The sequence below is a fragment of the Heterodontus francisci genome, chromosome 48, assembly GCF_036365525.1.
Source record: "Heterodontus francisci isolate sHetFra1 chromosome 48, sHetFra1.hap1, whole genome shotgun sequence".
Taxonomy (NCBI): Eukaryota; Metazoa; Chordata; class Chondrichthyes; order Heterodontiformes; family Heterodontidae; genus Heterodontus; species Heterodontus francisci.
In genome coordinates this window covers 15,168,528-15,745,243 of record NC_090418.1, presented here as the reverse complement: position 1 = coordinate 15,745,243, position 576,716 = coordinate 15,168,528, and the positions used below count along the sequence as shown (strand labels likewise).

General features: G+C 46.5%; 7 protein-coding genes across 16 annotated transcripts; 5 read left to right on the top strand and 2 right to left on the bottom strand.

Annotated features, from left to right (window-relative positions):
- Positions 1-8,576: 8,576 nt before the first annotated feature.
- LOC137357486 (probable G-protein coupled receptor 139) lies at positions 8,577-11,036 on the top strand. Its single transcript, XM_068023834.1, has 2 exons — positions 8,577-8,673; positions 10,150-11,036. The coding sequence occupies exons 1-2, from the start codon at positions 8,577-8,579 to the stop codon at positions 11,034-11,036; spliced, it is 984 nt and encodes a 327-aa protein (XP_067879935.1).
- Positions 11,037-28,481: 17,445 nt separating this feature from the next.
- LOC137357542 (lysophosphatidic acid receptor 6-like) lies at positions 28,482-35,565 on the top strand. Its single transcript, XM_068023943.1, has 2 exons — positions 28,482-28,690; positions 33,721-35,565. The coding sequence occupies exon 2, from the start codon at positions 33,730-33,732 to the stop codon at positions 34,867-34,869; it is 1,140 nt and encodes a 379-aa protein (XP_067880044.1). The 5' UTR covers positions 28,482-28,690; positions 33,721-33,729; the 3' UTR covers positions 34,870-35,565.
- Positions 35,566-54,324: 18,759 nt separating this feature from the next.
- Positions 54,325-84,318, top strand: LOC137357573 (lysophosphatidic acid receptor 6-like). Of its 5 annotated transcripts, XM_068024005.1 has the most exons (5): positions 54,331-54,583; positions 61,219-61,337; positions 75,611-75,700; positions 80,803-81,969; positions 83,973-84,318. In XM_068024005.1, exon 4 carries the CDS (start codon positions 80,908-80,910, stop codon positions 81,859-81,861), a length of 954 nt encoding a protein of 317 aa, XP_067880106.1. In that variant the 5' UTR covers positions 54,331-54,583; positions 61,219-61,337; positions 75,611-75,700; positions 80,803-80,907; the 3' UTR covers positions 81,862-81,969; positions 83,973-84,318. The 5 variants fall into 5 exon arrangements, 4 of the variants coding, with proteins under 4 accessions (XP_067880108.1, XP_067880106.1, XP_067880105.1 ...); XM_068024004.1 differs by lacking the exon at positions 75,611-75,700 and having other exon boundaries at positions 54,343-54,583; XR_010971188.1 differs by lacking the exon at positions 75,611-75,700 and having other exon boundaries at positions 54,356-54,583; positions 80,803-80,967.
- A 142,312-nt stretch (positions 84,319-226,630) lies between these two features.
- On the top strand, positions 226,631-427,670 carry LOC137357584 (G-protein coupled receptor 35-like). Of its 4 annotated transcripts, none has more exons than XM_068024025.1 (3): positions 226,631-226,864; positions 323,526-323,674; positions 411,446-413,600. In XM_068024025.1, coding segments are annotated over exons 2-3 (1,017 nt in total). In that variant the 5' UTR covers positions 226,631-226,864; positions 323,526-323,672; the 3' UTR covers positions 412,461-413,600. The 4 variants fall into 4 exon arrangements, 3 of the variants coding, with proteins under 3 accessions (XP_067880126.1, XP_067880127.1, XP_067880125.1); XM_068024026.1 differs by lacking the exon at positions 226,631-226,864 and adding an exon at positions 229,430-229,451; XR_010971191.1 differs by lacking the exons at positions 226,631-226,864; positions 411,446-413,600 and adding exons at positions 237,587-237,687; positions 427,065-427,670.
- Positions 427,671-447,965: 20,295 nt separating this feature from the next.
- si:dkey-3k24.8 (lysophosphatidic acid receptor 6) lies at positions 447,966-465,077 on the top strand. The gene is made up of 3 exons (XM_068024027.1): positions 447,966-448,017; positions 462,314-462,398; positions 463,702-465,077. Exon 3 carries the CDS (start codon positions 463,752-463,754, stop codon positions 464,754-464,756), a length of 1,005 nt encoding a protein of 334 aa, XP_067880128.1. The 5' UTR covers positions 447,966-448,017; positions 462,314-462,398; positions 463,702-463,751; the 3' UTR covers positions 464,757-465,077.
- Positions 465,078-543,382: 78,305 nt separating this feature from the next.
- snapc2 (small nuclear RNA activating complex, polypeptide 2) lies at positions 543,383-563,639 on the bottom strand. 3 transcript variants are annotated; one of them, XM_068023905.1, is made up of 6 exons: positions 563,597-563,639; positions 560,297-560,518; positions 559,725-559,844; positions 551,836-551,904; positions 550,646-550,940; positions 543,383-544,248 (listed from the first exon to the last, which is right to left on the bottom strand). In XM_068023905.1, exons 2-6 carry the CDS (start codon positions 560,501-560,503, stop codon positions 543,653-543,655), a joined length of 1,287 nt encoding a protein of 428 aa, XP_067880006.1. In that variant the 5' UTR covers positions 560,504-560,518; positions 563,597-563,639; the 3' UTR covers positions 543,383-543,652. The 3 variants fall into 3 exon arrangements, with proteins under 3 accessions (XP_067880006.1, XP_067880005.1, XP_067880007.1); XM_068023904.1 differs by lacking the exon at positions 563,597-563,639 and adding an exon at positions 560,754-560,882; XM_068023906.1 differs by lacking the exon at positions 563,597-563,639 and adding an exon at positions 560,754-560,882 and having other exon boundaries at positions 550,826-550,940.
- A 1,633-nt stretch (positions 563,640-565,272) lies between these two features.
- Positions 565,273-567,303, bottom strand: LOC137357581 (serum amyloid P-component-like). The gene is made up of 3 exons (XM_068024017.1): positions 567,161-567,303; positions 566,220-566,294; positions 565,273-566,013 (listed from the first exon to the last, which is right to left on the bottom strand). Exons 2-3 carry the CDS (start codon positions 566,287-566,289, stop codon positions 565,415-565,417), a joined length of 669 nt encoding a protein of 222 aa, XP_067880118.1. The 5' UTR covers positions 566,290-566,294; positions 567,161-567,303; the 3' UTR covers positions 565,273-565,414.
- Between the last annotated feature and the right edge of the window lie 9,413 nt (positions 567,304-576,716).

Sequence of the window (576,716 nt, the reverse complement as noted above, 5' to 3'; positions counted from 1 at the left end):
TTTTCTGTCCATTAACACCCTCTCTGTACTAATGCTTTGGCTTTCAGCATTAACATATTTGCCAGTTCTGAAGAAGGGTCACTGGCCTGAAATGTTAACTCTGCTTCTCTCTCCACAGATGCTGCTAGACCTGCTGAGTTATGATAGAAAGTCAGGTTTCTCACAAAGCAGCTTTACAATCGAAACCAGTAAGTTCGGGGGTATGGGTAAATGCAAATAAAAATAACTTGTATAACTAGCATTTAGAATGATGCTGTCCTGCGGGGCTTTACGTGTTAGTGACTAATGAGCGAGTTCCCGACTGAAATTGGGCCATAACCTTAAAATAACTAATAAAATTCCAGACACAACCAACTGGGGTAATTAACAGTAAAATAGAGCAGGTGATAATAGAAGATTGTGCATTCCCATGAAGAATCAGTTACTTGTGCTATACGGGCATGGAATTTCATTTTGAAACAATGACTGGAAATTGGAACACTGATGTATAACTGATTAAACATTTTCTTGAATGAAAACTCTAGTTGTAACCGTTTCTGAATCGACCAGAAACCCATGACAGTAACAGAAGCGGCAGAAAGTGAGAAAACTGTCATCAATGTGTTCTGACAAAGATGTTAAAGTGTATCTTTGATCTGAACTCAATAATTCGAAGTGAAGGCGAACCATTTATTGAACTGAAACTGTAAGAGGGAGCTCGTGTACAGTTACAGCAAGTGCAGCAGGATGAATTACCAGAAACGCAACACACAATATTAAGAGCAATTAAAGAACGTTTAAAAACAGTTTAAAAAGTTACACAAACGCTATACAATTATAATGACCAAAACAATTAGAACGGTGATTCTGCTCTGCATAATTTACAAACTTCATAACCTATCAATCCAAATTAGTAATGCTAATATGAAATGGTGGAGAAGGGAGAGTGAGGCACCTGACTGGAGCTCAATTCAAAGTGTTTATCTGTTTATCTGGACTCGTTCTGTAACTCCCTGTAACACAATATCTCAGCAGATAAGATGGGGGTCCTGCAAGGCACCAATCTAATTTCAAATCTTGTTCAATGCAAATACAGAATACAGTCTATTCAACACAAAGAATCATCCAACATTATTGATAGTGTAGAAGTGTCACGAACGCCCATTTCTTAATAAGACTGCACCACATCAAATAAATGTTGCAAAGTGAAGATACTGAGTTTAGACCAGTTACTAAGCGACTGGAAACAGTCGTGTCTGGAGGAAGGCAACATTCTTGTTCGTATAACAGATTGAATATACTTAATTCCAGTAACTGCTAATACCGTGACAGAAACGATCCGGAGATAAATAAAATATATGCAAATTTGATACTAATAGCTGTATGCGGTGACTTACCTGGTCTAGTAAGAGCAGCAAAAGTAGGAAAACAAAAGAATAAGACCAGTATTTCAACTGAACATGATATACATAAATTATAACTTGATACAGTAAGTTATCTGGTTTACCAACAGCAGCGAGGCTGGGATAATAAATGCCAGTGACCAAAATACGTTAAAGTATGAGTTACAGAAATAATATCTCGAAAGAGTGACTTACAGGGAACACCAAAAGCAGCAAGGATCGGATAGTAAACACTCTGTATATTCAGAAAAACAAAATATATCTTGAACAGTTTTTGCTTCGATCCATTTTCCACATGAAACGCAGAATCCACTGACACTGCAAGGTGTACCTTCTCCGTTAGAATACTGACAACCACCTAGTGAGCACATTTTAACCCATGGGAATTTAAATTAATTACAGTCATTGAACAAACAGATTAAAGTATGTTCTTGCACTTGGACATGTTATGTTAAAGAATGTACAGTAGCCACATTTTAAGTTAACCTTAGCGAAAACAAGCAGAGCCCAGAATAATATTGGGAATGTGAACATTTGTGTCTTACAATGCGAAAATCAAGTATACAGGTATCTGTGTACTTGTCTGCGATTATTTCTGTTGTGCAATACAATCCTGTAATATTTCTGAAATCCAGACCATTTTGCAGTGGCACCGTTAATGTTCACAACTGGTCTGAATTTTTTATTTATTTCTGCTGTTTGGAAGATCCCATGGATATTCCCGGGGACACATTCAGTTCCTTGGCTCTGTTGCAAATATCTTACGACACTATGACACTTCTTTAGGCATTCCTCCAAACAATGCAAAGAAAAACTAACAACCTCAGAAAGCATTTGCCCATTCTTTGATTCCTCCAGAAGTAATCGCCTTGTATCACACCCCGTAAAAAAGTCAAATACCATCGGTTCCTCTTGAGGTAGCATCATAATCAACCCCGCGAGGTGCAAATATTGACTCAGTCCATCAGACAACCTGCAAAGAGTGACCGGTCAACCAGATTCAGCCTTCAAGCATTGACCAAGTCCCAGCGATATGGGGATGTTACATGGAATTCACCTGAATACTGACAATCTGCTTGGGAACCTTATAAATTAAATGACACGTCTCTAATTTCCCCATGTAAATACTGGCACCTTTCAGGGAATGCAGTTCCTGCCGTAACCGCATGTAAAGACTGTCAAAGGAAGTTGGGGGAAAATAAAAACCCGTGGCACCTGTGACATACCCGGTAAATATTGACTCACTTCTATTGATCCTCCGTTCATAATCACGTGATCTGGTTCACCACCCCCTCCCCTCAAAATATAGGCACACCCACCGGGATTGCAAATACGGCCAACACACTAGGACCTCCATAAACAGCGACACGTTTTTGGAGAGCCCCTCTCCATATTAATACCCTCTCCAGCTACTTGCTGTAAAATATGGCACAGCCTCAGATAACTTTTTGTACTTTCCTGGACCCTCCTGTGCAGGTTTCCTCACTACAGCTAATCTCCTCTATTTAATGAACAACTCCCTCGATTATCTATTAAAAATACCCGTCGTGTAGAATCCCCTCTATTTAGTGATGTCCTCGCCTGTCACCCAGTAAATATCACAAAGAGATAGCTTGCAAGCTGCAAGACAGATTCCCAAGGGCGATAACTGAATTGAGAGATTGAGCAGACTAGGCTCTTTTCTCTATAAAAGGGACGACTCGGGGTTATCTTGTCGCGATATTTAAGATTATGGAAGTGTTTGATATGGTGGGCGCAGGGAAGAGGTTTCCACTTGTGGGAGAGACCAGAACTGGAGAATATAAATATCGGATAATCATTAATAAATCCAATAGGGAATGTCTTTACTTAATGTGGTTGGAACTTACTACTACATGGAGTAGTTAAGGTGAATAGCACAAATGCATGTAAGAGAAAGTCAGATAAGTATATTGGTGCATAATTGTATAGAAGGATCTGATAATCGCATTGGAAGAGGAGTGTGCGAGGAAGCTAACGTGGAACATCAAAACTGGTACGGACCTGTGGGGTCGAATAGCTTGTTTCTGTGTTATTCTATGGAATCTAATTGTCACTTCTGTAGCAGGGTGATGTGTCCTTGGCTTTCAGTCAGCAAAAACCCTATTTGGCCTGTCAGGAACTGATGGCATTTGACATTGGGTTTTGTCCTGGATCCAATTCCCTGTTCATTTCTTTACCTGATGGTTTCATGGTGCTCATTGGCCCTAGGCATTTTGTTTTCCCCTTGACATCATTAATGCATTTCACGTTTTAATATGTATCCAACACAACCTGCCCTTTAGCTTTCTGCAAAGGGGTCCATTTTCAATGAAAAACATATCCAACGGTGAGAAAGAGAGGTTCTGGTGTACAATTGCACGTTATGTGTTAACGCCCAATATGAATTTCATTGCCACGTGTTCTGGAGAGGACTTACCTGATCTGCAGTCATGTTGAGGTGCCATGCCATAAGATTCAGCCTGACAACGGATCTAAAAGTGCAATCTCCATTTGCTGAGAAAAAGTTACTCACTCTTCCTGCAAACTCAGTTTATAAAATATGTTTGCAGTTATTTCTACTTATTTACTACTTTTTCATGAGATGTGAGCGTCGCTGGCAAGGCCAGAATTTGTTGCCATTACTAATTGCCCTTGAGAGCTGCCTTCTTTAACCATTGTTTTCTGTCTGGTGCAAGTATCTGACAGTGCTGTTAGGAAATGATTTCCAGGTTTTTGACTCAACAATAGTGAAGGAATGGCAATATAGTTCCAAATCAGGATGTTATGTGACTTGGGAAGGAACGTGCAGGTTGTGGTGTCCCCATGCATCTGCTGCCCTTGTCCTTCTAGGTGGTAGAGGTCACGGGTTTGGAAGGTGCTGTCGAAGCAGACTTGTAGAGTTGCTGCAGTGCATCTTTTATCTGCTAAATACTACTGCCACTGTGCATCAGTGGTGGAGGAACTGAATATTTACGGTGGTGAATGGTGTGCCAATCATGTTCTGTGCATTGTTCGGGATGGTGCTGAGCTTCTTGAGTGTTGTTGGAGCTGCACCCACCCAAGCAAGTGAAGAGTATTCCTTCATACTCTTGACTTGTGCCTTGCAGATGGTGGACAGGCTTTAGGGAGTCAGGAGGTGAGCTACACGATGTACAATTCCCATCCACTGACTCAGTCTTGCTGACCACAGTTGATGGTGTGCCGATCAAATTCTTTGCATTGTTCGGGATGGTGTTGAGCTTCTTGAGTGTTGTTGGAGCTGCACCCATCCAGGCAAGTGGAGAGCATTCCATCACATTCATGACTTGTGCCTTGTAGATGGTGGACAGGCTTTGGGGAGTCAGGAGATGAGATTCTCACCGCAGAATTGCCTGCCTCTGAGCTGCTCTTGCAGCCACAGCATTTATGTGGCTGGTCCAGTTCAGTTTCTGGTCAGTGATGATGTTGACAGTGGGAGATTCAGCAAAGGTAATGCCATTGAATGTCAAGGGGAGATGTTTAAATTGTCTCTTGTTTGAGTTGGCCATTGTCTGGCACTTGCGTGGCAAGAATGTAACGTTCCACTTATAACCCCAAGCCTGGATGTTGTCCAGGTCTTGTTGCATATGGACATGTGCTGCCTCAGTATCTGAGGCGTCGGGAATGGCGCTGAACATTATGAACCATCAGTTAACATCCTCACTTCTGACCTTATATTAGAGGGAAGGTCATTGATGAAGCAGCCGAAGATGGTTGTGCCTTGGACACTACCCTGCAGAACCCCTGTAGTGATGTCCTGGGACTGAGATGATTGATCTCCAACAACCACAACCATCTTCCTTTATGCTAGGTGTGACTCCGACCAGTGGAGGGTTTTCCCCCTGATTCCCATTCACTCCAGTTTTGCTAGGACGCCTGATGCCATACTCGGTCAAATGCTGCCTGGATGTCAAGGGCAGTCACTCTCACCTCACCTCTGAACTTCAGCTCTTTTGTCCATGTTTGGACCAAGGTTGTCATGAGGTCAGGAGCTGAGTGGTCCTGACGGAACCCAAACAGAGCATCAGTGAGCAGGTTAATGCTAAGCAAGTGCCGCTTGATAGCACTGTCAAAATCACTTTACATCACTCTGCTGATGATCGTGAGTAGACTGATAGGGTGGTAATTGGCCGGGTTGGATTTGTCCTACTTTTTGTGCACAGGACAAACCTGGGACATTTTACACATTGCCGGGTAGATGCCAGTGGTATAGCTGTACTGGAATAGCTTGGCTAGGAGTGCAGCTAGTTCTGCAGCACAAGTCTTCAGTACTATTGCCAGAATGTTGTCAGGGCCCATAAACTTTGCAGTATCCCATGCCTGCCGCTGTTTCTTGAAATCATGTGGAGTGAATCGGATTGTTTGAAGACTGGCACCTGTGATGCTGGAGACTTCAGGTGGAGGCCGAGATGAATCATTCACTCAGCACTTCTGGCTGACGATTGAAGCAAATGCCTCAGCATTGTCTTTTACACTGGGCTTCCCCCATCATTGAAGATGGGAATATTTGTGGAGCCTCCTCCTCCTCCTGTCAGTTGTTTAATTGTCCACCACCGTTCATGACTGGATGTGGCAGGACTGTAGAGCTTAGATCTAATCTGTTGATGTGTGATCGCTTAGCTCTGTCTATTGCATGCCTCTTCCGCCATTCGGCATGCAAGTAGTCCTGGACTGCAGCTTCACCAGGCTGACTTCTCATTTTTAGCTATGTTTGAAACTGCTCCTGGCATGCCCTCCTGCACATTTTATTGAACCAGGGTTAGTCCTCCGGCTTGATGGTAACGGTAGTGGATATGCCGGGTAATGAGGTTACAGATTATGTTTGAATACAGTTCTGCTGCTGCTGATGGCCCACAGCGCCTCACGCATGCCCAGTTCTGAATTGTTAGATCTGTTCACAATCTATCCCATTTAGCATGGTGGTAGTGCCACACAACACGATGGAGGGTACCCTCAATGTGAAGACGGGACTTTGTCACCACAAGGACTGCGCGGTGGTCACCAATACTGTCAGTGACAGCTGCATCTGCAACAGGCAGAGTGGTGAGGACGAGGTCAAGTACGTTTTTCTCTTCTGTTGATTCCCTCAACACCTGCCACAGACCCAATCTAGCAGCTATGTCCTTTTGGACTCGGCCAGTAGTGGTGCTACTGAACCATTCTTCGTGATGGACGTTGAAGTCCCCCATGCAGTGTACACTTTGTGCCCTTGCTACCCTCAGTGCTTCTTCCAATTGATGTTCAACATGGAGAAGCACTAATTCATCAGTCGAGGGGCGGTAGGTGGAAATCAGCAGGAGACTTTCCTGCCAGATCAGATGCCATGAAATCAATGTTGAGGACTCCCAGGGCAACTCCTTCCTGACTGTGTAACACTATGCTACCTCCTCAGTACATACCCAGAGATGGTGATGGTGTTGGTGTTGTCTGGGACATTCTCTGCAAGTTACGATATGACTACATCAGGCTGTTGCTTAACTAGTCTGTGGAGCAGCTGTCCCACTTTTGGCACAAGCCCCCAGATGTTAGTAAGGAGAACATTGCAAGGCCGGGTTTGCCGTTGCCATTTCCAGTATGTAGATCAATGCCGGATTGCCTGTCTGGTTTGATACAACTGAATGGCTTGCTGGGCCATTTCAGAGAGCATGTAAGTGTCAGCTAGAGTTACATGTAGGGCAGGCCAAGTACAGACAGCAGATTTTTGATCCCTAAAGGGCATTAGTGAATTTGATGGGGTTTTTACAGCAATCAACAATGCTTTCATGTTCCACTGTAGACTATTTTTTAATTACAGATTTATTACAGTGGCACAGTGGCGCAGTGGTTAGCACTGCAGCCTCACAGCTCCAGGGACCCGGGTTCGATTCTGGGTACTGCCTGTGTGGAGTTTGCAAGTTCTCCCTGTGTCTGCGTGGGTTTTCTCCGGGTGCTCCGGTTTCCTCCCACAAGCCAAAAGACTTGCAGGTTGGTAGGTAAATTGACCATTATAAATTGTCACTAGTATAGGTAGGTGGTAGGACAGGTGGGGATGTTTGGTAGGAATATGGGATTAGTGTAGGATTAGTATAAATGGGTGGTTGATGGTCGGCACAGACTCGGTGGGCCGAAGGGCCTGTTTCAGTGCTGTATCTCTAATCTAATCTAATCTAGTTGAGTTCAAATCCCACCATTTGCTCTGGTGGGATTCGAACCCATGCCCCCAAAACATTGGCTTGGTGTTCTAGATTATTAGTTTAGTGACATTATCACTGCACCGCTGCCACCGCCATCACCTCCCCACCATTCTGCATCTCCTACATTCTCTGTTCCATAAACTTGAGGTCATCCAAAACTCTGTTGCTGTCTTAACTCACACCAAGTCCTGCTCACCTATCACACTTGTGCTCACTGACCTACATTGGCTCCTAGTCAAACCACGTCTTGATGTTAAAATTCACATTCTGGTTACAAATCCCTACATGGCTTTGCCTCCTTATCACTGTAATCGTCTCCAGCCCCAAACCCCCTGAGATATCTACGCTTCTCTAATTCTGGCCTCTTGAGCATCCCTGATTTTAATCACTCCATCATCGGCCTAAAATATCCTTATGTGGCTCTGTGTCACATTTTGTTTCATAATTCTACAGTGAATTGTCTTGCAATATTTTATTACATTAAAGGTGCTTTATAAATATAATTTGATGTTGTTGCATCAGCAACTGGAATAAATACATGTTTAAAGGTAAAAGTATTTTATTAATGAGGGAGCCCAGAATAAATGGTCAGGCTGTGGTTAATAAATCCTTAAAGAATAACACAATACTATGGATGATATGGATGCTGGAAAACTGAAATGAAAGTCAATGTTAGTGTCATTTAGGCCAGACAGCAATGGGTGAATTTATTGTTAGGGTTGTGAGACTTGACATTGTCCATGTAATGTAAATAAACTCAGTTGCAGAATTTAACCTGGTCTTTGTGTCATTATCTGAATGGAAATTCCGCTGTTTTTGTTCAAACTCTTGGAGTTAAAATTGTTGACGTCATCTGTTTGTTAAGTGATTGTAATTAAGCTCAGTCAACATGGGACCAGATTTTGTGACCTGAGGGATTCTCTCTCCTATAAATAAGGTGAAACCTCTCAATGTATCTACTGGATAATTGCTCGCATTTTCGATTCTTTTAGAAAAGAAAATAATGTCTCTTGGTTTTCTCATCAAGCTCCAGATTTTATGGGCACTTTATGATATACAAAAGATTTACTACCCTGTCTTGGCTGCGGTTGGTGTTCCGGGTAAGATAACAATCTACAGCTGATATATCAGGAACCAGAGATTAACAGTGTGTGGCATCTTAGCCTACATTTCCAGTTCATTGCTAATTATGTTCCCTACATTACAACAGTGATACACTTCGAAGATAGTTTTTGGCTGTAAAGAGCTTTGGAATGTCCTCACATTGGAAGTTAATTTTTTCCCTTCCTTTCTTCCTCTCTCTTCCTTTCTTTCATTTGCTTTCTCACTCTATGCAACCCCCCTCTCTTTCTCTCTTTGATATAATTAAATTGAAATCTCAGTGTTTATTCAGACTGCAAAACAAGGCATGCTAACAGGGCTGCACACTGCTTTAAATAATAAGGCTGAGTGTCAGGTGATATTTGTTCTATGACCTCACATGATTACTTCGACTTTTGATGGATATATTTACTTAATTAGTTGTACAAATTAATCCTAACAGGCAAGTGACAAATGAATTGATGATCTAACTGTTTCAGCTGCCTCACTTTCCAGCCTTTCTTGTTCTTGGTTAATCTCCCTGTTTTGAATGTTAAGTTACAAATATAAGACTGGGCTACTGTTTATTATTATTCAGTTCGTCGAATCATTTTATCTCTAATAACTAATCTGCATGAACAATTTGTTCCCTGCCTGTCTGGGACACTTCTTTTTTTCTGTAATTGGCACACAAAATTATTGTAAGGGGAGTAAACTGAGAGTGAGATCAGTTGATTGTTTTGTAACCTCTATGAACTTGAAATATTGAATTTACACTACCAGAGTAAAGGAGTAAGATTAATACTGTTTGCCTGTAATTCAGATTGGTCCAAGGGCGTATGCTTGGGGAGATGGTGATGTAGTGGTAATGTCACTGGACTAGTAATCCAGAGGCCCAGGCTAATGCTTGGGTTCAAATCTCACCATGGCAGCTTGTGAAATTTAAATTCAAAAAATAAAAATCTGGAATTGAAAGACAGCCTCAGTAATACTGCCATGAAAACTATTAGGCATTGACATAAAATCCATTTGGCTCACTAGTGACCTTTGAGGAAGGAAGTCTGCTGTCCTTACCTGGTCTGACCAAAATGTGACTCCAGACCCACTGCAATGTGGACGATTCTTAATAACCCTCTGACGTAGCCTAGCAACGCACTCAGTTCAAGGGCAATTAGGGATGTGCAACAAATGCTGACCTTGCCAGCAATGTCCACATCCCATGAGAGAATTATATCCCTAGTCATATTATTACACTGTTTAAAGTTATGTCCATTGTCACAAATATTATCTGTAATACAGTTCAAAAATTGGCCTCACATCAGTTACTGTTTTTCTTTTACCCTGATGCATTTAATCCAATTGAAGCACTTATGTGGTGATGCATTATTAATTACCCTGAATACCAGCCCTCTCTCCAGGATGCCCTGTCACAGGTAAAATAATAAGATGCCATCACTAGATGTGAATCATATCAATATTTTCCTCTTTTCTTACAGTTAACGTGGTGACTATTGTGATCCTGTCTCGGGGAAAGTGCGGTCTTTCTAAATGTATCACTCACTACCTGGTGGCCATGGCAACAGCAGATCTACTGGTCGTTATCATAGATCTGATACTGAGGCAGATTCCTATTGTTTATTGGGAACAATTTAGTATTGTGCGGATAATTCCCTTGTGTAATATTCATGCTGTCCTGCTTTATGCTGCTACAGATTGTTCTGTCTGGTTTACTGTCACCTTCACCTTTGATCGATTTGTGGCCATTTGTTGCCAGAAACTGAAAGGTAAATATTGCACCGAGAAAGCGGCCACTGTGGTTCTTGGGACAGTGATTGTGCTGAGCTTCTTGAAGAACGTTTTCTGGTATTTTCTGTATACAAGTGAATATTGGCTTTCTAACAGTTCCTGGTTTTGTCGCGTAACAGTCGGTGTATCTCATTCACTGGCCTGGGCCATCGTTGAATTAATCCATTACATCTTAACACCATTTGTCCCATTTCTTTTGATACTATTGTTCAATGCGTTGACTGTCAGGCACATTATAGTGGCTAGCAGAGTGCGCAGGAGACTCCAGTGCCGGAGCAATGGCGAGACCCCCAGTGACCCAGAGATGGGAAACAGAAGGAAATCCATGATTTTACTGTTTGTTATATCGGGAAATTTCATCCTGCTGTGGGTGGTGTTTATGGTGTGTTCTATTTTGAGACGATTGGATTACTTGGAATATTCGGTTCCTTTGCCCACATTTGTTCGGGAAATCGGTTTAATGCTCCAGCTCCTGAGTTGTTGCACGAACACTTTTATCTATGCAGTTACTCAAAACAAATTCAGGCAGGAGTTGAAGAATGGGGTGCGATATCCCCTCACAATAATGGGCAAATGAATTAGATAAGAAGACCTCACACTTTCGAACATTATCATGTACTTCTCTGTCATGCTCTTTTAATATTTATATTTTATGAAACGCTTTGCAATCGGATCCAGTCTGAAACCCGTGACCACTAGCACCAAGAAGGACAAGGGCAGCAGACGCATGGGAACACCACCACCTGCAAGTTCCCCTCCAAGTCACACACCATCCTGACTTGGAACTATATCACCATTCCTTCACTGTCGTTGGGTCAAAATCCTAGAACCCCCTTCCTAACGGCACTGTGGATGTACCTAACCCACATGGACTGCAGCGGTTCAAGAAGGCAGCTCACCACCACCTTCTCAAGGGTAATTAAGGATAGGCAATAAATGCTGGCCTGGCCAGTGACGCCCACATCCCATGAATGAGTACAAAAAATGTAAGTTAATGTCATATCTTTTGGCAAGGAAGGAACTTAGACACGCGTTATCTGATTTAAGTAGATGCTTGCCCAGCAGCAGTGAACTACTTTACACAGTCTAGTGCAGAGCTCACAGTGCAGGGGTGTTTGGGGGAATGAGACCTTGACGTGATCATTGCCCAACAAAAGATCATTTGTTCGCAATGCCCTGTTGTTTGTTGGGCGTTTTGAATCTCCCTGTTGACAAACTTCTCCGAACTCTGACAGTATTTAAATGAAGATTTTTTTTGTAAATCAGGACAAACAACAGAAAAAAAAAATCAAGGCCAAAGCAAGTCTGCAAAGCAGATGTTGTTCTGCATCATCACCTCCAGTGCTTTAATCTGATACATTTTCTTTAATTGTGTAAGTTCCCGGGCAAGTATGGAATTGACCACTGAAAACTCAGTGTCCTTGTATGTTTTACCTGTTGTTAACATTGCAGCAGATTGAGAAGTGAACAGAAAGTCACTTTTCCCAGTTCACCGTTGGATAGATTGTAACAGGATATTGACGTCTAACCCAGATCAGAAGGCAATGCCATTGATAAACTCTCAGGTTCCAGTACAGCACACTGCCGGGTCAAGGTAAATTACACACCTGGGTCCCGGTACATCAGACTCCCGGGTACTGGAACAGTTTGCTCCTTGGACTTGCTACAGCATTTCCCAGATCCTGCACGGTACTGCAAACTTCCCAGTTCCCAATACAGCGCAACTGCCGGCTCCTTGTTCAGCAGACAGCCGACTCCTCTTCCAGTACATTCGAGATTACTGATAGAAAATGGAAATGACAGGTGACCTGATGGCTTGTGGGAATGACTGCTTTAACTGAAACGGAGTGGACACAAACAGCAGACCTGAATTCTTCACAGTTTTATCTTGATAAGGGTTAACCATTTTGTAAATCCATTGCCGTGTATGGATTAAACTAATGTTAAGCTATACTAATTAAATCCTGTTAAATTCTCTTCAGTGTAAAGAATCCCTGGAGACATCTATGTTGTTATTTGTGCCAAAACTCAAATCTTAGTGTTGGCATCAATGGACCAGCAATGTTTGATATTCTGTTTGCTAATTTATTCCGGTTGTGTTTTTAAAGTGTGTGTTGAAAGGGTTAATGTACAGTACGTTTAATTGGTTAATGTAAAATGTAATGAATTGGTTAATATCCATTGTTGGTTATTTCTGCTGTTCTTGAATTGTGAATACATAGGAACATAGAAGCAGGAGTAGGCCATTCAGCCCATCGAGTCCATTCCACCATTCAATTAGATCACCTACCTCAACACCACTTTCACGCGCTATCCTCATATCCCTTGATGTCATTAGTATGCAGCAATCTATCGATTTCTGTCTTGAACATGCTCAATGATTGAGCTTCCAAAGCCCTCTGGGGTAGAGATTTCCACAGATTCACCACCCTCTGTGTGAAGAAATTCCTCTCCATCTCAGTCTTAAATGGCCTGCCCTTTATTCTGAGACTCTGATGTTCCCCTGGTTCCAGACCCCCAGCCAGGTGAAACATCCTATCTACATCCATCCTGTCATGCCCTGGAGGAATTTTGTAAGTTTCCATGAGATCACCTCTCACTCTTCAAAACTCTAAAGAATACAGGCCCTGTCTCCTCAATCTCTCCTCAGAAGACAATCCTGCCATCAGGGATCGATTCTGGTGAACCTCTGTTGCACTCCCTCTATGACAAGATTATCCTTCCTTAGGGAAGGAGACAACAACTGTATACAACAGTCCAGGTGCTGTCTCACCATGGCTGTACACATTTGCAGCAAGACTTCTTTATTCCTGTACTCCAATCCTCTTAAAATAAAGGCTAACGTACCATTTGCCTTCCCAATTGCTTGTTTTCTTTTTATTCCTTCATGGGATATCTGTGTCGCTGGCAGACCAGCATTTGCTGCCCATCCCTAATTACCCTTGAACTGAGTGGCTTGCTCAGCCATTTCAGAGGGCAGTTAACCACATTGCTGTGGGTCTGGAGTCACATGAAGATGGCAGATTTCCTTCCCTCAAGGGCATTAGTGAACCAGATTGCTTTTTATGATAATTGATGATAGTTTCATGGCACCATTACTGACACAAGCTTTCAATTCCAGATTTTTATGAAATAATTGAATTCAATTCCACCAGCTGCATTGGTGGGATTTGAATGCACATTCCCAGGGCATTGGCCTGGTCCTGTGGATTATTGGCCCAGTGATATTATCACTATGCCATTATCTCCCCAGTGCAGCTGTACATTGGCTTTCAGTGACTTATGAACTTGGACACCCATGTTCCTTTGGACATCAACACTTCCCAATCTGTCACCATTTAGGAAATACTCTGCATTTCTCCTTTTCCGACCAAAACAAATTCTACAAATTCATCTTCTAGACCAGTGTTGGATAACTTCACATTTTTCCACAATATATTTCATCTGCCATGCTCTTGCCCACTCGCTTAGCCTGTCTAAATCCCCTTGAAGCCTCTTTGCATCCTCCTCACAACTTACATTCCCACCTAGTTTTGGGCCATCAGCAAACTTGCAAATATTACATTTGGGTCCCACATCCAAATCATTGATATAGATTGTGAATAGCTGGGGCCCAAGCCCCAAAAGTGACAGGAAGGGACAGAGAGTTTTACAAAAATTGTATATTGGCAAATAAGGTCATTGCAGGGAACAGATCTAGATCTAATTGCCATTACTGAGACATAGTTTCAAGGAGATCAAGGTTGGGAAATGAATATTCTAGGGTACACAACATTTCAGGGAGAAGGCAAAATGAGAAAGGAGGAGGGGTAGCCCTGATAGTAAAGGGTGATATAAGGACATTAATAAGAAGGGAACTGGCCTCAGAAGATCATGAAATAGAATTAGTTCGGGTGGAAATTATGAATAGCAGGAGTCAGACAACAGGAGTAGTTTACAGGCCCCCTAACAGTAGTTATATTATTGGACAGAACAGTAAAAGGGAAATCATTGGATCTTGTAACAAAGGAAATGCATTAATTGTAGGGGACTTTAATCTGCATATAGACTGGAACAATAAAATTGGCAACACTGGTCTAGAAGATGAATTTGTAGAATTTGTATTGTGACAGATTCTTGGAGCAATACATTGTAGAACTGATTAGGGATAAAGCTGTCTTAGAGCTTGTATTGTGTCATGAAACAGGGTTAGTTAGCAATGTCGTAGTAAAAGTTCCACTGGGAAATAGTGATCATGATATCATTAAATTTCACATTAAGTTTGAAAGTGACACATTTCAAACGCAAACCAGAATCTTAAACTGAAACAAAGCCAATTATGAAGGTATGAGGGAGAACTGGCTCAGGTGAATTGGGTAACTAGACTGGAAGGTATGGCAGTAAATGAACAGTGGGAAACATTTAAAGAAACAATTCAAAGAGTTCAACAAAAGTACATTCCATTCAAAAACAAAAACTCATCAAAAAAGACCCATCCATGGCTCATTCAGGAAGTTAAGGAAAGTGTTAAACTAAAAGAAGAGCCTTAACATTTTGCAAAATAAAGTAGCAAGCCTGAGGCTTGGGAGAGTTTTAGAAACAAGCAAAGGGTCACCAAAAAGTTGATAAAAAGGGACAAAATGGAAAATGAGAGTAAACTTGCCAGCAATATAAAAACAGAATGTAAGAGCTTTTATAAGTACATAAAAGGAAGACAGTAGCTAAAGTAGATGTTGCTCCCTTAGAAGCAGAGACAGGAGAAATAATTGTGGGGAATGAGGAAATGGCAGAGGCATTGAACAAATATTTAGAGCCTGTAGAAGACACAAGTTCCATACCAGAAATAGGCAGTAATCTAGGGGATAAAAAGAGTGAGGAAATTAAGGAAATTGATATCAGCTGAGAAAACATATTGCAGAAACTTGAGAAATCTGACAAGTCCCCTAGATCAGATGGCTTACACCTAGGGTTCTCAAAGAGATAGTTGCAGAGATAGTAGATGCGTTGGCTATGATTTTCCAGAATTCCTTAGATTCAGGAATGGTCCCGTCAGATTGGAAGTTGGCAATTGTTACACCACTTTTCAAGAAATGAGGGAGAGAGAAAGCAAGGAACTACAGGGCAGTTAGCCTAACATCAGTCATTGGGAAGTTGCTGGAAACTATTATTAAAGAAGTCTTAACAATGCAGTTGGAAAAACATAGTATGATTAGAGCAAGTCAGCATGGGTTTACTAAAGGGAGATCCTGTTTGACAAATTTATTAGAATTTTTTGAGATGTAACTTGTAGAGTAGATAAATGGGAACCAGTAGATGTAGTATAACTAGATTTCCAAAAGGCATTTGATAAGGTGCCACATAAAAGATTAATAAGCAAGATAAGGGCTGATGGTGATGGGTATAATCTATTAGCATGGATAGATGATTGGTTGACAGATAGGATGCAGAGTGGCATAAATGGGGCATTTTCAAGTTGGCAGGCAGTAAATGGGGGGGGGGGGGGGGGTGGGCGCTGCAAGGATCAGTGCTGGGGTCTCAGCTATTTACACGCAATATTAATGACTTGGATGAAGAGCCAAAGAGTAATGTATCAAAGTTTGCTGATGATACAAGGTTTGGTGGAAAGGTAATCTGTGGGGAGGACATAGAGAGGCTGCAGAGAGATATAGACAGGTTAAGTGTGTGGGCAACAAGATGGCAAATGGAATAGAATGTCAGGAAGTATGAAGTTGTTTACCTTGGCCATAAAAGTAGAAAAGCAGAACTTTTTGTAAAGGTGTAAAACTGTTAAGTGTTGATGTTCAGAGAGACTTGGAGGTACTGGTATAAGGGACGCAAAAAATTAACATGCAGGTGCAGCAGCTATCAGGAAGGTAAAAGACATGTTGGCATTTATTGCAAGGGGTTTGGAGTACAGGAATAAGGAAGTCTTACTCAAATTATACAGGGCTTTGGTGAGACCACACCAGGAATACTGGGCTGAATTTTTCCAACTGAGCTTCAAAAATGGCAAAGTGCACATGCCAGAATTATTCCACGGAGCCGCCGTGATATTTAGCGGCAGCTCATTTACATGGCTGGGGCGGACCGCCCGCCCCTCATGACGTTGGGTGGGGGGGCACTCCCTCCCCCGCAATGTCATCCAGCGCCACCGCACAGGTGCTGTGGCCGTTTTAAATGGCTTGAACCCCTTCCAAGTCATTTCAATTTTTAAATAAAACTAAATTGAATAATGTAACAAAAGTTTCAATCCCCTCTCCACTCCCAATGACCAAGCAATTTATTAATTGCCCTCTCCCCCCAAAGAAACTTGCCTCGCGATCCCGACGTTATTCCCCAAACATAGAAACATGGAAAATAGGAGCAGGAGTAGACCATTTGGCCCTTCGAGCCTGCTCCGCCATTCATTATGATCATGGATGATCATCCAACTCAGTAACCTGTTCCGGCTTTCGCCCCATACCCTTTGATCCCTTTAGACCCAAGAGCTATATCTAACTCCTTTTTGAAAAGGAGTTGGCCTCAACTGCTTTCTGTGGTAGCGAATTCCAGAGGCTCACCATTCTCTGGGTGAAGAAATTTCTCCTCATCTCAGTCCTGAACGGTTTACCCCGTAGCCTTAGACTATGACCCCTGGTTCTGGACTCCCCCACCATCGGGAACATCCTTCCTGCATCTACCCTGTCAAGTACTGTTAGAATTTTATAGGTTTCTATGAGATCCCCCCTCACTCTTCTGAACTCCAGCCAATATAATCCTAACCGACTCCATCTCTCCTCATACGTCAGTCCCGCCTTCCCAGGAATCAGTCTGGTAAACCTTTGCTGCACTCCCTCTATAGCAAGAACATCCTTCCTCAGCTAAGGAGAACAAAACTGCACACAATATTCCAGGTGTGGCCTCACCAAGGCCTTGTATAATTGCAGCAACACATCCTTGCTTCTGGACTCGAAGCCTCTCACTATGAAGGTCAACATACTATTTGCCTTTTTTACCGCCTGTTACACCTGCATGCTTACCTTCAGTGACTGGTGTATGAGAACACCCAGGTCTCGCTGCATATTCCCCTCTCTCAGTTTATAGCCGTGCAGATAATAATCTGCCTTCCTGTTTTTGCTACCGAAATGGATAACCTCACATTTATAAACATGATACTGCATCTGCCATGCATTAGCCCACTCACTCAACTTGTCCAAATCACCCTGAAGCCTCTCTGCATCCTCCTCACAACTCCCCCTCCCACCCAGTTTTGTGTCATCTGCTAATTTGGAGATATTACATTTAGTTCCCTCATCTAAATCAATGTTTACAACCTTTTACCTTCAACCCCTTCCCATCATCCCCTCCACCAATCATAATGGTTTTCCCCATGCTTCCCCCCACCCCGCCCTGAAAACTTACTTTCTCCCCCCTCCCAGCCAGTGTTTCACCTCAGATCTCCAAATGGAGATCCCAAGGTGCGGGAGTTCTGCAACCGGTCGGAAAATCGCAGCGGGATGCCCAGCACAATGAGGTAAGTATTTATTCAGTAATTTAAATAAATTAACATATTTTAATGATGTTTCCATCATCAAGTGACAGGGGTGACACCACGAGGCCTCCCCACTGCTGGTAATATGGGGCGGGGTCTTCCCAGCTTCGAGGTCTGTGGCGGGCCTCTCTCCGGAGGTATTTTCCAGGCCCTACCACCAAACCCCCTGACTGCAGGGATCCAGTAAACTTCAGCCCACTTTGTGCAGTTTTGGTCTCCACATTTAAGAAATGATATACTTGCATTGAAGGCGGTACAGTGAAGGTTTACTAAACTAGTCCCTGGGATGAGGGGTTTGTCCTATGATGAGAGGCTGAGTAAATTGGGCCTATATTCTCTGGAGTTTAGAAGAATGAGAAGTGATCTAATGGAGACATATAAGATCCTGAAAGGACCTGATTGGGTAGAAGCTGAGAGATTGTTTCTGCTGGTTAGGGAATCTGGAATGCAGGGGTACAGTCTCAGCATAAAGGGCCAATGATTCAGGACTGAGATGAGGAGAAATTACTACACTCAAAGGGTTGTGAATCTTTGGAATTCTCTACCCCAGGGGGTTGTGGATGCCCCATCATTGAATACATTTAAGGCTGGGATAGATAGACTTTTGGTCTTGCAGGGAATCAAGGGATATGGGGAGCAGGCAGGAAAGTGGAATTGAAGCCAAGGATCAGCCATGATCATGTTGAATGGCAGAGCAGGCTCGATGGGCCATATGATCCAATTCTGCTCTTATTTCTTGTGCTCTTGTGATCCTTGTGATAGTCACAGCCTACCAACCTAAGAATGAACCATTTATTCCTCCTGTTTTCTGTAACCAAGTATCAATCCATGCCAGCAGATTACCCCCAGTTCCATATACACTAATTTTACTTACTAACCTCCTGTATGGGATCTTGTCGAAAGTCTTCTGAAAATCTAAATACACCGCATCCACTGGCTCCCCCTTCCCTACTCTGCCAGTTACATCCTCAAACAATTCAAAAAGTTTTCCAAACATGATTTCCCTTTCTTAAATCCATGTTGTCTCTGCCCAATCCGACCATTATTCTCGATGTGTCCAATCATCACATCCTTTCAAATAGATTCTAGCATTTTCTCGACTGCTGATGTCAAGCTAACAGGTCTGGAGTTCTCCATTTTCTCTCTGTCTCTTGTCTTAAATAGTGGGGTGACATTTGCCAACTTCCAATTTTCAGGAACCATTCCAGAGTCTATAGAATTTTGGAAGATGATCACCAATGCATCCACTATCTCTACAGCTATCTCTTTCAACACTCTAGGATGTACATCCTCAGTGCTAGGGGATTTATCAACTTTCAGTCCCATTAATTTCTCCAGTACTACTTTTTTACTGATACTAATTTCTTTTAGTTCCTCATTCTCACTAGTCCCTTTGTTTGCTACTATTCCTGGGAAATTTGTTTTTTTGCATCTTCCTCTGTGAAGACAGACGCAAGGTTTCTCTGCCATTTCCTTTTCCCCCATTGTAAATTATCTGTCTGTCTGCAGTGGGCCCACATTTGTCTTTGTCTTAATGTTGAATAAAAAGCTAGTCTCATTAAGGGTGACCATGTAACTAGCGGATTGTTGTAAAAACTCATCTGGTTCACTCAAAGCCTTTTCCTGAAAGGAATCTGCTGTGCTTACCCAGTCTGTCTCCATTGTGACCTTTCCTGGGACAGTAAACGATCCTGGGAAATTAACAACTCTCAATATATTAATTCCTTCCCCCTCCAAGTACATTAACCCTACCTGGAATATGAAAGCATACTGGGTCACTTGGACATTCACCCCTTTACAGGACACGCTTTAATACCTATTCAGGCATTGAACTCTCTAACACACACCTCTCCTTGGGAGATTAACACCTCCTATGACACTAACTCAAATTGCTCGGGAAACTCCAGAGCCACAATTAACCTCTGGTGGCATAGCCCAGTGTAACCACCAACCCCAAACCTCAGTAAGTCACTTTTGAAATTGCAATTAATAATTGAGGAGAAACCTTCCGAGCCTCTAAATGATAATCCAAGCAAGCAATTACTCTGGGACAGTGGAAATCTGAATCACAGACCACCCATGACCGCACTGTACAATTTCATGCTGAGGTGACAGTGTTCCTCTGCATCATCACTGATTTGACATTTCCTTGGTGTCCTGACCAATATACATCATTCAACCAACACCTAAAATCAGTTTATTTCATTGTAGTTTGTGGCATCTTACTATGTGCATATTAACTGCTACATGTCCCTACACGAAAGCACTTCAGTGATACTTTCACAGAATCACAGAATAATACAGTGCAGAAGAGGCCCTTCAGCCTATCGAGTCTGCACCGATGCATTAAAACACCTGACCTGTCTACCTAATCCCATTTGCCAGCACTTGGACCATAGTCTTGAATGTTATGACGTGCCAAGTGCTCATCCAGGTACTTTGTAAAGGATGTGAGGCAACCTGCCTCTACCACCCTCCCAGGCAGGGCATTCCAGACCATCACCACCCTCTGGGTAAAAAGGTTCTTCCTCAAATCCCCCTTAAACCTCCCGCCCCTCACCTTAAACTTGTGACCCCTCGTAAGGTCCCATATGCCTTTGTCACCACCCTATTAACCTGCCCTTCTGCCTTCAGAGATCTATGGACAAACACGCCAAGGTGCCTTTGTTCCTCGGAACTTCCAGTGTCAGGCCATTCATTGAATACTTCCGTGTCACATTACTCCTTCCAAAATGTATCACCTCACACTTTTCAGCATTAAATTCCATCTGCCACTTTCTGCCCATTTGGCCATCCCGTCTATATCTTCCTGTAACCTAAGACACTCCATCTCACTGTTAACCACTCGGCCAATCTTTGTGTCATCCACGAACTTACTGATCCTGCCCCCCACATAGTCATCTATGTCGTTTATATAAATGACGAACAATAGGGGACCCAGCACAGATCCCTCTGGTACGCCACTGGACCTTGGCTTCCAGTCACTAAAACAGCTGTCTGTCATCACTCTTTGTCTCCTACAGCTAAGCCAATTTTGAATCCACCTTATCAAGTTACCTTGTATCCCATGTGCATTTGCTTTCTTGATAACTCTCCCACGTGGGACCTTGTCAAAGGCTTTGCTGAAACCAATGTAAACTACATAGCACAGTGGTGCAGTGGTTAGCACTGCAACCTCACAGCTCCAGCGACCCGGGTTCAATTCTGGGTACTGCCTGTGTGGAGTTTGCAAGTTCTTCCTGTGAGCATGTGGGTTTTCACCAGGTGCTCTGGTTTCCTCCCAAAGTGGAAGACTTGTAGGTGATAGGTAAATTGGCCATTATAAATTGCTCCTGGTGGAGGTAGATGGTAGGGAATATGGGATTACTGTAGGATTAGTATAAATGGGTGGTTGTTGGTCGGCACAGACTCGGTGGGTCAAAGGGCCTGTTTCAGTGCTGTATCTCTAAATAAATTTTTTAAAACTGCACTACCCTCATCTACACACCTGGTCACATGCTCAAAAAATTCAATCAAATTTGTTCGGCATGACCTCCCTCTGACAAAGACATGCTGACTATTTCTAATCAAATTTTGCCTCTCCAAGTGGTGATAGATTCTCTCCTTCAGAACTTTCTCCAATAGTTTCCTACTACTGACGTGAGACTCACTGGTCTGTAGTTCCCTGGCTTATCTCTACAACCTTTCTTAAATAGTGGGACTGCATTAGCTGTTCTCCAGTCCTCTGGCACCTCCCCCATGGCCAGAAAGGGATTAAAAATTAGGGTCAGAGCCCCTGCAATCTCCACCCTCGCCTCCCACAGCATCCTGGGCACACAAATCATCCGGACCTGGAGATTTGTCCACTTTTAAGCCTTCCAAAACCTCCAATACATTGTCACTCCCGATGACAATTTGCTCAAGAACCTCACAGTCTCTCTCTTTAAGTTCCATATCTACATCCTCATTCTCTTGGGTGAAGACAGATGTGAAGTATTCGTTCAACACCCTACCAATGTCCTCTGGCTCCACCCACAAATTTCCCCCTTGGTCCCTAATAGGTCCTTCTCTTTCCCTGGTTATCCTCTTCCCATTGATATACTTATAGAATATCTTGGGATTTTCCCTACTTTTACCAGCCAGAGCTTTCTAATATCCCCCCTTTGCTCCCCTAATTGCTTTCTTAAGCTCCATCCTACACTTTCTGTACTCCACTAATGCTTCCATTGATTTGCTCTCCTTGTATTTGCTAAAAGCCTCTCTTTTCCTTATCATCGTACCCTGAATATTTCTGGTCATCCATGGTTCTGTGGGCTTGTTGCTCCTACCTATTACCCGAGAGGGAACATGTTGGGCCTGTACCCTCCCATTTCTTTTTTGAATGCCCCCCACTGCTCTTCTGTAGATTTCCCGACAAGTTACTCTTTCCAGTCTACCTTGGCCAGATCCTGCCTTATTTTACTAAAATTTGCTCTCCCCCCATCCAAAACCTTTTTTTGCAATTTGTCTATTTCTTTCTCCATAACAAGCTTAAATGGTACCATGTTGTGGTCGCTATCACCAAAATGCTCCCCCACCAACACATCAACCACCTGTCCGGCTTCATTCCCCAGAATTAGGTCCAGCACTGCACCCTCCCTTGTTGGATCCTCTACATATTGAGCTAGCAAGTTCTCCTGTATACATTTTAAGAAGTCCACTCCATCTAAGCCCTTAACATGATGACTATCCCAATTAATGTTGGGAAAGTTGAAATCACCTAATATAATTACCCTATTATTTCTACACACCTCTGCAAATTGCGCACATATTTGCTCCTCAATTTCCTGCTGACTATCTGGGGGTCTATAATAAACACCTAGCAATGTGGCTGTCCCTTTTTTATTCCTAAATTCTACCCATAAAGCTTTATTTGATGCCCCCCCCCAAGATATCATCTCTCCTTACTGCAGTAACTGACTCGTTAACTAATATTTCAATGCCCCCTCCTCTTGTACCCCCTCCTCTGTCTTGCCTGAAGATTCTATATCCCGGGATATTGAGCTGCCAATCCTGCCCACCCTCAACCATGTCTCCGTGATGGCTACTATATCACAATTCCACGTGTCAATCATTGCCCTTAACTCATCCGTTTTACCTGTAATACTCCTGGCATTAAAGTAGAGGGATTCCATCCTGGTCTTGCTCCCTTACTTCTGCTGTATTCCCTCTGACTTGTTCGCTTTCCTGTGTTTAGCTGTGTCCCTATTCTGCTCGGAGTCTGCATCCCCTCCCCCTGCCAAATTAGTTCAAACTCTTCCCAACAGCACTAGCAAACCTGCCAGCAAGGATGTTCATCCCCCTCTGGTTCAGATGTAGACCGTCACGCTTGTACAGGTCCCACCTTCCCCAGAAACGGTCCCAGTGGTCCAGGAATCGAAAACCCTCCCTCTTGCGCCAACTCTTAAGCCACGCATTCATCTGTGCTATTCTCCTATTTCTATACTCGCTAGCACGTGGCACTGGGAGTAATCCAGAGATTACAACCCGAGTGGTCCTGCTTTTTAGTCTACTGCCTAACTCCCTGAATTCTTGATGCAAGACCTCATCCCTCTTTCTACCTATGTCATTGGTACCAGCACGTACCATGACCTCAGCCTTATCACCCTCCCCCTTCAGGATGCCCTGCAGCCATTCAGTGACATCCCGGATCCTGGCACCAGGGAGGCAACACACCATCCTGGAGTCACGTTGACAGCCACAGTTGCGCCTATCTGTTCCCCTGACTATAGAATCCCCTATTACTATCACTCTTCCTCTCTTTCCCCCTCCCTGTGCAGACAGGCTGCTTGCGGTGCCAGAAGCTTGGCTTTGTCCACACTCCCTGGAGGAACGAGCCTCATCAGCCTCCAAAATGGAATACCGATTTGCAAGCGGGACCCCAGGGGACTCCTGAACTACCTGCCTGATTCTCTTGGACTGCCTGGTGGTCACCCATTCCCTTCCTTCCTCAAGTCCCTTCAGCTGCAGTGTGACCACCTCTCTATACGTGCTATCCACAATGCTCTCAGACTCGCGGATGCTCCACAGTGTTTCCAGCCGCCGTTCCAGCTCTGAAACCCGAGCTTCCAGGAGCTGCAGCTGGACACACTTCCTGCACACATGCTGGTCCCGGGGACTGGAAATGTTCCCGGATTCCCACATGCAGCAAGAGGAGCAAACCACGGCTTCAAGCTCTCCTGCCATGACTAAACCCTTGAAATTTAAAACTTTAGAAGATTATAATTAAAAAATACAACTAAGTCTTGCTAAAGCAATGAATTACAATTCAATCCACTTTGAAAAATACCCACCAGGGCTGACTCACCAGTCAGCTGTGCTCACTTTACTGGATGTGAAACACTTTGGAATGTTGTGCAAGACTCCAAATATATGTAAGTTTATTGCTTCATGTCCAATTATGCTAATTGCAATCTAAAACTCAATATTGATGTATCCTAACTGACAACAAATGTCATTCAGCTATCACCCCTTTCTTCTACATTTGCAACACCTCGACTTCAAAGTGCTCATCCTTGCTTTCAAATCTCTCGATGACCTTAGCCCTCCCTATATCTGCAACCTCCTCCAGTGTTACAGCCCCTGAGATCTCTCTGTTCATCTAATTCTGACCTCTTGTTCATCCCTGATCTCCTTTCCCCCATCATTAGTGGCTATGGCTGCCTGAGGTCTTAAGATCTTCAATTCCGTTCCTCAATGTCTCTGTGTCCATCTCTGGGGATAGGCTGTCCAATAATATTCGTTAGAAGCCCACCGATCGCACAGCCACCTTGACTACACTTCCTCACGCACTGCCACTAGTAAGAACTCCATTCCATTCTGCTGGTTTCTCCGTCTCCAACTCATCTGTTCTGATGATGCTACCGTCGACAACACCGCTTCTGATATGTTTTCATTTCTGCTCAACACAAGATTCCCTTCTACTGTGGTTGACAGGGCCTGCAAACGTATCTGACCCATTTCTCACTTCTTCCCTCACCTCTTCCCCTCCCTCCCAGAACCAAGACGGGGTTCTCTTTGTCCTCGATTTCCACCCCAGACATGCCGAGTATTTCCAGCACTTTCTGTTTTTATTTCAGAATTCCAGCATCTGCATTACTTTGCTATTATTTGAGCACCACAGTGTTATTCAACAAGGCAGCTCACTACCACCTTCTCAAGGCAATTAGAGGTGGCCTTGCCAGCAACTTCCAAACATTGTGGATATATTTTAAAAAATCAGCTGCCTGTCCTAATGTCTCCTTATGCGGCTCCATGTCGCCTTTTGTGTGACAAAGCTCCTGTGAAGCATCTCGGGATGTTTTAAGGTGTTAAAGTTCTGCTAGAAATGTAAGTTGCTGGGAGCATACGAGGAGCATTGGTCTCACATGCAGGACCTGACCAGGCAGGGGTGGCAGATTTCCTTATATAAATGGCATTAGTGAACCAGTTGACGTTGTACGACACTTTAACATCGTCCATGCTCATTTGTTCCCTCGTCTCACAAATAATTGGATTTGCTGATTTCACAGGTTTGGGCATTTTGCCCATGCCTCTTTTACCCGCGTTTGAGCTCAGGACTTCCTCGACACCCGTACTGCCCATTGTCTCCCTCCCCACTCTGTTTTGGTCTGGTAAACTGGCCACTTTCAAGTCAGTGCTATCAAGCAGCATTAAGGAGGGTCTACAGATCCCTGGACTGCTGCACTCAGTCCGTTTTACTCGGCAGGTCTGGCAGCATCTGTGGAGAGAGAAGCAGAGTTAACGTTTCAGGTCTGTGACCCTTCATCAGAACTGGCAAAAATTAGAGATGTAATGAAGAGTGCAGGAGTGCACGCCAGCAGTAGCACGAGGCATACCCCACCCCTTAGCCCCAGTTTCAGGGAAGTGTCCTCGACTGCATTGGTGTGACGATTATTCATTCACCACACCTCGGGTGGAATCTTATCCACTTTAAAAATGTCCATGTGTCAGGACTATTTCCAGGTCCAATCCCATTCGTGCAAAAATAAAAAATGAGGCATTCCTCAAAATGAGGTGTCAACCTGGTGAAGCTACAACCCAGGACTACTTGCATGCCAAACTGCATAAGCAGCATGCAATAGGCAGAGCTAAGCGATCCCATAACCAACGGATCAGATCTAAGCTCTGCAGTCCTGCCACATCCAGCCGTGAATGGTGGTGGACAATTAAACAACTAACTGGAGGAGGTGGCTCCGCAAATATCCCCATCCTCAATGACGGGGGAGCCCAGCACATCAGTGCAAAAGAAGGGGCTGAAGCATTTGCAACAATCTTCAGCCAGAAGTGCCGAGTTGATGATCCATCTCGGCCCACTCCTGAAGTCCCCAGCATTACAGATGCCAGACTTCAGCCAATTTGATTCACTCCGCGTGATATCAAAAAACGACTGAAGGCACTGGATACTACAAAAGCTATGGGTCCTGACAATATTCCGGCAATAGTACTGAAGACCTGTGCTCCAGAACTGGCCGCACCCCTAGCCAAACTGTTCCAGTATAGCCAGAACACTGGCATCTACCCAACATCTACCTGGGGAGGCACAGTGGTGCAATGGTTAGCACCGCAACCTCACAGCTCCAGCGACCCGGGTTCAATTCTGGGTACTGCCTGTGTGGGATTTGCAAGTTCTCCCTGTGACCGCATGGGTTTTCGCCGGGTGCTCTGGTTTCCTCTCATAGCCAAAGACTTGCAGGTTGAAAGGTAAATTGGCCATTATAAATTGCCCCTAGTATTGGTAGGGGAATTGAGGGAAGGTGGGGATGTGAGAGGGTAATGGGATTAATGTAGGATTAGTATAAATGGGTGGTTGATAGGTGGCAAAGACTTGGTGGGCCAAAGGGCCTGTTTCAGTGCTGTATCTCTAAATAAATAAATGTTGAAAATTGCCCAGGTATGTCATGTGCACAAAAAGCAGGACAACCTGGCCAATTACTGCCCCATCAGTCTACTCTCGATCATCAGCAAAGTGATGGAAGGTGTCATTAGCAGTGCCATCAAGCAGCACTTGCTTCGCAATAACCTGTTCAGTGATACCCAGTTTGGGTTCTGACAGGGCCACCCAGCACCTGATCTCATTACAGCCTTGGACAAGTGAGGTGAGAGTGACTGCCCTTGACATCAAGGCAGCAGTTGACCGAACATGGCATCAAGGAGCCTGAGCCAAACTGAGGTCAGGGGGATAACTCTCTGCTGGTTAGAGTCATACCCAGTGCAAAGGATGATGGCTGTGGTTGTTGGAGGTCAATCATCTAAGCTGCAGGAGTTCCTCAGGGTAGTGTCCTATGCCAATCATTTTCAGCTGCTTCATCAATGACCTTCCTTCAATCAGAAGTGGAAATGTTCACTGATGATTACACAATGTTCAACACCATTCGTGACTCCTCAAATACTGAAGCAGTCCGTGTAGAAATGCAGCAAGACTTGGACAATATCCAAGCTTGGGCTGATAACTGACAAGTAACATTTGCGCCACACAAGTGCCAGGAAATGACCATCTCCAACAAGAGAGAATCCAACCATCTCCTCTTGACATTCAATGGCATTACCATCGCTGAATCCCCCACTATCAACATACTAGGGGCTACCATTGACCAGAAACTGAACTGGAGTAGCCAAAGAATACCATGGCTACAAGAGCAGGTCAGAGGCTAGGAATCCTGAGGCGAGCAACTCACTTCCTGACTCCCCAAAGCCTGTCCACCATCTACAAGCCACAATTCAGGAGTGTGATGGAATACTCTCCACTTGCCTGGATGGGTGCAGCTCCAACAACACTCAAGAAGCTCGACACCATTCAGGACAAAGCAGCCCACTTGATTGGCACACCATCCACAAACATTCACTCCCTCCAGCACCAACGTACAGTGGCAGCAGTGTGTACCATCTGCAAGATGCACTGCAGCAATGCACCAAGGCTCCTTAGACAGCACCTTCCAAACCCACGATCTCTATCACCTCGAAGGACAAGAGCAGCAGATGCATGGGAACACCACCACCTGCAAGTTCCCCTCCAAGTCACACACCATCCTGACTTGGAACTATATCGCCGTTCCTTTGCTGTCGCTGGGTCAAAATCCTGGAACTCCCTTGCTAACAGCACTGTGGGTGTACCTACCCCAAATGGACTGCAGCGGTTCAAGAAGGCAGCTCACCACCACCTTCTCAAGGGCAATTAGGGATGGGCAATAAATGCTGGCCTAGCCAGCGATGCCTACATCCCGTGAATGAATAAAAAAAAAAATATCTCCCTATACACAATGCAATGTTGCAGAAAGACTGTTACCTGAAACTCAATTCAAATTAACAGCGATCGAGCAGATCCATTACATTTAAACAAAGTCCAAAGTCCACGGCAGTATAAATAAGATTAAAAGCAAAGGGGAGTGGAAGGGATTACAGAGAGATGACAGGAACTTTCTCAATTGGCATTATTATTCAACAGGAAGTTTAAACATAGAAACTCCTATAAAGGGAATCACAGAGACATGCACAGAGACAGAGAGTGGTGGATACAGAGAGAAAGCGTGAAAGAGACCAAGAGAGAGACAGGGGCAGAGACAGAGAACGGAAAGTCAGAGAGAGGGTGAGACAGAGAGACAGACACAGAAGGAGACTAAGAGAAAACAGACTTCAGAGATTCCACAGACAATCTCAGCAATCCAGTAGCATCAATCAGTGGGATTGACACTTCAGTGTTCTAGGTGAGTAAATCTATTCCTGTATCGCAAATGTCAAATATCACTTAAAAAAACCTCATCGTCATCTCATTGCTGTTCGTGGGAACTTGCTGTCGGCAAATTAGCCGCTATGGTTCCTACGTTGCAAAAGTAACACAACGACAAGTGTATTTAATTTGCTGTAAAGAGTTTCAGAAGAGCCTGAGAATGATGTGATTTGGTTAAGAGAAGCTGTTTGATACAGTGCCACACAACAGACTTGTGAGTAAAGTTATAGCTCATGGAATAAAAGGGATGGTAACAACATGGATATGAAATTGGCTGAGTGACTGGAAACAAAGAGTAGAGATTAATGGATATTTGTTCAGGCTGGAGGAAGGTTTGTGGAGTTTTCCAGGCGTCAGTGGTTTTGCTGATATATATTAATGCCTTAAACCTTGGTGTACAGGGCACAATTTCAAAGTTTGCAGATGATACAAAATTTGGAAGCATTGTGAGCTGTGAGGAGGATACTGTCGAAGTTCGGAAGGACATAGACAAGTTGGTGGAATGGGCAGTCAGGTGGCAGATGAAGTTCAATGCAGAGAAATGTGAAGTGATTCATTTTGGTAGGAAGAACATGGAGAGACAATATAAAATAAAGGGTGTAATTCTAAAGGGGGTGCAGGAGCAGAGGGACCTGTGTGTATATGTGCATAAGTCACTGAAGGTGGCAGGGTAGGTTGAGAGAGCAGTTATTAAAGCATACAATATCCTGAGCTTTATTAATAGGGGCATAGAGTACAAGAGCAATGAAGTTATGTTGAACTTATATAAGACACTAGTTTGGTCTCAGCTGGTGTATTGTGTCCATTTTTGGACGTCGCACTTTAGGAAAGAGGTAAGGGCATCAGAGAGAGTATAGAAAAGGTACACAAGAATGGTTCCAGGGATGAGGAATTTCAGTTATGAAGACAGATTGGAGAAGTTAGGACTGTTTTCCTTGGAGAAGAGAAGGCTGAGAGGTGATTTGATAGAGGTATTCAAAATCATGAGGGGTCTAGACAGAGTAGATAGGGACAAAGTGTTCCCACTCATAAAAGGATGGAGAACGAGAGGGCACAGATTTAAAGTAACTGGGTAAGAGAAGCAAAAGTGACATGAGGAAAATCTTTTTCATGCAGTGAGTAGTTAAGGTCTGGTATGCGCTGCCAGAGAGTGTGGTGGAGGCAGATTCAATTGAAGCATTCAAAAGGGAATTAGACTGTTATATGAGAAGGAAGAATGTGCAGGGTTACGGGCAGAAGGGCGGGGAATGGAACTGAGTGAATTGCTCTTTCAGAGAGCCGGTACAGTCACGATGGGCCGAATGGCCTCCTTCTGCACTGTAACAATTCTGTGTTTCTGTGACTGTTTCTCCGATTGATCATGAAGGTCCCAGATTGCCCTTGTTGCCCTTGTCCCACCTTTATCAGCCCTCACTTGCAGCAAGTTTGTGAGGAACAGGTTTTAAACCCTACATTGTCACAAATAGGTCTAAGCAATGGGGCCCCAGCCCAGCAAAACCTTCATGTACTGATTAAGTCGACTTTATCCCCTGGTTTCAGAATGTTGCAATAATGTTCTAACAGTCTCACTGTGATGGATGACTTTCCCTCTCATCATTTATTTGTTGCGAAAATAGCAAACACCCGCAATTTGGAAATGGGAAATGCTGAATGAGTGGTTGGCACTGATCAGAATTATGATTACTGACCATCATCCCCCATCAAGAAATAGGCCGAGAAACGCCCAATAGGAGTGACTATTGCATCCCCACTGATGAAACCAAATAAATTAGCAACAGTCCCCAACATGAGTTAGCATCAGCAAAAGAAGCCACAGCTGAAAGTTACACAACTTTTCAGGTCAAGACTCTCGTCCCAGATTTTAACCTCTGCTTTCCTTCGACCAGTTGCCAGCTGCTGCCCGCTTTTTGCTGCTTCTCTCTGTTCATTTCTGATCTGCAGTTGTTTCAGTTTTTAACAAAGGGTCTTTCAAGAAGACTTTGCATGTCATTGCGAGGGAGGTATCAGTTTCTGGCGGTTTGACAGTCAAACAGATCTAGAAGCTCATTTCAGAGAGTTGAAAATGAATCTGGCCTGATGGATTGGAATTAAGGATTGGTGGGGAAAATGGTAAATGAGCAGTGGGAGCCCGTTAAAGAGGAATGACGACAGGGACAGATTCGACACATTGCCATGAGGGACGAGGAAGGGCATCCAAAAGTAGAAGTCCCTTGATAACTAAAGATATAGAGATTAAACTATATCATAACTCTAACAGTAAATGAGGCCTATAATAAAAGTATATCATAGTAATATATAATAATATTTATATGCAATAATATAATAATACAGCAGAGCATCAAGTTGAATACAAAAAGAGTAGAGGAGAATGGGAAAGGAAATAAGAGGGACAAAAAAGAGCTTTTGGGCCTAAGTTGGCTGGTAACATAAACGGCACCATAAGTCTTTTTATTAAGACATGAATAGTAAAACGACAGTCAAAGAACAGGTGGGGCTGAACTGGGACCAAAAAGGAAATCTTCTTATGGAAGCAGAGAGCACGGCTGAGGTACGAAATAAATCCTGTCTTCATTAAAGAAACTGATGCGGTCAATGTTATCGTAACGGAAAAGGCAGTATAGAGAAATTGGATAGGATAATAATAGATAAAAGGGAAGTATGTTAATGGTTACAGTCATAGAGTTATAGAGCGCAGAAACAGGCCCTTCGGCCCACCGTGTCTGTGCCGGCCATCAAGCCTATCTATTCTAATCCCATTTTCCAGCACTTGGCCCATAGCCTTGTTTGCTATGGCGTTTCAAGTGCTCAACTAAATACTTCTTAAATGTTGTGAGGGTTCCTGCCTCTACCACCTCTTCAGGCAGTGCATTCCAGATTCCAACCACAATCTGGGTGAAAACATCTTTCCTCAAATCCCCTCTAAACCTCCTGCCCCTTAGTTTAAATCTATGCCCCCTGGTTATTGACCCCTCCATTAAGGGAAAAAGTTTCTTCCTATCCATCCTATCAGTGCCCCTCATAATTTTGTATACCTCAGTCAGGTCCCCCCTCAGCTCTCTCTGCTCTAAGGAAAATAACCCCAGCCTATCCAGTTTCTCTTCCTAGCTGAAATGCTCCAGACCAGGCAACATCCTGGTGAATCTCCTCTGCACCCTCTCCAGTGCAATCACATCCTTCCTATAGTGTGGTGACCAGAACTGTACACAGTACTCCAGCTGTGGCCTAACTAACGTTTTATACAGCTCCATCATAACCTCCCTGCTCTTATATTCTATGTCCCGGCTAATAAAGACAAGTATCCCATACTTGATTGACAGCGCTTAGGGTAGAAAAGCAATCCAGTCTGGGTGGGATGCATTCTAGTTTTCTGACTGTGGAGCTGGCAGAGGTTCTGGCCACATTCTTGCAATCCTCCTTAGATATCTGAGTGCTGATATCTGCCTGAGAATTGGAGGATTACACCAGATACACTCCTGTTCAAAATAAAGTGAAAGGGATTAACCAGTCTACCATAGGCCAGTCAGCCTAACGTCGCCCATGGGGGAACTTTTAAAGACAGAAACATGATGCAAAATTAATTGCTACTTGGAAAAATATGTCACTAAATGAAAGTAGAACAGTTACAGCACAGAAGGAGGACATGCAGCCCGTTGTGTCTATACTGGCTCTCTGCAAGAGTAATTCAGCTAGTCCAACACCCCTGCCTTTTCCCCATAACCCTATATTTTTTTCTCTTCGGGTAATTATAGGGACAGTTTTACTGTATTCACTCTGACTAGACCCCTCATGCTTTTGAGCACCTCTACCAAACCTCCTCTCCACCTCCTCTAAGGAGAACAACCCCAGCTTCTCCAGTTTACCAACATAATTGAAGTCCCTCATCCCTGGAGCCATTCTTGTAAATCCTCTCTAAAACCTCGACATCCTGCTTAAGATTTGATGCCCAGAACTGAACGCAGTACTCCAGCTGAGGCAGAACCAGTGTTTTATAAAGGCTCATCATAGACTCTTTGCTTTTGTACTTAATGCCTCTATTTATAACACCCAGGGTCCACTCTGCCTTCTTAACCACTTCCTCAACCTACCCTGCCACCTTCAATGATTTGTGCACAAATACCAAGTTTTTCAGTTCTTGCAACCCCCCCCCTCCCCACTTACAATTGTACCCTTTATTTTATATTGCCTCTCCTTCTTCCTACCGAAATGTATCCCTTCATACTTCTCTGCATTAAATTTCATCTGCCATGTGTCTGCCCAGTTCACCAGGCTGTATATGTCCTCTTGAAATCTATCATTATCCTCCTCACAGTTTACAATAGTTGCAAGTTTTGTGCCATCTGCAAATTTTAAAATGGTGCCTTGCAAAACCCAAGTCCAGGTCATTAATATATATCAAGAGAGAAATGGTCCGAGTACCGATCTGGGGTACCACACTCACTAACAAAGTGAAATACAGCAGCTGCTGGAAATCTGAAATAAAAACACGAAAATGCTGGAAATACTCGGCAGGTCAGGCAGCATCCAAGGAGAACAACCCCAGCTTCTCCAATCTAACCTCGTAGCTAAAATCCCTCATCCCTGGAACCATTCTCGACTCTTCCACCAATCTCCTCTGCACCCTCTCAAGGACCCTCACATCCTTCCCAAGTGTGGTGACCAGAACTGGACACAATATTCTAGCTGTGGCTGTAGGCTATATACGTCTGTTGGCACAGGCTCCATATCTCTAAATCATTTGTTCTTTGACAAATCTGCTGGGCACTTCCAGCATTTCCAACTTTTGATGCTGCGTCCTTAAGACTCTTATTTAAAAAGGGCAGTGTTTAAAGAGGACAGCTTTCAACTCCAAATGGCAGACACTTCTCGTAATATAAAGATAACAAAATACAGTGTGTGATACAAGAAACTGTGTCTGATATAGTCAGGTGGCATGAGAAAGAAGTGTTGGTAGAGTAAATCCCCCAAAATCAGTCTAACCCACAGTGCTATGTATTGTTACAATTTCAGATACTTTGAATGATGATCGACCCAACAGCATTGACACCTGAAGCTGACTTCACCCTTACACAAAGGGACTGGTCCTTAGGAGGGAATTCATACCCACCGATTCAAATGAGTATCGATTCCACAGAGAGCGCCAACCACACAGACACCAACAACACACAATGCGAGGTTGGTGCCAACTTCCAGTATATCATGTTTCCTGTGGTTTACACTGTTGTGTTCGTCTTCGGCACAGTGTCCAACAGCTGTGTCCTCTGGTACATCTTCAGGAAGAAGGGTGATTTCTCTCCCTCTGACGTGTTCATGGCCAACTTGGCCGCAATAGACCTCATCTTTGCCGTAACCCTTCCGTTCAAGGTTGCCTACCATGCCTTGGGGAACGACTGGATCTTCGGGGAGCTGGCATGTAAAATCACCGGCTCCCTCTTCTTTGCCAACATGTATGGCAGCACTTTGTTCCTCACCTGCATCTGCCTGGATCGCTACATCGCCGTGGTCTATCCCTTCAAATCCCTGCAGTTCCGCAGGCCCCGCTATGGCGTGGTCGCCTGCTGCCTCATCTGGATGGTCCTGGTCGCCTGCCTTCTCTACTTGACCATCAGAGGACCTCTGACCAGCAAGTTTCCCAATGGGAAGACAGCGTGTCTGGAGAATTTCTCCTCGAGCTCCTGGAGTGGACGCATCTCCGGAATCAGCATTGTGGCTGCGATCATTGGGTTCTTCATCCCGTTAGCGATTATCATAGTCTGCTACCCACTCATTGCCAGGAAGCTGCTGGAGCCCACTGTTGGCAAAGACAAGGTTCATACGATAAAGAGGAAAGCCCTCCGCATGGTGCTCCTGGTGCTGCTGGTTTTCCTCCTTTGCTTCGTCCCTTATCACCTCATCCAACTCATCCACACCCTCAGACGTATCCAGGTACTGGCCAGCTGCCGGCTCATCCAGTTCACCTACTCGGCCCGACGTGTCACCATGGCATTGACCAGCCTCAACAGCTGCCTCGACCCCGTTGTCTATTCATTTGCGAGCGAGACCTTCAAGTGGAGAAAGTTGTGCTGTCGAGAGAAGCGTCTGTTAAACATAACCTTTCGAACAAAAAGCACATCATTGAGCAGAACTGGACAGCAAGCAGTTGGAGCGAATGGTCACTGAGATCTCAGCACTGGTCTGTTTCTGGTCACTGATATCCCTGGGCGGGGATGTTTCTAGTCAGTGTCTTGAGCTTGCCCGACTTAAAGGACACTTAATGATAGGGGCCAGGGGTGGGGGTGGTAGCAGTATCACTGAGTGATAACTGGGTGCTGGAGTGCTTTCAGTGGTGGGAGGTCATTATTACATCGTTATCAGAATACACATTCACACACACACAGAGTTTTTCTAAAACACACATTGACCAGGATTTTCTGTTGGCGACAAGGGTGAGGCCCTTAGTTTGGACATCAATTGCCCAGTTAAGGACCTCAATTGGCAACGGGGAGAGAAGGCCGTTCACAGGCCTTCCCGTTCCGGAGTTCATTTTGGCGGAGGCGGGAAGGTGGCAGGGTCTTCCCCCTCCCCCTCTCCCCACCCCACCACCATTCAACACAATTTTGTGTTCTCCCTGCCCCTAAACCCGCCACAGGGGAGAGCATAAAACTCCCCACATTCACACACACACATATACACACACACACACACACACACACACACATATACACACACACATATACACATACACACACACACACACACACACACACATATACACACACACATATACACATACTTTCTTTCTTTCTTTTGGGCCTCCTTATCTCGAGAGACAATGGATACGCGCCTGGAGGTGGTCAGTGGTTTGTGAAGCAGCGCCTGGAGTGGCTATAAAGGCCAATTCTGGAGTGACAGGCTCTTCCACAGGTGCTGCAGAGAAATTTGTTTGTTGGGGCTGTTGCACAGTTGGCTCTCCCCTTGCGCCTCTGTCTTTTTTCCTGCCAACTACTAAGTCTCTTCGACTCGCCACAATTTAGCCCTGTCTTTATGGCTGCCCGCCAGCTCTGGCGAATGCTGGCAACTGACTCCCACGACTTGTGATCAATGTCACACGATTTCATGTCGCGTTTGCAGACGTCTTTATAACGGAGACATGGACGGCCGGTGGGTCTGATACCAGTGGCGAGCTCGCTGTACAATGTGTCTTTGGGGATCCTGCCATCTTCCATGCGGCTCACATGGCCAAGCCATCTCAAGCGCCGCTGACTCAGTAGTGTGTATAAGCTGGGGATGTTGGCCGCTTCAAGGACTTCTGTGTTGGAGATATAGTCCTGCCACCTGATGCCAAGTATTCTCCGAAGGCAGCGAAGATGGAATGAATTGAGACGTCGCTCTTGGCTGGCATACGTTGTCCAGGCCTCGCTGCCGTAGAGCAAGGTACTGAGGACACAGGCCTGATACACTCGGACTTTTGTGTTCCGTGTCAGTGCGCCATTTTCCCACACTCTCTTGGCCAGTCTGAACATAGCAGTGGAAGCCTTACCCATGCGCTTGTTGATTTCTGCATCTAGAGACAGGTTACTGGTGATAGTTGAGCCTAGGTAGGTGAACTCTTGAACCACTTCCAGAGCGTGGTCGCCAATATTGATGGATGGAGCATTTCTGACATCCTGCCCCATGATGTTCGTTTTCTTGAGGCTGATGGTTAGGCCAAATTCATTGCAGGCAGACGCAAACCTGTCGATGAGACTCTGCAGGCATTCTTCAGTGTGAGATGTTAAAGCAGCATCGTCAGCAAAGAGGAGTTCTCTGATGAGGACTTTCCGTACTTTGGACTTCGCTCTTAGACGGGCAAGGTTGAACAACCTGCCCCCTGATCTTGTGTGGAGGAAAATTCCTTCTTCAGAGGATTTGAACGCATGTGAAAGCAGCAGGGAGAAGAAAATCCCAAAAAGTGTGGGTGCGAGAACACAGCCCTGTTTCACACCACTCAGGATAGGAAAGGGCTCCTCATACACATACACACACACACATATACACACACACATATACACATACACACACACACACACACAAACACAAACACACACAAACACATACACAAACACACACACACATATACACACGCACACACACACAAACACATACACAAACACACACACACACATATACACACACACACACACACATATACACACACACACAAACACACACACACACATATACACACACACACATATACACACACATATACACACAAACACAAACACACACACACACATATACACACACACACACAAACACAAACACACACACACATATATACGCGCACACATATACACACACACAAACATATACATACACATACACACACTCACACACATACAAATTTTCTCTGATACACACAGAGTCACACTTTCAAACATGGTTTCTCTCACACAAACTTACTCCTGCTCATGTACATCCACACACACACAATGCTTTCTCTTTCACTCACACACACACAATTTCTCGCACCTGCACATAGACAAACAGTCTCTCTCACACACGCGCGCATATGCAACCACACACACAAACCAACTTTCTCACACACATGCACATACCCATACACACACTCGCAGATACACTCTCATACACAGAGAAATCCTCTCTCATACACACTCTCCAGCAGGGCTTAGACTGTGATCAGGTACGGGACACTTGGCTGATCTCTACACCTTTCCCCACCCCGATAGCACTGAGCCCCATTGCCGTGCTCACACCATTGCCGCATCACTGGGCTGGAGCAGGTTATCGATGCCCTCATTGTACAGACTGGTTTATGTTGTGTCAGGGAACCATTGGGAATTGTTACTTTCTCATTCAGGATTGAATGGCCTGTGAACAAAATGCTTTTATTATAAACGATTGCAATAAAATAACCGAAAACATTGCGTCTGGTGTCCAGTTAATGTGTTTTTAAATAGTTCCTGTCTTTGCCCTCCTCACTTACTCATTTACTTACCTCACGAATAAGCACTGGAAGGAAATATAAGAGGGAACTTAGAAAGACGAGGCGCGAATGGGTTAAATAGTTAAAACTTCAGCTAGAAGCACTATTTCGAAAAATTAACTCCTTTATGACAAATTCTTGCAGGTGCAGGATAGCTGGTGGCGGAACGTGATATAAAAATGCGGTGATACCTTGAGCTCAGGTGTCCGAGATCAAAACCACAGTAATCCTGCACAGACAGATAAGTCTGAATGAATCTTGACACACTCAAGAATTGGAGAACATTCTTTCAGGATTAATGTGTAGCCTGTTATAGCAAGTGCTGCAGGCCAGAAAAAAACAACATGTTGGGACATGGAATTGGCAATAACTATGTGCCCTTTGTTTGCCTGAGTCATGTGTATTAGCAGCCAGCTGTGGAGCTTTTCATCATGAACTGTTCCTCATTCTTATTCACTCAAGGAAATTGGGGATGGAAATATGGAAATATCTGATAGGCTGTGTTAGGGTAATGAGTGGGCAGAAACGTTCAGGAAATAAGAGGGCAACAGAAAATTAATTCAGGGAAGGGGATTGAACAGAGGGCAGTAGACAGGTGAGTGAGGACAAAATCGCAGAGGGTTCACCGTGGAGCGAAGTCACAGCTTTGACCCACAGAGCAATGTAACATAATTCTCAATTGCACCTTGAATACTGTAATGCATTAATCCTTGATTTTTTTTAAAATTGTTTGTGGGGTTTAGCTGTCACTGGCTCAGCGAGCATTTAATGCCCATCCCTAATTGCCTTGTTAGGCTATTTCAGAGGGTAGTTTAAAGTCAACCACATTGCTGTGGGTCTGGAGTTACACATAGGCCAGACATTCTTCCCCACAGGATATTGGTGAATCAGATGGGTTTTTATGACAGTCAATGATAGTTTCAAAGCACCACTACTAAGACTAGCTTTCAATTCCAGATTTTTATTAATTAAATGTCAATCGTACCAGCTAGTGGTGGGTTTTGAACCCAGTCCACAATATAGTAATTACAGTGCTAGCTTAGTGATGTTATCATTACACCACTATCTCCTCCATTACCACATGCAGGTGAATCTTGTGTCACTCATGGGAATTTGTAGAGTTTAAGAGAACCTTTTAAGATGCTGGTGAACTGCGTAAGCTTCAGGTTGGCCGAGTTAAGAGCACTCTTTGCCAGTGTCCGAGTTGTCTGAATCCATTCAGGAGCTTCCTTAGCCTGTGTAGAAGCAGACTGGAGCTGGCTGCGTCGGCGTGGGAGAGTCTGGGTCTGTGAATTAATGCATGGGTCTGTGCTGCAGTTCCTCCTGGCTCTGTTTAAGAGCTGAGTCTGAGCGGGAACTGTGTGGTTCTGTCCAGCAGCTCCCTGTGCCTGGCAAGTCGCTGTCTGGTTCTGTGCAAGATATTACTGGAGCTGTGCTTGAGCTTTCTGGGTTTTGTAGTAGCTGGCTGGGACTGTGTAGGATCAGTCTGGATCTATGTACGAGCTTTTTGTGTCGATGGAGGAATGGTCTGGGTCTGAGTAGGAGCTATATGGGTCTGTCTAGGAACTGTCTTGAGTCCGAGTAGGAGCTATGTATTGAGCTGGAAGGACCTGTGCAGAAGCCTGTCCATTCACTAGCTGGGCGTATGTGGGTGCTGAGTGGACCTGTGTAGGGGATACTGGCTCTATGCAGGAGCTCCATGTATCTGTGCAGTGGAGTCCAGGTCCATATAGAAGCTGCTTGGGTCTGTGCATATCTGTTCAGGTATGTGTAAGAGCTTTCTGCGCCTTGCTCTGTGTAGGAGGTTCCTGGGTGGGAGCTGCCTGGCTCTGTATATGATGTCCCTGGGTTTGTTCAGGAATGGTCTGCGTCTGCGCAGGAGGGTTGGGATATGTGCAGTATGTGTATGGTCCAGTCTCTGTCTCTCTGGAAGTGTATTGTTCTGTGCATTACACCTATTGTGCCATGACTCTACAACTAGTCTCAGTTCCCTTCTCTTTCCCAATTTCATTGCACGTTTTTCCTTTTTATAGTATTTATGCAATTTCCTTCTGAACGTCACTATTGAATAACCAGCCTTTAGTGCAATGCATTCCACATCACAACAACTCACTGTGCAAAAGTATGTTTCCTCATTTCACCTCTGATTTTTTTTTTTGCCAATGACTTTACATTTGTATCTTCTAGTTCCCAACCCTTCCGTCATTGAAAACAGCTTCTCCCTATGTACTGTATCGCAAGTGTTCATGATTTTGAACTCAGCTATCAAATCTCTTAACTTTTTCTGTTCTAAGGAGGACAGCCCCAGTTCTCCCGATGTAACTGAACCCCCTCATCCCTGTCACCATTCTCATAACACCCTTCTGCACCCTCTCTGAGGCCTTGATATTCTCATTGAAGAGTGGTGCCCAGAACTGCATACAAATCTCCAACTGAGTCCCATCAACGTTTTATGAAGGTAACTTCCTTAATTATGTATTCTCTGCTTCTAATAACAAAGTCAAGGACTGTGTGTTTTCATTGTCGTCTTCTGAATTTATTTTGCCACATTCAAAGCTCTCCCTTTAAAATTAAACTATTCAGTTTACATTCACTCTCATTCTTGCTACCAATAAGTATCACCTCACACTTCTCTGTGTTAAATTTCATCTACCATGTTTCTCCCATATCACATCTGTCCACATCCTCCTCAAGTCTGTTCCCATCCGCCTCATTGTTTACTATATTTCCAAGTTCCATGTCATCTGCAAATTTTGCAATGATGTGTTGTAAACCAAAGTCCAGGCCATGAATTTATATCAAAAACAACAGAAGTCAAATACTGAGACCTGGGGTATACCACTATACCCTTCAGTCTGAAAAACAGCTGTTCACCATTATTCTCTGCTCTCTATCCCTTGATCAATTTTGTATCCACACAGCCCTTTAATCCCATTGGTTTCAGCTTTGCAGTGGTGCAGTGGTTAGCACTGCAGCCTCACAGTTCTAGCGACCCGGGTTCAATTCTGGGTACTGCCTGTGCGGAGTTTGCAAGTTCTCCCTCTGACCGTGTGGGTTTTCGCCCGGTGCTCTGGTTTCCTCCCACAGCCAAAGACTTGCAGGTTGGTAGGTAAATTGGCCAGTGTAAATTGCCCCTAGTATAGGTAGGTGATGTGGTAGGAATATGGGATTAGCGTAGGATTAGTATAAATGGGCGGTCGATGGTTAGCACAGACTCGGTGGGCCGAAGGGCCTGTTTCAGTGCTGTATTTCTAAATAAATAAATATGAGACATTAACAAACGTTGTTTAAAAGTCTGCACACACAATATCAACCATATCGCCCTCATCTACCATTTCTATTACTTCATCTGGATCTGTATAGGCATTGCCTGGGTGGTATATGGAGTACAGGAACCGGAAAAGGCCATTTAGCCTCTCCAGCCTGTTCCACCAGTCAATGAGATCATAGAATGGTTACAGCACAGATAGAGGCCATTCAGCCCATCATGTCCATGACAGCCCTCTGCAAAAGCAACTAGGCTAGTCCCAGTCCCTTGCCCTTTCCCTGTAGCCCTGCTTACTTTTTCTCGTCAGATAATTATTTAATTCCCTTTTGAAAACCACAATTGAATCTGCCTCCACCACACTCTCGAGCACTGCATTCCAGATCCTAACCATTCACATGGCTTATCACCTTTGCCCCATATCCCTTAATGCCTTTGGTGAGCAGAAATCTATCCACCTCAGATTTAAAATTAAGAATTCACCTAGCGTCAATTGCCATTTGTGGAAGAGAGATTCAAACTTCGACCCCTATCGTCATTCCTGAAAGGCCTTGCTCAAATTCTTTGGTCCTAACATGCAGCTGCCTCAATCTGTTTAGGCGTTTTCCTGTTCTGTGAAGTATCTGCCTAATCCATGTAGAGCGGTATGGGTCTGCGTAGATCCTGACTCAATTTGCATTAGATCTGCATCTGAGTTGTCTGAGTCGCTCAGTGTAGGAACTGCATAGGCCTATGTAGCTGCTCTCTGGGTCTATATAGGAAACCTTTGAGCCCCGTCTGAATGAGAGTAGGGTCTTGTCCAAGAGGAATCTTGTTCTGCTAATAGCTGTCGGTGTCTGTGTTGGGATTGCCTGAGTCTGAATATGGAGCTGCTGAAGTCTGTAATAATTGCCTGAATCTGGCTAGGAATGTCTCGACCTGTGCAAGAACTGCATAAGTTTGCCTCGGAGTGGTCCGAGTCTGTCCAGGAGCTGTCTTGGTCTGCAGGAGCTGTCTGTTTCTGTTTTGGTGCTGCCCAAGCCTTGTAGGAGCTCAAACCATTTGTATAGGAGCTCCCTGTTCTGTACAGGAGCCATCTGCATCGATCAAGGAGGTGTCTAGATCTGTATAAGGGATATCTGGCTGTCTGCATGAAGCTGTCTGCTTCTGTGTAGGAGTTGTCTGGATTGGTTTATGATCTGACCAGCTCTGTATAGGACTGAAGTTCCTCATCCCTGGAACCAGTCTTGTTAACCTTTTCTGCACTCTCTCCAATGTCTTCACATCTTTCCTAAAGTGTGGCATGCAAAACTGGACACAATACTCGAGTTGAAGCTGAACCAGTACAAGTCTACAATATAAGTTTAAGATAACCTCATTGCTTTTGTACTCTATGCCCCTATTAATAAAGCCCAGGATACTGTATGCCTTATTAACTGCTCTCAACCTGTTCTGCTGCCTTCAATGATTTATGCAAATATACACCCATGTCCCTCTGCTCCTGAACCCCCTTTCGAATTGCACCCTTTATTTTATATTGTCTCTCCGTGTTCTTCCTACCAAAATGATCACTTTACATTTCTCTGCATTAAATTTCATCTGCCACTTGTCTGCCCATTCCACCAACCTGTCTATTTCCTTTTGAAGTTCTACGCTATCCTCTTCACAGTTCACAATGTTTCCAAGATTTATATCATCTGCAAACTTTGAAATTGTACTCTATATTCCTTTATTTGCTCTTGCATCAGACAGATTTAATTCCCAGTATTATAATTAATCCCATTAATTATAATTCTATTTCATTTTTCTGAGTCCTGGAAAAAGATTTACTGTCCAAGATTCTCATAGTATCTTGAAAACAGAAATCAAACATTTTCATTCGGTTTCAGGCATTACCATGTTTGTTCTTTATTTTAGATGACATTTTTTTTTAAGCAACTTGTTAAATTACATTGGCCATTTTTTGCATCTTCAAAATGATCCCAAATTCAAATAGCAGTGTTGTTGGGGTGACTGGTTTTGTTCTTGATCAATTTGTTTCTTCCCAGAAGAACCTTACTCGATGCATTTTGGCTTGGAAGATAACAAAGAACAAAAGTCTGAAAAGATAAAGCCTTTAGTTCAAATTTGTTGTCAGCAGATAAATTCCTAAATTCTTAAAAAGACGCCGCTAGATCTCTTGCTGTGGCATCAGTACTCATGTGGCCCTGGAAACTACCAACTCTTGTTTAAAAATAAAACACAAATAATCCATTGTGGCTCTGCCCCAAAGACCAATGGGTTAATTTGTCCACACACATCTGCCAATTTAGAAACTTAAAATTTCATAACGTTCAATATATAAATTTACACTCAGCAATTAAAAAGCTGTGTGGTGAATTAAATGAAAAAGGGAGCTGACAGTACAAAGAATTAACTTCTTGTCTTGTCTTCAAGGGGAGAAGCAAAAAATTGTCGGGCACGTCACTTTGCATAACCTTTTTTTAAAAAAAACAACTTTCCTGATTAAAAAAAGGAATCAAAATAGAGTTTGGTTTGGAGTTTAGTTCTCTTTCAGTTTCCTTATGAATTGAAAACAACAAAAAGCATTAGTATCATTATTAACTTCAAACGAAAACATTTCCATCGGGGAAGACAGCATTTTTTGATTAACCTCTGATTGCTTTCAAACCTTTTAACATCTTTTTATAAGAGGTTTCTCACCCAAGGACTTTTTTTGATACAGCCAGGATGATTCCAAACTCCAATTCACAGCAATAAATATTTAAAATTCAAAACTGCCAATGATGTGAGCAAGCCTTATATCTGGAATTAAAGACTCACACATACACCCTGATTTTAGCTAGAATGTCACCATGGCCACTAATTAAATTCTAGTGTTCACACTTTAACAGGTTACTTACTCTTAATACTCCCAATTTAATTCAAGTAGAAAAGATAAATTACGTCATTCTCCTGTTGTCCTTCAGGCGCCTTTTCAAATTATCGTGATCAGTTATTGACAAGAAACAAAACTAAAGAAAAAGTTAGCTTTCACAGTTAAACAAAACCTTCAATGTTTTACAGCAGAAAAAGGGGACAGAATTTTCCCACGTCTCCATTATTTAGCCTTCCTTCTAGCTTAAACTAAATTTCAATTTCTGATGTTTGCTATTTATCCTCATTTGAACAAAACAGTTAGTAATATGCGTGTTTAATTTGATTTTTCTAGCAGTGCTTTGAAAAGTTCAAAATGGATTTCTGCCAGGCTTCTGCTTCAAGGCTGAAGTTTTATCTCCTGCAAGGCAAACCAGTGCTTTTGCAAAAAGTAACTCCTTAAAAGGACAACACTCACATTTTAAATTTAAAATGCTGGTGTAGCTCTGTTTTCATATTTTGACCAACTCAACAGTCGAATTCATATTATTTACCGCAAAGATATCCAGGTGCATAGATATGTAGATAGGAACAGGGACAAACTTATGCTTTCAACATGAAAAACCAGACAACAAAGGGTTAAAGACTTTAAGTTCTGCAAACCAGAACACAGGCATAGACAAATATAAAAAAGACTTTCTCACAGCAGCTCGAAAATCTTACTGAGAGCTCTTTAACTTATTTCTTTTCCCCTTAACCATTCTCACTAATCCAAGGTGGTACATCTGGAGAGTCCATTCTTTCAATCAGTGGGGGTATACTCCCTTAGGAACAGCATACAATGGCGCCATGGAGAGGGAGGGGGGTGTCCCTTATTTCAACCAATGGGGAAGTAAATTATTTCTACTGCCAGCCTGACACACATGCCTCTGGGTCACTCTGCCATACATCAGGTATCTCTCACCTCCCCGAGTAACGGTGGTGAGCACAGTCTGCTGTCTGCCTAACTTTCCTTCCAGTTCAAAAAGTTGTTGCTGGTTGATATACTCCCTAGGGGTTCCCCTTGCATTTTCCGGTACATGACCAACCACTTGAGTTCTAATCAGGACACTAACTGGGTTTTCTGTATTTGGGAAATCAAGCGGTGCTTTCTCTTCGTAGGGGATTTTCGGGACTTCCTCTTTGTCATTGCGAAAGTAGGATGGGAGGGCCTGACATAGAAGGAGAGGATATAAATTTTCACTAAATTCCTCAAATTCCAGGCCATATTCTGGGTAAGGGCCACCCATGGTTACTGCCCCTATGACTGCTTTTATTTTCCCAGCTGTTTTTCTTGCTGGTGATTGGTAGCACGACAGTGTTGGTGAGCTGCCTCACTCTGGGGGTACTGGAGATCTTCTCTTAAGGTTCAATGTGAATCTTCCAGTTATCTAGTGAGGCAGTCATTATCTTTGGTAAGGGGGGGGGGGTCTAACTGACATTTGGCTTTCTCAAGATTCTGCAGTGTTAAGCCTTAGACTTTTCGCTGATGAATTTGACTGTATACTCAAGTGATACTCTCAGGTCTGTAGACAGGCACTCCATTAATAGTATCTGTACCTGTGTCCCATCACATTTTTACTAACCTTGCTTTATACTTTGTCCAAAGTTCCCTTTAAGTCATCTTGGTAAACATAGAGAGACATGACCGGCTGGTTGAAAAAACAAGGATGAAAACGTTCGTGTCTGCTGGCTTATACTCAACAATACCTGGTTTCACTTGTTAGTCAGAGTCCCATCTCTCGGGTGCCAATTGTAGCTTTCTTTCTACTTTCAGGATTCAATTTGATCCAACAAGGGTGACTCGTCCGTGACTGCGACAAACCACTATGGTTATAAGTACAGCAGATTTAATAAGTAGCTTACAACCAGTACAAAGAAGTACAATTTAACAAAGACAATAGTCACATAGGTAGCCCTCCGAGTGACTGTGCTGTGGCCTCTTTTTCTCTTGCTGTGTTCTGTTGATTGAAGATTCTCCTCTTTCTTCCTCTGGGTTTTTGTGCTGCTTCTCATGTTCAACAGCGGTTCTTTTACACCCTTTCTCTTCTTTGAGCCTACGTGGCAACTGGTAAGCGCCTGGGCTATCTCACTCATTGGGCTGGATTTTACTGAGCCCCCGATGTCAGGCTGTGTTGGTGGGGGTGGGGGGGACGCAGAAGATGTTTCTGGTAGAAGCCCGCCACGGAGGCCAATGCCGGGTGGACCTTGCCTGATTATCCCAGCAGCCATCAGACGCTGTGGAGGCCCCCACGCCTCTGGGCGACGGGAACCGAATTTAAGTATTTAAATCAAGAAAATGAATACATTTGATCAGACTTACCTTGGATCTTCCGGGATCACCGTAATATTTGGAGCGGTGGCTGGCACTCCCACACCTTCAATTTCCCATCTGGGGAAAGCAGGAATGACACTGGTGGGGAGTGGGGGGAGTTAGGAATTTTACTACAGGGGAGGGGGTGGGACAGGGTCAATTAAACATTATTGGTATAGGGGTTGGTGGGAAGGGGTAAACTTCCAACTTTGTGCAGTCTGGGAGTGGGGGAAGGTCAGATTTCAAAGGTAAGTGGGGGGGGAGGGCAAATACCGTAATTTTTATTGGGGGGCAGGAAAGGGGCATTACAATTTTATTCATTAAATTTTGGCGGGATACCGCTTTAAAAATTTAAATATGGCGGCAGGACTGGCTGCCCTTTCAAAATGGCTAATGCCATTGCTGGCTTCGGATAGCCCGCCCCCTCCACGTGATTGGGGTAGGTGGACCACCCTGGCTATTTAAATGAGCCGCCGTGATCACCAAGCAGTGAACTTTATCTTTCAACGGAAGCTCAGATGTGGAGCTACTTTATTGAGAGAAACTCATTCGCTAAAGATCAAACTTGGGCAGCAATGTATGCAACCAATGCAGATTCCCATGTTGAATCTGGATAGCAGAGTGCACTTCCTCTTCTTGCAGTCTTCTGCTCCTATTATTTGTCTTCTAGTCTTGTTTTTTCTCTTGCTGTGGTAAGACCACACAGAGGGTGCCCTCTTATCCTGGCATTCTTCCAGTTGCCTCACCTAGACCACCAATGAAACTAGTGCCCGCACATGACCATAGCATTCTTATCCAGTCACATGAGTGTTCATGTGAAGGACATTTGTGTGTTCAAAAATGCACATACACTCTATGGTGACAATCTCACAACTTCTGCTTTTTCCGCAGTTTCACAACCTTCTGCGTTCTATTCTGATGAACTCATCACATTGCGGTCAGTTGATTTTCAAGCTTTGAGCTGAGTTTGTACAATCATGAACTTGACATAATTTCCCATCATTCCCTCGACTTGACATTAGTTTGCGGCACATTACATTTTGCTTTCGTGGGCTGGGCAAGCTACACACATCTTTACATATATTTCAAAGGAGTCGTAGGTGACTCCAGACCAACAGCAATATGGTTGACTCTGAAGTGTAGGAACCTTAAACCCTCCTGTGAAGACGTTCCTCCTCATCTCACTCCGAAATTGCTTGCAGCTTATTCCAAGCCTGTATCCCTTGGTTCTGGACTCCCCAGCCTGCATCAACCCTGTTGAGCCCTGTGAGAATTTTGTATGTTTGAATGATATCACCTCTCATTCTTCTAAACTCCAGAAAATAAAGGCCGAGTCTATCTAATCTTTCCTCCTAGGACAATCCCTCCATCCCAGGAATTAGTTTGGTAAACCTTCATTAGATCCCCTCTATGACAAGTATATCTTTCCTTAGGTAAGGAGACCAAAACTGCACACAATACTCCAGGTGCAGTCTCACCAAGGCTCTATATAATTGCACTAAGACATCTTTACTGTTATACTCAAATCTTCTTGTAATGAAGTCTAACATACCATTTGTCTTCTTCATTGTCTGCTGTACCTGCATGTTACCTTTCAGTAACTCATGCACCTGGGACATTAACTTCTCCTCAGTCATGAGTCCCTCGGTGGACACAAATTCATCTTAGGATACTAATATCTCCTCAAAATTAACCCCTCCTGGACATTCACCTCTCCAATAATGCTGACCGTCATTGCAACATAATCCATCCTGGGCAATTAGCCACGTCGCAGACATTAACCCTTCCTATGACATTCCCGCCCCTCCCCAGAACTTTAATCCATCCTCGAAAACTAACCTCACATTGGACATTGACCCCCTCCTGTGTATTAACCACACCTGGTGTATTGGACCCTCCTGTCACTTGAGCCTCTTCTGGGAAATTGCCCCTTCCCAGGACCTTAACCCCTCCTGCAACACTAACACATATTTGCAGGACAAATTCTGTGTGAAACCCCAGCACCACTTTTACTCCCGGTCCATGGAACCCAGTGTCATCTCCAACCCAAACCTCGGTAAGTGAGATTTGAAATGGCAGTTGTTGACAGCAGAGAGACACATGTCGGTCAGGATTTTGTCTTGGCGACAATCGTCTCAACTATCAGCAAAAGTGTTGGTGGGAGCCCCGAGTTACATCCTCTAGGGAAGGCCCGCCAAATCAAGTGCCAATTAGGCACTTAAGTGGACAGCTGCAGGCCTTCCAAGGGATCAAGGACCCCGGCAATGGTTGTCCTGCCTGCTGAGAATGCTGGCCAATCAGAGACTGGCAGCCCCTTAACTGAGCAGCGCCATTGGGGAGGCGGTGGCTGTTGCCGGTACTGGACTCACCCAAGGCCCTGGAACGAGGCCACCAGTAAGTTACAGTGGGACACAGCGGGTATCGCAGGGTGGGGGGTCACAGGGGGAAGGGGACGTAGAGGGGTCGACAGCGAGGGCAGGGGGATGGCTCTCAGTGGGCCCCCCCCCCTCTTCCTGACGTTGGGTCCCTCATTCAGGCACTAAGTGCCTTTTAACGAGGGAACACCCCTCCCCACTCCGGAGCCGGCATGCCACCCACACGGCTTTGCTTGGTGTGCTCCCCCACCAACCGACCCGATTATAAGCTCTCCCACACCTCCAAACCTGACATGGGGGAGAGCATAAAAATTCCCCCCAGTGTCTCTGAATGAGATTGCAAATGAACAATTACTCTGGGACAGCAGGTGTCTGAAATATAGACCACCCATGATCACACTGTACCATTCCATCTTAAAGTGCTAGAATTATACGGCATTATCATTGATCGCAGGTTTCTGCAGTGTTCTGACCAATATCTATCTTTCAACCAACACCTAAAAGCCATTTTATCACATTGCAGTTTGTGGGATCTTCCTGTGTGGAAGTTGACTGCTATGTTTTCCTGCAATGCAGCTTTGGGACATTGAGAGGCCCCAATTAAATTCAAGATCATTCTTTCATGTCTATTTAATCTAATTAGCATCGAGATCTCTACACACCCTATCCTAACTGGCACCAAATGTCTTTCAACCATTACCCCTGTGCTCTCCATTGGCTGCCAGTCCAGTTCTCTTCCTTGTTTTCAAATTCCTCCATGGCCTTGCCATCATTATCTGTGTATCCTCCTCAAACCCGACAACACTCCAAAATCTCTGCCCTCCTCCAGTTCTTGCCTCTTGAGCCATAGAACCATAGAATGGTTACGGCACACAAGGAGGACATTCAGCCCATCGTGTCTGCGCTGGCTGAAATAAACTAGCCCTCCAATCTAATCCCACCTTCCAGCACCTGGTCTGTAGCCTGGCAGGTTACAGCACTTCAGGTGCAGGTCCAGGTCCTTTTTAAATGAGTTGAGGGTTTTTGCCTCCACCAGCATTCCTGGCAGTGAATTCCAGACACCCACCATCCTGTGCGTGAAAGAGTTTCCTCTCATTCCTCTAACCTTCTACCAATCACCTTAAATCTGTGCCCCCTGGTAATTGACCTCTCCGCTAGGGGAAACAGGTCCTTCCTGTCTACTCTATCTAGGCCCCTCATAATTTTGTACACCTCAATTAAGTCATCCCTCAGCCTCCTCCGTTGTAGGGAAAACAACCCTAGCCTATCCAATCTTTCATCATCGCTGCAACTTTCAAGCCCTGGCAACATTCTTGTAAATCTGTTCTCTCCAGAGCAATTCTGTCCTTTCTGTAATGTGGTGAGCAGAACTGTACTCTTGAGCATCCCTGATTTTAATTACTCCACCATGATTCCGTCAGGGCCTTTCAGTTCCTGACCTTATTACAGCCTTGGTCCAAAATTGGACAAAAGAGCTGAACTCAAGAGGTGAGATGAGAGTGACTGCCCTTGACATCAAGGCAGCATTTGACCCAGTGTGACATCAAGGAGGCCTAGCCAACCTGCAGTCAATGGGAATCCAGGGAAAAACTCTCCACTGTTTGGAGTCATATCTCGCACAAAGGAAGATGATTGTGGTTGTTGGAGGTCAATCATCTTAATCCCAGGACATCACTGCAGGAGTTCCTCAGGGTAGTGTCCGAGGCCCAATCATCTTAAGCTGCTTCATCAATGACCTTCCCTCCATCATAAGGTCAGAATTGGGGATGTTCACTGATCATTGCACAATGTTCAGCAACTCTCACGACTCCTCAGACACTGAAGCAGTCCGTGTCCACATGCAGCAAGACCTGGACAATATCCAGGCTTGGGCTGATAAGTGGCAAGTAACATTCGCGCCTCACAAGTGCCAGGCAATGACCATCTCCAACAAAAGAGAATCTAACCATCCCCCCTTGACATTCAATGCCATTACCATCTCTGAATCCCCCACTATCAACATCCTGGGGGTTACCGTTGACCAGGAACTGAACTGGACCAGCCCCTATAAATACTGTGATGACAAAAGCAGGTCAGAGGCTAGGAATTCTGTGGTGAGTGACTCACCTCCTGAATCCCCAAAGCTTGTCCACCATCTACATGGCACAAGTCAGGAGTGTGATGGAATACTCTCCACTTGCCTGGATGGGTGCAGCTCCAACAACACTCAAGAAGCTGGACACCATCCAGGACTAAGCAGCCCGCCTGATTGGCACCCCATCTGCAAACATTCACTCCCTCCAGCACCAACGCACAGTGGCAGCAGTGTGTACCATCTACAAGATGCACTGCAGCAACTCACCAAGGGTCCTTCGACAGCACCTTCCGAACCTGCAACCTCCATCACCTAGAAGGACAAGGGCAGCAGACGCATGGGAACACCACCACCTGCAAGTTCCCCTCCAAGCCACACACCATCCTGACTTGGAACTACATCGCCGTTCCTTCACTGTCGCTGGGTCAAAATCCTGGAACTCCCTCCCTAACAGCACAGTGGGTGGTACCTACCCCAAATGGACTGAGGCAGTTCAAGAAGGCAGCTCACCACCACCATCCCAGGGGCAATTAGCGATGGGCAATATATGCTGGCCTGGCCAACGATGCCCACATCCCGTGAAAAAATATGAAGAAAAACATTAATGGCCGTGCCGTCAGCTGCCTGGGCTCTAAACTGTGGAATTCTATCCATAAACCTCCTCTGTCTCGACCTCGCTCCTTTAATACACTCCTAAAAAATGCCTCCTTGTCTAAGTTTAGCAGGTTTGGAAGGATGTTGGTTATGTTACTGGAGTATTAATCTAGAGGCCGAGACCAATGATCTGGAATCATCAGTTTAGATCACAACAGGACATCTGGGGAATTTAGACTTCGTTAATTGTACGAATCTGAAATAGAAAAAAACTCGTAGCAGTAATGTGACGATGTAACAACTGGGTTGTTGTAAAAACCCACCTAACTCATGAATGGCATCTGGCAAAGAAATACTGCCATCTTTACCCTGTCTGGCCTATATGAGTCTCGAGACACAGCAACGTGGTCGATATCTAACTGCTCTCTGAAATGGCCTAGCAAGCTGCGTTCAAGAAAGTGGCTCACCACCAAGTTCTTAAGGATAATTAAGGGATGGGCAATAAATGCTCTCTTACTGTGACCATATGCCTCCAATCCTAATATGTCTCAATGTGGCTCTGAAACACTTTAAATATGATAAAAGCTCCTATGAAGCATCTCGGGATGCTTTTCAGTTAAAGGCACCCTGGAAATGCAAATTGCATAAAGTCATTACGTGGTGCACTGCTCTGGCGTGTAGATCCTGACCAGATAGGGGTGTTAGCCTTGCTTCCCTGATGGTCATTCGTAAATCAGTTGTTTTTATGACCCTCCAACATCTTCCATGACAAATGACTGGATTTATTGACTTCCGTATGATCTGGGAATCTGGCCGGTTATGAGTCAGTACTAGAACGTAACATTAACATGGGAGTCCAGATCCCAGACTGCTGAATTTAGCCCAACCACATCCATATACACAATATAATATTGCAGATAGACTGGGCCTGAATTCGGATGAAGTCAACATGAGATTCATTAAATTCATGATGATGGAATCAAGATTTTTTTTAAAATAGGTTAAACAAGTTTAAAAGAAGAGCAGAGGCATTACAGAGAGATTACAGGAACTTGTTCAATTGTTCACCAGGAATTCCAAACACAAAAAACACCTATTAAAAGACAGAAATAAATAGAGAGAGGGAGAGAGACAGACAGACAAAGAGAAATGTAGAGAGAGTGAGATGCAAAGAGACAAACACACATGGACAGAGGCGGAGAGAGACATGCAGAGTGTGGCAGAAGGGAGAAAGACAGAGACAGAGAAAAGAGTCAGAGATGGAGAAAGACAGAGAAAGAGAGAGAGCGAGACACTGAAGAAAGACGGACAGATAAACAGAGAACAAATTGAGATATTCCTCAGACAACCTCAGGAACTCAGCAGCATTAAGATATTAAAGCACCAGGATTCCCTGCGCTTAAAACTACTTCCTCGGGTTGGATTTTGTGCTGGAGGCTCCTGGCGTCGGACCAAAAAGGCAGGGGGATCCCCACCTCTGCCTTTTCATGCCCCTCTGGAGTGATCCTCCGGTCTTTTTGAATCAAAGTTTCAGGAGTCAGGATCCCCGTCCCATTAAAAATGGGAATCCTGCCTCCAGGAGCTGCCGATCAATCAGAGGGCTGACGGCTCAGCAGTGCCAACGGGACCAGTGGCCACCGCCGGTACTGCAGAGGCCTCGGACCCAGGCCCAGTGCTGGAACCCCAGACCAGAGGTAGGTGAGGTGGGGTCACCGGGCCAGTCCGTAAAGCTGCTCAGATTCCAGCGGCGTTGGGAAGAGGCCCTTAATTGGTCATTAGTAGGCCACTTAAGGGCCTCAATTGGTCTCTGGGCAGGAAGCCGCCATCGGCCTATCCTGTCCCCAGGAAGATCGCTTGGCCACAGGGCCCCTGGCTTCCCCTCCACTCGTCGCAATACTCCATACCCCACTAACCCCCTCCCCCCCCCGCCTCAAGGGGCCACAAAAAATCCTGACCTATGTCTCAGATATCCAACATCACTAAAAATAATGATTTAATCATTGTCCAGTCGTTGTGTTGTGGGCAAATTAGCTGCTGTGATTTTCAAATTGCAAAACCAACCAAATGTCAAAATACGTCATTGCCTTTAAAATGCTTTGAGCCATCCTGAGGACGTGAAGGGAGCTAGAGAAATGTTTTCCTCTTTGGGGAGCTGATCATCAAAGAGAACACCGAAACTAAATGTTTTTTCTGAGCAAAACTTTCAACCTGCAAAACAGCATTTCGCAATTCATAGCTTAGTGGAACAGTTTGACAAGGAGAATCAGTAATTATGTAATAACTCATTGTTTGTCTGTGTGCGTTCGTGCATTCCAAGGTGTTGAGTGCAATTCCCCAATTATTTCTTCCTCGTTCACAGTTGGCCTGATAATGTATTGGCATTCCTTCTCGGCTTTGTAGCAATTTGGCAGCCAGGTCACAGAGTATTTAACAGTCAAGAGCAAAGTACTGCCGATGCCGGAAATCTGAATTAAAAATAGAAAATGCTGGAAATACTCAGCAGATCTGGCAACTTCTGTGGAGAGTGAAACAGAGTTAATACTTCAGGTCAGTGACCCTTCGTCAGAACTGCGAGTACTTAGAGATGTAAACAGCTAATAGTCAATTTAGTGCTACATGTAAGCCCTGACTAAATAAAAGTATCAGGTCCCCTTCCCTGAAGGACATCAGTAAACCACTTGTGTTCTTCCCACACACCAACACCTTCCATGGTCATGCATATCCAGACCACAAATGGCCGGATATATTATCCTCAGAACTTGTCCCAATGAGATTTGAATAATGGATCGATGAATGCTCTGTCCATGTTTGAGCTCAGCACTTCTGCAACACCATACTTTCCCTTGTCTCCCCCCCACCTCCCCCTTACTCCGTGTTGGATATGGTCTGGGAATCTGGCTGTTTTCAAGACAATGACATAAAGCAACAAGACGTGGAATCAAGATCCCTGGATTGCTGCAGTCAGTCCTTCCCGATGCACAACGTGATGTTCCAGATAGACCTATTGCCTGAACACAGATCGACTGAACAGCGATCAGGCAGCTTCATTAAATTTGAACCAAGTCGAAAGTCTACAGTCGTAAAAATAAGATTACAAGCAAAGGGGAGGGGAAGTGATTCCAGAGAGATCATAGGAACTTACTCAGTTAGAAAGATTGCACAAGAGGAAATTCAACCTGAGAAATTCCTATATAAGACAACGTCAGAGACAAATAAAAACAGAGAGGCAGAGAGAGCCAGGGAGACAAGGAGAGAGAAATAGTGGAAGAGAAGGACAGAAAGAGAGAGAGAATGTGATAGTGGTGGAAGAGAGACAGATCGACAAACAGAAAACAACTTCAGAGGATCTACAGACAATCTTATCAATTCAACAGCACCAAAAGGCAGGACTGAAACCTCAGGGCTCCAGGTGAGTCGATCTATTTCTCTATCTCAGATGTCGAGCATCACTAAAAATAAACCACCTCGTCACTCTCTCATTGTTCTTTGTGGGACCTTGGTGTATGCAAGTTAGCTGCTCCTGATCCGGCATTGCAACAGTAACAGAACTTCAAAAGCATTTCTTTGGCACTAAAGTGTTTTCGAAGATCCACAGGATTGATGTTATCGGTTAAGGAGGGACATTGTTTGTCCCATTGTTCACAAAGGTTACAGACGCCCTGATGCCCTCATCCCACCGTTACCAGCTCGTGCTTCCAGCAACCTTGCGGGCAAAAAAAAATTTTAAACCTTGAAACTGCACAAAGAAGTCGAAGCAATGGGGCCCCACCCAGTAAAACCTGAGCCCTGCATAAAATAAAAACAGAAAATTCCGGGAGTACTCAGCAGATTTGGCAGCAACGGTGGAGCGAAAAACACAGTTAATGTTTCAGGTTAATGACCTTTCATCTGAACTCCACATACGGTTTATCTAGACTTTACCCCTTAGTTTCAGAATAGTCAGAATAAGTGAGTTCCCTCAGTTTCACTTTGTTGGTGGCTCTCGCCTCATTCATTCATAGTGAAAATAGTGAACATCCGAAATTTGCAACGGAGAAGTGCTGAATGATTGTTTGGCACATGATGGGAATTTCCAGCACTGGCTGTTCTACCTTCTAGAAGTAGGCTGAAAACCACATCAAATGACAGACTGTGGCATCGCCACTAGTAACTAAACAATTACAAATGAAATAGCAACAGTCACCAACAAATGAGACAGCTGAATGTTGCTTGACAACCTTCCAGCTCAAGCCTCCTGCCCCAGATTTTAATCTCTTTTCCTACCAGGTACCGACTACTGCTATCTTTTAGCTGTTTCTCGTTATTTATAGAATTATAGAAAGTTTAAAGCAAAGAAAGAGGCCACTCAGTCCATCCTCTTTGTGCCGGCCACGAAACGTTCCACCCATTCTAATCCCACCTCCCAGCATTTGGTCAGGGACCCTGCAGCCTACGGCACTTGAGATGCATATCCAGACTCCTTTTGAATGAGTTGAGGGTCTCTGCCTCAACTACCCTTTCAGGCAGTGAGTTCCAGACCCCCACCACCCTCTGGGAGAAAAAGTCTTTCCTCATCTCCCCTCTAATTTTTCAACCAATCACTTTAAATCTATGCTCCCTCGTCACTGACCTCTCTGCTAAGGTAAATAGACCCTTCACCTCCACTCTATCCAGGCCCCTCAATACTTTGTACATCTCAATCAGATCTCCCCTCAGCCTTCTCTGTTCCCAGGAGAACAACCCCAGCCTATCCAATCTTTCTTCATAGCTGCATTTTTCCAGTCCCGGGAACATCCTCGTAAATCTCCTCTGTACCCTCTCTAGTGCAATTACATCCTTTCTGTAATGAGGTGACCAGACCTGCACACAGTACTCAAGTTGTGGCCTAACCAATGAGTTATACAGTTCCAGCATAACCTCCCTGCTCTTATATTCTATACCTCGGCTAATAAAGGAAAGGATTCTATATGCCTTTTTAACCACCTTATCGACCTGTCCTGCTACCTTCAGGGATCTGTGGACATTCACTCCAAGGTCCCTCACTTCCTCTACACTTCTCAGTATTTTCCCATTAGTTGTGTGTTCCTTTGCCTTGTTTAACCTCCCCAAATGCATCACCTCAAACTTTTCTGAGATGAATTCCATTTGCCACTTTTCTGCCCATCTGACCAGACCATCAATATCTTCCTGCAGCCTACAGCTATCCTCCTTGCTATCTACCACACGGCCAATCTTTGTGCCCTCTGCAAACTTCTTGATCATGCCCCTTACATTTACGTCCAAATCGGTAATACATACATCAAAAAGCAGGGGATCCAGTGCTGAGCCCTGAAGAACGCCACTGGAAACAGCCCTCTGGTCACAAAAACACCCGTCAACAATTACCCTTTGTTTCCTGCCACTGAACCAATTTTGTATCCACCTTGCTGCATTTCCCTGGATCCCATGGGATTTTATTTTTTTAACAATTGTTTTGGAACAGCAGCACTATAGATTTTGTTACAACCGAACGCTCCTGTCAAAGCCCCCAATCAAAATATACGATTCTGATTGTGGTGGGACCAACGCACTGTTAATTCAATCCCGTCGCTCCACAGATCGGCTAACATATCATTTAAAACTTTCCAAATTAAAGAAAGATCCAACCAAATTGTACCATCTATTAACCCCCAAATGAGGCTAACCAAACCAGGTATCTTTAAATCAATAAATTAACTCTTTAATTAGAAGAGCTAAAGTCTTAAACACGATGAAGATATAAACAACATTTAAAACAGAAAAAAAATTAGAGTCCTAGCTAATTTACAGCTGCTTGAAGTCCCCACAGAATGTTGCTTTCCTTCTCCAGCGAATTTAAACAATTAACAACTTGCAAACACTTTCAATGGAATCAATCTGACTTTAGAGTTTTTTGAAGGATAAAATATTGTCACAGTCTAACTTCCCTTTCTTCAATTTAAATTACCAGAGATCTCTGTTTTGGCTTGACTTTTTCTTAGAATTTTAAGAGATAATAATAAAGTCCAAAATCCTATTCCTTCAGTTTAAATGATTGAGAGCTCTTGTTCAGGTGTCTGAACACCACAGCTGTCTGTGTCTGTGTCTTCTGTCTGTGTCCTGTTAAGACAAACTGTCTTCAACTCATAAGCCAGTTCAAAACTGAATTGTAACAAATGTATCGCATCAGGCTCACTCCCAGTGGCTATATCTATGGTAACGAGAATGCACCCTTTGAATCACAGTCTCCAAATGGCTGTTTCTAAGGCAACAAAAATGTACCTTCCTATAACTCCTGAGGCTTGCTGGTTCTTAAAGCAATACTGATCCTTTGCAAGCCTTAAAGGCAAACCGCATATTCCCGGAAACAAAACTACAGGACCATGACACTTTTAAAAGGTGACTTTAAAGAAGATTTTTGAGGCATTTGTGTGAGATGGTTCGGGCTGTTAGGACGTCAGGTACAAGCCCATTAAGGCGTGAAAACTCTCATCCGGAGGAGACCTAATTTCAGGGAGTAGTAAAGGAACCTGGCCCAGGTGGATTGGAATCAAAGATTGCTGGGGCGAAACAGTGTATGAGCAGAGGGAGGCATTCAAAGAGGATCAGGTGTGGGTATGGATTATACACATTGCCATAAGGAGGAAAGGGAAGGCATTTAAAATTGGATGACTAAAGATATAGAGATTCAACCGGAACAGAAAAATGGGGGTTATAATAAATGTCTGATTCACAATAAAATTGACCACCACGCTGAATACAAAAAGAGCAGAGATCTGAGAAAGGAAGCAAGAAGGCAGAAAGAGTATGTAAGAGTAGCTAAGCTGGTAACGTAAAATGGAACCTAAAATTGTCATATAAAAAAATATAAATATTAAAAGAATCGAGACCAAAATCTAGATCTTTATGAGAAGGCAGAGAGCATGGCTGAGGTCCTAAATGACTCATTTCCACCTGCCTGTGTACCTTAATGAAGTAATAGAGAGAATTGATGAAGGTACTGTGGTGTTTATGTGTGCAGACGTTGGCAGTAGGTGCGAAGTTGGCTATGATATAGAGAATTCAGAATGTTATTTTAAATGGAGAGACATTGCAGAATGCTGCGGTACAGAGGGTTCTTGGTGTCCAAGTACCATGAATCACAAAAAGTTAGCATGCAGGAACAGCAAATAATTAGGAAGACAAATTGAATTTTTTTTGTAAGGGGGATGGAGTATGAAAGTAGGAAAATCTTGCTCCAACCTGCAGGACATTGGTGAGACTACACCTAGAGCACTGCATAAAGTTTCAGTCTCCTTATTTATGGAAGGAAACACTTGCATTGAAGGGAGTTCAAAGAAGGTACTGTGTACCCCTATTAATAAAGCCTAGGATACTGTATGCTTTGATAGGTTAACCACTCCCTCAATCTGCCTGCCACCTTCAATGACTTTTTATTCATTTGTGGGATGTGGGCATCGCTCTCTAGGCCATCATTTTTTGCCCATCCCTAATTGCCCATGAACTGAGTGACTTGCTAGGCCATTTCGGAGGGCATTTAAGAGTCCACATTGCTTTGGCCCTGGAGTGACATGTAGGTCAGACCAGGTAAGGACGGCAGATTTGCTTCCCTAAAGGACATTCGTGAACCAGATGTTTTTTTTTTACAACAATCAAGAATGGTTTCATGATCACCATTAGACTAGTTTTTAATCCAATATCTATTAATTGAATTCAAATTTCGCCATCTGTGGTGGTGGAATTCGAACATGTGCCCCCCACAGCATTAGCCTGGGCTCTGGATTACTAGTCTAGTGACATTACCACTACGCCACTGCTATGCACATATACACCCAGGTCCCTCTGTTCCTGTACCCCCTTTAGAATTGTACCCTTTATTTTATAGTGTCTTTCCATGTTCTTCCTACCAAAATGAATCACTTCCTATTTCTCCACATTGAACTTCATCTACCACTTGACCGTCCATTCCACCAGCTTATGCCCTTTTGAAGTTCTCTACTATCCTCCTCACAGTTCACACTGTTTCCAATTTTTGTATCATCCACAAATTTTGGAATTGTGCCCTGTACACCAAGGCCTAATCATTAACATATATCAGAAAGAGCAAGGGTCCTAACATTGACTCCTGTAGGGTTAGTATAAATGGATGGTTCTTGGTTGGCACAGACTCGATGGGCCGAAGGGCCTGTTTCAGTGCTGTATCTCTAAATATAAATAATATAATATAAATATATGGAATGGTGATATTGGGGGACTTTAATTCCCCAAATATTGATTGGGATAATGTTATCGTAAAAGGGAAGGAGGGAGAGGATTTTCTGAAATGTGTTCAAGAGAACGGCTATAACCACGGTCCAACTAGGAAGAAGGCATTGCTGGATCTGGTGTTGGGAATGAGGTGGGCCAAGTGGACCAAGTGACTATGGGGGAGCAGTCGGGTAAGAGTGATCATTGTATCATAAGGTTTAGATTAGTAAGGGAGAAGAGCAAGGAACAATCTAAAGTAGAACTTTTAAATTTGAAGAGGGCTAACTTCAATGGGATGAAAGTGGGTGTAGCCGGGGTAAAATTGAACCAAATACAAAAGCAAGATGCTGCAGGTTCTGGAAATCTGAAATAAAAATGGAAAATGCTGGAAATATTCATCAGGTCCTGCAGAATCTGTGGAGAGAGAAACAGAGTTAACATTTCAGGTCTGTGACCTTTCATCAAAACTGGAACGGAACAATGGGTGATCTTTAAGGAAGAGGTGTTTCAGGTACAGGCTAGTTACATTCCAACAAGATGGAATGGGACTGACTGGATTGCTCTACAGAGAGCAGGCATGGACTTGATAGGCTGAATGTCCTACTTCTGTGTTGTAATGGCTCTATGACTCATGACTCTATGAATCTGCTTCCATAACCTTTCAGGCTGTGCATTCCACACCACAACAACTTGTTCTGTAGGAAAACATTTCCTCATGTCGCCTCTGATTCCTTTCCCAATCAGCTTAAATCTTTGTCCTCTTTTTTTCCCACCCTTCTACCACTAGAAACAGTCTCTCCTTATTTATTCTATCAAAATCCTTCACGATCCTCCTCAATCAAACCTCCTGTCTATCGTCTCTGCTCGAAGATCAGCAAGCCCAGCTTCTCCATTCTATCCACATAATCCTTGTAGTGAATCTCCTTTGCACCCTCTCTAAGATCTTGACAACTTCCTAAAGTGTAGTGCTCAGAATTGCTCAGCTGGGGCCTAACCAGTGTTTTATAAAGGTTTAACATAGCTTCCTTACTTTTGTTCTCTATGCCTCTCTTAATAAAGCCAAGGAATCCCTTATACTTCACAGCCCTCTCAACTTGTCCTGCCACCTTCAAAGGTGCATTTAAACACAGCCAGATCTCCTTACTCCTGCACCCCCTTTAAATGTGTCCCATTTAGATTATATCACATCTCCTCATTCTTCTGACCATTTACTTATCTGTGTTAAATGTAATCCGGTGTGATTCTGACCATTTTATGTTTGTCTTTGTCCTCCTGAAGACTGTTACTAACCTCCTCATTGTTTACTACATTTTCACGCTTTGCACCATCTGCAAACTTGAAATTATGCCCTGTCTATCCAAGTTCACATCATTAACTTATATCACTGGTGATATTGTCCCCAAAGGGACACCAATGTGTATTTCCCTCCAGTCTGAAAACCAACTGTTCACCCACTACCCTCTGCTGTCTGTCCCTTAGTTAATGTATCCACACTCGCTGTCCCTTTAACTACACTGGCTTTAATTTTGCTGGCAAGTCTATTGTGCGGTACCTTGTCACATGCCTTTTGCACGTCCTCATACACATCAACCACACTTCCTTCATCAATCCTTCTCAATACTTCATCAAATAACTGAATCAAGGAAGTCAAACAGGATTTTCCTTTAACAATTATAGGCTGACTTTCTATTAGCCCATATTTTTCCAGATGCCAATCAATTTTGTACTGGATGTTTGCCTCGGCAGGTTTTTTTCACCACTAGTATTAGGCTGACTGGTCTGGAGTTGCCAATTTTATCCCTCTCCTCTTTTTGTAAACAGGGGAATAGTATTTGTCATCGTCTGGTCCTCTGGAACGATCCCTGAATCTAAGAAGGATTAGAAGACTGTAGCCAGATCTCCACAATTTCCATCCTTACTTCCCTCAGGGTAACTGGTTGGTGAGTATTTATTTTATTTTCTTTTTACTCTTTGTTTCTTTCTCTCTAGAGCCTTGGTTTAAACTAAGACTCGGTAAATTAAAAAGTTCAATCAGACTAAGTAAAACAGTAAGTGAATTAATAGAGTGTTAGTACAGGGCAGCTTCATCTGAGTACTGATTTCACCAGAGTTCAAGGGACTTGTCGAGTTTGGGAGTTCAAAGAGGTGAGGGTAAGAGGTGCTGCTTGATATATTTTTACAAAACCTAAAAGGGTTAAATTAGGACTCTGGGCTGCTACAGTAAAGACCTAAAGCATATTATTAAATTGAATAAATTAAACAAGGCCATTACCTAGGTTAAAAACTATAAATAGATAATTTAAAGAACAAAGAAAATTACAGCACAGGAACAGGCCCTTCGGCCCGCCAAGCCTGCGCCGATCCAGATCCTCTATCTAAACATGTCGCCTATTTTCTAAGGGTCTGTATCTCTTTGCTTCCTGCCCATTCATGTATCTGTCTAGATACATCTTAAAAGACGCTATCGTGCCCGCGTCTACCACCTCCGCTGGCAACGCGTTCCAGGCACCCACCACCCTCTGCGTAAAGAACTTTCCACGCATATCCCCCCTAAACTTTTCCCCTCTCACTTTGAACTCGTGACCCCTAGTAATTGAATCCCCCACTCTGGGAAAAAGCTTCTTGCTATCCACCCTGTCTATACCTCTCATGATTTTGTACACCTCAATCAGGTCCCCCCTCAACCTCAGTCTTTCTAATGAAAATAATCCTAATCTACTCAACCTCTCTTCATAGCTAGCGCCCTCCATACCAGGCAACATCCTGGTGAACCTCCTCTGCACCCTCTCCAAAGCATCTACATCCTTTTGGTAATGTGGCGACCAGAACTGCACGCAGTATTCCAAATGTGGCCGAACCAAAGTTTGTTACAACTGATGTGATGTTTTAAAACTGAAAAACCTAACTAGTTAAATAAAATACGATAGAGATGGCAGGGCAGGGGATGCATTCCAGCAGAGCATGTGATAGCTGGTTGACACCAATGTGATCCACAACAACCACATCTGCAGTAATGTGGCTGCAGCTCGAGGAGCTTCGGCTCAGAGTTGATGAGCTAGATTCCAAGCTCCGGACACTGTGATGCGTCAGGGAGGGGGATAGTTACCCGGACTCTTTGCTCCGGGGGCAGTCACACCCCTGAGGTTAAGTACTTCGGATTTTCAGCTTGTGCAGATGAGAGAAGGGACTGCAGGGAGGATGAGCAAATTGAGCACAGCACCATGGTACAGGGGAGCAAGCAAGTTTGGGGAGTAAAAAGGAATGCAATAGTGGTAGGGGACAGTAGAGTTAGGGGGATAGATACTGTTCTCTGCAGCCGAGTACGTGAGACCTGAAGGCTATGTTGCCTGCCCGGTGCCAGGGTTAAGGACATCTCTTCGGGGGCTGGAGAGGAACTTGGAGGGGGAGGGGAAAGATCCAGATATCATGGTCCACGTCGGGACCAACGCCATAGATAGGACCATCTAAGGTTCTGCTGAGAGAGTACGAGCAGCTGGGGTCTAAATTAAAAAGCAAAACCACAAAGTTAATAACCTCTGGATTATTACCTGAGCCACGAGCAAATTGGCATAGGGTCAATAAGATCAGAGAGTTGAATGCATGGCTCAAAGATTGATGTGAGAAAAGTAGATGAAATTCAATGCAGAAAAGTGTGAAGTGATTCATTTTAGTAGGAAGGACAAGGAGAGGCAATAGAAATTAAAGGGTACAATTTTTTTTTCTTTTTGCCTAGTAGAGAGAAGACTGAGGGGTGACCTGATAGAGGTCTTTAAGATTGAGGGTTTGATGGGTTAGGTATGGATGGGTGGCACAGTGGTTAGCACCACAGCCTCACAGCTCCAGTGACCCAGGTTCAGTTCTGGGTACTGCCTGCATGGAGCTTGCAAGTTCTCCCTGTGACTGCGTGGGCTTCTTCTGGGTGCTCTGGTTTCCTCCCACATGCCAAAGACTTGTGGGTTGATGGGTAAAATGGCGATTGCAAAAATTGCCCCTAGTGTAGCTAGGTGGTAGGAGAATTGAGGGGATGAGAGAGGGGGAAAAAATGGGATTAATGTAGGATTAGTATAATTGGGTGGTTGATGGTCCACGCAGACTCGTTGGGCCAAAGGGCTTGTTCCAGTGCTGTATCTATGACGAATTCTAAAGGGGGCTGCAGGAGCAGAGGGAGCTGGGGGTATATTTGCACAAATCATGAAAGGTGGAGAAAGCAGGAAATAAAGCATGTGGGATCCTGGGCCTTATAAATAGGGGCATCAAGTACAAAAGCAAGAAAGTTATAAAGCTGTAAGATTAAGCTGTATGAAACAATGATTTGGCCTCAGCTAAAGTATTGTGTCCAGTTCTGCGCATCACACTATTGGGAGGATGTTATGGTATTGGAGAGGGTGCACAAAGGATTCTGGAGAATGGTTCCAGGGATAAGGACATTTAGTTTTGTGAATAGGTTGGAGAAGCTGGGTCTACGCTCCGTGGAGAAGAGAGGATTAAGAGCAGATTTGATCGAGGTCTTCAAAATCATGAAGGGTCTGGACAGAGTAGTTAGGGAGGAACCATTCCCTTTGGCCGAAGGGTCCAAAACCTAGAGGACACCGATTTGAGGTGATTGGCAAAAGAAGCAATGGCGACATCAGGAAAAACATCGAATGGTTAGGATCTGGAATGCAGTGCCCAAGAGGGTGGCGGAGGCAGATTCAATTGCGGCCTTCAAAAGATAATTATCTGACGAGTAAAAATTTGCAGGGCTACACGGAAAAGGCAGGGGAGTGGGACTCGCTGAGTTGCTGTCGCAGAGACACGATGGGTTATATGACCTCCTTCTGTAACCATTCTATGAGTCTAAATGAGTTTTGACTCATGAGGCACTGGCACAGTACTGGCACCAGAGAAAGGGCAAGGCAATAGTGCAGGGTAGTGATATGGGTAATGATAGCTACAGTGTGACAGGAAGGGATGGCGTCAACAAACATAAGAGGGTCAGAGTATGGAAAATGGTAAAAAGGCAAAATTAAAGGCTCATTATCTGAATGCATGCAGCATGTGTAACAAGATAGATGAAATGATGGCACAAATAAAAATAATAAAGTGACTCCTGGCAACGCAGCCCAGTGCCGATGTCAGAAGAGCTCTCCCAGCTTCGCATATGCACAGAACAGACTCTTGCTGTCAGTATGGTGCTGCACGTGCACAGCCTACATCAGCATCCGGCTTGCCAGGACTGATTTACGCATGTGCGCAAAAACGTCACCCTGTACTGCTCTGTCTGCTCGCCGCTCGCTCCTGGCCGCGCCACTTCTCTCCCCTCGGCCACCCCACACCTACCTGTGGGCCACTCACTCCCTGCCTCACCGCTTCCTCTCCTCTGCTCTGTCTCTCCTTCTTCGCTCCCTCCCACTTCTGCTCCCTGGTCCCTCCTGAGACCGCCGCCTTTCTTCCCCGCACGGGGGTAGCGGGGGGAGAGACACAGTGACAAGATAGGCAGGGAAGGGGAGGGACAGAGCACGAAGCAGAAGTGGGTTGGAGAGGGGAGCAGAGGCAGAGGGAATGAAGCAGTGAGGCTGAGAGTGAGTGATCCATAGGTTGGTGGGCGGTGGGGGGGGGGGGGGGGGTGGTGATTGGTGAAGCCAATGGCTTTGTCAGGGGGAGATCATGTCCAACAAACTCGGTTGAATTTTTCGAGGAGGTGACTAGATGTAGATGAGGGTAAAGCCGTTGATATAGTCGACATGGACTTCAGTAAGGCTTTTGATAAGGGTGTTTGGTTAAGAAGGTCCCATGGGATCCAGGGAAATTTGGCAAATTGATTCCAAAATTGGCTTAGTGGCAGGAGGCAGAGGGTGATGGTCAAGTGTTGTTTTTGCGAGTGGAAGCCTGTGACCAGTGGTGTCCCAGAAACATAGACATAGAAACATAGAAAATAAGAGCAGGAGTAGGCCATTCGGCCCTTCGAGCCTGCTCCACCATTCATTATGATCATGGGCTGATCACCCAACTCAGTAACCTGTTCCAGCTTTCATCCCATACACTTTGATCCCTTTAGACCCAAGAGCTATATCTAACTCCTTCTTGAAAACATGCACTGTTTTGGCCTCCACTGCTTTTTGCGGTAGCGAATTCCACAGGCTCACCACTCTCTGGGTGAAGACATTTCTCCTCATCTCAGTCCTGAAAGGTTTACCCCGTGTCCTCAGACTGTGACCCCTGGTTCTGGCCTCCCCCACCATCGGGAACATCCTTCCTGCATCTATGCTGTCAATTCCTGTTAGAATCTTATAGGTTTCAATGAGATTCCTCCCTCACTCTTCTGAACTCCAGCGAATATAATCCTAACTGACTCAAACTCTCCTTATACGTCAGTCCCACCATCCCAGGAATCAGTCTGGTAAACCTTCGCTGCACTCCCTCTATAGCAAGAACATCCTTCCTCAGATAAGGAGACCAAAACTGCACACAATAATCCAGGAATGGCTTCACCAAGGTCTTGTATAATTGCAGCAAGACATCCCTGCTCCTGTACTCGAACCCTCTCGCTATGAAGGCCAACATACCATTTGCCTTTTTTACCACCTGTTGCACCTGCATGCTTACCTTCAGTGACTGGTGTATGAGAACACCCAGGTCTCGCTGCATATTCCCCTCTCTCAGTTTATAGCCATTCAAGTAATAATGTTTTTGCTACCAAAGTGGATAACCTCACATTTATCCACATTATACTGCATCTGCCATGCATTTGCCCACTCACTCAACTTGTCTAAATCACCCTGAGGCCTCTCTGCATCCTCCTCACAACTCACCCTCCCGCCTAGTTTTGTGTCATCTGCAAATTTGGAGATATTACATTTAGTTCCTTCATTTAAATCATTAATATATATTGTGAATAGCTGGGGTCCCAGCACCGATCCCTGCGGTACCCCACTAGTCACTGCCTGCCATTCAGAAAAAGACCCTACTCTTTGTTTCCTATCTGCCAACCAATTTTCTATCCATCGCAATACACTACCACCAATCCCATACGCTTTAATTTTACACGCTAATCTCTTATGTGGGATTCTGTCGAAAGCCCTCTGAAAGTCCAAATAAACCACATCCACTGGCTCCCCCTCTACTAGTTACATCCTCAAAGAATTCTAGTAATTTGCCAAGCATGATTTCCCTTTCGTAAATCCATGCTGACTCTGTCCGATTCTACCACTGTTCTCTCAGTGCTCTGCTATAAAATCTTTGATAATGGACTCGAGAATTTTCCCCACTACCGACGTCAGGCTGACTGGTCTATAATTCCCTGCTTTCTCTCTACCTCCCTTTTTAAATAGTGGGGTTACATTAGCTACCCTCCAATCTGTAGGAACTGTTCCAGAGTCTATAGAATCTTGGAAGATGACCAGCAATGCATCCACTATTTCTCGGGCCACTTCCTTACAGACTCTGGGATGCAGACCATCAGGCCCTGGGGATTTATCGGCCTTCAATCCCATCAATTTCCCCAACACCATTTCTCCACTAATACTGATTTCCTTCAGTTCTTCTCTCTCCCTGTGTACCCCAACATTTCTGGTATGATATTTGTGTCTTCCTTTGAGAAGACAGAACCTAAGTATGCATTTAGTTGGTCAGCCATTTCTTTGTTTCCTATAATAAACTCCCCTGTTTCTGACTGTAAGGGACCTAATTTTGTCTTCATCAATCTTTTTCTCTTCACATACCGATCCTGCAATATCGGTGCTGGGACCCTTGCTGTTTGTAGTGTACATTAATGATTTAGATGTGAATATAAGAGGCATGATCAGTAAGTTCGGAGATGACATGAAAATTGATGGTATCGTAACAGCGAGGAGGAAAGTCTTAGATTACAGGAAGATATTTTTTTCTGAAATACTGTGATCCAAATTAATTAATTAAATCAAATAGAGATGGCTGGGCAGGCAATGTGTTGCAGCTGTAGTATGTGGGAGCTGGTGGACACTGGTGCAATCCATGGTGACATAAAAGATTATTGCACAAAATAGGAGTTCAGGATATTGGGGGTAATGTGTTGGCATGGATTGAGGATTGGCTAACACACAGAAGGCAGAGAGTCGGGATCAATGGGTCTTTTTCAGGTTGGAAAGGCGTAACTAGTGGGGTGCCACAAGGATCAGTGCTGGGGCCTCAACTATTTACTATCTATATCAATGTCTTAGAGGAAGGGACAGAGTGTAGTGTATCTAAATTTGCTGACGATACAAAAATAGGTGGGAAGGCATGTTGTGATGAGGACACAAGGAATCTGCAAAGGGATATAGATAGGTTAAGTGAGTAGGCAAAAACTTGGCAGATGGTGTTCAATGTGGGAAAGTGTGAGGTCATCCACTTTGGTAGGAAGAATAAAAAGGCAGATTATTATTTAGATGGAGAAAGACTACAAAATACTGCAGTTCAGAGGGATCTGGGCGTTCTTGTACATGAAACACAAAATATTAGCATGCAGGTGCAGCAAGTAATTAGGAAGGCGAATGGAATTTGGGCCGTTATTGCTCGGGGGTTAGAGTTTAATAATAGGGAAGTCCTGTTACAACTGTACAGGGTGTTGGTGAGACCACATCTGGAGTACTGCGTACAGTTTTGGTCCCCGTATTTAAAGAAGGATATACTAGCATTGAAGGCAGTTCAGAAAAGATTCACTAGGCTGATTGCTAGGATGAAGGGGCTGTCTTATCACGAATGACTAAACAGGTTAGGCCTTTATTCATTGGAGTTTAGAAGAATGAGAGATGATCTTATCAAAACATATAAGATTTTAAGGGGGCTCGACAGGGTAGGTGTTGAGAAAATGTTTCCACTAGTGGGGGAATCTCGAACTAGGGGACATAGTTACAGAATAAGGGGGCACACATTTAAAACTGAGATGCAAAGGAATTTCTTCTCTCAGAGGGTGGTGAATCTCTGGAATTCTCTACCTCAGGGAGTTGTGGAGGCTAGGTCACTAAATGTATTTAAGGAGGCGGTAGATAGATTTTTGAAATTTCGGGGAGTCGAGGGTTAGGCAGAGCAGGCCCGAAAGAGAGGTTGAGGACTGGGACAAATCAGCCATGATCTTATTGAATGGCGGGGCAGGCTTGAGGGGCTGAATGGCCTACTCCTGCTCCTATTTATTATGTTCTGATGTTCTTATATAGGTGGGCTGGTAAGATGGGCAGAGGAGTGGCAAATGGAATTTAATCCTGAGAAGTGTCAGGTGATGCATTTTGGGAGGACTAACAAGGCAAGGGAATATACAATGGATGGTTGGACCCTAGGAAGTACAGAGGGTCAGAGGGACCTTGGTGTACTTGTCCATAGATCACTGAAGGCAGCAGCACAGGTAGATAAGGTGGTTAGGAAGGCACATGGGATACCTGCCTTTATTAATAGAGACATAGAAATATAAGAGCAGGGAGGTTATGATGGAGCTGTATAAAATGTTAGTTAGGCCACAGCTGGAGTACTGTGTACAGTTCTGGTCACCACACTATAGGAATGATGTGATTGCACTGGAGAGGGTGCAGTGGAGATTCACCAGGATGTTGCCTGGGCTGGAGCATTTCAGCTATGAAGAGAGATTGGATAGGCTAGGGTCATTTTCCTTAGAGCAGAGAAGGCTGGGGGTGGGGGGGCATGATTGAGGTATACAAAATTATGAGGGGCATTGATAGGATAGATAGGGAGAAACTTTTTCCATTAGCGGAGGGGTCAATAACCAGGGGGCATAGATTTAAGGTAAGGGCAGGAGGTTTAGAGGGGATTTGAGGAAATGTTTTTTCATCCAAAGGGTGGTTGGATTCTGGAACACACTGCCTGAAGAGGTGGTAGAGGCAGGAACCCTCACAACATTTAAGTATTTAGATGTGCACTTGAAATACCATAGCATACAAGGCTACAGGCCAAGTGCTGGAAAATGGGATTAGAACAGATAGGTGCTTGATGGCCGGCACGGACACAATGGGCCGAAGGGCCTGTTTCTGTGCTGTATGACTCTATGACTCTATGAGTGGCCGAGGGGGCTGAAGCAGTGAGGCGTGGAGCAAGCAGCAAGCAGACAGGCGCAGGAGGCAGCAGCGAAGAGAAGCGCGATGGCAGGAGGGAGCGGAGTACTGTTGGCGGTGGGATGGAGATGGCGATCGCAGCCACTGTGGGCATTTGGGTTTCATTTGTTTTTGTTTTTGTGATGAATTGAGCAGTGCCATCTTTACTACTGGCAGCAGCGAAAAACGTCAGAGACAGTGACGTTTCAGAGCATGAGGTTGTGTTTGTGCATCTGCAAGTACTGCGCCACCTGCTGGTTGCATTGTCAACAAATGTAGCCCAAAAATAAATGGGTATGATTTGATAGCCATTAAAGAGACATGGCAAGTTGACCAAGGCAGGGAACTGAATTGTCAGAGGTACTTGAGATTTTGGATGGATAGACAGAAAGGAAAAGGAGGTGAGGTAGCTCTGTTAATAAAGAATGAGATCAGTACAGTATGACAATTGATCTTGGCTCGGAATATCAAAATTTGGAATCCATTTGGTTGGAGATAAGAAGCAGCAAGGGAAAGCAGTCACTGCTGGGAACAGTTTACAGGCCGCCTAACAGTTGCTACAATGTAGGACAAAGTAAAGATCAAGAAACATTGCGGGCTTGAAAGAAAGGCACAGCAATAATCATGGGTAACTTTAATCTTCATACAGATTGGAAAAATCAAATTGACAAAGGTAGCCTTGAGGACAATTTCATAGAGTGTATTCAGGACCGTTTCTTAGAACAATATGTTGTGGAACCAACCAGGAAACAGTCAATTTTAGTAAAATTTTAGTAAAACTGAAGGAGGGTCACTGACCTGAAACTTTAACTCTGCTTCTCTCTCCATCGATGCTGCCAGACCTGCTGAGTATTTCCAGCATTTCTTGTTTTTATAAGTCAATTTTAGATCTGGTTATGTGCAATAAGACGGGATTAATTAATTATCTCATAGTAAAGGATCTTCTAGGCAAGAGTGATCATAAAAACATAAAAAATTAGGAGCAGGAGTAGGCCATTCAGCCCTTCAAGCCTGCTCCGCCATTCAACACGATCATGGCTGATCTTCCAAACTCAGTACCCTGTTCCCGCTTTCTCCCCATATCCCTTGATCCCTGTAGCCCTAAGAACTATATCTAACTCTTTCCTGAATATATTTAATGATATGGCCTCAATTGCTTTCCGTGGTAGAGAATTCCACAGGTTCACCACTCTCTGGGTGAAGAAATCCCTCCTCATCTCAGTCCTAAATGGCTTACCCCTTATCCTTAGACTATGACCCCTGATTCTGGACTCTCCTGCCATCGGGAACATCCTTCCTGTATCTAGTCTGTCCAGTCCTGTCAGGATTTCGTAGGTTTCGATGAGATCCCCTCTCATTCTTCTAAACTCTAGCGAATACAAGCCTAATCGACCCAATCTCTCCTCATACGTTAGTCCCACCATCCCAGGAATCAGTCTGGTGAACCTTCGCTGCATTCCCTCCATATCAAGAACATCCTTCCCCAGATAAGGAGACCAAAACTGCACACAATAGTCCAGATGTGGTCTCACCAAGGCCTTGTATAATTGCAGCAAGACATCCTTGCTCCTGTACGTGAATCCTCTCACTATGAAGGCCAACATACCATTTGCCTTCTTAACTCCCTGTTGCACCTGCACGCTTACATTCAGCGACTGGAGCACAAGGACACCCAGGTCTCCCTGCACCTCCCCCTTTCCCAATTTATCGCCATTCAGATAATAATCTGCCTTTCTGTTTTTGCCCCCAAAGGGGATAACCTCACACTTATCCAGATTATACTGCATCTTCCATGTATTTGCCCAAGCACTCAACCTGTCCAAATCACACTGGAGCCTCTCTGCATCATCCTCACAGCTCACACTCCCACCCAGCTTTGTGTCATCTTCAAACTTGGATATATTACATTTAATTCCCTCATCTGTATCATGAATATATATTGTGAATAGCTGGGGTCCTAGCACTGATCCCTGTAGTACCCCACTAGTCACTGCCTGCCATTCGGAAAAAGACCCATTTATTCCTACTCTCTGTTTCCTGTCTGCCAACCAGTTCTCTATCCATGTTAGTACCTTACCCCCAATCCCATGTGCTTTAATTTTGCACGCTAATCTCTTATGTGGGACCTTATCGAAAGCCTTCTGAAAGTCCAAATACACCACATCCATGGGTTCTCCCTTATCTATTCTACGAGTTACATCCTCAAAAACGTCCAGTAGATTTGTCAAGCATGATTTCCCTTTCGTAAATCCATGTTGACTTTGTCCGATCCTGTCATTGTTTTATAATGGCCTCTAGCATCTTCCCCACTACTGATGTCAGGCTAACCAGTCTATAATTTCCTGTTTTCTCTCTACCTCCTTTTTTAAATCGTGGGGTTACATTAGCTACCCTCCAATCCATTGGAACTGTTCCAGAGTCTATAGAATTTTGAAAAATGACCAGCAGTGTAGCTACTATTTCTAGGGCCACTTCCTTAAGTACTCTGGGATGTAGATTATCAGGCCCTTGGGATTTATTGGCCTTCAATCCCATAAATTTCCCTAACACCATTTCCCTACTAATACTGATTTCATACAGTTCCTCCTTCTCACTAGATCCCATGTCCCCCAACATTTCTGGGAGGTAATTTTTGTCCTCCTTTGTGAAGACAGAACCAAAGTATGTATTTAATTGGTCTGCCATTTCTTGTTCCCCGTTATAAATTCCTCTGTTTCTGACTGTAAGGGACCCACATTTGTCTTTACTAAACTTTTTCTCTTCATTTTTCTATAGAAGCTTTTACAGTCAGTTTTTATGTTCCCCGCAAGCTTACTCTCATACTCCATTTTCCCCTTCTTAATCAATCCTTTTGTCCTCCTTTGCTGAATTCTAAACTGCTCCCAATCCTCAGGTTTGCTGCTTGTTCTGGCCATTTTATATTCCTTCTTCTTGGATCTAATACTATCCCTAATTTCTTTGGTGAGCCATGGTTGAGCCACCCTTCCTGTTTTATTTTTGCGCCAGACAGGAACAAACAATTGTTGTAATTCAGCCATGTGCTCTTTAAATGTTAGCCATTGCCTAACAACCCTTTAAGTAACATTCCCCAATCTATCATAGCCAACTCATGTCTCACACCTTCATAGTTTCCTTTATTTAGATTCAGGACCCTAGTCTGGGAATCAACTCTCTCCCTCTCCATCTTAATGAAGAATTCTAACATGTTATGGTCGCTCTTCCCCAAGGGACCCCGCACAACAAGATTGTTAACTAATCCATTCTCATTACGCAATACCCAGTCTAGGAAGGTCTACTCTCTAGTTGGTTCTCAATGTATTGGTCCAAAAAACCATCACGTACGCAGTCCAGGAATTCCTCCTCTACACTATTATTGCTAGTTTGGTTTGCCCAATCTATATGTAGATTAAACTCACCCTTAATTTAACGTGTAAAATTAAATCCCTCTGGATTGGAAAGTTGCACATGTCACACCACTTTTTAAGAAGGGTGAAAGGGGGAACCAAGGAAATTACAGACCAGTTAGCCTGACATCTGTGGTGGGCAAGTTGCTGGAGTCTATAATCAAGGATAGGGTGACTGAACATCTAGAAAAATTTCAGTTAATCAGGGACAGCCAGCATGGATTCATGACGGTGGCTCAGTGGTTCGCACCACAACCTCACAGCTCCAGCGACCCGGGTTCAATTCTGGGTACTGCCTGTTTGGAGTTTGCAAGTTCTCCCTGTGACCGCGTGGGTTTCCGCCGGGTGCTCCGGTTTCCTTCCACAGCCAAAGACTCGCAGGTTGATAGGTAAATTGGCCATTATATATTGCCCCTAGTATAGGTAGGTGGTAGGGGAATTGTGGGGATGTGGTAGGAATATGGGATTAATGTAGGATTTGTATAAATGGGTGGTTGATGGTCGGCACAGACTCGGTGGGCCGAAAGGCCTGTTTCAGTGCTGTATCTCTAAAATAATTTAAAAATAAAAAATAATGACAGGAAGGTCATGCCTGACAAATCTCATTGAATTTTTTGAAGAGATGACTAAGGTAGTGGACAGGGGAGTGTCTATGGATGTTATTTATATGGACTTTCAGAAAGCATTTGATTTAGTCCCACATAAGAGACTGTTAACTAAGGGAGAAGCCCATGGAGTTGAGGGCAAATTATTGACATGGTTAGGAAGTTGGTTGAGTGGTAGGCGATAGAGAGTGGGGATAATGGGTAAGTACTCCGATTGGCAGGACTGGTGTCCCGCAGGGATCTGTGTTGGAGCCTCAATTATTCACATTATTCATTAACGACTTGGATGATGGCATAGTAAGTCATATATCCAAATTTGCTGATACAAAGTTAGGTGGCATTGTAGACAGTCTAGCTGATAGTATAAAATTGCAAGGAGATATTGACAGACTAGGTGAGTGGGCAAAACTGTGGCAGATGGATTTCAATACGGGCAAGTGTGAGGTTATCCATTTTGGACCATAAAAGGATAGAGCAGGGTATTTTCTAAATGGGAAGAGGTTAAGTACAGTGGATGTCCAAAGAGACTTGGGGGTTCAGGTGCATAGATCTTTAAAATGCCACGAGAAACTGCAGAAAATAATCAAAAAGGCTAATGAATGCTAGCCTTTCCATCTAGAGGATTGGAATATAAAGACAGAGGTTATGCTGCAGCTGTACAAAACCCTGGTTAGACCCCACTTGGAGTACTGAGAGCAGTTCTGGGCACCACACCTGAGGAAGGATATATTGGCCTTGGAGGGAGTGCGACGTAGGTTTACAAGAATGATACCTGGACTACAGGGGTTAAGTTACGAGAAGAGGTTACACAAATTAGGCCTGTTTTCGCTCGAATTTAGAAGGTTAAGGGGTGATCTGATCGAAGTCTTCAAGATATTAACAGGAAAAGACAGGCTAGATAAAGATCAACTATTTCAACTAGTTGGAGATTCTAAAACTAGGGGGCATAGTCTAAAAATTAGGACTAGACCGTTCCGGAGAGATGTTAGGAAGCACTTCTTCACGCAAAGGGTTGTAGAGGTTTGGATCTCTCTCCCACAAACAGCAGCTGAAGCTAGAAAAGTTGATAATTTTAAATCTGAGATAGATTTTTGTTAAGCAAAGATATTAAGGGATATGGGCCAAAGGCAGGTATATGGAGTTAGGCCGCAGATCAGCCATGATCTCATTGAATGGCGGGACAGGCTCGATGGGCTGAATGGCCTACTCTTTTCCTATCTTCCTATGTTCCTATGACGCAAGAAGTCTGCAAAGCTTTATAGATAGGTTAAGTGAGTGGGAAAGAGTTTTCCAGATGGCGTATAATGTGGGGAAATACGAGGTTATCCACTTTGGTAGGCAGACTAGAAAAGCAAAATATTATTTAAATGGAGAGTGACTATAAAATGCTGGGATACAGAGGGATCTGGGTGTCCTTGTACATGAATCCCAAAAAGTTAGCATGCAGGTACAGCAAATAATTAGGAAGGCAAATGGAATGTTGGCCTTTATTGCAAGGAGGTTGGAGCATAAAAGTAGGGAAGTCTTGCCACAACTGTACAGGATGTTGGTGAGACCACATCTAGACTACCGTGTACTGTTTTGATCTCCTTATTTAAGGAGGGATATACTTGCTTTGGAGGTAGTTAGGATGGTCCCTGGGGTGAAGGGATTGTCTTCTGAGGAAATGTTGAGCAGATTGGGCCTATACTCATTGTGGTTTAGAAGAATGAGAGGTGATCTTACTGAAACTAAGATTTTAGTGGGCTTGACAGGGTAGATGCTAAAAGAATGTTTTCCCTCGTGGGGGGATATAGAACTAGGGAGCACTGTTTCAAAATAAGGGGCTCTCCATTTAAGACAGAGATGAGAAGGCAGTTCTTCTCTGAGGGTCATAATTTGTTGGAATTCTCTACTCGGGAGAGCTGTTGAGACTGATCATAGACAGATTTTTGAACTCTTGGAGTCAAAGGTTTTGCAGAATAGGCAGGAAAGTGCAGCTGAGGCAAAGGTCAGATCAGTGATCGTATTGAATGGCGGAGCAGGCTTGAGGGGCCCTATGGCCTATTTCTGATCCTATTTCTAGTGTTCTGTGCCGCATCCTAGGATGCATCCCACATGGAGCAGGTGACTTTGCTACTTTGAGGACTCCCAAACTTTTAAGTACCTGCTTTTTGGTCTACTTTAGTCCTAGAGTTGTCCGACGAGAAGAGATCACAAGCAAGTGGAAGGGCAAGGCAATGGAGAATTTGAACACAAGAATGAGAATTTTCAAGTGGTGAGCTGAGAGTCAAATATAGGTCAGTGTGCATAGGGGTGATGGGCGAATGGGACTTGGGGCCAGTTTGCATATGGGCAGCAGGCTTTTGGATGAGTTCATTTTACGGAAGGTAGATGATGGGAGGTCGGTCAGGAGAGCATTGGAATAGTGACGTCTAGGGGTAAAGAAAGCATAGTTGAGGCTTTCAGCAGCTGATGAGCTGCAAATGCTGGAGATCATTAGGAAAAGCAGGAGGGTATTTATCCCTGCCACATCATTCCATTAGGTCATGGCTGATATGTACCTCAACCCACTGAAAGATTTGGATTTTTCAATGTGGAATTTTCAGAACTGTTTGTAAGCAACACTAAAACAATAAACTTAATCCTGGATTCAGAATGTTATTGAACTAAACAACAAGCATATCTTGAAAATGTTCATGGGATCATTTGTTTAATACATTGTTACGACCAGGTGAGACAGGGGTCTAGGGGTTCCCTCTCCGCCTTTGCCTAGTCTAACTGTAACAGGGTTTAATTTTAAAAACACTGTTTTTAGCCCCATGCCCCCCTCAGTGAATTCTTGTTCACTGCTTTCCAATTGTACGGCAAAGAAATCAGACAGATTTTCTTAGATTTTAAACAAGAAAGGTGGAAATTTATTAATGTTAAAATTTAATTCCTTTGACGACTACGAGTACGTGATGTGACCACGCCAGCATCCATACACAATAAACACATGCAGATAGAGACAGAAAAAGTAGAAGGAATAAAGGGGAAATGTTTGAGGCAATATCTGGCAGTTATTTACAGTCCTTCAAGTTCAATGTGGAGTCTTTGGGGCCCAGTGCACGCTTCAATTTGTCCCAATGTAGGAGTCTTTCCTCTTGAGGTTTAAGTGACTTCAGTGGTTCCGGAGGCTTGTGAGAAAGCGAGAGCGCGCCAGCCAGGAGAGAGGCTGTCTATTCCAGGTTCAGTTACAATTTGCAGTCTGACCCCAAACTGTCCTGTGTCTAGTTCAAAAAGCCTGGACCAGCCGGTTGGTCATATGACCAGCAGGCTTAACCACTTCTGCCTTTGTGGATTCCAAAGCTCTCGGGTGGGGGAGAGGAGGGAGGGGCTGTAGTGCTGTCTCTTACTCGGACAAGATGTGGATCACCATTGCCCAGCCCAGTCTCTCTTAATTGAATCAGTGAGCAATTCCTTTGCCTCTCCAAGCACTATCTCTTAGTATGCAAATGTCCTGCAGCCAAGTGTCTGGTGACCTCTTTTTAAAAGTCATTTCTTCACTCCAACAACAGTTTAAAATTAATGTTCATATGACAAAATTAATATGCCTTATTCTTGGCAGTTGGAGGTATTCATGACACCTCCACACCCAGCGGAATCAAATGTTATTTTTTTTAAAAGAACATTTTATTAAAAGGGACAAGAGAGAAGATAAGTACAGGAAAATACGCATGCATCTTCCTCATTCATTCAGAAATCCTAGCAGTTGTTACAGCCTGTCATTTCTTGGTAGCAGTGCTGCTGTAAACTGCCTTTTTTGGCATCCCAATAAATATGTGGTTTTTGGGGAAGTTTTTCAGTTTGCACATTTCCATGACTGCCTGGGGTGTCTTTGGGGTCTGCGGGAAGTGGAGGGGGGGGTGCGGGGAGGTAGATTTAATTAGCCCTAGGTTGGAATTCTACTCAGGGCCGGTGGCAGTGGGTGGTTCCACTCTGAACTCTTTTTCAGTGCTTTGATGAGTCATGCAAGGGCTTTTCATCTTAGAGGATGGCTGGTTCCCTTTTCCTGACTGTGGGGGAGGATTCTTTGCTAATCTTCCCGTTGTCCCCTGGGACACTCCTGCTTGCAAGTATTTGCCCAGATTCTACTGCATTCCCCTGTGGCACTTCGACTTGGTGAGGCATCACCCTCATGGTGTCTCAGCCCTCTTGAGAACTTTCTTTGTCTCTGCAGGTTCCTGCAAATGCTGTTAGCAACTCTGGTGGGGTGCTCCTAGTGTCTGCATTTTTTTCTTCTTCTTTGGCCTCCTTGTCTCGAGAGACAATGGGTAAGTGCCTGCAGGTGATTAGTGGTTTGTGGAGCAGTGCCTGGAGTGGCTATAAAGGCCAATTCTAGAGTGACAGGCTCTTCCACAGGTGCTGCAGATAAAATTGGTTGTCAGGGCTGTTACACAGTTGGCTCTCTCCTTGCGCCTCTGTCTTTTTTCCTGCCAACTGCTAAGTCTCTTCGACTCGCCACACTTTAGCCCCGCCTTTATGGTTGCCCGCCAGCTCTGGCGTTCGCTGGCAACTGACTCCCACGACTTGTGATCAATGTCACAGGACTTCATGTTGCGTTTGCAGACATCTTTAAAACGGAGTTATGGACGGCCGGTGGGTCTGGTACCAGTGACGAGCTCGCTGTACAATGTGTCCTTGGGGATCCTGCCATCTTCCATGCGGCTCACATGGCCAAGCCATCTCAGGCGTCGCTGGCTCAGTAGGGTGTATATGTTGGGGATGTTGGCCACCTCGAGGACTTCTGTGTTGGAGATACAGTCCTGCCACCTGATGCCGGGGATTCTCCGGAGGCAGCGAAAATGTAATGAATTGAGACTTCGCTCTTGGCTGACATACGTTGTCCAGGTCTGCCGTAGAGCAAGGTACTGAGGACACAGGCTTGATACACTCGGACTTTTGTGTTCCGTGTCAGTGCGCCATTTTCCCACATTCTCTTGGCCAGTCTGGACATAGCAGAGGAAGCCTTTCCCATGCGCATTTACATTTGAGGATATGGGGTCTAATTTTTTAAACATTTCGGAGTTGGCTGACTGAACAGTAGGGGTTTTCATCCGGGATTCCTCCCGGACTTCCTTTAATCTGCCCTTTTGGTCCCTTTTCCCCTTTCCTTTCTAACCTTTTGCCAGCCTTGTGCCTGTCTCATCCCTTTTGTTCTCGGCAGGGGTCCTTTACAGTTCACCAGCCCTCTGCTGGAGGGTCCTCCAAACACCAGTACAGGACTTAGGGGTGCAGGTTTCACTGTAGGTTGGGGGTTCCCCTCAACCTGGCACATGTGGCAACTCCTACAGTACTCCACCCCATCTTTGTAGAGTTTTGGCCAGTCAAACTGCTGTCTTATGCTGGCTTTGGTTTATCATATACCAACATGGACAGCCACTGTAGTCTCGTGGGCCATTCTTAATATTTCTCTCCAGTACCTCTGTGGCACCACTAACTGGCGAACCACTGTCTACTCCTTGCTCTCAGGTCTGTGAGGAGAACTCCATTTCCTCACCAGTACCTGAATCTTTAAATAGTAGCAATCAGGGACTCCCTCTGCTTCACTTTCAGACTGGGCAGCCTGTGCTAACTCTCTCAATACTGGGTCAGCTCGCTGAGCCTCAGCTAGGGAAGATCCATTTTACTCATTCCCTGGGTCTTCTAACTTTCCAAAGAGAGTCTCAGACAAGCAGCCTCATGGTCATCTGCCTGCAGTGCCAATACAGTCTCCTCTGGGGGAGCTGGTTTGATCATGGCCTGATCCACTACACATTCAGGGAAACTGCAGGGAACCATCTCCTGCCACAGCCCTGTCTCTCTGACCTCCTGCGATCTCTCTTTCTCTACTGGGGAAGCTACCACCTTCGTCCCCGCCAGAAAAAGTAGACGGAATAAAGGGGAAATGTTTGAGGCAATATCTGGTAGTTATTTATGGTCCTTTAAGTTCAATGTGGTTGCCAGTAAGTCTTGCTGTTCGTTGGGGCCCAGTGCATGTTTCAACTTGGTCCGATGTAGGAGTCTTTTCTCTCTTGAGGTTTAAGCAACTTCAGTGGCTCCGGAGGTTTGTCAGAAAGCGAGAGAGAGCCAGCCAGGAGAGAGCTGTCTTGTTTCAGGTTCAGTTACAATCTGCAGTCTGAATTCAAACTGTCCTGTGTCTAGTTCAAAATGCCTGGAGCAGCCGGTTAGTCATGTGACCAGCTGGCATAACCACTCCTGTGTTTGTGGATTCCAAACCCCTCAGTGGGGCGGGGGGAGAGGGGAGGGGTGCGGTTGCGTAGTGCTGTCTCCCACCTTGACGAGACGTGGATCACAATTGCCCAGCCCAATCTCTGTTAATTGAATCAGTGAGCAATTCCTTTGTCTCTCCAAGCACTGTCTCTTAGTATGCAAACGTCCTCCGGCCAAGTGTCTGGTGATCCCTTTTCAAACCAGTCATTTCTGCATTCCAGCAACCATTTAAAATTAATGTTGATATGACGAAATATGCCTCATTCTTGGCAGGTGGGGGTCTTCATGACAACATTTTTTTTCTAAACAGTAGGTGTGTCAGCGAGACTTGCTTTGTTAAGCTACAAGATCAGAGGAGCTGACTAGGGATAATATTGGGAGCTGCAGAACTAGAATATAAGGCTTGAGAAGCTGTTAATAAACAATGTCACATTCGATCTCAAGGCAAGATGGTGTGGGAGACAAACTTCCTTTTTCTCCCAGGACAGGAAGATTTGATCCTTCCTTCGATCTTGCGTTGTGCTCGATGGAAAATTCTGAGAAGCTTCGGATTTCCTTCTGTAACTAAAATTGCTGCATCTGTCTGTCTAAATGAAATTATTTAACGTTAGAAAATAACTAGAGTCTTGCTTGTTCCTTGACCTTAGTATTTTGAACACGAGAGGAGACAGCGGAGAACATTTTTCCCTCAATACCCAATCAAGCTCCCTCAAGCTCAGACCTGAAAGCTCCAACTGACCTCAGAATCTACAGCCTTTTTTTGGGGAAGGGGGAGGTGTGGAATGGGAGCACAGAATTCCAGATTTCCGCTAGGCTTTGGATGAAGTGTTCTGTACAAATCTGTTGGCATGGGCTTCACATCTGTAAATGGTCTGCTGGAGAATTCCAGGAGTTTTCTTGTTGCATCCTTGGGGCTCTTATTTTCCAAGGGCAGCGTTTGTAGAGGACCGTTTTAAACTTCAAATGAGGGACTGTTCCCGTAATGTAAAGATCCCAAAATGCAGTTTGCAATTTAAGGAGATAGAGACAAACATAATCAGGTGGCATGAGAAAGAAGTGTTGTTGGAGTAAACCCACAAACACAAACCGTCTAACCCCCGGTTCTATGTATTGTTACAATTTCAGATACTTTGAACTATTGCTGGCCTGGCAGCATTGACACCTGAAGCTGACTTCCCCCTTGCGCAGAGGGACTGGTCCTTAGGAGGGAATTCATACCCATCGATTCAAATGAGTATCGATTCTGCAGACAGTACCAACCACACAGACACCAACAACACACAATGCGAGGTTGGTGCCGACTTCCAGTATATCCTGTTTCCTGTGGTTTACAGTGTTGTGTTCGTCTTTGGCACAGTGTCCAACAGCTGTGTCCTCTGGTACCTCTTCAGGAAGAAGGGTGATTTCTCTCCCTCTGAGGTGTTCATGGTCAACTTGGCCGCAATAGACCTCATCTTTGCCGTAACCCTTCCGTTCAAGGTTGCCTACCATGCCTTGGGGAACGACTGGATCTTCGGTGAGCTGGCATGTAAAATCACCGGCTCCCTCTTCTTTGCCAACATGTATGGCAGCACTTTGTTCCTCACCTGCATCTGCCTGGATCGCTACATCGCCGTGGTCCATCCCATCAGATCCCTGCATCTCCGCAGGCCCCGCTATGGCGTGGTCGCCTGCTGCCTCATCTGGCTGCTTTTGGTTGGCAGCCTTCTCTACTTGACCATCAAAGGACCTCTGACCAGCAAGTTTCCCAATGGGAAGACAGCGTGTCTGGAGAATTTCTCCTCGAGCTCCTGGAAGGGGCACATCTCCGGAATCAGCATCGCGGCCGCAGTCGTTGGGTTCTTCATCCCGTTAGCGATTATCATAGTCTGCTACCCGCTCATTGCCAGGAAGCTGCTGGAGCCCGCCGCCGGCAAAGACACATTGTACATGGTGAAGAGGAAAGCCCTCCGTATTGTGCTGCTGATGCTGCTGGTTTTCCTCCTTTGCTTCGTCCCTTATCACCTCATCCAACTCATCCACACCCTCAGACGTATCCAGGTACTGGCCAGCTGCCGGCTCATCCAGTTCACCTACTCAGCCCGACGTGTCACCATGGCGTTGACCAGCCTCAACAGCTGCCTGGACCCCGTTGTCTATTCATTTATGCGGGACACCTTCCAGTGGCGGAAGTTGTGCTGTTGAGAGAAGCCTCTGTTTCACATAACCTTTCGAATGACCGATCAGAGTCGAACTGGACTGCCAGCAGTTGGAGTGATTGGTCACCGAGATCCCTGCACCTGGTTGTTTCCGGTCAGTGCGTAGACCTTGCCCAACGTGAAGAATACGGGCTAGGGTGGAGGTGGGAGTGAGGGAAGGGGGGACTGGGGACAATTGCACTGAGTGACAACCAGTACTGCAGTGCCTCTGGTGCCTCCAGGGGTTGGAGAATGTAACTGTATCTCTATCAAAACATATACAGACAAGCAACCCCCCCACACTGACATGCACACAAACATGCATATACTCATGCACACACATACACACAATCTCATACATGTACACACACATACACACAATCTCATACATGTACACACACATACACACAATCTCATACATGTATACACACATTCACACTTTCTCTCATTGTTTCATACTCACTCACACAACAATTTCTATCCCACACCCACACTCGTATACAAACACACTTATAATCAACTACTCACGCATATATTCATACGCACACACTCTTCCAGACTCTCTCTCTCTCACACGCACACAGTCCAGCAGGGCTTAGACTGTGATCAGGTACGGGACACTTGGGTGATCTCTACATCTTTCCCCACCCCGATAGCACTGAGCCCCATTGCCGTGCTCACACCACTGCCCCATCACTGAGCTGGAGCAGGTTATCGATGCCCTCGTTGTACTGACTGGTTTATGTCGTGTCAGGGGACTGTTGGGAATGGCTAGCTTCTCCAACAGGGTTTGAATGGCCTGTGGACAAAACGCTCCCCTTTATAAAACAATGTCAATAAAATAACGCAGAACTGCCAGCTGGTGTCCAGTTAATGTCGTTTTAATCACTGTGCCCTCCTCTTGTACGTATCAACTTACCTCATGAGCAAGTGCTCTCAGGAAGTAATAGTTTCAGAGGGCATCGAGAGGGGCGAAGCTTGAAAGGGTTAAATGGCTAAAGGTTCGGCTGGAACTACCGTCTCGCAAAGTAGATCGCGTTTTGTTGCAGCTACTGAATAAATCATGGCTAAACGTGGTATAAAAAAAGCTGACACAACAGCTTAAAGTTCTATATCGCCTTATAAAGTGGCTCAAGGCACTTCACAAGAGCATCACAAAACAAAATATGACACTGAGCCATATAAGGCGCTATTAGATCAGATGACCAAAAGATTGGTTAAAGTGGTAGGTTTTAAGGAGTATCTTAAAGGGTAAAAGAGAGGTGTAGGAAAGGTATTTCAGAGCTTGGGGCCTAGGCAACTGCAGGCATGATCACCAATGGTGCAGTGATTAAAATCAGGGATGTACAAGAGGCCAGAATTAGAGGGCTGCAGATATCTTGGAAGGTTGTGGGGCTGGAGGAAATTAGAGATGGGGACGGGAGGGGAGGGGCCATGGAGGGATTTGAAAACAAGGATGAGAATTTTTAAAATAAAGGCGTTGCTTCTCGGGGAGCCAATGTCGGTCAGCGAGCACAGGGTGTTAGGGGACGGTACATGGGCAGCGGAGTTTTGGACTGTCATCAGGGAGAGGGATGGAGTCGGTAGCTAGGGAACGGAGTTCGGAGTGGGGACCGAAAACAATGGCTTCAATCTTCTTGGAGAAACTTGCTGCTTGTCCAGTACTGGGTGTCGGATAAGCGGTCTGCTCGTCCAGCAACGGTGAGGAGTCATGAGAGGCGATGGTGAATTAGAACTGTGGGTCATCAGCGTATATGTGAAAACTAACACTGTGCTTTCAGATGACGTCACTGAGGTGCAGTACGTAGATGAAAAATAGGAGGGGGCCAAGGATAGATCCTTAGGGGGTCACCAGAATTAACGGTGTGGGAGCAGGAAGAGAAACCATTGCAGGTGATTCTCTGGCTGAAATGCTGAGCATGAGTGTCTGAAATCCAAGCCACGTGAAACTGCCCAAACAGACAACTCTGCGCACATCTCTGCACGCTGAAGGATTGGCAACGAACATTCTTTCAGGATTAATGTGTAGCCTGTTATAGCAAGTGCTGCAGGCCAGAAAGAACAATGCGTTGGGATGCGGAATTGTCAATAACTATGTTTCCATTATATCCGCCTTAGCTATTGTCACGTACACCAAGATGTCGCAACCAGCTGTGCAGCATTTCAGCGTGAGCTGTTCGTCATTCTTAAAGCTCAAGGAAATGGAGAAGGAGAAATCTGATAGGCTGTCATATTGGGTGTGTTAGGGCAACGAGTGGGCAGAAATGTGGAGGGCCCAAGAGGGCACCTGAGAATTAACTCTGGGAAGAACAGAGGGCCATAGGACAAAATTGTGGAGGGTCACAGCTTCCACCCAAAGGACAATGGGTTAATTTAATTCTCAATTGTACTTTGTAAACTGCTGCTTAAATACTGTAAAGTATTAATTCTTGCTTGTACCAAATAAAGTCGTAATTATTACCAATCTGGTGTCAGCGTCAAGCAATTGAACAGAGTCCAAGTGCACTACAATGTCCAGGGAAGACAGCAAGTGCTGGAGTCCATCACTGAGCATGGCCAAACTCAGCTAATGTGTCTTTGCAGTCGTACAGACACACGCCCCACCCCGCCACTCACATTCATACGCACATATCTAAACTCATCTAATGCATGTGCAAATTCAGACGGACAGGCACAAATGCCTTCAAAGCACAGATCCAAATATAGAATGATAGAAATTTACAGCATCAAAGGAGGCCATTCGACCCATTGTGTCTGCGCTAGCCAACAAGGAGCCGTCCAGCCTAATCCCACTTCCTCTTGGTCTGTAGCCTTGTAGGTTTCAGCACTTCAAGTGCCCATCCAAGTACTTTCTAATGTTATCAGGGTTCTGCCTCTACTACCCTTTCAGGCAGTGAATTCCAGATCCCCACTACCCTGTGGGTGAAAATTCCTTGAATCCCCTCTAATCCTCCTAACTCGAACCTTCAATCTATGCCCTCTGGTTATGGATCCCTGAACCAAGGGGAATAGGCCCTTCTTAACCATTCTATCTAGAACCCTCATAATTTTACACACTTCAGTTAGGTCTCCTCTCAGCCTCCTCTCTTCCAAAGAAAACAACCCCCAGCCTATCCAACCTTTCCTCATAGCTAAAATTCTCCAGTCCAGACATCATCCTTGTAAATCTCCTCTGTACCCTCTCTAGTGCAGTTGCATTTTCCTATAGTGAGGTGACCAGAACTGCTCGCAGTACACCAGCTGTGGCCTAACTAGTGTTTTATATAGTTCCAGCATAACCTCCCAGCTCTGCTGTTCTATGTCTCGGCTAATAAAGGCAAGTAGCCCGTATACCTTCCTGACCATCTTAGCCACCTTCAGCGGTCTGTTGTTCCTCTGTTTCTCTACACTTCTCAGTATTCGACCATTTATTGTGTATTCCCTGGCCTTGTTAGCCTTCCCCAAATGCATTACCTCACACTTCTCCAGATTGATTGTCATATATATCAAGAAGCTCGACACCATCCGGGACAAAGCAGCCCACTTGATTGGCACCCCATCCACAAACATTCAGTCCCTCCACCACCGACACACGGTGGCAGCAGTGTGTTAATCGTCTACAAGATGCACTGCAGCAACTCACCAAGGCTCCTTAGACAGCACCTTCCAAACCCGCAACCTCTACCACCTAGAAGGACAAGGGTACAATGAACAACAGAACAAAGAACAGTACAGCACAGGAACAGGCCATTCGGCCCTCCAAGCCTGCGCCGATCTTGATGCCTGTCTAAACTAAAAGCTTCTGCACTTCCGGGGTCCGTATCCCTCTATTCCCATCTTATTCATGTATTTGTCAAGATGCCTCTTAAACGTCGCTATCGTACCTGCTTCCACCACCTCCCCCGGCAGCAAGTTCCAGGCACTCACCGCCCTCTGTGTCAATTGTAGCAGATGTATGGGAACACCACCACCTGCAAGTTCCCCTCCTAGTCACGCACCATCCTGACTTGGAACTATATCGCCGTTCCTTCACTGTCGCAGGCTCAAAATCCTGGAACTCCCTTCCTAACAGCACTGTGGGTGTACCAACCCCACATGGACTGCAGCGGTTCAAGAAGGCAGCTCACCACCACCTTCTCGAGGCCAATTAGGGCTGGGCAATAAATGCTGGCATAGCCAGTGACGCCCACATCCCATGAAAAATATTTTAAAAAGTCATACTCACACATTAACTCTGCTTTTCTTTTCAGATTGCCTGACCTGCTGAGTATTTCCAGCATTTTCCGTTTTTGTTTCAGATCACCAGCAGTACTTGCTTACGTTCCAGCATACAGAGCTGTTTTGCCTCTATGATCCTTAACTACAAGGCCCCATTGCCAGGCCATGAGCAGGCAGGTTGAGGGTTCCTCCGCTGATGTTGTCCAACATCATAAGGAATGGGCACAAAACATTCCCAGGGCCACACACTCCCCCCCACCCACCCGACATTGCTACGTCCCCCTTCTGAGTTGAGGCGTCAACAACATACCTGTCAGAGTGATGACTTAAATAAGTGATACTGTGATGCAAATGAAATAACAGATAGATGTTGACAATAACACCCAGGTGACCCATTAAGTGAATTCCTGGTGTGGTGCCTGTTCCTCCCTAACAGGGCTTCAGACCTGGCAGCCTGGATAGGCATAGCCTTCTACGGCACTGGGGGCTCTGTCATTTACAGGTAGCTGACTCTTGTACAGCAGTTGCAATGTCTTGGGGAGCACCTTCTTCCCCTTGCAGCACCCTCCCCACCTCTCCCCTCCCCCCTCACTGTGCTTCTCTGGACTCGTGCTTTCCAGGAGGTTGCATCTGCTGAAGCTCATCCTGGCTGCTCTGTCCAATGTCAGAGTAGCCTGTTCCCATCTGAACTCCCACACCCAGGCTTTATGTGTTCACCAGGCCTTTGCCTGCCAGCCCCAAGTACGCCAGTGATGCCAGCAGGCTCACGCCCATCTCCAGATGCCGACCACTCACCACTGAGAAAAGCAAGTCTTGCAGCCAGCAATGCCTGCTCTGTGGCACTTTTGGAGCAGCTGAGCTTTATTTTGGGCCTCATGGGGATGTTGGCATCCTCCCTTCGATGAAAGATGATGAACACACAGGAAACAATCCATTTAGGTGGGGTGTCTTCTCTTGGTGCACCTTTGCTGATGGCTGTGAAGGCCAATCCTTGAGAGGCAGGTTCTGCCACAAGTGCCGCACGTGAAGCTGCCAAGTGACGCTGTGAGTTGTTGTTTTTCGACATTGGCGCCTGTTGCCAAGCTGCTGTAACAACTGGTCATCGTGGTAGGGCACACCAGTCCACAGGATGTGTCGCCATTTGCTGTTTGTCATTTTTATAAATTACCTGGAAGAGGGTGTAGAAGGGTGGGTTAGTAAATTTGCGGATGACACGAAGGTCAGTGGAGTTGTGGATAGTGCCGAAGGATGTTGTAGGGTACAGAGGGACATAGATAGGCTGCAGAGCTGGGCTGAGAGATGGCAAATGGAGTTTAATGCGGAAAAGTGTGAGGTGATTCACTTTGGAAGGAGTAACAGGAATGCAGGGTACTGGGCTAATGGGAAGATTCTTGGTAATGTAGATGAACAGAGAGATCTTGGTGTCCAGGTACATAAATCCCTGAAGGTTGCTACCCAGGTTAATAGGGCTGTTAAGAAGGCATATGGTGTGTTAGCTTTTATTAGTAGGGGGATCGAGTTTCGGAGCCACGAGGTCATGCTGCAGCTGTACAAAACTCTGGTGAGACCGCACCTGGAGTATTGCGTGCAGTTCTGGTCACCGCATTATAGGAAGGATGTGGAAGCTTTGGAAAGGGTGCAGAGGAGATTTACTAGGATGTTGCCTGCTATGGAGGGACGGTCTTACGAGGAAAGGCTGAGGGACTTGAGGTTGTTTTCGTTGGAGAGAAGGAGGAGGAGAGGTGACTTAATAGAGACATATAAGATAATCAGAGGGTTAGATAGGATGGATAGTGAGAGTCTTTTTCCTCGGATGGTGATGGCAAACACGAGGGGACATAGCTTTAAGTTGAGGGGTGATAGATATAGGACAGATGTTAGAGGTAGTTTCTTTACTCAGAGAGTAGTAGGGGCGTGGAACGCCCTGCCTGCAACAGTAGTAGACTCGCCAACTTTAAGGGCATTTAAGTGGTCATTGGATAGACATATGGATGAAAATGGAATAGTGTTGGTCAGATGGTTTCACAGGTCGGCTCAACATCGAGGGCCGAAGGGCCTGTACTGCGCTGTAATGTTCTAATTCTAATTTCCCTCTTTCACCAGCTAGTGACTCGCAGGGCCTTCATGTCGCGCTTGCAAGCATCCTTGAAGGGGAGCTTTGGTCACCCCACTGGTCACCATACAGAAGGTCCTTGGGTATGCAACCGTCTTCCATCCTGCGGACGTGTCCGATGCACCGAAGTTGCCTCTGTTTGATTAGTGCCAACACACTTAGGAGCTCTGCCTTCGAGAGGACTGACACATTAGTGATTTTGTCCTGCCAGGATATAGCTATAATGTGCCACAGACAGCAAAGATGGAAATTATTGAGCTTCTTTTCCTGGTAGCTGTAAGTCGCTCATGTTTCACAGCCATACAGCAAAGTGCTGAGAACACAGGCCTTATAAACCATCAGCTTGGTCCTAAGGGTCAGCTTGGTGTTATCCCATGTGCATTTTTCAGGTCGGCCAAAGGTGATAACTGCTTTCCCCTTACGCGTATCGAGCTCTGCATCAAGGGACAGATTGTCTGTCACCGTGGACCCAAAGTAGCAGAATTTGCAAACCACTTCCAGTGATCGGGGCGGCCACCTTGTCCTATGACCACGGTTTTCTTGACGCTTATAGAGAACAAGTTAAAGGCACGGAAGAGACAGTCCATGAGTCTTTGTAGCTGAGTTTCCGTGTGAGTGACTAGCACAGCATCACCAGCGTAGAGGAGTTCTCTGTTCAGGATGTGATTGTTTTTGTCTTTGCTTTTAGCCTTGATGAGTTGCAGATCTTGCTGTCTGACCTAGTGTGCAAGTAGACTCCTTCCATATCTACAAGGAAGGCAAAGGTCAGGAGCATGGAGAATAAGATGCGAAATAGAGTGGGGACTAGGACACAATCCCGTTTCGCTCCATTTTTCACTCCGTAACTGTACAGTGCAGTGCATGTTGTCATGGAAGGAGCGGATGAGACTGAGGAGCCTGGGTGGATGGCCAATTTTTCTCGAACTCTTGTATAACCCTGCTCTGTTGACGGTGTTGAATGCCTTAGCGAGATCTATGAAAGTAAGGTAAAGGGGTATATGCTATCCCCTACACTTCTGTTGTAGATGGCATATGACGGTGATCATATCCACAGTAGATCTGCCGGCACAGAAACCGTACTGTGCTTCCAGGTACACTCGGTCTGCAAATAAGTGGAGTCTTTTAAGTATGACCCTAGCAAAGACCTTCCCCGTGACGTTAAGGAGCGAGATGCCCCTTTAGTTTTTGCAGTCTCCTCTGTCGCCTTTGTTTTTGTATAGTGCGATGATTTTGGCATCGTGCATCATCTGTGGAGCAGAGCCTACTTTCCAGCAGAGAAAGAGAAGGTCGTAAAGGTATGGCAATAGATGGGACTTTCCCTGCTTGAGCAGTTCGGCTGGGATTCTGTCTTTGCCCGGTGCCCTTCTGTTCACTGTTCACTGGTTATAACGTAAGACCCAACTTTGTCTCTGAATTGCTGCTCTGTTGTGATACTTAAATTAACTTTGATCAGTTTACTGCCCTTCCCCCACCACTGCTGTGACTGAGAGACTTCAATCTCCTGCTGAGCCTGTGACTGGTGTCATGCCAGGCCCCCATCTTACAAGAATGAGGAACATTAATTTTGTCATGAACATTGATTTTAAACTGTTATTGGAGTGAAGATCGGACTTGTTAAACAGATCAACTGTGGCTAGAAAAGATACTTGCATATCAACAGACAGTGCTTGGAAGGACCATTCCCTGACACATTCAACCCACAATGGACCTTGATCACCAAGTTGTGTGTAAGAGGAGCATTCCAGAGGCTGCTAAGGTGATACCATCCAAGGCGTGGTCAGATCAGTTAGTCACATGACTAACCAGCTTGGCAACCTGGGTTTTTCTGAATTGTACAAACAGTTTGAACTCAGAAAAAGTCTGTTTGCTCCTGAACTGAGAAGATCTCTCCTGTCGGCTCCCATCTCTTTCTCACAAGCCTCTGAATCCACTGAAGAGACATAAACCCCAAGAGAGAAAAGTCTCCTACAGCGAACAAGGTTTAAGAAGAATACTGGCCCCAACAAAAAGCAAGAACTACCTACAATCAGGGACTCTACAGTGAACCGTAAGAAAAGCTCTTCCGATATTGCGTCAAACTTTTCACTTTATTTTTTTCTTCTGCTCGTTTCTGTCTCTATTTGCATGTGTGTATCGCGTGTGAATGCTAGTGTGGGCAAGTTTTGTATCCATAGGTGTCAACCGAATTAGGGTTTAATAAATGTTACTTTCTTCTTTAAACCTAAGAAAGCCTGTTTGTGCTGGTTTCTTTGCCTTATAATTGGAAAGCGGTGAACAAGGATTCAGCAAGGGGGGGCTAAAAACACAATGTGTTTAAAATTAAACCCTCTTACAATAAGACCAGGTGAAGGCCGAAAGGGAACCCTAGACCTCTTCCTCACCTGGTCCTAACACTTGCCACCGGTTACACTGGTTTTTCCACTTCAGCCTGTTCCTGGCCAGAAAATCACTTGCCTGTGCTGAGTTCACTCCAAAGTGATCTACAGTCATCTCAGACTGTAGTAGTAGTAGCTGGAGGGTTCAAGGGATGGAGGTGGCAACCTGTAAGTGGGAAGCTTCCTTCAATCATTAGGTCAGAAGTGGGGATGTTCGCTGATGATTGCACAATGTTCAGCACCATTCGTGAACCCTCAGATACCGAAGCAGTCCGTGTAGAAATGCAGCAAGACCTGGACAATATCCAGGCTTGGGCTGACTGATAAGTGGCAAGTTACATTCACGCCACACAAGTGCCAGGCAATGACCATCTCCAACAAAAGAGAATCGAACCATCTCCCCTTGACATTCACCGGCATTACCATCGCTGAATCCTCCACTATCAACATCCCAGGGGCTATCATTGACCAGAAACTGAACTGGAGTAGCCATATAAATACTGTGGCTACAAGAGCAGGTCAGAGGCTAGGAATCCTGCGGCGAGTGACTCATCTCCTGACTCCTCAAAGCCTGTCCACCATCTACAAGGCACAATTCAGGAGTGTGATGGAATTCTCTCCACTTGCCTGGATGGGTGCAGCTCCAACAACACTCAAGAAGCTCAACACCATCCAGGACAAAGCAGCCCACTTGATTGGCACCCCATCCACAAACATTCACTCCCTCCACCACCAACGCACAGCAGCAGCAGTGTGTACAATCTACAAGATGCACTGCAGCAACGCATCAAGGCTCCTTAGACAGCACCTTCCAAACCTGCAACCTCTACCAACTAGAAGGACAAGGGCAGCAAATGCATGGGAACACCACCACCTGCAGGTTCCCCTCCAAGTCACACACCATCCTGACTTGGGAAAAATTCTAGAGGCCATTATAAAAGATTTTATAGCTGAGCACTTGGAGAACAGTGGTAGAATCGGGCAGAGTCAGCATGGATTTACGAAAGGGAAATCATGCTTGACAAATTCACTAGAATTCTTCGAGGATGTAACTAGTAGAGTTGCTGAGGGGGAAGCCAGTGGATATGGTTTATTTGGACTTTCAGAAGGCTTTCGACAAAGTCCCACATAAGAGATTAGCGTGTAAAATTAAAGTGCATGGGATTCGGGGTAGTGTATTGCGATGGATAGAAAATTGGTTGGCAGACAGGAAACAAAGAGTAGGGATAAATAGGTCTTTTTCCGAATGGCAGGCAGTGATTACTGGGGTACCGCAGGGATCGGTGCTAGGACCCCAGCTATTCACAATATATATTCATGATTTAGATGAGGGAACTAAATGTAATATCTCCAAATTTGCAGATGACACAAAACCTGGGTGGGAGGGTGAGTTGTGAGGAGGATGCAGAGAGGCTTCAGGGTGATTGGGACAAGTTGAGTGAGTGGGCTAATGCATGGCAGATGCAGTATAATGTGGATAAATGTGAGGTTATCCACTTTGGCAGCAAAAACACGAAGGCAGATTATTATCTGAGTGGCTATAAACGGAGAGAGGGGAATATGCAGCGAGACCTGGGTGTTCTCGTACACCAGTCGCTGAAGGTAAGCATGCAGGTGCAACAGGCGGTAAAAAAGGCAAATGGTATGTTGGCCTTCATAGCGAGAGGATTCGAGTACAGGAGCAGGGATGTCTTGCTGCAATTATACAGGGCCTTGGTGAGGCCACACCTGGAATATTGTGTGCAGTTCTGGTCTCCTTATCTGAGGTTCTTGCTATAGAGGGAGTGCAGTGAAAATTTACCAGACTGATTCCTGGGATTGCGGGACTGACGTATGAGGAGAGATTGAGTCGGTTATGATTATATTCGCTGGAGTTCAGAAGAGTGAGGGGGGATGTCATAGAAGCCTATAAAATTCTAACAGGACTTGACAGGGTAGATGCAGGAAGGATGTTCCCGATGGTGGGGAGTCCAGAACCAGGGGTCATAGTCTAAGGATACGGGGTAAACCTTTCAGGACTGAGATGAGGAGAAATCTCTTCACCCAGAGAGTGGTGAGCCTGTGGAATTCGCTACCACAGAAAGCAGTTGAGGCCAAAACATTGTATGTTTTCAAGAAGGAGTTAGATATAGCTCTTGGGCCTAAAGGGATCAAAGGGTATGGGGCGAAAGCGGGAACAGGTTACTGAGTTGGATGATCAGCCATGATCATAATGAATAGCGGAGCAGGCTCGAAGGGCCGAATGGCCTACTCCTGCTCCTATTTTCTATGTTTCTATGACTTGGAACTATATCGCCTTTCCTTCAGTGTCGCTGGGTCAAAATTGTGGAACTCCCTTCCTAACAGCACTGTGGGTGTACCTACCCCACATGGACTGCAGCGGTTCAAGAAGGCAGCTCACCACCACCTTCTCAAGGGCAATTAGGGATGGGCAATAAATGCTGGCCTAGCCAGTGATGCCCACTCGCATGAATGAATTTTTAAAAAGCAACGACCTGTGGCTGCTCCCTCCGCACAACTGGCGGAGATCACACCTATATTTGTGCCAATCCTGGGCCCTGCTGGCTGGTGCCTTCAACATTAACAATAATATCAGGAGCTAATGGCTAAGGGAGTAAATCCGACAAAAACTGGAGTGGAGTCCCATTCGGCAGTTGTGTTTCCCTCAAGTTAGCACCTTCCAGCAACTCCTGTCACTGAGCCGACCCCAGGCTTTTGACTTTCCTCTGGACACCAGCCGACGAGGTTGAGAGGTAGGAGTTGCAGATGCTGGGCAAGTCTGCACCTCCTGAAACCATGCCTGGGTAACCGTTCGACTTGGAAGCTAGAATGTGAGGACTGTGTGTCCTGGAATGAACAGTGACCCACACTCCACATCTAGTGTACACAAGACAGCCGTGATTATCCGTGAGCTACACAAGCTCAGTATTGACATTGCTGCTCTACAAGAAACCAGATTAGCCAACACAGCCTCTATTCGAGAGCCTAATTACACCTTCTATGGGCATGGAAAGAGTGCTGAAGATTGCAGTGAGCATGGTGTAGGCTGCACAGTCAGCAACTGACTGACACAGTTAATTGAGTCACCAGTAGCAACCTTAGAGCACCTCATCTCCCTGTGGTTTTCGTCCAATGGAGGCACAGTCAACATCTACGCACCAACTCTGAACGCCAGCATCTCAAATAAAGAGCATTTCTGTGACTCCCTAGGTGACGTTCTGAGGAACATCCCAAATGGCAAGAGGCTGTTCATCCTGGGTGACTTCAGTGCACGTGTTGGTGCAGACAGTGATTCATGGCCAACGTGCCTCAGTCGTCATGGGGAGGGCCTGATCAACGATAATGGACACCTTCTTGAGTTTTGTGCCCTGAATGAACTCTGCATCACCAACACCTTCTTCCCAGACAGACATCGCCACAAGGTATCATGACGTTACTCAAGGACTGGTCATTGGCACCAACTAGACCTAGTCATCACGAGGAGGCACGATCTGCCCAGTGTTCTTCACACCCGCACCTACCATAGCACAGATTGCGACACCGACCACTCTCTTCTCAGTTGTTGAACAGTTCAACAACTCCAAACATGACGGCTCACCGCTGAGTCAAAACTCAAACAGTGTCCCGCTGGGCTGAACAGTGCTGTGAGCTGTACTCCTGTGAGTCAGACATCTCTCAGTCTGCACTCGATGCTCTCCCGCAACTTCCTGTCATGGATGAGTTAGATGAAGAACCCTCATCACTGGAGCTGGAGAAGGCCATAGACCTGAGCCTCTGCACTAAGTAAATCAGCCCTTCCCATAGCTCTCATAACCTTTTGCATTGTTCACGTCTTCCACACCCTGCCTTGGTCCAGACATGGAGTTTTCCCCGTGCCCTTCCATTGAAAATTCCAAAGTGCTCCACAACGAGCTTAACAGGCAATTAATTGGAGGCATGTGAGGTTGCCGATCCCTCCCTCCCAGTGTCCCTTTAAAAGTGGCTTCGCATTCCAGAGGCGGTGAGACCTGGTGCCAACCTCCAAGAACACAATCTTCAACCTGCTTCCACTCCCAATGGGTTTTGAAAATCAGAGAACGAGTGAACTGGATCTGTGTAGATATTGCGAGGGTCTGTAGAGAAGGTGTCCGGTTCTTTGTAGGAGCTATCAGGGTCTGTAAAGGAGTTGTAACTAGTAGGGTAGATAAAGGGAAACCAGTAGATGTAATATACCTGGATTTTCAAAAGGCATTCGATAAGGTGCCACAAAAAAGATTAATAGGCAAGGTAAGGGCTCATGGTGTTGGGGGTAATGTATTAGCATGGATAGAGCATTGGTTAACAGACAGGAAGCAGAGAGTGGGCATAAATGGGGCATTTTCAAGTTGGCAGGCAGTGAATAGTGGGGTGCCGCAAGGATCAGTGCTGGGGCCTCAGCTATTTACATTCAATATTAATGACTTGGATGAAGAGACAGAGAGTAATGTATCTAAGTTTGCTGATGATACAAAGCTCGGTGGAAAGGTAAGCTGCAGAGAGGATGTAGAGAGGCTGCAAAGAGATATAAACAGGTTATGTGAGTGGGCAACAAGATGGCAAATGGAATTAAATGTGGGGAAGTGTGAAGTTGTTCACTTTGGTCGTAAAAATAAAAAAGCTGAATATTTTTTAAAAGGTGTGAAACTGATAAGTGTTGATGTTCAGAGAGTCTTGGGGGTTCTCGTACAAGGATTGCACAAAGTTAACATGCAGGTACAGCAGGCTATTAGGAAGGTAAATAGCATGGGTGGTCTTTATCGCAAGGGGATTAAAGTACAGGAATAATGAAGTCTGACTAAAATTGTGCAGGACTTTGGTGAGACTGCACCTGGAATACTGTGTGCAGTTTTGGTCTCCACATTTAAGAACGGATATACTTGCACTGGAGGCAGTGCAGGGAAGATTTACTAAATTGGTCCCTGGCATGAGGGCAGAAGTCGACCATATAGCCCACTGAGCCTGCTCCGCCATTCAATAGCATCATTGTTGATCTTGGGCTTTAACTCTACCCGTCATATCCCTTGATTCCCTGAGGGACTAAAAAAATCTGACCGTTTCAACCTTAAATATATTCAATAATGGAGCATCCACAACCCTCTGGGGGAAGAGAATTCCAAAGATCCACCCCCTTTGAGTGAAGAAATTTCTCCTTGTTTCGGTCCTAAATGATCGGCCCCTTTTCCTGAGACTGTGCCCCCGTGTTTTAGATTCCCTGACCAGTAGAAACAATCTCTTAGCGTCTACCCTATCCAGTCCCTTCAGAATCCTGAATTTTTCCAAAAAGAAAATCACCTTCATTCTTCTAACTCCAGAGAATATAGGCACAATTTACTCAGCCTCTCATCACAGGACAACCCCCGCATCCCAGCGACCAATTTAGTGAACCTTCACTGTACCACCTCCAGTGCAAGTATATCCTTCCTTAACTGGGAGACCAAAACTGCACACAGTATTCCAGATGTGGTCTCACCAAAGCCCTGTACAATTGTAGCAAGATTTCTTTATTGCTGTACTCCAATTGCCTTTCAATAAAGGCCAATATGCCATTTGCCTTCCTAATTGCTTGCTGTACCTGCATGCTAACTTTCTACGTTCCTTGTACGAGCTCGCCCAAGTCTTTCTGAGCATCAACATCTATCTAGATGTCTGTGTAGAGGCTGTCTTGGAACTGCCTGGCTCAGTGTAGGAGTTATCTGTGTCTGTTTAGGAAGTATCAGGAACTGTTCGCTTCTGAGTAGGAGTTGTCTGGACGACGACAATATCAATTTATATTTATTTTATTTAGAGATACAGCACTGAAACAGGCCCTTCGGCCCACCAAGTCTGTGCCAACCATCAACCACCCATTTATACTAACACTACATTAATCCCATATTCCTACCACATCTGCACCTTCCCTCAATTCCCCTACCACCTACCTATACTAGGGGCAATTTACAATGGCCAATTTACTTATTAACCTGCAAGTCTTTGGCTGTGGGAGGAAACCGGAGCACCTGGAGGAAACCCACACGGTCACAGGGAGAACTTGTAAACTCCACACAGGCAGTACCCAGAATCGAACCCGGGTCGCTGGAGCTGTGAGGTTGTGTTGCTAACCACTGCGCCACTGTGCCACCTTTAACATAGCAAAACATCCCAAAGCTCTTCACAGGAGCATTATGAAAAAAATATGACACCAAGTCACATAAGGACATGTTTAAGAGCGAATGTTATGTTGGCCTTTATTGCAGGAGGATTGGAGTACAAGAATAAGGAAGACTTGTTACAACTGTACAGGATTTTGTGAGACCACACCTGGAGCACTGTGCGCAGTTTTGGTCAATTGACAACTATATTTGGTGCTGCCCTTTGGCTTTCTACTCTCCAACCATTTCCCTTCCCATTTCAATGACACACAGCATTTTTATTTCATCAGCAATCAGACACAGTGTTTGGGGTGACGGGGGTCTCGACCTCCAGCAAAAGTACCGGCGAGAACTCTGTGTCGCCCCTTCAGTGGGAGGCCCGCCGAATCAAGTTCCAATTAGGCACTTAACTGGACAGCAGCGGGCCTTCCACGGGGTCAAGGACCCCAGCAACAGATGTCCCACTGTCTGAAAGCTGCTGGCCAATCAGAGGCTGGCAGCCTTTTTTCCCCCCAAAAATATACTTTGTTCATAAAAATCTGTAAAAAAAAAAGTGCATTACAAAACAGTTCAAAACAGCACCCAGTTGTCATTCCAAAAAGTGCAAAGGAAATCAGTTTTCTTCAATACTCAGAAGTGAGTTGCCTCACAACCCTTCCATTCCATTTTACAAGCCATGTACATTTTACAGCAAACCCATATTTGGTGTATACAGCCCAGGGGTTTCCCATGGGTTCAGCCCCTCAGTTCACTTTGGTGGGAGGACTGTACACAGTGGTCTTTCCCCATTGAGCCTTTGCAGTGGCTGCCCCAAGCTTTAGTGCATCCTTCAGCACGTAGTCCTGGACCATGGAATGTGCCAGTCTGCAACATTCGGTCGTGGACAACTCTTTGCGCTGGAAGACCAGCAAGTTTCGGGCAGACCAAAGGGTGTCTTTCACTGAATTGATAGTCCTCCAGCAGCAGTTGATGTTTATCTCGGTGTGCGTCCCTGGGAACAGTCCGGAGAGCACAGACTCCTGTGTTACAGAGCTGCTTGGGATGAACCTCGACAAAAACCACTGCATCTCTTTCCATACCTGCTTTGCAAAGACACATTCCAGAAGGAGGTGGGCAACCGTCTCTTCCCCACCACAGCCACCTCGAGGGCAGTGTGCTGAAGGGGCGAGACTCCAGGCGTGCAGGAAGGATCTGACGGGGAGGGCCCTTCTCACCACCAGCCAAGCTACGTCTTGGTGCTTGTTTGAAAGTTCTGGTGATGAGGCATTCTGCCAAATGACTTTGGCGGTCTGCTCGGGGAACCGTCCGACAGGATCCACCGTCTCCTTTTCCCATAGGGCCTTGAGGACATTCCGTGCAGACCGCTGACTGATGGATTGGTGGTCAAAGGTGCTTCTCTGCACAAAGTTTCCCACAAGGGATAGGTGGTATGGCACAGTCCAACTGGATGGAGTGTTCTGCGGCAATGTGACCAGAGACATCCTTCGTAACACCGGGGGCAGATAGAACCTCAGCACGTAGTGATACTTGGTGTTTGTGTACTGGAGGCCTACGCACAGCTTGATGCAGCCGCACACGAAGGTGGTCATCAGGATGAGGGCAACGTTGGGTACATTTTTCCCGCCCTTATCCAAACATCGTATCTCTCCAGACCCGGTCCATTTTGGATCTCCAGCGAAAGTGGAAAATGGCTCGGGTGACCACCACGACGCAGGAGTGGGGTATGGGCCAGACCTGCGCCACGCACAGCAACAACGTGAGCACCTCGCACCTGATGACCAGGTTCTTACCCACAATGGAGAGAGATCGCTGCTCCCACATGCTCAGTTTATGGTGCACCCTGGCTACTCTCTCCTCCCAGGTTTTGGTGCACGCCCCGGCCCTTCCGAACCATATCCCCAGCACCTTCAGGTCATCTGACCTGACGGTGAAGGGGACAAAGGATCGGTCAGCCCAGTTCCCAAAGAACATGGCCTCACTCTTGCTGTGGTTGACTTTGGCTCCCGAGGCCAGTTCGAACTGGTCACAGATGCTCAACAGTCTGCGCACGAACAGCGGATCCGAGCAGAAGACAGCGACATCATCCATGTACAGGGAGGTTTTAACCTGAGTGCCTCCGCTGCCTGGGATTGTCACTCCTCTTATGCTCGTATCCTTCCTAATAGACTCAGCAAAGGGTTCAATACAGCAAACAAACAAGACCAGGGAGAGAGGACAGCCCTGTCTGACTCCAGATTGGATCGGGAAACTTTCTGATTCCCACCCATTGATTGTGACTGCGCGACTGATGTTTGTGTAGAGCAGTTTGATCCAATTGCAGATTCCCTCCCCAAACCCCATTTTGGAAAGCACGTCCATCATGTAGGTGTGTGATATCCTGTCAAAAGCCTTCTCCTGGTCCAGGCTGATGAGGCAGGTGTCCACCCTCCTGTTCTGTACAAGGCGATCGTATCCCTGAGTAGCGCGAGACTATCAGAGATCTTCCTGTCGGGTACAGTACAGGTCTGGTCAGGGTGAATCACCAACTCCAGAGCAGGCTTGACTCGACTGGCTATGACTTTGGATCGAATCTTGTAGTCAACATTAAGCAGTGAGATGGGCAGCCAATTTCTGATTTCTGCCCTCTCCCTCTTCCACTTGTAAATGAGGGTGATGATGCCTTTCCTCATGGATTCTGACATGCTGCCGGCCAGGAGCATACGCTCGTATACTTCCAGCAGGTCCGGACCGACCCAGTCCATAGAGCCGAATATAACTCAACCGGTAAGCCGTCGCTTCAGGGAGTTTTACTCGTCTCGAAGGACCTGACGGCGTTTGTCAGCTCGTCCAGAGTTAGCGGTTTGTCCAGTCTCTCCCTCATGCTGTCATCGAAAACCGCCATGATAGATGACAGGAAGGACAGGGAGGCCTAGCTGTCCGTGGGCTTCACGTCGTACAGCTCAGCATAAAATTATTTTCTAATTCTTAATATGTCAGACTGCGAAGACGTTACCGAGCCATCCTCTTCCTTCAGGCTGACCACAGAGCTCTCTCTCTGTACCTTTTGAAAGATGTAACGCGAGCATAGCTCATCCTGCTCAATGGAGTGGACTCTGGACCGGATGATGATCTTGGAGGCCTCCGGGCAAAGAGCGAGGCCTGCTGGCTCTTCACTTCTTGGAGATCCTCCTTGACTTCGACCCCCATCGACTGCAGCTGGAGCAGATTTTGCATTCTTTTCTGGAGTCGGGACATATCCCTCTGTCTCTCTCTCGCCCTCCGAACACCTTTGGAGATAAAGAACCTTTTGATGTTCTCCTTGATCGCCTCCCACCAGTGAACTGGAGACCCAAAGAGGGGTTTCACGGTTCTCCAACCTTTGTAATCCCTTTTGAGTTCCTCAATGTTCTCTGGGGTTGGCAGTGTAGCATTGAACTTCCATGACCCCCTGCCAACCCGCTTGTCGTCCTGTAATTGACAGTCGGCCAGTAAGAGGCAATGGTCAGAGAACACCAGCTTGACGTCGATGGATCTGACCGTGACAGCACGGGACACAAACAGGAAGTCAATCCTGGAACGGGCAGACCCGTCCGGTCTTGACCAGGTGCATCTATGCTGCGCTCCGTCTGCAGGTTTGCTGAAGACGTCATGCAGCTTGGCATCTTTTACTGTTTCCATTAGGAATCTGGACGTTCCGTCCAGTTTGCTGTCGTCATTGCCCGTATCGCCCAGCTGCGTCAATCAGAGGCTGGCAGCTCTTTAGCGCCACTGAGGAGGTAGTGGCTGCTGCTGGTGGAGAAATTACCAGAGGCCTCGATGTGGTGCTGGACCCAGTCACAGGTAGGTCAGGCCGGGAGGGGTCTCATGGGCTGGGTGTTGCAGGGGAGGGGTGTAGCGGGGACGGCAGCAAAGGCAGGCGGGTGGCTGTCAGCAGACCCCCAGAGACGGCAGGCAACCTGCACTACTTTTCTTGCCGTGCTCCCCGTTAGGTCTACCTCTGGGCTATTTGTGGTGATGGTGGTGGTGGGATAAGGCCCTTAATTGGGCATTAATTGCCCACTTAAGTTCCTCAATTGGCAGCAGGGCAGGAATGGTGGCGGGGTCTACCCACCTCCAAACCTGATGCGGGGGAGAGTTTAAAATTCCCCCCAATGTGTTTGTTTTAGCAATTTTCTCACTATGTGGGATGAGATTACAAGATTTTTAATCAGTGTTAGTCACGGATTCTATTAGCTCTTTACTGCCAACCAGTATCTTAGCCTTCCATTCAAAAAAAACCGTTTGTTATCCTCCTTTATTTCATTCTTGAGAATTGATTGCCCCTAATTTCGAGAGTTTTATTGGAAAGATCTTGTGTATAAATTCAAACTGTGCGGTTTTAGTATATCTCGGATTCCAGTACAAATAAAACTGAATTTCAAGTCACTGTTTTTGCATTCCTTTAATTTTGCAGGGTTAATGGTGGCTTTATGATTTTTACTCACACCTCCTCCTCAGTTCTTTAACACTTACGGTGGAACTTGATGAAGGAATTTCTGCACTGTCGCTCTGTGGGTTTTGCTGTTTTGAAGCTGATGCTTTTGTTGAAGGTGTCTATAATCTGGGATTTATTGTGCGTGTTAACAATGATTTTTCCTGTTCTTTCTAATTTATCTTGCTCCTGCTAAAATAGCTCGCTAACACCTGACATAAAGAAGAATTTACGATGTCCTTAGGTGACACTATGGTCCCATTTGCTTCCTAAGGCCTGCTCCACCCCGTCAACCCTCGCTTATCGGGAAATGAACCAGGGGCAGCAGTGCCCACTCCAGGCTCGGTTTGCGCATACTCAGTCTGACCTCACAAAGGCCCAGGCCCACATCCTCCATTTGAGAAACAGAACGTCCCTCTTATTACGACACCGAGCCCCAAGACGGCAGTGAGAGGCAGCAACTTGAATGGACAGCAGCAGTTAACAGGCCAAGGTGGATGAGGCATGACAGAAATGGCGAATGAGTGACTAAGACCCGCCTGACCCCATAAATCCTTTAGTAACAGAGACAGCCCCCCCTCCCCCCAACCCCTTGTCACAAACAGCCAATGATATGGCCATGATAGCCCAAACTGGGCCTATCCCTCCGACAGAGGAGCACATTTGCAGGAACATAAGTCAGAAACACAAGAAAAAACCAAAATAACGCCTTCCACTATTTTATTGAAGAGAGAATCACACCAGGTCCTGATGATTATAGTAAAAGCAAAATACTGCGGATGCTGGAAATCTGAAACAAAAACAAGAAATGCTGGAATCACTCAGCAGGTCTGGCAGCATCTGTGGAAAGAGAAGCAGAATTAACGTTTCGGGTCAGTGACCCTTCTTCGGAACTGACAAATATTAGAAAAGTCACAGATTATAAACAAGTGAGGTGGGGATGGGGCAAGAGATAACAAAGGAGAAGGTGCAGATTGGACCAGGCCACATAGCTGACCATAAGGTCACGGAGCAAAGGCAAACAATATGTTAATGGTGTGTTGAAAGACAAAGCATTAGTACAGATTAGGTGTGAATACACTGAATATTGAACAGCAGCAAGTGCAAACCTGAAGAAAAACAACCAAGAAAATCAACGCAAGCTCGAGGAACAGCATCTCATCGACCGATTAGGCACACTACAGCCTGCCGGACTGAACATTGAGTTCAATAATTTCAGAGCATGACAGCCCCCCATTTTACTTTCATTTTTAGTTAGTTTTTCTTCCTTTTTTTTATATTCCTTTTTACATTTTTTACAATCTTTTTTTGCATTTATTTCATTTCATCTTAGTTTGTTCAGTTTGCTTACCCACTGTTTTTTTCAGGTTGTTTTTCTTCAGGTTTGCACTTGCTGCTGTTCAATATTCAGTGTATTCACACCTATTCTGTACTAATGCTTTGTCTTTCAACACACCATTAACATATTGTTTGCCTTTGCTCCGTGACCTTATGGTCAGCTATGTGGCCTGGTCCAATCTGCACCTTCTCCTTTGTTATCTCTTGCCCCACCCCCACCTCACTTGTTTATAATCTGTGACTTTTCTACTATTTGTCAGTTCCGAAGAAGGGTCACTGACCCGAAACGTTAACTCTGCTTCTCTTTCCACAGATGCTGCCAGACCTGCTGAGTGATTCCAGCATTTCCTGTTTTTGTTCCTGATGATTATAGTCTTGGCACAGGCACAGAGACTAAAAGCCTCTTTCCTTCCACACCCACTCCCTCTTTCTCCCCTCTAAGGTCACTTGACACACATGCTGTCTCCATTGCCAGAGCCCCCTCCCCATTTCAAATCATTAGGTTTGGTCAAGGTTAGGTTTTATAAGTCTATTGATTGTTGATGAAAGGGAAGATGGAGGGACTTGCACAGTTTTCAGCTCCTGAGTAATTACAGGTTCGAGTAGGAAGCAGTGAGATAGGTTCAATGGTCTGAGAATGTTTGGAATGCGGTTCTAATAACGCGTGCATAATATTTCAGAACTGCACTTTTAAAGCACTTCCGAATAAGCTGTGCAGACAATGGAAACATCACTGAGACTGGAGTAAGTAAGCTGCTGAATAATTATTTTCATAAAAACATTTTGATTCTGAATGCCTCAGTCGGTGGACGTACGGAACCATGCAGAGCAGGAAGCAGTCTGTATTCGAACCCTGTTCGACACTGAGTACAGGCAGCAGTAGCGATGATACAATTGGACTTGAAGTCTCTCTTTCCCCTTATTTCAATCGCAAACCCATGTTGAGTTACGGCCTTGCCACAGGTCCAGAGACCAGAAATTCTCTCTCGTTACTCTCTTCCCCCTCCCCCGCCACACAAGGGAATCACAGACTCTTCATTCACAGCAACACCGCCCCGGCTCAGACCCCAGTTTCTTCTTCTTTGGCCTCCTTGTCTCGAGAGACAATGGGTAAGCACCTGGAGGTGGTCAGTGGTTTGTGGAGCAGCGCCTGGAGTGGTTATATAGGCCAATTCTAGAGTGACAGACTCTTCCACAGGCGCTGCAGATAAAATTGGTTGTCAGGGCTGTTTCGCAGTTGGCTCTCCCCTTTCACTTCTGTCTTTTTTCCTGCCAACTGCTAAGTCTCTTCGACTCGCCACACTTTAGCCTCGCCTTTATGGCTGCCCGCCAGCTCTGGCGATCGCTGGCAACTGACTCCCACGACTTGTGATCAATGTCACAGGACTTCATGTCGCGTTTGCAGACGTCTTTGAAGTGGAGACGTGGACGGCCGGTGGGTCTGATACCAGTGACGAGCTCGCTGTATAATGTGTCCTTGGGGATCCTGCTACCTTCCATGCGGCTCACATGGCCAAGCCATCTCAGGCGCCATTGGCTCAGTAGGGCGTATATGCTGGGGATGTTGGCCGCCTCAAGGACTTCTGTGTTGGAGATACGGTCCTGCCACCTTATGCCAAGGATTCTCCGGAGGCAGCGAAGATGGAATGAATTGAGCTGACATACGTTGTCCAGGCCTTGCTGCCGTAGAGCGAGGTACTGAGGACACAGGCTTGATACACTCGGACTTTTGTGTTCCGTGTCAGTGCACCATTTTCCCACACTCTCTTGGCCAGTCTGGACATAACAGTGGAAGCCTTTCCCATGCGCTTGTTGATTTCTGCATCGAGAGACAGGTTACTGGTGATAGTTGAGCCTGGGTAGGTGAACTCTTGAACCACTTCCACAGCGTGGTCGCCAATATTGATCGATGGAGCATTTCTGACGTCCTGTCCCATGATGTTCGTTTTCTGGAGGCTGATGGTCAGGCCAAATTCGTTGCAGGCAGCCGCAATCCTGTCGATGAGTCTCTGCAGACACTCTTCAGTGTGAGATGTTAATGCAGCATCGTCAGCAAAGAGGAGTTCCCTGATGAGGACTTTCCGTACTTTGGTCTTCGCTCTTAGACGGGCAAGGTTGAACAACCTGCCATCTGATCTTGTGTGGAGGGAAATACCTTCTTCTGAAGACTTGAACGCATGTGAGAGCAGCAGGGAGAAGAAAATCCCAAACAGTGTAGGTGCGAGAACACAGCCCTGTTTCACGCCACTCAGGATAGGAAAGGGGTCTGATGAGGCGCTGCGATGCTGAATTGTGCCTTTCATATTGTCATGGAATGAGGTGATGATACTTTGTAGCTTTGGTGGACATCCGATCTTTGCTAGTAGTCTGAAGAGACCACGTCAGCTGATGTCAGACCCCAGTTTAATCAGGGAAAAAGCAGTCGCTTTTCAATCACAGGCCGCGTCCCCACAAGAGGAAAGACAAGAGATGAAAGGAAGGCTCATGTTACCTCAGTCCACACAACGCTGGGCTAACGCACCTGGCCCCGGACCCATCAGGCGATGGAGGCCCGGAGTTCAGGTAAATGGAGAGGGCTTGTCAGGCAGACTCTAGTGAGGGTGTGGGGTGTTGCAGGCCGAGGCTAGATGAAATCAAGCTGGCACGGCCCTTTCTGCTGGGGAGGCCCACCGTGTGGCATGGTGTGTAAGAGCAGGAGGGACGCCCCCATTTACAAGCCCATAGTCAGGCCCCCAGGGTATACCTGACAGCCACACCATGTGAAGTGGAAACCACCAACACCCCCCATCTCCCAGAGGCCCTTAGGTGGGCATTAATTAGCCATTTAAGGGCCTCAAATGGCCCAAGTGTGGGCGGGCTGCCTGACACCTATCCCAGCCCAGTAAAATCCTGTGTCCGTGCAGAGCCTGTCTGGGTCTGTGTAGGAGCCTGTCTGGGTCTGTTTAGGAGCTGTCTGGATATGTGTCGGAGCTGTCTGGGTCTGGGTAGATTCTGCCTGGGTCTGTGTAGGAGCTGTCTGTCACTGTGTAGGGCCCGTCTGCATCTGTAGGAGCTGTCTAGTTCTGTCAGACAGACAATAACCAGTAATGGTGCAATGAATCCGTTATCGATTGTCGTAAAAACCCATCTGGTTCACTAATGGCCTTTAGGGAAGGAAATCTGCCGTCCTTACCTGGTCTGGCCGACATGTGACTCCAGATGTGTGGTTGACTCTTATCTGCCCTCTGAAATGGCCTAGCAAGCCACTCAATACAAGTGCAATTAGGGATGGGCAGCAAATGCTGGCCTTGCCACTGAGACCCACATCCCATGAAAACATTTTTAAAAATTGTGCGTTTAATGGATGTGTTCTCACAGGCAAAGAAAAGTGACTGCCAGCCCATGCAGAACTGCTGGGTGAGCAGCACTCGGGTGACACGTGTCTTGAGCAGATGTCCCCTGGCGCTCACGCCCTCCTGCTGAGAGTTTTGACTCCTGAGCCAGCCCTGGGCCACTCTGCTCCATTCTGCTCCACATCCTCCTCCTCTTCCTCCTCCTCTGATGAACTGTGTCGATCTAGCACGTCACCCTGTCCAAGGTTCACACCTCTCTTTAGGGCCACGTTAGGGAGAGCGCAGCAGGCCACCACAATGCGCGAGGCCCTTGGAGGAGGGTGGAGAGCAGAGGGCGAAGGAATCATGGCAGCTGCCGGGATTAGCGAGCACACACGTGCGTATAGCTCTTGTTGTGGTCACAAACCAGCTGAACATTGAGGGAGTGGAAACCCTTCCTGTTGATGAATCTCACTGGCCGTTTACTGGGACCCTTGGTGGCCACATGGGTGCAATCGATGATCTCCTGCACCTGCGGAAATCCAGCGATGGAGGCAAATCCCACTGCCTTATGTGCCTGCGAGGCCTCATCTGTTTGCAATTGTATGTACTGATAAATAGGGCATCAGAGGCCTGCAGGATGCAGTGCTGTGCTGCCGCTTGGGAAACACCACTGCCCATCCCTGGAGCGAGCCAGAGGTGAAGAAGTTCAAGGCCATGGTGACTTTGATGGCTACTGGCAGGGTATGGCGAGCAGTGCTGTGCCATCTGAGGTCTTCCTCAAAGCGGGCACAAATCTCAGATACCATCTGCCTGGATAGGCGCAGTCTCCTGTGGCACTGATCCTCTGACATGTCCGGGTGGCTTCTTCTTCAGCTTGATGCTGAGGGTATGGCCTTCATTGCCTTCCTGCCCCTCATTCCTCCCCTGTGCCCAACTCATGGCCGGGTCTCTGCGTCTGCTGTTGATTCTCATCACTACTCATCCCTATCTCTGAGTACCTGAACACCATGGCTGGCTTTTGCCTTGCTGGCACTCGCAATGCTTACTGGACCCATGCTTATCTCCCCATGGTCCTAGGGAGATGGAGACAGTGTGTGTAATTCACTGAACTAGTAATCCAGTGGCCCAGGCTAATGCCCTGGGGACATGGGTTCAAATCCCACCACGGCAGCTGGTGGAATTTGAATTCAATTAGTTGATAAATCCAATTAGTTAATAAAAACATCGGGAATTGAAAGCTAGTCTCAGTAATGATGCCATGAAACTATCACCAATTTTCACAAAAACCCATCTGGTTCACTAATGTCCTTCAGGGAAGGAAATCTGCCGTGCTTACCCGGTCTGGCCTGCGTGCGACTCCAGACCCACAGCAATGTGGTTGACTCTTAACTGCCCCCTGAAATGGCCTAGCGAGCCACTCAGTTGTCAAGGGCAATTAGGGGCGGGCAACAAATGCTGGCCTTGCCAGTGATACCCACATCCCATGAAATGAAGAAAATAAAATCGTGGGTGCTGTTCCTACCCACAAAATAATTGCAGGCTAGCCCTTAACGGGCTGACGGTGAGCTCGTTAACAAGCTTAATTGGACATTGATCCAAATCGGGCAGGATGCTGTTGCCCCCTCCTGTGAAAAATCACTGGCCATCGGAACAGCATTGGCAAGCTGGCGGAATGGCCAGTGGCGTGAAAGTACACGCCCGCATATCAGGGCGAAAATCATGCCCCACGTATGAGTTGTCTCAGCCTGTGTAGGAGTCGGCTGGGTCTGTTTAGAAGCTGCCTGACTACGTGTGCGAGCCGTTTCTGGGCAGGAGTGTCCTGTGTAAGGGTGTCTAGGTCTGCGTAGTAGCTGCCCGGGTCTGTCCCGCAACCATCTGGGTCAGTGTGGGAGCAATCTGTTTCATTACAGGAGCTGTCTGGGTCTATGTAAGGCCTGACTAGGTCTGTGCAGGAGCTGTCTGAGTGTGTTTAGGGCCTGTCTGGGTCTGTGTCGGAGCTGTCTGGGTCTGTGCAGGAGATGTCTGAGTATGTATGGTCTGAGTATGTCGCTGTCTATGCGGGAGCTGTCTGGGTCTGTGTAAGAGCTGTTGGAGTCTACGTAGGGCCTGTCTGTCTGTATGTAGGGCCTGTCTGGGTCTGTTTAGGGCCTGTCTGGGTCTGTGTAGGAGCTGACTGGGTCTGTGTTGGAGCTTTCTGGGTCTGTGTAGGAGTTGTCTGGATCTATGTAGTGCCTGTCTAGTTCTGTGCAGCAGCTTTCTGGCTGTATGTAGGGCCTGGCTGGGTCTGTGTATTAGTTGCATTCTCAAATCATAACGGTGACTACATTGGCTGCAAATCATGTTGGGATCTCCAGCAGGTTTGAAAAATGCAAGTTCCTAATCTGCATATAACTGTTCATAACCTTCAGGAGTATCTTAGAAACAACTGCTATAACCGTTCTCTTAGGCAAAGGCGAATTGTTTCAGATAAACAATCACTTCCTGTGAAGGGAGTTTACAGATGGGCAGCAGAGGGAGGTGTTTGACAAACCTCAGGTCAACCTTGCCAACTTGCTTGAAGCTCTGTGAAAGATTTTTTTAGGCCGTGGTTTAGTAGTTTGATGTTTTTGCACCACAAACCTCATCTATAAGAATATCAAAGGCTGGATTAAAGTGTTTTATGAGAGTTGAGAGACAGATCAAACCCCAAATCCTGAGATGGGGATATCAGATAAATAGCATCACCTCTCATGTATTGTGTTCTGCCCTCACCCACTTTGTAAAAGTTTTAAATAACCTTTAACCGTCTAGCCGAGTACAGGTGAAGGAGCTGTTTGGTGGGTGAGGGTCTGTAATTCTACATTCTACCAGCAGCTAGTTGAAAAGTAAGGTTAGTGTATGACAGGCTGCCCAGCCGATTGGAATGAGCCTCCTGCGGTGTGCGGGAAGTGTGGACGCTTCAAGTGGCCTTGACAAATACGTCCGCAGGAAGTGTCACCGGCTGCAGAAAATTGAGCTGCGGGTTTCGGACCTCGGGCGGTGGCTGGAGTCACTGAGGTGCATCCGCGAGGCTGAGAATTAACGACATGGATAGCACGTTTAGGGAGGTGGTCACACCGCAGGTTAGGAGTGTGCAGGCAGAGAGGGAAGGGGTGACCACCAAAAAGTCGAGGCGGACCAGGCAGGTAGTGCAGGAGTCCTCTGAGTCCATCTCACTCACAAAACAGTTTTCCATTTTGGACGCTGGTGAGGGCAAAGGTTGCTCAGAGGTGTGTGGCAAGAGCCAAGTTCGGGGCAAGGGGAGTGGCTCAGCAGCAAGGGTGGGAAGGAAGAAAAGTGGAAGAGAAATAGTGGTGAGGGTTCGATAGTTAGGGGAGCAGACAGGCGTTTCTGCAGCCGTAGGGTGGTACGTTGCTTCTTTGGTGCCAGAGTCAAAGATGTCACTGAGCGGTTGCAGGACATTCTTAAGGAGGAGGGCGAACAGCCAGAGGTCGTGGTCCCCATTGATACCAACAACACAGGTCGAAAGAGGGATGAAGTCTTTGAAGAAGATTTTAGGTAAGACATTAAAAAGCATGACCTCAGAGGTAGTAATCTCGGGATTCCTCCCAGTGCCACACGCGAGTGACAATAGAAATAGGAGGCTGGAGAGATTTTTAGATATACAGCACTGAAACAGGCCCTTTGGCCCACCGAGTCTGTGCTGACCATTAAACACCCATTTATACTAATCCTTAACTAATCCCATATTCCTACCAAATCCCCACCGGTCCCTATATTACCCTACCATCTACCTATACTCAGGGCAATTTATAATGGCCAATTTACCTATCAACCCGCAAGTCTTTTGGCTGTGGGAGGAAACCGGAGCACCCGGAGGAAACCCACGCAGACACAGGGAGAACTTGCAAACTCCACACAGGCAGTACCCAGAATTGAACCTGGGTCACTGGAGGTGTCAGGCTGCGGTGCTAACCACTGCGCCACTGTGCCGCCCCAATTGATGGGGCAGGAGGGAGGGCTTTAGAGTCCTGGGGCATTGGGACCTGTTCTGGGGGAGATGGGACCTGTACAAGCAAGGTTTGCACCGCAATAGGCTGGGAGCAATATCCTTGCCGGGAGGTTTGCCTATTGTTTTTGCACTTCTCAGAGATTTGCCTAAATGCAGTAATAGTAGGGAATGTTAACTACCCCAATATTAACTGGGGTGGTTTTAGTGTGAAAGGAATGGAGGGAACAGGATTCTTAAACTGCATTCAGGAGAACTTTCTTGGCCAGTATGTAGCAAGTCCAACAAGAGAGGGTACAGTTCTGGACTTGGTTTTAGGTAATGAAGCTGGGCAGGAGTAGCAATGGGAGAGCATTTCAGTGGTTGTGATAATAATTCAGTTAGTTTTAACATAATTGTGGAAAACGATATAAATAGAACAGGAGTTAAAATTTTAAATTGGGGCAAGGCCAATTTTACTAAGTTGAGAAGTGATTTAGCAAATGTGGACTGGAAAAGGCTACTTGAAGGTAAATCGGTGTCAGAACAGTGGGAGGCATTTAAAGGGGAGATTCAAAGGGGTCCAGGGTAAACGTGTTCCCACAAAGAAAAAGGGTGGGTCTGCCAAATCTAGAACCGCCTGGATATCAAGGAGCTTACAGGGTAAGATAAGGCAGAAAATAAAAGCTACAGAAAGCGGAGAGGAGTATAGAAAGCGGAGAGGAGTATAGAAAGTGGAGGGGTGAAATCAAAAAGGAAATAAGGAAAGCAAAGAAAGGGCATGAAAGAATATTGGTAAGCAAAATCAAGGAGAACCCAAATATGTTTTATCAATGCATTACGAGTAAGAGGATAACTAAGGAAAGAGTAGAGCCCATAAAAGAGCAAAAAGGTAACCAACGTGTAGGGGCAGAAGATGTTGGTATTGTTCTTAATAAATACTTTGTGTCTATCTTCACAAAAGAGGGGCAACAAAGGAGGAGGAGTGTGAAGTATTGGATGTGATAAACGTAGGGACAGAGGAAGTATTAGCATCCTTGAAGGTGGATAAATCACCAGGGCCAGATGAAACGTGCCCCAGGCTGTTAAAAGAAGCAAGAGAGGAAATAGCGGAAATTCTGATTATCATTTTCCAGTCCTCACTGGATCCAGGTGTTGTGCCGGAGGATTGGAGGTCTGTTAACATTGTACCTTTGTTTAAAAAGAGAGTGAGGGATAAACCTAATAATTACAGGCCAGTCAGTCTAAGCTCAGTAGTGGGCAAATTAATGGAATCTATTCTAAGAGACAGGATAAACTGTCAGGTAGAAAGGCATCGACAAATCAAGGATAGTCAGCATGGATTTGTTAAGGGAAGGTGATGTCTGACTAACTTGATTGAATTTTTTGGGGCAGTAACAAGGACAATTGATGAAGATAGTGCAGCTAATGTGGTCTACATGGATTTTAGCAAGGCTTTTGACAAGGTCCCACATGGCAGACTGGTGAAAAGAATAAAAGCCCATGGAATCCAAGGAAATGTAGCAAGCTGGATACAAAATTAGTTCAGTGGCAGGAAACAAAGGGTAATTGTTGACGGGTGTTTTTTGTAACCGGAGGGCTGTTTCCAGTGGCAATCTGCAGGGCTCAGTACTGGGTCCCCTGCTTTGTCTGGTATATATTAACAATTTGAACACAAATGTAGGGGGAATGATTAAGATGTTTGCAGATGACATAAAAATTGGCCGCAAGGTTGATAGCAAGGACGATAACTGTGGACTGCAGGAAGATATCAATGGTCAGGTGGGCAGAAAAGTGGCAAATGAAATTTAACCCAGAGAAGTGTGAGGTGTTGCATTTGGGGAGGTCAAACAAGGCAAAGAAATACACAATAAATGGGAGAATACTGAGAGGTGTAGAGGAAGTGAGAGACCTTGGAGTGAATGTACACAGATCCCTGAAGGTAGCAGGACAGGTCGATAAGGTGGTTAAAAAGGTATATGGAATCCTTTCCTTTATTAGTCAAGGTATAGAATATAAGAGCAGGGAGGTTATGCTGGAACTGCATAACTCATTGGTTAGGGCACAACTCATTGGTTAGGGGACTACTGTGTGCAGTTCTGGTCACCTCATTACAGAAAGGATGTCATTGCACGAGAGAGGGTACAGAGGAGATTTAAGAGGATGTTGCCGGAATGGAAAAAAGCAGCTATGAGGAATGATTGGATAGGCTGCATGAATGAAGGAGGCTGAGGGAAGATTTGATTGAGATACACAAAATTGTGAGGGGCCTGGATAGAGTGGATGTAAAGAGCCTATTTACCTTAGAACAGGGGTCAGTGACTAGGGCGCATAGAATTAAAACAATTGGTGGAAGGATTAGAAGGGAAATGAGGAATACATTTTTCTCCCAGATTGTGGTGGGGGTCTGAGACTCACTGCCTGTAAGGGTGGTAGACGCAGAAACCCTCAATTCATGCAGGAGGTGTCTGGATGTGCACCTGAAGAGCCGTAACCAGCAGGGCTACAGACTAAATGCTGAAGGTGGGTTGAGGCTGGGTGGCATTTTCTTTTTCACATGGTGCAGAAATGATGGGCCAAGTGGCCTCTTTCTGTGCCATAAAATTTCTATGACTTTATTTCAATTACTTCTGGAGTGAACATAGGAGCGGAGGAGGCCATTCAGCCACTTGAACCAGTCACAGAGAATCAGGAGCAGGCCATTCAGCCCTTCGAGCTTGTGACATAGGAACAGTAAAAGGCCATTCAGCCCCTTGACAATGTTCGATAGGAGCAGGAGGAGGCCATTCAGTCCCTCGAGCATGTTCGATAGGAGCAGGAGAAGGCCATTCAGTCCCTCGAGCCTGTAACATAGGAACAGTAAAAGGCCATTCAGCCCCTTGACAATGTTCGATAGGAGCAGGAGGAGGCCATTCAGTCCCTCGAGCATGTTCGCTAGGAGCAGGAGAAGGCCATTCAGTCCCTCGAGCCTGTTACATAGGAACAGTAAAAGGCCATTCAGGCCCTTGAGAATGTTCGATAGGAGCAGGAGGAGGCCACTCAGTCCCTCGAGCATGTTCGCTAGGAGCAGGAGGAGGCCATTCAGTCCCTCGAGCCTGTTACATAGGAACAGTAAAAGGCCATTCAGCCCCTTGGGAATGTTCGATAGGAGCAGGAGAAGGCCATTCAGTCCCTCGAGCCTGTTACATAGGAACAGTAAAAGGCCATTCAGGCCCTTGGGAATGTTCGATAGGAGCAGGAGGAGGCCATTCAGTCCCTCGAGCATGTTCGATAGGAGCAGGAGGAGGCCATTCAGTGCCTCGAGCATGTTCGATAGGAGCAGGAGAAGGCCATTCAGCCCCTTGAGCATGTCACATAGGAACAGGAGAAGGCCATTCAGCCCCTTGAGCCAGTTAGATAGGAACGGGGAAGGCCATTCAGCCCCTTTATCTTGCTACATAGGGACAGGAGAAGGCCATTCAGCCCCTTGAGTTGTTACATAGGAACAGGAGAAGGCCATTCAGCCCCTTGAGCTTGTTACATAGGGACAGGAGAAGGCCATTCAGCCACTTGAAACTGTTACATAGGAACAGGAGAAGGCCATTCAGCCCCTTGAGCTCGTTACATAGGAACAGGAGGAGGCCATTCAGCCCCATTGAGCTTGTTACCTAGGAACAGGAGAAGGCCATTCAGCCCCTTGAGCTTGTTACATAGGAACAGGAGGAGGCCATTCAGCCCCATTGAGCTTGTTACCTAGGAACAGGAGAAGGCCATTCAGCCCCTTGAGCTTGTTACATAGGAACAGGAGAAGGCCATTCAGCGCCTTGAACTTGTTACATAGGAGCGGGATATGGCCATTCAGCCCCTTAATAATGTTACATAGGAACAGGAGAAGGCCATTCAGCCCCTTGAGCTTGTTACATAGGAACAGGAGAAGTTCAGTCAGCCCCTTGATAATGTTAAATAGGAAGAGGAGAAGGCCATTCAGCCCCTTGATAATGTTACATAGGAACAGGAGAAGGCCATTCAGCCCCTTGATAATGTTACATAGGAACAGGAGAAGTCCAGTGAGCCCCTTAATAATGTTACCTAGGAACAGGAGAAGGCCATTCAGCCCCTTGAGCTTGTTACATAGGACCAGGAGGAGGCCATTCAGCCCCATTGAGCTTGTTACCTAGGAACAGGAGAAGGCCATTCAGCCCCTTGAGCTTGTTACATAGGAACAGGAGAAGGCCATTCAGCGCCTTGAACTTGTTACATAGGAGCGGGATATGGCCATTCAGCCCCTTAATAATGTTACATAGGAACAGGAGAAGGCCATTCAGCCCCTTGAGCTTGTTACATAGGAACAGGAGAAGTCCAGTCAGCCCCTTGATAATGTTAAATAGGAAGAGGAGAAGGCCATTCAGCCCCTTGATAATGTTACATAGGAACAGGAGAAGGCCATTTAGCCCCTTGATAATGTTACATAGGAAAAGGAGAAGGACATTCAGCCCCTTGATAATGTTACATAGGAACAGGAGAAGTCCAGTCAGCCCCTTGATAATGTTACATAGTAACAGGAGAAGGCCATTCAGCGCCTTGAAGTTGTTACATAGGAACAGGAGAAGGCCATTCAGCCCCTTGAGCTTGTTACATAGGAACAGGAGAAGGCCATTCAGCCCCTTGAGCTTGTTACATAGGAACAGGAGAAGGCCATTCAGCGTCTTGAACTTGTTACATAGGAGCAGGAGAAGGCCATTCAGCACCTTGATAATGTTGCATAGGAACAGAAGGAGGCCATTCAGCCCCTTGAGCTTGTTACATAGGAACAGGAGAAGGCCATTCAGCCCCTTGAGCTTGTTACATAGGAACAGGAGAAGGCCATTCAGCCTCTTGAGCTTGTTACATAGGAATAGGAGAAGTCCAGTCAGCCCCTTGATAATGTTAAATAGGAAGAGGAGAAGGCCATTCAGCCCCTTGATAATGTTACATAGGAACAGGAGAAGGCCATTTAGCCCCTTGATAATGTTACATAGGAAGAGGAGAAGGCCATTCAGCCCCTTGATAATGTTACATAGGAACAGGAGAAGTCCAGTGAGCCCCTTAATAATGTTACCTAGGAACAGGAGAAGGCCATTCAGCCCCTTGAGCTTGTTACATAGGAACAGGAGGAGGCCATTCAGCCCCATTGAGCTTGTTACCTAGGAACAGGAGAAGGCCATTCAGCCCCTTGAGCTTGTTACATAGGAACAGGAGAAGGCCATTCAGCGCCTTGAACTTGTTACATAGGAGCGGGATATGGCCATTCAGCCCCTTAATAATGTTACATAGGAACAGGAGAAGGCCATTCAGCCCCTTGAGCTTGTTACATAGGAACAGGAGAAGGCCATTCAGCCCCTTGATAATGTTACATAGGAACAGGAGAAGGCCATTCAGCCCCTTGATAATGTTACATAGTAACAGGAGAAGGCCATTCAGCGCCTTGAAGTTGTTACATAGGAACAGGAGAAGGCCATTCAGCCCCTTGAGCTTGTTACATAGGAACAGGAGAAGGCCATTCAGCCCCTTGAGCTTGTTACATAGGAACAGGAGAAGGCCATTCAGCGTCTTGAACTTGTTACATAGGAGCAGGAGAAGGCCATTCAGCACCTTGATAATGTTGCATAGGAACAGAAGGAGGCCATTCAGCCCCTTGATCTTGTTACATAGGAACAGGAGAAGGCCATTCAGCCCCTTGAGCTTGTTACATAGGAACAGGAGAAGGCCATTCAGCCCCTTGAGCTTGTTACATAGGAACAGGAGAAGGCCATTCAGCTCCTTGAACTTGTTACATAGGAACAGGAGATGGCCATTCAGCCCCTTGATAATGTGACATAGGAACAGAAGGAGGCCATTCAGCCCCTTGAGCTTATTACATAGGAATAGAAGGAGGCAATTCAGCTCTTTGAGCTTGTAACATAGGATCGGCGGCACAGTTGCGCAGTGGTTAGCACCGCAGCCTCACAGCTCCAACGTCCCGGGTTCAATTCTGGTACTGCCTGTTTGGAGTTTGCACGTTTTCCCTGTGTCTGCGTGGGTTTTCTCCGGGTGCTCCGGTTTCCTCCCACATGCCAAAGACTTGCATGTTGATAGGTAAATTAGCCATTATAAATTGCCGGTAGTATTGGTCGGTGGGAGGGAAATATGGGGACAGATGGGGATGTGATAAGAGTATGGAATTAGTGTAGGATTAGGACAAATGGGTGGTTGATGGTTGGTACAGACTCGATGGGCCAAAGGCACTGTTTCAGCGTTGGATCTCAATAAACTATAAACTACAAAGAGGAGAAGGCCAATCAGCCCCTTGAGCTTGTTACATAGGAACAGGAGGAGGCCATTCAGCCCCTTGAGCTTGTTACATAGGAAGAGGAGACGGCCATCCAGCCCCTTGAACATGTTACATAGGAAGAGGAGAAGGCCATTCAGCCCCTTGAGCTTGTTACATAGGAACAGGAGAAGGCCATTCAACCCCTTGAGCTTGTTACATAGGAACAGGAGGAGGTTATTCAGCCCCTTGAACTAGTTACATCGGAACAGGAGAAGGCCATTCAGCCCCTTGAGCTTGTTACATAGGAAGAGGAGAAGGCCATTCAACCCCTTGAGCTTGTTACATAGGAACAGGAGGAGGTCATTCAGCCCCTTGAACCAGTTACATCGGAACAGGAGAAGGCCATTCAGCCCCTTGAGCTTGTTACATAGGAAGAGGAGAAGGCCATTCAGCCCCTTGAGCTAGTTACATAGGAACGGCGAAGGCCATTCAGTCCCTTTATTTTGTGACATAGGGACAGGAGAAGGCCATTCAGCCCCTTGAGTTTGTTACACAGGAACAGGAGAAGGCCATTCAGCCCCTTGAACTTCTTACATAGGAATAGGAGAAGGCCATTCAGCCCCTTGAGCTTGTTACATAGGAAGAGGAGAAGGCCATTCAGCCTCCTGAACTGGTTACATAGGAAAAGGATAGGCCATTCAGACCCTTGAACTTGTTGCATTGGAAGAGGAGAAGGCCATTCAGCCCCTTAAAACTGTTACATAGGAACAGGAGAAGGCAATTCAGACCCTGGAACTTGTTACATAGGAACAGGAGAAGGCCATTCAGCCCCTTGACCTTGTTACATAGGAAGAGGAGAAGGCCATTCAGCCCCTTGAGCTTGTTACATAGGAAAGGAGGAGGCCATTCAGCCGCTTGAACTTGTTACATAGGAAGAGGAGAAGGCCATTCAGACCCTTAAACCTGTTGCATAGGAACAGGAGAAGGCAATTCAGTCCCTTGAACTGCTTACATCGGAACAGGAGAAGGCAATTCAGCCCCTTGAGCTTGTTACATAGGAACAGGAGGAGGCCATTCAGCCGCTTGAACTTGTTACATAGGAAGAGGAGAAGGCCATTCAGCCCCTTGAGCTTGTTACATAGGAAGAGGAGAAGGCCATTTAGTCCCTTGATAATGTTACATAGGAACAGGAGAAGGCCATTCAGCCCCTTGAGCTTGTCACAATTGAACAGGAGAAGGCCATTCAGCAACCTTGAGCATGTTGCATAGGAACAGGAAGAGGCCATTCAGCCCCTTGAGCTTGTTACATGCGAAGATTAGAAGGCCATTCAGCCCCTTGAACTTGTTATATAGGAAGAGGAGAAGGCCATTCAGCCCCTTGAGCCTGTAACATAGGAACAGGATAAGGCCATTCAGCACCTTGAGCATGTTACATAGGAACAGGAAGAGGCCATTCAGCACCTTGAGCCTGTAACATAGGAACAGGAGGAGGCCATTCAGCACCTTGAGCATGTTACATAGGAACATGAGAAGGCCATTCAGCCCCTTGAGCCTGTACCATAGGAACAGGAGAAGGCCATTCAGCCCCTAGAGCTGGTTACATAGGAAGAGGAGAAAGCCATTCAGCCCCATGAGCCTTGAACATAGGAACAGGGGAAGGCCATTCAGCTCCTTGAGCTTGTAACATAGGATCGGCGGCACAGTTGCGCAGTGGTTAGCAGCGCAACCTCACAGCTCCAGCGACCCGGGTTCAATTCTGGGTACTGCCTGTGTGGAGTTTGCAAGTTCTCCCTGTGTCTGCGTGGGTTTTCTCCGGGTGCTCCGGTTTCCTCCCACATGCCAAAGACTTGCAGGTTGATAGGTAAATTGACCATTATAAATTGCCTGTAGTATTGGTCGGTGGGAGGGAAATATGGGGACAGATGGGGATGTGATAAGAGTATGGAATTAGTGTAGGATTAGTACAAATGGGTGGTTGGTGGTTAGTACAGACTCGATGGACCAAAGGCACTGTTTCAGCGCTGTATCTCTATAAACTATAAACTACAAAGAGGAGAAGGCCATTCAGCCCCTTGTGCTTGTTACATAGGAACAGGAGGAGGCCATTCAGCCCCTTGAGCTTGTTACATAGGAAGAGGAGAAGGCCATTCAGCCCCTTGACCTTGTTACTTCGGAAGAAGAGAGGGCCATTCAGCCCCTTGGGTTTGTTACATAGGAACAGGAGAAGTCCATTCAGCCCCTTGAACTTGTTACATAGGAAGAGGAGAAGGCCATTCAGCCCCTTGACCTTGTTACTTCGGAAGAAGAGAGGGCCATTCAGCCCCTTGGGTTTGTTACATAGGAACAGGAGAAGGCCTTTCAGCCCCTTGAACTTGTTACATGGAAGAGGAGAAGGCTATTCAGTGACTTGAACTTGTTACTTGGGAAGAAGAGAGGGCCATTCAACCCCTTGAGTTTGTTACATGGAACAGGAGAAGGCCAATCAGCCCCTTGAGTTTGTTACATCGGAAAAGGAGGAGGCCATTCAGCCCCTTGAGTTTGTTACATAGGAAATGGAGAAGGCCATTCAGCCCCTTGAACTTTTTACATGGAATAGGAGCAGGACATTCAGTGACTGGAAATTGTTACATGGAACAGGAGTAGGCCAATCAGCCCCTTGAGCTTGTTACATCGGAAAAGGAGGAGGCCATTCAGCCCCTTGAACATGTTACAAAGGAACAGGAGAAGGCCATTCAGCCCCTTTGAGCTTGTTACATAGGAACAGGAGAAGTCCATTCAGCCCCTTGAACTTGTTACATAGGAAGAGGAGAAGGCCATTCAGCACCTTGATAATGTTACATAGAAACAGAAGGAGGCCATTAAGCCCCTTTGAGCTTGTCACATAGGAAGAGGAGGAGGCCAATTAGCCCCTTGAACTTGTTCGATAGGAAGAGGAGAAGGCCATTCAGCCCCTTGAGCTTGTTACATCGGAACAGGAGAAGGCCATTCAGACCCTTGAGGTTGTTACATAGGAAATGGAGAAGGCCATTCAGCCCCATGAGCTGGTTATATGGAACAGGAGAAGGCCATTCTGCACCTTGAGCTTGCTACATAGGAACAGGAAGAGGCCATTCAGCCCCTTGAGCTTCTAACATAGGAACAGCAGGAGGCCATTCAGCCCCTTGAGCTTGTAACATAGGAACAGGAGAAGGCCATTCAGCCCCATGAACCTTGAACATAGGAACAGGGGAAGGCCATTCAGCTCCTTGAGCTTGTAACATAGGAACAGGAGAAGGCCATTCAGCCCCTAGAGCTGGTTACATAGAAAGAGGAGAAAGCCATTCAGCCCCTTGAACTTGTTACATAGGAAGAGGAGAAGGCCATTCATCCCCATGAGCCTTGAACATAGGAACAGGGGAAGGCCATTCAGCTCCTTGAGCTTGTAACATAGGATCGGTGGCACAGTTGCGCAGTGGTTAGCAGCGCAGCCTCACAGCTCCAACATCCCGGGTTCAATTCTGGGTACGGCCTGTGTGGAGATTGCAAGTTCTCCCTGTGTCTGCGTGGGTTTTCTCCGGGTGCTCCGGTTTCCTCCCTCATGCCAAAGACTTGCAGGTTGATAGGTAAATTGGCCATTATAAATTGCCTGTAGTATTGGTCAGTGGGAGGGAAATATGGGGACAGATGGGGATGTGATAAGGGTATGGAATTCGTGTAGGATTAGTACAAATGGGTGGTTGGTGGTTGGTACAGACTCAATGGGCCAAAGGCACTGTTTCAGCGCTGTATCTCTATAAACTATAAACTACAAAGAGGAGAAGGCCATTCAGCCCCTTGTGCTTGTTACATAGGAAGAGGAGATGGCCATTCAGCCCCTTGAGCTTGTTACATGGGAAGAGGAGAAGGCCATTCAGCCCCTTGACCTTGTTACTTAGGAAGAAGAGAGGGCCATTCAGCCCCTTGGGTTTGTTACATAGGAACAGGAGAAGTCCATTCAGCCCCTTGAACTTGTTACATAGGAAGAGGAGAAGGCCATTCAGACCCTTGAGTTTGTTACATAGGAAATGGAGAAGGCCATTCAGCCCCTTGAACTTGTTACATGGAATAGGAGAAGGCCATTTAGTGACTTGAACTTGTTACTTAGGAAGAAGAGAGGGCCATTCAGCCCCTTGAGTTTGTTACATGGAACAGGAGAAGGCCAATCAGCCCCTTGAGCTTGTTACATCGGAAAAGGAGAAGGCCATTCAGCCCATTGAGCTGGTTACATGGATAAGGAGAAGACCATTCAGTGACTTGAACTTGTTACATGGAACAGGAGTTGGCCAATCAGTCCCTTGAGCTTGTTACATCGGAAAAGGAGGAGGCCATTCAGCCCCTTGAGCTGGTTACATGGAACAGGAGGAGGCCATTCAGCCCCTTTGAGCTTGTTACAAAGGAACAGGAGAAGTCCATTCAGCCCCTTGAACTTGTTACATAGGAAGAGGAGAAGGCCATTCAGCACCTTGATAATGTTACATAGAAACAGGAGGAGGCCATTAAGCCCCTTTGAGCTTGTCACATAGGAAGAGGAGGAGGCCAATTAGCCCCTTGAACTTGTTCGATAGGAAGAGGAGAAGGCCATTCAGCCCCTTGAGCTTGTTACATCGGAACAGGAGGAGGCCATTCAGCCCCTTGAGATTGTTACATCGGGACAGGAGGAGGCCATTCAGACCCTTGAGGTTGTTACATAGGAAATGGAGAAGGCCATTCAGCCCCATGAGCTGGTTATATGGAACAGGAGAAGGCCATTCAGCACCTTGAGCTTGCTACATAGGAACAGGAAGAGGCCATTCAGCCCCTTGAGCTTCGAACATAGACACAGCAGGAGGCCATTCAGCCCCTTGAGCTTGTAACATAGGAACAGGAGAAGGCCATTTAGCCCCTTGAGTTTGTTACATAGGAAGAGGAGAAGGCCATTCAGCACCTTGAGCTTCGAACATAGGAACTGCAGGAGGCCATTCAGCCCCTTGATCTCTTCACATAGGAACAGGAGGAGGCCATTCAGCCCTTGAGCTTCTAAAATAGGAACAGGAGGAGGCCATTCAACCCTTGAGCTTGTTACATAGGAAGAGGAGAAGGCCATTCAGCCCCTTGAACTTGTAACAAAGGAAGAGGAGAAGGCCATTCAGCCCCTTGAAAATGTTACATAGGAAGAGGAGAAGGCCATTCAGTGACGTAAACTTGTTACATGGAACAGGAGTATGCCAATCAGCCCCTTGAGCTTGTTACATCGGAAAAGGAGGAGGCCATTCAGCCCCTTGAGCTGGTTACATGGAACAGGAGAAGGCCATTCAGCCCCTTGAACTTGTTACATAGGAACAGGAGAAGTCCATTCAGCCCCTTGAACTTGTTACACAGGATGAGAAGGCCATTAAGCCCCTTTGAGCTTGTCACATAGGAAGAGGAGGAGGCCAATTAGCCCCTTGAACCTGTTCGATAGGAACAGGAGAAGGCCATTGAGCCACTTGAGCTTGTTACATAGGGATAGGAGGAGGCCATTCAGCCCCTTGAGCTTGTTCCATAGGAACAGGAGGAGGCTATTGAGCCACTTGAGCTTGTTACATAGGGATAGGAGGAGGCCATTCAGCCCCTTGAGCTGGTAATATGGAACAGAAGAAGGCCATTCAGCACATTGAGCTTGCTACATAGGAACAGGAGGAGGCCATTCAGCCCCTTGAGCTTGTTACGTAGGGACAGGAGGAGGCCATTCAGACCCTTGTGGTTGTTGCATAGGAAATGGAGAAGGCCATTCAGCCCCTTGAGATGGTTATATGGAACAGGAGAAGGCCATTCAGCACCTTGAGCTTGCTACATAGGAACAGTAAGAGGCCATTCAGCCCCTTGAGCTTCTAACATAGGAACAGCAGGAGGCCATTCAGCCCCTTGAGCTTGTAACATAGGAACAGGAGAAGGCCATTCAGCCCCTTGAGTTTGTTACATAGGAACAGGAGAGGTCCATTCAGCCCCTTGAACTTGTTACATAGGAAGAGGAGAAGGCCATTCAGCCCCCTGAGCTTGTTACATCGGAACAGGAGGAGGCCATTCAGACCCTTGAGGTTGTTACATAGGAACAGGAAAGGCCATTCAGCCCCTTGTGCTGGTTAAATGGAACAGGAGAAGGCCATTCAGCACCTTGAGCTTCTAACATAGGAACAGGAGGAGGCCATCCAGCCCTTGAGCTTCGAACATAGGAATTGGAGGAGGCCATTCAGCCCCTTGAGCTTGCTCCACAGGAACTGGAATAGGCCATTCAGCCCCTTGAGCTTGTAACATAGGAACAGGAGAAGGCCATTTCGCCCTTGAGCTTCTAACATCGGAACAGGAGATGGCCATTCAGCCCCCTGAGTTTGTTACATAGGAACAGGAGAAGTCCATTCAGCCCTTGAGCTTCTAACATCGGAACAGGAGATGGCCATTCAGCCCTCTGAGTTTGTTACATAGGAACAGGAGAAGTCCATTCAGCCCCTTGAACTTGTTACATAGGAAGAGGAGAAGGCCATTCAGCCCCCTGAGCTTGTTACATCGGAACAGGAGGAGGCCATTCAGCGCCTTGAACTTGTTACATCGGAACAGGAGAAGGCCATTCAGCCCCTTGACAATGTTACATAGGAACAGGAGGAGGCCATTCAGCCCCGTGAGCTTGTTACATAGGAACAGGAGGAGGCCATTCAGCCCCTTGAGCTTGTTACATAGGAAGAGGAGAAGGCCATTCAGCACCTTGAACATGTTCGATAGGAATGGGAGAAGGCCATTCAGCACCTTGAACATGTTCGATAGGAATGGGAGAAGGCCATTCAGCCCCTTGAACTTGTTACATAGGAGCAGGGGAAGGCCATTCATCCCCTTGAGCTTGTTACATAGGAAGAGGAGAAGGCGATTCAGCCCCTTCAACATGTTCGATAGGAACAGGAGAATGCCATTCAGCACCTTGAGCTGGTTACATGGTGCAGGAGAACGCCATTCAGCCCCTTGAGCTTGTCACATAGGAAATGGAGATGGCCATTCAGCAACTTGAGCTTGTTACATAGCAACAGGAGAAGTCCCTTTAGCCCCTTGAACCTCTAACATAGGAAGAGGAGAAGGCCATTCAGGCCCTTGAGCTTGTTACATAGGAACAGGAGGAGGCCATTCAGCCCCTTGAGGTTGTTCCGTAGGAACAGCAGGAGGCCATTCAGGCCCTTCAGATGGTTACATGGAACAGGAGAAGGCCATTCAGCCCCTTGAGCTTGCTACATAGGAAAAGGAAGAGGCCATTCAGCCCCTTGAGCATCTGGCATAGGAACAGCAGGAGGCCATTCAGCCCCTTGAGCTTGTAACATAGGAACAAGAGAAGGCCATTCAGCCCCTTGAGATTGTTACATAGGAACAGGAGAAGGCCATTCAGCCCTTGAGCTTCTAACATAGGAACAGGAGGCGGCCATTCAGCCCCTTGAGCTTGTTACATAGGAACAGGAGAAGGCCATTCAGCCTCTTGAGCTTGTAACACAGGAACAAGCGGAGGCCATTCAGTCCCTCGAGCCTGCTTTACAGGAACAGGAGAAGGCCATTCAGCACCTTGAGCATGTTCGATAGGAGCAGGAGGAGGCCATTCAGACCCTTGAGATTGTTAATTAGGAACAGGAGAAGGCCATCCAGCCCCATGAACTTGTTACATAGGAAGAGGAGAAGGCCATTCAGCCTCTTGAGCTTGTAACATAGGAAAAGGAGAAGGCCATTCAGCCCCTTGAGCTTGTAACATAGGAACAGGAGAAGGCCATTCAGCACCTTGAGCTTGTAACATAGGAACAGGAGAAGGCCATTCAGCCCCTTGAGCTTGTCACATAGGAAATGGAGATGGCCATTCAGCAACTTGAGTGTGTTACATAGCAACAGGAAGAGGCCGTTCAGCCCCTTGAGCTTGTTACATAGCAACAGGAGAAGGCCCTTCAGCCCCTTGAGCCTCGAACATAGGAACAGGAGAAGGCCATTCAGCCCCTTGAGCTTGTAACATAGGAACAGGAGAAGGCCATTCAGCCTCTTGAGCTTGTAACATAGGAACAGGAGGAGGCCATTCAGCCCCTTGAGCTTGTAACATAGGAACAGGAGAAGGCCATTCAGCACCTTGAGCTTGTAACATAGGAACAGGAGAAGGCCATTCAGCCCCTTGAGCTTGCAACATAGGAACAGGAAGAGGCTATTCAGCCCCTTGAGCATCTAACATAGGAACAGCAGGGGGCTATTCAGCCCCTTGAGCACGTTACAAAGGAACAGGAGAAGGCCATTCAGATCCTCGAGATTGTTACATATGAACAGGAGAAGGCCATTCAGCCCCTTGAGCTTGTCACATAGGAACAGGAGAAGGCCATTCAGACCCTTGAGATTGTTCATTAGGAACAGGAGAAGGCCATCCAGCCCCATGAACTTGTTACATAGGAACAGGAGAAGGCCATTCAGCCCCTTGAACATGTTCGATAGGAACAGGAAAACGCCATTCAGCCCCTTGAGCTTGTCACATAGGAACAGGAGGAGGCCATTCAGCCCCTTGAGGTTGTTCCGTAGGAACAGCAGGAGGCCATTCAGCCCCTTCAGATGGTTACATGGAACAGGAGAAGGCCATTCAGCCCCTTGAGCTTGCTACATAGGAAAAGGAAGAGGCCATTCAGCCCCTTGAGCATCTGGCATAGGAACAGCAGGAGGCCATTCAGCCCCTTGAGCTTGTAACATAGGAACAAGAGAAGGCCATTCAGCCCCTTGAGATTGTTACATAGGAACAGGAGAAGGCCATTCAGCCCTTGAGCTTCTAACATAGGAACAGGAGGCGGCCATTCAGCCCCTTGAGCTTGTTACATAGGAACAGGAGAAGGCCATTCAGCCTCTTGAGCTTGTAACACAGGAACAAGCGGAGGCCATTCAGTCCCTCGAGCCTGCTTTACAGGAACAGGAGAAGGCCATCCAGCCCCATGAACTTGTTACATAGGAACAGGAGAAGGCCATTCAGCCCCTTGAACATGTTCGATAGGAACAGGAAAACGCCATTCAGCCCCTTGAGCTTGTCACATAGGAAATGGAGATGGCCATTCAGCAACTTGAGCTTGTTACATAGCAACAGGAAGAGGCCGTTCAGCCCCTTGAGCTTGTTACATAGCAACAGGAGAAGGCCCTTCAGCCCCTTGAGCCTCGAACATAGGAACAGGAGAAGGCCATTCAGCCCCTTGAGCTTGTAACATAGGAACAGGAGAAGGCCATTCAGCCTCTTGAGCTTGTAACATAGGAACAGGAGGAGGCCATTCAGCCCCTTGAGCTTGTAACATAGGAACAGGAGAAGGCCATTCAGCACCTTGAGCTTGTAACATAGGAACAGGAGAAGGCCATTCAGCCCCTTGAGCTTGCAACATAGGAACAGGAAGAGGCCATTCAGCCCCTTGAACTTGTTACATAGGAAGAGGAGAAGGCCATTCAGCACCTTGATAATGTTACATAGAAACAGAAGGAGGCCATTAAGCCCCTTTGAGCTTGTCACATAGGAAGAGGAGGAGGCCAATTAGCCCCTTGAACTTGTTCGATAGGAAGAGGAGAAGGCCATTCAGCCCCTTGAGCTTGTTACATCGGAACAGGAGAAGGCCATTCAGACCCTTGAGGTTGTTACATAGGAAATGGAGAAGGCCATTCAGCCCCATGAGCTGGTTATATGGAACAGGAGAAGGCCATTCTGCACCTTGAGCTTGCTACATAGGAACAGGAAGAGGCCATTCAGCCCCTTGAGCTTCTAACATAGGAACAGCAGGAGGCCATTCAGCCCCTTGAGCTTGTAACATAGGAACAGGAGAAGGCCATTCAGCCCCATGAACCTTGAACATAGGAACAGGGGAAGGCCATTCAGCTCCTTGAGCTTGTAACATAGGAACAGGAGAAGGCCATTCAGCCCCTAGAGCTGGTTACATAGAAAGAGGAGAAAGCCATTCAGCCCCTTGAACTTGTTACATAGGAAGAGGAGAAGGCCATTCATCCCCATGAGCCTTGAACATAGGAACAGGGGAAGGCCATTCAGCTCCTTGAGCTTGTAACATAGGATCGGTGGCACAGTTGCGCAGTGGTTAGCAGCGCAGCCTCACAGCTCCAACGTCCTGGGTTCAATTCTGGGTACAGCCTGTGTGGAGATTGCAAGTTCTCCCTGTGTCTGCGTGGGTTTTCTCCGGGTGCTCCGGTTTCCTCCCTCATGCCAAAGACTTGCAGGTTGATAGGTAAATTGGCCATTATAAATTGCCTGTAGTATTGGTCAGTGGGAGGGAAATATGGGGACAGATGGGGATGTGATAAGGGTATGGAATTCGTGTAGGATTAGTACAAATGGGTGGTTGGTGGTTGGTACAGACTCAATGGGCCAAAGGCACTGTTTCAGCGCTGTATCTCTATAAACTATAAACTACAAAGAGGAGAAGGCCATTCAGCCCCTTGTGCTTGTTACATAGGAAGAGGAGATGGCCATTCAGCCCCTTGAGCTTGTTACATGGGAAGAGGAGAAGGCCATTCAGCCCCTTGACCTTGTTACTTAGGAAGAAGAGAGGGCCATTCAGCCCCTTGGGTTTGTTACATAGGAACAGGAGAAGGCCATTCAGACCCTTGAGGTTGTTACATAGGAAATGGAGAAGGCCATTCAGCCCCATGAGCTGGTTATATGGAACAGGAGAAGGCCATTCTGCACCTTGAGCTTGCTACATAGGAACAGGAAGAGGCCATTCAGCCCCTTGAGCTTCTAACATAGGAACAGCAGGAGGCCATTCAGCCCCTTGAGCTTGTAACATAGGAACAGGAGAAGGCCATTCAGCCCCATGAACCTTGAACATAGGAACAGGGGAAGGCCATTCAGCTCCTTGAGCTTGTAACATAGGAACAGGAGAAGGCCATTCAGCCCCTAGAGCTGGTTACATAGAAAGAGGAGAAAGCCATTCAGCCCCTTGAACTTGTTACATAGGAAGAGGAGAAGGCCATTCATCCCCATGAGCCTTGAACATAGGAACAGGGGAAGGCCATTCAGCTCCTTGAGCTTGTAACATAGGATCGGTGGCACAGTTGCGCAGTGGTTAGCAGCGCAGCCTCACAGCTCCAACGTCCTGGGTTCAATTCTGGGTACAGCCTGTGTGGAGATTGCAAGTTCTCCCTGTGTCTGCGTGGGTTTTCTCCGGGTGCTCCGGTTTCCTCCCTCATGCCAAAGACTTGCAGGTTGATAGGTAAATTGGCCATTATAAATTGCCTGTAGTATTGGTCAGTGGGAGGGAAATATGGGGACAGATGGGGATGTGATAAGGGTATGGAATTCGTGTAGGATTAGTACAAATGGGTGGTTGGTGGTTGGTACAGACTCAATGGGCCAAAGGCACTGTTTCAGCGCTGTATCTCTATAAACTATAAACTACAAAGAGGAGAAGGCCATTCAGCCCCTTGTGCTTGTTACATAGGAAGAGGAGATGGCCATTCAGCCCCTTGAGCTTGTTACATGGGAAGAGGAGAAGGCCATTCAGCCCCTTGACCTTGTTACTTAGGAAGAAGAGAGGGCCATTCAGCCCCTTGGGTTTGTTACATAGGAACAGGAGAAGTCCATTCAGCCCCTTGAACTTGTTACATAGGAAGAGGAGAAGGCCATTCAGACCCTTGAGTTTGTTACATAGGAAATGGAGAAGGCCATTCAGCCCCTTGAACTTGTTACATGGAATAGGAGAAGGCCATTTAGTGACTTGAACTTGTTACTTAGGAAGAAGAGAGGGCCATTCAGCCCCTTGAGTTTGTTACATGGAACAGGAGAAGGCCAATCAGCCCCTTGAGCTTGTTACATCGGAAAAGGAGAAGGCCATTCAGCCCATTGAGCTGGTTACATGGATAAGGAGAAGACCATTCAGTGACTTGAACTTGTTACATGGAACAGGAGTTGGCCAATCAGTCCCTTGAGCTTGTTACATCGGAAAAGGAGGAGGCCATTCAGCCCCTTGAGCTGGTTACATGGAACAGGAGGAGGCCATTCAGCCCCTTTGAGCTTGTTACAAAGGAACAGGAGAAGTCCATTCAGCCCCTTGAACTTGTTACATAGGAAGAGGAGAAGGCCATTCAGCGCCTTGATAATGTTACATAGAAACAGGAGGAGGCCATTAAGCCCCTTTGAGCTTGTCACATAGGAAGAGGAGGAGGCCAATTAGCCCCTTGAACTTGTTCGATAGGAAGAGTAGAAGGCCATTCAGCCCCTTGAGCTTGTTACATCGGAACAGGAGGAGGCCATTCAGCCCCTTGAGATTGTTACATCGGGACAGGAGGAGGCCATTCAGACCCTTGAGGTTGTTACATAGGAAATGGAGAAGGCCATTCAGCCCCATGAGCTGGTTATATGGAACAGGAGAAGGCCATTCAGCACCTTGAGCTTGCTACATAGGAACAGGAAGAGGCCATTCAGCCCCTTGAGCTTCGAACATAGACACAGCAGGAGGCCATTCAGCCCCTTGAGCTTGTAACATAGGAACAGGAGAAGGCCATTTAGCCCCTTGAGTTTGTTACATAGGAAGAGGAGAAGGCCATTCAGCACCTTGAGCTTCGAACATAGGAACTGCAGGAGGCCATTCAGCCCCTTGATCTCTTCACATAGGAACAGGAGGAGGCCATTCAGCCCTTGAGCTTCTAAAATAGGAACAGGAGGAGGCCATTCAACCCTTGAGCTTGTTACATAGGAAGAGGAGAAGGCCATTCAGCCCCTTGAACTTGTAACAAAGGAAGAGGAGAAGGCCATTCAGCCCCTTGAAAATGTTACATAGGAAGAGGAGAAGGCCATTCAGTGACGTAAACTTGTTACATGGAACAGGAGTATGCCAATCAGCCCCTTGAGCTTGTTACATCGGAAAAGGAGGAGGCCATTCAGCCCCTTGAGCTGGTTACATGGAACAGGAGAAGGCCATTCAGCCCCTTGAACTTGTTACATAGGAACAGGAGAAGTCCATTCAGCCCCTTGAACTTGTTACACAGGATGAGAAGGCCATTAAGCCCCTTTGAGCTTGTCACATAGGAAGAGGAGGAGGCCAATTAGCCCCTTGAACCTGTTCGATAGGAACAGGAGAAGGCCATTGAGCCACTTGAGCTTGTTACATAGGGATAGGAGGAGGCCATTCAGCCCCTTGAGCTTGTTCCATAGGAACAGGAGGAGGCTATTGAGCCACTTGAGCTTGTTACATAGGGATAGGAGGAGGCCATTCAGCCCCTTGAGCTGGTAATATGGAACAGAAGAAGGCCATTCAGCACATTGAGCTTGCTACATAGGAACAGGAGGAGGCCATTCAGCCCCTTGAGCTTGTTACGTAGGGACAGGAGGAGGCCATTCAGACCCTTGTGGTTGTTGCATAGGAAATGGAGAAGGCCATTCAGCCCCTTGAGATGGTTATATGGAACAGGAGAAGGCCATTCAGCACCTTGAGCTTGCTACATAGGAACAGTAAGAGGCCATTCAGCCCCTTGAGCTTCTAACATAGGAACAGCAGGAGGCCATTCAGCCCCTTGAGCTTGTAACATAGGAACAGGAGAAGGCCATTCAGCCCCTTGAGTTTGTTACATAGGAACAGGAGAGGTCCATTCAGCCCCTTGAACTTGTTACATAGGAAGAGGAGAAGGCCATTCAGCCCCCTGAGCTTGTTACATCGGAACAGGAGGAGGCCATTCAGACCCTTGAGGTTGTTACATAGGAACAGGAAAGGCCATTCAGCCCCTTGTGCTGGTTAAATGGAACAGGAGAAGGCCATTCAGCACCTTGAGCTTCTAACATAGGAACAGGAGGAGGCCATCCAGCCCTTGAGCTTCGAACATAGGAATTGGAGGAGGCCATTCAGCCCCTTGAGCTTGCTCCACAGGAACTGGAATAGGCCATTCAGCCCCTTGAGCTTGTAACATAGGAACAGGAGAAGGCCATTTCGCCCTTGAGCTTCTAACATCGGAACAGGAGATGGCCATTCAGCCCCCTGAGTTTGTTACATAGGAACAGGAGAAGTCCATTCAGCCCTTGAGCTTCTAACATCGGAACAGGAGATGGCCATTCAGCCCTCTGAGTTTGTTACATAGGAACAGGAGAAGTCCATTCAGCCCCTTGAACTTGTTACATAGGAAGAGGAGAAGGCCATTCAGCCCCCTGAGCTTGTTACATCGGAACAGGAGGAGGCCATTCAGCGCCTTGAACTTGTTACATCGGAACAGGAGAAGGCCATTCAGCCCCTTGACAATGTTACATAGGAACAGGAGGAGGCCATTCAGCCCCGTGAGCTTGTTACATAGGAACAGGAGGAGGCCATTCAGCCCCTTGAGCTTGTTACATAGGAAGAGGAGAAGGCCATTCAGCACCTTGAACATGTTCGATAGGAATGGGAGAAGGCCATTCAGCACCTTGAACATGTTCGATAGGAATGGGAGAAGGCCATTCAGCCCCTTGAACTTGTTACATAGGAGCAGGGGAAGGCCATTCATCCCCTTGAGCTTGTTACATAGGAAGAGGAGAAGGCGATTCAGCCCCTTCAACATGTTCGATAGGAACAGGAGAATGCCATTCAGCCCCTTGAGCTGGTTACATGGTGCAGGAGAACGCCATTCAGCCCCTTGAGCTTGTCACATAGGAAATGGAGATGGCCATTCAGCAACTTGAGCTTGTTACATAGCAACAGGAGAAGTCCCTTTAGCCCCTTGAACCTCTAACATAGGAAGAGGAGAAGGCCATTCAGGCCCTTGAGCTTGTTACATAGGAACAGGAGGAGGCCATTCAGCCCCTTGAGGTTGTTCCGTAGGAACAGCAGGAGGCCATTCAGGCCCTTCAGATGGTTACATGGAACAGGAGAAGGCCATTCAGCCCCTTGAGCTTGCTACATAGGAAAAGGAAGAGGCCATTCAGCCCCTTGAGCATCTGGCATAGGAACAGCAGGAGGCCATTCAGCCCCTTGAGCTTGTAACATAGGAACAAGAGAAGGCCATTCAGCCCCTTGAGATTGTTACATAGGAACAGGAGAAGGCCATTCAGCCCTTGAGCTTCTAACATAGGAACAGGAGGCGGCCATTCAGCCCCTTGAGCTTGTTACATAGGAACAGGAGAAGGCCATTCAGCCTCTTGAGCTTGTAACACAGGAACAAGCGGAGGCCATTCAGTCCCTCGAGCCTGCTTTACAGGAACAGGAGAAGGCCATTCAGCACCTTGAGCATGTTCGATAGGAGCAGGAGGAGGCCATTCAGACCCTTGAGATTGTTAATTAGGAACAGGAGAAGGCCATCCAGCCCCATGAACTTGTTACATAGGAAGAGGAGAAGGCCATTCAGCCTCTTGAGCTTGTAACATAGGAAAAGGAGAAGGCCATTCAGCCCCTTGAGCTTGTAACATAGGAACAGGAGAAGGCCATTCAGCACCTTGAGCTTGTAACATAGGAACAGGAGAAGGCCATTCAGCCCCTTGAGCTTGTCACATAGGAAATGGAGATGGCCATTCAGCAACTTGAGTGTGTTACATAGCAACAGGAAGAGGCCGTTCAGCCCCTTGAGCTTGTTACATAGCAACAGGAGAAGGCCCTTCAGCCCCTTGAGCCTCGAACATAGGAACAGGAGAAGGCCATTCAGCCCCTTGAGCTTGTAACATAGGAACAGGAGAAGGCCATTCAGCCTCTTGAGCTTGTAACATAGGAACAGGAGGAGGCCATTCAGCCCCTTGAGCTTGTAACATAGGAACAGGAGAAGGCCATTCAGCACCTTGAGCTTGTAACATAGGAACAGGAGAAGGCCATTCAGCCCCTTGAGCTTGCAACATAGGAACAGGAAGAGGCTATTCAGCCCCTTGAGCATCTAACATAGGAACAGCAGGGGGCTATTCAGCCCCTTGAGCACGTTACAAAGGAACAGGAGAAGGCCATTCAGATCCTCGAGATTGTTACATATGAACAGGAGAAGGCCATTCAGCCCCTTGAGCTTGTCACATAGGAACAGGAGAAGGCCATTCAGACCCTTGAGATTGTTCATTAGGAACAGGAGAAGGCCATCCAGCCCCATGAACTTGTTACATAGGAACAGGAGAAGGCCATTCAGCCCCTTGAACATGTTCGATAGGAACAGGAAAACGCCATTCAGCCCCTTGAGCTTGTCACATAGGAAATGGAGATGGCCATTCAGCAACTTGAGCTTGTTACATAGCAACAGGAAGAGGCCGTTCAGCCCCTTGAGCTTGTTACATAGCAACAGGAGAAGGCCCTTCAGCCCCTTGAGCCTCGAACATAGGAACAGGAGAAGGCCATTCAGCCCCTTGAGCTTGTAACATAGGAACAGGAGAAGGCCATTCAGCCTCTTGAGCTTGTAACATAGGAACAGGAGGAGGCCATTCAGCCCCTTGAGCTTGTAACATAGGAACAGGAGAAGGCCATTCAGCACCTTGAGCTTGTAACATAGGAACAGGAGAAGGCCATTCAGCCCCTTGAGCTTGCAACATAGGAACAGGAAGAGGCCATTCAGCCCCTTGAGCTTGTAACATAGGAACAGGAGAAGGCCAATTCAGCCTCTTGAGCTTGTAACATAGGAAAAGGAGAAGGCCATTCAGCCCCTTGAGCTTGTAACATAGGAACAGGAGAAGGCCATTCAGCCCCTTCAGCTGGTTAAATGGAACAGGAGAAGGCCATTCAGCACCTTGAACTTGCTGCATAGGAACAGGAAGAGGCCATTCAGCCCCTTGAGCATCTAACATAGGAACAGCAGGAGGATATTCAGCCCCTTGAGCTTGTTACATAGGAACAGGAGAAGGCCATTCAGCCCCTCGAGATTGTTACATAGGAACAGGAGGAGGCCATTCAGCCCCTTGAGCCTGTAACATAGGAAAGGAGGAGGAAAATTAGCCCCTTGAACTTGTTCGATAGGAACAGGATAAGGCCATTCAGTCCCCTGAGGTTGTTACATAGGAACAGGAGAAGGCCATTCAGCTCTTGAGCTTCTAACATAGGAACAGCAGGAGGCCATTCAGCCCCTTGTTCTGGTTACATCGGAACAGGAGAAGGCCATTCAGCCCCTTGAACTTGTTACACAGGAACAGGAGGAGGGCATTCAGCCCTTGAGCCTCGAACATAGGAACAGGAAGAGGCCATTCAGCCCCTTGAGCTTGTGACATAGGAACAGGAGTAGGCCATTCAGAATCATGAGCTTGAAACACAGGAACAGGAGGAGGCCATTCAGCCCCTTGAGCTGGTTCCATGGTACAGGAGAACGCCATTCAGCCCCTTGAGCTTGTCACATAGGAAATGGAGATGGCCATTCAGCAACTTGAGCTTGTTACATAGCAACAGGAAGAGGCCGTTCACCCCTTGAGCTTGTTAAATAGCAACAGGAGAAGTCCCTTCAGCCCCTTGAGCCTCTAACATAGGAAGAGGAGAAGGCCGTTCAGGCCCTTGAGCTTATTACATAGAAACAGGAGAAGGCCACTCAGCCCCTTGATAATGTTACATAGGAACAGGAGAAGGTCATTCAGCTCCTTGAGCTTGTTACATAGGAACAGGAGGAGGGCATTCAGCCCTTGAGCTTCCAACATAAGAACAGGAGGAGGCCATTCAGCCCCTTGAGCTTGTTCCATAGGAACAGGAGGAGGGCATTCAGCCCTTGAGCTTCGAACATAGGAACAGGAGGATGCCATTCAGCCCCTTGAGCTTGTGACATAGGAACAGGAGAAGGCCATTCAGTCCTTGAGCTTCCAACATAAGAACAGGAGGAGGTCATTCAGCACCTTGAGCATGTTCGATAGGAGCAGGAGGAGGCCATTCAGACCCTTGAGATTGTTACAAAGGAACAGGAGAAGGCCATTCAGCCCCTTGAGCTTGTAACATTGGAACAGGAGAAGGCCATTCAGCCCTTGACCTTCTAACATAGGAACAAGAGGAGGCCATTCAGTCCCTCGAGAATGTTTATAGGAATAGGAGAAGGCCATTCAGCACCTTGAGCATGTTCGATAGGAGCAGGAGGAGGCCATTCAGACCCTTGAGATTGTTACATAGGAACAGGATAAGGCAATTCACCCACTGAGCTTATTACTTAGGGACAGGAGAAGGCCATTCAGCCCCTTGAGCTTGTTACATAAGAAGTGGAGAAGGCCATTCAGACCCTTGATAATGTTAGATAGGAAGAGGAGAAGGCCATTCAGCTGCTTGAACATGTTCGATAGGAAGAGGAGAAGGCCATTCAGCCCCTTGAACATGTTCGATAGGAACAGGAGAAGGCCATTCAGCCCCTTGAGCTGGTTACATGGTGCAGGAGAACGCCATTCAGACCCTTGAGCTTGTCACATAGGAAATGGAGAAGGCCATTCGGCAACTTGAGCATGTTACATCACAACAGGAGAAGGCCATTCAGCCCCTTGAGCTTATTTCATAGGAACAGGAGGGGGCCATTCAGCCCCTTGAGCTTGTAACATAGGAACAGGAGAAGGCCATTCAGCCCCTTGAGCTTGATACATCAGAACCGCAGAAGGCCATTCAGCCCCTTGAGTTTGTTCCATAAAAACAGGAGAAGGCCATTCAGCCCCCTGAGCTTATTACATAGGAACAGGAGGGGGCCATTCAGCCCCTTGAGCATGTTCGATAGGAAGAGGAGAAGGCCATTCAGCCCCTTGAACATGTTCGATAGGAAGAGGAGAAGGCCATTCAGCCCCTTGAACATGTTCGATAGGAAGAGGAGAAGGCCATTCAGCCCCTTGAACATGTTCGATAGGAACAGGAGTAGGCCATTCAGCCCCTTGAGCTGGTTACATGGTGCAGGAGAAGGCCATTCAGCCCCTTGAGCTTGTTACATAGGAAAAGGAGGAGGGCATTCAGCCTCTTGAACTTGTTACATAGGAGCAGGAGGCCATTCAGCCCCTTGAGCCTGTTACATAGGAAGGGGAGAAGGCCATTCAGCCCCTTGAGCTTGTTACATAGGACGAGGAGAAGGCAATTCAGCCCCTTGAGCTTGTTACATAGGAACAGGAGGAGGGCATTCAGCCTCGTGAACTTGTTACATAGGAGCAGGAGAAGGCCATTCAGCCCCTTGAGCTGGTTACATAGGAACAGGAGAAGGCCATTTAGCCCCTTGAACATGCTCTATAGGAACAGAAGAAGGCCATTCAGACCCTTGAGCTGGTTACATGGGATAGGAGTACGCCATTCAGCCCCTTGAGCTTGTCACATAGGAACAGGAAAAGGCCATTCAGCCCCTTGAGCTTGTTACATAGGAACAGGAGGAGGCCATTCAGCCCCTTGAGGTTGTTACATAGGAACAGGAAAAGGCCATTCAGCCCCTTGAGCTTGTTACATAGGAACAAGAGGAGGCAATTCAGCCCCCTGAGGTTGTTACATAGGAACAGCAGGAGGCCATTCAGCCCCTTCAGCTGGTTACATGGAACAGCAGGAGGCTATTCAGCCCCTTGAGCTTGTAACAGAGGAACAAGAGAAGGCCATTCAGCCCCTTAAGCTTGTTACATAGGAACAGGAGGAGGCCATTCAGCCCCTTGAGCTTGTTACATCGGAACAGGAGAAGGCCATTCAGCCCCTTGAACTTGTTGCATAGGAACAGGAGAAGGTCATTCAGCCCCTTGAGCTTGTTACACAGGAACAGGAGGAGGGCATTCAGCCCTTGAGCCTCGAACATAGGAACAGGAAGAGGCCATTCAGCCCCTTAAGCTTGTTACATAGGAACAGGAGGAGGCCATTCAGCCCCTTGAGCTTGTTACATCGGAACAGGAGAAGGCCATTCAGCCCCTTGAACTTGTTGCATAGGAACAGGAGAAGGTCATTCAGCCCCTTGAGCTTGTTACACAGGAACAGGAGGAGGGCATTCAGCCCTTGAGCCTCGAACATAGGAACAGGAAGAGGCCATTCAGCCCCTTGAGCTTGTCACATAGGAACAGGAAAAGGCCATTCAGCCCCTTGAGCTTGTTACATAGGAACAGGAGGAGGCCATTCAGCCCCTTGAGGTTGTTACATAGGAACAGGAAAAGGCCATTCAGCCCCTTGAGCTTGTTACATAGGAACAAGAGGAGGCAATTCAGCCCCCTGAGGTTGTTACATAGGAACAGCAGGAGGCCATTCAGCCCCTTCAGCTGGTTACATGGAACAGCAGGAGGCTCTTCAGCCCCTTGAGCTTGTAACAGAGGAACAAGAGAAGGCCATTCAGCCCCTTAAGCTTGTTACATACGAATTGGAGAAGGCCATTCAGCCCCTTGATAATGTTACATAGGAACAGGAGAAGGTCATTCAGCCCCTTGAACTTGTTGCATAGGACGAGCAGAAGGCAATTCAGCCCCTTGAGCTTGTTACATAGGACGTGGAGAAGGCCATTCAGCCCCTTGAGCTTGTTACGTAGGAACAGGAGGAGGGCATTCAGCCTCTTGAACTTCTTACATAGGAACAGGACAAGGCCATTCAGCCCCTTAAACTGTTACATTGGAACTGGAGAAGGCCATTCAGCCCCTTGACCTTGTTACATAGGAACAGGAAAGGCCATTCAGCTCCTTGAGCTTGCTACATAGGAACAGGAAGAGGCCATTCAGCCCCTTGAGCTTCTCACATAGGAACAGCAGGAGGTTATTCTGCCCCTTGAACTTGTTACATCGGAACAGAAGAAGGCTATTCAGCCCCTCGAGATTGTTACATGGGAACAGGAGGAGGCCATTCAGCCCCTTGAGCTTGTAACATAGGAACAGGTGAAGGCCATTCAGCCCCTGAGCTTCTAACATAGGAACAGGAGCAGGCCATTCAGCCCCTTGAGCTTGTTACGTAGGAACAGGAGGAGGGCATTCAGCCTCTTGAACTTGTTACATTGGAGCAGGAGAAGGCCATTCAGCACCTTGAGTCTGTTACATAGGAAGTGGAGAAGGCCATTCAGCCCCTTGAGCTTGTTACATAGGACGAGCAGAAGGCAATTCAGCCCCTTGAGCTTGTTACATAGGAACAGGAGGAGGGCATTCAGCCTCTTGAACTTGTTACATAGGAGCAGGAGAAGGCCATTCAGCCCATTGAGCCTGTTACATAGGAAGAGGAAAAGGCCATTCAGCCCCTTGATAATGTTAGATATGAACAGCAGAAGGCCATTCAGCCCCTTGAACATGTTCGAAAGGAACAGGAGAATGCCATTCAGCCCCTTGAGCTGGTTACATAGGAACAGGAGAAGGCCATTTAGCCCTTTGAACATGTTCTATAGGAACAGAAGAAGGTCATTCAGCCCCTTGAGCTGGTTACATGGGATAGGAGTACGCCATTCAGCCCCTTGAGCTTGTCACATAGGAACAGGAAAAGGCCATTCAGCCCCTTGAGCTTGTTACATAGGAACAGGAGGAGGCCATTCAGCCCCTTGAGGTTGTAACATAGGAACAGGAAAAGGCCATTCAGCCCCTTGAGCTTGTTACATAGGAACAGGAGGAGGCCATTCAGCCCCTTGAGGTTGTTACGCAGGAACAGCAGGAGGCCATTCAGCCCTTTCAGCTGGTTTCATGGAACAGGAGAAGGCCATTCAGCCCCTTGAGCTTGCCACATAGGAGCAGGAAGAGGCCATTCAGTCCCTTGAGCTTCTGACATAAGAACAGCAGGAGGCTATTCAGCCCCTTGAGCTTGCAGCATAGGAACAAGAGAAGGCCATTCAGCCCCTTGAGATTATTACATAGGAAAAGGAGGAGGCCATTCAGCCCCTTGAGCTTTGAACATAGGAACAGGAGGAGGCTATTCAGCCCCTTGAGCTTGTTACATAGGAACAGGAGAAGGCCATTCAGCCCCTTGAGCTTGTTACATAGGAACAGGAGGGGGCAATTCAGCCCCTTGAGCTTGTTACATCACAAAAGGAGAAGGCCATTCAGCCCCTTGAGCATGTTCGATAGGAGCAGGAGAAGGCCATTCAGTCCCTCGAGCCTGTTACATAGGAAGAGGAGGAGGCCATTCAGGCCCTTGATCTTGTAACACAGGAACAGGAGAAGGCCATTCAGCCCCTTGAGCTTGTAACATGGGAACAGGAGAAGGCCATTCAGCCCCTTGAGTTTGTAACGCAGGAGAAGGCAATTCAGCCGCTTGAGATTGTTACATAGGAACAGGAGGAGGGCATTCAGCCTCTTGAACTTGTTAAATAGGAGCAGGAGAAGGCCATTCAGCCCCTTGAGCCTGTTACATAGGAAGGGGAGAAGGCCATTCAGCCCCTTGAGCTTGTTACATATGACGAGCAGAAGGCAATTCAGCCCCTTGAGCTTGTTACATAGGAACAGGAGGAGGGCATTCAGCCTCTTGAACTTGTTACATAGGAGCAGGAGAAGGCCATTCAGCCCATTGAGCCTGTTACATAGGAAGAGGAAAAGGCCATTCAGCCCCTTGATAATGTTAGATAGGAACAGCAGAAGGCCAATCAGCCCCTTGAACATGTTCGAAAGGAACAGGAGAATGCCATTCAGCCCCTTGAGCTGGTTACATAGGAACAGGAGAAGGCCATTTAGCCCTTTGAACATGTTCTATAGGAACAGAAGAAGGTCATTCAGCCCCTTGAGCTGGTTACATGGGATAGGAGTACGCCATTCAGCCCCTTGAGCTTGTCATATAGGAACAGGAAAAGGCCATTCAGCCCCTTGAGCTTGTTACATAGGAACAGGAGGAGGCCATTCAGCCCCTTGAGGTTGTAACATAGGAACAGGAAAAGGCCATTCAGCCCCTTGAGCTTGTTACATAGGAACAGGAGGAGGCCATTCAGCCCCTTGAGATTGTTACGCAGGAACAGCAGGAGGCCATTCAGCCCTTTCAGCTGGTTACATGGAACAGGAGAAGGCCATTCAGCCCCTTGAGCTTGCCACATAGGAGCAGGAAGAGGCCATTCAGCCCCTTGAGCTTCTGACATAAGAACAGCAGGAGGCTATTCAGCCCCTTGAGCTTGTAGCATAGGAACAAGAGAAGGCTATTCAGCCCCTTGAGATTATTACATAGGAAAAGGAGGAGGCCATTCAGCCCCTTGAGCTTTGAACATAGGAACAGGAGGAGGCCATTCAGCCCCTTGAGCTTGTTACATAGGAACAGGAGAAGGCCATTCAGCCCCTTGAGCTTGTTACATAGGAACAGGAGGGGGCCATTCAGCCCCTTGAGATTGTTACATCACAAAAGGAGAAGGCCATTCAGCCCCTTGAGCATGTTCGATAGGAGCAGGAGAAGGCCATTCAGTCCCTCGAGCCTGTAACATTGGAACTGGAGAAGGCCATTCAGCCCCTTGACCTTGTTACATAGGAACAGGAGAAGACCATTCAGACCCTTCAGCTGGTTACATGCAACAGGAAAGGCCATTCAGCTCCTTGAGCTTGCTACATAGGAACAGGAAGAGGCCATTCATCCCCTTGAGCTTCTCACATAGGAACAGCAGGAGGCTATTCAGCCCCTTGAACTTGTTACATCGGAACAGAAGAAGGCCATTCAGCCCCTCGAGATTGTTACATAGGAACAGGAGGAGGCCATTCAGCCCCTTGAGCTTGTAACATAGGAACAGGTGAAGGCCATTCAGCCCCTGAGCTTCTAACATAGGAACAGGAGCAGGCCATTCAGCCCCTTGAGCTTGTTACATAGGAACAGGAGAAGGCAATTCAGCCCCTTGTGCTTGTTACATACGAAGTGGAGAAGGCCATTCAGCCCCTTCATAATGTTACATAGGAACAGGAGAAGGCCATTCAGCCCCTTGAACTTGTTGCATAGGACGAGCAGAAGGCAATTCAGCTCCTTGAGCTTGTTACATAGGACGTGGAGAAGGCCATTCAGCCCCTTGAGCTTGTTACGTAGGAACAGGAGGAGGGCATTCAGCCTCTTGAACTTTTTACATAGGAGCAGGAGAAGGCCATTCAGCACCTTGAGCCTGTTACATAGGAAGTGGAGAAGGCCATTCAGCCCCTTGAGCTTGTTACATAGGACGAGCAGAAGGCAATTCAGCCCCTTGAGCTTGTTACATAGGAACAGGAGGAGGGCATTCAGCCTCTTGAACTTGTTACATAGGAGCAGGAGAAGGCCATTCAGCCCATTGAGCCTGTTACATAGGAAGAGGAAAAGGCCATTCAGCCCCTTGATAATGTTAGATAGGAACAGCAGAAGGCCATTCAGCCCCTTGAACATGTTCGAAAGGAACAGGAGAATGCCATTCAGCCCCTTGAGCTGGTTACATCGGAACAGGAGAAGGCCATTTAGCCCTTTGAACATGTTCTATAGGAACAGAAGAAGGTCATTCAGCCCCTTGAGCTGGTTACATGGGATAGGAGTACGCCATTCAGCCCCTTGATCTTATCACATAGCAACAGGGAAAGGTCATTCAGCCCCTTGAGCTTGTTACATAAGAACAGGAGGAGGCCATTCAGTCCCTTGAGGTTGTAACATAGGAACTGGAAAAGGCCATTCAGCTCCTTGAGCTTGTTACATAGGAACAGGAGGAGGCCATTCAGCCCCTTGAGGTTGTTACGCAGGAACAGCAGGAGGCCATTCAGCCCTTTCAGCTGGTTACATGGAACAGGAGAAGGCCATTCAGCCCCTTGAGCTTGCCACATAGGAGCAGGAAGAGGCCATTCAGCCCCTTGAGCTTCTGACATAAGAACAGCAGGAGGCTATTCAGCCCCTTGAGCTTGTAGCATAGGAACAGGAGAAGGCCATTCAGCACCTTGAGCTTGTAACATAGGAACAGGAGAAGGCCATTCAGCCCCTTGAGCTTGCCACATAGGAGCAGGAAGAGGCCATTCAGCCCCTTGAGCTTCTGACATAAGAACAGCAGGAGGCTATTCAGCCCCTTGAGCTTGTAGCATAGGAACAAGAGAAGGCCATTCAGCACCTTGAGATTATTACATAGGAAAAGGAGGAGGCCATTCAGCCCCTTGAGCTTTGAACATAGGAACAGGAGGAGGCCATTCAGCCCCTTGAGCTTGTTACATAGGAACAGGAGAAGGCCATTCAGCCCCTTGAGCTTTTTACATAGGAACAGGAGGGGGCCATTCAGCCCCTTGAGCTTGTTACATCACAAAAGGAGAAGGCCATTCAGCCCCTTGAGCATGTTCAATAGGAGCAGGAGAAGGCCATTCAGTCCCTCGAGCCTGTTACATAGGAAGAGGAGGAGGCCATTCAGGCCCTTGATCTTGTAACACAGGAACAGGAGAAGGCTATTCAGCCCCTTGAGCTTGTAACGCAGGAGAAGGCAATTCAGCACCTTGAGATTGTTACATAGGAACAGGAGGAGGGCATTCAGCCTCTTGAGCTTGTTAAATAGGAGCAGGAGAAGGCCATTCAGCCCCTTGAGCTTGTTACATAGGACGTGGAGAAGGCCATTCAGCCCCTTGAGCTTGTTACATAGGAAAAGGAGGAGGGCATTCAGCCTCTTGAACTTGTTACATTGGAGCAGGAGGCCATTCAGCCCCTTGAGCCTGTTACATAGGAAGGGGAGAAGGCCATTCAGCCCCTTGAGCTTGTTACATAGGACGAGGAGAAGGCAATTCAGCCCCTTGAGCTTGTTACATAGGAACAGGAGGAGGGCATTCAGCCTCGTGAACTTGTTACATAGGAGAAGGAGAAGGCCATTCAGCCCCTTGAGCCTGTTACATAGGAAGAGGAGACAGCCATTCAGCCCCTTAATAATGTTACATAGGAACAGGAGAAGGCCATTCAGCCCCTTGAACATGTTCTATAGGAACAGAAGAAGGCCATTCAGCCCCTTGAGCTGGTTACATGGTACAGGAGAACGCCATTCAGCCCCTTGATAATGTTACATAGGAACAGGAGAAGGCCATTTAGCCCCTTGAACATGTTCTATAGGAACAGAAGAAGGCCATTCAGCCCCTTGAGCTGGTTACATGGGATAGGAGTACGCCATTCAGCCCCTTGAGCTTGTCACATAGGAACAGGAAAAGGCCATTCAGCCCCTTGAGCTTGTTACATAGGAACAGGAGGAGGCCATTCAGCCCCTTGAGGTTGTAACATAGGAGCAGAAAAAGGCCATTCAACCCCTTGAGCTTGTTACATAGGAACAAGAGGAGGCAATTCAGCCCCCTGAGGTTGTTACATAGGAACAGCAGGAGGCCATTCAGCCCCTTCAGCTGGTTACATGGAACAGCAGGAGGCTATTCAGCCCCTTGAGCTTGTAACAGAGGAACAAGAGAAGGCCATTCAGCCCCTTAAGCTTGTTACATAGGAACAGGACAAGGCCATTCAGCCCCTTGAGCCTGTAACATTGGAACTGGAGAAGGCCATTCAGCCCCTTGACCTTGTTACATAGGAACAGGAGAAGCCCATTCAGACCCTTCAGCTGGTTACATGCAACAGGAAAGGCCATTCAGCTCCTTGAGCTTGCTACATAGGAACAGGAAGAGGCCATTCATCCCCTTGAGCTTCTCACATAGGAACAGCAGGAGGCTATTCAGCCCCTTGAACTTGTTACATCGGAACAGAAGAAGGCCATTCAGCCCCTCGAGATTGTTACATAGGAACAGGAGGAGGCCATTCAGCCCCTTGAGCTTGTAACATAGGAACAGGTGAAGGCCATTCAGCCCCTGAGCTTCTAACATAGGAACAGGAGCAGGCCATTCAGCCCCTTGAGCTTGTTACATAGGAACAGGAGAAGGCAATTCAGCCCCTTGTGCTTGTTACATACGACGTGGAGAAGGCCATTCAGCCCCTTCATAATGTTACATAGGAACAGGAGAAGGCCATTCAGCCCCTTGAACTTGTTGCATAGGACGTGGAGAAGGCAATTCAGCACCTTGAGCTTGTTACATAGGACGTGGAGAAGGCCATTCAGCCCCTTGAGCTTGTTACATAGGAACAGGAGAAGGCCATTCAGACCCTTCAGCTGGTTACATGCAACAGGAAAGGCCATTCAGCTCCTTGAGCTTGCTACAGAGGAAAAGGAAGAGGCCATTCAGCCCCTTGAGCTTCTCACATAGGAACAGCAGGAGGTTATTCTGCCCCTTGAACTTGTTGCATCGGAACAGAAGAAGGCCATTCAGCCCCTCGAGATTGTTACATAGGAACAGGAGGAGGCCATTCAGCCCCTTGAACTTGTAACATAGGAACAGGTGAAGGCCATTCAGCCCCTGAGCTTCTAACATAGGAACAGGAGCAGGCCATTCAGCCCCTTGTGCTTGTTACATAGGAACAGGAGAAGGCAATTCAGCCCCTTGTGCTTGTTACATTCGAAGTGGAGAAGGCCATTCAGCCCCTTGATAATGTTACATAGGAACAGGAGAAGGCCATTCAGCCCCTTGAACTTGTTGCATAGGACGAGCAGAAGGCAATTCAGCCCCTTGAGCTCGTTACAGAGGACGTGGAGAAGGCCATTCAGCCCCTTGAGCTTGTTACGTAGGAACAGGAGGAGGGCATTCAGCCTCTTGAACTTTTTACATAGGAGCAGGAGAAGGCCATTCAGCACCTTGAGCCTGTTACATAGGAAGTGGATAAGGCCATTCAGCCCCTTGAGCTTGTTACATAGGACGAGCAGAAGGCAATTCAGCCCCTTGAGCTTGTTACATAGGAACAGGAGGAGGGCATTCAGCCTCTTGAACTTGTTACATAGGAGCAGGAGAAGGCCATTCAGCCCATTGAGCCTGTTACATAGGAAGAGGAAAAGGCCATTCAGCCCCTTGATAATGTTAGATAGGAACAGCAGAAGGCCATTCAGCCCCTTGAACATGTTCGAAAGGAACAGGAGAATGCCATTCAGCCCCTTGAGCTGGTTACATAGGAACAGGAGAAGGGCATTTAGCCCTTTGAACATGTCCTATAGGAACAGAAGAAGGTCATTCAGCCCCTTGAGCTGGTTACATGGGACAGGAGTACGCCATTCAGCCCCTTGAGCTTGTCACATAGGAACAGGAAAAGGCCATTCAGCCCCTTGAGCTTGTTCGATAGGAACAGGAGGAGGCCATTCAGCCCCTTGAGGTTGTAACATAGGAACAGGAATAGGCCATTCAGCCCCTTGAGCTTGTTACATAGGAACAGGAGGAGGCCATTCAGCCCCTTGAGGTTGTTACGCAGGAACAGCAGGAGGCCATTCAGCCCTTTCAACTGGTTACATGGAACAGGAGAAGGCCATTCAGCCCCTTGAGCTTCTGACATAAGAACAGCAGGAGGCTATTCAGCCCCTTGAACTTGTAGCATAGGAACAAGAGAAGGCCATTCAGCCCCTTGAGATTATTACATAGGAAAAGGACGAGGCCATTCAGCCCCTTGAGCTTTGAACATAGGAACAGGAGGAGGCCATTCAGCCCCTTGAGCTTGTTACATAGGAACAGGAGAAGGCCATTCAGCCCCTTGAGCTTGTTACATAGGAACAGGAGAAGGCCATTCAGACCCTTCAGCTGGTTACATGCAACAGGAAAGGCCATTCAGCTCCTTGAGCTTGATACATAGGAACAGGAAGAGGCCATTCAGCCCCTTGAGCTTCTCACATAGGAACAGCAGGAGGCTATTCAGCCCCTTGAACATGTTCCATCAGAACAGGAGAAGGCCAGTCAGCACCTCGAGATTGTTACATAGGAACAGGAGGAGGCCATTCAGCCCCTTGAGCTTGTAACATAGGAACAGGTGAAGGCCATTCAGACCCTGAGCTTCTAACATAGGAACAGGAGCAAGCCATTCAGCCCCTTGAGCTTGTTACATAGGAACAGGAAAAGGCAATTCAGCCCCTTGTGCTTGTTACATACGAAGTGGAGAAGGCCATTCAGCCCCTTGATAATGTTACATAGGAACAGGAGAAGGCAATTCAGCCCCTTGAGATTGTAACAAAGGAACAAGAGGAGGCCATTCACTCCCTCGAGCCTGTTATATAGGAACAGGAGAAAGCCATTCAGCACCTTGAGCATGTTCAATAGGAGCAGGAGGAGGCCTTTCAGACCCTTGAGATTGTTACATAGGAACAGGAGAAGGCCATTCAGCCCGTTGAGCTTGTTACTTAGGAACAGGAAGAGGCCATTCAGCCCCTTAAACTTGTTACCTAGGGACAGGAGGAGGTCATTCAGCTTCTTGTGCTAGTGACATAGTAACAGGAGGAGGCCATTCACCCCCTTGAGCTTATTAGATAGGAACAGGAGAATGCCATTCACTCACTTGAGCTTGTAACATAGGAACAGGAGAAGGCCATTCAGCCCCTTGAACTTGTAACATAGGAACAGGAGAAGGCCATTCAGCTCCTTGTGCTTGTTACATAGTAACAGGAGGAGGCCATTCACCCCCTTGAGCTTGTAACATAGGAACAGGAGAAGGCCATTCAGCCCCTTGAGCATGTTCGATAGGAGCAGGAGAAGGCCATTCAGCCCCTTGAGCTTGTAACATAGAAAGAGGAGAAGGCCATTCAGCCCTTTGAGCTTGTAACAATGGAACACGAGAAGGCCATTCACCTCCTTGTGCTTGTTACATAGTAACAGTTGGAGGCCATTCAGCCCGTTGAGCTTGTTACATAGGAACAGGAAGAGGCCATTCAGCCCCTTGAACTTGTTACATAGGAACAGGAGAAGGCCATTCAGCCCGTTGAGCTAGTTACACAGGAACAGGAGGAGGCCATTCAGCCCCTTGAGCTTGTGACATGGAACAGGAGGAGGCCATTTAGCCCCTTGAACTTGTTACATAGGAAGAGGAGGAGGCTATTCAGCCCCTTGAGCTTGTAACATAGGAACAGGAGGAGGCCATTCAGTTCCTTGAGCTTGTTACATAGGAACAGGAAGAGGCCAATCAACCCTTGAAATAGTTACATAGGAGCAGGAGGAGGCCATTCAGCTGCTTGATCTTGTGACATGGAACAGGAGGAGACCATTTAGCCGCTTGAACTTGTTACATAGGAACAGGAGGAGGCCATTCAGCCCCTTGAGCTTGGAACAAAGGAACAGGAAAGGCCATTCAGCACCTTGAGCTTGTTACATAGGAACAGGAAGAGGCCATTCACCCCTTAAAATGGTTACATAGGAACAGGAGGAGGGCATTCAGCCTCTTGAACTTGTTACATAGGAGCAGGAGAAGGCCATTCAGCCCCTTGAACTTGTAACATAGGAACAGGAGAAGGCGATTCAGCTCCTTGTGCTTGTTACATAGTAACAGGAGGAGGCCATTCACCCCCTTGAGCTTGTAACGTAGGAAGGGGGGAAGGCCATTCAGCCCCTTGAGGCTGTTACATAGGAAGAGGAGAAGGCCATTCAGCCCCTTGATAATGTTAGATTGGATCAGGAGAAGGCCATTCAGCCCCTTGAACATGTTCGATAGGAACAGGAGAATGCCATTCAGCCCCTTGAGCTGGTTACATGGTACAGGAGAACACCATTCAGCCCCTTGATAATGTTACATAGGAACAGGAGAAGGCCATTCAGCCCCTTGAGCTTGTTACATAGGAACAGGAGGAGGCCATTCAGCCCCTTGAGCGTGTCACATAGGAACAGGAAAAGGCCATTCAGCCCCATGAGGATGTTACGCAGGAACAGCAGGAGGCCATTCAGCCCCTTCAGCTGGTTACATGGAACAGGAGAAGGCCATTCAGCCCCTTGAGCTTGCCACATAGGAGCAGAAGAGGCCATTCAGCCCCTTGAGCTTCTGACATAAGAACAGCAGGAGGCTATTCAGCCCCTTGAGCTTGTAGCATAGGAACAAGAGAAGGCCATTCAGCCCCTTTAGATTATTACATAGGAGCAGGAGGAGGCCATTCAGCCCCTTGAGCTTGTTACATAGGAACAGGAGAAGGCCATTCAGCCCCTTGAGATTGTAACAAAGGAACAAGAGGAGGCCATTCAGTCCCTCGAGCCTGTTATATAGGAACAGGAGAAGGACACTCAGCACCTTGAGCATGTTCGATAGGAGCAGGAGGAGGCCATTCAGACCCTTGAGATTGTTACATAGGAACAGGAGAAGGCCATTCAGCCCCTTGAACTTGTTACATAGGAAGAGGAGACGGCCATTCAGCCCCTTGAGCTTGTAACATTGGAACAGGAGAAGGCCATTCAGCCCTTGATCTTCTAACATAGGAACAAGAGGAGGCCATTCAGTCCCTCGAGAATGTTTATAGGAATAGGAGAAGGCCATTCAGCACCTTGAGCATGTTCGATAGGAGCAGGAGGAGGCCATTCAGACCCTTTAGATTGTTACATAGGAACAGGAGAAGGCCATTCAGCCCCTTGAACTTGTTACATAGGAACAGGATAAGGCAATTCACCCACTGAGCTTATTACTTAGGGACAGGAGAAGGCCATTCAGACCCTTGACATTGTTACATCTGAACAGAAGAAGTTCATTCAGCCCCTTGAGCTTGTTACAGAAGAAGTGGAGAAGGCCATTCAGACCCTTGATAATGTTAGATAGGAACAGGAGAATGCCATTCAGCTGCTTGAACTTATTGCATAGGACGAGCAGAAGGCAATTCAGCCCCTTGAGCTTGTAACATAGGATCAGGAGAAGGCCATTTAGCCCCTTGAGCTTGTTACATCACAACAGGAGAAGGCCATTCAGCCCCTTGAGCATGTTACATAGGAAATGGAGAAGGCCATTTAGCCCCTTGAACTTGTTACATAGGAACAGGAGGAGGCCATTCAGCCCCTTGAGCATGTTCCATAGGAAATCGAGAAGGCCATTTAGCCCTTTGAACTTGTTACATAGGCACAGAAGGAGGCCATTCAGCCCTTTGAGCTTGTGACATGGAACAGGAGGAGGCCATATAGCCCCTTGAACTTGTTACATAGGAACAGGAGGAGGCCATTCAGCCCCTTGAGCTTGTCACATAGGAACAAAAGGAGGCCATTCAGCTCCTTGGGCTTGTTACATAGGAACAGGAAGAGGCCATTCAACCCTTGAAATAGTTACATAGGAACAGGAGGAGGCCATTCAGCCCCTTGAGCTTGTAACATAGGCACAGAAGGAGGCCATTCAGCCCCTTGAGCTTGTGACATGGAACAGGAGGAGGGCATATAGCCCCTTGAGCTTGGAACATAGGAACAGGAGAAGGCGATTCTGCCCCTTGAGCTTGTTACATAGGAACAGGAAGAGGCCATTCAAACCTTGAAATAATTACATAGGAACAGGAGAAGGCGATTCAGCGCCTTGAACTTGTTACATAGGAACAGCAGAAGGCCATTCAGCCCCATGACCTTGTAACATCGGAACAGGAGAAGGCACTCAGCCCCTTGAGCTTGTAACATAGTAACAGGAGAAGGCCATTCAGCTCCTTGTGCTTGTTACACAGGAACAGGAAGAGGCCTTTCAGCCCCTTGAAGTAGTTACATAGGAACAGGAGGAGGCCTTTCAGCCTGTTGAGCTTATTACTTAGGAACAGGAGAGGGCCATTCACTCACTTGAGCTTGTAACATAGGAATAGGAGAAGGCCATTCAGCCCCTTGAGCTTGTAACATAGGAAAAGGAGAAGGTCATTCAGCTCCTTGTGCTTGTTACATAGTAACAGGAGGAGGCCATTCAGCCCCTTGAGCTTGTAACATAGGAACAGGAGGAGGCCATTCAGCCCCTTGAGCATGTTCGATAGGAGCAGGAGTAGGCCATTCAGCCCCTTGAGCTTGTAACATAGGAAGAGGAGAAGGCCATTAAACCCCTTGAGCTTGTAACATAGGAACACGAGAAGGCCATTCACCTCCTTGTGCTTGTTACATAGTAACAGGAGGAGGCCATTCAGCCCCTTGAACTTGTTACATAGAAACAGGAAGAGGCCATTCAGCCCCTTGAACTTGTTACATAGGAACAGGAGAAGGCAATTCAGCCCCTTGAGCTAGTTACATAGGAACAGGAGGAGGCCATTCACCCCCTTGAGCTTATGACATGGAACAGGAGGAGGCCATTTAGCCCCTTGAACTTGTTACATAGGAAGAGGAGGAGGCCATTCAGCCCCTTGAGATTGTAATATAGGAACAGGAGGAGGCCATTCAGCTCCTTGCGCTTGTTACGTAGTAACAGGAAGAGGCCATTCAACCCTTGAAATAGTTACATAGGAACAGGAGGAGGCCATTCAGCCCCTTGAGCTTGTGACATGGAACAGGAGGAGGCCATTTAGCGCCTTGAACTTTTTACATCGGAACAGGAGGAGGCCATTCAGCCCCTTGAGCTTGTAACATAGGAACAGGAAAGGCCATTCAGCCCCTTGAGCTTGTTATATAGGAACAGGAAGAGGCCATTCAACCCTTGAAATAGTGACATAGGAACAGGAGGAGGCCATTCAGCCCCTTGAGCTTTTAACATAGGAACAGGAGAAGGCCATTCAGCTCCTTGTGCTTGTTACATAGTAACAGGAGGAGGCCATTCAGCCCGTTCAGCTTGTTACATAGGAACAGGAAGTGGCCATTCAGGCGCTTGAACTTGGAACATAGGAACAGGAGAAGGCCATTCAGCCCCTTGAGCTTGTAACATAGTAACAGGAGAAGGCCATTCAGCTCCTTGTGCTTGTTACATAGTAACAGGAGGAGGCCATTCAGCCCATTGAGCTAGTTACATAGGAACAGGAAGAGGCCATTCAGCCCCTTGAACTTGTTACATAGGGACAGGAGGAGGCCATTCAGCTTCTTGTGCTTGTGACATAGTAACAGGAGGAGGCCATTTACCCCCTTGAGCTTGTTACATAGGAACAGTAAAAGGCCTTTCAGCCCCTTGAAGTAGTTACATAGGAACAGGAGAAGGCCATTCAGCCCCTTGAGCATGTTCGATAGGAGCAGGAGAAGGCCATGCAGCCCGTTGAGCTTGTAACATAGGAAGAGGAGAAGGCCATTCAGCCCCTTGAGCTTGTAACATAGGAACAGGAGAAGGCCATTCACCTCCTTGTGCTTGTTACATAGTCACAGGAGGAGGCCATTCAGCCCGTTGAGCTTGTTACATAGGAACAGGAAAAGGCCATTCAGCCCCTTGAGCTTGTTACATGGAACAGGAGGAGGCCATTCAGCCCCTTGAGCTTGTTACATCCGATGATTAGCAGGCCATTCACCCCCTTGAGCTTGTTCCATCGGAACAGGAGAAGGCATTCAGCGCCTTGAGCTTCTGACACAGGAACAGGAGGAGGCCATTCAGCCCCTTGAGCTTGTGACATGGAACAGGAGGAGGCCATTTAGCCCCTTGAACTTGTTACATAGGAACAGGAGGAGGCCATTCAGCTCCTTGAGCTTGTTACATAGGAACAGGAGGAGGCCATTCAGCTCCTTGAGCTTGTTACATAGGAACAGGAAGAGGCCATTCAACCCTTGAAATAGTTACATAGGAACAGGAGGAGGCCTTTCAGCCCGTTGAACTTGTTACATAGGAACAGGAGAAGGCCATTCAGCCCCTTGAGCTTGCAACATAGGAACAGGTAAAGGCCATTCAACCCCTTGAGCTTGTTACATAGGAACAGGAGGAGGCCATTCAGCCCCTTGAGGTTGTAACATAGGAACAGGAAAAGGCCATTCAGCCCCTTGAGCTTGTTACATAGGAACAGGAGGAGGCCATTCAGCCCCTTGAGGTTGTTACGCAGGAACAGCAGGTGGCCATTCAGCCCCTTCAGCTGGTTATATGGAACAGGAGAAGGCCATTCAGCCCCTTGAGGTTGCCACATAGGAGCAGGAAGAGGCTATTCAGCCTCTGGAGCTTCTGACATAAGAACAGCAGGAGGCTATTCACCCCCTTGAGCTTGTAGCATAGGAACAAGAGAAGGCCATTCAGCCCCTTGAGATTATTACATAGGAAAAGGAGGAGGCCATTCAGCCCCTTGAGCTTTTAACATAGGAACAGGAGGAGGCCATTCAGCCCCTTGAGCTTGTTACATAGGAACAGGAGAAGGCCATTCAGCACCTTGAGCATGTTCGATAGGAGCAGGAGGAGGCCATTCAGACCCTTGAGGTTGTTACGCAGGAACAGCAGGAGGCCATTCAGCCCTTTCAGCTGGTTACATGGAACAGGAGAAGGCCATTCAGCCCCTTGAGCTTGCCACATAGGAGCAGGAAGAGGCCATTCAGCCCCTTGAGCTTCTGACATAAGAACAGCAGGAGGCTATTCAGCCCCTTGAGCTTGTAGCATAGGAACAGGAGAAGGCCATTCAGCACCTTGAGCTTGTAACATAGGAACAGGAGAAGGCCATTCAGCCCCTTGAGCTTGCCACATAGGAGCAGGAAGAGGCCATTCAGCCCCTTGAGCTTCTGACATAAGAACAGCAGGAGGCTATTCAGCCCCTTGAGCTTGTAGCATAGGAACAAGAGAAGGCCATTCAGCACCTTGAGATTATTACATAGGAAAAGGAGGAGGCCATTCAGCCCCTTGAGCTTTGAACATAGGAACAGGAGGAGGCCATTCAGCCCCTTGAGCTTGTTACATAGGAACAGGAGAAGGCCATTCAGCCCCTTGAGCTTGTTACATAGGAACAGGAGGGGGCCATTCAGCCCCTTGAGCTTGTTACATCACAAAAGGAGAAGGCCATTCAGCCCCTTGAGCATGTTCAATAGGAGCAGGAGAAGGCCATTCAGTCCCTCGAGCCTGTTACATAGGAAGAGGAGGAGGCCATTCAGGCCCTTGATCTTGTAACACAGGAACAGGAGAAGGCTATTCAGCCCCTTGAGCTAGTAACATGGGAACAGGAGAAGGCCATTCAGCCCCTTGAGTTTGTAACGCAGGAGAAGGCAATTCAGCACCTTGAGATTGTTACATAGGAACAGGAGGAGGGCATTCAGCCTCTTGAGCTTGTTAAATAGGAGCAGGAGAAGGCCATTCAGCCCCTTGAGCTTGTTACATAGGACGTGGAGAAGGCCATTCAGCCCCTTGAGCTTGTTACATAGGAAAAGGAGGAGGGCATTCAGCCTCTTGAACTTGTTACATTGGAGCAGGAGGCCATTCAGCCCCTTGAGCCTGTTACATAGGAAGGGGAGAAGGCCATTCAGCCCCTTGAGCTTGTTACATAGGACGAGGAGAAGGCAATTCAGCCCCTTGAGCTTGTTACATAGGAACAGGAGCAGGGCATTCAGCCTCGTGAACTTGTTACATAGGAGCAGGAGAAGGCCATTCAGCCCCTTGAGCCTGTTACATAGGAAGAGGAGACAGCCATTCAGCCCCTTGATAATGTTACATAGGAACAGGAGAAGGCCATTCAGCCCCTTGAACATGTTCTATAGGAACAGAAGAAGGCCATTCAGCCCCTTGAGCTGGTTACATGGTACAGGAGAACGCCATTCAGCCCCTTGATAATGTTACATAGGAACAGGAGAAGGCCATTTAGCCCCTTGAACATGTTCTATAGGAACAGAAGAAGGCCATTCAGCCCCTTGAGCTGGTTACATGGGATAGGAGTACGCCATTCAGCCCCTTGAGCTTGTCACATAGGAACAGGAAAAGGCCATTCAGCCCCTTGAGCTTGTTACATAGGAACAGGAGGAGGCCATTCAGCCCCTTGAGGTTGTAACATAGGAGCAGGAAAAGGCCATTCAACCCCTTGAGCTTGTTACATAGGAACAAGAGGAGGCAATTCAGCCCCCTGAGGTTGTTACATAGGAACAGCAGGAGGCCATTCAGCCCCTTCAGCTGGTTACATGGAACAGCAGGAGGCTATTCAGCCCCTTGAGCTTGTAACAGAGGAACAAGAGAAGGCCATTCAGCCCCTTAAGCTTGTTACATAGGAACAGGACAAGGCCATTCAGCCCCTTGAGCCTGTAACATTGGAACTGGAGAAGGCCATTCAGCCCCTTGACCTTGTTACATAGGAACAGGAGAAGCCCATTCAGACCCTTCAGCTGGTTACATGCAACAGGATAGGCCATTCAGCTCCTTGAGCTTGCTACATAGGAACAGGAAGAGGCCATTCATCCCCTTGAGCTTCTCACATAGGAACAGCAGGAGGCTATTCAGCCCCTTGAACTTGTTACATCGGAACAGAAGAAGGCCATTCAGCCCCTCGAGATTGTTACATAGGAACAGGAGGAGGCCATTCAGCCCCTTGAGCTTGTAACATAGGAACAGGTGAAGGCCATTCAGCCCCTGAGCTTCTAACATAGGAACAGGAGCAGGCCATTCAGCCCCTTGAGCTTGTTACATAGGAACAGGAGAAGGCAATTCAGCCCCTTGTGCTTGTTACATACGAAGTGGAGAAGGCCATTCAGCCCCTTCATAATGTTACATAGGAATAGGAGAAGGCCATTCAGCCCCTTGAACTTGTTGCATAGGACGTGGAGAAGGCAATTCAGCCCCTTGAGCTTGTTACATAGGACGTGGAGAAGGCCATTCAGCCCCTTGAGCTTGTTACATAGGAACAGGAGAAGGCCATTCAGACCCTTCAGCTGGTTACATGCAACAGGAAAGGCCATTCAGCTCCTTGAGCTTGCTACAGAGGAAAAGGAAGAGGCCATTCAGCCCCTTGAGCTTCTCACATAGGAACAGCAGGAGGTTATTCTGCCCCTTGAACTTGTTGCATCGGAACAGAAGAAGGCCATTCAGCCCCTCGAGATTGTTACATAGGAACAGGAGGAGGCCATTCAGCCCCTTGAACTTGTAACATAGGAACAGGTGAAGGCCATTCAGCCCCTGAGCTTCTAACATAGGAACAGGAGCAGGCCATTCAGCCCCTTGTGCTTGTTACATAGGAACAGGAGAAGGCAATTCAGCCCCTTGTGCTTGTTACATTCGAAGTGGAGAAGGCCATTCAGCCCCTTGATAATGTTACATAGGAACAGGAGAAGGTCATTCAGCCCCTTGAACTTGTTGCATAGGACGAGCAGAAGGCAATTCAGCCCCTTGAGCTCGTTACAGAGGACGTGGAGAAGGCCATTCAGCCCCTTGAGCTTGTTACGTAGGAACAGGAGGAGGGCATTCAGCCCCTTGAGCTTGTTACATAGGAAAAGGAGGAGGGCATTCAGCCTCTTGAACTTGTTACATTGGAGCAGGAGGCCATTCAGCCCCTTGAGCCTGTTACATAGGAAGGGGAGAAGGCCATTCAGCCCCTTGAGCTTGTTACATAGGACGAGGAGAAGGCAATTCAGCCCCTTGAGCTTATTACATAGGAACAGGAGCAGGGCATTCAGCCTCGTGAACTTGTTACATAGGAGCAGGAGAAGGCCATTCAGCCCCTTGAGCCTGTTACATAGGAAGAGGAGACAGCCATTCAGCCCCTTGATAATGTTACATAGGAACAGGAGAAGGCCATTCAGCCCCTTGAACATGTTCTATAGGAACAGAAGAAGGCCATTCAGCCCCTTGAGCTGGTTACATGGTACAGGAGAACGCCATTCAGCCCCTTGATAATGTTACATAGGAACAGGAGAAGGCCATTTAGCCCCTTGAACATGTTCTATAGGAACAGAAGAAGGCCATTCAGCCCCTTGAGCTGGTTACATGGGATAGGAGTACGCCATTCAGCCCCTTGAGCTTGTCACATAGGAACAGGAAAAGGCCATTCAGCCCCTTGAGCTTGTTACATAGGAACAGGAGGAGGCCATTCAGCCCCTTGAGGTTGTAACATAGGAGCAGGAAAAGGCCATTCAACCCCTTGAGCTTGTTACATAGGAACAAGAGGAGGCAATTCAGCCCCTTGAGATTGTAACAAAGGAACAAGAGGAGGCCATTCAGTCCCTCGAGCCTGTTATATAGGAACAGGAGAAGGACACTCAGCACCTTGAGCATGTTCGATAGGAGCAGGAGGAGGCCATTCAGACCCTTGAGATTGTTACATAGGAACAGGAGAAGGCCATTCAGCCCCTTGAACTTGTTACATAGGAAGAGGAGACGGCCATTCAGCCCCTTGAGCTTGTAACATTGGAACAGGAGAAGGCCATTCAGCCCTTGATCTTCTAACATAGGAACAAGAGGAGGCCATTCAGTCCCTCGAGAATGTTTATAGGAATAGGAGAAGGCCATTCAGCACCTTGAGCATGTTCGATAGGAGCAGGAGGAGGCCATTCAGACCCTTTAGATTGTTACATAGGAACAGGAGAAGGCCATTCAGCCCCTTGAACTTGTTACATAGGAACAGGATAAGGCAATTCACCCACTGAGCTTATTACTTAGGGACAGGAGAAGGCCATTCAGACCCTTGACATTGTTACATCTGAACAGAAGAAGTTCATTCAGCCCCTTGAGCTTGTTACAGAAGAAGTGGAGAAGGCCATTCAGACCCTTGATAATGTTAGATAGGAACAGGAGAATGCCATTCAGCTGCTTGAACTTATTGCATAGGACGAGCAGAAGGCAATTCAGCCCCTTGAGCTTGTAACATAGGATCAGGAGAAGGCCATTTAGCCCCTTGAGCTTGTTACATCACAACAGGAGAAGGCCATTCAGCCCCTTGAGCATGTTACATAGGAAATGGAGAAGGCCATTTAGCCCCTTGAACTTGTTACATAGGAACAGGAGGAGGCCATTCAGCCCCTTGAGCATGTTCCATAGGAAATCGAGAAGGCCATTTAGCCCTTTGAACTTGTTACATAGGCACAGAAGGAGGCCATTCAGCCCTTTGAGCTTGTGACATGGAACAGGAGGAGGCCATATAGCCCCTTGAACTTGTTACATAGGAACAGGAGGAGGCCATTCAGCCCCTTGAGCTTGTCACATAGGAACAAAAGGAGGCCATTCAGCTCCTTGGGCTTGTTACATAGGAACAGGAAGAGGCCATTCAACCCTTGAAATAGTTACATAGGAACAGGAGGAGGCCATTCAGCCCCTTGAGCTTGTAACATAGGCACAGAAGGAGGCCATTCAGCCCCTTGAGCTTGTGACATGGAACAGGAGGAGGGCATATAGCCCCTTGAGCTTGGAACATAGGAACAGGAGAAGGCGATTCTGCCCCTTGAGCTTGTTACATAGGAACAGGAAGAGGCCATTCAAACCTTGAAATAATTACATAGGAACAGGAGAAGGCGATTCAGCGCCTTGAACTTGTTACATAGGAACAGCAGAAGGCCATTCAGCCCCATGACCTTGTAACATCGGAACAGGAGAAGGCACTCAGCCCCTTGAGCTTGTAACATAGTAACAGGAGAAGGCCATTCAGCTCCTTGTGCTTGTTACACAGGAACAGGAAGAGGCCTTTCAGCCCCTTGAAGTAGTTACATAGGAACAGGAGGAGGCCTTTCAGCCTGTTGAGCTTATTACTTAGGAACAGGAGAGGGCCATTCACTCACTTGAGCTTGTAACATAGGAATAGGAGAAGGCCATTCAGCCCCTTGAGCTTGTAACATAGGAAAAGGAGAAGGTCATTCAGCTCCTTGTGCTTGTTACATAGTAACAGGAGGAGGCCATTCAGCCCCTTGAGCTTGTAACATAGGAACAGGAGGAGGCCATTCAGCCCCTTGAGCATGTTCGATAGGAGCAGGAGTAGGCCATTCAGCCCCTTGAGCTTGTAACATAGGAAGAGGAGAAGGCCATTAAACCCCTTGAGCTTGTAACATAGGAACACGAGAAGGCCATTCACCTCCTTGTGCTTGTTACATAGTAACAGGAGGAGGCCATTCAGCCCCTTGAACTTGTTACATAGGAACAGGAAGAGGCCATTCAGCCCCTTGAACTTGTTACATAGGAACAGGAGTAGGCAATTCAGCCCCTTGAGCTAGTTACATAGGAACAGGAGGAGGCCATTCACCCCCTTGAGCTTATGACATGGAACAGGAGGAGGCCATTTAGCCCCTTGAACTTGTTACATAGGAAGAGGAGGAGGCCATTCAGCCCCTTGAGATTGTAATATAGGAACAGGAGGAGGCCATTCAGCTCCTTGCGCTTGTTACGTAGTAACAGGAAGAGGCCATTCAACCCTTGAAATAGTTACATAGGAACAGGAGGAGGCCATTCAGCCCCTTGAGCTTGTGACATGGAACAGGAGGAGGCCATTTAGCGCCTTGAACTTTTTACATCGGAACAGGAGGAGGCCATTCAGCCCCTTGAGCTTGTAACATAGGAACAGGAAAGGCCATTCAGCCCCTTGAGCTTGTTATATAGGAACAGGAAGAGGCCATTCAACCCTTGAAATAGTGACATAGGAACAGGAGGAGGCCATTCAGCCCCTTGAGCTTTTAACATAGGAACAGGAGAAGGCCATTCAGCTCCTTGTGCTTGTTACATAGTAACAGGAGGAGGCCATTCAGCCCGTTCAGCTTGTTACATAGGAACAGGAAGTGGCCATTCAGGCGCTTGAACTTGGAACATAGGAACAGGAGAAGGCCATTCAGCCCCTTGAGCTTGTAACATAGTAACAGGAGAAGGCCATTCAGCTCCTTGTGCTTGTTACATAGTAACAGGAGGAGGCCATTCAGCCCATTGAGCTAGTTACATAGGAACAGGAAGAGGCCATTCAGCCCCTTGAACTTGTTACATAGGGACAGGAGGAGGCCATTCAGCTTCTTGTGCTTGTGACATAGTAACAGGAGGAGGCCATTTACCCCCTTGAGCTTGTTACATAGGAACAGTAAAAGGCCTTTCAGCCCCTTGAAGTAGTTACATAGGAACAGGAGAAGGCCATTCAGCCCCTTGAGCATGTTCGATAGGAGCAGGAGAAGGCCATGCAGCCCGTTGAGCTTGTAACATAGGAAGAGGAGAAGGCCATTCAGCCCCTTGAGCTTGTAACATAGGAACAGGAGAAGGCCATTCACCTCCTTGTGCTTGTTACATAGTCACAGGAGGAGGCCATTCAGCCCGTTGAGCTTGTTACATAGGAACAGGAAAAGGCCATTCAGCCCCTTGAGCTTGTTACATGGAACAGGAGGAGGCCATTCAGCCCCTTGAGCTTGTTACATCCGATGATTAGCAGGCCATTCACCCCCTTGAGCTTGTTCCATCGGAACAGGAGAAGGCATTCAGCGCCTTGAGCTTCTGACACAGGAACAGGAGGAGGCCATTCAGCCCCTTGAGCTTGTGACATGGAACAGGAGGAGGCCATTTAGCCCCTTGAACTTGTTACATAGGAACAGGAGGAGGCCATTCAGCTCCTTGAGCTTGTTACATAGGAACAGGAGGAGGCCATTCAGCTCCTTGAGCTTGTTACATAGGAACAGGAAGAGGCCATTCAACCCTTGAAATAGTTACATAGGAACAGGAGGAGGCCTTTCAGCCCGTTGAACTTGTTACATAGGAACAGGAGAAGGCCATTCAGCCCCTTGAGCTTGCAACATAGGAACAGGTAAAGGCCATTCAACCCCTTGAGCTTGTTACATAGGAACAGGAGGAGGCCATTCAGCCCCTTGAGGTTGTAACATAGGAACAGGAAAAGGCCATTCAGCCCCTTGAGCTTGTTACATAGGAACAGGAGGAGGCCATTCAGCCCCTTGAGGTTGTTACGCAGGAACAGCAGGTGGCCATTCAGCCCCTTCAGCTGGTTATATGGAACAGGAGAAGGCCATTCAGCCCCTTGAGGTTGCCACATAGGAGCAGGAAGAGGCTATTCAGCCTCTGGAGCTTCTGACATAAGAACAGCAGGAGGCTATTCACCCCCTTGAGCTTGTAGCATAGGAACAAGAGAAGGCCATTCAGCCCCTTGAGATTATTACATAGGAAAAGGAGGAGGCCATTCAGCCCCTTGAGCTTTTAACATAGGAACAGGAGGAGGCCATTCAGCCCCTTGAGCTTGTTACATAGGAACAGGAGAAGGCCATTCAGCACCTTGAGCATGTTCGATAGGAGCAGGAGGAGGCCATTCAGACCCTTGAGGTTGTTACGCAGGAACAGCAGGAGGCCATTCAGCCCTTTCAGCTGGTTACATGGAACAGGAGAAGGCCATTCAGCCCCTTGAGCTTGCCACATAGGAGCAGGAAGAGGCCATTCAGCCCCTTGAGCTTCTGACATAAGAACAGCAGGAGGCTATTCAGCCCCTTGAGCTTGTAGCATAGGAACAGGAGAAGGCCATTCAGCACCTTGAGCTTGTAACATAGGAACAGGAGAAGGCCATTCAGCCCCTTGAGCTTGCCACATAGGAGCAGGAAGAGGCCATTCAGCCCCTTGAGCTTCTGACATAAGAACAGCAGGAGGCTATTCAGCCCCTTGAGCTTGTAGCATAGGAACAAGAGAAGGCCATTCAGCACCTTGAGATTATTACATAGGAAAAGGAGGAGGCCATTCAGCCCCTTGAGCTTTGAACATAGGAACAGGAGGAGGCCATTCAGCCCCTTGAGCTTGTTACATAGGAACAGGAGAAGGCCATTCAGCCCCTTGAGCTTGTTACATAGGAACAGGAGGGGGCCATTCAGCCCCTTGAGCTTGTTACATCACAAAAGGAGAAGGCCATTCAGCCCCTTGAGCATGTTCAATAGGAGCAGGAGAAGGCCATTCAGTCCCTCGAGCCTGTTACATAGGAAGAGGAGGAGGCCATTCAGGCCCTTGATCTTGTAACACAGGAACAGGAGAAGGCTATTCAGCCCCTTGAGCTAGTAACATGGGAACAAGAGAAGGCCATTCAGCCCCTTGAGTTTGTAACGCAGGAGAAGGCAATTCAGCACCTTGAGATTGTTACATAGGAACAGGAGGAGGGCATTCAGCCTCTTGAGCTTGTTAAATAGGAGCAGGAGAAGGCCATTCAGCCCCTTGAGCTTGTTACATAGGACGTGGAGAAGGCCATTCAGCCCCTTGAGCTTGTTACATAGGAAAAGGAGGAGGGCATTCAGCCTCTTGAACTTGTTACATTGGAGCAGGAGGCCATTCAGCCCCTTGAGCCTGTTACATAGGAAGGGGAGAAGGCCATTCAGCCCCTTGAGCTTGTTACATAGGACGAGGAGAAGGCAATTCAGCCCCTTGAGCTTGTTACATAGGAACAGGAGCAGGGCATTCAGCCTCGTGAACTTGTTACATAGGAGCAGGAGAAGGCCATTCAGCCCCTTGAGCCTGTTACATAGGAAGAGGAGACAGCCATTCAGCCCCTTGATAATGTTACATAGGAACAGGAGAAGGCCATTCAGCCCCTTGAACATGTTCTATAGGAACAGAAGAAGGCCATTCAGCCCCTTGAGCTGGTTACATGGTACAGGAGAACGCCATTCAGCCCCTTGATAATGTTACATAGGAACAGGAGAAGGCCATTTAGCCCCTTGAACATGTTCTATAGGAACAGAAGAAGGCCATTCAGCCCCTTGAGCTGGTTACATGGTACAGGAGAACGCCATTCAGCCCCTTGATAATGTTACATAGGAACAGGAGAAGGCCATTTAGCCCCTTGAACATGTTCTATAGGAACAGAAGAAGGCCATTCAGCCCCTTGAGCTGGTTACATGGGATAGGAGTACGCCATTCAGCCCCTTGAGCTTGTCACATAGGAACAGGAAAAGGCCATTCAGCCCCTTGAGCTTGTTACATAGGAACAGGAGGAGGCCATTCAGCCCCTTGAGGTTGTAACATAGGAGCAGGAAAAGGCCATTCAACCCCTTGAGCTTGTTACATAGGAACAAGAGGAGGCAATTCAGCCCCCTGAGGTTGTTACATAGGAACAGCAGGAGGCCATTCAGCCCCTTCAGCTGGTTACATGGAACAGCAGGAGGCTATTCAGCCCCTTGAGCTTGTAACAGAGGAACAAGAGAAGGCCATTCAGCCCCTTAAGCTTGTTACATAGGAACAGGACAAGGCCATTCAGCCCCTTGAGCCTGTAACATTGGAACTGGAGAAGGCCATTCAGCCCCTTGACCTTGTTACATAGGAACAGGAGAAGCCCATTCAGACCCTTCAGCTGGTTACATGCAACAGGATAGGCCATTCAGCTCCTTGAGCTTGCTACATAGGAACAGGAAGAGGCCATTCATCCCCTTGAGCTTCTCACATAGGAACAGCAGGAGGCTATTCAGCCCCTTGAACTTGTTACATCGGAACAGAAGAAGGCCATTCAGCCCCTCGAGATTGTTACATAGGAACAGGAGGAGGCCATTCAGCCCCTTGAGCTTGTAACATAGGAACAGGTGAAGGCCATTCAGCCCCTGAGCTTCTAACATAGGAACAGGAGCAGGCCATTCAGCCCCTTGAGCTTGTTACATAGGAACAGGAGAAGGCAATTCAGCCCCTTGTGCTTGTTACATACGAAGTGGAGAAGGCCATTCAGCCCCTTCATAATGTTACATAGGAACAGGAGAAGGCCATTCAGCCCCTTGAACTTGTTGCATAGGACGTGGAGAAGGCAATTCAGCCCCTTGAGCTTGTTACATAGGACGTGGAGAAGGCCATTCAGCCCCTTGAGCTTGTTACATAGGAACAGGAGAAGGCCATTCAGACCCTTCAGCTGGTTACATGCAGCAGGAAAGGCCATTCAGCTCCTTGAGCTTGCTACAGAGGAAAAGGAAGAGGCCATTCAGCCCCTTGAGCTTCTCACATAGGAACAGCAGGAGGTTATTCTGCCCCTTGAACTTGTTGCATCGGAACAGAAGAAGGCCATTCAGCCCCTCGAGATTGTTACATAGGAACAGGAGGAGGCCATTCAGCCCCTTGAACTTGTAACATAGGAACAGGTGAAGGCCATTCAGCCCCTGAGCTTCTAACATAGGAACAGGAGCAGGCCATTCAGCCCCTTGTGCTTGTTACATAGGAACAGGAGAAGGCAATTCAGCCCCTTGTGCTTGTTACATTCGAAGTGGAGAAGGCCATTCAGCCCCTTGATAATGTTACATAGGAACAGGAGAAGGCCATTCAGCCCCTTGAACTTGTTGCATAGGACGAGCAGAAGGCAATTCAGCCCCTTGAGCTCGTTACAGAGGACGTGGAGAAGGCCATTCAGCCCCTTGAGCTTGTTACGTAGGAACAGGAGGAGGGCATTCAGCCCCTTGAGCTTGTTACATAGGAAAAGGAGGAGGGCATTCAGCCTCTTGAACTTGTTACATTGGAGCAGGAGGCCATTCAGCCCCTTGAGCCTGTTACATAGGAAGGGGAGAAGGCCATTCAGCCCCTTGAGCTTGTTACATAGGACGAGGAGAAGGCAATTCAGCCCCTTGAGCTTGTTACATAGGAACAGGAGCAGGGCATTCAGCCTCGTGAACTTGTTACATAGGAGCAGGAGAAGGCCATTCAGCCCCTTGAGCCTGTTACATAGGAAGAGGAGACAGCCATTCAGCCCCTTGATAATGTTACATAGGAACAGGAGAAGGCCATTCAGCCCCTTGAACATGTTCTATAGGAACAGAAGAAGGCCATTCAGCCCCTTGAGCTGGTTACATGGTACAGGAGAACGCCATTCAGCCCCTTGATAATGTTACATAGGAACAGGAGAAGGCCATTTAGCCCCTTGAACATGTTCTATAGGAACAGAAGAAGGCCATTCAGCCCCTTGAGCTGGTTACATGGGATAGGAGTACGCCATTCAGCCCCTTGAGCTTGTCACATAGGAACAGGAAAAGGCCATTCAGCCCCTTGAGCTTGTTACATAGGAACAGGAGGAGGCCATTCAGCCCCTTGAGGTTGTAACATAGGAGCAGGAAAAGGCCATTCAACCCCTTGAGCTTGTTACATAGGAACAAGAGGAGGCAATTCAGCCCCCTGAGGTTGTTACATAGGAACAGCAGGAGGCCATTCAGCCCCTTCAGCTGGTTACATGGAACAGCAGGAGGCTATTCAGCCCCTTGAGCTTGTAACAGAGGAACAAGAGAAGGCCATTCAGCCCCTTAAGCTTGTTACATAGGAACAGGACAAGGCCATTCAGCCCCTTGAGCCTGTAACATTGGAACTGGAGAAGGCCATTCAGCCCCTTGACCTTGTTACATAGGAACAGGAGAAGCCCATTCAGACCCTTCAGCTGGTTACATGCAACAGGATAGGCCATTCAGCTCCTTGAGCTTGCTACATAGGAACAGGAAGAGGCCATTCATCCCCTTGAGCTTCTCACATAGGAACAGCAGGAGGCTATTCAGCCCCTTGAACTTGTTACATCGGAACAGAAGAAGGCCATTCAGCCCCTCGAGATTGTTACATAGGAACAGGAGGAGGCCATTCAGCCCCTTGAGCTTGTAACATAGGAACAGGTGAAGGCCATTCAGCCCCTGAGCTTCTAACATAGGAACAGGAGCAGGCCATTCAGCCCCTTGAGCTTGTTACATAGGAACAGGAGAAGGCAATTCAGCCCCTTGTGCTTGTTACATACGAAGTGGAGAAGGCCATTCAGCCCCTTCATAATGTTACATAGGAACAGGAGAAGGCCATTCAGCCCCTTGAACTTGTTGCATAGGACGTGGAGAAGGCAATTCAGCCCCTTGAGCTTGTTACATAGGACGTGGAGAAGGCCATTCAGCCCCTTGAGCTTGTTACATAGGAACAGGAGAAGGCCATTCAGACCCTTCAGCTGGTTACATGCAACAGGAAAGGCCATTCAGCTCCTTGAGCTTGCTACAGAGGAAAAGGAAGAGGCCATTCAGCCCCTTGAGCTTCTCACATAGGAACAGCAGGAGGTTATTCTGCCCCTTGAACTTGTTGCATCGGAACAGAAGAAGGCCATTCAGCCCCTCGAGATTGTTACATAGGAAAAGGAGGAGGCCATTCAGCCCCTTGAACTTGTAACATAGGAACAGGTGAAGGCCATTCAGCCCCTGAGCTTCTAACATAGGAACAGGAGCAGGCCATTCAGCCCTTGTGCTTGTTACATAGGAACAGGAGAAGGCAATTCAGCCCCTTGTGCTTGTTACATTCGAAGTGGAGAAGGCCATTCAGCCCCTTGATAATGTTACATAGGAACAGGAGAAGGCCATTCAGCCCCTTGAACTTGTTGCATAGGACGAGCAGAAGGCAATTCAGCCCCTTGAGCTCGTTACAGAGGACGTGGAGAAGGCCATTCAGCCCCTTGAGCTTGTTACGTAGGAACAGGAGGAGGGCATTCAGCCTCTTGAACTTTTTACATAGGAGCAGGAGAAGGCCATTCAGCACCTTGAGCCTGTTACATAGGAAGTGGATAAGGCCATTCAGCCCCTTGAGCTTGTTACATAGGACGAGCAGAAGGCAATTCAGCCCCTTGAGCTTGTTACATAGGAACAGGAGGAGGGCATTCAGCCTCTTGAACTTGTTACATAGGAGCAGGAGAAGGCCATTCAGCCCATTGAGCCTGTTACATAGGAAGAGGAAAAGGCCATTCAGCCCCTTGATAATGTTAGATAGGAACAGCAGAAGGCCATTCAGCCCCTTGAACATGTTCGAAAGGAACAGGAGAATGCCATTCAGCCCCTTGAGCTGGTTACATAGGAACAGGAGAAGGGCATTTAGCCCTTTGAACATGTCCTATAGGAACAGAAGAAGGTCATTCAGCCCCTTGAGCTGGTTACATGGGACAGGAGTACGCCATTCAGCCCCTTGAGCTTGTCACATAGGAACAGGAAAAGGCCATTCAGCCCCTTGAGCTTGTTCGATAGGAACAGGAGGAGGCCATTCAGCCCCTTGAGGTTGTAACATAGGAACAGGAATAGGCCATTCAGCCCCTTGAGCTTGTTACATAGGAACAGGAGGAGGCCATTCAGCCCCTTGAGGTTGTTACGCAGGAACAGCAGGAGGCCATTCAGCCCTTTCAACTGGTTACATGGAACAGGAGAAGGCCATTCAGCCCCTTGAGCTTCTGACATAAGAACAGCAGGAGGCTATTCAGCCCCTTGAACTTGTAGCATAGGAACAAGAGAAGGCCATTCAGCCCCTTGAGATTATTACATAGGAAAAGGACGAGGCCATTCAGCCCCTTGAGCTTTGAACATAGGAACAGGAGGAGGCCATTCAGCCCCTTGAGCTTGTTACATAGGAACAGGAGAAGGCCATTCAGCCCCTTGAGCTTGTTACATAGGAACAGGAGAAGGCCATTCAGACCCTTCAGCTGGTTACATGCAACAGGAAAGGCCATTCAGCTCCTTGAGCTTGATACATAGGAACAGGAAGAGGCCATTCAGCCCCTTGAGCTTCTCACATAGGAACAGCAGGAGGCTATTCAGCCCCTTGAACATGTTCCATCAGAACAGGAGAAGGCCAGTCAGCACCTCGAGATTGTTACATAGGAACAGGAGGAGGCCATTCAGCCCCTTGAGCTTGTAACATAGGAACAGGTGAAGGCCATTCAGACCCTGAGCTTCTAACATAGGAACAGGAGCAAGCCATTCAGCCCCTTGAGCTTGTTACATAGGAACAGGAAAAGGCAATTCAGCCCCTTGTGCTTGTTACATACGAAGTGGAGAAGGCCATTCAGCCCCTTGATAATGTTACATAGGAACAGGAGAAGGCAATTCAGCCCCTTGAGATTGTAACAAAGGAACAAGAGGAGGCCATTCACTCCCTCGAGCCTGTTATATAGGAACAGGAGAAAGCCATTCAGCACCTTGAGCATGTTCAATAGGAGCAGGAGGAGGCCTTTCAGACCCTTGAGATTGTTACATAGGAACAGGAGAAGGCCATTCAGCCCGTTGAGCTTGTTACTTAGGAACAGGAAGAGGCCATTCAGCCCCTTAAACTTGTTACCTAGGGACAGGAGGAGGTCATTCAGCTTCTTGTGCTAGTGACATAGTAACAGGAGGAGGCCATTCACCCCCTTGAGCTTATTAGATAGGAACAGGAGAATGCCATTCACTCACTTGAGCTTGTAACATAGGAACAGGAGAAGGCCATTCAGCCCCTTGAACTTGTAACATAGGAACAGGAGAAGGCCATTCAGCTCCTTGTGCTTGTTACATAGTAACAGGAGGAGGCCATTCACCCCCTTGAGCTTGTAACATAGGAACAGGAGAAGGCCATTCAGCCCCTTGAGCATGTTCGATAGGAGCAGGAGAAGGCCATTCAGCCCCTTGAGCTTGTAACATAGAAAGAGGAGAAGGCCATTCAGCCCTTTGAGCTTGTAACAATGGAACACGAGAAGGCCATTCACCTCCTTGTGCTTGTTACATAGTAACAGTTGGAGGCCATTCAGCCCGTTGAGCTTGTTACATAGGAACAGGAAGAGGCCATTCAGCCCCTTGAACTTGTTACATAGGAACAGGAGAAGGCCATTCAGCCCGTTGAGCTAGTTACACAGGAACAGGAGGAGGCCATTCAGCCCCTTGAGCTTGTGACATGGAACAGGAGGAGGCCATTTAGCCCCTTGAACTTGTTACATAGGAAGAGGAGGAGGCTATTCAGCCCCTTGAGCTTGTAACATAGGAACAGGAGGAGGCCATTCAGTTCCTTGAGCTTGTTACATAGGAACAGGAAGAGGCCAATCAACCCTTGAAATAGTTACATAGGAGCAGGAGGAGGCCATTCAGCTGCTTGATCTTGTGACATGGAACAGGAGGAGACCATTTAGCCGCTTGAACTTGTTACATAGGAACAGGAGGAGGCCATTCAGCCCCTTGAGCTTGGAACAAAGGAACAGGAAAGGCCATTCAGCACCTTGAGCTTGTTACATAGGAACAGGAAGAGGCCATTCACCCCTTAAAATGGTTACATAGGAACAGGAGGAGGGCATTCAGCCTCTTGAACTTGTTACATAGGAGCAGGAGAAGGCCATTCAGCCCCTTGAACTTGTAACATAGGAACAGGAGAAGGCGATTCAGCTCCTTGTGCTTGTTACATAGTAACAGGAGGAGGCCATTCACCCCCTTGAGCTTGTAACATAGGAACAGGAGAAGGCCATTCAGCCCCTTGAGCATGTTCGATAGGAGCAGGAGAAGGCCATTCAGCCCCTTGAGCTTGTAACATAGAAAGAGGAGAAGGCCATTCAGGCCCTTGAGCTTGTAACAATGGAACACGAGAAGGCCATTCACCTCCTTGTGCTTGTTACATAGTAACAGTTGGAGGCCATTCAGCCCATTGAGCTTGTTACATAGGAACAGGAAGAGGCCATTCAGCCCCTTGAACTTGTTACATAGGAACAGGAGAAGGCCATTCAGCCCGTTGAGCTAGTTACACAGGAACAGGAGGAGGCCATTCAGCCCCTTGAGCTTGTGACATGGAACAGGAGGAGGCCATTTAGCCCCTTGAACTTGTTACATAGGAAGAGGAGGAGGCTATTCAGCCCCTTGAGCTTGTAACATAGGAACAGGAGGAGGCCATTCAGTTCCTTGAGCTTGTTACATAGGAACAGGAAGAGGCCAATCAACCCTTGAAATAGTTACATAGGAGCAGGAGGAGGCCATTCAGCTGCTTGATCTTGTGACATGGAACAGGAGGAGGCCATTTAGCCGCTTGAACTTGTTACATAGGAACAGGAGGAGGCCATTCAGCCCCTTGAGCTTGGAACAAAGGAACAGGAAAGGCCATTCAGGACCTTGAGCTTGTTACATAGGAACAGGAAGAGGCCATTCACCCCTTAAAATAGTTACATAGGAACAGGAGGAGGGCATTCAGCCTCTTGAACTTGTTACATAGGAGCAGGAGAAGGCCATTCAGCCCCTTGAGCCTGTAACGTAGGAAGGGGGGAAGGCCATTCAGCCCCTTGAGGCTGTTACATAGGAAGAGGAGAAGGCCATTCAGCCCCTTGATAATGTTAGATTGGATCAGGAGAAGGCCATTCAGCCCCTTGAACATGTTCGATAGGAACAGGAGAATGCCATTCAGCCCCTTGAGCTGGTTACATGGTACAGGAGAACACCATTCAGCCCCTTGATAATGTTACATAGGAACAGGAGAAGGCCATTCAGCCCCTTGAGCTTGTTACATAGGAACAGGAGGAGGCCATTCAGCCCCTTGAGCGTGTCACATAGGAACAGGAAAAGGCCATTCAGCCCCATGAGGATGTTACGCAGGAACAGCAGGAGGCCATTCAGCCCCTTCAGCTGGTTACATGGAACAGGAGAAGGCCATTCAGCCCCTTGAGCTTGCCACATAGGAGCAGAAGAGGCCATTCAGCCCCTTGAGCTTCTGACATAAGAACAGCAGGAGGCTATTCAGCCCCTTGAGCTTGTAGCATAGGAACAAGAGAAGGCCATTCAGCCCCTTTAGATTATTACATAGGAGCAGGAGGAGGCCATTCAGCCCCTTGAGCTTGTTACATAGGAACAGGAGAAGGCCATTCAGCCCCTTGAGATTGTAACAAAGGAACAAGAGGAGGCCATTCAGTCCCTCGAGCCTGTTATATAGGAACAGGAGAAGGACACTCAGCACCTTGAGCATGTTCGATAGGAGCAGGAGGAGGCCATTCAGACCCTTGAGATTGTTACATAGGAACAGGAGAAGGCCATTCAGCCCCTTGAACTTGTTACATAGGAAGAGGAGACGGCCATTCAGCCCCTTGAGCTTGTAACATTGGAACAGGAGAAGGCCATTCAGCCCTTGATCTTCTAACATAGGAACAAGAGGAGGCCATTCAGTCCCTCGAGAATGTTTATAGGAATAGGAGAAGGCCATTCAGCACCTTGAGCATGTTCGATAGGAGCAGGAGGAGGCCATTCAGACCCTTTAGATTGTTACATAGGAACAGGAGAAGGCCATTCAGCCCCTTGAACTTGTTACATAGGAACAGGATAAGGCAATTCACCCACTGAGCTTATTACTTAGGGACAGGAGAAGGCCATTCAGACCCTTGACATTGTTACATCTGAACAGAAGAAGTTCATTCAGCCCCTTGAGCTTGTTACAGAAGAAGTGGAGAAGGCCATTCAGACCCTTGATAATGTTAGATAGGAACAGGAGAATGCCATTCAGCTGCTTGAACTTATTGCATAGGACGAGCAGAAGGCAATTCAGCCCCTTGAGCTTGTAACATAGGATCAGGAGAAGGCCATTTAGCCCCTTGAGCTTGTTACATCACAACAGGAGAAGGCCATTCAGCCCCTTGAGCATGTTACATAGGAAATGGAGAAGGCCATTTAGCCCCTTGAACTTGTTACATAGGAACAGGAGGAGGCCATTCAGCCCCTTGAGCATGTTCCATAGGAAATCGAGAAGGCCATTTAGCCCTTTGAACTTGTTACATAGGCACAGAAGGAGGCCATTCAGCCCTTTGAGCTTGTGACATGGAACAGGAGGAGGCCATATAGCCCCTTGAACATGTTACATAGGAACAGGAGGAGGCCATTCAGCCCCTTGAGCTTGTCACATAGGAACAAAAGGAGGCCATTCAGCTCCTTGGGCTTGTTACATAGGAACAGGAAGAGGCCATTCAACCCTTGAAATAGTTACATAGGAACAGGAGGAGGCCATTCAGCCCCTTGAGCTTGTAACATAGGCACAGAAGGAGGCCATTCAGCCCCTTGAGCTTGTGACATGGAACAGGAGGAGGGCATATAGCCCCTTGAGCTTGGAACATAGGAACAGGAGAAGGCGATTCTGCCCCTTGAGCTTGTTACATAGGAACAGGAAGAGGCCATTCAAACCTTGAAATAATTACATAGGAACAGGAGAAGGCGATTCAGCGCCTTGAACTTGTTACATAGGAACAGCAGAAGGCCATTCAGCCCCATGACCTTGTAACATCGGAACAGGAGAAGGCACTCAGCCCCTTGAGCTTGTAACATAGTAACAGGAGAAGGCCATTCAGCTCCTTGTGCTTGTTACACAGGAACAGGAAGAGGCCTTTCAGCCCCTTGAGCTTGTTACATAGGAACAGGAGAAGGCCATTCAGCCCCTTGAGATTGTAACAAAGGAACAAGAGGAGGCCATTCAGTCCCTCGAGCCTGTTATATAGGAACAGGAGAAGGACACTCAGCACCTTGAGCATGTTCGATAGGAGCAGGAGGAGGCCATTCAGACCCTTGAGATTGTTACATAGGAACAGGAGAAGGCCATTCAGCCCCTTGAACTTGTTACATAGGAAGAGGAGACGGCCATTCAGCCCCTTGAGCTTGTAACATTGGAACAGGAGAAGGCCATTCAGCCCTTGATCTTCTAACATAGGAACAAGAGGAGGCCATTCAGTCCCTCGAGAATGTTTATAGGAATAGGAGAAGGCCATTCAGCACCTTGAGCATGTTCGATAGGAGCAGGAGGAGGCCATTCAGACCCTTTAGATTGTTACATAGGAACAGGAGAAGGCCATTCAGCCCCTTGAACTTGTTACATAGGAACAGGATAAGGCAATTCACCCACTGAGCTTATTACTTAGGGACAGGAGAAGGCCATTCAGACCCTTGACATTGTTACATCTGAACAGAAGAAGTTCATTCAGCCCCTTGAGCTTGTTACAGAAGAAGTGGAGAAGGCCATTCAGACCCTTGATAATGTTAGATAGGAACAGGAGAATGCCATTCAGCTGCTTGAACTTATTGCATAGGACGAGCAGAAGGCAATTCAGCCCCTTGAGCTTGTAACATAGGATCAGGAGAAGGCCATTTAGCCCCTTGAGCTTGTTACATCACAACAGGAGAAGGCCATTCAGCCCCTTGAGCATGTTACATAGGAAATGGAGAAGGCCATTTAGCCCCTTGAACTTGTTACATAGGAACAGGAGGAGGCCATTCAGCCCCTTGAGCATGTTCCATAGGAAATCGAGAAGGCCATTTAGCCCTTTGAACTTGTTACATAGGCACAGAAGGAGGCCATTCAGCCCTTTGAGCTTGTGACATGGAACAGGAGGAGGCCATATAGCCCCTTGAACTTGTTACATAGGAACAGGAGGAGGCCATTCAGCCCCTTGAGCTTGTCACATAGGAACAAAAGGAGGCCATTCAGCTCCTTGGGCTTGTTACATAGGAACAGGAAGAGGCCATTCAACCCTTGAAATAGTTACATAGGAACAGGAGGAGGCCATTCAGCCCCTTGAGCTTGTAACATAGGCACAGAAGGAGGCCATTCAGCCCCTTGAGCTTGTGACATGGAACAGGAGGAGGGCATATAGCCCCTTGAGCTTGGAACATAGGAACAGGAGAAGGCGATTCTGCCCCTTGAGCTTGTTACATAGGAACAGGAAGAGGCCATTCAAACCTTGAAATAATTACATAGGAACAGGAGAAGGCGATTCAGCGCCTTGAACTTGTTACATAGGAACAGCAGAAGGCCATTCAGCCCCATGACCTTGTAACATCGGAACAGGAGAAGGCACTCAGCCCCTTGAGCTTGTAACATAGTAACAGGAGAAGGCCATTCAGCTCCTTGTGCTTGTTACACAGGAACAGGAAGAGGCCTTTCAGCCCCTTGAAGTAGTTACATAGGAACAGGAGGAGGCCTTTCAGCCTGTTGAGCTTATTACTTAGGAACAGGAGAGGGCCATTCACTCACTTGAGCTTGTAACATAGGAATAGGAGAAGGCCATTCAGCCCCTTGAGCTTGTAACATAGGAAAAGGAGAAGGTCATTCAGCTCCTTGTGCTTGTTACATAGTAACAGGAGGAGGCCATTCAGCCCCTTGAGCTTGTAACATAGGAACAGGAGGAGGCCATTCAGCCCCTTGAGCATGTTCGATAGGAGCAGGAGTAGGCCATTCAGCCCCTTGAGCTTGTAACATAGGAAGAGGAGAAGGCCATTAAACCCCTTGAGCTTGTAACATAGGAACACGAGAAGGCCATTCACCTCCTTGTGCTTGTTACATAGTAACAGGAGGAGGCCATTCAGCCCCTTGAACTTGTTACATAGGAACAGGAAGAGGCCATTCAGCCCCTTGAACTTGTTACATAGGAACAGGAGAAGGCAATTCAGCCCCTTGAGCTAGTTACATAGGAACAGGAGGAGGCCATTCACCCCCTTGAGCTTATGACATGGAACAGGAGGAGGCCATTTAGCCCCTTGAACTTGTTACATAGGAAGAGGAGGAGGCCATTCAGCCCCTTGAGATTGTAATATAGGAACAGGAGGAGGCCATTCAGCTCCTTGCGCTTGTTACGTAGTAACAGGAAGAGGCCATTCAACCCTTGAAATAGTTACATAGGAACAGGAGGAGGCCATTCAGCCCCTTGAGCTTGTGACATGGAACAGGAGGAGGCCATTTAGCGCCTTGAACTTTTTACATCGGAACAGGAGGAGGCCATTCAGCCCCTTGAGCTTGTAACATAGGAACAGGAAAGGCCATTCAGCCCCTTGAGCTTGTTATATAGGAACAGGAAGAGGCCATTCAACCCTTGAAATAGTGACATAGGAACAGGAGGAGGCCATTCAGCCCCTTGAGCTTTTAACATAGGAACAGGAGAAGGCCATTCAGCTCCTTGTGCTTGTTACATAGTAACAGGAGGAGGCCATTCAGCCCGTTCAGCTTGTTACATAGGAACAGGAAGTGGCCATTCAGGCGCTTGAACCTGGAACATAGGAACAGGAGAAGGCCATTCAGCCCCTTGAGCTTGTAACATAGTAACAGGAGAAGGCCATTCAGCTCCTTGTGCTTGTTACATAGTAACAGGAGGAGGCCATTCAGCCCATTGAGCTAGTTACATAGGAACAGGAAGAGGCCATTCAGCCCCTTGAACTTGTTACATAGGGACAGGAGGAGGCCATTCAGCTTCTTGTGCTTGTGACATAGTAACAGGAGGAGGCCATTTACCCCCTTGAGCTTGTTACATAGGAACAGTAAAAGGCCTTTCAGCCCCTTGAAGTAGTTACATAGGAACAGGAGAAGGCCATTCAGCCCCTTGAGCATGTTCGATAGGAGCAGGAGAAGGCCATGCAGCCCGTTGAGCTTGTAACATAGGAAGAGGAGAAGGCCATTCAGCCCCTTGAGCTTGTAACATAGGAACAGGAGAAGGCCATTCACCTCCTTGTGCTTGTTACATAGTCACAGGAGGAGGCCATTCAGCCCGTTGAGCTTGTTACATAGGAACAGGAAAAGGCCATTCAGCCCCTTGAGCTTGTTACATGGAACAGGAGGAGGCCATTCAGCCCCTTGAGCTTGTTACATCCGATGATTAGCAGGCCATTCACCCCCTTGAGCTTGTTCCATCGGAACAGGAGAAGGCATTCAGCGCCTTGAGCTTCTGACACAGGAACAGGAGGAGGCCATTCAGCCCCTTGAGCTTGTGACATGGAACAGGAGGAGGCCATTTAGCCCCTTGAACTTGTTACATAGGAACAGGAGGAGGCCATTCAGCTCCTTGAGCTTGTTACATAGGAACAGGAGGAGGCCATTCAGCTCCTTGAGCTTGTTACATAGGAACAGGAAGAGGCCATTCAACCCTTGAAATAGTTACATAGGAACAGGAGGAGGCCTTTCAGCCCGTTGAACTTGTTACATAGGAACAGGAGAAGGCCATTCAGCCCCTTGAGCTTGCAACATAGGAACAGGTAAAGGCCATTCAACCCCTTGAGCTTGTTACATAGGAACAGGAGGAGGCCATTCAGCCCCTTGAGGTTGTAACATAGGAACAGGAAAAGGCCATTCAGCCCCTTGAGCTTGTTACATAGGAACAGGAGGAGGCCATTCAGCCCCTTGAGGTTGTTACGCAGGAACAGCAGGTGGCCATTCAGCCCCTTCAGCTGGTTATATGGAACAGGAGAAGGCCATTCAGCCCCTTGAGGTTGCCACATAGGAGCAGGAAGAGGCTATTCAGCCTCTGGAGCTTCTGACATAAGAACAGCAGGAGGCTATTCACCCCCTTGAGCTTGTAGCATAGGAACAAGAGAAGGCCATTCAGCCCCTTGAGATTATTACATAGGAAAAGGAGGAGGCCATTCAGCCCCTTGAGCTTTTAACATAGGAACAGGAGGAGGCCATTCAGCCCCTTGAGCTTGTTACATAGGAACAGGAGAAGGCCATTCAGCACCTTGAGCATGTTCGATAGGAGCAGGAGGAGGCCATTCAGACCCTTGAGATTGTTACATAGGAACAGAAGGTCATTCAGCCCCTTGAACTTGTTACATAGGAAGAGGAGACGGCCATTCAGCCCCTTGAGCTTGTAACATTGGAACAGGAGAAGGCCATTCAGCCCTTGTACTTCTAACATAGGAACAAGAGGAGGCCATTCAGTCCCTCGAGAATGTTTATAGGTATAGGAGAAGGCCATTCAGCACCTTGAACTTGTTACATAGGAACAGGATAAGGCAATTCACCCACTGAGCTTATTACTTAGGGACAGGAGAGGCCATTCAGACCCTTGAGATGGTTACATCTGAACAGAAGAAGTTCATTCAGCCCCTTGAGCTTGTTACAGAAGAAGTGGAGAAGGCCATTCAGACCCTTGATAATGTTAGATAGGAACAGGAGAAGGCCATTCAGCCCCTTGAGCTTGTAACATAGGATCAGGAGAAGGCCATTCAGCCCCTTGAGCTTGTTACATCACAACAGGAGAAGGCCATTCAGCCCCTTGAGCATGTTCGATAGGAGCAGGAGAAGGCCATTCAGTCCCTCGAGCCTGTTACTTAGGAAGAGGAGGAGGCCATTCAGGCCCTTGAGCTTGTAACATAGGAACAGGAGAAGGCTATTCAGCCCCTTGAGCTTGTAACGTAGGAACGGGAGAAGGCCATTCAGCCCCTTGAGTTTGTAACGCAGGAGAAGGCAATTCAGCCCCTTGAGATTGTTCGACAGGAGCAGGAGAAGGCCATTCAGCCCCTTGATCTGGTTACATGGAACAGGAGGAGGCCATTCAGCCCCTTGAGCTTGTCACATAGGAACAGGCGAAGGCCATTCAGCCCTTGAGCTAGTTACACAGGAACAGGAGAAGGCCATTCAGCCCCTTTATCTTGTTTCATAGGGACAGGAGAAGGCCATTCAGCCCCTTGAGCTTGCAACAGAGGAACAGGAGGAGGCCATTTAGCCCCTTGAACGTGTTACATAGGAACAGGAGGAAGCCATTCAGCCCCTTGAGCTTGTGACATGGAACAGGAGGAGGCCATTTAGCCCGTTGAACTTGTTACATAGGAACAGGAGGAGGCCATGCAGCCCCTTGAGCATGTTACATAGGAAATGGAGAAGGCCATTTAGCCCCTTGAACTTGTTACACAGGAACAGGAGGAGGCCATTCAGCCCCTTGAGCATGTTACATAGGAAATGGAGAAGGCCAATCAGCCCTTTGAACTTGTTACATAGGCACAGAAGGAGGCCATTCAGCCCCTTGAGCTTGTGACATGGAACAGGAGGAGGCCATATAGTGCCTTGAACTTGTTACATAGGAACAGGAGGAGGCCATTCAGCCCCTTGAGCTTGTTACATAGGAACAGGAGAAGGCCATTCAGCCCCTTGAGATTGTAACAAAGGAACAAGAGGAGGCCATTCAGTCCCTCGAGCCTGTTATATAGCAACAGGAGAAGGCCATTCAGCACCTTGAGCATGTTCGATAGGAGCAGGAGGAGGCCATTCAGACCCTTGAGATTGTAACATAGGAACAGGAGAAGGCCATTCAGCCCCTTGAACCTGTTACATAGGAAGAGGAGACGGCCATTCAGCCCCTTGAGCTTGTAACATTGGAACAGGAGAAGGCCATTCAGCACTTGATCTTCGAACATAAGAACAAGAGGAGGCCATTCAGTCCCTCGAGAATGTTTATAGGAATAGGAGAACCCATTCAGCACGTTGAGCATGTTCGATAGGAGCAGGAGGAGGCCATTCAGACCCTTGAGATTGTTACATAGGAACAGGAGAAGGCCATTCAGCCCCTTGAACCTGTTACATAGGAACAGGATAAGGCAATTCACCCACTGAGCTTATTATTGAGGGACAGGAGAAGGCCATTCAGACCCTTGAGATTGTTACATCTGAACAGAAGAAGTTCATTCAGCCCCTTGAGCTTGTTACAGAAGAAGTGGAGAAGGCCATTCAGACCCTTGATAATGTTAGATAGGAACAGGAGAAGGCCATTCAGCTGCTTGAACTTATTGCATAGGACGAGCGGAAGGCAATTCAGGCCCTTGAGCTTGCAACATAGGATCAGCAGAAGGCCATTCAGCCCCTTGAGCTTGTTACATCACAACAGGAGAAGGCCATTCAGCCCCTTGAGCATGTTCGATAGGAGCAGGAAAAGGCCATTCAGTCCCTCGAGCCTGTTACACAGGAAGAAGAGGAGGCCATTCAGGCCCTTGAGCTTGTAACATAGGAACAGGAGAAGGCTATTCAGCCCCTTGAGCTTGTAACATAGGAACAGGAGAAGGTCATTCAGCCCCTTGAGTTTGTAACGCAGGAGAAGGCAATTTTGCCCCTTGAGATTGTTCGATAGGAGCAGGAGAAGGCCATTCAGCCCCTTGATCTGGTTACATGGAACAGGAGGAGGCCATTCAGCCCCTTGAGCTTGTCACATAGGAACAGGAGAAGGCCATTCAGCCCTTGAGCTAGTTACACAGGAACAGGAGAAGGCCATTCAGCCCCTTTATCTTGTTTCATAGGGACAGGAGATGGCCATTCAGCCCCTTGAGCTTGCAACAGAGGAACAGGAGGAGGCCATTTAGCCCCTTGAACTTGTTACATAGGAACAGGAGGAGGCCATTCAGCCCCTTGAGCTTGTGACATGGAACAGGAGGAGGCCATTTAGCCCGTTGAACTTGTTACATAGGAAAAGGAGGAGGCCATTCAGCCCCTTGAGCATGTTACATAGGAAATGGAGAAGGCCGTCTGGCCCCTTGAACTTGTTACATAGGAACAGGAGGAGGCCATTCAGCCCCTTGAGCATGTTCCATAGGAAATCGAGAAGGCCATTTAGCCCTTTGAACTTGTTACATAGGCACAGAAGGAGGCCATTCAGCCCCTTGAGCTTGTGACATGGAACAGGAGGAGGCCATATAGCCCCTTGAACTTGTTACATAGGAACAGGAGGAGGCCATTCAACCCCTTGAGCTTGTAACATAGGAACAAAAGGAGGCCATTCAGCTCCTTGGGCTTGTTACATAGGAACAGGAAGAGGCCATTCAACCCTTGAAATAGTTACATAGGAACAGGAGGAGGCCATTCAGCCCCTTGAGCTTGTAACATAGGCACAGAAGGAGGCCATTCAGCCCCTTGAGCTTGTGACATGGAACAGGAGGAGGCCATATAGCCCCTTGAGCTTGTAACATAGGAACAGGAGAAGACTATTCTGCCCCTTGAGCTTGTTACATAGGAACAGGAAGAGGCCATTCAACCCTTGAAATAATTACATAGGAACAGGAGAAGGCAATTCAGCGCCTTGAACTTGTTACATAGGAACAGCAGAAGGCCATTCAGCCCCATGAACTTGTAACATCGGAACAGGAGAAGGCACTCAGCCCCTTGAGCTTGTAACATAGTAACAGGAGAAGGCCATTCAGCTCCTTGTGCTTGTTACATAGGAACAGGAAGAGGCCATTCAGCCCCTTGAACTTGTGACATAGGGACAGGAGGAGGCCATTCGGCTTCTTGTGCTTTTGACATAGTAACAGGAGGAGGCCATTCACCCCCTTGAGCTTGTGACATAGGAACAGGAAAAGGCCTTTCAGCTCCTTGAAGTACTTACATAGGAACAGGAGGAGGCCTTTCAGCCTGTTGAGCTTATTACATAGGAACAGGAGAGGGCCATTCACTCACTTGAGCTTGTAACATAGGAATAGGAGAAGGCCATTCAGCCCCTTGAGCTTGTAACATAGGAAAAGGAGAAGGTCATTCAGCTCCTTGTGCTTGTAACATAGGAACACGAGAAGGCCATTCACCTCCTTGTGCTTGTTACATAGTAACAGGAGGAGGCCATTCAGCCCCTTGAGCTTGTTACATAGGAACAGGAAGAGGCCATTCCGCCCCTTGAACTTGTTACATAGGAACAGGAGAAGGCAATTCAGCCCCTTGAGCTAGTTATATAGGAACAGGAGGAGGCCATTCAGCCCCTTGAGCTTATGACATGGAACAGGAGGAGGCCATTTAGCCCCTTGAACCTGTTACATAGGAAGAGGAGGAGGCCATTCAGCCCCTTGAGATTGTAACATAGGAACAGGAGAAGGCCATTCAGCTCCTTGAGCTTGTTACATAGTAACAGGAAGAGGCCATTCAACCCTTGAAATAGTTACATAGGAACAGGAGGAGGCCATTCAGCCCCTTGAACTTGTTACATAGGAACAGCAGAAGGCCATTCAGCCCCATGAACTTGTAACATCGGAACAGGAGAAGGCACTCAGCCCCTTGAGCTTGTAACATAGTAACAGGAGAAGGCCATCCAGCTCCTTGTGCTTGTTACATAGGAACAGGAAGAGACCATTCAGCCCCTTGAACTTGTGACATAGGGACAGGAGGAGGCCATTCAGCTTCTTGTGCTTTTGACATAGTAACAGGAGGAGGCCATTCACCCCCTTGAGCTTGTGACATAGGAACAGGAAAAGGCCTTTCAGCCCCTTGAAGTACTTACATAGGAACAGGAGGAGGCCTTTCAGCCTGTTGAGCTTATTACATAGGAACAGGAGAGGGCCATTCACTCACTTGAGCTTGTAACATAGGAATAGGAGAAGGCCATTCAGCCCCTTGAGCTTGTAACATAGGAAAAGGAGAAGGTCATTCAGCTCCTTGTGCTTGTTACATAGTAACAGGAGAAGGCCATTCAGCCCCTTGAGCATGTTCGATAGGAGCAGGAGTAGGCCATTCAGCCCCTTGAGCTTGTAACATAGGAAGAGGAGAAGGCCATTTAGCCCCTTGAGCTTGTAACATAGGAACACGAGAAGGCCATTCACCTCCTTGTGCTTGTTACATAGTAACAGAAGGAGGCCATTCAGCCCGTTGAGCTTGTTACATAGGAACAGGAAGAGGCCATTCAGCCCCTTGAACTTGTTACATAGGAACAGGAGAAGGCAATTCAGCCCCTTGAGCTAGTTACATAGGAACAGGAGGAGGCCATTCAGCCCCTTGAGCTTATGACATGGAACAGGAGGAGGTCATTTAGCCCCTTGAACTTGTTACATAGGAAGAGGAGGAGGCCATTCAGCCCCTTGAGATTGTAACATAGGAACAGGAGGAGGCCATTCAGCTCCTTGAGCTTGTTACATAGTAACAGGAAGAGGCTATTCAACCCTTGAAATAGTTACATAGGAACAGGAGGAGGCCATTCAGCCCCTTGAGCTTGTGACATGGAACAGGAGGAGGCCATTTAGCCCCTTGAACTTTTTACATCGGAACAGGAGGAGGCCATTCAGCCCCTTGAGCTTGTAACATAGGAACAGGAAAGGCCATTCAGCCCCTTGAGCTTGTTATATAGGAACAGGAAGAGGCCATTCAACCCTTGAAATAGTGACATAGGAACAGGAGGAGGCCATTCAGCCCCTTGAGCTTTTAACATAGGAACAGGAGAAGGCCATTCAGCTCCTTGTGCTTGTTACATTGTAACAGGAGGAGGCCATTCAGCCCATTGAGCTTGTTACATAGGAACACGAAGAGGCCAACAGACGCTTGAACTTGTAACATCGGAACAGGAGAAGGCATTGAGCCCCTTGAGCTTGTAACATAGTAACAGGAGAAGGCCATTCAGCTCCTTGTGCTTGTTACATAGTAACAGGAGGAGGCCATTCAGCCCATTGAGATGGTTACATAGGAACAGGAAGAGGCCATTCAGCCCCTTGAGCCTGTAACATAGGAACAGGAGAAGGCAATTCAGCTCCTTGTGCTTGTTACATAGTAACAGGAGGAGGCCATTCAGCCCGTTCAGCTTGTTAGATAGGACAGGAAGTGGCCATTCAGATGCTTGAACTTGGAAGATAGGAACAGGAGAAGGCCATTCAGCACCTTGAGCTTATTACATAGTAACAGGAGGAGGCCATTCAGCCCGTTGAGCTTGTTACATAGGAACAGGAAGAGGCCATTCAGCCCCTTGAACTTGTTACATAGGGACAGGAGGAGGCCATTCAGCTTCTTGTGCTTGTGACATAGTAACAGGAGGAGGCCATTCACCCCCTTGAGCTTGTTACATAGGAACAGTAAAAGGCCTTTCAGCCCCTTGAAGTAGTTACATAGGAACAAGAGGAGGCCTTTCACTCACTTGAGCTTGTAACATAGGAATAGGAGAAGGACATTCAGCTCCTTGTGCTTGTTACATAGTAACAGGAGGAGGCCATTCAGCCCCTTGAACTTGTTACATAGGAACAGGAGAAGGCAATTCAGCCCCTTGAGCTAGTTACATAGTAACAGGAGGAGGCCATTCAGCCCCTTGATCTTATGACATGGAACAGGAGGAGGCCATTCAGCCCCTTGAACATGTTACATAGGAAGAGGAGGAGGCCATTCAGCCCCTTGAGATTGTAACATAGGAACAGGAGGAGGCCTTTCTACTCCTTGAGCTTGTTACATAGTAACAGGAAGAGGCCATTCAACCCTTGAAATAGTTACATAGGAACAGGAGGAGGCCATTCAGCCCCTTGAGCTTGTGACATGGAACAGGAGGAGGCCATTTAGCCCCTTGAACTTTTAACATCGGAACAGGAGGAGGCCATTCAGCCACTTGAGCTTGTAACATAGGAACAGGAAAGGCCATTCAGCCCCTTGAGCTTGTTATATAGGAACAGGAAGAGGCGATTCAACCCTTGAAATAGTGACATAGGAACAGGAGGAGGCCATTCAGCCCCTTGAGCTTTAAACATAGGAACAGGAGAAGGCCATTCAGCTCCTTGTGCTTGTTACATTGTAACAGGAGGAGGCCATTCAGCCCATTGAGCTTGTTACATCTGAACAGAAGAAGTTCATTCAGCCCCTTGAGCTTGTTACAGAAGAAGTGGAGAAGGCCATTCAGACCCTTGATAATGTTAGATCGGAACAGGAGAAGGCCATTCAGCTGCTTGAACTTATTGCATAGGACGAGCAGAAGGCAATTCAGCCCCTTGAGCTTGTTACATCACAACAGGAGAAGGCCATTCAGCCCCTTGAGCATGTTCGATAGGAGCAGGAGAAGGCCATTCAGTCCCTCGAGCCTGTTACATAGGAAGAGGAGGAGACCATTCAGGCCCTTGAGCTTGTAACATAGGAACAGGAGAAGGCTATTCAGCCCCTTGAGCTTGGAACATAGGATCAGGAGAAGGCCATTCAGCCCCTTGAGCTTGTTACATCACAACAGGAGAAGGCCATTCAGCCCCTTGAGCATGTTCGATAGGAGCAGGAGAAGGCCATTCAGTCCCTCGAGCCTGTTATATAGGAAGAGGAGGAGACCATTCAGGCCCTTGAGCTTGCAACATAGGATCAGGAGAAGGCCATTCAGCCCCTTGAGCTTGTTACATCACAACAGGAGAAGGCCATTCAGCCCCTTGAGCATGTTCGATAGGAGCAGGAGAAGGCCATTCAGTCCCTCGAGCCTGTTACATAGGAAGAGGAGGAGACCATTCAGGCCCTTGAGCTTGTAACATAGGAACAGGAGAAGGCTATTCAGCCCCTTGAGCTTGGAACATAGGAACAGGAGAAGGTCATTCAGCCCCTTGAGTTTGTAACGCAGGAGAAGGCAATTTTGCCCCTAGAGATTGTTCGATAGGAGCAGGAGAAGGCCATTCAGCCCCTTGAGCTTGTCACATAGGAACAGGAGAAGGCCATTCAGCCCTTGAGCTAGTTACACAGGAACAGGAGAAGGCCATTCAGCCCCTTTATCTTGTTTCATAGGGACAGGAGAAGGCCATTCAGCCCCTTGAGCTTGCAACAGAGGAACAGGAGGAGGCCATTTAGCCCCTTGAACTTGTTACATAGGAACAGGAGGAGGCCATTCAGCCCCTTGAGCTTGTGACATGGAACAGGAGGAGGCCATTTAGCCCGTTGAACTTGTTACATAGGAACAGGAGGAGGCCATTCAGCCCCTTGAGCATGTTACATAGGAAATGGAGAAGGCCATTTAGCCCCTTGAACTTGTTACATAGGAACAGGAGGAGGCCATTCAGCCCCTTGAGCATGCTCCATAGGAAATCGAGAAGGCCATTTAGCCCTTTGAACTTGTTACATAGGCACAGAAGGAGGCCATTCAGCCCCTTGAGCTTGTGACATGGAACAGGAGGAGGCCATATAGTGCCTTGAACTTGTTACATAGGAACAGGAGGAGGCCATTCAACCCCTTGAGCTTGTAACATAGGAACAAAAGGAGGCCATTCAGCTCCTTGGGCTTGTTACGTAGGAACAGGAAGAGGCCATTCAACCCTTGAAATAGTTACATAGGAACAGGAGGAGGCCATTCAGCCCCTTGAGCTTGTAACATAGGCACAGAACGAGGCCATTCAGCCCCTTGAGCTTGTGACATGGAACAGGAGGAAGCCATATAGCCCCTTGATCTTGTAACATAGGAACAGGAGAAGGCGATTCTGCCCCTTGAGCTTGTTACATAGGAACAGGAAGAGGCCATTCAACCCTTGAAATAATTACATAGGAACAGGAGAAGGCGATTCAACGCCTTGAACTTGTTACATAGGAACAGCAGAAGGCCATTCAGCCCCATGAACTTGTAACATCGGAACAGGAGAAGGCACATAGCCCCTTGAGCTTGTAACATAGTAACAGGAGAAGGCCATTCAGCTCCTTGTGCTTGTTACATAGGAACAGGAAGAGGCCTTTCAGCCCCTTGAAGTAGTTACATAGGAACAGGAGGAGGCCTTTCAGCCTGTTGAGCTTATTACTTAGGAACAGGAGAGGGCCATTCACTCACTTGAGCTTGTAACATAGGAATAGGAGAAGGCCATTCAGCCCCTTGAGCTTGTAACATAGGAAAAGGAGAAGGTCATTCAGCTCCTTGTGCTTGTTACATAGTAACAGGAGAAGGCCATTCAGCTCCTTGTGCTTGTTACATAGGAACAGGAAGAGGCCATTCAGCCCCTTGAACTTGTGACATAGGGACAGGAGGAGGCCATTCAGCTTCTTGTGCTTTTGACATAGTAACAGGAAGAGGCCTTTCACCCCCTTGAGCTTGTGACAGAGGAACAGGAAAAGGCCTTTCAGCCCTTTGAAGTACTTACATAGGAACAGGACGAGGCCTTTCAGCCTGTTGAGCTTATTACATAGGAACAGGAGAGGGCCATTCACTCACTTGAGCTTGTAACATAGGAATAGGAGAAGGCCATTCAGCCCCTTGAGCTTGTAACATAGGAAAAGGAGAAGGTCATTCAGCTCCTTGTGCTTGTTACATAGTAACAGGAGGAAGCCATTCAGGCCCTTGAGCTTGTAACATAGTAACAGGAGAAGGCCATTCAGCCCCTTGAGCATGTTCGATAGGAGCAGGAGTAGGCCATTCAGCCCCTTGAGCTTGTAACATAGGAAGAGGAGAAGGCCATTCACCTCCTTGTGCTTGTTACATCGTAACAGGAGGAGGCCATTCAGCCGCTTGAGCTTGTTACATAGGAACAGGAAGAGGCCATTCAGCCCCTTGAACTTGTTACATAGGAACAGGAGAAGGCATTCAGCCCCTTGAGCTAGTTACATAGGAACAGGAGGAGGCCATTCAGCCCCTTGAGCTTATGACATGGAACAGGAGGAGGCCATTTAGCCCCTTGAACTTGTTACATCACAACAGGAGAAGGCCATTCAGCCCCTTGAGCATGTTCGATAGGAGCAGGAGAAGGCCATTCAGTCCCTCGAGCCTGTTACATAGGAAGAGGAGGAGACCATTCAGGCCCTTGAGCTTGTAACATAGGAACAGGAGAAGGCTATTCAGCCCCTTGAGCTTGGAACATAGGAACAGGAGAAGGTCATTCAGCCCCTTGAGTTTGTAACGCAGGAGAAGGCAATTTTGCCCCTAGAGATTGTTCGATAGGAGCAGGAGAAGGCCATTCAGCCCCTTGAGCTTGTCACATAGGAACAGGAGAAGGCCATTCAGCCCTTGAGCTAGTTACACAGGAACAGGAGAAGGCCATTCAGCCCCTTTATCTTGTTTCATAGGGACAGGAGAAGGCCATTCAGCCCCTTGAGCTTGCAACAGAGGAACAGGAGGAGGCCATTTAGCCCCTTGAACTTGTTACATAGGAACAGGAGGAGGCCATTCAGCCCCTTGAGCTTGTGACATGGAACAGGAGGAGGCCATTTAGCCCGTTGAACTTGTTACATAGGAACAGGAGGAGGCCATTCAGCCCCTTGAGCATGTTACATAGGAAATGGAGAAGGCCATTTAGCCCCTTGAACTTGTTACATAGGAACAGGAGGAGGCCATTCAGCCCCTTGAGCATGCTCCATAGGAAATCGAGAAGGCCATTTAGCCCTTTGAACTTGTTACATAGGCACAGAAGGAGGCCATTCAGCCCCTTGAGCTTGTGACATGGAACAGGAGGAGGCCATATAGTGCCTTGAACTTGTTACATAGGAACAGGAGGAGGCCATTCAACCCCTTGAGCTTGTAACATAGGAACAAAAGGAGGCCATTCAGCTCCTTGGGCTTGTTACGTAGGAACAGGAAGAGGCCATTCAACCCTTGAAATAGTTACATAGGAACAGGAGGAGGCCATTCAGCCCCTTGAGCTTGTAACATAGGCACAGAACGAGGCCATTCAGCCCCTTGAGCTTGTGACATGGAACAGGAGGAAGCCATATAGCCCCTTGATCTTGTAACATAGGAACAGGAGAAGGCGATTCTGCCCCTTGAGCTTGTTACATAGGAACAGGAAGAGGCCATTCAACCCTTGAAATAATTACATAGGAACAGGAGAAGGCGATTCAACGCCTTGAACTTGTTACATAGGAACAGCAGAAGGCCATTCAGCCCCATGAACTTGTAACATCGGAACAGGAGAAGGCACATAGCCCCTTGAGCTTGTAACATAGTAACAGGAGAAGGCCATTCAGCTCCTTGTGCTTGTTACATAGGAACAGGAAGAGGCCTTTCAGCCCCTTGAAGTAGTTACATAGGAACAGGAGGAGGCCTTTCAGCCTGTTGAGCTTATTACTTAGGAACAGGAGAGGGCCATTCACTCACTTGAGCTTGTAACATAGGAATAGGAGAAGGCCATTCAGCCCCTTGAGCTTGTAACATAGGAAAAGGAGAAGGTCATTCAGCTCCTTGTGCTTGTTACATAGTAACAGGAGAAGGCCATTCAGCTCCTTGTGCTTGTTACATAGGAACAGGAAGAGGCCATTCAGCCCCTTGAACTTGTGACATAGGGACAGGAGGAGGCCATTCAGCTTCTTGTGCTTTTGACATAGTAACAGGAAGAGGCCTTTCACCCCCTTGAGCTTGTGACAGAGGAACAGGAAAAGGCCTTTCAGCCCTTTGAAGTACTTACATAGGAACAGGACGAGGCCTTTCAGCCTGTTGAGCTTATTACATAGGAACAGGAGAGGGCCATTCACTCACTTGAGCTTGTAACATAGGAATAGGAGAAGGCCATTCAGCCCCTTGAGCTTGTAACATAGGAAAAGGAGAAGGTCATTCAGCTCCTTGTGCTTGTTACATAGTAACAGGAGGAAGCCATTCAGGCCCTTGAGCTTGTAACATAGTAACAGGAGAAGGCCATTCAGCCCCTTGAGCATGTTCGATAGGAGCAGGAGTAGGCCATTCAGCCCCTTGAGCTTGTAACATAGGAAGAGGAGAAGGCCATTCACCTCCTTGTGCTTGTTACATCGTAACAGGAGGAGGCCATTCAGCCGCTTGAGCTTGTTACATAGGAACAGGAAGAGGCCATTCAGCCCCTTGAACTTGTTACATAGGAACAGGAGAAGGCATTCAGCCCCTTGAGCTAGTTACATAGGAACAGGAGGAGGCCATTCAGCCCCTTGAGCTTATGACATGGAACAGGAGGAGGCCATTTAGCCCCTTGAACTTGTTACATAGGAAGAGGAGGAGGCCATTCAGCCCCTTGAGATTGTAACATAGGAACAGGAGGAGGCCATTCAGCTCCTTGAGCTTGTTACATAGTAACAGGAAGAGGCCATTCAACCCTTGAAATAGTTACATAGGAAAAGGAGGAGGCCATTTAGCCCCTTGAGCTTGTGACATGGAACAGGAGGAGGCCATTTAGCACCTTGAACTTTTTACATCGGAACAGGAGGAGGCCATTCAGCCCCTTGAGCTTGTAACATAGGAACAGGAAAGGCCATTCAGCCCCTTGAGCTTGTTATATTGGAACAGGAAGAGGCCATTCAACCCTTGAAATAGTGACATAGGAACAGGAGGAGGCCATTCAGCCCCTTGAGCTTTTAACATAGGAACAGGAGAAGGCCATTCAGCTCCTTGTGCTTGTTACATTGTAACAGGAGGAGGCCATTCAGCCCATTGAGCTTGTTACATAGGAACATGAAGAGGCCAATCAGACGCTTGAACTTGTAACATCGGAACAAGAGAAGGCATTGAGCCCCTTGAGCTTGTAACATAGGCACAGAAGGAGGCCATTCAGCCCCTTGAGCTTGTGACATGGAACAGGAAAAGGCCATATAGCCCCTTGAGCTTGTAACATAGGAACAGGAGAAGGCGATTCTGCCCCTTGAGCTTGTTACATAGGAACAGGAAGAGGCCATTCAACCCTTGAAATAATTACATAGGAACAGGAGAAGGCGATTCTGCCCCTTGAGCTTGTTACATAGGAACAGGAAGAGGCCATTCAACCCTTGAAATAATTACATAGGAACAGGAGAAGGCCATTCAGCCCCATGAACTTGTAACATCGGAACAGGAGAAGGCACTCAGCCCCTTGAGCTTGTAACATAGTAACAGGAGAAGGCCATTCAGCTCCTTGTGCTTGTTACATAGGAACAGGAAGAGGCCATTCAGCCCCTTGAACTTGTGACATAGGGACAGGATGAGGCCATTCAGCTTCTTGTGCTTTTGACATAGTAAGAGGAGGAGGCCATTCACCCCCTTGAGCTTGTGACAGAGGAACAGGAAAAGGCCTTTCAGCCCCTTGAAGTACTTACATAGGAACAGGACGAGGCCTTTCAGCCTGTTGAGCTTATTACATAGGAACAGGAGAGGGCCATTCACTCACTTGAGCTTGTAACATAGGAATAGGAGAAGGCCATTCAGCCCCTTGAGCTTGTAACATAGGAAAAGGAGAAGGTCATTCAGCTCCTTGTGCTTGTTACATAGTAACAGGAGGAAGCCATTCAGGCCCTTGAGCTTGTAACATAGTAACAGGAGAAGGCCATTCAGCCCCTTGAGCATGTTCGATAGGAGCAGGAGTAGGCCATTCAGCCCCTTGAGCTTGTAACATAGGAAGAGGAGAAGGCCATTAAGCCCCTTGAGCTTGTAACATAGGAACAGGAGAAGGCCATTCACCTCCTTGTGCTTGTTACATCGTAACAGGAGGAGGCCATTCAGCCGCTTGAGCTTGTTACATAGGAACAGGAAGAGGCCATTCAGCCCCTTGAATTTGTTACATAGGAACAGGAGAAGGCAATTCAGCCCCTTGAGCTAGTTACATAGGAACAGGAGGAGGCCATTCAGCCCCTTGAGCTTATGACATGGAACAGGAGGAGGCCATTTAGCCCCTTGAACTTGATACATAGGAAGAGGAGGAGGCCATTCAGCCCCTTGAGATTGTAACATAGGAACAGGAGGAGGCCATTCAGCTCCTTGAGCTTGTCACATAGTAACAGGAAGAGGCCATTCAACCCTTGAAATAGTTACATAGGAACAGGAGGAGGCTATTCAGCCCCTTGAGCTTGTGACATGGAACAGGAGGAGGCCATTTAGCACCTTGAACTTTTTACATCGGAACAGGAGGAGGCCATTCAGCCCCTTGAGCTTGTAACATAGGAACAGGAAAGACCATTCAGCCCCTTGAGCTTGTTATATTGGAACAGGAAGAGGCCATTCAACCCTTGAAATAGTGACATAGGAACAGGAGGAGGCCATTCAGCCCCTTGAGCTTTTAACATAGGAACAGGAGAAGGCCATTCAGCTCCTTGTGCTTGTTACATTGTAACAGGTGGAGGCCATTCAGCCCATTGAGCTTGTTACATAGGAACACGAAGAGGCCAATCAGACGCTTGAACTTGTAACATCGGAACAGGAGAAGGCATTGAGCCCCTTGAGCTTGTAACATAGTAACAGGAGAAGGCCATTCAGCTCCTTGTGCTTGTTACATAGTAACAGGAGGAGGCCATTCAGCCCATTGAGATGGTTACATAGGAACAGCAAGAGGCCATTCAGCCTCTTGAGCCTGTAACATAGGAACAGGAGAAGGCAATTCAGCTCCTTGTGCTTGTTACATTGTAACAGGAGGAGGCCATTCAGCCCGTTCAGCTTGTTACATAGGAACAGGAAGTGGCCACTCAGACGCTTGAACTTGGAAGATAGGAACAGGAGAAGGCCATTCAGCCCCTTGAGCTTGTTACATAGTAACAGGAGGAGGCCATTCAGCCCGTTGAGCTTGTTACATAGGAACAGGAAGAGGCCATTCAGCCCCTTGAACTTGTTACATAGGGACAGGAGGAGGCCATTCAGCTTCTTGTGCTTGTGACATAGTAACAGGAGGAGGCCATTCACCCCCATGAGCTTGTTACATAGGAACAGTAAAAGGACTTTCAGCCCCTTGAAGTAGTTACATAGGAACAGGAGGAGGCCTTTCACTCACTTGAGCTTGTAACATAGGAATAGGAGAAGGGCATTCAGCCCCTTGAGCTTGCATCATCGGAACAGGAGAAGGCCATTCAGCTCCTTGTGCTTGTTACATAGTAACAGGAGGAGGCCATTCAGCCCCTTGAGCTTGTGACATAGGAACAGGAGAAGGCCATTCAGCCCCTTGAGCATGTTCGATAGGAGCAGGAGAAGGCCATTCAGCCCCTTGAGCTTGTAACATAGGAACAGGAGAAGGCCATTCAGCCCCTTGAGCTTGTAACATAGGAACAGGAGAAGGCCATTCACCTCCTTGTGCTTGTTACATAGTAATAGGAGGAGGCAATTCAGCCCGTTGAGCTTGTTACATAGGAACAGGAAGAGGCCATTCAGCCCATTGAGCTTGTTACATGGAACAGGAGGAGGCCATTCAGCCCCTTGAGCTTGTTACATCCGATGATTAGCAGGCCATTCAGCCCCTTGATCTTGTTCCATCAGAACAGGAGAAGGCATTCAGCGCCTTGAGCTTCTTACATAGGAACAGGAGGAGGCCATTCAGCCCCTTGAGCTTGAGACATGGAACAGGAGGAGGCAATTTAGCCCCTTGAACTTGTTCCATAGGAAGTGGAGGAGGCCATTCAGCCCCTTGAGCTTGTTACATAGAAACAGGAGGAGGCCATTCAGCTCCTTGAGCTTGTTACATAGGAACAGGAAGAGGCCATTCAACCCTTGAAATAGTTACATAGGAACAGGAGGAGGCCATTCAGCCCCTTGAGCTTGTGACGTGGAACAGGAGGAGGCCATTTAGCCCCTTGAACTTGTTACATAGGAACAGGAGGTGGTCATTCAGCCCCTTGAGCTTGTAACATAGGAACAGGAGAAGGCCATTCAGCCCCTTGAGCTTGTTACATAGGAACAGGAAGAGGCCATTCAACCCTTGAAATAGTTACATAGGAACAGGAGGAGGCCTTTCAGCCCGTTGAACTTGTTACATAGGCACAGGAGAAGGCCATTCAGCCCCTTGAGCTTGCAACATAGGAGCAGGAAAAGGCCATTCAACCCCTTGAGCTTGTGACATAGGAACAGGAGGAGGCCATTCAGCCCCTTGAGGTTAGAACATAGGAACAGGAAAAGGCCATTCAGCCCCTTGAGCTTGTTCCATAGGAACAGCAGGTGGCCATTCAGCCCCTTCAGCTGGTTACATGGAACAGGAGAAGGCCATTCAGCCCCTTGAGGTTGCCACATGGGAGCAGGAAGAGGCCATTCTGCCTCTTGAGCTTCTGACATAAGAACAGCAGGAGGCTATTCACCCCCTTGAGCTTGTAGCATAGGAACAAGAGAAGGCCATTCAGCCCCTTGAGATTATTACATAGGAAAAGGAGGAGGCCATTCAGCCCCTTGAGCTTTTAACATAGGAACAGTAGGAGGCCATTCAGCCCCATGAACTTGTAACATTGGAACAGGAGAAGGCACTCAGCCCCATGAACTTGTAACATTGGAACAGGAGAAGGCACTCAGCCCCTTGAGCTTGTAACATAGTAACAGGAGAAGGCCATTCAGCTCCTTGTGCTTGTTACGTAGGAACAGGAAGAGGCCATTCACCCCCTTGAGCTTGTGACAGAGGAACAGGAAAAGGCCTTTCAGCCCTTTGAAGTACTTACATAGGAACAGGACGAGGCCTTTCAGCCTGTTGAGCTTATTACATAGGAACAGGAGAGGGCCATTCACTCACTTGAGCTTGTAACATAGGAATAGGAGAAGGCCATTCAGCCCCTTGAGCTTGTAACATAGGAAAAGGAGAAGGTCATTCAGCTCCTTGTGCTTGTTACATAGTAACAGGAGGAAGCCATTCAGGCCCTTGAGCTTGTAACATAGTAACAGGAGAAGGCCATTCAGCCCCTTGAGCATGTTCGATAGGAGCAGGAGTAGGCCATTCAGCCCCTTGAGCTTGTAACATAGGAAGAGGAGAAGGCCATTCACCTCCTTGTGCTTGTTACATCGTAACAGGAGGAGGCCATTCAGCCGCTTGAGCTTGTTACATAGGAACAGGAAGAGGCCATTCAGCCCCTTGAACTTGTTACATAGGAACAGGAGAAGGCATTCAGCCCCTTGAGCTAGTTACATAGGAACAGGAGGAGGCCATTCAGCCCCTTGAGCTTATGACATGGAACAGGAGGAGGCCATTTAGCCCCTTGAACTTGTTACATAGGAAGAGGAGGAGGCCATTCAGCCCCTTGAGATTGTAACATAGGAACAGGAGGAGGCCATTCAGCTCCTTGAGCTTGTTACATAGTAACAGGAAGAGGCCATTCAACCCTTGAAATAGTTACATAGGAAAAGGAGGAGGCCATTTAGCCCCTTGAGCTTGTGACATGGAACAGGAGGAGGCCATTTAGCACCTTGAACTTTTTACATCGGAACAGGAGGAGGCCATTCAGCCCCTTGAGCTTGTAACATAGGAACAGGAAAGGCCATTCAGCCCCTTGAGCTTGTTATATTGGAACAGGAAGAGGCCATTCAACCCTTGAAATAGTGACATAGGAACAGGAGGAGGCCATTCAGCCCCTTGAGCTTTTAACATAGGAACAGGAGAAGGCCATTCAGCTCCTTGTGCTTGTTACATTGTAACAGGAGGAGGCCATTCAGCCCATTGAGCTTGTTACATAGGAACATGAAGAGGCCAATCAGACGCTTGAACTTGTAACATCGGAACAAGAGAAGGCATTGAGCCCCTTGAGCTTGTAACATAGGCACAGAAGGAGGCCATTCAGCCCCTTGAGCTTGTGACATGGAACAGGAAAAGGCCATATAGCCCCTTGAGCTTGTAACATAGGAACAGGAGAAGGCGATTCTGCCCCTTGAGCTTGTTACATAGGAACAGGAAGAGGCCATTCAACCCTTGAAATAATTACATAGGAACAGGAGAAGGCGATTCTGCCCCTTGAGCTTGTTACATAGGAACAGGAAGAGGCCATTCAACCCTTGAAATAATTACATAGGAACAGGAGAAGGCCATTCAGCCCCATGAACTTGTAACATCGGAACAGGAGAAGGCACTCAGCCCCTTGAGCTTGTAACATAGTAACAGGAGAAGGCCATTCAGCTCCTTGTGCTTGTTACATAGGAACAGGAAGAGGCCATTCAGCCCCTTGAACTTGTGACATAGGGACAGGATGAGGCCATTCAGCTTCTTGTGCTTTTGACATAGTAAGAGGAGGAGGCCATTCACCCCCTTGAGCTTGTGACAGAGGAACAGGAAAAGGCCTTTCAGCCCCTTGAAGTACTTACATAGGAACAGGACGAGGCCTTTCAGCCTGTTGAGCTTATTACATAGGAACAGGAGAGGGCCATTCACTCACTTGAGCTTGTAACATAGGAATAGGAGAAGGCCATTCAGCCCCTTGAGCTTGTAACATAGGAAAAGGAGAAGGTCATTCAGCTCCTTGTGCTTGTTACATAGTAACAGGAGGAAGCCATTCAGGCCCTTGAGCTTGTAACATAGTAACAGGAGAAGGCCATTCAGCCCCTTGAGCATGTTCGATAGGAGCAGGAGTAGGCCATTCAGCCCCTTGAGCTTGTAACATAGGAAGAGGAGAAGGCCATTAAGCCCCTTGAGCTTGTAACATAGGAACAGGAGAAGGCCATTCACCTCCTTGTGCTTGTTACATCGTAACAGGAGGAGGCCATTCAGCCGCTTGAGCTTGTTACATAGGAACAGGAAGAGGCCATTCAGCCCCTTGAATTTGTTACATAGGAACAGGAGAAGGCAATTCAGCCCCTTGAGCTAGTTACATAGGAACAGGAGGAGGCCATTCAGCCCCTTGAGCTTATGACATGGAACAGGAGGAGGCCATTTAGCCCCTTGAACTTGATACATAGGAAGAGGAGGAGGCCATTCAGCCCCTTGAGATTGTAACATAGGAACAGGAGGAGGCCATTCAGCTCCTTGAGCTTGTCACATAGTAACAGGAAGAGGCCATTCAACCCTTGAAATAGTTACATAGGAACAGGAGGAGGCTATTCAGCCCCTTGAGCTTGTGACATGGAACAGGAGGAGGCCATTTAGCACCTTGAACTTTTTACATCGGAACAGGAGGAGGCCATTCAGCCCCTTGAGCTTGTAACATAGGAACAGGAAAGACCATTCAGCCCCTTGAGCTTGTTATATTGGAACAGGAAGAGGCCATTCAACCCTTGAAATAGTGACATAGGAACAGGAGGAGGCCATTCAGCCCCTTGAGCTTTTAACATAGGAACAGGAGAAGGCCATTCAGCTCCTTGTGCTTGTTACATTGTAACAGGTGGAGGCCATTCAGCCCATTGAGCTTGTTACATAGGAACACGAAGAGGCCAATCAGACGCTTGAACTTGTAACATCGGAACAGGAGAAGGCATTGAGCCCCTTGAGCTTGTAACATAGTAACAGGAGAAGGCCATTCAGCTCCTTGTGCTTGTTACATAGTAACAGGAGGAGGCCATTCAGCCCATTGAGATGGTTACATAGGAACAGCAAGAGGCCATTCAGCCTCTTGAGCCTGTAACATAGGAACAGGAGAAGGCAATTCAGCTCCTTGTGCTTGTTACATTGTAACAGGAGGAGGCCATTCAGCCCGTTCAGCTTGTTACATAGGAACAGGAAGTGGCCACTCAGACGCTTGAACTTGGAAGATAGGAACAGGAGAAGGCCATTCAGCCCCTTGAGCTTGTTACATAGTAACAGGAGGAGGCCATTCAGCCCGTTGAGCTTGTTACATAGGAACAGGAAGAGGCCATTCAGCCCCTTGAACTTGTTACATAGGGACAGGAGGAGGCCATTCAGCTTCTTGTGCTTGTGACATAGTAACAGGAGGAGGCCATTCACCCCCATGAGCTTGTTACATAGGAACAGTAAAAGGACTTTCAGCCCCTTGAAGTAGTTACATAGGAACAGGAGGAGGCCTTTCACTCACTTGAGCTTGTAACATAGGAATAGGAGAAGGGCATTCAGCCCCTTGAGCTTGCATCATCGGAACAGGAGAAGGCCATTCAGCTCCTTGTGCTTGTTACATAGTAACAGGAGGAGGCCATTCAGCCCCTTGAGCTTGTGACATAGGAACAGGAGAAGGCCATTCAGCCCCTTGAGCATGTTCGATAGGAGCAGGAGAAGGCCATTCAGCCCCTTGAGCTTGTAACATAGGAACAGGAGAAGGCCATTCAGCCCCTTGAGCTTGTAACATAGGAACAGGAGAAGGCCATTCACCTCCTTGTGCTTGTTACATAGTAATAGGAGGAGGCAATTCAGCCCGTTGAGCTTGTTACATAGGAACAGGAAGAGGCCATTCAGCCCATTGAGCTTGTTACATGGAACAGGAGGAGGCCATTCAGCCCCTTGAGCTTGTTACATCCGATGATTAGCAGGCCATTCAGCCCCTTGATCTTGTTCCATCAGAACAGGAGAAGGCATTCAGCGCCTTGAGCTTCTTACATAGGAACAGGAGGAGGCCATTCAGCCCCTTGAGCTTGAGACATGGAACAGGAGGAGGCAATTTAGCCCCTTGAACTTGTTCCATAGGAAGTGGAGGAGGCCATTCAGCCCCTTGAGCTTGTTACATAGAAACAGGAGGAGGCCATTCAGCTCCTTGAGCTTGTTACATAGGAACAGGAAGAGGCCATTCAACCCTTGAAATAGTTACATAGGAACAGGAGGAGGCCATTCAGCCCCTTGAGCTTGTGACGTGGAACAGGAGGAGGCCATTTAGCCCCTTGAACTTGTTACATAGGAACAGGAGGTGGTCATTCAGCCCCTTGAGCTTGTAACATAGGAACAGGAGAAGGCCATTCAGCCCCTTGAGCTTGTTACATAGGAACAGGAAGAGGCCATTCAACCCTTGAAATAGTTACATAGGAACAGGAGGAGGCCTTTCAGCCCGTTGAACTTGTTACATAGGCACAGGAGAAGGCCATTCAGCCCCTTGAGCTTGCAACATAGGAGCAGGAAAAGGCCATTCAACCCCTTGAGCTTGTGACATAGGAACAGGAGGAGGCCATTCAGCCCCTTGAGGTTAGAACATAGGAACAGGAAAAGGCCATTCAGCCCCTTGAGCTTGTTCCATAGGAACAGCAGGTGGCCATTCAGCCCCTTCAGCTGGTTACATGGAACAGGAGAAGGCCATTCAGCCCCTTGAGGTTGCCACATGGGAGCAGGAAGAGGCCATTCTGCCTCTTGAGCTTCTGACATAAGAACAGCAGGAGGCTATTCACCCCCTTGAGCTTGTAACATAGGAATAGGAGAAGGCCATTCAGCCCCTTGAGCTTGTAACATAGGAAAAGGAGAAGGTCATTCAGCTCCTTGTGCTTGTTACATAGTAACAGGAGGAAGCCATTCAGCCCCTTGAGCTTGTAACATAGGAAGAGGAGAAGGCCATTAAGCCCCTTGAGCTTGTAACATAGGAACACGAGAAGGCCATTCACCTCCTTGTGCTTGTTACATAGTAACAGGAGGAGGCCATTCAGCCGCTTGAGCTTGTTACATAGGAACAGGAAGAGGCCATTCAGCCCCTTGAACTTGTTACATAGGAGCAGGAGAAGGCAATTCAGCCCCTTGAGCTATTTACACAGGAACAGGAGGAGGCCATTCAGCCCCTTGAGCTTATGACATGGAACAGGAGGAGGCCATTTAGCCCCTTGAACTTGTTACATAGGAAGAGGAGGAGGCCATTCAGCCCCTTGAGATTGTAACATAGGAACAGGAGGAGGCCATTCAGCTCCTTGAGCTTGTTACATAGTAACAGGAAGAGGCCATTCAACCCTTTAAATAGTTACATAGGAACAGGAGGAGGCCATTCAGCCCCTTGAGCTTGTGACATGGAACAGGAGGAGGCCATTCAGCCCCTTGAGCTTGTAACATAGGAACAGGAAAGGCCATTCAGCCCCTTGAGCTTGTTATATAGGAACAGGAAGAGGCCATTCAACCCTTGAAATAGTGACATAGGAACAGGAGGAGGCCATTCAGCCCCTTGAGCTTTTAACATTGGAACAGGAGAAGGCCATTCAGCTCCTTGTGCTTGTTACATTGTAACAGGAGGAGGCCATTCAGCCCATTGAGCTTGTTACATAGGAACACGAAGAGGCCAATCAGACGCTTGAACTTGTAACATCGGAACAGGAGAAGGCATTGAGCCCCTTGAGCTTGTAACATCGTAACAGGAGAAGGCCGTTCAGCTCCTTGTGCTTGTTACATAGTAACAGGAGGAGGCCATTCAGCCCATTGAGATGGTTACATAGGAACAGGAAGAGGTCATTCAGCCCCTTGAGCCTCAAACATAGGAACAGGAGAAGGCAATTCAGCTCCTTGTGCTTGTTACATAGTAACAGGAGGAGGCCATTCAGCCCGTTCAGCTTGTTACATAGGAACAGGAAGAGGCCATTCAGCCCCTTGAACTTGTTACATAGTAACAGGAGGAGGCCATTCAGCCCGTTCAGCTTGTTACATAGGAACAGGAAGAGGCCATTCAGCCCCTTGAACTTGTTACATAGTAACAGGAGGAGGCCATTCAGCCCGTTCAGCTTGTTACATAGGAACAGGAAGAGGCCATTCAGCCCCTTGAACTTGTTACATAGGAACAGGAAGAGGCCATTCAGCCCCTTGAACTTGTGACATAGTAACAGGAGGAGGCCATTCACCCCCATGAGCTTGTTACATAGGAACAGTAAAAGGATTTTCAGCCCCTTGAAGTAGTTACATAGGAACAGGAGGAGGCCTTTCACTCACTTGAGCTTGTAACATAGGAATAGGAGAAGGGCATTCAGCCCCTTGAGCTTGCATCATAGGAACAGGAGAAGGCCATTCAGCTCCTTGTGCTTGTTACATAGTAACAGGAGGAGGCCATTCAGCCCCTTGAGCTTGTGACATAGGAACAGGAGAAGGCCATTCAGCCCCTTGAGCATGTTCGATAGGAGCAGGAGAAGGCCATTCAGCCCCTTGAGCTTGTAACATAGGAACAGGAGAAGGCCATTCAGCCCCTTGAGCTTGTAACATAGGAACAGGAGAAGGCCATTCACCTCCTTGTGCTTGTTACATAGTAAGAGGAGGAGGCCATTCAGCCCGTTGAGCTTGTTACATAGGAAGAGGAAGAGGCCGTTCAGCCCCTTGAGCTTGTTACATGGAACAGGAGGAGGCTATTCAGCCCCTTGAGCTTGTTACATCCGATGATTAGCAGGCCATTCAGCCCCTTGATCTTGTTCCATCAGAACAGGAGAAGGCATTCAGCACCTTGAGCTTCTTACATAGGAACAGGAGGAGGCCATTCAGCCCCTTGAGCTTGAGACATGGAACAGGAGGAGGCCATTTAGCCCCTTGAACTTGTTCCATAGGAAGAGGAGGAGGCCATTCAGCCCCTTGAGCTTGTTACATAGAAACAGGAGGAGGCCATTCAGCTCCTTGAGCTTGTTACATAGGAACAGGAAGAGGCCATTCAACCCTTGAAATAGTTACATAGGAACAGGAGGAGGCCATTCAGCCCCTTGAGCTTGTGACGTGGAACAGGAGGAGGCCATTTAGCCCCTTGAACTTGTTACATAGGAACAGGAGGAGGCCATTCAGCCCCTTGAGCTTGTAACTTCGGAACAGGAGAAGGCCATTCAGCCCCTTGAGCTTGTTACATAGGAACAGGAAGAGGCCATTCAACCCTTGAAATAGTTACATAGGAACAGGAGGTGGCCTTTCAGCCCGTTGAACTTGTTACATTGGAACAGGAGAAGGCCATTCAGCCCCTTGAGCTTGCAACTTAGGAGCAGGAAAAGGCCATTCAACCCCTTGAGCTTGTGACATAGGAACAGGAGGAGGCCATTCAGCCCCTTGAGGTTGTAACATAGGAACAGGAAAAGGCCATTCAGCCCCTTGAGCTTGTTCCATAGGAACAGGAGGAGGCCATTCAGACCCTTGAGGTTGTTACGCAGGAACAGCAGTTGGCCATTCAGCCCCTTCAGCTGGTTACATGGAACAGGAGAAGACCATTCAGCCCCTTGAGGTTGCCACATGGGAGCAGGAAGAGGCCATTCAGCCTCTTGAGCTTCTGACATAAGAACAGCAGGAGGCTATTCACCCCCTTGAGCTTGTAGCATAGGAACAAGAGAAGGCCATTCAGCCCCTTGAGATTATTACATAGGAAAAGGAGGCGGCCATTCAGCCCCTTGAGCTTTTAACATAGGAACAGTAGGAGGCCATTCAGCCCCTTGAGCTTGTTACATAGGAACAGGAGAAGGCCATTCAGCCCCCAGAGATTGTAACAAAGGAACAAGAGGAGGCCATTCAGTCCCTCGAGCCTGTTATATCGGAACAGGAGTAGGCCATTCAGCACCTTGAGCATGTTCGATAGGAGCAGGAGGAGGCCATTCAGACCCTTGAGATTGTTACATAGGAACAGGAGAAGGCCATTCAGCCCCTTGAACTTGTTACATAGGAAGAGGAGACGGCCATTCAGCCCCTTGAGCTTGTAACATTGGAACAGGCGAAGGCCATTCAGCCCTTGATCTTCTAACATAGGAACAAGAGGAGGCCATTCAGTCCCTCGAGAATGTTTACAGGGATAGGAGATGGCCATTCAACACCTTGAGCATTTTCGATAGGAGCAGGAGCAGGCCATTCAGACCCTTGAGATTGTTACATAGGATCAGGAGAAGGCCATTCAGCCCCTTGAGCTTTTTACATCACAACAGGAGAAGGCCATTCAGCCCCTGGAGCATGTTCGATAGGAGCAGGAGAAGGCCATTCAGTCCCTCTAGCCTGTTACATAGGAAGAGGAGGAGGCCATTCAGGCCCTTGAGCTTGTAACATAGGAACAGGAGAAGGCTATTCAGCCCCTTGAGCTTCCAACAGAGGAACAGGAGGAGGCCATTTAGCCCCTTGAACTTGTTACATTGGAACAGGAGGAGGCCATTCAGCCCCTTGAGCTTGTGACATGGAACAGGAGGAGGCCATTTAGCCCGTTGAACTTGTTACATAGGAACAGGAGGAGGCCATTCAGCCCCTTGAGCATGTTACATAGGAAATGGAGAAGGCCATTTAGCCCCTTGAACTTGTTACACAGGAACAGGAGGAGGCCATTCAGCCCCTTGAGCATGTTCCATAGGAAATGGAGAAGGCCATTTAGCCCCTTGAGCTTGTTCCATAGGAACAGGAGGAAGCCATTCAGACCCTTGAGGTTGTTACGCAGGAACAGCAGGTGGCCATTCAGCCCCTTCAGCTGGTTACATGGAACAGGAGAAGGCCATTCAGCCCCTTGAGGTTGCCACATGGGAGCAGGAAGAGGCCATTCAGCCTCTTGAGCTTCTGACATAAGAACAGCAGGAGGCTATTCACCCCCTTGAGCTTGTAGCATAGGAACAAGAGAAGGCCATTCAGCCCCTTGAGATTATTGCATAGGAAAAGGAGGAGGCCATTCAGCCCCTTGAGCTTTTAACATAGGAACAGTAGGAGGCCATTCAGCCCCTTGAGCTTGTTACATAGGAACAGGAGAAGGCCATTCAGCCCCTAGAGATTGTAACAAAGGAACAAGAGGAGGCCATTCAGTCCCTCGAGCCTGTTATATCGGAACAGGAGTAGGCCATTCAGCACCTTGAGCATGTTCGATAGGAGCAGGAGGAGGCCATTCAGACCCTTGAGATTGTTACATAGGAACAGGAGAAGGCCATTCAGCCCCTTGAACTTGTTACATAGGAAGAGGAGACGGCCATTCAGCCCCTTGAGCTTGTAACATTGGAACAGGAGAAGGCCATTCAGCCCTTGATCTTCTAACATAGGAACAAGAGGAGGCCATTCAGTCCCTCGAGAATGTTTATAGGAATAGGAGAAGGCCATTCAAAACCTTGAGCATGTTCGATAGGAGCAGGAGGAGGCCATTCAGACCCTTGAGATTGTTACATAGGATCAGGAGAAGGCCATTCAGCCCCTTGAGCTTGTTACATCCAACAGGAGAAGGCCATTCAGCCCCTTGAGCATGTTCGATAGGAGCAGGAGAAGGCCATTCAGCCCCTTGAGCTTGGAACATAGGAACAGGAGAAGGCCATTCAGCCCCTTGAGTTTGTAACGCAGGAGAAGGCAATTCAGCCCCTTGAGATTGTTCGACAGGATCAGGAGAAGGCCATTCAGCCCCTTGATCTGGTTACATGGAACAGGAGAAGGCCATTCAGCCCCTTGAGGTTGCCACATGGGAGCAGGAAGAGGCCATTCAGCCTCTTGAGCTTCTGACATAAGAACAGCAGGAGGCTATTCAGCCCCTTGAGCTTGCAACAGAGGAACAGGAGGAGGCCATTTAGCCCCTTGAACTTGTTACATAGGAACAGGAGAAGGCCATTCAGCCCCTTGAGCTTGTTACATAGGAAGAGGAGAAGGCCATTCAGCCCCTTGAGCTAGTTACATAGGAACAGGAGGAGGCCATTCAGCCCCTTGAGATTATTACATAGGAAAAGGAGTAGGCCATTCAGCCCCTTGAGCTTGCAACAGAGGAACAGGAGGAGGCCATTTAGCCCCTTGAACTTGTTACATAGGAACAGGAGGAGGCCATTCAGCCCCTTGAGCTTGTGACATGGAACAGGAGGAGGCCATTTAGCCCGTTGAACTTGTTACATAGGAACAGGAGGAGGCCATTCAGCCCCTTGAGCATGTTACATAGGAAATGGAGAAGGCCATTTAGCCCCTTGAACTTGTTACACAGGAACAGGAGGAGGCCATTCAGCCCCTTGAGCATGTTACATAGGAAATGGAGAAGGCCATTTAGCCCCTTGAGCTTGTTCCATAGGAACAGGAGGAGGCCATTCAGACCCTTGAGGTTGTTACGCAGGAACAGCAGGTGGCCATTCAGCCCCTTCAGCTGGTTACATGGAACAGGAGAAGGCCATTCAGCCCCTTGAGGTTGCCACATGGGAGCAGGAAGTGGCCATTCAGCCTCTTGAGCTTCTGACATAAGAACAGCAGGAGGCTATTCACCCCCTTGAGCTTGTAGCATAGGAACAAGAGAAGGCCATTCAGCCCCTTGAGATTATTACATAGGAAAAGGAGGAGGCCATTCAGCCCCTTGAGCTTTTAACATAGGAACAGTAGGAGGCCATTCAGCCCCTTGAGCTTGTTACATAGGAACAGGAGAAGGCCATTCAGCCCCTAGAGATTGTTACATAGGAACAGGAGAAGGCCATTCAGCCCCTTGAGCTAGTAACATTGGAAGAGGAGAAGGCCATTCAGCTCCTTGTGCTTGTTACATAGTAACAGGAGGAGGCCATTCAGCCCCTTGAGCTTGTAACATAGTAACAGGAGAAGGCCATTCAGCTCCTTGTGCTTGTTACATAGGAACAGGAAGAGGCCATTCAACCCTTGAAATAGTTACGTAGGAACAGGAGGAGGCCTTTCAGCCTGTTGAACTTGTTACATAGAAACAGCAGAAGGCCATTCAGCCCCTTGAGCTTGTAACATAGGAACAGGAGAAGGCCAGTCAGACGCTTGAACTTGTAAAAAAGGAACAGGAGAAGGCCATTCAGCCACTTGAGCCTATTAACTGGTAACAAGAGGAGACCATTCAGCCCGTTGAGATTGTAACATAGTAACAGGAGAAGGCCATTCAGCCCCTTGAGCTTGTAACATAGTAACAGGAGAAGGCCATTCAGCTCCTTGTGCTTGTTACATAGTAACAGGAGGAGGCCATTCAGCCCATTGTGCTTGTTACATCGGAACAGGAAGAGGCCATTCAGCCCCTTGAACTTGTTACAAAGGGACAGGAGAAGGCCATTCAGCCCCTTGAGCTTGTAACATAGGAACAGGAGAAGGCCATTCAGCTCCTTGTGCTTGTTACATAGTAACAGGAGGAGGCCATTCAGCCCGTTGAGCTTGTTACATAGGAACAGGATGAGGCCATTCAGACGCTTGAACTTTTAACATAGGAAGAGGAGAAGGCCATTCAGCCCCTTGAGCTTGTTACATAGGAACAGGAGAAGGCCATTCACCTCCTTGTGCTTGCACATAGTAGCAGGAAGAGGCCATTCAGCCCCTTGAACTTGTTATATGGAACAGGAGGAGGCCATTCAGCCCCTTGAGCTTGTTACATACGATGATTAGCAGGCCATTCAGCCCCTTGATCTTGTTACATTGGAAGAGGAGGAGGCCATTTAGCCCCTTGAACATGTTACATAGGAACAGCAGGAGGCCATTCAGCCCCTTGAGCTTGTAACATAGGAACAGGAGAAGGCGATTCAGCCCCTTGAGCTTGTTACATAGGAACAGGAAGAGGCCATTCAACCCTTGAAATAATTACATAGGAACAGGAGGAGGCAATTCAGCCCCTTGAGCTTGTGACATGGAACAGGAGGAGGCCATCTAGCCCCTTGAACTTGTTACATAGGAACAGGAGGAGGCCATTCAGCCCCTTGAGCTTGTGACATGGAACAGGAGGAGGCCATCTAGCCCCTTGAGCTTGTAACATCGGAACAAAAGTAGGCCATTCAGCTCCTTGAGCTTGTTACATAGGAACAGGAAGAGGCCATTCAACCCTTGAAATAGTTACATAGGAACAGGAGGAGGCCATTCAGCCCCTTGAGCTTGTGACATGGAACAGGAGGAGGCCATTTAGCCCCTTGAACATGTTACATAGGAACAGCAGGAGGCCATTCAGCCCCTTGAGCTTGTAACATAGGAACAGGAGAAGGCGATTCAGCCCCTTGAGCTTGTTACATAGGAACAGGAAGAGGCCATTCAACCCTTGAAATAATTACATAGGAACAGGAGGAGGCAATTCAGCCCCTTGAGCTTGTGACATGGAACAGGAGGAGGCCATTTAGCCCCTTGAACTTGTTACATAGGAACAGGAGGAGGCCATTCAGCGCCTTGAACTTGTTACATAGCAACAGGAGAAGGCCATTCAGACCCTTGAGCTTGTGACATGGAACCGGAGGAGGCCATTTAGCCCCTTGAGCTTGTTACATAGGAACAGAAGGAGGCCATTTAGCCCCTTGAACTTGTTACATAGGAACAGGAGGAGGCCATTCAGCCCCTTGAGCTTGTGACATGGAACAGGAGGAGGCCATTTAGCCCCTTGAACTTGTTACATAGGAAGAGGAGGAGGCCATTCAGTGCCTTGAACTTGTTACATAGGAACAGCAGAAGGCCATTCAGCCCCATGAGCTTGTAACATAGGAACAGGAGAAGGCCATTCAGCTCCTTGTGCTTGTTACATAGTAACAGGAGGAGGCCATTCAGCTCCTTGTGCTTGTTACATAGTAACAGGAGGAGGCCATTCAGCCCATTGAGCTTATTACATAGGAACAGGAAGAGGCCATACAGCCCCTTGAACTTGTTACATCGTGACAGGAGAAGGCCATTCAGCCCCTTGAGCTTGTAACATCGGAACAGGAGAAGGCCATTCAGCTCCTTGTGCTTGTTACATAGGAACAGGAGGAGGCCATTCAGCCCGTTGAGCTTGTTACTTAGGAACAGGAAGAGGCCATTCAGCCCCTTGAACTTGTTACATAGGGACAGGAGGAGGCCATTCAGCTTCTTGTGCTTGTGACATCGTCACAGGAGGAGGCCATTCACCTCCTTGAGCTTGTGACATAGGAACAGGAAAAGGCCTTTCAGCCCCTTGAAGTAGTTACATAGGAACAGGAGGAGGCCTTTCAGCCTGTTGAGCTTATTACTTAGGAACAGGAGAGGGCCATTCACTCACTTGAGCTTGTAACATAGGAATAGGAGAAGGCCATTCAGCCCCTTGAGCTTGTAACATAGGAACAGGAGAAGGCCATTCAGCTCATTGTGCTTGTTACATAGTAACAGGAGGAGGCCATTCAGCCACTTGAGCTTGTAACATAGGAACAGGAGAAGGCCATTCAGCCCCTTGAGCATGTTCGTTAGGAGCAGGAGAAGGCCATTCAGCCCCTTGAGCTTGTAACATAGGAACACGAGAAGGCCATTCACCTCCTTGTGCTTGTTACATAGTAACAGGAGGAGGCCATTCAGCTCGTTGAGCTTGTTGCATAGGAACAGGAAGAGGCCATTCAGCCCCTTGAACTTGTAACATAGGAACAGGAGAAGGCAATTCAGCCCCTTGAGCTTGTTACATAGGAACAGGAAGAGGCCATTCAACCCTTGAAATAGTTACATAGGAACAGCAGAAGGCCATTCAGCCCCTTGAGCTTGTAACATAGAAACAGGAGAAGGCCATTCAGCTTCTTGTGCTTGTGACATAGTAACAGGAAAAGGCCTTTCAGCCCCTTGAAGTAGTTACATAGGAACAGGAGGAGGCCTTTCAACCTGTTGAGCTTATTACATCGGAACAGGAGAGGGCCATTCACTCACTTGAGCTTGTAACATAGGAAGAGGAGAAGGCCATTCAGCCCCTTGAGCTAGTAACATTGGAAGAGGAGAAGGCCATTCAGCTCCTTGTGCTTGTTACATAGTAACAGGAGGAGGCCATTCAGCCCCTTGAGCTTGTAACATAGTAACAGGAGAAGGCCATTCAGCTCCTTGTGCTTGTTACATAGGAACAGGAAGAGGCCATTCAACCCTTGAAATAGTTACATAGGAACAGGAGGAGGCCTTTCAGCCTGTTGAACTTGTTACATAGAAACAGCAGAAGGCCATTCAGCCCCTTGAGCTTGTAACATAGGAACAGGAGAAGGCCAGTCAGACGCTTGAACTTGTAAAAAAGGAACAGGAGAAGGCCATTCAGCCACTTGAGCCTATTAGCTGGTAACAAGAGGAGGCCATTCAGCCCGTTGAGATTGCAACATAGTAACAGGAGAAGGCCATTCAGCCCCTTGAGCTTGTAACATAGTAACAGGAGAAGGCCATTCAGCTCCTTGTGCTTGTTACATAGTAACAGGAGGAGGCCATTCAGCCCATTGTGCTTGTTACATCGGAACAGGGAGAGGCCATTCAGCCCCTTGAACTTGTTACAAAGGGACAGGAGAAGGCCATTCAGCCCCTTGAGCTTGTAACATAGGAACAGGAGAAGGCCATTCAGCTCCTTGTGCTTGTTACATAGTAACAGGAGGAGGCCATTCAGCCCGTTGAGCTTGTTACATAGGAACAGGATGAGGCCATTCAGACGCTTGAACTTTTAACATAGGAAGAGGAGAAGGCCATTCAGCCCCTTGAGCTTGTTACATAGGAACAGGAGAAGGCCATTCACCTCCTTGTGCTTGCACATAGTAGCAGGAAGAGGCCATTCAGCCCCTTGAACTTGTTACATGGAACAGGAGGAGGCCATTCAGCCCCTTGAGCTTGTTACATACGATGATTAGCAGGCCATTCAGCCCCTTGATCTTGTTACATTGGAAGAGGAGGAGGCCATTTAGCCCCTTGAGCTTGTTACATAGGAGCAGGAGGAGGCCATTCACCCCCTTGAGCTTGTGACATAGAAGCAGGAAAAGACCTTTTTGCCCCTTGAAATAGTTACATAGGAACAGGAGAAGGCCTTTCAGCCCCTTGAGCTTGTGACATGGAACAGGAGGAGGCCATTCAGCCCCTTGAGATTGTAACTTAGTTTAGTTTAGTTTTGAGATACAGCACTGAAACAGGTTTGTGCCGACCATCAACCACCCATTTATACTAATCCTACACTTATTCCATATTCCTACCACATCCCCACCTGTCCCTATATTTCCTAACCAACTACCTACACTAGGGGCAATTTATAATGGCCAATTAACCTATCAACCAGCAAGTCTTTGGCATGTGGGAGGAAATCAGAGCACCCAGACGAAACCCACGCAGACACTGGGAGAACTTGCAAACTCCACACAGGCAGTACCCAGAATTGAACCCGGGTCGCTGGAGCTGTGAGGCTGCGGTGCTAACCACTGCGCAACTGTGCCACCCTGGAACAGGAGTAGGCCTTTCAGCCGCTTGTGCTTGTTGATAGGAACAGGAGAAGGCCATTCAGCCCCTTGAGCTTGTCGATAGGAATAGGAGGAAGCCATTCAGCCCCTTTAGCTGGTTACATAGGAACAGGAGAGGGCCATTGAGCCCCTTGAGAGTGTAACTTAGGAACAGGAGTAGGCCGTTCAGCCGCTTGTGCTTGTCTATAGGAACAGGAGGAGGCCATTCAGCCCCTTGAGCTTGTTTGATTGGAACAGGAGAGGGCCATTCAGCCCCTTGAGCTTGTTACATAGTAACAGGAGGAGGCCATTCAGCCCGTTGAGCTTGTTACATAGGAACAGGAAGAGGCCATTCAGCCCCTTGAATTTGTTACATAGGGACAGGAGGAGGCCATTCAGCTTCTTGTGCTTGTGACATCGTCACAGGAGGAGGCCATTCACCTCCTTGAGCTTGTGACATAGGAACAGGAAAAGGCCTTTCAGCCCCTTGAAGTAGTTACATAGGAACAGGAGGAGGCCTTTCAGCCTGTTGAGCTTATTACATAGGAACAGGAGAATGCCATTCACTCACTTGTGCTTGTTACATAGGAACAGGAGAAGGCCATTCAGCCCCTTGAGCTTGTAACATAGGAACAGGAGAAGGCCATTCAGCTCATTGTGCTTGTTACATAGTAACAGGAGGAGGCCATTCAGCCACTTGAGCTTGTAACATAGGAACAGGAGAAGGCCATTCAGCTCATTGTGCTTGTTACATAGTAACAGGAGTAGGCCAATCAGCCCCTTGAGCTTGTAACATAGGAAGAGGAGAAGGCCATTCAGCCCCTTGACCTTGTAACATAGGAACACGAGAAGGCCATTCACCTCCTTGTGCTTGTTACATAGTAACAGGAGGAGGCCATTCAGCCCGTTGAGCTTGTTGCATAGGAACAGGAAGAGGCCATTCAGCCCCTTGAACTTGTAACACAGGAACAGGAGAAGGCCATTCAGCCCCTTGAGCTTGTTACATAGGAACAGGAAGAGGCCATTCAACCCTTGAAATAGTTACATAGGAACAGCAGAAGGCCATTCAGCCCCTTGAGCTTGTAACATAGGAACAGGAGAAGGCCATTCAGCTTCTTGTGCTTGTGACATAGTAACAGGAAAAGGCCTTTCAGCCCCTTGAAGTAGTGACATAGGAACAGGAGGAGGCCTTTCAATCTGTTGAGCTTATTACATCGGAACAGGAGAGGGCCATTCACTCACTTGAGCTTGTAACATAGGAAGAGGAGAAGGCCATTCAGCCCCTTGAGCTTGTTACATCGGAACAGGAAAAGGCCTTTCAGCCCCTTGAAGTAGTTACATAGGAACAGGAGGAGGCCTTTCAGCCTGTTGAGCTTATTACATCGGAACAGGAGAGGGCCATTCACTCACTTGAGCTTGTAACATAGGAAGAGGAGAAGGCCATTCAGCTCCTTGAGCTAGTAACATTGGAAGAGGAGAAGGCCATTCAGCTCCTTGTGCTTGTTACATAGTAACAGGAGGAGGCCATTCAGCCCCTTGAGCTTGTAACATAGTAACAGGAGAAGGCCATTCAGCTCCTTGTGCTTGTTACATAGGAACAGGAAGAGGCCATTCAACCCTTGAAGTAGTTACATAGGAACAGGAGGAGGCCATTCAGCCCGTTGAGCTTGTTACATAGGAACAGGATGAGGCCATTCAGACGCTTGATCTTTTAACATAGGAAGAGGAGAAGGCCATTCAGCCCCTTGAGCTTGTTACATAGGAACAGGAGAAGGCCATTCACCTCCTTGTGCTTGCACATAGTAGCAGGAAGAGGCCATTCAGCCCCTTGAACTTGTTACATAGGAACCGGAGAAGGCCATTCAGCCCCTTGAGCTTGTTACATGGAACAGGAGGAGGCCATTCAGCCCCTTGAGCTTGTTACATACGATGATTAGCAGGCCATTCAGCCCCTTGATCTTGTTACATTGGAAGAGGAGGAGGCCATTTAGCCCCTTGAGCTTGTTACATAGGAGCAGGAGGAGGCCATTCACCCCCTTGAGCTTGTGACATAGAAGCAGGAAAAGACCTTTTTGCCCCTTGAAATAGTTACATAGGAACAGGAGAAGGCCTTTCAGCCCCTTGAGCTTGTGACATGGAACAGGAGGAGGCCATTCAGCCCCTTGAGATTGTAACTTAGTTTAGTTTAGTTTTGAGATACAGCACTGAAACAGGTTTGTGCCGACCATCAACCACCCATTTATACTAATCCTACACTTATTCCATATTCCTACCACATCCCCACCTGTCCCTATATTTCCTAACCAACTACCTACACTAGGGGCAATTTATAATGGCCAATTAACCTATCAACCAGCAAGTCTTTGGCATGTGGGAGGAAATCAGAGCACCCAGACGAAACCCACGCAGACACTGGGAGAACTTGCAAACTCCACACAGGCAGTACCCAGAATTGAACCCGGGTCGCTGGAGCTGTGAGGCTGCGGTGCTAACCACTGCGCAACTGTGCCACCCTGGAACAGGAGTAGGCCTTTCAGCCGCTTGTGCTTGTTGATAGGAACAGGAGAAGGCCATTCAGCCCCTTGAGCTTGTCGATAGGAATAGGAGGAAGCCATTCAGCCCCTTTAGCTGGTTACATAGGAACAGGAGAGGGCCATTGAGCCCCTTGAGAGTGTAACTTAGGAACAGGAGTAGGCCGTTCAGCCGCTTGTGCTTGTCTATAGGAACAGGAGGAGGCCATTCAGCCCCTTGAGCTTGTTTGATTGGAACAGGAGAGGGCCATTCAGCCCCTTGAGCTTGTTACATAGGAACAGGAGGAGTCTATTCTGCCCCTTGAGCCAGGAATCAACGTGTAGCTGAGCCCAGGGTCAGCCATCCTGGGGATGGCGATTCAGTGGGTCAAAGGGCAACTGACATCAAGCCGACCAACACCAGTACAGGCAATGTGTAAACCACTGGGATTCAACTGGTGTTATTGTGGAGACTGTGCTGCCCAGAGGGGCCGTGCTGCCTTTGTTTGCCCATCTGTCACAATGACCCATGTTCAACCCTTCACTACGTCACACCCAACTACTCTCAGGCAGTGTTGCTCTCAGGCTAACTCCTTGTCTGCTTTCTCGCACCCACTCCCATCAGCAGGATAAAGAAGGAACCTGCCTTTCTTTGGCAGACTTCATGATGTCCCAAAGCACTTTACAGCTAATTAAGTACTTCTCCAGCTCAGTCACTGTGATCATGTTGGGGAAGTAATGCACAGCAAGCTCCCAAGGGCAGCAATTCCTCTGTAACCTCTACGGCTTCCAACCTCATAGTCCAACAACCCCAGACAGCCCGCTTCTACCTCCTTCCCAAAATCCACGAACGGGACTGTCCCGGCAGACCCATTGTGTCAGACTGCTCCTGCCCCACTGAACTTATTTCTTCCTATCTAGACTCTATCTTTTCTCCGCTGGTCCAGTCTCTTCCCACCTACATCCGTGACTCTTCTGACGCTCTACGTCATTTTGACAATTTCCAGTTTCCTGGTCCCAACCGCCTCCTCTTCACTATGGACGTCCAATCGCTCTACACCTCCATCCCCCACCAGGATGGTTTGAGGGCTCTCCGCATCTTCCTGGAACAGAGGCCCAACCAGTCCCCATCCACCACCACCCTCCTCCGCCTGGCTGAACTTGTTCTCACATTGAACAACTTCTCCTTCAACTCCACGCACTTCCTTCAAGCAAAAGGTGTCGCTATGGGTACCCGCATGGGTCCTAGTTATGCCTGTCTTTTTGTGGGATATGTCGAGCATTCTTTGTTCCAGTCCTACTCAGGCCCCCTCCCCCAACTCTTTTTCCGGTACATTGATGACTGTATCGGTGCCGTTTCCTGCTCCCGCCCAGAACTAGAAAACTTTATCAACTTTGCTTCCTATTTCCACCCTTCTCTCACCTTTACATGGTCCATCTCTGACACTTCCCTTCCCTTCCTCGACTTCTCTGTCTCCATCTCTGGGGATAGGTTGTCTGCCAATATCCATTATAAGCCCACCGACTCCCACAGCTACCTGGACTACACTTCTTCACATCCTACCTCCTGTAAGGGCTCCATTCCATTCTCCCAGTTTCTCCATCTCCGACGCATCTGCTCTGATGATGCTACCTTCCATGACGGTGCTTCTGATATGACCTCCTTTTTCCTCAACCGAGGATTTCCCCCCACTGTGGTTGACAGGGCCCTCAACCGTGTCTGACCCATTCCCCGCACCTCTACCCTCACCCCTTCCCCTCCCTCCCAGAACCGTGACAGGGTTCCCCTTGTCCTCACTTTTCATCCCACCAGCCTCCATATCCAAAGGATCATCTGCCGCCATTTTCGCCACCTCCAGCGTGATGCCACTACCAGTCGCATCTTCCCCTCCCTTCCCCTGTCAGCATTCCGAAGGGATCGTTCCCTCCGCGACACCCTGGTCCACTCCTCCATTACCCCCACCACCTCGTCCCCGTCCCAGGGCACCTTCCCCTGCAATCGCAGGAGGTGTAATACCTGCCCATTTACCTCCTTTCTCCTCACTATCCCAGGCCCCAAACACTCCTTTCAGGTTAAGCAGCGATTTACCTGTACTTCTTTCAATGTAGTATACTGTATTCGCTGCTCACAGTGTGGTCTCCTCTACATTGGGGAGACCAAGCGCAGACTGGGTGACCGCTTTGCGGAACATCTCCGCTCAGTCCGCAAGCAGGACCCTGAGCTTCCGGTTGCTTGCCATTTCAACACTCCCCCCTGCTCTCATGCTCACATCTCTGTCCTGGGATTGCTGCAGTGTTCCAGTGAACATCAACGCAAGCTCAAGGAACAGCATCTCATCTACCGATTAGGCACACCACAGCCTGCCGGACTGAACATTGAGTTCAATCATTTCAGAGCATGACAGCTCCCCATTTTACTTTCATTTTTAGTTATTTTTTCTTCCTTTTTTTTTACATTCTTTTTTTACATTTTTTACAATCTTTTTTTGCATTCATTTCATTTCATCTTAGTTTGTTCAGTTTGCTTACCCACTGTTTTTTTCAGGTTTTTTTTCAGGTTTGCACTAGCTGCTGTTCAATATTCAGTGTATTCACACCTAATCTGTACTAATGCTTTGTCTTTCAACACACCATTAACATATTGTTTGCCTTTGCTCTGTGACCTTTTGGTCAGCTATGTGGCCTGGTCCAATCTGCACGTTCTCCTTTGTTATCTCTTGCCCCACCCCCACCTCACTTGCTTATAATCTGTGACTTTTCTAATATTTGTCAGTTCCGAAGAAGGGTCACTGACCCGAAACGTTAACTCTGCTTCTCTTTCCACAGATGCTGCCAGACCTGCTGAGTGATTCCAGCATTTCTTGTTTTTGCTTCTGTAAAATCTTCCTGCCCACCCTGAACTCTCCATTCCTCCAAATTAGACTTCCTGTGCATCCCCAATTTCCTTTGCCCCACCATAAGCAGTATGCTCTGAAATTTCAGCCTGTGCTCTGAAATTTCCTCCCTAATCCTCTCCGCCTCTCTCTCCTCCTTAAAACTTATCTCTTTAATGTACTTAATAGCTCCTGCTGTGGCTTACCATCTGCTTAATTGATTTCACCTCTGGGAAATGCCTTGGATATTTCGCACATTAAAGGCGTAATAGAATTGTAAGTTGACGAATATAGGCCAGAAGACTGAAGGGAGCACCACTCTCCTGCTAATACCAGTACAGGTGATAGAACAGGGCCTCAGGTTAACCCTCTCACCCAGAACCAGCCACATTGTCAGCAGGGCCTTCCCTCAGGCAGGCAGCACAGAGGCCTTGCACTAGGCCTCGAGAGGGGCCTGAGGTTCTACAAATTCCCCGTCTGGAAGCAGAGACTGAGACGGACTGAGACAAATCGAACCAGGACTCCCTGACACTTCCTAATCAGGGTAGGATGGACAAACACTGTGCCCGGAGGATGTGGGCCTGGTCCCCCCTCAGCAGGGGCTTCAGGGAGCAACGGCATCACAGCTCTCGTCAGCAACCGAGAATCTGGAAGGAGAATGGACGGATGTTCAGTTTCTCACAGCTGTTCTATTTTTAGAGGCTGACATTCTATGTGGTTGCTGATTCATTCCGATTCTTCAGCAGCGAGTGTTGGAGTGTCGTTCATCACCTCCGACCCAGATCAGTATCAGTAGTGGGTGGCCTGCGTTAATGCAGAACGGTGAAGCTTCGCTCACTCAGTGACTGTGCAGCAGCAGCTGCAGCTGAAAATCCTGCCTGGTGAGGTTGGAGCACTGGGTGCCGGCCCAGGGACCAGACCTGGAGACAGCCCCTCTGCCCAGACCTTGTCCCTGCTGGGAGACACGCCCACTGCCCAGACATTGTCCCTGCCAGAAAACATCCCCTCTGTCTGGACCTTGTCCCTGCCAGGAGACAGCCCCTCTGCCCAGACCTTGTTCCTGCCAGGAGACAGGCCCTCTGCCCAAAGACTGCCCCTCTGCCCAGATCTTGTCCCTGCCAGGAGACAGGCCTGCTGCCCAAAGACTGCCCCTCTTCCCAGACCTTGTCCCTGCCAGGAGATAGACCCTCTGTCCAGATCTTGTTCCTGCACCCCAATTACATTCACAGCCCAGTCGGTGTTCCCCCCCCCGCCACCACTCCGGCCCCCTCCTCTCCCCCCACTCCCTGCCTCAGTGACTGTTCCTTCGGCAACTGTACCCCCGGTGAATGTCCCCCTCATGACTGCTCCCACTGCCCCCAGTATCCATTTCCCCAGTGACTGTCCTGCTTGGTGTCTGTATCCACCTCGATGACTCCCTCCCTGTGACCTTCCCCCTGGTGACTGTCCAGCTCAGTGACTGTCCCCTCCTCGGTGACTGTCTCCTCAGTGTATGTCCCACAGCCTTGGTTACTGTCCCCTGCGCGACTAGTTCATTTCCGGGCCTCTAACCACAGCAGTGAGTGTTTAAACCCAACTGATTCACGAATGTCCTTTTAAGGAAGGAAATCTGCCAGTCTTTCCCAGTCTAGTTCTGGACGTGAACCCAGTCCCTCACCAATGTTATTGTCTCCTAACTGCACTCTGTAGTGGCCGAGCAAGTCATTCAGTTGCATCAAACTATCGTAGTGGTTTTTGGCTCACCACCACCTTCATGGGGCACACAGCGATGGGCATTAAATGCCAAGCTTGCCACCATCGCCCATAACCTGAATATTATTTAGGTGGGGGGCGGGGAGGGTTAGTAGATGTTACATTATCCCTCACCTGTGAAAGGCCAGCTGAGAATCTCGCCTTCAGTATTTTTCACTAAACATAGAACATAGAACATAGAACAGTACAGCACAGTACAGGCCCTTCGGCCCATGATGTTGTGCCGAACCTTTAAGCTACTCAAGATCTAAGTAAATACCTACCCTTCATTCTTACTATCATCCATGTACCTATCCAAGAGTCGCTTAAATGCCCCTAATGTATCTGTTTCTACTACCACTGCTGGCAGCGCATTCCACACACCCACCACTCTCTGTGTAAAGAACCTACCTCTGACATCTCCCCGAAACCTTCCTCCAATCACCCTAAAGTTATGCCCCCTGGTGATAGCCCTTTCCACCCTGGGAAAAAGTCTCTGACTATCCACTCTATCTATGCCTCTCATCATCTTGTACCCCTCTATCAAGTCACCTCTCATCCTTCTTCGCTCCAATGAGAAAAGCCTTAGCTCCCTCAATCTTTCTTCGTAGGACATGCCCTCCAGTCCAGGCAGCATCCTGGTAAATCTCCTCTGCACCCTCTCTAAAGCTTCCACTTCCTTCCTATAATGAGGCGACCAGAACTGAACACAATATTCCAAGTGTGGTCGAACCAGGGCCTTATAGAGCTGCAGCATAACCTCGCGGCTCTTAAACTCAATCCCCCTGTTAATGAAAGCCAACACACCATACGCCTTCTTCACAACCCTATCAACTTGGGTGGCAACTTTGAGCGATCTATGGACATGGACCCCCCCCGATTCCCTCTGTTCCTCCACACTACCAAGAATCCTGTCTTTAAGCCTGTATTCCACATTCAAATTCGACCTTCCAAAATGAATCACTTCACACTTTTCCAGGTTTAACTCCATCTGCCACTTCTCAGACCAGCTCTGCATCCTGTCAATGTCCCGTTGCAACCTACAACAGCCTTCCACACTATCCACAACTCCAGCAACCTTCGTGTCATCGGCAAACTTGCTAACCCAGCCTTCCACTTCCTCATCCAAGTCATTTACAAAAATCACAAAGAGCAGAGGTCCCAGAACAGATCCTTGTGGAACACCACTGGTCACCGAGCTCCATGCTGAATACTTTCCATCTACTACCACCCTCTGACTTCTATGGGCCAGCCAATTTTGTATCCAGACAGCCAACTTTCCCTGAATCCCATGCCTCCTTACTTTCTGAATGAGCCTACCATGGGGAACCTTATCAAACGCCTTGCTAATATCCATATACACCACATCCACTGCTCTTCCTTCATCAATGTGTTTTGTCACATCTTCAAAGAATTCAATAAGGCTTGTGAGGCATGACCTGCCCCTCACAAAGCCGTGCTGACTGTCTCTAATCAAACCATGCTTTTCCAAGTCATCATCAATCATCGCCAAAGGCGCGGCAATCTCTTCCCTCACTTCCCGTAATATCCTTGGGTATATCCCGTCTGGCCCCGCGGACTTATCTTTCCTCATATCATTCAAAATTTCCAGCACATCCTCCCTCTTAACCTCAACCTGTTCGAGCATATCAGCCTGTTCCACGCTGTCCTCACAAACGACCAGGTTCCTCTCACTAGTGAATACTGAAGCAAAGTATTCATTTAGGACCTCCCCTACCTCCTCCGACTCCAGGCACAAGTTCCCTCCACTTTCCCTGATCGGCCCTACCCTCACTCTAGCCATCCTCTTGTTCCTCACATAAGTATAGAACGCCTTGGGATTTTCCTTAATCCTACCCGCCAAGCCTTTTTCATGTCCCCTTCTAGCTCTCCTAAGTCCATTCTTCAGTTCCTTCCGGGCTACCTTGTAACCGTCTAGAGCCCTGTCTGATCCTTGCTTCCGCAACCTTAAGTAAGCTTCCTTCTTCCTCTTGACTAGCTGTTCCACATCTCTTGTCATCCAAGGTTCCTTCACCCTACCATCCCTTCCCTGCCTCATTGGGACAAACCTATCCAGCAGTCGCAGCAAGTGCTCCCTAAACAACCTCCACATTTCTGTCGTGCATTTCCCTGAGAACATCTGTTCCCAATTTATGCTCCCCAGTTCCTGCCTAATAGCAATGTAATTCCCCCTCCCCCAATTAAATATTTTCCCATCCCTTCTGCTCCTGTCCCTCTCCATGACTATAGTAAAGTCAGGGAGTTGTGATCACTATCACCGAAATGCTCTCCCACCGAGAGATCTGCCACCTGACCTGGTTCGTTGCCAAGCACCAAGTCCAACATAGTCTCCCCTCTCGTCGGCCTATCTACATATTGAGTCAGAAAACCTTCCTGGACACACCTGACAAAAACTGCTCCATCCAAACTATTTGCACTAAGGAGGTTCCAATCAATATTAGGGATTATCACCCATGACAACAACCCTGTTACTTCTGCACCTTTCGAAAATCTGCCTCCCAATCTGTTCCTCTGTGTCTCTGTTGCTATTGGGGGTGTCTATAGAAAACTCCCAATAAAGTGACTGCTCCTTTCCTGTTTCTGACTTCCACCCATAATGACTCAGTAGACAAACCCTCCTCGACGACCACCTTTCTGCAGCTGTGATACTATCCCTGATTAGCAATGCCACTCCCCCACCTCTTTTACCTCCCTCACTATTCCTTTTGAAACATCTAAATCCTGGAACATCCAACATCTATTCCTGCCCTTGTGATATCCACATCTCCGTAATGGCCACAACATCGTAGCTCCAAGTACTGATCCATGCTCTAAGTTCATCACCCTTATTCCTGACACTTCTTGCGTTAAAATAGACACACTTCAACCCATCATACTGGCTGCAACTTTGCCCTGTCAACTGTCTAACCTTCCTCACAGACTCTCTGCACTCTGTATCTGCCTGTTCAACAGCTACCCCATCCACTGATCCGTGGCTCCGGTTCCCATCCCCCTGCCAAACGCTGCTGGGAGTGTCGTCTAAGATCTCACTGAACATCTGCTTTATTTTAAACAATTGGATCACCCAATGGGTTTGATTTTAAATGTACCGAAATAAATTCTTACCACAGATCGATTGGGAGCCTGGCATGACAGAAAACAAATTGAAAGAATATGCTTAACACCTTCACATGCCTGAGTGGGTCGTAGTTAGCGCTGAGTCTCAAAGTCATTGGTTTCAGCTCCCTCCTGGGACCTGAGCAAATAAACCAGGCCGACATGACGGCACGGAGGGAATGCTGCACAGCTGGAGGTGCCGATCTGCCCTCTCAGGTGGATGTAAAAGATCCCACAGAATTATTGGGAAGAGCACAGGAGTTGCTCACTGGTGTCCTGGCCTTTTCTCCCACTCTCTGTTGGGAGTATCCAAAATGAGTGGGCTTAACCTTAATCGGTAGAGCTAGCCCATTCAGGAGCGAAATCAGAAAGGACTTCATCATACCAAGGATGGAAGAAACCTAGAGCGGCCTGTCCCAAAAAGCTGTTTTTTAATTATTATTATTATTCATTCCTGGAATGTGGATGTCACTGCATCCCTAACTCACATTCTCAAGACTGAGAGGACAGACCATTGTTAGGTGAGGCCTGCAAGAGATATGGAACAAACGTGGGTTACTGGAATTAAGGTACAGAACAGCCATGATCTAAGTGAATAGCGGGAAAAGCTCGAGGGCTGAATGGCCTCCTCCTGTTTGGATGGTGCGATGGAAAGTGACTGAGAGGATAAAGCTGAAAGAAGGGGCTTATATGAGTGCAAAGAAAAGTGGAGATCCCAGACTGGAAGAGCAATAAAGAAGGGCAAAGAGATATAAAAATGAGATAAGAGCGTCAAGAAGGGAATACGAGAACAACATGAGAGGGATATCAAGGTCATTAAATATACAATATACAAAGAGGAAGGTTTTGGCTAAGAATAATGACAGACAAGGGCGATATTGTACTTTCAATTCAGAAAGTGACAGTCTTCCTAAATGCCAAATGCTGACTTGTTATCTGTCTTCACAGCAGAGAATGAGGATAAAAATATCAGAGAAACTAAAAGTAAGCCAAAGGGAAGAACTTCCTAGATAGAACAAAGAACAAAGAACAGTACAGCACAGGAACAGGCCATTCGGCCCTCCAAGCCTAGCCTCCAAGATTCAGTATAAGTAAAAAAAGATGGTGATGGAAAAACTAATGGCAATAAAGATGGGCAAATCTCTAGCATTTGGCGGGACCCCAGGATATTACGGAGAATTACATTTTATTTTATACCTGGAATATATAGCACAGAAACAGGCCATTCAGCCCAGCCAGTCCACGCTGGTGTTTATGCTCCACTCGCACCTCCTCCAATTTTTTCTCATCTAAATCTATCATTGAAACCCTCTATTCCCTTTTCCCTCATATGCTTATCTAGCCTTTCCTTAAGTGCATCTATAGTACTCACTTCAGCCACTCCCTGTGGTAGCGAGTTCCACATTCTCACCACTCTTTGGGGAAAGCGGTTTCTTCTGAATTTCCTACTGACTATCTTATATCAATGGCCTCTAAGTTATGCTCTTCACCACAAGAGGAAACTTTCTCTCTGAATCCACTCTAACAAAACCTTGCATAATTTTAAAGAACTCGATTATGTCGGTGTCATCCCTGTAAATCTTTTCTTTTTGCACCTTCTGCAGTGCCTCTATAACCTTTTTATAATACAGCGGCTAGAAGTGTACACAATGCTCCAAGTGTGGCCTAACCAAGGTTCGATACAGGTTTAGCATAACTTCGCTATTTTTAGACTCTATCTCTGTAGAAATAGACCTGAGTGCTTAGTTTGTGTTTTTGCTAACCTGCTTTACTATTGTCAGTGCTTTATGTATTTGTACTCCCAAATCCCGTCACTCCTCTACCCCATTTAGATTATTTTCTAATATGTGACTTCCGTGCTTTCCTTCCCAGAATGTATTAACTCACACTGATCCGTGTTGCAATTATTTTGTCAATTATATGCACATTCGCAAGGCTCCTTGTAACTGGTTGCACTGAGCAATTTGTGCCTAGTCCCTTTAGTAACAGCTCAGCGGCTGGCACTCATGACTCTGAAACTGAAGGTTGGGGGTTTATGTCTCATGACATTAAACCAAGGCCCTCTTAGTTAGATGTAGAAGATTCCGTGACACTGTTTGGAAGAAGAGCAGGGGAGTTTTTACCCGTGTCTCGGCCAATATATATCCTTCAATCAGCATCAGGAGTGGCGCAGTGGTTAGCACCGCAGCCTCACAGCTCCAGGGACCAGGGTTCAAATCTGGGTACTGCCTGTGTGGAGTTTGCAGGTTCTCCCTGTGTCTGTGTGGGTTTTCTCCGGGTGCTCCGGTTTCCTCCCACATAAATGGGTGGTTGATGGTTGGCACAGTCTTGGTGGGCCAAAGGGCCTGTTTCAGTGCTGTATCTCTAAAAATTAAAAAAAACTAAAAAATCACAAAACTACACATTATCGCATCACGATCTCATAACTGTGAGTGTCATCACGCTACACATAAATTGGCAGCCGCATTTCCCACATTACGAAAGTGACAACAAATCATAAAAACATTATTGGCTGTAAAGTGCTTTGGGAGATGCTGTGGTCATGAATGGCACTATATAAATTTGGAAGCCTTTTTTACAGTATGAATTCAGGGGTCTCTCAGTGCTGCCTGTCTGTACTGAGTGTGAAGAAGGGAGTATGGCAAGTGAATGGATTTTAAGGGTTAATTATGGGTGGCACAGTGGCGCAGTGGTTAACACCGCAGCCTCACAGCTCCAGCGACCCGGGTTCAATTCTGGGTACTGCCTGTGTGGAGTTTGCAAGTTCTCCCTGTGTCTGCGTGGGTTTCCTCCGGGTTCTCCAGTTTCCTCCCACATGCCGAAAGACTTGCAGGTTGATAGGTAAATTGGCCATTATAAATTGCCCCTAGTATAGGTAGTGGTAGGGAAATATAGGGACAGGTGTGGATGTGGTAGGAATATGGGATTAGTGTAGCATTAGTATAAATGGGTGGTTGATGGTCGGCACAGACTCAGTGGGCCAAAGGGCCTGTTTCAGTGCTGTATCTCTAAACTAAACTAAACTAAATCTCTCAAGACTAGTTTTTGCTTTGTTTAAATTTAACAATTAATTGAAATTCCTCTTTCAGCTAAAAGGTAATCTAGGGTTCTTGCAGTTTTAAACGGGGGTATACTAACTCTCTGAGAGTAGCTGTAGCTCGTTAATTAGGTAGCTAGCGTAAACTGGTTTCTGAGCTCTAGCAGAGCTCTAGCAGAGCTGACACAGCATTGTTTTCAGAATATAAATTCAGGGGACTCTCAGTGCTGCTTGTCTGCATTGAGTGCTGCTGCAGGGCAGAGTGCGCAGAAGGAAGTTTGGTAAATGAGGAAGTTCAGGAAGGAGGGGAACTATAAATTAAGAAAAAAATTAATTTGACTGCAGTGAGAGCTGCTTCGTACACAGAGTGTAAAATGGGAGTTTGGTGCATGAGGGAGTTGCTCCATTCTTTCTTTCTCTCATCAGCCTTTTTTCAGCCTCCAGTAGCTGCCTCTCTCGCTTTGGTACAGGGGAAGAAGCTGATTGGTGAGTAATTGGTAATTATTCTACTTCTCATTGTAATTTTAAAAAATTTACGTTATGGTATGGAAGGTCAGCTCGGTCAAGTGGAATGTATGTCCTGCATTATGTGGGAAGTCATGGATGCACCACATGTCCTAGACGAACACATCTGTAGGAAGTGTCACCAACTACAGAAGCTTGAGCTCCGGGTTTCAGAATCGAGCAGCGGCTGGAGTCACTGTTCTGCATCCATAGTCATGGATAGCATGTTTAGGGAGGTGGTCACACCGCTGGTTAGGAGCATGCAGGCAAAGAGGGAATGGGTGACAGCCAGGCAGTCTAACAGAACCAGGCAGGCAGTGCAGGAGTTCCCAGGGTCTATCTTGCTTGCTAATTGGTTTTCCATTTTGGATACTGGTGAGCTCAATGGTTCCTCGCGGGAGTGCAGCTAGAGCAATCGTGGCACCACAGGGGGCTCAGCTGCATGGGAGGGGAGGAAGAAGAGTGGAAGAGCAATTGTGGTAGGGGATTTGATAGTCATGGGATCAGACAGGCATTTCTGTGGCAGTAATCATGACTCCAGGATGATATGGGCGGCACAGTGGCGCAGTGGTTAGCACCGCAGCCTCACAGCTCCAGCGACCCGGGTTCAATTCTGGGTAATGCCTGTGTGGAGTTTGCAAGTTCTCCCTGTGTCTGCGTGGGTTTCCTCCGGGTGCTCCGGTTTCCTCCCACATGCCAAAGACTTGCAGGTTGATAGGTTAATTGGCCATTATAAATTGCCCCTAGTATAGGTAGGTGGTAGGGAAATATAGGGACAGGTGGGGATGTGGTAGGAATGTGGGATTAGTGTAGGATTAGTATAAATGGGTGGTTGATGGTCGGCACAGACTCGGTGGGCCGAAGGGCCTGTTTCAGTGCTGTATCTCTGAACTAAACTAAAATATGTTGCCTCCCTGATGCCAGGGTCAAGGATGTCATGGAGCGGCTGCAGGACATCCTTCTAGAGGAGGGTGAACAACCAGAGGTCGTGATCCACATTGGTGCCAATGACATAGGTAAGAAGGGGGATGAGGTCTTGAAAGCAGATTTTAGGGAGTTAGGAAGGAAATTGAAAAGAAGAACCTCAAGAGCAGTAATCTCAGGATTACTCCCAGCGCCACGTGCTAGTGAGTGTAGGAATAGGAGGATTGATCGATTGAACACGTGGCTGGAGAATTGGTGTAGGAGGGAGGGAATCAGATTTCTGAGGCATTGGGACCAGTTCTGGAGTATGTGGGACCTGTACAAGATAGACGGGTTACACCTTAACAGGACTGGGACTAACATCATCATAGGGAGATTTGTTACTGCTGTTGGGGAGGGTTTAAACTAGTTTGTTAGGGGGATGGGAACCTGAGGGGTAGCTCAAATTGGAAGGAAGTAAAGCTGGTAACAGGAGGTAGTAAAGTAGCAAGTGACATTAGAAGGCAGGCGAAACAAAGGCGAACATCAACTAGGTTTAGAATGCAGAATGATGTCAAGAAGACAAGGTTAAGGGCACTCTACCTGAATGCACACAGCATTCGCAACAAGGTAGATGATTTAAAGGCCCAAACAGAGGTAAATGGATATGATCTAATTGCCATTACGGAAACTTGGTTACAGGGTGACCAAGGCGGTGCAGTGGTTAGCACCGCAGCCTCACAGCTCCAGCGACCTGGGTTCGGTTCTGGGTACTGCCTGTGTGGAGTTTGCAAGTTCTCCCTGTGACAGCATGGGTTTCTGCCGGGTGCTCCGGTTTCCTCCCACAGCCAAAGACTTTCAGATTCGTAGGTAAATTGGCCATTGTAAATTGGCCCTAGTGTAGGTAGGTGGTAGGAGAATGGTAGGGATGTGGTAGGGAATATGGGATTGATGTAGCATTAGTATGAATGGGTGGTTGTTGGTCGGCACAGACGTGGTGGGCCGAAGGGTCTGTTTCAGTGCTGTATGGCTGGGAACTGGATATTCGACATTTAGTAAACATAGGCAAAAAGGAAAAGGAGGTTGCGTTGTGCTGATAATAAAGGATGGGATCAGTACTTTAGTAAGGGAGGATCTCAGATTGCAAGACCAAAATGCGGAATCTGTCTGGGTGGAGCTAAGAAACAGAAAGGGGCAGCAAACATTGATAGGAGTTGTTTATAGGCCACCAAACAGTAGTGGTAGTGTGGGGTATGGTATTAATCAGCAGATTAGAGAAGCATGTCGTAATACCGTAATCATGGGTGATTTCAATCTGCACATAGACTGTGTAAACCTAATGAGCACTAATGCTGTGGAGGATGAGTTTCTGGAGTGTGTTAGGGATGGTTTTCTAGAGCAGTATGTTGAGGAACCGACTAGAGAACAGGCTATTTTACATTTAGTATTATACAATGAGAAAGGGTTAATTAATAATCTTGTTGTAAAAGAAACTTGAGGGATGAGTGACTATAATATGATAAAACTTTACATGATGCTTGAAAGTGAAATAGTTCAATCTGAAGCCAGACTGTTAAATTTGAACAAAGAACAAAGAAAATTATGAAGGAATAAGGGGCAAATTGGCTGAGGTGGACTGGGAAAATACATAAAAAGGTATGACATTACATTGGCAATGTCTTTAAAGAAATATTACATAGTTTACAGCAACTAAACAATCCTTCAAGGCACAAAACCCCCAAAAGTAAAGGCAGTCAACCGTGGATAACAAAGGAAGTTAAGAAAGTTAAGGATTGTATAAGATTAAAAGGAAGTTGCCCGAAATATTAGTAAACCTGAGGATTGGGAGGATTTTAGAATACAGCAAAGGAGGATAAAGAAACTGATAAAGGGGGAATAGAATATGAATATCAGCTTGCAAAAAACATAAAAATGGGCTGTAAAAGCTTCTATAGGTATGTATGGCTGAGACAATTGTGGGTCCATTACAGGCAGAGTCAGGAGAATTTATAATGGGAAATAGAGAAATGGCAGAGAAGCTAAATGATTACTTTGTGTCTGTCTTCACTGAGGAAGATACAAGAAATCTCCCAGAATTAGCGATCCAAAGGATTAGGGCGAATGAGGAATTGAAGGAAATTAGTATTATTAAGAAAGTTGTATTGGAGAAATTAATGGGGCTGAAGGTTCATAAGTCCCAAGGACATGATATTCTACATTCCAGAGTGTTAAGAGAGATAGCTATGGAGATAATGGATGCATTGGTAATCATCTTCCAAAATTCTATAGATTCTGGAACGGGTCCTGCAGATTGGAAGGTAGCAAGAAAACAGGGAATTACAGAGCCTTACATCAGTCATTGGGAAAATGCTCGAATCTATTCCAAAGGATGTGTTGGATAATAATGATCTGATTGGGCATAGTCAACATGGATTTATGAATGGGAAATCATGTTTGACAAACCTGTTGGAGTCTTTTGAGGATGTTACGAACAGAATTGATAAAGGGGAGTCGGTGGACGTGGTATACTTGGAATTTTCAGAAAGCTTTGGATAAAGTGCCCCACAGGAGGTTGGTTAGCAAAATTAAAGAACATCGGATAGGAGGTAATATACTGGCATGGATTAAGGATTGGTTAACAGGCAGAAAACACAGAGTAGGAATAAACAGGTCATTCTCGCATTGACAGGCTGTGACTAGTGGAGTACTACAGGGATCAGTGCTTGGGCCCCAGCTGTTCACAATGTATATCAATGATTTGGATGTGGGGACCAAATGTAATATTTCCAAGTTTGCGGACGACACAAAACTAAGTTGGAATGTGTGTTGTGAAGAAGATGCAAAACGGCTTCAAGGGGATTTGGACAGACTTGGTGAGTGGGCAAGAATGTGGCAGATGGAATATAATGAGTAAAAATGTGAGGTTATCCACATTAATAGGTGGAACAGATGTGCAGAACATTTGTTAAATGGTAAAGATTAGAAAGCGTTGATGTACAAAGGGACTTGGGTGTCCTCGTAAATAAGTCACTGAAAACTAGCATGCAGGTGCAGCAAGGTATTAAGAAGGCTAATGTGATGTTGGCTTTCATTGCAAGATGATTTGAGTACAGGAGTAGTGAAGTCTTGCTTCAATTGTATAGGACCTTGGTTAGACCGCACCTGGACTAGTGTGTGCAGTATTGGTCCCTTTACTTTAGGAAGGATATTATTGCCATAGAGGGAGTGGAACAAAGGTTCACCAGATTTGTTCCCGGGATGGCGGGACTGTCCTCGGAGGAGAGATTGGGGAAACTGGGCCTATATTCTCTAGAGATTCGAAGAATGAGAGGTGATCTCATTGAAACCTACAAATTAGATGCAGGTAAGATGTTTCCCCTGGTTGAGGAGTCTATAACCAGGGGCCACAATTTCAAAATAAGGGGGAAGCCATTTAGGACCAAGATGAAGAGAAATTTCTTTACTCAGAGGGTTGTGAATCTTTGGAATTCTCTACTCAACAGGGCTGTCAAAGCTCATTTATTGAGTATGTTTAAATCAGCGATTGACAGACTTCTAAAAACCAATGTCATAAAGGGATATGAGGATAGTGTGGGAAAAAGGCATTGAAGTGGATGATCAGCCATGACTGTATTGAATGGCAGGGCAGGCTCGATGGGCTGAAAGGCTGACTCCTGCTACTATGTTGCTATCAACTCAATCTACACCAGTCTCTGATCAGAGTAACTCACTCTACACCAGTCTCTGATTGGAGTGGATATGAATTTATGATACTCTTGCTTTGGTTTTTCAGGTTTCCAAACCCCTGTGATAGTGCCCTGAGGTGACAATGGAAGTCTTTCAGGGCTACGGGGTGAGCGCAGGTGAGTTGGTCCTATTGGATAGCACTGTGGAACACATTGACAGAATGGGCTGAATGTCCCCTTTCTGTAAGATTCGATGGAACGACTATCTCATTCTCTGGTTCCAATGGGCCCATCTTGACTGAAGCAGCATTGACATTTTCCTACTGCTTCCAAATAGCACTGGAGTTTAAGGGGTTAGGTTCTGAGGTGAATTTGCCTCAGCTTTACTGGTATCACCTGGAGTTTAGACATTAGAGGGGTGTTTGAATGGAGGTATTTAAGAACATATGAACATAAGAAATGATTAAAGGATTTGATAGGGTGGAGGCAACTGAAGGCGCGACCTCCAATGGGGGAGCGATTAAAACTGGGGATGCTCAAGAGGCCACAATTAGCGGAGCGCAGATACCTTGGAGAGTTTGGGACTGGACGAGGTTACAGAGATAGGGAGAGACGAGGCCATGGGGGGATTTGAAAACAAGGATGAGAATTTTTGTATCAAGATGTTGTTTGACTGGGAGCCAGCGTAGGTCAATGAGCAGAGGGGTGATAGGTGAACTGCACATGGGCAGCAGAGTTTTGGATGACCACAAGTTTATGGAGGTTAGTTTGTGGGTGACTGGCCAGGAGTGCATTGGAACTCAATATAGAAGTAACAAAGGCACGAATGAGGGTTTCAGCAATAGGTAAGCTAAGGCAGGGGGGAAGTCAGGTGATGTTACGGACGTTAAAATAGGTGGTTTTGATGATGGAACAATATGTGGTTGGAAGCTCATCTTGGGGTTGAATGTGACACCAAGATTGCAAACAGACTGGCTTTCTCTCAGACTGTTGCCAGGGATTGGAGTCGGTAGTTAGGGAACGGAGTTTGGAGTGGGAACCGAAAACAACGGTTTCAGTCTTCCCAATATTTAAGTGGAGCAAATTTCTGCTCATCCAATACTAGATGTTGGACAAGAAATCTGATAGTTTGGCAACAGCGGAGGAGTCGAAAGAGTTGGTGCTGAGGTGGAGCTGAGTGTCGTCGCATACGTGTGAAAAATACCACTGCGCTTTTGGATGACATCACTGCAGGATGGCATGTAGATGGGAAATAGGAGGGGTCCAAAGATAGAATTGGAGATTATTGGTTGTTAGGCAGGGAAGAGTATCGAGGCACATGAACTCATTAAGTGGCTCAAGGGGCTGAGGGCCTCTTCCTATTCCCGTGTAACGGACCAAGGGGCTGAATGGCTCCCTCCTATTCCAATACATTATTTGAGGGGCTGAATGGCCTGCTCCTGTTCATAGGAACATGGGAGCAGGAGTAGTTCCTTCAGCCCATCGGGCCTGCTCTGCCGTCCAGTATGATCATGGCTGATCATCCACTTCAATGCCTTTTCCCCACGCTATCCCCCTATCCCTTGATGTCATTGGTATTTAGAAATCTGCCAATCACAGAATCATAGAAAGTTTAAGGCAGAGGAAGAGGTCAGTTGGCCCATCGTGTCTGTGCCAGTCGAGAAACGATCCACCTCTTCCAATTCCACCTCCCAGCATTTGGTCCGTAACCCTGTAGATAACGGCACTTGAGGTGCATATCCAGACTCCTTTTGAATGAGTTGAGGGTTTCTGCCTCAACTACCCTTTCAGGCAGTCAATCTCTGTTTTAAACAATGACTGAGCTTCCACAGCCCTCTGGGGCAGAGAATTCCAAACATTCATAACCCTCTGTGTAAAGAAATGTCTCCTCATCTCTGTCCTAAGTGGCTTCCCCCTTATTTTGAAATGGTGTCCCCTGGTTCTAGACTCTCCAACCAAGGGAAACATCTTACCTGCATCTACCCTGTCTATCCCTTTAAGTATTTTGTAGGTTTCAAAGAGATCACCTCTAATTCTTCAAAACTCTAGAGAATACAGACCCATTTTCCCCATTCTCTTTTCATAGGACAGTCCTGCCGGCCAGGAACAAGTTGTACTCCCTCTATGGCAATAATATCCTTCCTAAGGTGAGGGGACCAAAACAGCACACAGTACTCCAGGTGCAGTCTGACCAAGGTTCTATACAATTGAAGCAAGACTTTGCTATTCCTGCACTCAAATCCTCTTGTGATAAAGGCTAACATACCATTAGCCTTCCTAATTGTTTGCTGCACCTGCATGTTAGCTTTCAGTACTGATGAGGACACCCAGGTCCCTTTGTACATCTACACTTTCTAATCTCTTACCATTTAAGAAATACTCTGCACATCTGTTCTTCCTATAAAAGTGGATAACCTGACTATGTAATAGATTTGAGGGGCTGAATGGCCTCCTCCTCTTCCAAGGACACAGACTCGTGGGCTTGAATACTTGCTCCCATTCGTAAGTAAATGCTTTGTGAATCTGAACTATCTTCTCCTGCTCCTATGTAACAGGTTTAAGGGGTTGAATGGCCTCCTTCTCTTCCTATGTAACTAGTTTGTGGGGTTGCATGGTCTTTTCCTGTTGCTGTATTACAGGATAGAGGGACTGAATAGCCTCTTCCTATTCCTATATAACAGGCTGAGGGGCTGAAGGAACTACTCCTTTTCCATTGTAACTGTCTCAATGGTCTCCTCCTGTTTGTGTGTGTCAGGGTGAAAGGGCTGAATGGCCTCCTCATGTTCCTATACAACAGATTTTAAGGGGCTGAATAACCTCCAATGTTTCAATTTAACTGGCTTGTGGTAGTGAATGTATCAGAATCGAAGGGTTGAATGGCCTTCTTTCTGCTCCACTGTAACAGTATTGTGGGGCTGAATGGCCTCCACCTATCCCTGTACTATATCTTCACTGGGTTGAGTGGTCTCCTCCAGCTCCTATGAAACAGGTTCGAGGGATTGAATACCGGCTCCTGTTCCTAAGCAACTGGTTTGTGGGTCCGAACAGTCTTCCTTGTTGCTCTGTAACAGATTCGAGGGGCTGAATGGCATCTTTCTGTTCCTGTCCAACAGGTTCGTGAGCTGAGTGGCCTCCTCCTATATGTGAGTAACAGGTTTGAGGGGCTGAATGGCCTTCCCCTGTTATTATGTAACAGGTTAATTTGGGCTGAATCACTTCCTCCTATGTCACAGACTTGAGGGGCTGAATGGCCTCCTCCTGTCGCCATGTAACAATATTGACGAACTGAATGGCTTCTCTCTTTTGCAGTGTGACAGGTTTGTGATGTTGAATGATCTCTTCCTGTTCCTGTGTACCATGCTCGAGTGGTTGAATGATCTCCTCCTGCCTTTGACACAGACATGGAGTAGCAGCAGAGTGGGCCCAAGACTAGGAAGAGCGGGAGTTGAGCAAGACCGGAGTCAGATATAAAAGGCAGTGGGAGAGGAGGCCCAAATCCTGGTGGAGTGGAAACTCAGCGAGACCGGAGTGAACACAAAGAGCTCTGTTAGCAGCAGATGGATCTTGTTCAAAAAAAAATCAAAGTGTGATGTGACAGGAAAGCAGGCAAGTATTTCTCTCTCTTTCGCTCTAAACTAGTGCATTGGTATAAATTAGGAGGCAGGAAATTTTTAAAAACCTCAATCGCGGTAAGTATAGCAATAAGTGGATTAAAAGAAAGAGTATTCACACAGAGTAGGTCCAGAGGCATTAATTAAAATTAATAGTTTAGACAAGGTACTAATTTGATTCCAGAAGATTTTTTTTTAGATCATGGGTGTGCAGCTGAGACCTGTTGCTTGCAATTCCTGCCCCCTCTAGGAACTCCAGGACACCTCACGTGTCTTGGGGGACCCTGTATACAGGATGTGTGTCCAGCTGCTGAGCTCCAGCTCAGGATTGCTGAGCTTGAGGGGCAGCTGGAGTCATTGCAGTGCTTCAGGGAGGTTGGGAGTTTTCTGAATCGTACATTCCAGGAGGTGGGTCGCACCACAGGCAGAGAGTTCAGGACAGTAGATGGGTGGCCATCCGGAAGAGTAGGAAGAAGCAGGAAGTGCAGGAACTTACGGGGTGTGTGCCACTCTCCAACCAGTACTCAGTATTGTAGACTGCTGGGAGTGGTGACACCTTAAGGAGTGCAGTCGAGAATAGGCAAGGGACTGCACAGGAGGGAACAGCAAAGAGTAGAAATGCAGTCATTGTAGGAGATTCCATAGTCAGGGGGTTGGACAGGCATTTCTGTAAACCTCATTGTGAGTCCCGCATTGTGTGTTTCCTCCCTGGTGCCAGGGTAAATGATATCACAGAGATGGAGCAGAATATTCTCCAGGGGGAAGGGTGTGAGCCTGACGTTGTGGTACATGTTACTATCAACACATAGGCAAATATTGAGGTCCTATGGTCAAGTTTTCAAGAGCTAGGGAGGAAGTTGAAGGTTGTTATCTCTGGATTAGTCCCAGTACCATGCGCTAGCGAGGGTAGAAATAGAAAGATACAGAGAATCAATGTGGAGCTTGAGGCATGGTTCAGAAGGGAGGACTTCAGAGTTTTGGGGCATTGGGACCAGTTCTGGGGCAGGAGATGTAATATTACATGTCCCTTTGCTGTGTGATCTGTTGTAAGACTCACAGGACTGCGAGTAATATCGCAATAAAATGTGCGGTTTCTTATAACTGAACATATATATATATATATATATATATATATATATAAGCAATTTGTGCACAAGCTTGATCTAAACACAGCTTACTCTACTGGGCTCCACCCAACGCTGCCTGGTCATGTGTGACACGACATCACTTCCTCTGGTATCTTCACTTGCAGTTAAGGTAGTCCCTTCTTAAGGTTACCCCACAACATCCCCTTTTTCTCCCAAAGATTAAAAAAAACATATGTACAATATACAGTGATGTTGTGGTTTGGGCTAATTATGCATTATGCACAGTGGTGCAGTGGTTAGCACCGCAGCCTCACAGCTCCAGCGACCCAGGTTCAATTCTGGGGACCGCCTGTGTGGAGTTTGCAAGTTCTCCCTGTGTCTGCGTGGGTTTCCTCCGGGTGCTCTGGTTTCCTCCCACATGCCAAAAGACTTGCTGGTTGATAGGTTAATTGGCCTTTATAAATTGCCCCCAGTATAGGTAGGTGGTAGGGAAATATAGGGACAGGTGAAGATGTGGTAGTAATGTGGAATTAGTGTAGGATTAGTATAAAGTGGGTGGTTGATGGTCGGCACAGACTCGGTGGGCCGAAGGGCCTGTTTCAGTGCTGTATCTCTGAAAAAAAAAATGTTATTTACAGATATGCAAATTTAACACTCTCTAAAACGTAGAGGAGGTTTACTTATTCATCCCGATCTGATTATTGTGAATCACTTCTGTTGTTTAGAAAGTTTATAAGCTAGTGTTTCATCTTTATGTTGTTTCTGGCTCCCAGATGCTGGAAAGAATCGCACTTTAAGCTTGGAAAAGGCTGGAGTCAGTCTTGTTTATTATAGCACCTTGTTTTGTGCTGTTGGCCCTCATTCTTGTGTTACATATATCATGACTCCCCAATGCAGCTGTGAATGAGGCCCCCCCCCCCCACCCCACCGGAACACTTAAACATGACAACTTGTTCCTAGCTAATTAGTTCCTAACACTTTACAGATAATATAATAATATAGACATATATAACATCCCTCTTTCTTTAAAACATAATGCCCCAATAATAAATAAAGAATATTATCATCCGACTTGAGGAAATAATCTGAACCCCTTTTTTAAAGTCTTTTATAGCATATATTTTTTTAAAAGAATATTATTCACGGTATCGCTTGGTTGGTTAAGATGTTGTGCCTCCATCTTGTAGATTTGGCATTTATTGCGCTCAGTGGTGAGTTGACACACTGTACAGGTGATGTTGTGTCACTTGCTGGTGATGTTGTTAATGTTGTCCCGCTGGATAGTGATGTTTCCGGTGTAGTTGATAATCTTTTCTGTTGTTCCAGCTCAGGTCTAGGTGGAATATGGATTCTGTTCCTTCTCATTTGGTTACCGGTTTCAGTCTCAATGATATATGACCTTTGGAGTCTCAGCTTCACCAACAACTTTTGCTGGGCTCCGGGTTTCCATGATTGGATCCTGTACGTGTACAGTTTGTCCTTTCAACAGCTGGGGTAGGCATTTAGCATATTTGTTGAAGTGTTGTTTTCCCCTTACCTGTGCTTCAGTGAGTTGTTGTCTCACTTCCTCCTGGTCACTTGAAGGATGTATTTAGCTTGGCAGAGTTGTCTTGTATTTTCTTCCATTTAACAGCTCTGCAGGTGATTTCATGTCAGCCTTGAGAGGTGTGGATCGGAGTGACAATAAGGCCAGGTTTGGGTCTTCCTTCATCTCTTGGCATTTCACAAGTGTTTTTTTGACCGTCTGGACGTGTCTTTCTATAAATCCGTGTCCCTGTGGGTAATGTGGTGATGAGGTGATGGTGTTGAACCCATACTGGTCAGCGAATTTCTTAAATTCTCTGGATGTAAATTGAGTGCAATTGTCACATATTAACCTTTCAGGAATCCCTTGCACAGTGAACAGAACTCGTTCTGCTGAGATTACTGTTGTGGCTCTCATGTCTTTCATCTTCCGGATAAAAGGACATTTTGAGTAGTAGTCTGCGGCTATGAGATACCATTCTTGATTATGTGTTGAATAAATTGACTCCTACAATATGCCATGGTCTGGGTGGTATTTCAGTAGCTATCATTTCCACTTCCTGTTGTGTGTTTCTGTACTTCTGATATACCTTGCATGTAGACACCATGTTTTCGATATCTTTGTATTTGCCTATCCAGTGCACAGCTGATCTGGCTCTGAGCTTACATTTCTCCACTCCCATGTGGCCTTGAAAGAATTTCTTCCTGCATTGTTTTGGGTTTGATTATTCTGGATCCGGCCAGCAAAACACCATCTTCTAGTGAGATGTCATCTCTAATTGATCAGTACTGCCGTATTGCTGGCTGTGTGTGCTGTATCTTATTAGGCCATCCCTGGCTCACTTGCTGAGATAGCAACTGTAACACTTCATTTTTGTAGTCTCATCTCTAATTTGACTCAGTTTTGGTGGTGTTACATTCACTAGATGATGAATCTGTATACTTAGATCTCATGTTTCTCCTGTGGTGACAACTGAGATAGGGTGTCTGCCAGCACTATTTCTCTTTCTGGCTTATATTTCAGAATGAAATCATAACTCTGAAACCTCAAAAGTAACCTCTGCATTCTTGCTGGTGCTTTACATAGATTTTTCTTGTATATCTGCTCCAGTTGACGATGATCACTCTCCACTGTGAACTTCCTCTTTCAGAGATAGGTTTGGAACTTCTCACATCCGTACACGACTGCCAAAAACGCTCTCTCTATGTTGGCATATCTTGTCTCAGCTGATGTCAGAGTTTTGGACGCAAATGCTATTGGCTTTCCCTCTTGTATCAGGGCTGTTCCCAGTCCTTTTGTGGAAGCATCTACTTGCAGAGTGACAGGTTTCTTTCTGTTGTAGTATGACAGACTTGTCTTCTTACATACTACCTTCTTGCATTGTTCTGCACGTCTTTGCCCAGTGATTGGTCTTTCCGCAAGCTCTGCAGATTGATCCAAATGCGTGACATTTCCTTCTATCAATTCCTGTGGTCGTTCACAGCTCCTGCACGTCTTTCTCTCTGTTTGGTGTACATTCTTCAGTTGTTGTTTCACTGCATCGACCCTGTCTCTTGGCTTAACTGAAGGCTAGCCATTTGGGAGGTCAGAGTCTTCATCTGTCTGCTCGTGACTTCATGTGCTCGGGCAGCGTCTACAGCCTGCGATATTTTGAGCTTGTCCTGTCCGATTAGAGCTTTCCGTACTTCAGGATGTGCAGAACCCCAAATGAGCTGATCTATCAGCCATTCATCAGTGTCCTTAAATTTGCATTTTCTGGCTGCATTTTTTAATCTTGCTACAAAATTGGCAATAGGCTCACCTAGTTCCTGTCTGAGGCCTCGAAATTCATATCGGTTTATCCGATGATTTGATTTTGGCTGGAGGTGGGTGCTGAATCTTTCAAAAACTGTTTCTTGGTTTCTGCTGTCCTCTTCGCTTAGGTCCCAGCTGTTAAATACATTTTATCCTTTATCTCCAGCCCATAGAAGGATATAGCTGATCCTCTCCTCTTCACTAGTGTCTTTTAGGAAACTATTGAATGCCAAATTGCACTTTTGTTTAAACTTCTCAAATGCCACTATGATATCATCAGCTTCCCAATTCATCATGGGCTGTAGCAGTGCATTCATTCCTGTCCCGGCTGAGATTTCGATCTTTTCTTTCAGAGTTTTCGCATGAGTCGCTCAGTTTTTCTGTCTCTCTTTCTGGCACTAATTTGGGTCACTTTTCTCAATCTGATGCTTTTAAAAATGTTGTAGGTTTACTCACACTTGCTGCTACTATGTTTCATCTATATGTGGTTTGTGGTTCCCAGATGTTGGAAAGAATCACACTTTAAGCTTGGAAAAGGCTGGAGTCAGTCTTGTTTATTACAGCACTATGCTTTGTGCTGTAGAGCCTGATTTTTGTGTTACATATAACATGACTCCCCATTGTAGCCGTGAATGAGGCCTCTCCCACTGGAACACTTAAACGTAACAACTATTTCCTAGCTAATTAGTTCCTAACACTTTACAGATAGTATAACAATATATACATATATAACAACTGGCAACATCACTACTCCCTCTGGCTGCTGTATACTTGCTGCAGCAAACTGAAGTCTGAGGAGAAATTCCCGGTCATATAGCCTCTTCATGCCAAGACTACCAGCCTTTGTGTTGTCCTTTACTTGGACCAACCCCATACACTCGACCTGGATATTTTCTACCATCTTCGGTGCGTTATTGACTCCATGTGTTGTGACTATTCATAAACTTCAGCTGGAAGTCCTGCGAGAGCTGGTCCAGTTGTGTCGACAATGTAAAGTATTTATTGTAGCCATTCAGATCTCCCATAGCTGTACTGTAAGGTTAGCATTCCAATGCACTTGATTGGAGAACCATTGCACGCAGTCAGGCTAGCATTGATGGGTTGCACTATAGATTCCCATTTCTTTAGATACATGCCCTTCAGTATATGGATGAGCAGAATATTTGCACTTGCTCCGGTGTCAGTTTTTACTCTGAGCTTATGCCTGCCACTTCTCTGTGGACCTATAATCCCGATCATGGTGAATGCCTCAGACTGCGTGATAGCATTGACATGTTGATGCAAATTGACTATGTGAAATGCTTGCACATGCTCGCACGAGTGCACTCTTCATCAGCATCTTCCTGGCAATCTGTCTCTCTACCAACCTGATGTACTTACTTGGGGCTTTTGCCCTCAACAGGACTGGCATCAATGTCCGAGTGTGGTTAAATTAAATTGGCAGGGGTGTGGGCACCAATATATAGAAGTAGTAAAGAACAATAAGAAGCATAAAAGAGTGAGAGTGTTGGATAGTACTAGAGAAGGAAGTAGTCCCATCTTAGATAGGAGCAGACTGAAAAGGACTACAAGGACTACAAGGAATGATTTAGAATGTATGCATGTAAGCACACAAAGGATGAATAAGGTTGGTGAGCTACTAGTACAAAGAGCTATGTGAGAATATGATGTAGTGGCTTAAAAACGATGAGGACTGGGAGACAGAATGTTCAGCAAAGATAGGAAAGGGAAAAAGGGAGGTGGAGTGGCAGTACTGATTAGGGAAGACATTGCAGTGTTGGGAAGAGAGGATGTCCTTGAGGGGGCATGGACAGAATCCATTTGGTTAGAGTTGAGAAGCAAAACGGGTATCATCATGCTACTAGGGGTATTCTATGGGCCTCTGAACACTGAGAGAAAGATAGAGGAGCAAATCTGCAGGGAAATCACAGAGATGTGCAAGAACTATAGAGTGATGATATTGGGGAGCTTTAAATACCCAAATATCAAATGGGATAATGTTAGAGCAAAGGGAAAGGAGGGGGGAGGAATTTCTGAAATAAGACTGGTAAATATAGAATATGAGAAGAGAATGACATTTAATGTAAAAGGGAACCCCAAAATCTTCTAATGACATGTAGATAGTAAGTGGGTAGTAAGAGGTGGGGTGAAGCCTATTAGGGACAAAGAAGGTGCTTAGAGGCACAGAGAAAGACTAGAATACTTAACAAGTACTTTGTATCGGTGTTTACTAAGGAAGAGGGCGATAACAAAATATCGGGAAAATAGGAAGTGGTGGAAGTAATGGATGAAAACTGAAAGGAAGGATGTACTGGAAAGGTTGTACTTAGCATGGATAAGCCACCTAGTCTAGATGGCTTGCATCCCAGGTTGCTCAGGAAGGTGGGATAGCAGAAGGGCTCACCATAATCTTTCACTCTTCCCTAGATATGACAGAGATACCATTGGATTGGAGAGTGGCAAATGTGACACCCTTATTCAAGAAAGCATGTAAGGACATTCTACAGACCAGATAGTTTAACATCAGCGGCGGGTAAGGCTTTAGATACAATGATCAGGGGGAAAAAATCAACAGGCACTTGGAGAGGATTGAGTTATTTAAGGAGAGTCAGCACAGATTTGTAAAAGACAGATCATGTGTAACTAAGCTAATTGAACTTTTTTGATGAAGTAACTGAGAAGGTTGATGAAGGGAATGCGGTGGATGTTGTCTATATGGATTTTAAGAAACCATTTGATAAAGTACCACATAAAAGGCTAGTTAACAAAATTGACAGTCATGGAATAGGAGGGTCAGTGTCCAATTGGCTAAAAAAAATTAGCTTAAGGACAGAAACAGGGTGTGGTGATAAATAGTTGTTTTTCAGACTGGAGGATGGTAGACAGTGGTGTTCCCCAAGGTTTGGTGCTGGGGACACTTTTGTTTGATATATATAAATGACTTGGATATAGGAATACAGAGTAAAAGTTCAAGATTTGCTGATGATACCAAACTTGGAGGTGTGGCAAACAGTGAGGATAATAGCAATTGAGTGCAACAAGGCACAGATAGGCTATCAGAATTGACAGATAAGCAGCAGATGTAATTTAATACAAAGAAGTATGAGGTGATGTATTTTGGCAGAAGGGATATATAGACTTAATGTCACAGTTCTAAAGTGTGCACAAGGACAGAGGGACCTGGGGATTTGTGTGCTTAGATCTTTGAAGGTGGTAGGATGTATTGAAAGAGTAGTTACCATATGCGAACTTGGGCTTCATAAATCGAGGGAATGAACACAAAAGCATGGAAGTTATGCTGAACCTTTATAAAACTCTGGTTAGACCACAACTGGAGCATAGCATCCAGTTCTGGTCAGCACACTTTAGAAAGGATGTGAGGGTCCTTGAGAGGGTGCAGAGGAGATTTACCGGAATGGTTCCAGGGATGAGGGATTTTAGCTACACGGAGAAGCTGGGGCTGTTTTCCTTGGAGTAAAGGAGCTGACGGGAGATTTGATAGAGGTGTACAAGATTCTGACTGGTTTGGATAGGGTAAACAAAGTAAAGCTGTTCCCAGGAGCTGATGGTACAAGGACTAGGGGACACAGATTGAAGGTTTTGGGCAAGAGATGCAGGGGACATGTACGAAAGAACTTTTTTACACAGCGAGTGGCAATGACCTGGAACTCACTGCCTACGAGGGCAGTGGAAGCAGAGATGATCAATGATTTCAAGAGGAAATTGGATGGGCACTTGAGGGAAATAAACTTGCAGGGCTAAGGGGAATAGAGCTGGGGAATGGGACTGATAGGATTGCTCTGGAGTGAGCCAGCATTGACCTGATGGGCCAAAAGGCCTTCCTGCTCCTCTGTAACAGGCTCAATGGGCTGAACAGCCTCCTGTCACTATGTAACAAGATTGAAGGGCTGAATGACTGTTCGTTGCAGTGTGACAGACTCATAGTGTTCAATGGCCTTCTCCTGTTCATATGTAACCGGTTCAAGTTGCAGAAAGGCCTCTGCGACTGGAGACATGACTCCAGGATGGTATGTTGCCTCCATGGTGCCATGCTCAGTGGCTGCAGTATAATCTGAAGGGGGTGGGGGGAGACTGAGCGGGAAGGGGTCATGGTCCATGTCGGCATCAATGACATCGGCAGAAAGAGGGATGAGGTCCGACAGACAGAGTTTAAGGAGAAGGGAGAGAGACTGAAAAGCAAGTCCTCAAAGGTTGTAATCTCCAGATTATTCCTGATACCATATGCCAGGATGTACAGAAATGAAGATCAAGCTGATGAATATGTGGCTAGAGAGATGGCGCAGGAGGGAGGGCTTTAGATTCCTTAGATTCCTGAGGCATTAGGACTGCTTCGTGGGAGGTGGGAGCCGCACAAGGCAGATGGGTTGCACTTCAATAAGGCCAGGACCAATACCCTCGCAGGGGGTTTTGCAAGTACTGTTGGGGATGGTTTAAACTAGCTTGGCAGGGGGATGGGAACCTGAGAGTACATTCAAAAGGGGAGAAGAAAAGTTGGAAATGGAAGGCAGAAAATGAGTAAGCATGTTTGGAAGGCAGAAGAAACAAAGGCTAGAAAATAGGCAACAAGGGAGTTTGGCAGTGCTAAATGGGACAGACTTCAATGCAAGAAGCCTAGGGAATAGGTCTGGTGAGTTGAGAACACAGACTGACATGTGGGCGTATGATATTACAGCTATTATTGAGACATGGCTAAAAGAGGGGCAGTAATGGCAGCTCAACATTCCTGGTTGCAGGGTTTTCAGACGACATTGAGAAGGGGATACAAAAGGAGGGGGGTTCGCAATATTGATTAAAGAAACAATTATATCTGTGAGGAGGGTGATATGTTAGAAAGATCACAAATAAGGCCATATGGGTTGAACTGAAGAGCAAAAAAATGGGCAAACACACTACTGGGATTCAAGCTGTTCCTGTGCAACTACAAGACTGACATCTACCTGGCATCTACCTGGCAACTACAAGACTGGCATCTCCCTGGCAATGTGGAAAATTGTCCAGATATGTCTTGTCTACAAAAATCAAGAGAATTCCAATTCAGTCAACTTTCAGGTGGTGGTGTTCCCCTGCATCTGCTGCCCTTGTCCTTCTAGGTGGTAGAGGTCGTGGGTTTTGAAGGGTCGAAGGAGCCTTGGTGAGTTGCTGCAGTGCATCTTGTAGATGGTACACACTGCTGCCACTGTGCGTCCGTGGTAAAGGGAGTGAATGTTTGTCGATGGGGTGCTAATCAAGCGGGCTGCTTTGGCCTGGATGATGTTGAGCTTCTTGAGTGTTGTTGGAACTACACCCATCCAGGCAAGTGGAGACTATTCCATCACATTCCTGATTTGTGCCTTGTAGGTGGTGGACAGGCTTTGGGTAGACAGGAGGTGAGTTCCTCACTGCAGGATTCCCAGCCTCTGACCTGCTCTTGTAGCCACAGTATTTATGTGGCTGTTGCAGTTCAGTTTCTAAGCCCGCTAGCCTTCCACCCACCTCCCCACTTCTCCCCTTGCCTTCCCTCCCCCTTGCCTCCCCTCCCCCTCCCCTCTCCTGCTCTCTCCTCCCCTCTCTTCCCCTTCTTCCTTCCACGCTTCTCCTCTTCTTCTCCCCCTCCCTTCCCTCTCCTCTCATCCCCTCCCCTCTCGTCCACTCCACTCCTTTTTCCTCTTCTGCCCGCCCCTCTTCTGCCCTCTCCTCTCTCCTGCTCTTCTCTCTCCTCCCCTCCCCTCCCCTCCTATTTCCTCTCCTCCCCTCCACTCCCCTCCGCTCCCCTCCCATTTCCTCTCCCCTCCTCACCTCCCTTCTCATCTCTCCTCACCTCCACTCCATCTCACTTGAGTCAAGGCTGCCAAGACCTAGGTTTTCCAGCGATGTCTGGCAGCTCCACCCTTGGTGGGAGAGGTGGGCATCAGGATTGGCCGTTTCCTTGCCCTCTGCCTTGAGGCTGCCCCGTGTGCCACCCTGCTTGGTGCCCGGCTCTGGCCACAGCACATTTACAACCCCTCTCCATGTGAACAAGTGTCCTCTCTCACCCTCACTCTTTGCCCCAGTGTGGTCAGCCCTGGCTCCCCAGGCACCTGCTTGTTTCCCAAACCTTCCTTCCTGCCCATATCTGATGATGTTTTATATTCAGATTTTACCAGCAACTAAAAGTCTTATCAAGCTGGCTCTCTGGACTTTCCGTTTCTCCCCTGCTTTATCTATTGGGTCTGTCTGTACCTCCGTTCCCTCCTGTACCTGTTTGCAGCACATCCTATTCTGCTCGTAACTCAGCAATGTCACTGTCACTGGCTGCTGGCATCAACGACAGTTTGAAGGTGCTTCCTGCTTCCAGTTTGCCAGTCACAGTCCTCAGCAAACTACCACGGAGAGAAACCTCAGGTTTCAGATCAATGCAGAGTCTGCAGTGAGGTAAGTGTACAATTTCACAGCAAAAATATTAAGCCACAGTGAGAGAGTGAGAGAGCAAAAGAGAGGCAGAGGGTGCGACAGAAGCAGAGAGAGAGAGAGAGCAAGAGAGAGAGAGAGGGGCAGAGACATACAGAAAGAGGCACAGAGAGATCGAGAAACTGACAAAGAGATAGAGGCAGTGACAGACAGAAAGAGACATAGAGAGGCAGAGACACTGAGAGGCAGAGAGAGAGAAAGGTAGAGAAAAACAGGCAGAGAGAAAGAGAGAGAGAGAGAGAGAGAGAGAGAGAGAGAGAGAGAGAGAGAGAGAGAAGCAGACAGCCAGAGACAGAGAGAGGCAGAGACTAACTGACAGAGAAAGAGGGAGAGACAGAGACAGAGAGGGGGTTGTTTATCTTTGGATGTGGTGTCTTCTTGTCCTATTCAGCTATCCAATTGTCCCCAGATTGCTCATCTCTGTTCAGTTCTGTTCTGGTGTCCAGTGAGTTCAGACTGAGTGGACTAGAAATTCCATCGTGTTTTGCTGTGGCTTTTGAGTGGAGAATCAGTGCTAAGAAGTGTGAAATGAGTGATGGCCTCAATTATATATGGGCCAATAGAAAGAGAAGCCTTCAGAAAACTGGTCACCACAGCAGCAGCATATGTGGACAGTTAGAGAGGGTCATGGAACCGTTACAGGATGTGAGACTCACTGGAGGTTGACCTGTCTGTGAAGCAGTGAGAGGGAGCTGCGATGCTCTGTCCCAGCATCCGTTCATCACTGACACTTTCTAGGAGCCAGTAGACACCAGGCCATGCAACTCCCATGGAGTTAATCTCAGTATCTTCCGGCTGTATCTCTACACTGCCCTTGTCCTATGTGAGAACGGAGTGAGGGAGGATGGTGATGCTCTCGGACCCTCCATCCATGCTCGGGGACCCTCTACCCATTCTTGTGCGCCCTCTATCCGTACACCAGGACCCTCTATCCATGCTTGGGGATCCTCGACCCATTCTCATGAGCCCTCTATCTGTGCACCGGGACCCTCTATGCGTTCTCCGTCCGTCCTTCGAGGCTTTGAAAGGCTGAGGTTATGGAGGTTATGGAGGTTATAGAGCTGGGGCCACACAGGCAGCAGCCTGACCTGCCATGGAAACTGTCTCTAGAGGCCTCCCGTGCAGTGGGCACTGTGCTGACCACTCGTACCTTGGTGGATCAGGTTGATCTCGATGCCCTGCAGAGGAGCCCACAAACTGGAGCTGGGCTCTGCCATTGTGGTTGAGCTTCCTGGTAGCTGCCTTGTACCCTGAGGAGGCTTGTGGTGCACACGGATCAGGCCAGGATATTCCCTGTTCCTCCAGCCTACTCCTGGGCTGTCTCATCCCTCAACCCCAGGCTCCCTGCACACTGGTGTCTGGCGACTCGCCCAGTGCAGACCCCTCCAGCCCAGCCACTAACAAATGACTGGTGCCAGGCTCAAAGTTGGTGCTTACTAAGGCTTGGTCAAGGAGGCGGACTGCCAGCTTGGTGTTGCCTTCTATCTGCTCCTCATCTTCCGGGGACTCGGCCCTGAAAGGAGAGAGAGAGAGAGAGAGATGAGGATTAGCGTTAGTGTGAAGAATAAGGAAATGGGAATATGGTGCCCAAGTGAATCTCCATCGCACCTCGCCCCACCCCAGGATTTGTTCATGATGTCTGTTTATCACCTGGCTTTACTGCATGAAACCTTCTATTTTTGGCAGTCAACAGTTTCCCATTCTGGAAGATTTTAACAAAATGCCCCAGTCTCCCTAGTCCCCAGTCCTACAGTCCCTTGTCATCCCTCCTCCTATTCCTGGTCCCCAGTTACTCATGGTCTGGTAGAAACCGCGGCCAGTTCCAATCTCTGGTCCACAGCAGTGGGAAGTCCATTTCATGTGCTGAGCTGGCGGCTCTGAGGAAATGAGCTGGCCAAGTGCAGTAATTCTTTACAGCTTGGACAGGGCCTGCCGTCATGTGGGTGCATGTGTTTTAGTGCCATAACCCTCACCTGGTGCTGCCTTATTTCCCCAGCAACCGGTGCCTCCGCACCATCCCTAGGGCGGAGCTGGCTGGACCCAGGGATATACTGTGTAGTCTGAGCCAGGGGATTAGACTGTGCTCAGCTGCTACTGTCAGATATGCACAGATCCCACCTTTCTCCACCACATCCTGCCAGGTGTTTGCCCCTCCGCCCCTTCCTTTGTAAACCAGACCTCAGCTCTGCATTGAATTGAGCAGAAACCCGGCCCAGTCCACAGACCTGTGAATCTCCCTATCTCCCTCTATTCTTCCCACACACAACTGCCCTCAAACCCAAACTTCACACCAACTGACCACTCGGGCTACACGTCTCTCCAAAGCCTACAATGAGCTGACTCCTCTCTCTCCTGCTCTGACTGTTTCTCACCGTGTATCTCAGCATTTCTCTCCACGTCTCTTCACCCTTTCCCTCTTCCTTCTCTCTGTCTCCCTCCCTCTCTCACCTTTCTCTCCCTGTCAGCCTCCCTCTCTCCTTGGGGGGAATTTTATGCTCTCCGCCGAGGCAGATTTGGAGGTGGGGAGAGCATACAATCGGGTGGATGGTGGTGGGGGCGGGGTGACCCTGACACTTTCTGGCCTCTGCCAAAATTAAGCCTGGGGAGGGAAGGCCTGTGAACAGCCTTCCTGCCCCGTCACCAATTGAAGCCCATAAGTGGGCAATTAATGCCCAATTAAGGGCCTCATCCCACTGCCACTGCAGTTAGCCAAGTGGCGGGCGGCCTTGTTGCTGCACAGGAAGCACAGCATGAGAAACCGTGCGGGCTGCTTTCCAGCTCCGAGGGGAGGGGGAGGTCCCTCATTCAAAGGTGCTTAGTGACTGAATGAGGTGTACTACAACTGGAAGTCGGGGGTGGGGGGGGGGCGCCCGGTGTGAGCCACATCTCCTTCCCCGCGGGTCAACGCAACCCGCACCCCCCCCCGGCAAGAACCATCCCACCCTGGTCTACCTGTGGCCTGGGTCCAGCGCTGCTCCTGGGCCTTGGGTGGGTGCTCCGTTGGCAGCAGCCACTGCTTCCGCGGTGGCACTGCTCAGTTAAAGAGCTGATAGCCTCTGATTGGCCAGCAGCTCTCAGAGGGCAGGACTTCCATCACCAGGGTCCTTGATTCCATGGAAGTCCCACTGCTGTCCACTTTAGTGCCTAATTGGCACGAGGTTTGGCAGGTCTCCCACAGAAGAGGCAAACATAGAAACATAGAAAATAGGAGCAGGAGTAGGCCATTCGGCCCTTCGAGCCTGTTCTGCCATTCATTATGAACATGGCTGTTCATCCAACTCAGTAACCTGTTCCCGATTTTGCCCCACACCCTTTATTCCCTTTCGACCCAAGAGCGAGATCTAACTCCTTCTGGAAAACATACAATGTTTTGGCCTCAACTGCTTTCTGTGGTAGCAAATTCCACAGGCTCAACACTGTCTGGGTGAAGAAATTTCTCCTCATCTCAGTCCTGAAAGATTTACCCCGTATCCTTAAACTATGACCACTGGTTCTGGACTCCCCCACCATCGGGAACATCCTTCCTGCATCTACCCTGTCAAGTCCTGTTAGAATTTTATAGGTTTCTATGAGATCCCCCCTCACTCTTCTGAACTCCAGCAAATATAATCCTAACAGACTCAATCCCCTCATGCATCAGTCTCGCCATCCCAGGAATCAGTCTGGTAAACCTTCGCTGCACTCCCTCTATAGCAAGAACATCCTTCCTCAGATAAGGAGACCAAAACTGCACACAATATTCCAGGTGCAGTCTCACCAAGGCCCGATATAATCGCAGCAAGACATTCCTGCTCCTGTACTTGAATCATCTTGCTATGAAGGCCAACATAACATTTGCCTTTATTTACCGCTTGTTGCACTTGCATATTTACCTTCAGTGACTGGTGCACAAGAACACCCAAGTTTCACTGCATTTTCCCCTCTCTCAGTTTATAGCCGTTCAGATAAGAATCTGCCTTCCTGTTTTTGCTACCAAAGTGGATAACCTCACATTTATCCACATTATACTGCATCTGCCATGCATTAGCCCACTCACTCAACTTGTCCAAATCACCCTGAAGCTTCTCTACATCCTCCTCACAACTCACCCTCCCACCCAGTTTTGTTTCATCTGCAAATTTGGAGATGTTACATTTAGTTCCCTTATCTAAATCACTAATATATATATATAGTGAATACTGATCCCTGTGGTACCCCACTAGTCACTGCCTGCCATTCGGAAAAAGACCCGTTTATTCCTACTCTTTGTTTCCTGTCTGCCAACCAATTTTCTATCCATCGCAATACACTACCACCAATCACATGCACTTTAATTTTACACGCTAATCTCTTAAGTGGGACTTTGTCGAAAGCCTTCTGAAAGTCCAAATAAACCATATCCACTTGCTCCCCCTCATCAACTCTACTAGTTACATCCTCGAAGAATTCTAGTAGATTTGTCAAGCATGATTTCCCTTTCGTAAATCCATGCTGGCTCTGTCCGATTCTACCACTATTCTCCAAGTGCTCTGGTATAAAATCTTTGATAATCTACTCTAGAATTTTCCCCACTACTGACGTCAGGCTGACTGGTCTATAATTCCCTGCTTTCTCTCTACCTCCCTTTTTAAATAGTGGGGTTACATTAGCTACCCTCCAATCTGTAGGAACTGTTCCAGAGTCTATAGAATCTTGGAAGATGACCACCAATGCGTCCACTATTCCTAGGGCCACTTCCTTATGCATTCTGGGATGTACACCATCAGGCCCTGGGGGTTGCACAGTGGCGCAGTGGTTAGCACCGCAGCCTCACAGCTCCAGGGACTCGGGTTCAATTCTGGGTACTGCCTGTGCAGAGTTTGCAAGTTCTCTCTGTGATGGTGTGGGTTTTCGCCCGTTGCTCCGGTTTCCTCCCACAGTCAAAGACTTGCAGGTGATAGATAAATTGCCCCTAGTGTAGGTAGGTGGTCGGGAATATGGGATTACTGTAGGATTAGTATAAATGGGTGGTTGTTGGTCGGCACAGACTAGGTGGGCCAAAGGGCCTGTTTCAGTGCTGTATCTCTAAATAAAAATAAAATTTTCCCAACACCATTTCTCTACTAATACTGATTTCCTTCAGTTCCTCTCGCTCACTAATCTGTATGTTTCCCAACATCTCTGGTGTGAGGATCCTGGCATCGCTTTTTCAGACGTCAAGACCTCCATTGCCAGGATTAAATTCCGGCCCTTTTGTCTCCCTTGTTTCTCGAGCTTCTCTCTCTTTCTCTCTCCCTCTGTCTCTGTATGTTTGTCTCAGTCTCTCTGCGTCTCTGTCTATCTCTCGGTCTTTCTGTCTCTGACTATCTGTATCTCTCTACCACTCTGTGTCTCCATCATTGTCTGTATGTCTCTCTCTGTCCCTAACTCTCTCTGTCTTTCTCAGTCTGTCTTGCTCTCTCTATCGCTCTGTCTCAGTCTCCCTCTGTCTCTGTCACTCTCTTGCTCTCTCTGTGATGCGCCTACGATAGACCTGCGGTGGGTCTACAATAGACATGCACTGGGCCTATGATGGGACTGCAATGGGCCTGTGATACGTCTATGCTAGATCTGCAATGCAGCTGTAATGGGCCTACAATAGGCCGTTGAAGGGCCTACCATGTACCTGTGTTGGGCCTACGATAAGCTTGCTGTGAGTTGCACACCAGTGCTTTCAGCAATGAATAACTCTGCAGCCAGGCTTTATAACCACAGGGCAGGGACAGTTCCAAGCACAAACACTGCCACAGATGCGGGAAACCACAACAGTTATGAATTTGATACATTGCTGCCTTATTTAGGCAATAAAATATGTTTATGAATAAACCAGAAGTGCCTTATGTTCTACAGGATTTTGAGCTGTCATTACTTCTAACCTCCAGGTTGCTAAAACACATTGAAGTAATGCAGACAGAAATTCGTATTGATTTTATTGATACAGGGAGAGCCATTACTCCAGTAAAGCTTTCTATTAGCTCCAAATAGATTTTGAAGTAATTCCTTGCTTCATCATCAATCTTCACCCCAATCTAGAACAGCAATCACACCATCTTCAGGCAAATATGGCAAAGGTTTTGCTTCCCTGACTTCCTGTCTGGTCCTGAAACGAATGAGAATGTGTTTGACAGGATTCCGAGCGGTCGAAGGGAAAATTTCACAGGGCCCACTCACAGATTATCGTCATGTTTATCATTCAGCTTTGTATCCCATTATGAGTATTCCAGGCAATACAAAAATTAATTTGAAACAGAATCCTTCATATTGATAGATGTCATCATACTGAAATTGTTTTAATTAAATCAGACATCAGGACGGTAAAAAGATCTGTCAGATATACTGAGGGAGTGCTGCACTGCCAGAGGGTCAGTACTGAGCGAGTGCTGCACTGTCAGAGGGTCAGTACTGAGGGAGCGCTGCAGTGTCAGAGGGACAGTACTGAGGGAGTGCTGCACTGTCAGAGGGTCAATACAGAGGGAGCGCTGCACTGTCAGAGGGTCAGTACTGAGGGAGTGCTGCACTGTCAGAGGGTCAGTACTGAGGGAGCGCTGCAGTGTCAGAGGGTCAGTACTGAGGGAGTGCTGCAGTGTCAGAGGGTCAGTACTGAGGGAGTGCAGCACTGTCAGAGGGTCAGTACTGAGGGAGCGCTGCACTGTCAGAGGGTCAGTACTGAGGGAGCGCTGCAGTGTAAGAGGGACAGTACTGAGGGAGTGCTGCACTGTCAGAGGGTCAATACAGAGGAAGTGCTGCACTGTTAGAGGGTCAGTACTGAGGGAGTGTGTTTTGAATGTGTGGAATGTCACTCTGTCAGTGTGTTTATAATGTGTGGAATGTCACTCTGTCAGTGTGTTTATAATGTGTGGAATGTCACTCTGTCAGTGTGTTTAGAATGTGTGGAATGTCACTCTGTCAGGGTGTTCAGAATGTGCGGAATGTCACTCTGTCAGGGTGTTCAGAATGTGCGGAATGTCACTCTGTCAGTGTGTTTAGAATGTGTGGAATGTCACTCTGTCAGTGTGTTTAGAATGTGTGGAATGTCACTCTGTCAGTGTGTTCAGAATGTGTGGAATGTCACTCTGTCAGGGTGTTCAGAATGTGCGGAATGTCACTCTGTCAGGGTGTTCAGAATGTGCGGAATGTCACTCTGTCAGTGTGTTTAGAATGTGTGGAATGTCACTCTGTCAGTGTGTTTATAATGTGTGGAATGTCACTCTGTCAGTGTGTTTAGAATGTGTGGAATGTCACTCTGTCAGTGTGTTCAGAATGTGCGGAATGTCACTCTGTCAGTGTGTTTATAATGTGTGGAATGTCACTCTGTCAGTGTGTTTAGAATGTGTGGAATGTCACTCTGTCAGTGTGTTTATAATGTGTGGAATGTCACTCTGTCAGTGTGTTTATAATGTGTGGAATGTCACTCTGTCAGTGTGTTTAGAATGTGTGGAATGTCACTCTGTCAGTGTGTTTATAATGTGTGGAATGTCACTCTGTCAGTGTGTTTAGAATGTGTGGAATGTCACTCTGTCAGTGTGTTTAGAATGTGTGGAATGTCACTCTGTCAGTGTTTACAATGTGTGGAATGTCACTCTGTCAGTGTGTTTAGAATATGTGGAATGTCACTCTGTCAGTGTTTACAATGTGTGGAATGTCACTCTGTCAGTGTGTTTAGAATGTGTGGAATGTCACTCTGTCAGTGTGTTTATAATGTGTGGAATGTCACTCTGTCAGTGTGTTTATAATGTGTGGAATGTCAATCTGTCAGTGTGTTTAGAATGTGTGGAATGTCACTCTGTCAGTGTGTTTAGAATATGTGGAATGTCACTCTGTCAGTATGTTTAGAATATGAGGAATGTCACTCTGTCAGTGTGTTTATAATGTGTGGAATGTCACTCTGTCAGTGTGTTTAGAATATGTGGAATGTCACTCTGTCAGTGTGTTTAGAATATGTGCAATGTCACTCTGTCGGTGTGTTTAGAATGTGTGGAATGTCACTCTGTCAGTGTGTTTAGAATGTGTGGAATGTCACTCTGTCAGTGTGTTTAGAATATGTGGAATGTCACTCTGTCAGTGTTTACAATGTGTGGAATGTCACTCTGTCAGTGTGTTTAGAATATGTGGAATGTCACTGTCAGTGTGTTTATAATGTGTGGAATGTCACTCTGTCAGTGTGTTTAGAATGTGTGGAATGTCACTCTGTCAGTATGTTTAGAATATGAGGAATGTCACTCTGTCAGTGTGTTTATAATGTGTGGAATGTCACTCTGTCAGTGTTTACAATGTGTGGAATGTCACTCTGTCAGTGTGTTTAGAATATGTGGAATGTCACTCTGTCAGTATGTTTAGAATATGAGGAATGTCACTCTGTCAGTGTGTTTATAATGTGTGGAATGTCACTCTGTCAGTGTGTTTAGAATATGTGGAATGTCACTCTGTCGGTGTGTTTAGAATGTGTGGAATGTCACTCTGTCAGTGTGTTTAGAATGTGTGGAATGTCACTCTGTCAGTGTGTTTAGAATATGTGGAATGTCACTGTCAGTGTGTTTATAATGTGTGGAATGTCACTCTGTCAGTGTGTTTAGAATGTGTGGAATGTCACTCTGTCAGTGTTTACAATGTGTGGAATGTCACTCTGTCAGTATGTTTAGAATATGAGGAATGTCACTCTGTCAGTGTGTTTATAATGTGTGGAATGTCACTCTGTCAGTGTGTTTAGAATATGTGGAATGTCACTCTGTCGGTGTGTTTAGAATGTGTGGAATGTCACTCTGTCAGTGTGTTTAGAATGTGTGGAATGTCACTCTGTCAGTGTGTTTAGAATATGTGGAATGTCACTCTGTCAGTGTTTACAATGTGTGGAATGTCACTCTGTCAGTGTGTTTAGAATATGTGGAATGTCACTGTCAGTGTGTTTATAATGTGTGGAATGTCACTCTGTCAGTGTGTTTAGAATGTGTGGAATGTCACTCTGTCAGTGTTTACAATGTGTGGAATGTCACTCTGTCAGTGTGTTTAGAATATGTGGAATGTCACTCTGTCAGTATGTTTAGAATATGAGGAATGTCACTCTGTCAGTGTGTTTATAATGTGTGGAATGTCACTCTGTCAGTGTTTACAATGTGTGGAATGTCACTCTGTCAGTGTGTTTAGAATATGTGGAATGTCACTCTGTCAGTATGTTTAGAATATGAGGAATGTCACTCTGTCAGTGTGTTTATAATGTGTGGAATGTCACTCTGTCAGTGTGTTTAGAATATGTGGAATGTCACTCTGTCAGTGTGTTTAGAATATGTGGAATGTCACTCTGTCAGTGTTTACAATGTGTGGAATGTCACTCTGTCAGTGTGTTTAGAATATGTGGAATGTCACTCTGTCAGTGTGTTTATAATGTGTGGAATGTCACTCTGTCAGTGTGTTTATAATGTGTGGAATGTCACTCTGTCAGTGTGTTTAGAATGTGTGGAATGTCACTCTGTCAGTGTGTTTAGAATGTGTGGAATGTCACTCTGTCAGTGTGTTTAGAATGTGTGGAATGTCACTCTGTCAGTGTGTTTATAATGTGTGGAATGTCACTCTGTCAGTGTGTTTATAATGTGTGGAATGTCACTCTGTCAGTGTGTTTAGAATGTGTGGAATGTCACTCTGTCAGTGTGTTTATAATGTGTGGAATGTCACTCTGTCAGTGTGTTTAGAATGTGTGGAATGTCACTCTGTCAGTGTGTTTATAATGTGTGGAATGTCACTCTGTCAGTGTGTTTATAATGTGTGGAATGTCACTCTGTCAGTGTGTTTAGAATGTGTGGAATGTCACTCTGTCAGTGTGTTTATAATGTGTGGAATGTCACTCTGTCAGTGTGTTTATAATGTGTGGAATGTCACTCTGTCAGTGTGTTTATAATGTGTGGAATGTCACTCTGTCAGTGTGTTTATAATGTGTGGAATGTCACTCTGTCAGTGTGTTTATAATGTGTGGAATGTCACTCTGTCAGTGTGTTTATAATGTGTGGAATGTCACTCTGTCAGTGTGTTTATAATGTGTGGAATGTCACTCTGTCAGTGTGTTTATAATGTGTGGAATGTCACTCTGTCAGTGTGTTTATAATGTGTGGAATGTCACTCTATCAGTGTGTTTAGAATGTGTGGAATGTCACTCTGTCAGTGTGTTTATAATGTGTGGAATGTCACTCTATCAGTGTGTTTAGAATGTGTGGAATGTCACTCTGTCAGTGTGTTTATAATGTGTGGAATGTCACTCTGTCAGTGTGTTTATAATGTGTGGAATGTCACTCTGTCAGTGTGTTTCTAATGTGTGGAATGTCACTCTGTCAGTGTGTTTAGAATGTGTGGAATGTCACTCTGTCAGTGTGTTTATAATGTGTGGAATGTCACTCTGTCAGTGTGTTTATAATGTGTGGAATGTCACTCTGTCAGTGTGTTTAGAATGTGTGGAATGTCACTCTGTCAGTGTGTTTATAATGTGTGGAATGTCACTCTGTCAGTGTGTTTAGAATATGTGGAATGTCACTCTGTCAGTGTGTTTAGAATGTGTGGAATGTCACTCTGTCAGTGTGTTTAGAATGTGTGGAATGACACTCTGTCAGTGTGTTTATAATGTGTGGAATGTCACTCTGTCAGTGTGTTTATAATGTGTGGAATGTCACTCTGTCAGTGTGTTTAGAATGTGTGGAATGTCACTCTGTCAGTGTGTTTAGAATGTGTGGAATGTCACTCTGTCAGTGTGTTTATAATGTGTGGAATGTCACTCTGTCAGTGTGTTTAGAATATGTGTAATGTCACTCTGTCAGTGTGTTTAGAATGTGTGGAATGTCACTCTGTCAGTGTGTTTAGAATGTTTGGAATGACACTCTGTCAGTGTGTTTATAATGTGTGGAATGTCACTCTGTCAGTGTGTTTAGAATATGTGGAATGTCACTCTGTCAGTGTGTTTAGAATATGTGGAATGTCACTCTGTCAGTGTGTTTAGAATATGTGGAATGTCACTCTGTCAGTGTGTTTAGAATGTGTGGAATGTCACTCTGTCAGTGTGTTTAGAATGTGTGGAATGTCACTCTGTCAGTGTGCTTAGAATGTGTGGAATGTCACTCTGTCAGTGTGTTTAGAATGTGTGGAATGTCACTCTGTCAGTGTGTTTAGAATATGTGGAATGTCACTCTGTCAGTGTGTTTAGAATATGTGGAATGTCACTCTGTCAGTGTGTTTAGAATATGTGGAATGTCACTCTGTCAGTGTGTTTCGAATATGTGGAATGTCACTCTGTCAGTGTGTTTAGAATATGTGGAATGTCACTCTGTCAGTGTGTTTAGAATGTGTGGAATGTCACTCTGTCAGTGTGTTTAGAATGTGTGGAATGTCACTCTGTCAGTGTGTTTAGAATGTGTGGAATGTCACTCTGTCAGTGTGTTTAGAATGTGTGGAATGTCACTCTGTCAGTGTGTTTAGAATATGTGGAATGTCACTCTGTCAGTGTGTTTAGAATGTGTGGAATGTCACTCTGTCAGTGTGTTTAGAATGTGTAGAATGACACTCTTTCAGTGTGTTTAGAATGTGTGGAATGTCACTCTGTCAGTGTGTTTAGAATATGTGGAATGTCACTCTGTCAGTGTGTTTATAATGTGTGGAATGTCACTCTGTCAGTGTGTTTAGAATATGTGGAATGTCACTCTGTCAGTGTGTTTATAATGTGTGGAATGTCACTCTGTCAGTGTGTTTAGAATATGTGGAATGTCACTCTGTCAGTGTGTTTATAATGTGTGGAATGTCACTCTGTCAGTGTGTTTATAATGTGTGGAATGTCACTCTGTCAGTGTGTTTAGAATATGTGGAATGTCACTCTGTCAGTGTGTTTATAATGTGTGGAATGTCACTCTGTCAGTGTGTTTATAATGTGTGGAATGTCACTCTGTCAGTGTGTTTATAATGTGTGGAATGTCACTCTGTCAGTGTGTTTATAATGTGTGGAATGTCACTCTGTCAGTGTGTTTAGAATATGTGGAATGTCACTCTGTCAGTGTGTTTATAATGTGTGGAATGTCACTCTGTCAGTGTGTTTAGAATATGTGGAATGTCACTCTGTCAGTGTGTTTAGAATATGTGGAATGTCACTCTGTCAGTGTGTTTATAATGTGTGGAATGTCACTCTGTCAGTGTGTTTATAATGTGTGGAATGTCACTCTGTCAGTGTGTTTAGAATGTGTGGAATGTCACTCTGTCAGTGTGTTTATAATGTGTGGAATGTCACTCTGTCAGTGTGTTTAGAATATGTGGAATGTCACTCTGTCAGTGTTTACAATGTGTGGAATGTCACTCTGTCAGTGTGTTTAGAATGTGTGGAATGTCACTCTGTCAGTGTGTTTATAATGTGTGGAATGTCACTCTGTCAGTGTGTTTATAATGTGTGGAATGTCACTCTGTCAGTGTGTTTATAATGTGTGGAATGTGACTCTGTCAGTGTGTTTAGAATGTGTGGAATGTCACTCTGTCAGTGTGTTTAGAATGTGTGGAATGTCACTCTGTCAGTGTGTTTATAATGTGTGGAATGTCACTCTGTCAGTGTGTTTACAATGTGTGGAATGTCACTCTGTCAGTGTGTTTACAATGTGTGGAATGTCACTCTGTCAGTGTGTTTAGAATGTGTGGAATGTCACTCTGTCAGTGTGTTTACAATGTGTGGAATGTCACTCTGTCAGTGTGTTTAGAATGTGTGGAATGTCACTCTGTCAGTGTGTTTATAATGTGTGGAATGTCACTCTGTCAGTGTGTTTAGAATATGTGGAATGTCACTCTGTCAGTGTTTACAATGTGTGGAATGTCACTCTGTCAGTGTGTTTAGAATGTGTGGAATGTCACTCTGTCAGTGTGTTTATAATGTGTGGAATGTCACTCTGTCAGTGTGTTTATAATGTGTGGAATGTCACTCTGTCAGTGTGTTTATAATGTGTGGAATGTCACTCTGTCAGTGTGTTTAGAATGTGTGGAATGTCACTCTGTCAGTGTGTTTATAATGTGTGGAATGTCACTCTGTCAGTGTGTTTACAATGTGTGGAATGTCACTCTGTCAGTGTGTTTACAATGTGTGGAATGTCACTCTGTCAGTGTGTTTATAATGTGTGGAATGTCACTCTGTCAGTGTGTTTAGAATGTGTGGAATGTCACTCTGTCAGTGTGTTTAGAATGTGTGGAATGTCACTCTGTCAGTGTGTTTATAATGTGTGGAATGTCACTCTGTCAGTGTGTTTACAATGTGTGGAATGTCACTCTGTCAGTGTGTTTAGAATGTGTGGAATGTCACTCTGTCAGTGTGTTTATAATGTGTGGAATGTCACTCTGTCAGTGTGTTTAGAATGTGTGGAATGTCACTCTGTCAGTGTGTTTAGAATGTGTGGAATGTCACTCTGTCAGTGTGTTTATAATGTGTGGAATGTCACTCTGTCAGTGTGTTTAGAATGTGTGGAATGTCACTCTGTCAGTGTGTTTATAATGTGTGGAATGTCACTCTGTCAGTGTGTTTACAATGTGTGGAATGTCACTCTGTCAGTGTGTTTATAATGTGTGGAATGTCACTCTGTCAGTGTGTTTAGAATGTGTGGAATGTCACTCTGTCAGTGTGTTTAGAATATGTGGAATGTCACTCTGTCAGTGTGTTTATAATGTGTGGAATGTCACTCTGTCAGTGTGTTTACAATGTGTGGAATGTCACTCTGTCAGTGTGTTTAGAATGTGTGGAATGTCACTCTGTCAGTGTGTTTATAATGTGTGGAATGTCACTCTGTCAGTGTGTTTAGAATGTGTGGAATGTCACTCTGTCAGTGTGTTTATAATGTGTGGAATGTCACTCTGTCACTGTGTTTAGAATGTGTGGAATGTCACTCTGTCAGTGTGTTTATAATGTGTGGAATGTCACTCTGTCAGTGTGTTTAGAATATGTGGAATGTCACTCTGTCAGTGTGTTTAGAATGTGTGGAATGTCACTCTGTCAGTGTGTTTAGAATGTGTGGAATGACACTCTGTCAGTGTGTTTATAATGTGTGGAATGTCACTCTGTCAGTGTGTTTATAATGTGTGGAATGTCACTCTGTCAGTGTGTTTAGAATGTGTGGAATGTCACTCTGTCAGTGTGTTTAGAATGTGTGGAATGTCACTCTGTCAGTGTGTTTATAATGTGTGGAATGTCACTCTGTCAGTGTGTTTAGAATATGTGTAATGTCACTCTGTCAGTGTGTTTAGAATGTGTGGAATGTCACTCTGTCAGTGTGTTTAGAATGTGTGGAATGACACTCTGTCAGTGTGTTTATAATGTGTGGAATGTCACTCTGTCAGTGTGTTTAGAATATGTGGAATGTCACTCTGTCAGTGTGTTTAGAATATGTGGAATGTCACTCTGTCAGTGTGTTTAGAATATGTGGAATGTCACTCTGTCAGTGTGTTTAGAATGTGTGGAATGTCACTCTGTCAGTGTGTTTAGAATGTGTGGAATGTCACTCTGTCAGTGTGCTTAGAATGTGTGGAATGTCACTCTGTCAGTGTGTTTAGAATGTGTGGAATGTCACTCTGTCAGTGTGTTTAGAATATGTGGAATGTCACTCTGTCAGTGTGTTTAGAATATGTGGAATGTCACTCTGTCAGTGTGTTTAGAATATGTGGAATGTCACTCTGTCACTGTGTTTAGAATATGTGGAATGTCACTCTGTCAGTGTGTTTAGAATATGTGGAATGTCACTCTGTCAGTGTGTTTAGAATGTGTGGAATGTCACTCTGTCAGTGTGTTTAGAATGTGTGGAATGTCACTCTGTCAGTGTGTTTAGAATGTGTGGAATGTCACTCTGTCAGTGTGTTTAGAATGTGTGGAATGTCACTCTGTCAGTGTGTTTAGAATATGTGGAATGTCACTCTGTCAGTGTGTTTAGAATGTGTGGAATGTCACTCTGTCAGTGTGTTTAGAATGTGTGGAATGACACTCTTTCAGTGTGTTTATAATGTGTGGAATGTCACTCTGTCAGTGTGTTTAGAATATGTGGAATGTCACTCTGTCAGTGTGTTTATAATGTGTGGAATGTCACTCTGTCAGTGTGTTTAGAATATGTGGAATGTCACTCTGTCAGTGTGTTTATAATGTGTGGAATGTCACTCTGTCAGTGTGTTTAGAATATGTGGAATGTCACTCTGTCAGTGTGTTTATAATGTGTGGAATGTCACTCTGTCAGTGTGTTTATAATGTGTGGAATGTCACTCTGTCAGTGTGTTTAGAATATGTGGAATGTCACTCTGTCAGTGTGTTTATAATGTGTGGAATGTCACTCTGTCAGTGTGTTTATAATGTGTGGAATGTCACTCTGTCAGTGTGTTTATAATGTGTGGAATGTCACTCTGTCAGTGTGTTTATAATGTGTGGAATGTCACTCTGTCAGTGTGTTTAGAATATGTGGAATGTCACTCTGTCAGTGTGTTTATAATGTGTGGAATGTCACTCTGTCAGTGTGTTTAGAATATGTGGAATGTCACTCTGTCAGTGTGTTTAGAATATGTGGAATGTCACTCTGTCAGTGTGTTTATAATGTGTGGAATGTCACTCTGTCAGTGTGTTTATAATGTGTGGAATGTCACTCTGTCAGTGTGTTTAGAATATGTGGAATGTCACTCTGTCAGTGTTTACAATGTGTGGAATGTCACTCTGTCAGTGTGTTTAGAATGTGTGGAATGTCACTCTGTCAGTGTGTTTATAATGTGTGGAATGTCACTCTGTCAGTGTGTTTATAATGTGTGGAATGTCACTCTGTCAGTGTGTTTATAATGTGTGGAATGTGACTCTGTCAGTGTGTTTAGAATGTGTGGAATGTCACTCTGTCAGTGTGTTTATAATGTGTGGAATGTCACTCTGTCAGTGTGTTTACAATGTGTGGAATGTCACTCTGTCAGTGTGTTTAGAATGTGTGGAATGTCACTCTGTCAGTGTGTTTACAATGTGTGGAATGTCACTCTGTCAGTGTGTTTAGAATGTGTGGAATGTCACTCTGTCAGTGTGTTTAGAATGTGTGGAATGTCACTCTGTCAGTGTGTTTATAATGTGTGGAATGTCACTCTGTCAGTGTGTTTAGAATATGTGGAATGTCACTCTGTCAGTGTTTACAATGTGTGGAATGTCACTCTGTCAGTGTGTTTAGAATGTGTGGAATGTCACTCTGTCAGTGTGTTTATAATGTGTGGAATGTCACTCTGTCAGTGTGTTTATAATGTGTGGAATGTCACTCTGTCAGTGTGTTTATAATGTGTGGAATGTCACTCTGTCAGTGTGTTTAGAATGTGTGGAATGTCACTCTGTCAGTGTGTTTATAATGTGTGGAATGTCACTCTGTCAGTGTGTTTACAATGTGTGGAATGTCACTCTGTCAGTGTGTTTAGAATATGTGGAATGTCACTCTGTCAGTGTGTTTATAATGTGTGGAATGTCACTCTGTCAGTGTGTTTAGAATGTGTGGAATGTCACTCTGTCAGTGTGTTTAGAATGTGTGGAATGTCACTCTGTCAGTGTGTTTATAATGTGTGGAATGTCACTCTGTCAGTGTGTTTACAATGTGTGGAATGTCACTCTGTCAGTGTGTTTAGAATGTGTGGAATGTCACTCTGTCAGTGTGTTTATAATGTGTGGAATGTCACTCTGTCAGTGTGTTTAGAATGTGTGGAATGTCACTCTGTCAGTGTGTTTAGAATGTGTGGAATGTCACTCTGTCAGTGTGTTTATAATGTGTGGAATGTCACTCTGTCAGTGTGTTTAGAATGTGTGGAATGTCACTCTGTCAGTGTGTTTATAATGTGTGGAATGTCACTCTGTCAGTGTGTTTACAATGTGTGGAATGTCACTCTGTCAGTGTGTTTATAATGTGTGGAATGTCACTCTGTCAGTGTGTTTAGAATGTGTGGAATGTCACTCTGTCAGTGTGTTTAGAATATGTGGAATGTCACTCTGTCAGTGTGTTTATAATGTGTGGAATGTCACTCTGTCAGTGTGTTTACAATGTGTGGAATGTCACTCTGTCAGTGTGTTTAGAATGTGTGGAATGTCACTCTGTCAGTGTGTTTATAATGTGTGGAATGTCACTCTGTCAGTGTGTTTAGAATGTGTGGAATGTCACTCTGTCAGTGTGTTTATAATGTGTGGAATGTCACTCTGTCAGTGTGTTTAGAATGTGTGGAATGTCACTCTGTCAGTGTGTTTAGAATGTGTGGAATGTCACTCTGTCAGTGTGTTTATAATGTGTGGAATGTCACTCTGTCAGTGTGTTTACAATGTGTGGAATGTCACTCTGTCAGTGTGTTTATAATGTGTGGAATGTCACTCTGTCAGTGTGTTTAGAATGTGTGGAATGTCACTCTGTCAGTGTGTTTATAATGTGTGGAATGTCACTCTGTCAGTGTGTTTAGAATGTGTGGAATGTAACTCTGTCAGTGTGTTTAGAATGTGTGGAATGTCACTCTGTCAGTGTGTTTATAATGTGTGGAATGTCACTCTGTCAGTGTGTTTACAATGTGTGGAATGTCACTCTGTCAGTGTGTTTAGAATGTGTGGAATGTCACTCTGTCAGTGTGTTTAGAATGTGTGGAATGTCACTCTGTCAGTGTGTTTATAATGTGTGGAATGTCACTCTGTCAGTGTGTTTATAATGTGTGGAATGTCACTCTGTCAGTGTGTTTAGAATGTGTGGAATGTCACTCTGTCAGTGTGTTTAGAATGTGTGGAATGTCACTCTGTCAGTGTGTTTATAATGTGTGGAATGTCACTCTGTCAGTGTGTTTAGAATGTGTGGAATGTCACTCTGTCAGTGTGTTTAGAATGTGTGGAATGTCACTCTGTCAGTGTGTTTATAATGTGTGGAATGTCACTCTGTCAGTGTGTTTATCATGTGTGGAATGTCACTCTGTCAGTGTGTTTATCATGTGTGGAATGTCACTCTGTCAGTGTGTTTAGAATGTGTGGAATGTCACTCTGTCAGTGTGTTTAGAATGTGTGGAATGTCACTCTGTCAGTGTGTTTAGAATGTGTGGAATGTCACTCTGTCAGTGTGTTTATAATGTGTGGAATGTCACTCTGTCAGTGTGTTTAGAATGTGTGGAATGTCACTCTGTCAGTGTGTTTAGAATGTGTGGAATGTCACTCTGTCAGTGTGTTTATAATGTGTGGAATGTCACTCTGTCAGTGTGTTTAGAATATGTGGAATGTCACTCTGTCAGTGTGTTTATAATGTGTGGAATGTCACTCTGTCAGTGTGTTTATAATGTGTGGAATGTCACTCTGTCGGTGTGTTTAGAATGTGTGGAATGTCACTCTGTCAGTGTGTTTAGAATGTGTGGAATGTCACTCTGTCAGTGTGTTTAGAATATGTGGAATGTCACTCTGTCAGTGTTTACAATGTGTGGAATGTCACTCTGTCAGTGTGTTTAGAATATGTGGAATGTCACTGTCAGTGTGTTTATAATGTGTGGAATGTCACTCTGTCAGTGTGTTTATAATGTGTGGAATGTCACTCTGTCAGTGTGTTTAGAATATGTGGAATGTCACTCTGTCAGTGTTTACAATGTGTGGAATGTCACTCTGTCAGTGTGTTTAGAATGTGTGGAATGTCACTCTGTCAGTGTGTTTAGAATATGTGGAATGTCACTCTGTCAGTGTTTACAATGTGTGGAATGTCACTCTGTCAGTGTGTTTATAATGTGTGGAATGTCACTCTGTCAGTGTGTTTATAATGTGTGGAATGTCACTCTGTCAGTGTGTTTATAATGTGTGGAATGTCACTCTGTCAGTGTGTTTAGAATGTGTGGAATGTCACTCTGTCAGTGTGTTTATAATGTGTGGAATGTCACTCTGTCAGTGTGTTTAGAATATGTGGAATGTCACTCTGTCAGTGTGTTTATAATATGTGGAATGTCACTCTGTCAGTGTGTTTATAATGTGTGGAATGTCACTCTGTCAGTGTGTTTAGAATATGTGGAATGTCACTCTGTCAGTGTGTTTATAATGTGTGGAATGTCACTCTGTCAGTGTGTTTAGAATATGTGGAATGTCACTCTGTCAGTGTGTTTATAATGTGTGGAATGTCACTCTGTCAGTGTGTTTATAATGTGTGGAATGTCACTCTGTCAGTGTGTTTAGAATGTGTGGAATGTCACTCTGTCAGTGTGTTTATAATGTGTGGAATGTCACTCTGTCAGTGTGTTTATAATGTGTGGAATGTCACTCTGTCAGTGTGTTTATAATGTGTGGAATGTCACTCTGTCAGTGTGTTTAGAATATGTGGAATGTCACTCTGTCAGTGTGTTTATAATGTGTGGAATGTCACTCTGTCAGTGTGTTTATAATGTGTGGAATGTCACTCTGTCAGTGTGTTTATAATATGTGGAATGTCACTCTGTCAGTGTGTTTATAATGTGTGGAATGTCACTCTGTCAGTGTGTTTATAATGTGTGGAATGTCACTCTGTCAGTGTGTTTAGAATATGTGGAATGTCACTCTGTCAGTGTGTTTATAATGTGTGGAATGTCACTCTGTCAGTGTGTTTAGAATATGTGGAATGTCACTCTGTCAGTGTGTTTATAATGTGTGGAATGTCACTCTGTCAGTGTGTTTATAATGTGTGGAATGTCACTCTGTCAGTGTGTTTATAATATGTGGAATGTCACTCTGTCAGTGTGTTTATAATGTGTGGAATGTCACTCTGTCAGTGTGTTTATAATGTGTGGAATGTCACTCTGTCAGTGTGTTTAGAATATGTGGAATGTCACTCTGTCAGTGTGTTTATAATGTGTGGAATGTCACTCTGTCAGTGTGTTTAGAATATGTGGAATGTCACTCTGTCAGTGTGTTTATAATGTGTGGAATGTCACTCTGTCAGTGTGTTTATAATGTGTGGAATGTCACTCTGTCAGTGTGTTTATAATGTGTGGAATGTCACTCTGTCAGTGTGTTTATAATGTGTGGAATGTCACTCTGTCAGTGTTTACAATGTGTGGAATGTCACTCTGTCAGTGTGTTTATAATATGTGGAATGTCACTCTGTCAGTGTGTTTATAATGTGTGGAATGTCACTCTGTCAGTGTGTTTATAATGTGTGGAATGTCACTCTGTCAGTGTGTTTAGAATATGTGGAATGTCACTCTGTCAGTGTGTTTATAATGTGTGGAATGTCACTCTGTCAGTGTGTTTAGAATATGTGGAATGTCACTCTGTCAGTGTGTTTATAATGTGTGGAATGTCACTCTGTCAGTGTGTTTATAATGTGTGGAATGTCACTCTGTCAGTGTGTTTATAATGTGTGGAATGTCACTCTGTCAGTGTGTTTATAATCTGTGGAATGTCACTCTGTCAGTGTTTACAATGTGTGGAATGTCACTCTGTCAGTGTGTTTAGAATGTGTGGAATGTCACTCTGTCAGTGTGTTTATAATGTGTGGAATGTCACTCTGTCAGTGTGTTTATAATGTGTGGAATGTCACTCTGTCAGTGTGTTTAGAATATGTGGAATGTCACTCTGTCAGTGTGTTTAGAATGTGTGGAATGTCACTCTGTCGGTGTGTTTAGAATGTGTGGAATGTCACTCTGTCAGTGTGTTTAGAATGTGTGGAATGTCACTCTGTCAGTGTGTTTAGAATATGTGGAATGTCACTCTGTCAGTGTTTACAATGTGTGGAATGTCACTCTGTTAGTGTGTTTAGAATATGTGGAATGTCACTCTGTCGGTGTGTTTAGAATATGTGGAATGTCACTGTCAGTGTGTTTATAATGTGTGGAATGTCACTCTGTCAGTGTGTTTAGAATATGTGGAATGTCACTCTGTCAGTGTGTTTATAATGTGTGGAATGTCACTCTGTCAGTGTGTTTAGAATGTGTGGAATGTCACTCTGTCAGTGTGTTTATAATGTGTGGAATGTCACTCTGTCAGTGTGTTTAGAATATGTGGAATGTCACTCTGTCAGTGTGTTTAGAATATGTGGAATGTCACTCTGTCAGTGTGTTTAGAATATGTGGAATGTCACTCTGTCGGTGTGTTTAGAATGTGTGGAATGTCACTCTGTCAGTGTGTTTAGAATGTGTGGAATGTCACTCTGTCAGTGTGTTTATAATGTGTGGAATGTCACTCTGTCGGTGTGTTTAGAATGTGTGGAATGTCACTCTGTCAGTGTGTTTAGAATGTGTGGAATGTCACTCTGTCAGTGTGTTTAGAATGTGTGGAATGTCACTCTGTCAGTGTGTTTAGAATATGTGGAATGTCACTCTGTCAGTGTGTTTAGAATGTGTGGAATGTCACTCTGTCAGTGTGTTTATAATGTGTGGAATGTCACTCTGTCAGTGTGTTTAGAATATGTGGAATGTCACTCTGTCAGTGTGTTTAGAATATGTGGAATGTCACTCTGTCAGTGTGTTTAGAATATGTGGAATGTCACTCTGTCGGTGTGTTTAGAATGTGTGGAATGTCACTCTGTCAGTGTGTTTAGAATGTGTGGAATGTCACTCTGTCAGTGTGTTTAGAATGTGTGGAATGTCACTCTGTCAGTGTGTTTAGAATATGTGGAATGTCACTCTGTCAGTGTTTACAATGTGTGGAATGTCACTCTGTCAGTGTGTTTAGAATATGTGGAATGTCACTGTCAGTGTGTTTATAATGTGTGGAATGTCACTCTGTCAGTGTGTTTAGAATATGTGGAATGTCACTCTGTCAGTGTGTTTAGAATGTGTGGAATGTCACTCTGTCAGTGTGTTTAGAATATGTGGAATGTCACTCTGTCAGTGTTTACAATGTGTGGAATGTCACTCTGTCAGTGTGTTTAGAATATGTGGAATGTCACTCTGTCAGTGTGTTTAGAATGTGTGGAATGTCACTCTGTCAGTGTGTTTATAATGTGTGGAATGTCACTCTGTCAGTGTGTTTAGAATATGTGGAATGTCACTGTCAGTGTGTTTATAATGTGTGGAATGTCACTCTGTCAGTGTGTTTAGAATATGTGGAATGTCACTCTGTCAGTGTGTTTAGAATGTGTGGAATGTCACTCTGTCAGTGTGTTTAGAATATGTGGAATGTCACTCTGTCAGTGTTTACAATGTGTGGAATGTCACTCTGTCAGTGTGTTTAGAATATGTGGAATGTCACTGTCAGTGTGTTTATAATGTGTGGAATGTCACTCTGTCAGTGTGTTTAGAATATGTGGAATGTCACTCTGTCAGTGTGTTTAGAATGTGTGGAATGTCACTCTGTCAGTGTGTTTAGAATATGTGGAATGTCACTCTGTCAGTGTTTACAATGTGTGGAATGTCACTCTGTCAGTGTGTTTAGAATATGTGGAATGTCACTCTGTCAGTGTGTTTAGAATGTGTGGAATGTCACTCTGTCAGTGTGTTTAGAATGTGTGGAATGTCACTCTGTCAGTGTGTTTATAATGTGTGGAATGTCACTCTGTCAGTGTGTTTATAATGTGTGGAATGTCACTCTGTCAGTGTGTTTATAATGTGTGGAATGTCACTCTGTCAGTGTGTTTATAATGTGTGGAATGTCACTCTGTCAGTGTGTTTAGAATATGTGGAATGTCACTCTGTCAGTGTGTTTATAATGTGTGGAATGTCACTCTGTCAGTGTGTTTAGAATGTGTGGAATGTCACTCTGTCAGTGTGTTTAGAATGTGTGTAATGTCACTCTGTCAGTGTGTTTATAATGTGTGGAATGTCACTCTGTCAGTGTGTTTAGAATGTGTGGAATGTCACTCTGTCAGTGTGTTTAGAATGTGTGGAATGTCACTCTGTCAGTGTGTTTATAATGTGTGGAATGTCACTCTGTCAGTGTGTTTAGAATGTGTGGAATGTCACTCTGTCAGTGTGTTTACAATGTGTGGAATGTCACTCTGTCAGTGTGTTTATAATATGTGGAATGTCACTCTGTCAGTGTGTTTACAATGTGTGGAATGTCACTCTGTCAGTGTGTTTATAATGTGTGGAATGTCACTCTGTCAGTGTGTTTAGAATATGTGGAATGTCACTCTGTCAGTGTGTTTATAATGTGTGGAATGTCACTCTGTCAGTGTGTTTACAATGTGTGGAATGTCACTCTGTCAGTTTGTTTATAATGTGTGGAATGTCACTCTGTCAGTGTGTTTAGAATACGTGGAATGTCACTCTGTCAGTGTGTTTATAATGTGTGGAATGTCACTCTGTCAGTGTGTTTAGAATGTGTGGAATGTCACTCTGTCAGTGTGTTTATAATGTGTGGAATGTCACTCTGTCAGTGTGTTTATAATGTGTGGAATGTCACTCTGTCAGTGTGTTTAGAATATGTGGAATGTCACTCTGTCAGTGTGTTTATAATGTGTGGAATGTCACTCTGTCAGTGTGTTTAGAATGTGTGGAATGTCACTCTGTCAGTGTGTTTATAATGTGTGGAATGTCACTCTGTCAGTGTGTTTATAATGTGTGGAATGTCACTCTGTCAGTGTGTTTATAATGTGTGGAATGTCACTCTGTCAGTGTGTTTAGAATGTGTGGAATGTCACTCTGTCAGTGTGTTTAGAATGTGTGGAATGTCACTCTGTCAGTGTGTTTAGAATGTGTGGAATGTCACTCTGTCAGTGTGTTTAGAATGTGTGGAATGTCACTCTGTCAGTGTGTTTATAATGTGTGGAATGTCACTCTGTCAGTGTGTATAGAATGTGTGGAATGTCACTCTGTCAGTGTGTTTAGAATGTGTGGAATGTCACTCTGTCAGTGTGTTTATAATGTGTGGAATGTCACTCTGTCAGTGTGTTTAGAATATGTGGAATGTCACTCTGTCAGTGTGTTTAGAATGTGTGGAATGTCACTCTGTCAGTGTGTTTATATTGTGTGGAATGTCACTCTGTCAGTGTGTTTAGAATGTGTGGAATGTCACTCTGTCAGTGTGTTTATAATGTGTGGAATGTCACTCTGTCAGTGTGTTTATAATGTGTGGAATGTCACTCTGTCAGTGTGTTTATAATGTGTGGAATGTCACTCTGTCAGTGTGTTTAGAATGTGTGGAATGTCACTCTGTCAGTGTGTTTAGAATGTGTGGAATGTCACTCTGTCAGTGTGTTTAGAATGTGTGGAATGTCACTCTGTCAGTGTGTTTAGAATGTGTGGAATGTCACTCTGTCAGTGTGTTTAGAATGTGTGGAATGTCACTCTGTCAGTGTGTTTATAATGTGTGGAATGTCACTCTGTCAGTGTGTTTATAATGTGTGGAATGTCACTCTGTCAGTGTGTTTAGAATGTGTGGAATGTCACTCTGTCAGTGTGTTTAGAATGTGTGGAATGTCACTCTGTCAGTGTGTTTATAATGTGTGGAATGTCACTCTGTCAGTGTGTTTAGAATGTGTGGAATGTCACTCTGTCAGTGTGTTTATAATGTGTGGAATGTCACTCTGTCAGTGTGTTTAGAATGTGTGGAATGTCACTCTGTCAGTGTGTTTATAATGTGTGGAATGTCACTCTGTCAGTGTGTTTATAATGTGTGGAATGTCACTCTGTCAGTGTGTTTATAATGTGTGGAATGTCACTCTGTCAGTGTGTTTAGAATATGTGGAATGTCACTCTGTCAGTGTGTTTATAATGTGTGGAATGTCACTCTGTCAGTGTGTTTATAATGTGTGGAATGTCACTCTGTCAGTGTGTTTATAATGTGTGGAATGTCACTCTGTCAGTGTGTTTAGAATGTGTGGAATGTCACTCTGTCAGTGTGTTTATAATGTGTGGAATGTCACTCTGTCAGTGTGTTTAGAATGTGTGGAATGTCACTCTGTCAGTGTGTTTATAATGTGTGGAATGTCACTCTGTCAGTGTGTTTAGAATATGTGGAATGTCACTCTGTCAGTGTGTTTATAATGTGTGGAATGTCACTCTGTCAGTGTGTTTAGAATGTGTGGAATGTCACTCTGTCAGTGTGTTTATAATGTGTGGAATGTCACTCTGTCAGTGTGTTTATAATGTGTGGAATGTCACTCTGTCAGTGTGTTTAGAATGTGTGGAATGTCACTCTGTCAGTTTGTTTATAATGTGTGGAATGTCACTCTGTCAGTGTGTTTAGAATGTGTGGAATGTCACTGTGTCAGTGTGTTTATAATGTGTGGAATGTCACTCTGTCAGTGTGTTTATAATGTGTGGAATGTCACTCTGTCAGTGTGTTTAGAATGTGTGGAATGTCACTCTGTCAGTGTGTTTATAATGTGTGGAATGTCACTCTGTCAGTGTGTTTAGAATGTGTGGAATGTCACTCTGTCAGTGTGTTTATAATGTGTGGAATGTCACTCTGTCAGTGTGTTTAGAATGTGTGGAATGTCACTCTGTCAGTGTGTTTATAATGTGTGGAATGTCACTCTGTCAGTGTGTTTAGAATGTGTGGAATGTCACTCTGTCAGTGTGTTTATAATGTGTGGAATGTCACTCTGTCAGTGTGCTTATAATGTGTGGAATGTCACTCTGTCAGTATGTTTAGAATGTGTGGAATGTCACTCTGTCAGTGTGTTTATAATGTGTGGAATGTCACTCTGTCAGTTTGTTTATAATGTGTGGAATGTCACTCTGTCAGTGTGTTTAGAATATGTGGAATGTCACTCTGTCAGTGTGTTTATAATGTGTGGAATGTCACTCTGTCAGTGTGTTTAGAATGTGTGGAATGTCACTCTGTCAGTGTGTTTATAATGTGTGGAATGTCACTCTGTCAGTGTGTTTAGAATGTGTGGAATGTCACTCTGTCAGTGTGTTTATAATGTGTGGAATGTCACTCTGTCAGTGTGTTTATAATGTGTGGAATGTCACTCTGTCAGTGTGTTTATAATGTGTGGAATGTCACTCTGTCAGTGTGTTTATAATGTGTGGAATGTCACTCTGTCAGTGTGTTTAGAATGTGTGGAATGTCACTCTGTCAGTGTGTTTATAATGTGTGGAATGTCACTCTGTCAGTGTGTTTATAATGTGTGGAATGTCACTCTGTCAGTGTGTTTAGAATGTGTGGAATGTCACTCTGTCAGTGTGTTTATAATGTGTGGAATGTCACTCTGTCAGTGTGTTTATAATGTGTGGAATGTCACTCTGTCAGTGTGTTTAGAATATGTGGAATGTCACTCTGTCAGTGTGTTTATAATGTGTGGAATGTCACTCTGTCAGTGTGTTTAGAATGTGTGGAATGTCACTCTGTCAGTGTGTTTATAATGTGTGGAATGTCACTCTGTCAGTGTGTTTATAATGTGTGGAATGTCACTCTGTCAGTGTGTTTAGAATGTGTGGAATGTCACTCTGTCAGTGTGTTTATAATGTGTGGAATGTCACTCTGTCAGTGTTTACAATGTGTGGAATGTCACTCTGTCAGTGTGTTTAGAATATGTGGAATGTCACTCTGTCAGTGTTTACAATGTGTGGAATGTCACTCTGTCAGTGTGTTTAGAATATGTGGAATGTCACTCTGTCAGTGTTTACAATGTGTGGAATGTCACTCTGTCAGTGTGTTTAGAATATGTGGAATGTCACTCTGTCAGTGTTTACAATGTGTGGAATGTCACTCTGTCAGTGTGTTTAGAATATGTGGAATGTGACTCTGTCAGTGTTTACAATGTGTGGAATGTCACTCTGTCAGTGTTTATAATGTGTGGAATGTCACTCTGTCAGTGTGTTTATAATGTGTGGAATGTCACTCTGTCAGTGTGTTTATAATGTGTGGAATGTCACTGTGTCAGTGTGTTTAGAATATGTGGAATGTCACTGTCAGTGTATTTATAATGTGTGGAATGTCACTCTGTCAGTGTGTTTATAATGTGTGGAATGTCACTCTGTCAGTGTGTTTATAATGTGTGGAATGTCACTCTGTCAGTGTGTTTAGAATGTGTGGAATGTCACTCTGTCAGTGTGTTTATAATGTGTGGAATGTCACTCTGTCAGTGTGTTTAGAATGTGTGGAATGTCACTCTGTCAGTGTGTTTAGAATGTGTGTAATGTCACTCTGTCAGTGTGTTTATAATGTGTGGAATGTCACTCTGTCAGTGTGTTTAGAATGTGTGGAATGTCACTCTGTCAGTGTGTTTATAATGTGTGGAATGTCACTCTGTCAGTGTGTTTAGAATGTGTGGAATGTCACTCTGTCAGTGTGTTTACAATGTGTGGAATGTCACTCTGTCAGTGTGTTTATAATATGTGGAATGTCACTCTGTCAGTGTGTTTACAATGTGTGGAATGTCACTCTGTCAGTGTGTTTATAATGTGTGGAATGTCACTCTGTCAGTGTGTTTAGAATATGTGGAATGTCACTCTGTCAGTGTGTTTATAATGTGTGGAATGTCACTCTGTCAGTGTGTTTACAATGTGTGGAATGTCACTCTGTCAGTGTGTTTATAATGTGTGGAATGTCACTCTGTCAGTGTGTTTAGAATACGTGGAATGTCACTCTGTCAGTGTGTTTATAATGTGTGGAATGTCACTCTGTCAGTGTGTTTAGAATGTGTGGAATGTCACTCTGTCAGTGTGTTTATAATGTGTGGAATGTCACTCTGTCAGTGTGTTTATAATGTGTGGAATGTCACTCTGTCAGTGTGTTTAGAATATGTGGAATGTCACTCTGTCAGTGTGTTTATAATGTGTGGAATGTCACTCTGTCAGTGTGTTTAGAATGTGTGGAATGTCACTCTGTCAGTGTGTTTATAATGTGTGGAATGTCACTCTGTCAGTGTGTTTATAATGTGTGGAATGTCACTCTGTCAGTGTGTTTATAATGTGTGGAATGTCACTCTGTCAGTGTGTTTAGAATGTGTGGAATGTCACTCTGTCAGTGTGTTTAGAATGTGTGGAATGTCACTCTGTCAGTGTGTTTAGAATGTGTGGAATGTCACTCTGTCAGTGTGTTTAGAATGTGTGGAATGTCACTCTGTCAGTGTGTTTATAATGTGTGGAATGTCACTCTGTCAGTGTGTTTAGAATGTGTGGAATGTCACTCTGTCAGTGTGTTTAGAATGTGTGGAATGTCACTCTGTCAGTGTGTTTATAATGTGTGGAATGTCACTCTGTCAGTGTGTTTAGAATATGTGGAATGTCACTCTGTCAGTGTGTTTAGAATGTGTGGAATGTCACTCTGTCAGTGTGTTTATAGTGTGTGGAATGTCACTCTGTCAGTGTGTTTAGAATGTGTGGAATGTCACTCTGTCAGTGTGTTTATAATGTGTGGAATGTCACTCTGTCAGTGTGTTTATAATGTGTGGAATGTCACTCTGTCAGTGTGTTTATAATGTGTGGAATGTCACTCTGTCAGTGTGTTTAGAATGTGTGGAATGTCACTCTGTCAGTGTGTTTAGAATGTGTGGAATGTCACTCTGTCAGTGTGTTTAGAATGTGTGGAATGTCACTCTGTCAGTGTGTTTAGAATGTGTGGAATGTCACTCTGTCAGTGTGTTTATAATGTGTGGAATGTCACTCTGTCAGTGTGTTTAGAATGTGTGGAATGTCACTCTGTCAGTGTGTTTAGAATGTGTGGAATGTCACTCTGTCAGTGTGTTTATAATGTGTGGAATGTCACTCTGTCAGTGTGTTTAGAATATGTGGAATGTCACTCTGTCAGTGTGTTTAGAATGTGTGGAATGTCACTCTGTCAGTGTGTTTATAGTGTGTGGAATGTCACTCTGTCAGTGTGTTTAGAATGTGTGGAATGTCACTCTGTCAGTGTGTTTATAATGTGTGGAATGTCACTCTGTCAGTGTGTTTATAATGTGTGGAATGTCACTCTGTCAGTGTGTTTATAATGTGTGGAATGTCACTCTGTCAGTGTGTTTAGAATGTGTGGAATGTCACTCTGTCAGTGTGTTTATAATGTGTGGAATGTCACTCTGTCAGTGTGTTTAGAATATGTGGAATGTCACTCTGTCAGTGTGTTTAGAATGTGTGGAATGTCACTCTGTCAGTGTGTTTATAGTGTGTGGAATGTCACTCTGTCAGTGTGTTTAGAATGTGTGGAATGTCACTCTGTCAGTGTGTTTATAATGTGTGGAATGTCACTCTGTCAGTGTGTTTATAATGTGTGGAATGTCACTCTGTCAGTGTGTTTATAATGTGTGGAATGTCACTCTGTCAGTGTGTTTAGAATGTGTGGAATGTCACTCTGTCAGTGTGTTTAGAATGTGTGGAATGTCACTCTGTCAGTGTGTTTAGAATGTGTGGAATGTCACTCTGTCAGTGTGTTTAGAATGTGTGGAATGTCACTCTGTCAGTGTGTTTAGAATGTGTGGAATGTCACTCTGTCAGTGTGTTTATAATGTGTGGAATGTCACTCTGTCAGTGTGTTTATAATGTGTGGAATGTCACTCTGTCAGTGTGTTTAGAATGTGTGGAATGTCACTCTGTCAATGTGTTTAGAATGTGTGGAATGTCACTCTGTCAGTGTGTTTATAATGTGTGGAATGTCACTCTGTCAGTGTGTTTAGAATGTGTGGAATGTCACTCTGTCAGTGTGTTTATAATGTGTGGAATGTCACTCTGTCAGTGTGTTTAGAATGTGTGGAATGTCACTCTGTCAGTGTGTTTATAATGTGTGGAATGTCACTCTGTCAGTGTGTTTATAATGTGTGGAATGTCACTCTGTCAGTGTGTTTATAATGTGTGGAATGTCACTCTGTCAGTGTGTTTAGAATATGTGGAATGTCACTCTGTCAGTGTGTTTATAATGTGTGGAATGTCACTCTGTCAGTGTGTTTATAATGTGTGGAATGTCACTCTGTCAGTGTGTTTATAATGTGTGGAATGTCACTCTGTCAGTGTGTTTAGAATGTGTGGAATGTCACTCTGTCAGTGTGTTTATAATGTGTGGAATGTCACTCTGTCAGTGTGTTTAGAATGTGTGGAATGTCACTCTGTCAGTGTGTTTATAATGTGTGGAATGTCACTCTGTCAGTGTGTTTAGAATATGTGGAATGTCACTCTGTCAGTGTGTTTATAATGTGTGGAATGTCACTCTGTCAGTGTGTTTAGAATGTGTGGAATGTCACTCTGTCAGTGTGTTTATAATGTGTGGAATGTCACTCTGTCAGTGTGTTTAGAATATGTGGAATGTCACTCTGTCAGTGTTTACAATGTGTGGAATGTCACTCTGTCAGTGTGTTTAGAATATGTGGAATGTGACTCTGTCAGTGTTTACAATGTGTGGAATGTCACTCTGTCAGTGTTTATAATGTGTGGAATGTCACTCTGTCAGTGTGTTTATAATGTGTGGAAAGTCACTCTGTCAGTGTGTTTATAATGTGTGGAATGTCACTGTGTCAGTGTGTTTAGAATATGTGGAATGTCACTGTCAGTGTATTTATAATGTGTGGAATGTCACTCTGTCAGTGTGTTTATAATGTGTGGAATGTCACTCTGTCAGTGTGTTTATAATGTGTGGAATGTCACTCTGTCAGTGTGTTTAGAATGTGTGGAATGTCACTCTGTCAGTGTGTTTATAATGTGTGGAATGTCACTCTGTCAGTGTGTTTAGAATGTGTGGAATGTCACTCTGTCAGTGTGTTTAGAATGTGTGTAATGTCACTCTGTCAGTGTGTTTATAATGTGTGGAATGTCACTCTGTCAGTGTGTTTAGAATGTGTGGAATGTCACTCTGTCAGTGTGTTTAGAATGTGTGGAATGTCACTCTGTCAGTGTGTTTATAATGTGTGGAATGTCACTCTGTCAGTGTGTTTAGAATGTGTGGAATGTCACTCTGTCAGTGTGTTTACAATGTGTGGAATGTCACTCTGTCAGTGTGTTTATAATATGTGGAATGTCACTCTGTCAGTGTGTTTACAATGTGTGGAATGTCACTCTGTCAGTGTGTTTATAATGTGTGGAATGTCACTCTGTCAGTGTGTTTAGAATATGTGGAATGTCACTCTGTCAGTGTGTTTATAATGTGTGGAATGTCACTCTGTCAGTGTGTTTACAATGTGTGGAATGTCACTCTGTCAGTGTGTTTATAATGTGTGGAATGTCACTCTGTCAGTGTGTTTAGAATACGTGGAATGTCACTCTGTCAGTGTGTTTATAATGTGTGGAATGTCACTCTGTCAGTGTGTTTAGAATGTGTGGAATGTCACTCTGTCAGTGTGTTTATAATGTGTGGAATGTCACTCTGTCAGTGTGTTTATAATGTGTGGAATGTCACTCTGTCAGTGTGTTTAGAATATGTGGAATGTCACTCTGTCAGTGTGTTTATAATGTGTGGAATGTCACTCTGTCAGTGTGTTTAGAATGTGTGGAATGTCACTCTGTCAGTGTGTTTATAATGTGTGGAATGTCACTCTGTCAGTGTGTTTATAATGTGTGGAATGTCACTCTGTCAGTGTGTTTATAATGTGTGGAATGTCACTCTGTCAGTGTGTTTAGAATGTGTGGAATGTCACTCTGTCAGTGTGTTTAGAATGTGTGGAATGTCACTCTGTCAGTGTGTTTAGAATGTGTGGAATGTCACTCTGTCAGTGTGTTTAGAATGTGTGGAATGTCACTCTGTCAGTGTGTTTATAATGTGTGGAATGTCACTCTGTCAGTGTGTTTAGAATGTGTGGAATGTCACTCTGTCAGTGTGTTTAGAATGTGTGGAATGTCACTCTGTCAGTGTGTTTATAATGTGTGGAATGTCACTCTGTCAGTGTGTTTAGAATATGTGGAATGTCACTCTGTCAGTGTGTTTAGAATGTGTGGAATGTCACTCTGTCAGTGTGTTTATAGTGTGTGGAATGTCACTCTGTCAGTGTGTTTAGAATGTGTGGAATGTCACTCTGTCAGTGTGTTTATAATGTGTGGAATGTCACTCTGTCAGTGTGTTTATAATGTGTGGAATGTCACTCTGTCAGTGTGTTTATAATGTGTGGAATGTCACTCTGTCAGTGTGTTTAGAATGTGTGGAATGTCACTCTGTCAGTGTGTTTAGAATGTGTGGAATGTCACTCTGTCAGTGTGTTTAGAATGTGTGGAATGTCACTCTGTCAGTGTGTTTAGAATGTGTGGAATGTCACTCTGTCAGTGTGTTTAGAATGTGTGGAATGTCACTCTGTCAGTGTGTTTATAATGTGTGGAATGTCACTCTGTCAGTGTGTTTATAATGTGTGGAATGTCACTCTGTCAGTGTGTTTAGAATGTGTGGAATGTCACTCTGTCAGTGTGTTTAGAATGTGTGGAATGTCACTCTGTCAGTGTGTTTATAATGTGTGGAATGTCACTCTGTCAGTGTGTTTAGAATGTGTGGAATGTCACTCTGTCAGTGTGTTTATAATGTGTGGAATGTCACTCTGTCAGTGTGTTTAGAATGTGTGGAATGTCACTCTGTCAGTGTGTTTATAATGTGTGGAATGTCACTCTGTCAGTGTGTTTATAATGTGTGGAATGTCACTCTGTCAGTGTGTTTATAATGTGTGGAATGTCACTCTGTCAGTGTGTTTAGAATATGTGGAATGTCACTCTGTCAGTGTGTTTATAATGTGTGGAATGTCACTCTGTCAGTGTGTTTATAATGTGTGGAATGTCACTCTGTCAGTGTGTTTATAATGTGTGGAATGTCACTCTGTCAGTGTGTTTAGAATGTGTGGAATGTCACTCTGTCAGTGTGTTTATAATGTGTGGAATGTCACTCTGTCAGTGTGTTTAGAATGTGTGGAATGTCACTCTGTCAGTGTGTTTATAATGTGTGGAATGTCACTCTGTCAGTGTGTTTAGAATATGTGGAATGTCACTCTGTCAGTGTGTTTATAATGTGTGGAATGTCACTCTGTCAGTGTGTTTAGAATGTGTGGAATGTCACTCTGTCAGTGTGTTTATAATGTGTGGAATGTCACTCTGTCAGTGTGTTTATAATGTGTGGAATGTCACTCTGTCAGTGTGTTTAGAATGTGTGGAATGTCACTCTGTCAGTTTGTTTATAATGTGTGGAATGTCACTCTGTCAGTGTGCTTAAAATGGGTGGAATGTCACTGTGTCAGTGTGTTTATAATGTGTGGAATGTCACTCTGTCAGTGTGTTTATAATGTGTGGAATGTCACTCTGTCAGTGTGTTTAGAATGTGTGGAATGTCACTCTGTCAGTGTGTTTATAATGTGTGGAATGTCACTCTGTCAGTGTGTTTAGAATGTGTGGAATGTCACTCTGTCAGTGTGTTTATAATGTGTGGAATGTCACTCTGTCAGTGTGTTTAGAATGTGTGGAATGTCACTCTGTCAGTGTGTTTATAATGTGTGGAATGTCACTCTGTCAGTGTGTTTAGAATGTGTGGAATGTCACTCTGTCAGTGTGTTTATAATGTGTGGAATGTCACTCTGTCAGTGTGTTTATAATATGTGGAATGTCACTCTGTCAGTATGTTTAGAATGTGTGGAATGTCACTCTGTCAGTGTGTTTATAATGTGTGGAATGTCACTCTGTCAGTGTGTTTATAATGTGTGGAATGTCACTCTGTCAGTGTGTTTAGAATATGTGGAATGTCACTCTGTCAGTGTGTTTATAATGTGTGGAATGTCACTCTGTCAGTGTGTTTAGAATGTGTGGAATGTCACTCTGTCAGTGTGTTTATAATGTGTGGAATGTCACTCTGTCAGTGTGTTTAGAATGTGTGGAATGTCACTCTGTCAGTGTGTTTATAATGTGTGGAATGTCACTCTGTCAGTGTGTTTATAATGTGTGGAATGTCACTCTGTCAGTGTGTTTATAATGTGTGGAATGTCACTCTGTCAGTGTGTTTATAATGTGTGGAATGTCACTCTGTCAGTGTGTTTAGAATGTGTGGAATGTCACTCTGTCAGTGTGTTTATAATGTGTGGAATGTCACTCTGTCAGTGTGTTTATAATGTGTGGAATGTCACTCTGTCAGTGTGTTTAGAATGTGTGGAATGTCACTCTGTCAGTGTGTTTATAATGTGTGGAATGTCACTCTGTCAGTGTGTTTATAATGTGTGGAATGTCACTCTGTCAGTGTGTTTAGAATATGTGGAATGTCACTCTGTCAGTGTGTTTATAATGTGTGGAATGTCACTCTGTCAGTGTGTTTAGAATGTGAGGAATGTCACTCTGTCAGTGTGTTTATAATGTGTGGAATGTCACTCTGTCAGTGTGTTTAGAATGTGTGGAATGTCACTCTGTCAGTGTGTTTATAATGTGTGGAATGTCACTCTGTCAGTGTTTACAATGTGTGGAATGTCACTCTGTCAGTGTGTTTAGAATATGTGGAATGTCACTCTGTCAGTGTTTAGAATGTGTGGAATGTCACTCTGTCAGTGTGTTTAGAATATGTGGAATGTCACTCTGTCAGTGTTTACAATGTGTGGAATGTCACTCTGTCAGTGTGTTTAGAATATGTGGAATGTCACTCTGTCAGTGTTTACAATGTGTGGAATGTCACTCTGTCAGTGTGTTTAGAATATGTGGAATGTGACTCTGTCAGTGTTTACAATGTGTGGAATGTCACTCTGTCAGTGTTTATAATGTGTGGAATGTCACTCTGTCAGTGTGTTTATAATGTGTGGAATGTCACTCTGTCAGTGTGTTTATAATGTGTGGAATGTCACTGTGTCAGTGTGTTTAGAATATGTGGAATGTCACTGTCAGTGTATTTATAATGTGTGGAATGTCACTCTGTCAGTGTGTTTATAATGTGTGGAATGTCACTCTGTCAGTGTGTTTAGAATGTGTGGAATGTCACTCTGTCAGTGTTTACAATGTGTGGAATGTCACTCTGTCAGTGTGTTTAGAATATGTGGAATGTCACTCTGTCAGTGTTTACAATGTGTGGAATGTCACTCTGTCAGTGTGTTTAGAATATGTGGAATGTCACTCTGTCAGTGTTTACAATGTGTGGAATGTCACTCTGTCAGTGTGTTTAGAATATGTGGAATGTCACTGTCAGTGTGTTTATAATGTGTGGAATGTCACTCTGTCAGTGTGTTTATAATGTGTGGAATGTCACTCTGTCAGTGTGTTTATAATGTGTGGAATGTCACTCTGTCAGTGTGTTTAGAATGTGTGGAATGTCACTCTGTCAGTGTGTTTATAATGTGTGGAATGTCACTCTGTCAGTGTGTTTAGAATATGTGGAATGTCACTCTGTCGGTGTGTTTAGAATGTGTGGAATGTCACTCTGTCAGTGTGTTTATAATGTGTGGAATGTCACTCTGTCAGTGTGTTTATAATGTGTGGAATGTCACTCTGTCAGTGTGTTTATAATGTGTGGAATGTCACTCTGTCAGTGTGTTTAGAATGTGTGGAATGTCACTCTGTCAGTGTGTTTAGAATGTGTGGAATGTCACTCTGTCAGTGTGTTTAGAATGTGTGGAATGTCACTCTGTCAGTGTGTTTATAATGTGTGGAATGTCACTCTGTCAGTGTGTTTATAATGTGTGGAATGTCACTCTGTCAGTGTGTTTATAATGTGTGGAATGTCACTCTGTCAGTGTGTTTAGAATATGTGGAATGTCACTCTGTCAGTGTGTTTAGAATATGTGGAATGTCACTCTGTCAGTGTGTTTAGAATATGTGGAATGTCACTCTGTCGGTGTGTTTAGAATGTGTGGAATGTCACTCTGTCAGTGTGTTTAGAATATGTGGAATGTCACTCTGTCAGTGTGTTTAGAATATGTGGAATGTCACTCTGTCGGTGTGTTTAGAATGTGTGGAATGTCACTCTGTCAGTGTGTTTAGAATGTGTGGAATATCACTCTGTCAGTGTGTTTATAATGTGTGGAATGTCACTCTGTCAGTGTGTTTAGAATATGTGGAATGTCACTCTGTCAGTGTGTTTAGAATATGTGGAATGTCACTCTGTCGGTGTGTTTAGAATGTGTGGAATGTCACTCTGTCAGTGTGTTTAGAATGTGTGGAATGTCACTCTGTCAGTGTGTTTAGAATGTGTGGAATGTCACTCTGTCAGTGTGTTTATAATGTGTGGAATGTCACTCTGTCAGTGTGTTTAGAATGTGTGGAATGTCACTCTGTCAGTGTCTTTAGAATATGTGGAATGTCACTCTGTCAGTGTGTTTAGAATGTGTGGAATGTCACTCTGTCAGTGTGTTTATAATGTGTGGAATGTCACTCTGTCAGTGTGTTTATAATGTGTGGAATGTCACTCTGTCAGTGTGTTTAGAATGTGTGGAATGTCACTCTGTCAGTGTGTTTATAATGTGTGGAATGTCACTCTGTCAGTGTGTTTAGAATGTGTGGAATGTCACTCTGTCAGTGTGTTTATAATGTGTGGAATGTCACTCTGTCAGTGTGTTTATAATGTGTGGAATGTCACTCTGTCAGTGTGTTTATAATGTGTGGAATGTCACTCTGTCAGTGTGTTTAGAATATGTGGAATGTCACTCTGTCAGTGTGTTTAGAATATGTGGAATGTCACTCTGTCAGTGTGTTTAGAATATGTGGAATGTCACTCTGTCGGTGTGTTTAGAATGTGTGGAATGTCACTCTGTCAGTGTGTTTAGAATATGTGGAATGTCACTCTGTCAGTGTGTTTAGAATATGTGGAATGTCACTCTGTCGGTGTGTTTAGAATGTGTGGAATGTCACTCTGTCAGTGTGTTTAGAATGTGTGGAATGTCACTCTGTCAGTGTGTTTAGAATGTGTGGAATGTCACTCTGTCAGTGTGTTTATAATGTGTGGAATGTCACTCTGTCAGTGTGTTTATAATGTGTGGAATGTCACTCTGTCAGTGTGTTTAGAATATGTGGAATGTCACTCTGTCAGTGTGTTTAGAATATGTGGAATGTCACTCTGTCGGTGTGTTTAGAATGTGTGGAATGTCACTCTGTCAGTGTGTTTAGAATGTGTGGAATGTCACTCTGTCAGTGTGTTTAGAATGTGTGGAATGTCACTCTGTCAGTGTGTTTATAATGTGTGGAATGTCACTCTGTCAGTGTTTACAATGTGTGGAATGTCACTCTGTCAGTGCGTTTAGAATATGTGGAATGTCACTCTGTCAGTGTTTACAATGTGTGGAATGTCACTCTGTCAGTGTGTTTAGAATATGTGGAATGTCACTCTGTCAGTGTTTACAATGTGTGGAATGTCACTCTGTCAGTGTGTTTAGAATATGTGGAATGTCACTGTCAGTGTGTTTATAATGTGTGGAATGTCACTCTGTCAGTGTGTTTATAATGTGTGGAATGTCACTCTGTCAGTGTGTTTATAATGTGTGGAATGTCACTCTGTCAGTGTGTTTAGAATGTGTGGAATGTCACTCTGTCAGTGTGTTTATAATGTGTGGAATGTCACTCTGTCAGTGTGTTTAGAATATGTGGAATGTCACTCTGTCGGGGTGTTTAGAATGTGTGGAATGTCACTCTGGCAGTGTGTTTATAATGTGTGGAATGTCACTCTGTCAGTGTGTTTATAATGTGTGGAATGTCACTCTGTCAGTGTGTTTAGAATGTGTGGAATGTCACTCTGTCAGTGTGTTTAGAATGTGTGGAATGTCACTCTGTCAGTGTGTTTAGAATGTGTGGAATGTCACTCTGTCAGTGTGTTTATAATGTGTGGAATGTCACTCTGTCAGTGTGTTTATAATGTGTGGAATGTCACTCTGTCAGTGTGTTTATAATGTGTGGAATGTCACTCTGTCAGTGTGTTTAGAATATGTGGAATGTCACTCTGTCAGTGTGTTTAGAATATGTGGAATGTCACTCTGTCAGTGTGTTTAGAATATGTGGAATGTCACTCTGTCGGTGTGTTTAGAATGTGTGGAATGTCACTCTGTCCGTGTGTTTAGAATATGTGGAATGTCACTCTGTCGGTGTGTTTAGAATGTGTGGAATGTCACTCTGTCAGTGTGTTTAGAATGTGTGGAATGTCACTCTGTCAGTGTGTTTAGAATGTGTGGAATGTCACTCTGTCAGTGTGTTTATAATGTGTGAAATGTCACTCTGTCAGTGTGTTTATAATGTGTGGAATGTCACTCTGTCAGTGTGTTTAGAATATGTGGAATGTCACTCTGTCAGTGTGTTTAGAATATGTGGAATGTCACTCTGTCGGTGTGTTTAGAATGTGTGGAATGTCACTCTGTCAGTGTGTTTAGAATGTGTGGAATGTCACTCTGTCAGTGTGTTTAGAATGTGTGGAATGTCACTCTGTCAGTGTGTTTATAATGTGTGGAATGTCACTCTGTCAGTGTGTTTAGAATGTGTGGAATGTCACTCTGTCAGTGTGTTTAGAATATGTGTAATGTCACTCTGTCAGTGTGTTTATAATGTGTGGAATGTCACTCTGTCAGTGTGTTTATAATGTGTGGAATGTCACTCTGTCAGTGTGTTTATAATGTGTGGAATGTCACTCTGTCAGTGTGTTTATAATGTGTGGAATGTCACTCTGTCAGTGTGTTTAGAATGTGTGGAATGTCACTCTGTCAGTGTGTTTATAATGTGTGGAATGTCACTCTGTCAGTGTGTTTAGAATGTGTGGAATGTCACTCTGTCAGTGTGTTTATAATGTGTGGAATGTCACTCTGTCAGTGTGTTTATAATGTGTGGAATGTCACTCTGTCAGTGTGTTTAGAATATGTGGAATGTCACTCTGTCAGTGTGTTTAGAATATGTGGAATGTCACTCTGTCAGTGTGTTTAGAATATGTGGAATGTCACTCTGTCGGTGTGTTTAGAATGTGTGGAATGTCACTCTGTCAGTGTGTTTAGAATATGTGGAATGTCACTCTGTCAGTGTGTTTAGAATATGTGGAATGTCACTCTGTCGGTGTGTTTAGAATGTGTGGAATGTCACTCTGTCAGCGTGTTTAGAATGTGTGGAATGTCACTCTGTCAGTGTGTTTAGAATGTGTGGAATGTCACTCTGTCAGTGTGTTTATAATGTGTGGAATGTCACTCTGTCAGTGTGTTTATAATGTGTGGAATGTCACTCTGTCAGTGTGTTTAGAATATGTGGAATGTCACTCTGTCGGTGTGTTTAGAATGTGTGGAATGTCACTCTGTCGGTGTGTTTAGAATGTGTGGAATGTCACTCTGTCAGTGTGTTTAGAATGTGTGGAATGTCACTCTGTCAGTGTGTTTATAATGTGTGGAATGTCACTCTGTCAGTGTGTTTAGAATGTGTGGAATGTCACTCTGTCAGTGTGTTTAGAATATGTGGAATGTCACTCTGTCAGTGTATTTATAATGTGTGGAATGTCACTCTGTCAGTGTGTTTATAATGTGTGGAATGTCACTCTGTCAGTGTGTTTAGAATGTGTGGAATGACACTCTGTCAGTGTGTTTAGAATATGTGGAATGTCACTCTGTCAGTGTTTACAATGTGTGGAATGTCACTCTGTCAGTGTGTTTAGAATATGTGGAATGTCACTCTGTCAGTGTTTACAATGTGTGGAATGTCACTCTGTCAGTGTGTTTAGAATATGTGGAATGTCACTCTGTCAGTGTTTACAATGTGTGGAATGTCACTCTGTCAGTGTGTTTAGAATATGTGGAATGTCACTCTGTCAGTGTTTACAATGTGTGGAATGTCACTCTGTCAGTGTGTTTAGAATATGTGGAATGTCACTCTGTCAGTGTTTACAATGTGTGGAATGTCACTCTGTCAGTGTTTAGAATGTGTGGAATGTCACTCTGTCAGTGTGTTTATAATGTGTGGAATGTCACTCTGTCAGTGTGTTTAGAATGTGTGGAATGTCACTCTGTCAGTGTTTACAATGTGTGGAATGTCACTCTGTCAGTGTGTTTAGAATATGTGGAATGTCACTCTGTCAGTGTTTACAATGTGTGGAATGTCACTCTGTCAGTGTGTTTAGAATATGTGGAATGTCACTCTGTCAGTGTTTACAATGTGTGGAATGTCACTCTGTCAGTCTGTTTAGAATATGTGGAATGTCACTGTCAGTGTGTTTATAATGTGTGGAATGTCACTCTGTCAATGTGTTTATAATGTGTGGAATGTCACTCTGTCAGTGTGTTTAGAATGTGTGGAATGTCACTCTGTCAGTGTGTTTATAATGTGTGGAATGTCACTCTGTCAGTGTGTTTAGAATGTGTGGAATGTCACTCTGTCAGTGTGTTTAGAATATGTGGAATGTCACTCTGTCAGTGTGTTTATAATGTGTGGAATGTCACTCTGTCAGTGTGTTTATAATGTGTGGAATGTCACTCTGTCAGTGTGTTTAGAATGTGTGGAATGACACTCTGTCAGTGTGTTTAGAATATGTGGAATGTCACTCTGTCAGTGTTTACAATGTGTGGAATGTCACTCTGTCAGTGTGTTTAGAATTTGTGGAATGTCACTCTGTCAGTGTTTACAATGTGTGGAATGTCACTCTGTCAGTGTGTTTAGAATATGTGGAATGTCACTCTGTCAGTGTTTACAATGTGTGGAATGTCACTCTGTCAGTGTGTTTAGAATATGTGGAATGTCACTCTGTCAGTGTTTACAATGTGTGGAATGTCACTCTGTCAGTGTGTTTAGAATATGTGGAATGTCACTCTGTCAGTGTTTACAATGTGTGGAATGTCACTCTGTCAGTGTTTAGAATGTGTGGAATGTCACTCTGTCAGTGTGTTTATAATGTGTGGAATGTCACTCTGTCAGTGTGTTTAGAATGTGTGGAATGTCACTCTGTCAGTGTTTACAATGTGTGGAATGTCACTCTGTCAGTGTGTTTAGAATATGTGGAATGTCACTCTGTCAGTGTTTACAATGTGTGGAATGTCACTCTGTCAGTGTGTTTAGAATATGTGGAATGTCACTCTGTCAGTGTTTACAATGTGTGGAATGTCACTCTGTCAGTGTGTTTAGAATATGTGGAATGTCACTGTCAGTGTGTTTATAATGTGTGGAATGTCACTCTGTCAATGTGTTTATAATGTGTGGAATGTCACTCTGTCAGTGTGTTTATAATGTGTGGAATGTCACTCTGTCAGTGTGTTTAGAATGTGTGGAATGTCACTCTGTCAGTGTGTTTATAATGTGTGGAATGTCACTCTGTCAGTGTGTTTAGAATATGTGGAATGTCACTCTGTCAGTGTGTTTATAATGTGTGGAATGTCACTCTGTCAGTGTGTTTATAATGTGTGGAATGTCACTCTGTCAGTGTGTTTATAATGTGTGGAATGTCACTCTGTCAGTGTGTTTATAATGTGTGGAATGTCACTCTGTCAGTGTGTTTAGAATATGTGGAATGTCACTCTGTCAGTGTGTTTAGAATGTGTGGAATGTCACTCTGTCAGTGTGTTTATAATGTGTGGAATGTCACTCTGTCAGTGTGTTTATAATGTGTGGAATGTCACTCTGTCAGTGTGTTTAGAATATGTGGAATGTCACTCTGTCAGTGTGTTTATAATGTGTGGAATGTCACTCTGTCAGTGTGTTTAGAATGTGTGGAATGTCACTCTGTCAGTGTGTTTATAATGTGTGGAATGTCACTCTGTCAGTGTGTTTAGAATGTGTGGAATGTCACTCTGTCAGTGTGTTTAGAATATGTGGAATGTCACTCTGTCAGTGTGTTTAGAATGTGTGGAATGTCACTCTGTCAGTGTGTTTATAATGTGTGGAATGTCACTCTGTCAGTGTGTTTATAATGTGTGGAATGTCACTCTGTCAGTGTGTTTATAATGTGTGGAATGTCACTCTGTCAGTGTGTTTAGAATGTGTGGAATGTCACTCTGTCAGTGTTTACAATGTGTGGAATGTCACTCTGTCAGTGTGTTTAGAATGTGTGGAATGTCACTCTGTCAGTGTGTTTATAATGTGTGGAATGTCACTCTGTCAGTGTGTTTATAATGTGTGGAATGTCACTCTGTCAGTGTGTTTAGAATTTGTGGAATGTCACTCTGTCAGTGTGTTTATAATGTGTGGAATGTCACTCTGTCAGTGTGTTTAGAATATGTGGAATGTCACTCTGTCAGTGTGTTTATAATGTGTGGAATGTCACTCTGTCAGTGTGTTTATAATGTGTGGAATGTCACTCTGTCAGTGTGTTTAGAATGTGTGGAATGTCACTCTGTCATTGTTTACAATGTGTGGAATGTCACTCTGTCAGTGTGTTTAGAATATGTGGAATGTCACTGTCAGTGTGTTTATAATGTGTGGAATGTCACTCTGTCAGTGTGTTTATAATGTGTGGAATGTCACTCTGTCAGTGTGTTTAGAATGTGTGGAATGTCACTCTGTCAGTGTGTTTATAATGTGTGGAATGTCACTCTGTCAGTGTGTTTAGAATATGTGGAATGTCACTCTGTCAGTGTGTTTAGAATGTGTGGAATGTCACTCTGTCAGTGTGTTTAGAATGTGTGGAATGACACTCTGTCAGTGTGTTTACAATGTGTGGAATGTCACTCTGTCAGTGTGTTTAGAATATGTGGAATGTCACTCTGTCAGTGTTTACAATGTGTGGAATGTCACTCTGTCAGTGTGTTTAGAATATGTGGAATGTCACTCTGTCAGTGTTTACAATGTGTGGAATGTCACTCTGTCAGTGTGTTTAGAATATGTGGAATGTCACTCTGTCAGTGTTTACAATGTGTGGAATGTCACTCTGTCAGTGTGTTTAGAATATGTGGAATGTCACTCTGTCAGTGTTTACAATGTGTGGAATGTCACTCTGTCAGTGTTTAGAATGTGTGGAATGTCACTCTGTCAGTGTGTTTATAATGTGTGGAATGTCACTCTGTCAGTGTGTTTAGAATGTGTGGAATGTCACTCTGTCAGTGTTTACAATGTGTGGAATGTCACTCTGTCAGTGTGTTTAGAATATGTGGAATGTCACTCTGTCAGTGTTTACAATGTGTGGAATGTCACTCTGTCAGTGTGTTTAGAATATGTGGAATGTCACTCTGTCAGTGTTTACAATGTGTGGAATGTCACTCTGTCAGTGTGTTTAGAATATGTGGAATGTCACTGTCAGTGTGTTTATAATGTGTGGAATGTCACTCTGTCAATGTGTTTATAATGTGTGGAATGTCACTCTGTCAGTGTGTTTATAATGTGTGGAATGTCACTCTGTCAGTGTGTTTAGAATGTGTGGAATGTCACTCTTTCAGTGTGTTTATAATGTGTGGAATGTCACTCTGTCAGTGTGTTTAGAATATGTGGAATGTCACTCTGTCAGTGTGTTTATAATGTGTGGAATGTCACTCTGTCAGTGTGTTTATAATGTGTGGAATGTCACTCTGTCAGTGTGTTTATAATGTGTGGAATGTCACTCTGTCAGTGTGTTTATAATGTGTGGAATGTCACTCTGTCAGTGTGTTTAGAATATGTGGAATGTCACTCTGTCAGTGTGTTTAGAATGTGTGGAATGTCACTCTGTCAGTGTGTTTATAATGTGTGGAATGTCACTCTGTCAGTGTGTTTATAATGTGTGGAATGTCACTCTGTCAGTGTGTTTAGAATATGTGGAATGTCACTCTGTCAGTGTGTTTATAATGTGTGGAATGTCACTCTGTCAGTGTGTTTAGAATGTGTGGAATGTCACTCTGTCAGTGTGTTTATAATGTGTGGAATGTCACTCTGTCAGTGTGTTTAGAATGTGTGGAATGTCACTCTGTCAGTGTGTTTAGAATATGTGGAATGTCACTCTGTCAGTGTGTTTAGAATGTGTGGAATGTCACTCTGTCAGTGTGTTTATAATGTGTGGAATGTCACTCTGTCAGTGTGTTTATAATGTGTGGAATGTCACTCTGTCAGTGTGTTTATAATGTGTGGAATGTCACTCTGTCAGTGTGTTTAGAATGTGTGGAATGTCACTCTGTCAGTGTTTACAATGTGTGGAATGTCACTCTGTCAGTGTGTTTAGAATGTGTGGAATGTCACTCTGTCAGTGTGTTTATAATGTGTGGAATGTCACTCTGTCAGTGTGTTTATAATGTGTGGAATGTCACTCTGTCAGTGTGTTTAGAATTTGTGGAATGTCACTCTGTCAGTGTGTTTATAATGTGTGGAATGTCACTCTGTCAGTGTGTTTAGAATATGTGGAATGTCACTCTGTCAGTGTGTTTATAATGTGTGGAATGTCACTCTGTCAGTGTGTTTATAATGTGTGGAATGTCACTCTGTCAGTGTGTTTAGAATGTGTGGAATGTCACTCTGTCATTGTTTACAATGTGTGGAATGTCACTCTGTCAGTGTGTTTAGAATATGTGGAATGTCACTGTCAGTGTGTTTATAATGTGTGGAATGTCACTCTGTCAGTGTGTTTATAATGTGTGGAATGTCACTCTGTCAGTGTGTTTAGAATGTGTGGAATGTCACTCTGTCAGTGTGTTTATAATGTGTGGAATGTCACTCTGTCAGTGTGTTTAGAATATGTGGAATGTCACTCTGTCAGTGTGTTTAGAATGCGTGGAATGTCACTCTGTCAGTGTGTTTAGAATGTGTGGAATGACACTCTGTCAGTGTGTTTATAATGTGTGGAATGTCACTCTGTCAGTGTGTTTATAATGTGTGGAATGTCACTCTGTCAGTGTGTTTAGAATGTGTGGAATGTCACTCTGTCAGTGTGTTTAGAATGTGTGGAATGTCACTCTGTCAGTGTGTTTATAATGTGTGGAATGTCACTCTGTCAGTGTGTTTAGAATATGTGTAATGTCACTCTGTCAGTGTGTTTAGAATGTGTGGAATGTCACTCTGTCAGTGTGTTTAGAATGTGTGGAATGTCACTCTGTCAGTGTGTTTATAATGTGTGGAATGTCACTCTGTCAGTGTGTTTAGAATATGTGGAATGTCACTCTGTCAGTGTGTTTATAATGTGTGGAATGTCACTCTGTCAGTGTGTTTATAATGTGTGGAATGTCACTCTGTCAGTGTGTTTATAATGTGTGGAATGTCACTCTGTCAGTGTGTTTAGAATATGTGGAATGTCACTCTGTCAGTGTGTTTAGAATATGTGGAATGTCACTCTGTCAGTGTGTTTAGAATATGTGGAATGTCACTCTGTCGGTGTGTTTAGAATGTGTGGAATGTCACTCTGTCAGTGTGTTTAGAATATGTGGAATGTCACTCTGTCAGTGTGTTTAGAATATGTGGAATGTCACTCTGTCGGTGTGTTTAGAATGTGTGGAATGTCACTCTGTCAGTGTGTTTAGAATGTGTGGAATGTCACTCTGTCAGTGTGTTTAGAATGTGTGGAATGTCACTCTGTCAGTGTGTTTATAATGTGTGGAATGTCACTCTGTCAGTGTGTTTATAATGTGTGGAATGTCACTCTGTCAGTGTGTTTAGAATATGTGGAATGTCACTCTGTCGGTGTGTTTAGAATGTGTGGAATGTCACTCTGTCGGTGTGTTTAGAATGTGTGGAATGTCACTCTGTCAGTGTGTTTAGAATGTGTGGAATGTCACTCTGTCAGTGTGTTTATAATGTGTGGAATGTCACTCTGTCAGTGTGTTTAGAATGTGTGGAATGTAACTCTGTCAGTGTGTTTAGAATATGTGGAATGTCACTCTGTCAGTGTGTTTATAATGTGTGGAATGTCACTCTGTCAGTGTGTTTATAATGTGTGGAATGTCACTCTGTCAGTGTGTTTAGAATGTGTGGAATGACACTCTGTCAGTGTGTTTAGAATATGTGGAATGTCACTCTGTCAGTGTTTACAATGTGTGGAATGTCACTCTGTCAGTGTGTTTAGAATATGTGGAATGTCACTCTGTCAGTGTTTACAATGTGTGGAATGTCACTCTGTCAGTGTGTTTAGAATATGTGGAATGTCACTCTGTCAGTGTTTACAATGTGTGGAATGTCACTCTGTCAGTGTGTTTAGAATATGTGGAATGTCACTCTGTCAGTGTTTACAATGTGTGGAATGTCACTCTGTCAGTGTGTTTAGAATATGTGGAATGTCACTCTGTCAGTGTTTACAATGTGTGGAATGTCACTCTGTCAGTGTTTAGAATGTGTGGAATGTCACTCTGTCAGTGTGTTTATAATGTGTGGAATGTCACTCTGTCAGTGTGTTTAGAATGTGTGGAATGTCACTCAGTCAGTGTTTACAATGTGTGGAATGTCACTCTGTCAGTGTGTTTAGAATATGTGGAATGTCACTCTGTCAGTGTTTACAATGTGTGGAATGTCACTCTGTCAGTGTGTTTAGAATATGTGGAATGTCACTCTGTCAGTGTTTACAATGTGTGGAATGTCACTCTGTCAGTGTGTTTAGAATATGTGGAATGTCACTGTCAGTGTGTTTATAATGTGTGGAATGTCACTCTGTCAATGTGTTTATAATGTGTGGAATGTCACTCTGTCAGTGTGTTTATAATGTGTGGAATGTCACTCTGTCAGTGTGTTTAGAATGTGTGGAATGTCACTCTGTCAGTGTGTTTATAATGTGTGGAATGTCACTCTGTCAGTGTGTTTAGAATATGTGGAATGTCACTCTGTCAGTGTGTTTATAATGTGTGGAATGTCACTCTGTCAGTGTGTTTATAATGTGTGGAATGTCACTCTGTCAGTGTGTTTATAATGTGTGGAATGTCACTCTGTCAGTGTGTTTATAATGTGTGGAATGTCACTCTGTCAGTGTGTTTAGAATATGTGGAATGTCACTCTGTCAGTGTGTTTAGAATGTGTGGAATGTCACTCTGTCAGTGTGTTTATAATGTGTGGAATGTCACTCTGTCAGTGTGTTTATAATGTGTGGAATGTCACTCTGTCAGTGTGTTTAGAATATGTGGAATGTCACTCTGTCAGTGTGTTTATAATGTGTGGAATGTCACTCTGTCAGTGTGTTTAGAATGTGTGGAATGTCACTCTGTCAGTGTGTTTATAATGTGTGGAATGTCACTCTGTCAGTGTGTTTAGAATGTGTGGAATGTCACTCTGTCAGTGTGTTTAGAATATGTGGAATGTCACTCTGTCAGTGTGTTTAGAATGTGTGGAATGTCACTCTGTCAGTGTGTTTATAATGTGTGGAATGTCACTCTGTCAGTGTGTTTATAATGTGTGGAATGTCACTCTGTCAGTGTGTTTATAATGTGTGGAATGTCACTCTGTCAGTGTGTTTATAATGTGTGGAATGTCACTCTGTCAGTGTTTACAATGTGTGGAATGTCACTCTGTCAGTGTGTTTAGAATGTGTGGAATGTCACTCTGTCAGTGTGTTTATAATGTGTGGAATGTCACTCTGTCAGTGTGTTTATAATGTGTGGAATGTCACTCTGTCAGTGTGTTTAGAATTTGTGGAATGTCACTCTGTCAGTGTGTTTATAATGTGTGGAATGTCACTCTGTCAGTGTGTTTAGAATATGTGGAATGTCACTCTGTCAGTGTGTTTATAATGTGTGGAATGTCACTCTGTCAGTGTGTTTATAATGTGTGGAATGTCACTCTGTCAGTGTGTTTAGAATGTGTGGAATGTCACTCTGTCAGTGTTTACAATGTGTGGAATGTCACTCTGTCAGTGTGTTTAGAATATGTGAAATGTCACTGTCAGTGTGTTTACAATGTGTGGAATGTCACTCTGTCAGTGTGTTTATAATGTGTGGAATGTCACTCTGTCAGTGTGTTTAGAATGTGTGGAATGTCACTCTGTCAGTGTGTTTATAATGTGTGGAATGTCACTCTGTCAGTGTGTTTAGAATATGTGGAATGTCACTCTGTCAGTGTGTTTATAATGTGTGGAATGTCACTCTGTCAGTGTGTTTATAATGTGTGGAATGTCACTCTGTCAGTGTGTTTCGAATGTGTGGAATGTCACTCTGTCAGTGTGTTTATAATGTGTGGAATGTCACTCTGTCAGTGTGTTTAGAATATGTGGAATGTCACTCTGTCAGTGTGTTTATAATGTGTGGAATGTCACTCTGTCAGTGTGTTTATAATGTGTGGAATGTCACTCTGTCAGTGCGTTTATAATGTGTGGAATGTCACTCTGTCAGTGTGTTTAGAATGTGTGGAATGTCACTCTGTCAGTGTGTTTATAATGTGTGGAATGTCACTCTGTCAGTGTGTTTATAATGTGTGGAATGTCACTCTGTCAGTGTGTTTATAATGTGTGGAATGTCACTCTGTCAGTGTGTTTAGAATGTGTGGAATGTCACTCTGTCAGTGTGTTTATAATGTGTGGAATGTCACTCTGTCAGTGTGTTTATAATGTGTGGAATGTCACTCTGTCAGTGTGTTTATAATGTGTGGAATGTCACTCTGTCAGTGTGTTTATAATGTGTGGAATGTCACTCTGTCAGTGTGTTTAGAATGTGTGGAATGTCACTCTGTCAGTGTGTTTAGAATGTGTGGAATGTCACTCTGTCAGTGTGTTTAGAATGTGTGGAATGTCACTCTGTCAGTGTGTTTAGAATGTGTGGAATGTCACTCTGTCAGTGTGTTTATAATGTGTGGAATGTCACTCTGTCAGTGTGTTTAGAATGTGTGGAATGTCACTCTGTCAGTGTGTTTATAATGTGTGAAATTTCACTCTGTCAGTGTGTTTATAATGTGTGGAATGACACTCTGTCAGTGTGTTTAGAATGTGTGGAATGTCACTCTGTCAGTGTGTTTATAATGTGTGGAATGTCACTCTGTCAGTGTGTTTATAATGTGTGGAATGTCACTCTGTCAGTGTGTTTATAATGTGTGGAATGTCACTCTGTCAGTGTGTTTATAATGTGTGGAATGTCACTCTGTCAGTGTGTTTAGAATGTGTGGAATGTCACTCTGTCAGTGTGTTTATAATGTGTGGAATGTCACTCTGTCAGTGTGTTTATAATGTGTGGAATGTCACTCTGTCAGTGTGTTTATAATGTGTGGAATGTCACTCTGTCAGTGTGTTTAGAATATGTGGAATGTCACTCTGTCAGTGTGTTTAGAATATGTGGAATGTCACTCTGTCAGTGTGTTTAGAATATGTGGAATGTCACTCTGTCGGTGTGTTTAGAATGTGTGGAATGTCACTCTGTCAGTGTGTTTAGAATATGTGGAATGTCACTCTGTCAGTGTGTTTAGAATATGTGGAATGTCACTCTGTCGGTGTGTTTAGAATGTGTGGAATGTCACTCTGTCAGTGTGTTTAGAATGTGTGGAATGTCACTCTGTCAGTGTGTTTAGAATGTGTGGAATGTCACTCTGTCAGTGTGTTTATAATGTGTGGAATGTCACTCTGTCAGTGTGTTTATAATGTGTGGAATGTCACTCTGTCAGTGTGTTTAGAATATGTGGAATGTCACTCTGTCGTGTGTTTAGAATGTGTGGAATGTCACTCTGTCGGTGTGTTTAGAATGTGTGGAATGTCACTCTGTCAGTGTGTTTAGAATGTGTGGAATGTCACTCTGTCAGTGTGTTTATAATGTGTGGAATGTCACTCTGTCAGTGTGTTTAGAATGTGTGGAATGTCACTCTGTCAGTGTGTTTAGAATATGTGGAATGTCACTCTGTCAGTTTGTTTATAATGTGTGGAATGTCACTCTGTCAGTGTGTTTATAATGTGTGGAATGTCACTCTGTCAGTGTGTTTAGAATATGTGGAATGTCACTCTGTCAGTGTTTACAATGTGTGGAATGTCACTCTGTCAGTGTGTTTAGAATATGTGGAATGTCACTCTGTCAGTGTTTACAATGTGTGGAATGTCACTCTGTCAGTGTGTTTAGAATATGTGGAATGTCACTCTGTCAGTGTTTACAATGTGTGGAATGTCACTCTGTCAGTGTGTTTAGAATATGTGGAATATCACTCTGTCAGTGTTTACAATGTGTGGAATGTCACTCTGTCAGTGTGTTTAGAATATGTGGAATGTCACTCTGTCAGTGTTTACAATGTGTGGAATGTCACTCTGTCAGTGTTTAGAATGTGTGGAATGTCACTCTGTCAGTGTGCTTATAATGTGTGGAATGTCACTCTGTCAGTGTGTTTAGAATGTGTGGAATGTCACTCTGTCAGTGTTTACAATGTGTGGAATGTCACTCTGTCAGTGTGTTTAGAATATGTGGAATGTCACTCTGTCAGTGTTTACAATGTGTGGAATGTCACTCTGTCAGTGTGTTTAGAATATGTGGAATGTCACTCTGTCAGTGTTTACAATGTGTGGAATGTCACTCTGTCAGTGTGTTTAGAATATGTGGAATGTCACTGTCAGTGTGTTTATAATGTGTGGAATGTCACTCTGTCAGTGTGTTTATAATGTGTGGAATGTCACTCTGTCAGTGTGTTTATAATGTGTGGAATGTCACTCTGTCAGTGTGTTTAGAATGTGTGGAATGTCACTCTGTCAGTGTGTTTATAATGTGTGGAATGTCACTCTGTCAGTGTGTTTAGAATATGTGGAATGTCACTCTGTCAGTGTGTTTATAATGTGTGGAATGTCACTCTGTCAGTGTGTTTATAATGTGTGGAATGTCACTCTGTCAGTGTGTTTATAATGTGTGGAATGTCACTCTGTCAGTGTGTTTATAATGTGTGGAATGTCACTCTGTCAGTGTGTTTAGAATATGTGGAATGTCACTCTGTCAGTGTGTTTAGAATGTGTGGAATGTCACTCTGTCAGTGTGTTTATAATGTGTGGAATGTCACTCTGTCAGTGTGTTTATAATGTGTGGAATGTCACTCTGTCAGTGTGTTTAGAATATGTGGAATGTCACTCTGTCAGTGTGTTTATAATGTGTGGAATGTCACTCTGTCAGTGTGTTTAGAATGTGTGGAATGTCACTCTGTCAGTGTGTTTATAATGTGTGGAATGTCACTCTGTCAGTGTGTTTAGAATGTGTGGAATGTCACTCTGTCAGTGTGTTTAGAATATGTGGAATGTCACTCTGTCAGTGTGTTTAGAATGTGTGGAATGTCACTCTGTCAGTGTGTTTATAATGTGTGGAATGTCACTCTGTCAGTGTGTTTATAATGTGTGGAATGTCACTCTGTCAGTGTGTTTATAATGTGAGGAATGTCACTCTGTCAGTGTGTTTAGAATGTGTGGAATGTCACTCTGTCAGTGTTTACAATGTGTGGAATGTCACTCTGTCAGTGTGTTTAGAATGTGTGGAATGTCACTCTGTCAGTGTGTTTATAATGTGTGGAATGTCACTCTGTCAGTGTGTTTATAATGTGTGAAATGTCACTCTGTCAGTGTGTTTAGAATTTGTGGAATGTCACTCTGTCAGTGTGTTTATAATGTGTGGAATGTCACTCTGTCAGTGTGTTTAGAATATGTGGAATGTCACTCTGTCAGTGTGTTTATAATGTGTGGAATGTCACTCTGTCAGTGTGTTTATAATGTGTGGAATGTCACTCTGTCAGTGTGTTTAGAATGTGTGGAATGTCACTCTGTCAGTGTTTACAATGTGTGGAATGTCACTCTGTCAGTGTGTTTAGAATATGTGGAATGTCACTGTCAGTGTGTTTATAATGTGTGGAATGTCACTCTGTCAGTGTGTTTATAATGTGTGGAATGTCACTCTGTCAGTGTGTTTAGAATGTGTGGAATGTCACTCTGTCAGTGTGTTTATAATGTGTGGAATGTCACTCTGTCAGTGTGTTTAGAATATGTGGAATGTCACTCTGTCAGTGTGTTTATAATGTGTGGAATGTCACTCTGTCAGTGTGTTTATAATGTGTGGAATGTCACTCTGTCAGTGTGTTTAGAATGTGTGGAATGTCACTCTGTCAGTGTGTTTATAATGTGTGGAATGTCACTCTGTCAGTGTGTTTAGAATATGTGGAATGTCACTCTGTCAGTGTGTTTATAATGTGTGGAATGTCACTCTGTCAGTGTGTTTATAATGTGTGGAATGTCACTCTGTCAGTGCGTTTATAATGTGTGGAATGTCACTCTGTCAGTGTGTTTAGAATGTGTGGAATGTCACTCTGTCATTGTGTTTATAATGTGTGGAATGTCACTCTGTCAGTGTGTTTATAATGTGTGGAATGTCACTCTGTCAGTGTGTTTATAATGTGTGGAATGTCACTCTGTCAGTGTGTTTAGAATGTGTGGAATGTCACTCTGTCAGTGTGTTTATAATGTGTGGAATGTCACTCTGTCAGTGTGTTTATAATGTGTGGAATGTCACTCTGTCAGTGTGTTTATAATGTGTGGAATGTCACTCTGTCAGTGTGTTTAGAATGTGTGGAATGTCACTCTGTCAGTGTGTTTAGAATGTGTGGAATGTCACTCTGTCAGTGCGTTTAGAATGTGTGGAATGTCACTCTGTCAGTGTGTTTAGAATGTGTGGAATGTCACTCTGTCAGTGTGTTTATAATGTGTGGAATGTCACTCTGTCAGTGTGTTTAGAATGTGTGGAATGTCACTCTGTCAGTGTGTTTATAATGTGTGGAATGTCACTCTGTCAGTGTGTTTATAATGTGTGGAATGACACTCTGTCAGTGTGTTTCGAATGTGTGGAATGTCACTCTGTCAGTGTGTTTATAATGTGTGGAATGTCACTCTGTCAGTGTGTTTATAATGTGTGGAATGTCACTCTGTCAGTGTGTTTATAATGTGTGGAATGTCACTCTGTCAGTGTGTTTATAATGTGTGGAATGTCACTCTGTCAGTGTGTTTATAATGTGTGGAATGTCACTCTGTCAGTGTGTTTATAATGTGTGGAATGTCACTCTGTCAGTGTGTTTATAATGTGTGGAATGTCACTCTGTCAGTGTGTTTATAATGTGTGGAATTTCACTCTGTCAGTGTGTTTAGAATGTGTGGAATGTCACTCTGTCAGTGTGTTTATAATGTGTGGAATGTCACTCTGTCAGTGTGTTTAGAATATGTGGAATGTCACTCTGTCAGTGTTTACAATGTGTGGAATGTCACTCTGTCAGTGTGTTTATAATGTGTGGAATGTCACTCTGTCAGTGTGTTTAGAATGTGTGGAATGTCACTCTGTCAGTGTTTACAATGTGTGGAATGTCACTCTGTCAGTGTGTTTATAATGTGTGGAATGTCACTCTGTCAGTGTGTTTAGAATGTGTGGAATGTCACTCTGTCAGTGTTTAGAATGGGTGGAATGTCACTCTGTCAGTGTGTTTATAATGTGTGGAATGTCACTCTGTCAGTGTGTTTAGAATGTGTGGAATGTCACTCTGTCAGTGTTTACAATGTGTGGAATGTCACTCTGTCAGTGTGTTTATAATGTGTGGAATGTCACTCTGTCAGTGTGTTTATAATGTGTGGAATGTCACTCTGTCAGTGTGTTTATAATGTGTGGAATGTCACTCTGTCAGTGTGTTTAGAATATGTGGAATGTCACTCTGTCAGTGTGTTTAGAATGTGTGGAATGTCACTCTGTCAGTGTGTTTATAATGTGTGGAATGTCACTCTGTCAGTGTGTTTAGAATGTGTGGAATGTCACTCTGTCAGTGTTTACAATGTGTGGAATGTCACTCTGTCAGTGTGTTTAGAATGTGTGGAATGTCACTCTGTCAGTGTGTTTACAATGTGTGGAATGTCACTCTGTCAGTGTGTTTATAATGTGTGGAATGTCACTCTGTCAGTGTGTTTATAATGTGTGGAATGTCACTCTGTCAGTGTGTTTACAATGTGTGGAATGTCACTCTGTCAGTGTGTTTAGAATGTGTGGAATGTCACTCTGTCAGTGTGTTTAGAATGTGTGGAATGTCACTCTGTCAGTGTTTACAATGTGTGGAATGTCACTCTGTCAGTGTGTTTAGAATGTGTGGAATGTCACTCTGTCAGTGTGTTTATAATGTGTGGAATGTCACTCTGTCAGTGTGTTTAGAATGTGTGGAATGTCACTCTGTCAGTGTTTACAATGTGTGGAATGTCACTCTGTCAGTGTGTTTAGAATGTGTGGAATGTCACTCTGTCAGTGTGTTTATAATGTGTGGAATGTCACTCTGTCAGTGTGTTTAGAATGTGTGGAATGTCACTCTGTCAGTGTGTTTATAATGTGTGGAATGTCACTCTGTCAGTGTGTTTAGAATATGTGGAATGTCACTCTGTCAGTGTGTTTACAATGTGTGGAATGTCACTCTGTCATTGTGTTTAGAATGTGTGGAATGTCACTCTGTCAGTGTGTTTATAATGTGTGGAATGTCACTCTGTCAGTGTGTTTATAATGTGTGGAATGTCACTCTGTCAGTGTGTTTATAATGTGTGGAATGTCACTCTGTCAGTGTGTTTATAATGTGTGGAATGTCACTCTGTCAGTGTGTTTATAATGTGTGGAATGTCACTCTGTCAGTGTGTTTATAATGTGTGGAATGTCACTCTGTCAGTGTGTTTAGAATGTGTGGAATGTCACTCTGTCAGTGTGTTTATAATGTGTGGAATGTCACTCTGTCAGTGTGTTTAGAATGTGTGGAATGTCACTCTGTCAGTGTGTTTATAATGTGTGGAATGTCACTCTGTCAGTGTGTTTATAATGTGTGGAATGTCACTCTGTCAGTGTGTTTAGAATGTGTGGAATGTCACTCTGTCAGTGTGTTTAGAATGTGTGGAATGTCTCTCTGTCAGTGTGTTTATAATATGTGGAATGTCACTCTGTCAGTGTTTACAATGTGTGGAATGTCACTCTGTCAGTGTGTTTAGAATGTGTGGAATGTCACTCTGTCAGTGTGTTTATAATGTGTGGAATGTCACTCTGTCAGTGTGTTTAGAATGTGTGGAATGTCACTCTGTCAATGTGTTTATAATGTGTGGAATGTCACTCTGTCAGTGTGTTTATAATGTGTGGAATGTCACTCTGTCAGTGTGTTTAGAATGTGTGGAATGTCACTCTGTCAGTGTGTTTAGAATATGTGGAATGTCACTCTGTCAGTGTGTTTACAATGTGTGGAATGTCACTCTGTCAGTGTGTTTAGAATGTGTGGAATGTCACTCTGTCAGTGTGTTTATAATGTGTGGAATGTCACTCTGTCAGTGTGTTTATAATGTGTGGAATGTCACTCTGTCAGTGTGTTTATAATGTGTGGAATGTCACTCTGTCAGTGTGTTTAGAATATGTGGAATGTCACTCTGTCAGTGTGTTTACAATGTGTGGAATGTCACTCTGTCAGTGTGTTTAGAATGTGTGGAATGTCACTCTGTCAGTGTGTTTATAATGTGTGGAATGTCACTCTGTCAGTGTGTTTATAATATGTGGAATGTCACTCTGTCAGTGTTTACAATGTGTGGAATGTCACTCTGTCAGTGTGTTTAGAATGTGTGGAATGTCACTCTGTCAGTGTGTTTATAATGTGTGGAATGTCACTCTGTCAGTGTGTTTAGAATATGTGGAATGTCACTCTGTCAGTGTGTTTAGAATGTGTGGAATGTCACTCTGTCAGTGTGTTTAGAATATGTGGAATGTCACTCTGTCAGTGTGTTTACAATGTGTGGAATGTCACTCTGTCAGTGTGTTTAGAATGTGTGGAATGTCACTCTGTCAGAGTGTTTATAATGTGTGGAATGTCACTCTGTCAGTGTGTTTATAATGTGTGGAATGTCACTCTGTCAGTGTGTTTAGAATATGTGGAATGTCACTCTGTCAGTGTGTTTATAATGTGTGGAATGTCACTCTGTCAGTGTGTTTATAATGTGTGGAATGACACTCTGTCAGTGTGTTTAGAATGTGTGGAATGTCACTCTGTCAGTGTGTTTAGAATATGTGGAATGTCACTCTGTCAGTGTGTTTACAATGTGTGGAATGTCACTCTGTCAGTGTGTTTAGAATGTGTGGAATGTCACTCTGACAGTGTGTTTATAATGTGTGGAATGTCACTCTGTCAGTGTGTTTATAATATGTGGAATGTCACTCTGTCAGTGTTTACAATGTGTGGAATGTCACTCTGTCAGTGTGTTTAGAATGTGTGGAATGTCACTCTGTCAGTGTGTTTATAATGTGTGGAATGTCACTCTGTCAGTGTGTTGAGAATGTGTGGAATGTCACTCTGTCAGTGTGTTTATAATGTGTGGAATGTCACTCTGTCAGTGTGTTTAGAATATGTGGAATGTCACTCTGTCAGTGTGTTTACAATGTGTGGAATGTCACTCTGTCAGTGTGTTTAGAATGTGTGGAATGTCACTCTGTCAGTGTGTTTATAATGTGTGGAATGTCACTCTGTCAGTGTGTTTATAATGTAAGGAATGTCACTCTGTCAGTGTGTTTATAATGTGTGGAATGTCACTCTGTCAGTGTGTTTATAATGTGTGGAATGTCACTCTGTCAGTGCGTTTGGAATGTGTGGAATGTCACTCTGTCAGTGTGTTTATAATGTGTGGAATGTCACTCTGTCAGTGTGTTTAGAATGTGTGGAATGTCACTCTGTCAGTGTGTTTATAATGTGTGGAATGTCACTCTGTCAGTGTGTTTAGAATGTGTGGAATGTCACTCTGTCAGTGTGTTTATAATGTGTGGAATGTCACTCTGTCAGTGTGTTTATAATGTGTGGAATGTCACTCTGTCAGTGTGTTTAGAATGTGTGGAATGTCACTCTGTCAGTGTGTTTATAATGTGTGGAATGTCACTCTGTCAGTGTGTTTGGAATATGTGGAATGTCACTCTGTCAGTGTGTTTATAATGTGTGGAATGTCACTCTGTCAGTGTGTTTAGAATGTGTGGAATGACACTCTGTCAGTGTGTTTATAATGTGTGGAATGTCACTCTGTCAGTGTGTTTGGAATATGTGGAATGTCACTCTGTCAGTGTGTTTAGAATGTGTGGAATGTCACTCTGTCAGTGTGTTTAGAATGTGTGGAATGTCACTCTGTCAGTGTGTTTAGAATGTGTGGAATGTCAGTCTGTCAGTGTGTTTAGAATGTGTGGAATGTCACTCTGTCAGTGTGTTTAGAATGTGTGGAATGTCACTCTGTCAGTGTGTTTAGAATGTGTGGAATGTCAGTCTGTCAGTGTGTTTTGAATGTGTGGAATGTCACTCTGTCAGTGTGTTTATAATGTGTGGAATGTCACTCTGTCAGTGTGTTTATAATGTGTGGAATGTCACTCTGTCAGTGTGTTTTGAATGTGTGGAATGTCACTCTGTCAGTGTGTTTATAATGTGTGGAATGTCACTCTGTCAGTGTGTTTATAATGTGTGGAATGTCACTCTGTCAGTGTGTTTTGAATGTGTGGAATGTCACTCTGTCAGTGTGTTTATAATGTGTGGAATGTCACTCTGTCAGTGTGTTTATAATGTGTGGAATGTCACTCTGTCAGTGTGTTTAGAATGTGTGGAATGTCACTCTGTCAGTGTGTTTAGAATGTGTGGAATGTCACTCTGTCAGTGTGTTTAGAAAGTGTGGAATGACACTCTGTCAGTGTGTTTATAATGTGTGGAATGTCACTCTGTCAGTGTTTACAATGTGTGGGATGTCACTCTGTCAGTGTGTTTATAATGTGTGGAATGTCACTCTGTCAGTGTGTTTAGAATGTGTGGAATGTCACTCTGTCAGTGTGTTTAGAATGTGTGGAATGTCAGTCTGTCAGTGTGTTTAGAATGTGTGGAATGTCACTCTGTCAGTGTGTTTTGAATGTGTGGAATGTCACTCTGTCAGTGTGTTTAGAATGTGTGGAATGTCACTCTGTCAGTGTGTTTAGAAAGTGTGGAATGACACTCTGTCAGTGTGTTTATAATGTGTGGAATGTCACTCTGTCAGTTTGTTTAGAATGTGTGGAATGTCACTCTGTCAGTGTGTTTAGAATGTGTGGAATGTCACTCTGTCAGTGTGTTTAGAAAGTGTGGAATGACACTCTGTCAGTGTGTTTATAATGTGTGGAATGTCACTCTGTCAGTGTTTACAATGTGTGGGATGTCACTCTGTCAGTGTGTTTATAATGTGTGGAATGTCACTCTGTCAGTGTGTTTAGAATGTGTGGAATGTCACTCTGTCAGTGTGTTTAGAATGTGTGGAATGTCAGTCTGTCAGTGTGTTTAGAATGTGTGGAATGTCACTCTGTCAGTGTGTTTTGAATGTGTGGAATGTCACTCTGTCAGTGTGTTTAGAATGTGTGGAATGTCAGTCTGTCAGTGTGTTTAGAATGTGTGGAATGTCACTCTGTCAGTGTGTTTTGAATATGTGGAATGTCACTCTGTCAGTGTGTTTATAATGTGTGGAATGTCACTCTGTCAGTGTGTTTATAATGTGTGGAATGTCACTCTGTCAGTGTGTTTATAATGTGTGGAATGTCACTCTGTCAGTGTGTTTAGAATGTGTGGAATGTCACTCTGTCAGTGTGTTTAGAATGTGTGGAATGTCAGTCTGTCAGTGTGTTTAGAATGTGTGGAATGTCACTCTGTCAGTGTGTTTATAATGTGTGGAATGTCACTCTGTCAGTGTGTTTAGAATGTGTGGAATGTCAGTCTGTCAGTGTGTTTTGAATGTGTGGAATGTCACTCTGTCAGTGTGTTTATAATGTGTGGAATGTCACTCTGTCAGTGTGTTTATAATGTGTGGAATGTCACTCTGTCAGTGTGTTTTGAATGTGTGGAATGTCACTCTGTCAGTGTGTTTATAATGTGTGGAATGTCACTCTGTCAGTGTGTTTATAATGTGTGGAATGTCACTCTGTCAGTGTGTTTTGAATGTGTGGAATGTCACTCTGTCAGTGTGTTTATAATGTGTGGAATGTCACTCTGTCAGTGTGTTTAGAATGTGTGGAATGTCACTCTGTCAGTGTGTTTAGAATGTGTGGAATGTCACGCTGTCAGTGTGTTTAGAATGTGTGGAATGTCACTCTGTCAGTGTGTTTAGAAAGTGTGGAATGACACTCTGTCAGTGTGTTTATAATGTGTGGAATGTCACTCTGTCAGTGTTTACAATGTGTGGGATGTCACTCTGTCAGTGTGTTTATAATGTGTGGAATGTCACTCTGTCAGTGTGTTTAGAATGTGTGGAATGTCACTCTGTCAGTGTGTTTAGAATGTGTGGAATGTCAGTCTGTCAGTGTGTTTAGAATGTGTGGAATGTCACTCTGTCAGTGTGTTTTGAATGTGTGGAATGTCACTCTGTCAGTGTGTTTATAATGTGTGGAATGTCACTCTGTCAGTGTGTTTAGAATGTGTGGAATGTCACTCTGTCAGTGTGTTTAGAATGTGTGGAATGTCAGTCTGTCAGTGTGTTTAGAATGTGTGGAATGTCACTCTGTCAGGGTGTTTTGAATATGTGGAATGTCACTCTGTCAGTGTGTTTATAATGTGTGGAATGTCACTCTGTCAGTGTGTTTATAATGTGTGGAATGTCACTCTGTCAGTGTGTTTAGAATGTGTGGAATGTCACTCTGTCAGTGTGTTTAGAATGTGTGGAATGTCACTCTGTCAGTGTGTTTAGAAAGTGTGGAATGACACTCTGTCAGTGTGTTTATAATGTGTGGAATGTCACTCTGTCAGTGTTTACAATGTGTGGGATGTCACTCTGTCAGTGTGTTTATAATGTGTGGAATGTCAATCTGTCAGTGTGTTTAGAATGTGTGGAATGTCACTCTGTCAGTGTGTTTAGAATGTGTGGAATGTCACTCTGTCAGTGTGTTTAGAATGTGTGGAATGTCGCTCTGTCAGTGTGTAGAGAATGTGTGGAATGTCACTCTGTCAGTGTGTTTAGAATGTGTGGAATATCACTCTGTCAGTGTGTTTATAATGTGTGGAATGTCACTCTGTCAGTGTGTTTATAATGTGTGGAATGTCACTCTGTCAGTGTGTTTATAATGTGTGGAATGTCACTCTGTCAGTGTGTTTATAATGTGTGGAATGTCACTCTGTCAGTGTGTTTAGAATGTGTGGAATGTCACTCTGTCAGTGTGTTTGGAATATGTGGAATGTCACTCTGTCAGTGTGTTTATAATGTGTGGAATGTCACTCTGTCAGTGTGTTTATAATGTGTGGAATGTCACTCTGTCAGTGTGTTTAGAATGTGTGGAATGACACTCTGTCAGTGTGTTTATAATGTGTGGAATGTCACTCTGTCAGTGTGTTTGGAATATGTGGAATGTCACTCTGTCAGTGTGTTTATAATGTGTGGAATGTCACTCTGTCAGTGTGTTTATAATGTGTGGAATGTCACTCTGTCAGTGTGTTTGGAATGTGTGGAATGTCACTCTGTCAGTGTGTTTATAATGTGTGGAATGTCACTCTGTCAGTGTGTTTATAATGTGTGGAATGTCACTCTGTCAGTGTGTTTATAATGTGTGGAATGTCACTCTGTCAGTGTGTTTGGAATATGTGGAATGTCACTCTGTCAGTGTGTTTATAATGTGTGGAATGTCACTCTGTCAGTGTGTTTATAATGTGTGGAATGTCACTCTGTCAGTGTGTTTGGAATGTGTGGAATGTCACTCTGTCAGTGTGTTTATAATGTGTGGAATGTCACTCTGTCAGTGTGTTTATAATGTGTGGAATGTCACTCTGTCAGTGTGTTTAGAATGTGTGGAATGACACTCTGTCAGTGTGTTTATAATGTGTGGAATGTCACTCTGTCAGTGTGTTTGGAATATGTGGAATGTCACTCTGTCAGTGTGTTTATAATATGTGGAATGTCACTCTGTCAGTGTGTTTATAATGTGTGGAATGACACTCTGTCAGTGTGTTTATAATGTGTGGAATGACACTCTGTCAGTGTGTTTATAATGTGTGGAATGTCACTCTGTCAGTGTGTTTGGAATATGTGGAATGTCACTCTGTCAGTGTGTTTATAATGTGTGGAATGTCACTCTGTCAGTGTGTTTAGAATGTGTGGAATGACACTCTGTCAGTGTGTTTATAATGTGTGGAATGTCACTCTGTCAGTGTGTTCGGAATATGTGGAATGTCACTCTGTCAGTGTGTTTATAATGTGTGGAATGTCACTCTGTCAGTGTGTTTAGAATGTGTGGAATGTCACTCTGTCAGTGTGTTTATAATGTGTGGAATGTCACTCTGTCAGTGTGTTTAGAATGTGTGGAATGTCACTCTGTCAGTGTGTTTATAATGTGTGGAATGTCACTCTGTCAGTGTGTTTATAATGTGTGGCATGTCACTCTGTCAGTGTGTTTATAATGTGTGGAATGTCTCTCTGTCAGTGTGTTTATAATGTGTGGAATGTCACTCTGTCAGTGTGTTTAGAATTTGTGGAATGTCACTCTGTCAGTGTGTTTAGAATGTGTGGAATGTCACTCTGTCAGTGTGTTTAGAATGTGTGGAATGTCTCTCTGTCAGTGTGTTTATAATGTGTGGAATGTCACTCTGTCAGTGTGTTTATAATGTGTGGAATGTCACTCTGTCAGTGTGTTTAGAATGTGTGGAATGTCTCTCTGTCAGTGTGTTTATAATGTGTGGAATGTCACTCTGTCAGTGTGTTTATAATGTGTGGAATGTCACTCTGTCAGTGTGTTTAGAATGTGTGGAATGTCTCTCTGTCAGTGTGTTTATAATGTGTGGAATGTCACTCTGTCAGTGTGTTTATAATGTGTGGAATGTCACTCTGTCAGTGTGTTTATAATGTGTGGAATGTCTCTCTGTCAGTGTGTTTATAATGTGTGGAATGTCACTCTGTCAGTGTGTTTATAATGTGTGGAATGTCACTCTGTCAGTGTGTTTATAATGTATGGAATGTCACTCTGTCAGTGTGTTTATAATGTGTGGAATGTCACTCTGTCAGTGTGCTTAGAATGTGTGGAATGTCACTCTGTCAGTGTGTTTATAATGTGTGGAATGTCACTCTGTCAGTGTGTTTATAATGTGTGGAATGTCACTCTGTCAGTGTGTTTAGAATGTGTGGAATGTCACTCTGTCAGTGTGTTTAGAATGTGTGGAATGTCTCTCTGTCAGTGTGTTTATAATGTGTGGAATGTCACTCTGTCAGTGTGTTTATAATGTGTGGAATGTCACTCTGTCAGTGTGTTTATAATGTATGGAATGTCACTCTGTCAGTGTGTTTATAATGTGTGGAATGTCAATCTGTCAGTGTGTTTATAATGTGTGGAATGTCACTCTGTCAGTGCGTTTGGAATGTGTGGAATGTCACTCTGTCAGTGTGTTTATAATGTGTGGAATGTCACTCTGTCAGTGTGTTTAGAATGTGTGGAATGTCACTCTGTCAGTGTGTTTATAATGTGTGGAATGTCACTCTGGCAGTGTGTTTATCATGTGTGGAATGTCACTCTGTCAGTGTGTTTGGAATATGTGGAATGTCACTCTGTCAGTGTGTTTAGAATGTGTGGAATGTCACTCTGTCAGTGTGTTTAGAATGTGTGGAATGTCACTCTGTCAGTGTGTTTAGAATGTGTGGAATGTCAGTCTGTCAGTGTGTTTAGAATGTGTGGAATGTCACTCTGTCAGTGTGTTTAGAATGTGTGGAATGTCACTCTGTCAGTGTGTTTATAATGTGTGGAATGTCACTCTGTCAGTGTGTTTAGAATGTGTGGAATGTCAGTCTGTCAGTGTGTTTTGAATGTGTGGAATGTCACTCTGTCAGTGTGTTTAGAATGTGTGGAATGTCAGTCTGTCAGTGTGTTTTGAATGTGTGGAATGTCACTCTGTCAGTGTGTTTATAATGTGTGGAATGTCACTCTGTCAGTGTGTTTAGAATGTGTGGAATGTCACTCTGTCAGTGTGTTTATAATGTGTGGAATGTCAGTCTGTCAGTGTGTTTTGAATGTGTGGAATGTCACTCTGTCAGTGTGTTTATAATGTGTGGAATGTCACTCTGTCAGTGTGTTTATAATGTGTGGAATGTCACTCTGTCAGTGTGTTTTGAATGTGTGGAATGTCACTCTGTCAGTGTGTTTATAATGTGTGGAATGTCACTCTGTCAGTGTGTTTATAATGTGTGGAATGTCACTCTGTCAGTGTGTTTTGAATGTGTGGAATGTCACTTTGTCAGTGTGTTTATAATGTGTGGAATGTCACTCTGTCAGTGTGTTTAGAATGTGTGGAATGTCACTCTGTCAGTGTGTTTAGAATGTGTGGAATGTCACTCTGTCAGTGTGTTTAGAAAGTGTGGAATGACACTCTGTCAGTGTGTTTATAATGTGTGGAATGTCACTCTGTCAGTGTTTACAATGTGTGGGATGTCACTCTGTCAGTGTGCTTATAATGTGTGGAATGTCACTCTGTCAGTGTGTTTAGAATGTGTGGAATGTCACTCTGTCAGTGTGTTTAGAATGTGTGGAATGTCAGTCTGTCAGTGTGTTTAGAATGTGTGGAATGTCACTCTGTCAGTGTGTTTTGAATGTGTGGAATGTCACTCTGTCAGTGTGTTTATAATGTGTGGAATGTCACTCTGTCAGTGTGTTTAGAATGTGTGGAATGTCACTCTGTCAGTGTGTTTAGAATGTGTGGAATGTCAGTCTGTCAGTGTGTTTAGAATGTGTGGAATGTCACTCTGTCAGTGTGTTTTGAATATGTGGAATGTCACTCTGTCAGTGTGTTTATAATGTGTGGAATGTCACTCTGTCAGTGTGTTTATAATGTGTGGAATGTCACTCTGTCAGTGTGTTTAGAATGTGTGGAATGTCACTCTGTCAGTGTGTTTAGAATGTGTGGAATGTCACTCTGTCAGTGTGTTTAGAAAGTGTGGAATGACACACTGTCAGTGTGTTTATAATGTGTGGAATGTCACTCTGTCAGTGTTTACAATGTGTGGGATGTCACTCTGTCAGTGTGTTTATAATGTGTGGAATGTCACTCTGTCAGTGTGTTTAGAATGTGTGGAATGTCACTCTGTCAGTGTGTTTAGAATGTGTGGAATGTCACTCTGTCAGTGTGTTTAGAATGTGTGGAATGTCGCTCTGTCAGTGTGTAGAGAATGTGTGGAATGTCACTCTGTCAGTGTGTTTAGAATGTGTGGAATGTCACTCTGTCAGTGTGTTTATAATGTGTGGAATGTCACTCTGTCAGTGTGTTTAGAATGTGTGGAATGTCACTCTGTCAGTGTGTTTATAATGTGTGGAATGTCACTCTGTCAGTGTGTTTAGAATGTGTGGAATGTCACTCTGTCAGTGTGTAGAGAATGTGTGGAATGTCACTCTGTCAGTGTGTTTAGAATGTGTGGAATGTCACTCTGTCAGTGTGTTTTGAATGTGTGGAATGTCACTCTGTCAGTGTGTTTAGAATGTGTGGAATGTCACTCTTTCAGTGTGTTTAGAATGTGTGGAATGTCACTCTGTCAGTGTGTTTAGAAAGTGTGGAATGACACTCTGTCAGTGTTTACAATGTGTGGAATGTCACTCTGTCAGTGTGTTTATAATGTGTGGAATGTCACTCTGTCAGTGTGTTTATAATGTGTGGAATGTCACTCTGTCAGTGTGTTTAGAAAGTGTGGACTGTCACTCTGTCAGTGTGTTTATAATGTGTGGAATGTCACTCTGTCAGTGTGTTTAGAATGTGTGGAATGTCACTCTGTCAGTGTGTTTAGAATGTGTGGAATGTCACTCTGTCAGTGTGTTTATAATGTGTGGAATGTCACTCTGTCAGTGTGTTTAGAATGTGTGGAATGTCACTCTGTCAGTGTGTTTACAATGTGTGGAATGTCACTCTGTCAGTGTGTTTAGAATGTGTGGAATGTCACTCTGTCAGTGTGTTTATAATGTGTGGAATGTCACTCTGTCAGTGTGTTTAGAATGTGTGGAATGTCACTCTGTCAGTGTGTTTAGAATGTGTGGAATGTCACTCTGTCAGTGTGTTTATAATGTGTGAAATGACACTCTTTCAGTGTGTTTAGAATGTGTGGAATGACACTCTGTCAGTGTGTTTATAATGTGTGGAATGTCACTCTGTCAGTGTGTTTATAATGTGTGGAATGTCACTCTGTCAGTGTGTTTAGAATGTGTGGAATGTCACTCTGTCAGTGTGTTTATAATGTGTGGAATGTCACTCTGTCAGTGTGTTTAGAATGTGTGGAATGACACTCTGTCAGTGTGTTTAGAATGTGTGGAATGTCACTCTGTCAGTGTGTTTATAATGTGTGGAATGACAATCTGTCAGTGTGTTTAGAATGTGTGGAATGTCACTCTGTCAGTGTGTTTATAATGTGTGGAATGACAATCTGTCAGTGTGTTTAGAATGTGTGGAATGTCACTCTGTCAGTGTGTTTATAATGTGTGGAATGTCACTCTGTCAGTGTGTTTATAATGTGTGGAATGTCACTCTGTCAGTGTGTTTATAATGTGTGGAATGTCACTCTGTCAGTGCGTTTGGAATGTGTGGAATGTCACTCTGTCAGTGTGTTTAGAATGTGTGGAATGACAATCTGTCAGTGTGTTTAGAATGTGTGGAATGTCACTCTGTCAGTGTGTTTATAATGTGTGGAATGTCACTCTGTCAGTGTGTTTAGAATGTGTGGAATGTCACTCTGTCAGTGTGTTTATAATGTGTGGAATGTCACTCTGTCAGTTTGTTTAGAATGTGTGGAATGTCACTCTGTCAGTGTGTTTATAATGTGTGGAATGTCACTCTGTCAGTTTGTTTAGAATGTGTGGAATGTCACTCTGTCAGTGTGTTTATAATGTGTGGAATGTCACTCTGTCAGTGTGTTTAGAATGTGTGGAATGTCACTCTGTCAGTTTGTTTAGAATGTGTGGAATGTCACTCTGTCAGTGTGTTTATAATGTGTGGAATGTCACTCTGTCAGTGTGTTTAGAATGTGTGGAATGTCACTCTGTCAGTTTGTTTAGAATGTGTGGAATGTCACTCTTTCAGTGTGTTTATAATGTGTGGAATGTCACTCTGTCAGTTTGTTTAGAATGTGTGGAATGTCACTCTGTCAGTGTGTTTATAATGTGTGGAATGTCACTCTGTCAGTTTGTTTAGAATGTGTGGAATGTCACTCTGTCAGTGTGTTTATAATGTGTGGAATGTCACTCTGTCAGTTTGTTTAGAATGTGTGGAATGTCACTCTGTCAGTGTGTTTAGAATGTGTGGAATGTCACTCTGTCAGTGTGTTTATAATGTGTGGAATGTCACTCTGTCAGTTTGTTTAGAATGTGTGGAATGTCACTCTGTCAGTGTGTTTATAATGTGTGGAATGTCACTCTGTCAGTTTGTTTAGAATGTGTGGAATGTCACTCTGTCAGTTTGTTTAGAATGTGTGGAATGTCACTCTGTCAGTGTGTTTATAATGTGTGGAATGTCACTCTGTCAGTGTGTTTATAATGTGTGGAATGTCACTCTGTCAGTTTGTTTAGAATGTGTGGAATGTCACTCTGTCAGTGTGTTTATAATGTGTGGAATGTCACTCTGTCAGTGTGTTTAGAATGTGTGGAATGACACTCTGTCAGTGTGTTTAGAATGTGTGGAATGTCACTCTGTCAGTGTGTTTATAATGTGTGGAATGACAATCTGTCAGTGTGTTTATAATGTGTGGAATGTCACTTTGTCAGTGTGTTTATAATGTGTGGAATGTCACTCTGTCAGTGTGTTTAGAATGTGTGGAATGTCACTCTGTCAGTGTGTTTATAATGTGTGGAATGTCACTCTGTCAGTGTGTTTAGAATGTGTGGAATGACACTCTGTCAGTGTGTTTAGAATGTGTGGAATGTCACTCTGTCACTGTGTTTATAATGTGTGGAATGACAATCTGTCAGTGTGTTTAGAATGTGTGGAATGACACTCTGTCAGTGTGTTTAGAATGTGTGGAATGTCACTCAGTCAGTGTGTTTAGAATGTGTGGAATGACAATCTGTCAGTGTGTTTATAATGTGTGGAATGTCACTCTGTCAGTGTGTTTAGAATGTGTGGAATGTCACTCTGTCAGTGTGTTTATAATGTGTGGAATGTCAATCTGTCAGTGTGTTTAGAATGTGTGGAATGTCACTCTGTCAGTGTGTTTATAATGTGTGGAATGACACTCTGTCAGTGTGTTTATAATGTGTGGAATGTCACTCTGTCAGTGTGTTTATAATGTGTGGAATGTCACTCTGTCAGTGTGTTTAGAATGTGTGGAATGTCACTCTGTCAGTGTGTTTATAATGTGTGGAATGTCACTCTGTCAGTGTGTTTAGAATGTGTGGAATGTCACTCTGTCAGTGTGTTTATAATGTGTGGAATGACAATCTGTCAGTGTGTTTATAATGTGTGGAATGTCACTCTGTCAGTGTGTTTATAATGTGTGGAATGACAATCTGTCAGTGTGTTTAGAATGTGTGGAATGTCACTCTGTCAGTGTGTTTATAATGTGTGGAATGTCACTCTGTCAGTGTGTTTATAATGTGTGGAATGACACTCTGTCAGTGTGTTTATAATGTGTGGAATGACACTCTGTCAGTGTGTTTATAATGTGTGGAATGTCACTCTGTCAGTGTGTTTATAATGTGTGGAATGTCACTCTGTCAGTGTGTTTATAATGTGTGGAATGTCACTCTGTCAGTGTGTTTATAATGTGTGGAATGTCACTCTGTCAGTGTGTTTATAATGTGTGGAATGACACTCTGTCAGTGTGTTTATAATGTGTGGAATGACACTCTGTCAGTGTGTTTATAATGTGTGGAATGTCACTCTGTCAGTGTGTTTATAATGTGTGGAATGTCACTCTGTCAGTGTGTTTATAATGTGTGGAATGTCACTCTGTCAGTGTGTTTAGAATGTGTGGAATGACACTCTGTCAGTGTGTTTATAATGTGTGGAATGTCACTCTGTCAGTGTGTTTATAATGTGTGGAATGTCACTCTGTCAGTGTGTTTAGAATGTGTGGAATGTCACTCTGTCAGTGTGTTTAGAATGTGTGGAATGTCACTCGGTCAGTGTGTTTATAATGTGTGGAATGTCACTCTGTCAGTGTGTTTATAATGTGTGGAATGTCACTCTGTCAGTGTGTTTATAATGTGTGGAATGACACACTGTCAGTGTGTTTATAATGTGTGGAATGTCACTCTGTCAGTGTGTTTAGAATGTGTGGAATGTCACTCTGTCAGTGTGTTTATAATGTGTGGAATGTCACTCTGTCAGTGTGTTTATAATGTGTGGAATGTCACTCTGTCAGTGTGTTTAGAATGTGTGGAATGTCACTCTGTCAGTGTGTTTATAATGTGTGGAATGTCACTCTGTCAGTGTGTTTAGAATGTGTGGAATGTCACTCAGTCAGTGTGTTTATAATGTGTGGAATGTCACTCTGTCAGTGTGTTTATAATGTGTGGAATGTCACTCTGTCAGTGTGTTTATAATGTGTGGAATGTCACTCTGTCAGTGTGTTTAGAATGTGTGGAATGTCACTCTGTCAGTGTGTTTATAATGTGTGGAATGTCACTCTGTCAGTGTGTTTAGAATGTGTGGAATGTCACTCAGTCAGTGTGTTTATAATGTGTGGAATGACAATCTGTCAGTGTGTTTAGAATGTGTGGAATGTCACTCTGTCAGTGTGTTTATAATGTGTGGAATGACACTCTGTCAGTGTGTTTATAATGTGTGGAATGTCACTCTGTCAGTGTGTTTATAATGTGTGGAATGTCACTCTGTCAGTGTGTTTAGAATGTGTGGAATGTCACTCTGTCAGTGTGTTTATAATGTGTGGAATGTCACTCTGTCATTGTGTTTAGAATGTGTGGAATGTCACTCTGTCAGTGTGTTTATAATGTGTGGAATGACAATCTGTCAGTGTGTTTAGAATGTGTGGAATGTCACTCTGTCAGTGTGTTTATAATGTGTGGAATGACAATCTGTCAGTGTGTTTAGAATGTGTGGAATGTCACTCTGTCAGTGTGTTTATAATGTGTGGAATGTCACTCTGTCAGTGTGTTTATAATGTGTGGAATGACACTCTGTCAGTGTGTTTATAATGTGTGGAATGACACTCTGTCAGTGTGTTTATAATGTGTGGAATGTCACTCTGTCAGTGTGTTTATAATGTGTGGAATGTCACTCTGTCAGTGTGTTTATAATGTGTGGAATGTCACTCTGTCAGTGTGTTTATAATGTGTGGAATGTCACTCTGTCAGTGTGTTTATAATGTGTGGAATGACACTCTGTCAGTGTGTTTATAATGTGTGGAATGTCACTCTGTCAGTGTGTTTATAATGTGTGGAATGTCACTCTGTCAGTGTGTTTATAATGTGTGGAATGTCACTCTGTCAGTGTGTTTAGAATGTGTGGAATGACACTCTGTCAGTGTGTTTATAATGTGTGGAATGTCACTCTGTCAGTGTGTTTATAATGTGTGGAATGTCACTCTGTCAGTGTGTTTAGAATGTGTGGAATGTCACTCTGTCAGTGTGTTTATAATGTGTGGAATGTCACTCGGTCAGTGTGTTTATAATGTGTGGAATGTCACTCTGTCAGTGTGTTTATAATGTGTGGAATGTCACTCAGTCAGTGTGTTTATAATGTGTGGAATGACACTCTGTCAGTGTGTTTATAATGTGTGGAATGTCACTCTGTCAGTGTGTTTAGAATGTGTGGAATGTCACTCTGTCAGTGTGTTTATAATGTGTGGAATGTCACTCTGTCAGTGTGTTTATAATGTGTGGAATGTCACTCTGTCAGTGTGTTTAGAATGTGTGGAATGTCACTCTGTCAGTGTGTTTATAATGTGTGGAATGTCACTCTGTCAGTGTGTTTAGAATGTGTGGAATGTCACTCAGTCAGTGTGTTTATAATGTGTGGAATGTCACTCTGTCAGTGTGTTTATAATGTGTGGAATGTCACTCTGTCAGTGTGTTTCTAATGTGTGGAATGTCACTCTGTCAGTGTGTTTAGAATGTGTGGAATGTCACTCTGTCAGTGTGTTTATAATGTGTGGAATGTCACTCTGTCAGTGTGTTTATAATGTGTGGAATGTCACTCTGTCAGTGTGTTTATAATGTGTGGAATGTCACTCTGTCAGTGTGTTTATAATGTGTGGAATGTCAATCTGTCAGTGTGTTTAGAATGTGTGGAATGACACTCTGTCAGTGTGTTTAGAATGTGTGGAATGTCACTCTGTCAGTGTGTTTAGAAAGTGTGGAATGTCACTCTGTCAGTGTGTTTAGAAAGTGTGGAATGTCACTCTGTCAGTGTGTTTATAATGTGTGGAATGTCACTCTGTCAGTGTGTTTATAATATGTGGAATGTCACTCTGTCAGTGTGTTTATAATGTGTGGAATGTCACTCTGTCAGTGTGTTTATAATGTGTGGAATGTCACTCTGTCAGTGTGTTTATAATGTGTGGAATGTCACTCTGTCAGTGTGTTTAGAATGTGTGGAATGTCACTCTGTCAGTGTGTTTATAATGTGTGGAATGTCACTCTGTCAGTGTGTTTATAATGTGTGGAATGTCACTCTGTCAGTGTGTTTATAATGTGTGGAATGTCACTCTGTCAGTGTGTTTAGAATGTGTGGAATGACACTCTGTCAGTGTGTTTAGAATGTGTGGAATGTCACTCTGTCAGTGTGTTTATAATGTGTGGAATGTCACTCTGTCAGTGTGTTTAGAATGTGTGGAATGACACTCTGTCAGTGTGTTTAGAATGTGTGGAATGTCACTCTGTCAGTGTGTTTATAATGTGTGGAATGTCACTCTGTCAGTGTGTTTATAATGTGTGGAATGACACTCTGTCAGTGTGTTTAGAATGTGTGGAATGTCACTCTGTCAGTGTGTTTATAATGTGTGGAATGTCACTCTGTCAGTGTGTTTAGAATGTGTGGAATGACACTCTGTCAGTGTGTTTAGAATGTGTGGAATGTCACTCTGTCAGTGTGTTTATAATGTGTGGAATGTCACTCTGTCAGTGTGTTTATAATGTGTGGAATGTCACTCTTTCAGTGTGTTTAGAATGTGTGGAATGACACTCTGTCAGTGTGTTTAGAATGTGTGGAATGTCACTCTGTCAGTGTGTTTATAATTTGTGGAATGACACTCTGTCAGTGTGTTTAGAATGTGTGGAATGTCACTCTGTCAGTGTGTTTAGAATGTGTGGAATGTCACTCTGTCAGTGTGTTTATAATGTGTGGAATGTCACTCTGTCAGTGTGTTTAGAATGTGTGGAATGTCACTCTGTCAGTGTGTTTATAATGTATGGAATGTCACTCTGTTAGTGTGTTTATAATGTGTGGAATGTCACTCTGTCAGTGTGTTTATAATGTGTGGAATGTCACTCTGTCAGTGTGTTTATAATGGGTGGAATGTCACTCTGTCAGTGTGTTTATAATGTGTGGAATGTCACTCTGTCAGTGTGTTTATAATGTGTGGAATGTCACTCTGTCAGTGTGTTTATAATGTGTGGAATGTCACTCTGTCAGTGTGTTTAGAATGTGTGGAATGACACTCTGTCAGTGTGTTTAGAATGTGTGGAATGTCACTCTGTCAGTGTGTTTATAATTTGTGGAATGACACTCTGTCAGTGTGTTTAGAATGTGTGGAATGTCACTCTGTCAGTGTGTTTAGAATGTGTGGAATGTCACTCTGTCAGTGTGTTTATAATGTGTGGAATGTCACTCTGTCAGTGTGTTTATAATTTGTGGAATGTCACTCTGTCAGTGTGTTTATAATGTGTGGAATGTCAGTCTGTCAGTGTGTTTAGAATGTGTGGAATGACACTCTGTCAATGTGTTTAGAATGTGTGGAATGTCACTCTGTCAGTGTGTTTATAATTTGTGGAATGACACTCTGTCAGTGTGTTTAGAATGTGTGGAATGTCACTCTGTCAGTGTGTTTAGAATGTGTGGAATGTCACTCTGTCAGTGTGTTTATAATGTGTGGAATGTCACTCTGTCAGTGTGTTTATAATGTGTGGAATGTCACTCTGTCAGTGTGTTTAGAATGTGTGGAATGACACTCTGTCAGTGTGTTTAGAATGTGTGGAATGTCACTCTGTCAGTGTGTTTATAATGTGTGGAATGTCACTCTGTCAGTGTGTTTATAATGTGTGGAATGTCACTCTTTCAGTGCGTTTAGAATGTGTGGAATGACACTCTGTCAGTGTGTTTAGAATGTGTGGAATGTCACTCTGTCAGTGTGTTTATAATTTGTGGAATGACACTCTGTCAGTGTGTTTAGAATGTGTGGAATGTCACTCTGTCAGTGTGTTTAGAATGTGTGGAATGTCACTCTGTCAGTGTGTTTATAATGTGTGGAATGTCACTCTGTCAGTGTGTTTATAATTTGTGGAATGTCACTCTGTCAGTGTGTTTATAATGTGTGGAATGTCAGTCTGTCAGTGTGTTTAGAATGTGTGGAATGTCACTCTGTCAGTGTGTTTAGAATGTGTGGAATGTCACTCTGTCAGTGTGTTTAGAATATGTGGAATGTCACTCTGTCAGTGTGTTTATAATGTGTGGAATGTCACTTTGTCAGTGTGTTTAGAATGTGTGGAATGTCACTCTGTCAGTGTGTTTATAATGTGTGGAATGTCACTCTGTCAGTGTGTTTATAATGTGTGGAATGTCACTCTGTCAGTGTGTTTATAATGTGTGGAATGTCACTCTGTCAGTGTGTTTATAATGTGTGGAATGTCACTCTGTCAGTGTGTTTAGAATGTGTGGAATGTCACTCTGTCAGTGTGTTTATAATGTGTGGAATGTCACTCTGTCAGTGTGTTTATAATGTGTGGAATGTCACTCTGTCAGTGTGTTTATAATGTGTGGAATGTCACTCTGTCTGTGTGTTTATAATGTGTGGAATGTCACTCTGTCAGTGTGTTTAGAATATGTGGAATGTCACTCTGTCAGTGTGTTTAGAATATGTGGAATGTCACTCTGTCAGTGTGTTTATAATGTGTGGAATGTCACTCTGTCTGTGTGTTTATAATGTGTGGAATGTCACTCTGTCAGTGTGTTTAGAATATGTGGAATGTCACTCTGTCAGTGTGTTTAGAATATGTGGAATGTCACTCTGTCAGTGTGTTTAGAATATGTGGAATGTCACTCTGTCAGTGTGTTTATAATGTGTGGAATGTCACTCTGTCAGTGTGTTTAGAATGTGTGGAATGTCACTCTGTCAGTGTGTTTATAATGTGTGGTATGTCACTCTGTCAGTGTGTTTATAATGTGTGGAATGTCACTCTGTCAGTGTGTTTATAATGTGTGGAATGTCACTCTGTCAGTGTGTTTATAATGTGTGGAATGTCACTCTGTCAGTGTGTTTAGAATATGTGGAATGTCACTCTGTCAGTGTGTTTATAATGTGTGGAATGTCACTCTGTCAGTGTGTTTATAATGTGTGGAATGTCACTCTGTCAATGTGTTTATAATGTGTGGAATGTCACTCTGTCTGTGTGTTTAGAATGTGTGGAATGTCACTCTGTCAGTGTGTTTATAATGTGTGGAATGTCACTCTGTCAGTGTGTTTATAATGTGTGGAATGTCACTCTGTCAGTGTGTTTATAATGTGTGGAATGTCACTCTGTCAGTGTGTTTATAATGTGTGGAATGTCACTCTGTCAGTGTGTTTATAATGTGTGGAATGTCACTCTGTCAGTGTGTTTAGAATGTGCGGAATGTCACTCTGTCAGTGTGTTTAGAATGTGTGGAATGTCACTCTGTCAGTGTGTTTATAATGTGTGGAATGACACTCTGTCAGTGTGTTTATAATGTGTGGAATGTCACTCTGTCAGTGTGTTTATAATGTGTGGAATGTCACTCTGTCAGTGTGTTTAGAATGTGTGGAATGTCACTCTGTCAGTGTGTTTATAATGTGTGGAATGTCACTCTGTCAGTGTGTTTATAATGTGTGGAATGTCACTCTGTCAGTGTGTTTATAATGTGTGGAATGTCACTCTGTCAGTGTGTTTAGAATGTGTGGAATGTCACTCTGTCAGTGTGTTTATAATATGTGGAATGTCACTCTGTCAGTGTGTTTAGAATGTGTGGAATGTCACTCTGTCAGTGTGTTTAGAATGTGTGGAATGTCACTCTGTCAGTGTGTTTAGAATGTGTGGAATGTCACTCTGTCAGTGTGCTTAGAATGTGTGGAATGTCACTCTGTCAGTGTGTTTAGAATGTGTGGAATGTCACTCTGTCAGTGTGTTTATAATGTGTGGAATGTCACTCTGTCAGTGTGTTTAGAATGTGTGGAATGTCACTCTGTCAGTGTGTTTATAATGTGTGGAATGTCACTCTGTCAGTGTGTTTATAATGTGTGGAATGTCACTCTGTCAGTGTGTTTATAATGTGTGGAATGTCACTCTGTCAGTGTGTTTATAATGTGTGGAATGTCACTCTGTCAGTGTGTTTATAATGTGTGGAATGTCACTCTGTCAGTGTGTTTATAATGTGTGGAATGTCACTCTGTCAGTGTGTTTATAATGTGTGGAATGTCACTCTGTCAGTGTGTTTAGAATGTGTGGAATGTCACTCTGTCAGTGTGTTTAGAATGTGCGGAATGTCACTCTGTCAGTGTGTTTAGAATGTGTGGAATGTCACTCTGTCAGTGTGTTTATAATGTGTGGAATGTCACTCTGTCAGTGTGTTTAGAATGTGTGGAATGTCACTCTGTCAGTGTGTTTATAATGTGTGGAATGTCACTCTGTCAGTGTGTTTATAATGTGTGGAATGTCACTCTGTCAGTGTGTTTATAATGTGTGGAATGTCACTCTGTCAGTGTGTTTATAATGTGTGGAATGTCACTCTGTCAGTGTGTTTAGAATGTGTGGAATGTCACTCTGTCAGTGTGTTTATAATGTGTGGAATGTCACTCTGTCAGTGTGTTTAGAATGTGTGGAATGTCACTCTGTCAGTGTGTTTATAATGTGTGGAATGTCACTCTGTCAGTGTGTTTATAATGTGTGGAATGTCACTCTGTCAGTGTGTTTATAATGTGTGGAATGTCACTCTGTCAGTGTGTTTATAATGTGTGGAATGTCACTCTGTCAGTGTGTTTATAATGTGTGGAATGTCACTCTGTCAGTGTGTTTAGAATGTGTGGAATGTCACTCTGTCAGTGTGTTTATAATGTGTGGAATGTCACTCTGTCAGTGTGTTTATAATGTGTGGAATGTCACTCTGTCAGTGTGTTTAGAATGTGTGGAATGTCACTCTGTCAGTGTGTTTATAATGTGTGGAATGTCACTCTGTCAGTGTGTTTAGAATATGTGGAATGTCACTCTGTCAGTGTGTTTATAATGTGTGGAATGTCACTCTGTCAGTGTGTTTAGAATGTGTGGAATGTCACTCTGTCAGTGTGTTTACAATGTGTGGGATGTCACTCTGTCAGTGTGTTTATAATGTGTGGAATGTCACTCTGTCAGTGTGTTTAGAATGTGTGGAATGTCACTCTGTCAGTGTGTTTAGAATGTGTGGAATGTCACTCTGTCAGTGTGTTTACAATGTGTGGGATGTCACTCTGTCAGTGTGTTTATAATGTGTGGAATGTCACTCTGTCAGTGTGTTTAGAATATGTGGAATGTCACTCTGTCAGTGTGTTTATAATGTGTGGAATGTCACTCTGTCAGTGTGTTTAGAATGTGTGGAATGTCACTCTGTCAGTGTGTTTATAATGTGTGGAATGTCACTCTGTCAGTGTGTTTATAATGTGTGGAATGTCACTCTGTCAGTGTGTTTAGAATGTGTGGAATGTCACTCTGTCAGTGTGTTTAGAATGTGTGGAATGTCACTCTGTCAGTGTGTTTAGAATGTGTGGAATGTCACTCTGTCAGTGTGTTTATAATGTGTGGAATGTCACTCTGTCAGTGTGTTTATAATGTGTGGAATGTCACTCTGTCAGTGTGTTTAGAATGTGTGGAATGTCACTCTGTCAGTGTGTTTATAATGTGTGGAATGTCACTCTGTCAGTGTGTTTAGAATGTGTGGAATGTCACTCTGTCAGTGTGTTTAGAATGTGTGGAATGTCACTCTGTCAGTGTGTTTATAATGTGTGGAATGTCACTCTGTCAGTGTGTTTAGAATGTGTGGAATGACACTCTGTCAGTGTGTTTAGAATGTGTGGAATGTCACTCTGTTAGTGTGTTTGTAATTTGTGGAATGTCACTCTGTCAGTGTGTTTAGAATGTGTGGAATGTCACTCTGTCAGTGTGATTAGAATGTGTGGAATGTCACTCTGTCAGTGTGTTTATAATGTGTGGAATGTCACTCTGTCAGTGTGTTTAGAATGTGTGGAATGTCACTCTGTCAGTGTGTTTAGAAAGTGTGGAATGTCACTCTGTCAGTGTGTTTAGAATGTGTGGAATGTCACTCTGTCAGTGTGTTTATAATGTGTGGAATGTCACTCTGTCAGTGTGTTTATAATGTGTGGAATGTCACTCTGTCAGTGTGTTTAGAATGTGTGGAATGTCACTCTGTCAGTGTGTTTAGAATGTGTGGAATGTCACTCTGTCAGTGTGTTTATAATGTGTGGAATGTCACTCTGTCAGTGTGTTTATAATGTGTGGAATGTCACTCTGTCAGTGTGTTTAGAATGTGTGGAATGTCACTCTGTCAGTGTGTTTATAATGTGTGGAATGTCACTCTGTCAGTGTGTTTATAATGTGTGGAATGTCACTCTGTCAGTGTGTTTAGAATGTGTGGAATGTCACTCTGTCAGTGTGTTTATAATGTGTGGAATGTCACTCTGTCAGTGTGTTTATAATGTGTGGAATGTCACTCTGTCAGTGTGTTTAGAATGTGTGGAATGTCACTCTGTCAGTGTGTTTATAATGTGTGGAATGTCACTCTGTCAGTGTGTTTAGAATGTGTGGAATGACACTCTGTCAGTGTGTTTAGAATGTGTGGAATGTCACTCTGTCAGTGTGTTTGTAATTTGTGGAATGTCACTCTGTCAGTGTGTTTAGAATGTGTGGAATGTCACTCTGTCAGTGTGTTTAGAATGTGTGGAATGTCACTCTGTCAGTGTGTTTATAATGTGTGGAATGTCACTCTGTCAGTGTGTTTAGAATGTGTGGAATGTCACTCTGTCAGTGTGTTTAGAAAGTGTGGAATGTCACTCTGTCAGTGTGTTTAGAATGTGTGGAATGTCACTCTGTCAGTGTGTTTATAATGTGTGGAATGTCACTCTGTCAGTGTGTTTATAATGTGTGGAATGTCACTCTGTCAGTGTGTTTAGAATGTGTGGAATGTCACTCTGTCAGTGTGTTTAGAATGTGTGGAATGTCACTCTGTCAGTGTGTTTATAATGTGTGGAATGTCACTCTGTCAGTGTGTTTATAATGTGTGGAATGTCACTCTGTCAGTGTGTTTAGAATGTGCGGAATGTCACTCTGTCAGTGTGTTTAGAATGTGTGGAATGTCACTCTGTCAGTGTGTTTATAATGTGTGGAATGTCACTCTGTCAGTGTGTTTATAATGTGTGGAATGTCACTCTGTCAGTGTGTTTATAATGTGTGGAATGTCACTCTGTCAGTTTGTTTAGAATGTGTGGAATGTCACTCTGTCAGTGTGTTTATAATGTGTGGAATGTCACTCTGTCAGTGTGTTTATAATGTGCGGAATGTCACTCTGTCAGTGTGTTTAGAATGTGTGGAATGTCACTCTGTCAGTGTGTTTAGAATGTGTGGAATGTCACTCTGTCAGTGTGTTTATAATGTGTGGAATGTCACTCTGTCAGTTTGTTTAGAATGTGTGGAATGTCACTCTGTCAGTGTGTTTATAATGTGTGGAATGTCACCCTGTCAGTGTGTTTATAATGTGTGGAATGTCACTCTGTCAGTGTGTTTATAATGTGTGGAATGTCACTCTGTCAGTGTCTTTATAATGTGTGGAATGTCACTCTGTCAGTGTGTTTATAATGTGTGGAATGTCTCTCTTTCATTGTGTTTAGAATGTGTGGAATGTCACTCTGCCAGTGTGTTTGTAATGTGTGGAATGTCACTCTGTCAGTGTGTTTAGACTGTGTGGAATGTCACTCTGTCAGTGTGTTTAGAATGTGTGGAATGTCACTCTGTCAGTGTGTTTAGAATGTGTGGAATCTCACTCTGTCAGTGTGCTTAGAATGTGTGGAATGACACTCTTTCAGTTTGTTTAGAATGTGTGGAATGACACTCTGTCAGTGTGTTTAGAATGTGTGGAATGTCACTCTGTCAGTGTGTTTATAATTTGTGGAATGTCACTCTGTCAGTGTGTTTATAATGTGTGGAATGTCACTCTGTCAGTGTGTTTAGAATGTGTGGAATGTCACTCTGTCAGTGTGTTTAGAATGTGTGGAATGTCACTCTGTCATTGTGTTTATAATGTGTGGAATGTCACTCTGTCAATGTGTTTAGAATGTGTGGAATGTCACTCTGTCAGTGTGTTTAGAATGTGTGGAATGTCACTCTGTCAGTGTGTTTAGAATGTGTGGAATGTCACTCGGTCAGTGTGTTTAGAATGTGTGGAATGTCACTCTGTCAGTGTGTTTAGAATGTGTGGAATGTCACTCTGTCAGTGTGTTTAGAATGTGTGGAATGTCACTCTGTCAGTGTGTTTATAATGTGTGGAATGACAATCTGTCAGTGTGTTTAGAATGTGTGGAATGTCACTCTGTCAGTGTGTTTAGAATGTGTGGAATGTCACTCTGTCAGTGTGTTTAGAATGTGTGGAATGTCACTCTGTCAGTGTGTTTATAATGTGTGGAATGTCACTCTGTCAGTGTGTTTAGAATATGTGGAATGTCACTCTGTCAGTGTGTTTAGAATGTGTGGAATGACACTCTTTCAGTGTGTTTAGAATGTGTGGAATGTCACTCTGTCAGTGTGTTTAGAATGTGTGGAATGTCACTCTGTCAGTGTGTTTATAATGTGTGGAATGTCACTCTGTCAGTGTGTTTAGAATGTGTGGAATGTCACTCTGTCAGTGTGTTTAGAATGTGTGGAATGACACTCTTTCAGTGTGTTTAGAATGTGTGGAATGTCACTCTGTCAGTGTGTTTAGAATGTGTGGAATGTCACTTTGTCAGTGTGTTTAGAATGTGTGGAATGTCACTCTGTCAGTGTGTTTAGAATGTGTGGAATGACACTCTTTCAGTGTGTTTAGAATGTGTGGAATGTCACTCTGTCAGTGTGTTTAGAATGTGTGGAATGTCACTCTGTCAGTGTGTTTAGAATGTGTGGAATGTCACTCTGTCAGTGTGTTTATAATGTGTGGAATGTCACTCTGTCAGTGTGTTTAGAATGTGTGGAATGTCACTCTGTCAGTGTGTTTAGAAAGTGCGGAATATCACTCTGTCAGTGTGTTTAGAATGTGTGGAATGTCACTCTGTCAGTGTGTTTAGAATGTGTGGAATGTCACTCTGTCAGTGCGCTTAGAATGTGTGGAATGTCACTCTGTCAGTGTGTTTAGAATGTGTGGAATGTCACTCTGTCAGTGCGTTCAGAATGTGTGGAATGTCACTCTGTCAGTGTGTTTATAATGTGTGGAATGTCACTCTGTCAGTGTGTTTATAATGTGTGCAATGTCACTCTTTCAGTGTGTTTAGAATGTGTGGAATGTCACTCTGTCAGTGTGTTTAGAATGTGTGGAATGTCACTCTGTCAGTGTGTTTAGAATGTGTGGAATGTCACTTTGTCAGTGTGTTTAGAATGTGTGGAATGTCACTCTGTCAGTGTGTTTAGAATGTGTGGAATGACACTCTTTCAGTGTGTTTAGAATGTGTGGAATGTCACTCTGTCAGTGTGTTTAGAATGTGTGGAATGTCACTCTGTCAGTGTGTTTAGAATGTGTGGAATGTCACTCTGTCAGTGTGTTTATAATGTGTGGAATGTCACTCTGTCAGTGTGTTTAGAATGTGTGGAATGTCACTCTGTCAGTGTGTTTAGAAAGTGTGGAATATCACTCTGTCAGTGTGTTTAGAATGTGTGGAATGTCACTCTGTCAGTGTGTTTAGAATGTGTGGAATGTCACTCTGTCAGTGCGCTTAGAATGTGTGGAATGTCACTCTGTCAGTGTGTTTAGAATGTGTGGAATGTCACTCTGTCAGTGCGTTCAGAATGTGTGGAATGTCACTCTGTCAGTGTGTTTATAATGTGTGGAATGTCACTCTGTCAGTGTGTTTATAATGTGTGCAATGTCACTCTGTCAGTGTGTTTAGAATGTGTGGAATGTCACTCTGTCAGTGTGTTTAGAATGTGTGGAATGTCACTCTGTCAGTGTGTTTATAATGTGTGGAATGTCACTCTGTCAGTGTGTTTAGAATGTGTGGAATGTCACTCTGTCAGTGTGTTTATAATGTGTGGAATGTCACTCTGTCAGTGTGTTTATAATGTGTGGAATGTCACTCTGTCAGTGTGTTTATAATGTGTGGAATGTCACTCTGTCAGTGTGTTTATAATCTGTGGAATGTCACACTGTCAGTGTGTTTAGAATGTGTGGAATGTTACTCTGTCAGTGTGTTTAGTATCTGTGGAATGTCACTCGGTCAGTGTATTTAGAATCTGTGGAATGTCACTCTGTCAGTGTGTTTAGTATCTGTGGAATGTCACTCTGTCAGTGTGTTTAGAATCTGTGGAATGTAACTCGGTTAGTGTGTTTAGAATGTGTGGAATGTCACTCTGTCCGTGTGTTTAGTATCTGTGGAATGTCACTCTGTCAGTGTGTTTGTAATTTGTGGAATGTCACTCTGTCAGTGTGTTTAGAATGTGTGGAATGTCACTCTGTCAGTGTGTTTAGAATGTGTGGAATGTCACTCTGTCAGTGTGTTTATAATGTGTGGAATGTCACTCTGTCAGTGTGTTTAGAATGTGTGGAATGTCACTCTGTCAGTGTGTTTAGAAAGTGTGGAATGTCACTCTGTCAGTGTGTTTAGAATGTGTGGAATGTCACTCTGTCAGTGTGTTTATAATGTGTGGAATGTCACTCTGTCAGTGTGTTTATAATGTGTGGAATGTCACTCTGTCAGTGTGTTTAGAATGTGTGGAATGTCACTCTGTCAGTGTGTTTAGAATGTGTGGAATGTCACTCTGTCAGTGTGTTTATAATGTGTGGAATGTCACTCTGTCAGTGTGTTTATAATGTGTGGAATGTCACTCTGTCAGTGTGTTTAGAATGTGCGGAATGTCACTCTGTCAGTGTGTTTAGAATGTGTGGAATGTCACTCTGTCAGTGTGTTTATAATGTGTGGAATGTCACTCTGTCAGTGTGTTTATAATGTGTGGAATGTCACTCTGTCAGTGTGTTTATAATGTGTGGAATGTCACTCTGTCAGTTTGTTTAGAATGTGTGGAATGTCACTCTGTCAGTGTGTTTATAATGTGTGGAATGTCACTCTGTCAGTGTGTTTATAATGTGCGGAATGTCACTCTGTCAGTGTGTTTAGAATGTGTGGAATGTCACTCTGTCAGTGTGTTTATAATGTGTGGAATGTCACTCTGTCAGTGTGTTTATAATGTGTGGAATGTCACTCTGTCAGTTTGTTTAGAATGTGTGGAATGTCACTCTGTCAGTGTGTTTATAATGTGTGGAATGTCACTCTGTCAGTGTGTTTATAATGTGTGGAATGTCACTCTGTCAGTGTGTTTATAATGTGTGGAATGTCACTCTGTCAGTGTCTTTATAATGTGTGGAATGTCACTCTGTCAGTGTGTTTATAATGTGTGGAATGTCTCTCTCTCATTGTGTTTAGAATGTGTGGAATGTCACTCTGCCAGTGTGTTTGTAATGTGTGGAATGTCACTCTGTCAGTGTGTTTAGACTGTGTGGAATGTCACTCTGTCAGTGTGTTTAGAATGTGTGGAATGTCACTCTGTCAGTGTGTTTAGAATGTGTGGAATCTCACTCTGTCAGTGTGCTTAGAATGTGTGGAATGACACTCTTTCAGTTTGTTTAGAATGTGTGGAATGACACTCTGTCAGTGTGTTTAGAATGTGTGGAATGTCACTCTGTCAGTGTGTTTATAATTTGTGGAATGTCACTCTGTCAGTGTGTTTATAATGTGTGGAATGTCACTCTGTCAGTGTGTTTAGAATGTGTGGAATGTCACTCTGTCAGTGTGTTTAGAATGTGTGGAATGTCACTCTGTCATTGTGTTTATAATGTGTGGAATGTCACTCTGTCAATGTGTTTAGAATGTGTGGAATGTCACTCTGTCAGTGTGTTTAGAATGTGTGGAATGTCACTCTGTCAGTGTGTTTAGAATGTGTGGAATGTCACTCTGTCAGTGTGTTTAGAATGTGTGGAATGACACTCTTTCAGTGTGTTTAGAATGTGTGGAATGTCACTCTGTCAGTGTGTTTATAATGTGTGGAATGTCACTCTGTCAGTGTGTTTAGAATGTGTGGAATGTCACTCTGTCAGTGTGTTTATAATGTGTGGAATGACAATCTGTCAGTGTGTTTAGAATGTGTGGAATGTCACTCTGTCAGTGTGTTTAGAATGTGTGGAATGTCACTCTGTCAGTGTGTTTAGAATGTGTGGAATGTCACTCTGTCAGTGTGTTTATAATGTGTGGAATGTCACTCTGTCAGTGTGTTTAGAATATGTGGAATGTCACTCTGTCAGTGTGTTTAGAATGTGTGGAATGTCACTCTGTCAGTGTGTTTAGAATGTGTGGAATGTCACTCTGTCAGTGTGTTTATAATGTGTGGAATGTCACTCTGTCAGTGTGTTTAGAATGTGTGGAATGTCACTCTGTCAGTGTGTTTAGAATGTGTGGAATGACACTCTTTCAGTGTGTTTAGAATGTGTGGAATGTCACTCTGTCAGTGTGTTTAGAATGTGTGGAATGTCACTCTGTCAGTGTGTTTAGAATGTGTGGAATGTCACTCTGTCAGTGTGTTTAGAATGTGTGGAATGACACTCTTTCAGTGTGTTTAGAATGTGTGGAATGTCACTCTGTCAGTGTGTTTAGAATGTGTGGAATGTCACTCTGTCAGTGTGTTTAGAATGTGTGGAATGTCACTCTGTCAGTGTGTTTATAATGTGTGGAATGTCACTCTGTCAGTGTGTTTAGAATGTGTGGAATGTCACTCTGTCAGTGTGTTTAGAAAGTGTGGAATATCACTCTGTCAGTGTGTTTAGAATGTGTGGAATGTCACTCTGTCAGTGTGTTTAGAATGTGTGGAATGTCACTCTGTCAGTGCGCTTAGAATGTGTGGAATGTCACTCTGTCAGTGTGTTTAGAATGTGTGGAATGTCACTCTGTCAGTGCGTTCAGAATGTGTGGAATGTCACTCTGTCAGTGTGTTTATAATGTGTGGAATGTCACTCTGTCAGTGTGTTTATAATGTGTGCAATGTCACTCTGTCAGTGTGTTTAGAATGTGTGGAATGTCACTCTGTCAGTGTGTTTAGAATGTGTGGAATGTCACTCTGTCAGTGTGTTTATAATGTGTGGAATGTCACTCTGTCAGTGTGTTTAGAATGTGTGGAATGTCACTCTGTCAGTGTGTTTATAATGTGTGGAATGTCACTCTGTCAGTGTGTTTATAATGTGTGGAATGTCACTCTGTTAGTGTGTTTAGTATCTGTGGAATGTCACTCTGTCAGTGTGTTTAGTATCTGTGGAATGTCACTCTGTCAGTGTGTTTAGAATCTGTGGAATTTCACACTGTCAGTGTGTTTAGAATGTGTGGAATGTTACTCTGTCAGTGTGTTTAGTATCTGTGGAATGTCACTCTGTCAGTGTGTTTAGAATCTGTGGAATTTCACACTGTCAGTGTGTTTAGAATGTGTGGAATGTCACTCTGTCAGTGTGTTTAGTATCTGTGGTATATCACTCTGTCAGTGTGTTTAGAAAGTGTGGAATGTCACTCTGTCAGTGTGTTTAGAATCTGTGGAATTTCACACTGTCAGTGTGTTTAGAATGTGTGGAATGTTACTCTGTCAGTGTGTTTAGTATCTGTGGAATGTCACTCTGTCAGTGTGTTTAGTATCTGTGGAATGTCACTCTGTCAGTGTGTTTAGAATCTGTGGAATTTCACACTGTCAGTGTGTTTAGAATGTGTGGAATGTTACTCTGTCAGTGTGTTTAGTATCTGTGGAATGTCACTCGGTCAGTGTATTTAGAATCTGTGGAATGTCACTCTGTCAGTGTGTTTAGTATCTGTGGAATGTCACTCTGTCAGTGTGTTTAGAATCTGTGGAATTTCACACTGTCAGTGTGTTTAGAATGTTTGGAATGTCACTCTGTCAGTGTGTTTAGTATCTGTGGAATGTCACTCTGTCAGTGTGTTTAGAATCTGTGGAATTTCACACTGTCAGTGTGTTTAGAATGTTTGGAATGTCACTCTGTCAGTGTGTTTAGTATCTGTGGAATGTAACTCGGTTAGTGTGTTTAGAATGTGTGGAATGTCACTCTGTCAGTGTGTTTAGTATCTGTGGAATGTCACTCTGTCAGTGTGTTTAGAATCTGTGGAATTTCACACTGTCAGTGTGTTTAGTATCTGTGGAATGTCACTCTGTCAGTGTGTTTAGTATCTGTGGAATGTCACTCTGTCACTGTGTTTAGTATCTGTGGAATGTCACTCTGTCAGTGTGTTTAGTATCTGTGGAATGTCACTGTCAGTGTGTTTAGAATCTGTGGAATTTCACACTGTCAGTGTGTTTAGTATCTGTGGAATGTCACTCTGTCAGTGTGTTTAGAATGTGTGGAATGTCAGTCTGTCAGTGTTTAGAATCTGTGTACTGTCTCTGTCAGTGTTTGGAATCTGTGTTGTCTCTCTCTCTGTGTGTTACAACCAATGTGGGAGGAGTGCACTGTCTATTCTCGTTCCACTTCTCCACAGGTCACAACATATTGTTAAATTGTTGCCCACTTACTGAAATGGTCAATCATAGACTCTGTTTTTCATCTAGAATAAATACACCGACCAGGTTTCTTTAATAAACAAGAAAATTATATTTTTACTATAAATCAAGACTTAACCAGTAATGAAGCACAGAATAAACACCCAGATTGGAATAGAAAAGTTACCTTTTTACCTTATTCCACCCCTCACACGCACACACATACACCTGTTATCCAAAAAAATCAAGAGATTTTCTCTTTAGAGCTCTACTATAAAAATAGAATGTGTTGGCCAAAATAGCTGTCAATTCTTGAAGAAATAAAAGAATGATATGAGTCGATGTCAGAAGTCCGTTTTGGTTTGGCTCTTAATCAGATCTTCCTCGGACAGTTCCTGACAGGCAATGTTGAAGACCAGGTTAGGGAGGCTTTCCATTAAAAATTGTGGCAACATTGGTTTCAGCCAGTTTCTTGCACTTACTTTTCAACTTCTCAAGGGATGGAAAACTAGCAGGATTTTTCAAAGAGCTGGAACAGACTGAGCTGGGTGTTGCCCTCTTGGCAGGTTTTCTCCAACTGTCTTTTCAAAGGGTGGCACAGTGGTGCAGTGGTTAGCACTGCAGCCTCACAGCTCCAGCGACCCGGGTTCAATTCTGGGTATTGCCTGTGTGGAGTTTGCAAGTTCTCCCTGTGTCTGCACGGGTTTCCTCCGGGTGCTCCGGTTTCCTCCCACATGCCAAAGACATGCAGGTTGATAGGTAAATTGACCATTATAATTGACCTAGTAGAGGTAGGTGGTGGGGAAATATAGGGACAGGTGGGGATGTGGTAGGAATATGGAATTAGTGTAGGATTAGTATAAATGGGTGGTTGATGGTCAGCACAGACCCGGTGGGCCGAAGGTCCTGTTTCAGTGCTGTATCTCTAAATAAATAAAAAAATAAAATAAACCATTGTCCAAAGCAAAACCATAAACAATGTCAGGATTCAAGCCTCGTGGTCTGTCACTTCCCTGTAAACATCTTCCCCAAGTCAAAAACAATGCCAGCTGGGTAATTATTTGAACACAGGTACCTTCCAGTATCAGTTCACAGTCCTGACCTCTCAGTGACCCTTGAAAAAAGAACATCCATGGACTCATTTTCAGTTTTAAATCACAAATCATCAGAAATTAACAAATAAAAATGGAAGCGCTCATAACACAGTTTGTTTCGAATCTGTGAAATGTCACTTTGTCATGGTATTTACATTCTGTGGAATGTCACCTCTGTCAGTATTTATAGTATCTCGGTTAATGTTGATATATATTATTGATGGGGATGTGTGTGCTTCTTTGCCGTGCGGAAGTATGCTGATTGTGTTACAACATATTCATCATATTGCTTGTGAAATGCTCATGACGTTGTGAAATTTGATTCACCAATCCATGGTCTTACATCATTTCCTGTATTTTTATGCAGATTCGCAAAGCCAGTTAGGAATGAGCACGTATTTCATGTGGATACCAAGAAGCTTCATACGCAAGGTTACATGAGTGTCACTCTGGGTCACATCATCACTCCAGCTGGAAGACCATCAGAAGAAGCCAGCAAAACCAATAACCCCCCATGTATGTACTGGTAAATGAAGCATAATGTTTGTGTGCATGGAGTAAAGAGAATGACGAGGGGCTATAAAAGCATTAGTGGGAGGGTGACAGGGTAGGAGTGTAGAATTGTTTTGGGCTCTGGCTATGTGCATGCAGGTCCCGGACTGTGTGTGTACAGGTCTCTGTGCTGTGTGTGTACAGGTCTCTGTGCTGTGTGCATACAGGTCTCCGTGCTGTTTGCGTATCAGGCTCTGCGCTGTGTGGTTATCAGGGTCAGGGCTGTGTGTTTATAGGGGTCTGGACTGTGTGTTTATAGAGGACTGTGCTGTGTATTTATATGGGTCTGGGCTGTGCGCTTTTAGGGGTCTGGGCTGTGTATTTATAGAGGTCTGGGATGTGTGTTTATAAGGGTCTGGGCTGTGTGTATATTGGAGTCTGGACTGTGTGTTTATAGGGGTCTGGGCTGTGTGTTTATAGGGGTCTGGGCTGTGTGTTTATAGGAGTCTGGGCTGTGTGTATATTGAGGTCTGGACTGTGTGTTTACACGAGTCTAGGCTGTTTGTTTATAGGGGTTTGGGCTGTATGTTTATAGGGGTCTGGGCTGTTTGTTTATAGGAGTCTGGGCTGTTTGTTTATAGGGGTCTGGGCTGTGCGTTTATAGGGGTCTGGGCAGTATGTTTATAGGGGTCTGGGCCGTATGTTTATAGGGGTCTGGGCTCTGTGTATATAGGGGTCTGAGCTGTGTGTCTATAGGGGTCTGGGCTGGGTGTTTATAGGGGTCTGGACTGTGTGTTTATTAGGGTCTGGGCTGTTTGATTTTCGGGGTCTAGGCTGTGTCGTTATTGGGATCTGGGCTATGTGTTTATAGGGGTCTGGGCTGTGTATTTTTAGGTATCTGGGATGTGTGTTTATAGGGGACTGGGCAGTGTGTTTATAAGGTTCTGGGCCGTGATTTTATAGGGGTATGGGCTGTGTATTTATAGGGTTCTTGCCTGTCTGTTTATATGGGTCTGGGCTGTGTGTTCATAGGGGTCTGAGCTGTGTATTTTTAGGGGTTTGGGAAGTGTTTTTATCGGTGTCTGGGCTGTATATTTATAGGGTTCTGGGCTGTGTTTATAGGGGTTTGGGATGTGTGTTTATCGGGGTCTGACTGTGTGTTTATAAGGGTCTGGGCTGTATATTTATAAGGCTCTGGTCTGTGTGTTTATAGGAGTCTGAGCTGTGTGTTTATAGGGTTCTGGGCTCTGTGTTTATTAGGGTCTGGGCTTTGAGTTGAAAGGGGTCTAGGCTGTGTAGTTATCGGGATCTGGGTTGTGTGTTTAAAGGGGTGTGGACTGTGTGTGTATATGGGTCTGGGCTGTATGTTTTTCGGGATCTGGGCTGTATGTTTTTCGGGGTCTGGACTGTGTGTTTATCGGGGTCTGGGCTTTGTGTTTATAGGGGTCTGGACTGTATGTTTATAGGGGTCTGGGCTGTACGTTTATAAGGGTCTGGGCTATATGTTTATAGGGGTCTGGGCTGTGTGTTTATAAGGGTCTGGGCTTTGTGTTTAAAGGGGTCTAGGCTGTATGTTTCTAGGGGTCTGGGCAGTACGTTTATAAGGGTCTGGGCTTTATGTATTTTGGTGTCTGAGCTGTGTGTTTAAAGGGGCCTGGGCTGTGTGTTTATAGGGGTCTGAGCTGTGTGTTTGTAGGGGTCTGGGATCTGTGTTTATACGGGTCTGAACTGTGTGTTAAAGGGGTCTGGGCTGTGTGTTTAAAGGGGTCTTGAATGTGTGTTTGTTTGTGTCTGAGATGTAAGTTTAAAGGGGTCTGGGCTGTGTGTTGATCGTGGTCCGGACTGTGTGTTTATAGGGGTCTGAGCTGTGTGTTTAAAGGGGTCTGGGCTGTCTGTTTAAAGGTGTCGGGGCTGTGGGTTTAAAGTAGTCTGAGCTGCGTGTTTAAAGGGGTGTGGGCTGTGTGTTTAAAGGCGTCTGCGATGTGTGTTTATACGGGTCAGAACTGCGTGTTTAAAAGGGTCTGGGCTGTGTGATTAAAGGGGTCTGGGCTGTGTGTTTAAAGGGGTCTGGGATGTGTATTTGTAGGGGTCTGAACTGCATGTTTAAATGGCTCTGGGCTGTGTGTTTAAAGGTTCGGCTGTGCGTTTAGAGGGGTCTGGGATGTGTGATTATAGGGGTCTGAGCTGTGTGTTTATGGGGGCCTGAGCTGTGTGTTTATCGGGGTCTGGGCTGTATGTTTATAGGGGTCTGGGCTGTGTGTTTATAAGGGTCTGGGCTGTGTAATTATAGGGGTCTAGGCTGTGTGTTTACAGGGGGCTGGACTGTGTGTTTATAGAGTTCTGGGCTGTGTATTTATAGGGGTCTGGACTGTGTGTTTATAGGGGTCTAGGCTGTGTGTTTACAGGGCTCCAGGCTGTGTATTTATAGGGGTCTGGACTGTATGTTTATAGGGGTCTAGGCTGTGTGTTTATAGGGGCCTGGGCTGTGTATTTATAGGGGTCTGGGATGTGTGTTTATAGGGGTCTCAGCTGCGTATTTATCGGGGTCTGGACTGTGTGTTTGCAGGGGTCTGGGCTGTGTATTTATAGGGGTCTGGACTGTGTGTTTATAGGGTCTGGGCTGTATGTTTATAGGGATCTGGGCTGTGTGTTTATAGGGGTCTGAGCTGTGTGTTTAAAGGGGTCTGAGTTGCATATTTATAAGGGCAAAGCTTCATATTTATGTGTTTATCGGGGTATGAGCTGTGTGTTTAAAGGGGTCTGAACTGCCTGTTTATAGGGGTCTGAGCTGTGTGTTTATAGGGGTCTGGGCTGTATGTTTACAGGGGTTTGGGCTGTGTATTTATCAGGGTCTGGGCTGTGTGTTTATTTTGTTCTGGGCTGTGTGTTTATAGGGGTCCGGGCTGTGTAATTATAGGGGTCCGGGCTGTGTGTTTATAGGGGTCTGGACTGTGTGTTTATAGGGGTCTGGGCTGTACGTTTATAAGGGTCTGGGCTGTATGTTTATAGGGGTCTGGACTGTGTGTTTATAGGGGTCTGGGCTGTATGTTTATAGGGGTCTGGACTGTGTGTTTATAAGGTTCTGGGCTGTATGTTTATAAGGCTCTGGTCTGTGTGTTTATAAGGATCTGGACTGGACGTTTATCGGGGTCCGGACTGTGTGTTTATAGGGGTCTGGTCTTTGTATTTATAGGGGTCTGGACTGTGTGTTTATAGGGGGCTGGGCTGTGTGTTTACAGGGGTCTGGACTGTGTGTTTATAGGGGGCGGGCATGTGTGTTTACAGGGGTCTGGACTGTGTGTTTATAGGGGTCTCGGCTGTGTAATTATAGGGGTCTAGGCTGTGTGTTTACAGGGGTCTGGGTTGTGCATTTATAGGGGTCTGGACTGTATGTACATAGGAGTCTGGGCTGTGTGTTTATAAGGATCTGGGCTGTGTGTTTATAAGGGTCTGACCTGCATGTTTATAAGGGTCTGGGCTGTATGTTTATAAGGGTCTGGGCTGTATGTTTATAAGGGTCTGGGCTGTATGTTTATAAGGGTCTGGGCTGTATGTTTCATAGGGTCTGGGATGTATGTTTATCGGGGTCGGGGCTGTATGTTTATAGGGGTCTGGGCTGTATGTTTATAAGGGTCTGGGCTGTATGTTTATAGGGGTCTGGGCTGTACGTTTATAAGGGTCTGGGCTGTATGTTCATAGGGGTCTGGGCTGTGTGTTTATAAGGATCTGGGCTGTGTGTTTATAAGGATCTGGGCTGTGTGTTTATAACGGTCTGGGCTGTATGTTTATAAGGGTCTGGGCTGTGTGTTTATAAGGGTCTGGGCTGTATGTTTATAAGGGTTTATAGGGTTCTGGGCTGTGTGCTTATAGGGGTCTGTGATGTGTGTTTATAGTGGTCTGGGCTGTGTGTTTACAGGGGTCAAAACTGTGTGTTTTTTGGGTTCTGGGCTTTATGTTTACAGGGGTCTGGGCAAGGTCTTTATCGGGGTCTGGGATGTGTGATTCTTGGGGTCTGGGCTGTATGTTTTTAGGGGTCTGGGCTGTGTGTATATAGGGGTCTGGGATGTGTGTTGATAGTGGTCTGGGCTGTGTGTTTACAGGGGTCAAAACTGTGTGTTTTTTGGGGTCTGGGCTTTATGTTTATAGGGGTCTGGGCTAGGTCTGTATCGGGGTCTGGGATGTGTGTTTATAGGGGTCTGGGCTGTGTGTTTACAGGGGTCTGGGCTGTATGTTTATAGGGGTCTGGGCTGTGTGTTTATAGTGGTCAGGACTGTGCATTTTCGGGGTTTGGACTGTGTGTTTATAGGGATCTGGACTGTGTGTTTATAGGGATCTGGTCTTTGTGTTTATACGGGTCTGGACTGTGTGTTTATAGGGGTCTGGGCTGTGTGTTTATAGGGGTCGGGACTGTGTGTTTATAGGGGTCTGGGCTGTGTGTTTATAGGGGTCTGGACTGTGTGTTTATAGGGGTCTGGGCTGTGTGTTTATAGGGGTCTGGTCTTTGTATTTATCGGGCTCTGGGCTGTGCATTTACGGGGATCGGGTCTTTGTGTTTATCCGGGTCTGGGCTGTGTGTTTATAGAGGTCTGGGCTGTGTGTTTATAGGGGTCTGGGCTGTGCATTTATAGGAGTCTGGACTGTGTGTTTATAGGGGTCTAGACTGTGTGTTCTTAGGGGTCTGGACTGTGTGTTTATAGCGGTCTGGGCTGTGTGTTTATAGGGGTCTGGGCTGTGCATTTATAGGGGTCTGGACTGTCTGTTTATAGGGTTCTGGACTGTGTGTTCATAGGGGTCTGGACTGTGTGTTTATAGGGGTCTGGACTGTGTGTTTATAGGGATCTGGACTGTGTGTTTATAGGGATCTGCTCTTTGTGTTTATAGGGGTCTGGACTGTGTGTTTATAGGGGCTGGGCTGTGTGTTTATAGGGGTCTGGACTGTGTGTTTATAGGGGTCTGGGCTGTGTGTTTATAGGGGTCTGGACTGTGTGTTAATAGGGGTCTAGGCTGTGTGTTTATAGAGGTCTGGTCTTTGTATTTATAGGGCTCTGGGCTGTGGGTTTACAGGGGTCTGGGCAGTGCATTTACAGGGGTCTGGACTGTGTGTTTATAAGGATCTGGTCTTTGTATTTATAGGGGTCTGGACTGTGTGTTCATAGGGGGCTGGGCTGTGTGTTTACAGGGGTCTGGACTGTGTGTTTATAGGGGGCTGGGCTGTGTGTTTACAGGGGTCTGGACTGTGTGTTTATAGGGGTCTCGGCTGTGTAATTATAGGGGTCTAGGCTGTGTGCTTACAGGGGTCTGGGTTGTGCATTTATAGGGGTCTGGACCTGAGTGTTTATCGGGGTCTGGGCTGTGTGTTTATAGGGGTCTCGGCTGTGTAATTATAGGGGTCTAGGCTGTGTGTTTACAGGGGGCTGGACTGTGTGTTTATAGGTTTCTGGGCTGTGTATTTATAGGGGTATGACTGTGTGTTTACAGGGGTCTAGGCTGTGTATTTACAGGGCTCCAGGCTGTGTATTTATAGGGGTCTTGGATGTGTGTTTATAGGGGTCTCAGCTGTGTATTTATAGGGGTCTGGACTGTGTGTTTGCAGGGGTCTGGGCTGTGTATTTATAGGGGTCTGGACTGTGTGTTTATAGGGTTCTGGGCTGTGTATTTATAGGGGTCTGGACTGTGTGTTTACAGGGGTCTAGGCTGTGTATTTACAGGGCTCCAGGCTGTGTATTTATAGGGGTCTTGGATGTGTGTTTATAGGGGTCTCAGCTGTGTATTTATAGGGGTCTGGACTGTGTGTTTGCAGGGGTCTGGGCTGTGTATTTATAGGGGTCTGGACTGTGTGTTTATAGGGTTCTGGGCTGTGTATTTTTAGGGGTCTGGACTGTGTGTTTATAGGGGTCTAGGCTGTGTATTTACAGGGCTCCAGGCTGTGTATTTATAGGGGTCTGGGATGTGTGTTTATAGGGGTCTCAGCTGTGTATTTATAGGGGTCTGGACTGTGTGTTTGCAGGGGTCTCAGCTGTACATTTATAGGGGTCTGGACCGTGTGTTTGCAGGGTCTGGGCTGTGTATTTGTACGGGTCTGGACTGTGTGTTTACAGGGGTCAAAGCTGTGTATTTGTTTGGGTCTGCGCTTTCTGTTTACATGGGTCACAACTGTGTGTTTATCGGGCTCTGGGCTGTGTGTTTATAGGGGTCTAGGCTGTATATTCATAGGGGTCTGGGCTGTGTGTTTATAGGGGTCTGGGCTGTGTGCTTACAGGGGTCAAAACTGTGTGTTTTTAGGGGTCTGGGCTTTAAGTTTATAGGGGTCTGGGCTAGGTCTTTATCGGGGTCTGGGATGTGTGTTTATAGGGGTCTGGGCTGTATGTTTTTAGGGGTCTGGGCTGTGTGTATATAGGGGTCTGGGCTATGTCTTTATAGGTATCTGGGATTTGTGTTTATAGGGGTCTGCAATGTGTATTTATAAGGTTCTGGGCTGTGTATTGTTAGGGTTCTGGTCTGTGTGATTATAGAGGTCAGGGCTGTGTGTTGAAAGGGGTCTGGGCTGTGTATTTATAGGGTTATGGCCTGTGTTTCTATCAGGGTCGGAACTTTCTGTTTATAGGGGTCTGGGCTGTGTATTTATAGGGGGCTGGGCTGTGTGTTTATAGTCGTGTGGGCTTTGTGTTTATAGGGGGCTGGGCTGTGTGTTTATCAGGGTCTGAGCTGTGTGATTATAGTCGTGTTGGCTTTGTGTTTATAGGGTTCTGGGCTGTGTGTTTATCAGGGTCTGAGCTGTGTGTTTATAGTCGTGTGGGCTTTGTGTTTATAGGGGGCTGGGCTGTGTGTTTATCAGGGTCTGAGCTGTGTGTTTATAGTCGTGTGGGCTTTGTGTTTATAGGGGGCTGGGCTGTGTGTTTATCAGGGTCTGAGCTGTGTGATTATAGTCGTGTTGGCTTTGTGTTTATCGGGTTCTGGGCTGTGTGTTTATCGGGGTATGGGCCGTATGTTTACAGGGGTATGAGCTGTACATTTATAAGGGTCTGGGCTGTATGTTTTTCGGGGGCTGGGCTGTGTATTTATAGGGTTCTGGGCTGATTGTTTATAGGGGTCTGGGCTTTGTGTTTAAAGGGGTCTAGGCTGTGTAGTTATCGGGATCTGGGCTGTGTTTAAAGGGGTCTGGACTGTGTATTTATAGGGGTCTGGGCTGTGTGTTTCTAGTGGTCTGGACTATATGTTTATAAGGGTCTGGGCTGTATGTTTTTCGGGGGCTGGGCTGTGTATTTATAGTGTTCTGGGCTGATTGTTTATAGGGGTCTGGGCTTTGTGTTTAAAGGGGTCGAGGCTGTGTAGTTATCGGGATCTGGGCTGTGTTTAAAGGGGTCTGGTCTGTGTATTTATAGGGGTCTGGGCTGTGTGTTTCTAGTGGTCTGGACTATATGTTTATAGGGGTCTGGGCTGTATGTTTATAGGGGTCTGGGCTGTATGTTTACAGGGGTCTGGGCAGTGCATTTACAGGGGTCTGGACTGTGTGTTTATAAGGATCTGGTCTTTGTATTTATAGGGGTCTGGACTGTGTGTTCATAGGGGGCTGGGCTGTGTGTTTACAGGGGTCTGGACTGTGTGTTTATAGGGGGCTGGGCTGTGTGTTTACAGGGGTCTGGACTGTGTGTTTATAGGGGTCTCGGCTGTGTAATTATAGGGGTCTAGGCTGTGTGCTTACAGGGGTCTGGGTTGTGCATTTATAGGGGTCTGGACCTGAGTGTTTATCGGGGTCTGGGCTGTGTGTTTATAGGGGTCTCGGCTGTGTAATTATAGGGGTCTAGGCTGTGTGTTTACAGGGGGCTGGACTGTGTGTTTATAGGTTTCTGGGCTGTGTATTTATAGGGGTATGACTGTGTGTTTACAGGGGTCTAGGCTGTGTATTTACAGGGCTCCAGGCTGTGTATTTATAGGGGTCTTGGATGTGTGTTTATAGGGGTCTCAGCTGTGTATTTATAGGGGTCTGGACTGTGTGTTTGCAGGGGTCTGGGCTGTGTATTTATAGGGGTCTGGACTGTGTGTTTATAGGGTTCTGGGCTGTGTATTTATAGGGGTCTGGACTGTGTGTTTACAGGGGTCTAGGCTGTGTATTTACAGGGCTCCAGGCTGTGTATTTATAGGGGTCTTGGATGTGTGTTTATAGGGGTCTCAGCTGTGTATTTATAGGGGTCTGGACTGTGTGTTTGCAGGGGTCTGGGCTGTGTATTTATAGGGGTCTGGACTGTGTGTTTATAGGGTTCTGGGCTGTGTATTTTTAGGGGTCTGGACTGTGTGTTTATAGGGGTCTAGGCTGTGTATTTACAGGGCTCCAGGCTGTGTATTTATAGGGGTCTGGGATGTGTGTTTATAGGGGTCTCAGCTGTGTATTTATAGGGGTCTGGACTGTGTGTTTGCAGGGGTCTCAGCTGTACATTTATAGGGGTCTGGACCGTGTGTTTGCAGGGTCTGGGCTGTGTATTTGTACGGGTCTGGACTGTGTGTTTACAGGGGTCAAAGCTGTGTATTTGTTTGGGTCTGCGCTTTCTGTTTACATGGGTCACAACTGTGTGTTTATCGGGCTCTGGGCTGTGTGTTTATAGGGGTCTAGGCTGTATATTCATAGGGGTCTGGGCTGTGTGTTTATAGGGGTCTGGGCTGTGTGCTTACAGGGGTCAAAACTGTGTGTTTTTAGGGGTCTGGGCTTTAAGTTTATAGGGGTCTGGGCTAGGTCTTTATCGGGGTCTGGGATGTGTGTTTATAGGGGTCTGGGCTGTATGTTTTTAGGGGTCTGGGCTGTGTGTATATAGGGGTCTGGGCTATGTCTTTATAGGTATCTGGGATTTGTGTTTATAGGGGTCTGCAATGTGTATTTATAAGGTTCTGGGCTGTGTATTGTTAGGGTTCTGGTCTGTGTGATTATAGAGGTCAGGGCTGTGTGTTGAAAGGGGTCTGGGCTGTGTATTTATAGGGTTATGGCCTGTGTTTCTATCAGGGTCGGAACTTTCTGTTTATAGGGGTCTGGGCTGTGTATTTATAGGGGGCTGGGCTGTGTGTTTATAGTCGTGTGGGCTTTGTGTTTATAGGGGGCTGGGCTGTGTGTTTATCAGGGTCTGAGCTGTGTGATTATAGTCGTGTTGGCTTTGTGTTTATAGGGTTCTGGGCTGTGTGTTTATCAGGGTCTGAGCTGTGTGTTTATAGTCGTGTGGGCTTTGTGTTTATAGGGGGCTGGGCTGTGTGTTTATCAGGGTCTGAGCTGTGTGTTTATAGTCGTGTGGGCTTTGTGTTTATAGGGGGCTGGGCTGTGTGTTTATCAGGGTCTGAGCTGTGTGATTATAGTCGTGTTGGCTTTGTGTTTATCGGGTTCTGGGCTGTGTGTTTATCGGGGTATGGGCCGTATGTTTACAGGGGTATGAGCTGTACATTTATAAGGGTCTGGGCTGTATGTTTTTCGGGGGCTGGGCTGTGTATTTATAGTGTTCTGGGCTGATTGTTTATAGGGGTCTGGGCTTTGTGTTTAAAGGGGTCGAGGCTGTGTAGTTATCGGGATCTGGGCTGTGTTTAAAGGGGTCTGGTCTGTGTATTTATAGGGGTCTGGGCTGTGTGTTTCTAGTGGTCTGGACTATATGTTTATAGGGGTCTGGGCTGTATGTTTATAGGGGTCTGGGCTGTATGTTTATAGGGGTCTGAGCTGTATATTTATAGGGGTCAGGGCTGTGTGTTTATAGGGGTCTGAGCTGTATATTTATAGGGGTCTGGGCTGTGTGTTTCTAGTGGTCTGGACTATATGTTTATAAGCGTCTGGGCTGGATGTTCATAGGGGTCTGGGCTGTGTGTTTATAAGGATCTGGGCTGTGTGTTTATAAGGATCTGGGCTGTGTGTTTATAAGGGTCTGGGCTGTATGTTTATAAGGGTCTGGGCTGTATGAATATAAGGGTCTGGGCTGTATGTTTATAGGGGTCTGGGCTGTACGTTTATAAGGATCCGGGCTGTGTGTTTATAAGGGTCTGGGCTGTATGAATATAAGGGTCTGGGCTGTATGTTTATAGGGGTCTGGGCTGTACATTTATAAGGATCTGGGCTGTGTGTTTATAGGGGTCTGGGCTGTACGTTAATAAGGATCCGGGCTGTGTGTTCATAAGGGTCTGGGCTGTATGTTTATAAGGGTCTGGGCAGTGTGTTTATAAGGGTCTGGGCAGTGTGTTTATAAGGGTCTGGGCTGTGTGTTTATAAGGGTCTGGGCTGTGTGTTTATAAGGGTCTGGGCTGTATGATTATAAGGGTCTGGGGTGTATGTTATAAGGGTCTGGGCTGTATGTTCATAGAGGTCTGGGCTGTGTGTTTATAAGGATCTGGGCTGTGTGTTTCTAAGGGTCTGACCTGCATGTTTCTAAGGGTCTGGGCTGTGTGTTTATAAGGGTCTGGGCTGTGTGTTTATAAGGGTCTGGGGTGTATGTTTATCAGGGTCTGGGTGGTATGTTTCTTAGGGTCTGGGATGTATGTTTATCGGGGTCTGGGCTGTATGTTTATAGGGGTCTGGGCTGTATGTTTATAAGGGTCGGGGCTGTATGTTTATAAGGGTCTGGGCTGTATGTTTCTTAGGGTCTGGGATGTGTGTTTATCGGGGTCTGGGCTGTATGTTTATAGGGGTCTGGGCTGTACGTTTATCAGGGTCTGGGGTGTATGTTTATAGGGGTCTGGGCTGTGTGTTTATAAGGATCTGGGCTCTATGTTTATAAGGGTCTGGGCTGTATGTTTATAGGGGTCAGGGCTGTGTGTTTATAAGGGTCTGGGCTGTATGTTTATAAGGGTCTGGGCTCTATGTTTATAAGGGTCTGGGCTGTATATTTATAGGGTTCTGGGCTGTGTGTTTATAGGGATCTGGGCTGTGTCTTTATAAGGGTCTGGGCTGTACGTTTATAAGGGTCTGGGATGTATGTTTATAAGGGTCTGGGCTGTACGTTTACAAGGGTCTGGGATGTATGTTTATTGGGGTCTAGGCTGTGTGTATATATTGATCTGGACTGTGTGTTTGTTGGGGTCTGGGCTGCGTGTTCATAAGGGTCTGGGATTTATGTATTTTGGGGGCTGAGCTGTGTGATTAAAGTGGTCTGGGATGTGTGTTTATAGGCATCTGAGCTGTGTGTTTAAAGGGTCTGGGATGTGTGTTTCTATGGGTCTGAACAGTTTGTTTAAAGGGGTCTTGGCTCTGTGTTTAAAGGGGTCTGGGATGTGTGTTTGTTGGGTCTGAGATGTGTGTTTAAAGGGGTCTGGGCTGTGTGTTGACAGGGGTCAAAACTGTGTATTTTTTTGGGTCTGCGCTTTGTGTTTACATGGGTCACAACTGTGTGTTTATCGGGGTCTGGGCTGTGTGTTTATAGGGGTTTAGGCTGTATATTCATAGGGGTCTGGGATGTCTGTTTATATGGTTCTGAACTGTTTGTTTAAAGGGGTCTGGGCTCTGTGTTTAAAGGTGTCTGGGATGTTTGTTTGTTGGGTCTAAGATGTGTGTTTAAAGGGGTCTGGACTGTGTGTTTATAGGGGTTTAGGCTGTATATTCATAGGGGTCTGGGATGTGTGTTTATATGGGTCTGAACTGTTTGTTTAAAGGGGTCTAGACTCTGTGTTTAAAGGGGTCTGGGATGTGTGTTTGTTGGGTCTGAGATGTGTGTTTGAAGGGGTCTGGACTGTGTGTTTATAGGGGCCTGGACTGAGTGTTTATAGAGGTCTGGACTGTGTGTTTATCGGGGTCTGGACTGTGTGTTTATATGGGTCTGGGCTGTGTGTTTATAGTGGTCTGGACTGTGTGTTTATAGGGGTCTGGGCTGTGCGTTTATAGGGGTATGGACTTTGTGTTTATAGGGGTCTGGACTGTGTGTTTATAGAGGTCTGGGCTGTGTGTTTATAGTGGTCTGGACTGTGTGTTTATAGGGGTCTGGGCTGTGCGTTTATAGGGGTCTGGATGTGTGTTTATAGGGGTCTGGACTGTGTGTTTATATGGGTCTGGACTGTGTGTTTATAGGGGTCTGGACTGTGCATTTATAGGGGTCTGGATTGTCTGTTTATAGGGGTCTGGACTGTGTGTTTATAGGGGTCTGGACTGTGTGTTTATAGGGGTCTGGGCTGTGTGTTTACAGGGGTCTGGGCTGCATGTTTATTGGGTCTGGTCTGTGCATTTATAGAAGTCTGGGATGTGTGTTTGTAGAGGTCTGGTCTGTGTATTTATAGGGGTCCAGACTGTGTGTTTATAGGGGTCTGGGCTTAATATTAATAGGGGTCTGGACTGTGTGTTTATAGGGCTCCGGACTGTCTGTTTATAGGGGTCTACACTGTGTGTTTATTGGGGTCTGGGCTCTGTATTTATAGGGGTCTAGGCTGTGTGCTTACAGGGGTATCGGCTGTGTATTTATAGGGGTCTGGACTGTGTGTTTATAGGGGTCCGGGCTGTGTGTTTACAGGGATCTGGGCTGTGCGTTTATAGGGGTCGGGTCTGTGTGTTTATAGGGGTCTGGACTGTGTGTTTATAGGGGTCTGGACTGTGTGTTTATAGGGGTCTGGACTGTGTGTTTACAGGGGTCTGGGCTGTGTGTTTACAGGGGTCTGGGCTGTGTGTTTACAGGGATCTGGACTGTGTGTTTATACTGGTCTGGGCTGTGTGTTTATAGGGGTCTGGACTGTGTGTTTACAGGGGTCTGGGCTGTGTGTTTACAGGGTTCTGGGCTGTATGTTTGTAGGGGTGCAGGCTGTATGTTTATAGTGGTCTGGGCTGTGTGTTTACAGGGGTCTAGGCTGTGTATTTATAGGGTTTTGGACTGTGTGTTTAAGGGGCCTAGGCTGTATGTTTATAGGGGTCTGAGCTGTGTATTTATAGGTGTCTGGGATGTGTGTTTACAGGGATATAGGCTGTGTATTTATAGGGGTCTGGACTGTGCGTTTATAGGGGTCTGGGCTGTGTATTTATAGGGGTCTGGGCTGTGTATTTATACGGGTCTGGGCTGTGTGTTTACAGGGATCTGGACTGTGTGTTTATAGGGGTCTGGGCTGCGTGTTCATCGGGGTCTGGACTGTGTGTTTATAGGGGTCTGGACTGTGTGTATATAGGGGTCTGGGCTGTGTGTTTACAGGGTTCTGGGCTGTGTTTTTACAGGGACCTGGACTGTGTGTTTATTGGGGTCTGGGCTGTGTGTTTATAGGGGTCTGGGCTGTGCATTTATAGGGGTCTGGACTGTGTGTTTATCGGGGTCTGGGCTGGGCATTTATAGAGGTCTGGGCTGTGTGTTTATAGGGGTCTGGACTGTGTGTTTATAGGGGTCTGGACTTTGTGTTTATTGGGGTCTGGACTGTGTGTTTTTAGGGGTCTGGACTGTGTATTTACAGGGGTCTGGTCTGTGTATTCACAGGTGTCTTGGCTGCATGTTTATAGGGGTCTGGTCTGTGTATTTAAAGGGGTCTGGGATGTGTATTTATAGGGGTCTGGTCTATGTATTTATAGGGGTCCAGACTGTGTGTTTATAGGGGTCTGGGCTGTTTATTTACAGGGGTCTGGACGGTGTGTTTATAGGGGTCTGGACTGTGTGTTTATAGGGGTCTGGGCTGTGTATTTATCGTGGTCTAGGCTGTGTGTTTACAGGGGTCTGGGCTGTGTATTTATAGGGGTCTCGGCTGTTTGTTTACAGGGGTATAGGCTGTGTATTTATAGGGGTCTGAACTGTGTGTTTATCGGGGTCTGGGATGTGTGTTTATAGGGGTTGGGGCTGTGTATTAATAGGTATCTAGGCTGTGTGTTTACAGGGGTCTGGGCTGTGTATTTATAAGGGTCTAGGCTGTTTGTTTACAGGGGTATAGGCTTTGTATTTATAGGGTTCTGGACTGTGTGTTTATAGTGGTCTGGGCTGTGTGTTTATAAGGTTCTGGGCTGTGTATTTATACGGGTCTAGGCTGTGTGTTTACAGGGGTCTGGGCTGTGCATTTATAGGTGTCTGGGCTGTTTGTTTACAGGGGTATAGGCTGTGTGGTTATAGGTGTCTGGGATGTGTGTTTATAGGGGTCCAGGCTGTGTATTTATAGGCGTGTGGACTGTGTGTTTACAGTGGTCTGGGCTGTGTATGTATAGGGGTCTGGACAGTGTGTTTATAGGGGCCGAGGCTGTATGTTTATAGGGGTCTGAGCTGTGTATATATAGGGGTCTGGGATGTGTGTTTATAGGGTTCTGGGCGGTGTGTTTATCGGGGTCTGGGTTGTGTATTTATAGGGGTCGAGGCTGTGTGTTGAAAGGGGCTTGCGCTGTGTGTTTAAAGGAGTCTGGGATATGTGTTTGTTGGGATCTGAGATTTGTGCTTAAAGGGGTCTGGGCTGTGTGTTTATAGGAGTCTGGCATGTGTGTTTATAGGGGTCTGGGCTGTACATTTATAGGGGTCTAGACTGTGTGTTTACAGGGATCTGGACTGTGTGTTTATAGGGGTCTGGGCTGTGTGTTTATAGGGGTCTGGACTGTGTGTTTATTGGGGTCTGGACAGTGTGTTTATAGGGCTCTGGACTGAGTGTTTATAGGGGTCTACTCTGTGTGTTTATAGGGATCTGGACTGTGTCTTTATAGGGGTCTGGACTGTGTGTTTATAGGGGTCTGGGCTGTGTGTTTACAGGGTTCTGGGCTGTGTGTTTACAAGGGTCTGGACTGTGTATTTATAGGGGCCTGGGCTGTGCATTTATAGGGGTCTAGACTGTGTGTTTACAGGGATCTGGACTGTGTGTTTTTAGGGGTCTGGGCTGTGTGCTTATGGGGGTCTGGGCTGTGCGTTTATAGGGGCCTGGGCTGTGCATTTATAGAGGTCTGGGCTGTGTGTTTATAGGGGTCTGGACTGTGTGTTTATAGGGGTCTGGACTTTGTGTTTATCGGGGTCTGGACTGTGTGTTTATAGGGGTCTGGACTGTGTGTTTACAGGTGTCTGGTCTATGTGTTTACAGGGGTCTGGGCTGTATGTTTATAGGGGTCTGGTCTGTGCATTTATAGAGGTCTGGGATGTGTGTTTATAGGGGTCTGGTCTGTGTATTTATAGGGGTCTGGGATGTGTATTTATAGGGGTCTGGTCTCTGTATTTATAGGGGTCCAGACTGTGTGTTTATAGGGGTCTGGGTTGTTTATTTACAAGGGTCTGGACTGTGTATTTATAGGTATCTGGGCTGTGTATTTATAGGTGTCTCGGCTGTGTGTGTTTACAGGGGTCTGGGCTGTGTATTTATAGGGGTCTGAACTGTGTGTTTATAGGGGTCTGGGCTGTGTGTTTATAGGAGTCTGGGCTGTGTATTAATAGGGGTCTCGGCTGTGTGTTTACTGGGGTCTGGGCTGTGTATTTTAGGGGTCTGGACTGTATGTTTATAGGGGTCTGGGCTGTGTGTTTATAGGGGTCTGGGCTGTGTATTTATAGGGGTCCAGGCTGTGTGTTTACAGGGCTATAGGCTGTGTATTTATAGGGTTCTGGACTGTGTGTTTAAAGGGGTCTGGGCTGTGTGTTTATAGGGGTCTGGGCTGTGCATTTATAGGGGTCTGGACTGTGTGTTTAAGGGGCCTAGGCTGTATGTTTATAGGGTCTGAGCTGTGTATTTATAGGTGTCTGGGATGTGTGTTTACAGGGATATAGGCTGTGTATTTATAGGGGTCTGAACTGTGCGTTTATAGGGGTCTGGGCTGTGTATTTATAGGGGTCTGGGCTGTGTATTTATAGGGGTCTGGGCTGTGTGTTTACAGGGATCTGGACTGTGTGTTTATAGGGGTCTGGGCTGCGTGTTCATCGGGGTCTGGACTGTGTGTTTATAGGGGTCTGGACTGTGTGTATATAGGGGTCTGGGCTGTGTGTTTACAGGGTTCTGGGCTGTGTTTTTACAGGGACCTGGACTGTGTGTTTATTGGGGTCTGGGCTGTGTGTTTATAGGGGTCTGGGCTGTGCATTTATAGGGGTCTGGACTGTGTGTTTATCGGGGTCTGGGCTGGGCATTTATAGAGGTCTGGGCTGTGTGTTTATAGGGGTCTGGACTGTGTGTTTATAGGGGTCTGGACTTTGTGTTTATTGGGGTCTGGACTGTGTGTTTTTAGGGGTCTGGACTGTGTATTTACAGGGGTCTGGTCTGTGTATTCACAGGTGTCTTGGCTGCATGTTTATAGGGGTCTGGTCTGTGTATTTAAAGGGGTCTGGGATGTGTATTTATAGGGGTCTGGTCTATGTATTTATAGGGGTCCAGACTGTGTGTTTATAGGGGTCTGGGCTGTTTATTTACAGGGGTCTGGACGGTGTGTTTATAGGGGTCTGGACTGTGTGTTTATAGGGGTCTGGGCTGTGTATTTATTGTGGTCAAGGCTGTGTGTTTACAGGGGTCTGGGCTGTGTATTTATAGGGGTCTAGGCTGTTTGTTTACAGGGGTATAGGCTGTGTATTTATAGGGGTCTGAACTGTGTGTTTATCGGGGTCTGGGATGTGTGTTTATAGGGGTTGGGGCTGTGTATTAATAGGTATCTAGGCTGTGTGTTTACAGGGGTCTGGGCTGTGTATTTATAAGGGTCTAGGCTGTTTGTTTACAGGGGTATAGGCTTTGTATTTATAGGGTTCTGGACTGTGTGTTTATAGTGGTCTGGGCTGTGTGTTTATAAGGTTCTGGGCTGTGTATTTATACGGGTCTAGGCTGTGTGTTTACAGGGGTCTGGGCTGTGCATTTATAGGTGTCTGGGCTGTGCATTTATAGGTGTCTGGGCTGTTTGTTTACAGGGGTATAGGCTGTGTGGTTATAGGTGTCTGGGATGTGTGTTTATAGGGGTCCAGGCTGTGTATTTATAGGCGTGTGGACTGTGTGTTTACAGTGGTCTGGGCTGTGTATGTATAGGGGTCTGGACAGTGTGTTTATAGGGACCGAGGCTGTATGTTTATAGGGGTCTGAGCTGTGTATATATAGGGGTCTGGGATGTGTGTTTATAGGGTTCTGGGCGGTGTGTTTATCGGGGTCTGGGTTGTGTATTTATAGGGGTCGAGGCTGTGTGTTGAAAGGGGCTTGCGCTGTGTGTTTAAAGGAGTCTGGGATATGTGTTTGTTGGGATCTGAGATTTGTGCTTAAAGGGGTCTGGGCTGTGTGTTTATAGGAGTCTGGCATGTGTGTTTATAGGGGTCTGGGCTGTACATTTATAGGGGTCTAGACTGTGTGTTTACAGGGATCTGGACTGTGTGTTTATAGGGGTCTGGGCTGTGTGTTTATAGGGGTCTGGACTGTGTGTTTATTGGGGTCTGGACAGTGTGTTTATAGGGCTCTGGACTGAGTGTTTATAGGGGTCTACTCTGTGTGTTTATAGGGATCTGGACTGTGTCTTTATAGGGGTCTGGGCTGTGTGTTTACAGGGTTCTGGGCTGTGAGTTTACAAGGGTCTGGACTGTGTATTTATAGGGGCCTGGGCTGTGCATTTATAGGGGTCTAGACTGTGTGTTTACAGGGATCTGGACTGTGTGTTTTTAGGGGTCTGGGCTGTGTGCTTATGGGGGTCTGGGCTGTGCATTTATAGGGGTCTGGACTGTGCGTTTATAGGGGCCTGGGCTGTGCATTTATAGAGGTCTGGGCTGTGTGTTTATAGGGGTCTGGACTGTGTGTTTATAGGGGTCTGGACTTTGTGTTTATCGGGGTCTGGACTGTGTGTTTATAGGGGTCTGGACTGTGTGTTTACAGGTGTCTGGTCTATGTGTTTACAGGGGTCTGGGCTGTATGTTTATAGGGGTCTGGTCTGTGCATTTATAGAGGTCTGGGATGTGTGTTTATAGGGGTCTGGTCTGTGTATTTATAGGGGTCTGGGATGTGTGTTTATAGGGGTCTGGTCTCTGTATTTATAGGGGTCCAGACTGTGTGTTTATAGGGGTCTGGGTTGTTTATTTACAAGGGTCTGGACTGTGTATTTATAGGTATCTGGGCTGTGTATTTATAGGTGTCTCGGCTGTGTGTTTACAGGGGTCTGGGCTGTGTATTTATAGGGGTCTGAACTGTGTGTTTATAGGGGTCTGGGCTGTGTGTTTATAGGAGTCTGGGCTGTGTATTAATAGGGGTCTCGGCTGTGTGTTTACTGGGGTCTGGGCTGTGTATTTTAGGGGTTTGGACTGTATGTTTATAGGGGTCTGGGCTGTGTGTTTATAGGGGTCTGGGCTGTGTATTTATAGGGGTCCAGGCTGTGTGTTTACAGGGCTATAGGCTGTGTATTTATAGGGTTCTGGACTGTGTGTTTAAAGGGGTCTGGGCTGTGTGTTTATAGGGGTCTGGGCTGTGCATTTATAGGGGTCTGGACTGTGTGTTTATAGGGGTCTGGGCTGTGTATTTATAGAGGTCTGGGCTGTGTGTTTATAGGGGTCTGGACTGTGTGTTTATAGGGGTCTAGGCTGTGTGTTTATAGGGGTCTAGGCTGTTTGTTTGCAGGGGTCTGGGCTGTATGTTTATAGGGGTCTGGGCTGTGTATTTATAGGGTTTTGGACTGTGTGTTTATAGGGGCCGAGGCTGTATGTTTATAGGGATCTGAGCTGTGTATTTATACGGGTCTGGGATATGTGTTTATAGGGTTCTGGGCAGTGTGTTTATCGGGGTCTGGGCTGTGTATTTATAGGGGTCGAGGCTGTGTGTTTAAAGGGGTTAGCGCTGTGTGTTTAAAGGAGTCTGGGATATGTGTTTGTTGGGATCTGAGATTTGTGCTTAAAGGGGTCTGGGCTGTGTGTTTATAGGAGTCTGGACTGTGTGTTTATAGGGGTCTGGGCTGTGCATTTATAGGGGTCTAGACCGTTTGTTTACAGGGATCTGGACTGTGTGTTTATAGGGGTCTACTCTGTGTGTTTATAGGGGTCTGGACTGTGTGTTTATAGGGGTCTGGACTGTGTGTTTATAGGGGTCTGGGCTGTGTGTTTACAGGGTTCTCAGCTGTGTGTTTACAAGGGTCTGGACTGTGTGTTTATAGGGGTCTGGGCTGTGCATTTATAGGGGTCTAGACTGTGTGTTTATAGGGATCTGGACTGTGTGTTTTTCGGGGTCTGGGCTGTGTGTTTATGGGGGTCTGGGCTGTGCATTTATAGGTGTCTGGACTGTGTGTTTATAGGGGTCTGGGCTGTGCATTTATAGAGGTCTGGGCTGTGTGTTTATAGGGGTCTGGACTGTGTGTTTATAGTGGTCTGGACTGTGTGTTTATAGTGGTCTGGACTGTGTGTTTTTAGGGGTCTGGGCTGTGTGTTTATGGGGGTCTGGACTGTGCATTTATAGGGGTCTGGACTGTGTGTTTATAGGGGTCTGGGCTGTGCATTTATAGAGGTCTGGGCTGTGTGTTTTTAGGGGTCTGGACTGTGTGTTTATCGGGGTCTGGACTGTCGGTTTATAGGGGTCTGGACTGTGTGTTTACAGGGGTCTGATCTGTGTGTTTACAGGGGTCTGGGCTGTATGTTTATAGGGGTCTGGTCTGTGCATTTATAGAGGTCTGGGATGTGTGTTTATAGGGTCTGGTGTGTGTATTTATAGGGGTCAAGACTGTCTGTTTATAGGGGTCTGGGCTGTTTATTTACAAGGGTCTGGACTGTGTGTTCATAGGGGTCTGGGCTGTGTATTTTTGGGGGTCGTGGCTGTGTGTTTACAGGGGTCTGGGCTGTGTATTTATAGGGGTCTAGGATGTTTGTTTACAGGGGTATTGGCTCTGTATTTATAGGGGTCTGGACTGTGTGTTTATAGGGGTCTGGGCTGTGTGTTTTTAGGAGTCTGGGCTGTGTATTAATAGGGGTCTAGGCTGTGTGTTTACAGGGGTCTGGGCTGTGTATTTCAGGGGTCTGGACTGTATGTTTATAGGGGTCTGGGCTGTGTGTTTATAGGGGTCTGGGCTGTGTATTTATAGGGGTCTAGGCTGTGTGTTTACAGGGCTATAGGCTGTGTATTTATAGGGTTCTGGACTGTGTGTTTATAGGGGTCTGGGCTGTGTGTTTATAGGGGTCTGGGCTCTGTATTTATACAGGTCTAGGCTGTGTGTTTACAGGGGGCTGGGCTGTGTATTTATAGGGGTCTAGGCTGTTTGTTTACAGGGGTATAGTCTGTGCATTTATTGGGGTCTGGACTGTGTGTTTATAGTGGTCTAGGCTGTGTGTTTACAGGGGTCTCGGCTGTGTATTTATCGGGGTCTGGACTGTGTGTTTATAGGGGTCTAGGCTGTGTGTTTATAGGTGTCTGGGATGTGTGTTTATAGGGTTCTAGGCTGTGTATTTATAGGCGTGTGGAATGAGTGTTTACACTGGTCTAGGCTGCGTATGTATAGGGGTCTGGACAGTGTGTTTATAGGGGCCGAGGCTGTATGTTTATAGGGGTCTGAGCTGTGTATATATAGGGGTCTGGGATGTGTGTTTATAGGGGTCGAGGCTGTGTGTTGAAAGGGGTTTGTGCTGTGTGTTTAAAGGAGTCTGGGATATGTGTTTGTTGGGATCTGAGATTTGTGCTTAAAGGGGTCTGGGCTGTGTGTTTATAGGGATCTGGACTGTGTCTTTATAGGGGTCTGGGCTGTGTGTTTACAGGGTTCTGGGCTGTGAGTTTACAAGGGTCTGGACTGTGTATTTCTAGGGGCCTGGGCTGTGCATTTATAGGGGTCTAGACTGTGTGTTTACAGGGATCTGGACTGTGTGTTTTTAGGGGTCTGGGCTGTGTGCTTATGGGGGTCTGGGCTGTGCATTTATAGGGGTCTGGACTGTGCGTTTATAGGGGCCTGGGCTGTGCATTTATAGAGGTCTGGGCTGTGTGTTTATAGGGGTCTGGACTGTGTGTTTATAGGGGTCTGGACTTTGTGTTTATCGGGGTCTGGACTGTGTGTTTATAGGGGTCTGGACTGTGTGTTTACAGGTGTCTGGTCTATGTGTTTACAGGGGTCTGGGCTGTATGTTTATAGGGGTCTGGTCTGTGCATTTATAGAGGTCTGGGATGTGTGTTTATAGGGGTCTGGTCTGTGTATTTATAGGGGTCTGGGATGTGTGTTTATAGGGGTCTGGTCTCTGTATTTATAGGGGTCCAGACTGTGTGTTTATAGGGGTCTGGGTTGTTTATTTACAAGGGTCTGGACTGTGTATTTATAGGTATCTGGGCTGTGTATTTATAGGTGTCTCGGCTGTGTGTTTACAGGGGTCTGGGCTGTGTATTTATAGGGGTCTGAACTGTGTGTTTATAGGGGTCTGGGCTGTGTGTTTATAGGAGTCTGGGCTGTGTATTAATAGGGGTCTCGGCTGTGTGTTTACTGGGGTCTGGGCTGTGTATTTTAGGGGTTTGGACTGTATGTTTATAGGGGTCTGGGCTGTGTGTTTATAGGGGTCTGGGCTGTGTATTTATAGGGGTCCAGGCTGTGTGTTTACAGGGCTATAGGCTGTGTATTTATAGGGTTCTGGACTGTGTGTTTAAAGGGGTCTGGGCTGTGTGTTTATAGGGGTCTGGGCTGTGCATTTATAGGGGTCTGGACTGTGTGTTTATAGGGGTCTGGGCTGTGTATTTATAGAGGTCTGGGCTGTGTGTTTATAGGGGTCTGGACTGTGTGTTTATAGGGGTCTAGGCTGTGTGTTTATAGGGGTCTAGGCTGTTTGTTTGCAGGGGTCTGGGCTGTATGTTTATAGGGGTCTGGGCTGTGTATTTATAGGGTTTTGGACTGTGTGTTTATAGGGGCCGAGGCTGTATGTTTATAGGGATCTGAGCTGTGTATTTATACGGGTCTGGGATATGTGTTTATAGGGTTCTGGGCAGTGTGTTTATCGGGGTCTGGGCTGTGTATTTATAGGGGTCGAGGCTGTGTGTTTAAAGGGGTTAGCGCTGTGTGTTTAAAGGAGTCTGGGATATGTGTTTGTTGGGATCTGAGATTTGTGCTTAAAGGGGTCTGGGCTGTGTGTTTATAGGAGTCTGGACTGTGTGTTTATAGGGGTCTGGGCTGTGCATTTATAGGGGTCTAGACTGTTTGTTTACAGGGATCTGGACTGTGTGTTTATAGGGGTCTACTCTGTGTGTTTATAGGGGTCTGGACTGTGTGTTTATAGGGGTCTGGGCTGTGTGTTTACAGGGTTCTCAGCTGTGTGTTTACAAGGGTCTGGACTGTGTGTTTATAGGGGTCTGGGCTGTGCATTTATAGGGGTCTAGACTGTGTGTTTATAGGGATCTGGACTGTGTGTTTTTCGGGGTCTGGGCTGTGTGTTTATGGGGGTCTGGGCTGTGCATTTATAGGTGTCTGGACTGTGTGTTTATAGGGGTCTGGGCTGTGCATTTATAGAGGTCTGGGCTGTGTGTTTATAGGGGTCTGGACTGTGTGTTTATAGTGGTCTGGACTGTGTGTTTATAATGGTCTGGACTGTGTGTTTTTAGGGGTATGGGCTGTGTGTTTATGGGGGTCTGGACTGTGCATTTATAGGGGTCTGGACTGTGTGTTTATAGGGGTCTGGGCTGTGCATTTATAGAGGTCTGGGCTGTGTGTTTTTAGGGGTCTGGACTGTGTGTTTATCGGGGTCTGGACTGTCGGTTTATAGGGGTCTGGACTGTGTGTTTACAGGGGTCTGATCTGTGTGTTTACAGGGGTCTGGGCTGTATGTTTATAGGGGTCTGGTCTGTGCATTTATAGAGGTCTGGGATGTGTGTTTATAGGGTCTGGTGTGTGTATTTATAGGGGTCAAGACTGTCTGTTTATAGGGGTCTGGGCTGTTTATTTACAAGGGTCTGGACTGTGTGTTCATAGGGGTCTGGGCTGTGTATTTTTGGGGGTCGTGGCTGTGTGTTTACAGGGGTCTGGGCTGTGTATTTATAGGGGTCTAGGATGTTTGTTTACAGGGGTATTGGCTCTGTATTTATAGGGGTCTGGACTGTGTGTTTATAGGGGTCTGGGCTGTGTGTTTTTAGGAGTCTGGGCTGTGTATTAATAGGGGTCTAGGCTGTGTGTTTACAGGGGTCTGGGCTGTGTATTTCAGGGGTCTGGACTGTATGTTTATAGGGGTCTGGGCTGTGTGTTTATAGGGGTCTGGGCTGTGTATTTATAGGGGTCTAGGCTGTGTGTTTACAGGGCTATAGGCTGTGTATTTATAGGGTTCTGGACTGTGTGTTTATAGGGGTCTGGGCTGTGTGTTTATAGGGGTCTGGGCTCTGTATTTATACAGGTCTAGGCTGTGTGTTTACAGGGGGCTGGGCTGTGTATTTATAGGGGTCTAGGCTGTTTGTTTACAGGGGTATAGTCTGTGCATTTATTGGGGTCTGGACTGTGTGTTTATAGTGGTCTAGGCTGTGTGTTTACAGGGGTCTCGGCTGTGTATTTATCGGGGTCTGGACTGTGTGTTTATAGGGGTCTAGGCTGTGTGTTTATAGGTGTCTGGGATGTGTGTTTATAGGGTTCTAGGCTGTGTATTTATAGGCGTGTGGAATGAGTGTTTACACTGGTCTAGGCTGCGTAAGTATAGGGGTCTGGACAGTGTGTTTATAGGGGCCGAGGCTGTATGTTTATAGGGGTCTGAGCTGTGTATATATAGGGGTCTGGGATGTGTGTTTATAGGGGTCGAGGCTGTGTGTTGAAAGGGGTTTGTGCTGTGTGTTTAAAGGAGTCTGGGATATGTGTTTGTTGGGATCTGAGATTTGTGCTTAAAGGGGTCTGGGCTGTGTGTTTATAGGAGTCTGGACTGTGTGTTTATAGGGGTCTGGGCTGTGCATTTATAGGGGTCTAGACTGTGTGTTTACAGGGATCTGGACTGTGTGTTTATAGGGGTCTGGGCTGTGTGTTTATAGGGGTCTGGACTGTGTGTTTATTGGGGTCTGGACAGTGTGTTTATAGGGCTCTGGACAGTGTGTTTATAGGGGTCTACTCTGTGTGTTTATAGGGATCTGGACTGTGTGTTTATAGGGTTCTGGGCAGTGTGTTTATCGGGGTCTGGGCTGTGTATTTATAGGGGTCGAGGCTGTGTGTTTAAAGAGGTTTGCGCTGTGTGTTTAAAGGAGTCTGGGATATGTGTTTGTTGGGATCTGAGATTTGTGCTTAAAGGGGTCTGGGCTGTGTGTTTATAGGAGTCTGGACTGTGTGTTTATAGGGGTCTGGGCTGTGCATTTATAGGGGTCTAGACTGTGTGTTTACAGGGATCTGGACTGTGTGTTTATAGGGGTCTGGGCTGTGTGTTTATAGGGGTCTGGACTGTGTGTTTATTGGGGTCTGGACAGTGTGTTTATAGGGCTCTGGACAGTGTGTTTATAGGGGTCTACTCTGTGTGTTTATAGGGATCTGGACTGTGTGTTTATAGGGGTCTGGGCTGTGTGTTTACAGGGTTCTGGGCTGTGTGTTTACAAGGGTCTGGACTGTGTATTTATAGGGGCCTGGGCTGTGCATTTATAGGAGTCTAGACTGTGTGTTTACAGGGATCTGGACTGTGTGTTTTTAGGGGTCTGGGCTGTGTGCTTATGGGGGTCTGGGCTGTGTGCTTATGGGGGTCTGGGCTGTGCATTTATAGGGGTCTGGACTGTGTGTTTATAGGGGTCTGGGCTGTGCATTTATAGAGGTCTGGGCTGTGTGTTTATAGGGGTCTGGACTGTGTGTTTATAGGGGTCTGGACTTTGTGTTTATCGGGGTCTGGACTGTGTGTTTATAGGGGTCTGGACTGTATGTTTACAGGTGTCTGGTCTATGTGTTTACAGGGGTCTGGGCTGTATGTTTATAGGGGTCTGGTCTGTGCATTTATAGAGGTCTGGGATGTGTGTTTATAGGGGTCTGGTCTGTGTATTTATAGGGGTCTGGGATGTGTGTTTATAGGGGTCTGGTCTCTGTATTTATAGGGGTCCAGACTGTGTGTTTATCGGGGTCTGGGTTGTTTATTTACAAGGGTCCGGACTGTGTATTTATAGGTGTCTGGGCTGTGTATTTATAGGGGTCTCGGCTGTGTGTTTACAGGGGTCTGGGCTGTGTATTTATAGGGGTCTAGGATGTTTGTTTGCAGGGGTATAGGCTGTGTATTTATAGGGGTCTGGACTGTGTGTTTATAGGGGTCTGGGCTGTGTGTTTATAGGAGTCTGGGCTGTGTATTAATCGGGGTCTCGGCTGTGTGTTTACTGGGGTCTGGGCTGTGTATTTTAGGGGTCTGGACTGTATGTTTATAGGGGTCTGGGCTGTGTGTTTATAGGGGTCTGGGCTGTGTATTTATAGGGGTCCAGGCTGTGTGTTTACAGGGCTATAGGCTGTGTATTTATAGGGTTCTGGACTGTGTGTTTAAAGGGGTCTGGGCTGTGTGTTTATAGGGGTCTGGGCTGTGCATTTATAGTGGTCTGGACTGTGTGTTTATAGGGGTCTGGGCTGTGCATTTATAGAGGTCTGGGCTGTGTGTTTATAGGGGTCTGGACTGTGTGTTTATAGGGGTCTAGGCTGTTTGTTTGCAGGGGTCTGGGCTGTATGTTTATAGGGGTCTGGGCTGTGTATTTATAGGGTTTTGGACTGTGTGTTTATAGGGGCCGAGGCTGTATGTTTATAGGGATCTGAGCTGTGTATTTATAGGGGTCTTGGATATGTGTTTATAGGGTTCTGGGCAGTGTGTTTATCGGGGACGGGGCTGTGTAATTATAGGGGTCGAGGCTGTGTGTTTAAAGGGGTTAGCGCTGTGTGTTTAAAGGAGTCTGGGATATGTGTTTGTTGGGATCTGAGATTTGTGCTTAAAGGGGTCTGGGCTGTGTGTTTATAGGAGTCTGGACTGTGTGTTTATAGGGGTCTGGGCTGTGCATTTATAGGGGTCTAGACTGTTTGTTTACAGGGATCTGGACTGTGTGTTTATAGGGGTCTACTCTGTGTGTTTATAGGGGTCTGGACTGTGTGTTTATAGGGGTCAGGACTGTGTGTTTATAGGGGTCTGGGCTGTGTGTTTACAGGGTTCTCAGCTGTGTGTTTACAAGGGTCTGGACTGTGTGTTTATAGGGGTCTGGGCTGTGCATTTATAGAGGTCTGGGCTGTGTGTTTATAGGGGTCTGGACTGTGTATTTATCGGGGTCTGGACTGTGTGTTTATAGTGGTCTGGACTGTGTGTTTTTAGGGGTCTGGGCTGTGTGTTTATGGGGGTCTGGGCTGTGCATTTATAGGGGTCTGGACTGTGTGTTTATAGGGGTCTGGGCTGTGCATTTATAGAGGTCTGGGCTGTGTGTTTTTAGGGGTCTGGACTGTGTGTTTATCGGGGTCTGGACTGTGGGTTTATAGGGGTCTGGACTGTGTGTTTACAGGGGTCTGATCTGTGTGTTTACAGGGGTCTGGGCTGTATGTTTATAGGGGTCTGGTCTGTGCATTTATAGAGGTCTGGGATGTGTGTTTATAGGGTCTGGTCTGTGTATTTATACGGGTCTGGGATGTGTGTTTATAGGGGTCTGGTCCATGTATTTATAGGGGTCCAGACTGTGTGTTTATAGGGGTCTGGGCTGTTTATTTACAAGGGTCTGGACTGTGTGTTCATAGGGGTCTGGGCTGTGTATTTTTGGGGGTCGAGGCTGTGTGTTTACAGGGGTCTGGGCTGTGTATTTATAGGGGTATAGGATGTTTGTTTACAGGGGTATAGCCTCTGTATTTATAGGGGTCTGGACTGTGTGTTTATAGGGGTCTGGGCTGTGTGTTTTTAGGAGTCTGGGCTGTGTATTAATAGGGGTCTAGGCTGTGTGTTTACAGGGGTCTGGGCTGTGTATTTCAGGGGTCTGGACTGTATGTTTATGGGGGTCTGGGCTGTGTGTTTATAGGGGTCTGGGCTGTGTATTTATAGGGGTCTAGGCTGTGTGTTTACAGGGCTATAGGCTGTGTATTTATAGGGTTCTGGACTGTGTGTTTATAGGGGTCTGGGCTGTGTGTTTACAGGGGTCTGGGCTGTGTATTTATACAGGTCTAGGCTGTGTGTTTACAGGGGGCTGGGCAGTGTATTTATAGGGGTCAAGGCTGTTTGTTTACAGGGGTATAGTCTGTGCATTTATTGGGGTCTGGACTGTGTGTTTATAGTGGTCTAGGCTGTGTGTTTACAGGGGTCTCGGCTGTGTATTTATCGGGGTCTGGACTGTGTGTTTATAGGGTTCTAGGCTGTGTGTTTATAGGGGTCTAGGATGTGTGTTTATAGGTGTCTGGGATGTGTGTTTATAGGGTTCTAGGCTGTGTATTTATAGGCGTGTGGACTGAGTGTTTACACTGGTCTAGGCTGTGTATTTATAGGGGTCTGGACTGTGTGTTTATAGGGGTCAAGGCTGTGTGTTTATAGGGGTCTAGGCTGTGTGTTTACAGGGCTATAGGCTGTGTATTTATAGGGTTCTGGACTGTGTGTTTATAGGGGTCTGGGCTGTGTGTTTACAGGGGTCTGGGCTGTGTATTTATACAGGTCTAGGCTGTGTGTTTACAGGGGGCTGGGCAGTGTATTTATAGGGGTCAAGGCTGTTTGTTTACAGGGGTATAGTCTGTGCATTTATTGGGGTCTGGACTGTGTGTTTATAGTGGTCTAGGCTGTGTGTTTACAGGGGTCTCGGCTGTGTATTTATCGGGGTCTGGACTGTGTGTTTATAGGGTTCTAGGCTGTGTGTTTATAGGGGTCTAGGCTGTGTATTTATAGGCGTGTGGACTGAGTGTTTACACTGGTCTAGGCTGTGTATTTATAGGGGTCTGGACTGTGTGTTTATAGGGGTCAAGGCTGTGTGTTTATCGGGGTCTAGGCTGTGTGTTTGCAGGGGTTTAGGCTGTATGTTTATAGGGGTCTGGGCTGTGTATTCATAGGGGTCTGGGCTGTGTGTTTATAGGGGTCTGGGCTGTGTGTTTACAGGGGACTAGGCTGTGTATTTATAGGGTTTTGGACTGTGTGTTTATCGGGGCCGAGGCTGTATGTTTATAGGGGTCTGAGCTGTGTATTTATAGAGGTCTGGGATGTGTGTTTATAGGGGTCGAGGCTGTGTGTTTAAAGGGGTTAGCGCTGTGTGTTTTAAGGAGTCTGGGAGATGTGTTTGTTGGGATCTGAGATTTGTGCTTAAAGGGGTCTGGGCTGTGTGTTTATCGGAGTCTGGACGGTGTGCTTATCGGGGTCTGGGCTGTGCATTTATCGGGGTCCAGACTGTGTGTTTTTCGGGCTCTCGACTGTGTGTTTATAGGGGTCTTCTCTGTGTGTTTATTGGGGTGTGGGCTGTGTATTTATAGGTGTCTGGGATGTGTGTTTATAGGGGACTGGTCTGTGTTTATTGGGGTCTGGGCTGTGTATTTATAGGGGTCTGGGATGTGTGTTTATAGGGGTCTGGGCTGTGTGTTTGTCGGTGTCTAGGCTGTGTCTTTACAGGGGTCTGGGCTGTGTATTTATAGGGGTCTAGGCTGTTTGTTTACAGGGGTATAGGCTGTGTATTTATCGGGGTCTGGACTGTGTGTTGAGAGGGGTCTAGGCTGTGCGTTTGCAGGGGTCTAGGCTGTGTATTTATAGGGGTCTGGACTGTGTGTTTATAGTGGTATAGGCTGTGTGTTTATAGGGGTCTGGGCTGTTTATTTATAGGGTCTAGGCTGTGTGTTTACAGGGGTATAGGCTGTGTATTTATAGGGGTCTGGACTGTGTGTTTATAGGGGTCTGGGCTGTGTGTTTATAGGGGTCTGGGCTGTGTATTTATAGGGGTCTAGGCTTTGTGTTTACAGGGGTCTGGGCTGTGTATTTATAGGTGTCTAGGTTGTTTGTTTACACGGGTATAGGCTATGTATTTATAGGGGTCTGGACTGTGTGTTTATCGGTGTCTAGGCTGTGTGTTTACAGGGGTCTAGGCTGTGTATTTATAGGGGTCTGGACTGTGTGTTTATAGGGGTCTAGGCTGTGTGTTTATAGGGGTCTGGACTGTGTGTTTACAGTGGTCTAGGCTGTGTATTTATAGGGGTCTGGACTGTGTGTTTATAGGGGTCTCAGCTGTGTCTTTATAGGGGACTAGGCTGTGTGTTTGCAGGGGTCTAGGCTGTATGTTTATAGGGGTCTGAGCTGTGTATTTATAGGGGTCTGGGCTGTGTGTTTATAGTGGTCTGGGATGTGTGTGTGCAGGGGTCTAGACTATGTAGTTATAGGGTTTTGGACTGTGTGTTTACAGGGGCCGATGCTGTATGTTTATAGGGGTCTGAGCTGTGTATTTATAGGGGTCTGGGATGTGTGTTTATAGGGTTCTGGGCGGTGTGTTTATAGGGGTCAGGGCTGTGTATTTATAGGGGTCTAGGCTGTATGTTTAAAGGGGTCTGCGCTGTGTGTTTTAAGGAGTCTGGGAGATGTGTTTGTTGGGATCTGAGATTTGTCCTTAAAGGGGTCTGGGCTGTGTGTTTATCGGAGTCTGGACGGTGTGCTTATCGGGGTCTGGGTTGTGCATTTATAAGGGTCCAGACTGTGTGTTTTCAGGGATCTGGACTGTATGTTTATCGGGGTCTGGGCTGTGTGTTTATAGGGGTCTTCACTGTGTGTTTATTGGGTTCTGGGCTGTGTATTTATAGGGGTCTGGGATGTGTGTTTATAGGGGTCTGGTCTGTGTCTTTATTGGGGTCTGGGCTGTGTATTTATAGGGGTCTGGGATGTGTGTTTATAGGGGTCTGGGCTGTGTGTTTATAGGGGTCTGGGCTGTGTATTTGTCCGGGTCTAGGCTGTGTGTTTATTGGGGTCTGGGCTGTGTATTTATAGGGGTCTAGGCTGTTTGTTTACAGGGGTATAGGCTGTGTATTTAACAGGGTCTGGACTGTGTGTTTATAGGGGACTGGGCTGTGTGTTTATAGGGGTCTGGGCTGTTTATTTATAGTGGTCTAGGCTTTGTGTTTACAGGGATCTGGGCTGTGTATCTTAGGGGTCTGGACTGTATGTTTATAGGGGTCTTGGGCAGTGTGTTTATAGGGGTCTGGGCTGTGTATTTATACGGGTCTAAACTGTGTGTTTACAGGGCTGTAGGCTGTGTATTTATAGGGTTCTGGACTGTGTGTTTATAGGGGTCTTGGCTGTGTGTTTATAGGGGTCTGGGCTGTGTGTTTATAGGGGTCTGGACTATGTGTTTATAGGGGTCTGGGCTGTGCATTTATAGGGGCCTGGTCTATGTATTTATAGGGGTCCAGACTGTGTGTTTATAGGGTTCTGGGCTGTTTATTTACAGGGGTCTGGACTGTGTGTTTATTGGGGTCTGGACTGTGTGTTTATAGGTGTCTGGGCTGTGTATTTATAGTGGTCTAGGCTGTGTGTTTACAGGGGTCTGGGCTGTGTATTTATAGGGGTCTAGGCTGTATGTTTACAGGGGTCTGGGCTGTGTATTTATAGGGGTCTAGGCTGTTTGTTTACAGGGGTATAGGCTGTGTATTTATAGGGGTCTAGGCTGTATGTTTACAGGGGTCTGGGCTGTGTATTTATAGGGGTCTAGGCTGTTTGTTTACAGGGGTATAGACTGTGTATTTATAGGGTTCTGGACTGTGTGTTTATAGTGGTCTGGTCTGTGTGTTTATCGGGTTCTGGGCTGTGTATTTATAGGGGTCTAGGCTGTGTGTTTACAGGGGTCTGGGCTGTGCATTTATAGGTGTCTAGGCTGTTTGTTTACAGGGGTATAGGCTGTGTATTTATAGGGGTCCGGACTGTGTGTTTATAGGGGTCTAGGCTGTGTGTTTACAGGGGTCTAGGCTGTGTATTTATCGTGGTCTGGACTGTGTCTTTATAGGGTCTTGCTGTGTGTTTATAGGGTCTAGGCTGTGTGTTTATAGGTGTCTGGGATGTGTGTTTATAGGGGTCTAGGCTCTGTATTTATAGGCGTGTTGGCTGTGTGTTTACAGTGGTCTAGGCTGTGTATTTATAGGGGCCTGGTCTGTGTGTTTATAGCGGTCCTAGGCTGTGTGTTTATAGGGGTCTAGGCTGTTTGTTTGCAGGGGTCTAGGCTGTATGTTTATAGGGGTCTGGGCTGTGTATTTATAGGGTTTTGGACTGTGTGTTTATAGGGGCCGAGGCTGTATGTTTATAGGGATCTGAGCTGTGTGTTTATCGGGGTCTGGCTGTGTATTTATAGGGGTCGAGGCTGTGTGTTTAAAGAGGTTTGCGCTGTGTGTTTAAAGGAGTCTGGGATATGTGTTTGCTGGGATCTGAGATTTGTGCTTAAAGGGGTCTGGGCTGTGTGTTTATCGGAGTCTGGACGGTGTGCTTATCGGGGTCTGGGCTGTGTATTTATAGGGGTCTAGACTGTGTGTTTACAGGGATCTGGACTGTGTGTTTATCGGGGGATAGGCTGTGTGTTTATAGGGTTCTGGGCTGTTTATTTATAGGGTCTAGGCTGTGTGTTTGCAGGGGAAGAGGCTGTGTATTTATAGGGGTCTGGACTGTGTGTTTATAGGGTCTGGGCTGTGTGTTTATAGGGGTCTGGGCTGTGTATTTATAGGGGTCTAGGCTTTGTGTTCACAGGGGTCTGGGCTGTGTATTTATAGGTGTCTAGGTTGTTTGTTTACACGGGTATAGGCTATGTATTTATAGGGGTCTGGACTGTGTGTTTATAGATGTCTAGGCTGTTTGTTTACAGGGTCGAGGCTGTGTATTTATAGGGGTCTGGACTGTGTGTTTATAGGTGTCTAGGCTGTGTGTTTACAGGGGTCTAGGCTGTGTATTTATAGGGGTCTGGACTGTGTATTTATAGGGGTCTGGGCTGTGTGTTTATCGGGGTCTGGACTGCGTGTTTACAGTGGTCTAGGCTGTGTATTTATAGTGGTCTGGACTGTGTGTTTATAGGGGTCTCAGCTGTGTCTTTCTAGGGGTCTAGGCTGTGTGTTTGCAGGGGTCTGGGCTGTGTGTTTATAGTGGTCTGGGATGTGTGTGTACAGGGTCTAGGCTATGTATTTATAGGGTTTTGGACTGTGTGTTTACAGGGGCCGAGGCTGAATGTTTATAGGGGACTGAGCTGTGTATTTATAGGGGTCTGGGCAGTGTGTTTATAGGGGTCTGAGCTGTGTATTTATCGGTGGGGTCTCGGCGGTGTGTTTACAGGGATCTGGACTGTGTGTTTGTAGGGGTCTGGGCTGTGTGTTCATAGGTGTCTGGACTGTGTGTTTATAGGGGTCTGGACTGTGTGTTTATCGGGGTCTGGGCTGTGTGTTTATAGGGGTCTGGGCTGTTTGTTTACAGGGGTATAGGCTGTGTATTTATCGGGTCTGGACTGTGTGTTTATAGGGGTCTGGGCTGTGTGTTTATAGGGGTCTGGGCTGTTTATTTATAGTGGTCTAGGCTTTGTGTTTACAGGGGTCTGGGCTGTGTATCTTAGGGGTCTGGACTGTATGTTTATAGGGGTCTGGGCTGTGTGTTTATAGGGGTCTGGGCTGTGTATTTATAGGGTTCTGGACTGTGTGTTTATAGGGGTCTGGGCTGTGCATTTATAGGGGTCTGGACTATGTGTTTATAGGGGTCTGGACTGTGTGTTTATAGGGGTCTAGGCTGTGTGTTTATAGGGGTCTAGGCTGTGTGTTTATAGGTGTCTGGGATGTGTGTTTATAGGGGTCTCGGCTCTGTATTTATAGGCGTGTTGGCTGTGTGTTTACAGTGGTCTAGGCTGTGTATTTATAGGGGCCTGGTCTGTGTGTTTATAGGGGTCTAGGCTGTGTGTTTATAGGTGTCTAGGCTGTTTGTTTGCAGGGGTCTAGGCTGTATGTTTATAGGGGTCTGGGCTGTGTATTTATAGGGTTTTGGACTGTGTGTTTATAGGGGCCGAGGCTGTATGTTTATAGGGATCTGAGCTGTGTATTTATAGGGGTCTGGGATGTGTGTTTATAGGGTTCTGGGCAGTGTGTTTATAGGGGTCTGGGCTGTGCATTTATAGAGGTCTGGTCTGTGTATTTAAAGGGGTCTGGGATGTGTATTTATAGGGGCCTGGTCTATGTATTTATAGGGGTCCAGACTGTGTGTTTATAGGTGTCTGGGCTGTGTATTTATAGTGTTCTAGGCTGTGTGTTTACAGGGGTCTGGGCTGTGTATTTATAGGGGTCTAGGCTGTTTGTTTACAGGGGTATAGGCTGTGTATTAATAGGTGTCTAGGCTGTATGTTTACAGGGGTCTGGGCTGTGTATTTATAGGGGTCTAGGCTGTTTGTTTACAGGGGTATAGACTGTGTATTTATAGGGTTCTGGACTGTGTGTTTATAGTGGTCTGGTCTGTGTGTTTATCGGGTTCTGGGTTGTGTATTTATAGGGGTCTAGGCTGTGTGTTCACAGGGGTCTGGGCTGTGCATTTATAGGTGTCTAAGCTGTTTGTTTACAGGGGTATAGGCTGTGTATTTATAGGGGTCCGGACTGTGTGTTTATAGGGGTCTAGGCTGTGTGTTTACAGGGGTCTAGGCTGTGTATTTATCGTGGTCTGGACTGTGTCTTTATAGGGGTCTAGGCTGTGTGTTTATAGGGGTCTAGGCTGTGTGTTTATAGGTGTCTGGGATGTGTGTTTATAGGGGTCTAGGCTCTGTATTTATAGGCGTGTTGGCTGTGTGTTTACAGTGGTCTAGGCTGTGTATTTATAGGGGCCTGGTCTGTGTGTTTATCGGGGTCTAGGCTGTGTGTTTATAGGGGTCTAGGCTGTTTGTTTGCAGGGGTCTAGGCTGTATGTTTATAGGGGTCTGGGCTGTGTATTTATAGGGTTTTGGACTGTGTGTTTATAGGGGCCGAGGCTGTATGTTTATAGGGATCTGAGCTGTGTATTTATAGGGGTCTGGGATGTGTGTTTATAGGGTTCTGGGCAGTGTGTTTATTGGGGTCTGGGCTGTGTATTTATAGGGGTCGAGGCTGTGTGTTTAAAGAGGTTTGCGCTGTGTGTTTAAAGGAGTCTGGGATATATGTTTGCTGGGATCTGAGATTTGTGCTTAAAGGGGTCTGGTCTGTGTGTTTATCGGTGTCTGGACGGTGTACTTATCGGGGTCTGGGCTGTGCATTTATAGGGGTCCAGACTGTGTGTTTTCAGGGATCTGGACTGTGTGTTTATCGGGGTCTGGGCTTTGTGTTCATTGGGGTCTGGACTGTGTGTTTGTAGGGGTCTGGACTGTGTGTTTTTCGGGCTCTGGACTGTGTGTTTATAGGGGTCTTCTCTGTGTGTTTATTGGGGTCTGGGCTGTGTATTTATAGGTGTCTGGGATGTGTGTTTATAGGGGATTGGTCTGTGTGTTTATTGGGGTCTGGGCTGTGTATTTATAGGGGTCTGGACTATGTGTTTATAGGGGTCTGGGCTGTGTGTTTATAGGGGTCTGGGCTGTGTATTTATAGGGTCTAGGCTGTGTGTTTACAGGGGTAGAGGCTGTGTATTTATAGGGGTCTGGACTGTGTGTTTATAGGGGTCTGGGCTGTGTGTTTATAGGGTTCTGGGCTGTTTATTTATTGGGTCTAGGCTTTGTGTTCACAGGGGTCTGGGCTGTGTATTTATAGGTGTCTCGGTTGTTTGTTTACACGGGTATAGGCTATGTATTTATAGGGGTCTGGACTGTGTGTTTATAGATGTCTAGGCTGTGTGTTTACAGGGGTCTAGGCTGTGTATTTATAGGGGTCTGGACTGTGTGTTTATAGGTGTCTAGGCTGTGTGTTTACAGGGGTCTAGGCTGTGTATTTATAGGGGTCTGGACTGTGTGTTTATAGGGGTCTAGGCTGTGTGTTTATAGGGGTCTGGACTGCGTGTTTACAGTGGTCTAGGCTGTGTATTTATAGTGGTCTGGACTGCGTGTTTATAGGGGTCTCAGCTGTGTCTTTATAGGGGTCTAGGCTGTGTGTTTGCAGGGGTCTAGGCTGTATGTTTATAGGGGTCTGAGCTGTGTATTTATAGGGGTCTGGGCTGTGTGTTTATAGTGGTCTGGGATGTGTGTGTACAGGGGTCTAGGCTATGTATTTATAGGGTTTTGGACTGTGTGTTTACAGGGGCCGAGGCTGTATGTTTATAGGGGACTGAGCTGTGTATTTATAGGGGTCTGGGATGTGTGTTTACAGGGGTATAGGCTGTGTATTTATAGGGGTCTGGACTGAGTGTTTATAGGGGTCTGGGCAGTGTGTTTATAGGGGTCTGAGCTGTGTATTTATAGGGGTCTCGGCGGTGTGTTTACAGGGATCTGGACTGTGTGTTTATAGGGGTCTGGGCTTTGTGTTCATAGGTGTCTGGACTGTGTGTTTATAGGGGTCTGGACTGTGTGTTTATCGGGGTCTGGGCTGTGTGTTTATAGGGGACTGGACTGTGTGTTTATCGGGGTCTGGACTGTGTGTTTTTCGGGCTCTCGACTGTGTGTTTATAGGGGTCTTCTCTGTGTGTTTATTGGGGTCTGGGCTGTGTATTTATAGGGGTCTGGGATGTGTGTTTATAGGGGTCTGGTCTGTGTCTTTATTGGGGTCTGGGCTGTGTATTTATAGGGGTCTGGGATGTGTGTTTATAGGGATCTGGGCTGTGTGTTTAGAGGGGTCTGGGCTGTGTATTTCTCCGGGTCTAGGCTGTGTGTTTACAGGGGTCTGGGCTGTGTATTTATAGGGGTCTAGGCTGTTTGTTTACAGGGGTATAGGCTGTGTATTTATCGGGGTCTGGACTGTGTGTTTATAGGGGTCTGGGCTGTGTGTTTATAGGGGTCTGGACTGTATGTTTATAGGGGTCTGGGCTGTGTGTTTATAGGGGTCTGGGCTGTGTATTTATACGGGTCTAAACTGTGTGTTTACAGGGCTGTAGGCTGTGTATCTATAGGGTTCTGGACTGTGTGTTTATAGGGGTCTGGGCTGTGTGTTTATAGGGGTCTGGGCTGTGCATTTATAGGGGCCTGGTCCATGTATTTATAGGGGTCCAGACTGTGTGTTTATAGGGTTCTGGGCTGTTTATTTACAGGGGTCTGGACTGTGTGTTTATAGGTGTCAGGGCTGTGTATTTATAGTGGTCTAGGCTGTGTGTTTACAGGGGTCTGGGCTGTGTATTTATAGGGGTCTAGGCTGTTTGTTTACAGGGTATCGGCTGTGTATTAATAGGTGTCTAGGCTGTATGTTTACAGGGGTCTGGGCTGTGTATTTATAGGGGTCTAGGCTGTTTGTTTACAGGGGTATAGACTGTGTATTTATAGGGTTCTGGACTGTGTGTTTATAGTGGTCTGGTCTGTGTGTTTATCGGGTTCTGGGCTGTGTATTTATAGGGATCTAGGCTGTGTGTTCACAGGGGTCTGGGCTGTGCATTTATAGGTGTCTAGGCTGTTTGTTTACAGGGGTATAGGCTGTGTATTTATAGGGGTCCGGACTGTGTGTTTATAGGGGTCTAGGCTGTGTGTTTACAGGGGTCTAGGCTGTGTATTTATCGTGGTCTGGACTGTGTGTTTATAGGGGTCGAGGCTGTGTGTTTATAGGGGTCTAGGCTGTGTGTTTATAGGTGTCTGGGATGTGTGTATATAGGGGTCTAGGCTCTGTATTTATAGGCGTGTTGGCTGTGTGTTTACAGTGGTCTAGGCTGTGTATTTATAGGGGCCTGGTCTGTGTGTGTATCGGGGTCTAGGCTGTGTGTTTATAGGGGTCTAGGCTGTTTGTTTGCAGGGGTCTAGGCTGTATGTTTATAGGGGTCTGGGCTGTGTATTTATAGGGTTTTGGACTGTGTGTTTATAGGGGCCGAGGCTGTATGTTTATAGGGATCTGAGCTGTGTATTTATATGGGTCTGGGATGTGTGTTTATAGGGTTCTGGGCAGTGTGTTTATAGGGGTCTGGGCTGTGCATTTATAGAGGTCTGGACTGTGTGTTTATACGGGTCTGGACTGTGTGTTTATAGGGGTCTGGGCTGTGTATTTATAGGGGTCTAGGCTGTGTGTTTACAGGGGTATAGGCTGTGTATTAATAGGTGTCTAGGCTGCATGTTTACAGGGGTCTGGGCTGTGTATTTATAGGAGTCTAGGCTGTTTGTTTACAGGAGTATAGACTGTGTATTTATAGGGTTCTGGACTGTGTGTTTATAGTGGTCTGGTCTGTGTGTTTATCGGGTTCTGGGATGTGTATTTATAGGGGTCTAGGCTGTGTGTTTACAGGGGTCTGGGCTGTGCATTTATAGGTGTCTAGGCTGTTTGTTTACAGGGGTATAGGCTGTGTATTTATAGGGGTCCGGACTGTGTGTTTATAGGGGTCTAGGCTGTGTGTTTATAGGGGTCTAGGCTGTGTATTTATTGTGGTCTGGACTGTGTGTTTATAGGGGTCTAGGCTGTGTGTTTATAGGGGTCTAGGCTGTGTGTTTATAGGTGTCTGGGATGTGTGTTTATAGGGATCTAGGCTCTGTATTTATAGGCGTGTTGGCTGTGTGTTTACAGTGGTCTAGGCTGTGTATTTATAGGGGCCTGGACTGTGTGTTTATAGGGGTCTAGGCTGTGTGTTTATAGGGGTCTAGGCTGTTTGTTTGCAGGGGTCTAGGCTGTATGTTTATAGGGGTCTGGGCTGTGTATTTATAGGGTTTTGGACTGTGTGTTTATAGGGGCCGAGGCTGTATGTTTATAGGGATCTGAGCTGTGTATTTATAGGGGTCTGGGATGTGTGTTTATAGGGTTCTGTGCAGTGTGTTTATCGGGGTCTGGGCTGTGTATTTATAGGGGTCGAGGCTGTGTGTTTAAAGAGGTTTGCGCTGTGTGTTTAAAGGAGTCTGGGATATGTGTTTGTTGGGATCTGAGATTTGTGCTTAAAGGGGTCTGGGCTGTGTGTTTATAGGAGTCTGGACTGTGTGTTTATAGGGGTCTGGGCTGTGCATTTATAGGGGTCTAGACTGTGTGTTTACAGGGATCTGGACTGTGTGTTTATAGGGGTCTACTCTGTGTGTTTATAGGGGTCTACTCTGTGTGTTTATAGGGGTCTGGACTGTGTGTTTATAGGGGTCTGGACTGTGTGTTTATAGGGGTCTGGGCTGTGTGTTTACAGGGTTCTGGGCTGTGTGTTTACAAGGGTCTGAACTGTGTGTTTATGGGGGTCTGGGCTGTGCATTTATAGGGATCCAGACTGTGTGTTTACAGGGATCTGGACTGTGTGTTTTTAGGGGTCTGGGCTGTGTGTTTATGGGGGTCTGGGCTGTGCATTTATAGGGGTCTGGACTGTGTGTTTATAGGGGTCTGGTCTGTGCATTTATAGAGGTCTGGGATGTGTGTTTATAGAGGTCTGGTCTGTGTATTTATACGGGTCTGGGATGTGTGTTTATAGGGGTCTGGTCTATGTATTTATAGGGGTCCAGACTGTGTGTTTATAGGCGTCTGGGCTGTTTATTTACTAGGGTCTGGACTGTGTGTTTATAGGGGTCTGGACTGTGTGTTCATAGTGGTCTAGGCTGTGTGTTTGCAGGGGTCTAGGCTGTGTATTTATCGGGGTTGGACTGTGTGTTTATCGGGTCTAGGCTGTATGTTTATAGGGGTCTAGGCTGTGTATTTATAGGCGTGTGGACTGAGTGTTTACAGTGGTCTAGGCTGTGTGTTTGCAGGGGTCTAGGCTGTATGTTTATAGGGGTCTGGGCTGTGTATTCATAGGGGTCTGGGCTGTGTGTTTATAGGGGTCTAGGCTGTGTGTTTGCAGGGGTCTAGGCTGTATGTTTATAGGGGTCTGGGCTGTGTATACATAGGGGTCTGGGCTGTGTGTTTATAGGGGTCTAGGCTGTGTGTTTATAGGGGTCTAGGCTGTTTGTTTGCAGGGGTCTAGGCTGTATGTTTATAGGAGTCTGGGCTGTGTATTTATAGGGTTTTGGACTGTGTGTTTATAGGGCCGAGGCTGTATGTTTCTAGGGATCTGAGCTGTGTATTTATAGGGGTCTGGGATGTGTGTTTATAGGGTTCAGGGCAGTGTGTTTATCGGGTCTGGGCTGTGTATTTATCGGGGTCGAGGCTGTGTGTTTAAAGAGGTTTGCGCTGTGCGTTTAAAGGAGTCTGGGATATGTGTTTGTTGGATCTGAGATTTGTGCTTAAAGGGGTCTGGGCTGTGTGTTTATCGGAGTCTGGACGGTGTGCTTATCGGGGTCTGGGCTGTGCATTTATAGGGGTCCAGACTGTGTGTTTTCAGGGATCTGGACTGTGTGTTTATCGGGGTCTGGTCTGTGTGTTTATAGGGGTCTGGACTGTGTGTTTATAGGGGTCTGGACTGTGTGTTTATAGGGGTCTGGGCTGTGCATTTATAGAGGTCTAGTCTGTGTATTTAAAGGGGTCTGGGATGTGTATTTATAGGGGTCTGGTCTATGTATTTATAGGGGTCCAGACTGTGTGTTTATAGGGTTCTGGGCTGTTTATTTACAGGGGTCGGGACTGTGTGTTTATACGGGTCTGGACTGTGTGTTTATAGGGGTCTGGGCTGTGTATTTATAGTGGTCTAGGCTGTGTGTTTACAGGGGTCTGGGCTGTGTATTTATAGGGGTCTAGGCTGTTTGTTTACAGGGGTATAGGCTGTGTATTAATAGGTGTCTAGGCTGCATGTTTACAGGGGTCTGGGCTGTGTATTTATAGCGGTCTAGGCTGTTTGTTTACAGGGGTATAGTCTGTGTATTTATAGGGTTCTGGACTGTGTGTTTATAGTGGTCTGGTCTGTGTGTTTATCGGGTTCTGGGCTGTGTATTTATAAGGGTCTAGGCTGTGTGTTTACAGGGGTCTGGGCTGTGCATTTATAGGTGTCTAGGCTGTTTGTTTACAGGGGTATAGGCTGTGTATTTATAGGGGTCCGGACTGTGTGTTTATAGGGGTCTAGGCTGTGTGTTTACAGGGGTCTAGGCTGTGTATTTATCGTGGTCTGGACTGTGTGTTTATAGGGGTCTAGGCTGTGTGTTTATAGGGGTCTAGGCTGTGTGTTTATAGGTGTCTGGGATGTGTGTTTATAGGGATCTAGGCTCTGTATTTATAGGCGTGTTGGCTGTGTGTTTACAGTGGTCTAGGCTGTGTATTTATAGGGGTCTAGGCTGTGTGTTTATAGGGGTCTAGGCTGTTTGTTTGCAGGGGTCTAGGCTGTATGTTTATAGGGGTCTGGGCTGTGTATTTATAGGGTTTTGGACTGTGTGTTTATAGGGGCCGAGGCTGTATGTTTATAGGGATCTGAGCTGTGTATTTATAGGGGTCTGGGATGTGTGTTTATAGGGTTCTGGGCAGTGTGTTTATCGGGGTCTGGGCTGTGTATTTATAGGGGTCGAGGCTGTGTGTTTAAAGAGGTTTGCGCTGTGTGTTTAAAGGAGTCTGGGATATGTGTTTGTTGGGATCTGAGATTTGTGCTTAAAGGGGTCTGGGCTGTGTGTTTATAGGAGTCTGGACTGTGTGTTTATAGGGGTCTGGGCTGTGCATTTATAGGGGTCTAGACTGTGTGTTTACAGGGATCTGGACTGTGTGTTTATAGGGGTCTACTCTGTGTGTTTATAGGGGTCTGGACTGTGTGTTTATAGGGGTCTGGGCTGTGTGTTTACAGGGTTCTGGGCTGTGTGTTTACAAGGGTCTGGACTGTGTGTTTATGGGGGTCTGGGCTGTGCATTTATAGGGATCCAGACTGTGTGTTTACAGGGATCTGGACTGTGTGTTTTTAGGGGTCTGGGCTGTGTGTTTATGGGGGTCTGGGTTGTGCATTTATAGGGGTCTGGACTGTGTTTATAGGGGTCTGGTCTGTGCATTTATAGAGGTCTGGGATGTGTGTTTATAGGGGTCTGGTCTGTGTATTTATACGGGTCTGGGATGTGTGTTTATAGGGGTCTGGTCTATGTATTTATAGGGGTCCAGACTGTGTGTTTATAGGCGTCTGGGCTGTTTATTTACAGGGGTCTGGACTGTGTGTTTATAGGGGTCTGGACTGTGTGTTCATAGTGGTCTAGGCTGTGTGTTTACAGGGGTCTAGGCTGTGTATTTATCGGGGTTGGACTGTGTGTTTATAGGGGTCTAGGCTGTATGTTTATCGGGGTCTAGGCTGTGTATTTATAGGCGTGTGGACTGAGTGTTTACAGTGGTCTAGGCTGTGTATTTATAGGGGTCTGGACTGTGTGTTTATAGGGGTCAAGGCTGTGTTTTTATAGGGGTCTAGGCTGTGTGTTTGCAGCGGTCTAGGCTGTATGTTTATAGGGGTCTGGGCTGTGTATTCATAGGGGTCTGGGCTGTGTGTTTATAGGGGTCTAGGCTGTGTGTTTGCAGGGGTCTAGGCTGTATGTTTATAGGGGTCTGGGCTGTGTATTCATAGGGGTCTGGGCTGTGTCTTTATAGGGGTCTAGGCTGTGTGTTTATAGGGGTCTAGGCTGTTTGTTTGCAGGGGTCTAGGCTGTATGTTTATAGGGGTCTGGGCTGTGTATTTATAGGGTTTTGGACTGTGTGTTTATAGGGGCCGAGGCTGTATGTTTCTAGGGATCTGAGCTGTGTATTTATAGGGGTCTGGGATGTGTGTTTATAGGGTTCAGGGCAGTGTGTTTATCGGGGTCTGGGCTGTGTATTTATCGGGGTCGAGGCTGTGTGTTTAAAGAGGTTTGCGCTGTGCGTTTAAAGGAGTCTGGGATATGTGTTTGTTGGGATCTGAGATTTGTGCTTAAAGGGGTCTGGGCTGTGTGTTTATCGGAGTCTGGACGGTGTGCTTATCGGGGTCTGGGCTGTGCATTTATAGGGGTCCAGACTGTGTGTTTTCAGGGATCTGGACTGTGTGTTTATCGGGGTCTGGGCTGTGTGTTTATAGGGGTCTGGACTGTGTGTTTTTCGGGCTCTGGACTGTGTGTTTATAGGGGTCTTCTCTGTGTGTTTATTGGGGTCTGGGCTGTGTATTTATAGGTGCCTGGCATGTGTGTTTATAGGGGACTGGTCTGTGTGTTTAAAGGGGTCTGGGCTGTGTGTTTATAGGGGTCTGGGCTGTGCATTTATAGGGGTCTGGACTGTGTGTTTATAGGGGTCTGGGCTGTGCATTTATAGAGGTCTGGGCTCTGTGTTTATAGGGGTCTGGACTGTGTGTTTATAGGGGTCTAGGCTGTGTGTTTATAGGGGTCAAGGCTGTTTGTTTGCAGGGGTCTAGGCTGTATGTTTATAGGGGTCTGGGCTGTGTACTTCTAGGGTTTTGGACTGTGTGTTTATAGGGGCCGAGGCTGTCTGTTTATAGGGATCTGAGCTGTGTATTTATAGGGGTCTGGGATGTGTGTTTATAGGGTTCTGGGCAGTGTGTTTATCGGGGTCTGGACTGTGTGTTTATAGGGGTCTGGGCTGTGCATTTATAGGGGTCTAGACTGTGTGTTTACAGGGATCTGGACTGTGTGTTTATAGGGGTCTACTCTGTGTGTTTATAGGGGTCTACTCTGTGTGTTTATAGGGGTCTGGGCAGTGTGTCTATCGGGGTCTGGACTGTGTGTTTATAGGGGTCTGGACTGTGTGTTTATAGGGGTCTGGGCTGTGCATTTATAGGGGTCTAGACTGTGTGTTTACAGGGATCTGAGCTGTGTATTTATAGGGGTCTGGGATGTGTGTTTATAGGGTTCTGGGCTGTGTGTTTATCGGGGTCTGGGCTGTGTATTTATAGGGGTCGAGGCTGTGTGTTTAAAGAGGTTTGCGCTGTGTGTTTAAAGGAGTCTGGGATATGTGTTTGTTGGGATCTGAGATTTGTGCTTAAAGGGGTCTGGGCTGTGTGTTTATAGGAGTCTGGACTGTGTGTTTATAGGGGTCTGGGCTGTGCATTTATAGGGGTCTAGATTGTGTGTTTACAGGGATCTGGACTGTGTGTTTATAGGGGTCTACTCTGTGTGTTTATAGGGGTCTGGACTGTGTGTTTATAGGGGTCTAGACTGTGTGTTTATAGGGGTCTGGGCTGTGTGTTTACAGGGATCTGGGCTGTGTGTTTACAAGGGACTGGACTGTGTGTTTATAGGGGTCTGGGCTGTGCATTTATAGGAGTCTAGACTGTGTGTTTGCAGGGATCTGGACTGTGTGTTTTTAGGGGTCTGGGCTGTGTGTTTATGGGGGTCTGGGCTGTGCATTTATAGGGGTCTGGACTGTGTGTTTATAGGGGTCTGGGCTGTGCATTTATAGAGGTCTGGGCTGTGTTTATAGGGTCTGGACTGTGTGTTTATCGGGGTCTGGACTGTGTGTTTATAGGGGTCTGGACTGTGTGTTTATAGGAGTTGGACTGTGTGTTTATACGGGTCTGGGCTGTATGTTTACAGGGGTCTGGTCTGTGCATTTATAGAGGTCTGGGATGTGTGTTCATAGGGGTCTGGTTTGTGTATTTATACAGGTCTGGGATGTGTGTTTTTAGGGGTCTGGTCTATGTATTTATAGGGGTCCAAACTGTGTGTTTATAGGGGTCTGGGCTGTTTATTTACAAGGGTCTGCACTGTGTGTTTATAGGGGTCTGGGCTGCGTATGTATAGGGGTCTAGGCTGTGTGTTTACAGGGGTCTGGGCTGTGTATTTATAGGGGTCTAGGATGTTTGTTTACAGGGGTATAGGCTGTGTATTTATAGGGGTCTGGACTGTGTGTTTATAGGGGTCTGGGCTGTGTGTTTATAGGAGTCTGGGCTGTGTATTAATAGGGGTCTCGGCTGTGTGTTTACTGGGGTCTGGGCTGTGTATTTTAGGGGTCTGGACTGTATGTTTATAGGGGTCTGGGCTGTGTGTTTATAGGGGTCTGGGCTGTGTATTTATAGGGGTCTAGGCTGTGTGTTTACAGGGCTATAGGCTGTGTATTTATAGGGTTCTGGACAGTGTGTTTATAGTGGTCTGGGCTGTGTATATATACAGGTCTAGGCTGTGTGTTTACAGGGGTCTGGGCTGTGTATTTATCGGGGTCTAGGCTGTTTGTTTACAGGGGTATAGTCTGTGCATTTATAGGGGTCTGGACTGTGTGTTTATAGTGGTCTAGGCTGTGTGTTTACAGGGGTCTAGGCTGTGTATTTATCGGGGTTGGACTGTGTGTTTATAGGGGTCTAGGCTGTGTGTTTATAGGTGTCAAGGATGTGTGTTGATAGGGGTCTAAGCTGTGTATTTATAGACGTGTGGACTGAGTGTTTGCAGTGGTCTATGCTGTGTATTTATAGGGGTCTGGACTGTGTGTTTGTAGGGGTCAAAGCTGTGTTTTTATTGGGGTCTAGGCTGTGTGTTTGCAGGGGTCTAGGCTGTATGTTTATAGGGGTCTGGGCTGTGTATTCATAGGGGTCTGGGCTGTGTGTTTATAGGGATCTGGGCTGTGTGTTTATAGGGATCTGGGCTGTGTGCTTACAGGGGACTAGGCTGTGTATTTATAGGGTTTTGGACTGTGTGTTTATCGGGGCCTAGGCTGTATGTTTATCGGGGTCTGAGCTGTGTATTTATAGGGGTCTGGGATGTGTGTTTATAGGGTTCTGGGCAGTGTGTTTATAGGGGTCTGGGCTGTGTATTTATAGGGGCCTAGGCTGTGTGTTTAAAGGTGTCTGTGCTGTGTGTTTTAAGGAGTCTGGGAGATGTGTTTGTTGGGATCTGAGATTTGTGCTTAAAGGGGTCTGGGCTGTGTGTTTATCGGAGTCTGGACGGTGTGCCTATCGGGGTCTGGGCTGTGCATTTATAGGGGTCCAGACTGTGTGTTTGCAGGGATCTGGACTGTGTGTTTATAGGGGTCTACTCTGTGTGTTTATAGGGGTCTGGACTGTGTGTTTATAGGGGTCTGGGCTGTGCATTTATAGGGGTCTAGACTGTGTGTTTGCAGGGATCTGGACTGTGTGTTTTTAGGGGTCTGGGCTGTGTGTTTATGGGGGTCTGGGCTGTGCATTTATAGGGGTCTGGACTGTGTGTTTATAGGGGTCTGGGCTGTGCATTTATAGAGGTCTGGGCTGTGTTTATAGGGGTCTGGACTGTGTGTTTATCGGGGTCTGGACTGTGTGTTTATAGGGGTCGAGGCTGTGTGTTTAAAGAGGTTTGCGCTGTGTGTTTAAAGGAGTCTGGGATATGTGTTTGTTGGGATCTGAGATTTGTGCTTAAAGGGATCTGGGCTGTGTGTTTATCGGAGTCTGGACGGTGTGCTTATCGGGGTCTGGGCTGTGCATTTATAGGGGTCCAGACTGTGTGTTTTCAGGGATCTGGACTGTGTGTTTATCGGGGTCTGGACTGTGTGTTTATAGGGGTCTGGACTGTGTGTTTATAGGGGTCTGGACTGTGTGTTTTTCGGGCTCTGGACTGTGTGTTTATAGGGGTCTTCTCTGTGTGTTTATTGGGGTCTGGGCTGTGTATTTATAGGTGCCTGGCATATGTGTTTATAGGGGACTGGTCTGTGTGTTTATAGGGGTCTGGGCTGTGCATTTATAGGGGTCTGGACTGTGTGTTTATAGGGGTCTGGGCTGTGCATTTATAGAGGTCTGGGCTCTGTGTTTATAGGGGTCTGGACTGTGTGTTTATAGGGGACTAGGCTGTGTGTTTATAGGGGTCAAGGCTGTTTGTTTGCAGGGGTCTAGGCTGTATGTTTATAGGGGTCTGGGCTGTGTATTTATAGGGTTTTGGACTGTGTGTTTATAGGGGCCGAGGCTGTATGTTTATAGGGATCTGAGCTGTGTATTTATAGGGGTCTGGGATGTGTGTTTATAGGGTTCTGGGCAGTGTGTTTATCGGGGTCTGGGCTGTGTATTTATAGGGGTCGAGGCTGTGTGTTTAAAGAGGTTTGCGCTGTGTGTTTAAAGGATGCTGGGATATGTGTTTGTTGGGATCTGAGATTTGTGCTTAAAGGGGTCTGGGCTGTGTGTTTATAGGAGTCTGGACTGTGTGTTTATAGGGGTCTGGGCTGTGCATTTATAGGGGTCTAGATTGTGTGTTTACAGGAATCTGGACTGTGTGTTTATAGGGGTCTACTCTGTGTGTTTATAGGGGTCTGGACTGTGTGTTTATAGGGGTCTGGACTGTGTGTTTATAGGGGTCTGGGCTGTGTGTTTACAGGGTTCTGGGCTGTGTGTTTGCAAGGGTCTGGACTGTGTGTTTATTGGGGTCTGGGCTGTGCATTTATAGGAGTCTGGACTGTGTGTTTGCAGGGATCTGTACTGTGTGTTGTTAGGGGTCTGGGCTGTGTGTTTATGGGGGTCTGGGCTGTGCATTTATAGGGGTCTGGACTGTGTGTTTATAGGGGTCTGGGCTGTGCATTTATAGAGGTCTGGGCTGTGTTTATAGGGGTCTGGACTGTGTGTTTATCGGGGTCTGGACTGTGTGTTTATAGGGGTCTGGACTGTGTGTATACAGGGGTCTGGTCTGTGTGTTTATACGGGTCTGGGCTGTATGTTTACAGGGGTCTGGTCTGTGCATTTATAGAGGTCTGGGATGTGTGTTTATAGGGGTCTGGTTTATGTATTTATACAGGTCTGGGATGTGTGTTTTTAGGGGTCTGGTCTATGTATTTATAGGGGTCCAAACTGTGTGTTTATAGGGGTCTGGGCTGTTTATTTACAAGGGTCTGCACTGTGTGTTTATAGGGGTCTGGGCTGCGTATGTATAGGGGTCTAGGCTGTGTGTTTACAGGGGTCTGGGCTGTGTATTTATAGGGGTCTAGGATGTTTGTTTACAGGGGTATAGGCTGTGTATTTATAGGGGTCTGGACTGTGTGTTTATAGGGGTCTGGGCTGTGTGTTTATAGGAGTCTGGGCTGTGTATTAATAGGGGTCTCGGCTGTGTGTTTACTGGGGTCTGGGCTGTGTATTTTAGGGGTCTGGACTGTATGTTTATAGGGGTCTGGGCTGTGTGTTTATAGGGGTCTGGGCTGTGTATTTATAGGGGTCTAGGCTGTGTGTTTACAGGGCTATAGGCTGTGTATTTATAGGGTTCTGGACGGTGTGTTTATAGGGGTCTGGGCTGTGTATATATACAGGTCTAGGCTGTGTGTTTACAGGGGTCTGGGCTGTGTATTTATCGGGGTCTAGGCTGTTTGTTTACAGGGGTATAGTCTGTGCATTTATAGGGGTCTGGACTGTGTGTTTATAGTGGTCTAGGCTGTGTGTTTACAGGGGTCTAGGCTGTGTATTTATCGGGGTTGGACTGTGTGTTTCTAGGGGTCTAGGCTGTGTGTTTATAGGCGTGTGGACTGAGTATTTACAGTGGTCTAGGCTGTGTATTTATAGGGGTCTGGACTGTGTGTTTGTAGGGGTCAAAGCTGTGTTTTTATTGGGGGCTAGGCTGTGTGTTTGCAGGGGTCTAGGCTGTATGTTTATAGGGGTCTGGGCTGTGTATTCATAGGGGTCTGGGCTGTGTGTTTATAGGGATCTGGGCTGTGTGTTTACAGGGGACTAGGCTGTGTATTTATAGGGTTTTGGACTGTGTGTTTATCGGGGCCTAGGCTGTATGTTTATCGGGGTCTGAGCTGTGTATTTATAGGGGTCTGGGATGTGTGTTTATAGGGTTCTGGGCAGTGTGTTTATAGGGGTCTGGGCTGTGTATTTATAGGGGCCTAGGCTGTGTGTTTAAAGGTGTCTGTGCTGTGTGTTTTAAGGAGTCTGGGAAATGTGTTTGTTGGGATCTGAGATTTGTGCTTAAAGGGGTCTGGGCTGTGTGTTTATCGGAGTCTGGACGGTGTGCCTATCAGGGTCTGGGCTGTGCATTTATAGGGGTCCAGACTGTGTGTTTGCAGGGATCTGGACTGTGTGTTTATAGGGGTCTACTCTGTGTGTTTATAGGGGTCTGGACTGTGTGTTTATAGGGGTCTGGGCTGTGCATTTATAGGGGTCTAGACTGAGTGTTTGCAGGGATCTGGACTGTGTGTTTTTAGGGGTCTGGGCTGTGTGTTTATGGGGGTCTGGGCTGTGCATTTATAGGGGTCTGGACTGTGTGTTTATAGGGGTCTGGGCTGTGCATTTATAGAGGTCTGGGCTGTGTTTATAGGGGTCTGGACTGTGTGTTTATCGGGGTCTGGACTGTGTGTTTATAGGGGTCTGGACTGTGTGTATACAGGGGTCTGGTCTGTGTGTTTATACGGGTCTGGGCTGTATGTTTACAGGGGTCTGGTCTGTGCATTTATAGAGGTCTGGGATGTGTGTTTATAGGGGTCTGGTTTGTGTATTTATACAGGTCTGGGATGTGTGTTTTTAGGGGTCTGGTCTATGTATTTATAGGGGTCCAAACTGTGTGTTTATAGGGGTCTGGGCTGTTTATTTACAAGGGTCTGCACTGTGTGTTTATAGGGGTCTGGGCTGCGTATGTATAGGGGTCTAGGCTGTGTGTTTACAGGGGTCTGGGCTGTGTATTTATAGGGGTCTAGGATGTTTGTTTACAGGGGTATAGGCTGTGTATTTATAGGGGTCTGGACTGTGTGTTTATAGGGGTCTGGGCTGTGTGTTTATAGGAGTCTGGGCTGTGTATTAATAGGGGTCTCAGCTGTGTGTTTACTGGGGTCTGGGCAGTGTATTTTAGGGGTCTGGACTGTATGTTTATAGGGGTCTGGGCTGTGTGTTTATAGGGGTCTGGGCTGTGTATTTATAGGGGTCGAGGCTGTGTGTTTACAGGGCTATAGGCTGTGTATTTATAGGGTTCTGGACTGTGTGTTTATAGGGGTCTGGGCTGTGTATATATACAGGTCTAGGCTGTGTGTTTACAGGGGTCTGGGTTGTGTATTTATCGGGGTCGAGGCTGTTTGTTTACAGGGGTATAGTCTGTGCATTTATAGGGGTCTGGACTGTGTGTTTATAGTGGTCTAGGCTGTGTGTTTACAGTGGTCTAGGCTGTGTATTTATCGGGGTTGGACTGTGTGTTTATAGGGGTCTAGGCTGTGTGTTTATAGGTGTCAAGGATGTGTGTTTATAGGGGTCTAAGCTGTGTATTTATAGGCCTGTGGACTGAGTGTTTACAGTGGTCTAGGCTGTGTATTTATAGGGGTCTGGACTGTGTGTTTGTAGGGGTCAAAGCTGTGTTTTTATTGGGGTCTAGGCTGTGTGTTTGCAGGGGTCTAGGCTGTATGTTTATCGGGGTCTGGGCTGTGTATTCATAGGGGTCTGGGCTGTGTGTTTATAGGGATCTGGGCTGTGTGTTTACAGGGGACTAGGCTGTGTATTTATAGGGTTTTGGACTGTGTGTTTATCGGGGCCTAGGCTGCATGTTTATCGGGGTCTGAGCTGTGTATTTATAGGGGTCTGGGATGTGTGTTTATAGGGTTCTGGGCAGTGTGTTTATAGGGGTCTGGGCTGTGTATTTATAGGGGCCTAGGCTGTGTGTTTAAAGGGGTCTGTGCTGTGTGTTTTAAGGAGTCTGGGAGATGTGTTTGTTGGGATCTGAGATTTGTGCTTAAAGGGGTCTGGGCTGTGTGTTTATCGGAGTCTGGACGGTGTGCCTATCGGGGTCTGGGCTGTGCATTTATAGGGGTCCAGACTGTGTGTTTGCAGGGATCTGGACTGTGTGTTTATAGGGGTCTACTCTGTGTGTTTATAGGGGTCTGGACTGTGTGTTTATAGGGGTCTGGACTGTGTGTTTATAGGGTTCTGGGCTGTGTGTTTACAAGGGTCTGGACTGTGTGTTTATAGGGGTCTGGGCTGTGCATTTATAGGGGTCTAGACTGTGTGTTTACAGGGATCTGGACTGTGTGTTTTTAGGGGTCTGGGCTGTGTGATTATAGGGGTCTGGGCTGCGCATTTATAGAGGTCTGGGCTGTGTGTTTACACGGGTCTGGGCTGTATGTTTATAGGGGTCTGGTCTGTGCATTTATAGAGGTCTGGGCTGTGTGTTTATAGGGGTCTGGTCTGTGTATTTATACGGGTCTGGGATGTGTGTTTATAGGGGTCTGGTCTATGTATTTATAGGGGTCCAGACTGTGTGTTTATAGGGGTCTGGGCTGTTCATTTACAAGGCTCTGGACTGTGTGTTTATAGGGGTCTGGACTGTGTGTTTATAGTGGTCTAGGCTGTGTGTTTACAGGGGTCTAGGCTGTGTATTTATCGGGGTTGGACTGTGTGTTTATAGGGGTCTAGGCTGTCTGTTTATAGGGGTCTAGGCTGTGTATTTATAGGCGTGTGGACTGAGTGTTTACAGTGGTCTAGGCTGTGTATTTATAGGGGTCTGGACTGTGTGTTTAGAGGGGTCAAGGCTGTGTTTTTATAGGGGTCTAGGCTGTGTGTTTGCAGGGGTCTAGACTGTATGTTTATAGGGGTCTGGGCTGTGTATTCATAGGGGTCTGGGCTGTGTGTTTATAAGGATCTGGGCTGTGTGTTTACAGGGGACTAGGCTGTGTATTTATAGGGTTTTGGACTGTGTGTTTATCGGGGCCGAGGCTGTATGTTTATCGGGGTCTGAGCTGTGTATTTATAGGGGTCTGGGATGTGTGTTTATAGGGTTCTGGGCAGTGTGTTTATAGGGGTCTGGGCTGTGTATTTATAGGGGTCTAGGCTGTGTGTTTAAAGGTGTCTGCGCTGTGTGTTTTAAGGAGTCTGGGAGATGTGTTTGTTGGGATCTGAGATTTGTGCTTAAAGGGGTCTGGGCTGTGTGTTTATCGGAGTCTGGACGGTGTGCCTATCGGGTCTGGGCTGTGCATTTATAGGGGTCCAGACTGTGTGTTTGCAGGGATCTGGACTGTGTTTTTATAGGGGTCTAGGCTGTGTGTTTGCAGGGGTCTAGGCTGTGTGTTTGCAGGGATCTGGACTGTGTGTTTTTAGGGGTCTGGGCTGTGTGTTTATGGGGGTCTGGGCTGTGCATTTATAGGGGTCTGGACTGTGTGTTTATAGGGGTCTGGGCTGTGCATTTATAGAGGTCTGGGCTGTGTTTATAGGGGTCTGGACTGTGTGTTTATCGGGGTCTGGACTGTGTGTTTATAGGGGTCTGGACTGTGTGTATACAGGGGTCTGGTCTGTGTGTTTATACGGGTCTGGGCTGTATGTTTACAGGGGTCTGGTCTGTGCATTTATAGAGGTCTGGGATGTGTGTTTATAGGGGTCTGGTTTGTGTATTTATACAGGTCTGGGATGTGTGTTTTTAGGGGTCTGGTCTATGTATTTATAGGGGTCCAAACTGTGTGTTTATAGGGGTCTGGGCTGTTTATTTACAAGGGTCTGCACTGTGTGTTTATAGGGGTCTGGGCTGCGTATGTATAGGGGTCTAGGCTGTGTGTTTACAGGGGTCTGGGCTGTGTATTTATAGGGGTCTAGGATGTTTGTTTACAGGGGTATAGGCTGTGTATTTATAGGGGTCTGGACTGTGTGTTTATAGGGGTCTGGGCTGTGTGTTTATAGGAGTCTGGGCTGTGTATTAATAGGGGTCTCAGCTGTGTGTTTACTGGGGTCTGGGCTGTGTATTTTAGGGGTCTGGACTGTATGTTTATAGGGGTCTGGGCTGTGTGTTTATAGGGGTCTGGGCTGTGTATTTATAGGGGTCGAGGCTGTGTGTTTACAGGGCTATAGGCTGTGTATTTATAGGGTTCTGGACTGTGTGTTTATAGGGGTCTGGGCTGTGTATATATACAGGTCTAGGCTGTGTGTTTACAGGGGTCTGGGTTGTGTATTTATCGGGGTCGAGGCTGTTTGTTTACAGGGGTATAGTCTGTGCATTTATAGGGGTCTGGACTGTGTGTTTATAGTGGTCTAGGCTGTGTGTTTACAGTGGTCTAGGCTGTGTATTTATCGGGGTTGGACTGTGTGTTTATAGGGGTCTAGGCTGTGTGTTTATAGGTGTCAAGGATGTGTGTTTATAGGGGTCTAAGCTGTGTATTTATAGGCGTGTGGACTGAGTGTTTACAGTGGTCTAGGCTGTGTATTTATAGGGGTCTGGACTGTGTGTTTGTAGGGGTCAAAGCTGTGTTTTTATTGGGGTCTAGGCTGTGTGTTTGCAGGGGTCTAGGCTGTATGTTTATCGGGGTCTGGGCTGTGTATTCATAGGGGTCTGGGCTGTGTGTTTATAGGGATCTGGGCTGTGTGTTTACAGGGGACTAGGCTGTGTATTTATAGGGTTTTGGACTGTGTGTTTATCGGGGCCTAGGCTGCATGTTTATCGGGGTCTGAGCTGTGTATTTATAGGGGTCTGGGATGTGTGTTTATAGGGTTCTGGGCAGTGTGTTTATAGGGGTCTGGGCTGTGTATTTATAGGGGCCTAGGCTGTGTGTTTAAAGGGGTCTGTGCTGTGTGTTTTAAGGAGTCTGGGAGATGTGTTTGTTGGGATCTGAGATTTGTGCTTAAAGGGGTCTGGGCTGTGTGTTTATCGGAGTCTGGACGGTGTGCCTATCGGGGTCTGGGCTGTGCATTTATAGGGGTCCAGACTGTGTGTTTGCAGGGATCTGGACTGTGTGTTTATAGGGGTCTACTCTGTGTGTTTATAGGGGTCTGGACTGTGTGTTTATAGGGATCTGGACTGTGTGTTTATAGGGTTCTGGGCTGTGTGTTTACAAGGGTCTGGACTGTGTGTTTATAGGGGTCTGGGCTGTGCATTTATAGGGGTCTAGACTGTGTGTTTACAGGGATCTGGACTGTGTGTTTTTAGGGGTCTGGGCTGTGTGATTATAGGGGTCTGGGCTGCGCATTTATAGAGGTCTGGGCTGTGTGTTTACACGGGTCTGGGCAGTATGTTTATAGGGGTCTGGTCTGTGCATTTATAGAGGTCTGGGCTGTGTGTTTATAGGGGTCTGGTCTGTGTATTTATACGGGTCTGGGATGTGTGTTTATAGGGGTCTGGTCTATGTATTTATAGGGGTCCAGACTGTGTGTTTATAGGGGTCTGGGCTGTTCATTTACAAGGGTCTGGACTGTGTGTTTATAGGGGTCTGGACTGTGTGTTTATAGTGGTCTAGGCTGTGTGTTTACAGGGGTCTAGGCTGTGTATTTATCGGGGTTGGACTGTGTGTTTATAGGGGTCTAGGCTGTCTGTTTATAGGGGTCTCGGCTGTGTATTTATAGGCGTGTGGACTGAGTGTTTACAGTGGTCTAGGCTGTGTATTTATAGGGGTCTGGACTGTGTGTTTAGAGGGGTCAAGGCTGTGTTTTTATAGGGGTCTAGGCTGTGTGTTTGCAGGGGTCTAGGCTGTATGTTTATAGGGGTCTGGGCTGTGTATTCATAGGGGTCTGGGCTGTGTGTTTATAGGGATCTGGGCTGTGTGTTTACAGGGGACTAGGCTGTGTATTTATAGGGTTTTGGACTGTGTGTTTATCGGGGCCGAGGCTGTATGTTTATCGGGGTCTGAGCTGTGTATTTATAGGGGTCTGGGATGTGTGTTTATAGGGTTCTGGGCAGTGTGTTTATAGGGGTCTGGGCTGTGTATTTATAGGGGTCTAGGCTGTGTGTTTAAAGGTGTCTGCGCTGTGTGTTTTAAGGAGTCTGGGAGATGTGTTTGTTGGGATCTGAGATTTGTGCTTAAAGGGGTCTGGGCTGTGTGTTTATCGGAGTCTGGACGGTGTGCCTATCGGGGTCTGGGCTGTGCATTTATAGGGGTCCAGACTGTGTGTTTGCAGGGATCTGGACTGTGTTTTTATAGGGGTCTAGGCTGTGTGTTTGCAGGGGTCTAGGCTGTATGTTTATAGGGGTCTGGGCTGTGTATTTATAGGGGTCTGGGCTGTGTGTTTATAGGGGTCTTGGCTGTGTGTTTACAGGGGACTAGTCCGTGTATTTATAGGGTTTTGGACTGTGTGTTTATCGGGGCCTAGGCTGTTTTTTTATAGGGGTCTGAGCTGTGTATTTATAGGGGTCTAGGCTGTGTGTTTAAAGGGGTCTGCGCTGTGTGTTTTAAGGAGTCTGGGAGATGTGTTTGTTGTGATCTGAGATTTGTGCTTAAAGGGGTCTGGGCTGTGTGTTTATCGGAGTCTGGACGGTGTGCTTATTGGGGTCTGGGCTGTGCATTTATAGGGGTCCAGACTGTGTGTTTGCAGGGATCTGGACTGTGTGTTTATCGGGGTCTGGGCTGTGTGTTTATAGGGGTCTGGACTGTGTGTTTATAGGGGTCTGGACTGTGTGTTTTTCGGGCTCTGGACTGTGTGTTTATAGGGGTCTTCTCTGTGTGTTTATTGGGTTCTGGGCTGTGTATTTATAGGGGTCTGGGATGTGTGTTTATAGGGGTCTGGTCTGTGTGTTTATTGGGATCTGGGCTGTGTATTTATAGGGGTCTGGGATGTGTGTTTATAGGGGTCTGGGCTGTGTGTTTTTTAGGGTCTAGGCTGTGTCTTTACAGGGGTCTGGGCTGTGTATTTATAGGGGTCTAGGCTGTTTGTTTACAGGGGTATAGGCTGTGTATTTATCGGGGTCTGGACTGTGTGTTGAGAGGGGTCTAGGCTGTGCGTTTGCAGGGGTCTAGGCTGTGTATTTATAGGGGTCTGGACTGTGTGTTTCTCCGGGTCTGGGCTGTGTGTTTATAGGGGTCTTGGCTGTTTATTTATAGGGGTGTAGGCTGTGTGTTTACAGGGGTATAGGCTGTGTATTGTTAGGGTTCTGGACTGTGTGTTTATAGGGGTCTGGGCTGTGTGTTTATAGGGGTCTGGGTTGTGTATTTATAGGGGTCTAGGCTTTGTGTTTACAGGGTTCTGGGCTGTGTATTTATCGGTGTCTAGGCTGTTTGTTTACAGGGGTATAGGCTATGTATGTATAGGGGTCTGGACTGTGTGTTTATAGGTGTCCAGGCTGTGTGTTTTCAGTGGTCTAGGATGTGTATTTATAGGGATCTGGACTGTGTGTTTATCAGGGTCTAGGCTGTGTGTTTATAGGGGTCTAGGCTGTTTGTTTATAGGTGTCTGGGATGTGTGTTTATATGGGTCTAGGCTGTGTGTTTATAGGGGTCTGGACTGTGTGTTTACAGTGGTCTCGGCTGTGTATTTATAGGGGTCTGGACTGTGTGTTTATAGGGGTCTGGGCTGTGCATTTATAGGGGTCTGGTCTGTGTATTTAAAGGGGTCTGGGATGTGTATTTATAGGGGCCTGGTCCATGTATTTATAGGGGTCCAGACTGTGTGTTTATAGGGTTCTGGGCTGTTTATTTACAGGGGTCTGGACTATGTGTTTATAGGGGTCAGGACTGTGTGTTTATAGGGTTCTGGGCAGTGTGTTTATAGGGGTCTGGGATGTGTGTTTATAGGGTTCTGGGCAGTGTGTTTATAGGGGTCTGGGCTGTGTATTTATAGGGGCCTAGGCTGTGTGTTTAAAGGTGTCTGTGCTGTGTGTTTAAAGGAGTCTGGGATATGTGTTTGTTGGGATCTGAGATTTGTGCTTAAAGGGGTCTGGGCTGTGTGTTTATCGGAGTCTGGACGGTGTGTTTATAGGGGTCTGGGCTGCGCATTCATAGAGGTCTGGGCTGTGTGTTTACACGGGTCTGGGCTGTTCATTTACAAGGGTCTGGACTGTGTGTTTGCAGGGATCTGGACTGTGTGTTTATAGGGGTCTACTCTGTGTGTTTATAGGGGTCTGGACTGTGTGTTTATAGGGGTCTGGACTGTGTGTTTATAGGGTTCTGGGCTGTGTGTTTACAAGGGTCTGGACTGTGTGTTTATAGGGGTCTGGGCTGTGCATTTATAGGGGTCTAGACTGTGTGTTTACAGGGATCTGGACTGTGTGTTTTTAGGGGTCTGGGCTGTGTGATTATAGGGGTCTGGGCTGCGCATTTATAGAGGTCTGGGCTGTGTGTTTACACGGGTCTGGGCTGTATGTTTATAGGGGTCTGGTCTGTGCATTTATAGAGGTCTGGGCTGTGTGTTTATAGGGGTCTGGTCTGTGTATTTATACGGGTCTGGGATGTGTGTTTATAGGGGTCTGGTCTATGTATTTATAGGGGTCCAGACTGTGTGTTTATAGGGGTCTGGGCTGTTCATTTACAAGGGTCTGGACTGTGTGTTTATAGGGGTCTGGACTGTGTGTTTATAGTGGTCTAGGCTGTGTGTTTACAGGGGTCTAGGCTGTGTATTTATCGGGGTTGGGCTGTGCATTTATAGGGGTCTGGTCTGTGTATTTAAAGGGGTCTGGGATGTGTATTTATAGGGGCCTGGTCCATGTATTTATAGGGGTCCAGACTGTGTGTTTATAGGGTTCTGGGCTGTTTATTTACAGGGGTCTGGACTATGTGTTTATAGGGGTCAGGACTGTGTGTTTATAGGGTTCTGGGCAGTGTGTTTATAGGGGTCTGGGATGTGTGTTTATAGGGTTCTGGGCAGTGTGTTTATAGGGGTCTGGGCTGTGTATTTATAGGGGCCTAGGCTGTGTGTTTAAAGGTGTCTGTGCTGTGTGTTTAAAGGAGTCTGGGATATGTGTTTGTTGGGATCTGAGATTTGTGCTTAAAGGGGTCTGGGCTGTGTGTTTATCGGAGTCTGGACGGTGTGTTTATAGGGTTCTGGGCTGTGTGTTTACAAGGGTCTGGACTGTGTGTTTATCGGAGTCTGGACGGTGTGCCTATTGGGGTCTGGGCTGTGCATTTATAGGGGTCCAGACTGTGTGTTTGCAGGGATCTGGACTGTGTGTTTATAGGGGTCTACTCTGTGTGATTATCGGGGTCTGGACTGTGTGTTTATAGGGGTCTGGACTGTGTGTTTATAGGGTTCTGGGCTGTGTGTTTACAAGGGTCTGGACTGTGTGTTTATAGGGGTCTGGGCTGTGCATTTATAGGGGTCTAGACTGTGTGTTTACAGGGATCTGGACTGTGTGTTTTTAGGGGTCTGGGCTGTGTGATTATAGGGGTCTGGGCTGCGCATTTATAGAGGTCTGGGCTGTGTGTTTACACGGGTCTGGGCTGTATGTTTATAGGGGTCTGGTCTGTGCATTTATAGAGGTCTGGGCTGTGTGTTTATAGGGGTCTGGTCTGTGTATTTATACGGGTCTGGGATGTGTGTTTATAGGGGTCTGGTCTATGTATTTATAGGGGTCCAGACTGTGTGTTTATAGGGGTCTGGGCTGTTCATTTACAAGGGTCTGGACTGTGTGTTTATAGGGGTCTGGACTGTGTGTTTATAGTGGTCTAGGCTGTGTGTTTACAGGGGTCTAGGCTGTGTATTTATCGGGGTTGGACTGTGTGTTTATAGGGGTCTAGGCTGTCTGTTTATAGGGGTCTAGGCTGTGTATTTATAGGCGTGTGGACTGAGTGTTTACAGTGGTCTAGGCTGTGTATTTATAGGGGTCTGGACTGTGTGTTTATAGGGGTCAAGGCTGTGTTTTTATAGGGGTCTAGGCTGTGTGTATGCAGGGGTCTAGGCTGTATGTTTATAGGGGTCTGGGCTGTGTATTCATAGGGGTCTGGGCTGTGTGTTTCTAGGGGTCTGGGCTGTGTGTTTACAGGGGACTAGGCTGTGTATTTATAGGGTTTTGGACTGTGTGTTTATCGGGGCCGAGGCTGTATGTTTATCGGGGTCTGAGCTGTGTATTTATAGGGGTCTGGGATGTGTGTTTATAGGGTTCTGGGCAGTGTGTTTATAGGGGTCTGGGCTGTGTATTTATAGGGGTCTAGGCTGTGTATTTATAGGGGCCTAGGCTGTGTGTTTAAAGGTGTCTGCGCTGTGTGTTTTAAGGAGTCTGGATGGTGTGCCTATCGGGGTCTGGGCTGTGCATTTATAGGGGTCCAGACTGTGTGTTTGCAGGGATCTGGACTGTGTTTTTATAGGGGTCTAGGCTGTGTGTTTGCAGGGGTCTAGGCTGTATGTTTATAGGGGTCTGGGCTGTGTATTTATAGGGGTCTGGGCTGTGTGTTTATAGGGGTCTTGGCTGTGTGTTTACAGGGGACTAGTCCGTGTATTTATAGGGTTTTGGACTGTGTGTTTATCGGGGCCTAGGCTGTATTTTTATAGGGGTCTGAGCTGTGTATTTATAGGGGTCTGGGATGTGTGTTTGTAGGGTTCTGGGCGGTGTGTTTATAGGGGTCTGGGCTATGTATTTATAGGGGTCTAGGCTGTGTGTTTAAAGGGGTCTGCGCTGTGTGTTTTAAGGAGTCTGGGAGATGTGTTTGTTGTGATCTGAGATTTGTGCTTAAAGGGGTCTGGGCTGTGTGTTTATCGGAGTCTGGACGGTGTGCTTATTGGGGTCTGGGCTGTGCATTTATAGGGGTCCAGACTGTGTGTTTGCAGGGATCTGGACTGTGTGTTTATCGGGGTCTGGGCTGTGTGTTTATAGGGGTCTGGACTGTGTGTTTATAGGGGTCTGGACTGTGTGTTTTTCGGGCTCTGGACTGTGTGTTTATAGGGGTCTTCTCTGTGTGTTTATTGGGTTCTGGGCTGTGTATTTATAGGGGTCTGGGATGTGTGTTTATAGGGGTCTGGTCTGTGTGTTTATTGGGATCTGGGCTGTGTATTTATAGGGGTCTGGGATGTGTGTTTATAGGGGTCTGGGCTGTGTGTTTGTCGGGGTCTAGGCTGTGTCTTTACAGGGGTCTGGGCTGTGTATTTATAGGGGTCTAGGCTGTTTGTTTACAGGGGTATAGGCTGTGTATTTATCGGGGTCTGGACTGTGTGTTGAGAGGGGTCTAGGCTGTGCGTTTGCAGGGGTCTAGGCTGTGTATTTATAGGGGTCTGGACTGTGTGTTTCTCGGGGTCTGGGCTGTGTGTTTATAGGGGTCTTGGCTGTTTATTTATAGGGGTGTAGGCTGTGTGTTTACAGGGGTATAGGCTGTGTATTGTTAGGGGTCTGGACTGTGTGTTTATAGGGGTCTGGGCTGTGTGTTTATAGGGGTCTGGGTTGTGTATTTATAGGGGTCTAGGCTTTGTGTTTACAGGGTTCTGGGCTGTGTATTTATCGGTGTCTAGGCTGTTTGTTTACAGGGGTATAGGCTATGTATGTATAGGGGTCTGGACTGTGTGTTTATAGGTGTCCAGGCTGTGTGTTTTCAGTGGTCTAGGATGTGTATTTATAGGGGTCTGGACTGTGTGTTTATCAGGGTCTAGGCTGTGTGTTTATAGGGGTCTAGGCTGTTTGTTTATAGGTGTCTGGGATGTGTGTTTATAGGGGTCTAGGCTGTGTGTTTATAGGGGTCTGGACTGTGTGTTTACAGTGGTCTCGGCTGTGTATTTATAGGGGTCTGGACTGTGTGTTTATAGGGGTCTGGGCTGTGCATTTATAGGGGTCTGGTCTGTGTATTTAAAGGGGTCTGGGATGTGTATTTATAGGGGCCTGGTCCATGTATTTATAGGGGTCCAGACTGTGTGTTTATAGGGTTCTGGGCTGTTTATTTACAGGGGTCTGGACTATGTGTTTATAGGGGTCAGGACTGTGTGTTTATAGGGTTCTGGGCAGTGTGTTTATAGGGGTCTGGGATGTGTGTTTATAGGGTTCTGGGCAGTGTGTTTATAGGGGTCTGGGCTGTGTATTTATAGGGGCCTAGGCTGTGTGTTTAAAGGTGTCTGTGCTGTGTGTTTAAAGGAGTCTGGGATATGTGTTTGTTGGGATCTGAGATTTGTGCTTAAAGGGGTCTGGGCTGTGTGTTTATCGGAGTCTGGACGGTGTGCCTATCGGGGTCTGGGCTGTGCATTTATAGGGGTCCAGACTGTGTGTTTGCAGGGATCTGGACTGTGTGTTTATAGGGGTCTACTCTGTGTGTTTATAGGGGTCTGGGCTGTGTGTTTATAGGGGTCTGGACTGTGTGTTTATAGGGTTCTGGGCTGTGTGTTTACAAGGGTCTGGACTGTGTGTTTATAGGGGTCTGGGCTGTGCATTTATAGGGGTCTAGACTGTGTGTTTACAGGGATCTGGACTGTGTGTTTTTAGGGGTCTGGGCTGTGTGATTATAGGGGTCTGGGCTGCGCATTTATAGAGGTCTGGGCTGTGTGTTTACACGGGTCTGGGCTGTATGTTTATAGGGGTCTGGTCTGTGCATTTATAGAGGTCTGGGCTGTGTGTTTATAGGGGTCTGGTCTGTGTGTTTATAGGGGTCTGGACTGTGTGTTTACAGTGGTCTAGGCTGTGTATTTATAGGGGTCTGGACTGTGTGTTTATAGGGGTCTGGACTGTGTGTTTATAGGGGTCTGGGCTGTGTATTTATAGGGGTCGAGGCTGTGTGTTTACAGGGATCTGGACTGTGTGTTTATAGGGGTCTGGGCTGTGTGTTCATAGGGGTCTGGGCTGTGTGTTCATAGGTGTCTGGACTGTGTGTTTATAGGGGTCTGGACTGTGTGTTTATAGGGGTCTGGGCTGTGTGTTTACAGGGTTCTGGGCGGTGTGTTTTTAGGGGTCTGGGCTGGGTATTTATAGGGGTCTGGGATGTGTGTTTATAGTGGTCTGGGCGGTGTGTTTATCGGGGTCTGGGCTGTGTGTTTATAGGGGTCTGGGCTGTGTATTTATAGGGGTCGAGGCTGTGTGTTTACAGGGATCTGGACTGTGTGTTTATAGGGGTCTGGGCTGTGTGTTCATAGGGGTCTGGGCTGTGTGTTCATAGGTGTCTGGACTGTGTGTTTATAGGGGTCTGGACTGTGTGTTTATAGGGGTCTGGGCTGTGTGTTTACAGGGTTCTGGGCTGTGTGTTTACAGGGATCTGGACTGTGTGGTTATAGGGGTCTCGGCTGTGTGTTTATAGGGGTCTGGACTTTGTGTTTATAGCGGTCTGGGCTGTGCATTTATAGGGGTCTAGACTGTGTTTACAGGGATCTGGACTTTGTGTTTATAGGGGTCTGGGCTGTGTGTTTACAGGGTTCTGGGCTGTGTGTTTACAGGGATCTGGACTGTGTGTTTATAGGGGTCTGGGCTGTGTGTTTGTACGGGTCTGGACTGTGCGTTTATAGGGGTCTGGGCTGTGTGTTTATAGGGGTCTGGGCTGTGTGTTTACAGGGGTCTAGGCTGTGTATTTATAGGGTTTTGGACTGTGTGTTTATAGGGGCCTAGGCTGTATGTTTATCGGGGTCTGAGCTGTGTATTTATAGGGGTCTGGGATGTGTGTTTATAGGGTTCTGGGCGGTGTGTTTTTAGGGGTCTGGGCTGGGTATTTATAGGGGTCTGGGATGTGTGTTTATAGTGGTCTGGGCGGTGTGTTTATCGGGGTCTGGGCTGTGTGTTTATAGGGGTCTAGGCTGTGTGTTTAAAGGGGTCTGCACTGTGTGTTTAAAGGGGTCTGGAATATGTGTTTGTTGGGTCTGAGATTTGTGCTTAAAGGGGTCTGGGCTGTGTGTTTATAGTGGTCCGGACAGTTTGTTTATAGAGGTCTGAGCTGTGTGTTTCAAGGAGTCTGGGCTGTCTGTTTAAAGGGGTCGGGGCTGTGGGTTTAAAGGGGTATGAGCTGCGTGTTTAAAGGGGTATGGGCTGTGTGTTTATAGGGGTTTGGGTTGTGTTTATCGGGGACTGGGCTGTGTGTTTAAAGGGTCTGAGCTGTGTGTTTATAGGGGCCGGAACCATTTGTTTTTTAGGGTCTGGGCTCTGTGTTTAAAGGGACCTGAGCTGCGTGTTTATTGGGGTCTGACCTGTGTGTTTAAAGTGGTCTGAGCTGTGTGTTTATAGGGCCCAGAACTTTGTGTTTATTGGGGTCTGGGCTCTGTGTTTAAAGTGGTCCGAGCTGTGAGTTTAAAGGGGTCTGGGCTGTGCATTTATAGGGGTCCAGACTGTGTGTTTGCAGGGATCTGGACTGTGTGTTTATAGGGGTCTACTCTGTGTGTTTATCGGGGTCTGGACTGTGTGTTTATAGGGGTCTGGACTGTGTGTTTATAGAGGTCTGGGCTGTGTATTTACAGGGTTCTGGGCTGTGTGTTTACAAGGGTCTGGACTGTGTCTTTACAGGGGTCTGGGCTGTGCATTTATAGGGGTCTAGACTGTGTGTTTACAGGGATCTGGACTGTGTGTTTTTAGGGGTCTGGGCTGTGTGATTATGGGGGTCTGGGCTGTGCATTTATAGGGGTCTGGGCTGTGTGTTTATAGGGGCCTGGCTGTGTGTTTACAGGGGTCTGGGCTGTGTGATTATAGTGGTCTGGGCTGTGTGTTGATCACGGTCTGGGCTGTGTGTTGATCACGGTCTGGGCTGTGTGTTTACAGGGGTCTGGGCTGTGTGTTGATCACGGTTTGGGCTGTGTGTTGATCACGGTCTGGGCTGTGTGTTTACAGGGGTCTGGGCTGTGTGCTTATAGGGGTCTGGGCTTTGTGTTGATCACGGTCTGGGCTGTGTGTTTACTGGGGCCTGGGCTGTGTGTTTATAGGGGCCTGGCTGTGTGTTTACAGGGGTCTGGGCTGTGTGTTTACAGGGGTCTGGGCTGTGTGTTGATCACGGTCTGGGCCCTGTGTTGATCGGGCTCTGGGCTGTGTTTTGATCGGGGTCTGGGCTGTGTGTTGATCGGGGTCTGGTCTGTGTGTTTACAGGGATCTGGGCTGTGTGTTGATCACAGTCTGGGCTGTGTGTTTACAGGGGACTGGGCTGTGTGTTGATCACGGTCTGGACTGTGTGTTGATCGGGGACTGGCTGTGTGTTTACAGGGGTCTGGGCTGTGTGTATGCAGGGGTCTAGGCTGTCTGTTTATAGGGGTCTAGGCTGTGTATTTATAGGCGTGTGGACTGAGTGTTTACAGTGGTCTAGGCTGTGTATTTATAGGAGTCTGTACTGTGTGTTTATAGGGGTCAAGGCTGTGTTTTTATAGGGGTCTGGGCTGTGTGTATGCAGGGGTCTAGGCTGTATGTTTATAGGGGTCTGGGCTGTGTATTCATAGGGGTCTGGGCTGTGTGTTTCTAGGGGTCTGGGCTGTGTGTTTACAGGGGACTAGGCTGTGTATTTATAGGGTTTTGGACTGTGTGTTTATCGGGGCCGAGGCTGTATGTTTATCGGGGTCTGAGCTGTGTATTTATAGGGGTCTGGGATGTGTGTTTATAGGGTTCTGGGCAGTGTGTTTATAGGGGTCTGGGCTGTGTATTTATAGGGGTCTAGGCTGTGTGTTTAAAGGTGTCTGCGCTGTGTGTTTTAAGGAGTCTGGGAGATGTGTATGTTGGGATCTGAGATTTGTGCTTAAAGGGGTCTGGGCTGTGTGTTTATCGGAGTCTGGACGGTGTGCCTATCGGGGTCTGGGCTGTGCATTTATAGGGGTCCAGACTGTGTGTTTGCAGGGATCTGGACTGTGTTTTTATAGGGGTCTAGGCTGTGTGTTTGCAGGGGTCTAGGCTGTATGTTTATAGGGGTCTGGGCTGTGTATTTATAGGGGTCTGGGCTGTGTGTTTATAGGGGTCTTGGCTGTGTGTTTACAGGGGACTAGTCCGTGTATTTATAGGGTTTTGGACTGTGTGTTTATCGGGGCCTAGGCTGTATTTTTATAGGGGTCTGAGCTGTGTATTTATAGGGGTCTGGGATGTGTGTTTGTAGGGTTCTGGGCGGTGTGTTTATAGGGGTCTGGGCTGTGTATTTATAGGGGTCTAGGCTGTGTGTTTAAAGGGGTCTGCGCTGTGTGTTTTAAGGAGTCTGGGAGATGTGTTTGTTGTGATCTGAGATTTGTGCTTAAAGGGGTCTGGGCTGTGTGTTTATCGGAGTCTGGACGGTGTGCTTATTGGGGTCTGGGCTGTGCATTTATAGGGGTCCAGACTGTGTGTTTGCAGGGATCTGGACTGTGTGTTTATCGGGGTCTGGGCTGTGTGTTTATAGGGGTCTGGACTGTGTGTTTATAGGGGTCTGGACTGTGTGTTTTTCGGGCTCTGGACTGTGTGTTTATAGGGGTCTTGTCTGTGTGTTTATTGGGTTCTGGGCTGTGTATTTATAGGGGTCTGGGATGTGTGTTTATAGGGCTCTGGTCTGTGTGTTTATTGGGATCTGGGCTGTGTATTTATAGGGGTCTGGGATGTGTGTTTATAGGGGTCTGGGCTGTGTGTTTGTCGGGGTCTAGGCTGTGTCTTTACAGGGGTCTGGGCTGTGTATTTATAGGGGTCTAGGCTGTTTGTTTACAGGGGTATAGGCTGTGTATTTATCGGGGTCTGGACTGTGTGTTGAGAGGGGTCTAGGCTGTGCGTTTGCAGGGGTCTAGGCTGTGTATTTATAGGGGTCTGGACTGTGTGTTTCTCGGGGTCTGGGCTGTGTGTTTATAGGGGTCTTGGCTGTTTATTTATAGGGGTGTAGGCTGTGTGTTTACAGGGGTATAGGCTGTGTATTGTTAGGGGTCTGGACTGTGTGTTTATAGGGGTCTGGGCTGTGTGTTTATAGGGGTCTGGGTTGTGTATTTATAGGGGTCTAGGCTTTGTGTTTACAGGGTTCTGGGCTGTGTATTTATCGGTGTCTAGGCTGTTTGTTTACAGGGGTATAGGCTATGTATGTATAGGGGTCTGGACTGTGTGTTTATAGGTGTCCAGGCTGTGTGTTTTCAGTGGTCTAGGATGTGTATTTATAGGGGTCTGGACTGTGTGTTTATCAGGGTCTAGGCTGTGTGTTTATAGGGGTCTAGGCTGTTTGTTTATAGGTGTCTGGGATGTGTGTTTATAGGGGTCTAGGCTGTGTGTTTATAGGGGTCTGGACTGTGTGTTTACAGTGGTCTAGGCTGTGTATTTATAGGGGTCTGGACTGTGTGTTTATAGGGGTCTGGGCTGTGCATTTATAGGGGTCCAGACTGTGTGTTTATAGGGTTCTGGGCTGTTTATTTACAGGGGTCTGGACTATGTGTTTATAGGGGTCAGGACTGTGTGTTTATAGGGTTCTGGGCTGTGTATTTATAGGGGTCTGGGCTGTGTGTTTATAGGGGTCTTGGCTGTGTGTTTACAGGGGACTAGTCCGTGTATTTATAGGGTTTTGGACTGTGTGTTTATCGGGGCCTAGGCTGTATTTTTATAGGGGTCTGAGCTGTGTATTTATAGGGGTCTGGGATGTGTGTTTGTAGGGTTCTGGGCGGTGTGTTTATAGGGGTCTGGGCTGTGTATTTATAGGGGTCTAGGCTGTGTCTTTAAAGGGGTCTGCGCTGTGTGTTTTAAGGAGTCTGGGAGATGTGTTTGTTGTGATCTGAGATTTGTGCTTAAAGGGGTCTGGGCTGTGTGTTTATCGGAGTCTGGACGGTGTGCTTATTGGGGTCTGGGCTGTGCATTTATAGGGGTCCAGACTGTGTGTTTGCAGGGATCTGGACTGTGTGTTTATCGGGGTCTGGGCTGTGTGTTTATAGGGGTCTGGACTGTGTGTTTATAGGGGTCTGGACTGTGTGTTTTTCGGGCTCTGGACTGTGTGTTTATAGGGGTCTTCTCTGTGTGTTTATTGGGTTCTGGGCTGTGTATTTATAGGGGTCTGGGATGTGTGTTTATAGGGTTCTGGTCTGTGTGTTTATTGGGATCTGGGCTGTGTATTTATAGGGGTCTGGGATGTGTGTTTATAGGGGTCTGGGCTGTGTGTTTGTCGGGGTCTAGGCTGTGTCTTTACAGGGGTCTGGGCTGTGTATTTATAGGGGTCTAGGCTGTTTGTTTACAGGGGTATAGGCTGTGTATTTATCGGGGTCTGGACTGTGTGTTGAGAGGGGTCTAGGCTGTGCGTTTGCAGGGGTCTAGGCTGTGTATTTATAGGGGTCTGGACTGTGTGTTTCTCGGGGTCTGGGCTGTGTGTTTATAGGGGTCTTGGCTGTTTATTTATAGGGGTGTAGGCTGTGTGTTTACAGGGGTATAGGCTGTGTATTGTTAGGGGTCTGGACTGTGTGTTTATAGGGGTCTGGGCTGTGTGTTTATAGGGGTCTGGGTTGTGTATTTATAGGGGTCTAGGCTTTGTGTTTACAGGGTTCTGGGCTGTGTATTTATCGGTGTCTAGGCTGTTTGTTTACAGGGGTATAGGCTATGTATGTATAGGGGTCTGGACTGTGTGTTTATAGGTGTCCAGGCTGTGTGTTTTCAGTGGTCTAGGATGTGTATTTATAGGGGTCTGGACTGTGTGTTTATCAGGGTCTAGGCTGTGTGTTTATAGGGGTCTAGGCTGTTTGTTTATAGGTGTCTGGGATGTGTGTTTATAGGGGTCTAGGCTGTGTGTTTATAGGGGTCTGGACTGTGTGTTTACAGTGGTCTAGGCTGTGTATTTATAGGGGTCTGGACTGTGTGTTTATAGGGGTCTGGGCTGTGCATTTATAGGGGTCTGGTCTGTGTATTTAAAGGGGTCTGGGATGTGTATTTATAGGGGCCTGGTCCATGTATTTATAGGGGTCCAGACTGTGTGTTTATAGGGTTCTGGGCTGTTTATTTACAGGGGTCTGGACTATGTGTTTATAGGGGTCAGGACTGTGTGTTTATAGGGTTCTGGGCAGTGGGTTTATAGGGGTCTGGGATGTGTGTTTATAGGGTTCTGGGCAGTGTGTTTATAGGGGTCTGGGCTGTGTATTTATAGGGGCCTAGGCTGTGTGTTTAAAGGTGTCTGTGCTGTGTGTTTAAAGGAGTCTGGGCTATGTGTTTGTTGGGATCTGAGATTTGTGCTTAAAGGGGTCTGGGCTGTGTGTTTATCGGAGTCTGGACGGTGTGCCTATCGGGGTCTGGGCTGTGCATTTATAGGGGTCCAGACTGTGTGTTTGCAGGGATCTGGACTGTGTGTTTATAGGGGTCTACTCTGTGTGTTTATAGGGGTCTGGACTGTGTGTTTATAGGGGTCTGGACTGTGTGTTTATAGGGTTCTGGGCTGTGTGTTTACAAGGGTCTGGACTGTGTGTTTATAGGGGTCTGGGCTGTGCATTTATAGGGGTCTAGACTGTGTGTTTACAGGGATCTGGACTGTGTGTTTTTAGGTGTCTGGGCTGTGTGATTATAGGGGTCTGGGCTGTGCATTTATAGAGGTCTGGGCTGTGTGTTTACACGGGTCTGGGCAGTATGTTTATAGGGGTCTGGTCTGTGCATTTATAGAGGTCTGGGCTGTGTGTTTATAGGGGTCTGGTCTGTGTGTTTATAGGGGTCTGGACTGTGTGTTTACAGTGGTCTAGGCTGTGTATTTATAGGGGTCTGGACTGTGTGTTTATAGGGGTCTGGACTGTGTGTTTATAGGGGTCTGGGCTGTGTATTTATAGGGGTCGAGGCTGTGTGTTTACAGGGATCTGGACTGTGTGTTTATAGGGGTCTGGGCTGTGTGTTCATAGGTGTCTGGACTGTGTGTTTATAGGGGTCTGGACTGTGTGTTTATAGGGGTCTGGGCTGTGTGTTTACAGGGTTCTGGGCTGTGTGTTTACAGGGATCTGGACTGTGTGGTTATAGGGGTCTCGGCTGTGTGTTTATAGGGGTCTGGACTTTGTGTTTATAGCGGTCTGGGCTGTGCATTTATAGGGGTCTAGACTGTGTTTACAGGGATCTGGATTGTGTGTTTATAGGGGTCTGGGCTGTGTGTTTGTACGGGTCTGGACTGTGTGTTTATAGGGGTCTGGACTGTGCGTTTATAGGGGTCTGGGCTGTGTGTTTATAGGGGTCTGGGCTGTGTGTTTACAGGGGTCTAGGCTGTGTATTTATAGGGTTTTGGACTGTGTGTTTATAGGGGCCTAGGCTGTATGTTTATCGGGGTCTGAGCTGTGTATTTATAGGGGTCTGGGATGTGTGTTTATAGGGTTCTGGGCGGTGTGTTTTTAGGGGTCTGGGCTGGGTATTTATAGGGGTCTGGGATGTGTGTTTATAGGGGTCTGGGCGGTGTGTTTATCGGGGTCTGGGCTGTGTGTTTATAGGGGTCTAGGCTGTGTGTTTAAAGGGGTCTGCACTGTGTGTTTAAAGGGGTCTGGAATATGTGTTTGTTGGGTCTGAGATTTGTGCTTAAAGGGGTCTGGGCTGTGTGTTTATAGTGGTCCGGACAGTTTGTTTATAGAGGTCTGAGCTGTGTGTTTCAAGGAGTCTGGGCTGTCTGTTTAAAGGGGTCGGGGCTGTGGGTTTAAAGGGGTATGAGCTGCGTGTTTAAAGGGGTATGGGCTGTGTGTTTATAGGGGTTTGGGTTGTGTTTATCGGGGACTGGGCTGTGTGTTTAAAGGGTCTGAGCTGTGTGTTTATAGGGGCCGGGACCATTTGTTTTTTAGGGTCTGGGCTCTGTGTTTAAAGGGACCTGAGCTGCGTGTTTATTGGGGTCTGGGCTGTGTGTTTAAAGTGGTCTGAGCTCTGTGTTTATAGGGCCCAGAACTTTGTGTTTATTGGGGTCTGGGCTCTGTGTTTAAAGTGGTCCGAGCTGTGAGTTTAAAGTGGTCTGAGCTGTGTGTTTTTCGGGCCCAGAACTTTGTGTTTATTGGGGTCTGGGCTCTGTGTTTAAAGTGGTCCGAGCTGTGAGTTTAAAGGGGTCTGGGCTGTGCATTTATAGGGGTCCAGACTGTGTGTTTGCAGGGATCTGGACTGTGTGTTTATAGGGGTCTACTCTGTGTGTTTATCGGGGTCTGGACTGTGTGTTTATAGGGGTCTGGACTGTGTGTTTATAGAGGTCTGGGCTGTGTATTTACAGGGTTCTGGGCTGTGTGTTTACAAGGGTCTGGACTGTGTCTTTACAGGGGTCTGGGCTGTGCATTTATAGGGGTCTAGACTGTGTGTTTACAGGGATCTGGACTGTGTGTTTTTAGGGGTCTGGGCTGTGTGATTATGGGGGTCTGGGCTGTGCATTTATAGGGGTCTGGGCTGTGTGTTTATAGGGGCCTGGCTGTGTGTTTACAGGGGTCTGGGCTGTGTGTTTATAGTGGTCTGGGCTGTGTGTTGATCACGGTCTGGGCTGTGTGTTGATCACGGTCTGGGCTGTGTGTTTACAGGGGTCTGGGCTGTGTGTTGATCACGGTTTGGGCTGTGTGTTGATCACGGTCTGGGCTGTGTGTTTACAGGGGTCTGGGCTGTGTGCTTATAGGGGTCTGGGCTGTGTGTTTACTGGGGCCTGGGCTGTGTGTTTATAGGGGCCTGGCTGTGTGTTTACAGGGGTCTGGGCTGTGTGTTTAAAGGGGTCTGCACTGTGTGTTTAAAGGGGTCTGGAATATGTGTTTGTTGGGTCTGAGATTTGTGCTTAAAGGGGTCTGGGCTGTGTGTTTATCGGAGTCTGGACGGTGTGCCTATCGGGGTCTGGGCTGTGCATTTATAGGGGTCCAGACTGTGTGTTTGCAGGGATCTGGACTGTGTGTTTATAGGGGTCTACTCTGTGTGTTTATAGGGGTCTGGACTGTGTGTTTATAGGGGTCTGGACTGTGTGTTTATAGGGTTCTGGGCTGTGTGTTTACAAGGGTCTGGACTGTGTGTTTATAGGGGTCTGGGCTGTGCATTTATAGGGGTCTAGACTGTGTGTTTACAGGGATCTGGACTGTGTGTTTTTAGGTGTCTGGGCTGTGTGATTATAGGGGTCTGGGCTGTGCATTTATAGAGGTCTGGGCTGTGTGTTTACACGGGTCTGGGCAGTATGTTTATAGGGGTCTGGTCTGTGCATTTATAGAGGTCTGGGCTGTGTGTTTATAGGGGTCTGGTCTGTGTGTTTATAGGGGTCTGGACTGTGTGTTTACAGTGGTCTAGGCTGTGTATTTATAGGGGTCTGGACTGTGTGTTTATAGGGGTCTGGACTGTGTGTTTATAGGGGTCTGGGCTGTGTATTTATAGGGGTCGAGGCTGTGTGTTTACAGGGATCTGGACTGTGTGTTTATAGGGGTCTGGGCTGTGTGTTCATAGGTGTCTGGACTGTGTGTTTATAGGGGTCTGGACTGTGTGTTTATAGGGGTCTGGGCTGTGTGTTTACAGGGTTCTGGGCTGTGTGTTTACAGGGATCTGGACTGTGTGGTTATAGGGGTCTCGGCTGTGTGTTTATGGGGGTCTGGACTTTGTGTTTATAGCGGTCTGGGCTGTGCATTTATAGGGGTCTAGACTGTGTTTACAGGGATCTGGATTGTGTGTTTATAGGGGTCTGGGCTGTGTGTTTGTACGGGTCTGGACTGTGTGTTTATAGGGGTCTGGACTGTGCGTTTATAGGGGTCTGGGCTGTGTGTTTATAGGGGTCTGGGCTGTGTGTTTACAGGGGTCTAGGCTGTGTATTTATAGGGTTTTGGACTGTGTGTTTATAGGGGCCTAGGCTGTATGTTTATCGGGGTCTGAGCTGTGTATTTATAGGGGTCTGGGATGTGTGTTTATAGGGTTCTGGGCGGTGTGTTTTTAGGGGTCTGGGCTGGGTATTTATAGGGGTCTGGGATGTGTGTTTATAGGGGTCTGGGCGGTGTGTTTATCGGGGTCTGGGCTGTGTGTTTATAGGGGTCTAGGCTGTGTGTTTAAAGGGGTCTGCACTGTGTGTTTAAAGGGGTCTGGAATATGTGTTTGTTGGGTCTGAGATTTGTGCTTAAAGGGGTCTGGGCTGTGTGTTTATAGTGGTCCGGACAGTTTGTTTATAGAGGTCTGAGCTGTGTGTTTCAAGGAGTCTGGGCTGTCTGTTTAAAGGGGTCGGGGCTGTGGGTTTAAAGGGGTATGAGCTGCGTGTTTAAAGGGGTATGGGCTGTGTGTTTATAGGGGTTTGGGTTGTGTTTATCGGGGACTGGGCTGTGTGTTTAAAGGGTCTGAGCTGTGTGTTTATAGGGGCCGGGACCATTTGTTTTTTAGGGTCTGGGCTCTGTGTTTAAAGGGACCTGAGCTGCGTGTTTATTGGGGTCTGGGCTGTGTGTTTAAAGTGGTCTGAGCTCTGTGTTTATAGGGCCCAGAACTTTGTGTTTATTGGGGTCTGGGCTCTGTGTTTAAAGTGGTCCGAGCTGTGAGTTTAAAGTGGTCTGAGCTGTGTGTTTTTCGGGCCCAGAACTTTGTGTTTATTGGGGTCTGGGCTCTGTGTTTAAAGTGGTCCGAGCTGTGAGTTTAAAGGGGTCTGGGCTGTGCATTTATAGGGGTCCAGACTGTGTGTTTGCAGGGATCTGGACTGTGTGTTTATAGGGGTCTACTCTGTGTGTTTATCGGGGTCTGGACTGTGTGTTTATAGGGGTCTGGACTGTGTGTTTATAGAGGTCTGGGCTGTGTATTTACAGGGTTCTGGGCTGTGTGTTTACAAGGGTCTGGACTGTGTCTTTACAGGGGTCTGGGCTGTGCATTTATAGGGGTCTAGACTGTGTGTTTACAGGGATCTGGACTGTGTGTTTTTAGGGGTCTGGGCTGTGTGATTATGGGGGTCTGGGCTGTGCATTTATAGGGGTCTGGGCTGTGTGTTTATAGGGGCCTGGCTGTGTGTTTACAGGGGTCTGGGCTGTGTGTTTATAGTGGTCTGGGCTGTGTGTTGATCACGGTCTGGGCTGTGTGTTGATCACGGTCTGGGCTGTGTGTTTACAGGGGTCTGGGCTGTGTGTTGATCACGGTTTGGGCTGTGTGTTGATCACGGTCTGGGCTGTGTGTTTACAGGGGTCTGGGCTGTGTGCTTATAGGGGTCTGGGCTGTGTGTTTACTGGGGCCTGGGCTGTGTGTTTATAGGGGCCTGGCTGTGTGTTTACAGGGGTCTGGGCTGTGTGTTTACAGGGGTCTGGGCTGTGTGTTGATCACGGTCTGGGCCCTGTGTTGATCGGGCTCTGGGCTGTGTTTTGATCGGGGTCTGGGCTGTGTGTTGATCGGGGTCTGGTCTGTGTGTTTACAGGGATCTGGGCTGTGTGTTGATCACAGTCTGGGCTGTGTGTTTACAGGGGACTGGGCTGTGTGTTGATCACGGTCTGGACTGTGTGTTGATCGGGGACTGGCTGTGTGTTTACAGGGGTCTGGGCTGTGTGTTTACAGGGGTCTGGTCTGTGTGTTGATCACGGTCTGGACTGTGTGTTGATCAGGGACTGGCTGTGTGTTTACAGGGGTCTGGTCTGTGTGTTGATCACGGTCTGGACTTTGTGTTGATCGGGGACTGGCTGTGTGTTTACAGGGGTCTGGGCTGTGTGTTTACAGGGATCTGGTCTGTGTGTTGATCACTGTCTGGGCTGTGTGTTGAGTGGGGACTGGCTGTGTGTTTACAGGGGTCTGGGCTGTGTGTTGATCACGGTCTGGGCTGTGTGTTTACAGGGGTCTGGGCTGAGTGTTGATCACGGTCTGGGCTGTGTGTTTACAGGGGTCTGGGCTGAGTGTTGATCACGGTTGGGCCTGTGTGTTTTTACCATTTCGAATGTTGAGGTCTGTGTTTCCTTGCCCAGCAGTGTTTCTAAATGGTCCACCTCCTTCAGACTGTCTTGTTACATTCCGAGGCACCTGTCTGGGTCTGTGTTGTCTGGCATGCCACCCTTGGGCTGTTTTCGTGTGCTCTGTGGTGCATCCCTCAATCTGTGTTAGCTGAGACCAGGGTACCTCCCCAGGCAGAGTTGGTACTGGCAGAGTCTGGGCACTTTTTTAAGTTCATTCAGGGGATGTGGGAGTCACTGTCTAGGCCAGGATTTATTGCCCATCCCTAATTGCCCTTGAGAAGGCAGTGGTGAGCCACCTTCTTGAACCACTGCAGTCCTGGGGATATAGGTCGACCCACAGTGCTGTTAGGGAGGGAGTTCCAGGATTTTGACCCAGCGACAGTGAAGGAATGGCGATATAGTTCCAAATCAGGATGGTGTGTGACTTGGAGGGGAACTTGCAGGTTGTGGTGTTCCCATGCATTTGCTGCCCTTGTCCTTCTAGGTTGTAGAGGTCGTGGGTTTGGAATGTGCTGTCGAAGGAGCCTTGGTGCATTGCTGCAGTGCATCTTGTAGATGGTACACACTGCTGCCACTGTGCGTCGGTGGTGCAGGGAGTGAATGTTTGTAGATGGGGTGCCAATCAAGCGGGCTGCTTTGTCCTGGATGGTGTCGAGCTTCTTGAGTGTTGTTGGAGCTGCACCCATCCAGGCAAGTGGAGAGTATTCCATCACACTCCTGACTTGTGCCTTGTAGATGGTGGACAGGCTTTGGGGAGTCAGGAGGTGAGTTATTCGCCTCAGGATTCCTAGCCTCTGACCTGCTCTTGTAGTCATGGTATTTATATGGCTACTCCAGTTCAGTTTCTGGTCAATGGTAGCCCCTAGGATGTTGATAGTGAGGGATTCAGCGATGGTATTGCCGTTGAATGTCTAGGGGAGATGGTTAGATTCTCTCTTGTTGGAGATGGTCATTGCCTGGAACTTGTGTGGCACAAATGTTACTAGCCACTTATCAGCCCAAGCCTGGATATTGTCCAGGTCTTGCTGCATTTCGACACGGACTGCTTCAGTATCTGAGGAGTCACAAATGGTGCTGAACATTGTACAATCATCAGCGAACATCCCCCTTCTGACCTTATGATTGAAGCAAGGTCATTGCTGAAGCAGCTGAAGATGGTTGGGCCTAGGATACTACCCTGAGGAACTCCTGCAGTGATGTCCTGGAGCTCAGATGAATGACCTCCAACAACCATAACCATCTTCCTTTGCGCTAGGTATGACTCCAGCCAGCAGAGGGTTTTCCCCCTGATTCCCATTGACCTCAGTTTTACTAGGGCTCCTTGATGCCATACTCGATCAAATGCTGCCTTGATGTCAAGGGCAGTCACTCTCACCTCACCTCTTGAGTTCAGCTCTTTTGTCCATGTTTGAACCAAGGCTGTAATGAGGTCAGAAGCTGAGTGGCCCTGGCGGAATCCAAAAAGAGTATCAGTGAGCAGGTTATTGCTGAGCAAGTGCTGCCTGATAGCACTGTTGACAACCTCTTCCATCACTTCACTGATGATTGAGAGTAGGCTGATGGGGCGGTAATTGGCCAGGTTGGACTTGTCCTGCTTTTTGTGTACAGGACATACCTGGGCAATTTTCCACATTGTCGGTTAGATGCCAGTGTTGTAGCTGTACTGGAACAGCTTGGCTAGGGGTGCGGCTAATTGTAGATCATAGGTCTTCAGTACTATTGCCGGACTATTGTCAGGGCCCATAGCTTTCTCAGTATCCAGTGCCTTCAGTCGTTTCTTGATATCACGTGGAGTGAATCGAATTGGCTGAAGTCTGGCATCTGTGACTGCAGGACTGCAGAGCTTAGATCTGATCCGTTGGTTATGGGATCGCTTAGCTCTGTCTATCGCATACTGCTTACGCAGTTTGGCATGCAAGTAGTCCTGGGTTGTAGCTTCACCAGGTTGACACCTCATTTTGAGGTATGCCTGGTGCTGCTCCTGGCATGCCCTCCTGCACTCTTCATTGAACCAGGGTTGGTCTCCTGGCTTGATGGTAATGGTAGAGTGGGGGATATGCCGGGCCATGAGGTTACAGATTGTGGTTGAGTACAATTCTGCTGCTGCTGATGGCCCACAGCGCCTCATGGATGCCCAGTTTTGCATTGCTACATCTGTTCGAAATCTATCCTATTTAGCACGGTGATAGTGCCACATAACAGGATGGACAGTATCCTCAATGTGAAGGCGGGACTTCGCCTCCACAAGGACTGTGCGGTGGTTACCCCTACCAATACAGTCATGGACAGAAGCATCTGTGGCAGGCAGATTGGTGAGAACGAGGTCAAGTATGTTTTTCCCTCGTGTTGGTTCCCCCACCACCTGCCACAGACCCAGTCTAGCAGCTATGTCCTTTAGGACTCGGCCAGCTCCGTCAGTAGTGGTGCTACCGAGCCACTCTTGGTGATGGACATTGAAGTCCCCCACCCAGAGTACATTCTGCACCCTTGCCACCCTCAGTGCTTCCTCCAAGTGGTGTTCAACATGGAGGAGTACTGACTCATCAGCTGAGGGAGGGCGGTAGGTGGTAATCAGTAGGAGGTTACCTTGTCCATGTTTGACCTGATGCGATGAGACTTCATGGGGTCCGGAGTCGATGTTGAGGACTCCCAGGGCAACTCCCTCCCTACTGTATACCACTGTCCCGCCACCTCTGGTGGGTTTGTCCTGCTGGTTGGACTAAAAGCCAACAAATTCCCAGGACCTGATGGTCTAAATCATAGGGTTCGAAAAGAGGTAGCTGCAGAAATTGTGGATGCATTGGTGATGAATTTCCAAAATTCCCTCGATTCTAGAACAGTCCCAATGGATATGAAGTTAGCAAATATAACACTGCATTCAAGAAAAGAGGGAGAGAGGAAAAAGGGAACAACAGGCTAGTTAGCCTCACATCAGTTGTCGGGAAAATGCTGGAATCAAATATTAAGGAAGTCTTAACAATGCACTTAGACAATCATCGCATGGTCAGACAAAATAAAGTTTTACAAAAGGGAAATCGTGTTTGTCAAATTTATTAGAGATTTTTAAGGACGTAACTAGAAATGTAGATAAAGGGGAACCAGTAAATATAATATACTTGGATTTCCAAAAGGCATTCAATAAGTTGCCACACAGAAACTTAATACACAAGATGAGGTTGGAGGTAATATATGAGCATGGATGAAAGATTGGTTAACAAACAGGAAGCAAAGAGTCGGGATAAAAGGGGCATTTTCAAGTTGGCAAGCTGTAACTAATGCTGCAAGGATGGGTGCTGGGGCCTCAGCTATTTACAATCTATATTAATGACTTAGATGAAGAGGCTCCGAGTTATGTATCTAAGCTTGCTGACAATACAAAAATAGGTGTGAATGTAAAATGTGCAGAGGACACAAAGAGATTGCAAAGACATATAGGCAGGTTACGTGAGTGGGCAACAAGATGGCAGATGGAATATAATGTGGGGAAGTGTGAGGTTATTCACTTTGGTAGTAAGAATAGAAAAGCAGAATCATTTTTAAAGGTGTGAAACTTGTAAATGTTGATTTTCAGAGGGATGTAGGTGTACGTGGACAAGGAACACAAAGTCAATGTGTATGTGCAGCAAGCAATTAGGAATGCAAATGGTGTGATGGCCTTTATTGCAAGCGGATTGGAGTACAAGAATGAGGAAGTATTACTAGAATTGTATAGGGCTTTCTTGAGATCACACCTGGAGTATTGTGTGCAGTTTTGGTCTCCATATTTAAGGAAGGATATATTTGCCTTGGCGGGAGTACAGGAAGTTTCACTGGATTGGTCCCTGGGATGAGAAGGTATATTTTGTTTATTCATTCCAGGGACGTGGGCGTTGCTGGCTAGGTCAGCATTTATTGCCCATTCCTAACTTTCCTTGAGAAGGTGGTGGTGAGCTGCCTTCCTGAACTGCTGCATGTGAGGTAGGTACGCCTCCAGTGCTGTTAGGAAGGGAGTTCCAGGATTTTGACCCAGCGACAGTGAAGGAACGGCGAGATAGTTCCAAGTGTGCGGCTTGAAGGAAAACTTGCAGGTGGTGGTGTTCCCATGCATCTGTTGCCCTTGTTCTTCTAGGTGGTAGAGGTCGCGAGTTTGGAAGGTGCTGTTCAAGAAGGATCTTGTAGATGATACACACTGCTGCCACTGTGAGTCGGTGTTGGAGGGAGTGAATGTTTGTAGATGGGGTGCCAATCAAGCGGGCTGCTTTGTCCTGGATGGTGTCGAGCTTCTTGAGTGTTGTTGGAGCTGCACCCATCCAGGCAAGTGGAGAGTATTCCATCACACTCCTGACTTGTGCCTTGTAGATGGTGGACAGGCTTTGGGGAGTCAGAAGGCGAGTTACTCGCCGCAGGATTCCTGGCCTCTGACCTGCTCTTGTAGCCACTGTATTTATATGGCTCCTGCAGTTCAGTTTCTGGTTAATGGTAACCAAAGATGTTGATAGTGGGGGATTCAGCGATCATAATGCCATTGAATGTCAAGGGTGATGGTTTGATTTCCTCTTGTTGGAGATGGTTATTACCTGGCACTTGTGTGGTGCGAATGTAACTTGCCACTTATCAGCTCAAGCCTCGATATTGTCCAGGTCTTGCCGCATATGGACACGGACTGTTTCAGTATCTGAGAAGTTGTAAATGGTACTGAACACTGTGCAATGATCAGTCAACATCCCCACTTCTGACCTATTGATTGAAGGAAGGTCATTGATGAAGCAGCTGAAGATGGTTGGGTCGAGGACACTACCCTGAGGAACTCCTGCAATGATGTCCAGGAGCTGAGATGATTGACCTCCAACAATCACAACCATCTTCCTTTGTGCTAGGTATGACTCCAACCAATGGAGAGTTTTCCTCCTGAATCCCATTGACTCCAGTTTTGCTCGGGCTCCTCGATGCCATACTCAGTGAAATGTTGCCTTGATGTCGAGGGCAGTCACTCTCACCTCACCTCTTGAGTTCAGCTCTTTTGTCCAGGTTTGAACCAAGGCTATAATGAGGTCAGGAGCTGAGTGGCCCTGGCAGAACCCAAACTGAGCAGGTTATTGCTATGCAAGTGTCGCTTGATAGCACTGTCGCGACACCTTCCATCACTTTACTGATGATGGAGAGTAGACTGATGGAGCATTATTTGGCACATACCTGGGCAATTTTCCACATTACTGGGTAGATGCTAGTGTTGTAGCTGCACTGGAACAGCTTGGCTAGGGGTGCGGCAAGTTCTGGAGCATAGGTCTTCAGTAATGTTGTCAGGGCTCATTACCTTTGTAGTGCACAGTGGACGTAGAGAGAAAACAGGGAATTATAGACTGGTTAGCCTGACATCAGTAGTGGGGAAAATGCTAGAGTCCATTATAAAAGATGTAATAGCAGAGCACTTGGAAAACAATGACAAGATTGGACAAAGTCAACATGGATTTACGAAAGGGAAATTATGCTTGACAAGTCTATTAGAATTCTTCGATGATGTAACTAGTAGAGTTGATGAGGGGGAGCCAGTGGATGTGGTTTATTTGGACTTTCAGAAGGCTTTCGACAAAGTCCCACATAAGAGATTAGCATGTAAAATTAAAGCACATGGGATTGGGGGGTAAGGTACTAACTGGGTGGAAGTGTGAGCTGTGCAGATAATGCAGAGAGGCTCCAGTGTGATTTGGACAAGTTGAGTGAGTGGGCTAATGCATGGCAGAGGCAGTACAATGTGGATAAATGTGAGGTTATCCACTTTGGTGACAAAAACAGAAAGGCAGATTATTACCTGAACGGCGATAGATTGGGAATGGGGGAGGGGCAGCGAGACCTGGGTGTTCTTGTACACCAGTTGCTGAAAGTAAGCATGCAGGTGCAGCAGGCAGTGAAGATGGAAAATGGTATGTTGGCCTTCACAGCAAGAGGACCTGAGTACAGGAGCAGGGATGTCTTGCTGCAATTATACAAGGCCTTGGTGAGACCACAACTGGAATATGGTGTGCAGTTTTGGTCTCTTTATCTGAGGAAGGATGTTCTTGCTATGGAGGGAGTGCAGCGAAGGTTCACCAGACTGATTCCTGGGATGGCGGGACCGACGTATGAAGACAGATTGAGTTGATTAGACTTGTATTCGCTAGAGATTAGAGATTAGAAGAATGAGGGGGATCTCATAGAAACCCACAAAATCTAACAGGAGTGGACAGACGAGATGCAGGAAGGATGTTCCCAATGCTGGGGAGTCCAGGACCAGGGGTCACAGTTTAAGGATAAGGGGTAAGCCATTTCGGACTGAGATGAGGAGAGATTTCTTCACCCAGAGAGTGATGAGCCTGTGGAATTCTCTACCACGGAAAGCAGTTGAGGCCAAATCATTAAATATATTCAAGACAGAGTTAGATATAGTTCTTAGGGCTAATGGGATCAAGGGATACGGGGAGAAAGCAGGAACAGGTTACTGAGTTTGGATGATCAGCCATGATCATACTGAATGGCGGTGCAGGCTCGAAGGGCCGAATGTGGCTCCTAATTTTCTGTTTCTATGTTTGTATTTCTTGATATCACGCGGAGTGAATCGAATTGGCTGAAGTCTGGCATCTGTGATGCTGGGGACTTCAGGAGGAGGCCGAGATGGATCATCAACTCGGCACTTCTGGCTGAAGATTGTTGCAAATGCTTCAACCTTACCTTTTACACTGATGTGCTGAACTACCCCATCATTGAGGATGGGGAGATTTGTGGAGCCAGCTCCTCCAGTTAGTTAATGGTCCGCCACCATTCACGACTGGATGTGGCAGGACTGCAGAGCTTAGATCTGATCCGTTGGTTATGGGATCACTTAGCTCTGTCTATCACATGCTGCTTCTGCTGTTTGGCATGCAAGTAGTCCTGGGTTGTAGCATCACCAGGTTGACACCTCATTTTGAGGTCTGCCTGGTGCTGCTCCTGGCATTCCCTCCTGTACTCTTCATTGAACCAGGGTTTGTACCCCTGGCTTGATGGTAATGGTAGAGTGAGCGATATGTCAGGCCATGAGGCTACAGATTGTGGTTAAGTACAGTTCTGCTGATGACCCACAGTGCCTCATGGATGCCCAGTTTTGTATTGTTAGATCTGTTCAAAATTCATCCAATTTAGCACGGTGATAGTGCCACATAACACGATGGAGGGTATCCTCAATGTGAAGGCAGGACTTCGTCTCCACAAGAACTGTGCGGTGGTCACTCCTACCAATACTGTCATGGACAGATGCATCTGCGGCAGGCAGATTGGTGAGGATAAGGTCAAATATTTTTCCCTCTTAGAATCATAGAGTCATAGAGTTATACAGCACAGAAACAGACCCTTCAGCCCATCGTGTCCGTGCCGGCCATACAGCACCCAACTATTCTAATCCCACATTTGTGCACTTGGCCCACAGCCCTGTATGCTATGGCATTTCAAGTGCTCATCTAAATACTTCTTAAATGTTGTGAGACTTTTTGCCTCCACCACCTCTTCAGGCAGTGCGTTACAGATTCCAACCACCCTCTGGGTAAAAAAATGTTTCCTCAAATCTCCCGTAAACCTCCTGCCCCTTACCCTAAATCTATGCCCCCTGGTTCTTGACCCTCCGGTAAGGCAAAAAGTTTCCTCCTATCTATCAGTGATACCCAGTTTGGGTTCTGCCAGGGCCACTCAGCAACTGACCTCATTATAGCCTTGGTTCAAACATGGACAAAAGAGGTGTACTCAAGAGGTGAGGTGAGAGTGACTGCCCTTGACATCAAGGCAGCATTTGACCGAGTATGGCATCAAGGAGCCCTAGCAAAACTCGAGTCAATGGGAATCAGGGGGAAAACTCTCTGCTGGTTAGAGTCATACCTAGCGCAAAGGAAGATGGCTGTGGTTGTTGGAGGTCAATTATCTGAGCTCCAGGACATTACTGCAGGAGTTCCTCAAGGTACTGTCCTAGGCCCAGCCATCTTCAGCTGCTTCATCAATGACCTTCCTTCAATCATAAGGTCAAAAGTGGGGATGTTCGCTGATCATTGCACAATGTTCAGCACCATTCGTGACTACTCAAATACTGAAGCAGTCCGTGTAGAAATGCAGCAAGACCTGGACAGTAGCCATATAAATACAGTGGCTACAAGAGCAGGTCAGAGGCTAGGAATCCTGTGACAAGTAACTCATCTCCTGTCTCCTCAAAGCCTGTCCACCATCGACAAGGCACAAGTCAGGAGTGTGATGGAATACTCTCCACTTGCCTGGATGGGTGCAGCTCCAACAACACTCAAGAAGCTCGACACCATTCAGGACAAAGCAGCTCGCTTGATTGGCACCCCATCCACAAACATTCACTCCCTCCACCACCGATGCACAGTGGCAGCAGTGTGTACCATCTACAAGATGCACTGCAACAATGCACCAAGGTTCCTTAGACAGCACCTTCCAAACCCACGACCTCTACCAACTAGAAGGACAAGAGCAGCAGATACATGAGAACATCATCACCTGCAAGTTCCCCTCCAAGTCACACACCATCCTGACTTGGAACTATCTCGCCGTTCCTTCACTGTCGCTGGGTCAAAATCCTGGAACTCCCTCCCTAACAGCACTGTGGGTGTACCTACCCCACATGGACTGTAGCAGTTCAAGAAGGCAGCTCACCACCACCTTCTCAAGGGAACGTTAGGGATGAGCAATAAATGCAGGCCTAGCCAGTAACGGCCACTTCCCATGAATGAATAAAAAATAACCTGTCAATGCCCCACATAACCTTGTGCACCTCAATCATGTCCCCCTCAGCGTTCTCTGCTCCAAGGAAAACAAACCTAGCCTTTTCAGTCTCTCTTCATAGCTGAAATGCTCCAGCCCAGGCAACATCCTGGTGAATCTCCTCTGCACCCTCTCCAGTGCAATCACATCCTTCCTATAGTGTAGTTACCAGAACTGTACATAGTATTCCAGCTGTGGCCTAACCAGCGTTTTTTACAGTTCCATTATAACCTCCCTGCTCTTATATTCTATGCCTCGGCTAATAAAGGCTAGTATCCCATATGCCTTCCTAATCACCTTATCTACCTGTGCTGCTGCCTTCAGTGATCTATGGACAAGTACACCAAGGTCCCTCTGACGCTCTGTACTTCCTAGGGTCCTACCATCCATTGTATATTCCATTGCCTTGTTAGTCCTCCCAAAGTGCATCACCTCACACTTCTCAGGATTAAATTCCATTTGCCACTGCTCCCCCCATCTTACCAGCCCATCTATATCATCCTGTAATCTAAGGGTTTCCTCCTCACTATTTACGACACCACCAGTTATCGTGTCGTCTGCGAACTTACTGATCATACCTCCTATATTCGCGTCTAAATCATTAATGTACACTACAAACAGTCTCTTTAAAGTCTCTTTATCTAAATGCGCAAAGCATTCGCAATAAGATAGATGAACTAACGGCACAAATAGAGATAAATGGTTTCAATGACCCAGTTTGGGAAATAAGTATTCAAGGATACACGACATTTCGAAAAGATTGACAGAATGGAAAAGGAGAAGTAGCCCTGATAGTAAAGGATGACATAAGTAGAGAAAGGACCTTGACACAGAAGAGCAGGAGGCAGAATCAGTATGGGTGAAGATTAGGAATAATAAGGGTCAGAAAACACTGGTGGGAGTAAATTATAGGCCCCTGAACAGCAGTTACATTGTTAGAAAGAGTAGTAAGTAACAAATAATTGGAGCTTGTAGAAGGCAATGTAATAATTGTGGCGAAATTTCAACCTCATATAGATTGGATCAATAAAATTGGCGAAGGTGGACTGAAGATGAGTTTGTCGAATGCTTTTGTGGCAGTTTCCTGGAACAATATTTTATGGAGCCAACCAGAGATAAAACTATTTTAAAATCAGACCGGGCTAATTAGTAATCTCATAGTAAAAGATCCACTGGGAAATAGTGATCATAATACAATTGAATTCCATGTTAAGCTTCAAAATGACAAACTAGTCCCAAACAAGAATCTTAAACTTAAACAAAGCCAATTACACAGGTATGAGGGGAGAGCTGGCTTGGGTTAACTAAAAGGTATGGCAGTAAATAAACAATGAGAAACATTTAAAGAAACATTTGAGAACATTTGAGGGCGGCACAGTGGCGCAGTGGTTAGCACCGCAGCCTCACAGCTCCAGGGACCCGGGTTCGATTCCGGGTACTGCCTGTGTGGAGTTTGCAAGTTCTCCCTGTGTCTGCGTGGGTTTTCTCCGGGTGCTCCGGTTTCCTCCCACAAGCCAAAAGACTTGCAGGTTGATAGGTAAATTGGCCATTATAAATTGTCACTAGTATAGGTAGGTGGTAGGGAAATATAGGGACAGGTGGGGATGTTTGGTAGGAATATGGGATTAGTGTAGGATTAGTATAAATGGGTGGTTGATGTTCGGCACAGACTCGGTGGGCCGAAGGGCCTGTTTCAGTGCTGTATCTCTAATCTAAAAAAAAAAACTTTCAACAAAAATACATCCCGCTAAAGACAAAATCTCAGCAAGAAAGGTGCCTCTATGGCTAACTGAGGATGCTAAGGATTAAAAGAAGAAGCTTATGTTGCAAAGAATAGCAGTAAGCCTGAGGATTGGGACTGTTTTACAAACCACCAAAGGCCCACCAAAAAGTTGATAAAAGGGGAGAAAAAATAGAATATGAGAATAAACTAGCTAGGAATACAAAAATAGATAGTAAGAAATTTTACAAGTATCTAAAAAGAAGGAGAGTATCTCAAGTAAACATTTGTCCCTTTGAGGCCGAGATAGGAGAAATTATCATGGGGAGTGAGGAAATGGCAGCGATGTTGAACAAATATTTTGTGTCTGTCTTCACAGTAGAAGGCACAAATTACATACCAGAAATAGCGGGTAAGCAAGGGGCTAATATTAAGTGTGAAGAAATTAAGGTAATTGATATCAGCAGAGAAAAGTACTGGAGAAACTTAAGGGACTAAAAGCCAACAAATTCCCAGGACCTGATGGTCTAAATCATAGGGTTCGAAAAGAGGTGGCTGCAGAGATTGTGGATGCATTGGTGATGATTTTCCAAAATTCCCTAGATTCTGGAACAGTCCCAGCAGATATGAAGTTAGCAAATATAACACTGCTATTCAAGAAAAGAGGGAGAGAGCAAAAAGGGAACGACAGGCCAGTTAGCCTGACATCGGTCATCGGGAAAATGCTGGAATCAGTTATTAAGGAAGTCTTAACAATTTCAAGTTGGCAGGCTGTAACTAATGCTGCAAGGATGGGTGCTGGGACCTCAACTATTTACAATCTATATTAATTAATTAAATGAAAAGGCTGAGAGTTATCTATCTAAGTTTGCTGATGATACAAAAATAGGTGTGGCTATAAGCTGTGAAGAGGACACAAAGAGACAGCAAAGACATATGGGCAGGTTACGTGAGTGGGCAACAAGGTGGCAGATGGAATATAATGTGGGGAAGTGTGAGGTTATACACTTTGGTAGTAAGACTAGCAAAGCAGAATATTTTTCAAAAGGTGTGAAAATTGTAAATGTTGATTTTCAGAGGTACGTAGGTGTACCCATACAAGTAACACAGAACATTAGTGTGTATGAACTGCAAGCAATTAGGAATGCAAATTGTGTGTTGACTTTTATTACAAGGGGATTGGAGTACAGAAATAAGAAAGTCTTGCAACAGTTTTTTTTAAATAATTCATGGGATGCAGGCGCCGCTGGCTAGGCCAGCATTTGTTGCCCATCACTAATTGCCCACTGAAGGCATTTAATGATCAACCACATTGCTGTGGGTCTGGAGTCACATGTAGGGCTTTAATGAAACCACACCTGGAGTATTGTGTGCAGTTTTGGCCTCCATATTTAAGGAAGGATATACTTGCCTTGGAGGTAGTGCAGCGAAGATTCACTCGATTGGTCCCTGGGATGAGAGGGTTGTCCTAGGATGAGAGGCTGAGTAAATTTTTTATACTCTGGAGCTTAAAAGAATGAGAGGCGATCTCATTGAAACTTACAAGATTCTGAAGTGGCTTGATGTGATAGACACTAAGAAATTGTTTCCCATGGCTGGGGAATCTGGAACATGGGGGCACAGTTTCATGAAAAGGTGTTGTCAGGCAAACCCCCCACTTGCCAAGACTGAGGCACGTATTATTTCACCAAATGAACATTAAGACTTAAAAAATTGCAAGCGCCTGACTGGAAAGACATTTGCATAGTACCAGACAATGTTGAAACGAAGGGAACCAATCCCTGCCCCAATACACAGAAGACACCTGGTCAAACCAGTCAGTCACGTGACCACCTACTGGCCAACTAGGGAGTTTTAAAACTGGAAAAACAGCTTTTGAAGAGACAAAGCCGTGTGGTCATGGAGTGAAGAAGGTTGTGCTCCTGGAACTGAAGCAGAACCCTCTCTGCCTGCCTCCAACTCTTTCCCATGGAACTGAATCTCGTGAAGACACATAAACTCAAAGAGAAAACAGTCTCCTACATGAACAAGGTTTAAGACGAATACTGGGCCCCAATGAAATGCAAGACCATATCTTCAATCAAGGACTACAGTGAGTTTGAGAAACAGTAACAAGATATTGCCTCAAACTGTCCTACTTATCTTTTCTTTTCCGCCCCTATTTGCATATGTGTATCGCGTGTGCATGTCATTGTGGCGCGTCATATATCCGTAGGCATTAACCGCATTAGAGTTTAAGCTTAAGGTTTAATAAATTTCATCTTTCTTCTTTAAAGCAAAGAAAGCCTGTTTGTGCTCATTTCTTTGCCTTATAATTGGAAAGTTCATGGGTAGCACAGTGGCGCAGTGGTTAGCACCACAGCCTCACAGCTCCAGAGACCTGGGTTCGATCCTGGGTACTGCCTACGTGGAGTTTGCAAGTTCTCCCTGTGACCGCGTGGGTTGTTGGCCGGGTGCTCCGGTTTCCTCCCACAGCCAAAGACTTGCAGGTGATAGGTAAATTGGCTGTTGTAAATTGCCCCTAGTGTGGGTAGGTGGTAGGGAATAGGATTACTGTAGGGTTAATATAAATGGGTGGTTGTTGGTCGGCACAGACTCGGTGGGCTGAAGGGCCTGTTTCAGTGCTGTATCTCTTAAAAAAAAAAAGGATTCACAAAAAGGGAGCTCAAAACACAGTGTGTTTAAAATTAAACCCTGTTACAATACGACCAGGTAAAGACAGCAAAAGAGCCCTAGACACATTTCTCACCTGGTCGTAACAGGGTCAATCATCTAAGACTGAGTTGAGGCAAAATGTCACCCCAGATAGTTGTGGATGCTCCATCGTTGAATACATTTAAGGCTGAGATGGACAAATATACAGGGGATCGTGGGAAAATGGAGTTGAAGCTGAAGGTAAGCATGCAGGTGCAACAGGTGGTAAAAAAGGCAAATGGTATGTTGACCTTCATAGCGAGAGGATTCGAGTACAGAAGCAGGGATGTCTTGCTACAATTATACAGGGCCTTGGTGAGGCCACACCTGGAATATTGTGTGCAGTTTTGGTCTCCTTATCAGAGGAAGGATGTTCTTGCTATAGAGGGAGTGCAGCGATGGTTTACCAGACTGATACCTGGGATGGCGGGACTGATGTATGAGGAGAGATTGAGTCGGTTAGGATTATATTCACTGGAATTCAGAAGACTGGGGGGGGTGGGGGGGAATCTCATAGAAACATATAAAATTCTAACAGGACTTGACAGGGTAGATGCAGGAAGGATGTTCCCAATGGTGGGGGAGTCCAGAACCAGGGGTCATAGTCCAAGGATACAGGGTAAACCTTTCAGGACTGAGATGAGGAGAAATTACTTCACCCAGACAGTGGTGAGCCTGTGGACTTTGCTACCCCAGAAGGCAATTGAGGCCAAAACACTGTAGGTTTTCAAGAAGGAGTTAGATATAGCTTTTGGGTCTAAAGGGATCAAAGGATATGGGGGGAAAGTGGGAACAGGTTACTGAGTTGGATGATCAGCCATGATAGTAGTGAATGGTGCAGCAGCCTCGAAGGGCCGAATGGCCTACTCCTGCTCCTATTTTCTGTGTTTCTATATTTCTATCAGCCATAATCCGATTGAATGGCAGAGCAGGTTCGAGGGGTAGTGCAGTCTGCTCCTGCTCCTATTTCTCATGTTACTTCCCCGGACTGTGTTGGTAGATTCCGGTGTACCTTGACTGAATAGTGTTGGTAGAGTCCAGGGTACCTCCCCAGGCAGTGTTGGTAAAGTCTGGGATAGCTCCCCAAGCAGTGTTGTTAGAGTTTGGGGTACCTCCCCGGGCAATGTTGGTAGAGTCCGGGTACCTCCCCGGGCAGTGTTGGTAAAGTCCGGGTACCTCCCCGGGCAGTGTTGGCAGAGTCTGGGGTACCTCCCAGGGCAGTGTTGGTAGAGTCTGGGAACCTCCACGGGCAGTGTTGGTAAAGTCCGGGTACCTCCCCGGACAGTGTTGGTACAGTCCAGAGTACCTCCCTGGGCAGTGTTGCTAAAGTCCAGGTACCTCCCCGGGCAGTGTTGGTAAAGACCGGCTACCTCCCCAGGCAGTGTTGGTAGAGTCCGAGTACCTCCCCGGGCAGCGTTGGTAAAGTCCGGGTACCTCCACGGGCAGTGTTGGCAAAGTCCTGGTACCTCCCCGGGCAGTGTTGCTAAAGTCCGGGTACCTCCCTTGGCAGTGTTGGTAGAGTCTGCGGTATCTCCCTGGGCAGTGTTGGTAGAGTCCAGGGTACCTCCCCGGGCAGTGTTGGTAGAGTCCGGGTACCTCCCCGGGCAGTGTTGGTAAAGTCCGGGTACATCCCTGGGCAGTATTGGTAGAGTCTGGGGTACCTCCCCAGGCAGTGTTGGTAGATCCTGGGTACCTCCCCGGGCAGTGTTGGTAGAGTCTGGGTAGCTGCCCGGGATGTGTTGGCAGAGTCTTGGGTAGCTCCCTGGGCAGTGTTGGTTGAGTCTGGGGTAGCTCCCTGGGCAGTGTTGGTAGAGTCTGGGGTAGCTCCCCGGGCAGTGTTGGTAAAGTCTGGGGTAGCTCCCAGGGCAGTGTTGGTAGAGTCTGGGGTAGCTCCCCAGGCAGTGTTGGTAGAGTCTAGGGTAGCTCCCCGGGCAGTTGTTGTAAAGTCTGGGGTAGCTCCCTGAGCAGTGTTGGTAAAGTCTGGGGTAGCTCCCTGGGCAGTGTTGGTAGAGTCTAGGGTAGCTCCCTGGGCAGTATTGGTAGAGTCTAGGGTAGCTCCCTGGGCAGTATTGGTAGAGTCTAGGGTAGCTCCCTGGGCAGTATTGGTAGAGTCTGGGGTAGCTCCCCGGGCAGTATTGGTAGAGTCTGGGGTAGCTCCCCGGGCAGTATTGGTAGAGTCTGGGGTAGCTCCCTGGGCAGTATTGGTAGAGTCTAGGGTAGCTCCCTGGGCAGTATTGGTAGAGTCTGGGGTAGCTCCCTGGGCAGTATTGGTAGAGTCTAGGGTAGCTCCCTGGGCAGTATTGGTAGATTAGATTTTTTTTTTTTTAGATTAGAGATACAGCACTGAAACAGGCCCTTCGGCCCACCGAGTCTGTGCCGAACATCAACCACCCATTTATACTAATCCTACACTAATCCCATATTCCTACCAAACATCCCCACCTGTCCCTATATTTCCCTACCACCTACCTATACTAGTGACAATTTATAATGGCCAATTTACCTATCAACCTGCAAGTCTTTTGGCTTGTGGGAGGAAACCGGAGCACTCGGAGAAAACCCACGCAGACACAGGGAGAACTTGCAAACTCCACACAGGCAGTACCCGGAATTGAACCCGGGTCCCTGGAGCTGTGAGGCTGCGGTGCTAACCACTGCGCCACTGTGCCGCCCTGGGGTAGCTCCCTGGGCAGTATTGGTAGAGTCTAGGGTAGCTCCCTGGGCAGTATTGGTCGAGTCTGGGGTAGCTCCCTGGGCAGTATTGGTAGAGTCTGGGGTAGCTCCCTGGGCAGTATTGGTAGAGTCTAGGGTAGCTCCCTGGGCAGTATTGGTAGAGTCTGGGGTAGCTCCCCGGGCAGTATTGGTAGAGTCTGGGGTAGCTCCCCGGGCAGTGTTGGTCGAGTCCGGGATGATCTAACTCTTCTCCTCTTGTTCTAGGAATCTTTCTTGCAATTATTCGCGATGTCTCAATTCGCCCATTTGCAGAGACACAGCTACGCAAAGCAGCAAGATCTTCTTGACCCTGCTGTACTGTGTGATCACCGTGCTCGGGCTCTTCTTCAACGTGGTGGCTCTGTGGATTTTCCAATGGCACATTCGCGAGAGGTCGGGGACCATCGTCTACATGAGGAATCTGGCCATTGCGGACCTGATGTTGGTCTGCTTTCTGCCCTTCCGCATCTTTTATTATCACCAGGCCAACAACCACAGCAATATTCCCTGTGAGATCGGCCTCATCATCTTCTTAGTCAACATGTATACCAGCATCTTTTTCCTGGCCTGTATCAGCCTGGATCGCTGTGTGGCCGCTATGCTGCCCTTGAAGGTGCGGATTTGGCACCTGCAGCAGGCAGCTCCCTGGGTCAGTGTGTTGCTTTGGCTGCTGACAATGGGCTCCAGCCTCCCCCCCTACCTCTCCTGGAAACTCAGCGGCTCGGGAGGACGTGGCTGCAGCTGTCTAGAGCCTGTCACCCTCACCAATAAACTGCCCCTGATCTTCACCCTGTCTATTGGCTTTGTCCTGCCCTTCTGCTTGATGCTAATCTGCTCACTCCTGGCCCTGCTGAAAGTCAGGAGTACGAAGGCCAGCGGTTCCCAGCTCCTGAATGCCCGCAAGATTCAGAACATGATCCTGTCCAGTTTTCTTGTCTTTACCATCTGCTTTCTGCCCTACCACCTCCTCCTGTGCCTCTACAATGCCCTGCAGCTCCGCATGCACCCCTTGGGCCAACAGCTGTTCCAAGCGACCCAGCTCCTTGCCAGCATGAACGCTGTCCTAGACCCCGTGGTCTATTACTTCACAACGGAAGCCTTTCAGAAAACCCACCTGATGAGGACAGTGCGCAACATGGCTCTGTGCAGGTGCAACAATGAGGATCAGGCACCAGCACAGACCAGTGGGGAATGCAGGGAGACTTTCAAGAAAGTAACGGAAACCACCCTCTTTCTTTAACAGTGTGTCGTAATCTGTCATTTTTACATCGTTTTTAAAACACAAGTTGACTCTATTTCCGAGACAGACTTTTGTCATTTTATTTTTTGCTCATTGAAGTATGCAAATGGAATGCCTTCTATTTCAGTCCAATCAAACCCTCTCAGGACAGGTGCAGCACGGGGTTAGATACAGAGTAAAGCTCCCTCTATTTTGTCCCCATCAAACACTCCCAGGACAGGGACAGCACGGGGGTTGGCTGCTTCCTAATTGGGACTCCAAAGTGCATCAACGAGGTGCAGCTGACAGTGCTGCAGTCAGTTGCTGGAGGTGCTGCTGGAGAGGGAGTGCTGAGGAGAAACTGCAAAAAAAAAAAAATAAGAAAAAAAAAAACGGGGTTAGATACAGAGTAAAGCTCCCTCTACACTGTCCCCCATCAAACACTCCCCAGGACAGGTACAGCACGGGGATTAGATACAGAGTAAAGCTCCCTCTACACTGTCCCCATCAAACACTCCCAGAACAGGTCCAACACGGGGTTAGATACAGAGTAAAGCTCCCTCTACACAGCATTACCCCTGAAATAATCAAGAGTGCCAAGCCTGCTATACTCTCAGAACTACATGAACTGCTATGCCTGTGCTGGGACGAGGGAGCAGTACCACAGGACATGCGCGATGCCAATATCATCACCCTCTATAAAAACAAAGGTGACCGCGGTGACTGCAACAACTACTGTGGAATCTCCCTGCTCAGTATAGTGGGGAAAGTCTTTGCTCGAGTCGCTCTGAACAGGCTCCAGAAGCTGGCCGAGCGCGTCTACCCTGAGGCACAGTGTGGCTTTCGTGCAGAGAGATCGACCATTGACATGCTGTTCTCCCTTCGTCAGATACAGGAAAAATGCCGTGAACAACAGATGCCCCTCTACATTGCTTTCATTGATCTCACCAAAGCCTTTGACCTCGTCAGCAGACGTGGTCTCTTCAGACTACTAGAAAAGATCGGATGTCCACCAAAGCTACTAAGTATCATCACCTCATTCCATGACAATATGAAAGACACAATTCAACATGGTGGCTCCTCATCAGAGCCCTTTCCTATCCTGAGTGGTGTGAAACAGGGCTGTGTTCTCGCACCCACACTTTTTGGGATTTTCTTCTCCCTGCTGCTTTCACATGCGTTCAAATCCTCTGAAGAAGGAATTTTCCTCCACACAAGATCAGGGGGCAGGTTGTTCAACCTTGCCCGTCTAAGAGCAAAGTCCAAAGTACGGAAAGTCCTCATCAGAGAACTCCTCTTTGCTGACGATGCTGCTTTAACATCTCACACTGAAGAGTGCCTGCAGAGTCTCATCGACAGGTTTGCGGCTGCCTGCAATGAATTTGGCCTAACCATCAGCCTCAAGAAAACGAACATCATGGGGCAGGACATCAGAAATGCTCCATCCATCAATATTGGCGACCACGCTCTGGAAGTGGTTCAAGAGTTCACCTACCTAGGCTCAACTATCACCAGTAACCTGTCTCCAGATGCAGAAATCAACAAGCGCATGGGTAAGGCTTCCACTGCTATGTCCAGACTGGCCAAGAGAGTGTGGGAAAATGGTGCACTGACACGGAACACAAAAGTCCGAGTGTATCAGGCCTGTGTCCTCAGTACCTTGCTCTACGGCAGCGAGGCCTGGACAACGTATGCCAGCCAAGAGCGACGTCTCAATTCATTCCATCTTCGCTGCCTTCGGAGAATACTTGGCATCAGGTGGCAGGACTATATCTCCAACACAGAAGTCCTTGAAGCGGCCAACACCCCCAGCTTATACACACTACTGAGTCAGCGGCGCTTGAGATGGCTTGGCCATGTGAGCCGCATGGAAGATGGCAAGATCCCCAAAGACACATTGTACAGCGAGCTCGCCACTGGTATCAGACCCACCGGCCGTCCATTTCTCCGCTATAAAGACGTCTGCAAACGCGACATGAAATCGTGTGACATTGATCACAAGTCGTGGGAGTCAGTTGCCAGCATTCGCCAGAGCTGGCGGGCAGCCATAAAGACAGGGCTAAATTGTGGCGAGTCGAAGAGACTTAGTAGTTGGCAGGAAAAAAGACAGAGGCGCAAGGGGAGAGCCAACTGTGCAACAGCCCCGACAAACAAATTTCTCTGCAGCACCTGTGGAAGAGCCTGTCACTCCAGAATTGGCCTTTATAGCCACTCCAGGCGCTGCTTCACAAACCACTGACCACCTCCAGGCGCATATCCATTGTCTCTCGAGATAAGGAGGCCCAAAAGAAAGAAGAACACTGTCCCCCATCAAACACTCCCCAGGACAGGTACAGCATGAGGGGTTAGATAAAAAAAAATGGGGTTAGATACAGAGTAAAGCTCCCTCTACACTGTCCCCATCAAACACTTCCAGGACAGGTACAGCACGAGGTTAGATACAGAGTAAAAAAAGAAAACAAAACAAAGCTAACAACAGATTAGAGTTACAATCTCTCTACACTGTCCTAGCTGCACAATGAGGGGATACAGTGAGGAGGGGACACAGTGAGAGTAGAGGGGTGGGCTGACACTGAGAGAGAGAGAGAGAGAGAGAGTGCTTTGCTCGGTTTGGGTTCAGTTTTACCATAGGGTACTGCTTGTTGACCGATTGATGCTATTTTAAGTAACCAGAGCCTGGGTGTGACAGGTGCGAACTGGAGGACGTCTGAAATGACACAGTTTCCACTTCTGCCCCCATCTCTGAACACAAAATGAGTCAGCACTGTTAAGTCAGGACAGCTTGCACTTCTGGGGCGAGATCGTCAGTCATGAGTAAATAGCAAGCTAGAGGGGGAGAGTGGAGAACAAGAGAGAGACAGACACACACACAAAGACAGAGAGAAGGGAGCAGAAGGGGCAGAGAGGAGAGAGAGGGAAAATGACACAGAAAAAGAGAGAGAGTCACAGAGAGAAAAAGCAAGAGAGAGAGAGAAAGGGACAGAGAGAGAGAGAGACATAGGCAGCAAGAATTCGGGCTGGGATTTTATCCGGCCGTCAGGAGTCTTAAGCGCTGGTGAAAGCCCTGCATCGCCCCCTCTGGAGAAGGCCCACCGGATCAAGTGCTAATAAGGCACGTAAGTAGAGAACCAAAGGCCTGTAAGCTGCCCAATAAGGTGGAATAACACTCAGAGAGTTTCTGGAATAAATGTTGCAATAAATGGTGAAGTTTTGACAGTGTCTCAGAGAAAGTCTCCCGATGTGCTTTCAAGTTCTCTTCAAACCTGCAGCAGCAAGTGAACAGTAAAGGGTGATATTCCTTTAAGTAATGACTGGGTTACTCCCAGTCAGCTGGTTGCTATGAGGAGAGGCCGTTAGGTCAATTACTATCCACCAAAATGCCTCCTTAATGAGGGCTAGCAGGGAAGAGAAGTGGCGATCAGCTGTTTTACAAGACATTGGGAGGCCGTTCCTAACGCTAACTTCAACTCCTTTCCCAAGATGGCGTCTTGCGCTGAACCGGCATTTTAACTTTAAGAGCCCATCTTGGCCACTCAGAGGCCCTTTAGCCGCTGAAAAAGCCAATGAAAATCGGCCTCATTTATCCCCTGTTTTTTTTCTTCTTTGGTGGAATGATTTGGCTCTAACTGTTTCCTTTGTGAGGAGCTCATGGGCATCAACCATTCACTCTTCCATCGGTTGTTCAGCCTCCTGTGTCCCAGAATGATGAGGTGGTTGGGAGAAATCCCTATTGCTCACACCCCATGAGGTGAGTGATCTGTTCCCCTCCGAACAGCAGGTTAAAAAGTCACGGAATCTAAAGGTCCAAGCTTAGAAACGGAATGTTCCAGAATCTCACCCCCCACCGAGTCTGGCATTTGGCACAAAGGCATCAGCAGGTACAGGGGGCAGGCCCACTGAGCGGGTATCAGGCCTCTGGCAGAGGCCCCTCGAACAGGTTTCAGGGGGAGCAGGTGTGGCACTGGTTTATTGAGTGGGTAACAGGAATATAAGATCATAAGAAATAGGAGCAGGAGTAGGCCATTCAGCTCCTCGAGCCTGTTCCATCATTCAATGAGATCATTTCTGATCTGATTGTGGCCTTAACTCCACTTTCCTGCCTGCACCCCCCACAACCCCTGACTCCTTTATCGATCTGTCTATCTCAGACTTGAATATATTCAACGACCCAGCCTCCACTGCTCTCTGGCGTAGAGAATTCCAAAGGTTAACGACCCTCTGCAAGAAGAAATTCCTCCTCTTCTCCGTCTTAAAAAGGAGACCCCTTATTTTGAAACTGTGCCCCCTAGTTCTGGATTCCCCCACCAGGGGAAACATCCTCTCACCATCCACCCTGTCAAGCCCACTCAGAATCTTATAAGTTTCAATAAAATCATCTCTCATTCTTCTAAACTTCAATGAGTATAGGCCCAACCTGGTCATAAGATAAACCCCTCACCCAGGAATCAGCCTGGTGAACCTTCTCTGAACTGCTTCCAATGCATGTATATCCCTTCTTAAATAAGGAACCAAAACTGTATGCAGTACTCCTCTAGGTGTGGCCTCACCAACACCCAGTACAGTTGACTCAAGACTTCCCTACTTTTATACTCCATTCCCCTTGCAATAAAGGCCAACGTTCCATTTGCCTTCCTGATTACTTGCTGAACCTGCATGCTAACTTTTTGTGAATCATGTACAAGGACACCCAGGTCCCTCTGTACCACAGCATTCTGCAGTCTCTCTCCATAAAATAATAATCTGCTTTTGTACTCTTTCTACTAAAGTAGACAACCTCACATTTTCCCACATTACACTCAATCGGCCAAACTTTTCCCACTCACTTTCCTTTGCAGATTCAAGAACACAGGAAATAGGAGCAGGAGCAGACCATTCGGCCCATCGAGCCTGCTCTGCCATTCAATACGATCATGGTTGATCTTACGATTCAACTCCAGTTTCCCGCCCGCTCACCATATCCCTTGATTCCCCGAGAGACCAAAAATCTATCTATCCCAGCCTTAAATATATTCAACGATGGAGCATCCACAACCCTCTTGGGTAGAGAATTCCAAAGATTCACAACCCTTTGAGTGAAGTAATTTCTCCTCATCTCAGTCCTAAATGATTGACCCCTTATCCTGAGACTGTGCCCCTGTGTTCTAGATCCCCTGACCAGCGGACATAATCTCTGTGTCTACACTATCCAGCCCCTTTAGAATCTTATATGTTTCAATGAGATTGCCTCTCATTCTTCTAAACTCCAGAGAATACAGGCTTTATTTATGCAAACTCTCATCATAGGACAACCCCCTCATCTCAGGGACCAATTTAGTGAACCTTCACTGCACTGCCTCCAGTGCAAGTATATCCTTTCTTAAATGTGGAGACCAAAACTGCACACAGTATTCCAGATGTGCTCCCACCAAACCACAATGGACAGGAGGAGGCAGAGAGAGAGATCCAGGATGCACAGACCTGATAATGCCCCCCTTTGTTACTCCCAGAAACAGGCCCTTAATGCCACACGCTAACATCCAACCCCACCCCCGCTGCCCTCTCCATTCCAATGAACTGCTCCACCTCTGCCCATTGATAACCCTCCCCTCCCAGAATGACACTGGGGCTAAGAGGGCTAAGTTATGAGGACAGGTTTCACAGGCTCTGCTATTCTCTTGACTGTGGAAGATCTAATTGAGGCGTTTCAGATGATTAAAGGATTCGAAAGGGTTGATAGGGAGAAACTATTTCCTCTGGTCGGGGGAGACCAGAACAAGGGGGCAGAAATTCGCACCAGGCCATTCACGGGTAATGTCAGGAAGCACTTCTTCACACAAACACTCTCTCCCCGCAAAATGCTGTTGAGGCCGGTGAGGGCAATTGAGAATTACAAAAGTGAAATTGAGAGATTTTTATAATGTAAGGGTATTGGAGATGTGGAACTAGGGCGGATTAACGGAGCTAAGGTACAAATCAGGCATGATCTAATTAACTGGCGGAACAGGCTTGATGGGCCGAATGGTCTCCTCCTGTCCCACGGCACCTGCACCCCTCCCCCATGCTCGCTCGCTCCATGGTGAGGCTGGACCAGGAAGGAGGCGGGATGGGTGAGGGACCGGGGGGTTTGGTGGTCAGCTGCCTTGTGAGGGACGCCCCCTCACCAGAGTCTCCTGTGCCAATGGGTGCTGTCGGTCAGGACTTCCTGTGCCAATGGGTGCTGTCGGTCAGGACTTCCTGTGCCAGTGGGTGTTGAGGGCCATACCACCAGGCCTGGGGTAGCTCCCAGGAGGGTGTTCTGCCCTTTAACCCTGAAGTGGCTATCACCTGTAGTTGCCGTTGTTCCCCAGCTATCTGGCAGTTTGTCCCGGCGAGCGGTGCCGGTGCCAATCGGGCAGCCTCTTCTGTCTGGCAGTGCCAGCTTCCCATCCAAGGACCCCAGTGGAGGCGAGGTTCACAGTGACCGTGTCCTCCAGCAGCTCAGGTGATCCAATGGCAGATACCGTGAAGGGGAATCAATCCAGGTGATTCGGAATCCTCCGGAATGGCTCCCAATAGATCAGAAAGGTTCAAACTGGTGCAACCTGGGACACAGCAGTTCACGCACAAATCTGAACGCTCGAGCACCCGCAACACTGTCACTTACAACAACAACTTGCTTTTACATAGCACCTTTGAAATAGTAAGACATCCCAAGGTGCTTGACAGGAAGATTATCAAAATTTCGCACCAAACCACATATAGGAGATTACGCCACGTAGCCAAAGGCTGGGTTAGACAGGTAAGGCTTGTCTTAAAGGAGGAAAGAAAGGTGGAGAGGTTCAGAGAGGGAATCGCAGAGCTCAGGGCCCAGGCAGCTGCAGGCACGGCCACCAATGACGGAGGGATTAAAGTCAGAGACGTAAACCAGACCAGAACTGGAGGAGGTTTGAGAGATAGGGCAGGGAGACACCATGGAGGGATTCGAAAAGAGGGATGAGAATTTTATAATCGAGGTGTTGCTGCACAAGGGTGATGGGTAAAAGGAACTTGGTGCGAGTTAAGGTATGAGCAATATCCAGGGACAGTCCCGGGATCTTTTCCTGAGATCTCTGTGTCTCGGGACAGGAAGCCCAGGCACGGGATCCCACCTTGAGATCAGTGTGTTCTGTGACAGGGAGTTCAGGCCTGGGACCTTTCCCGAGATGACTGTGTTGATCATGTGGGCGGTTATATTAATGTTGTGGTTCTCAGGAATCCCACAGTGAACTTTGAGTTGAAGCGAGTGATGAGTTGTGACATATGTATGTAACTGTCGGTGGTTTTTATTTGGTTGCCGTGGTCACACCTCGGGTCTTGTGTAATGTAAGTTTAATAGATTCCAAAGGGAACTATAAAAACGACTGTGCAAAGCTAGCAGTGCAACATCGCCCTTCGAGGCTCAAACATCCACAGACTTTGCGATTGGCTGTTTTGTTTCCCTTGTGACCTTTGGCACCGGCTGCTTAACATTGAACAGCCAAGGTACCGGGAGCCAATCAGATCTCCCCAACACTGCTCGCCTGACTGAGGCCTGAAAACTGGGCCGGTGCAGCCACCAGCTGGTTGAATTGCATGTGAAGGGCCAAGGGGAATGGGGAGAGGTCGTGGGGTGTGTCTTGGTGTCCTGGGGTCACTCCTGTTTCTCTCGGCCGACAGTTATAATTCGGCACTGAAAGTGAGGGGTCAATATACCCACCCCCCCATCCCAGTTAATGCCAGGTGCAAGCAGTGGGAATTACCCCCCCATTCTTGTATTTAACATCCGGAGCTGCTGTCTTTCAGATGAGGTATTAATCCCGCCACTCGATAGGCTCAGGCCCCAGGGAAACGGACCTCAGCAGATCCACATGCCTTTGCGACACTGGACGGCCAGATTCCTGCAGGCTTCATAACGTGGCCTGTCATCCATTGTCTTCACTGGTCCGCCAACATTTACATCTTTATGGACTCCCGCCTTCCCAAGGCCAGTTGAGAAAGGGGCAGACTCGATTGGAGATTCCCAACTTCCCTCAAAAAGCACTCCTAACCATCATTTTCCAACAACCATGTAAGAAATAGGAGCAGGAGTAGGCCATTCGGCCCCTCGAGCCTGCTCCGCCATTCAATAAGGACATGGCTGATCTGACTGTGGCCTGAACTCCACTTTCCTGCCTGCCCCCCGTAACCCTTGACTCCCTTGTAGATCCCAAAAATCGAACTCATCCTTGAGTATATTCAATGAGCCAGCCTCCACTCCGCTCTGGGGAAGAGAATTCCAAAGATTTGCAACCCTCTGAGAGAAGAAATTTCTCCTCATCTCCGTCTTAAATGGGAGACCAATTATTTCGAAACTGTGCCCCCGAGTTCTAGGTTCCCGCACGAGAGGAAACACCGTCTCTCAGTGCCTGATGAATCAGTGAAAGTCTTCAAATAAAATGAAAAGACCCACGGTTATTTGTAATGCCCTCAATGAGTTATCTGTCGATTCGCTCACCGCATTGCCTAGAGGTAATGAAAGTATGAATGAGGGTTTCAGCAGCAGATCAACTGAGACAGGGGCGAGGTCAGGCAATGGAAATAGGCCAACTTAGTGCTGGAGTGCATATGTGATCGGTAGCTCATCTCGTGGTCAAATATGACACCAACAGGTTCAGCCTCAGACAGTTGCCAGGGAGAGATATGGAGTCGGTAGCTAGGGAGCAACGTTTGTGGTAGGGACCAATATCCGTCTTCCCAATATTTAGTTGGAGGAAATCTCTGCTCATCCAGGACTGGATGACGAATAAGCAGTCTGATAACTTAGCAACAGTGGAGGGGGTTAAAAGAGGTGGAGGTGAGGTGGAGCTGAGTGCCGTCAGTGTACCTGTGAACACCTTTTAGAAGATGTCGCCGAGGGGCAGCATGTAGATGAGAAATAGGAGGGGACTAAGGATAGATCCTTGGGGGACACCAGCGGTAATGGTGTGGGAGCAGGAAGAGAAGCCATTGCAAGTGATTCTCTGACATCAATTAGATAAATAAGAATGGAATCAGGTGAGAGAAGTCCAACCGAGCTTAGACGACAGTGGAGAGGCATTGGAGGGGGATGGCGTGGTCAACCGTGTCAAAGGCTGCAGACAGGTCGAGAAGGACGAGGAAGGATAGTTTAACTTTGTCACAGTCACACAGCATGTCATTTGTGACCTTGATTAAAAAAAAGTTTTTTTGTGACAAAGGCAGAAACCCAATGGGAGGGATCCAAACATGGAGTTCCGGGCAAAATAGCACAGATTCGGGAGACAACAACACGTCCAAGGACTTTAGAGAGGAAAGGGAGGTTGGAGATGGGAGCAGTCGTTTACAAAGGTTGAATTTTTTGAGGAGAGGGGCTGATGACGGCAGATTTAAAGGAGAGAGGGACAACACTTGAAGAGAGAGAACTGTAAACAATGTTGACTAACATGGGGGACCTGGAGGGGAGGTTGGTTGGTCAACAGTTTAGTGGGAATAGGGTCGAGGGGGCAGGAGGTGGGTCAGACGAGCTTGGAGAGGGCAGATAAGAGAGAAAGATGTGAGTTCAGAGGAAGGGCAGGGAGGAACATTAGAGGAAGTTTGACCAGATGTTTCATTGAGCACATGGGGGTAATGGGCTATCAGGACCTGGCAGGAGTTAGGATACCAGCACTGGGTAACTGGGTAATTATCAGGGGAACAAGACACCCAATCAGATTTCTGACTGGGCTAGGCCTCTTTTGAGTACCCAAGTCACCGCCAGGTTTGCAGAGCTGGCTCAGCCTTTGCTGCAGCGAATCCCAAGAGAGCCAATACACCATGGCTCATTTACTGTGTTCCCGGCCTCACGGAGGCTGGTACGTCTTGTGGTTTTCTGTGCAGCAAGCGCTCACAGAGAGGAAGTAATGCAAGCCTGTAACTTATTTTCACATATACTGGTCAGTAAAATGAAAGCCCCCGGGATTCAGGGCAATATAGCAGGTTGAACCCAAAATTGTTTCAGTGACAGGAAGCAAAGGGTAATGGTCGACGGATGTTTTTGTGAATGGAAAGCTGTTTCCAGTGGTGTTCCACAGGGCTCAGTGTTGGGTCCTTTGCTGTTTGTGATATATATTAATGATTTGGACTTAAATGTGGGAGGCATGATTGGGAAATTTGCTGATGACACAAAAATCGGTCGCATGGTTGATAGTGGAGAGGATAGCTATAGATTCAAGAATGATATCAATGGTTTGGTTGAGTGGGTAGAAGAGTGGCAAGTGGAATTCAATCCAGAGAAGTGTGAGGTAATGCACTTGAGGAGGGCAAATAAAGCGAGGGAATACGTAATAAACGGGAGGATATTGAGAGGTGTAGAAGAAGTAAGGGACCTTGGAGTGCATGTCCACAGGTCCCTGAAGATGGCAGGACAGGTCGATAGAGTGGTGAAGGAGGCATATTGAATGCTTTCCTTTATTGGCCGAGGTATAGAATACAAAAGCAGGGATGTAATGCTGGAACTGTATAAAACGCTGGTTAGGCCACAGTGGGAGTATTGTGTACAGTTCTGGTCACCACATTACAGAAAGGACATAATTGCTCTGGAGAGAGTGCAGAGGAGATTTACAAGAATGTTGCCAGGGCTCGAAAGTTGCAGCTATGAGGAAGGATTGGATAGGCTAGGGTTGTTTTCCTTAGAACAGAGGACGCTGAGGGGTGACTTAATTGAGGTGTATAAAATTATGAGGGGCCGAGATAGAGTAGACAGGAAGGACCTGTTTCCCCTCGCGAAGAGGTCAATTACCAGGGGACACAGATTTAAGGTGATTGGTAGAAGGATTAGGGCGGACATGAGGAAAAACTTTTTCACCCAGAGGGTGGTGGGTGTCTGGAATTCACTGCCCGGATCGGTGGTGGGGCAGAAACCCTCAACTCATTTGAAAGGTACCTGGACATGCACCTGAAGTGCTGTAACCTGCAAGGCTATGGACCAGGTGCTGGAAGGTGGGATTAGACTGGTCGGCTAGTTTTCGGCTAGCACGGACACGACAGGCTGAATGGCCTCCTTCTGTGCTGTAATTTTTGGAGAAGGGGCATTACTGATCTAGATAAGTTGTGGTGATGATCTAGTGGTTACACCATTATTGATACTAACTTTTTATTGCAAGCTTATCTCATTAACTGAGTTAAATTCCTTAGCTGCTGTGGGATTTGAACTCATGTTTGTCAATCATTGGTCTAGGCCTCTGGATTATTAGTCCAGTAACATAAGCACTCTGCTTATCGTACCCACTAATCCCAAATCCCATCCAGTTCAGTTACACAATCTAAAAATTGGCCTCAGTAAAAGTGGCCATAAAACTTCAGGTTTGTTGTAAAAACCCATCTGGTTCGCTAATGTCGTTTGGGGGGGGGGGGGGGGGTTTACCCGGATTGCCAGCGGAGAGCAACTTTCTGCAACTTCCATTAACTAGGAGGTGTGAACCAGGAGAGTGTGGAGCTTTGGCAATGGACACTGTTCATCAGCGAACAATCTGATTGTTGTGTGCATTTTAAACAATTCACACCATCAGCATGAAATACTTTCAGACACCTCAACAGTGAGGTATGGGTTTATTCAATGGATCCAGCATGGGAGTGAGGCCGAGTCACTGGGCTGGATTGAGGTCTGGTCACCAGTCTGGAGTGAGTTCTGGTCACCAGTCTGGTGTGAGGTCTGGTCACCGGTTTGGTCACCGGTCTGGAGTGAGATCTGGTCGCCAGTCTGGAGTGAGATCTGGTCACCAGTCTGGTGTGAGGTCTGGTCACCGGTCTGGTCACCGGTCTGGTGTGAGGTCTGGTCACCGGTCTGGATTGAGGTCTGGTCACCGGTCTGGAGTGAGGTCTGGTCACCGGTCTGGATTGAGGTCTGGTCACCAGTCTGGAGTGAGATCTGGTCGCCAGTCTGGAGTGAGATCTGGTCACCAGTCTGGAGTGAGGTCTGGTCACCAGTCTGGAGTGAGGTCTGGTCGCCAGTCTGGAGTGAGATCTGGTCACCAGTCTGGAGTGAGATCTGGTCACCGGTCTGGAGTGAGGTCTGGTCACCAGTCTGGAGTGAGATCTGGTCACCGGTCTGGTATGAAGTCTAGTCACCAGTCTGGAGTGAGGTCTGGTCACCGGTCCGGATTGAGGTCTGGTCACCGGTCTGGAGTGAGGTCTGGTCACCAGTCTGGAGTGAGGTCTGGTCACCAGTCTGGAGTGAGGTCTCGTCACCAGTCTGGAGTGAGGTCTGGTCACCAGTCTGGAGTGAGATCTGGTCACCGGTCTGGAGTGAGGTCTGGTCACCAGTCTGGAGTGAGGTCTGGTCACCAGTCTGGAGTGGGATCTGGTCACCGGTCTGGTGTGAAGTCTAGTCACCAGTCTGGAGTGAGGTCTGGTCACCGGTCTGGATTGAGGTCTGGTCACCGGTCTGGAGTGAGGTCTGGTCACCAGTCTGGAGTGAGGTCTGGTCACCAGTCTGGAGTGAGGTCTCGTCACCAGTCTGGAGTGAGGTCTGGTCACCAGTCTGGAGTGAGATCTGGTCACCGGTCTGGAGTGAGGTCTGGTCACCAGTCTGGAGTGAGGTCTGGTCACCAGTCTGGAGTGAGATCTGGTCACCGGTCTGGTGTGAAGTCTAGTCACCAGTCTGGAGTGAGGTCTGGTCACCGGTCTGGATTGAGGTCTGGTCACCGGTCTGGAGTGAGGTCTCGTCACCAGTCTGGAGTGAGGTCTGGTCACCAGTTTGGAGTGAGGCCTGGTCACTTGGCTGGAGTGAGGCCTGGTCACCGGTCTCGAGTGAGGCTGGTCCCCAGCCTGGGGTGAGGCCTGGTCACTGGGCTGGAGTGAGGCCTGGTTGCCAGTCTTGAGTGAGGCCTGGTCACCAGTCCTGGAATATCCATACTCAATGTCTCAGTACGCCAGCCCTCAGTGGCTCCCTCTCTGGGGAGGCTGACAGAAGAGGCCACTCACGTGAGAGGGGAACATGCTCAGGGTCACGGCTGCCTGGGTGGTGTTCCAAACCCTGCTTTGTGGGCTTATAAATGGGCAGGTCAACACTGCCTATGAACAATGTCGATCCATCTCCAGACTGCAGCACATCCTCAGCACATTGCGACTCCCCAGCACATCCCCACCACAGAATGCATAGGACCCTGAGTGCAACTGCAGCAGTCGATCAGCCTGAAGCTCGCCATCTAGTGTTTGAATTCGCAGAATTCAGGAGCCAACTTGGCAGTTAGCTGTCATCGGCCTGACAAATCCCAATTATATGTGCTGCTGCTGACTAACACTCAGACCAGAGCAGACATGAAACTCAGTATGAAACAGTCACTGAGAGAGAGGGAGAGAAACACAGTGGAATTAGAGAATTTAACAACACAGGACAAGACTGTTGAGTCCTGTGCCAGCTGCTGGGAAAGCTATTTGGTTCGTTCACACTTCACTCCCTTTCAACATGGCCCAGTGAATGTTCCTGTTCAAGGATAGATCCAATTCCCTTTGGAAAGACAGCACTGAATCTGCTTCCATTACCCTTTTCCAGCAGATCATTCCAGACAATTCCTCGCTGTGGAAAAGGATTATCCTGAACTTCCTTCACTGGCATGTTTGCTAATCACATTCAATCTGTGTCCTCTGGTTAACAACCAGACCACAAGACCAAAATAAAACACAGCATTCAGCTTTCCATCAAAATGTCAAAGTTAAACACGCATTGGAGCAGGGGGAGTATTTACAAACACTGAGGGAGTGCCGCACTGTCAGAGGGTCAGTATTGAGAGAGTGCCGCACTGTCGGAGGGTCAGTACTGAGGGAGTGCTGCACTGTCAGAGGGTCAGTACTGAGTGTGCCGCACTGTCAGAGGGTCAGTAATGAGAGAGTGTCACACTGTCAGAGGGTCAGTATTGAGAGAGTGCCGCACTGTCAGAGAGTCAGTATTGAGAGAGTGTCGCACTGTCAGAGAGTCAGTATTGACAGAGTGCCGCACTGTCAGAGGGTCAGTATTGAGAGTGTACCGCACTGTCAGAGGGTCAGAATTGAGAGAGTGCCGCACTCTCAGAGAGTCAGTATTGAGAGTGTGCCGCACTCAGAGAGTCAGTATTGAGAGAGTATCGCACTCTCAGAGAGTCAGTATTTAGAGTGTGCCGCACTGTCAGAGAGTCAGTATTGAGAGAGTATCGCACTCAGAGGGTCAGTAGTGAGAGAGTACCGCACTGTCGGAGGGTCAGTATTGAGAGAGTACTGCACTGTCGGAGGGTCAGTACTGATAAAGCGCTGCTGTGTTGGAGATGTCGTCTTTTGGATGAAATATTAAATCGAGGTCCAATCTCCCATCACATGTCAAAGATCCCTCAGCCATTATTCGAACTATAGCAGGCGAAGTCTAGCCAGTGATATAACCCTTGAACCTAAAAACAGCAGCCCTGGTCATTATCACCGTTGCTATATATGGCATCTCGCTGTACAGAATTTGGCAGTTGCATTTCCTCCATTACAAATGGTGAATACACATTAAAAAAAAAGTCACATTGGCTGGAAATTGCTTCCAGAATGTAAGAAATGGGACCTTTAATAAATGACATTTCTCAGAATACTATAGAATTGTCATGGAAACAGTAGTATGAAACAGACTGACAGAAAAGCTGTTTTCCTCTCTATCAAAAGGAACCGAGACGATAAGGGAAGAAAAGCATGACATTCCCGAGGGGCTCATATAGATGTCACTAGACACCACATACATTCCGAAGCTGATGCAAGGGAGTCTTCTAGTACCCTGTGTACCCTCTTATCTGCACGAGTGTCTGATGAAAGCTAACATTTGACCTCCAGTGTGAAGTAAACTGTAAGATGACCTGGAGCTGAGGTGATGGACAAGGGGGAGGTGACCCTTCCCCCCACCGACGATTTGGGTACCTGTCCTGTATTCACTGTATTCATAGGATGAATTACCAATCCCTAGAAATAAAGTATATAAACAGGAGCACAAGAAGGAAATAGTCAGACTTTGAAGGACGAAGGAGGAACCTCCTGAAGCTTGGCTTCGGCCTAACACTTTGGTTAGCTCGAGAAGACTGAGGACTGCGTAGAGACCACCTGCACTTCGCCTGCCTCATCCACCAGGGAAATTGACAACACTGTATGAACTGGAATCAGTAATCTGTTCAATCAGTCACGTGTCGTATGTCTTATCTTTCCAGTTAGCTTAAGTATCTTCATACTTAAATTGCTACTTCTTAATATGCATTGTATTTAAACTGTTGCTTCAGAATAAACCATTTTAAAATTACATTATGAGCGCGACCACCTTCTTTGGGTATCTGTGACTCCCGAACCTAAATCTTACAGGGTGGCCTGAGCTTGTGAAAGGTCTTGCGGTTGTTACTTAATCTGAAGATGAGTTTCTGACCACACTCCACCAAGATGACCAACTTCCACTTCCATAACATGGCCTGACTCTGTCCCTGACTCAACTCATCTGTTGTTTAAACCTTCATCCAGGCCTTTCTTAGCTCGAGACTTGACTACTCCACTGCTGTCCTGGCAGCCTCCCATCCTCCGCCATCTTGAGTTCATCCAAAACTCTGCTGCCCGTAACCTAACATGCGCCAAGTCCTGTTTACCCATCATCCCTGAGCTCACTGATTTATACTGGCTCCCGCCTGAACAGTGCCTCAATTTTAAAATTTTCCTGTTCAAATCCCTCCATTCCCATCGCTCCACCATTGGCGGCCGTGCCTTCAGCTGCCTGGGCCCCAAGCTCTGGAATCCCCTCCCTAAACCTCTCGGCCTTCCTACCTCCTGTCTTCCTCCTTTTCAGAAACTTGAAACGTACCTCTTTGACTGAGCCTTTGATCAGCCGTCCTAATATCTCCAAACGGGGCTCGGTGTCAAACTGTTTGCTAATCCTGAGAAGCAGCTTGGAACGTCTTGCCACATTGAAGGCGCTATATAAATGCAGGCTGTCATTATATGAACTGGAGCTTCTTACTCGTCTTCTGTTGAGTCACCCCCATGTTTAACCAGAACTCATGGGAGGAGAGGGCGCTCTCTGTTTGCGTATTGTTTGAAACATGTCTGTCGATGTACAGCGGATGCCAGCAGTTGAAGAAATCTGTTGAGCTGATAAGGACCTCTGACGTTGGTCAGTGAGCATTCTGTGCACTATCAGCAGGCAACGCATGAACAGACACTATTTTTATCCAGCAGTGTGTCTGTGTGTGTGTGAGTGGGAAACAGGTAGCAGCTGCTCGATGCGGGGGGTAGCAGCAAGATGGTCTTAGTTATCTGTTTGAAATGTTCATTTTGCCAGTTTTAGGAGTCCATGTCAGTCCCGGTGAAGTCAGGACACTCACCAGCTGCTGTGGCCCCTTGAGAACCGTCCGCTCACACTCTCCGCCCAGGGCTCCTCACACAGCGACCCGACGACAGCAGCAGTCACACAGTTCACAGAGTTGGAGAACAATAGAGAGTGGGGGTGGGGGAGTGGCACGGGGTTGTCAGGACCCAAACACCGTGTTCAAGTTGCAGTGACGTTTCAAAGCCAGAGAGGAAAAAACAAAAAAGAGAGGGAGAGACAGAGAGAGAGACAAAGGGCTGAAATTCATGAGCGCCGCCAATCGCGGTGGCGCGCTCTGACCTCGGCGGTCCTCAGGCGCGGCTGCACCGTCGCTGAGCCCCCGCCATACAGAACATTTGACCCTCAACCCCTTCCCACCATCCCCACCACCAATCGGAGTGGGTTTCCCCGCTGCCACACCGCTCCCGACCTGAACATTTCACTGCTCCCCCCTCCCCTCCCCACCAGTGTCACACCTCGGAAATTCCTCAATGGCCGGAATATTGGCGTGGGACAGCCCCCCGGGACAAATTAAGTGGACTTGCGTCTTTTTAGCTTAATTTTAATATTGAAATGAAGGGGCCGCACCAAGGCCTCGCAGCCACCGGTAAAATACAGTGCGGCATTCTAGGTGTCAGGGGTCGTGGCGGGCCTCTCCCGGAAGAATTTCCCAGGCACCCCTGCCACAACCCCCGAACCCGGAGGCCTCATAAATCTCAGCCCAGAAAGACTGAGAGAGATAGTGACAGAATGAAAGGACCAAAATTATAGGGGAAGCGAGAGAAAAGGGCAGAAAGGCAATGAGAGATGGAAAGAAATAGGGAGAAAGAAAGAGGGAGAGAGACAGGGAGAGAGAAATAGAGAGGAGCAGTTCTTGTAACCGACAGTGCATTGAAAGGATAAGATCACTAGTTCCCTCAATCAGTTCACGCTGGGGATGGACAGATTCCTCGCACACTTGACATCATTCAGAGTAAAGCCAGTATTCCAGATTACTGACATGATTTGTATTTACACAGAGGCCAGATGAATGTGCATTGTAGCAATGGGACAAATGTCTGTCACAGAGGCTACTGAGATCGAGGAAACATTTTCTTCACACTGTTGCCTATATGCTCCAGTGAAGCGTAAGTCTCATGGGGAGCAGAATTATATCATCCCAGTGGTGCGGGAACAGAGGCTGCAGGGTTGTGGGTAAAATGGCGTGGGCCCACGTTGAGCCAGCTCCCCAATAGCTTCCCACCGCCAACCAATTTTACGAGATGTGGATGGTGGGACCTTGGCGGTGGGCAGGTAATTAAGGGTGCCCGGTCGTGACCCATCCGATCTCAATGGCCTCCTCCACCACCATGGTGGTGGAAGTTACTCCACCTCCGGCTTGTTGACGCTCCCTGGCATTCTGCACGTGCTTTACCAGCAAGCCCAGACATATGCAATGTCACTCCCGTCTCATGGCCCATCCGTGCTGCTCTCTCTGAGGCTCTGTAAACGGGCAACACCGCGCCACTGGGGTGGCAACGGAGAGGTGGCCGTTCAGCCATCCAAACCCGGCATTCACCCATCGCTGACCACGGGGTTCGGTTGTGCGTGAACTGGGCACCTCAATGTGGATGTTGGTACCCGGGTCAACCAACCCGTCTCGCATTTCATGAGCACCTTCTAATTCAGGCTGGGCTTCCAGTTTGCCGTTCTAAATGCCACTTCGCCTTTCCAAACAGCAGCAGCTCATTCAATCTCATCCTGCGCTCGGTCCAGGTTCTCGAACCGCCCCTCGGCCGGCTCACTGTCGCTGCCACCTCCAGCCATGCCTACTTCATCAGGCTTGCGGGCTCCTCCTTCCACCTGCTGGAAACAGGATATCTCTGCTTTCCCTTTTCTGCCACCTCCAGGGAGGAGTCACTGAATCGGGCAAGTGACCCTTCCTTGTGCTGAAGCCATTGCTCCACAGTCTTCGTTGATGTAAGCCCCTTTCTTTGTAGCCTGTGACTGCAGCCTCACTGTGTATCTCAGTGGCCTATTAACAGCCAAATAAAGGCCCCCTCCTGCCACTGCTGGGATCTTACCAGCGGTGAGGTGGGGGTGGGGAGGGCTCCACCATGCAGGGGAGATGCCTTGTCAAATGAGGCGCCCTCCCTATGGGCTTGGTTGGGGGGGAGGCTCCCTCCTCCATGGGCAATTTGTGGCCCATGGAGCACCCCCACTGGGAACAACTTTACCCCCCGGGAACCCACCTCCCACTCCTCAACCCCCCTCGCCAGGGCCTTCCAGACAGGCCCCGGTGACCTCGCCTCCTGTCCGGGCTTGCAGTGCTGGGCCTGGGTCTGAGACCTCTACAGTACTGGATGTGGCCACTGCTCCCAGTGGCGCTGCTGAGCTGCCAGCCCTCTGATTGGCCAGCAGCTCTTGGAGGCGGGATCCCCATCTCTTTAAAATCTCTAAAGGGACGGGGATCCCGCCTCCTAAAACTTTGAATCAAAAAAGACCGGAGGTTTGCCCTGCATTTCCGGCCCAGCGCTGGGAGACCTGCCTCCAGAAATAAATCCAGCCCATGGTCTGTCCTCTCAGGTTATAAAATATCCCACAGCACTATATCAAGACGATCACAGGAAATCCCTGATATCCTTGCCTATTTGGCCCCAAGATGAGTTTCCGACCACATATCTACAACATCAGAAAGACAACCAATTTGCACCCCAATAGCATCTCCTGTCTCAGCTTAACTGTCGCTGCTTTCATTACCGCTGGACTTGACTATTCCAACAGACTCCTCGCTGGTCTCCCACAATCTACCCTCCATAAACTTGAGGTCATCCAATGCCCTGCTGCCCACGTCTTAGCTCGCACCAAATCCCGTTCACCCATCACCCCTTGACCCCGCCGTTCTATGTTGGCTTCCAGCTAAGCTTCGATTTTACAATTCTCATCCTTGTTTTCAAATCCCTCCATGGGCCTCACCCCCTCCCGCCCAACAACCCTCTGAGATCTCTGTACTCCTTTAATTCTGACCTCTTGAGCATCCCCGATTTTAATTGTTTCCACCATTGGTGGCCAATCCTTCGGCTCCCAGGGCCTTAGCTCTGAAATTACCTCCCTCACCCCCTCCGCCTCTTTTTCTCTCTTTCCTCCTTTAAGTTGCCCTTTAAAACCATCTCTTCAATCAAGCTTTTGACCATCTGCCCCACTATCTCGATGGCAAATTTTGTTTGATTATGCCGCCGTGAAACACCTTGGGATGTTTTACTATGTCAAAGGTGCTATATAATTCAGTTGTTGTTGTTGTTAACCAACACCTCACTATCTCAAGGCTGTTTGTGGGAGCTTGCTTTGCGCAAATGGAAAGCACTTCATTGCTGTGAAGTGATTTGAGATGCCCTGAGTCATTAATGGCACTATAGAAATGGCAGATTTCCTTGGCAGGCATTCAAAATCAGACTCTTGCACTCACCATACTTAGAGCTTTATCCATTTAGGACCAGATTCATAACATTCAGTTTCACAACCTTCCCCAATGTGCGATTGGCTCACAACCTAAGTACATTTCTTTTTATTCTGTCATGGGACGTGGGCGTCGCTGGCTAGGGCAGCATTTATTGCTCATCCCTAATTGCCCGAGAAGGCGGTGGTGAGCTGCCTTCTTGAATTGCTGCAATCCATTTACCTATGCACGGCCAACCACACAATCTCACTGCACTGCAACCGAACTCAAATCATTCACAGCAGCTCTACCTCGCTGTGGTCAACTCAAAACCCTCTCTCAGCCATGTTGCACTGTAAATCCACCCTCCTACATCACATACAGATTATGTTTTACCCAATTCCTCTGGTTAACTTAAAATGGATTGATTGTGATGTAATTTTGCACATGCTGCCACTGACTAGAACTGTCAAATGGGGTCAATAGAAATATTTGAGCAAATAATGCAAAGTTAACAATTAGATTACTGTTTTTTTTCATTCATTCATGGGATGTGGGCGTCACTGGCCAGGCCAGCGTTTATTACCCATCCCTAATTACCCTTGAGAAGGTGGTGGTGAGCTGCCTTCTTGAACCGCTGCAGTCCTTGGGATGTAGGTACACCCACACTGCTGTTAGGAAGGGAGTTCCAGGATTTTGACCCAGCGACAGTGAAGGAACGGCGATATAGTTCCAAGGAAGAGGTGGAGACATAGGAGAAGGATGGTGAAGAGGAGGAGCAGATGGAGGAGGAGATGGCGGAGGAGGAGAGGGGAGTAGCAAGAGGGGTAGAAAGAGGAGGAGGAGCAGGATTGGGAGGAGGAAGGTGGAAAGGAGAGGAAGGAGGAGAAGAAAGAGTGTGAGGAGGAGAAGCTGGTGGAGGCGGAAGACAAAGAGGAGAGAAAAAAAAGAGGAGGAGGCAATTAGGTTGAGGCAGAGGTGAGCGGGAGGAGAAGAAGGAGGAACAGAAGGAATAACAGGAGCTGGAGGAGAGACAGGAGGCAGAGACGGGGGAGAGGAGTAGAGGAAGGAGGAGATTGAGGAGGAGGTGAGGGAGGAGTAGCAGCAGGAGAGGAGGAGGAGAAGATGGAGGTAGAGGAAGAGGAGTATAAGGACCAGGATGTGAGGAGGAGGCGAGAAGGAGGTGGAGGAGACGTGGAGGCGTACGAGGAGGATGAAGAGGAGGACTGGAGAAGGAAAAGTGGAGGAGGAGGTTGGTAGGAGATGCACAAAATGAAAGAGGAGGAGGAGGTGGAGAAGGAGGGAATGAGGCAAAGGAGAAGTGGAGGAAGTGCTGGAGATGGAGAGAAAAGCAGCAGGAGGAGGAAGTAGCAGCACAGGAGGAGGAGGGGAGTGGAGGAGAAAGTGAAGGAGGAGGAGGAGAGGAGGAGCTGGAGGTAAAGATGAGCAGAAGGAAGAGAGGTGGAGCAACAGGAGGAGAAAGAGGAGGAGCAGGAGCTGAATGAGGAGGGCAGGAGGAGGTGAAATATGAAGAGGGGAGGAGACAGAGAGGAGGTAGGGCAGGAGGAAGAGAATGAGGAGGGGATGGAGTGGGATAAAGATTAGGGGCCAAGGAGGAAGTGGAGGAGGAGCTGGAGGCAGTGGAGGGGTAGTGGAGGAGAAGAAGGATGAAAAGGAGGTGACGAAAAAGACGAGGGAGTGGAGGAACCAGAAAATGAGGGACAGGAGCAGCTGGAGCAGGAGGAGGAGAGGAAGAGGTGGAGGCATAGGGGAGGAGAGGAGAAGGAGGGAGAGCTTTGAGGAGGAGGAGGGAATGAGGAGGAGGAAGTATAAAGGAGAAAGGGAAATTGGAGGATGAGGTTGGGGAGGAGGATGGAAGGAGGAGCAGGAGGTGGAGGAGAGGAGTAGGAGAAGAGGAGGATTAAGGATTAACAGGAGGAGAAAGAAGAGGAAAAGGCGTAGGAGATGCATGAGGAGAGGAGGAGGAGGCAGATAAAGAAGAGGGGCAGAGGCAGAGAAGGAAGTAGAGATGGAGAAAGAGGAGGAGCAGAGAGGAGAAGGAAGAAGCAACAGGAGGAATAGAGGAACAGGAGAGGAGGAGGCAAAAATTTGGAGGGAGAGAAGGAGGAGAGGAAGAGAGTGAAGAGCGAGGAGGAGAAGGAGGGAGTCATGGACCAGGAGGAGGAGGATGATGATGAAAAGGAGCGGAGGAGGAGTGGAAGAAGTGAGGGGGGGAGAAGAAGGAAGAGGAGAGGAGTAGAAGTAGAAGGTGCTTGAGGATGTGTTGGAGGAGGAGGAGCAGGAGTGGTTAAGGAGGAGGAGAGGTAGAGGAGGAGGAGAGGTGGAGGAGGTTCTGGAAGTGGAGGGGCAGAGTAGAGGAGGAGACGGGAGCAGGAAGATGTGTAGGAGGAGGAAGAGTAAGACGTGGAGAGGAGGGGAATGTGGAGGAGGGAGAGGAGGAGCTGGAGGTGGGTGAGCGGGGGAGGAAAAGGAGGAAGGAGGAACTGGAGGAGGGGAAAGAGGAGGGGAGTGAGCATGTGGAGCAATAGAAAGCAGAGGAGTAAAGAAAGAAAAGAGGCAGGAAGGAAAAGAGAAAGTGGAAGAAGTGGCGGAGGAGAACAAGAAATAGAGGAGAGGAGGTGAGGACAGAGAAAGAGGAGGAGAAGCTCCTCCTCCACTCTGCCCTTCTCCTCCTACCCTCATGTTCCTCCAGGAGGCAGAGGACCAGGAGGGTGGAGTAGGAGGAGTGGATAAGGAGGAGGAGGAGAGAAGGGAGGAAGAGGGCAAGGAGGAGAGTCAAAGGAGAAAGCAAAAGAGCAGGAGCGAGAGGAAAAGGAGAGGAGGGAAGAAGGCAATGACGTGGAGGAACAGATGTGGAAGGAAGAAGAAAGAAGGGAGGGGGTGGAGGAAGAGAGGATGAGGACCAGGAGAAGAGGAGGAGGAGATGAAGTGAAGGAAGAGAGGAGGGTGAGGAGGAGCTGGAGAAGGATGAGTAGAGTAAGAGGAAATGAGGCTGAGGAGCAGCAGAAAAAACTGGATGAGAAGGAGTGGAAGAAGTAAAGGAGGAAGAGGTGGAGAGCAGCAAGAGAAGTAGAAATTGAAAAAGGAACAGGTTGAGGAACTGGAGGTGGAGGAGGAAGAGGAGAAGGAGGTAGAGGAGCAGAGGTAGGAGAAGGAGGTGGCAGAAAATGAAGAGGAGGAGCTGCATGCGGAGGAGAATGAGGAGGAAGAGGAGGATGAGGAAGAGAGGTGGAGGCCTAGGAGGAGTTTGAAGAAAGTGAGAGGAGAAGGAGAAAGTATAGAAAGAGGCGGAGGAGGAGCTGGCGGACAAGGAGGAGGAAGAGGAGAGGAGGAGGAGCTGGAGGACAAGGAGGAGGAAGAGGAGAGGAGGAAGAGCTGTTGAACAAGGAGGAGGAAAAGGAGAGGAGGAGGAGCTGGAGGACAAGGAGGAGGAAGAGGAGAGGAGGAGGAGCTGGAGGACAAGGAGGGGGTGAAGGAGGAAGAGGAGATGGAAGAGGACAGGGACAAGATGAGAAAGAGGAGGAGGCAGCAGAGAGGAGGGTGGGAAAGGAGGAAGAAGAAAGGAGAGGTGTAGGAGGGGTGGAGGAGCAGAAGAGTCAAGATGAGAAGGATGTGAAGCAGGAAGAAGAGGAGGTGGAGGAAGAGATGAATGGAGGAGGAGGATGAGGGGGAGGAAGAAGAGGCAGAAAAGGAGGAGTGTAAGCAGGATGAAGAAGATGGCAAGGAGGAAGAGGAAGGAGCTGGAGGAGGAGAAGAGGAGTGTAATGAGGAGGATGTGAAGGAGTAGGAGAAAGATGAAGAGGAGGAGAGATGGAGGAGGGAAGGAGGAGGAAAAGAGGTGCAAGCATAGGAGGAGGCTTCTCTCACTGGGCCTGGGACTCTCTCACTGGGCCTGGGAATCTCTCACTGGGCCTGGGACTCTCTCACTGGGAGTGGGACTCTCTTACTGGGCCTGGAACTCTCTCACTGGGCCTGGGAATCTCTCACTGGGCCTGGGGCTCTCTCACTGGGCCTGGGACTCTCTCACTGGGCCTGGGACTCTCTCACTGGGAGTGGGACTCTCTTACTGGGCCTGGAACTCTCTCACTGGGCCTGGGACTCTCTCACTGGGCCTGGGACTCTCTCACTGGGCCTGGGACTCTCTCACTGGGAGTGGGACTCTCTCACTGGAAGTGGGACTCTCTCACTGGGAGTGGGAATCTCTCACTGGGCCTGGGACTCTCTCACTGGGAGTGGGACTCTCTCACGGAATGGGACTCTCTCACTGGGAGTGGGACTCTCTCACTGGGCCTGGGGCTCTCTCACTGAGCCTGGGACTCTCTCGCTGGGAGTGGGACTCTCTCACTGGGACTGGGGCTCTCTTATTGGGAGTGGGTCTCTCTCATTGGGCCTGGGACTCTCTCACTTGGAATGGGACTCTCTCACTGGGAGTGGAACTCTCTCACTGGGCCTGGGACTCTCTCACTGGGCCTGGGACTCTCTCACTGGGAGTGGGACTCTCTCATTGGGCCTGGGGCTCTCTCACTGAGCCTGGGACTCTCTCGCTGGGAGTGGGACTCTCTCACTGGGCCTGGGGCTCTCTCACTGGGTCTGGGACTCTCTCACTGGGAGTGGGACTCTCTCACTGGGGGTGGGTCTCTCTCACTGAGCCTAGGACTCTTTCACTGGGCCTGGGGCTCTGCCACTGGGCCTGTGACTCTGCCACTGGGCCTGGGGCTCCATCACTGGGCCTGGGACACTGTCCCTGTGCCTGGGACTGTCTCACTGGGCCTGGGGCTCTCTCACTGGGAGTGGGACTCTCTCACTGGGCCTCGGGCTCTCTCACTGGGCCTGGGGCTCTCTCTCTGGGAGTGGGACTCTCTCACTGGGCCTGGGACTCTCTCACTGGGAGTGGGGCTCTCTCACTGAGCCTGGGACTCTCTCACTGGGCCTGGGGCTCTCTTATTGGGAGTGGGTCTCTCTCATTGGGCCTGGGACTCTCTCACTTGGAATGGGACTCTCTCACGGAATGGGACTCTCTCACTGGGAGTGGAACTCTCTCACTGGGCCTGGGACTCTCTCACTGGGCCTGGGACTCTCTCACTGGGAGTGGGACTCTCTCATTGGGCCTGGGGCTCTCTCACTGAGCCTGGGACTCTCTCGCTGGGAGTGGGACTCTCTCGCTGGGCCTGGAGCTCTCTCACTGGGTCTGGGACTCTCTCACTGGGGGTGGGTCTCTCTCACTGAGCCTAGGACTCTTTCACTGGGCCTGGGGCTCTGCCACTGGGCCTGTGACTCTGCCACTGGGCCTGGGGCTCCATCACTGGGCCTGGGACACTGTCCCTGTGCCTTGGACTCTCTCACTGGGCCTGGGGCTCTCTCACTGGGAGTGGGACTCTCACTGGGCCTGGGGCTCTCTCACTGGGCCTGGGGCTCTGTCCCTGGGCCTGGGGCTCTTTCACTGGGAGTGGGACTCTCTCACTGGGCCTGGGACTCTCTCTCTGGGAATGGGACTCTCTCACTGGGCCTGGGACTCTCTCACTGGGAGTGGGACTCTCTCACTGGGAGTGGGACGCTCTCACTGGGAGTGGGACTCTCTCACTGGACCTGGGACTCTCTCACTGGACCTGGGACTCTCTCACTGGGAGTGGGACTCTCTCACTGGGCCTGGGACTCTCTCACTGGGCCTGGGCCTCTCTCACTGGGCCTGGGATTCTCTCGCTGGGAGTGGGACTCTCTCACTGGGCCTGGGACTCTCTTATTGGGAGTGGGGCTCTCTCACTGGGCCTGGGACTCTCTCACTGGGCCTGGGACTCTCTCACTGGGAGTGGGACTCTCTCACTGGGCCTGGGGCTCTCTCACTGGGCCTGGGGCTCTCTCACTGGGCCTGGGGCTCTCTCGCTGGGAGTGGGACTCTCTCACTGGGCCTGGGGCTCTCTCACTGGGTCTGGGACTCTCTCACTGGGCCTGGGACTCTCTCACTGGGCCTGGGGCTCTCTCACTGGGAGTGGGACTCTTTCACTGGGCCTGGGGCTCTCTCACTGAGCCTGGGACTCTCTTGCTGGGAGTGGGACTCTCTCACTGGGCCTGGGGCTCTCTCACCGGGCCTGGGACTCTCTCACTGGGATTGGGACTCTCTCACTGGGCCTGGGACTCTCTCACAGAGTGGGGCTCTCTCACTGGGCCTGGGGCCCTCTCACTGGGAGTGGGACTCTCTCACTGGGCCTGGGACTCTCTCTCTGGAAGTGGGACTCTCTCACTGGGCCTGGTACTCTCTCACTGGGCCTTGGGCTGGGCCTGGGACTCTCTCACTGGGCCTGGGGCTCTCTCACTGGGCCAGGGACTCTCTCACTGGGCCCGGGGCTCTCTCACTGGGCCTGGGGCTCTCTCACTGGTCCTGGAGCTCTCTCACTGAGTCTGTGGCTCTCTCACTGAAGTGTTGATGCTCTCACTGGACAGAATCTTTTCGAGTCCCTCAGGGACAAGCTCGAAGCTGGGAGCAGGAAATTCAGAGACTTCTCAGTGGCTTATTTCAGCAGCCCGACAGGCCTCCTGTTTTAACACCCGTCCCCACAAATGCTGCAGCCATCAGCAGGACACAGCTGCGGCCAGAGGCCATCCTGTTGAGGGGTTTCCCCTGCACACAAGTGACCTCGCAGCTGTGGCTAGAGTTTATTTTTGAAAAGTTCAAACCTCTTCAGAGTTGAGGTTGATGAGGAAGAATATAGGAGGAGGATGTGAAGGAGGAGGAAGATGAAGAGGAGGAGGAAAGAAGGAGGGGCGGAAGAGGCAAAGAGGTGTAGGCGCCCTTGCAGTCCCTCGCCTGCAGCCTCTGCCAATGGGGCTGCTGTCCTTCCAAGTCTGCAGCCTCAGGAACCCACCCACTGTCCTTAATTGGACAGCGGATCTGCAGGCAGCCTCCTAATTGGCCGCGTCTGGGAAGATCTCCCAGACTGGCGTCCTGACAGCCAGTGCGAGGTTGGGAGCTGGAAATGGTCCCGCCCCTCGATTGCTTTGTAAAGGAACAAGATTCTGCCCCCTGGATCTGGGAGTCACTCACAGGAATCCTGACTCACCGGAACTGGTCTCTTCCAGTGGGACTGGGACTCTCCCACTGGGACTGGGACTCTGTCGCTGGGATAGTGCCATTCTCCCTGTGACAGCAAAATTTTCACTGGAACAGTGACTCCAATCCTGAGTATATGACTCACTGGAACTGGGACCCTCTCACTGGGACAGTGATGCTCTCCAGGGACTCTGATACTCTCACTGGGGCTATGGTTCTATCACTGGTATTTTGATGCTCTCACTGGGCTGGATTTTATACTGAATCTGCCGGCATGGCCGTGGTCATCCCGTCCCCATGCCATCTTGTCAGCAGTGTGGAAGTTAGAGGACAGTACTCCCACCCAAGGCCGATTGAGCCACGTACGGGCAGCTTCCCGCCTCCATTCCCATTTCACGTGCATCGGTCGGGCCCACCGCCCCGTGGCAATACCAGCAGGTGAGAACTGGCAACCTCCCAGCGGGCTCGGATGGGGTATCGCTCCTCTGGGGGCAATCGATGCCTGCCCCAGCAGCAAGAACTGCACCCCCTCCCCGTCCCCTACCACCCTCACAAACTCTCACCCCACCCCCCCACCCCGTTGCCCGGGCCTGCCTCTCTGGCCCTGGCGACCCCAACCCCCACTTACCTGCGTCCGGGGGTCTCCTCCATCTTTGCCACTGCAGGCCGCCTGAAGTACCGGCAGTGGCCACCGCTCCTGGTGGCGCTGCCCGCCCTCTGATTGGCTGGCAGCTCCGGAGATGCGAGCTTGTCCCTTAAAGGCATGGCGTCCCCAACTGGCTGCCTGACGTGGAATTCCACCGGGGTTGCGACAGAGGGCCATTGTCGACAAACGTGGATACCTTCCACTCAGTCCCCTCATCTAAGTCATTCATCTAGAGTGTAAATAGCTGAGGCCCAAGCACTGATTCTTGTGATACTCCAGCCCTGTCAACCCAAAAAATGTCCCATTTATTCCTACTCTCTGTTTTCTGTCCATTAACCGATCCTAAATCTGTGCTAATATATTGCCCCCAATTCCATGAGTCCTAATTTTGCATAATAACCTTCTGTAAGATCAAAACCCATGCATCCACTGTCTCTGCAGCTACCTCTTTTAAAACCCAATGTTGGAGTTATCATGCTGGGCCCCCATCTGCCAAGAATGAGGCACATTAATTTTGTCATGAACATTGATTTTAAATTGTTATTGGAGTGAAGAAAGGACTTGTTAAACAGATCAGCCATGGCTGGAAAAGACATTTGCATATTAACAGATGGTGTTTGGAAGGACAAAGCAGCCATTCCCTGACACATTCAACCCACAATGGACTTTTGATCACCAGACGTTGAAGGTGGGGGAGCTCGCATTCCAGGTTGACTGCTAAGATGACCAAATACACAAACGGACATGGTCAAACCAGCTAGTCACATGACTAACCTGCTGGGCAACCTGAGTTTTTTGAATTTGTACAAACAGTTTGGGCAAAAAGTGGTTTGTTCCTGGACTGAGAAGGTCTCTCTCCTGTCTGCTCCCATCTCTTTCTCACAAGCCTCTGAATCTACTGAAGGCACAGGAACCCCAAGAGAGAAAAGTCTCCAACAGTGAACAAGGTTTAAGAAGAATACTGGGCCCCAATGAAAAGCAAGATCTACCAACAATCAAGGACTCTAGAGTGAGCTTGAAGAACCGTAACAAAAACTCTTCAGATATTGCCTCAAACCTTTCCATTTTATTTTTCTTCTGCTCTTTTCTGTCTCTATTTGCATGTGTGTATCGCATATGCATGCTGGCGTGGGTGCGTTGTGTATCCATAGGCATGAACCAAATTAGAGTTTAAGTTCAATAAATTTCAACTTTTCTTCTTTAAACCTAAGAAAGCCTGTTTGCCTTATATTTGAAAAGCGGTGAACAAGGATTCACCAAGGGGGAGCTAAAAAAAGATATGTTTAAAATTAAACCCTGTTACAGTAAGACCAGGTGAAGGCTGAAAGGGAACCCTCCACCTCTTTCTCACCTGGTCATGATAGAATTCATTCATAAGGAAGTAGTAGCAGGACATTTAGAAATCGGAATGCAAACAAGCACGGTCATCATGGCTTTCCGGAAAGGAAATCGTGTTTGACAAATTTATTAGAGTTCTTTGAGGTTGTGTAAAGGGAAGCCAGTAGATATAGGGCTGAATTTTATGGGCGCCTTACGGATGGGATCGGAGGCAGGGGAGCCTATAAAATTGCCTCGGAAGGCAGGGGGTGGAGTACCCGTCGCTTTCCCAACGCCTTGCAATTATGTTGGGGGTGGGGGGGGGGGGAAGGCCGAGGATGGTGATGCTAATTGAAGGCAGAGGGACCTGTTGCTATGGGCAGACGCTGCCAGAAAACCTGGTGGCCTCCTAGCAGGGTTGGGGATCCCTCCTCTGGGTACAATCCAGGGCTCCTGGAGGGCCGTCCTGGCATTAATCGCCACCCCTCCGCCACCTCACCCTCATGGGGAGAGAATGGCATCGTGACAACGTCACTGCACTAGTAATTCAGAGGCCCAGGTTAACACTCATGGGGACATCGGTTCAAATCCCACCATGGCAGCTGGTGGAATTTAAATTCAATTATTTAATTAAAAAAATTGGAAATGAAAGCTAGTCTCATTAATGGTGCCATGAAATTATCACTGATTGTCTCAAAAACTCATCTGGTTCACTAATGTCCTTTCGGGTAGCAAATTTGCTTGCTCTGGCCTACATGTGACTCCAGACCCACAGCAATGTCGTTGACTCTTAACTGCCCTCGGAAATGGCCCAGCAAGCCGCTCAGTTTTTTTTATTCGTTCATGGGATGTGGGTATTGCTGGCAAGGCCAGCATTTATTGCCCATCCCTAATTGCCCTTGAGAAGGTGGTGGTGAGCTGCCTTCTTGAACCGCTGTAGTCCATGAGGGGTAGGTACACCCACAGTGCTGTTAGGAAGGGAGTTCCAGGATTTTGACCCAGCGACAGTGAATGAACGGCGATATAGTTCCAAGTCAGGATGGTACGTGACTTGGAGGGGAACTTGCAGGTGGTGGTGTTCCAATGCACCTGCTACCCTTGTCCTTCTAGGTGGTAGAGGTCGCGGGTTTGGAAGGTGCTGTCTAAGGAGCTTTGGTGAGTTGCTGCAGTGCATCTTGTAGATGGTACACACTGCTGCCACTGTGCGTTGGTGGTGGAGGGAATGAATGTTAGTGGATGGGATGCCAATCAAGTGGGCTGCTTTGTCCCGGATGGTGTCGAGCTTCTTGAGTGTTGTTGGAGCTGCACCCATCCAGGCAAGTGGAGAGTATTCCATCACACTCCTGACTTGTGCCTTGTAGATGGTGGACAGGCTTTGGGGAGTCAGGAGGTGAGTTACTCGCCTCAGGACTCCTAGCCTCTGACCTGCTCTTGTAGCCATGATATTTATATGGCTACTCCAGTTGTTTCTGGTCAATAGTAGCCCCTAGGATGTTGATAGTGGGAGATGGTAATGGCATTGAATGTCAAGGGGAGATGGTTAGATTCTCTCTTGTTGGAAATGGTCATTGCCTGGCAACTGTGTAGCACGAATGTTACTTGCCACTTATTAGCCCAAGTCTGGATATTGTCCAGGTCTTTTCTACACGGACAGCTTCAGTATCTGAGGAGTCGCGAATGGTGCTGAACATTGTGCAATCATCAGTGAACATCCCCACTTGTGACCTTATGATTGAAGGAAGGTCATTGATGAAGCAACTGAAGATGGTTGGGCCTAGGACACTACCCTGAGGAACTCCTGCAATAATATCCTGGGACTGATATGATTGACCTCTAACAACTACAACCATCTTCCTTTGCACTAGGTATGACTCCAAGCAGTGGACAGTTTCCCCCTAATTCCCATTGACTCTATTTTTGCTCGGGCTCCTTGATGCCATACTTTGTCCAATGCTGCCTTGATGTCAGGGCATTAGGGATAAGCAACAAATGCTGGCCTTGCCAGCGGTGCCCACATACCATGAAAGAATAAAAAAAGACCCCCCCCACCCACCTTGACTGACACAACCACCCCAACCCCGTCACCGGGGCCTGCCGGAATGACCCTGGTGACCACTACCCCATTTACCTCTCCTGAGGTCTCCAACATCCTAAATACTGCAGAGCTGTCAGCCTTCCCATTGGCTGGCAGCTCTGGGGGCAGGAGCTCATCCCTTAACGGGACGGCATCCCCAACAGTGGGCAGTTAATTGCCTGTCCGCCATGAAATAGCGAACGGGGTCCGACGGAGAGCCGAGGCGGGGTCTCCCACCTGTCTTCTGACTCACCGCTGGGACCCCGTCACCAGAATAAAATTCAGCTCATAGTGTATTTGGATTTCTAAAAGGTATTCAAAGAGGTGCCACATGAAAGGTTGCCACACAAGAGAAGAGTTCATGGCGTGGGGGGTAATATATTAGCGTGGATAGAGGATGAGCTAACTAACAGGAAACAGACAGTTGAGATAAATGGGCATTTTCAAGTTGGGTGGGGTGTCACAGTGGGGTGTCACAGTGCTGGGGCCTCAACTATTTACAATCTATATTAATGGTTTGGATGAAGGGACAGAGTGTATTGTAGCCAAATTTGCTGATGATACAATGATAGATGGGAAAGCAAGTTGTGAGGAGGACACAAAGAATCTGCAAAGGATATAGATATGTGAATGGTCAAAAACTTAGATGAACTACAAGGTGGAAAAATTTGAGGTTATTCCCTTTGGTAGGAAGAATAGAAAAACAAAGTATTATTTAAATGGAGAGAGACTGCAGAATAGTGCAGTGCAGAGGGATCTGGGTGTCGTACATGAGTCACAAAAAGTTAGCAAGTAGTTATAATAAGTTATTAGGAAGGCAAATGGAATGTTTATTGCAAGGGTTAGAGTTAGGGTTGGGTAATTGGGCAGCAGGGGTGGATAAAGCCTCCCCTCTCGTGTTTGCATATTCATTTCTTGAGTTTCATTTCATTAGTATCTGCCACTTTTATCCTGCTCACGCCTTGCATTGGTGATTGTCCAACTCCTCGTGCCATTTTTCATACCCACCTCGGGTTATAATTGGAATTGGAGTGGAAGGGCATATATTACTAACTTGGCAGTGAGTATATCTAATTGAAAGAGCAGTCGTGCTTAAGGTCAAGACAAAGAGCATAGGTTTTAGTGTAAGGGCTTTAAAGAAGATTAAGGGAATAGTGTTAAGGATAGCTAGGTTAGGGTTAGGGGATGTATAGGGACTACATAAGGGTTAGGGTTAGGGTTATTCTTTTGGACAACAGTGAAACCTCTTCCTTTGATCTATTACTATCTTTAGTTGGCTCCTCGATGTACTGATCTAGAAAACTATCTTGTATACATTCCATGAACTTGTCTTCCACACTATTACGGAAAATTTGGTTTGCCTAGTCTATATGAAGGTGATTATTGTAATACCCTATTACATGCACCTCTAATTTCCTAATTTATACTCTGCCCTACACTACAACTACTATGAGGAGGCTTATAAACAAACCCACTAATGTTTTCTGTCCCTTGCTGTTTCTTAGCTGCACCCAAGCTGATACTACTTTTCTTGCTTTTCTGATCTAAAATCGTTTCTCCCTACTCTCTTTATCTCATCCTTTATTATCAGGGCTACCCTTCCTCCTTTTTCCTTTTGCCTATCCCTTCTATAAGTTAAGAATCCTGGAGTATTTATTTCCCCGACCTTTGTCACTTTGCAACTACGTCTCCATAATGACTATTAGATCAAAGCTCTTAAGTTCTGTCTGTGCTGTAAATCAATCTAAAACAGTCAAGCTCACAAATGAAGAAGTGGTTTCCTGTAACTGCCTCCAGCTGACTCTGCTCTGATTCCGATGTTTCCTGTTGAACGATGCCTCAGCCCTGAGCCCAACCAGAACTGTTGACAGATTGGGCCCCATCTCCATTCTAATTTCTGTAAACAACAACGCTCATCGAATGGTTCGGGAGCGCAGTGTGGAGGGACCTAGGCGCCGGAGGAGAGGGCTGGATGAGCAAGGTAAGCACAATCTGTGATACTGATGCAGCTCTGCGCTTAGTGTCAGAGTGGGACACCAATCTGTTACTTTCAACATTCCTTAGTGAGGGGCTGCGACATTTCAGAACTTTTGGACCATTTTCCAAAAGAATAGATTTGTGGGAATAAGTTACAAATATATTCTGCTACGGTTGCTTTTCATAGAGGTTCTCCTGCTTATCCATATAACCTTAGCCAAGAGACATGGAATTCCCTGGAATTGGGTGAAATTCCCTGCCTTAAGATGCTAATGGGCTAAACCTTCCCCATAGACTGTAGATAAGAAGCAATTCAACAGCCTGTCTTGACTATTGATGACTGTCGATGTTAGGAAATTTCCTGCCCGTTCTGGCTTTGTGCAGCAAAAAACATGAGAGGAAGAAGAAATTAGTTAACTGTTTAATTAGTTAAACAGTTAACTGTTTAAAGAGGATGTTGTTAGCTGATGGAGTTCTTCCAGAAGATGTTGGATATGACAGACGGGGAAGGCCACTGGATGTGCTGTACATGGACTTTTAGAAAGCTTTTCCCAAGCTGCCACACGGGAGACTATTAGCGAAGATTCAGAGGAGTGAAATTAGGAGCAGGCCAGTAAACTGGACTTAAAAGCTGGTCAGAAGCATCTTGTTAAAGTGCTCATTAGGTCCAGATCCTCGGAATGGTTGGACGTCAGTACTAGTGTTCCACATGGGTTCTGTTCTGGGACAACATCTCTTTACTCTGTACATCAATGATTTACATATCGGCTAGAGGGAGTGGAGTTTAAATACAGACTATACTAATATAGGAGGCAGGGTGAATAATTCTGAGGGCCAAAGCAAGCTGAATTGGGCCATTGATAACATGGGGGCATGGCTAGTTAGGTAGTAAATAGAAATTTCTGTCAAGAAGTGGGAGGTAATAGATTTTGGTAAATAAAATGAATAATTCCATTTGAATGGGGGGAGCTGGGTGATGTGGAAATGCAGAGGGGTTTGGGGCTTCACGTTAATGATAGAATCTCCTCAAGTGGATAAATTGAAAGCTAATGGAATGCTGGCTAATAGGGCAAGAGGTGAAGAATATAACAGCGGAGATGGAATGGTGAATCTGCAGCAATTTGAATAAGACTGCAGTTGTGTATTGTGTTATTTCGGGTTTCACAATATAGGAAGGATGTTGAAGCAATAGAGACAGTACTGCAGAGTCATGAGGACACTGCCTGGTGTGTTGAAATACAAACATGAAGCAAGACTCAACAATTGGAACCGTTTTCGTTGGCCCATCATGCCTGTGCCAGATTGATTGATCCTGCCCTTTCCCTACAGCCCTGCAAATCTTTCATCTTCATATATTTATCCAATTCCCTTTTGAAAGTTATTATTGAATTTGCTTCCAGCACTTTTTCAGCCAGTGTATTCCAGATCACAGTTCACTGCATGAAAAAATTTCTCCCCATCTCCCTTTTGGTTCTTTAGCCAATCGCCTTAAATCTGTGTCCTCTGGTTATCTGCTAATTCTGCACCTGGAAACAGTTTCTCCCTTATTTACTCTATCACAACGCCACTCCAGGCGCTGCTCCACAAACCACTGACCACCTCCAAGCGCTTACCCATTGTCTCCCGAGACAAGGAGGCCAAAGAAGAACAAAGTATTATAATTTTGGGCACTTTTGCTAAACTTTCCCCTTAATCCTCTCTGATCTTTTGTCTTTCTGTGTAACTGAAGTCCCTCATCCCTGGTAAACTCCTCTGCACCCTCTCTAAGGCATTAAAATCCTTTCCAGAATTCCCTGATTTGAACCCAATACTCCAAGTGAGGCCAACCAGTATTTTATAAAGATTTTTCATAACTTGCTTGCTTTTGTACTCTGTGCCTCTATTAATAAAGCCAAGAATCCTGGCTGAACCTTTCCTGCCATTTTCAACGACAGCCAGGTCTCCCTTTTAAAATCATCCCATTTAGTTTAGAGATACAGCACTGAAACAAGCCCTTCGGCCCACCGAGTCTGTGCCGACCATCGACCACCCATTTATACTAATCCTACACTAATCCCATATACTTACCACATCCCCACCTGTCCCTATATTTCCCTACCACCTACCTATACTAGGGGCAATTTATAATGGCCAATTTACCTACCAACCTGCAAGTCTTTTGGCTTGTGGGTGGAAACCGGAGCACCCGGAGGAAACCCATGCAGACACAGGGAGAACTTGCAAACTCCACACAGGCAGTACCCAGAATTGAACCCGGGTCACTGGAGCTGTGAGGCTGCGGTGTTAACCACTGCGCCGCCCGTATTTAGTTCATGTTGCATCTCCTCATTCTTCCTACCAAAAGGCATCACTTTACTCTTCTCTCTGTTAAACTCCATCAGCCGCTTGTCTGCCCATTTCACCAGTCTTTGTCCTCCACTATCCCCCACACTGTTTCTGAATTTTGTTTCATCTGCAAACTTTGAAATTATGCCCTGTGTACCAAAGCCCAAGCCATTCATGTATTTCCAAATGAACTGTGGGTTCCAACACTGACCCCTGGGGAAAACCAATGGGAATACTGCCCAGTCTGACAAACAACCACTCACCACGACTCTCTGCGATCTCTTTCTTAATCAATTTTGTATTCACACTACCACTGTCCCTTTTATTCATTGGGCTTAAATTTTGCAAACTAGTCTATTGTGCAATACTTCTTCAAACGCCTTTTGATTTTCCATACATACAAGAACAACTGCACTGCACTTACCTACCGTCTCCGTTACTTCATCAGAGAACTGAATCAGGTGAGTCGCAGACATTTTACCTTTAACAAATTTGCGCTGAGTTTCATCTTTAACCCATATTTTCATGAGCAATAATTTTGTTCTGAGGTTTTCCATCACTGATGGTTTTTGAGTTTATTTCTTTCCCCTTTTTGAGCAGGGTAGGGACATTTGCAATTCTCCAGTCCTCTGTCACTGCACAGATATCTAAAGAGAATTGGAAGGTGATGGTCAAAGCCTTCATTGGTTCCACCCTTACTTTCCTCAGTAACCTGAAATGCATCCAAATCCCAATAGGATTTTCCTGTTTTGAGCACTGCCATCTTTTTAAATACCTCCTGTTTATCTTTTTTATCCTATTCGATATATCTGCTGTCTGCCCATGTTCTGCTACATTGCCAGCATTCTCTGAGGATAGATGCAAAGTACTCATTCCTAATCTCAACCATGCCCTCTGCCTTACCAAGATTTCCTTTTTAATTCCTAATCCACCGCACTCTTTCTTTATCTGCCCTTTTACGATACATATGTTCAGTTGTTAATGAAAGTAACTATTTATTATAGAGCAGGGGAGATTATAGAGGGATTTGATAATCCACTCCTGGAGAAAACATGCTTGCTGCGGAGAGCTATTGGGAGAGACTGCTCTGTGTGCATGTCACCTGTTGCTCACCCCTTCTCATGCACCTACTGGTGTGGACCAAGGGGGTCCCATGGATTGATGTGATGATGGAGATTCTGAGACACAGAAGGAAGCTATTTGGCCCATTGTATCTGTGCCAGCCAGGAAGGAGCTTTCCAATGTCATCCCACTTTCCATCTGTAGGTTTCGGCATCTCATGTGCATATCTGAGTGTTTCTTTTAATCCAATTAAGGTTACTGCCTCAAACGCCCTTCAGACAGTGAGTTCCAGACCCCACCATCCTCTGCGTGAAATAAAATTCTCCTTAACCAATCATTTTAGCCTGTGACTCTGCTCTCTTTAACGCTGCTGAGGGAACTACGTCCTTCCTATCCACGCTATCTAGGTCAATCATAAATCTATAAACCGCAATTAAATCTCCCCTCTTCCTTCACTGTTCCAAAGAAAACAGCCTATCCAATCTTTATTCATAGCTAAAATTCTCCATTCCTGGCAACATCCTCATAAATCTCCTCTGTACCCTCGCTAGTGTGATCACATCCTTCCTGCAATGCAGTGATCAGAACTGTACACGGTACTCAAGTTGCAGTCTAACTTGTATTTTATACAGTTCCTGCATAGTCTCCAAGCTCTTATATTCCAGACCTTGGCCAATAAAGGCATATTCCATATGCCTTCTTGACCACCTTATCAACCCGCCCGCCTACCTTCAGGGATCGGTAAACATACACAACAAGATCCCTCTGTTCTTCTAATCAGTGTCCTACCATTTATTGTGTATTCCCTTGCCTTGGTTCTGCTCCCCAAATGCATTACCTCACACTTCTCCGGCTGCATTTCATTGGCCTCTTTTCTGCCCACCTGTCCGTTCCAATGATATCTTCCTGCAGTCTATAGCTTTTTTTTAGATTAGAGATACAGCACTGAAACAGGCCCTTCGGCCCACCGAGTCTGTGCCGAACATCAACCACCCATTTATACTAATCCTACACTAATCCCATATTCCTACCAAACATCCCCACCTGTCCCTATATTTCCCTACCACCTACCTATACTAGTGACAATTTATAATGGCCAATTTACCTATCAACCTGCAAGTCTTTTGGCTTTCTTGTTCACTATCAACTACATAGTCAATTTGTGCACCAGCTGCTAACTTCTTAATCAAGCCCCCTACATTTAAGTCTAAGTCATTGATATCTACCACAAAAAGCCATGAACTGAATACTGAACCTTGCAAAACCCTCACTGAAAACAAAAATACCTGTCGACCATTACTCTTTGCTTCCTGTCACTGAACTAATTTTGAATCCAACTTGCCACTTTGTCTTGGATCCCATGAGGTCTTATTTTCTGACCACTCTGCCAATGTGGGCCTTGTCAAAAGCCTTGCTAGATTCCATACAGACTTTGTCAAATGCGTACCCTCATCGACCCTCCTTGTGAACTCCTCAAAAATTCAGACAGTTAGTCAGACACGAAATCCATCCTTGATTAATTTTCTGCCTTTCTAAGTGACGATTTATACTGTCTCTCAGAAATGTTTCCAATCATTTTTTCACCAACGAGCTTAGGCTGACTGGCCTGTAATTACGCAGTCTATCCCTTCCTCCATTTTTAAACAACAGTACAATGTTGCAGTTCTCAAGTCCTCTAGCACCGCATCTGTAACCAGAGAGGATTGTAAAATGAAGGTCAGAGTCTTTGCTGTTTCCTCACTAGCTTCTCTTCACAGCCTGGGATACATTTAATCCAGGCCTGGTGATTTATTGACTATCAAAAATGCTAAACCACTTAATATTTCCTCTCTCACTACATTTATCTCATCCAATTCACATGCATCCTTAACCACAATGTCTGCGTCATCCCCTTCTTTTGTGAAGATGATGCAAAGTGTTCATGGAGAAACATTCCCATGTCTTGTGGCTCCACACACAAGATACCTTGTGCTCTCTAATTGGCCGCGCTCTCTCCTGAGTTATCCTCTTGCTCTTAACGTGTTTATAAACCGGCTTTGGGTTTTCCTAGATTGTACTCGTCAATACTTCTTCATGCACTCTCTTTGCTTCACTAATTTCCTTTTTAATTTCACCCCTTTTATACTCCTCCGGGCTTTCTGCAGTATTGAGCTCTCGGTATCTGTCATAAGCTTCCCTTTATTTCCTTATCCTACTCTGTAAGCTTCCTAATCTCCATGGAATGCTAAATTTGGGAGCCCATCCTTTTGCTTTGTGGGAGCCTATTTGTTCTGACCCCTCTCTATCTCCTCCTTGAATGCCTCCCACAGCTCTGATGTTGATTTGCCTTCAGGTCGTTGTTTCTGGTCCATTTTTGCCAGAATCACAGCTCAGCTTAGTAGAATTGCCCTTTCTCCAATATAAAACTTTTACTTTATCCTTCGCTGTAAATACTCTAAATCTGACTGAATTATGATCACTACCATCAAAATGCTCTCCCACTGATACCCCTGCCACATGCCTCATTTCATTTCCTCAGACTACGTCTAGAACTGCCCTCTGTCTTGTTGGGCTTGCTACGTACTGGCTAAGAAAACTTCTCCTGAATGCATTTTAAGAATTCTGTGCCCTCTGTACCTTTTACACGGATAGAATTCAGTTAATATTTGGGTAGTTGAAATGCCCACCAGCACTGCCCTATTGTTTTTGCTCTCCTCAGTGACTTACCGACACATTTGCTCTTCTATCTTCCTCTGATTGTTTGGGGGTCAATAGTACACTCCCAGTATTGTGATTGCCCCTTTTTTGTTCTTCAGTTCAACCCATGTGTCCTCAATGTGGTAGCCCTTCTACGATATCATCCCCCGTCACAATTGTGATTTTTTTTTTAACTAATGTGACTCCCTCCCTGCCCTTCTTTATCCCCCTCTCTGTCCTGTCTGAAAACTCTGTAACGAGCAAAGTTGAGCTGCCCCTTCTGCCTTTATTTAACTCACGTTTCCATAATAGCTATGAAATCATACTTCCAGGTGTCTGCTGTCTGGCTGTGTGTGACTCTGGGACTCAGTGGCTCACAGAATCAGCCAGAAGGAGGAAACAGCAGTGTGAGAGAAACTAGGCTGAGAAAATCCCCAAATACATTCAACAAATAAATAGAGACACATCGATTCCTTCCTGTACCCACTTCCCCATAACACACTCACCCACTTCCCCAATACCCCCTCACCCACCTCCACATTACCACTTCACCCACTTCCCCATTAGCCCTCACCCACTTCCCCATTCCCCACTCACCTACTTCCCCATTACCCACTCACCCACCTCCCCATTACCCACTCACCCACTTCCCCATTACCTCACACCCACCTCCCCAATACCCCCTCACCCACCTCCCCATTACCCACTCACCCACTTCCCCATTACCCACTCACCAACCTCCCCATTACCCCTCACCCACCTCCCCATTACCCACTCACCCACTTCCCCATTACCCACTTCACCCACTTCCCCATTACCCCTCACCCACTTCCCCATTCCCCACTCACCTACTTCCCCATTACCCACTCACCCACCTCCCCAATACCCCCTCACCCACCTCCACATTACCACCTCACCCACTTCCCCATTACCCCTCACCACCTTCCCCATTACCCACTCACCCACTTCCCCATTACCCACTCACCCATCTCCCCATTATCCACTCACCCACTTCCCCATTACCCCTCACCCACCTCCCCAATACCCCCTCACCCACCTCCCCATTACCCACTCACCCACTTCCCCATTACCCACTCACCCACCTCCCCATTACCCTTCACCCACTTCCCCATTACTCACTCACCCACTTCCCCATCACCCACTCACCCACTCACCCACTTCCCCATTACCCCCTCACCCACCTCCACATTACCTCCTCAACCACCTCCACATTACCCCCTCACCCACCTCCCCATTACCCACTCACCCACTTCCCCATAACCCACTCACCCACTTCCCCATGACCCACTCACCCACCTCCCCATTACCCTTCACCCACTTCCCCATTACCCACTCACCCACTTCCCCATTACCCCTCACCCACTTCCCCATTACCCACTCACCCACTTCCCCATTACCCACTCACCCACTTCCACATTACCCCTCACCCACTTCCCCATTACCCACTCACCCACTTCCCCATTACCCACTCACCCACTCACCCACCTCCCCATTACCCCCTCACCCACCTCCACATTACCTCCTCACCCACCTTCACATTACCCCCTCACCCACCTCCCCATTACCCACTCACCCACTTCCCCATGACCCACTCACCCACCTCCCCATTACCCACTCACCCACTTCCCCATTACCCACTCATCCACTTCCCCATTACCCCTTCACACACTTCCCCATTACCCACTCACCCACCTCCACATTACCCCCTTGCCTACATCCTATATACCCCTTCACCCACATTGCTCCCTCACCCACTTCCACATAACACCCTCACCCACCTCCTCATTACCCCCTCACCCACCTCCACATTACCCCCTCAACCACCTCCCCATTACCCCTCACCCACTTCCCCGTTACCCACTTACCCACTTCCCCATTACCCACTCACCCACTTCCCCTTTACCCCTCACCGTCTTCTCCATTACCCCCTCACCCACTTCCCCATTACCCACTCACCCACTTCCCCATTACCCCTCACCCACTTCCCCATTACCCACTCACCCACTTCCCCATTACCCACTCACCCACTTCCCCATTATCCCCTCACCCACTTCCACATTACCCCTCACCCACTTCCCCATTACCCACTCACCCACTTCCCCATTACCCCTCACCCACTTCCCCATTACCCCTCACCCACTTCCCCATTACCCACTCACCCACTTCCCCATTACCCCCTCACCCACCACCCACATTCCCATTACCCCCTCACCCACTTCCCTATTACCCCCTTACCCACCACCCACCTGCCCATTAACCCCCAACCAACACCCACCTACTGATTACCCCTAACTCACCACCTAAGTCCCTGTTATGTCCAAAAAAATGCTAACTCACTGTTACCCAACGATATGTTTCAATAGTCAGCACAGTCTATCAATGAGTAACCAGCAGAATTAATCACTCAGTAGCCAATTGAACTAGTCATTGTGTAACCAGTACAGCTAGTTACTGAGTAACGATCAGAATTAGTTACTGAGTAACCAACAAAACTAGTCATTGAGTAGCTGGCACAGCTAGTTACTGAGTAACTATCAGAACTGGTCATTGAGTAACCATCAGAATTAGTTACTGAGTAACTGGCGCAGCTAGTCATTGAGTAACCAGCACAGCCAGTCACAGAGTAACCAGAACAGCTAATCACTGAGTAGCCAGCAGAACTAGTTACTGACTGACCAGCAGAACTAGTCACTGGTTAAAAAACTATGCTGTTTTGTTTCATTTTCTTTGAACGCTTTTGTTTATTAGTTGAAGAAATATTGGACTTGGGACGAAGGCTGTTTGACAGGCAGTCACGAGCCATCCAATTGAATAATAAAGAATCTGTTTGCTGTCCAATTGTTTATGGGGGAGGGGCACCAGGATTTGTGGCCAACAAAAAAGTTGGCCAACCAATGGCTGTTGTCTGGGGTGGGGCATTTCTACCCAGGCAATCCTGCAACAAAACCTCTGGGAAGATATCCAAGCAGAGTTGAAACCCTAGCCCTTCCAGTTCAGGGGTCATTGGAGAGCTGAGTTCAACAGATGGGAAAGAAAGAAAGATCTGCCTTCATATGGCGCCTTTTACACCCTCAGTGTATCCCAAAGCGCCTTACAGCCAATGAAGCAGTTTTGAAGTGTAGTTCCTGTTGTAATGTAGGAAATTCAGCAGCCAATTTAAGCACAGCAAGCTCCCACAAACAGCAGTGAGGTAACAATCAGATAATCTGTTTTTGTGATATTGATTGATGGATAAATAATGACCAGGACACTGGGCAGAACTCCCCTGCTCTTCTTCAAAATAGTGACCATGGGATCTTTTGTGTCCATTTGAGAGGACAGGAGGGATACAAGGAAAGGTGTCCCCCAGGGGACAGTGTTGGGAACATTGCTTTCAATATATAAATGGTCAGGCCTTAGATTTGCAAACAATACAAAGGTTGGCATTATTAGTAAAGGCATGAAGAGTTAAGGCATTGGGCAGGGAGATGCCAGTTGGCATTCAATGTGGAGGAATGTGAGGTGGCAGACTTTGGAGTGAAGACTAAGGAATGGAGACAAATTAGAGTTGGGTTCAGGAGCAGAGAGAGTTAGGGAGCCACATACACAGGTCTGGAAATTAGATTATGCCTGAATCAAAAGGGGATCCTGGTGCTGTGCACAAGGAAACTGGCACAATTGTGGCACATTGGTTCACTGGACTCATTAGGTTGCCAGCTGTGGCTCAGTGGGTAGCAGTCTTACCTCTGAGCATTAAGGTTGGGGGCAGGGGTTTCAAGACCCACTCTGGAAGTTTGAGCACAAAATCCAGGCCAGTACTCCCAGTGCCGTTTAAACGGAGTGCTGCACTGTCAGAGGCGTCGTCTTTCTGCTGAGATGTTAAACCAAGGTCCCATCTTGCCCTCTCCAGTGGCTGTAAGAGATCCCACAACACTATTTGCAAAAGAGCTGTGGAATTTTCTCCCCAGTGTCCTGAACAATATTTATCACCCAACCCCACTATCAACATCCTGGGGGTTACCGTTGACCATAAACTGAACTGGAGTGACCATATAAATACCATGGCTACAAGAGCAGGTCAGAGGCTAGGAATCCTGAAGTGAGTACCTCACCTCCTGATTCCCCAAAGCCTGTCCACAATCTACAAGGCACAAGTCAAGAGTGTGATGGAATACTCTCCACTTGCCTGGATGGGTGCAGCTCCAACAACACTCAAGAAGCTCAACACCATCCAGGACAAAGCAGCCCGCTTGATTGGCACCCCATCTACAAACATTCACTCCCTCCATCACTGAGCACAGTAACAGCAGTGTGTACCATCTACAAGATGCACTGCAGCAATGCACCAAGGCTCCTTAGACAGCACCTTCAAAACCTGCGACCTCTACCACGTAGAAGGACAAGAGCAGTAGATGCATGGGAACACCACCCCTGCAAGTTCCCCTCTAAGTCACACACTGTCCTGGCTTGGAACTATATCGCCGTTCCTTCACTGTCGCTGGATCAAAATCCTGGAACTCCCTTCCTAACAGTACTGTGGATTTACCAACCCCAGATGGACTGCAGCGGTTCAAGAAGGTGACTCACCACCAACTTTTCAAAGGTAATTAGCGATGGGCAATAAATGCTGTCCTAGCCAGCGATGCCCACATCCCGTGAATGCCCATATCATGAAAACAGATTATCTAGATAACATCTCAACACTCTGCATAAATTGGCTGCATCTCAAAAATATTTGTAGGCTGTCTGAGACTCACTGTGTGCGTGAAATGTGAGATAGAGATGCAAGTGTTTCTTTCGTTCCAACTCCCTAATCACTGGCCGTGCTGGGAAGGTGTTGTTGGGACACTGGCCGAGGACCATAAGTGGGACTGGGTTAGTGGGAGGGAGGGAGGAGGAGTGCCTGGCATACTTTCCCACACTGGCGGATAATCCTGTCTTCTGCCAGGAAAACGAGGTCCAACTTCACCCACAGAAATCCTTCCATTGGGGAGACAAAGTTACCAACACTGGAAAAAAGCAAATTGGGATCTTAGATTTCAAAATAGCATCTTTCTTCTTTTGGGCCTCCTTATCTCGAGAGACAATGGATACGCGCCTGGAGGTGGTCAGTGGTTTGTGAAGCAGCGCCTGGAGTGGCTATAAAGGCCAATTCTAGAGTGACAGGCTCTTCCACAGGTGCTGCAGAGAAATTTGTTTGTCGGGGCTGTTGCACAGTTGGCCTCTGTCTTTTTTCTTGGCAACTACTAAGTCTCTTCGACTCGCCACATTTTAGCCCTGTCTTTACGGCTGCCCGCCAGCTCTGGCGAACGCTGGCAACTGACTCCCACGGGTAGCATCACTGAGCACAAAAAAAAGAGAGATAATTCCAAACCGCCACACCTCATTGGTTCATTCAACCAGTTTGAACATTGGGCACAGTTTTGGACGCCTCCCTTGAGGAAGGACGTCAGGTCTCTGGGGGAGGGCGCGGAAGAGATTCACCAAGACAATGGGAGGGAGGCTTTCACATGAGGAGAGACTAGAGAAACTGAGGCTCTTTTCATCAGAATAGAGAAGGTTCAGAGGAGATTTGACAAGAGATGTTCAACATTCTGAGCACTTTGGATCAAATAAAGGGCGGGGGGGGGTGAGAATCACTTACCGCTGTCCGATGAATCAGCGTCCAAAGGACAGATGTTTAAGCTCATCCCCAAAAGGATGAAGGGAGAGATTAGGAATTTTATAAACTTGGAAGCAGAAATGATGGGAAATGCAAAATCCAGAACAGGGAGAAGTGGAGAATTATTTGGAAAAGAAAAATGCAAAATGCTCTGGGGAAAAGACCAGAATCAGTACTGAGGGGGGAGTTCTTTCTAAGAGCTGTAAGACGTGAATAAAAGGAGGACATTCAGCCCCTTGAGCCTGACCTACCATTCAATTAGATGATGGCTGATCTGTATCTTAGCTCCATTTTCTCTCCTTTGCTCCCTATGCCTGGATCTAATTACTCAATAAAAATCTATCGATTTCCTTCTTGAAATCTCCAGATGGCTCTCCGGCGTCCAGAGCTTTTGGGCTGGGCGGGGTTCAGAGAGGAGAACGTCCAAAATTTCCACTCCCCTTTGTGTGAAAAAGTACACCCTGACATTATCCCTGAACGGCCTAGCTCTAAGTTTACCATTAGGACTCCTTGTTCAGGAGTCCACCCAGTTCCTCTTTATCAAACCTATCAATTCCTTTAATTATCTTAAACACCTCTATTAGATTACCCCCTAATCTCCCACATTAAAGGGAATACAAGTCTTTTCTGTGCAACCTGTCCTGTTAATGTATCCTTTTCAGCCCCCCGGTGTTATATAGCCTGATATAACCTCCCTGAGGTGCAGGAATTCTTGCCATACTCCAGCTGTGGTTTAACCAGAGCTTTATACAATTGAAGCCTCACTTCCTTATTTTTGAATTCTGATTTGCCATCCTTTGTGCCCTAGAGTTCTCTGATTATGAGAAATGGGGTGGGCAGATAGGTCGATACGCACATTGATTATTGTCTACCAGTTCCAATGATTTGGTTTTTTTCTTCTAAGAAAAGGACGTGAGGTTGATCTGATTATTTCCTTTCTGTGTACAGCAATAATTTACAAAATGTCAGTCATGGCTCTGTTGGGAGCAGTCTTACCTATGAGTTGGAAAGTTGTAGTTACAAGGCCCCCATCCAGGCACTTGAGCCCATAATCCAAGCTAATACTCACAGTGTCAATACTGAGGGAGTGCTGCACTGTCAGAAGTGTCGTCTTTCGGATAAGGCATTAAACCAAGGCCGTGTCTACACTTTCAGGTAAATGTAAAAGATCAAATAAGAGCCTGTGTTTAGAGACCATCGCTGCATGTCTATAGAGTATACTATGACAAGCGTGCAATGGGTATTACAGTCGGTTCACTAAAGGCCAACTACTTGGATATCGGAGAGGAGGCTGAGGGTATTTGGAAACAGACTGGGCTTGTGGTGGGTATTTGGGAAGGGTTTGGGGCTACAGGGGGTATCTGGGAGCACACTGTCCCTGAAGGGAATTGTCATTAAAGCTCTGGAAAATCAAAAGAGGGAAGTTCAGTGGAGCAGTGAGAACTGTAACAATGGTGAAAGACCAAGTAGATACATTGGACTGGATTTTACTATAGTAAAAGACTGTGGCGGATCTGCTTCTGCCTCGTCCGGGGATCCAACCCACCCGGCTGAGGGCATCAGCCAGCATTGTGCGGAACTGGGATCACATGTAGACCCCTTCCTAAACCAGTTGGGGTTTTACAACCATCTGGCAGTTTTAATGATCATTTGTTTCCTGTAAATTGTCAGGCAATTTGAACCACCGTACCTTTAGGGGGAGCAAGATGGTGAGGCTAAGAGTGGAATATTTGAGGAATTAAAGGTTGATGTATCTTAGGTAAGAGGTGCGAGATGGATTTGTAGAAGCAACGTAGAGGGGATTAGAGTTGGGATGTAAGGCTATCAATATTTGAAATGATATTGTGGCAAGTGACATTCAGAACAAAGAGAAATCATCCCACTGGAGCTCGCTCTGAAACACGAGCTGATTTTTCTCTCTCTCAGATTGATAGTTTTGATATACACATAAATGACTTGAATATTAGCATTTCAAAGTTTGTTCATATTTCAAACTTGTAGGTGCGGCACTGAGGATGATACCAATCGACTGCAACAGGACATAGATAAGCTGGCAGAACGGAGACAGGAGGAATTTAATACAGACAAATGTGAGGTGATGCATTTTGGCAGCAGGGATAGGGAGAGGCAATATAGACTAAATGGTACAGTTTGAAAGAGTGTAGAGGGACAGAGGGACCTGGGGGGTTGTATGCATCGATCTTTGAAGGTGGCGGGACTTATTGAGAGAATAATTAGCCAAGCTTATGGGATGTTGGGCTTCATCAATAGAGGTATTGAGTACAGAAGCAGGGAGGTTATGCAGAACCATTATGAATCTCTGGTTTGGCCACATCTAGAGCATTGTGTTCAGTTCCGGTCACCGCACTTTAGGAAGGATGTGAAGGTCATTGAGAGGGTGCAGTGGAGATTTATCTGAATGGATCCAGTGTTGGGGGATTTTAACTACAAGGTTAGTTTTGGGGTTGGAGCAAAGGAGATTGAGGGGAGCTTTGATAGAGGTGTACAAGATTCTGACAGGTTTAGATAGGGTGGACAAAGAAAATCTGTTCCTATTAGCTGATGGTACAAGGACTAGGGGACACAGATTGAAGGTTTTGGGCAAGAGATGCAGGGGGGATGTGGGGAAGAACTTTTTTACACAGGGAGTGATAATGAGTTGGAACCTGCTGCCTATGAGGGTGGTGGATGCGGAAATGATGGATGGTTTCAAAAGAAAATTGCATAGGCACTTGAGGGAAATTAACTTGCAGGGCCATGCGGATAGAGCCGGAGAATGGGACTGATTGGATTGCTCTACAGAGAGCTGGCATGGACTCGATGGGCCGAATGACCTCTTTCTGTCCCTTTATGACTTTCGACTTTATGACAGATGCTGATAGACCTGCTGCGTGATCCATTTATTCCTCTAGATTCCTAGGTTTATTCTTTGATTGCTGAATGCCTTGGAGTATTGAAGTGGTAAATTGGATCACTAGGCTAGGCACCATCCTTTTCAATTTTTAATGTTACGTTTTTGTCCATTTTCCACAAGTTTGGTGCAAACTTTCTGTCTCCGGTGCTTCTGAGAATGTGGAGGTTGCTTGGTAAATCATACGCCCTGCGGTATTTTTGTTTGTTAAATAACACAAGAGTTGCTCATTGTCTTTTGAAGCTTTTTAAAGCCGCAAAATTATTTTGGTTTCAAGATGAATCAGTGTTCAGACCGGCGTACAACAGCACAGGCAATCCAAAAATAAAGTTCATTGCTCTTCCTGGGCACTGTTTATTGCACTTGTTTAATGCTTTGTTCCAGACCATTTGATCAGCTATCTCTGCCACTTCCCTCCCTTCCCCTAGACCACATACCAAAGATTTGCTGGTTGATAGGTTAATTGGCCATTATAAATTGCCCCTAGTATAGGTAGGTGGTAGGGAAATATAGGGACAAGTGGGGATGTGGTAGGAATATGGAATTAGTGTAGGATTAGTATAAATGGGTGGTTGATGGTCGGCACAGACTCGGTGGGCTGAAGGGCCTGTTTCAGTGCTGTATCTCTAAACTAAACTAAACACTGGGTCAAACCTCTTCTAAGGCTCCTCCCCCTGCCTTAGCCCTGAATTCACATCTTTCTCTACTTTCTATCTCTCCCCTCATGCCCTCTCCGAGCTCATCTTGTCCTGCTCTCTCGACCCTATTCCCACTAAACTACTGACCACCCAACTTCCCTTCCTGGTCCCCGTGTTATCTGACATTGTCAATGGTTCGCTCTCCTCAGGTTCTGTCCCTCTCTCCTTCAAATCTGCCATCATCACCCCTCTACTCAAAAATAAAACAGCCCTTGACCCCTCCATCCTTTGCAAATTACAATCCCATCTCCAACCTCCCTTTCCTCGCCTAAGTCTTTGAATGTGTTGTCACCTCTCAAATCTGTGCCCATCTGTCCCGGAACTCCATCACTCCAATCCGCTTTCTGCCCCCTGTCATGGTAATGGAACAGTTCTTATCAAAGTCACAAATGACATCCTATATCACTGCGACAGAAGTAAACTACCCCTCCTCATCCTTCTCGACCTGCCTGCATTCTTTGACACAGTTGACCGCACTATCCTCCTCCATCAGCTCTCCACCGTCATCCAGCTGGTGGGACTATTCTCACCTTGTTCCATTCTAACCGAGCTAATTGCAGCCAGAGAATCGCCATCAGTGGTTTCTCTCCCCATCCCTGCACCATTACCTCTGATTTCCTCCACGGATCGATCCTTGGCCCCCTCCTATTTCTCATGTACATGCTGCCCCTCGGTGACATCATCTGGAAAAACGTCAGTTTCCACAGGTACCATGATGATACCCAGCTCAACCTTATCACATCCTCTCTTGACTCCTCCACTGCTGTTAAATTATCTGACTGCTTACCTGGCATCCAGTACTGGGTGAGCAGGAATGCCCTCCAATTAAAGATTAGGCGGACTAAAGGGTCCCGGCCACAAACTCCATTCCCTCAACACCAATTCCATCTCCCTCCCTGGCAACTGTCTGAGACTCAAGCAGACTGTTGGCGACTATGGTGTCATATTTGACCCTGAGATGAGCTTCCAACCACATATTTGCACTAAGATCACCTATTTCCACCTCCGTAACATTGTCCACATCTGCCCCTACCTCAGCTGATCTGCTGCTGAAACCCTCATCCATGCCTTTGTTACCTCTAGACTTGACTATTCCAATGCACGCCTGGTGAGTCTCCCAAATTCTACTCTCCATTAATTTGAAGTCATCCAAATCTCTGCTTCCCGCATCAAATCTTGCATCAAATCCTGTTCACACATCACCCCTGTGCCTGCTGTCCTACACTGGCTTCTGGCTAAACCACATCACAGTCTTTAAAATTCTCATCCTTTTTTTCAAACCTCTCCATGGCCTCGCCCCTCTCTATCTCTGTAATCTCCTCCAGCCCAACAACCCTCCGAGATATCTGCGCTCATCCAATTCTGCCCTCTGGTGCATCCCCGATTTTAATCGCTCCACCGTTGGAGGCCGTGCCCTTGGCTGCCTTGGCCCTAAGCTCTGGAATTCCCTCCCTACACCTCTCCACTTCTCTACCTCACTTTCCTACGTCTTTGACCAAGCTTTTGGTCATCTAACCCGATATCTCCTTATGTGATTCGGTCAGGGAATCATAGGTTATTGGGGGTAGATGGGGAATTCGAGACAGAAACAGATCAGCCATGATCTTATTGAATGGCAGAGCAGGCTTGACGGGCCGAATGGCCTACTTCTGCTCCTAATTCATATGGCCGTATGGACGGGGGCAAGCTTCAGGACACGTTTAACAGTGTGGGTTTATTCTTTAAAACTTCCCTCTTCCATCCTACAGGGTGTCTTGGAGCGGATGACGAACGTTCTTCTGGGGAAAGGGGAGCAGCCAGAAGTTGTGGTCCATGTTGGAACCAGTGACATAGGTAGGAAAAGGGGTGAGGTCCCTCCAACAGAAGTTCAGGAGCTAGGAAGGGAGTTAAAGAGCAGGGCTGCACCTAGTACAGCGTGTTAGTGAGTATAAGGAGCGGTGAGATAAGACAGGTTAACATGCGGCTGGGGAAATGCTGCAGGAGTGAGAGCTTCAGATTGTTGGGATGCTGCGACCAGTTCTGGGTGGTAAGAACTTGTATAAGATGGATGTGATACAACTCAAAGTGGCTGGGATCAATGTTCTGGAGAGGGGGTTACTAGTGCTGTGGGGGAGGGTTTAAACTAATTTGGCAGGAGGAGACGCATCAGGGTCAAGGGTTAGAGAGGAGATACAAGATGCAGAGGTCTGGGAGGGGTATTGGGCTGATGAACAGTTTAGGAAGAGGAGAAATCAGGCAAGGATGGTGCAAAGCAGTCTAAGTCAGGTTTGAAGTATATATGCAGGGAAACATGGGCAAATAAGGTTGATGAGCAACAGGCACAAGAAGTCACATGGGATTATGATATCATAGCAATAACAGAGAGCTGGCTCAAACAAGGGCATGCAATGCTCCTAGCTAGAATGTATTCAGGAGGAGCAGGGAATGAAGAAAGGATTGGGTGAGGTGGGCAGTATTTGTCACAGAGATAAGGAACTGAAAGGGAGCTGTAAAGCTGTAATAGGCCACCAAATAGTGGGAAGGAGATAGAGAGGCAAATCTTCAGGCAAATTTCAGAAAGATGTAAAAGCAATGGAGTCATGATAATGGGGGACATCTGGACTGGGGGCGAAAGTGTGAAGAGCGAAGAAGGGAAAATGTGTACAAGAGAACATTCTTCATCGGCGTGTTCCCAATGGAATGAGGAAGGAGGCAGTGCTGCATCTGCATGCCGGGAATGAAGTTGGGAAGGTGCAGCATATATCAGACGGAGAGCAAGTGGGGAGAAATCATCACACGCTTATTAGGTGCCGAATAGTTATGGAAAAGGGTAAGGAAAAATCAGTTGGAGGAGGGCTAATTTCAGCGAGTTGAAAAGGTGGAATGGAGTCAAAATAAAACAGGAAATGAGAAATGGGAGGCCTTCAAAGAGGAAGTAGATTGGGCCTAGATTAGGCACTTTCCTGTGAGAAGGAAAGGAAGTGCATTCAAAGCTAGATCTCCCTGGATGACTAGAGATAAAGAGTTGAAATGAAGCAGAATGAAAGAGGCGTGTGATAAATGTCAGGTTTGCAATTCAGAAGAGAACCAAGCTTAATGTAGAAAGTGCTGAAAGACCAATTCACTGAAGCTCCCTCACCTTGTTCCCTATCCACAGGTTCTGCAGGTGATTACTGAGATCACAGACGGCCAGCAAATTTCGGCAAAATGGCAGATCCAAATCAAACCGAGCCCTGCTTAAACACGAAGCATTGGTCAGATCCTATCTTAGTGGTGGCTTTCAGCTTCATCTTCATCCTGGGGCTGGTCTTCAATATTCTCGCCCTCGTCTTCTTCTTCCGCTTCACCAAGATCCGCTCGCAAACCACCATCTACATGAAGAACCTGGCATGTGCTGACCTGCTCTTGGTGGCCTCCTTGCCCATGCGGATCTCCTTCTATGTTAACCGTCAGCCTTTCCACCTGCTGGTCTGCGAGCTCAATGGCCTCATCTTCCTGGTCAACATGTATGGCAGCATCTTCTTCCTCACCTGCATCAGCCTGGACCGTTGTGTGGCCATTTGCTTCCCTATGAAGTCCCGGCTTAATGAGTTCCGAAATCGGGCCAGGTGGATCAGTGCCGCGGTCTGGGCACTGGTGATTGGAGCAAGCATCCCACCCTACCTGATGGTCAAACTACGGGCGATCAATGAGTCCTGCAACCTCTGCTTCGACAAAAAACCTAAATATGTAACCAACCCGATGACTGTGGCCCCCACCTTGCTGATCGGCTATGGGATCCCGCTGACTACCATGTTGGTCTGCTCACTCGCTCTCCTGCGAGGGGTCCGGCGAAGCTCGGCCACCCGCATGGACTACGTCGATTGGCGCAAGATCCGCAACATGGTGGTCGCCAACATGGTGATCTTTATCATCTGCTTCTTCCCTTACCACACGGTGCTGCTCCTCAACAGCATCTCTCAAAACAAAAGCAAGCAGCATGTGCTGCTTGTCATCTATCGCGCCACCATGAGCTTGGCCTGCTGCAACGCCATGCTTGACCCCATCGCCTACTACTTTGCAACTGAGACCTTTCAGAAGAGCGTGGGCATGAAGGCTCTGAAGAATGCCCTGACCTCCAACACAGACAGTGTCGAGGGCAACAACCGCTCCCTGTCCCCGTCAATATTGCACGGCGGGGCAGAAGCCTGGTGTGGGGAAGAAAGGATTTGAGGGATGAGACAGAGAGCTAGGGGCAAGGGATGACGCATTTGTACCTCAACAGGGAGGGATTGGCCTGCGTGCACAGTCTGGGCAATGTGGTGGAACAGGTCATGTGGTGTGACGATGAAGCCAGCAGTTGGCGTGAATATAAACCTAACAATGGGAATTGTGACTGCAGACCTGAAACCAGGGATCTAGGGAGAGAAAGCAGTGGATATTTTGTGTGCAATCAACGCAGTGGCAGTATCTTCACCTGTACTTTTATTGCTAACGTGGAAATGATTTTTTATTTGCAAAATATACTTTATTCATAAAAATCTGCAAAAATTACATTCCCAAACTCTTTAAAACAGCACCAAAAAATACAAACATTGCAAGGGAGATCAGTTTCCTTCTATACTATCATGAGATTCTTCACAACCATTCCATTTCACAATTGTCTTGCCAATTACAGTTTTACATTTCGAGCAATTGAAAATATTAACGATACAGTTCAAGGGGTTTCCCATGGATCCAGCCCCTCAGTTCAGCTTGGTGGGGGGACCTTACACTGTGGTCTTTCCCCATTGAGCCTTTGCTGCGGCTGCCCCAAGCTTTAGTGCGTCCCTCAGCACGTAGTCCTGGACCTCGGAATGTGCCAGTCTGCAACATTCGGTGGTGGACAACTCTTTGCGCTGGAAGACCAGCAAGTTTCGGGCAGACCAAAGGGCGTCTTTCACCGAATTGATAGTCCTCCAGCAGCAGTTGATGTTTGTCTCGGTGTGCGTCCCTGGGAACAGCCCGTAGAGAACAGACTCCTGTGTTACAGAGCTGCTTGGGATGAACCTCGACAAAAACCACTGCATCTCTTTCCACACCTGCTTTGCGAAGACATATTCCAGGAGGAGGTGGGCGACCGTCTCTTCCCCACCACAGCCACCGCGGGGGCATTGTGCGGAGGGGGCGAGACTTCGGGTGTGCATGAAAGATCTGACGGGGAGGGCCCTTCTCACCACCAGCCAAGCTACGTCTTGGTGCTTGTTTGAAAGTTCTGGTGATGAGGCATTCTGCCACATGACTTTGGCGGTCTGCTCGGGGAACCATCCGACAGGATCCACCGTCTCCTTTTCCCGTAGGGCCTTGAGGACATTCCGTGCAGACCACTGCCTGATGGACCGGTGGTCAAAGGTGTTTTCCCGCAGAAACTGCTCCACGAAGGATAGGTGGGACGGCACGGCCCAACTGCATGGAGCGTTCCGCGGCAATGTGCCCGGGCCCATCCTTCGCAACACCGGGGACAGATAGAACCTCAGCACGTAGTGACACTTGGAGTTTGCGTACTGGAGGTCTACACACAGCTTGATGCAGCTGCACATGAAGGTGGTCATCAGGATGAGGGCCACGTTGGGTACATTTTTCCCGCCCTTGTCCAGAGATTTGAACATCATGTCCCTCTGGACCCGGTCCATTTTAGATCTCCAGATGAAGCAGAAAATGGCTCGGGTGACTGCCACGGCGCAGGAGTGGGGTATGGGCCAGACCTGCGCCACGTAGAGCAACAATGTGAGCGCCTCGCACCTGATGACCAGGTTCTTACCCACAATGGAGAGAGATCGCTGTCCCCACATGCCCAACTTTTGTCGTACCTTGGCTACTCGCTCCTCCCAGGTTTTGGTGCACGCCCCGGCCCTTCCAAACCATATCCCCAGCACCTTCAGGTAATCTGACCTGACGGTGAAGGGGACAAAGGATCGGTCAGCCCAGTTCCCAAAGAACATGGCCTCGCTCTTGCCGTGGTTAACTTTGGCTCCCGAGGCCAGTTCAAACTGGTCGCAGATGCTCATCAGTCTGCGCACGGACAGCGAATCTGAGCAGAAGACGGCGACGTCATCCATGTACAGGGAGGTTTTAACCTGAGTGCCTCCGCTGCCTGGGATTGTCACCCCTCTTATACTCGCATCCTTCCTAATAGACTCAGCAAAGGGTTCAATACAGCAAACAAACAAGACTGGGGAGAGAGGACAGCCCTGTCTGACTCCAGATTGGATCGGGAAACTTTCAGATTCCCACCCATTGATTGAGACTGCGCTACTGATGTTTGTGTAGAGCAGTTGGATCCAACTGCAGATTCCCTCCCCAAACCCCATTTTGGAAAGCACGTCCATCATGTAGGTGTGGAAATGATGAATGACAATGAAGCCACCCCACCCCCACCCTTTCTCAGGTCGGGGGACCAGAAACCCTGGGTAGTAGCAATAATAGTACCAACCTTAAGTTGGTTCCAGATAAATATTAAAGCTTTTTTATTTCAAATAACTTACTGAGATATTCAGGATCATTCACCGACAGTGCAAACTCTCAGATATGACAGTTTGCATGAATTTCGCACCTTTACTGACAGATCTCCTTGACAGTAACATTCTCCACAAATACATTTACCTCTGATTGAACAACCTTTGACTCCTGGATCAGTTGTGTCTAGCCCTTTCCCAGCAGCATCTGTGTCGTGGTAAGCAGTTTATTTGAGTTTGTGAGCTGAGCTGTCCACTTTAGACTGGACTACTTCAGGTGAAGAAGTAATTCTGGACAGTTGTCTGTGAGAGAGATTGATAAATATAATTTGGATCTTTTAATAAGCCTCAGAACAGGTTCTGTCTTTAATTAGCCAGCATCTTGTTCGACCTCTCGAATGTTTGGACAAAGAACAAAGTTTTCCATTTCTTCAGCTCTTTCATGACCTCAGGACATCCCAAAGTGCTTCACAGCCAATGAGGTACTTTTGTCCGGTTGTCACTGTTGTAATGTAGGAAAAGTGGCAGCCAATGTACGCACAGCAAGCTCCCACAAACAGCAGTAAGAAATGGAATGGGCAGGCAAGCGGCAGATGAAATTTAATGCAGAGAATTGTGAAGTGATACATTTTGGGAGGAAGAATAAGGAGAGGCAGTATAAAATAAAGGGTACAATTCTAAAGGGGTTGCAAGAGCAGAGGGACCTGGGGATATATGTACAAATCAGTTAAGGTGACACGGCAGGTCGAGAAAATGGTTAGTAAAGCATACGGATCCTAGATTTTCTAATTATAGAGGCATAGAGTACAAATCTTTATGGCAAATCTTTATAAAGCACTGGTTTGGCCTCAACTGGAGTATTGTGTCCAATTCTGGACACCACACTTTAGGAAGGGTGTGAAGACATTAGAGAGGGTGCAGAAAAGATTCATGAGAATGGTTCCAGGTATGAGGAACTTTGGTTACGTGAATAGATTGGAGAAGCTGGGGTTGTTCTCCCTAGGGAAGAGAAGATTGACAGGGGATTTGATAGAGATGTTGAAAATGATGAGGGACAGAGTAGATAGAGAGAAACTGTTCCTCATGGGAGGTTGAGAACCAGAGGTGACATGTGGAAAAACTTTTTTTTATGCAGTGAGTGATTAAGATCTGGAATGCACTGCCTGAGAGCATGGTGGAGGCAGATTCAAGCAAGCCTTTCAAAAGCGAGATGGACAATCATTTGCAGGGAAAAGGTGGGGGAGTGGGACTAGCTGAATTGTGATTGTAAAGAGACACCACGGACACCATGGGACTGAATGGCCTCCTTCTGTGCCGTAACCGTTCTATGATTCAGGATAATCCAATATTAAACATAAAGCATCAGAGTGTCATCGCACAACTTTGATTCGACCCTGTGTAGAAAATTGTGCCCTCTTCCGATCCCCTCAGCCACATCACGATGGGACTGAACTGGTTCAGCCCAATGGCTGAGCATTTCCTGTCTTCCAACGTGCGTTTGATTAATGAGGCTCGGCCCCAGGAAACCAGATCAGGATCGGGCAATGGTGTGGGAGGGGTGGGGTAGCAGTGATCTCCACACAATGCTGTCAGGATGGGCTCAGGAAAATCCAGGGCCCTGTCAGATTCTATGCGCCTTGGGCCTACCAACTTGACTCAGCCCTGTCCCCTACCCCAACCCGGCAGTCACATTTACCAATCCCAAAACCCCTCCCCCAGCCTCTCCAACTTAAGTCCCGTCAAACCATCAGCCACAATGGGGAGGCAATGCCAGAAGCACAAAGCACCTCAAAGTAAAGAAGTGCTTCCCGACATCATCCCTGAGTGTTCTGTTAGGATTCCCCCACCAGAGGAAATAGTTCTTGCTCTATCTACCTTATGATCATCTTAGACATCTCAATAACTTCACCCGTTGTTCTTCCTATAATCAAGGTAAGTTTGTGCAACATTTGCTGATCATAATTTAAGCCTTTGAATCCTGCTACCAGTTTAGTGAATCTGCACGGCATCCCCTCGAGGACCAGTATATCCTTCCTGCGTGGTGTGGTGCCCAGAGCAGAATTCAGTTACTCCAGGTTAGGGTCTGACCAGAGCTTTTTACAACTGAAGCATAGCTTTCTCAGCTTTAAACCTCACCAATCTCGCTATCAAAGCTACGATATCCCACTCCAGACACCTAAGCTCATTATCCATGCTGACACTATTAATACAGTATACTGAGAGACTGCTGCACTGTCTGAGGTGCCTTTTTTGGATACAATGTTAAACCGATGCCCCCCACCCCCCCCCCACCGTCCTCAGATAGAGGCGAAAGGTCCCGTGGGCACTATTTCATAGAAGAGCGGGGGAGTTCTCCCCAGTGGCCTGGCCAATATTTATCTCTCAGCCAACATCAGTGAGAAAATGATTATTACCACAATGCTGTTTGTGGGACCTTTTCTGTTATTTCCTCCAGTGTACAGTGGCAACACTGCAAAGATGATGCATGGCCTCTGAGGAGCTTTGAGGTGTGATGTGGTTGTGAAATGGGCTATATTAATATGAGTCCTCCGTGTATGTGAAGCAGGTTACATTGTCGGAGCTCACAAGCCAAGGCAAGGTGAAGCTAGTTCAACAGCTTGCAAAGCAGTCGTGCTGTGTGACCAGACTGCCCGTGTGGTTCTCTCATTGCATTCTGCGTGACCTTAAGCCTTAAACAACAAACTGAGAGATGCAAAAAGCAGCAGTTTGGAGTTTTATTTTTCAGTTTCACATGTGATGCATGATTTAGATACCAAGAAGCTGCAGCCCACACCCGTTTACGGGCTGCTCAAATCTTTATTTCCCATCAGCAGAACCAACTGAGCTTTCTAATATTAGCTCAGAGTGACATAAACAGGTCTCCAGGGAGGTTACTGTCTCTGTGAGAACGCAGTCACTCGCTCTCCTCGTTGCCCTTCCACCCACCCATACACCCATCCCTCACTCCGTCCAGCTGAATCCGAGCAGAGCACCGACAGCAAGGATCCAACTGAAGCAACTTGCATTTACGTAGCGCCTTTAACACTTCTGGAGGTACCAAAAGCACACATGAGGGTTTCAGCAGTCAATGAGCTGCGGCAGGGGCAGAGAGAAACAAAGTCATAGAGCTAGAAATAGCTGCTCCAAGAGATGATGCAGATATGTGGCTGGAAGTCTGGTTTGATGTCAGACAGTTGCCATGGAGACACATGCAGGGGATAGGGGGGGTGAATTTTATGCTCACCCCCACACGGCGGGTTTGGAGGTGGGGAGAGCATATAATTGGGCTGGATGGTGGTGGCAGGGGCGAGGACCCACCACCTTCCTGCGTCTGTGAAAATTAAGTCCTGTGAATAGCCTTCCTGCCCACCACCAATTCAGGCCTGTAAGTGGGCAATTTATGCCCAATTAAGGGCCTCTTCCTGCCGCTGCCTGTCGCCACATTGGAAGCACGGCAAGAAAAATTGCGCGGGTTGCTTGCTGGCTCCAGGTGAGGGCCCCTCCTTGAAAGGCACTTAGCCTGATCAAGGGACCTGGCATCGGAAAGTGGGGGGGGGGGGGCGTCCTGTTGAGAGTCATCCTCTACCATTACACCCCAAAGCCCCCTCCCGGGTGACCCCCACCTCCCCCCACCACTCCGCGAGACCCCTCCGGCCCTGGCCTACCTGGGTCCAGCGCCGCTCCTGGGCCTCGAGTGGGTGCTCCACCAGCAGCACCACTGCCTCCGCGGTGACACTGCTCAGTTAATGAGCTGCCGGCCTCTGATTGGCCAGCAGCTCTCAGAGGGCGGGACTTCCATTGCTGGGGTCCTTGACCCCGTGGAAGGCCCATCGCTGACCAGCTAAGTGCCTAATTGGCACTTGATTCGACGGGCATCCCACACAAAGGGTGATGTGGGGTTCCCGCCGGCATTTTTGCTGGGTGTCGAGACCCCCATCGCCCGGATAAAATCCCGGCCATGTAATTGGTGACTCGGGGCCGGAATTTCTCTTAGGGACTGAAGACAATGGTTTCAGTCCTCCCAATATTTAATTGGAGGAAATTTCTGCTCATCTAGTACTGAATGTCGGACAAGCAGTCTGGCAAATCAGAAACAGTGGGGGGGTCGAGGGAGGTCGTGGAATCTGACAGGATGTTTTCAGATAATTTTGCCGAGAAGCAGCATGAAGATGTGAATTAGAAGGGGGCCAAGGATATGAACTTGGGGAACTCCAGAAGTACCAGATTAAGTACCCGACTGTTTCAGTGCGGGATGCCCCATGGAGGGGCCTGAGTTGAAGTTCGCTGTGGATATTGGACAAAGCCAGGGAGATGGTAACAGGTGGACAGAGGCTGAGGACCCCTCAAAGTAATCTCCCAGCTCCACTTCCCAGGGCAGACAGTGACTGCTGGTGCCTCCAATGACAGCACTCGGATAAGTTGGAAGAATCGGGTCTGAGAGAAGGACCCACTCTATGAGGCTGTTGGTATTCTCAGGAAGCAGAGCTAAAGGGGAGAATGGGGGCCGAATGGGGCGAGGAGTAGGGCCTATGGGAAGACGAGCAGTGCCAAGGGGGAGAGGAACAGGGTCTCGGGATCTATGGTGCGGGAGTGGGGGAGAGGATCAGGGCCAATGAGGGCTGGGTGGAAGGGGAGCAGCGCCGGGCGGCGAGGAACAGGGTCTATGGGGGGGTGGGGGTCAAGAAGCAGTGTCTGGGCGGGGGTAGCAAGAAGCAGGGTCTATGGGGGGGTCAAGGAGCAGGGTCTATGGGGGGGATGAGGAGCAGGGTCAATGACAGGGTTGAGGAGCAGGGTCTATGGAGGGGGGGGATGAGGAGCAGGGTATATGACGGGGTCGAGGAGCAGGGTCAATGAGCGGGGTTGAGGAGCAGGGCCTATGAGTTGGGATGAGGAGCAAGGTTTATGGGGGGAGTCGAGGAGCAGGGTCTATGTGGGGAACAGGGGACAAGTCTATGGGGGGGGATGAGGAGCAGGGTCTATGAGGGGGCAAGGAGCAGAGTCTATGGGATGAAGAGCGGGGTCTATGAGGGGGGCAAGGAGCAGGGTCTATGGGGGGAGGACGAGGAGCAGGGTCTATGGGGGGGATGAGGAGCAGGGTCTAGGAGGGGGGCAAGGAGCAGGGTCTATAGGATGAAGAGCAGGGTCTATGACGGGGGCAAGGAGCAGGGTCTATGGGATGAAGAGCAGGGTCTTTGAGGGGGCAAGGAGCAGGGTCTATGGGATGAAGAGCAGGGTCTATGATGGGGGCAGGGAGCAGGGTCTATGGGATGAAGAGCAGGGTCTATCAGGGGGGCAAGGAGCAGGGTCTATGGGATGAAGAGCAGGGTCTATGATAGGGGCAAGGAGCAGGGTCTATGGGATGAAGAGCAGGGTCTTTGAGGGGGGCAAGGAGCAGGGTCTATGGGATGAAGAGCAGGGTCTATCAGGGGGGCAAGGAGCAGGGTCCATGGGATGAAGAGCAGGGTCTTTGAGGGGGGCAAGGAGCAGGGTCTATGGGATGAAGAGCAGGGTCTATGACGGGGGCAGAGAGCAGGGTCTATGGGATGAAGAGCAGGGTGTTTGATAGGGGCAAGGAGCAGGGTCTATGGGATGAAGAGCAGGGTCTTTGACGGGGGCAAGGAGCAGGGTCTATGGGATGAAGAGCAGGGTCTATGACGGGGGCAAGGAGCAGGGTCTATGGGATGAAGAGCAGGGTCTTTGAGGGGGCAAGGAGTAGGGTCTATGGGATGAAGAGCAGAGTCTATGATGGGGGCAGGGAGCAGAGTCTATGGGATGAAGAGCAGGGTCTATCAGGGGGGCAAGGAGCAGGGTCTATGGGATGAAGAGCAGGGTCTATGATAGGGGCAAGGAGCAGGGTCTATGGGATGAAGAGCAGGGTCTTTGAGGGGGGCAAGGAGCAGGGTCTATGGGATGAAGAGCAGGGTCTTTGATAGGGGCAAGGAGCAGGGTCTATGGGATGAAGAGCAGGGTCTATGACGGGGGCAGAGAGCAGGGTCTATGGGATGAAGAGCAGAGTCTTTGATAGGGGCAAGGAGCAGGGTCTATGGGATGAAGAGCAGGGTCTTTGACGGGGGCAAGGAGCAGGGTCTATGGGATGAACAGCAGGGTCTATGATGGGGGCAAGGAGCATGGTCTATGGGATGAAGAGCAGGGTCTTTGACGGGGGCAAGAGACTTGGGCGGAGAAATGGCAGATGGAGTTTAATCCGCACAAATGTGAGGTAATGCATTTTGGAAGGTCTAATACAGGTGGGAAGTATACAGTAAATGGCAGAACCCTTAGGAGTATTGACAGGCAGAGAGATCTGGGTGTACAGGTCCACAGGTCACTGGCAGTGACAACGCAGGTGGATAAGGTAGTCAAGAAGACATACGGCATGCTTGCCTTCATCGGTTGGGGCATAGAGTATAAAAATTGGCAAGTCATGCTGCAGCTGTACAGAACCTTAGTTAGGCCACACTTGGAATATTGCGTGCAATTCTGGTCGCCACACTACCAGAAGGATGTGGAGGCTTTGGAGAGGGTACAGAAGAGGTTTACCAGGATGTTGCCTGGTCTGGAGGGTATTAGCTATGAGGAGAGGTTGGATAAACTCGGATTGTTTTCACTGGAACGACGGAGGTGGAGGGGAGACATGATTGAGGTTTACAAAGTTATGAGTGGCATGGACAGAGTGGATAGTCAGAAGCTTTTTCCCAGGGTGGAAGAGTCAGTTACTAGGGGACATAGGTTTAAGGTGCGAGGGGCAAAGTTTAGAGGGGATGTGCGAGGCAAGTTTTTTACTCAGAGGGTGGTGAGTGTCTGGAACTTGCTGCCGGAGAGGAGGTGGAAGCAGGTACGATAGCGACGTTTAAGAGGCATCTTGACAAATACATGAATAGGATGGGAATAGAGGGATACGGACCCCGGAAGTGCAGAAGGTTTTAGTTTAGACAGGCATCAAGATCGGCGCAGGCTTGGAGGGCCGAATGGCCTGTTCCTGTGCTGTACTGTTCTTTGTTCTTTGAGTCACAGAAACAGCCAATAGTCCAAAAATTCTCTGGAGATGATTGTGTGATAGATAGGAGATGGAGAATCCAGAGGAGATCTGGAGCAGCCACTAGCCGGTCTCTATTTTTAACTTTTTATCACTGCTGACTGAGCAAGGTGTCAAACAGTAACAGCTTAGACTTGTCAAACAAAATGTGACACCAAATCATATAAGGAGATTTTCGGAGAGTTGACCAAAATTATTGTCAAATTTTTTTTAAGTACGCATTATAAAAGGAGGGGCAAGAAGCAGAGAAGAGGAGAGGTTTAGGGAGAGAATTCCAGAGCTTAGGGCCTCGGCAGTTGAAGGCACGGCCACCAATGGTGAAGCAGTGGAAACTGGGGACGTGCAAGAGGCCAGAATTGGAGGAGAGAAGAAAGCTGCGAGGGTTGTGGGGCTGGAGGAGGTTACAGAGATAGGGAGGAGTCAGGCCATGGAGGGATTCGAAAACAAGGATGAGAATTTTTTTTTTTAATCGAGGCATTGCCAGTCCGGGAGCCAATATGGTTCAGGGAGCACAGGGTGAACATCAGAACATAAGAAATAGCAGGAATAGACCATACAGCCCGTCGAGACAACTCCACCATTCAATAGAATCATGGCTGAATTTCGTTTAACTCCACTTTCCTGCCTGCTCCCCATATCCCTGGATTCCCTGCAAAACCAAAAGTCTATCTATCCCAGCCTTAAAGGCATTCAATGATGGAGCATCCACAAACCCTCTGGGGTAGAGAATTCCAAAGATTCACAACCCTTTGAGTGGAGAAATTTCTCCTCATTTCAGTTCTAAATGATCGCCCCCTTATCCTAACACTGTGCCCCCGTGTTCTAGATTTCCGAGCCAAGGGAAACAAGCTGTCAGTGTTTACCCTATCCAGCCCCTTCAGAATCTTGAATGTTTCAATGAGATCACCTCCCATTCTTCTGAACGCCAGAGAGTATAGGCCCAATTTACTCAGCCTCTCATCATAGGACAACCCCCTCATCCCAGGGACCAATTTAGTGAACCTTCACTGTACCGCCTTCAATACAAGTATATCCTCCCTTAAAAATGGTGTTTTGGTTACAAGTACACCCAAGTCCCTCTGAACATCGACATTTAAACGTCTCACACCTTTTAAAAATATTCTGTTTTTTTGTTCTTACCATCAAAGTAAACCTCACACTTCCCTATGTTACACTTCATCTACCACCATCTAGGTGATGGGTGAACAAGACTTAATGCAAGCTGACATTGGGTAGCAGAGTTTTGGATGAGTACAAGTTTATGGAGGGTGCAAGATAGGGGGCCAGCCAGGAGAGAATTGGAATAGTCAGGTTTAGAGGCAAAAAAAAGCACAAATGAGGATTTCAGCAGCAGATGAGCTGAAGCAGGGCCAAAAATTGGTGATGTTACGGAGGTGCAAGTAAGCAGTCTTTGTGATGAAAAGGTGTGTGTGGTTTGAGAGCAGCTCTGAGTCTAATATGACACCAAGGTTGTGAACAGTCTGGTTCAGCCTTGGACAGTTGCCAGGGAGAGGTAACTAGGGAATAGAGTTTGTGGCGGGAAGTGAAGGCAATGGCTTTGGTCTTCACAATACTTAATTGGAGAAAATTTCTGGTCATGTATGTTGAACAAGCAGCAAAAACAATCAGGTGCCAAATGAGTACTTTGTATCAGTATTCACCAAGGAGAAGGACTTGGTGGATGATGAGCCTTGGGAAGGGAGTGTAGATAGTCTCAGTCATCTCATTATCAAAAAGGAGGAGGTGTTGGGTGTCTTGCAAAGCATTAAGGTAGATAAGTCCCCAGGGCCTGATGGGGTATACCCCAGAATACTGAGGGAGGCAAGGGAAGAAATTGCTGGGGCCTTGACAGAAATCTTTGCATCCTCATTGGCTGCAGGTGAGGTCCCAGAGGACTGGAGAATAGCCAATGTTGTTCCTTTGTTTAAGAAGGGTGGCGAGGATAATTCAGGAAATTATAGGCCGGTGAGCCTTACGTCAGTGGTAGGGAAACTATTAGAGAGGATTCTTTGGGACAGGGTTTACTCCCATTTGGAAACAAACAAACTTATTAGCGAGAGGCAGCATGGTTTTGTGAAGGGGAGGTCGTGTCTCACCAATTTGATTGAGTTTTTTGAGGAAGTTGACGAAGATGATTGATGAAGGAAGGGCAGTGGATGTTGTCTACATGGACTTCAGTAAAGCCTTTGACAAGGTCCCGCATGGCAGACTGATACAAAAGGTGAAATTACACGGGATCAGAGGTGAGCTGGCAAGATGGCTACAGAACTGGCTCGGTCATAGAAGACAGAGGGTATCAGTGAATGGGTGTTTTTCTGAATGGAGGGATGTGACTAGTGGTGTTCCGCAGGGATCAGTGCTGGGACCTTTGCTCTTTGTAGTATATATAAATGATTTGGAGAAAAATGTAGCTGGTCTGATTAGTAAGTTTGCGGACGACACAAAGGTTGGTGGAGTTGCGGACAGTGATGAGGATTGTCAGAGGATACAGCAGGATATAGATCGGTTGGAGACTTGGGCGGAGAAATGGCAGATGGAGTTTAATCCGGACAAACGTGAGGTAATGCATTTTGGAAGGTCTAATGCTGGTGGGAGGTATACAGTAAATGGCAGAACCCTTAGAAGTATCGACAGGCAGAGAGATCTGGGTGTACAGGTCCACAGGTCACTGAAGGTGGCAATGCAGGTGGATGAGGTAGTCAAGAAGGCATACGGCATGCTTGCCTTCATCGGTCGGGGCATAGAGTATAGAAATTGACAAGTCATGTTGCAGCTGTACAGAACCTTAGTTAGGCCACACTTAGAATATTGCGTGCAATTCTGGTCGCCACACTACCAGAAGGATGTGGAGGCTTTGGAGAGGGTACAGAGGAGGTTTACCAGGATGTTGCCTGGTCTGGAGGGTATTAGCTATGAGGAGAGGTTGGATAAACACGGATTGTTTTCACTGGAACGACGGAGGTGGAGGGGTGACGTGATAGAGGTTTACAAAGTTATGAGCGGCATGGACAGAGTGGATAGTCAGAAGCTTTTTCCCAGGGTGAAAGAGTCAGTTACTAGGGGACATAGGTTTAAGGTGTGAGGGGCAAAGTTTGGAGGGGATGTGCGAGGCAAGTTCTTTACACAGAGGGTGGTGAGTGCCTGGAACTTGCTGCCAGGGGAGGTGGTGGAAGCAGATACGATAGCGACGTTTAAGAGACATTTTGACGAATACATGAATAGGAAGGGAATAGAGGGATATGGGCCCCGGAAGTGCAGAAGGTGTTAGTTTAGGCAGGCATCAAGATCGGCGCAGGCTTGGAGAGCCGAATGGCCTGTTCCTGTGCTGTACTGTTCTTTGTTCTTTGAGTGGTCGAGAGAGATGGTGGTGAGGTAGAGCTCGCTGTCGTCAGCTGATGTGTTCAAACCCAACAGACGCCGGGGTAAACTGAGTTTGAAACAGCAACCGCCGCATCCCCCAAGAGTCAGAGCTCTCTGTCACTACTCAGCTGGAGCTATTTATTTCAGAGGAACCTCTCCTGCATTATTAGACCGGTACAATAGAAATCACTGGCTAGCCACACATGTAGCTACGAAGACACTGTTTTAGCCACGTGCATTAATTTTAGTAGAAAATTTTAGTAGAAAACACCTTACATACATATGCTTCACGTGTATATTTACAGAACAAACATCGACCATCATTCAGTAACCAAAGGGTTTAAATGTAAACTGTGATCCAAACATATTCGCACACATTGCTTTTTATATTATCATTTTACCATATTACATCATGTCCAAACACTGTCTAATATTCTTGTCTTTATTTACTAATGCGAAATAGAACTAACTATTTCTGGCAGCTGTGGATGATGATTGGGCACCACTGGGTTAAAGTACATTTCTGCATTTTTCAATCGCCATTGCCTATTCTCACTTTCAGCAAGTGCTGTAAGGCAGCATATTGTTGGTGTACTAATAATCCAGAGAACTTGAGCTTAAATCCCATCGCAACAATTTGAAACTTCGAATTCAGTTTTAAAAATCTGGAGATAATGGAATCAGTAAAAACAACCATGAAACTGACTGTCGTAATTGACCAATGTTTCTTTAGGGACAGAAACCTGCTGTCCTTACTTGGTCTGGGCCTGTATGTGACTCCAGTCCATATCTATGTAGTGGACTCCGAACTTCCTTCCCAAATGACCACTATATCAAAACCACTACTGGCAGTTCCAGAACGTCCGTCGCCAACTTCTCAGCCAATTAGGAACGGGGAATAAGTGCCATAAATGGAAGTGGATGATCAGCCATGATCGTATTGAATGGCAGAGCAGGCTCGATGTGCTGAATGGCCTACTTCTGCTCCTAAGCTCCTATGTTCCTGTTCCTTGCAGTGCGATCCACATCCCCAGAAAACTTTAACCAATCTTGCCCAGTCTGCAAGAAACGAGCATCATCTTTGCAAAGAGCAGACAGTTGCAATTCAAGCTTCCTGCCAACATCTTAAACTGATGATCACTGAGATAAACAAGTTTGCTTAAGCAGACCAGTCAGCAAAAAGCTGAATCTTTCACCGGTTGTTCTTGCTAATGGTTAATTTATGTGCTTGAAGGTAAACAGTTTAAAGGCTGAAGTGAATATAGAGGAAGCCTGCTGGACATGAGTGTTGTTGTTGACCAGAAGGGAGAGATGTGTAATGCTGCATTCTGTGAATAAACCAAGTATCAAGGAAAGGAACTGTGTGTAGTTTTCATTCTTCACCAGTTGGTTTGGATCCACTTAACATCAGTAGCCGAGGAGGGTTGCCAAAAAGGAAAAGATTGGAAACTAAGTTTTTTTTTCAGGCAGAAGGTTGTAATCTGAAATAAAAACAAGAAATGCTGGAAATACTCAGCAGGTCTGGCAGCATCTGTGGGGAGAGGAGCAGAGTTAACATGTCAGGTCAGTTCCCCTTCTTCAGAACTAGCACATATTGGAAATGTGAAAGGTTTTAAGCAAGTTAAGAAATGCTTATTTCCTGGCTGGGAATCAAACCCAGGTAGCAGTGAGAGTGCTGAATCCTAACCACTGGACCACCAGGGACATCTGAGTTCCTTTTGAGAAGACAGGATGAAACAAAGTGTAAAGTGTATGACTTCCCACCAATGTTCTCTGAAACTGAACCTTATACCAATGGAAAAATGAAGTAAAAGTATGTGGACACAGGTTACGACATTATGAAAGAGAAAACAAGATCTGGCCTTGGCATTGTCACTTGCGAACAAAAGCAAGATCAGATGCAAACTGCTCTGTGAGCTAGAGGCCTGTAAGTTGGACACTGAAGAACGTTTGGGCCTTCTATTAAGCTTTATGGATACAATTTATAAGAAAGATGATTTAGGAAATGCATACCAGGCATGGTCAGGCTTTGAGAAATTTAGAAAGAGGAATACATCATGGAATTGAACACACTATATAAAAGATTGCAGAAATTCTGTTTGGAAGTTCCTTGTACAGTGCTTGTTTTCAAATTGTTGGAATGTGCTAACCTGTCACATAGGCTCCTGGTCTTAACTGGAGTTACATTCTCAGAAAGAGATAGGCATTTGGATCAGACGTCCTATGCGTTAAAAAAAATTCCGGGGATAGCACTTATTTCCAGCAGCTTTTATGGCACAAATGGGACATTCGGCAGTGTCGCAGAGATGGAGGACTCGAGGGTTGTGGCATTTCGAGGTCGTTCAGATATGAGACGCAGGTGTCGATAGAGCAGAAGATTTGCAGCCAAATGAAATGAGGATGGAGACATTTTTGGCCGATCCAGCAGATGACAGGAATGGAATAACAATAACAGACGAGTGAACCCCAAGAGTGCCCGATGTGACTCAAAATATCATGCAGTAAGTTGTCCAAAACGGAACAACAGGGTTTTTGAGGTGACGCATAACACACAAGGTTTGGACGTGGAAGATGATGATATTGATCAGTCTCAGGGAAATGTACTGATCACAATGAGTGTACTAGTCACAGATTCATTTAATCGTGCTGTATTGGACAGTGAATGCACATCCACATATGTGGAATATACATGTTGACATGTTATGAAGATTCACTAGATAGTAAGGACCGAAGTAAGGTCAGGGAGTACGAAATGTTTTTCTTGCTTCAGGTTTAGGGATGACAACACATTAAGGCCATTGAGAAGGGTGGTGATTCCATGCAGAATAGCTGGAATAAGCCATTTTATGAGTAAAGTATCTAGTGAGATACCCTTTCTGCTGAGTAAGCCTTCAATGAAAAAGGCACAGATGAAATTGGACGTGTAACATGATAAACCAATTGTCTTTGGAAAGTGAGTAGATTTGCAATTTACCCAATTGGGACGTTATTGCATCCCTTTAACAAGACCTATCATCTCTAATAAGAATGTTAAATAAGTGTTAATGGCATCAGGTGATAGAGCTTTGAGAGACAAAAGACAAATTGTTTTAAAGCTACACTGACAATTTGCTCATCGCTCTGGTCATAGATTAAAAATCCTATTAAAAGATGCGGGGTGGTTGATTGTGAATACACAAATCTTATTGAAAGGATTCGTGAAAAATGTGATATATGCAAAAAGTATCGGAGGACACCAACACATCCTATTGTAAGTCTTCCATTAGAAAGAGACTAATGAAGTAGTAGCTATGGATTTAAAAGTGTGGGACAAGGATAAAAAACATTTTCATTTTGCACTTCAAAGACATGGCAACAAGATTCAGTTTTTCTACAGTGATACATGGTGAAGACAAAAGAGTGACTGCGGATTGTGGCCAGATATGCCAAGTGGATGATCCATCTCGGCCTCCTCCTGAAGTCCCCATCACAGATGCCAGTCTTGAGCCAATGCGATTCACTCCGCGTGATATCAAGAAATGACTGAAGGCACTGGATACTGCAAAGGTGATGGGCCCCGACAACATTCCAGCAATAGTCCTGAAGACCTGTGCTCCAGACCTTTCCACGCCCCTAGTCAAGCTGTTACAGTATAGCTACAACACTGGCATCTACCCTGCAATGTAGAAAATTGCCCAGGTATGTCCTGTACACAAAAAGCAGAACAAGTCCAACTTGGCCAATTACCGCCCCATCAGTCTGCTTCCAATTATCAGTATAGTGTTGAAAGGTGTCATCAACTGTGCTATGAGGCGGCTTAGCAATAACCTGCTCAGTGATGCTCAGTTTGGGTTCCTCCAGGAGGTGAGAGTGACTTTCCTTGACATCAAGGCAGCATTTGACCGAGTATGCCATCAAGGAGCCCTAGCAAAACTGGAGTCAATAGGAATCAGGGGGAAAACTCTCCGCTGGTTGGAGCTGTACCTCGCGCAAAGAAAGATGGTTGTGGTTGCTGGAGGTCAATCATCTCAGCTCCAGGACACCACTGCAGGAGTTCCTCAGGGGAGTGTCCTAGGCCCAACCATCTTCAGCTGTTTCATCAATGACCTTACTTCAATCACAAGGTCAGAAGTGGTACGTTCGCTGATGGTTGCACCATATTCAGCACCATTCATGACTCCTCAGATACTGAAAAATTCCGTGTAGACATGCATCAAGACCTGGACAATATCCAGGCTTGGGCTGATAAGTAGCAAGTAACATTTGTGCCACACAAGTGCCGGGCACTGACCATCTCCAACAAGAGAGAATCTAACCATCTCCCCTTGACATTCAATGGCATTATGATCGCTGAATCCCCCACTATCAACATCCTAGGGATTACCATTGACCAGAAACTAAACTGGAGCAGCCATATAAATGCCGTGGCTACAAAAGCAGGTCAGAGGCTGGGAATCCTGCAGCAAGTAACTCACCTCCTGACTCCCCAAAGCCTGTCCACCATGTACAAGGCACAAGTCAGGAGTGTGATGGAATGTTCTCCACTTGCCTGGATGGGTGCAGCTCCAACAACACTCAAGAAGCTTGTCACCATTCAGGACAAAGCAGCCTGCTTGATTGTAACCCCGTTCACAAACATTCACTCCCTCCATCACTGACGTACAGTGGCAGCAGTGTGTAGCATCTACAAGATGCACTGCAGCAACACACCAAGGCTCCTTAGACAGCACCTTCCGAACCACAACATCTACCACCTAGAAGGACAAGGGCAGCAGATGCATGGGAACACCACCACCTGCAAGTTCCCCTCCAAGCCACACACCATCCTGACTTGGAACTATATCATCATTCCTTCACCGTCGCTGGGTCAAAATCCTGGAACTCCCTTCCTAACAGCACTGTGGGTGTACCTACACCATGTGGACTGCAGCGGTTCAAGAAGGCAGTTCACCACCACCTTCTCAAGGGCAATTAGGGATGGGCAATAAATGCTGGCCTAGCCAGCGACACCCACATCCCGTGAATGAATAAAAAAAAGTCATGGAAAAATGGATAGGAACTGGACTACGGGCACCAGCAAAATTCTTGACTGACAATAGAGGGGAAGTGGGGAATTTGCAAATAACGAATTTAGAGACAGGTGAAAATAGGAACATTGTAGTGATGAACACTGCAGCTGAAAGCCCTTTCAGTAATGGACTTTGTGAAAGAAATCATGCAGTGATTGATGAGATGCTCCATAAGATCCTAGCCGACCAACCAAATTGCAAGCTAATATCTGCCCTGGCATGGGGAGTCCACGCGCAGAATTCGCTTCAAACATTTGGGGGCAATTGCCCGGATCAGTTAGTCTTTGAGAGGAACCCCAAAATACCCTCTGTGCCATGGGAGAAAGGCATTCATCAATTCTCAGAGAAAATTTGGCAAGCCTTACGGCATCGCATAAGACCACCAGAGATAAACTTTAATCCTGGGGATTTAGTACACTATAACGGAGATGGTCAGCAAGTGTGGAAAGGCCCGGGTAAACTGATAGGGTGTGATGGGAAGACTGTGATTCTCCAACATGGTAGTCAAACTATGAGGGTCCATTCATCTAGGTTACTCGGGATTGATTCTAAACTTGCAGAATCTGAACAATTAGTAGATGGTGGTGAGGCACCCTGTACCTCACATACTCATATGTTTGACAGTTATGAGGAACAGAATACAGTAGACAAGGGGCTCGATGATGATAGACCAAGTGATACCGGTGCACAGGACAGGGCTATTTTACCCAGAGGACAACTTCCTAAAATCGATACTAGGCTAATGTACACACCAGAAGGATCCACTGAATGGAGGGATGCGACTATTGTAGGGAGAGCAGGGAAAGCTACCACCCGACTCAAACACTGGCTAAACCTCCAAGATGATGGACAAGAGGTAACATCTATGGACTGGAAGAATGAGGTGAAATGGTGGAAAGCAAGAAAATACAGTCATCATAGTAGACCTGGAAGTGACTGGGGCACTAGGAAACAATCACGTACTGACGACAGAACACGGATCATGGGACAGAGAGGTCCTGTAGCAGCAGCTCAGAAAGAGATAAGAGGACAAGCAGAGGTTGTAGCTTGACTAGGCTACGCGAACAGAACAATCGAGGAACAGTACTAGAAGTGATAACAACTTATAATCAGGAAATGATGCTGTCTGCAAACAAATTGGAAGACAAATTAATAAGAGGGGCAAAATAGAAAGAGTTGGAAACTTGGAAGGAATTTTGTGTCTATTCTGAAGTGCAAGATAGGGGACTGCCAGCCTTATCATACAGATGGATAGGTATGGAAAAAAGTACTCCCAGACGGGACATGTAAGGCTAAAGTGAGACCAGTGGCTCGGGGTTTCGAAGAGAGAATTGGTGATCAAGATGTTACAGCACAGTCCCCCATGGCAGGTAAATTTGATCTTGAAAATTTTCTTAGCTCTTTTAACTACACACTCATGGGAATGTAGGTCAGTTGATATAAGTGCCATATTTTCACAAGGAGAAATTTTTCAAAGAGAAGTATTGTAGAAGAGAAAACTGTGGAGATTAAGCAGATGTCTTCATGGTTTGAATGATGTGTCATGAGTATGGTATTTCTCAGTTAGGTCTGTCTTGCTGAACGTAGGCTGAATTCAGCCGAAAGCAGATCTGGCAATGTTTAACTGCTATCACAAAGAGAAACACACAGGCATCTTTATGATGTATGCTGATGATTTTCTATGGGGAGGTTCTGCAGAATTTGAGCAATTGGCTACAGTGAATGTAAAAGGGGAGTTTAAGATTGAGAGTCAGACTTTGGGGAATTTTAAATATATAGGGTTAGACATTGATCAGAATAGGTCAGGAATAACCTTGAATCAACAATCATATCTAGAAAGTGTTAATCGGGTCCCCTAAATTGGACCAGGTTGTAACAGAAGCAAGACAGCAGCCAAGAAGCCTGATTGGAAAGTTAAGCTGGTTATGTAGTCAGACAAGGCCTGATGCCAGTTATGACTTATTGGAACTTAGTACTATGATGAAACACGCTACAATTGACAAAGTTTTGAGGGCAAATAAGACATCTCAAGCTTCCAGCATTGGGTGATCCGAAAGACATGAAATTAGTAATTTTAGTGACAGTTCTTGTGCCAATCTCATGGATGAATTTTCGAGTACAGCTGGGTTTATCATATTCTTGGTGGGGGAAAATGCAAAGTGTTGTTCCTTGGCTTGGAAAGCCAAGAAAATCAAAAAGAGCAGTTAAAAGCACTCCAGCTGCAGAAACACTAGCATTAGTTGTGAAGAGATAGATGTGGAATTTTACTTACCTAACATTTTGAAAGATATCCTATATGAGGGGCATTCTGAGAAAAGTTTACCCATTGAATGTTAAGTTGATAACCGTTCACTTTGAGATAACATTCAGTTGACAGAGCATCACTGAGAAAAGATTGCCAGTATAAAAGAAATATTAGAGAGAAAAAAATCTCTAAGAGTAAATGGGTCAAAGCAAGTCATCAATTATTAAACTCTTTTACTAAAAGGAATGCTTGTTCCGAGAAATTGTTGTAAGTCCTTGAAGAGAGACACCTTGTAATATGAATTGTATGAAATTTGGAAAATCATTTTTTTTCTCTTTTGCTTTGTAATTGTTTAAGTTTCTTTTAAAGAAAGGGGAATCTGTTAATGGTTAATTTATATTGCTAAAGGTAAACAGCTGAAGGGCATTGATAAAAGATTTGAAGTGAATATAAAGAGAGTCTGCTGGACATGAGTGTTGTTGTTGACCAGAAGGCAGAGATATGTAATGCTGCATTCTGTGAATAAACCAAGTATCAAGAAAAGAATCTGTGTATTGTTTTATTCTTCACTAGTTGGCTCAAAACCACTTAACAGTTCTCATGCAGAAAGCTTGTTGTTGAAGGATGATGCTGGAGCTTATCTTTACACGGTCTTACATTTATTTTACAAAGTAAAAAGATCATAAACATGTAGCTCGTTACTCAAACCTTCCCTCAGTTTCAGTAAGCATCTCCTTATATGTGCTCAAAGACCTCAATTATCACCGTCCACCTACGTGTAATTAAACACTATTGATATGCAACTGATATACAATTAACATGTTCCCTTCTTTATATTTAAATAAAACTTAAGAGTTGAACATGCACAATCAACAGTTCAAAATAAATTCCATATTCTGCACAAAGCATTACATTGTGAGACACCCCTCCTCTAGCACCCTTAACAATTCCTTTGTACTTGCAACAAAAACAAGAAATGCTGGAATCACTCAGCAGGTCTGGCAGCATCTGTGGAAAGAGAAGCAGAGTTAACATTTTGGGTCAGTGACCCTTCTTCGGAACAGTTCCGAAGAAGGGTCACTGACCCGAAACGTTAACTCTGCTTCTCTTTCCACAGATGCTGCCAGACCTGCTGAGTGGTTCCAGCATTTCTTGTTTTTATTTCCTATCTTCAGTCTACCCCTTGCACAGAATCTCACCTAAAATAATTCACAAATATAACCTCATATCCACTTCCTCTGCACAAGAGCCAGTGTTTCTGCAGCTAAAGTTCTTTTAACTATCCTTTTTGTTTTCTTAGCTTCCCAAGCTATAGGACATCATTTCCCATATTTTCCCATCAAAAATGTTGTGAAACCAGCTACAGTCAAATACCCATCAGGAAGATTAGCATGTGAAGCATCACGAAAAATTACTAGTTTCATATTCTTTGCATCACCTAAGACTGGGAACTTAAATACGCATTTCTCCAGATGTAATTTTTTTAATTGTTTAAAACATTCTCAACTTTTGCATGTATCATCTTATAATTAACTCCAAAACGTCAAAACTGGCATCTCTTCTAGTCTGAGTGCATAACCAGTTTAATTAACCAATCAAGCTTCGCAATTGGTTGTCTCTTTTTAGATATATCAGCATCTTTCTATGATGACCAATCAAAATTAACCAGGATGCGGGTAACATTCTCTAAATAGGATTGTTGATTTAAAGTTATTTCAGACCTACTCTGCTTAATATCTATACCAATACATTTAAAAGCCCCATAAGCCTGACTCCAAATCTTAAATTCTACTCTAACCTTATTAATAACACATTTCTCAAATTCTGCAGTACCACCCTGTAAGAAATCAGTGTGCATCATGAAGATGCCTAAAAGTTTCCTTTTATGATACCAATAAAACGTTGTGGGATCTGCTTTTAGTTGAACATAACAATTTTCAGCAAATCAGATCTCACTGAAAAATACAACACCCCAGAAGCAGCATTCAGGCCATAGATTCATCTGTTTACTTTCCATTGTTTTCCATCTGCATCTTATGCCTCTTTAGGTGGTTTCAGAAACACGTTTCTCTGCAGAAATGTGGCTTTGATGGCGACTGATTTCCTCTGATAAATATATGGCCAAAAGAGCGAAAAAGATTTTCAAGATTACTTTTCCTCATGTCGGAGAGTCCACTCTAACCCAGCATTACCCAGTCGCTCTTCAAAATCCCTCACAACTAGCCTAGTTTTAGCCTTATAAGTCCCATCTGCAAGGACCTTTCTAGTATCTATGTGACAAGGCTGGCTTAACCTCATCTGGTACCTTAGGTTAAATACCAAACTCTCTCCAACTCTCTAACTCCCTTTGTTTTTGCCTCTCCTATTGGTTTCTCCTCAAGTTTATTGGCAGACAACAAAATGTCATGGTCATGAGGACTTCTGCTTCTACTTTTATTGCGAAACTGTTCTTTAGCCTTCATTTCATTGTGTAATCCTTTCAAACTACAGCCTCTACTAACACTTTGATGTCTTTCGTGACTACTACTGTAAGATCTTCTCTTGCACTACTGGAGGCTCATCCTCTGGTATGTGATCGTTTCCTGCCCTCTTACTCTCCTGTCCTTTACCCCATTTTGCCAGTACATGGACCTTGCTCATTGGCCATCATCCTGAACATTCAACCAATATTTAAATTTGCCAATACATTTTCCTGCATGTCCCACAATTGTTGCATCCCTCCATTCACCAGACCCCTCTGGAATACATCCACCTGAGTACCCACTCTGGGCAATTGGTCTTTGGATGCGATAGTTCTGTCCTGTGCATTTTGGCCAACTTTTGTCTGTGTGATTTAAACCAAAAACAGTTGCGTGATTACACTTTGTTTTATGAGCCCAGGATTTTTAATTAAACTCTTCCCCAAATCCTTTCTTTGGAAAAGTGGGACAAACAAATCGCAAAGCGTGACCTCCAGACTCGACTATTCCAATGCTGTCCCAGCCGGCCTCACACCGTGTAGCCTCCGTAAACTTCAGCTGCTCCAAGTATCTGCCACCCATAGCCCAACTCATGCCCCAATCTCCCATTACAGTTCTGATTCATGGCCATTCATTGGCTCCTGTTCTGACAATGCTTCAATTTACAGATTTTCATCCCAGTTTTCCAAGCTTTCCCTATCCCCTGGTTCTAATGAATCTGTGCAGCATCCCCTGCAGCGTCAATATAGTTTCCTGAAGTCCTGTACTCAGAACTGAACAGAACTCCAGATGGGGGTCCAACCAGAGCTCTCAACAACTGTAACATAACTTCCTCCACTTTGTATTCCAGCCCCTTGAGACAAAGGCTAACAATCTATCAAGCTTTTAAATTATGTTTTGTTGACTACCTTATAATGATTTAAGTGATTGGGTCCCTAAACCTCTCTGCTGCTGCACAGTTTCTAACTTCTCACCTCACCAGTTATAAAATACTCTGATCTATCTTTCCAAACTGCAAGACCTCACACTTTCCCACACTGAACTCCATCTGTCACAGTTTTGCCCACTCACTTCATCTATCAATGTGACCTTGCTCCCATCTACACTGTGCCAGTGATGGGTTAAGTCGAAGATCCTCAGGGGAGCTGTGGAACAGACTGTTAGTTACCAGAATCTTACAGGAAAGGAACAGTGTGGCAGGGGTATAAAGGGCAACCAATGTATATCCTTCTTTGAACAAAGTTGCGAGAGGGACAAGGCGGGAAATGAAAGATTGGGTTAGTCAGTCTTCAGTTAGTGGTAAACCACCAGAGTCATAATATGCAATAAAGTTATTTGGGACTTGGAGCACATGTTTCTCAGGGTCCGTATAGGAAAAGAACTGGGATCATACAGAATACCATTTTGGGCTGCTAAAAAAAAACACAGGAGCCTCTGTGATGGGAACCCAGTAGCCATGGAAATGATATTATCCACATGAACGGCCTTTCCCTGGGTTGCGAGCTGTTTGTAAAGGGTCCATTAGCCCATGAAGATAAATGGATCCTTTTCTGCTTTATGACAGAGCACTTCCTGTAAATATTCCCTAATTCTGTTTGTGGTTGCAGCCTCTGATTATTTGCCCAAGGTCATATACCAGCCACACAGGAACTGGAAACCTCTTTTCGAACATGTGGAAGAATGAAAACTCGGGTTGTAATCAGATAAGGAAACAAAACAAAGCTGAACCCTTGAGATAGGGAAGTGAAGCTTGTCCTCAGCCCTGGCATTTGAAACTGTGATCCAAATATCTTGGTGTCAGCGATTTTGAACAAATCTGACTGAAGCCCATTTAATGAGTGGGAGATAGGGGGAATACAATGTTTAACTTCATTCTGCTCAGGGCCTATGTAAAAAGGAATAGATAGAGAGAGAGAAGGAGACAGAGTGAGGGGGGAGAGAGACAGAGCAAAAGAGAGACAGAGTGAGGGGAGACACAAAATAAGGAGGAAACAAATGCGGGATAGACAGTGTGAGAGGGAGAGAGACAGAGGGAGAGATAGACAGAGTGAAGAGAGAAAAAAATCAGAGGGAGAAAGTGAAAATGAGAGACAAATAGAGAGGGAGAGAGCAAGGCAGTGAGAGAGAGACAGAGCAAAAGAGAGGCAGAGCGAGCGATATAGAGAGAGAAAGAGAGTGAGAGGGAGAAGCAGACAGAATGAGAGACAAACCTAACACTTGCTCCACTTTCAATAAAGAAGGTGAGGTGGTTTCCCATTGCCTTTGGCTCTGCTCAACCTAAACAATCCCACCCACTTTTCATGATTTAGGAGTGGGACACTCATCCCCATGAGACATGCATCCCCTGCTGGACATCCATACAGTGCAAAGCTGACGTGGTGATTGTCAGGAGTGGGGCTTAAAACCTTCACCCTGTGACTCAGAGTTGGGAACACTACCCCTGAACCAATGGCTCACTCCGCACAGTTAGCTCTTAAAGCTACAGGGTTAAAGCCATTTAATTGACACAATTAGCAGAGATTTTGCTCAAAATTCTTGGGCTTGATAGAAAAACTTTGCAGTCTAAATTCAGCATGGTAAATTAAACCCTGGGTTAAAGGAAGAATTCCATTGCACTGCCCTATATTGTGGGTGTCCTAAAGCTGAGAATTCGCAGCTGGCCATCCCCATTTGCGTGTTTGCTTGGAGTTGTAAACAAATGTATTAAGTATTCAATCTAATAGGTTTTGAAAAACCAGTCACTTTATTGAAGAGATAATGTCCAAATGTATCGGTTCTAGTGAATGTTGGTTGAGGGATAAATATTGGAGCTGGACACGGGGGACAACTCTCCTGCTCTTATTTGAACTGTGCTATGGGATCATTTATGTCCACCTGAGAGGGTAGATGAGACATTGATTTTGATTTGGCATCCCAAGGGCAAGGCAGCACTCCCTCAGTACTGTACTGGACCACCAGCCTGGATTATATTGATGAAGTGAGATGTAACCCCACAATCTTCATGCCACAGTCAGGGTGCTACCAACTAAGTTAGGACTGGCACAGCAGAAATCATTTTCCACCAGGAAAGGCATTAAGAATGCAAACAGGTAAGAGTTGGTCTGCACTGGGACAAATATGTTTTTCTATTAGGTAGAAGTGATCAGAGTTTGGAAATTGAAGAAATAATGATTATATTTTCCACTGAAACCAAGCTATCAAATTGTGAGATGGATGGTGAGAAAAAAAATGATTTGCTGTGCTTATTCATCGAGGATTGCCCAACCTCGGTCCGCTTAGCACCTTTGGAAGGAAGGATTTACCCTTTACAGTGTTTTTCTCATGATGATTACCAAACTCCGGCATGTGAGCTAACAGGAAGCTTCCCAATTTGCGGCTAACCAGAAAATCACTCAGAATTCTGAAGCAATTTTGTCCTTTCAGCCAACTCTACTTGCTTCAGGTCACTAGTAAACAAGTCGACAGCTTCAGGTCACTGAGAATAAAATCATTGAGAATCAACTCGCTGAGAACTAGGTTACAGAGAATTAGGTGACTGAGAATTAGGTAATTGAGAGTCATGTCAGTGAGAATCAGGTCATAGACAGTAAGGTGCATACAAACATACGTATGAATATACAAATCAGGATCAGGAGTAGGCCATTCGGCTCTCCAGCCTGCACTGCCATTTCATAAGATCATGGCTGACCTGATTGTGGCCTCAACACCACTTTCCTGTTTACGCCCTATAACCTTCAACTCCCTTCTCAATCAAGAATCTATCTAGCTCAGCCTTAACAATATTCAATGATCCCGCCTCCACTGCTCTGTGGGAAGAGAATTCCACAGACTAACCACCCCTCGAGAGAAGAAATTTCTCCTCATTTCCATCTTAAATGGGGGACCCCTTATTTTTAAACGGTGTTCTAGTCTCTCCCGTAAGGGGAAACATCCTCTCAGCATCCACCCTGCCAAGTCCCCTCAGGATCTGATAAGTTTTAATAACATCACCTTCTAAGCTCAAATGGATACAGACCCAACCTGTCCAACCTTTCCTCATAAGATAACCCCATCATCCCAGGAATCAGTCGAGTGAACCCTCTCTGAACTGCTTCTAATGCAATTATATCCTTACCAAAGTAAGGAGACCAAAACTGCACACAGTACTTCAGATGTGGCCTTACCAACGCCCTGTACAACTGTAGCAGAACTTCCCTACTTTCATACTCAATTCCCCTTGCAATAAACAACAACATTCCATTTGCCTTCCTAATCAGTTGCAATACCTGCAAACTCTTTGTGATTCATGTACACCCAGATCCCTCTGTGCCGCTGAGCTCTGCCATCTCTCTCCATTTAAATAATATACAGCTTTTCTACTCTTCCTGCCAAAGTGGACAAGTTCACACTTTCCCACATTGTACTCCATCTGCCATATTTTTGCCCACTCCTTCGCTTATCTATATCCCTTTGCAGACTCCTTACGTCCTCTTCACAACTTACTCTCCCACCTATCTTTGTGCCATCAGCAAATTTATCAAACATACATTTTGTCCCTGCATCCAAGTCATTGATATACATTGTAAACAGTTGAGGTCTCAGCACTGATCCCTGTGGCACTCCACTTGTTACAGCTTGTCGACCCAAAAATGGCCTACTTATCCCTACTCTCTGCTTGCTGTTAGCTAACCAATCCTCTCTCCATGCTAATATGCTACCCCCTACACCATGAGCTCTGATTTTGTGTTGTAACCTTTGGTGTGACACCGCATCAAATGCCTTTTGGAAATCCAGGTATACCACATCTACAAGTTCCCCTCTATACATTTGCTCATTACTTCCTCAGAAACATCTAATAAATTAATCAAACATGATTTTTCTTTCAAAACACCATGTTCACCCTGCCTTATCGCATTAAGATTTTCTAAGTGCTCTGCTATAACTTCCTTAAAAATAGATTCTAGTATTTCCCCTATGACAGATGTTAAGCTAACTGGCCTATAGTTCCCTGCTTTCTGTCTCACTCCTTTCTTGAATAGGGTGGCACAGTGGCGCAGTGGTTAGCACCGCAGCCTCACAGCTCCAGCGACCTGGGTTCAATTCTGGGTACTGCCTGTGTGGAGTTTGCAAGTTCTCCCTGTGTCTGCGTGGGTTTCCTCCGGGTGCTCTGGTTTCCTCCCACATGCCAAAAGACTTGCAGGTTGATAGGTTAATTGGCCATTATAAATTGCCCCTAGTATAGGTAGGTGGGAGGGAAATATAGGGACAGGTGGGGATGTGGTAGGAATATGGGATTAGTGTAGGATTAGTATAAATGGGTGGTTGATGGTCAGCACAGACTCGGTGGGCCGAAGGGCCTGTTTCAGTGCTGTATCTCTAAAAAAAAAAGAGTTACATTCGCTATTTTCCAATCTGATGTGACTTTTCCAGAACCTAGGGAATTTCGGAAAATTACAACCAATGCATTTACTATCTCAGCAGCCACTTCTTTTGAGATGCTAGGACGTCAGCCATCTGGTCCTGGGGACTTGTCAGTCTTTAGTTCTAATATCTTTCTCAGTACCCTTTGAAATTGTTTTAAGTTTCTCCCTCCCTTTCACTTCCTGATTTACAAATGTTTTGGGGATTTTTTTGTGGCTTCTACAGTGAAGCCAGACACAAAATATCTGGTCAAGTCTTCTGCTATTTCCTTATTTTCCATTATTAATTCCCCAGACTGACACCCGGTAGGACCAACACTCACTTTGTTGCTACGTACCTGTTGCCATACCCACGAAGGAAGGCTGCTGCAGCTGAATTTCCTTGAATGCCTGCACATCACAGACTGTTCATCAACCTCACCTGGAAAGACCTGGAGTGGCATCCAACTATTTGTCTTTGGGACACCTTGCCAAACCAAACGACGTCCTTTGATATCTTTACAGTAAAAAAAATTTTCTCATTCCTATGAAACAGCTGTAAACCAAAATCCTGTTTTTTTCTCTGTTAACCATTTTTTTGGATGCATATGTGTGTGCATGAGAGCTCGGGAAATAAGGTGCTTTAATATCTCAATTCGTATATAGATTTACTTCATTAATGGTTAAGACTTGGTTTTATAATAAATAGTTAATTTTGTGGTTGATTAAAGAAACCTGGTTGGTGTTCTTTATTATGGGGACAAATAGAGTATCTAATTGGTTGTTTTCGGTGAATGAGAAAATTTGCTGTGACCCATGTAGAAGTGGGACTGAATTAACAGTGCACTCTTCCCGCCTCAGTCATAACACTATTTGCTTTTATATTTCTAGCTAGCTTTCTCTCATATTCTAATTTCTCCCTCACTTTTATTTTAGTCATTCTTTACTGTTTTTTAAATTCTGCCCAATCTTCTGACCTACCACTCATCTTCGCAGAATTCTATGCTTTTTCTTTCAATTTAATACTCTCCTTAACTTCCTTACTGAGCCAGGGATGGTGCGCCCTTATTTGAAGGTAATCATACCTACCAAATGGAAACATATTAATTTCGTCATATGGGACACAACTTGAAACATTTTACTGACGATTGCAAATAACTTGTTTAAAAAAAGAACCGAACAACTGAAAACATGGTTGCACATTTGCATTCTGAAAGACAGTTGAATAGAGAGACAATAGGAGTGCTCACTGATTTAATTAACAAGATTGGTCTGGGCAATAGGGGTGATCAACATTCTTTGACTGTGTAAGAGGCAGAACTCCACTCCCCTGCCCCCACCCCCCGCCACCAACCCAGTGTGTCTGGAAAGCTTTGAAATCAACAACCCTCCCAGAAGCTGCTGTTTCAAACAAAGAGATGGTCACATGACCTACCTGCTGGCCAGACTGTTTTTTTTTAAATTGTGCCACACAGAAAGGACAGAATGCAATTTAAACACCAAGCAGCAGACTTCTGTCTCTCTCTCTCCAGCAAAGTCCCAGGGAACATATGATGGCGGCGTAAACTTCAAAACTACGGACAAAGCCCCTATTGGGCCTTCTGGTACCAGAGAAGCAAGTCTGAAATTGTGCACCAGGCCCCAACAAGGACGCCAAGACTTTCACTTCAATCAAGGACATTACATCAAGGACAAAAGACAGTACCTGTATTCCATTTATTATGAACGCTACTTCAACACCCCTCCCCCAATTATTTCTCCCCCTCTGTATCTACATGCATACAAATTAGGAGCAGGTATAGGCCACTCAGCCCATCGAGCCTGCTCTGCCATTCAATAAGTTCATGGCTGAACTGATTACTCCACATTTCCACCCTACCCCCGATAACCTTCCCACTTGTTTATCAAGAATCTATCTACCTCTACCTTAAAAATATTCAAAGACTCTACTTCCACCGCCATATTGAGGAAGAGAATTCCAAAGACTCACGACCCTCTGAGAGAAAAAATTTCTCCTCATCTCTGTCTTAAATGGTGACCCCTTATTTTTAAACAATGACCCCTAGTTTGAGATTCTCCCAAAAGGGGAAACATCCTTTCCACATCCACCCTGTCAAGACCCCTCAGGATCTTATATGTTTCAATCAAGTCACCTCTTATTCTTCTAAATTCCAATGGATACAAGCCTAGCCTTCCCAATTATTCCTAATAAGACAGCCAGCCCATTCCAGGTATTAGTCCAGTAAACCTTCTCGTATTGCCTCCAATGCTTTACGTCCTGCCTTAAATAAGGTGACCAGAACTGTACAAAGTACTCCAGATGTGGTCTCACCAATGCCCTGTATAGCTGAAGCATAACCTCCCACTTTTGTATTCAATTCCCCTCACGATAAACGATAACATTCTATTAGCTTTCCTAATTACGTGCTGTTTCTTTCTTTGGCTTCCTTGTCTCGAGAGACAATGGGTAAGCACCTGGAGGTGATCAGTGGTTTGTGAAATAGCGCGTGGAGTGGGTATAAAGGCCAATTCTAGAGTGACAGACTCTTCCACAGGTGCTGCAGATAAAATTGGTTGTCAGGGCTGTTACACAGTTGGCTCTCCCCTTGTGCTTCTGTCTTTTTTCCTGCCAACTGCTAAGTCTCTTTGACTCGCCACACTTTAGCCCTGCCTTTATGGCTGCCCGCCAGCTCTGGCGATCACTGGCAACTGACTCCCACGAATTGTGATCAATGTCACAGGACTTCATGTCGCGTTTGCAGACGTCTTTAAAGCGGCGACATGGACGGCCGGTGGGTCTGATACCAGTGACGAGCTCGCTGTACCATGTGTCTTTGGGGATCTTGCCATCTTCCATGCGGCTCACATGGCCAAGCCATCTCAAGCGCCGCTGGCTCAGTAGGGCGTATATGCTGGGATGTTGGCCGCCTCGAGAACTTCTGTGTTGGAGATACGGTCCTGCCACCTGATGCCAAGGATTCTCCGCAGGCAGCGAAGATGGAATGTATTGAGACATCGCTCTTGGCTGACATACGTTGTCCAGGCCTCGCTGCCGTAGAGCAAGGTACTGAGGACACAGGCCTGATACACTCGGACTTTTGTGTTCCGTGTCAGTGCGCCATTATCCCACACTCTCTTGGCCAGTCTGGACATAGCAGTGGAAGCCTTTCCCATGCGCTTGTTGATTTCTGCATCAAGAGACAGGTTACTGGTGATAGTTGAGCCTAGGTAGGTGAACTCTTGAACCACTTCCAGAGCGTGGTCGCCCATATTGATGGATGGAGCATTTCTGACGTCCTGTCCCATGATGTTTGTTTTCTTGAGGATGATGGTTAGGCCAAATTTGTTGCAGGCAGCCGCAATCCTGTCGATGAGTCTCTGCAGACACTCTTCAGTGTGAGATGTTAATGCAGCATCGTCAGCAAAGAGGAGTTCCCTGATGAGGACCTTCCGTACTTTGGTCTTCGCTGTAAAATGGGCAAGGTTGAACAACCTGCCATCTGATTTTGTGTGGAGGAAAATTCCTTCTTCTGAAGACTTGAACGCATGTGAGAGCAGCAGGGAGAAGAAGATCCCAAACAGTGTAGGTGCGAGAACACAGCCCTGTTTCACGCCACTCAGGATAAGAAAAGGGTCTGATGAGGCGCCGCTATGCTGAATTGTGCCTTTCATATTGTCATGGAATGAGGTGATGATACATAGTAGTTTTGGTGGACATCCGAACTTTTCTAGTAGTCTGAAGAGATCATGTCTGCTGACGAGGTCAAAGGCTTTGGTGAGATCGATGAAAGCAACGTAGAGGGGCATCTGTTGTTCACGGCATTTCTCCTGTAGCTGGCAAAGGGAGAACAGCATGTCAATGGTGGATCTCTCTGCTGGAAAGCCATACTGTACCTCAGGGTAGACACGTTCAGCCAGCTTCTGGAACCTGTTTAAAGCGACTCAAGCGAAGATTTTCCTCACTATGCTGAGCAGGAAGATTCCACGGTAGTTGTTGCAGTCACCGCGGTCACCCTTGCTCTTATAGAGGGTGATGATATTGGCATTGTGCATGTCCTGTGGTACTGCTCCCTCATCCCCGCACAGACAAAGCACTTCATGGAGTGCTGAGAGTATAGCAGGCTTGGCAGTCTTGATTATTTCAGGTGTAATACCGTCCTTCCCGGGACTTTTCCACTGGCTAGAGAATCAATGGGATCACTGAGTTCCAATTTTGTTGGCTGTTCGTCCAGCTCATCCATGACTGGCAGATGCTGGGCTGCATTGAGGGCGGTCTCAGTAACAACATTTTCCCTGGAGAACAGTTCTAGGTAGTGCTCCACCCAGCGGTCCATTTGCTTGTGTTGGTCAATGATTGTGTCCCCTGATTTAGACTTGAGGGGGGCGATCTTTTTGATGGTTGGCCCAAAAGCTCTTTTAATGCCATCATATATTCCTCTGATGTTTCAGGTGTCGGGGGCCAGCTGAATATGACTGCATAGGTGTTACCAGTAGTCATTTGTGCAGCACCTGGCTGTTCTTTGTGCAGCGCTTTTGGCTGCTTTAAGTGCTACGGATGTTAACTCGCTGGGGGCTTTCGTGTAGTTCAACATTACGTGCTGTACCTGCATACTAACCTTTTGCAATTCATCCACTCAGACACCCAGATCCCTTTGCATCTCACAGCTCTGCAATCTCTCACCATTTAGATAATATGCTTCTTTTTTTATTCTTCCTGCCAAAGTGGACAATTTCACACTTGCCCACATTATACTCCATTTGCCAGGTCTTTGCCACTCACTTAACCTCTTTACATCCATTGGTAGCCTCCTTATGTCCTCCTCACAGTTACTTTCCTACCTATCTTTGTGTCATCAGCAAATTGAGCAACCAAACCTTTGGTTCCTTTATCTAAGTCATTTATATAAATTGTAAAAGGTTGATGCCCCAGCACAGAAGTCCGTGGCACACCACTCGTTACATCTTGCCAACCACAAAATGACCCATTTATGCCTACTCTGTTTCCTGTTAGCAAATCAATCTTCTATCTATGCTAATATGTTACCCCCTACACCATGAGCTTTTAGTTTCTGCAATAACCTTTGATTTGACACCTTATCAAATGCTTTCTGGAAATCTAAGTACAATACATCCACCAGTTCCCCTTTATCCACAGCACATGTAACTCCCTCAAAGAACTCCAATAAATTGGTTAAACTTGATTTCCCTTTCACAAAACCATGTTGACTCTGCCTGATTACCTTGAATTTTTCTAAATGCCCTGCTATAACATCTTTAATAATAGCTTCCAGCATTTGTGTGTGTGTGTGTGCCTCTCGTATGCATGCAAGCATCTTTAAACTAAAGAAAACCTGTCTGATTGGGTCATTTGCAATTACAATTAGAGTGCAGTGAGCCAAGACTCATTGAGGGGGTAAGCTAAAATCACTGTGTTTTCAAAGATAAACCTTGCTATGGCTAAACTAGGAAAGGGGCAAGAGGGGAGCCAGAGACCCCTTCGTCACTCAGTCATAACATTATCATAGAGTCTTTTTTCTCACTGGAATGTTTATTTGCTAAGTTATGAAATATTTTGTTAAATGTCATAGTCATAGTCATCCAGTTATACAGCACAGAAACTGGGCCTTTGGTCCATCGTGTCTGTGCTGGCCATCAAGCACCTATCTGTTCTAATCCCATTTTCCAGCACTTGGTCCATAGCCTTGTATGCTATGGCATTTCAAGTACTCATCTGGATACTTCTTAAATGTTGTGAGGGTTCCTGCCTCTACCACCTCTTCAGGCAGAGTGTTCCAGATTCCAACCACCCTGTGGGTGAAAAAAGTTTTCCTCAAATCCCCTCAGAACCTCCTGCCCCTGACCTTAAATCTATGCCCCCTGGTTATTGACACCTCCGCTAAGAACAAAGAACAGTACAGCGCAGGAACAGGCCATTCGGCCCTCCAAGCCTGTGCCAATCTTGATGCCTGCCTAAACTAACACCTTCTGCACTTCCGGGTCCCATATCCCTCTATTCCCTTCCTAGTCATGCATTTGTCAAGATGTCTCTTAAACGTCGCTATCGTATCTGCTTCCACCACCTCCCCTGGCAGCAAGTTCCAGGCACTCACCACCCTCTGTGCAAAAAACTTGCCTCGCACATCCCCTCTAAACTTTTCCCCTCGCAACTTAAACCTATGTCCCCTAGTAACTGACTCATCCACCCTGAGAAAAAGCTTCTGACTATCCACTCTGTCCATGCTGCTCATAACTTTGTAAACCTCCAATTTGTCGCCCCTCCACCTCCGTCGTTCCAGTGAAAACAATCCGAGTTTTTCCAACCTCTCCTCATAGCTAATGCCCTCCAGACCAGGCAACATCCTGGTAAACCTCCTCTGTACCCTCTCCAAAGCCTCCACATCCTTCTGGTAGTGTGGCGACCAGAATTGAACGCAATATTCTAAGTGTGGCCTAACTAAGGTTCTGTACAGTTGCAACATGACTTGCCAATTTTTATACTCTATGCCCTTACCGATGAAGGCAAGCATGCCGTATGCCTTCTTGACTACCTTATCCACCTGCGTTGCCACTTTCAGTGACCTGTGGACCTGTACGTCCAGATCTCTCTGCCTGTCAATACTCCTAAGGGTTCTGCCATTTACTGTATACGTCCCACCTGCATTAGACCTTCCAAAATGCATTACCTCACATTTGTCCGGATGAAACTCCATCTGCCATTTCTCCGCCCAAGTCTCCAACCAAACTACATCCTACTGTATCCTCTGACAATCCTCATCATTATCCACAACTCCACCAACCTTTGTGTCGTCTGCAAACTTACTAATCAGACCAGCTACATTATCCTCCAAATCATTTATATATACTACAAACAGCAAAGGTCCCAGCACTGATCCCTGCGGAACACCACTAGTCACATTCCTCCATTCAGAAAAACACCCATCCACTGATACCCTCTGTCTTCTGTGACCGAGCCAGTTCTGTATCCATCTTGCCAGCTCACCTCTGATCCCATGTGACTTCACCTTTTGTATCAGTCTACCATGAGGGACCTTGTCAAAGGCTTTACTAAAGTCCATATAGATAACATCCACTGCCCTTCCTTCATCAATCATCTTCGTCACTTCCTCGAGAAATTCAATCAAATTAGTAAGACACAAACTCCCCTTTACAAAACCATGCTGTCTCTCGCTAATAAGTTCTTTTGTTTCCAAATGGGAGTAAATCCTGTTGCGAAGAATCCTCTCTAATAGTTTCCCTACCACTGACGTAAGGCTCACCGGCCTATAATTTCCTGGATTATCCTTGCCACCCTTCTTAAACAAAGACACAACATTGGCTTTTCTCCAGTCATCTGGGACCTCACCTGTAGCCAATGAGGATGCAAAGATTTCTGTCAAGGCCCCAGCAATTTCTTCCCTTGCCTCCCTCAGTATTCTAGGGTCGATCTCATCAAGTCCTGGGGACTTATCTACCTTAATGCTTTGCAAGACACCCAACACCTCCTCCTTTTTGATAATGAGATGACTGAGACTATCTGCACTCCCTTCCCGAGGCTCATCATCCACCAAGTCCTTCTTGTTGGTGAATACGGATGCAAAGTACTCATTTAGCACCTCGCCCATTTCCTCTGACTCCACACATAGATTCCCATCTCTGTCATCGAGTGGGCCAACCCTTTCCCTGGTTACCCTCTTGCTCTTTATATATGTATAAAAAGCCTTGGGATTTTCCTTAATCCTGTTTGCCAATGGCTTTTCATGACCCCTTTTAACCCTCCTAGCTCCTTGCTTAAGTTCCTTCCTACTGTCTTTATATTCCTCAAGTGCTTCATCTGTTCCTAGCCTTCCAGCCCTTACAAATGCTTCCTTTTTCTTTTTGACTAGGCTCACAATATCCCGTGTTATCTAAACTTCCCGAAACTTGCCAAACTTGTCTTTCTTCCTCACAGGAACATGCTGGTCCTGGATTCTAATCAGCTGACGTTTGAAAGACTCCCACATGTCAGATGTTGATTTACCCTCAAACAGCCGCCCCCAATTTAAATTCTTCAGTTCCTGCCTAATATTGTTATAATTAGCCTTCCCCCAATTTAGCACCTTCACCCGAGGACTACTTTGATCCTTATCCACAAGTACCTTAAAACTTATGGGAAAAGGTTTCTTCCTATCTACACTATCTATACCCCTCATAATTTTATATACCTCAATCAGGTCCCCCCTCAGCCTTCTCTGCGCTAAGGAAAACAACCCTAGCCCATTTAGTCTCTCTTCATAACTGAAATGCTCCAGCCCAGGCAACATCCTGGTGAATCTCCTCTGCACCCTCTCCAGTGCAATTACATCCTTCCTACAGTGTGGTGACCAGAACTGTACACAGTACTCCAACTGTGGCCTAGTTAGCGTTTTATACAACTCCATCATAACCTCCCTGCTCTTATATTCTATACCTCGGCTAATAAAGGCAAGTATCCCATATGCCTTCCTAACTACCTTGTCTACCTGTGCTGCTACCTTCAGTAATCTATAGACAAATACACCAAGGTCCCTCTGACCCTCTGTACTTCCTAGGGTCCTACCATCCATTGTATATTCCCTTGCCTTGTTAATCCTCCCAAAATGCATCACCTCACAATTCTCAGTATTAAATTCCATTTGCGACTGCTCTGCCCATCTTACCAGCCCATCTATATTGTTCTGTAGTCTAAGGCTTTCCTCCTCACTATTTACAACACCACCAATTTTTGTGTCGCCTACAAACTTACTGATCATACCTCCTATATTCACGTCTAAATCATTAATGTACACTACAAACAGCAAGGGTCCCAGCACCGAACCCTGCAGTACACCACTGGTCACAGGCTTCCAATCGCAAAAACAATCCTTGACCATCACCCTCTGCCTCCTTCCACTAAGCCAATTTTGGATACAATTTGCCAAATTTCCCTGGATCCCATGGGTTCTTACCTTCTTAACCAATCTCCCATGCGGGACCTTATCAAAAGTCTTACTGAAGTCCATGTAGGGGCGGCACAGTGGCGCAGTGGTTAGCACTGCAGCCTCACAGCTCCAGGGACCCGGGTTCGATTCTGGGTACTGCCTGTGTGGAGTTTGCAAGTTCTCCCTGTGTCTGCGTGGGTTTTCTCCGGGTGCTCCGGTTTCCTCCCACAAGCCAAAAGACTTGCTGGTTGGTAGGTAAATTGGCCGTTATAAATTGTCACTAGTATAGGTAGGTGGTAGGGAAATATAGGGACAGATGGGGATGTTTGGTAGGAATATGGGATTAGTGTAGGATTAGTATAAATGGGTGTATGATGGTCGGCACAGACTCGGTGGGCCGAAGGGCCTGTTTCAGTGCTGTATCTCTAATCTAAAAAAAAAAAAAAATCTAATCATCTACTGCTTTACCCTCATCTACATATCTGGTCACCTCCTTGAAAAATTCAATCAGATTTGTTAGACACGATCACCCCCTGACAAAGCCATGCTGACTATCCCTGATGAATCCCTGCCCCTCAGAATTTTTTCCAATAGTTTCCCTACCACTGATGTTAGCCTGTAATTACCTGGGTTATCCCTGCCACCCTTCTTGAATAATGGTACCACATTCGCTGTCCTCCAGTCCTCTGGCACCTCACCTATGGCCAGAGAGGATTTGACAATTTGTGTCAGAGCCCCTGCTATCTCCTCACTTGCCTCACATAACAGCCTGGGATACATCTCAACTGGACCTGGGGATTTATCCACTGCATCTCTACTGTCATATCCTTTAACCTAATGTCTCAGTTCACTTCAGCCAGCTCTGCCTTCATGCCCTTGTAACTGCCTTTATCTATGTTTAAAACACTAGTCTTAGTCCCACACTTCTCACCCTCAAACTGAATGCAAAATTATGGAGGCAATGGTGTAGTGGTAATGTCACTGAAATAGTAATTCAGAGGCCCAGGTTAATGCCTGGGGGCTTGGGTTCAAATCCCACCACAGCAGCTAATGGTTTTTAAATTCAATTAATCAATAAAAATCTGGAATTGAAAGCTAGTTTCAGTCATTGTGCCATGAAACTATCATCGATTGTCGTAAAAACTCACCCAGTTCACTAATGTCCTTTAAAGAAGGAAATCTGCTGTTTATACCTGGTCTGGCTTACACGTGGCTTGCTGGACCATTTCAGAAGGGGGTTAAGAGTCAACCACATTGCTGTGTGTCTGAATTCACATATAAGCCAACTGTCAAGGGCAATTAGGGATGGGCAACAAATATTGCCCTTGCCAGTGATGCCAACATCCCATTAAAGAATTTAAAAAAACTCAATCATGTTATGATCACTGCTACCTAGAAGCTCCTTTACTACGAGGTCATTAATTAATCCTGTCTCAGTGCTCACTACCAGATGTAAAATAGCCTGTTCTCTTGTTGGCACTAAAATGTACCGCTCTAAGAAATTGTCCCGAAGACACTGTATGAACTCATCTTCCAGCCTACCTTTGCTAATCTGATTCGTCCAACCTATATGTAGATTAAAATCACCCAGAATTATTGTGGTACCTTTCTTACAAGCCCCCCATTATTTCTTCCTGCATACTCTGTGTTTAATAAAGCTCCCGTTTCTTTTAACTTATCTGACTCTTCAGATGTTCTGTACTAGACTGAGGGTAAGCAGATGCCAGACTTCAGCCAATTTGATTTACTCCGCGTGATATCAAGAAACGACTGAAGGTACTGGATACTGAAAAGGTTATGGGCCCTGACAATATTCCGGAAATAGTACTGAAGATCTGCCGCGCCCCTAGCCAAGCTGTTCCAGTACAGCTACAACACTGGCATCTACCCTGCAATGTGGAAAGTTTCCCAGGTATGTCCTATAGACAAAAAGCAGGACAAGTCCAACCCAGCCAATTAATGCCCCATCAGCCTACTCTCAGTCATCAGTAAAGTGATGGAAGGTGTTATCAACAGTGCCATCAAGCGGCACTTGCTTAGCAATAACCTGCTCAGTGATGCTCAGTTTGGGTTCCGTCAGGGCCACTCAGCTCCTGACCTCATTACAGCTTTGGTTCAAACATGGCAAAAGAGCTGAACTCAAGAGGTGAGGTGAGAGTGACTGCCCTTGATATCAAGGCAGCATTTGACCGAGTGTGGCATCAAGGAGCCCTAGCAAAACTGAGGTCAATGGGAATCGGGGGAAAACCTTTCGCTGGCTGGAGTCATACCTAGCACAAAGGAAGATGGTTGTGGTTGTTGGAGGTCAATCATCTGAGCTCCAGGACATCACAGCAGGAGTTCCTCAGGGTAGTGTCCTAGGCCCAACCATCTTCAGCTGCTTCATCAATGATTTTCCTTCAATCATAAGGTCAGAACTGGGGATGTTCGCTGATGATTGCACAATGTTCAATACCATTCGTGACTCCTCAGATACTGAAGCAGTCTGTGTAGAAATGCACGAAGACCTGGACAATATCCAGGCTTGGGCTGATAAGTGGCAAGTAACATTCGCGCCACACAAGTGCCAGGCAATGACCATCTCCAACAAGAGAGAATCTAATCATCTCCCCTTGACATTCAATGGCATTACCATCGCTGAATCCCCCACTATCAACATCCTAGGGGCTACCATTGACCAGAAACTGAACTGGAGTAGCCATATAAATACAGTGGCTACAAGAGCAGGTCAGAGGCTAGGAATCCTGAGGCGAGTAACTCACCTCCTGACTCCCCAAAGCCTGTCCACCATCTACAAGGCACAAGTCAGGAGTGTGATGGAATACTCTCCACTTACCTGGATGGGTACAGCTTCAACAACACTCAAGAGACTCAACACCATCCAGGACAAAGCAGCCCGCTTGATTGGCACCCCATCCACAAACATTTACTCCCTCCGCCCCCCCATGACCTCCACCACCTAGAAGGACAAGGGAGCAGTTGCATGGAACACCACCATCTGCAAGTTCCCCTCCAAGTCACACACCGTCCTGACTTGGAACTATATCACCGTTTCTTCACTGTCGGTGGGTCCAAATCCTGGAACTCCCTTCCTAACAGCACTGTGGGTATACCTACCCCAAATGGACTGCAGTGGTTTAAGAAGGCAGCTCATCACCACCTTCTCAAGGGCAATTAGGGATGGGCAATAAATGCTGGCCTGGCCAGTGATGCCCACATCCCAGGAATGTATAAAAAACTAAAATATTATATGGCGGCAGTGGTGGTGGCAACGGTAAACCAGAATGATGGAAAAGTCCCTAACTTCACCAGAAAGCTTTGAAAAAGTTGTGGGCCTGAATTAAGCGCAGGCATGGCTAGGTATCGCACTGTGTCAATAGTGAGCAGTGAGCAGGTCAGTATGTGATGGGTGACTGTGCAGATGATATTCTCATAATGCAAAGTGTCGACGAGGAGAAATCAACAAAGTGATCAAAGCACTCGATTCATATTTTAATTTGAGAAAAAATATCATCGTGGAGCACTCCAAAGAGAAATTCACAGGTGGGAAAGCAGTCCCGCCAAAGAGACCGAATGCCATTGGTGCAGAAAGAGTGGCCACTTCCAGGCGATGTGCCTTAGCAAAAAGCCGGTATGGAACATACTAAAAGGGAAACCTTTGACAAGTGGGAAATAGAGGATATTCACAATGTTGAAATACCTTTTCTGGGAGAGATCCAGCTACCGAGTGGAAGTTGCTGGAGTGCAGAGATTCTTGTAGAGGGAAACAAGACACACTTTAAATTAGATAATGGAGCAGCAGTTTTGGTCCTGTCCAATGTCGAACCATGGTTGGAGAAGAACATCAGGCAAGAGATTATACAGGCCAGGAGGAACAGTACTTAAAGTCATGGGGGAACTGAAGGCAACACCCCAATACAGAGAAAAACAAATCACAGAAACATTATATGTGATTCAAAAGCAAAACTGTTCACTTTTGAGCAGGAAAGCTTGCTCCGACTTGCATTTAATCTGCAGAGTGGAGGAACTGGAAAGCAGAGAAGATTTGTACAGAAATTTTAGGGCTGAATTCCCAAAGCTGTTCGCAGGACCAGGGAAGCTGAAGACAGCGTATCATATAACCCAAAGGCTAGATACGAAGCCACTATGCCTATTTACACCCAGAAAAGTTCCTCATCCACTCTTGGCAAATGTGATGAAAGAAATCAACTCTATGGTGGCACAGTGGCGCAGTGGTTAGCACCGCAGCCTCACAGCTCCAGCGACCCGGGTTCAATTCTGGGTACTGCCTGTGTGGAGTTTGCAAGTTCTCCCTGTGTCTGCGTGGGTTTCCTCCGGGTGCTCCGGTTTCCTCCCACATGCCAAAGACTTGCAGGTTGATAGGTAAATTGGCTATTAGCAATTGCCCCTAGTATAGGTAGGTGGTAGGGAAATATAGGGACAGGTGAGGATGTGGTAGGAATATGGAATTAGTGTAGGATTAGTATAAATGGGTGGTTGATGGTCGGCACAGACCCGGTGGGCCGAAGGGCCTGTTTCAGTGCTGTATCTCTAAACTAAACAATATGGTGACGTAAGGAGTTATTTCATGTGGGCCAGAACCTACAAGCTGGTGTTCAGGGATGGTCCAATTACAAAAACCAAATGGATCTATTAGAATCTGTATTGATCTCACACAATTAAACAAAGCAGTAGAATGCACAGTCCATCCAATGTCATCTGTAGATAACAGCTTGGCTAAGTTGGGGAGGAGCTCAGTCTTCACGAAGCTAGATGCAAAGAGTGTTTTTTGGCAACTACCCCTAGATGAAGCGTCTCAGTTGCTCACAACCTTTATCACCCCATTTGGATGGTTTTGATTCAACAGACTACCCTTTAATACCACGTCAGCACCTGAAATGTTCCAAAGGACAATGTTAAGAATTCGAGAAGGACTAGATCGAGTCATATGTCATAGGGTATGATACATGGTTCCACTCAGACAGAACATGACACCAGATTGAGAGCAGTACTGCAATGATTAGAGAAAGCAGGAGGTACACTCAGTAACAAAAGTGGGATCTCGCAGCCCAGTTGATCTACAGAAGAGCAATCAAGGAGTTTCCAGCTCCTAGAAACATGACTGAGCTACACAGATTTATGGAAATGTTGAATCAAGTGGGAACATTTTTGTCCAATCTAGCTGTAGTCAATGAGCCACAACGTCAATGGTTAAGACAAGACAATACATGTGATTGGGCGGAAGCTCAACAGAGTCTATGATTGACTATATTGGTAAGTGGGAAAACATTTAAATGTATGTTGTACCCTGTGGAGAAGTGGAACTACAATACACAGTGTACTCCTCCCACCTCAACTGTAACAACACCAAACTTAGAGATGTGGTAAACAGTGTAATGCATTCTTTATTTTATCTGACGCAACATAAATGAGGTGCGTAGAATCCAGTTGGTTGAAGATCTCAAATAGGTTTATCACAGCTAAACTGTATACAGGACAGAGCAAACTATTTACAGAACCTGCCTCTAGGTGTTACAGTTGCAGAGTGACTCTAGTTTGGAGTCACATGACTGTATCCAGGCACTTAGATAATTAACATACTAAGATCTTAAAGGGAATCACTCTTAAAAACAATCATACAACAAACAGTGAGGATGATATAAACTGCATGCAACAGGACACAGATAGGCTGGCAGAATGGGCAGAAAGATGGGAGATGGAATTTAATACTGAGAAGTGTGAGGTGATGCATTTTGGCAGAAGGAATAGGGAGACGCAACATATGCTTAATGGCACAGTTCTAAAGAGTGTGCAGGACATATTGAGAGAGTGTTGGCAAAGCATAGAGGATCTTGGGCTTTATAAACAGAAGCATTGAATACAAAAGCAGGGAAGCTATGCTGAACCTTTATAAAGCTCTGGTTAGGCCCCAACTGGAGTACTGCATCCACACTTTAGGAAGGATATGAGAGTCCTTGAGATGGTCCAGAGGAGATTCACCAGAATGGTTCCAGGGATGGAGATTTTAGTTACAGAGTTAGCTTGGAAAAACTGGGGTTGTTCTCCTTAGACCAAGGAGATTGAGGGGAGATTTAATAGAAATGTACAAGATTTTGACAGGCTTACATAAGTTAGACAAGGAGAAAGTGTTCCCATTAACAAATGTACAAGAACCAGGGACACAGATTGAAGGTTTTGGGGCAAAGAAGTAGGGATGTAGGAAACTGAGAGAATGGGATAGAGTCCTTACTCTACACTTCCTCACACCCTGTTTCCTGTAAGAATAGGATGGAGTCCTTACTCTACACTTGAAAATAGGAAATCATAGCGATTCCAAAAATGTGGCCTAAGGTTGGGCAGGAAAGGAACCTCAACATTCCTGGTTACAGGGTTTTAAGTCTGGATAGCGAGGGGGATATGAAAGTGACAGGGTATGTTGTACTATGGTAAAAGTAACAATTAAAGTTGTGAGAAGGGATGGTATGATAGAAGGATCATCATATGAGGCCATATGGGTTAAACTGAAGAGCAGAAAAGGGGCAAACACACTACTGGGAGTGTACTATAGACCCCCAAACAGAGGGTATTAGAAGAACAATATGTCGGCAAATTTCTGAGAAGTGCAAAAACAATCAGGCAGTAATAGTGGAGGATTTCAACTACCCTAATATTAACTGAGGTAAATTCAGTGTGAAAGGCACAAAGGGGCAGAATTCTTAAAATGCATCCAGGAGAACTTATTTTGGCCAGTACGTAGGAAGCCCAACAAGAGAGGTGGCGGTTCTGTACATAATTTTAGAGAATGAAGCTGGGCAGGTGGAAGGGGTATTGGTGGTGGTGACCATAGTTCAGTTAAATTGACAGCATCTATGGAAAAGGATAAAAACAGGTGAAGAGTAAAAGTTTTAAATTAGGGAAAGGTCAATTCTACAAAGCCGAGATGTGATTTGGCAAAAGTGGACTGGAAACAGCTACCTGAGGTAAATCAGTGTCCGAGCAGTGGGATGCATTCAAGGAGGAGTTAGAGAGGGTTCAGAATAAATATGTTCCCACAAAGACAAAGAGTGTGACTCCCAAATCTAGAGGCCTTGGAAGTCAAAGAGCATACAGGGCAGAATAAGGCAGAAAAAGGGAAGCTTATGACAGATACTGAGAGTTTGATACTATAGAAAGCCTGGAGGAGTATAGGAAGTGCAGTCAAGATATTAAAAAGGAAATTTGGAAAACAAATAGAGGGCATGAAAAAATACTGATGTAAAATCAAAAAAAAAAACCCAGAACTGTTTTATAAATGCATAAAGATTAAGAGAAAAGCTAAGGAAAAGGTACCCCGTTTGGAGACCAAAAGGTAACTTGTGTGTGGAGGCAGAAAATGTGGACATGGATCTTAATGAATAATTTGCAACTGTCTTCACAAACTAGGGAATGATACAGGCATTGCAGTTAAGGGAAGGAGGGGGAAATACTAGATGGGATAAAAGGCATGGATTTATCGAGGAAAGTCAGCATGGATTGGTTAAGGGAAGGTCGTGGCTGACTAATTTGATTGAATTTTTTTGAGGAGGTAGCAAGAACGACTATTGAGGGCAGTAGTTTTGATGTCATCCACATTGATTTCAGCAAGGCTTTTGACAAGGTCCCACATGGCAGACTGGTCAGAAAAGTAAAAGCCCACGGGCTGCAAGTAAAGTAATAAATTGGATCCAAAATTGGTTCAGTGGGAGAAAACAAGGATTAATTGTTGACGGATGCCTTTGTGACTGGAAGAATTTTCCAATGGAGTTCTGCAGGACTCAGTACTGAGTCCCTTACTGTTTGTGCTACATATCAATGATTTAGACTTAAATGTAGGGGGCATGATTAAGAAGTTTGCAGATGATATGAAAGTTGGCTGTTTGGTTGATAGCGAGGAGAAAAGCTGCACACTGTAGGAAGGTAACAATGGACTGGTCAGGTGGGCAGAAAAGTGGAAAATAGTATTCAATCCAGCGAAGTCTGCAATAATGCATTTGGGGAGGGTAAACAAGGCAAGGGAATGCACAATAAATGGTAAAATTCTGAATAGATGAACAAAGAGACCTTGGAATTCATGTCCACAGATATCTAAAGGTAGCAGGACAGATAAATAAGGATTATGGGATACTTTCCTTTATGAGCAGAGGCTTGGAATACAAGAGCTAGAAGGTTATGCTAGAACTGTATTAAACACGAGTAAGGCCGCAGCTAGAGCACTGTGTACAGTTCTGGTCAATGCATTACATTGTGATCATACCCGAGAGGGTACAAAGGAGATTTACAAGGATGTTGCCAGCAATGGAAAATTTTAGCTATGAGGCATGATTGGGCAGGCTGGGGGTGTTTTCTTTGGAGTGGAGAAGGCTGAGGGGAGATTTAATTGAGGTATATAAAATTATTAAGGGCCTAGATAGGGTGAATAGGAAGGACTTAGTTAAGCAGGGGGCATAGATTTAAAGTAATTGGTAGAAGGATTAGAGGGGAGTTGAGGAGAAACCTTTGCACCAAGAGGGTGTTAGGGATCTGGAACTCACTACCAGAACGGGTGGTAGAGGCAGAAACCCTCATCGCATTAAAAAATATTTAGATGTGCACTTAAAGTGCTGTAACCTACAGGGCTATGGACCAAGAGATGGTAACAGGGATTCAGCTAGATAACTCGTTTTTCATTACCACAGACATAATGGGCTGAATGATTGCCATCTGCACTGTAAATTTTCTATGTTTCACTGACAACTCCTGGTTCAGACAGACCTTTGTTTAGCCAGGCTGGTTCATAGAGTCAGTATGGCACTGATGGAGGCCATTCTGCCCATTGAGTCCATACTGGCTTTCTGTAGAGCAATTTAATCAGTCCTATTCCCCCGCTCTATCCCCACAGCCAGGCAAGTTTATCTCCCTCAAGTGTCAATCCAATTTTCTTTTGAAATCATTGATCATCCCCACTTCCACCACCCTCGTTGGCAGCGAGTTCCAGGTCATTGCCACTCGCTGAGTAAAACAGTTCTTCATCACATCGTTCCAGCATCTCTTGCCCAGAACCTTAAATCTGTGCCCCTAATCCTTGTTCAGACTGTCCCTCTTTCAGACAGACCCTGATCCAGATAGACCCTGGTTCAGACAGACATGGGATCAGACAGATCCTGTTACAGATAGATCTGGGTTCGGACAGACCCTCTTACAGATAGTCTGGGTTCAGACAAACCCTCTTACAGACAGACCCTGGTACAGACAGACCCACTTACATACAAACTCTGGTTCAGCTTAAGGCATGGCCGCCAATGGCGGATGGTGGGGTGATCAAATTCGGTGATGCACAAAAGCCAGAATAAGGAGGAACGCAGAAATCTCGGAGAGTTATAGAGTTGCACAAAGTGGCAAGGAGAGGGAGAGAAAAGGCCTTGGAGGGGTTTCAATACGATGATGATAATTTTAAAATCAAGGCACTGTTGGAACAGGAGCCAAGATCGCTCTGTGAGAACAGGGATGGTGGGTGAATGGGACTTGGTGCGATGGGCAGCAGAGTTTCTGAGCTCATGTTTGCAGAGGGTGTCGGGTGGGAGACTGGTCAGGAGAGTATTGGAATAGTCGGGTCCAGAGGTGACAAAGGTATGGATGAGGGTTTCAGCAGTAGGTGAGGTGAGATGGGGGCAGAGATATTCGAAATGAAAGTAGATGGTGTGAACCATGCTGCAGACATGTGGTTGGAAGCACAGCTCAGGATCAAATGCGACACTGAGGTTGAGCATCAGCCAGTTGCCAGTGAGAGGCTTGGAGTTGGTAACTAAGGAACGGAATTGACGGTGGGCAATGTACTCTGTCAGTCTACTTTGGAGTGTGCGTCCGATTCAGTTAAGAGTGCAGGCCCTTTACATTTTTTTGCATGCCCATGCACCTGTGGTAACTTAAAGGGGCCGACTTGTGCGGGGCCTGCGTGGGAACTTTCAGGTTGCTGGGCAACTGCATAGCCAGACAGTTTAGAGGGAACATTGGTGGGCGGGACAATGCCTTTGATCTTCCCAATATTTTGTTGGAGGGAGTATCTGCTTGTCCAAAACTGGTTGTCAGACAAGCAGTTTGACAACTCAGAGGCAGTAGAGGTGTCGGAGAGTTGGTGCCAATGTAGAGCTGGGCTGGCCAAGTTTACAAATGATACCTAGGACCTAAGCTCTGGATTCCCTCCCTAAAGCTCTCCGCTCACGACCTCACTTTCCTCCTTTCAGACACCGCTTAAAAACCGACCTCTTTGACTATGCTTTTGGCTATCTGCCCTAGTATCTCCTTATGTGGCTCAGTGTCTGATTTTGTTTAACAATGCTCCTGTGAAATGCTTTGGGATGTTTTATTACATTAAAGGCACAAGATAAATGTAACTTATTATTGTTATGAAAGTGACTCTGTTTGTTAAAAATAATTTTTAAAAAAGAATTTATAGTTAAGCTAAATAAAGGTTTTTTAATCAAGGACAAAGTGAGGGCTGGATTGGCGACAGTGCTGCTGTTTGACACCAGGCCCGGACTAGACTTCGAGCAGAAGCAATGGCAATAGGGGCAGAAAATTGACAAGCACTTCTTTGATTGGACAAGCCCAGTAGCAACAGAGAACATCTGGGTGGGCAGAAAACTGCCACGCTGTTTGGCTGTTAGTCAGTGCGTGTGTGTGATACTGCCTGTGCGGAGTTTGCAAGTTCTCCCTGTGACCGTGTGGGTTTTCGCCGGGTGCTCCGGTTTCCTACCAAAGCCAAAGACTTGCGGGTTGATAGGTAAATTGGCCATTGGAAATTGCCCCTAGTGTAGGTAGGTGGTAGGGGCATTGAGGGAAGGTGGGGATGTGGTGGGAATATGGGATTAATGTAGGATTAGTATAAATGGGTGGTTGATGGTCGGCACAGACTCGGTGGGCCAAAGGGCCTATTTCAGTGCTGTATCTCTAAAATAAAATAAAATAAATAAAAGTCAAGGGCTGCTAAAGTGTCAAAAAAGGACAGAAAAAAGGAGAGAATTCCAAGGAAGAACAGAAGACGACAACCCGGCTTGTGTTTTTGCAATTCCCTGAAAGACTCTGTGAAGTTCATTGTGTCATCTTGTTTCCCACATTTTAAGAAGGTCTGCTAAACTGCTTTTCAACGCCACCTGAAGAGAGCTAATTCTGGAAGATTCTTTAACTGTTGCTTGGAGCTGCTAGTTTGGTGCAGTGAGTCTCATCCGCTAATTTTAGGGGTGGGCAAGTCATCTGCCCGAGTGTGCTTTTTTGTCTATAACAGAGCTCCGATCTAAAATTCCTTTATTACTTTTTTTTTGGTTAACTGGAATAAATGTATATGTGTGTGAATGTGCGTGAGTGTAAAGGAATTAAGGTAAAGGGGACTTAAAAAATTTAATGTTGGATTTTCATAGATCAAATTTTATGTGATATTGTTTTCTCTTATTACTAGTTAAGACTTGTTTTATAACAAACTGTTAATTTTGTTATTCAGTGAAAAACCCTGGTTAGCGTGATCTATTGTGGGGGGGAAATACTGTATCCCACTGACTGTTTCAACAAGTGGAAACATTTAAAGAATATGTTGTGACCTGTGGAGAAGTGGGACTGAATTAACAGTGCACTCCTCCCGCCTCGGTCTTAAAGTTATGCCACTAAGGGCAGCATGTGGATGAGAAATAGGAGTCGGCCAAGGATAGATCCTTGGGAGATACCAGAGGTAATGGTGTGGGGGCCGGAAGGGATGCCATTGCAAATGATTCTCTGGCTACAAATAGATAGATAAGAATGGAACTAGGTGAGAGCAGTCCCACCCAGCTGGATGACAGTGGAGAGGCATTGGAGGAGGATGGTGTGGTCAACCATGTCGAAGGCTGCCTACAGGTCGAGAAGAACAAAGAGGGAAAGTTTACCTTTGTCACAGTTGCATAGGATGTCATTTGAGACTTTGATAAGAGCTGTTTCGGTATTGTAGCAGGGGTGGAAACCTGATTGGAGAACATTCAGCACGGAGCTCTGGGAAGGAGTGGAATGGATTTGGGAGGCGACAACATGTTCATGGGCTTTGGAGAGGAAAGGGAGGTTGGAGATGGGATGACAGTTTGCAAGGACGGTGGGGCCAAGGATTTTTTTTTTTAGGAGAAGGGTGATGATGGCAGATTTGAAGGAGAGAGAGACAGAACCTGAGAGAGAACTGGTAAAAATGGCAGTTGACATGGGATCTAGGAGGAGAAGTTGAGCGATCAGTGGTTTGTCGGAATAGGGTCGAGAGAACCAGGAGCTCGGTCTTAATGATAAGATGAGCTCGGAGAGGGTATGAGGGTAAATAGGACTGAAACTACAGAAAGATTCAAGTTCAGGACTAGGGCGGGGGAGCGGGGAGGTGCAAAGTAGAAAAATTCCCCAAGGCACTTCACAGAGGCATAATCAAGAACTTGGCCAACAACATAAGGTAGAGATATCTGGAGGGACGAACAAAACCTTCATCAAACGAGGAGAGTGAGAGAGTTGGGAGAGGTTTAGGGAGAGAATTCCAGAGCGTAAGGGCCTAGGCAGCTGACGTTGCCAATGGTGGGGTAAAGGGGAGGGGGAAATGCACAGGGCAACAGATACAGGAACAGCGAGTTGTGGGCATATTGGGATGTAGAGGGTCACAGAGGGGCCAGGGCAGGAAGAAAGGAAGGAAGAACTTACATTTCTCTCGTGTCTTTCACAACTTCAGGACATCCCAAAGGGCTTTACCACCAATAAAGAGTTTTTGAGGGGCAGTCACTGTTAGAAAGTAGGGAAACAATTGCAGCCAATTTATGCACAGCAAGATCCCACAAAGAGCACTGAGGTTATGATCAGACCATCAGTTTTTAGTGATGTTGCTTGAGGGATAAATATTATCCAGGAGTCAGGGGAGAACTCACCCTGCTGTTCTTCAGAATAGTGCCATGGGATCTGTTACATTCAACTGAGAGCAGACAGGACCTCCGATTGATAGTGCAGCGCTCCCTCAGTACTGATTCTTTGACAATGCAGTGTTCCCTCAATACTGACCCTCTGACAATGCAGCGTTCCCTCAGTACTGACCCTCCGACAGTGCAGCACTCCCTCAGTACTGACCCTTCGACAGTGCAGCACTCCCTCAATGCTGAACCTCCGATAGTGCAGCGTTCCCTCAGTACTGACCCTCCAACAGTGCGGCGCTCCCTCAGCACTGATCCTGACAGTGCAGTGTTGCCTTGGTACTGACCCTTTGACAGTGCAGCGCTCCCTCAGTGGTGACCCTCCGGCAGCGCACTACTCCCTCAATACTAACCCTCCGACAGTGCAACATTGTCTCCACCTCTCCCTCCCACCCTCCCTCTTCTTTCAGCTCTGCCCACCTGTCTCTTCCACTCCCATTCTCACCCCTCACACATTCGCCCTCCCTCTCTTTCTCCTCCTCCTCCTCTCTCTCTATATGTACTGTAGACCAGCCAAGCCTGTTTTTGTACCAGTATGGATTGCTCTCCCAGTTTCCTACACACAGTTCCAGTGTGGATTTGCCCCTTTGGGACAATGAGACTCACTATTGTATTGGTTCAAAACACTCTCACTGATAGTCCCAGCTGGCACTGGGGTCAGAGCTGGACTCAAAACCAATATGAAACCAATCACCACAACCAGCTTATAGACAGACAACCTCAACAACCTCAAGCATTGAAAGTCGATTTCAGTAAAAGCCACCATGAATCTAGCAGTTTGTCATTGAAAACCTGCCTGATTCACTTATGTCCTTTAGGGAAAAAAAACTTGCTGCTCTTACCCAGTCTCGGCCTATATGTGACTCCAGTCCCAGACCTACAAGGCTGCACCTGATGTGGCTCAGCGAACCCTTCAGTTTGTCAATTCAACACAACTGCCAGCTGTACAATCCTAGCTACACAAAATGCCAACTCCCAAAGCATTGACCCTACACAAGCAGCTGAAGGAAACGAGCGCCTAGCAACCAACCCATAATCCCAGCCAGCCCAACTTTCACAGCGACGTTCTCTGTATTATTTATTCTCTGTCTCACTCTCTTCTGTTCTCTCTTTGTCCTTTTATTTCTCCCTTGGTCTTTCTCTCTTTCCATGTCTCGCTTTTTCAATTGCTGTCTCTCTCTGCCTCTTTTTGTCACTCTCTATGCCTGTGTGTGTGTCTCTCTCTCTGTCACTGCCTCTCCCTATCTGTCTCTGTGCCTCTGTCTCTCTCATAGGAACAGGAGGAGGCTATTTGGACCCTTGAGCCTGTTCCGCCATTCAATGAGATCATGGCTGATCTGCCACCAAACTCCATATGGGCCTTTGCCCCTTTTCTCTGAATACCTTTGGTGACAAAGATCTATCAATCTCAGATTTAAAATTTACAATTGACCGAGCATCAATTGTCATTTGTGGAAGAGAGTTCTAAACTCCGGCCACTCTTTGTGTGCAGTGTTTCCTAATTTCACTCCTGACAGGTCGGGCTCTAATTTTTAGACTCTGCCCCATCGTCCTAGATTCCCCAACCAGCGGAAATAATTTCTCTCTATCTACCCTATCTGTTCTGCTCAAAATCTTGAAAACTTCGATCGAGTCACCCCTTAACCTGCTAAATTCCAGAGAATACAAGCCGAGTTTGTGTAATTGCTCCTCGTAATTTAACCCTTGGAGTCCAGCTATCATTCTGGCAAATCTACACTGCACTCCCTCCAAGGCCAATATATCCTTCCTAATGTGTGGTGCCCAGAACTGCTCCCAGTAACTCCAGGTGTGTTCCAACCAGGGCTTTGTATAGCTGAAGCATGACTTCTACCCCCTTGTATTCTAGTGTTTGAGATATAAAATCCAGCATTCCATTAGTCTTTTTGAGTGTTTTCGGACATTTAATGATCTGTGTACCTGAATCCTCAAGATTCTTTGGACCTCCACTGTTTCTAGCTTTTCTCTGGTTTAAGTCCTTTTTAGGTCCAAATTGGCTGATCTCACCTTTGCCTACTTTGAAATCCATTTGCCACTGTTTTCTCCATTCACTTAATTTATCAAAACGTCTCTGTGATTTGATGGTTCTATCTCAATGGCTTACAATGCTGCCCATCCTTGTGTCATCAGCAAATTTAGATATGTGGCTTTCTATCCCATCATTTAAGTCATTAATAAATACGGTGAATCTGTAAGGTCCCAACACAGATCCTTGTGGAAAACCAATAGTCACATCCTGCCAATTTAAGTATCTGTCCATTATCCCAACTGTCTCATGCTGCTCAGCCAATTCCTTAACCAGATCAATAATTCGCCTGCCATTCCATCAGTTTCAAATTTAGCTAACAGTCTCAAGCAGGGACATTTGGTGCCTCTGTCTCTCACTCTGCATCTGTCTCCCTCTTCCATTTCTCTGTCTCGGCCCCCTCACTGACCACCACTCGGACTGTTCTGGCCTCCAGTCAGAGACCCACGGTCGCCAAGGGGAGTTGCTAATTGGACAGGGGTTGTCTCATTGTCCCCACACCTTGTATTCGCCCCCGTACTCTCCCTTGATGGTCCAGGGTTAAATCACCCACTGCCCCAATCCTGCCATCCCAGCAAGGGTCATACACAATAGCACAACACTATATACCCTGGTTAGATCCACACCAACATTATATACCCTGGTTAGACCCACACCAACACTATATACCTGGGTTAGACTGCGAGTCCCATCACACAGTAGTGCACACTGGGTTGTTTGCTGGGCATTGAACAAAGAACAAAGAAAATTACAGCACAGCAACAGGCCCTTCGGCCCTCCAAGCCTGCGCCGATCCAGATCCTCTATCTAAACATGTCGCCTATTTTCTAAGGGTCTGTATCTCTTTGCTTCCTGCCCATTCATGTATCTGTCTAGATACATCTTAAAAGACGCTATCGTGCCCGCGTCTACCACCTCCGCTGGCAACGGTTCCAGGCACCCACCACCCTCTGCGTAAAGAACTTTCCACGCATATCCCCCCTAAACATTTCCCCTCTCACTTTGAACTCGTGACCCCTAGTAATGGAATCCCCCACTCTGGGAAAAAGCCTCTTGCTATCCACCCTGTCTATACCTCTCATGATTTTGTACACCTCAATCAGGTCCCCCCTCAACCTCCGTCTTTCTAATGAAAATAATCCTAATCTGCTCAACCTCTCTTCATAGCTAGCGCCCTCCATACCAGGCAACATCCTGGTGAACCTCCTCTGCACCCTCTCCAAAGCATCTACATCCTTTTGGTAATGTGGCGACCAGAACTGCACGCAGTATTCCAAATGTGGCCGAACCAAAGTCTTATACAACTGTAACATGACCTGCCAACCCTTGTACTCAATACCCCGTCCGATGAAGGATGCATGCCGTATGCCTTCTTGACCACTCTATTGACCTGCGTTGCCACCTTCAGGGAACAATGGACCTGAACACCCAAATCTCTCTGTACATCAATTTTCCCCAGGACTTTTCCATTTACTGTATAGTTCACTCTTGAATTGGATCTTCCAAAATGCATCACCTCGCATTTGCCCTGATTGAACTCCATCTGCCATTTCTCTGCCCAGCTCTCCAATCTATCTATATTCTGCTGTATTCTCTGACAGTCCCCTTCACTATCTGCTACTCCACCAATCTTAGTGTCGTCTGCAAACTTGCTAATCAGACCACCTATACTTTCCTCCAAATCATTTATGTATATCACAAACAACAGTGGTCCCAGCACGGATCCCTGTGGAACACCACTGGTCACATGTCTCCATTTTGAGAAACTCCCTTCCACTGCTACTCTCTGTCTCCTGTTGCCCAGCCAGTTCTAGCTAGTACACCCTGGACCCCATGCGCCTTCACTTTCCCCATCAGCCTACCATGGGGAACCTTATCAAACGCCTTACTGAAGTCCATGTAGATGACATCTACAGCCCTTCCCTCATCAATCAACTTTGTCACTTCCTCAAAGAATTCTATTAAGTTGGTAAGACATGACCTTCCCTGAATGTTGCCTATCACTGATAAGCCCATTTTCTTCCAAATGGGAATAGATCCTATTCCTCAGTATCTTCTCCAGCAGCTTCCCTACCACTGACGTCAGGCTCACCGGTCTATAATTACCTGGATTTTCCCTGCTACCCTTCTTAAACAAGGGGACAACATTAGCAATTCTCCAGTCCTCCGGGACCTCACCCGTGTTTAAGGATGCTGCAAAGATATCTGTTAAGGCCCCAGCTATTTCCTCTCTCGCTTACCTCAGTAACCTGGGATAGATCCCATCTGGACCTGGGGACTTGTCCACCTTAATGCCTTTTAGAATACCCAACACTTCCTCCCTTCTTATGCCGACTTGGCCTAGAGTAATCAAACATCTGTCCCTAACCTGAACATCCGTCATGTCCATTGACTCTGAACCCTTGTGGAGGGAAAGAGGAGAAATTCCATGTGCATTCTTCTGTTCACTTTCTTACACTTTGTAGAAAGTTCTCTTCAGGTAAGAAATGTACACAATTACCAGATTTGAGTGCAGGGCAGTGCTGAGGTAAGACTGGCTGGGTTGAAATGTTTAATGTAACTTTCAAAAGGTAATGAGGTAAATGCTTGAAGATTTTATTTTTTACAGGGCGATCGGGAAGTTATTCAAAGAGGCCGTACAGACACGATGGGTCTGTTCTATGCTGTACCATTCAAAGATTTGATAACCTGTCCTGGGAGTGTTTGATGGGACAGTGTAGAGGAAGCTTTACTCTGTATCTAACCTGTGTTGCGTTATTCATTCATGGGATGTGAGCATTGAAGGCAAGGCCAGCATTTATTGCCCATCCCTAATTGCCCTTGAGAAGGTGGTGGTGAGCTGTCTTCTTGAACCGCTGAAGCCCATCTGGCGTAGGTACACCCACAGTGCTGTTAGGAAGGGAGTCCCAGGATTTTGACCCAGCGGCAGTGAAGGAACGGTGATATAGTTCCAAGTCGGGATGGTCTGTGACCTGGAGGGGAACTTGCAGGTGGTGGTGTTCCCATGCATCTGCTGCCCTTGCACTTCTAGGTGGTAGAGGCTGCAGGTTTGGAAGGTGCTATCAAAGGAGCCTTGGTGAGTTGCTGCAGTACATCTTGTAGATGGTACACACTGCTGCCACTGTGTCGGTGGTGGAGGGTGTAAATGTTTAAGGTGGTAGATGGGATGCCAATCAAATGGCTGCTTTGTCCGGGATGGTGTCAAGATTCTTGAGTGTTGTTGGAGCTGCATACAACCAGGAAAATGTGACTTGTGCCCTGTAGATGGTGGACAGACTTTGAGGAGTTAAGAGGTGAGTTACTCACCTCAGAATTCCCAGCCTCTGACCTCCTCTTGTGGCCACAGTATTTATATGGCAGGTCCAGTTCATTTACTGATCAATAGCAACGTCCAGGATGTTGATAGTGGGGGATTCAGCGATTGCAATGTGGAACATCAAGGGAAGATGGTTTCATTCTCTCTTGCTGGAGATGGTCATTGCCTGGCACATGTGTGGCACAAATGTCATTTGCCACTTATCAGCCCAAGCCTGAATGTTGTCCAAGTTTTGTTACATGCTGACATGTGCTGCTTCAGTATCTGAGGAGTTGAGAATAGTGCTGAACATTGTGCAATCATCAGTGAACATCCTCACTTCTGACCTTATGTTGGAGGGATGCTCACTGACAAAGCAGCTGAAGATGGTTGGGACTCGGACACCACTCTGAGGAATCCTGCGCCAATGATCTGGGGCTGGTATGATCGGCCACTAACAGCCACAAACTTCTTCCTTTGTGCCACGTATGGATGGAATTTAATACAGAGAAGTGTGAGGTGATGCATTTTGGCAGAGGGATAGGGAGAGGTAATATAGACTAAATGACACAGTTCTAAAGAGTATAGAGGGATAGAGGAACCTGCAGGTTCGTATGCATAGATTTTAGAAGGCGGCAAGACATATTGAGGGAGTAGTTAGCAAAGCATATGGGATCTTGGGCTTCACAAATAAAGGTATTGAGTACAAAAACAGGGAAGTAAAGCTCTGTTAGGCCACAACTAGAGTATTGCATCCAGTTCTGGTCACCACACTTTTAGAAGGATCTGAGGGTCCTTGAGAGGGTGCAGAGGAGATTTACCAGAATGGTTCCAGGAATGAGGGATTTTAGCTCCAAATTTAAGTTGGCGTTGATCTCCTTGGAGCAAAGGGCATTGAGGGGAAATTTGTTAGAGGCATAGAAGATTCTGACAGCTTTAGATAAGGTAGACAAAGAAAAGTTGTTTCCATTAGCTGATGGTACAAGGACTGGGAGACAGTTTGAAGGTTCTGGGCAAGAGATGCAGGGGGGAATGTGAGGAAGATCTTTTTTACGCAGCGAGGGGTAATGACCTGGAACTCGCCGCCCATGAGGGTAGTGGAAGTAGAGATGATGAATGATTTCAAAAGGAATAAAAACAAGAAATGCTGGAAATACTCAGCACGTCTGGCAGCATCTGTGGAGAGAGAAGCAGAGTTAACATTTCGGGTCAGTGACCCTTCTTCAGAACTGGCAAATATTAGAAATGTGGAAGGTTATAAGCAAGTAAAGCGGGGGTGGGGCAAGAGATAACAAAAGGAGAAGGTGTAGAAAGGACAAGGTCACAGAATAGCTGACCAGAAGGTCGTGGAACAAAGGCAAACAATATGTTAATTGTGTGTTGAAAGACAAAGTACAGATAGGGTGTTAACGGACTAAAAACTGAATAGCCGCAAGTACAAACTCGAAAAAAAAGTGGGTAAGCAAACTAACAAACTTAGATGAAATAAAATAAAATAAACACAAAAAAAAAGGAAAAAAAAACTAAAAATATACTTTATATATTTTTTTGTGTTTATTTTATTTTATTTCATCTTAGTTTGTTCAGTTTGCTTACCCATTGTCTTTTTTCATGATTTTTTCACGTTTGTACTTGCGGCTGTTCAATTTTCAGGGCCTCTCATACACATTTTAAATAAAAAAACTTTAGGAAAAACAGATAAATAAAAAAACTCAAATTAAAATGCCATTCTTGGCATCGACGATGCACTCCAGTCCCAGCAGTGCCCACCGGTTGCGGAAGGCCTCAAGCATACCGCAGGACACCGCATGCTCCTTCTCCAGGGACACCCAGGCTCAAACGTAACCGCGGAAGAGGGGCAGGCAATCAGGGCGGACGGACCTCCAGATGGCCCGCAGCCTGAACCTGTGAATTGCCACCTTGGCCAGGCCCAGCAGCAGACCGACGAGGAGATCCCCCTCCCCACCCATGCACTCCGCACCGGGTGCCCAAAGATTAGGAGCGTGTTCAGACCGCAGACTAGGGCGAGGATGTCAAGTGTCTGCAGGCGCGGCCCGTACAGGAAACCCCTGCACGTCGTGTGGAATGGCAGGGACGGCATTTCTGAGAGGCGGCTCAGGTTGTATAGGACCGGCTTCTGAGGAAGGTTTTGGGCCCTGGGTCCGATGCAGTTCCAGCTGAGCAGGGGTCAGCTCGGCTGGGATTGCTCTGCACTCCCGAGGCCCCTCGTCACCCGCAGTGAGGGTCGTCCCAGGGGCTTCGGCTACTCCTCCGCCCATCGGTCCATCCCCAGAGACAACCGCCTCCAGCCAAGGTGCTTTCCTCCACTGGCAGGGGAGCGACCTAACTGGAGACGACCATGTTCCAGACTCTGAATAGATCCCGGTAAAAGACAGGCAGCTCCCTCAGAGATGCGCGGCTAATGTTCTCTACCGGGAGGTGCGTGTTGTCTGGAAGGCAGTGCCCCTGCGGAGAAAATACGTCGCCAGCGCACACCATCTGGGAGGGCGCTCGGCGTACAGGTATCTCTGCAGGGTCCGAAGGCGGAGAGTCGCTGCCTGGGTGCGGACGCACACCAGCGACTGGCCGCCCTCCTCGATCGGGAGACTCAGGACCGCGGCAGAGACCCAGTGTTTCCTCTTGCCCCAGAAGAAATTGAGGAGCTTCTTCTGGATCTTGGTGTCAAATGCAGGGGGTGAGGCCAAAGTGACCAACCGGTACCACAGCATTGAGGTCACCAGTGGTTTATGACCAGCGCTCAATCCCTGTAGGAAAGCACTGGGAGCAGTCCGGTCCAGCCAAGTGGTGACTTTCGCATCCAACTCCTGCCAGTTAGCCGGCCAGGTTTCCTCAGCGGGGTTAAGGTGGACTCCCAGATAGAGGAGGTGCCTGATGCTCCACGCAAAAGGTGTTAACTCCTCCGGTAGGGAATTCACCTGCCACTGATCCACCAGGAGACTGGAACATTTCTCCCAATTGATCCTCATGGAGGACACGGCAGAAAAGGTCCGCTGGCAGTCGCGCATCCTCCGCAAGCCAATGGGATCTGTAACCGCGAGGAGCACGTCATGGGGCGTAAGCCGAGAGGATGGCCCGCATGCCCGGCCCATGCAGAGCCAAACCCGCCAACCTCCTGCAAAGCAGGCACAGGAATGGCTTCACGCAAATGGTTCTCATTGGCCGAATATGGGGCATCCCTGACGCACTCCTCTCCCAAAGTGAAGGGGGACCGCAAAGGACCCGTTAACTTTAGGCAGACACTCTGCGACGGAGTACAAAAGTCCAACCCGGGCCACAAAATGTAGCCTGAGTCCGAATGCATGCAGAGTCCCAAAAAGGTATTCGTGATCTACCCTGTCGAACGCCTTCTCCTGATCGACGGAGAGAAAGGCGACCGACTGACCAGTCCTCTGGGAAAGATGGATCAGGTCCAGGAAAAGGTGGATGCTGTCCTGGATGGGCCGGCCCGGGACTGTGTAGGACTGCTCAAGGAGAATCATGTGGGCCAGCACGGAGCTCAGTTGGGTAGATATAGCCCGGGCAAAGATCTTATAATCCGTGCTGAGGAGGGAGACAGGACGCCAGTTCTTAAGCAGGCGGAGATCGCCCCTCTTCAGCAACAGGACGATGACCACCCTGTGCCACGAGAGGGGCATCTCCCCGGTTGCCAGATGTTCCCCTTGGACCTGCGTACAATCGCCCCTCAGGATGTCCCAGAATGCCCTGAGGAAGTCCACGGTTAGCCCATCCAGCCCCGGGGGTTTGCTCCTGGAGAGCTGGTGGAGGGCGCCGATCAGCTCTACCAACGTACCAAAAGGTCCATTGCCTCCGGATCCGTGATGGAGGATCCATCGTCGGCCAGCAGCTCAATGAGCTGCTTACGGACCCCTCGCCATTTTTCCAGCAGGTAGAAGAAAGGTGAGGCGGGGTCCAAATCTTCCAGGATCTGGATCCGCGACCTCACATATGCGCCTCGGGACCTTATGAGCTGCAGGTCCCTCAGCGCGTCCTTCTTCTCTTTGTATGCCTGCCACAGGGCCGGGTCCATGACGTTATGACTGAGGCGGGACTCCAGGTCGAGTACCTCCCTTTGCAGGTGCCCAATCTCGGCTTCCCGCCTCTTGGTCGACCCCTCGCGTACTCCTGACAGAAGACGCGGATATGAATCTTGCCCACATTGCACCATAACCTCAAGGAGGGGAAGCCGCCCCTGCTTCCTTCTCAAGTCGGCCCAGAATTGACGGAATGAGTCCCAGAATCGCTCGTCCTCCAGCAGCCGGTTGTTTAAGTGCCAGTACGCGGACCCTGCCCGCGTGCGGAGCAGCGTGAACTCCGCCCACACCAGGCAGTGGTCTGGGCACGGCACCAGGTGCATGGAGGCCGCCGAGACGCGGGAGATATACGCCTGCGAAAAGTAGAGGCGGTCGTTTCGGGATCCTCCTCCTCCAGATCTCCATGTGAAGGCGCTGGAGTCAGGAGGGAGGTTCCGCCAGATGTCCACCAACTTGAGGGAGCTGATTGATTCCTTCAACTTCTGCACCGACGCTTTGGATGCAGTGGGGGCCGGAGCAATCCCCCACCTCGAAGGTACAGTTAAAATCCGCCCACCCCCACCGCCGAGGATGATGCACTCGCCGCTATCGATAGAGCTCAAGAGAGCGGACACTTCTTCAAAGAAGCGAACGTGCGACGCGCCGGGCCTGGGCGCATACACGTTCACAAAGTGGAGCGGCACGCTACCCAGGCGAATGGCGAGGTGGAGCAAGCGGCCCGGCACTAGCTCCTTGACCCCCAAGATCTCCGGCTGAAAAGTTGGGGCCAACAAGACCCCACCCTGCCACTCCAGGAGCCAGGTGGCTTCGTCTCCCGGAACGGTGCGGGTTTCCTGCAGAAAGCTCACCGCGTATCTCCCTTCCCTGAGGACTGAGAGATTGTGAAATCTGTGGTGAGCCCCTCTGCTGCCGTTGATGCTGAGGCTGGCTATGGTTATGTTCATGTCAAAAGTACTTTGATCCCATCACCATCACCTCACTGTAAGGAGGGAGTGGAAGCGCACCTCACCTTCTACACCTCCCCCCCACCCCCCCCAGCAACCCATTGGCGAATGCTTTAAACTGGCGCATCTCAACCAGTTTCACGCCCATGCCCTTCCCTCCCTTCTTGAGGGTGGCACATTCGGCCTGGATGATTAGCGCCAGTTTGGACCACCGGCCAAGGGCCAGCTGAACTTTATTGTGGCAACCCCTGCATGCCGCGAGGAAGTCCTGGAGTTCTGCCGTGAGGATGAGAGGAGGCTTGGTGGGAGGCATGAGGGAGTCAACCGCATCACTGGCGATGGATTCAAGGTCATCCTCCGTGCCCCACATAGAGTCCCCATCCTCTTCCGGGTCGTCACCTCCAATGGCCGACACACCCACCACACACAGTGGGGCAGGCGTTCCGGCCACGCCAGCTGGTTCCGCCTCCCCCACGAACCCACCCCCAGGATCAATGGCGGAGGAGTCCTCTCTGGATTCTCCTGTGGAACTGGAGCCTGTGGGCTTGGTGGTGGTGGTGGTGGCGGCAGGGGGAACCTGGGGACCCGAATCAGGAGACAGCTCCCCTCCAGCAGATGGGCCCCGCACCTCAGGGCCCTGTTACACCTCTGTGGAGGGGTGCCTTCTCCTCTTTTTCCACCCAGGGTGTGGAGGCTCAGAGACTTTCATGTCATCAGAGGCCTCCGTCTCTGCACCGTCCGTTAGCCTGGTTACCCTGGGCCCGAGCCCAGCTCTTGGGCCAGTGGATTCCCTGGGATCGGGCCTTGGGCTGAGCTCAGGCTCGGGTTGTGCCACGGTGTCCAGGGAACGCACCTCTTAGTGTTTATTCTTTCTCCGTGTTTTCCTTCCGCTTGGACGGGCACTCCCCTCCCTGCCGGAGGCTGTGAAAACCACGGCCTCCAGAACAGCTTGAGCGGTGTCTCTTGGAGGTGTAGGGAGAGTGGGAGGATGTGCAGTGGCGCCATCCTGGGCCGCTGAGGTCGAGTTGGTGGCTGGGAGGTTGGGGCAGCTCTCACGAACGTGCCCCACCCACTTGCAGGCATGGCACCACGCCCTGTCCGAGGTCCAGAAGACGCAGTAGGCCGCCCCCTGAAACTCCACATTAAATCAGCCCTCCAAGACCTCCTTCTGCGCCAGCTGCATAAATAGCTGACGGCAGAAGGAGTAGACATGTTCTCCGGAGGACCAAGCGGGACTGGGGTTGTCCCCGACCTCACCTCCCCCAGATGGTGCAGGTGGGAGAGGAGGAGGAGCTCACTGGGAATGAAGGGCAGGACGTTTGACAACATTATCCGCTGTGTAGTGGCCCCCAGAGAGTCCACCGGCAGGAAGGTCCTCCCCACAGTGAGCACCTTGCTCAAGGCCAGGGACACCGCCTGCTCGGTCTTCAGAAAGAACACAGCCTTCCCGTACATCTTCGAGGCTGCCACAATGGCCGAGGAGCCGACAACCTCAGCCATTGCCTTCACGCAAGCCTCAATGGACATGTTGGGGTGGGCATAGCTTTTCAACCCATGGCTAGAAGTGATCAGCTTTAATGGTGATGGGGCCACATGGGCAGCCACAGAGACTGCAGCCGCATGGGTATTAGAGGGCCCTGCCACTGGCACAGATGGACTTGCCATGGGTCAAGAACTATTCCCCCACCCCCCCCCCCCAACCAATTGTAGGCCTGCAGATTTGAAATAAAGCAAAGAAAAATAAATAACTAAGTAATAAGGTAGGGGAGAGGCAGAGGGTGTGCTGAAGAGGAAAAGGGAGGCTGGGAGTGATGACTTGATTCACCGAGGTGGTATGACAGATAACACTTCAATCAAGCAGTCCTTCACAAATTCTTCTGGTCCTCCGATTGGGGAGAGGTGTCTTCACCTGAGTCAGCTGAAAGCTGCCCAGCCACTATCTGTATTCTTCTTAGCCAGGCAGCTTCAGCTGACCCAGGCTGGGCAATTGGGGTGGGGAGGGAGCTTCCTTGTATGCTTAGTGCATCTTCACAGCTCCCTGCAGAATTGTACAACCCCTTCCGGCCTCTCCCACCTCCCCCAGCAGTCCAATTCAAATTCAAGTCTGGTGCTCGACACCCACCTTGAAACACAGCCTTCTGTTTGAAAAGTCTTTTCCTCCTCTGTAGCAAAAGTTGTTCAAAATGTTGCAGCTCTCTCCTCAGCTCTCCCTCTCCAGCAGCAACTCCAGCAACTGGCTGCAGCACAGTCAGCCGTTCCTCATTGCTGCAATCAGCAGTCAGCAATCCAATTAGGCAGCAGCCAACCCCAGTGCTGTACCTTCCATGGGAGTGTTTGATGGGGACAGTGTAGAGGGAGCTTTACTCTGTATCTAACTCCCTGCTGGGAAAGGTGGTCCACTGGGATTGGGCAAGGATGATGCAGCCTATAACTCAGCTGTTCACCGTGGGGGAAGGGGGAAGGAAGGCAGTAAATAGAAGCACAGGGGTTGTGAGGGAGGGGGACAATTAAGCCAAAGGTTCAGTTAGTTTGCGAGGATGAGTGATGCAGCAAGTGAGGGGTGTGACAGGCTTCCCCAGAGGAACAGGCTCAGTGCTGCATCATTGGCTGAATGAGCAGCAGGTTTCCTGTACTGGAGCGGGGGTGGGGAACACTAGGGAGTCAGTCTTGTCCGGTGAGTGAGCTGGGACCTGGAATTCAGAGTCCAGCAGAGGTGAGGCAGCTACTACCCCTCCCCCAGCCCCATCAGGGTCCCATCGCCCAAACACAGAACCGCATCAAAAGATTCTGGAAAGTGGGACGATCCTGGCCTCCGTCCCCAGGCTGTGCCCCATGTGCTGATTTAGGCCGGGGGCTGTGGGTGGAACATACAGTTGGCCTCAGGACTCCAGAGTTCGGAGGGGGAGGGAAATACACAAAAATGGAGGGCAGTAAACAATCAAGGTTCTCAATCACTGCTCGGTTCGGTCTGGACAACAATAACTCTGTTGTTGGAATTTGGGGTACAGGCAGTTAATTAAGCCATTATCCCCTTTGCCTGAATTCTGAAATGATTTGAAGTGATAACCCTGATTGGTGATGGTGGCTGTATTTAGTATCATTAAGACTTGACATGTGCTGATGTCCGAACAACAATATCAAAGCAGCAGTGTTACTACGACACTCTGGGCAGAAGTACGATCTCCACATAATCACTCTCTAGTCGCACCAGTCAATGCAGCACCTATACGTGCTGGACCATTCTCCTCTGTGGGTCTGCCTGCCGGATAGTCCCAAATCTCCCCTGGCCAAATATAACTCCCCCCTTTCCAAAAAAATCCTTTTTTTTTATACTTCCTTCTCACAGCAAAGTCTATGAGGAATGATTTACCCCAATCGTTACCTCATTATATTTGAAAGGCCCAATTACAAAAGATATCAGCGAACCATTCATGCCTGCCCAAGCCAGTTCAAATGCTCTGGCACCTATCAGCTTGTAAACATTTCAGTGCTGGTGCTTGGTCAACAGGTGGCCTTGGCACCCAAGTTATTTTGTCTCGGCCTTAGCTATATCTGAGCTTCTGAGAGGTGCTTATCTTTCAGTTACGATCGCCAGTCGGGCTCACAGTGTGGTGCATTTGTGCATACGAGAAGCTACATATATTAATATATATTACAGACAGAAAGAACATGTACACACATTGCGCCTGTTTCTGCTAAACAAAATAAGTGACAGCCATTTGCTGGTTCATTCCTCAGGCAATGCCTTGACCAGAGTCAACTTGCCAACCAATCTCTTCTCATACACTATAAATGTGTTGTTTCCCTTACATGGGTATTCTTGTGAACTGTCCTGACGAGCACAAGATGAAAAGCTTCGAGAAAATGTCTCTGTTTTCATCAATACTCAAGTTCTATCTTTCAGTTCCTATACAGCAAACTGTCTGTTTCCACACTTAAATAGATTTCTGCTGAAGTTTACTTTTTGACCATCTGAACTCCTTTTAACCTCTCGACTCAATAAAACACTGGGTCAACGAAAGCCCAACCCACAGTTTACCATCATGTCACTTCTCCGCTGCTTTTACCCATTGTGCATTACAAACAGGATTGAAGATATCGTTTCTGAAACAATGAAATTAAAGAGGTACACAGTCGGTCATAGTATTTAAATTAATAAAGACAGAAACTGATGATAGGTCATCAACCTGAAACGTTAACTCTTTCTCCCTGCACAAATGCTGCCAGACCCGCTGAATATTTCCAGCATTTCCTGTTTTTATTTTGGATTTCCAGCATCAGCAGTATTTTGCTTTTATTATGGTATTTAAGTTAGGTCTTGTTAACTAGCAAGAAAACCCAGAGTAGGGTTTTCCCAGGATTCTTATACTGTGGTCAAATATCAGAACTTAGGAACAATAATGTAAGTAGATAGTGTCTTTGATGTATAAGCACCCAATGGTGCTTTACAGGATAGTAAATCAAACAAAGTTTAACACCTAGTCGCAAAAGGAGATATTAGGACTGAGAGGTAGGTGTTAGAGAGCACATTAAACGAGGAAAGAGAGGTAGAGACAGAGGCAGAAAGCGACAGAGAGAGTGAGAGGGAGACAGAGAGAAAGAGAGAGACAGAGAGAGACAGAAATGTCAAGGACTGACTGACAGCAGCAGGAAATGAGCAAGCAGCATCTGCGTGAACAGGCTTGTCGAACAGGATAGGCCTGAGAGCATGCAGGAGCTGAGCCTGTGGAATGAGGGGAAGGTCAGGTGCTTAGACAAGGCTATACTGTCACAGAGTGTGAGACAAACAGGACGTGAAGATTGGAAAATCTCCAGTCACGTCACTGCTCAAGAGACAGACAGGGAGGGAAAGAGACAGAGGGAGACAGAGAGACAGACTGAATGAGAGAGAAAGAGACAGACAGGTAGACAGAGAAAAAGAAAGACAGAGACACAGAACAAAAGACAAAGTGAGACAGAATGCATGAGACAGGGACAGAGACATGGAGAGACAAAGACAGACAGAGAGAGAGAAACAGAGACGGAGAAACAGACAGAGAGAGAAAAAGAGAAAAACAGAGACAGATACAGAGAGAGAGAAACAGAGACAGAGAGAGGGACAGAGAGGGAGAGAAAGAGAGACTGAGACAAATAGAGATAGACATGGCAGAGAGACAGAAAGAGAAATAGAGGGAGAGAGTGATAGAGACAGAGAAAGACAGAGATATAGACAAAGAGGCGAAGAGATGCAGAGACACAGAGATACAGAGAGGGAGAGGTAGACAGAGACAGAGAGACACAGACAGCAACTCCTCCACTTGCTCTAACTTGATCCTGGAGCCTCTGGTCTACTCTAGACTCGCCTCACTCTCACTGCCAGTGTTTGGGTTTGCTTTCCCTTCGATTGGAAGCTTCTTTTCTCCACACTGGGTGCTAATGTCAGTCACTATTCACCTCTTGTTCACTCTTTCACCCCATTGCCTACTTTCCCTGTGTCTCAGCTGGAACCACAACAGAACCTAGGTGCTGAGTTCCAGAAGGAACAGTGAGTGAGAGAGAAAGAGACAGAGAGGCAGACAGAGAAAGAGAGATAGAAACCAAAGAGTGAAAGACAAAGAGAGACAAGTGCAGGGACAGGGACAGAGAGAGAAAAACAGAGAGAAACAGAAAGAGAGGTAGATAGAGAGAGAGAGACAGACAGACAGAGAAAGGGAGAGAGAAACAGACAGCGAAAGAGTCAATAGTTGCATTTCTGTAGCCACTTCCATGACCTCAGGATGTTTCAAACCACTTTACAATGAAGTACTCCTGAAGGGTCCTCCTTGTTGAAGCTGATTTCCCAAGTGGCACACAGTAAGATCCCCAACAGGCACTTGGAGAGGTTTGATTGAATTAAGGGCAGCCAGCATGGATTTGTAAAAAGCAGATTGTGCTGGATTAATTGAATTTTTTGATGAAGTAACAGGGAAGATTAACGAAGGGAAATCAATGGATGTTGCATATTTGAATTTTTAAGAAGTGTTTGAAAAAGTACCACATAAAAGGCTGGTTAACAAAATTGAGGCTGATGGAATAGGAGGGTCAGTGTCAGCTTGGATAATAAAATTGGCTTCGGGACAGAAAACAGCATGTTGTGGCAAGTAGCTGTTTTTCAGACTGGAGGATGGTGCACAGTGGTGTTCACCAAGGGTCAGTGTTAGGCCAGTGGTGTGTGAGACAGACTTGGAATTTGGAATACAGAGAAACATTTCAAAATTTGCTAATGATACCCAACTTGGGGGTGTGGCAAACAGCGAGGAGGATACCATCGACTGCAACAGGACACAGATCGGCTAGTGGAATGGGCAGAAAAGTGGCAGATGGAACTTAATACAGAGAAGTGTGAGGTGATGCATTTTGACAGAAGTGATAGGGAGAGGCAATATAGACTAAATGGCACAGCTCTGAAGAGTGTGCAGGAACAGAGGGACCCAGGGGTTGATGTGCAAGAGCTCCGAAGGTGGCAGCGCATATGGAGAGAATAATTAGCAAAGCATATGGGATCTTGATCTTCATAAATGGAGGCACTGGGTACAAAAGCAGGGATGTTACGCTGAACCTTTATAAAGCTCTGGTTTAGGCCACAACTAAAGTATTGAGTCCAGTTCTGGTCACCACACTTTAGGAAGGATGTGAGGGTCCTTGAGAGGGTGCAGAGGAGATTTACCAGAATGGTTCCAGGGATCGTTAGGTTGGAGAAGCTGGGGTTGTTCTCCTCGAAGCAAAGGAGATTGAAGGGAGATTTGATAGAGGTGTACAGGATTATAACAGGTTTATATAAGGTAGACAAAGTAAAACTATTCCCATTAGCTGATGGTACAAGAACTAGGGGACACAGAGTTAAGATTTTGGAGAAGCTGATTAGTTCTTGCAGGGAGCCAGCACAGACGCAATGAGCAGAATGGCCTTCTTCTGTGCTATAACCATTCTATGATTCTAGTTCTGGTCTCACCACAAATAAAAACATCGTCTCTCCACCTTCCCTATCAAACCTTTGATCATCTGAGCTAGTTATCAGGTCACCATCAGTTGCCTCATTTCTAGAGTAAAAAGCCCGTTCAATCTTACAGTTCTGGTATCACTGTAGTAAATCTTTTCTGTGCTAAAGTTATTGAAGTGAACAAATGACTTCTGACTTAGAGGCGAGAGGGTAATAAATGAGCCATGGAGTGTTGGCAGCATAATCATGCATGGGAGGATGCAAAGCCATTTCAACCTCATCAACACACATGCAATTCAGCACGATAGTGATTAGGACCTGGGACCCCAGGCAATCTCCCCTCTTTCTCTAATCCCTGGTGATCTTCCTCCTCTCTCTCTAACCGCAGGTGATCTCTCTCTCTCACCGCAGGTGATCTCTCTCTCTCTTTCTATCGCTGCAGCAGCAGCTGGCAGGCAGGCCTGGGAGAAGCAGATCTGGAGCGGGACCTGTGAAATAAAGAGCGAGGCTCAAGGCCTACACTTACCTTGGACCGGAGCGGCAGCAGCAGTTGGCAGGTGGACCCGGAGTGGGACCTGTGAAATAAAGAGCGAGGCTCGAGGCCGACACTTACCTTGAACAGGAGCGGCAGCAGTAGTTGGCAGGCGGGCCTGGGATAAGGCGGACCCGGAGCGGGACCTGTGAAATAAAGAGCGAGGCTCGAGGCCTACACTTACCTTGAACAGGAGCGGCGGTGACAGTCGGCAGGCTCTCTCTCTGTTCCTGCGCGTGCTGACTTTTAAAGGAGGAGGGAAAAAAAACTTACTGACATCAGGGGAAATCTGTAAGCTGATTGGGTAAGTAACAGCTCTTAGTGCCTGCAAATAGCTTAAAAAAATCAGGAGAGGGTAAGTTCTTTAAGAAAAAAACTCATAACCTACCTTATAAGTGATAAGGTTAGTACTACTAAGGTGTGTTTTTTGTACAGAGTGGATACACAGTGGAGGTACAGTAGGGGGTGATGCACAGCCAAATATAGAAGAGAAACTAAGTCAGTCTGGAACGCAGAGCAAAGATAGACCTGTTAAGGCACAAGCGAATAATGTAAGGCTGGATTGCATCTATTTTAACGCAAGGAGTCTTACAAGTAAGGAAGATGAATTGAGGGCGTTGGTTAACACATGGGAATATATTATTGCTATCACAGATACATGGTTGAGGGAAGGGCAGGACTGGCAGCTCAATATTCCAGGATATCGAATCTTCAGGAGTGACGGGCGGGTGTAAAAGAGGTGGTGGCATTGCACTATTGATCAAGGAGTCAATTACTGCTGTAAGGAGGGATGATATCTTAGTAGCAGGATTTGGTTGTAGTACCAAGGTTACTATATAATAGATAAGGGAATGGCAGGGCTGCTTCAACCTCCGCAGTGCACACCCTGTGCTATGTGGGAGCTCCAGAACACTCCCCGTGTCCTGGATAACCATATGTGCAGGAAGTGTTATCAGTTACAGCTTGAGCTCCAGGTTTTGGAACTGGTGACTGTGGTGCATTCATGAGGTTGAGAGTTCCATGAATAGCACATTTATAGATGTGGTCACCCCGCAGCCTAAGAGTAGGCAGGGAGAGCGGGAATGGGTGACCACCAGACAGTCAAGAAGAAACACAGGCAGTGCAAGAGACTCCTGAGTGCATCTCACTCTCTAACAGGTATTCAGTTCTGAATACTGAGGAAAGTGAAGGTTCATCTGGGGAGTGCAGCCAGAGCCAAGTCCATGGCACCATGGGTGGCTCAGCTGCACAGGGGGGCACAAGGAAGACTGGAGGAGCAGTAGTGGTAGGAGATTCGATAGTCAGGGGAACAGACAGGTATTTCTGTGGCCGCAGACGTGAATCCAGGGTGGTGTTTTGCCTCCCTGATGCCAGGGACAAGGATGTCACTGAGCAGCTGCAGAGCACTCTGAGTGGAGAGGATGAACAGCCAACAGTCGTGGTCCACGTTGGTACCCAATGACACAAGTAGAAAGAAGGATGTGGTCCTGCAAAGAGAGTTTACTGAGCTCGGTAAAAAACTAACAAGCAGGATCTCAAAAGTAGTAATCTCCAGATTATTCCCAGTGCCGTGCATATGTGAGTATAGAAATAGGAGGATAAGACAGATGAACGCGTGGCTGGAAAGATGGTGCAGGAGGGAGGGCTTTAGATTCCTGGGACATTGGGACTGGCTCTGGGGAAGATGGGACCTGAAAAGGCCGGATGGGTTGCACCTGAAAAGAGCCAGGACTGAGTTCCTTGTGAGACGTTTTGCTAGTGCTGTTGGGAAAGGTTTAAACTAGTTTGGCAGGGGGATGGGAACCTGAGGGAAGATTCAGTTGGGACAAAATCAGAAAATAAAATGGAAGGCAGAAAATTAGTGGATGTGTCTGGAAGACAGAGGAAACAAAGGTTAGAAAAGAAAAAAAAGTGTTTGGCAGTGCTCAAGGGTATCTATTTCAATGCAAGGAGTACAGCAAATAAAGCAGATGAGCTGAGGGCACAGATAGACATGTGGCAGTATGATATCATACAGAAACATGGCTTAAGGAGGGGCAGGAATGGCAGCTCAATGCTCCTGGTCACAGGATTTTCAGATGCGATAGAGTGGGGGATAAGAAAGGAGGGGAGTGGCAATTTTGGTCAAAGAAACAGTTTCAGCTGTGAGGAGGGATGATATGTTGGAAGGTTCGTCAAACGAGGCCATATGGATTGAGCTAAGGAACAAAAAAGGGGCAACCACACTGCTGGGAGTGTACCAAAGAGCCCCAAATAGTCAGCGGGAGATAAGAGCAGATATGCAGGCAAATCTCTGCGAAGTGCAAAAACAATAGGGCAGTAATAGTAGGGTATTTTAACTACCTCAATATTAACTGGGATAGTTTTAGTGTGAAAGGAATTGAGGGAGCAGAATTCTTGAGCAGCATTCAGGAGAAGGTTTTTGGCCAGTATGTAGCAAGTTGAACGAGAGAGTGCAGTTTTAGCTTTAGTTTTAGGAAATGAAGCTGGGCAGTGAAAGGTGTGGCATTGAGAGAGCATTGTGCTGGTAGTGACCATAATTCAGTCAGTTTTTACATAGCTATGCTTTCTGTCTCTTGCCTTTCTTGAACAGATTTGTTTCATTTGTGGTTTTCCAATCTGCTGGGACCTTTCCAGAATCTGTTGAATTTTGGAAGATTGCAGCTAATGATCTCTGCAGCCACTTCTTTCAAGCTTCTCGGATGCAGGCCATCAGGCCCAAGGGGCTTGTCAGCCTTCATTCACTTCAGTCACCTTTCCCCTGGTGATAGCAATTGCTTTAAGTTACTCCCTCCCTATTTCCCTTTGATTTTCTACTATTCTTGGGATTTTTGTGCCTCCTTCTGTGAAGACAGATACAAAATACTTGTTCAGTCTCTGCCATTTTCTTGTTTTTCATTATTAATTCCCCAGTCTCATCCTCTAAAGGACCAACATTTACTTTAGCTACTCTCTTCCTTTTTATTTACTTGTCGAAGCTGTTACTGTCTGTTTTTATCCTTACTACTTTACTCTCATTCTAACTTCTCCCTCTTTTTTTAACTCATCCTCTGCTGGTTTCTAAAATTTTCCCAATCGCTTGGCCCACCATTAATTTTTGCAGCATTTGTACACCTCTTCTTTCAGTTTGATACCATCCTTAACTTCCTTAGTTACTCACGGATGGCGCATCCTTCTCATCAATTCTTTCTTTCTCAGTGATATATATCTTTGTTGAGGGTTGTAAAATATCTTTTTCAAATGTCTGCCACTGCTTATCTACCGTGTTATCTTTTAACCTAGTTTTCCTCTGTCGCCAACTCCATCTTCGTACCTCCAATTGCCTTTATTTACGTTTAAGACAAAGACGGTGATAAATGCTTAGAAGCACAGGGCAAGGCTAGAATACTTAATGAGTACTTTGTAATGATATTGACTAAGGAAGAGGATGCTGACAATATATTGGTAGAAGCAGAGGTGGTAGCAGTAATGGATGGGGTGAAAATTGATAGGCAGGATGTACTGGAAAGGCTGGTTGTACTTAGGGGAAATAGGTCACCTGGTCTGGGCAGCTTGCGAAAGGAAGTGGGTGTGGACATAGCCAAAGAGTTTGTCATAATCTTTCAATCTTCCCTAGATACGGGGGAGGGTGCCAAATGCGACACCCTTATTCAAGAAAACTGCAAGGACATTCCTAGTAACTGTAGGCTGGTTAGTTTAACATCAGTGGTGGGTAAAGTTTTGGACAATAATTAGGGGAAGAAAATCAACAGGCACTTGGAGAAGTTTGAGTTAATTAAGGATAGTCATCACGGATTTGCAAAAGGCTTGACTAATCAAATTTAATTTTTTTGATGAGTAACAGAGAAGGTTGATGAAGGGAATGCAGTGGATGTTGTCCAGATGGATTTTAAGAAAGCGTTTGACAAAGTATGACATAAAAAGGTTGGTTAACAAAATTGAGGCTCATGGAATAGGAGGGTCAGTGTCCAACTGGATAAAAAAAAATGGCTTAAGGATAGAAAACAGCAAGTCATGGTAAATGTTTTTTTCCAGACTGGAGGATGGTAGACAGTGGGTGTTCCCCAAGTGTCAGTGTTAGGACCACTGTGTTTTTTTATAAATGACTTGGACATTGGAATACAGAGTAAAATTTCAAAATTTGCCAACAGTACCAAACTTGGAGGTGTGGCAAACAATGATACTAGTCGAATACAACAGGACATAGATAGGATAGCAGAATGGGCAGACGAGTGGCAGATGGAATTTAATACAGAGAAGTATGAGGCGATGCATTTCGGCAAGGGATCGGGAAAGGCAATATAGACATAATGGCACGGTTCTAAAAAGTGTGCAGGAACAGAGGGAAATGGCAGCTGGGGCGGGGGGGGGGGGGGGGGGGGGGTGGGTGCAAGAGGGGGCATTCATGTGCATAGATCTTTGAAGGTGGCTGAACATATTGAGAGAGTAAACAGCAGAGCATATGGGATAAAAACAAGAAATGCTGGAAATACTCAGCAGGTCTGGCAGCATCCTGTGGAGAGAGAAGCAGAGTTAACATTTCGGGTCAGTGACCCTTCATCAGAACTGGCAAATATTAGAAATGTGAAACGTTTTAAGCAAGTAAAGCGGGGGTGGGGCAAATGATAACAAAGGAGAAGGTGCAGATAGGACCAGGTCACAGAGAATAACCGACCAAAAGGTCACGGAGCAAAGGCAAACAATATGTTAATGGTGTGCTGAAAGATAAAGCATAAGTACAGATAGGGTGTTAACGGACTGAAAACTGAACAGCCGCAAGTACAAACATGAAAAAAACCAGTGGTTAAGCAAACGGAACAAACTAAGATAAAATAAAAGAAACACAAACAAATATATAAAAAAGAAAAAATCACTAAAAATAAAAGCAAAACGGGGGGTCCGTCATGCTCTGAAATTATTGAATTCAATGTTCAGTCCGGCAGGCTGTAGCATGCCAAATTGGTAAATGAGATGCTGTTCCTCGAGCTTGCGTTGATGTTCACTGGAACACTGCAGCTATCCCAGGACAGAGATGTGAGCATGAGAGCAGTGGGGAGTGTTGAAATGGCAAGCAACCGGAAGCTCAGGGTCCTGCTTTCAGACTGAGCGGAGGTGTTCTGCAAAGCGGTCACCCAGTCTGCGCTTGGTCTCCCCAATGTAGAGGAGACCACATTGTGAGCAGCGAATACAGTACACTACATTGAAAGAAGTACAAGTAAATCGCTGCTTCATCTGAAAGGAGTGTTTGGGGCCTTGGATAGTGAGGAGAGAGGAGGTAAATGGGCAGGTATTACACATCCTGCGATTGCAAGGGAAGGTGCCGTGGGAAGGGAACGAGGTATTGGGGGTAATGCAGGAGTGGACCAAGGTGTCGCGGAGGGAACGATCCCTTCGGAATGCTAACAGGGGAAGGGAGGGGAAGATGCATTTGGTAGTGGCATCATGCTGGAGGTGGCAGAAATAGCAGAGGATGATCCTTTGGATATGGAGGCTGATGGGGTGGAAAGTGAGGACAAGGGGAACCCTATCACAGTTCTGGGAGGGAGGGGAAGGGGTGAGGTTATAGGTGCGGGAAATGGGCCGGACACGGTTGAGGGCCCTGTCAATCACAGTGGGGGGGGGAAAGGAATCCTCGGTTGAGGAAAAAGGAAGACATATCAGAAGCACTGTCATGGACGGTAGCATCATCAGAGCAGATGCGTCGGAGACGGAGAAACTGGGAGAATGGAATAGAGTCCTTCCAGGAGGCTGGGTGTGAAGAAGTGCAGGCGAGGCAGCTGTGGGAATTGGTGGGTTTATAATGGATATTAGTAGACAGCCTATCCCCAGAGAGGGAGACAGAGAAGTCGAGGAAGGGAAGGGAAGTGTTGGAGATGTACCATGTCAAGGTGAGAGAAGGGTGGAAATTAGAAGCAAAGTTGATAAAGGTTTCCAGTTCGGGGCGGAAGCAGGAAATGGCACCGATACAGTCATCAATGAACCGGAAAGAGGGTTGGGGGAGGGGGCCCGAGGTGGACTGGACCAAGGAATGTTCAACATATCCCACAAAAAGGCAGGCATAACTAGGACCCATGCAGGTACCCATAGCGACACCTTTCACTTGAAGGAACTGAGTGGACTTGAAGGATAAGTTGTTCAATGTGAGAACAGGTTCAGCCAGGCGGAGGAGGGTGGCGGTGTTTGGGGACTGGTTGGGCCTCTGTTCAAGGAAGAAGTGGAGAGCCCTCATACCATCCTGGTGGGGGATGGAGGTGTAGAGAGATTGGACGTCCATAGTGAAGAGGAGGCGGTTGGGGCCAGGAAACTGGAAATTGTCAAAATGGCAAAGGGCACCAGAAGAGTCACGGATGTAGGTGGGAAGAGACTGGACCAGCAGAGAAAAGCATATGGGATCTTGGGCTTCATAAATCGAGGCATTGAGTACAACAGCAGGGATGTTATGCTGAACCTTTATAAAGCTCTGATTTAGGCCACAACTAGAGCATTCTGTCCAGTTCTGGTCACCACATTTTCAGAAGGATGTGAGGCTCATTGAGAGGGTGCAAATGAGATTTACAAGAATGGTTCCAGGGATGAGGGATTTTTAGCTGAAAGGTTAGGTTGGAGAAGCTGAGGTTGTTCCCCTTGGAGTAAAGGAGGTTGAGGGGTGATTTTATAGAGGCGTACAAGATTTTGACATATTTAGATTAAAAAGATTATATTTATACAGCACCTTTGACATAATAAAACATCCCAAGGTACCTCACAGGAGCATTATAAAACAAAGTATGACATTCAGTCAGGTAAGGAGATGTTAGGTCAAAGAGGTAGGTTTCAAGGAGTGTCTTAAAGGAGGAAAGCGAGGTGGACAAGCGGAGCAGTTTAAAGTCACAGCGTTTTACAGCACAGAAACAGGCTCTTCGGCTCGCGCCTGCACCGATCATCAAGAACCTGTCCTAACTAATCCCATTTACCCGCACTTGGCCCATAGTCTTGTATGTTACGGCATTTCAAGTGCTCATCTAAATAGTTCTTAAATGTCGTGAGTGTTCCTGCCCTACCATCCCTTCAGTCAGTGTATTCCAGATTCCAACCACCCTCTGGGTGAAAAAATTCTTCCTCAACTCCCCTCTAAACCACCAGCCTTAAATCTATGCCCCCTGGTTATTGACCTCTCCGCTAAGGGAAAAAGTTTTTTCCTATCTATCCCAACAATGCCCCTTATAATTTTGTATACCTCAATCAGGTCCCCCCTCAGCCTTCTCCGCTCCAAGGAAAACAGCCCCAGCCCATCCAGTCTGTCTTCGTAACTGAAATGCTCCAGCCCAGGCAACATCCTGGTGAATCTCCTCTCCACCCTCTCCATTGCAATCACATCCTTCCTATAGTGTGGTGACCAGAACTGTACACAGTACTCCAACTGTGCCTAACCAGCGTTTTATACAGCTCCATCATAACCTCCCTGCCTCGGCTAATAAAGGCAAGTATCCCGTATGCCTTCCTAACCACCTTGTCCACCTGTGCTGCTGCCTTCAATGATCTATGGACAAGCACCCCAAGGTGCTTCTGACTCTCTCTACTCCCTAGGGTCCTACCATCCATTATATATTCCATTGCCTTGTTAGACCTCCCAAAGTGCATCACCTCACACTTCTCAGGATGAAACTCCATTTGACACTGCTCCAGCCATCTTACCAGCCCATTTATATTGTTCTGTAGTCTAAGGCTTTCCTCCTCACGATTTACAACACCACCAATTTTTGTGTCGCCTGCAAACTTACTGATCACACTTCCTATATTCACGTCTAAATCATTAATGTACACTACAAACAGTAAAGGTCTCAGCACCGATCCCTGCGGTACACCACTGGTCAAAGGCTCCCAATCACAACCACCCTCTACCATCACCCTCTGCCTCCTTCCACTAAGCCAATTTTGAATCCAATTTGCCAAATTACCCTGGATCCCATGAGCTTTTATTTTCTTAACCTATCTCCCATGAGGGACCTTATCAAAAGCCTTACTGAAGTCCATGTAGACTACATCAGCTGCTTTACCCTCATCTACACCTCTAGTCACCTCCTCGAAAAATTCAATCGGATTTGTTAGACACGATCTCCCCTTGACAAAGCCATGCTGACTATCCCTGATTAATCCCTGCCTCTCCAAGTGGAGATTAATCATGTCTCAGAATTATTTCCAATAATTTCCCTACCACTGATGTTAGATTTATCAGCCTGTAATTACCTGGTTTATCTCTGCTACCCTTCCTGAATAATAGTACCACATTCACTGTCCTCCAGTACCTCTCCTGTGGCCAGAGAGGATCTGAAAATTTGTGTCAGAGCCTCCGCTACCTTCTCTCTTGCCTCACATAGCAGCCTGGGATACATCTCATCTGGGCCTGGGGATTTATCCACCTTTAAGCCCGCTAATACTTCCTCCTTTTCAATGCTAATTTGATCAAGTATATCACAATCCCCTTCCCTGATCACTACACCTACATCGTCCCTCTCCGTAGTGAACAGGATGATCGTTCAAAACCTCACCTATATCCTCCAACTCCACACACAGATTGCCTCTTTGATCCCTAAGGTCCTCACTTTTTCCTTGGTTATCCTCTTGCCCCTAACATACTTAGAAAGCACCTTAGGATTTTCAATTATCTTGTCTGCCAGTGATTTTTCATGCCCCTCTTCACTCTCCTAATTACTTTTTTAAGTACTCCCCTACACTTTCTATACTCCTCTAGGGCCTCCGCTGTTTTCAGCACTCTGAATCTACCATACGCCTCCTTTTTTTTCCTCATCCAATCCTCTATATCCCTTGACATCCAGGGTTCCCTTGACCTTTAGGAAGGAATTACGGAGTTTAGGGCTCAGGCAACTGAAGGCACAGCCATCAACAGTGGAAAGATTAAAATAAAGGATGCTCAAGAGGCCAGAACTAGACGAGCAGAGATATTTTGCAGGGTTGTGGGGCTGCAGGACATTACAGAGATAGGGAGGGACGAGGCCATCATGGGATTTGAAAACAAGGATGTGAATTTTAAAATCAAGATGTTGATTGACTGGGAGCCGATGAAGGTTGGCGAGCACAGTGGGTGATGGAGGAAATTTCTGCTCATCCAGAACTGGATGTTGGATAAGCAGTCTGATAGTTTAGCAACAGTGGAGGAGTCAAGAGAGGTCGTGATGAGGGAGAGCTGGGTGTCGTCAGTGCGAAACAAATGCTGCGCTTTCAGATGACGTCACCGAGGGACATCATGTAGATGAGAACGAAGAGTGGGGGGGCCGAGGATGGATCACTAGGGGACACCTGAGGTAACGGTGCAGGAGCAGGAAGAGAAGCCATTGCAAGTGATTCTCTGGCTCCGATTAGAAAGATATGAATGGAACCAAGCGAGTTCAGTCCCACCCCACTGGACGATGGTGGAGAGCTGCTAGAGGATGGCGTGGTCAAAGGCTGCAGACAGGTCGAGAAGGAAGAGGAGGGAAAGGTTACCTTTGCCATAGTTACATAGGATATCATCTGATATAAGGTAGACAAAGCAAATCTATTCCCATTAGCTGATGGTACAAGGACTAGGAGGAACAGATATAAGGTTAGGTAAAGACTTGCAGGGGAGATGTGAGGAAGAACTCTTTTATGCAGTGAGGGGTAATGACTTGGAACTTGCTGCCTACGAGGGCAGTGGAAGCAGAGACGATCAATGATTTCAAAAGGAAATTGGATGGGCACTCGAGGGAAATAAACATATGGGACTACGGGGATAGGGTGGGGGAATGGGACTGATTGGATTACTCTACATAGAGCCAGCACGGACTTGATGGGTCGAATGTCCTCCTCTGTACCATAATGACCTCATGACTTTATGAACCCTGGGCAATCTTCCCGCACTCTAACACCAGGAAATTCTCCCTCACACTGTCCTTTCCTAGGTGATCTCTCCCTTCTCTCTCTTTAAAGACTTGGATTTACATAGCGCCTTTCACAACCATTGGACATCTCAAAGCACTTCACAGCCAATCAAGTACTTTTTGAAGTGTAGTCACTGCAGCAACTTAGGAAACACAACAACCAATTTGGGCACAGCAAAATCCCACAGATAACAAGTGATAATCACCAGAGAATCGTTTTTGTGGTGTCGATTCAGGGATAAATTTTGTCCAGGACACCAGGGAGAACTCTCCTGCTGTTCTTCAAAAGACTGTGATAGGATCACTTACCCGAGAGGGCAGATGGGGCCTCAGTTTAATGTCTCATCGAAAAGATGGCACATCCGACAGTGCAGCGCCCCCTCCGTACTGACCCTCCCACAGTGCAGCACTTCCTCAGTATTGCATCTCTGACAGTGCTGCACTCCCTCAGTACTGACCTTCTGACAGTGAAGCACTCCCTCATTACCGACCCGACAGTGCAGCGCTACCCCACTGCAAACCCTTCAACAATGTGGCGTTCCCTCAGTACTGACCCTCCGTTGGTGCAGCACTCCCTCAGTACTGACTGTCCGGCAGTGCAGTGCCCCCTCAGTACTGACCATCCAACAGGGTGGCGTTCCCTCAATACTGACCCACCGACAGTGCGGCACTCCCTCAGTACTGACCCACTGACAGTGCAGCGCTCGCTCAGTGTGGCGCTCCCTCAGTACTGACCCTCAGACAATGCAGCGATCCTTCAGTATGCTCCCTCCAGCAGTATGGTACTCCCTCAGTACTGCCCCTCCGAACAGGGCAGATGTCCCTCAGCATTACACTGACGTTTCAGCCGAGATTACACTGCATAATCCTGGAGTGGAATGTGACCCTACAACCTTCTAACTCAGAACTGACACCTCCCCTCTCTCTCTAACCCCAGAGAATTTCCCCTCTGCTGCTCACTGGCCACACACTCTTCCTCCACCCCCTACCGGCCCCCTCATGCTCCCCGGGTGCTCTCCCCACCCCCGCCTCCCTTGCTCCCCGGGTGCTCTCCCTCTATCTCTCCAACACCAGCCGATCTCCCCTCTCTCTCTCTAACCCTGGTGGTGGGGACAGGGGCCCCTGGGCAGAAGCTCACATGACCACCTTTTAATCGCTGAGCCCCTTGTTTCTGCAATTAAACCATGTGTTTAATGAACAGTGGGACACAATGTAACAGGACAAAGGAGCACCATCAGAAACAGACAAACTTTATTGAACTCAAACATTTACCAGATCAGGGCAGAAATCACACAGGCATCCCCAGCATTTGTACAGGGTCAACACAGGGAATAAGTCACTAATGCCCTTGGGAGAAAGACAAAGGCCAACGCTGGGCTGGGCAGATGTCGGTGCATGACCCTCGAGAGGGGGTCAGAGGTCAGCAGAAGGCCCTTGGGAGGAAGGCAAAGGCTACCGCTGGGCTGGGCAGAGGTCAGTGCATGGCTCTCGGAAGGTGGTCAGAGGTCAGCACTAGGCTGGTCAGAGGTCAGCACTGGGTTCCCAGGAGCAGATACGAGGTCATTCCTGTGCTGGGCAGAGGACAGCGCTGGGTTCCCAGGAGCATGTACGAGGTCAGCGCTGGACCCCTGAGAGGTCGTTGGTGCCTCTCTTCGGGCCAATAGCCTGATGGGAATCAGGAAGGGGTTCAAAGGGCACGCTGCAGGCGTATCAGATTCCAATAGGCCTGGCTCAGCAGTATCCTTGGCCTCCGGTTCGGATTGGATGGACTGAGGTGCGTGGGGACTCTCTGATTGGTCGGTATGGGCAGCAGTGGGGTCTTGAGTTGCCTGTCCAAGTTGGTTGCTGGGGCCTGGGGTCGGGGGTCGATCGGTCTCAGAAACACTGGGGCTCTGCGGGGAGTGGGGACCAGGCCCCGGATCTGGGAGCGAACCGGCGGGAAGGCGGTTCTCTGGGAGACTTTGGCCGTGCCATCCGGAGCTCCTGTGGTTCAGCTGCCTGTAGGTGCGGTTCATGTGGCTCCACAGTTCCGGGCAGCTTAGACCCTGCAACTGGTCCGGTAGAGTCATCAGCAGGTCAAGGACAACAGCAGATTCTGGGAGGAAGAGAAAGAGTCAGGGTAAGTATGGGCCTGACATGAAGCAACCTCTGGTCCACAGGGGGACAGACGGAAGGGGAGGGAGGAGAGAAACTGTACACTTATTTAACTTCACTGTTATATATTGTTATGAAGCACTTGTGTTTTTGTTAAATATATTTTTTGAGGAATTTCATAGTCAAACTGAAGAAATATAGACCAACTTTCCTCCTCCCGCCCCCCCCCCCCCCCCCAAACAGGGTCATTAAAAGGACACCGAAAGGACTTGTTTAACAACATCATTTACTGGTTGTCACATGACTCAAGGTAAAAATAGAACAGAAACCCTGGTAACTAAGGAAGACGTGTGCAAAGAAGTGACAGGTCAGCAGGTGGACTTTCTGTTTCCAGTTGTACTTTTGGATTGTTGCGAGTTGCAAAATGAACTGTTTAAAGGGGTTGGAGTTTTTTTTTAAATCAGCCTGAAGGGCAGAACCCCTGCGCAGCTCAGCCTGCAGGAGAAAAAAAAAAGAGAGAGCTTCCAAGGAGAGAAGAGAATTGCCAAGGAAAGAGAGAAGACCGCAACCTAGCTCAGCTTTCCAGCACCTCTCTAAAAGACCCTGAGAAGTCCACTGTGTCAATTCATCTTGTCTCCTGTCTTTAAAGAAAAGCCTGCTAAATCAATTCTCAACGCCACCTGAAAGGAACCATTCTAAAAGATCCCAGTGACCTGGCTACGTATACTCAGACGCCAGACTTGGAACACAACATATTTAATCTGCTGTTACTTTAAGAATGAGCAAGTATTCAGCCCAAGTGGGTTTTTTTGTCTTTTATTTTGTCACAGAGCGTTAAACAAAAATCCCTTTTCTTTTTCTGGTTAACTGATGTATGTGAGTGTGTGAGGGGCGAAGGTTAAAAGGGAACTGTTACACATCAATCTGTGTGTTTATGCTTTGCTTCATTACTGGTTAAGACTTGTTTTATAATAAACTGATAATTTTGTTTAATAAAGAAGCGCGATGGAGAATTGTGGTTTGGGCCTTCATTGACCCCGAAGGGTTTGAAAGGGACCGAATGGTAATAAGGTAAACTTCAGCAGAAATAAGGCAGCGTGTGCAAACCAGTAGCCGGCTGCATGAGAACTAAAAGACAAATACCTTCGCAGAATCTCAGAGGCCCAGATGTGTGTGCAGCCCAGATAAAATAATTGGGTCAAAAACAAGAAATGCTGGAATCACTCAGCAGGTCTGGCAGCATCTGTGGAAAGAGAAGCAGAGTTAACGTTTCGGGTCAGTGACCCTTCTTCGGAACTGAAAAATATTAGAAAAGTCACAGATTATAAACAAGTGAGGTGGGGGTGGGGCAATAGATAACAAAGGAGAAGGTGCAGATTGGACCAGGCCACATAGCTGACCAAAAGGTCACGGAGCAAAGGCAAACAATATGTTAATGGTGTGTTGAAAGACAAAGCATTAGTACAGATTAGGTGTGAATACACTGAATATTGAACAGCAGCAAGTGCAAACCTGAAGAAAAACAACCTGAAAAAAACAGTGGGTAAGCAAACTGAACAAACTAAGATGAAATGAAATAAATGCAAAAAAAGATTGCAAAAATTTTAAAAAGGAATGTAAAAAAAGGAAGAAAAAATAACTAAAAATGAAAGTAAAATGGGGGGGGCTGTCATGCTCTGAAATTATTGAACTCAATGTTCAGTCCGGCAGGCTGTAGTGTGCCTAATCGGTAGATGAGATGCTGTTCCTCGAGCTTGCGTTGATGTTCACTGGAACACTGCAGCAATCCCAGGACAGAGATGTGAGCATGAGAGCAGGGGGGAGTGTTGAAATGGCAAGCAACCGGAAGCTCAGGGTCCTGCTTGCGGACTGAGCGGAGATGTTCCGCAAAGCGGTCACCCAGTCTGCGCTTGGTCTCCCCAATGTAGAGGAGACCACACTGTGAGCAGCGAATACAGTATACTACATTGAAAGAAGTACAAGTAAATCGCTGCTTCACCTGAAAGGAGTGTTTGGGGCCTTGGATAGTGAGGAGAGAGGAGGTAAATGGGCAGATATTACACCTCCTGCGATTGCAGGGGAAGGTGCCTTGGGACGGGGACGAGGTGGTGGGGGTAATGGAGGAGTGGACCAGGGTGTCGCGGAGGGAACGATCCCTTCGGAATGCTGACAGGGGAAGGGAGGGGAAGATGCGACTGGTAGTGGCATCACGCTGGAGGTGGCGAAAATGACGGAGGATGATCCTTTGGATATGGAGGCTGGTGGGATGAAAAGTGAGGACAAGGGGAACCCTGTCACGGTTCTGGGAGGGAGGGGAAGGGGTGAGGGTAGAGGTGCGGGAAATGGGTCGGACACGGTTGAGGGCCCTGTCAACCACAGTGGGGGGAAATCCTCGGTTGAGGAAAAAGGAGGTCATATCAGAAGCACCGTCATGGAAGGTAGCATCATCAGAGCAGATGCGTCGGAGACGGAGAAACTGGGAGAATGGAATGGAGTCCTTACAGGAGGTAGGGTGTGAAGAAGTGTAGTCGAGGTAGCTGTGGGAGTCAGTGGGCTTATAATGGATATTGGTAGACAACCTATCCCCAGACATGGAGACAGAGAAGTCGAGGAAGGGAAGGGAAGTGTCAGAGATGGACCATGTAAAGGTGAGAGAAGGGCCATTTTCGCCACCTCCAGCGTGATGACACTACCAGTCGCATCTTCCCCTCCCTTCCCCTGTCAGCATTCCGAAGGGATCGTTCCCTCCGCGACACCCTGGTCCACTCCTCCATTACCCCCACCACCTCGTCCCCATCCCAGGGCACCTTCCCCTGCAATCGCAGGAGGTGTAATATCTGCCCATTTACCTCCTCTCTCCTCACTATCCAAGGCCCCAAACACTCCTTTCAGGTGAAGCAGCGATTTACTTGTACTTCTTTCAATGTAGTATACTGTATTCGCTGCTCACAGTGTGGTCTCCTCTACATTGGGGAGACCAAGCGCAGACTGGGTGACCGCTTTGCGGAACATCTCCGCTCAGTCCGCAAGCAGGACCCTGAGCTTCCGGTTGCTTGCCATTTCAACACTCCTCCCTGCTCTCATGCTCACATCTCTGTCCTGGGATTGCTGCAGTGTTCCAGTGAACATCAACGCAAGCTCGAGGAACAGCATCTCATCTACCGATTAGGCACACTACAGCCTGCCGGACTGAACATTGAGTTCAATAATTTCAGAGCATGACAGCCCCCCCATTTTACTTTCATTTTTAGTTATTTTTTCTTCCTTTTTTTACATTCCTTTTTACATTTTTTACAATCTTTTTTTGCATTTATTTCATTTCATCTTAGTTTGTTCAGTTTGCTTACCCACTGTTTTTTTCAGGTTGTTTTTCTTCAGGTTTGCACTTGCTGCTGTTCAATATTCAGTGTATTCACACCTAATCTGTACTAATGCTTTGTCTTTCAACACACCATTAACATATTGTTTGCCTTTGCTCCGTGACCTTTTGGTCAGCTATGTGGCCTGGTCCAATCTGCACCTTCTCCTTTGTTATCTATTGCCCCACCCCCACCTCACTTGTTTATAATGTGACTTTTCTAATATTTGTCAGTTCCGAAGAAGGGTCACTGACCCGAAACGTTAACTCTGCTTCTCTTTCCACAGATGCTGCCAGACCTGCTGAGTGATTCCAGCAGTTCTTGTTTTTGTTTCAGATTTCCAGCATCCGCAGTATTTTGCTTTTAAAATAATTGGGTGCTTGGCTCGGCACTAGCATCGAAATGTTCCTGAGGACTCAGAGTGTGGGAAGCCAGAGGGGCGAGAGACTTGGGCAGAGGGTAAATGACATCTTTTGTAATTGGGCCTTTCAAGTAATAGCAAGGTAACGATTGGGTTAAATCGGTCTATATTCCTTTTTCTGTTTCAAAGTACAAGAGGAGATTGTCTGACTGCAGCGATTGTAGAGGTACCACATGTCACATTGACTGACGTGACACAACCACAGTGAAGTTACAGGGTGTGATGGTAATCCTGTTGTGCTTTAATGTGACAGCTCAGACATTAACGTGTGTCAAGTCTTTTTTTGCTACTCAATAAAATATAAGCACTGTCAGCAATCAGGGCTATCACTTCAAATCATTTCAAAACTTGTGAGTGAAGAGGTTAAAGGATTAATTGACTCTGATACCCCGGAGGGAGGTAGGGAGGGAGAGCCAGGGAGGGAAGGAGTGAGCCAGGGATGGAGCGAGGGAGAGATGTACATTATACTGATCCGCACAGAAGCTCCTGTCTCTCTCTCTCCCTCCCCTCTCTGGGCAATGACAACTTCTGAGTGGCTCACGCCTGCCACCTGCTGGTTGAGGGACAGTGTGGCGAGTATTTCAGTTCCGACTCCGCCAGGGTCTCCACTTCTCGGTTGGCAACAATAACCTCCTCATCCTAAAACTGGCTGTTGTTCAAAAGACCCAAGATACTCCCTGCCCTCGTGGCCAGGCAGTTACAGCGTGGGTTATAGCAGAGGCGGCTATTCGGCCCACTGCGTCGGTGTTAGCTCTCTGGAAGTGCTACCAGTTGTCCCAGGCTCCTGTTCTGTCCTCACAGTCCTACAAACCTTTCCTTTTCTTTAAACAGAGGTCCAATTTCTTTCTGAAAGTTGGTATTGGATCAGCATTCACCACAGGCACTACTTTGCAGATCACAACAGCTCACTGTGCAAGGGGAGGCAGTGGCGTAGTGGTAATTTCACTAGACGTGGGTTCAAATCCCACCATGGCAGCTGGTCAAATTTGAATTCAATTAATAAATCTGGATTTTAAAAGCTGTCTAATGGTGACCATGAAACCACTGTCGATTGTTGTAAAACAAAAACCCACCTGATTCACTAATGTCCTTTAAGGAAGGAAATCTGCCATCCTTACCAGGTCTGGCCTACATGTGATTCCACAGCAATGTGGTTAACTGCCCTCTGAAATAGTCTAGCAAGCCACTCAGGCCAAGGGCAATTAGGGATGGGCAACAAATGCTGGCCTTGCCAGTGATGCCCACATCCCAAGAATAAAAAAAAATTCCTTTAATCTTCTCATCATTTTTCCTTCCAAAACTATCACTTCACGCCTCTCCGCATGGCATTTCATCTGCTATGTGTCTGCCCATTTCACCATCTGCCCTTGCCCTCCTGAGATCTGTCACTGTCCTCCACATTGTTTTCCACATTTGAGTTTTGGGTCATCTGCAAGCTTTGAAATAAGGACCTGTATAGCCAAACCCAGGGGATTAATGTACATCAGAAGCAGCAGTGGTCCTAATAGTGACTCTCTGGGGAACACCACTCCAGTCTGACAAACAACTGTTCATCACTGCTCTCTGCTTTCTGTCCCTTAACCAATTTTGTATCCACACTGCAACTGCCCCTTCAATTCCATTGGCCTCAGTTTTGTTAGAAGGAAAGCCCCCTCTACACTGCCCTATCAAACCCTCCCTTATATACAATTTGCAAACAGAAGCAGGAAATTCACCCAACTAGTGTTTCATACTCCATGAGACTCTTCCCACCCCTGTTCATCTACCCCCGCCATTGGAATCTCAAGTCCTTTCTCCCTCCCGTGTTTATCAAACTTCCCCTTGAAAGTATCTACACACTCGGCCTCAGCCACTCCCCCTGCGGGCAAGTTCCACATTCTCATCACTTTCTGGGTAAGGAAGTTTTGTCAACTCCTGGTTGGATTTCTCCGTTTATATTTATTGCCCCTAGTTCTAATCTCCCTGACATGGGGAAAACATCCTTACAACTTGCATGCTGTCGAACTTTTCCATTCTTGGAAACATCTCTATCGGGTCACCCCCTTAAGTCTTCACTTTTCCAGCAAAAAGAACGCCAGCCTTTTCGATCTTTCCCGATAGGTGTCACCTCTCAGTTCTGGCAGTATCCAAACGAGTCGCTCTTGCACCCTCTCCAGTGCCTCTGATATTTTTAATAATAAGGTGCCCAGCTCTAGTTACTGTTCTGCGAGTACGTTCTCAACAAGCTTCAATACAAGTTTCATAAAACTTCTTTGCATTTCAATACTATCCCTGTCGAAAGGAACCCATTTGCTTGTTTGCTTTACGACTGACCTGATGAATCGGTATCGCTACGTGCAGTGAATTATCTATCAACGCGCTCCCCCCCCCCTACCCCAGCCCCACAGGTCCCTCTATTCCACCTGCAACCCCATGCGGACACTTGCTTTCCAAGGAGTAGACGGCCTCCTTATTCTTCTGACCAAAATACACCACCTCACACTTCATATTGACATTCATGTGTTAATAATAGGACCATTTGCCAAGTTTATTACCATCAGGCCGACACTGAGCTGCCCATCTGTGAGATTCTGTCTGTCGAGGGGTGCAGACAGTGAGCCAGTGATTCGGTTACTCACCAAAGGGAGAGAGTTGTGGAAGGGTCACTCCCCTCACAGTGGCTGATAGAAATTTGTAGATTTTTCCAAAGTCCACGGGTGTATCCTGGGCCTGAGGATCTTGCACTGACGTGGGGCCGAGCTGAGTCACCGGGTCTCCAGCCGTCTGGCTGCTGGATCCTGTCTCAGGGATAGACTCACCAGGCAACACTCCAGCGTCGCTGCCTCCCGCAGGGTTCAGGGTCTGGTCAGTCACTGCTATCCTCGGTACGGAGTGCTCCCGAGATGTGGGCTCAGTGGCTGCGATCATCAGTGTCTGAGAGCAAGGGGCAAAGGTGAATGAGTAAGAGCCAGCGGCTGGAGTAGGGGAGGAAGGACGGGAGCGGGCCGGTGGGGAAGAGAGGCAGGGAGAGAGGGGTGTGGAGCAGGGGGCGGGGAAGAGGAGCACATGTGGTTGCTTGGGAGGGGGCAGTTGTGGTGACAGGCCACAGCGGGAGAAGGGGTGGCCTGAAGTCGTCGGGTGTGGGGCTGGGGGAAGTAACCGGGAAAAGGGGGAATCGGGGTGGAGAACAGAGCAGCCAAGGGGGGGAAGTGGGGGTGGTTTGCGGGGGGGTGTGGGGGGTCGGGAGAAGAGCAGCAGGGATGTGGAGGGTGTGGGGAGCACTCGGTGGGGGGGGGGATGGTAGTGAAGAGAGGTAGCTGGAGTGTGGTAGGTGATACAGCTGACAGGGGGGTGGGGGAGGAGAGAGAGCGACAGTCGGTGGGTTGGGAGGTGGGGGGAGAAAGAGGGGGACAGTTAGAATGGGGGAGGGCAGAGGGATCCCTCAAAGTGGGACAGGAGAGTCACAGCGGGTTGGCTTAAGGTGAAACAACACGACTCTCACTCCCTCTGTAAATTCCCTCCCCAGCTTCACTGTCCCGTGATTCCACCACCCCCCCACTCCTTGTGATTGCCCCCAGCCTCACTGCTCGCGCTCCCCCACACCACACTCCACCATCCATCCCACAATGCCGCTCTCCCTCACTCCCTGCAATACCCCTCTTCCTCACTCCCCTCACGCCTGATTCCCTCTCCCCCACGGGCCTCGCCTCACCCCTCACGCTGTCCTCAGGACCCCATCCCTGCGTTCCCTCTGCCCACTCCTGCCCAGTTTATGGTAGAGTCCCAGCTCACAGCCAGCAGCGATCAGAATCCTCACACTGTCCTTTACCTGAGAGAATGCAGTTGCAATCGCCTCGCCCAATTTCCCCGTCGCTTCTTCAGCAAGTTCCGTCCAGATCTGCAACAGACATAAAAGCACCATCAGCCCACAGGGACAGGAGGAGGCCATTCAGCCCCACGAGCCTGTTCCACCATTCTCTTACATCATGGCTGATCTTTATCTTAAATCATCGACCCAAAATGGTTCTGCAACACTCAATAAACTTTCCGAACAGAAATCTTAACAATCACAGTTTTGTAATTTTCAATTGACAACCCCCAGCCTCGACAGCTTTTTGGGAGGGAAGAGGGGTCCAGATTCCCACTCCCCTTTGTTTGAAGAAGTGCTTCCTGACATCACCCCTGAACGGCCTGGCTCGAATTTTAAGATTCTCCCTGCTTGTTCCGGACACTCCCCCCGCCCACCAGAAGAAATAAGTTTCTCCATATCGACCTGATTCCTCCTGAGGGGTGTGCCAGATCTTAGCACAGTTATTGCATAGAAACATAGAAAATAGGAACAGAAGTAGGCCATTCGGCCCTTCGAGTCTGCTCCGCCATTCATTATGATCATGGCTGATCATCCAACTCAGTAACCTGTTCCCGCTTTCCCCCCATATCCTTTGATCCCTTTAGACCCAAAAGCTATATCTAACTGCTTCTTGAAAACATACAATGTTTTGGCCTCAACTGCTTTCTGTGTTAGTGAATTCCACAGGTTCACCACTCTCTGGGTGAAGAAATTTCTCATCATCTCAGTCCTGAAAGGTTTACCCCGTATCCTTAGACTATGACCCCTGGTTCTGGACTCCCCCACCATTGGGAACATCCTTCCTGCATCGACCCTGTCAAGTCCTGTTAGAATTTTATTAACTTCTATTAGATTCCCCCCCGACCCCCCAAGTCTTCTGAACTCCAGCGAATATAATCCGAACCGACTCAATCTCTCCTCATACGTCAGTCCTGCCATCCCAGGAATCAGTCTGGTAAACTTTCACTGCACTCCCCTCTATAGCAAGAACATCCTTCCTCAGATAAGGAGACCAAAACGACACACAATATTCCAGCTGTGGCCTCACTAAGGCCCTGTATAATTGCAGTAAGACATCCCTGCTTCTGTACTCAAATCCTCTCACTTTGAAGGCCAACAGACCATTTGCCTTTTTTACTGCCTGTTGCACCTGCGTGCTTACCTTCAGCGACTGGTGTACGAGAACACCCAGGTCTTGCTGCATATTCCCCTCCCTCAGTTTATAGCTGTTCAGATAATAATCTGCCTTCCTGTTTTTGCTACCAAAGTGGATAACCTAACATTTATCCACATTATACTGCATCTGCCATGCATTTGCGCACTCACTCAACTTGTCCAAATCACCCTGAAGCCTCTCTGCATCCTCCTCACAACTCACCCTCCCACCCAGGTTTTGTGTCAACAGCAAATTTGGAGATATTACATTTAGCTCCCTCATCTAAATCATGAATCTATATTGTAAATAGCTGGGGTCCTAGCACCAATCCCTGCAGTACCCCACTGGTCACTGCCTGCCATTTGGAAAAAGACCCATTTATCCCTACTCTTTGTTTCCTGTCCGCCAACCAATTTTCTACCCATTGCAATACACTACCCCCATTCCCATGCACTTTAATTTTACCCTCTTACGTGAGACTTTGTCAAAAGCCTTCTGAAAGTCCAAATAAACCACATCCACTGGGGTCCCCCATATCAGCTCTACTAGTTACATCCTCGAAGAATTCTAGTGGATTTGTCAAGCATGATTTCCCTTTTGTAAATCCATGCTGACTCTGTCCGATTCTATCACTGTTCTCTAAGTGCTTCCGCTATAAAATCTTTGATAATGGATAATTTTCCCCACAACTGACGTCAGGCTGACTGGTCTATAATTCCCTGCTTTCTCTCTACCTCCCTTTTTAAGTAGTGGGGTTACATTAGCTACCCTCCAATCTGTAGGAACTGTTCCAGAGTCTATAGAATCTTGGAAGATGACCACCAATGCATCCACTATTTCTAGGGTCACTTCCTTAAGCACTCTGGGATGCAGACCATCAGGCCCTGGGGATTTATCGGCCTTCAATCCCGTCAATTTCCCCAACACCATTTCTCTACAAATACTGATTTCTTTCCGTTCCTCTCTCTCACTAAGCCATGTGTTCCTCAACATTTCTGGTATGATATTTGTGTCCTCCTTTGTGAAGACAGAACCAAAGTATGCATTTAGTTGATCAGCCATTTCTTTATTCCCCATAATAAATTCCCGTTTCTGACTGTAAGGGACCTACAATTGTCTTCACCAATCTTTTTCTCTTCACATACCTATAGAAACTTTTACAGTCAGTTTTTATGTTCCCCGCAAGCTTGCTCTCGTGCTCTATTTTCCCTTGGTCCTCCTTTGCTGAATTCTAAACTGCTCCCAACCCTCAGGTCTGTTGGTTTTCCTGGCAAATTTACATGCCTCTTCCTTGGATCTAATGCTATCTCCAATTTCCCTTGTAAGCCACGGTTTGGCTACCTTTCCCATTTTACTTTTGCACCAGACAGGGATAAACAATTGTTGCAAGGACAAAAGAACTGAACTCCAGAGGTGAGGTGAGAGTGACTGCCCTTGACATCAAGGCAGCATTTGAACGAGTGTGGCATCCAGCAGCAAAACAGGAGTCAACAGGAATCGGGGGAAAACTCTCCACTGATCACACCTAGCATCAAAGAAGAGGTGGTGTTGTTGGAGGTCAATCATCTGAACTCCAAGACATCACAGCAGGAGTTCCTCAGAGTAGTGTCCGAGGCCCAACCATCTTCAGCTGTTTCATCAATGACCTTCCTTTAATCACGTCAGAAGCAGGGATGTTCGCTGATGATTGCACAATGTTCAGCAGCATTCACAATGCCTCAGATACCGAAATAAAAGCCAAATACTGCATATGCTGGAGATCTGAAATAAAAACTCTGTCAGTGTGACACAGCCTGCAGTATAACTCCCAGTCAGTGTGACACAGCCTGCAGTATAACTCCCTGTCAGTGTGACACAGCCTGCAATACAAATCCGACAGTGTGACACAGCCTGCAGTATAACTCCCAGTCAGTGTGACACAGCCTGCAGTATAACTCCCAGTCAGTGTGACACAGCCTGCAGTATAACTCCCAGTCAGTGTGACACAGCCTGCAGTATAACTCCCAGTCAGTGTGACACAGCCTGCAGTATAACTCCCAGTCAGTGTGACACAGCCTGCAGTATAACTCCGTCAGTGTGACACAGCCTGCAGTATAACTCACGGTCAGTGTGACGCAGCCTGCAGTATAACTCCCAGTCAGTGTGACACAGCCTGCAGTATAACTCCCTGTCAGTGTGACACAGCCTGCAATACAAATCCGACAGTGTGACACAGCCTGCAGTATAACTCCCAGTCAGTGTGACACAGCCTGCAGTATAACTCCCTGTCAGTGTGACACAGCCTGCAGTATAACTCCCAGTCAGTGTGACACAGCCTGCAGTATAACTCCCTGTCAGTGTGACACAGCCTGCAGTATAACTCCCAGTCAGTGTGACACAGCCTGCAGTATAACTCCCAGTCAGTGTGACACAGCCTGCAGTATAACTCCCTGTCAGTGTGACACAGCCTGCAATACAAATCCGACAGTGTGACACAGCCTGCAGTATAACTCTCAGTCAGTGTGACACAGCCTGCAATACAAATCCGACAGTGTGACACAGCCTGCAGTATAACTCCCTGTCAGTGTGACACAGCCTGCAGTATAACTCTGCTTCTCTTTCCACAGATGCTGCCAGACCTGCTGAGTATTTACAGCATTTCTTGATTTTATTTATTTCCTTCCTCAGATAATGAAGTAGTCCATGTCGAAATGCAGCAAGACCCGAACAACACCCAGGCTTGGGCTGATACAGGTGGCAAGTGACATTCGTGCCACACAGGTGCCAGGCAATGATCATCATAAACAAGAGAGAATCTAACCATCTCCCCTTGATGTTCAATGGCATTAACATTGCTGAATTCCTCACCATCAACATCCTGGGGTTACCACTGACCAGAAACTGAACTGAACCAGCTACGTAAATGCTGTGGCTACAAGAACAGGTCAGAGGCTGGGAATTCTGCAGTGAGTAATTCCCATCCTGACTCCCCAATGCCTAGCCATGATCTACAAGGCACTAGTCAGGAGTTTAATGGAATACCCTCCACTTGCCTGGATTGGTGCAGCTCCAACAACACTCAAGAGATTCAACACTATCCAGGACACAGCAGCCCACTTGATTGGAACCCCATTCACCAGTAGCAGCAGTGTGCGCAATCTACAAGATGCACTGCGGCAACTGACCAAGACTCCTTCCAAAGCATCTTCCAAACCCGCGACCTCTACCACCTAGAAGGACAAGGGCAGCAGATGTGTGGAAACACCACCACCTGCAAGTTCCCCTCCAAGCCACACACCATCCTGACTTGGAACTATATTGCAGTTGATTCAATGTCGCTGGGTCAAAATCCTGGAACTCCCTTTCAAACAGCACTGTGGGTGTACCTACCCCACACGGACTGCAGCAGTTCAAGATAGCAGCTCACCACCACCTTCTCAAGGGCATTACGGATGGGCAATAAATGCTGGTGTGGCCAACGACGCCAAAATCCTACGAATCAATAAGAAAGTAACTGTCAGTGTGGCACAGACTGCAGTATAACTCACTGACAATGTGACACAGCCGGCAGGAGAACTCCTGGTCAATGTGACACAGCCTGCAGTATATCTCTATCAGTGTGACACAGGCTGCAGTATAAACCCGCCAGTGTGACACAACCTGAGGCTTTTTTTTAATTCATTCATGGGATGTGGGCGACGCTGGCCAGGCCAGCATTTATTGCCCATCCCTAATTGCCCTTGAGAAGGTGGTGGTGAGATGCCCTGAACCGCTGCAGTCCATGTGGGGTAGGTAGTTCAGTTCCTGGTCAATGGTAGCACCTAGGATGTTGATAGTGGGGGATTCAGCGATGGTAATGCCATTGAATGTCAAGGGGAGATGGTTAGATTCTCTCTTGTTGGAGATGGTCATTGCCTGGCACTTGTGTGGCGCGAATGTTACTTGCCAACTATCAGCCCAGGTCTGGATATTGTCCAGGTCTTGCTGTATTTCCACACGGACTGCTTCAGTATCTGAAGAGTCATGAATGGTGCTAAACATTGTGCAATCATCAGCGAACATCCCCACTTCTGACCTTATGACTGAAGGAAGGTCATTGATGAAGTAGCTGAAGAAGGTTGGGCCTAGGACACTACCCTGAGGAACTCCTGCAGTGATGTCCTGGAGCTCAGATGATTGACCTCCAATAACCACAACCATCTTTCTTTGCGCTAGGTATGACTCCAGCCAGCAGAGGGTTTTCCCCGATTCCCATTGACCACAGTTTTGCAGAGCTCCGTCAGTGTGACGCAGCCTGCAGTATAACTCCCTGTCAGTGTGACACAGCTGCAGTATAACTCCCAGTCAGTGTGACGCAGCCTGCAGTATAACTCCCTGTCAGTGTGACGCAGCCTGCAGTACAACTCCCTGTCAGTGTGACACAGCCTGCAGTATAACTCCGTCAGTGTGACGCAGCCTGCAGTATAACTCCGTCAGTGTGACGCAGCCTGCAGTATAACTCCCTGTCAGTGTGACACAGCCTGCAGTATAACTCCCTGTCAGTGTGACATAGCCTGGAGTATAACTCCCTGTCAGTGTGACACAGCCTGCAGTATAACTCCGTCAGTGTGACGCAGCCTGCAGTATAACTCCGTCAGTGTGACGCAGCCTGCAGTGTAACTCCGTCAGTGTGACACAGCCTGCAGTATAACTCCCTGTCAGTGTGACACAGCCTGCAGTGTAACTCCGTCAGTGTGACGCAGCCTGCAGTATAACTCAAGGTCAGTGTGACGCAGCCTGCAGTATAACTCCCTGTCAGTGTGACACAGCCTGCAATACAAATCCGTCAGTGTGACGCAGCCTGCAGTATAACTCACGGTCAGTGTGACGCAGCCTGCAGTATAACTCACGGTCAGTGTGACACAGCCTGCAGTATAACTCCCAGTCAGTGTGACACAGCCTGCAATACAAATCCGACAGTGTGACACAGCCTGCAGTATAACTCCCTGTCAGTGTGACACAGCCTGCAAAACAAATCCGACAGTGTGACACAGCCTGCAGTATAACTCCCAGTCAGTGTGACACAGCCTGCAGCATAACTCCCTGTCAGTGTGACACAGCCTGCAGTATAACTCCCAGTCAGTGTGACACAGCCTGCAGTATAACTCCCAGTCAGTGTGACACAGCCTGCAGTGTAACTCCCTGTCAGTGTGACACAGCCTGCAAAACAAATCCGACAGTGTGACACAGCCTGCAGTATAACTCCCAGTCAGTGTGACACAGCCTGCAGTATAACTCCCAGTCAGTGTGACACAGCCTGCAGTATAACTCCCAGTCAGTGTGACGCAGCCTGCAGTATAACTCCCGGTCAGTGTGACGCAGCCTGCAGTATAACTCACGGTCAGTGTGATGCAGCATGCAGTATAACTCCCAGTCAGTGTGACACAGCCTGCAGTATAACTCCCTGTCAGTGTGACACAGCCTGCAGTATAACTCCCAGTCAGTGTGACACAGCCTGCAGTATAACTCCCAGTCAGTGTGACACAGCCTGCAGTATAACTCCCAGTCAGTGTGACACAGCCTGCAGTATAACTCCCAGTCAGTGTGACACAGCCTGCAGTATAACTCCCTGTCAGTGTGACACAGCCTGCAGTATAACTCCCAGTCAGTGTGACACAGCCTGCAGTATAACTCCCAGTCAGTGTGACACAGCCTGCAGTATAACTCCCACTCAGTGTGACACAGCCTGCAGTATAACTCCCAGTCAGTGTGACACAGCCTGCAGTATAACTCCCAGTCAGTGTGACACAGCCTGCAGTATAACTCCCTGTCAGTGTGACACAGCCTGCAGTATAACTCCCAGTCAGTGTGACACAACCTGCAGTATAACTCCCACTCAGTGTGACACAGCCTGCAGTATAACTCCCAGTCAGTGTGACACAGCCTGCAGTATAACTCCCTGTCAGTGTGACACAGCCTGCAGTATAACTCCCAGTCAGTGTGACACAGCCTGCAGTATAACTCTCAGTCAGTGTGACACAGCCTGCAGTATAACTCCCAGTCAGTGTGACGCAGCCTGCAGTATAACTCACGGTCAGTGTGACGCAGCCTGCAGTATAATTCACGGTCAGTGTGACAATCTGCAGTATAACTCCCAGTCAGTGTGACACAGCCTGCAGTATAACTCCCAGTCAGTGTGACGCAGCCTGCAGTATAACTCACGGTCAGTGTGACACAGCCTGCAGTATAACTCACGGTCAGTGTGACACAGCCTGCAGTATAACTCCCAGTCAGTGTGACACAGCCTGCAGTATAACTCACGGTCAGTGTGACACAGGCTGCAGTATAACTCCCAGTCAGTGTGACGCAGCCTGCAGTGTAACTCACGGTCAGTGTGACGCAGGCTGCAGTATAACTCCCAGTCAGTGTGACACAGCCTGCAGTATAACTCCCAGTCAGTGTGACACAGCCTGCAGTATAACTCCCGGTCAGTGTGACACAGCCTGCAGTATAACTCCCAGTCAGTGTGACACAGCCTGCAGTATAACTCACGGTCAGTGTGACACAGGCTGCAGTATAACTCCCAGTCAGCGTGACACAGCCTGCAGTATAACTCCCAGTCAGTGTGACACAGCCTGCAGTATAACTCCCAGTCAGTGTGACGCAGGCTGCAGTATAACTCCCTGTCAGTGTGACAATCTGCAGTATAACTCCCAGTCAGTATAGAGTGCCCGATTGGCCAAGTCTCTCTGACCTGTAGGGGTGCTCTGAGCTGTTGCTGTCTGTGCTGTTTCTCCCGGAGTCTCTGGATGTAGTTCCGCTGCGTCAAACTCCGTATCGACCTCACCCGGAGCCCCTCGAGGTAGGCGGAAATCTGCAGACAGAGCAAACAGGGATTCAATACTCTCCTGAAAACCCACATAGGTGGAGTGAGGCGACCGGAGGGGGGGAGGGTAGAGTGGGGAGGGTAGAGTGGGGAGGGTAGAGTGGGGAGGGTAGAGTGGGGAGGGTAGAGTGGGGAGGGTAGAGTGGGGAGTGAGGAATCGGCAGTGGTGGGCAGGGAGGGAGTGGGCAAAAGGACAGGGGTGGGAGTGGTAGGTCGAAATGGCGGTGGGCCAGGGGGAGAGCAGGGCAGGAGAGGACGAGGGTGGTGAAGGAGGGGTTGGGGGTGGGGGGGTGGAGGGGTGGAGGAAGAAAGGGTTGCGGGTGCCTGGGGTTGGGGTGGTCCGGAAGTTGGTAGGTTTCCCAGACACCGGGGGCTTGGAGAGGAGGCAATGGGGAGGGTTCTTGGACTAGGGTCTCCGCTAACTGCAGCCCCGTGCCCACCTCCTCCCGATTCTTCCCGGGCACTGCCCTCTCAATGCTGCTGAGGTCGGGTTCCCTGGATGCACTCTGCCTCATCAGTGCTCGGAGCAGCAGGCGCTTGTCTCTAACCGTCCAATCAGCAATCTCACTGTCGATCTCCATCCACTGTTTTGCCAAATCCACCCCATAACGGCGAGGGGCAGCTCGGGCCCTGACAGGAGGCTTCATCACCACACAGCGTACCTGGAGGGAGAGAGAGAGGGAGGGAGTCAGTGAGAGTTGAGGCCTGGGAGAAGAGGAGAAAGAGGGGTGGGCGGCGAGGAGGAGCTGCAGTAGGAGTGGAGGACAGGAGAGGAAGGGGAGCCGGGAGGGGGTGCGGGCATGGCGGGGGGAGCAAGAGAGGGAGTTCTCACTCTCTCTTGCCCCGGCTCCCTCCCGCTGCCTCCTTGTTTCTCGCTCCCCCTCCCTGTCCGTCTACCTCTGCCTCTCTGTGTGTCCATCCCTCTCTCTTCGTCTGCCGGTCTCTCCCTTTCTGTCTGTCTGCGTGTCTCGCTCTCTGCTTCTCACACACTCCGTCTCTCTCTCACTCCCTTTCTGCCCTTCACCCCTTCACTCTCTGTCTTTTCCCCCCCCCCCACCCCCCGTTTGTCTCGCTGCCCCAGTCTGTATCCCACTCCCTCTTTTCTTGCTCCCTCTCGCTTCCCCCGTCTCCCCTCTCCTTCCGTTTATCTCCACTCCAGCTCCATCTTTCTCCCCTCCTCCTCCCCAGTCCAACCCCGCATCCTCCGCCTCAGTCCGACCGCACCTCCCTCCTCCTCCCGAACCCCCCTCATCCTCCAAACCCCCTCCCCGACCTCCCTCCTCCTCCTCCGACCCGACCCTCCTCCTCGTCCTCCGATCCCTCCCTCCCCATCCGACCCCACCCTCCCTCCCCCTCCAACCCCACTCCTCCTCCACCCTCTCCTCCTCTTCCTCTGAAACCCCCCTCCTCCTCCGTCTGACACCCCCCCGCTCCTCCTCTGACTCCCTACTCCTCCTGAGACCCTTCCCCCACCTCATCCTCTGACCCCCCTCCTCCTCCTCCTCGGACACCCTCCTCCTCCCCTCCCAGACCTCTTCTTGTCCGCCTCCTCTGACCTCCCTCCTCTGACTCCCCTCCTCCGGCAACACCCCCTTCTCCTCCAATGACCCCCCACATCCTATGACCACCCTCTCCCCCTCCTGACCCCGCTGCCCCTCCTCCTCCTCACCCCCACCGCCCCCGCCCCTTCTCCTCCGAACCCCTCCCCCTCTGACCCCTCTCCTCCTCCTCCGACCCTCCTCCCCTTCCAACCCCCCTCCTCCTCCTGACACCCCTCCCCCTCCTCTGACACCCCCTTTCCCTCCTCCTCCTCTGACCCCCCAGCCCTTCTCCTCTGACCCCTCCTCCTCCGCTGACCCCCCTTCTTCTCCTTCTCCTCTTCCTCTGATCCCTTTCCCCCTCCGATCCCCCTCCTCCTCTGACCCCCCTCCCCATCCGACACCCCCTCCTTCCTCCTCCTCCGACCCCCCACCCCTTTTTCCTCCTACTCCGACCCTTCACCTCCTCCTCTGACCCCCACTCCTCCTCCTGAGCCCCCTCCTCCTTCTCCGACCCCACTCCTCCTCCTGAGCCCCCTCCCCTTTCTCCGACCCTCGCTTCCCTTTCTCCTGCTCCCTCTCCCTCCTCCGACCCCCCCTCCTCCCTTGACCCCCGCCCTCCTCCTCCTCCTCCGACACCCCCTCCTCCTCCTCCTCTGACACCCCCTCCTCCTCCTGTGACTCCCTTTCTCCTCCTCTGACCCCTCCCTCCACCTCCTCTGACCCCTCCCTCCACCTCCTCTGACCCCCCCTCCACCTCCTCTGACCCCCCCTCCACCTCCTCTGACCCCCCCTCCTCCTCCTCTGACTCCCTTTCTCCTCCTCTGACCCCCCTCCTCCTCCACTGACCCCCCCCCACCTCCTCTGACCCCCCCCGTCCACCTCCTCTGACCCCCCCCGTCCACCTCCTCTGACCCCCCCCGTCCACCTCCTCTGACCCCCCCCGTCCACCTCCTCTGACTCCCCCCGTCCACCTCCTCTGACCCCCGCCCCCGTCCACCTCCTCTGACCCCCGCCCCCGTCCACCTCCTCTGACCCCCGCCCCCGTCCACCTCCTCTGACCCCCCCCCCGTCCACCTCCTCTGACCCCCCCCCGTCCACCTCCTCTGACCCCCCCCCCGTCCACCTCCTCTGACCCCCCCCCCCGTCCACCTCCTCTGACCCCCCCCGTCCACCTCCTCTGACCCCCCCCCCCCGTCCACCTCCTCTGACCCCCCCCCGTCCACCTCCTCTGACCCCCCCCCCCCGTCCACCTCCTCTGACCCCCCCCCGTCCACCTCCTCTGACCCCCCCCCGTCCACCTCCTCTGACCCCCCCCCGTCCACCTCCTCTGACCCCCCCCCGTCCACCTCCTCTGACCACCCCCCCCGTCCACCTCCTCTGACCCCCCCCCCGTCCACCTCCTCTGACCCCCCCCCCGTCCACCTCCTCTGACCCCCCCCCCGTCCACCTCCTCTGACCCCCCCCCCCGTCCACCTCCTCTGACCACCCCCCCCGTCCACCTCCTCTGACCCCCCCCGTCCACCTCCTCTGACCCCCCCCCCCCCGTCCACCTCCTCTGACCCCCCCCCGTCCACCTCCTCTGACCCCCCCCCCCCCGTCCACCTCCTCTGACCCCCCCCCGTCCACCTCCTCTGACCCCCCCCCCCGTCCACCTCCTCTGACCCCCCCCCCCGTCCACCTCCTCTGACCCCCCCCCCCCGTCCACCTCCTCTGACCCCCCCCGTCCACCTCCTCTGACCCCCCCCCGTCCACCTCCTCTGACCCCCCCCATCCACCTCCTCTGACCCCCCTCATCCACCTCCTATGACCCCCCTCATCCACCTCCTCTGATCGCCCCCCTCCACCACCTCCTCTGACCCCCCCATCCACCTCCTCTGACCCCCCCCATCCACCTCCTCTGATCGCCCCCCTCCACCACCTCCTCCTGACCCACTCCTCCTCCTCTTCTGACCCCCCTTCTCCTCCTCTGACCCCCCCTTCTCCTCCTCCGACCCCCCTCCTCCTCCACCTGCTCTGAGCCCCCTCCCCCTCCTCTCCTGACCACCCCCTCCTCCTCTCACCACCCCCTCCTCCTGCTCCGACCCCTCCCTCTACTCCTCTTCCGGCCGCCCCCCCCACTGATCCTCCTCTGACCCCCCTCCCCACTGACCCCCCTCCCCACTGACCCCCCTCCTGCTTCTGTCTCTCTGTTTTACTCACGTCTCGAGAAGAAAATGGGACGGAATTCGCAACCGGAAGTGGATGCCCTTGAGCCGGAAGCTGCCAGGACTAAAAATGGCGCAGACGCAAACCGGCCGCCATGTTTGTTACTGGCAGAAGACAAAGTCTGAACCAAAGAATAGGCCAGCGATTCGGGGAGCAGAACAGAGGGAGCGCCGCACTGTCAGAGGTGTTATTATTCAGATGAGACATTAACGGAAAGCCTTTATGCCAGGGGTGGCAGATTACAGTTCTACAGTTGCTTAGAGAGCTCTTGAGACAATTTTGGAAGGTTAAAGTCATTGAAAATGTATGTTACTATGAATCAAATCAGCAACAAATGGACATTTTTGTCAAGATGTTTTAAATGAGAAGATTAATTTATTGACTTTCTCTTCAATATGTTGGACATTGATTTAGAGAGAAATCTGGCATTTTTCTGCTTGCAGAAGTGGTCAATATTTGCCTTTGCACTTGTAGCAATGTAGGGTATTCCAGATAGATGTCATTGTGTCAGTAGTGATCTTGACCACTCACTCTCTCTCCCTCTCTCTCCCTCCCTGTCCCCCCCCCACCCCCTTCCCCCCACGTCCCCCCCCGTCCCACTCCGCCCCCCCGCCCCACTCTGCCCTCCCCTGTCCCCCTCTCCCCCTCCCCATGTCCCCCGCCCCCTGTCTCCTGCCCCCTCTCCCCCTGTCCCCCGTCCGCCTCCCCATGTCCCCCGCCCCCCCCCTTGTCCCCGCCCCCCCCTCCCCCTGTCCCCCGACCCATCTCCCCCGACCCATCTCCCCCGCCCCCTCTCCCCCGACCTCCCTCCCCCGCCCTCCAACATCAGCTAATCTGGAGATTATCTCATTGCTGCCTGTGGGATCTTGCTGTGCATGACTTGGCTGCCGCTTTTCTCTCATTGCAACAGTGACTAAACTTCAAGGTGACTTCCCTGACTGTAACCCCTTGTGTCATCCTGTTGTTTTCAAAGATGTGATTGGTGAGGCCACACCTGGAATATTGTGTGCAGTTTTGGTCTCCTTGTCTGAGGAAGGATGTTCTTGCTATAGAGGGAGTGCAGCGAAGGTTTACCAGACTGATTCCTGGGATGGCGGGACTGACGTATGAGGAGAGATTACGTCGGTTAGGATTATATTCGCTGGAGTTCAGAAGAGTGAGGGGGGATCTCATAGAAAACTGTAAAATTCTAACAGGACTTGACAGGGTAGATGCAGGAAGGATGTTCCCGATGGTGGGGGAGTCCAGAACCAGGGGTCATAGTCTAAGGATATGGGATAAACCTTTCAGGACTGAGATGAGGAGAAATTTCTTCACCCAGAGAGTGGTGAGCCTGTGGAATTCGCTACCACAGAAAGCAGTTGAGGCCAAAACATTGTATGTTTTCAAGAAGGAGTTAGATATAGCTCTTGGGTCTGAAGGAATCGAAGGGTATGGGGGGAAATTGGGAACAGGTTACCGAGTTGGATGATCAGCCATGATCATAATGAATGGGGAGCAGGCTCGAAGGGCCGAATGGCCTACTCCTGCTCCTATTTTCTATGTTTCTATGTATAAATGCCATTGTGTTTTGTTTCCAGTTGCTGTCTCGTGTGAGCCCTGAAAGATGTGAGAGTTCAGAGAGTGTGCGGATAATAACAGACTCGACCGAACAGAATGAGGCGACAGGATTGGAGGCGAAATGCATTTATTTCTTATTAACACACAGGTGTGTTACTAAGTGGGCCATACTGTGTACAGGAGCAGTATGGTTGATTTGTGGAGGGTGTGTTAAGGAGCTCCTCACTATTCCCCTAGACAAGACCATGTGGGTTACTGAATTTTAGTTGATCTTTGGACAACAACGCTTCCTTTGGTTTCTATGCTGGTGGTAAGCCAGTCAATGACGTTCCCCTGAGTGTTAGACTCCCCTGTCGCGAGGAGGTTGATTGTTCTGGGTGCTAAAACACGATCCCACAGGTTGACATCGATCAACTCGCCCACGTAATTTGGATCCTTCCCGATGCTGTCCTCCTCGTGGCCCAGGATGACGTTGCCCCGAATTACGATGGGCGCGGAACCTCGCACAGTCTTCCGGGCCGTGGGCTGCCCATTGACGTACAGGTTGACCAGACCTTTGTTCGCTTCCCGGGTGGTGCAGATGTGGACCCAGCCCCAGAGGTTCGCAGGCAGCTGGAATCGAACCTCCTTGCCGCTGAAGCTTACCGTCATGGTGCTCTCGTCCTCCCGGCGCAGCAGCAGATCACTGGGGGTGCTGGATTTGAAGGAGAATAGGGTGTGCTTAGTGCGGAGCTCGGTGTTAAATCTCAGGCACAATGTCAGGTCATTGAGACTCATCTCCTTCTTCTGGACCAGCACCGCATGCTCACTCCGCGTGTTCAAAAGAAACAGCAGCGATTCCCCGATTAATCCTACAGTGGGAGACAGGGTGAGTGTGTCAGAATACTGGGTCACTCTGGTTAATACCACAGGGGTTGCAGAGACACGGCTCATATTGACTTGAGCACAGATTATTAAGCAGTGATTTAATTCTTATGTTTGAGATGAGTGTGTGAGTGCGACTATTTACAGATCCATGTGTGTTTTAATCAGTGTGACAATAAAAGTGTGTATTTACCTTCACGTTTGTCACCAATAACAAGCGGAGTAACCAGGCAAGCGATGGATATCAGGAGAAAGATGTTCATTGTGACTGTCAGTTGAGGAAAGAGAATTCTGGTTAGGATCTCAGCACAGATGCACAGTGAACCCTGAACCCTGAGCCTCAGCCCAGATACGCCATGAACCCTGAGCCTCAGCACAAACACAGCATGGATCCTGTCGATCCGCATGTTCCAAACACCCTGCACATTATGTTTAGTGAGGAGCCTGTCGCTTCTTTCTCTGTCCAATCTCTGCCTCTGTGCTTTGAACTGGTGCAGTTGGTTTGAAGCTAAAAAGCCCTAGTGCATTGACTATTTCTACCCTGCCCCTCCACACTGTTCCTTACCCTCTCCCCTCACCAAGGTGGGAGGGAGGAGAGGAATGTGGGTTAGAGGTGGAGGGAGGAGAGGGAGGACCTGGTATGGAGGTGGGAGAAGGAAGAAAGGAGGGTGGGAGGAAAGGGAAGGAAGGGAGAGGAGAGTGAGGGAGGGAAGGAGAGATGGAGATGGGAAGAGGAAGGGAGGGTGTTGAGAGGGAAGGAGGTTGATGGATGGGGAGGGGTGGGAGAGGAAGACGCTCTCCCTCAGTGAGGAAAAGACCAGTGTACACATGGGGAACCTTCCCCTGGGTCTTGTTGGTCTCTGGGTCCCGATTTATACAATGGCGACACTCCCGTGTCACTCACAAACCCAGTTGGATTGTTTACAAGTTTTAAAATAATTCTTAAGCACACCTGGGACAGGGAGTGACTGCCGTGCTTGGGTAACATCCCTTATTCAGGACTCACTCGCTCCAGGAGGTGGAGAGCGTAGCCTGTGGGTATACCTGCAGTCTCTGCCAGCTGTCTGAGGGGGCAGGGCCCGGGTACTGGCCGATCTGTGTCTTGCCCCTTCACATCAGAAAGGCTTCACTTACCTCAGTCTGACCACACAAGCAGACGGATTCCTGGTCTGTGAAATTCAGTCCTCTGATCCAGGGCCATTTATGCCCAGGCCTCGAAGTCATGGGCCAATGAGGGGAGAAAGAGGCAGGGGTGGAGCATACTGGCAGTGTGGGTCACCTCGCCCACAATCGGCTCCGTGGCAATCTCTTGCCTTTGGATTCCAGTCAATATTGATCCTGAAGCAAACAATCAACATGACCCACTGGCTGTTGCCAGAGTCCTTGCGAAGGTTGGGCTCACCTTGTACTGGAGTCTCCTTAACTTTGCTATACCAACCCTCACTTGCTGAGGGAGGAGAGAGGGAGCAGGGTGGGGGGGTTGAGAGGGAGAGAGAGAGCAGGCGGGAGGAAGAGGATGAGGCAGCAGACTGGGGGGTGGGGGTGAAAGAGAGAGAGAGAGAGAGAGAGTGTGTGTGTGCAGGCTCAGTGGGATGGGGGAGAACACAGGCTGGGCGTAGGGAAACAGAGAGAGGGGGTGCGCAGGCTGGGGGAGAAGGAAAGACAGAGCAGGCTGGCGGGGCAGGGGGGGTGGTGGAGAAAGAGATAGAGAAAGGCTTGGGGGAAGAATCACAGAATTGTTACAGTGCTGAATGAGGCCATTCGGCCCATCGTGTCTGCACCGGCTCTGCAGATGAACTGTTCACCTAGTGCCACTCCTCCGCCTTCTCCATGTAACCCTGCACATTCTTCCTTTTCAAATAACAGTCCAATTCCCTTTTGAATGCTTCCATTCAACCTGCCTCCACCACACTCTCAGGCAGCGCATTCCAGACCTTAACCACTCGCTGTGTGAAAAATGTTTTTCCCCATGTCGCTTTTGCTTCTCGTACCAATTACTTTAAATCTGTGCCCTCTCGTTCTCGATCCTTTCACAAGTGGGAACAGTTTCTCTCTATCTACTCTGTCCAGACCCCTCATGATTTTGAATACCTCCATCAAATCTCCTCTCAGCCTTCTCTTGTCCAAGGAAAACAGTCCTAACTTCTCCAATCTATCTTCATGACTGAAATTCCCCATACCTGGAACCATTCTCGTGAATCTTTTCTGCACCCTCTCGAACGCCTTCACCTCCTTCCTAAAGTGCAGTGCCCATAACTGGTCGCAATACTCCAGCTGAGGCCAAACTGGGAGGGAGAGAGTGAGAGAGAGAGAGAATGCTGGGGGGAGGAGAGAGAGCAGACGGGGGGGGGGGGGTGGGGGGGGGGGGGGTGGTGGGGGGGGGGGGTGGGGGGTGGGGGGGGGGTGGGAGGAGGGGAGGGGAGGGAAGGGAGAGGCGAGGAGAGGGAGATACAGCACAACTACTCCAGTAATTGGAGACTGCGTACAGTTTTGGACTCCACACTGCAGAAGGATGTTTAGGCAGTAGAGAGGCTTTGACATAAACTAGATCACCTGACATAAGGAGCAACAAATACAATAAATGACTCCAGTTTGGGACTGTTTTCACTGGAACAGAGGAGATTGTGAGGTTATTTGATGATGTTTAGAATTGCCGAAGGCAGGAAAAAGACAGAAGCACAAGGAGAGAAGCAACTGTGTAACAGCCCCGACAACCAATTTTATCTGCAGCACCTGCGGAAGAGTCTGTCACTTGAGAATTAGCCTTTATAGCCACACCAGGCGTGCAAACTACTGACCACCTCCAGGCACTTACCCATTGTCTCCCGAGACAAGGGGGCCAAAGAAGAAGAAGAAGATGAAGAATTGTGAAGGATTGGAACAGACTGTTTCAGTGGTTCAGGTGTGCAGAATGAGAGGACACAAATATAAGATTAACTATTAACAGACTTTGGATCATTGGAACAGGAGGAGGCCATTCAGCCCCTCAAACCTGTTCTGCCATTCAACCAGTTCATGGCAGTTCTATATTTGAACTCTCTTTACCTGCCTTGGTTCCCTACGCCTTAATACCCTTGCTTAACAAAAACCTGTCAATCTCGCTTTTGAAATTTTCAGTTAACCAAAACGTCAAAGCTTTTGTTGGGAGAGTTCCAGATTTCCACGAACTTTTGCGTTCTGTTGCTAAGGAGAAGAGAGACCTGGAGAAATGTTCTTTTTATGTAGAGGGTTGTGAGGCTGAGGCACGCCTGGAGTGAGTGAGTGAGTGAAGCAGAGAACAGGGTAACGTTGAAGGATCCATTAGATTGATGGTTGAAGGAAAAGGAGAATAAAGGAAGAAGATGGGTTCATGGGGTTAAGGAGAAAGATCAGCACAGGCTGGATAGGTTGATTGGCCCGCTTCTCGATTGTAGTTTGTATTTAAGCAGTAACAAAGGTCAGGAGTGAATGTAGACATAGTGGAGCTGTTACTAGAGTGCCCACCTGGACGGTGTCTACCTGCAGCTGACTGAACGACACTGGGCCGAGTGCTTGGTAGACCTCATGGCCTGGCATGTTCCCCACTCTACCATTACCATCAAGCCAGGAGACCAACCCTGGTTCGACCCTTGGTAGAATGACAGTCACCGAGCTCAAGAAGAACTTGGAGTGTGTTGACACCTGTCTCCCCATCACGGCAGAGATGTGTGTGTTGACAGAGATTGCAGCCGACACACCGGTCAGGGCGGCCTAGCCCGACAAGGCCAACAGTTGGCAGGCTCATTCGGGCCTGAGCTGATCACAGGCCGACTGTTGACTCGTTGAATCAACAAATAGACTTTGAGCAAGCAAGATGTTTAACTCCTTCAGAAGAGAGATTTTGAGATGAATTCATTGGAATTTTCAGGCTTGGGGGAGGAAAAAGGAGGAGCAAACCTGAGCTGTGGTGAAATGCCAGTGGGTAGCAACCAAAAGTGAGGACTTGAAGGGAGAAGGGCAGCTGGGGGAGTTGTTCTGCCAAGTGAGGGTTACTTAACGGGACTGACAGTGAAGAGATTATCATGGGGGTAAAATTCCCTCGGCATTGAGCGAGCAGGAAGGAGCCGGAGAGCCCACTCATCAGGCCTCTACTCCCATAATTCCAGCACTAAAATTAAACTGACTTGCCCTGTAATGGCCAGGCTATGTCCTCCCCCTCCCCTTTTTTCTTCACTAAGTGTTCAAACAAGCATTGCTGCCAGCTCCATTCCTTCCCCCGTCATGTGGTCATTTTGAGGAGCACCCGGCAGAACAATTAAGAAACAATTTGCATTCTCGCAATCTCAGGATGTGCCAATGCGCTCGCAGTCACGGAAGTACTTTAGGTGGCATAGTGGTATTGTCGCTGGACTAGGAACCCATAGACCTGGGGTATTGCTCTGGGGTTCGAATCCCACCAAAGCAGAAGGTGAAATTTGAATTCAATTAATAAACAATCTGGAATTAAGAAGCTTGTCTAATGATGGCCATGAAACCATTGTCGATTGTTGTAAAAACCCATCTGGTTCACTAATGTCCTTTAGGGAAGGAAATCTGCCGTCCTTACCTGGCCTGGCCTACATGTGACTCCAGACCCTCAGCAATGTGGTTGACTCTTACATGCCCTCTGAAATGGCCTAGCAAGCCATTCAGTTGTATCTTACCGCTACGAAGTCAGTAAAAAGGAATGACACTGGACGGACCACCCGGCATCAACCTAGGCACCAGAAACGACTACGGCAAACCCAGCCCTGTCGATCCTGCAAAGTCCTCACTAACATCTGGAGGTTTGTGCCAAAGTTGGGAGAGCTGTCCCACAGACTAGTCAAGCAACTGCCTGACATAGTCATACTCACGGAATCGTACTTTACAGACAATGTCTCAGATACTGCCATCACTATCCCTGGGTATGTCCTGTCCCACCGGCAGGACAGACCCAGCAGAGGTGGCAGCACAGTGGTAGAGAGTAGGGTGGGAGTTGCCCTGGGAGTCCTCAACATCGACTCCGGACCCCATGAAGTCTCATGGCATCAGGTCAAACATGGACAAGGAAACCTTCTGCTGATTACCACCTACTGCCCTCCCTCAACCGATGACTCAGTACTCCTCCATGTTAAAAGCACTTGGAGGAAGCACTGAGGTGGCAAGGGCACAGAATGTACTCTGGTTGGGGGACTTCAATGTCCATCACCAAGAGCGCCTCGGTAGTACCACTACTGACCGAGCTGGCCGTGTCCTAAAGGGCATAGCTGCTAGACTGGGTCTGCGGCAGGTGGTGAGGGAACCAACACGAGGGAGAAACATACTTGACCTCGTCCTCATCAATCTGCCTGCCGCAGATGCTTCTGTCCATGACCGTATTGGTAGGAATGGCCACCGCACAGTCCTTGTAGAGACGAAGTCCCGCCTTCACATTGAGGATACCGTCCATCGTGTTGTGTGGCACTATCACCGTGCTGAATGGGATAGATTTCCAACGGATCTAGCAATGCAAAACTGGGCATCCATGAGGCGCTGTGGGCCATCAGCAGCAGCAGAATTGTACTCAGCCACAATCTGTGACCTCATGGCCTGGCATGTTCCCCACTCTACCATTACAATCAAGCCAGGAGACCAACCCTAGTTCAATGAAGAGTGCAGGAGGGCATGCCAGGAGCAGCACCAGGCATTCCTCAAAATGAGGTGTCAACCTGGTGAAGCTACAATCCAGGACGACTTGCATGCCAAACTGCATAAGCAGTATGCGATAGACAGAGCTAAGCGATCCCATAACCAACGGATCAGATCTAAGCTCTGCAGTCCTGCCACATCCAGCCGTGAATGATGGTGGACAATTGAACAACTAACTGGTGGAGGAAGCTCCACAAATATCCCCATCCTCAATGATGGGGGAGCCCAGCACATCAGCGCGAAAGTTAAGGCAGAAGCATTTTCAGTGATCTTCAGCCAGAAGTGCTGAGTTGATGATCCATCTCGGCCTCCTCCTGAAGTCCCCAGCATCACAGATGCCAAACTTCAGCCAATTCGATTCACTCCACGTGATATCAAGAAACGACTGAAGGCACTGGATACTGCAATCGCTGTGGGCCCTGACAATATTCCGGCAATAGTAGTGAAGGTCTGTGCTCCAGAATTTGCCGCGCCCGTATCCAAGCTGTTCCAGTACTTCTACAACACTGGCATCTACCCGGCAATGCGGAAAATTGCCCAGGGATGTCCTGTATACAAAAAACAGGACAAGTCCAACCCGGCCAATTACCGCCCCATCAGTCTACTCTCAATCGTCAGTAAAGTTATGGAAGGAGTCATCAACAGTGCTATCAAGCAGCTCTTGCTTAGCAATAACCTGCTCAGTGACGTTCAGTTTGGGTTCCGCCAGGGCCATTCACCTCCTGACCTCATTCCAACCTTGGTTCAAACATGGACAAAAGAGCTGAACTCGAGGTAAGGTGAGAGTGACTGCCCTTGACATCAAGGCAGCATTTGACTGAGTATGGCATAAATGGCTCTAGCAAAACTGAGGTCAATGGGAATCGGGGAAAATCTCTCTGCTGGTTGGAGTCATACCTAACGCAAAGGAAGATGGTTGTGGTTGTTGGAGGTCAATCTTCTGAGCAAAGGAGGCAAAGAAGACAATCTCGAGGAGGCCAAAGCTTGGCAGAGGAACACCGTAATCGCCACAGAAAAGAGACAGCATTGGTCAGTGTTTGTTGAAGGTTACCTCCGTTGAAGGACTGCCATGGAATGGGAAGCTGGAAAGAAAGTCCAAGGGCAAGCAAGAATCGGACATAAGATGTAGCGCAAATGAAGAAAACTCGCTGATGCAGTGCATTAATGCAGCAGGTGTAGAATTGTAAAGGATGACGGAATTCTAAAAGCCTATTTGCAGGAAATCACTGCATATTGCAAGCCAGGGATCCATGCTAGAGAAGCCACGGTCAACAGTCAGCATCGAGCATCATTGTCTTGGACACAACGGCAGAAAACCAGAGGAGTGTGCGGATATGAACTATGCTAAACATTAGACATTGCTAAAATTCAGCAAAAGAGTGAAAGAGGAGTTTGAAACCAGTAAGGTTAAATGCAAAAATATGGAAAACCAGGAAGAAGATAGAGTTTTGGGGCAATTGCCTTGAGTCACTGCAGTCTGTGCTCGAGCAGGGGTCTTTGCCAGTAAAAGACACGTATAGAAGTCGCACACAATAGGGCGGCACAGTGGCGCAGTGGTTAGCACCGCAGCCTCACAGCTCCAGGGACCCGGGTTCGATTCCGGGTACTGCCTGTGTGGAGTTTGCAAGTTCTCCCTGTGTCTGCGTGGGTTTTCTCCGGGTGCTCCGGTTTCCTCCCACAAGCCAAAAGACTTGCAGGTTGATAGGTAAATTGGCCATTATAAATTGTCACTAGTATAGGTAGGTGGTAGGGAAATATAGGGACAGGTGGGGATGTTTGGTAGGAATATGGGATTAGTGCAGGATTAGTATAAATGGGTGGTTGATGTTCGGCACAGACTCGGTGGGCCGAAGGGCCTGTTTCAGTGCTGTATCTCTAATCTAATCTAATCTAATAACTCAGACGATGCTGTAGGTACAGAGCCTAAGCTCAACCTCACAGATAAGGAAGTGGAGATGGAGATTTGGAAACTCATCGTATAGACTGAGGAAGAATTGAAGACTGAAGACCGAAAAATGGATGACGGGACATTCGTGGAAGACACCTCTCTAAAGAAATCCGGAATGATGCAGTTAAAGAAACCACTCCATTCAAACAAGCACACTGGAATCTCGGGAACGGAACCAGCAAATTGGGAACTGAGCAGTCAGGGGCGGACATTGAAGCGGAAGCCAATGCAGAACCTCTGATACTGGATGAAGAAAGGACAAGGGAAATGATGAAAAAGCAGGAAATGGAGAAAGCAGAAGTACTGTAAGGTGACGAGAAAGTTGAAGAAATGAATGACCAGGCTGAAGTGGTTGCGGCATAGCTGGGTCAGGAAGCAGCACAACAGAATATGGAGAAAAGTGAAGAGATTTCCAAGTCAGCACGTCAACTGATTGAGAGTAACCTGGATTTGTCAAAGAACTTTGAGCTGCAGATTTCTGTCATCAGCTTCTTCATGGAGGGAAAGCTATTGGTCACTTCCATCAGCATCAAGAAATCCAAAAAGTGTGGCCATGTATAGAACATAGAACATTACAGCGCAGTACAGGCCCTTCGGCCCTCGTTGTGGCCTTTCTCTTTGGAAAGGACCCAAGTCACGTGATGAAATACAATGTGGGACAATCCGTCTGGGCTTGTATACTCTCTTAGGTTTTCTTAATTGTTCAGTTTGTTTTGACAATTGTTCTCATTATTACTTTGTATTGTTACAATCACAAGGTTCATCTTTTGTATTAATTTTCTAGAGGTAACTTTTGATTTGGGAATTTTTTTTTTAAGTGCAAGACAGATGAAAACAGCTGGTTTGAGACACTGGCAAACAAACCTAGGATGGTTACAAATCAAAGGGTGGCCCATGTTTATTTGGTAGGGTCATATTGGGTAACAACCCTACATAATGGGAAGCCTCTTAATTTGTTGATGGAGACTCCATCTGTTGTAATCAGGGGTTTAAAATATTCATATCTCCCAGAACAAATAGAAGATTTGGAATCAGAAATAATTAGTTTAAATAGCTATCTGGGACATCCCACGTGTACCACATATCGCTACGGAACTGCCTTTTGGAGTCTGGTGTTTCATTTTGGGCGGGAGGGTTTGCTGGGACAGTCAGTTGGCTCTTGGAAAACTGTTGACTTTGGGAGCAGCTGGTGTTACAGCCAGGTGAGAAGGGGGTCACAGCCGCCCCTCTTGCCCTTCTTATATGACCGCAGCAGGGTTTATTCCTTTTTAAACAGTGGTTGTACTTACCACCTCAGTGAGTGTTTTACCTTTCACCCTTAATGTGGTCGTGAAAGAACCAATCGGATAGGTCTTCTTGAGTTTAAACAAGAAAGAGATAAGTTTATCTAACTTTTTGAGCAAGCTAAGTCTAATAAAAAAAAAGCTACGAATTCACGCACATATTCACACAAGGATCACAAACACACTCAAATAGATTACAGAGTGGAAAGTAGGTGTTTGGTTGGATTGAAGTCCAGAATAAATAAAAGTTAAATACACAGTCTGAAGTTGGATGATTTGGTGGTGTCCTGCTGGAGTTATATTCTTGAAGACTTTGGCTGGTTAAAGTGCACTTTGTAGCTGGCCCACTTGGCTAAGGCTTTCTTGGAGGCAGTCTTGTAGGTGGCTCTCCTCCCCTTGTCTCTGGCTGTAGCAGTTTGTAGGCTTGGATGGTCCACAGTCGCAGACGGTTTTCAAACTTGATGTTTTCTAGAGAGAGAGAGAGAGGAAGGGAGGCTCACAGCCCTTGTTGCTGCTGCACCCTCAGTTACTGTTTGTCTCTTGTGTGTACCAATTTTAGACAGTCTGGGGAGATGGTCACATGGTCGCCTCAGCGTATTCTCTGGAACCTTCTAATGAAATACCAGGTTCGGAATTGGCTCCACAGTCCCCAGGATACCAACATTTACACTGGAGGGGTTTGCTGTTTCAAAGGCAATATGCCAGGATTGCCTTGTCGGCTGTGCTAATTAAACAATTCTAGGTAATTCAATTACTTACAGCAAGCCATTGTTCTGGGTCTATGCTTCTCAGACTTCTGACTCTGGTTGGACGTCTTGGAATGTGCAAAGGTGTTTCAGATGCAAATCGTGGTGGTCATCTTGGCTGACAGTTTTTTTTAAAGTTAACTGTAGTATTTTTTCCATTAAAAGTCTAACGTAAGTTTCCAATCAATGAATTGATATTTCTCATTTGGTATTTAGTGTTTTCTTGACACTGGACTTAGGAGCAAAGAGGCCATTAGGAACCAGGGGCATTTCTGTTTTGAGGCAGGCCCATACTCAAGCTGCGAAAACCAGTTTCATGAGCTTTTGAAGGTGAACTGAAGGATTTGCCTCGCCAAAGCTCGAGGGAGAATCCCCAGAAAATCTCAAACCGCAGAAGACAGCTGAGAAATTAAGGAAATCAATGTGAATTCCCAAGAGCTGTGGTACATGTTGGATTGATCCCAGGAGAATTGAAGAAACCACCAAGATCCTGTAAAGTATTGGGAACTCGGTGGACAGAACAGTCAAATAGCCCTGTTCTGTAGGATCTTAAATTCAAAATATAAATGTCTCAAGTTGTAGTGTTGTTAGTAGTGTTGTGCTTTTTTAACTCTTACAGTAAAGTTTTGTTTAAAATGTGAAATTTTGTGGCATAATTCTTTCAGAAATAACTGGGAATTCAACTTTCTCTTTTTAAAAAGTAAATGGTCCCTGACCGGATTGTAACAATATACGTGGAGTGTTTCGCAGGCGAACTTTGCCTATTTATGTGGGCCTTTGGAAGGTTCCGTGTTTCTGCAGAGTTTCCACTCAACCAGCAAAATCCACAGAAGTATTCGTAATTAAGTTGGTACTGAGTGATTTACAGGTTTGTAATTTTAAGATTGTGGGCTCAAGATGATCTAGCTAGTAGGTTAACACAATTGAAAAATAGTTTAAAAATCATGTTCATTAGGGGGAATGTTAGAATATGCTTTATGTTAATCACACCGTATTGTGATTTTCAGATAAGGATTTTTGTTAAATTCAGAAGTTAGCTGGAACAA

Bases quoted from the DNA above. Each gene is read 5' to 3' on its own strand.
- LOC137357486 (XM_068023834.1), top strand. From the start codon at position 8,577: ATGTCTCTTGGTTTTCTCATCAAGCTCCAGATTTTATGGGCACTTTAT. The intron at 8,674-10,149 runs GTAAGATAACAA...CTTTTCTTACAG, and splicing joins GGCTGCGGTTGGTGTTCCGG to TTAACGTGGTGACTATTGTG.
- LOC137357542 (XM_068023943.1), top strand. From the start codon at position 33,730: ATGATGATCGACCCAACAGCATTGACACCTGAAGCTGACTTCACCCTT.
- LOC137357573 (XM_068024007.1), top strand. From the start codon at position 80,908: ATGAGTATCGATTCTGCAGACAGTACCAACCACACAGACACCAACAAC.
- si:dkey-3k24.8 (XM_068024027.1), top strand. From the start codon at position 463,752: ATGGCAGATCCAAATCAAACCGAGCCCTGCTTAAACACGAAGCATTGG.
- snapc2 (XM_068023905.1), bottom strand. From the start codon at position 560,503: ATGAAGCCTCCTGTCAGGGCCCGAGCTGCCCCTCGCCGTTATGGGGTG. The intron at 559,845-560,296 runs GTGGGCACGGGG...CTCTGTCTGCAG, and splicing joins CCGGGAAGAATCGGGAGGAG to ATTTCCGCCTACCTCGAGGG. The intron at 544,249-550,645 runs GTGAGTAACCGA...TCTTCCTCCCAG, and splicing joins TCCACAACTCTCTCCCTTTG to AATCTGCTGTTGTCCTTGAC.
- LOC137357581 (XM_068024017.1), bottom strand. From the start codon at position 566,289: ATGAACATCTTTCTCCTGATATCCATCGCTTGCCTGGTTACTCCGCTT. The intron at 566,014-566,219 runs GTAAATACACAC...CTCCCACTGTAG, and splicing joins TATTGGTGACAAACGTGAAG to GATTAATCGGGGAATCGCTG.